Genomic DNA, 543,308 nt, shown 5'->3' on the forward strand with positions numbered 1-543,308 from the left:
AGTTTAAAAATTTTTTTATTTAGAAATGAATTTCATCTTACTAAATCAGAAATAGCTGGATTACGAGAACTTAGTTTATTTATTATAATATTCTATTTAAAAGCTTGGTATATTGCGCCGTGCGCTATAGCAGCACCTAATAATGATTTAACTTTAATTAAAGAATTAATTTCATATAAAAAATTTAATAATACTATTTCACGGGCAAGCTCAGAAAAATTAGCCGATCACTTGTGGTATTTAAATAACGAGTTGTCTGTTTAATCTCTCTTTGACGAAACTGTTTCAGTTGAAACAAAAAGAAGAATAGTTCATGCTTTAAAAAACTGTGAAACCAATGAAACTACAACGAGTCGTTTTATAATCGATAAGAAAAATTTAAAGTCATTATTAAATAAAGATCTTAGTCAATTTGTATCTACGAGATCGATAAATCTGTTTAAATCGTTTGATTTGTCGTATGATTTCATTGATGAGGATATAACTTTGTGGCCTCAGAATCTAAATTACAAAAGAAACTTGGAGTATTTTGAGAAACTTCAAGTTGTAAATGATGTAGCAAAACGCGGCATGGCATTGATAGAGCAGTATAATCGATGCTTAACGAAAAATGAAGAACAGCTTCAGTATTTATTGCAAGTAGTGACAGAACACAGAAAACGATATCCTAATTGCAATAAAAATAATTTTATAAAACTGTAATATTTTCAAGTTAGAAAAAATTTTATGAATTGTTGTTAAATATTGTTTTTTGTTATAAAGAATTGATTGTTTAATAGAATTTATTAGTATTTGGTAGAAAATAAAATAAATTTGTTATAAAAGAGACCCAAAAATCATTTGTTTGATAATTTTAACCTTTATATTTATGTATTTGTACTTTTTGTGAGTTACGTATGGAGTAAATAAGCAAAAAAAAATTTAAAATCTCAAATTAACAAAATTCAATTGATTTTACAAAAAAAAAAAACAATATCAATATAAAGCATGATTTTTTTTTGCAATTTTATTGGAATATATTTGAAATTTTTGATTGGTGTTATTTTTGATTGCAAATATCTTTGAAACGGTTGATCTGAGGAACCTTGACCTTCAAACGTTTTTTGTAGAGCGTGAAATTTCCTATAAGACCTCTCTCTGGGATATTGCGTAAACAAGCCATTCCGAAGTAATTAAAATTCAAAAATAAAAAAAAAGTTTTCTCGTGTTATTTAAATAAAAAAATTACAAATGAATTGAGGCAAACCTTAATATTAATATTAAGGGCTCTAATAGGCGCCAAAATTTTTGTTTTTGAATGTACTTTCAACTTTTCAACACCATTAAAAAAAAAAAAAATTTTTTTTTTTTTTTTGAAACACCCTAATATATAAAGGATCTAAAGTAAATTATAATATATTAAATATGTTATTTCTTATCAACAATAGTGTATACTCGCAGTAATCAATTTCGGAGAAGCAATAAGTTATTATTTAACTGACAATTTAGGGAAAATTGCATCGCTATTGATTAAAAATTTTTTTGTACCCACTTTCAGTAATTTAAAAATCATATTTCAAGAAAGAAACTCATTTATAATTCGAATGCGCATACGCAGTTTGAAGTGTTACAGTAAATTCAGGCTATTGAGTGTTGATAGAACTTTTTTCTAACTAATTATGGAATCATTGGTTAACAATAAGCGTTTTAGTTTCATCATTCAATATTTAAATTAATTATCACTTTTTTTATAATAATCAGTCTTATTTTTTTGTAATGTATAAGTTTTAGTAATATTCATTTCTAAAAAATTCTTTGAAAAATAGTTATTTTCGATACGTATTCGCAAAGATAGGTATTTTGGTAAGCTTGAAATGACGTCACGAGACTGAGATTACAGGCGTATTCTCAACAAAACTGAGTACCTTGTTATACGGTCGAGTGTAGAGAGACCGGATATTACGTACGAGATTTTATTGAGAATGTATCCATAACCTAAGACGAGTGTCATCACTTCAAGTTTATTACCAAAATGCCAACCTTTGCGGATTTGTATCGAACATAATTTTTTGTAATAGCAACAGCGAAACTCGGATTTAAGAGGATTCAATTAAAATTTTATTCATTTATGAATAAATTTAATAAATTTATTAATATCTAAAATTCAATTATTTTTCATTAAAGTTGAATGTTACGTTAGCACAGTTATTAAAGTTTAATGTCCATGTTAATAACTTTCACATTGTTGTTATTATTAAAATCTTGTTAATAAAAATAAAACTGTCACACGTAAATAAATGACGATCTAAAATAAAAGTGAAAATTGTAATACAGTCAAAACCGTTTACAGCAACTTCGCTGAAAGCGACGTGCCGGTTATGACGACGAAATTTTAAGTCCCGTCTCTATTACATATAAAATTCTCAAGCCGAAAACCGTTTAAAACAACATTGCTTATAGCGACAAATCGTTTATAGCAACCGAATTCACAGTACTTATAGTAGTAAACTCATAGTAAAGTGCATTGGTTATAGCGTCTGATAAATACTTTCATTCGTTTTGCAGTAAATATACTTATGATGTCATCAAATTCTTTTGCAGCGTTAAATTAATGAGAATCACAATTTTCATTTTAGTTAATGGTCTTACACGTATTTAACAGTAAGTTAAGGTGGTACCGATATCCAACGTCTGTTCACTACGCTTCTAAAATTAGGACTGATCCCTTTTCTTTATTGTTTGGGCCGAAGAGGCGATGAATCTCAAGTATCTGAATGTTCGAGAACCTTCTATGGAGACTATAAATTGTGTATAGACTTCATAGTTATTTCACATGCCACGTAGCTAGCTGACTAATAACTTTTCTACCTGACACATTATATGCGGGTACCCGGGTACCCGGTTATTGAACGAATGATGAAAGTTTGGTCATTGACCGGACGGTTAATGGTCTTACAAGTTGTAGAAAATAATTTCGTTACAATCTTAAAATAATTCTTCGACAAAGCAACTGAGTATTTTCAAAAATAATTATGTTATTAAATCTATATTATTAAATGTAGTATTGAAATTTATACGTGGTTTTATTAAAAACCATTTTATTAAAATGTTTAATAAATTAATTTGTGTAGTTTAATAAATGTTAAATAAACTTTCATCAAGTATTTATTAGTTTAATAAATGTTCATCAAGTATTGTTTTTTAATTTAATCCGTGCATTTTTGTTTTCGAACATAATCCATGCATTGCTAATTTTTACTTATAACGACTGTCGGCTATAACGACCATTACCAGGAGGTCCCTTCAATGTCGTTATAAACGGTTTTCACTGTATATGCATAATTTATAAAAAGAAACTTATCAACAATAGTGTAAAGTGTTAGTGTTTCAGCAATAATAAAAAAATTAGGAAAACGGTTGACCCTGAAGGCCATCCCTGCAACTTCCCGCTAATTCCATACCTGGATGCTTAAAATTGCACTTATGCCGTTTTTGAGCGCTCTTCGAGCTCAAAAATACAGCTTATGTGTTATTTGAGCTCTCCGAGCTCAAACAGATAACATTTTTATACTTTTGAGCTCTTCAAGCTTAGAAGTCTAATAAAAGTTTGATAAAACACTATTTTTTGAGTTTTCAAACCGCAATAACTTTTGAATGAGTGAACAGATTTTTACGCGGTTGGCGGCATTCGACGCAGTTATTAAAACCTTTCAAAAATCTTTAAGTTTAAATTGATCAAGCTAGAAATTTCGGAGTAATTCCGAAAAAACACTTTTTTGGGTTTTCTTTCCTGCACGATATCTCTCGAATTAATCAAACGATTTTGACCGGATTAGCGGCGATCGACGTGGTTTTTCAAGGTTAAGAGCTGACTAGTTTTTGGAGTTGATCGATAGAGCCGTTCGAAAGTAATTCCAAAAACCACTTTTGAAAAATTTTTTTTTACAGTTTTTTTTAGATTTCTCGAAATCTATTGGTCCGAATCGGTCTAAAATATATATAAAATCTAAGTTTGGACAAGCCCTTTCGAATGGCGCCAACCGCGATCGAATCGGTCAAGCCATTCAAAAGTTGTGGGAGGTTTACACACTTACATACCCACACACACACACACACACCTCGTGTCGGGCTTGCTGGGTCCCGCATCGGGCGCCTTCCCAGGTGGCGGATAGGGGAATGCCCGACATATCTGCACGTCAGATGCGTCGGGTACCGAGGAAATAGAATACTCGGGGTGGACCAAAACCTAGCAAAAGATGGTATGGAAATGTCAGAACAATTTCAAACATCGTCTACGGTGCAGAGGAGGGATACCTCAGTGCCGGCGAGGGAAGGCGTACAAACGGGCCTGAACTCGTCGTTATCAAGCGACCGTTTGAACAGTGGAGTAGACCCCATGGCTCTGCTGTCTAGCAATGCTACAGGGAGTAAAGAAACAGCTCTGATGGAAGTAGACGCACAGCAAACAAACTTTCCTCCAATAGGTGGAAGACCTGTTGCTCCCGTCAACACTCACACATGCCGAGGGAGAATAAATTCTCTACCGACTGTCACCGGTCAACAATCGCCAATGGAACGGCTCGGTAGCAAGATCGAAGAATTAGCTGAGTTCACAAAGGATAAACGAAATCTCCACCATGAACTCAGAAAAATAGTAGCGTCCATTGCCACGGCATATAAGTTGGCCAACAAACCAGCAACGAAGTCGGCGAGAACCACGCAAACATCTGCGGATCTGAACAAAAAATCCCAGACGTTTTCGGTCACTCCTGAGAAAACACAGCATAGAGAAGAGAAAAACAAGAAGAGGCCGCTATCCACGCCCAGCCCTTCCTCGGAAATCGATAAGCCAGCACATAAGAAGACAGCCCGGGGTGATACCTGGACCAAAGTGACTCGGAAAAACAAGAAAAAGGAAGAACAGGAGTCAGTGGCTCAATCTGCTACAGCCCAAAACCAGCCAAGCAATGTTGGCTCCAAGAAACCGAGGAGGAAGAAGATAAAAACTAAAGCTGTGCTTGTCCAACCAGCTGAAGGGCGAACATACGCCGATCTCCTCAAGGAAATCAAAGCCAAGGTTAATCCGACAGAGACTGGAGTAGACATAAAGTCTATCAAACAAACGAAGCGAGGGGGCGTTCTTCTAGAAATAGGTCGCAAGACTGAAGACACTACTGCTTTTACGGCTGCGATAAAAACAGCAACTGCTAACATCGGTACAGTCAGAACGCTTACACCAAAAGCAACGATCGAGATCCTGGACTTGGATGCCATCACTACTGAGAACGACGTCCGCGAAGCACTCAAACGTGACTTCACCGACAGCCTGGAGATCAAACGGGTAAATTTGACAAAGCCTACTCGACGGGGCAACCGGGCAGCCTTCTGCGAGATAGACGAGGCTAGCGCGTTCAAAATCCTTGACAAGGCTCGTATAATGATCGAATGGGTCAACTGCCGCATTCGACCAGTTGTAAAAGTAACACGCTGTATCAGATGCCTCGGATACGGGCACACGACGAACTCCTGCAAGGGGCCTGACAGAAGCAAGTGCTGCTTTAAATGCGGGGGAGGAAACCACAAAGCTGCAGACTGCGTTGAACAGCCAAAGTGCTTCCTCTGTACACAGGAACAAGAAGCTCCAGATAGCTTATGTCATGTTCCAGGCTCCGGGGCTTGTAAGGTATTCCGCACCGCACTTGCCGAAGCTACGAAAGGGCAGAAATGACACGCATACTTCAAGGAAACCTGAATAGATGTGCGTTGGCGCAAAATTTACTTCGCCAGCGAGTCTTTGAAGAGAGGATCGACGTTTGCTTCATCTGTGAGCAATATCTAAACCTCCAAGATAGAGCATGGTTCGCAGAAAAAACTGGCACGGCGGCAATCTGGATTTCAAATACAAAGAACGTTACCACCATCAACAGCGGAAGTGGAGCAGGTTTTGTCTGGATTCAAACCCCCATAACCTACTTCATGAGCGTCTATCTCTCACCTAACGAAGGGATTAGTGTGTTCCGACAGAAACTGGCAAATATAGAGGATGTGATCACCAAGTTCGACGGCGAAGTTATCGTAGCTGGTGACTTCAATGCTAAATTGGCTGAATGGGGCGCTGATTTCTCCGACACCAGAGGCAACGAGGTCGCTGACGTCGTGGCTAGACTCGACCTCATAGTGCTAAATACTGGGAGCACCACGACTTTCAGAAGACCGGGGTACCAAGAGTCCATCCTTGACATTTCGTTGGCGACTCCAAAAATTGCCAACATGATTGAAAATTGGACAGTATCCGAAAAATACAGTGGCAGTGATCACCAGTTCGTGACATTTAACGTTGGATTGGCATCTGCTCCGGTACCACAACACGACCTTTCTAAGCGAAAGTGGAATATCAGGAAGCTTGATCCAGAGGCACTGCGAGCTTCACTTGCACGGAGCTGGTCTACCCTTCAGAACAACCCGACTCCGGATACTTGCAGCGAGACAGAAAGGACAGTACTAAATACGATGAAGGAGATTTCCGCCGCATGTGACGCCTCTATGCCGCGGTTGAAAAACCGGAGTTTTCGCAGGCCGGCGTACTGGTGGTCAACAAACATAGCGGAACTTCGCAAAATGTGCCATCAACTACGTCGCCGCGCAACGAGAGCCGCCAAACGCTCCCCAAGCCAGGACTTGTATTCAAAAGAGTACAAGCAGGCCAAAAAGACGCTAAATCGAGCCATCAAAGCAAGTAAAGCAAAGTTGTGGAAAGAGATCTGCAACGATCTCGACAATGACATCTGGGGTAAAGCCTACCATATTGTCGCCAAACGATTTGGAAAGGCTTCACCAGAGGCGCGGAAGTCTTCAGCCTTAATGGATAGCATCGTAGCGGAGCTTTTCCCCAAACACCCGCCGCGGGAGAAGAAACACTACACTAAAAACAACAAAGTAACGCCCTTCACAACTAAGGAACTACAAGACGTGGCCAAGTCACTCAAAACAGGAAAGGCACCTGGACCTGATGGCATCCCGGCATCGGTGATCAAGATTATAGCCCTGGAATACCCAGACTTACTCCTGAACACCTACAACGCATGCTTGGCAACTGGCACCTTTTCCGCGGTCTGGAAACGGCAGAGATTGGTTCTCTTAGACAAAGGTAAGGGAACCCCCATAACACCTTCGTCGTTTAGACCACTTTTTATGCTAGACATTGCTGGAAAACTGCTCGAGAAGCTCATACAAGGGAGAATTCGCGACGACATCGACCGTGCTGGAGGTTTTGCCACCAACCAGCATGGCTTCCGGAAAGGTCATTCGACAGTCGGAGCGATCAAGAAAGTCATAAAGACAGCAACACAAGCATGGTCTGGTAGCCTCAAAGCTCGTAAAGTATGTCTTCTCCTCACGTTAGATGTCAAAAACGCATTTAACAGCGCAAATTGGGGAGACATTTTAGACGCTCTGGAGCACAAGTTTGACGCGGAGCCAAAAATTTGGCACTAGTCGACAACTACCTTGACGATAGAAAGCTAATAGTGGAAACTACTGAAGGCCCACAAGAATACGCCATAACGGCTGGCGTGCCGCAAGGCTCAATAATGGGGCCTGATCTATGGAACGCAGACTACGACGAGCTTCTTGAAATCCCGTTGCCAGAGCAAGTAGAGCTAACAGGCTTTGCAGACGACGTTGCAGCCACTATAGTGGCGAACAGCGTGGAAGAGGCCGAACTGCTAGTTCGGGAAACCATCGACACCGTCGAGACTTGGCTCGATAAGCATCACCTGAAACTCGCCAAACAGAAAACCGAGATGGTCGTTTTGACCCGTCAAAAATGGTTTCCAAAACCATTCGCTATGGACATGGGAGGAACAACGCTGACGTCAACAAGGGCCCTGCGGTATCTAGGGGTAATGATAGACGAGAAACTATCTTTCCGTGAACACCTCGACAGTGCATGCAAGAAAGCCAGCAAGACTGTGTCTAGCCTAGCACGAATTATGACCAACACCATGGGACCAAGAACAAAAAAGAGAAGAGTTCTTCTAGAAGCAGTCCACTCGGTACTGCTTTATGGAGCGGAGATATGGGCAGACATATTAAAGCAGAAGACCTACCGGCGAAAGATCGCAGCAGTACAGCGGCGAGGCGCTCTCAGGGTTGCCTGCGCCTACCGCACAGTTTCCGAAGCGGCTGTATTGGTCATTGCAGGAGCCGCGCCCATCGACCTATTAGCGTTCGAAAGAGCAAAACTCTATGACGCTAAAGACAGTGATGATAACATGAAGGACGCAAGAACGAGGATAAAGGCGGAAACGCAGCAAGAGTGGCAGGACCGATGGACATCGGGAGAGACGGGCAGATGGACGGCACGCCTGATCCCAAACATCAACGTCTGGCTCTCTCGGAAGCACGGGGATACGGACTTCTTCCTGACCCAGCTATTGACGGGACATGGGCAATTCAATGCCTATCTTTTCAAGATGGGTTTGCACAGCACACCAACGTGCAAATACTGCCCGGATAAAATCGACGACGCCGAACACACATTCTTCGAGTGTGCTCGATGGAAGGACTACAGAAGAAGTACCGAAGAGATCATAGGCACCAGGCTCTCCCCCTCAAGCCTGGTGACCTATATGATCAAACAAGAGGAAAACTGGTCAGCTGTTGCAGTTTATGCACAGCACCTCCTGAAAGACAAAATCGCAGAAAGGGACCAGTAGCCAGGAGTAGGCGTCGTGAGACGCAGCACGACTGGATTGAAGTAATGCTAACGCGGTTCCAATCCAGTCCTCCCCGTACCATCTACGGGAGAGGGGAAGAGGAATGTTTTTTTTAGTGGGTAAAAATCTCCACACTACCGACTATCGATATCTGCCGGAAGATGGGCGGCAGAGTTAACGATACCGGTCTCTTTTGAAGATCTTTTTTCGTACCTTTTTACAAAAAACAAAAAAACAAAAAACACACACACACACATACGAGTAGCTAGTCCTTTGCGCATATTCATGTGATCAAAATAAAAAGAAAAATATAATTATTAAAAAAATTAATTATTCAATTAAATATAAAAAAATAAATATATTATTAACATTACATCAGTTAAATAATGTATACCTTACTTGATATACATTTATTTCAAATCTAATAATAAGTATTAATGAAAAAAGAAATAAATAAAGTATTACTTACTGCGAACAACTGCTTGATCAACAAGGATTTCTTATTAACTGTCAACGAACAATAAATATTTACCACTAGTTACTATAAAAATATCTGAATGAATAAAACAGTGTAAACAAACACGAGGTTATAAAATACATAATAATAATAATAATATTTAAGAGCAGTGTACCTACAGTCTAAAATACAACGCATGCGCACATGAAAATAACATTTCTATAGTGTAAAAGTATAGTTTTCCTATATATCTTTATCTTTTTCTCTCCGACTACGTACATATATGCGTCCTTTAATGTGACGCTCATATTATGATTATTGTGACGCTCATATTATGATTATTGTGACGCTCATATTATGATTATTGTAACGCTCATATTATTATTATTGTGACGCGACCTTGAAATTTTACCCTCAACGCGCGCAAAGAAGTTTCACTTCAAAAAAAAAAACTTAAGTGGTGGAATAAAATGTACATACTATCTATAGATATAGATATATCACCATCCATGTTAATTTTACTTGGATATATATAGATATACAGTCTTGTAGTTTTCGTTTTTTATTAATTGTAATTAAACGACACTGAATTAATTAACCATTCGCATTCAGTGACCTACAATCGTCGATTAGAATTAAAAAAAAAAAATTTTAAATCAAATAATTGATTTTTTCACAAGTTACAGTGTTTCCGGGGTTTCATACATGACGGACAGGAAAATTTTTTGACCTATTTTGATGTTTTTTTCCGTTTCTATTGCAGTAAATCAATTTTTAGAAAGTATGGAATTAATCACCATTAAATTATCTCGACAATAGTATGCAAAATATCTTTATTCCGTGAACTAACAAGGCTATAATACTAAAAATAGTTGCTAAAATGAGGCGAAAAAGATTTTTTGATCGTAAAGCACTCTCTGATGCTTCGCATCATGAGTCGTGCAATATGGAAATCAACTGTAGAAAAAAGATACACATTGAATTGATGCAAAATGAGATGGCACAAACAACTTATGCGCTTTTTTTCAATTTTTTGATTCCTAAAGTTAAACGAGCGTAATATTTAAGACACACATCCATTGAAAAATTTTTTTTTAGATTTAAGCTTAGAATATGGCTGTTAAATGAATGAAAAAAATTTTTATTGGGCCTTTTTTGCTTTGTAAGGCCAAAAAAATGTATACATATTGATATACACCTTTTTGGCATTTGTGACGAAATATAAAGCCTGATATTCACGGAACGGCGTCTTAGAAAACTTAAAGAATAAGTAAATTCATTCGATTAAATTTGTTTTTCAAGATACTTATGTATTTATAATCATTTTTATTTTTTATTATTGACAATACAATAAATAAATAAATGAAAAAATAAAAAATTCGTGCCATTTTCGGTGGAGTGCATTGTATCAATTACATCATTATATAAAAATATTATATAACATATATTACAAATAAAATGAATGTAAAAAACTACTAGAATACTTCATTAAAAAATTAATGATAATAATAATAACAACAACAAAGATTCATCTGTACAATTATGATTATCAATAAAATAAATATCAGTTAAATAAAAAGACACTCTGGGATTAAAATCATTGATTTAAATCTTGACAATTGTAGAAAAAGTAATTATAATCACTTTCGGCTTGCATGTCTTAAATAATTAAATCAAAGTCATTTGTAGCGATCCTGAGACGGATTTTAATAACTGAAGTCGAGTATAAATATAATAAATATTTATTTGTTTATTTTGATCATTAAATTTGTTATTTGTTTTCATTTCTATAGTCTTTAGTAGTTTGTTGAACTGCTGCTAGAACTAGCGGATGCTGAAGAGGATGAGCTTAATGGGGCACCGTAAGAGTTTGAGCTACCGCTATTGCTACTTGGTGCGTAGTAATTATAAGCGAGATTTTGGGCTGTTTCCCCATTGCTTGGTGTCCAGACACGTGAGTAAGGACCGTTTCCGTCCCAGGTATTCACTGGTTCGTATCCAGATGTCGTTGATGGTGCTGGGGGCGCTCCATATGTTCCAGCTGGTGCAGGCTCCATTGTCATTCCTTGGTACATGAAATTCATCAAATTTCGTAAGTTTTTTATTTATAAAAATTTAATAAGATTTTTTTCTTTTATTATTCAACGAGAAATTTAACCCAACATTGATTCAATTACAATATTTACAAAAATTATAGTTTTATATTGATTAAAGAATAGTAATTCAATTAATAAGAAAAAAAAAAATAACCAAACACGAATTAGTAATATTAGAACTCCATATTTGTCTATTTAAAAATTATGTTTTTTTTTTTGACTGAAACTTCAAAATTTTTGTTCAACTAACAAAAGCTTATATTTAAACTAACCCATAATAGTAATTAAGAAATTGTCTTTTAAGAATTTGTTTATAACCAAAAAAAAAAATGGTACAATTACAAAAACTTTTCTTTATAAAACTTTTCTATATATTAAAAAAATTTACACTCTAAATTTATAAAAAAATTTGATTGATACAAACAAGATTCTTAAGATAAATAAGTCAGATTATTTATTTAAAATAATAAAAATGCAATAATACCGAACAACAATAGATCTAATATAATTTTACAGTTTCTGAGTTTTAGCATAGGACAACCAAATTTTTTATACCCGTGAATTTTTTCTAAAGTGTCTATTTACACGTAAAAAAATCCTGATAAATCCACCCAGCGTGAATATAAGGGCCTTTACATTTACGCAGCGTGGAATAAAGGCCCTTATATTCATGCGGCGTGGATTTATCAGGACTTTTTTTGCGTATGAATGGACATGTCTTTTTTCTAAATATTAAAAGTGTTTTTCTTGAATTGAAATCTTGATCTGTTAAAAATTAAATATTTTAATTTCTATTAAATTTTCAATGATATGTATTTTCCATTGAAACATTTTTTTCAAGACAACAAAGTCTTCTAGCTGAAATTGTAACTCTTCGATTCTTGATTAATTATAACGTCATGAGCTGTAGATTCTGTGACATCGCCATTTATGAGTCGAGTAAAGTACTACGTACTATTTGATCGCATGTTATCAACAGAGGTCTAATTATAGCAAATATGTCACGATATCGCCAAAATTAAAAATAAATTTTTTATAATCTCAGTAATTACAACAAAGTCTAAGTAGTGGATGATTATTTATGCTTATGTAATATTTTACTTGTGTCAATATTATCAATATTATAAATATAAATTAGTAAGTAAACACATATTATTTTTTTGCTTATCCCACAAATTTTACGGCAAAATATAATTCTGTTTGGTTAAAATATAAAAAAAAAAATTTGTAACAATCGTAACACCTCCCATAATATTTTCAATATTGATAAAAGCTAGACCATTAAGTTTACACATTAAAAATCTTGTTTTCACTTCATCATAAAAATTTTATCATAAATTTTTATAAAAATAAAAAAAATTCAAAAACACTCACCCATTGGAGGTGTCATACCGCCTTTCTTAAAGAATTGAACAGCAATAAATCCAACGACAAGTAAAATCGCTAATTTAGATAAAATCAAAGCCTTCATAGCCTTGAGTCCAATAAGAGCAACAAAGATCGGCATCAAGGCCTTGAGCTTCAGCTTAAGAAGGAGTAAAATTGGCAGCAGCAATTTCTTCTTCAACAAACCACGTGCTTGAGAAGTCGCTACTTCATTATCTTGAAACTCGATATCCAAATCGGCGAGACTTCTTCCTGGTCGGTACTTTAATTTCGCGTCTACAAACGGCAGATTGACTCCGTATTCAAAACTTTTCAAGTATTTCGCGGTTCTGACGATTAAGGCCTCGTCGACGGATTCTAGAGAACGCGCCTCGGTCGTGGTGCCTAACTTATCGTCCAGGTACTCAAGGACCTCCTGTTTCAAACACCCGGTCCATGATTCGGCTCCGATACACTGGTTGACCGATTTCGTTATGAAATCCGGCCTCGAAGCTGATGATAATCCACATGTCGACAGTAAAAATACGGAGATGCTTATCACTGATACAAAACGCATTTTTAATTGCTAATTATTGATTAATTGATAGTAATTAATAAATTATTAAATTAATTAGTCGATTGTGTCCGGTCCAATGGCACGCAATCGACGATCAAACTGCGACTGACGGAGGAGTGGCACGTCCCTTTTATTTAATTTCGAACCACAGTATCTATGTTATTCGGTCGCACATGCTATGAATTTATTATAAAAAGAAAATTTAATATTTAAATTTGACGCGCATAGAAAAGGCGACGAGTTAGTCCGTAATTTGCCGCCTTACTCCGTGCCAGTCGATTTATTTGCAATTATTCATATGTGTATCTATACACACTGGATATGAGTTGTGTTATTGGTTCATATGAGTTCATGAGTCGATCAGTATGGTGACGTTTGTTTTACGCTGCACGTTTATTGTATTGTGGCATTCACTTGTAGCCGTACCGGGAAACGGAACAACTCGATCATGTTGGTATGTAATACGATGGTGACTGTATGCTAAAGAGTAATCAGCTATGTCGGTTCAACTACCATAGGGTCATATTGTCATCACCATCATCATTGTCAATGTCATTGTAATTTGATAGTAATTGAGTTGGATTTTGTTTCTTATTTTAGTAATAAATAATGTAAGTTATGGGTCTTGAGAAGAGACATTATACATTAACGAAATAAAGGTAGAATATGATCGTTTGTTAAAAACAAGATTTTGAACAATCTCAAAAATAAAATCTTCGAAAAAAAATTAGTAAAACGGTTCACCCTAAAGGCCATCTCTGCAACTTCCCGCTAATTCCATACCTGGGCGCTTAAAATTGTACTTATGACGTTTCTGAGATTTTTGAGCTCAAAATATAATTTATGTGATATTTTTAGCTCGCTGACCACAAAGAGATAGTATTTCTATGCATTTGAGCTCTTCGAGCTCAAAAGTCTGATAGAAGTTTCATAGAACACTACTTTTGGAATTTTCAAACCGCAATAACTTTTGAATGGATCAACCTATTTTCACGCGAATGGCGGCATTCGACAAAGTTTTATCAGCCTCATAACGAATTTTCAGGTTTTAATAGATCGAACCAAAAATTTCGGAGTAATTTCGAAAAAACACTTTTTTCGGTTTTTTTTCGTTCACGATATCTCTCGAACGAATTAACCGATTTCGACCAGCTTGGTGGCGATCGACGTGATTTTTTATTGCCTAGAGCTGATTAGTTTCTGGAATCGATCGGTGGAGCCGTTTAAAAGTTATCCAAAAAAAAACTACATTTGAAAAAATTTTTTTTCTTAGTTTTTTTAAGATTTCTCAAAATCTACTGATACGAATCGGCCCAAATTCTACTCAAAATCTAAGTTTGGCTAAGCCCTTTCAAATGGCACCAACCGCGATAAAATCGGATGAGCCGTTCCAAAGTTATAGTGGTTCACATGCTTTCACACACACACACACACACACACACACACACACACACACACACACACACACACACACACACACACACACACACACACACACACACACACACACACACACACACACACACACACACACACACACACACAGACACAGTGACAACCTCGTGGGAGTAGTCAGGGAAGCTTCCTATGACCTTCAAACGTCGAGATCTGATGAAAACTCGATTTTTGCAAAACGGGGTGAAAACAATAACTTCCCGATTTTTGAAAATCTTCGATTCTCTTAGCGGGAAGTTAAAAATGTTTACTTGTAATAACTTTTGAATTTTTGTGAAATCTAATTAAAATCGGCTAATTCGTTTGAGCGATGTGACTGTCGAGAAATTCAAAAAATAGTTTTTCTTCAAATAACTACCGAATTTCTCAATAAATAAATTTTCTGTACTCCGGCATTTTTTTAACTTGAAGAACTGCGTTTAATGCTGCAACACTTTTAAATCGGTTGATTTACTTATGCAAAAAATTTTGAGATTAGATCTTTGATTATAAAAGCTATAAAATTAGTCTACATTTCCCTGGTTTTTAAGTTCGGAGAGTTTAAAAATGTTTTATAAACTTTTTTCTGGGCTTAAAAAGCTTAACTACTTGCAAGCATGAATATTTTTCAACGTTTTGAGCTCAATAAGCGGGAATTTAGGGACACACGGCAGGATCAACTGTTTTATAGATTTTTTTCATTGTAGGTCCAGATTTTTATTTATATTTTTTCCAAGCATACATCGAAAACAAGATAAAATTTAAAAAAAATAAAAGAGCATTATCTGTAAAAAATTTTTTGAGTTTTTTTCAGATTTTTATGAAGAAAAAAAAAGTATACATCTACATAAAGTACAAAGTATTATTTACTTATAACTGCAGTTATTAAAATAAAAATGTACATAGTTTGTCACTCTATATTATAATTAAGTCATCTTGATGTTGGCGTGAGCTGTTGAGTCTATGTATGAGAAATATATAAATGAAAATTGAATCTTTGACATAATTATATCGACGAAGAACCAATGGGTTTGAATAATATTTGGAGATGACAAGCTTCAGGCTCACAAGTGGGCGACAGTTATTCGTAAAATTATGCACTGTAAAAGATTTCGGTATAAAAATGGTCTCCAAAAATTTTTATAAGTCCGGGTGAGTGTTAAATCACGGCGTAAATTTCTGTCTCGTGAAAATTTTATTGATGTATTTTTAACAAAGCGTTCTTTACTTTTTTAAAAAATTAATTTACAGTATTTCTTGTTACTTATAGTATAATTTTATTCACAATTTTATTATATCACTGGATATAACAACCTGTCAAAATATTCTTATATTGTAAATTAACGAAATTATAATCTAAGTGTGCAGAATTGACACAAAAAAATTTTTTTTATTTTTTCTTACGGCTTCCTCTCCCAGGAGCTATGAAAATATATTAAAAACTTTTTTTCTTACTTTCATACTTAAAAATTATAATTATGTCGATTCCAAAAATAAATTAGGGGAACCTGGGGCACGACGGCCCCCCTCCAAAATTAAATAAAAATTTTTTTTTTCAATTTCCCTCAAGTTATGACCTCTATAATGCTTTTATGATATTTTGGGCCAAAATGTGATAAGTGGGGCATAACGGACCACTCGAGAAAAAAATTACATATTTAAAGAATTCATTATTTTAGGCCTTTTCAGGTCAATGAATCAGAATGAATTTAATTAAACTGAAAAATTTAATGAAAAGTTGAATTATATAGCTTATAAAAAATTGAAAATACAGTTTTTTAAAATTAAAACGGTAATAATTATATTATGAATTATTGATCACGGTATTATCTGCACCAGACAGAAACCTAATCTCAAAGTTTTATTTGAATTCCTTCAACGATGTCTTACTCTACGCAATTCGTATTTCTAATTTTGACTTGATAAAAATATAAAAAAACGTCTGGTTCAAAATATTACGTATTTAAAAAGCTCAATATGAAAACTCGACCTGTGATTTCAATCAATGTAAACTAATGTTACTAATTCATTGCTAAATAACATCTCTGTATTTTTTATCTATTTAAAACTAATTAATAGCTTAATAATAAAATTTAAAATAATTTTTTAAGACGTTAACAAAAATTACACATTGAATAAAACATGAAATATAAATGTTCGATGATTAGAAAATCACATCGAGATACTTTAATAAGTATACGATTATTCGCAATGATCACAAACATATTCGTCAGAATAATCTTCGTCAATTCCTGCGCAAGAATCATAAGACCATTTATTACAATTTTTACATTGAATCTATGACTCTGAGGACTCTAAGGAAAGTCCATTGCAATACAGACAATGGCAATCATCATTTTTATATTTAAAATGTTTTTTTCTTTTTCAAATTTTTTGGTTTTAATTTAATTTTTTTTTTTTTTTTTTGTTTAATTGAGGTCTTTTTTTTTGCTCCATGTTAATTTTTTATTCCTGTGAGTTCTTGGCGATACTCAAAACTCGTAAAAATCGTGGTTTTCCCTCAACGACATTTTCTGGAAAGAGAGTCTCTAGATTTTGATGGTAAGGTAAAAGCCCCAATATATGATCATGTACCAGTATATGATCACTCCATGTATTTGTATACCTATATTTGTGAATATAGATATACAAATACATGGAGTGATCATATACTGGTACATGAATATATATTGGGGCTTTTACCTTAATAGCTTTAGTAAAAAAATTTTTTTTTATGATTTTTTGGGGAGGGGGCCGTCGTGCCCCAGAAAAAAAAAATTTTCTTTCGACTTTTTGCAAAATTTCGACTGATTCGTTCAAAGTAGATAGTAAATAAATGAATTTGATGGTCAAAAGCCACAAAAAGGAAAAATCGGCTTAAGGGGGCCGTCGTGCCCCAGGCTCCCCTATTTAATTTATTTGTATGCCATCTGAAATTTGAAACGAGACTCATTTTAAGCAACAACTATGGAATGACAAGGTATTCAAATGATATAGCTCCTTTAATCAATAGAAAATCGTAATCGCCCATACATTCACCATTTGGCAACCCGTGAAAAAATTTTCTGATCAGACTATATCAGGCCTGATATAAACCGTCCATATCAGGGCTGACATGGAAATTGGCCATATCAGACTATATATGCCTTGATATAAGTATATCAGACTATGTACCCGCCCCGGTAAAAAAAAATTATATATAATTATATTACATAATTATAAATGAAAAATGGCCCCATATAATTATGTATAATTAGGTATAATTATATATAATTATTTTCATAGGAAAAAAAAATCGGCGCGAGTGGGAATCGAACCGTGGTCCTACCGCTTGAAAGACTAATTCACTACCCGTTTACCTAAGAGACATACTTGGAGAACAAAGTTTATTATAACTACAAGTAATACAAATCGTATACATGATCGATTCGTAGTGAACAAAATTTTTTATCTAATTTATTAATTATTATATAATACCATTATTATTATAATACCATTATTATTTATATATAATAATGGTATCTATATGTAGATTTATAAAATTATCTATGTATACATGAAATCGCAAAAATGATTCTACGATATATTGTTAAGGTACTTCCCCGACTAGAATTTTAGTGAGGCATGCCGAAAAATCAGTTCGGGGTAAAGTTGGCTTTCCGAACTTAGGCTAGCCCAATTCGGATCTTATTTGTTTTAAAATAGGCAAGCCGAACATTGGTATGCCAAAAGAATTCCACATTCGATGTAATCTCGTAATAGTTTGGCATTGCCTAAGTTCGGCATATCATGGATTGCCTAATTAGTACGAAATAACGGTAACCAAAGGTTTACCGAAGTTTGGTTCACCAAGCTCGGGCTCACTTAGGCAAACCTGCGGCAATACCTAAGTTCGGTATAACATGGATTGCCAAACTGTTATGAAATAACAGTAACCAAAGGCTTACCGAAGTTTGGTTTACCAAGTTCGGGCTCACTTGGGAAAACCTATGGTAATGCCTAAGTTCGGCATTTCATGGGTTGCCAAACTGTTATGAAATAACGGTAACCAAAGGTTTACCGAAACGCTTACCCGACTAGAATTTTAGTGAGGTATGCCGAATAATCAGTTCGGGGCGAAGTTGGCTTTCCGAATTTAGGCTAGCCCAATTCGGATCTTATTTATTTTAAATTAGGCAAGCCGAACATTGGTATGCCAAAAGAATTCCACATTCGATGTAATCTCGTAATAGTTTGGCACTGCCTATGTTCGGCATATAATGGATTGCCTAATTAGTACGAAATAACGGTAACCAAAGGTTTACCGAAGTTTGGTTCACCAAGCTCGGGCTCATTTAGGCAAACCTGTGGCAGTACCTAAGTTCGGTATATCATGGATTGCCAAACTGTTATGAAATAACAGTAACCGAAGGCTTACCGAAGTTTGGTTCACCAAGTTCGGACTCACTTCGGAAAACCTATGGCAATGCCTAAGTTCGGCATTTCATGGGTTGCCAAACTGTTATGGAATAACGGTAACCAAAGGTTTACCGAAACTTGGCATACCACGATCGAGCTTCTTAAGGCAAAACAGTGGAAATGCCTAAGTTCGGTATGCCATGGATTGCCAAACTGTTATGAAATAACGGCAACCTGTATTCTGAAGCTTGGTCTATCAAAATGAAACTTGACTAGGTAAGTCTGTGGCAAGTCCTCACTTAGGTATAATATCGGAATTCCTAACTCGACCGTTGCAACGGTAACCGAATGTTTGCCGAAGTGTCGGGCTTATAAGTATCTTGAGGCAAGAGGTCGCTCATCATTGGCGTAGCGTCGCGGTATGGTATAGGGCTCTCGTGCGTCGGGTACAGTGTTCGAGAGATCTGGGTTCGATTCCCAGTCTGGGCTGTCTGATTATTTTTTCAATTACGGAAAAATTCCCACTGAGTAGGTCCCCCCCTTTCCCCTATCCGTTCTTTCCCAACTCCCTTAAAATTTGCTTTAATATGGCTTCCTGGCCAACTTTGGCTTCCTGGTTCGGCACGAACTTGGAATTCGGCATGCCTAATTCGAAACGAACCACCGCCGAACTTAAATTTCTGGTCGGGTTATTCGTTCGTGAGTTATCGTTGACGAAAGAAAACCGAAAAAAGTGTTTTTTCGAAATTACTCCGAAGTTTTCCGCTTTATTAATATAAACTTAAAAATTTTTTATGAAGCTTAAAAATTACGTTGAATGCCACCAACCGCGTGAAAATCGGTTCATTCATTCAAAAGTTATTGCGATTTGAAAATTCAAAAAATAGTGTTTTATCAAGCTTCTATCAAACTTTTGAGCTCTTCGAGCTCAAAAGCATACAAAAGCTATTTTTTGAGCTCGAAGAGCTCAAAATATTACACAAATTGTATTTATGAGCTCGAAGAGCTCTAAAACTGCATAAGTGCAATTTCAAGCGTTTAGGTATAGAATTGGCGGGAAGTTGCAGAGATGGCCTTCAGGGTCAACCGTTTCCCTAATTTTTTTTTTCAAGTTTATCAAAGTATATATAACTTCATAAGGTTATATCAGGGCATATCAGGACCTATTAAAAAATAATGTAAAATTAGATATGAGCATATCAAGCTATATCAAGTCTGATGTAGACATATCAAATTGATAAGGCTTGATCAGGCCTGATATGGCCAATTTTCATATCAGAGCATATCAGGACATATCAAAAATTAAATATGGACATATCAGATCATGTCAGGCCAGATATGAACATATCAAAAATTTTTATATGGCCTTATCAGCTTATATCAAGCCTGATCAGAATATTTTTTCATGGGTATACGAAAATCGGCCAAAACGATTAAAAATATATTTTAATACAAAATTTGTGTATATTTATAAATGTTTTTATTATTTATTACATATTACTGTATTTATAACAGTTTTTTTCTGAATTAAACTAACCAAAACTTAATGAGAGAATTAAAATAAAAAAATTTTAAAAGATTTTTACGAATTTTATATTCTAAGCATAAAAAAAAATTATCAAATTCATCCTAACGATCACATATAGCTGTCATTATACTAGCAAATTATAATTGAGGTACCCACGGATAATAAGAGTCTTCGATGACCTTAATATCTTTATAATTATATCAATAAGAATCGGTAAATGTATATGATTGTTTATGCTAGATGGATCCGAATTTACAATCGCTGAATAAGTAGCTTGTATTTTCTCTGTGTGATAGACTTGGCTAATTTGTTAATGTTAGAGAATTTAATCCATGAGAAAGAGCCAAAAGTCGCCGGGATAGGTTCTTAAGTGAAACCACAATTTCGTTTGATTTGATAAATAATATGAAAAGAAGATACTGTTCGTCGGGCGGTACTTTCGTTTATTGTGTACCTAACGGTTGTTTAGTTATAACTGGAATTTTATATGGTTAACCTTGTATTTACATTTGAATTAGTTGGAATTTTAATATCGCTACATTCTTACCGATGAGAAAATATTTTTGTGTATTTATACTAGAATCTCTCGGATAAAATACGATTAATGTATTAATATACCAAGAAGAATTGATCATTTGAGATCTTAACTTAAAACAATTATTAAAAAGAAAAAAATAATTTCAATTTGTTGTTTTTTTTTTAAGTTTTAAAAATTTTCCGTATTCGTAATAGATAAAATTATTGAAGTTCCTTAATTTTTAATTGTTTAGTTTTTCAATTAATTTTTTCTGTCATTACAACTAATTATAAGCAACTTCTGAAGATGTTTTTTTTTGTTTTCAGTCAAAAAACTGTCGGTCAAATTCTACACGGAGAAAAATTAATTATACAGTGAAAACCGTTTATAACGACATTGAAGGGACCTCCTGGTAATGGTCGTTATAGCCGAAAGTAAAAATTAGCAATGCATGGATTATATTCGAAAACAAAAATGCACGGATTAAATTAAAAAACAATGCTTGATGAACGTTTATTAAACTAATAAATACTTGATGAAAGTTTATTTAACATTTATTAAACTACACAAATTAATTTATTAAACATTTTTAAAAAAAGGTTTTTAATCAAACCACGTATAAATTTCAATACTACATTTAATAATATAGATTTAATAAAATAATTATTTTTGAAAATATTTAGTTGCTCGGTCGGAGAATTATTTTAAGATTGTAACGAAATTATTTTCTACAACTTAAAAGACCATTAACTAAAATGAAAATTGTGATTCTCATTAGTTAACGCTGCAAAAGAATTTGATGACATCATAAGTATATTTAATGCAAAACGAATGAAAGTATTTATCACACGCTATAACCAATGCATTTTACTATGAGTTTACTACTATAAGTACTGTGAATTCGGTTGCTATAAACGATTTGTCGCTATAAGCAATGTTGTTATAAGCGGTTTTCAGCTTGAGAATTTTATATGTAATAGAGACGGGACTCAAAATTTCGTCGTAATAACAGGCACGTCGCTTTAAGCGAAGTCGCTGTAAACGGTTTTTACTGTACTACCTACTATACAAAAATAGTAACTCCTACTATCTAAAATGATAATAAAATTAATTAGTAACAAAATAATAGGTGGAATCATTTACAATTGTAATAGTTACTACACTTCTCACAAAAATTAAGGGAGCAGAAAAAAAATCCAAATTTTTGGGGGACTTTCAACAGGCTGTAACTTATACAAAAATGGTCGTACAGCAAAAAAAAAAAAGCAAATTGTAGCTCTAAGTGTTTAGTTTTCGGATCTGAGTTTGAAAATTTTTTTTTGAAAATATTTTTCGAGTAATCATAAGAAAACCACCGAAAAAAAAATTTTCGAAATTTTTTTGGTTTTTTTGCACGCCTCATAGCGCGAAGCGCGTGAGGTTGTGCTTTATACTCGACTCGTCAAGGTCAAGCAATTTTGTGATCTTTAAATGTCTCTATCACAACCATATTACACTTATACAATAATATAAGTAGATGTACACGGAGAAATCATTTAAATCAAACCATCTTTTACTTTCTAAAATCATTTCATGTAGCTATTTTGAAAAAACCTTTTCAAAAAATTTTACGTGGACGTCCGGATGTCACCCCATTTTGGATGTACCAATGATTACTCCCGAACAAATTGATATTTCAAGACCGGACCTTTTTTATTAGTTTACGAATGCGATGAACTGGGTCCGTATTTCATATCAGTAGCCTAGTTTACGTATTTTTTTTTTAAATTGAATTTTTATTAAAATTTATTACGATATAACCGTACAAAGACAAACGAATTTTTCTTATTTGTCACGTGAAAACTATGGCGCCACTTGATAAGCTAGATTTTTTTAGACTGCGTACGCATATAACAAGAAAAAAGGGCGCTGATATTTAAAAAAAAAAAAAGTACTCTGTAAGAAATTACTTAATTATAATTTTCTTTTTTTTTATCAGTTACACAATTTATTTTTTCTTAAAAAATGAATGAGCGTCATGAGGCGTGCACTTTTGGATTTTCCAAACTTTTTTTTAATCTACGGACGTGGAAAAAATTTTTTCGACTCAACCTCCATATGGATAGCTTGTTTATTCAGCTTTCGTTTTTTTAAAATCTCGATACGAGCATTTCTCGCTGAGATATCGATGTTTGAATGGAAAAAGATCATTTTGTCTTTGATTACCAATATCTCAGCAACCAATGATCGCACAGAAATTTTGAGGTTGGTTTTAAAAACTTGAATAAATTCTCTACAAGGATTGGCAATTGAATTTTGAAAAAAAAATTTTTTTTCAATCATTACATGAATTTGAAAAAGCATCCAAAAAAGGGCTTTTTGTCGTTTTTTGGAAAATCAAGCGCCCAATCAAAAATATTGCGGAAACCACTAACGTTAAGTGTGCCTTTTACTGTTCAATATACCCACAAAAACCCTACAAAGTTTCAGTTCAATCCAGCCAACCGTTTTTTTTTTCCCACTTGATCGAATTTTTGAAAAAATTAAAGGAGCAAGAATTTCGCTCTGAAAATGTCATAATTTTTATCAAAAATGAAAAAAAATTTTTTTTTTCATTTTTCTCTCAATTCTGTATTAGTGACTTGAAAAATTTAAGGAAAAAAAAAAAAAAAAAAAATCGAAAATTTTTGAAAAAAAAAAAAAAAAAATTTTTTAATTTTTTTTCAATTGGCTAAAAACTTCAAAAAATTAAAAAAAAAATTACCGCCGGCATTAGCGTTACCCAAAGCGTACCACGTGGAGGTTGCACGGCGGATTTACGCTTTTGTGCTTGCGCACGTGTATGTGTGTGGTTTTATCAGAGATTGAGACCCTGTGGTTCGTCACTTCCACAGTATTTTGTGACTCCAAACTCACTCTCCGAAGATGTGTGTGTGTGTGTGTGTGTGTGTGTGTGTGTGTGTGTGTGTGTGTGTGTGTGTTGTGCTAATACCGCGTATTGCCACCTCTGCTCCTGATAACAGCCCGCAATCTTTCAGGCATATTCGAAATGCAGTTTCGAATCATTGACTGCGGAATCCGACGCCAAGTTTCGATTAGCGCCCGCTCTAATGCTGCTAACGTTCGTAAATTGGGATAATTCTGGCGCAATCGGCGCTTCAGGATATCCCAGACGTGCTCGATAGGGTTAAGATCAGGGCTTACCGCTGGATGCCTTAACAACGTTATGTCGTGTCTTTGGAAAAACCGACGGGTGACGTTTGCTGTGTGAGGTCGGGGCATTGTCTTGCATAAAAATAAAACCTCTAGTTTGCTGCCGTAGAGGCAAGACAACAGGTCGTAAGATCTGATTAATGTAACGCGTAGCGTATAGATTTTCGTGGACGATTACCAAAGGAGTTCGTGAAAATCTCGAAACTCCTCCCCAAACCATCACCGACCCTCCGTTGTAAGCAGCTACCGGTCGAGTGAAGTTACGTGAAAAACGCTCTCCCTGACGGCGCCAAACTTGGGGTCTTCGGTCATTTCCAAACAGGCATACCCGACACTCATCAGAAAACAAAACATTGTTCCATTGCCTTACGGTCCAATGAACATGTTGACGAGCGTAAGCCAGACGGTTTCGGCGATGTATGGGTAATAACATCGGTACTCGGGCGGCACTTCTTGATCGCACTCCAGTCTCACGGAGACGATTTCGAACCGTTTGAACTGAAATGTTCCGCGGTTGTTGTTGTCGTCGTCGTCGTTGTTGTTGCTGTTGTTGTTGTTGTTGTCGACGGTTCGAAAAATTTCGGGCGACAACGTTCGCAGGAACGAAAGGTTCTTGACGAACGCGCCGAACGATCGCTCGGTCATCACGAGGATTTGTTGCGCGACGACGACCTTGGCCAACTCGTCGTTGATAACCACCGGTTTCCAAATACCGATTGTATGCGCGAGATACGACAGATGAACTAACGTCCATACGATCCCCGACTTGTCGGTAATTGTACCCTTCTTCCACTAGAGTCACTATCTGAGCGACTTGTGGCGCGGATAAATGCCGCCTAGGCATTATGAAAAAAAATAAAAAGAAAACTAAAGTTTGCAAAAACTCAGTTAATTTGCTTTTCTAAAAATTAAAAAATACAATAGTTTTGAGAAAAACTGTTGATTGGCTCGATTACCAAGAAAGCAGGTTAGTTTTAAGAAAAACTGTTTTTTTTTAGACACTGTTGGAATTCGCACGAAAAAATTATTGTCCCAATATTCGTAGAACGAATATTCGACTTGCCTTGGGGGTATCAACTTTTAATTTATTCAATTAATTTGTGACTAGGAAAATTAAAGTGCGGAAGAGTAAAATCGGTGAGAAAGTGAGTCGCTACATTTTTTTTGATTTGGGCCAATTGAAAAAAAATTAAAAAATTTTCGTTTTTTTTTTTTTCCTTAAATTTTTCAAGTTACTAATACAGAATTGAGAGAAAAATGAAAAAAAGGAATTTTTTTCATTTTTGATAAAAATTATGACATTTTCAGAGCGAAATTCTTGCTCCTTTAATTTTTTCAAAAATTCGATCAAGTGGGAAAAAAAAAACGGTTGGCTGGATTGAATTGAAACTTTGTAGGGTTTTTGTGGGTATATTGAACAGTAAAAGGCACACTTAACGTTAGTGGTTTCCGCAATATTTTTGATTGGGCGCTTGATTTTCCAAAAAACGACAAAAAGCCCTTTTTTGGATGCTTTTTCAAATTCATGTAATGATTGAAAAAAAATTTTTTTTTCAAAATTCAATTGCCAATCCTTATAGAGAATTTATTCAAGTTTTTAAAACCAACCTCAAAATTTCTGTGCAATCATTGGTTGCTGAGATATTGGTAATCAAAGACAAAATGATCTTTTTCCATTCAAACATCGATATCTCAGCGAGAAATGCTCGTATCGAGATTTAAAAAAAACGAAAGCTGAATAAACAAGCTATCCATATGGAGGTTGAGTCGAAAAAATTTTTTCCACGTCCGTAGATTAAAAAAAAAACCAAAAAAATTTCGAAAATTTTTTTTTCGGTGGTTTTCTTATGATTACTCGAAAAATATTTTCAAAAAAAAATTTTCAAACTCAGATCCGAAAACTAAACACTTAGAGCTACAATTTGCTTTTTTTTTTTGCTGTACGACCATTTTTGTATAAGTTACAGCCTGTTGAAAATCCCCCAAAAATTTGGATTTTTTTTCTGCTCCCTTAATTTTTGTGAGAAGTGTATTAATAATGGTAATGATTATTATCAAAAATAATAATTGTAATTATTATAAATTATAACTGTTACAATCGAAGATGGTAACTGCCCGACCAGGAATTTAAGTTCGGCGGTGGTTCGTTTCGAATTAAGCATGCCGAATTCCAAGTTCGCGCCGAACCAGGAAGCCAAAGTTGGCCCACGTCCCGGAAGTAACGCAGTCGCGAGTTTGGGCCTAACTTGGCTTCCGACTTAGGCGGTGGTTTGGAAACCACACTTGCTGGTGACTATCCAAGCCTCATTCGGTCCGAATTTGGCTACCTAACTAGGCAGCAATTCAGAAACTAAATTCGCACGGAAGAATCCAAATTGAATCCTTTTTTTGTTTTTAGCTATTTTTATTATAAAGCAAAAATTAATAATAATGAATGCTTATTTTTTTTAATTTACTTTTTAAATTTTAAATATAAATATCGACTTTAGGACAAAATTTCTTAAATATTAAGTAAATAAAAAAAATTTTTTTTTTTTTTTATTTAGTATTATTTTTTTTATATTTTCGGTCATTTTTTTCGCTTTTTAGGGTTTTTCTTACTATGAAGAAGTTTTTTTTTTGATTGGTCGATTTTATGGGTCAAGGGGGGAGGAAATGATGGAGTTAGATACATTAGTCACACACAACACTTAAATTTCCCTCACACTCGCCTTAAGAATAATTATAATTAATAATTATTAATTATTAAAAATTTTACATGTCGAACGCGAGACTCGAACACTGTACCCGACGCACGAGAGCCCTATACCATACCGCGACGCTACGCCGATGATGAGCGACCTCTTGCCTCAAGATACTTATAAGCCCGACACTTCGGCAAACATTCGGTTACCGTTGCAACGGTCGAGTTAGGAATTCCGATATTATACCTAAGTGAGGACTTGCCACAGACTTACCTAGTCAAGTTTCATTTTGATAGACCAAGCTTCAGAATACAGGTTGCCGTTATTTTATAACAGTTTGGCAATCCATGACATACCGAACTTAGGCATTTCCACTGTTTTGCCTAAAGAAGCTCGATCGTGGTATGCCAAGTTTCGGTAAACCTTTGGTTACCGTTATTTCATAACAGTTTGGCAATCCATAACATACCGAACTTAGGCATTTCCACAGTTTTGCCTAAAGAAGCTCGATCGTGGTATGCCAAGTTTCGGTAAACCTTTGGTTACCGTTATTTCATAACAGTTTGGCAACCCATGAAATGCCGAACTTAGGCATTACCATAGGTTTTCCGAAGTGAGCCCGAACTTGGTGAACCAAACTTCGGTAAGCCTTTGGTTACTGTTATTTCATAACAGTTTGGCAATCCATGTTATACCGAACTTAGGTATTGCCGCAGGTTTGCCTAAGTGAGCCCGAGCTTAGTGAACCAAACTTTGGTAAACCTTTGGTTACCGTTATTTCGTACTAATTAGGCAATCCATGATATGCCGAACTTAGGCAATGCCAAACTATTACGAGATTACATCGAATGTGAAATTCTTTTGGCATAACAATGTTCGGCTTGCCTAATTTAAAATAAATAAGATCCGAATTGGGCTAGCCTAAATTCGGAAAGCCAACTTCGCCCCGAACTGATTTTTTGGCATACCTCACTAAAATTCTAGTCGGGTAAGCATTTCGGTAAACCTTTGGTTACCGTTATTTCATAACAATTCGGCAACCCATGACATACCGAACTTAGGCACTTCCACAGTTTTGCCTAAAGAAGCTCGATCGTGGTATGCCAAGTTTCGGTAAACCTTTGGTTACCGTTATTTCATAACAGTTTGGCAACCCATGAAATGCCGAACTTAGGCATTGCCACAGATTTTTCGAAGTGAGCCCGAGTTTGGTGAACCAAACTTCGGTAAGCCTTTGGTTACCGTTATTTCATACTAATTAGGCAATCCATGACATGCCGAACTTAGGTATTGCCACAGGTTTGCCTAAGTGAGTCCGAGCTTAGTGAACCAAACTTTGGTAAACCTTTGGTTACCGTTATTTCGTACCAATAAGGTAATCCATGATATGCCGAACTTAGGCAGTGCCAAACTATTACGAGATTACACCGAATGTGGAATTCTTTTGGCATACCAATGTTCGGCTTGCCTAATTTAAAATAAATAAGATCCGAATTGGGCAAGCCTAAGTTCGGAAAGCCAACTTCGCCCCGAACTGATTTTTCGGCATGCCTCACTAAAATTCTAGTCGGGTGTAACCATCTCAGATTGTAAAAATTCTGAAAGAAAAAATAACATAAATTTACTTAATTAAATCCTTTATTCAGATCCATATTTTAACTAATGTACATTTTTTTCTCTGAAATATAAAAATATTTTAAATTCCCTTGAAAATTTTTTTTTTTTAATTTCAAATTTTTTTTCAAAAAGAAATGAATCCACGGTAAACGCAAATTCTTAATTTTTTTAATATTTTTTACTAGCTTAGATAGTAGTTATTATTATTACTGATGGTCACTACAACCATCAGGTTATATTAGGAATTACGATTTTGATAATAGTAGTAACTAATTTAAATAATAAGAGTTATTATTACTGATTACCATCATAATAGTAGTAGTTACCATCAGGATTGTAAATACTACAATTCAGATGGTTTACTTAATTATTTAAATAATATTTACTACTATCGTATTCAGTTAATACATTTTAACATAACTAGATAATAAACTCTACTATAAAATTTTCTCCGTGTACTTACTTTTCAAAAATATTAATCACATTATTAACTACGCTTTGATGTACGATCTTCATAACTTTTTAAAATAAATCTTAAAATAAAAAACTAAAAAACGTGCCTTAATAGAGAACTAAAATAAAAAGTCTAAAATAATTTGTAATAAAGCTAAAATATCGATTGTTGTAAATATTGTATTTGTAGATATTTGTTAGAGTAAATGTATTAAAAAATTATCTTAAAAAAGTTAGGTAAAACCAAATGTGCATGCCTTAAGCGCTCATGTCATACGTATGTTATTAAAATTTTTTTAATTTCCTGCGCATTATTTGTGACGTGAATAAAACGCCCTCTCGTGTTCGGTTACGCCAACTACTTACAAGTCGAAACGCATGCATACGTTGGCTCGGTCGCACAGGCTTGAGTCACTGTGAGAACTCTGTTTACTAAAAAATAAAACATATGGCTGACCAAAGTGGGAAAATTCGGTGTGATTGCCAATCAAAATGTTTTAATTACAACTAAACGAAGCAATATCAAGCTTTGATATTGCATAGGGTTCTTCATTAAAGCTTAATGACAGGGCTGAAAAAAAATGAGTCCTAAAATTGTATGTATTTTCAAATTTCTTGACCACACCACCATATTCTAACAGTTATTTCCACTAAAGTTTGAATAAAAATTTTAAAAACGGGTTTTTCCACTAAAATTGACAATTTACTAATCGGTGTTTTAATTAGTTCAGTCATCATTCTTCTTGCCACCAGTGTATTTTTTTAACATTTGTACGAGGATTATAGATTAAAATACAATTTATCTTGAGGAGATAGGAAACTTGATTTTTAGACCCCATTAGAGCTATGCCTTAATGTGTTTGTGCTGAAGGCATGCAAAAACTTTAATCACTCTATTTCTATTTTTAATTTATTGAAAATTATTATCTATTTTTTAGTGTAGATTGAAATTAAAACGTGTTTTTTAATTTTTTAAGCAATAATATATTATCAAGTTTTTTAGTACTAATAGCAAATTAATTAGGAGATTGAAAATGTTTCAGTTGATCTAAAAACTGATGGAAATAAGAATGGAACTTTATATAAAAATTTTTAAATGATCGGCAGCAGATTGCTATACACCACTCAGGAAAAAATTTTTTTGACTTACGTGCATTTACTCAAGTATGTTTTATTGTCCCCTAAAAATAAAATCTCGTTGATTTAAATTTTGAATTCGTTTTAAAAGTAATTATATCTGATTGAACGATGATAAAATGCAAACCAAAACTAAGATAATATATTTAAAAAAAAATTCAATACAATTTTTATTGATTTTATTTGCAGTTAATTAGTATCCAGTATTAACCGACAACTATAAATGGTTGCTCGGAATCTAATCAACTAACAAAATTCAAATTATAGAAACTAATGAGCAACAAATTTATCACAAGAAATGAATTTTTTGCTTGAATAATGATCGAGATACTGATGGTCAACGTTGGACGAGTCAATGCCAACATTACAGACGTCCCGTTGGGCTAAGTAGATTGTTTAACAATTCCATAAAAATCAGTTGGAGTCTTTAGGGAACATACATATCGACATTGATCCTTACATATATCGATAAATTAAAAACCAGAAGCTTTAGATAGTAACATTTTATTTAATTAAAAAAACAATATTGATTAAAATTCTAAGAATGATGCATGTTTAGCCTGTAAAATCAGTTATTATTTTTATTTTTATGATCCTGGCCAGAACTCTAAAACAAACTTATTAAATTACTGTATTATCACCGGTTTTTGATATGTGTGCTAATTGTCAAATCAATTAAATGTCTTTAGTTTACTCGAAATTAGAAAGATACCTTCAGGTCAAGCAAATAACAGTGTGCTAACAAAATTGACCACCTACTTTCCTTTTCATCAAATTCTCCACGTTATTTAAGTTTGATTGATGTCAGTTATTAATTTTTTGAAAAACGACCTACCAAAGTCATTGAACTATCCTCGAATAGTTGACATCCTCATCCGCTTTCACAAGTACGCTTCATAAATTGCTTTATTTACATTAATATTGCTCTCAATAAAATTACTCGCATTTTCAGCTTATTAATTTCTTATCCTATCTTATTAAAACATTAAAACAATCAAAAAAATATAAAACGAATAAATATCAAGTCAATAACATAAATAATTTATTAAATACATAAATTATAATACAAAGTATCATCTAGTCAGTAAAAAAATCACCGGAAACTCCAAAAGCGAACTCATGCTTCTGGAGCGTAGGCAGCGTATGCGAGATGTTGAGCTGCCGATTGATCATCAGCCTGATCACTGAATCCGCGGTACTGAGCCTGGTACTCCCAGGGCCCGTGGGCAGAAATGGGGGCAGAGTGGCTGTCAGCTGCAATCTTCTTGCACAATTGGAAGATGGCCAATCCAACAGAGACGACAAAGCTGAAGAAGGACAATTGAAGGGCGTTCCATGCCTTGAGACCGAGCACACCTATGGCCAATGGGATCAGAGTCATCGCCTTCAGCAGGACAAAGACCATAATGGGGATGATGACTTTCTTCAATTTAGACCTTCTAGCTTCTTCGACGGCTCTTCCTTGGCCGAACTTAAGGTCGAAGCTCAACTGGTCGTTTTCGATGTTTCTAGCACTGACTTTGACGGCAGCGTCGAGAGGCATTTTGAAGGTCACGTCGTGGGAAACAAGATAATTTTGCACGGTATCAATGAATGACGATTCACTGCGTGCAGTTTCTTCAACTGGTTGGGAGTTACGCGTCACTTCAATGGCGTCTGATACCTGGAATCAGTTTGACAGATGCTGGATTAGCAAGAAGGGATGTATGATCAAGATTAAGAAAGAGACGAAAAAGCCACTTACCTTGAAATTGTCTTTGCGGAAAATCTGGTCGAGCAGATTGAGAACTTTGAACTTCATGCAAGCCATGTCATCGTTGTTGCGTGCACAATCGGATTTTGTTTGCTCGACGATAGAATCCATGTTTGAACTTTTCCAGGCCTCGATTTTCGCGGGTTGGGCAGCAGCCAACGCCACAACTGCTGTCAGCACTACAATAAACTTATTCATTGCTAATGATATTGATTTGAGTTACGATATCAATAAATCGGATCCAATTGGCGGCGATAACTGAAGGCGACGATAATTGTCAACGGTAGTTCTGCAACTGATGCCGGTTGATCGGGTAAGTGACTATTTATACGTACCTATACACTGTATACGGATAGTCCTCATGAGTTATAATATGTGCCCCTTCTTCATTCCACCGAACGAATTTTCTTTTCATTCAGTATGGTCTTCGATTATCGAGGTCTCTTTGTGCATGATTTGACTGCTGATGAGCTGAGAACAGGTCGATGAAATGGAGTAAAATACTTTTGTTGTCGGAAGAACAAGGTATGCCCGAGTTTAGTCGTTCATTGTAGTTGAGGTTCTTGTGTATGGTATGCTATTACTATACTCACCCTAATACACGAGGTGAGTTATAGTGTCACCAGACTTATTATATATGCAAGACGAATTGATAACGACCTTAGGAGAAATTTTTTTACGGTTGTTGTTGATTAATTCTTTAATTAATTATTATAATTATTACTATTTTGCAAATTTATAACAGTTAGATGACAATTGTTGTAAATAAACTAATATAAAAGCCAATTATAAATATTTTAATGTTATTTGTATTGAAAACGAATAATTTCACTCTAAATCAAAATTTTTAATAAAAAATCGACGAATTTTATGAACCATTTTATTTTAATTGAACAAACTTGAAATCAATATAACTAATTATAAATACAACTAAAAATTTATAAATACAAAGTCACGATTAAGTTTAAATAATACACAAAAAAATGTTGGATTAATCCAATTATGCACACTTTAAGCGCTTATTTTAAAAGTAAATTGATCAAAGTAAAGTTTAAATATGTAAAAAAGTATTCACTAATAAAAACATGAATTATTCACTAAAAATTACATTCATACTACTTTAGATTTTTTCATAACTTTATGTCCAACGTCAGTAAAAAAAAAATAATTATCTACTTGTACACTATAAAAATAAATTGAAAAAGTAATTTTAATCATAGGTTAATTACAACTAAATTGCAAGAAATTAATTTTATTTATTTTATAACAATTCAATTGTAAGTATTTATTTTAATACGATATGAACGCCCTTTTGCATTTTGAGTGGTAAAATCATGAAAAGAATCGATGATGAACTGTATTACCGGCGGTCAGCAAGTTTCGCAACAATTGAGTATAGTATGAGTTCACTTCAAGGTGTGTTTACAAAACAAATAATACATATGGCTGCTCAAAAGATAAAAATTTTTAAGATGAGAACTGAAATGAACAAATTTTAATTAAACGAAAGGATGTTAGGACGTAATTTGCAATATCATTATCTGAAAAAGACCAAAGAAGAGATTGAAAAAAAAAATTAATGAAAAAAAGAATTTTTCGCAAGTTCAAGTGTTTACAAGAGAGAAAAAACCTAAAAAATCTACACCATATACTATTTGAACACTTTTATTCTATAAAATATGTTAACGTATCGATTTCGAAATATTTTAGGTCGATCCAGCAATCGTTTTTCAATCAATCAGTATAATTTTCATTTCGTTTGTGTGGATATTATAATTGCTAAATGCTACTTGTGGCAAAATCGAGAATTTGTTTTTTAGGTGATATATCTACTATAGTAGAACAAACCTACTAGTCTAATCAACAAGAATAAAAAATACGACTAGGTCAATGACTACACATAAAATTATGATTGAGGTTTAATTGGATGTGGAAATTTATGTAGATATATTTTACAATTTGTCCGATGTCACGCAAACAATTATTGGAAAAGTTATAAACAAATTAGTCAAAAAAAGGGGATCTGACTTATATCTGCTACTCAATTGTTACATTAAATGAAATTTTTCAAAAAAATAATAGAATGAAATAAATCAAATGATCATTAAGTTGAGTTTGGAAAACGTTTGAAGCTGTCTTTAAAGTATCGGACAACAAAGATAAACTCAAGTTTAATTATGAATGTAATAGTGTAAATTGTAGCTTGTTTTATAAGCTGTGACTTATATTTTTATATATTTAAATAACAATTATTTTGTTTAACATAGTAAATAATAACATTAAAAATAATCTTTTCTGGACGTCCTCGAGTCTGTGTTTATGGATCCGTGTATGTGACAGGGAAATTGCTCGAAAAAATTATCGTACCAGAATAATTTTTTTTTTATCATCTAAAGTAACATACTGTCGACTTTCTCAATTAATATGAGCGTTCAATTCACTTTTGTTTAATTATTATTCATAAAAAACTAAGATACGACTGTGTATTTGTATATCGATACATACATTTTATTATAGTATTTTTTTTTCCTCGCCTTAGAATTATTAGCGCCACTAAACCATATCAGAGTTTTCTGTTTTTTATTATTTTGTTTTCTGTATTTTATTTTAATCAATTTTATTGTGGAAAATGAGATTATGAGGCGTGCACTTTTGGATTTTTCAAACTTTTTGTACATATTTTTGAAAATTTTAAAGCTGAAGAATAATTTGGAAAATTATAAAATCTGAATTTGATAACGCATCCAATGATAACTAATCTTTCAAACTTTAAGATACATTTACGATATTGAGTTATCACTTAGTTTAAATTATTAAGAAAATATTTTTCAAACACCCATAACTTTTAAATTAATGATCTGATTTCGCTTATCTTTAAACTTGATCAAAATATTCGCTTATTGAATGAATGGCTTCTTATCATCATCCATTAAGAATTTCAATTCAAATGAATACCTTACGAAAAATTTCGATGTCTTTTCGACTAATAAATATGCGCCAGAGTAAGGAAGACAGAAATAGTAAGACACAAAGCAGTCCGACAGTACTACACAGAATATAAACTAATTTTCTTCAGTTTCAGAATTTGGCATTAAAATTCATCAATATACCGCAACAAGAATAAATAAAAATATTAATTAAGTCACTTCATGTCTGAAGAAATTTCACTTATTCAGTTTAAATTTAGAGCAACTTTCAATTTTTCATCCAATCATCAGATCTCTAACAAAATAAGTCTATCTAATTCTCATCATTTTTTCTCATAAATTTCAAAAAATTCAAATGCCCTTATGAGACATAATAAAAATTTTCTATGTACACCATGAATTAAAAAAAAAATAGTTTAAAGAATTATTATAGTTTCGGCGCTCAAAAATAAATAATTCTATCAATTTTTCATGGAAACACTACCAAAGATATTGATAAAAAATTTATTCAGCTCCAAAAATACATTTCGAAAATCATTAAAAAAAAAAAAAAAAAAAAAAAAAATTATATTTATAGTTTTATACAGTTTTTATATTAATGATTTTAATAATAATAAAAAAAAGTAATAATTATAACTATTGATTTCCGAACATAAATAATTTCTTTCATCATAAATAATTTTGGTTTTTGTGTTTTAGATAAGTCGTTATCACCGCTGCTAGTAACGTATCAATTTTTTTAAGTAAGAGCTCCAATCATTCGTTGTTTATTAATATAAAATGTATAGAAAAATATAAGTAGAGATATTTTTTTTTTAATTTCCAAAATATATTTGTTGCGCTGAAAATGCTGTTTACCAATAGCTTCGCTAGTATTTTAATAAAAAATTAATAAAAATAGTCGATTTTTCGAGCATCTAATCCAAAATCATCCAAAAAAACTGATAAATTGTTATAAATTACTTTTTTATTCTCATATGTACCTTGATATGGCCATATATGATCAGATTAGGCGAAATATACTGACAGATAGGGTAAACGACCCCATTAGTGGCAGGGACCCCATTACTGACACTTTCTTTGATTTTGGTACATATTCAATTAATAAAATCATTAATTTCAATAATGAATATATTATTTCTAATTTTTCAGACCTTTAAATAAAAAAATTTTTAATTTTTATTTCAAGTAAAACATTTTTTGATTGAAAGAAAAAGTGCCACTAATAGGGGTTAAAGATGCCACTAATGGGGTCTTTTACCTAAGCCATATATAATTTTTTTTTCGATTATTAGTTCAACAGACAGACGTGTAAAAAAATGTAACTACTAAACTAAGACTTATAGTGTTATTTTTATACTTTTACAAGTGTGCAAAATATATTTTATTATAGTTAATTCAATGAAAAAAAAAAAAAAAAAAAAAAAATTGTTTGCAACAGAAAAACTTCTGAAAAATTATAAGTCCTCTACATTAATTCCATTTAAATTATTTAAAAGTAAAAAATATTTTTTATTTCTTTTTAACTTCCCGTTAAGAAAAATTGAAAATTCGGGAAGTTATTTTTTTTTTTATACAGTGAAAACCGTTTATAACGACATTGAAGGGACCTTCTGGTAATGGTCGTTATAGCCGACAGTCGTTATAAGTAAAAATTAGCAATGCATGGATTATATTCGAAAACAAAAATGCACGGATTAAATTAAAAAACAATACTTGATGAACGTTTATTAAACTAATAAATACTTAATAAAAGTTTATTTAACATTTATTAAACTACACAAATTAATTTATTAAACATTTTAATAAAATGGTTTTTAATAAAACCACGTATAAATTTCAATGCTACATTTAATAATATAGATTTAATAACATAATTATTTTTGAAAATATTCAGTTGCTTTGTCGGAGAATTATTTTAAGATTGTAACGAAATTGTTTTCTACAACTTGTAAGACCATTAACTAAAATGAAAATTGTGATTCTCATTAATTTATCGTTGCAAAAGAATTTGATGACACCATAAGTATATTTACTGCAAAACGAATGAAAGTATTTATCAGACGCTATAACCAATGCATTTTACTATGAGTTTACTACTATAAGTACTGTGAATTCGGTTGCTATAAACGATTTGTCGCTATAAGCAATGTTGTTATAAGCGGTTTTCGGCTTGAGAATTTTATATGTAATAGAGACGGGACTTAAAATTTCGTCGTCATAACCGGCACGTCGCTTTCAGCGAAGTTGCTGTAAACGGTTTTGACTGTATATATAAACAATTTAGTTCAAAAAAAATTTGATAACACGGAGCTCGAAAAAGTTCTAACCCAGAATCGCAAACGAAAATTCCGTTACCCTAAGCTAAAACTACTGAAGGAACATCTTGAATTAAACGAACCAAGATAGTTTGAATACATTTCTTCAAAATACCAGGCTAAATTAAACAGACATCCATGTAATAACTAAAAAAGTCACGTTCAATATCAGCCGGAAGTGCATTAACCACATATGAAATCGGTATCATCAAGCCCGTGACACTGAAATGCCTCGGCAAGTCTAACAATAACTACATCAAAAGTCGAATAATAATATATTCATATCACGAGCGACACTTTCAGCATGTCCATTCTTATTCGCGTACACGTGAACCCGTTAATTTATCATACTAATTCTTCTGGGTTACTTTTAATCCACCCTTGCTCTCCTCAAGCAGCGTTACAATGATCGCATTACCGAGTAAATTCCTCCAACATTGTAATTAGTAAGCCTATTTTCGTCCCCAAATCTCTTCGAAAGAACAATTAACAGCAATTATCGTCATTCAGCTCAGAATCTTATCACTTAAGGACTTAGCATTTCTCCTGATCAGCAACTATGATGTCTAATGTAGGTCATATCAATTATCTTACGCTAAAATATTCAGGCCAATGACATACGTAAACAATAACGTGAATAATTTACTGGCCGTCGACACACTGAGCCTTTCCATTGTCCTTGACTTTGACAACAACTTTTCCTGCGTTCCAGAATACTAAATAAATCGAAAGTTAAAGCCCAAGTTTTTTATATTTAAATTTTATTCATAAAAAATAAATAATTACACTATATTCGATAATTAACAATAAATAATCAATAAAATTGCTGCTAAAGATTTCAAATTCCTAGTTCTAGTTCCTGTATCCGCTGTAAGGCCCATTGGCGTTAGCGTCCCAATGAGGCTGGGCGTGTTCAACAGGTGGGTGTCCATAGTGCACCACTTCGTAAGCAACTTTGGGCTTGGTCAGCTTGAAGATCATCATCGCTCCGCTGAGTACCAAAGAAAGAAGGCCTAAAGTTAAAGCTTTCCAGGTTTTCAGGGCAATTAGAGCAAATGCAAGAGGCACAAGGGCAGTTGCTTTGAACTTGAGACCCAAAAGGAAAGGAATCATGACTTTCTTGACGAAACCACGTCCTGCAATCAAAAATAACAATCAAATTAATGTCATAAGTCTTTTGGATGATTAATCAATGTTGGATTGATTAATGATGTACCTTGTCCATTAGAAGAGTCTGACAGCGGAACACTCAAACTACGAGGAACAGATTCGACCAGTGACCGTGGAACGATGTTGGATCCAACGATTGCTTCGGGCAATTTTGCTTCCAATTGGTGTGAAGACAAGTAAGAGTCCAGTTTTTCCAGCATCAATGATCTGAGCAATTCCTTTTTCTTGGGGTCGACGCCATCGTAGGACAAATAGTCTTGGTGATTGTCTTCGGAACTGAACTCTCGAGACCTGACTATCTTCAAGTCCTGCGTTATTGGAACACTATCAGCGTTTACTACGTCACTCAAGTATGCCAGAACTTTGGGCTTCACGCAGGATATCATCGACTCACTGTCCACGCATCTAGAAGAATTTTGTTAAAAGTGATGGAGATAAGATCTGCTGATTGATGTTTTAGAAAATGGTGCAACTTTGAAAGAAACTCAACTTACTTGTAGTAGATTTTTTGGAGGACTTGAGCAGTAGTTGTGATTTCTTGCGCGCTAGCAGCGGCTATGATAACTGCAAAAACTATCAGCAGATTCATGGTAGTCTGATAATGATTTGATTATTGATATTGGATGACACAACGATGACGTTCAATCGATTTGCTTGGCAAAAGACCGAGTGGTTTATTTAACGCTTTACACGGTTTTATATAGCCGATGCCTGGAGCCAAGAACGGCTTGTGCATTTTTATTAGTCTGGGAAGTGTTGGTGTATTGAATGAAAATAAAAAATAAAAAGAAAGCAATTTTATCTAGGGTGACGATGATGGTTTGATGTACTTAAATGAAATTATTTAGTTCACTGTACTGTATATTATTATTGTTTTAATTGTTTGGCTGGAAGTAGATTGGAATTGTTTGTCTTAATTGGAAAAATTTTTGACCCTACTTCCTCTAAATGGCATTTGGATCTATTGCAAGACTCATGATACAAAGCATCAGTGCTTTACGATTGTAAAATTTTGTTAGTCTCATTTCGACAACTATTTTTATTATATACCCTCAATAGTTCACGGAATCAAGATATTGTGCATACTATTGTGAAAATAACTTAATAAAGATTGATTTGATCCTTTTTAAAAATTAATTTAGTGCAATAGAAACGGATGAAAACATCAAAGTAATTTGAAAAAATTTTTTGTCTATCAAGTATAAATCCCGTAAACATTGTAACTTGCGAAAAAATCCATTAAATGATAAAATTTTGTTTTTTTTATTATTTAAAAGAATTGTAGGTAACTGAATGCGAATGGCTATCAAACCCAGTGTTGTCGAAATGCAATTAATAAAACAAAAACACCAAAAGACTGTAGATCTATGTACATTATGAACACTTATCCCATTAGGAGCGTTTGCGCATTGTCGTTCTATTATATTAACTGTTTTAAAATTTTTTATTTTATTATTATTTCATAATTAAATGAGCATTAAGAGTCGTGCACTTTTGGATTTTTCAAACTTTTGGTATCATCATTATCAATAATTGCAACATTGAAACTTTACAATTATGTTCTTTTCTTTTTTTTTTTTTTTTTAGATTGGAGAAAGAATATTTCTTATCGGACAGTTAATAATTTGGAGGCCATCAAACATGTTAAAATAGAATTTTTTGATTTAATAGTGCAGTTTGAAAGTAGTTATCACAAAAGTTAGTTACTTTAGCGAACTCGATCCTACTTGAAAAATAACTTGAAATTTGGTGAACATTTCAGTCATTTCTTTTTTGTAATTTTTAAAAACTACCGAAAATAATAGCTTTTTCTATCGAGAAATAATGTATCCATCAAGCAAATTTTTTTACTCAAAATTTTGCCTTCTTATAACGATAATTGGACTACCGCTAGTTGATTCAGAAAGAAAAACAGTACCAGTATCTTTTAAAAATAATTGGTTTTCGAGAGAACGTAATTACAACCAAGTAATAGCTGTTATCGAGCATATTAGAAAAACATTAGATGCAATAATAATTTAACCTCGCAATAGAAATACTAGCGAAGTAAAATATAATCTGCTTTCGACATTTGATTTTCTTCATGGTGGATTCGAATTTATTGATGAAATTATTAAAGATAAAAAGGTTGATTATGATATGATGAGAAAAGTTTTATTTGCTCCAAATAACAAGGAAATCACTAATGAATTTCATAGAATTATTTTAAATATTGATCTTTTGTTTGATCATAACGTTATCCTTAATCTGAATTCTTTTGAAGATTATAACAACATTAAAATTCATAAGTTTTTGAATAATACGATTTACAACTTCAAATTTCGTAATGATCTAAGGATGATGGATTATTTTGAATCATGGAATATAACTCGATCATTGAAAAATGGAATTAATAAAAATATCTTTGAAATTTATTTCAAAAATTTGCAGGATGAGGTAAGTGATATTCATAACTTCTGCTATAAAAATTGAATTATTTTTATACGATATCAATGAAATGGATCGATTAATTTAATCTTAATTATTATTTTAAATATTTATATCTTTAAAACTTTTATTATTTTAATTGGTTACTCTGAAACTCAATGATTTAAAAAAATTAGGAAGTCATTGTTTTCACCCCACTTTTCGAAAATCGAGTACTCATCAGGTTTTAAAGTAAATATATTTTTGTGTCTGAAAGAATACATCGAATGCCGTGAATAGCATGAGAATCGACTAGATTGTTTGAGGGATATTGCAATAAAAAATGTATTTTTCAGATCGGTGAGTTCTTAAGGTATCATTCTGATTCTAGCACTCGAAAAAAATTAACAGTAGTTGTTGTTTTACACAGAAACTAGTATAGATAGGAATATTAAATTTATTCAGACCAACAAATGCACTCTTGAATAACGCTAAAAATATTTATGTTTATTTTTTTCTATTTTGCATATGAATAAACAACGGATAAACGAAGCTCCTCCAGAAATTGGTAGTTGGTATCACGCTGACGTACATAATAGCTTGATAAGGGTATATGATAGCTTCAAAACGTCAACATCCGTTGAAAACTCAATTTTCGAAAAACGGGGTAAAACCAATAACTTCCCAACTTTTGAAAAATTTCAATTTTCTTAGCGGGAAGTTCAAAATCAAATTTTTGAAGTAAAACTTCGTTAGGCGCGACTAGGGAGTAATTCAGATTTTTTTTTCTGACGGAAGTAACGCTCACTATAGTCTGTGTAGTTTCCGCTATTCAAAAATAATAATTTGAATTGGTCGTAAGTAAATGTTATATACTCCACGCTTCTTGTCTCATACGCCAGCTAGTGGCAAATATTATAATCAATTAGAATTATTTATTTCCAATATTTTAAAATGGATCAATTGTGAATAGCAAAGTGAATAAAAATTCAACAGTTTTAAAAAAATTATTTTAAATTGCAAAGTTTTTTCAAAATCTCTAAGTATACTTGTTTATTTATTACTTTTGAAATAAATAAATTATTAATAAATTTTCTGACGATTGCGACATTCTATAAAATTCAATTTGGAAAATCCAAAAGTTCACGACTCATAATGCTCACCATTTGCATTCAGTGGGCTACAATTATCCTAAAGAATTAAAAAAAAAAAAATTAACTTAATTTATGCATTTTTTTGCAAGTTATAGTGTTTTCAGAGTTTCATACATGACGGACAGGAAAATGTTTTGACCTATTTTGAGGTTTTTTTCCATTTCTAGTAAAATAAATCAATTTTTGTAAAGTGTCAAATTAATCTCCATTAAATTATCTTGACAATAGTATGCAAAATATCGGTGACCGTCTCTTTTTTCTAATGCAAAGATTTCTCATGACAAAAATTGTCAGCAATAATTTCTTGTACGATATTTTTTCACACAAAAACCATAATAAAAGGGCGATGTTAATGTTTTTTAACTTCCCGCTAAGAAAATTGAAAATTTTCAAAAATCGGGAGGTTATTGTTTTTATCCTGGCGGATCCGAATCACGGTAAAATACCGTAATTAAAGTGATTCGCGGTGAATTCACAGTGAAAACCTGTAACCCGGTTATTTACCGAACTTCTCGGTAAAAAAAACGGTAAAGTCACCGTGTTTTCACGGTAATTCACACCGAAATTTCACAAGCTACACCGAAATTTCTAGTCTGATTAATTTGTGTTTGAATATATATATATATATATATATATATATATATATATATATATATATATATATATATATATATATATATCATAGGATTTGCAAAACTGCGTCGAATGCCGTCAACCACGTGAAAATGGGTTCATTTATTCAAAAGTTATTGGGGTTTGAAAATTAAGAAAATAGTGTTTTATTAAACTTCTATCAGACTTTTGAGCTCGGAAAGCTCAAAATGACACGAAAATTATATTTTTGAGCTCCAAGAGCTCAAAAATGTAATAAGTGCAATTTCAAGCGCTCAATTACAAAAGTAGCGGGAAGTTGCAGGGATGGCCTTCAGGGTCAACCGTTTTCCTAATTTTTTTTTTTAAGAAAATTCATCAATATTGTTATTTTATCATCATCATTATTACTAAGAAAGTTTTTAATGATAATAACTTACAAAAAATAAATAATTGTAAAATGAATTTCTATTTATATAACAAATTTCAGGTGGATAATGAAAAACTTTGCAACACATCTATAGCGAAGTTACTTTTTGATTTCTGTGAGCATGTTCTGATTGCCATCCTAAAAGGATTTACGATGGTAATTTTAGGTTATGAATTCCATCACGTGAGGCAATCCGATTTTAGTATGTTTTTTTATAAATTTTTTATTCATTTATGAATCACACATGAAAAAATTTTCTGATATGGCATGACATGTTTACTCCAATAACCAAAATTGCGGTGCAGAAGTTGCTATCCAATGATTGGTGTCAATGAAAAGTCAAGTTGTCTGCAGATTCAGACTAAATTCTAAATTCTACTTCTAAATAGTATATTACACTACAAGGGCAGAAAGTTGAGATTCCTGCACTGCGCGCCATGATGCCTGTTACTATTTTTTACTTTTAATATTGACATTATACTCATTCAATATTTAAGTATAAAAATTTTAATTAATTATCAGTAAATATTACTGCAAAAAAATCATTTATACTTACTTATACCAGGAAACTTAGACATCATTTTCTTTTTAAGCCACGAACAGTTACTAAAATCTTTTATATAATTACAAAGCTCGATAAATATTTAAAAAATTCTGAAATTAAGTAAAGTATTATAAGTGTTTTAGGATGTCAGATAAATTAGGTAAACACATATATACAGTATTGATTTTTATTTCTTTCTCATGGGCTGCACCGACATTTGGTTTTAAAAAATAGAAATGTTTCTCTGTCTCAACAGAGCTTAAAAGCACAAGGAGATCGATGTTTTCACTGGCGAGACACTTCACACCGGTAGACGTGACAGATCCAATGGAATCAACAACAGTTTTTGCAAAGTATTTAGGCTCAATAACTTCAACCTGTATATTTTCTTCGATCAACACTTTTTTCAATAGATTGATGAAACGTGATTTATTTGCGGAATTTGATAGTAATTTATCTTTTGCATGAGTAGCAACATTAGCTTCTGTAAATTCAATAGTGCAACATGAAGATAATAATGATTGTTTATATTTCATTGCAGCTATTGGATCTTGATCAAGGAAGCCTTCACCCTCAAAGTAAATTTTGACATTATTTTTGAAATTATTTTTGACAAATTCGACATACTTGTTGAAAATTTCTCTGTAGTTTGTAGCTCCAGTCCAAGTTACTTTCTTTAATAAATACTCTCCGTCTATAACGAAGAAGCAATCATTTTTATTGAAATTTGATTTATAACTGTCAAAAAATTTTAAAAATGAAATTTTCGGAACACGCATTTTTTCAAAATCTTCGAATAATGTCAAAGGAAACGGACATAATTCAAATTGGAAGAAAGTGTTCAATTGTTCTTCTGACGGAGATAAACGAATCATTCGTTCATACAACATCATTGGGTCAATCTGTATTTTTTTACCATTGACAACGAAATTACTTTTGCTGGTCGCAAATGACGACGTTAAAAACTAATTATAATATTGCAAATAGTTAATTATAGTATAAGTTAGTATAAATGGTTTTTTCGTAATTATTTTTATACTTAAATAATTATTATCACGATAAATTATTTTTATCAGAGACATCACCTAGAAGGGTGATTTGAACGAAACAGTTGCGCGCGCATCACCGCCAGTCGCTCGGAGCTGCGCGGACTGCGTCGGTAACTCACTCAGCTGTTAGCATTCGCTTGTAAAAGTTTATTAATTATTTTGGACTAATAATTAATTGATTTTTATAAAAAAAATGGTTGGTTCGTATGAACCAATAATGGGGCTTGCCAAAAAAAATATTTCAGGCAATCATCTTTATTAACTATAATACAAATAGCGATTAAAGTATGACCTAGCATCGATTTGCACAGCTTTTTGCTAATAACTAATTTGCTGTTACTCATGCAGTTTGGCAAATAGCACCATTGAATTCCTCACATTTTTTTACATAAAAATCAATTAAGTTTGTCCGGTTTAGAATTTTGTTGCCAAACACTTCGTAGTAGGGACAGTAGACTATTAGTGTTTATGCTTCAAGCGTAGTAGTTAAACATTTTTACTATCTCAGTGTAACTCTCATATCAAATATGTTCTCGAGTAACTTTATTATTTATTTATTAATAACTAATATTATTGAATATAATTAATTATTAATAACTAATAAAATTATTAATTTTAAGTGTAAATCGCATGATCAGTTAATTAAGTGACTTACATAACCTCTAAAATACTCAACACGTGTCACGAGTTCCCGCAAACAACGGCTATTGAGTTGTAAGTATGAATTATTTTTTACGTTTATTATAAAATCAAAAATTATTCTTTCTTATTTATAACGAAAATATTGTTGGGAATGGTGAAAAACGAATTCGGTGAAAGTTAGATTTTTATTACAATTCGGAAATTTTTTTTTTGTGTTTACTTATAGAGCTCTAACTTCGACAGAATTTTTTTTTTTTCACTATTTCTAACAATATGTATTTTCGATATAATTAAGAAACATAAAATTTTTCGCTTTCGTGAAACTATCTAATTTTTACATGTATATTTAATGTAATCAAAGATAAAATAAATGATTAATATAATAATTAAATATAATAATCAAATAATTCAATCAGTTCTATTCATGTGTGTTTTGTATTGTACAGTGAACAATGCCAACAAAACGCAAAGGGGCCAATTTGAGCCGTGATACAAATAAATCTAGAAGCATTCGAAATAGAAGAACCCAAAGAACCGAAGAACAAGTTCAGGAAGAAAATACTGGAGCGCGTGTGAGAATGGCGCAATTGCGTCAAGAACAATCAGACGATATACGAGCTGAACGCAATGAAGTCATGAGATTAGAACAACGACAATCACACCGTTTTACTGTCAATAGACGCAGAGCAAATAAATGTTAAGACGTTGTCGATGAGTCATCGAGAGTGATCAATGAGTGATCGATGAGTGATCAAGTTTGTTTGTATTAGCTAAAGACGGGCTAACAAAAAATATTGTTCACGCTGCAGCATTAAGAGATTAATATTATGTAATTAATTGATTATATAAATAATTATTACTTTTAATAAATTAAAACAATTAATGTTTGGTGTTTTGTTATTTTTAAACAACATTCCCTCATCGTTCACAGCGCTCCAGGCCTTTTTCACTCATATTCCACATCCTTATACACTTCCAATAAGTTAGTAATTTTTTTTTTACACTAGAAATTCTCTAGAAATTATTCACATGGCAAAACAACGTTTGCCGGGTCAGCTAGTATATATATATATGCATTAATCTTAAGTTTACTTATTAATAAGTTTACTTATTATTCACCAACAACACCTATTATCCTCAATAAAATTAATCTCAGGAGTTCCTGATCTATTAGTGTAAAAACTAGGGCCGAATGCTCAAAATAATATTAAAATTAAGTCGTGTGCACACGACTCAGTTGGGTGATGCACCAGAATCCGTGCAAAGTAACCCGCACACGACTGAGTCTGGTGCAGAACACGAACCAGTCGGGTTTTAATCTTTCCGTGTATTTTGTGAGGTTACATTGATCAATCGAAACAATTAAAGATAAAAATATCGATCAAAACAATTAAAAATTTTCCTGTAAGCTCATGTAGGTTCATTATTCTGACTCAGATCTAAATTTTTAAAAAACCTGCTAAAAAAGTCTTTTTGTATAATCACAATATGCTGAGGTGATAAAATTATTTTTAAAAACTCGATAATTCTTTATAATTTTAATCAATTTTAAAGCTATTTTTTTCGACGGTTTTTGTCTTCTATAATTAGTTTTATCTTTTTGTTTCGAAATAGCATCCGTATTTATTTCACATTTATTATCAAAAACGCTCTTTTGTAACTTTTGCTGACGTAAAATTGAGAATTCAATCCATCAGGACTAATTTCAGGAAAAAAAGAAGCGGAAATATAAATATTGGTCTTCAAAGCGGTGGGTAATTGTGTGTGCTAAAGGATTTTACATACCAAATGAAGCACACTCAAATAAATCAAGGCCTAAAAAATTTCCTGCCAAGTCTTTTAAGGATGATTGGTTCTCTATGTCCAGGACTCACAATCGAATAATATCTATTACAAGACATTTGGAGAAAATATTGGAAGACATGATAAAGTTTTGCAGCGTAGGGACCACAACGCAAATGAACTTCACGATAACGTTCTTGGAACCATGGATCCGAACAAAAACAGTTTCACTGTAAAAAAATCGCGTCAAGTCCACGTTCATAAGACTATTAAGAAAAAAAAATTTTATTTCTTTACAAAAAGATATAAAATAAAAAATTAAAATATCCAAGTGACCGATATCCGAACAAAAACAGTTTCATTGTAAAAAAAACCGCGCCAAGTCCACGTTCAAAAGACTTCAAAAAAAAAAATAATCGTTTTTTACAAAAAAATATGAAATCAAAAAAACTCCAAGTACTGTTTATAACTTTATTAAAAATATAAAAAAAAAGTTAGTAGCAAGTTTAAAACTTAATGAAAATCTTTTTTAACTTACTTGGTGTGCATCTTTGAGTACCCCAAATTTTTAGAATTTAAGACATTAACGTTTTCTGAATGTTTGTGCACATAAAATTAAATATCGCTCACGAAAAAATTTGGGGTACTCAATGACGTACGCCAAGTACGTTAAAAAAGATTTTCATTAAGTTTTAAACTTGCTACTAACTTTTTTTCATATTTTTAATAAAGTTATAATCAGTACTTGGAGTTTTTTTGATTTTATATTTTTTTGTAGAAAACGATAATTTTTTTCGAAGTCTTATGAACGTTGACTTGGTACAGTTTTTTACAGTGAAACTGTTTTTGTTCGGATTTCACATCTTTTTGTGAAATGCCAATGTTATTATTCAAATTAGTTCTTATGAACGTGGACACATCCTTAAATTATTATTATTATAAATATATTTTTTATGAAATATAATAATTTTAATCCTGTATAGAAAAAACTAGCTCTTAATGACCGAAACAGATAATCCTATAGTTAGTCTGGCATTCTAAAATTTGGCGCCTAAAGTTTACTTATCCAGTAACTACAGTGTATGTAAAATTTCTCGCGTCGCACTCTAGTGTGTAGAAATAGAAACTGTTAAAACTCAATTTTAGACTGAAGTTTCCGGTCTACCTATGAAATTACTGCACATAAGCATTTTTTATAGTCTATGAATGTCAGATTTTGCACCGAAAAAAGTTCTAAAACTAAAAATTTACGTTGCTATAGTTTGTGCTGCTTAAATTTATTGATTCCAAACAGAATTCATTAAAAAGTATGTAAAAAGTAAATGATTAACAGTTTATTAAGATGTAGTCTATTATTAAAAAACATAACTTTCAATATAATTATTATAATAAATATATAAAATTTTCGGTAGGCTGGCGTTTGAACAGTACTTGGCGCCAGACTTATACCGAGTCTGTAGATGATTGTATATGATTTTCGGAAATTAAAAAAAATTTTGTTGTAAATTTAAAAATTAAAAGAAACAATTTTGGAACGTATTGAATGTGCGTGGTTACAAAATATTTCACTTTAATAATCTATCTACTAATATTTCACTTTAATAATCTATCTACTAGGATTTAAAAAAAAAATTGAAGTACACAATGACGCACACCAAGTACGTTCCGAAATTGTTTCTTTTAATTTTTAAATTTACAACAAAATTTTTTTTAATTTCCAAAAATCATATACAATCATAACGGTTACTTGAATTTTTTAATTTTTTATTTTATATCTTTTTGTAAAGAAATAAAATTTTTTTTTCTTAATAGTCTTATGAACGTGGACTTGGCGCGATTTTTTTACAGTGAAACTGTTTTTGTTCGGATTTCAGTATTTTTTGTAATTATAATAAAAATTGACAATTTTAATTTAATACATTTTCGGTGGCAAACTATCCCCTTTAAGCTATAGTTCATGTAAAAGTTATTCTTGCGCCACCTGGCGTGTGTAATTGCAAGCTGTTAAATATCTTTTTTTCATTGTAGTTTCCCATCGATTATAAGATTAGCATGCATCCTTATATTATTTAGTCTCTGGCCGTCTGCTTTTTACATAAAAAAAAAGTTAAAATCTAAAAATCTGGATCGCTATAATTTGTGCTAATTATTTTTAATAATTTTAAATAGAAATTATACAGATAATTGATAATAATCAAGTAATACGCGTAATAAAAAGCATAAACTACTATTATAAAATATCATATAAAAAAAAAATTAAAATAAATTTGAAAAAAAGTTTGTAACCTCAAAAAACCGTTCTACTTACGGTATATACACACTCGGTAGTCTGGCTTGAGAACGGAACTTGGCGCCAGACTCTATCGAGTTTGTTAAGTACATTTTTGACGGGTTTAATTTTATTGATAATGTAACTGAAAAGAAGAAAAATTAGGAAAACGGTTGACCCTGAAGGCCATCCCTGCAACTTCCCGCTAATTCCATACTTAGGCGCTTAAAATTGCACCAATGACGTTTTTGAGCTCTTCGAGCTCAAAAATACAATTTATGGGTTATTTTGAGCTCAAAGAGATTGCTTTCTTATGCTTTAAAGCTCTTCGAGCTCAAAAGTCTGATAGAGATTTGATGACACTATTTTTTGAATTTTTAAACCGCAATAACTTTTGAATGAATAAACCGATTTTTACGCGGTTAGAAGCATTTGACGCAGTTTTTTAAGCCTCACAAAGAATCTCAAATTTTGAATTGATCGCGCTAGGAATTTCGGAGTTATTCCGAAAAAACACTTTTTTCGGTTTTCTTTCGTTCACGATATCTCTCGAACAAATCAACCGATTTTGACCGGACTGGTGGTGATCGACGTGGTTTTTTGAGGTTAAGAGCTGATTAGTTTTTGGAATTGAACCTTTAATCCGTTTAAAAGTTATTCCAAAAAAACCACATTTGAAAAAAATTTTTTTTTCAGTTTTTTTAAGATTTCTAAAAATTTATTGATCTGAATCGGTCCAAATAGTTTTCAAAATCTAAGTTCAGTCAAGCCCTTTCGAATGGCACCAACCGCGATGAAATCGGTCAAGCCGTTCAAAAGTTATAAACGGTTCACATACTTTCACACACACACACACACACACACACACACACACACACACACACACACACACACACACACACACACACACACACACACACACACACACACACACACACACACACACACACACACACACACACACACACACACACACACACACACACACACACAAACACACACACTCGGGGCAGAAGAGATACTGCTACCGGGCGCGTCTCCCCGAGCGGATGGGAGAACGCTCGCTGTCCTTGGATGACACTTAATCTCTTAGTTGATGAGGTACAGCGGGTAGGAGCCAAGCAAAATAACCAAACAAAATAAGCTCCCGTGGACAAAACTCCCCTTTAATGGGTTGGTCACACTAACTGACCTAGCAAGACGATTGGTTCCTGCTGTAACTCACTGGGAGTGTCCGGAACCTGTATCGTAGTTTCCGACGATGCAGGCCACGGCTGATGTGAGCTTGCTCTGCCGAGGTGAAAGTTGCAGCAGTGGATCAGGAGCCAGCCACTTCGGGCCTTGATCAGGAAGTACGCAGTGAGTGTTAGAGATCGGAATCTTCACCGCTCCGAGCGAGTCTAGTCCGTCCGTGTATTCCGGGACTGGCTAAGTGTCGGCTAGGCCTCAGGGAACTGGGGTAGGAGTACTATCTCCGAGGGTACACCCGTTCCTAGTTATGGCAACCCGCTCCACTCCGTACGATGCGCTGGTAAATCAAAAAAGTATGAGTAGAAATATGGAAACAAACAAGAGTCAAAACGGGGCTCACGCCCAGCAAGCAGCTATCGTAGCAAGCGCTGAGATGAAGAGGGCACAAGCGCTGGAACACCTTGATAAGCTTACTAGAGAGCTGCATGAGTTTGTTGTCTAAAGTCAACATCCACAAAGAGATCAAGACGAAGACAACCGGTGTAGTCAACGCCCTTCAAAGGTTCAGAACACTTGATGACGGATGGCAGGCACAACAACGGCAAACTTCCAATGTCACACCGAAGAAGAGCAGACAACCTGCCGCAGACACCGTCGAAGAGATGGACACCGGTGCCGAAGGCGATGGTGAATCTCTAACAAAAGACAGAAGCGACACTGGTGTCAGGTCTGGGAAGAGGAAAGACCGTAACTCTCCTGACCCAACGGTCAACCAAGTAATGAAGAAAAAGGACACAAAACCAAGTCCTCCGAAAGAAGTGGCGGCACGGAGTGCCAAAAATAAGGAGGTCGACGCGTGGCAAAAAGTAGAATCGAAGAAGAGAAGGCCGGAGCAGGATCACCTCCCAAAGCAATTGCCGAAGGAGCCACGACCGGAACCTAAGCGGAAAAAATCGCGCAAATGGATCAGACCTGACGCGCTGATAATCCGCCCTGCCGAAAAAGAGAAGTATTCCGAGATATTGCGCCGCATAAAGCGTGATGTCCCAGCAGACCAGGTTCGAAATACCGTCGAGAAGATCCGCAGGACAATGACCGGAGATATGCTGATCACGTTGTCAAGGAAAAGTGCTGACAAAGGCCAAGCCTTGCAGAGGACCATCACAGGAATTCTTCAAGACGATGCTAAGGTAGTCTGTAAAGGTCCACAGGAGACCATTGAGATTCGAGACATCGACGAAAAAACGACGAAGGAAGAGATCCAGGCTGCCCTGAAAGAGGAAGTTGGAAAAGATCATGAGATACCTCTAGAAGGAATAAAAATCCGTAAGGCTTTCAGAGGTACGCAGACGGCTGCAGTCACTTTACCTATGACCATCGCGCGAAAATTAGTGGAAGGAACCGGCAAGATCCATGTCGGGTGGGTTAACTGCCGAATCAAAGCGACGACGAGACCTATCCAATGCTTTAAATGCTGGCACTTTGGACATGTTGGGCCCCAATGTAAAAGCCAAGTAGACCGATCTAAACTCTGCATCAGATGTGGACAAGAAGGGCACCGTATCGCGGACTGTAAAAATTCTGCCAAGTGTGCAATATGTGCTGACCAGCAAGGAGCAAAGGACGTGGCTCACCATGCCGGCACCTACAGATGCCCGGTATATCAGGAGGCGCTCCAGAAGTTGACGAACAAACAAGCATGAGGATATTGCAACTCAACCTCAACCATTGTGAAGCAGCGCATGACCTGCTCATGCAATCTGTGCGAGAATTAGAGCTGGACTTGGTACTGATAGCAGAGCCATATAAACACCTGAGTACCCAACCCTGGGAATCTGACAGCACATCCAAAGCTGTCATCTGGTCATGTGGCAAGCTTTCTTTCCAAAATGCAGTCGACAACAGCAATGCCGGCTTTGTAGCAGTATCAGTAGAAGGCATCCGCTTCTATAGCTGCTACGCACCACCTAGCCTCTCCATTGTTGACTTCACTGATTTCCTGGATCGACTAACCGAAGATGCGAAGCAATACTATCCAGTAGCGATAGCCGGAGACTTCAACTCTTGGGCAGTTGACTGGGGCAGCAAACATACAAACGCACGAGGGAAAGCACTACTGGAGGCCTTTACTACACTAGATGTGGTTTTGCTCAACAGTGGTGATACGCCGACCTACACCAAAGGTGACGCAAGCTCAATTGTAGACCTCACTTTTGTCAGTAATAGCCTTGCCAGAGGCGACTGCAACTGGAAAGTGTTGGACATCTACACTGCCAGCGACCATCATGCGATATTCTGGGAAATATCAAGCGACCAGAACCCCAAGAGACCAGTCAAGCAGTCTAACATCGTTGGTTGGAAGGTAAAATCTTTTGACCCAGAAGCATTACTAATAGCCCTCGATGGTGATCCGATCAACACTGGATGTGCAGAAGAACAGACTAAGGACCTGATGAGGAGAGTAACACATGCTTGTGATGCCAGTATGCCTCGTAAACGAGGCATAAATTCGAGACCTTCGGTGCATTGGTGGAACGACCACATCAGCGTCCTCCGTAAAGAGTGTCATAAGAAAAGAAGAATCTCTCAGCGCGGCTATCAACGGCCCAACTCAGTGGAGCTGATCGCAGAGTACAAAAAGGCGCGTCGTGAACTGAATAAAGCCATCAAAGAGAGCAAAAGAAGATGCTGGAAAGAGCTTATATACGAGGTGGATAAAGACGTGGGGTAGGCCTTATAAGGTGGTTATGACCCACCTGAAAAAACAACAAATGCCATCACCTACGTGTCCTCAACTTCTACAGAAAATCGTCACTGCACTGTTTCCACAGCAACGCAACTACGATTACCAGTTGGCGCCAGGCAAATTGGACGACATCCCATCTGTCACTGAAGAAGAACTGCTGGAGGCTTGTAACCGTGTAGGGAATAATAAAGCGCCGGGATTGGACGGAATCCCTAATTTAGCCTTGAAAACCATCATAAAGGCAGCTCCAACATTATTCCTAGACGCTTATAATGCATGCCTCAAGGAGGGGACTTTTCCTAGTAAGTGGAAACAGCAACGATTGGTACTGTTACCTAAAGGGAAGAAACCACCAGAAGAACCGTCATCTTACCGACCACTTTGCATGCTAGATACGGCGGGTAAGATACTTGAGCGCATAATTCATCAACGAATAGATGCAGTAGTCGACCCACTCCTGGCAGACAACCAGTATGGATTCCGGAAAGGACGATCAACCCTGGACGCGATCAATCTGGTTGTTAGCACGGCTAAAGAAGCGATCGCAGGAACCAGATGGAAGGGTGGCACAAAGAAGTATTGCCTGGTGGCGGCATTAGACATTAAAAACGCCTTCAATTCCGCCAACTGGAACTGCATCATGCAAGCTCTTCGAGAGAAAAACGTTCCAGAATACCTGTGTAGAATAGTGGCCAGCTATTTCACCGATAGAGTTCTTAAATACGACACGAAGAATGGTCTAAAAGAGTACGATATTACAGGAGGTGTACCCCAGGGCTCTGTAATTGGTCCACTGCTGTGGAATATCATGTACGATGGCCTATTGAGATTGAAATTGCCAAGAAGTGTAAAACTCGTAGCATATGCAGACGACGTAGCCGTAGTAATCGTCGCTAAACACCTTGACGAAATTAACAACATGTTCGACTTCACCTTCGAGCAAGTCCATCGGTGGATGAATACGGTAAACCTGCATCTGGCTACACACAAAACTGAGGCAGTACTTATATCCAGCAGAAAAGTGTTAGAGACCATCAAGCTGAAAATCGACGAACAAGAAATCACATCACAACCTTACATCCGATATTTGGGAGTGATACTTGATGCCCGTCTCAACTTTAAACAGCAAGTGGAACACGTCAGTGCCAAAGCGTCAGTAGTGAGGGCTAGTCTCGCACGACTGATGCCGAACGTCGGAGGGCCAAAGCAGAGCAGGAGACTACTACTATCATCAGTTGTCACATCGGTGCTCACATATGGAATATCCATTTGGGCAGACGCGCTGAAGTTGCAAGAATCATGGAGAAAAGCTGGACCAGTATATCGACTGAGCGCTGTAAGACTAGCCAGTGCATTCCGCACGATATCAGAAGTAGCAGTGTGTGTCGTTTCCGGAACTCTGCCGCTTAGAGTTCTAGCTGAGGAAAGACGGAACCTTTACCAACGAAAGAGGTCAACCACACTAAGTGCCGAGGAACTCAGAGCTGAAGAACGGCAAAACAACATCGCACGATGGCAATCGCAGTGGGACGCCGCGACAACAGGAAGATGGACACACCGTCTCATACCGAAAATCGACATTTGGATAAACCGGAGTCATGGCGAGGTCAATTACTATCTGACGCAGATGTTGTCAGGACATGGATGTTTTCGGACGTATCTTCACCGCTTCAAGCATGATGATTCACCGGAGTGCCCGTCCTGCCCAGGAATCAATGAAGACGCGGAGCACGTTTTCTTTGAGTGCCCACGATTTTACCTACAGCGCGATGAGCTGGAGATGATCCTGAAGAAGAAAATCCAACCAGAGACAATAGTAGAAGCAATGCTGTCATCAGAGGAACGCCGCAAACACGTTTGCAACAGAAGTCCTTATAGACTTGCGTTCCATCGAAAGAAAAAGAGCAAATGACAACAACTAGAAGAAAGGTAAAATAATACCTAATTACCAGAAGGAAGAGCAGTCGCTATATCCTCCCCCCACGAAGTAATGCCTAACGGCGGTTTCCATGAGGGATTAGAGGAAAGAGGAAAGTGGTTTAGGGTTTAGTGGGTAGGGGCGTTAGCGTCGAGTTTTAGTATGACGCTGTGTCGAGTCGCCACATATCCAGGCCAAACAGCTACGCCTAGAATCTGTAAAAAGGATTCCCCCTCCTAAGGGGGGGAAAAAAAAAAAAAAAAAAAACACACACACACACACACACACACACACACACACACATACATACAGACACCGTGACAACCTCGCGGGGATAGTCAGGGAAGCTTTCTGTGACCTTCAAACGTCGAGATCTGATGAAAACTCGATTTTTGCAAAACGGGGTGAAAACAATAACTTCCCGATTTTTGAAAATCTTCGATTTTCTTAGCGGGAAGTTAAAAATAATCATGGTAATTTGAATATTAGTTCATTGTCATAGTCGAAAGAAAGTGAAACGATTATTGAGTTTTTTGAAATCCTGGAGGAGACTGAAAGAATATATCATGATGATTTTAAAAGCATCAAATTTTACGCTGATACTGACAGTATACAGTTGAATAGTTTTTTCGAAAAAACTATAAAAAATATAAATCATCGCGAAAACATGTAGCTTAAAGATTATTGTCACTTTCCCAATGCTACTAACTCTTTTTCCGGACAAAAGTTAAGCAATGTATTCCATTTGTATCTTGAAACTCTGCAGAAAACGATAAGTTTATTCAAATATACAGTGCAATTGTACCTAATGAAATATTGGTGGTATGCATTTAATGTCGATGTTTTGCCATTGGGCCTGTTCAGCCGAACTAAGTTCTTAGTAAACTACGTATGTTAGTCAGAGTCCACAGTAAAAAACTTCGCGTCATTGCGTCAAAAAATTTTTTGGTAAAAATTATTGTGTTAAATATATCGGCAGCACTCAGACGCTCAGAACAAAATTTTATTCAATCTGAATGACTTATTTAGTTTACTAAGGAATTAGTTCAGCCAAACATGAATTGATTTATGAAACAGTAGATGTATGAACTGTTCCATTTCATAGTGGTGTGCAAAATAAATGATTACTCTTGGTTACACAATAATTGAAGCAGTCCAACGTAGGCTCATCTTTTTGATTTGGTTTGTGTTATCAAGAACTATACTTATAATTTATTAGGTAATGTATGTTCTTATTATATTCCAGTTAGGTTCGCCTCCAGTCTGCAGTGTACTAATGACGAAGCTGATTGATGGGTTCTACGAATGAATTTTGACTAATATTATCAAAGGATACACGATTATGATTATAGGCTACGAATTTTATGGTATTAAATACCAAGGTTATGGTACGTATCATTTAATAATTTTATGTATGTCATTCAAGTAAACTTTGATGTTGATACTAACATTTGTTCCAAAAGTAATGAATCAATACTATCTTTTACTGTAAAAGAGAAAAAATTTGCGTAATCAGGAAAAGGATGAGAAAAGTAATTCGGTAAATTTTTTTTCTATTTATTTTGTCAAATGAAAAATGAAATAGACAGTGACATACTTCTTTCACAGATTTTTTCAAATTTCAATGTACATTTTTTTAACAGTTAAATTTTCATATAAATAATCATTGCAAGTGTAAGTAATTCAAATTGTATGGAAAAATAATATAAATAAAAAAAATAAGAATAAGGGTTTAGTGATAAAAATTTATTTGGTCCACATTTTTTGAAAGAACAAAATTTTTTAAATCAACATTTCAATAAAATAATTATTTGCAACAGTTTTTTTAATTAATCATCAGAATCAACAATAACACTTATTTGGTGCGGAAAAAAATGTTTTGTCTGATAAGAAGACCGTTAAGAAATATAGTATAGCTTAGTATAGCTATTCTAGCCATCTAACAGATCGCTTCAATAGCCATATAATATTGCTTCTGTACAAATTTTCATTGGTACAGTAACATTTTACGAGTCGCTTTCTAATACAGTAGACTCTCTCTCTCTATTTGACTCATCCATCCAAACGGAAAAAAAATAGGTGCAGCAACAGGATCCTTCCTGTGGGAGCTACACGATAAAAATAAAAATTTTAAATATCGTTATTTTTTAGCAATTTTACACTGCATACAGTCGGGAATGAATTTGGAGTATAATTTCATTTCTATCACTTAGAGTACCGGACTGAATGAATAAAAATAATTCTTAATCAATTAAAATGTCTCATACGTAAATTTTTTCTTGTCGAGATTAAAAAAATATTTAAATTGAAAAAAAAAATATCAAATCTGTAAAAAACTCAAATTTTGAAGAGAAAAAAAAATTCGAATTTGAAAAGTAAAATTCGAATTTTCAAAAAAATTTGAAATTTGAAAAAATTCCAAATTTTGAAAAATATGTCATTGTGAGTAAGTTACAATAACAATTTGATTGGGGCTTATAAGAATTTTTTTAGTAATTTACGTAATGATATTCAAAAAGTATGACAATGGATGAAACATTTTTTTTTTTAATTTTTTTTTCTGGGTTTAATATTTCTTCAAAATCAAAAATTTTTTTTTAATTTGAATTTCTTTTAAAAATCATAATTTTTTTCCAAAATTTGAAATTTATACAAATTTGATTATTTTTTTCATTTTTAATATCTCTTTAATCCTGAAGAAAAAAAAAATTATCTATAAAACTCATTTTAATGGACCAAAAATTAATTATATTTATTCTATTTTGTACTCTTGATTATTGTTCTATAGTGTTAACAAACTCAAATTTTGAAAATGACAAAAAATTACAACGTTCCCTAAATTCATCTATCCGATTTATTTATAATTCAAAACGTGACGAACACATAACACTTATAGGCGAGAACTAGGTTGGCTTAGCATCAAGAGTCGTCGTATCTATTTCTTAGGCTGTTATTTTTATAAATTATTACTTGTTTGTAAACCCAGTTATCTGCGTGAATTGTTCATTGAAGATACGGATATAAGAAGATCAGAAAGATTAGCAATAAAGAAAAACAACATTAACTTTAAAATGCCAAATTTTTGTACAACTTATTAAGAGACTTCTTTTGTTGTTACTGCAATTCTTCTCTGGGAAGAACTGCCAAATGAAATAATAAATGCAACTAGTCTTGAAGCATTTAAGAATAGGTTATTTAACTACTTGTTTAAATTAGATATCTAAATTATTGTACACTAATACTAACTAAATCATTATAAATACAATGATAGTTATTCATCATTTAAGACTTAAGATTATTAGAAAATTGTATAAAATAATTAAAAAATATAAATTGTTAACAACAAATTAGGGTATTGTAATTTTAATTTTGTGAGTAAGCTCAGACGTTGTCTTAAATTATCATCTCAGTTAAATCATAATATAAATTTACAAATAAAGAATTAAAACTCAATAAATCAATACTGAAATAATAATAATACTTAAGTACTAAAATAAGTAATTAAACTAATAATGTATATTTTTATTGTACTGTATATTATTAAATATGTAATTTTGTATTTGCCATTCGGCCATTATAGCCTTGGCATAAAAATAAATAAATAACTAAATAACTACTCTAAGTATTAGAAATCCGAACAAAAACAGTTGCACTGTGAAAAAAATCGCGCCGTCCAAGTTCATAAGACTATTAAGAAAAAAAATTTTATTTCTTTACAAAAAGATATAAAATAAAAAATTAAAAAATTCAAGTAACCGATATGATTATATATGATTTTCGGAAATTAAAAAAAATTTTGTTGTAAATTTAAAAATTAAAAGAAACAATTTTGGAACGTATTTAGTGTGCGTGGTTACAAAATATTTCACTTTTTATGAAATTCGTAAAATCTATCTACTAGGACTTTTAACAAAAATTGAAGTACACAATGACGCACACCAAATCCGTTCCAAAATTGTTTCTTTTAGTTTTTGAATTTACAACAAAATTTTTTTTAATTTCCGAAAATCATATATAATCATATCGGTTACTTGGATTTTTTAATTTTTTATTTTATATCTTTTTGTAAAGAAATAAAATTTTTTTTTCTTAATAATCTTATGAACGTGGACTTGGCGCGATTTTTTTACAGTGCAACTGTTTTTGTTCGGATTTCAGTATTTTTTGTAATTATAACAAAAGACAATTTTAATTTAATACATTTTCGGTGGCAAACTATCCCCTCTAAGCCATAGTTCATGTTAAAATTATTCTTGCGCCGCCTGGCGTGTGTAATTTTAAGCTGTCAAATATCTTTTTTTCACTGTAGTTTTCGATCTATTATAAGATTAGCATGCATCCTTATATATTATTTAGTCTCTGGCCATCCGCTTTTTACATAAAAAAAAAGTTAAAATCTAAAAATATGGGTCGCTATAGTTTGTGCTGATTATTTTTATTAATTTTAAATAGAAATTATAAAGATAATTGATAATAATCAATTAATACGCGTCATAAAAAGCATAAACTACTATTATAAAATATCATATAAAAAAAAAATCAAAATAAATTTGAAAAAAAATTTGTAGCCTCAAAAAACCGTTCTGCTTACAGTATATACACACTCGGTAGTCTGGCTTGAGAACGGAACTTGGCGCCAGACTCTATCGAGTCTGCTAAAATTGCTAAAAATTTACGTTACTTAAAATCCGAACAAAAACAGTTTCACTGTAAAAAATCGCGCCAAGTCCACGTTCATAAGACTATTAAGAAAAAAAAATTTGTTTTTTTCTTTACAAAAATATATAAAATAAAAAAATAAAAAAATCCAAGTAACCGATATGATTGTTTATGATTTTGGGAAATTAAAAAAAATTGTGTTATGAATTTAAAAATTAAGAAAAAAAATTTTGGAACGTATTTAGTGTGCGCGGTTGCAAAATATTTTACTTTTAATGAAATTCGTAAAATCTATTTACTAGGACTTTAAAAAAATTTAAATACACATTGACGCACACCAAGTACGTTCCAAAATTTTTTTCTTAATTTTTAAATTTATAACACATTTTTTTTTTAATTTCCGAAAATCATAAACAATCATATCGGTTACTTGGATTTTTTTATTTTTTTATTTTATATATTTTCGTAAAGAAAAAAACAAATTTTTTTTTTTTAATAGTCTTATGAACGTGGACTTGGCGCGATTTTTTACAGTGAAACTGTTTTTGTTCGGATTTTAGTATTTTTTGTAATTATAATAAAAATTTACAATTGGTACCAACTTAAATCTCGCGTTGGTTGCATTTTTTATAGCAAACTATCCCCTTGAAACTACAGTTTATGTAAAAATAATTCCAGCGCACCCTGGCGGGTGTAGATGCAAGCTGTGAAATATCTTTTTTAACTGTAGTTTCCCATCTAATGAAGGATTACTATGCATTCTCGAATTATTTAGTCTGTGGCAGATCACTTTGCCCATCGAAAAAAAGTCAGGATCGAAATTTTTGCGTTGCTATAGTTTGTGCTGATTAAATTTAATAATTTCAATTAGATTAATTGTTATAAGTGAATATAATTAATTAATAACAGTCAAATAAAGTATGAATTACTATTATAATATACAATTTAGGAAAAAAAAGTACCGTAGAATTAAATAAAATTTTTCAACCTCAAAATACCGTTCTGCTTACAGTAAACATAGTCGGTAGTCTGGCGCTCCGTTTACAGCAGATTTGAACGGAACTTGGCGCCAGATTCTACCGAATCTGTGGATTTTTAATTGTATTTCGCGCCTCTTCCTCGAGATCAAGTTGTAGTACCTCTACTATGTGCCTTCGTCACCACAAATTTTTCAAAGTGTAAAATAGAAAAAGTTGCGTCTGCGCATGACCTGCGCCGCCATGACATTTCATTCTTCATCTTTGTGCCCGAGTCGTCACATGGTAGTTAAATAAAAAATTTAATAATTTCATCAAAAATTGATCATTATTAAAAAATATCATCATGGGAAAATCAAGAAAACGCAGCCGAGAATATTCATCGGACGAAGAAAGTAACAGGAGTATGAAAAAAAGACTAGATCGTATGGAAAAAATGATGACTGAATTTTTTCGCGATGGTAAGTAAAAACAAATAAATAATAAAACATTTCTACAGTTATTATTATATCTATGTATAATAATAATTAAGTTGATGTTGTAAAAATTCGGCTTCTGGTCTGCAACTAATGAGTCGAGATAATTTACATACAGCTACTTACTAACCTCGCCGGTACAACCGACGCTGGAGTAACCCCACACCAAAGTAATGTTGACAATTCCTTGCAAGGATTGTCAGAAAAATACTTGGTGAATTTAAATTTAAGTGCCAATCCAGTTGACACGTAAATTTAGGTTATAGTTGCAACATAAACAATACCTTGCAAGGATTGTTTAAAAATGCAACAGCTGATCAAACAATCTAACCTCTGCTAGGTTATAATTATGATTGTCAAAAAAAAAAAAAAAAAAAAAAAAAAAGAATAGAATTTAATTTAAGATTGTCTGCAGGTGATTACTACGATCGTCGCGGTCATTCTTCTCGGAGAGACGATCAGGATTACAGATATCACCGTGACTCTCGTAGAAGCTCATCTCCAAGACGCTATTATGAACGATCAAGAGACAGATACAATGATAGCGAGACTGATCATTATGACAGTCGGTCAGAGTATCGTTCTCGCAGTCGTGAAAAGACAGTGGATGATTCTAGTAAAAATTCTGGAGGAACAGTATCGGCAGATACTGAAAGTATCAACAAGAATCATACATTACCAACGTCGCAGCCACCTGTTAATACGGCAGACCCTACAGCTGCTCCTACAGCTGATTTGACAACTCAGAATACTGCGCCAGCTCCAATATCGAGTGCTACTGGTGTGGCTACACCTTCGACTCCTGGGGAACAACCTTTGGAACTAGAGGTTCTAAAAATAATCGGAGACCGATTAAACCCAGACAGAGTTCTATTGCCAGCTATTCACAAGGATCTTGCCGTCAGAGTCGAAGAGATCATTAACAAAGGTCTTCCTACAACCGAGAAAAAGACTCTCTTGCAAAAATTTCCACCTCCAGAAAATGGTCTATTTATGGACCCACCCAAGCTCAATTTCGAAATTAAAACTAATATTCCTGATAGCATCGTAAAAAGAGACGATCGCATTGTAGAAAAACAGGCCCGTATATCAGCAAGTCTAGCTGGTATAACTAAGCTGATGTCAATGTCCTTGCAGCTTCCACAGGACCAAAAATTAGCCATGCTGGAGATATTGGGTGGTGTTTCCAGAATTTTAGCAGACTTGCAACATGAGGAATCGGAAATTAGAAGGAGTTTAATCTTAAAAAATATTGACCCTTCTAAACATGATATCCTTAAGTCTACTTCATCGAATGAGTGGTTATTCGGCGGAAACTTGGATGAAAAATTTAAGGCAGCTCGACTCTTGGAATCAACTGCCAAGAAGATCAAACCAGCAGCTCAAACAGGTTCAAATAATGAATCAAAAAACTTGAAGGGCCCGTCTCGTCGCCCATCATACAAATCTTACAACAACTCGACGACGAGCGGGCAGAAATCAACATCATCTCAGAAGACTTACCGGAGTCACAAGCAACCGAAGAAGAGTTATCCACAGTCCAAGAAATAATCATGGATGACAGTGTAAGTTGTCCAGCAGGACGTTTAAGATCTTTTTCTAAGTCTTGGTCGGAAATCACCTCCGACGAGACCATCTTGAGCTGGGTCCGTGGGGTTAAAATCCCCTTTTCAAGGAAAGTATTTCAGGCTCGCCCTCCTTCAGAACCTCATTGGTCTGAACAAGAACGGTTAGCTATAAATCAGCAATTAGATGAGTTGTTGAAAAAGGGAGCTATTGCGGAGACTAATGCTACCCTCGGTCAATTCTTGTCTAATATTTTCCTTGTTAGTAAGCCAGATGGAGGTTATCGCTTAATTTTAAACCTTAAAAATCTCAATGAGTTTATTGACACTGAGCATTTTAAGCTTGAAGACAGTAAAGTTGTTAGAAAATTATTAACCTCAGATTGTTTTATGATATCTATTGATCTAAAGGATGCTTATTACTTAATTTCGGTTGCTGAATCAGATAGAAAGTATTTGAGATTCCAATTTCTTGGAAAAATTTATGAGTTTACCTGTTTACCTTTTGGTCTAAATATTGCTCCATATATTTTTACAAAAATTATGAAACCAGTCGTCTCATATTTGAGGTTATTAAGAACCTTACTGGTAATTTATTTAGACGATATTTTAGTAATAGGCCTATCGTTTGAGATGTGTTCCAAAAATGCAAGGATCACTCTTGCATTATTAAAAACTCGGATTTATTATAAATTTTGAAAAAAGCCAGTTAACACCGTCCAAACGATGTAAATTTTTAGGATTAATTTATGATTCTAAGGAGATGGTAGTAGAACTTTCAATCGAAAAGAAAAACAGAGTAACTGAGTTAGTTAGGAAGTTTGATCGAATCAAGAAATGTAAGATTAGAGAGTTTGCTGCTTTTATTGGTACTCTGGAATCGTGTAGTCTAACACTAAAGTATAGTAGAGTCCATATGCGTAGTTTTGAGAGAGAGAGATTCGTAGCTCTGCGAAGTAATAAAGATAATTATGATCGCGACATGACTATTGCATCAAACTTAAAAGATGACCTTGATTGGTGGAAGAAACACGTGTTAGTAGCTAAAAACTCTATTAAAATATTCAAGCCCGTTATAGAAATCTTTTCAGATGCTTCAACGTCAGGGTGGGGAGCAGTCTGCAAAGACAACCGAGTACATGGTCATTGGAAGGAATATGAACGTTCCCTACACATAAACATCCTAGAACTGAAAGCAGTATTTTTTGGGTTAAAGTGTTTCTGTGAGGACTTAAGATCCTGTGACATCCTATTGAGGGTAGATAATACCACTGCTATTGCGTACATCAACAAGAAAGGCGGTATAAGGGTTCCGCAGCTGAGCATGTTAGCTAAAGAAATCTGGACATGTTGTGAAAAAAGAGAGCTGTGGATTTTTGCATCCTATATTCGCTCAAAAGACAACTCTATCGCTGACTTTGAGTCTAGAAGACTTGAACCAGAGACAGAGTACAGTCTTGCGGAGTATGCTTTTAACGCTATTATAGATAAGTTTGGAGAACCAAAAATTGATCTTTTTGCTACTCGAGCTAACGCTAAATGCACGCGGTACGTGTCCTGGAAAAAAGATCCGGGATCGATAGCTATTGACGCATTTACCATCAGTTGGAAATCAAAATTCTTTTATGCTTTTCCACCTTTTTCCACTAGTTTACGGGTGCTGGAGAAAGTCCGAGTGGATGAAGCCCGAGGCGTATTAGTGGTACCCCATTGGCCCGCTCAAGCTTGGTTTCCAGTATTTTTATCCATGCTCGATTCTGAGCCTATTTACTTTAAACCAGACATTAACTTGCTTCTTACTTTCAACAGACAACCCCACCCAGTATGGCGGAGGATTACCCTGGTATCAGGCATTATATCAGGAGAGCCTACGCATTAAAAGCTGTCCCAGAAGACTCCATGGAGGTTATGCTAGCGTCGCTGAGTGAAGGATCTATGAAGCAGTATGACACTGGATTAAAAAAATGGTGGAATTTTTGTAGTGTCAACCAAATAGACCCTTTAGCTAGTACCACACAGAACGTACTAGGATTTTTGACATCGGAATACAAACATGGCGCTACGCATGGGTCTCTGAACAGCTTTCGATCTGCTATTGCTCTTATCTATGGCCCTGAGCTTGGGGAAAACCCGGAAATTAAAAGATTTTTTAAAGGTGTATCGAAACTAAGACCACCTAGACCAAAATATGACTGTACGTGGGATCCGGGACTAGTTTTAGATTGTTTAAAAAAATGGGGTGATAATGACAAACTCAGTCTTGAAAAATTGTCCCTGAAACTCGCGTCCTTATTAGCGTTGGTAACAGGACACAGAATGCAGACGCTATCTCTAATTGACGTCAGAAATATTTGCACACGGAGAAGCGCTATGGAAATAAAAATTCCAGATCCAATAAAAACATCTGGTCTGAATAGGAATCAACCCTTGCTATCTATTCCGTTCTACCAAAAGCAAATTTTGATTTGTCTTGCTACCACACTAAAACTATACCTAAATAAAACCAAACAATTGAGAGGAACTGAAAATAAACTATTCATTTCATTTCGGAAGCCGCACAAGGCCGTGTCTTCGCAAACCTTGAGTCGTTGGATAAAGGAAGTATTAAAAGACAGTGGTGTAGACACGACTATATTTAGTGCTTATAGTACGAGACACGCATCAACTTCAGCAGCTAACAGAAGTGGAATTTCCATCGACTGTATTTTGAAGACTGCAGGATGGTCATCAAAATCTGAAACGTTTGCGAAATTCTATAAAAGAGATCTGATTAAAGATAAGAACGCTTTTGCTTTAAGTATATTAAATAATTAACCGTTGTATTATTCTTTCAGAAATAATAAATATTCTACTTACTAAATAACTTGATTGAATATACAAGAATTTAATAGCCGTAACAACTTTCAACAGCTACAACTTGATCTCGAGGAAGAGGCGCGAAATACAATTTAATGATTAAACGAGCTTACCTGTAAGTGAAGTTCAATCATAATTGTATGGAGCGCCTCTTCCGAAGAGATCAACTCCCTCCCAACAATATTCCCTTTTCTTACTATCTTTCCAGATGAGTAAGAAACCCCTTTTTTTTTTGTTACGGCACAACTTTCAAAAGAATGAAATGTCATGGCGGCGCAGGTCATGCGCAGACGCAACTTTTTCTATTTTACACTTTGAAAAATTTGTGGTGACGAAGGCACATAGTAGAGGTACTACAACTTGATCTCTTCGGAAGAGGCGCTCCATACAATTATGATTGAACTTCACTTACAGGTAAGCTCGTTTAATCATTAAATTTTATTCTGTAACTTCTATAGAAAAAATTCTGTTACTGCCCCCAAGAAAATCCTGTTGCTCCCACAGGACTGCATCCTGTTGCAGAACCTATTTTTTTTTTCTGTGCAGAACCATTCTCTGTATTTGACTCGTCCTTTCGTCTCCATTATAACCCACAAAAATTAATCAGTTTTACCCAGTTTGGCTGTGCTAACTGGAAATTGATCGAAAAATTATAATTTCTTGAAATTTCGATACCAATTAGGTTAATATGAAATTCTAACAAGTATCTAATGGCGGTCTCAATTTGTTTATAAATAACAGGTAAACAAAAAAAAATGTAAATTAAAAATTAAATATCTTTGAAACTATTGATCTGGCAGGTTTTTGCATAAAATTTGTAGAGCTTGAAAAAATCTACAACTTTGCTTCTGGGTAAATCCCTGTCAGACTGATAGTTTATTAATTATTAACAATCGAAGTTTTATAAACAAATTGAGCTAGCAAGCTGAAAAATCAACCGATTTCATTTTTGCTATTTTCCACATATTTCTGGTAATAAAAGGAACATTTTTAACATTTTTAAAAATTTTCATCTCAAAAATTTAATTTTTAAAAATCAAAAAACCGCTTTTTTTGGAAGCCAATATCTCCGAAACTAAATTTACTACAGCACTCGCAACTATTCTCAAAAATCTAGAATTTAATTGCGAGAAACTTGGCTATTTTTAAAAAAATTAATTTTTGATTGGGGCCAAATAATAGCGAGTTGAACGCGAGCGGATTTTCAATAAAGCGAACGCGTTCGCTACCCGGACTGATCCTAGAGAGGGAACTAAACAGTAGTACTCAACTGATATCGGCTCCCCAAGCACAGTAACAAGCAGTTGTACCGTTTTTTTTTTTTTTTTTCACTAGCCGGACAATAAGCTGCAGTGGGAGACAGGATTGTCAAATACAAAGAGCGATTTCATTAAAATACAAAGAGCAAAAAAAAAAAAGAAACACTTTCCAATTGAGTGTTAATATCTTTCTTATCAAATATTGAATTTTTTACAATTTCAGTTAAAATAACGATGTTTCTTGTTTTGTAAACGATTAACATAGACATATAACAAATGTCATACCCTTAGTCCAAAAAATTATACTGTCGTGGTAAATGTGATACAATTATCAATTCGTTAAAACTTTAATCAATTCATGTTTTATTTGGCTTAAAATAGACACAATTGATATTATTCCAAGAATCTATCAATTTTCATGATAGAATAGAATGGATTAATCGGAGTCATTGAAACTTTGAGCAAACTGATCAAAATCAACAACCGATGATGTATAGTACCAATCCATAAAAATTTGTAAAGAGCAAACAGACTTTTCAAATTCTAAAATTTACGGCAATATCATTTCATCAATACATGCATAGAAAATTCTAAAATTCAATCAATAAATATGTCGAGTCACACAATTCTCGCGATTCTGCTTGATATGAGCCATCCGTCTAACTATGCCAGCGATCCGCCGGCGAGCTCGCGATTTTAAGGTCTTCGATTTTCGCCGTCGTTTTTTATTCCAAATTTGGAATTTCTTGATCATTACTTTGAAAATCAGCACGAGGATCATCCAAAGCGAACATAAAGGGATTATGAAATAGTCAAGCTCAAAATAGCCGAAATCAAGTTGGTCGTTCTGCTCTGCGGCTTCGATTCTTGCGATTAATTACTTTTTCCGTAACAATCGTTTAAAGAGTGATTTTTTTTTTGTGATATTATTTTTATATTATTTTTTATAATATATACTATATTCGTTAAAATATAGATATTGAGATAAGTGTACTTCGTCGTGTAATTTTTCATAAGGAAGATGATTACTATTCATAATACAAACAGCTGAATCATTTTTCAAAAGTTCTTCTAAGCACACAGGATATTTCATAATGAAATTCCTGTATAAGTATTTTTTATCAGAGGTATATGACCACAATCCTGTCATTAATAATTCTTTTTCAATTTTGAAATCAAAATGTACATGAAAGTGATTTACATACAGCTGTTCTAAGGTATCGACTTGTTGACGCGCTGGTTTCGCCAAAACAGCAGACAAATGACCCTGCAGCGTGGAATTAAAAATCAACATAAACAACCTAGCAGAAAAAAAAGTCAGTCGCATGGACATTCTTCTCATCGGGACTATCATTTCCATGTCTAACATCAACGACAACATATCCATGAGAGCTTCACGTAAATGATAATTGTGGTTTATATAAATCAAAATTAAAATTATTGTTAAAATGAAAACCAAAATATTAACTGTCCAAACATTGAAATAACAGTCGATGATTTGACTAATTACTGGTACAGTTTTTTGTCTTCGCGTTAAAATCACGTAGCTGTCTTGATCGTAGGAAGCCATTATGTCTACATATTTCACGGCGGTAAATTTTATAATGTAAGGTTTCCACAAAAAGTCATGTGTACGATTTTTGAATGGATTTCTATAAGAAACGTCATAAATAGTATCCACTTCTGGTGTGCTATTAATCATTGATAGTGAAGTTTTGAAGAAATCATTAGTAAGTGGTGAAAGAATCTCCTGGTTTTTACGGAATGAAGCATTGCTTCTTATTCCGTCTTTGAAACCTTTTAGTGGAAAGCCGTCCAACCGTGCCGATTTGTTAAACTTGATACTTTCACAGATTTTGGCATCTACAAAGATAAGGAGAAAAACTAATTAAAGAATGAAACTAAAAATTTATTACTATTCAATACCATTTGTAAATTGTTGACGGATAAGTGTCCATCAACTATCTGAACTATTAAAGCCTACTACTCGTTCCCAAGGCTTTGGAGCGTAGTTTGAAAAGGGATTAAAAGTAAAGATCAGCGTTTGATTGTTGAACTCATCTTGACAAATATAAAACGATGAGAGAGCTTCTATCTCCCACAATAATTTCAATACAGCTGCTGAATTCTGACATTGCGTTCCAACAATGACGAACAGCGACTTCACGTTCCAAATTTTCGCTGTTTTTATCTCGTGAATATTTTTCATCAGTGCTTCGAGTGAATCACCAGATAAAACAAAGGATGGATGCCGCGGGTAGTATTCTTTAATGACCTTCGATGAAAAATGATCATCTATGACAATTATCGATAGATTGGCAGTTTTGTCCCTTGTAATTTCATATACAACATCAATCAGATCGACAGTAACGATCACCGGCTTCAATTCATCCAGAAAGCACATTTCCAGCAACTGCCTCTGTTAAAAAAAATCGATATAAAATTACTATTTTCATTAATTACTCGAAATAAATTACCGTGTGAATGTGAAAATCTGAGGAAGTTGTCTTGAGATACCAATCTTATCATTACACTGGACCACACCACCAACAAGCAAACTCAACACAATATATTTCACGCAAAATTTGATAGCTTGCATAACGTTTGCTCTCTAGGACTTGTCACTCATGACTGAGGCATCAAGTAGCTGATTTGATGACATACATCGTTAATAGTTAGAGATACGTGTCCACTCGTCAGGATACCACGTATTTTTTTCCGCAGCTGCGTATTCATAGTTGAGTGCATTGCGTGCTTGCAAATTTGCATACATAAACTCTAGGGAGATTTACTCGGCGTAAGCAGGTGTAAAAAAAAGGTATACCTGAACAAAGGAAAATACATTGCTTATCGATTATAAAAAGCAAAAAGGTTCAGATATAACAAGTTGGGTACGGTTCAAATTGTAAAAACCTCGTAGTTGTTGTGGATAATATTATTTTTTTCCTCTACTTTCAATAATTTAAAAATTAATTAATCAAAACAATCATTCATTCTGCTTCCATAATTACGAACAGTAACACATAAGATTGGTCACCGGATTTTTATTTTATTTCTTTTAGCAAACTTTCCTCCATGAAAATTTAAAATTTATTACTCGAAATGAAACATTATTGAATTGTAATATTTCCTAATCTAGATATAAAATCAATTCAACAGAACTATTACAACAATTATCGAATCACGACAAAAAAAGTACTGTATTCTATGAATGAATTCAATGCTTTGATAACTTCAAGTCACAGAATATACAAGAATTGAGATCCTGACTTTTGGGAAGAAGGTACGTAAAGAGTATGCAGCAAAATCTCTCTAGACTTGACATGTCAGGCTAAAAACATTCTCTACACTCAAAATTCATTCCTACTATTTCAAAATTTTTTACCTCTACACGAAAAAAAAAATTTCATTATGGTAAACTAATTGTAGAGTAATCACAACTATACACAGTTTACTGTTCATTGTAGAGTTACAGGAACAAAATGTTATTTAGTTCTGATAACTCAATGTTGTTGAGCTCTCAGAGCTCTACGGGATTGTTCTCAGAGCCAAACGGTATAGTTGGCAGCGCTCTACGTTGCGCAGTAGTGGAGTGCGCTGACATATTTCATAACCTTCTAAAATGATAAACAGAATTATTTTGTTACTCATCCATATTATTAAAAATATATGAGAACAATTAAGTTTCCAGTTTATTTATTTAAGGAAATAGGTTTGTTTCTTATGTCAAATTGAATTCCGTTAGAACAGTTTTGTATTTGTGGTTTTTCACGGTTCATTTGCAGTGACTGTTAATTTAATTTATTAGTTTAATATATTGTGATAAGTTATCGGAATACATTATAAAGACCCCATTTAACACAAAATAAAATTTGTTTTCGTTTATTTATTTTTTTTGTGCATATACAGTAGTGATTTTGTGTCCAATATTTATTGATATAATTAAGAAAATAAGATAATTTTGTGACGGCCATATTTTTATTTTACAAATAATTTTTATTTGTAATATAAGTTCTATTATTATTTTATTTCTATTACAATACTATTCTTATCTGTCATATACAATTATTGTTGGCAATATAAATTCGTTCTGCGACATTTATTTATTAAATTATCCGTAGTTGCAAAATATTTTACTTTTGATGAAATTCGTAAAATCTATTTACTAGGACTTAAAAAAAATTGAAATACACAATGACACACACCAAGTACGTTCCAAATTTTTTTTTAATTTTTAAATTTACAATAAAATTTTTTTTAATTTCCGAAAATCAAATACAATCATATCGGTTACTTGGATTTTTTTATTTTTTTATTTTATATCTTTTTGTAAAGAAGAAACAAATTTTTTTTTTCTTAATAGTGTTATGAACGTGGACTTGGCGCGATTTTTTTTTACAGTGAAACTGTTTTTGTTCTGATTTTAGTATTTTTTGTAATTAAAATAAAAATTTACAATTGGTACCAACTTAAATCTCGCGTTGGCTGCATTTTTTATAGCAAACTATCCCCTTGAAGCTACAGTTTATGTAAAAACTATTCCAGCGCACCCTGGTGGATGTAGATGCAAACTGTGAAATGTATTTTTTTAACTGTAGTTTCCCATCTATTGAAAGATTACCATGCATTCTCGAATTATTTAGTCTGTGGCATGTCACTTTTTACATCGAAAAAAAGTCAGGATCGAAATTTTTGAGCTTACTATAGTTTGTGCTGATAAAATTTAATAATTTAAAGTTGATTAATTGTTATAATTGAATATAATTAATTAATATCAGTAAAATAAAGCATGAATTACTGTTACAATATAAAATTTAGGAACAAGAAGTACCGTAGAATTAATAAAATTTTGCAACCTCAAAATACCGTTCTGCTTACAATAAACACAGTCGGTAGTCTGGCGCTCTGTTTACAACGGATTTGAACGGAACTTGGCGCCAGATTCTACCGAATCTATGGATCAATGCTAAATCGTAAAAAAAATTACTAAGCAGACTGCCAAAAATTTGTTATAGTCTCAGAACGATCCTGTAGAGTTGGGAGAGGTAAATAACGTTTAGCTTTCAGAGCTCAATGACGTAGAGTTACAGGAGCCAAACGGTATTGTTACCATAAGAATATGTTAATCTACTGAAACTTTTTACAATTAACTAACTACTATAGAGTTCCTATAGCAAAATTTTTTTCTCCGCGTATCACGGTTAAATGCGTGCTGTGTTGACTTAGTACGAAATTTTAAAATAACCGCCTAAAATGTAATCGGCCATACCCGAGTCGAAAAATAACTACGGTTTTAGGTCTCAAATGTGAGTTCCCGGGAAAAAATGATCAGACCTGACCATGCCTGTTCATGTATGATCAGGCCTGAAGTTAGACCTGATCATGCCTGTTCATGTATGATCAGGCCTGAAATTAGACATGATCATGCCTGTCCATGCCTGCTTATGTCTGAAGCGTCAAATACGCTCAGGCCTGTTCATGTCTGACGGGTTAGATACGCTCAGGTTTGATCAGGCCTGTTCATGCCTTTTCATGTCTGAAGCGTCAAATACGCTCAGGTCTGATCATTCCTGAACAGGCCTGTTCATGTCTGAAGGGTTAAATACGCTCAGGTCTGATCATGCCTGTTCATGTCTGATCAGGCTTGTCCATACCTGTTCATGCCTGAAGGGTTAAATACGCTCAGGTCTGATCAGGCCTGTTCATGTCTGATGCGTTAAATACGCTGTCTGATCAGGCCTGTTCATGTCTGATCAGGCCTGTCCATGTCTGTTCATGTCTGAAGGGTTAAATACGCTCATGTCTGATCAGGCCTGTCAATGCCTATAAAAGTTAATTAAATTTACCCTACGGTAGGTTTTGGATGATAATCAAAATACTTTTATTTATTGAATAATAAAATATACCGTTTATTGATAATTTACAAATTTATTAATCGAAATTAATGTACATACACTGAACATATTCAAAATTTTTTTCTTAGCATATTTGGTCCTTAGCATGAATAGGCATGGACAGGTATGATCGGGCCTGAGCGTATTTAACACTTGAGATATGAACAGACATGGACAGGCATGAACAGGTATGATCAGGCCTGAGCGTATTTAACGCTTCAGATATGAACAGGGATGAACAGACATGGACAGGCATGGACAGGTATGATCAGGCCTAAGCGTATTTAACACTTCAGACATGAACAGGCATGGACAGGCATGACCATGTCTAATTTCAGGCCTGACCATACATGAACAGACATGAGCAGGTCTAATTTCAGGCCTGATCATACATGAACAGGTACGGTCAGGTCTGATCATTTTTTCCGGGTAGATCTGATCAGACTTGCATAGTCAGAGATGTGATAAAAATTTTTTCTTTGACGAAAAAAATTTTTTTCGTCATCACAAAAAGTGCAAAATTATTTTTATCATTACGTTTTAATAATTTTGAAATAAAAAATTTGTTACATTTCCTATGGGATGTTTTGCTCTGCTCTGCTTCTGCCTAATATTAAAATCATTACTTATTTTATTATTTAATAAATGTGATGTTATAATGAGATTCGGTTAAATAAATAAATTAGGACTATCAAAATATATTATTATAAAATATATTATAAATATAATATATATATTATAAAATCAAATAATTATAATATATATATTATAAAATCAATTTTTATATTATATTTATGATAAACTTATTCGATACGTTATGTACTTTATAGAATTGTTGTCACATAAGATAGCAGCACAGCAGGCGGAAACTTCAAGGCGCACGGATATCACCAAAGTTAAACAGCATTGAGCGTGGTCAGTAGTTGGATGGGTGACTGCTGGTGATACAGCAGTACAATTATATGTAATCATTTTTTTTTATTTTTATTTATTATAGAGAATTGCGTATGACTCTATCAAATACTATATCCATAAAATTAAGCAAAATAATTAATTAAAAGTAAAAATGGGCTTTCAGACCTGACCATGTCTGATCAGGTCAATTCATGCCTGATCAGGCATGGTCATTTTTCATGTCTGAGCAGGCCTGAAGACTCATGCCTGTTCATGTCTGATCAGGTCTGATCATTTTTTCCCGGGTTTAAGTCTCATTCATGTCTCAAATAGTCATTATTTTTCGGAAAAGTCTCAAGAAGACCTCAAACACTTCGGTCTACGAGTAAAGTCTCATTTCGCTCTCAATCCAAATATTTTGAAGTGAGAAGTAAATGAGATATATAATGTGGAACTTAGAAATATTTCCACATTTATACACTTAGAAAAATTTTCTCTTTTGATAGAAGGTATAATTTGGAACTTAGAAATATTTTTTTATAACGATGTTAAAATGTGTATAAAAGTACGGTATTATTTATGTTGAATTTTATTATTTATGGTATTATTTATGTCGAACTTTATTATTATATATTTTTAGTTTACTTGAAATATTATATTTTATGCTTTTTCTAGTTCTTACTTGAGACAGAGTAAACGACAACTCTCTCATGTGTAAACGAATTATTTCATAAATTTATCTGGTGATCCATACTTGAAATCGCATGACTTAATGACAGAAAGTATTATTCATTTTTTCTTAATAAAAAAATTAAAATAGCTGACAAATCAAAAATATATTTTCATAAATAATGAATTTTCATAAGTAATAAACACAATGTTTAAATATTGGAAAAATTTTTTCCGAAACCCGTATACTTAAAAATTTTGTACCCTTGAAAAGAACTAAAATACAAAGAAAGCCTTTCAACTTTTACGACTCTAATACTTTAAAGAGCTATATAAATTTTATTTGTCTACACTACTTTCAAAAAAATTTTGGCCATATGTCTGGCTATGTACAACATGTATACATGTACAACAATGTATACACACCAAGTAAAACCGAGCATAGTTAAACAATCTCAAGAATATCCCGGTTAGTACTTTTTAGGCTTTCATATTGAGCACTTCTCATATTCTATAAAGTGAAAAGATCAAATAAACTAATTGTGATCAGTTTGTTATTTTTAACTTTATTGTTGATTTCCTTGACTAAAGTGAAAAATTTTTGTAAAAATGTCTGGAATATATGCGCTTATTTTTTGGACCAAATCAAAACAATTACAGACAATTAAAACTTCAAGCATACCTGTCCATTCCCAATATGAAAACGCTAGTATAAAGTTAAAGTGGAAAAAAGAACGATCAAAATTATTTGAAGTGTTAGAAGCTAAAATTTTGAAAATAAGTGGTAAGTAACTATATAAATGTAAATTTGGATGGTACAAAACCAAACTATTTTTGAATTAAAATAAATTATAATAATGTTATTCCAGATGATAAAGATCTGCTGGACGATATTTCTGTTGATGAAAATACTGGTTGAATCGTTGATGTAACAACAAAAGCATTTTTAGGAACTGTTTTAGTGCAACGGACCAACTTAAAACATAAACAAAAAAAAATTTACAATGAGCACTTGTTCAAGTTCATGAAGAAGAAATAATTGCAGATGGAAAGACAATTTTTGATGAATATCCCAAAAATAAATTGAAGAAATTATCAAATAATACTTCAATTATATCTTGAAATGGAAATCATTCACTTCCAAGAAAAAGTATTAAAGAAAAGCTTCCAAAACATGATTATGAGTCGCGGATTTATAGGATCAGAAGTGATAATGATGATTATGATGACGATGACAATGATAATAATGAAACTGGTGATAATAATGATGAAAATTATCTCAAAAACTCTTCAATTGATTCATAGTTCTATATAGAATTTTAAAAAATTCAGTAATGTACTTAATCAGTTATTAATTAAATTAAATTAAATTGAATTAAATTAAATTAATTAGTATTCATTCTAGTATGTATTGGTATCGATTTATTATTAATAAATAAAACTTTTTTTCAATTGAATTAAATTCGAACTTTTCATTTTATAAATGTAAGTCTAATTTAAATAAAATAACACTATGAATTATATACATATAATACAAGATTTTTCAGCCTGACCAAAAATGAGATTTGTCTCAGGTATACGTCGTTAAAATTAAGACACGTGTGTGAGATATGCCTCTATCGATCTACAGTCATATGTTGAGGCCGTATATGAGACATATCTCACTTTGGGCCCCGGAGTAAGAAAATTTAGTGTATTAGATAAACCTCATTTTTACCTCATTTCAAGTTTAAATGTTCTTTAGAAATGTCTTATTTTTGTCTCAATCCGGAATATTTCGTACTAAATGATGTTTTTCCTGGCATGAGTTTTAAATGGTGAGGCTTAAACTGAGACAAACCTCATTTTATAGCATTGTGAGACCTAAAACCGTAGTTATTTTTCGACTCGGGTAGCTATTGGTAGCGCATTCAGGAAAGTACGCTCAGAAATACTAGTAGAAAACATAATTGTTAAGAGAAATTATCTCGTCAAGTATAAAGAGTATGCAAGTTACAGAGTTCAAGTATAGGAAGATTCTATTATAGGTAAAATACACCAATACTGTTTTATAAGCAAGGAATTAATCGAAGAGCTTAAAAACGGGATAAGTGCTATTTTAAACGCCCAGATATGAATTTAGCGGGAAGTTGCAGGGATAGCCTTCAGGGTCAACCGTTTTCCTAATTTTTTTTTTTTTTGAGGTAAGCTCATCATTGTATTAGGGTAATATAAAAAATTAAACCTATAATTGATTATATTTATGACTATGCTCTAAGTGTTTAAAACAAAACCTCCCAACTGCGCAAACTTTTTGGATGAACATTTCTCAATATCTGACCATGGTTATTCAAACTGGAATATGACCTGCTCCGATTGAACATCAAGTGCACGAGTCTACAAGTGCATGAGTCCACAACTGTACGGGTTTACTACTGAACTAGTCCACTTGTGAACTTGTAGAGGTGATGCGACAATATTAGAAAAGCGATTTTACAGCAATAGCAATTAATAAATTAAAATTTCCAATATTAATGTCTACATTGTTGTAGCGTAACGTAAATAATAACAAAATAAGACGTTATTTTTGAATTTGTGCATGCCAAAATGGTGGCACCTTCGAAAAGCGAGTTTCTAATACTGTCGCGTCGCCTCCTCAAGTGCACAAGTGCACTAGTGAACTCGTGCACTAGCTGTGCGCCACTTGTGGGCCACTTTTTCGTAAGTTGACGGTGAGCCAACCAGGATTCCGTAGAGTATAGCTCTTTTGAGCCCAGGAATCGGCCTCTTCGGAGGTAGGCGAAAGCCTCACCACATATTCTTCGTTCGTGAGTTATCGTCGTCGAAAGAAAACCGAATAAATTGTTTAAACCGAATAACTTCAAAATTCCTGGCTCGATCGATTTAAACTTAATAATTTTTATGGAGCTTCAAAAACTGCGTCGAATGCCGCTAACCGCGTGAAAATCGGTTCATTCATTCAAAAGTCATTGCCTTTTGAAAATTCAAAAAATTGTGTTTCATTAAACTGCTATTAGAGTTTTGAGCTCAAAGAGCTCAAATTGACACGAAAATCATATTTTTGAGCTCGAAGAGCTCAAAAACGTAATGTGTAGTTTTGAGCGCTTAAGTACAAAATGAGCGGGAAGTTGCAGGGATGGTCTTTAGGGTCAATCGTCATCAAATTAAATAATTATTAGAGCCATTAACCAATTAACAGGAAATTTAAGTTTGGCGAAGCCCTTTCGAATGGCACCAACCGCGATGAAATTGGTTTAACCGTTCAAAAGTTATAAGAGGTTTACACACTTACACACTTACACACATACACACACGCGCGCGCACACACACACACACACGCACACACACACACAACAGAAGTCCTTAAAGACTTGCGTTCCACCGAAAGAAGAAGAGCAAATAGCAGAAGATAGAAGGAAGCTAGTTAACACCTTAGCCACCAGAAGGAAGAGCAGTAGCTAGATCCTCCCTTCACGAAGTAATGCCTGACGGCGGTTTCCATGAGGGATTAGAGGAAAGAAGGAAAAGGGGTTTAAGGTTTAGTGGGTAGGGGCGTTAGTGTCGAGTTTTAGTATGACGCTGCGTCGAGTCGCCACATATCCAGGCCAAACAACTATGCCTAAAATCCGTAAAAAGGATTCCCCCCCCCCTAAGGAAAAAAAAAAAAAAAAAAACACACACACACACACTTGGGTCCTTTGCTGTGGAACATCATGTATGATGGTCTCCTGAGAGTTGCATTACCATCAGAGGTGAAACTTGTTGCATATGCCGATGATGTAGCGGTAGTGATTGTCGCGAAACACTTGGAAGAGATCAATCTGGCTTACGATATCACATTTAGCCGGATTAACCTATGGATGGAGATGATGAAGTTGGAGTTAGCCAAGCACAAAACTGAAGCTGTGCTCATCAACAGCAGAAAGATCGTAGAAAACATCAAGCTGAATGTCGGCGAGCAGGAGGTCGCATCGCAACCATTTATCCGATATCTGGGGGTGACGCTGGATGCCCGACTGAACTTTAAGCAACAGGTCGAACACGTAAGTGCTAAAGCATCAGCGGTGGTAACTAGTCTATCAAGACTGATGCCGAATGTTGGAGGCCCGAAGCAGAGCAGGAGACTATTGCTGTCGTCAGTAGTCACATCAGTGCTCACATATGGAATATCCGTTGGGGCAGACGCGCTGGAGACCCAAGAATCATGGAGGAAAGCCGGACCGGTCTACCGATTAAGTGCACTGAGAGTTGCAAGCCCCTTCCGCACAATATCCGAGGAGGCAGTGTGCGTCATTTCTGGAACTCTGCCTCTTAGAGTCCTAGCTGAGGAAAGACGGAACCTATACCACCGAAAGAGGTCATCTACACTGAGCGCTGAAAAACTGAGAACTAAAGAGCGACAACATAGTATAGCAAGATGGCAACAACTATGGGATAATGCGGAGAAGGGAAGATGGACTCATCGACTTATTCCAAGGATTGACGTTTGGCTTAACCGGAATCACGGCGAGGCCAACTACTATCTGACCCAGATGTTGTCAGGACACGGCTGTTTCCGGGAGTACCTTCATCGCTTTAAGCACGATAATTCCCCAGAGTGTCCGTCTTGCCCAAAAGTTGCTGAAAATGCGGAGCACGTTTTCTTTGAGTGCCCTCGTTTTAACCCACAGCGTGATGAGTTAGAGAAGATCCTGAACAAGAAAATCACACCAGAGTCAATAGTAGAAGAAATGCTGTCATCCGAAGCTGCCTGGAACGCCACAAGTACGTTTACCACCGAAGTGCTTACAGAGCTGCGTTCCATTGAAAGAAAAAGGGCAAATGACAGAAACTAGAAGAAAGGAAAAATAACACCTTAGCCACCAGAAGGAATAGCAGTAGCTAGATCCTTCCCTCACGAAGTAATGCCTGACGGCGGTTTCCATGAGGGATTAGAGGATAGAGGAAGAGGGGTTTAGGGTTTAGTGGGTAGGGGCGTTAGCGTCGAGTTTTAGTATGACGCTGCGTCGAGTCGCCACATATCCAGGCCGAACAGCTATGCCTGGAATCCGTAAAAGGGATTCCCCCCCCCTAAGTTGAAAAAAAAAAAAAAAAACACACACACACACATACACAAACATACAGACATACGGACAACATTCCAGAAACATTCGGGGAAGCTTCCTAGAACCTCAAAACGTCGAGATATGATGAGAACTCGATTTTCGAAAAACTGGGTAAAACCAATAACTTCCCGATTTTCGAAAATTTTCAATTTTCTTAGCAGGAAGTTAAAAAGATAAAAAATACGTCATTTAAGAAAGATATAGATGATAATTAATCTAAAGTTTTTATGAAGAAAGTAGAAAAAAATAGTTAATACATCTTTATTTTTTATGAACTTCTTGTTATCAGTAAGCTACAGAGTCTTCATTCTGAAGGAATTTGATTAATTTTTTCAAAGTAAAATCGTAATGAAGGAATATGAGATAATCAACAGTATTTTTAGCTATAATTGAGTAAGTTCTTTAGCCGAAGTCTCGTCGAGTATTCCACTTCAATATCTAGTCGAACCTGAACAGATTGAGAAGGAAAATTTTTAATAGCCTATAATTATGAAAATATTGATTCAAATCAACTTATATTAATTTTAAGTGAAAAAAAATTTTTTTTTCATTATTCAACCGTTTCGTTCTCGTCTGTTTTCCCTAGTTGGTCTGGAGCGTCGCCAGCAGGCCGGGGTACCCGTCCATGTTGAAATCTTCAGTCTGCAGAGTTATCGCATCAGTGTACATGACGTTCTTCCATTTGTCTGGTGGCACGAAACTCCAAAGTTCTTTTTTTAGATCTGCGAAGTAGATCTTCAGGTCGTGCCAGCCATCGTGATACAACGCGATGGTCGAGTTCCGGCACTGATAGTCGAAGCACAGTGGTACCACCAAGTCCAGTGAACCTTTCAGTTCGACATCTAGGTTATAACGGGTATTTTCGTACTCGTGCGTTAGCGAGAACGAAGCCCGAAATAAATAATCTGGCCTACCTGCTTTACCTGTTGTTGGGCGCCAGGAGCCTTGCTCCAATCACGTCGATGTCCGGCTACTCCGGTTCGGGACTCCTTTCGTCGGGTGGCGGGCCTCAAGGGTACGACTTAATTATAGAGGAACGAGGAAAGTATTCGGGCTATTCGCATTAATTCGCAATTAATTAAAAAAAAATAAATTATCAATTTATTGACAATAAATTCAAATATTTGTTCAAAATTAACAAAATACAAGAATTAAACGCGAAAAAATAATAATAATCGTCGACGATCTCGTCGATACGCCGTCGATACGCAGTTTTCGCCGAAAAGCAAACTTCAACGGTTTCAAAAACAAAATCCTCCGGCAAATTTCACTCAAACAATCTCAAAAAATAATTTTGTCGTCGCTCACTCAGTTAATTTAGTCAGTTAACGACAGCAACAAAATAAAGCTCCCCGCAATTCACTCAATCGCAATTGATTAACTAAATAACCAAAAAAATTGAATCTTCGCTTAATTTAATTGAAATCCCCTAATTAAATAATACTAATAATAATAAATAAAGAACGTCCTTGAAATTCAATTAATAACAATTAATTGAAATAGTTAAATATAAATCGTCGCTCAAGTCAGTTGTTATTAACTAACCCAAAAAAAAAATGACTTGTTCATAAATCGTCGCTCAATTCAATTACGTTCAGTAAATTAACACAAAAAAATTTATAAAATTCACTCGGTTCAAATTTATAGCAGTCAAATAACTAATTCATCATAATTAATTTTAAATTTTACTTTCTAAAATTTCGCCGAATTTTTGGTACTAATAATAATAAACAAAAAAAATTCATTCACCGCAGTTAAATAATAGTTAAATTAATTATTCAGCACGAATCCGAAGCTCGATCAATGGATAATCGACCTCGTCGATTATCCCGGGAGTAAACGTCGAAATTACAAAAAAAAATGATAATAACAGTATTAATTGTAACTTTCATACATCAGTACACAAAAAAAATAACAACAATGGCGGTACCGAAATACCTCGTGGGATTACTCGGTTACTGGCTGAGTCAACACAACCTTGAAATTCCTCATCGACAAATTTAATAAAAAAAATATTACTTGATGAATATAAATCCCACGAGCTATTTATTTACGAAACCCGTGGCACTCACCCTGGTCAAAGACGTCGCTTAATCCCGTCCGTCGATTGGCCACACCAGGTCGTACTCGGCTTCCACGTCGAACTATCTCGGACAATGAACCTCCTCGGCAAAGATACGGGGTGATTTTGTTCGTCACTTGCACACGTCAACCAGCGATCACCCAACAAAAAAACGTCGTAATAGATCGCTTCTATTAAATAAATAATTGGCGACAGCCAATTATCGTCGTAATGCCGTAATAAATTTTTGGCAAACAAATTCGCAGCTAAACACAATAGATTTCAAACGCGAGAAATTTCACGATAGTCGTTCTAATAAATCTCAAAATCAGACAATATTAAAAAAATAACCAACAAAAATCCTCCGGATCGAAATTACATCCGCACGTGGCAAGTGGAAAACGTGGAAGAAGGAAAAATTAGCACATGTCGCATTCCTCGTCTCTTCCCCTTTCTGGGTCCGTCGTTAGCTTTGAACTCCAGAGATGGCGCCGCAAGTCCAATTTACCAATATCGACGTTTATTGAGTGATATATTGGCTGGAACAGTTGCTCGTTCCCGAGATAGACATCCGCCCGCCGTTGATAATCTTGCAGATGATCCACGTCGTTGATCCTCGTTGGTCTCTCTTCGCGGGTTTGTGGCCGGTAGTACCATTCTCAATAATACAATACTTAACTAACTTATTTGCTAAATTAAATTCCTATTCGCAATAAATTTTGTTTCGAACGCAATCGAGCTTCGGTCAAATTTTTTCCCACGCGAGGGCGACTCGGTCGCGGCGAATTCAATCAACGGACATTAAATAAATTTAAGAGCCCAATTTAAATTTTCTTTTAAAATTTAAATTCAAAATAAAATTATCATAAAAGAAAATAAATAATAAACAAACGTCTTAACAGGTGGCGCTAAAAGCGGCCTGTTACAAGGTATAGAGACTGACCAACATGACTGCCGGCGCTTACAACCCCAAAAGGCGACTCCACTCTCATAGAGTACTTAAACCCTCCGGAGATCCCGTGCTAGATTTCGAAAGATTTCTCCATTGCAATCATCAAGTCTGGCAACAAAATTAGCGAAAAATTTTCTTAATAATTGCACTTAAATAAGTATGCATTGATATTTTGTTATCGATTTCTTAAATACTACGAAGTAGCATGCATACAGATTTAAATATTAATACTAAGTTATTTACACTATCAACGCATTAAATCTTGTAAAATCTCAATAAATCATTCTGATTAACACAATACATCGATGATTTTTAACTTTCCGCTAAAATAATTGAAAATTTTCAAAAATCGGGAAGTTATTGGTTTTACCCCGTTTTTCGAAAATCGAGTTCTCATCAGATCTTGACATTTTGAGGTCCTAGGAAGCTTCCCCGATTGTTTTTGCGATGATGTCCGTATGTCTGTATGTATGTGTGTGTGTTTTTTATCTTAGGGGGGGGGGGAATCCTTTTTACGGATTCCAGGCATAGCTGTTCGGCCTGGATATGTGGCGACTCGACGCAGCGTCATACTAAAACTCGACGCTAACGCCCCTACCCACTAAACCCTAAACCCCTTTTCCTCTTTCCCCTAATCCCTCATGGAAACCGCCGTCAGGCATTACTTCGTGAGGGGAGGATCTAACTACTGCTATTCCTTCTGGTGGCTAAGGTGTTATTTTTCCTTCCTTCTAGTTTCTGTCATTTGCCCTTTTTCTTTCAATGGAACGCAGCTCTGTAAGCACTTCGGTGGTGAACGTGCTTGTGGCGTTCCAGACAGCTTCGGATGGCAGCATTTCTTCTACTATTGACTCTGGTGTGATTTTCTTGTTCAGGATCTTCTCTAACTCATCACGCTGTGGGTTAAAACGAGGGCACTCAAAGAAAACGTGCTCCGCATTTTCAGCAACTCTTGGGCAAGACGGACACTCTGGGGAATTATCGTGCTTAAAGCGATAAAGGTACTCCCGGAAACAGCCGTGTCCTGACAACATCTGGGTCAGATAGTAGTTGGCCTCGCCGTGATTCCGGTTAAGCCAAACGTCAATCCTTGGTATGAGACGGTGTGTCCATCTCCCTGTTGTCGCGGCGTCCCACTGCGATTGCCATCGTGCGATGCTGTTCTGCCGTTCTTTAGCTCTGAGTTCCTCGGCGCTTTGTGCGGTTATCCTCTTTCGTTGGTAAAGGTTACGTCTTTCCTCAGCTAGGACTCTGAGCGGCAAAATTCCGGAAATGACACACACTGCTTCCTCTGATATTGTTCGAAAGGCACTGGCTACTCTTAGCGCGCTCAGTCGGTAAACTGGACATGCTTTCCTCCATGATTCTTGGATCTCAAGTGCGTCGGCCCAAATGGATATACCATATGTGAGGACCGATGTAACTACTGATGATAGCAATGACCTCCTTGTCTGCTTCGGGCCACCGATGTTGGGCATCAATCGTACTAGGTTGGCTACTACTGCTGATGCTTTGGTGGTCACGTGTTCAACTTGTTGTTTAAAGTTAAGTCGGGCATCGAGCATCACTCCCAGATATCGAATGAATGGTTGGGATGTGATTTCTTGGTCTCCGACGTTTAGATTGATCGTTTCCACCACTTTTCTACTAGTGATAAGTACAGCCCCGGTCTTCTGTTTAGCCAGTTGTAAATTTACTGTGTCCATCCATTGGTTAATTCGCTCAAAGGTGATAGCAAACATATGTTTTATCTCATCAAGATGCTTGGCGACTATTACTACGGCTACGTCGTCCGCGTACGCTACCAGTTTGACGTTTCTTGGTAGTTTCAGTCTCAGCAATCCGTTGTACATGACATTCCAGAGAAGTGGACCGAGAACAGAACCCTGCGGTACACCTCCAGTAACATCATACTCCTTTGGACCATTCTTCGTGTCATATCTCAGGACTCTATCTGTGAAGTAGCTAGCGACTATCCTTCGTAGGTATCCTGATACGTTCATCTCTTGAAGGGCTTGCATGATGCAATCCCAGTTGGCGGAGTTAAAGGCATTTTTTATGTCTAAAGTTGCCACCAGGCAATATTTCTTCGTTCCCCCCTTCCATCTGGTACCGGCGATTGCGTCTTTGGCTATACCGACAACCAGGTTGGTCGTGTCCAGGGTTGATCGTCCTTTCCGAAATCCGTACTGATTGTCTGCCAAGAGTGGATCGACAACTGCTTCTATCCTTTGGTGGATTATACGTTCTAGTATCTTACCGGCTGTATCCAGCATGCAGAGTGGACGATAAGATGACGGTTCTTCCGGTGGCTTTTTCCCTTTAGGAAGTAGTACCAGCCGTTGTTGTTTCCACTTCCGAGGAAAAATCCCTTCCTTCAAGCAGATGTTGTAGACGTCGAGGAATAACGCTGGCGCTGCTTTAATAGATGTTTTCAAGACAATATTAGGGATTCCGTCCAATCCCGGTGCTTTATTATTCCCGACGCGGTTACAAGCTTCCATCAGTTCTTCTTTCGTGACAGGTGGAATATCATTCAGTTCGTCCTGTGTCAACAGATAGTTGAAAACGCGCTGTCGTGGAAACAGCGCAGTCACGATCTTCTGTAAGAGTTGAGGACACGTAGGAGACGGCATTGGCTGATATTTCAGGTGTGCCATGTCTACCTTGTAAGGTCTACCCCACAAGTCTTTGTCCACCTCGTTGATTAGCTCTTTCCAGCAGTTCTTCTTGCTATCCTTGATGGCTTTGTTTAAATGTCGACGAGCTTTCTTGTATTCTGCGACTAGTTCCGCTGAGTCAGGCCGCCGATAACCACGCTGAGATATTCTTCTTTTCTTGAGACACTCTTTCCGTAGGAAGCTGATGTGTTCGTTCCACCAGTGCACCGAAGGTCTTTGGTTCATGCCCCGTTTACGGGGCATGCAGGTGTCGCAAGCCTGGGTCACTCTCTTCATTAAGTCCTTGGTCATTTCTTCTGCAGATCCAGTAGTAAGCGGTTCACTATTTAGGGCAGCTACTAGAGCACCTGGGTCAAAGGATTTCACCTTCTACCCAACGATGTCAAGTTTCTTAGCCGGTCTTCTAGGATTCTGGTCCTTTGATACTTCCCAGAGAATCGCATTGTGATCGCTGGCCGTGTAGATCTCCATCACCTTCCAGTCGTAGTTTCCTCTGATGAGGCTGCTGCTGACAAAAGTAAGATCCACAATAGAACTTGCGTCTCCTTTAGTGTACGTCGGCGCATCGCCGCTGTTTAACAATACTACATCTAACGTAGAAAAAGCTTCCAGTAGTTCTTTACCTCGAGCGTTGGTGTGTTTGCTGCCCCATTCCACTGCCCAGGCGTCGAAGTCTCCAGCTATTGCCACTGGGTAGTACTGCTTCGCGTCCTCCGTCAGTCGATCCAGAAAGTCCATGAATTCAACAATAGTGAGGCTAGGTGGTGCGTAGCAGCTGTAAAAGCGGATGCCATCTACCGATGCTGCTACACAGCCGGCGCTGCCATTGTTAACGACACTCTGGAAGGGGAGCTTGCGACAGGACCATATGACAGCTTTTTTGGTGCAGTCAGTTTCCCATGGTTGGCCACCGAGGTGTTTATACGGTTCCGATATAAGCACAAGGTCAAGCTTCTGTTCACGTACTGTCTGCATGAGCAAATCATGTGCCGCTTCACAGTGGTTGATGTTTAGCTGCAGTATTCTCATTTTCGTTTATTAGTTATCTTCTTGAGTGCCTCTTGGTATACTGGGCATCTGCTTGTGCCGGCATGATGGGCGTTATTCTCTGTACCGGATTGATCCGCACACAGTGCGCATTTAGCAGGCTTATTACATTCGGCGATTTTGTGTCCCTCTTCTCCACATTTAATGCAAAGTTTGGAGCGGTCGACTTCACTTGTGCACTGAACCGCACGGTGTCCAAAATGCCAGCATTTATAACATCGGACTGGTCTTAGTACTGTTCTAATACGACAATTGGTCCAGCCGATCCTAATCTTACCGTGTTCTCCTACCACTTTCTGCGCTACCGTTGCTGCCAGAGTCACCGACGCAATTTGTATTTTGCTACGTAAGACCTTACGAATTTTAATGGCCTCTACTGTTATACCACAATCGTTTCCAGCTGCCTCTTGTAAAGCTGTTAGAATGTCATCTTTAGTTGTAGTATCGTCAATATCGCGAATTTCCAGGTCTTCTTCAGGTCCTGTACTAATGACATTTGCGTCCTCCTTAAGTATTCCTGCGATAGTCTTCTGCAGGTCTTTACCTCTATCACTACTGCCTTTCGACAGCGTGATGAGAATGTTCCCTGTCGCGGTCCTGCGTATCTTCTCGACTGTGTTGCGGACCTGATCTGGGCGAACGTCCGCCTTGATCCGTGTAAGTATTTCAGAATACTTATCTTTGTTCGCTGGACGGATAATAAGTGCCTCCGGTCTCGTTGCTGTTCTTCTTGGTTTCTGGTTCGGCTTCGGTGGAGGCACCAGAGGTTTTTCTGGGGGCAGTTTCTTGCGCTCCTTCTTCTTGTCCTTTCTGGACTGCACCTTTTCCCAGCCTGGCTTCTTGTTCTGTTCACAAGAGTTTTGTGGAAGATCCTTAACCACTTCCTGCTTCTTGATGAGATGACCAGGTCCAACGTCTTTCAGCTTCTTGGGAGTATGAAAAGCTCCGCCTTCGGGAGAACGAATTTTTCTTTTCAACTTCCTCAGGATGCGGCCGTCTTGGTCAAAGGATTCAGTCTCTGCCGTTGTGATAGTTTCACTTTCTTCTTCAGCGACTGATTCTCCGTCACCTTCGGCTCCAGTGTCCATCGCTTCATCAACAACCACTTGACTGTTTCTCTCCGATGTAGCACAAGGGGTGCGGTGTAATGATGAGCGCCATTCTTCGTCCAGTTTCTTGAATCTTCCAAGAGCATTGACTACACCGGTTGTCTTGGTCTTTATCTTCTTGTGGATATTGACCTTAGTTTGGACAAACTCTTGCAGCTCAATGGTCAGCTTCTCAAGGCGCTCCAACGCTTGCGTTCTCTTCATGTCAGCACTTGCTTCAATCGCTGCTTGTTGAGCATGAAGCCCGTTTCTATTCTTGTTTGTTTCCTGTAACTTACTCATACTTTTTTGATTTACCAGCGCATCGTACGGAGTGGAGCGGGTTGCCATAACTAGGAACGGGTGTACCCTCGGAGATAGTACTCCTACCCCAGTTCCCTGAGGCCTAGCCGACACTTAGCCAGTCCCGGAATACACGGACGGACTAGACTCGCTCGGAGCGGTGAAGATTCCGATCTCTAACACTCACTGCGTACTTCCTGATCAAGGCCCGAAGTGGCTGGCTCCTGATCCACTGCTGCAACTTTCACCTCGGCAGAGCAAGCTCACATCAGCCGTGGCCTGCATCGTCGGAAACTACGATACAGGTTCCGGACACTCCCAGTGAGTTACAGCAGGAACCAATCGTCTTGCTAGGTCAGTTCGTGTGAGCAACCCATTAAAGGGGAGTTTTGTCCACGGGAGCATATTTTGTTTGGTTATTTTGCTTGGCTCCTACCCGCTGTACCTCATCAACTAAGAGATTAAGTGTCATCCAAGGACAGCGAGCGTTCTCCCATCCGCTCGGGGAGACGCGCCCGGTAGCAGTATCTCTTCTGCCCCGAGTATGTGTGTGTGTGTGTGTGTGTGTGTGTTTGTTTTTTTTTTTTATAGAAGAGGTAAAATACATTTACGTATGCCAGGTCTTGGTGTTAGTGCCAGAACTAGGTGTTGGTGCCTGGGTATGTCGAACTCAGAAGTCAATATTATTTTGCAACAATACCGACTAAACATCCTCCTCTCTCCTTTCCCCATAGATGTTACAGGGAAGACTGGATCGGGACCGCGTTAGCATTACTTCGATCCAGTCCGTGTTGTGTCTCACGACACCTACTTCTTGTTACTACTGGTTTCTAATCCCTTTCTGCGATTTTTTCGTTTAAAAGGCGCTGCGCGTAGGCTGCGACAGCTGACCAGTTTTCTTCTTTTGTGATCATGCAGGTTACCAAGCTCTCAGGGGAGAGCGTTGTGCCTATTGTTTCTTCGGTGCTGATTCTATCATCCTTCCACCGATCACACTCGAAAAACGTGTGCTCGGCGTTGTCAATTTTGTCTGGGCAGTATTTGCACGTTGGTGTGCTGTGCAAACCCATCTTGAAAAGATAGGCATTGAACTGCCCATATCCCGTCAATAGCTGGGTCAGGAAGAAGTCCGTGTCCCCGTGCTTTCGAAAAAGCCAGACGTTGATGTTTGGGATCAGGCGCGCTGTCCATCTGCCCGTCTCTCCCGATGTCCATCGGTTCTGCCACTCTTGCTGCGTTTCCGCCTTTATCCTCGTTCTTGCGTCCTTCATGTTTTCGTCACTATCTTTAGCGTCATAGAGTTTAACTCTCTCAAACGCTAATAGGTCGATGGGCGTGGCTCCCGCAATGACCAATACAGCCGCTTCGGAAACTGTGCGGTAGGCGCAAGCAACCCTGAGAGCGCCTCGCCGCTGTACTGCTGCTATCTTTCGCCGGTAGGTCATATTTGTAGCAGCACTTGCTTCTGTCTGGTCCCGCACACTGACGTATTTGGTGTCCAAATCCAAGACATTTAAAACAGCTTGTTACTTTTGCAACTGGGCGTTTACGAAAGTTCCAACTTTCCAACCGATCCGATATGAACCCAACCGATCATTATACGGGTCTTGTCAAGGGCCTTAATCGCACTGGCCTCGTCTACTTCGCAGAAGGCTGCCCGATTGCCTTGTGGTGTGGGTTTTGTCAAATTTACCCGTTTGACCTCTATGCTGTCAGTGAATTCACGTTTGCGTGCTTCACGTACTTCGCTCTCGGTAGAGATTTCATCCAAGTCGAGGATCTCGATCGTTGTTGTTTGTGTTAGCATCTTGACTGTGCCGATGTTTGCAGTGGCTACCTTTACTGCATCGGTGAAAGCCTTGCTGTCTTCGGTCTTCCGAGCCATTTCAAGGAGAACGCCTCCGTGTTTCGTCTTTTTAATAGACTTTATGTCTACGCCCGTCTCGACAGGGCTTACCTTGGCCTTGATTTCTTTGAGGAGATCGGCGTATGCTTGCCCTTCAGCTGGTTGGACAAGTACAGCTTTAGTTCTTGTCTTCTTCCTCCTCAGTTTCTTGGAGCGACTGTTGTTTGGCTGGTTTTGGCCTGTAGCAGATTGAGTCGCTGGCTGCTGTTCTTTCTTATTCTTGGTTTGCCGAGTCACTTTGGTCCAGGTATCATCCCGGGCTCTCTTTTTCTGTGCTGGCTTGTCAATTTCTGCGGAAGGACTGGGCGTGGACAGCGGCCTCTTCTTGTTGCTGCCCTCTCCTTGCTGTGATAATTTCTTAGGAGTGACCAGAGGTGGCTGTGAGTTTTTGGTCAGACTCGGAGATGTTTGAGTCGTTGACGCCGACATCGTTGGTGATTTGTTGGCCAGCCTATATGCCGTACTAATAGACGTAACTAATTTTCTGATCTTATGATGGACATTATTCTTGTCTTTTATGAAGTCGGCTAACTCTTCGATCTTGCTGCCGAGCCTCTCCATTGGTGACTGTTGGCCTGTAACGGTCGGTACAGAGTTGATTCTTCCTCGGTAGGTTTGATTAGTGACAGGAGCAAAAGGTCCTCCACTTTTTGGAGGAATGTTGCTCAGCTGTCCGTTCTCTGCCATCTGGGCTGATTTCCTACTCCCTGTAACCTTGCTCGCATTGCTAGACAGCAGAGCCATGGGATCTACTCCGCTGTTCAAACGGTCGCTTGATAACGACGAGTTTAGGCCCGTTTGCACGCCTTCCCTCGCCGGCACTGAGGTATCCCCCCTCTGCACCGTAGACGATGTTTGAAATTGATCTGTCATTTTCATATCTTTTGCTAGGTCTTGGTCCACCCCGAGTATTCTATTTCCTCGGTTCCCGACGCATCTGACGTGTAGATATGCCAGGCATTCCCCTATCGGCCACCTGGAGAGGCGCCCGATGCGGGACCCAGCAAGCCCGACACGAGGTGTGTGTGTGTGTGTGTGTGTGTATGTATGTATGTGACCCTCTTATAACTTTTGAACGGCTTGACCGATTTAACCGCAGTTGGTGCCATTCGAGAGGGCTTGACCAAACTTAGATTCTAAATACTATTTGGACCGATTCAAACTAGTAGATTTCGAGAAATCTCAAAAAAACTACAAAAAAAAATTTTTTGAAATGAGGTTTTTTTGGAATTACTTTTAAATGGCTTCACTAATCAATTCCAAAATCTAATCAGCTCTTAAAATCAAAAAACCACGTCGATCACCGCAAATCCGGTCAAAATCAGTTGATTCGTTCATGAGTTATCGTTGTCGAAAGAAAACCGAAAAAAGTGTTTTTTCGAAATTACTTCAAAATTCCTGGCTTGATCAGTTTAAACTTGAAAATTTTTTATGGAACTTCAAAAACTGCGTCGAATGCCGCCAACCGCATGAAAATCGGTTCATTCATTCAAAAGTTATTGCCGGTTGAAAATTCAAAAAATTGTGTTTTATTAAACTGCTAGTAGAGTTTTGAGCTCGAAGAGCTCAAATTGACACAAAAATAATCTTCGAGCTCAAAAACGTAATGTATAGTTTTGAGCGCTTAAGAACAAAATGAGCGGGAAGTTGCAGGGATGGCCTGTAGGGTCAACCGTCATCGTAATTTTTTTTCTTTTAAAAAATCTTAAACATGTTAATACCAACCCGAGTCGAGAAAAAAAACTTATGTGAGCTTAAATCTAATTTATACACTGAGTAAGTCTATGTAAATTCTCTTTTTTTATTCGGGAAAGATTAAAATATTATATTTTTTGAATGAATTTGGACTCAATATCTCAAAACAGGAGTAAAACTTAAGATAATAGTTTCTTGAATCAAGGAATTGTTTTTCAGTACATGGAAATTCTTATCAATAAAAGAATACATATCACAATTCTTCACTTTATCTTTTTTTGTTTATCATAGATAAGTTTTCCTCAGTACTAAATTAGAGTAATAAAACTATTAAAAGTTACAAAACAAAATTTGTTTTTTTCTTTTTTTTTTAATCAGTTTATAAATTAGTCTAGCACCGGATACGTGATGATCACTTTTGAGGTCCAAAAGAAATAGTTATGACACTAACACTAATCCCAGCATATAATGACAATTATTATCATATAATGACAATAATAATATAGATTGAGCCAATAATTAAATGAAAAAATAGCGTGAGATTTTGTTGATAAAATTATTGTCGATGACGGAAGTCAGAGTAAAGATGTAATATAAAAGAGCGCTCACGGAATAGGACGAACAGTCTATAGAAAAGTATTTAGGAAAATGAAACAATATTTTATTGCAAGTTTTATCCTCTGTGCGCTTATCTATCAGGTAATTTCTTATTTTTTTTAAATTAAATGTAATAAAACATAAATAATAAAATTTAACGGTGAAGTTTTCCTATTGCAGATAAGGTGTGACTCGAATTTGATCACACGAAAACAATTTCGGGAAGTAAGGAAGCAATGTGTCGATGAAGTAGGATTGGGTCGAGTAATACAGAATAATTCTACGCGAATAAATAATTCTGCAGAGGTTGTTCACACAAGAAAATGCGTTCGGGCATGCGTTGCGAAGAAATTTGGCTTGGTATAAAAATTGTTTCAGGCATTTTATTATCATAAATTAGATTTTCGTAATTGTTTCATTGTTTTTTCTATGGTAAAAAGATCAACAGTGAAGGAAAACTCGACAAAGAAAAATTTCTAGAGAAATTGATTCCTAAAAAGGATATGCTGTTTTACGAGAAAGTTTCTGAAGCTATAACTACCTGTACTGATCAATGTAAGTGTAGATATCAAATTTTTTGAGTATTGCATAGATTTTTTATTGTTATTTTTAATATTGTATGCCTTTCGCGCGAAGGTTATGCTCTACTAGCGCCGTATAATTTAAATTTTTCGATTTTGTTATCATGAATCGCATGTCTGAATTTAACAATAATTGTATCAATTACATAAATTATACTAATACGAAGATAAACAATCAATCATCAAATTTAAAGTAATTTTCAATCAATTAATTTAAATATTCAATTGAAAAAATTATTTCTAATGGCAGATGGAGTAAAATTTTCAAGAACTCAAAAGTACGATAAATATAAGTAATTGTCAGTAAGATAATTTCAACAATAAGCGTGTACCCACGGAGAAATGTGAACATAGTTTAAAATTAATTTCTTATAGCATATTTGTAATTGACGTAATATAAGAATTATTCTTTTAACTCATTCTTTTAGTGTACAGTAGATAATTGTTTTTTTTTCTGCTAACATTTAACATAATATTTAAAAAATTGAAGGTAATATGAAAGTTATTAGTGAAATCTAATAAATCAACAGATTTGATAGAGTCTGGCGCCAAGCTCCGTTCTCAAGCCAGACTACCGAGTATGTATATACCGTAAGCAGAACGGTTTTTTGAAGTTACAAATTTTTTTTCAAATTTATTTTGATTTTTTTTTTATATGATATTTTATAATAGTAGTTCATGCTTTTTATTACGCGTAATTCGTGATTATTATCAATTATCTTTATAATTTCTATTTAAAATTATTAAAAATAATCAGCACAAACTATAGCGACCCAGATTTTTAGATTTTAACTTTTTTCTTATGTAAAAAGGACGGCCAGAGACTAAATAATATAAGGATGCATGCTAATCTTATAATAGATGGGAAACTACAGTGAAAAAAAGATATTTGACAGCTTGCAATTACACACGCCAGGCGGCGCAAGAATAAATTTTGCATGAACTATAGCTTAAAGAGGATAGTTTGCCACCGGAAATGTATTAAATTAAAATTGTCAATTTTTATTATAATTACAAAAAATACTGAAACCCGAACAAAAACAGTTTCACTGTAAAAAGATCACGCCAAGTCCACGTTCATAAGATTATTAAGAAAAAAAAATTTTATTTCTTTACAAAAAGATATAAAATAAAAAATTAAAAAATCAAAGTAACCGATATGGTTGTATATGATTTTCGGAAATTAAAAAAAGTTTTGTTGTAAATTTAAAAATTAAAAGAAACAATTTTGGAACGTATTTAGTGTGCGTGGTTACGACAAATTTCACTTTTTATGAAATTCCTAAAACCTATCTACTAGGACTTTTAAAAAAATTGAAGTACACAATGACGCACACCAAGTACGTTCCAAAATTGATTCTTTTAATTTTTAAATTTACAACAAAATTTTTTTTAATTTCCGAAATTCATATACAACCATATCGGTTACTTGGATTTTTTAATTTTGCACGCCTCATAGCGCGAAGCGCGTGAGGTTGTGCTCTATACTCGACTCGTCAAGGTCAAGCAATTTTGTGATCTTTAAATGCCTCTATCATAACCATATTACACTTATGCAATGATATAAGTAGATGTACACCGAAAAAACACTTAAATTAAACCATTTTTTACTTTCTAAAATCATTTCATGTTGCTATTTTGAAAAAAAAAAACGTTTTGAAAAAAATTTTACGTGGACGTCCGGATGTCACCCCATTTTGGATGTACCAACGATTACTCCCGAACAAATTGATATTTCAAGACCGGACCTTTTTTATTAGTTTAAGAATTCAATGAACTGGGTCCGTATTTCATATCAGTGGCCTAGTTTACGTATTTTTTTTTAACTGAATTTTTATTAAAATTCACTACGATACAACCGTACAAAGCCAAATGAACTTTTCTTATTTGTCACGTGAAAACTCTGGCGCCACTTGATCAAGCTAGATTTTTTTAGACTGCGTGCGCATGTGACAAAAAAAGGGCACCGATATTTAAAAAAAAAATAAAAAATACTCTGTAAGAAATTACTTAATTATAATTTTTTTTTTTTAATCAATTACACAATTAATTTTTTTCTTAAGAAATGAATGAGCGTTATGAGGCGTGCACTTTTGGATTTTCCAAACTTTTTTATTTTATATCTTTTTGTCAAGAAATAAAATTTTTTTTTCTTGACAGTCTTATGAACGTGGACGGCGTGATTTTTTTACAGTGAAACTGTTTTTGTTCGGATTTAAACTTTACTTTGATCAATTTATGTTTTACATAAGAGCTTAAGGCATGCCCATATCGATTTACCAATTTTTTTTAATTTATTTCTTGGAATTTAGCCGAAGGGAATGATATTTGTGAAACTCACTACCTCGTAATGAAATGCATGAAAGTAAGTCAAATATTTTTAACTGAAAAACTTTTTATTTTCAAAAGCTTGATTCAAACTTTTATTTTTCTTTTTACGAGTGTAAAAAATGGTGTTTTTGAAATTTTTGTAGGGATTCCGTCCATTTCCTCGAATGAGAATGAACGATATCTAAATATCACGATGATTTTACAACAAAAATTTCGATTTCTGAAGAAACTGACCTAAGTATTTCAATGTAAGTGATAAAAAGAAGAACAGTACAATTTTAATGAAATTCAAGCGAAACTAATAACTCAAAATAGTGGTGGATTTTTCTGTATACTCTCAACTCTTCCAATAGTTAAAATTTATTATTTTATTTCATAATAAAAAAAGCACTAATCATAAAATTTGTAATTGTAATTTATTCAATAAATGAAGATACTGTCTTAGAATATATTATGCCGATTCCCCTATGCAGACATATTTATAGACATATTAGTACAACAAAATTCATAAACGGACATATTAGATCATTTTAAGTTATGTATTGTCACAAAACTGCACAACTAATGCGAAGCATCAGAGAGTGCTTTACGATCAAAAAATGTTTTTTGCCTCATTTCGGCAAATATTTACATTTTTCTACCCTTGTCAGTTCATAAAATCAAAATATTTTGCATACTATTGATAAGATAATTTAATGGAGATTAATTCCATACCTATCAAAAATTGATTTAAAGCATTAAAAGCCGAAAAAAATATCTAAATAGTTAAAAAAATTTTCCCGACCATCAAGTATGAAACTCGTAAACACTAACTTGCGAAAAAATTCATTAATTGAGTAAAAAATTTTTTTTTTTCGTAATTCTTTGAAGGAATTGTAGGTGTCCTCTATTGCAAATAGCTGTGTGACTAAGTGTCATTTAATTACAATTAATAACATGAAAAAACCAAAAGACTGTATATCTACGGCAAAGTGAGGAGAGGAGGGCAAATTGAGGTACTTAGGGAAATTTAATTTGGAACTAAAATACGCTGAATTTTATTTTCCGAGTTGTTTTTAAAGTAAATAACAAAAATTTATAGTTACCGCCAAAAAATTTGTTTACTTTTTTGGATGACAAAATAGGGTACCCCCTGAAAGAAATGAAAAAAAAAAAATTTATTTTACAAAAATAAAATATCCTCAAACAAATAACATTTGCTCATCTATAAGTCTACGAAAGAATAAAGAATCGAGACAAATGAATAAATCAATCAATGAAAAAACATTGCTAGTTGAAGCAATATATGTCTAACAAAAATTGAGGTAGCAAAAAAAATTTTAAAACTTTGTAGTAATTTTGACGGGTTTCGCTTGAGTAATAATTAATATTAAGATAAAAAAAAAAGAGTTCTTTTAATAAGATTCTAGTTTTTGGATCTCCCGGTAAAAATTTTTTTAGACTTCTAGTTCTCTAGACTTTATCTAACAAACACCTTAACTTGAAATCTTCATGTCACCAAATCAATTAGTAAGATAAATTTTGCCTTATGTAACCTTATAAACTAAGAAAGAATATCCATAACGTAGATATTAAAAGATTATTGGTCTCTGCAACTATTTTACCTATTCAAGATTATTACACAGTTGTCTTATCAAATTCCACCTTAGTAAAACGACAAAAAATTAACTAAAAAACTAAAACGTGATGAGCCTATTACTTCTTACAGACATGAATTAGGTTGGCTCTTAATACGTAGTCGTCGTATTTGCTATCTAGTTTGTTATCTCTATAGATTATTAACTATTAGGAAAGCTAGCTATCTTCGTGAACTATTCATTGAAGATACAGATGTAAGACGTTGCCAAAGAATAACGGCAAAAAAAAATACCAACTTCAAAATGCCAAATTTTTCCACGACTAATTGATTCCTAAAATTTCTTTGAACTATATGCATTGATTTTTCTATTATCATGTATTTTCTTTGTATTCTTTTATTTTTATTTTTTTGTAAATTAACGTAGCATATTAGTGTATATTCCTTTTTCCACTCGATAACATTACCTTGGCATAATAATAAACATAGATGTAGATATAATTAAATGAGCATTACGAGTCCTGCATTTTTGGATTACCCAAACTTTTTAACTTCCCGCTAAGAAAATCGGGAAGTTATTGTTTTCATCCCGTTTTGCAAAAATCGAGTTTTCATCAGATCTCGACGTTTGAAGGTCACAGGAAGTTTCCCTGACTATCCCCGCGAGGTTGTCACTATGTCTGTATGTGTGTGTGTGTGTGTGTGTGTGTGTGTGTGTGTGTGTGTGTGTGTTTTTTTTTCTTTTGTAGGGGGGGGGAGAATCCTTTTTACGGATTCTAGGCATAGCTGTTTGGCCTGGATATGTGGCGACTCGACGCAGCGTCATACTAACTCGACACTAACGCCCCTACCCACTAAACCCTAAACCCCTTTTCCTTCTTTCCTCTAATCCCTCATGGAAACCGCCGTCAGGCATTACTTCGTGAAGGGAGGATCTAGCTACTGCTCTTCCTTCTGGTGGCTAAGGTGTTAACTATCTTCCTTCTATCTTCTGCTATTTGCTCCTTTTCTTTCGGTGGAACGCAAGTCTTTAAGGACTTCTGTTGCAAACGTGTTGGTAGCGTTCCAGGCAGCTTCTGATGACAACATTGCTTCTACTAGTGAATCTGGTTGCATTCTCTGGTTCAGGATCCTCTCCAGTTCTTCACGCTGTGGATCGAAACGAGGACATACAAAGAAGACGTGCTCCGCGTCTTCAGCAGCTCCTGGGCAGGACGGGCACTCCGAAGAGTCATCGTGCTTAAAGCGGTGTAGATACTCTCGAAAACACCCATGTCCCGACAACATCTGCGTAAGATAGTAATTGACCTCACCGTGATTCCGGTTAAGCCAAATGTCGATCCGAGGTATGAGACGGTGCGTCCACCTACCCTTCTCTGCAGCATCCCATTGTAGTTGCCATCGGCCTATGCTCTTCTGCCGTTCTTCAATTCTTCCGGGCTCAGTGCAGTTGACCTTTTTCGTTGGTAAAGGGCCCGTCTTTCCTCTGCTAGAACTCTAAGAGGTAGGGTTCCAGCAATGACGCACACTGCTTCTTCTGATATAGTGCGGAAGGCACTAGCTACTCGTAGGGCACTCAGTCGGTATATTGGTCCAGCTTTTCTCCATGATTCTTGGGTTTCCAGTGCATCAGCCCAAATGGATATTCCGTAAGTGAGCACTGATGTGACTACTGATGACAATAGTAGCCTCCTGCTCTGCATTGGGCCTCCGATGTTAGGCATCAGCCGTGCGAGACTAGCCCTCACTACTGACGCTTTGGCACTGACATGTTCCACCTGCTGTTTGAAGTTGAGTCGTGCATCCAGCATCACTCCCAGATAACGGATAAATAGTTGTGATGTGATTTCTCGGTCACCGACATTAATCTTAATTGTTTCAACTTCTTTTCGGCTGGTAATAAGCACTGCTTCGGTCTTCTGCTTGGCCAGTTGTAGGTTCACTGTATCCATCCACTGGTTGATCTTCTCAAAAGTGATGTCAAACAGATGTTGAATCTCGTCGAGGTATTTGGCGACGATCACTGCGGCAACATCATCCGCATACGCTACCAGTTTGACACATCTTGGAAGCTTCAGTCTCAGGAGCCCGTCATACATGATATTCCACAGAAGTGGACCAAGAACAGAGCCCTGTGGCACACCACCGGTTATATCATACTCTTTTGGACCATTCTTTGTATCGTATTTCAGCACTCTATCTGTAAAATAGCTAATCACTAGTCTGCGAAGATATGTTGGCACGTTCTTCTCGTCGAGAGCTTGCATGATGCAGTCCCAATTAGCGGAATTGAAAGCATTTTTGATGTCCAAGGCAGCCACCAGGCAGTACTTCTTCGTTCCACCCTTCCATCTAGTTCCTGCGATTGCCTCTTTGGCCGTATTAACAACCAGGTTGATCGCGTCCAGGGTTGATCGTCCTTTCCGGAATCCATACTGGTTGTCTGCCAAGAGTGGGTCGACTACTGCATCTATTCGCTGATGGATGATACGCTCAAATATCTTACCCGCCGTATCTAGCATGCAGAGTGGTCGGTAAGATGACGGTTCTTCTGGCGGTTTCTTTCCTTTAGGTAAAAGTACTAACCGTTGCTGTTTCCACTTACGAGGAAAAGTCCCCTCCTTGAGGCATGCGTTGTAAGCGTCTAGAAATAATGTTGGTGCTGCCTTTATGATGGTTTTCAAGGTTATATTAGGGATTCCGTCCAATCCCGGCGCTTTATTATTTCCTACCCGATTACAGGCCTCCAACAATTCTTCTTCAGTGACAGGTGGAATGTCGTCCAGTTCATCTTGCGTTGACTGATAATTGAGACTGTGTTGCTGTGGAAACAGCGCAGTGACGATTTTCTGAAGGAGTTGGGGACACGTAGGTGACGGCATTTGTTGTTTCTTCAGGTGCGTCATGACCACCTTATACGGCCGACCCCACACGTCTTTGTCAACCTCGTATATGAGCTCTTTCCAGCATCTTCTTTTGCTCTCTTTTATGGCCTTATTAAGTTCACGACGAGCTTTTTTGTACTCTGCGATCAGCACTGCAGAGTAAGGTCGTTGATAGCCACGCTGTGATATTCTTCTCTTTCGATGACACTCTTTATGGAGGTTGCTGATATGATCATTCCACCAGTGTACCACAGGTCTTGAATTCATAACACGTTTGCGAGGCATACTGGCATCACAAGCTTGTGTTACTCGCATCATCAGAGCCTTAGTATGTTCTTCTGCACATCCAGTCTCTATCGGATCACTATCGAGGGCTGTTAGCAATACTTCTGGGTCAAGAGATTTCACCTTCCAACCGACGGTGTTAAATTGCTTGATAGGCCCCCGGAGGTTCTGGTCGTTTGACGTTTCCCAGAGTATCGCATGATGGTCACTGGCAGTGTAGATGTCCAGTACCTTCCAGTTAGTGTTACCTTTAGCAAGGCTGGTACTGACAAAAGTGACGTCTACAATCGAGCTTGCGTCACCTTTGGTGTAGGTCGGCGTGTTACCACTGTTGAGCAAGACTACATCTAGTGTAGAAAGAGCTTCTAGCAGCTCTCTTCCTCGTGCATTAGTCTGCTTACTGCCCCAGTCCACTGCCCAGGCGTTAAAGTCCCCGGCTATCGCCACTGGATGATGTTGCTTCGCGTCCTCGGTCAGTCGATCCAAGAAGTCAGTAAACTCAGCAATTGAGAGGCTAGGTGGTGCGTAGCAGCTGTAAAAACGGATGCCATCTACTGATGCTGCTACAAAGCCAGCGCTGCCATTGGTAGCTACACTCTGGAAAGGGAGCTTACCACAAGCCCAGATCACAGCTTTCGTGGTGATATCCGTCTCCCAAGGTTGTCCAGCTAAATGTTTATATGGCTCCGATAAAAGCACAACGTCGAGCTTTAATTCCCGTACTGTCTGCATAAGCAGGTCATGCGCAGCTTCGCAGTGATTGATGTTAAGCTGCAGTATCCTCATGTTCGTTTATTTGTCAGCTTCTGGAGTGCTTCTTGGAAGACTGGACATCGGCCAGAACCAGACCGGTGAGCAGTGTCCTGAGAGCCAGGTTTTTCCGCACATAACGCACATTTCACTTTATTTTGGCATTGAGCAGCTTGATGACCTGTTTGCCCACATTTGATGCAAAGCCCAGATCGGTCGACTTTGCTTTTACATTGGGCAGTAGTGTGCCCAAAGTGCCAGCACTTATAGCATCGTAATGGTGTCTTAATTGCTCTGACACGGCAATTTACCCAGCCAATCCTTATTTTGCCTGTCTTTCCAAGTATCTTCTGCACTATTGCTGCTGGCAATCGTACCGAAGCAGTTTGAGTACCTCTGTAGGCCGGACGAATTTTAATGACATCTTCAGGTATTTCGTAGTCATTTCCAGCTGCCTCTTGTAAGGCCTTCCGGACATCGTCTTTAGTTGTTTCGTCGTCAATGTCCCGGATTTCAAGCTGTTCCTCTGGGCCTTTACAGATGACTTGCGCTTCTTCTTTAAGGATGCTCTTGATGGTCTTCAGCAAAGCTTGTCCTTTGTCTGCGGTCTTTCTGGAAAGCGTAATGAGCATATTCCCATCATTCGTCTTTTGAACCTTGTCAACGACGTCACGGGTCTGATCTGGTGGGACATCTTTTTTAATCCGACGCAGTATCTCGGCATATTTTGCCTTCTCAACGGGTCGAATAATTAAGGCATCTGGTTTGGTGAATTTTCGCGGTTTTTCCCGCTTAGGCTCCGGCCGAGATTTGTTCACCGGTTGTTTTGAAAAATAAAAAAAAAATAAGAAAAAAATCATTTTTGAAAGTGGTTTTTTTGGAATAACTTTTAAACGGCTCGATGGGTTTGCTCGGTGGGTCTTATATACGTGACTGAATAAAGTAGTCAGTACTTGTCTCGGATAGCTTAACTGGTAGAGCCCTTGGCGCGTAACCGAGAGATCTGGGTTCGATTCCCAGTCTGGGCTGTCTGATTAATTTTTTCAATTACGGAAAAATTCCCACTGAGTAGGTCCCCCCCTTTTCCCCTATCCGTTCTTTCCCAACTCCCGTAAAATTTGCTTTAATATGGCTGAAGCAAGTGGAGAGCTTGATACTTATACTCAAGATTATTCTCCCTTACCTCCTGATGATTTAAAAGCTATTAAACCGATTTACGACGATCTCAGTAATAATAATTTACTTTCAAGATGTGTAGGTGGATTCAATCAGAATAATAATGAGAGCTTCAACCAACTAGTGTGGAAAATATGCCCAAAAACCGTGAATACTAGTTCTACTATCGTACAAATTGCTGCATACATAGCTACTTGTATATTTAATGAAGATACAAATTCATTATTAATGATTATGGATACCCTAGGACTTAATTGTGGGTCTAATTCCCATCGGTATGCTGAAAAATTGGATGCTGCACGTGTGAAAGTGGCAGATCAGCGCGCCAACGACAACACTCGGGAAGGCAGAATGCTTCGTAGGCAACAGCAAATTGATGTTTTGGAAACTTCCACAATGGCTGAAGAACTATTATATGGCCCAGAAATAGATGACTCGATGTAAGTAATTTAATAATTCGTATTTCTGTACGTGAATCTAGTGTGAAACTTTAAACGCGTTTTTCTCAAAACTATGTTTTTTGAACTGGTGACAACTGTAACTCGAAAACCGCTCAGTAGATTTTAATAAAATTTATACAGCTTTTAGAATACATAATAAACTCGGGCCTGATCGAAAGATTTTTTTTTTTCAAAAATTTCGATTTTTTAAGACCAATTAACTGTTGATTTTTTCCCAAAAATCTAGACAAAAATTTCCTGAGGCCGCCATTTTGTTAATTTTTGAAAAAAAAAAAAATCCTTCGATCAGGCCCAGGATTATCTATTTATAAAACTAATTTTTTTCATCCGATTGATTTTAGATGAATCTCCAAGGACTTATGATTGTCACCGCAAGGACCTTTTTTTGGAACTGGGTCAACACAGACAGCTATAACTTTGGAAATTAAATTTTTTTTTTTTTTTGTTTGAAATTTTTGTGACTTCAATTCAAAACATTGTATAATAATGCCATATTACTACTTTTGTAAAATAACATGATTTAATAGCAAAAAAAAAAATACTGAAAATTCTTATTTTTTCGTGCCTCTGACTACCCCTAACCCCTTAACATAAAAAAACCACGTCGATCGCCGCCAACCGCGTAAAAATCGGTTCATTCATTCAAAAGTTATTGCGGTTTAAAAATTTGAAAAATTGTGTTTTATCAAACTTCTATCAGACCTTTAAGCTCGAAGAGCTCAAAAGCATAAAAAATTATCTCTTTAAGCTCAGAGAGCTCAAAATAACACATAAACAGTATTTTTGAGCTCGGAGAGCTCAAAAACATCATTAGTGCAATTTTAAGCACCTAGGTATGAAATGAGCGGGAAGTTGCACGGATGGCCTTCAGAGTTTACCGTTTTTCTAATTTTTTTTATAATATTGCCATAATAATTCCATTTATATACAAATTGGTAGTAATAAATAATTAACGCACGTTCTATTATATTAAGTACTATAAAAACTAGCTATTGATAAATTTACCTCGATGCTGATAATAAATAATAAAGAAATAAAGTTTTTTTTAACTCTTTCATAAAATGACGTAACAATAATATCCATTCGTGCTTGAAATCATTATGAGTGGTATCATAGACTACATATTGCTGCAATTATTGTCAATTTTAACTTAGAAATATGCTGACTTTTCGTTCCAATCTCAGCAAGATTAAAGATCGCATAGCCGTACCTCAACAACATTGTTTATAGATAAATGTTCTACTTTGTTGTGATCTTTACTCAGAAATAGACGAGTGTGATATTTATTCATTTGAAAAAATAACTATTTTATGGTGATGATGTTTATTTATTGGTTCAATATTTTATTAATTTCCTTTCAACATTGTTGATTGTAATATTATAACAACTAATATTATTATTATTATCATTTCATTCGATAATCTTCATTTCGGTTAATTGTCGGGAGCGTAAGCCATCTTAAACAATATCCAAGTTTCCAAAAACATTCAATTTCCAGTATTCAAGAGGGACGGAAGTGGTATCTGTACAACAATGTATGATGTATCATAAAGATTATTTATTATTGTGTCACTCTTGTTATTTGATACTCACACTGTAAATCCAAGTGTTTTAACAAAACACACATGAAGTGTTTTGTTCCTATCTTGAAGCATTGTAGTCACTTTTAAAACACTTCGATTTACAGTGCATTACGTATGATATATTATTGGTGGGCTTACCCTATTATCACGCAGACATTTGACACCGAGATAAGCTGTCTCGCAGTCGTCGGATCCCTCTGTAATTACAATATTTTTAAGTATTGAATTTTTCTCCCAATGGATCACTTTTAGTGAGCTCACACGGAAGAAATACATATGATTAACATTTATGAAAGTATAAAAAAATTTTAATCCAACATAAATAAAAACATTAAATTACTTATATTTGTTTCCGGCAAAAATACACAGTAAAAAATTTTACGTCATTGAGTCAAACATTTTTGACTTTAATATTGAACACATTTTTTATGTTGACTTAACTTAAGGAATAAATGTAAATTTACAGATAAAAGTGTTAAACATTCAATACAAAAATTTTTAACACAAAATTTTATGACGCATCGGCGCAAAATTCTTAACTGTGTAGATATATTTGTGGATATAAATTTTTTTTATGTTTGTTGGGAATGCTAAATATATATTTTTGCCGTAGAGGAAGATATAATTATGTCAGAAAGTAACTAGGGGAAGAACGGGCAGAAAGGATACGTTAATTTAAAAATAAAATAACAAATATAAATTATAATCATATCTATTTTTAACTTTGGCTATTAATTTTTTGGGTAATTGAAGTTTATAATTAAAGTAAAATAAAAACAAAAACAAAGAAATTCTTCTTCGAATTAAAAAAAAAAATGAGTGCATGTAAGCGTCACACGCGATTGAAGTAAAACTTCTTTGGCATTATAAGAGATGGCGATTACATTAAGTTAAAAATAGATACATCGTATGAGAATTTAAGAAGGCATTTATTGATGATGTAACACTAGTAATATATATACATTTATTATCGTTGACCACTATAAATTTTAAAATAATAATTTGATTACTATATCATACTTCAAATATGATATGATTGGTTAATGATAACTGAAATGAGAAATAGTCGAGATTCTTCTAAACCTGTATCAATATTTTTAATTACTATTAGGATAACAATATATTAATCCTCTTCTAAAAAATTGATGGCCGGATGTCGTATCGTTTTACGTCACTTCTGTGAATATTACGGTTATTAATTGGTCGACTGAAATAATGGCGGGATTTTTGAAAGAATGAAGGCGAGCGAAGCGAACATGTTATGCCTAGTGCTATAAAATCAAGGTTATATTGGGTCAGCTGCACGTGTATTCATAATAAATATACACTATTAGGGCATGCTGAGAGGTAGGGAGTATCCATAGCTAGAGTACCAAAATAGTTTACTTCGGTTATTTCCAATTTAAACATCGACTATACAAACTAGTATATACTGAAAATACCTTAGTTACTTGTATGTATAATTAACACACAACTAATTCTATTGTATGATTTTTATAATTATTCAATTTAATATATTTTATTAATTATTTCTTTTTTAAAAATTTTTGATTGATTTGTTTATAAACTATTCATTGACAAAATCAAAAATATTTAAAAACCGGATGGTATAGAAACGAGACGCCGTCTTGCCGTAACGGACTTCCGTTGCATTGTCGTCCAGTTACCTCGTAGTCGCGCCTAAAGAAGTTTTACTTCAAAAAAAGTTTGGAAAATCCAAAAGTGCACGACTCATAATGCTCATTTAATTATGAAAGATTAAAAAAAAAAAACTTAAGAGGTGTCACGGGACACCCGGATGGAACGAAGTTCCTTTCGATTAATTAGTGATGAAATTGTAATAAAATCCAGAGACTCGGTAGAATCTGGCGGCAAGTTCCGTTCAAAAATTCCGTTGTAAATGGAGCACCAGACTACCGACTGTGTTTACTGTAAGCAGAACGCTATTTTGAGGTTGAAAATTTTATTTAATTCTACGGTACTATTTTTTTCTAAATTTTCTATTATAACAGTAGTTCATAACTCATTTTACTCATATTAATTAATTATATTCAATTATAACAATTAATCTACTTAAAATTATTAAATCTAATCAGCACAAACTATAGCAACGCAAAAATTTCGATCCTGACTTTTTTTCGATGGGCAAAGTGCCCTGGAATTATTTATACATAAACTATAGCTTCAAGGGGATAGTTTGCTATGAAAAATGCAGCCAACATGAGATTTAAGTTGGAACCAATTGTCAATTTTTATTATAATTACAAAAAATACTAAAATCTGAACAAAAACAGTTTTACTGTAAAAAAAAATCGCGCCAAATCCACGTTCATAAGACTATTAAAAAAAAAATTTGTTTTTTTCTTTACAAAAAGATATAAAATAAAAAAATTAAAAAATCCAAGTAACCGATATGATTTTATATAATTTTCGGAAATTAAAAAACATTTTGTTGTAAAATTAAAAATTAAGGAAATAATTTTGGAACGTACTTAGTGTGCGTCATTGTTTATGTCAAATTTTTAAGTCCTAATAAATAGATTTTATGAATTTCATAAAAAGTAAAATATTTTGCAACCACGCCCACTAAATACGTTCCAAAAGTATTTCTTTAATTTTACAACAAAATGTTTTTTAATTTCCGAAAATTATATAAAATCATATCGGTTACTTGGATTTTTTAATTTTTTTATTTTATATCTTTTTGTAGAGAAAAAAAATTTTTTTTTACATTTTTAAAGCTAAAAATGAAAATTAATCTAGCTGACATTTGATAACTTTAAGAATTTTTTTTAACAAGTAAATTATGATAAAAAATAATTAGAAAAAAAAATTGACATGTAGAAATTTACAAAAATTAATAATGCAATTTTTTATAAATAATTTTTGGAACAAATTTATTTGTTAAAAAAAATTAAAAAATAGTCAAGTGACTGCTTACTTTAATGTCATAGCTAAAAACAAAAAACTTTTAAATTTAATCAACTCACTCACTTTATATTCATAACTACAAATACAATTTTACATTTTATTTATGTATATAATTTATGTATATAAAAATAAATTGTTGTGCGTTAGTCTCGCTAAAACTCAAAAATAGCTGGACCGATTTTCAAAATTTTTTTTTTGTTTTGTTTGCTATAGTTCAGGGATGGTTTAGAAAAATAAAAATTTTTGAAAAACCCAAAAGTTCAGCTAAAAACAAAAAAAACAAATGAATTGCTGTGTGTTCATTTCACTAAAACTCAAAAACGGCTGGACCGATTTTCAAAATTGTTTTTTGTTTTGTTAGCTATAGTTCAGGAATGATTTAAAAAAATTTTTTTTGGAAAACCCGAAAGTTCAGCTAAAAAAATAAAAAATTGTTAATTTTGTATCGGAATCGCTATTGTTACGCTTGAGCCTCAACCATAAGGTTGCAAGAGTCTACCAAAATTGTTCAATATGTAGGAAAATACGTACAAGTATAATACTGCAGTTATACTACTTACCTATATTCAGTTTGTAGGACATAACCACAAATCTCAAGAAGAAACTTAAGAAGAATGTTTGTCATTACTTTTGTTTTGTTCGTGTTTATTTTCATATTGTTTATATTTATCTATATATATAAAAATGAATAGCTGTGCGTTAGCCTCGCTAAAACTCAAAAACGACTAGACCGATTTAAAAAACTTTCTTTTTGTTATGTTCGCTATAGTTCAGGGATGTTTTCAAAAGAATAAAATTTTTGGAAAACCCGTAAGTTCAGCTAAGGAAATCAACAGATCTAAAATTGTTAATCGTCTATCTTCTGTATATATGGACAAAAAAAATTTCATGAATTCAGTGTTGATTTTTTGGGATCTTGATTTTCAGGCAATAATAAGAAGCGAGTTTTATTTAAAAACTTGAGAAAATTCTAACTGTACTTCATACAGCCAGTATTTATTTTTTATCGAAGTAGATTAGAGTTTAAAGATTGATAATCGCTGATCGAAAGGTGTAACAAAATATATTGTAGGTGATATGAAGTTCACCGGGTCAGCTAGTACATTATAGAAATAATATGTCAGAAATAAGTGACTAAAGTTGCATTCGTGTCAAGTATCTCGGATAGCTCATCTGGTAGAGACCTTGCCTCGTAACCAATCTACCCAGGTTCGACTCCCCGGTCGAACTATAAAATATTGATTTTTTTGTTATGTACGTAGTAAAAAATTTTTATTGTGCTTCGTTTTTTTACCGATAAATTACCTACCGATGGAAAAAAGTGACAAATTCTGATAATCTGCCATATCAATAAGTGTTTTGTCCAACTTCACTAAAAGTTCATATTAAGACTTGTACTACAAGATATTGAGAAAAGTTAAAGTGAATTTCTGGCACTAGATTGTACATAAGTTGGATTGCATTTTAACGTTAACTTTTACAATTTGATAGCTATCAGGGTTATTTTCGTTTCTTCTTTCTAAATAAAATAAAATTTTATTACAATTCCTTCACTAATTAATCGAAAGGAACTTCGTTCTATCCGGGTGTCCCTTGACACTTCTCAAGTTTTTTTCCGTTTCTAGTGCACTAAATCAATTTTTGAAAATTTATCTCCATTAAATTATCTTGACAATAGTATGCAAAATATCTTGATTCCGTGAACTAACAAGAATATAATAATGAAAATAGTTGCCGAAATGAGGTGAAAAAAATTTTTCGATCGTAAAGCACTCTCTGATGCTTCGCATCATGAGCCGTGCAAAAGTCAACATTATCCGTTTTTCCCTACCAGGGCGGGCAAAATGAATACTCAGGTCACTCAAAACGAATACTGATTGGAAAATAACATGTTAATCAAAACAATCATCGCAAAAATATGAACAGCGTCCCGAATGTGGAGAAAAAAATTTTACGATTTAAAATTTTAATTTTTTTCCTAAATTTCAATATTTATTTTAAAAAAATTTCACAAGTCTGCAAAACCAATGCTTTATCGATAACGGTAAGTGTAGTTACATAATAGATTGATAGATTGCAGTCTAAAATGTTTCTATCGACCAACCAGCGATTTAAAACGATTATTCATTTTACCCGCCCTCTCCGTCCCCTAAGGAATGTTTAAATAATTATGATAAAACTTACTCTCGTCACTGCATTTTGCCAACAGTTCTACAACCTTATCACGATTTGGAAAATCATCCGGAAGCGTCTCGAAAATTTTGTCTTTGTTGAAACTTCCGTGAACAAGCTAAAAAAAAAACTTTGAATCGATTAATTATATCATACTTTCATGTGATTAATTGATTAAAAAAAAAACAAAAGTATACGTACAATATCATCTTCTCTAGCCAAGCAAGCAACGAAACATTTTATTTTTTTATTAGGTTCTTCCCCATGACTAAATATATCCTTTACAGGTATTTCATTGAGTTGTGTTTCAGAGGCACATCTCTTGGCAGTTTCTAATCCCCTTGCCCCCACATTGCCTCCGAGTAGCTAAATTGTAAAGAATAAATATTAATAACAAAATACATTAAATATGACATATATACCCGACTAGAAATTTCAGTGAGGCAGTGATTTGGTGCAAGTAAGGCATGCCGAATTCCAAACTTGCGGTAAGTGAGGCATCCAAACCTGGCCGAAGTTTGGGATGTAACGCAGCTGCGAGACTCAGCCTAACTTGGCTTCCTAATTAGGCTGCAGTTTGGAAACCACACTTGCTGGTGATTGTCTAAACCTCATTCGGTCCAAATTTGGCTACCTAAGTAAGCAGCATTTAGGAAACCAAATTCGCAAGGAAGAATCCAAATTTAATTCTTTCTTGGTTTTTATTTAGCTTTTTTATTATCAAGTGAAAATTAATAATAACAAATGCTTATTTTTTTATCTACTTTTACTATTTTAAGTATAAACATGGAATTTAGGACTAAATTTTTCAAATATTTCGCGAATAAAAAAAAACAAATTTTTTTTGCTTTTATTTAATGTTATTTTTTATTATTTAATTTTAGTTTTTCGGTAATTTTTTTTTATTTTTTGGAGCATTTTTTTATGTAAAGAAGTTTTGTTTGATTGGTAGATTTGATAAGTCAAGGGGGAAGGAGATGATGTAGGAGTTAGATACATTAGTCTCACATAACACTTAACTTTACTTCACACTCGCCTTAATAGTAATTATTAATTATTAAAAATCGTACATATCGAACGCGAGACTCGAACACTGTACCCGGCGCACGAGGGCCCTATACCATACCGCGACGCTATGCCGATGATGAGCGACTTCGTACCTCAAGATACTTATAAGCACGATCAATATTCGACTTGCCTAATTTAAAACAAATAAAATTCGAATTGGGGTAGCCTAAGTTCGGAAAGCCAAGTTCGCTCCAAACTGGCAAAACTCAGGTTATCGTTACTTGAATCCAGTCCAGCATTCCCATGATATATCAGACTTAAGGAATCTATGAGACTTCCCTAGTTACGTCCAAGTTTGGCAAGCCGAACTTCAGCAATTATTTAGGGTTACCGTTATTACAAATCAGTCCGGCATTTCCATAATATGCCAGATTTCGGCAATGCCACACAGTTTCAGGATCACAACCGAATTTGGAATATTTTCGGCATGCCAATTTTCGTTCTGCCTACCTTAGTTTTTATGAGGTGCAACTTAAGCAGGCCTAAGTTAGGCAAACCAAATTTGTCCCTCACTAATTCTTCGACATTTCTCACTACAATTTCTAGTCAGTAGTTTGACATACTATTAGTAAGCCTGACTTGCATGAAGTCACGGTTACCGAAGATTTACCGAAGTTTGGTTTGCCAAACTTGAGCATAGCGTGGAAAACCTACGGCAGTTCGAAGTTTGATATACTATTGGTATGCCTGAATTGCATGAAATCACAGTTACCGAAGATTTGCCGAAGTTTGGTTTGCCGAATTTGGGTGTAGCTTGGAAAAGCTACGGCAGAACGAAGTTTGACAAACTATTTATGTGCCTGACTTGCATAAACTCACGGTTACCGAAGATTTGCTAAAATTTGGTTTGCCAAACTTGGGTGAAGCTTGGAAAACCTACGGCAGAACGAAGTTTGACAAACTATTAGTGTGCCTGATTTGCATGAAATCACGGTTATCGAAGATTTGCCGAAGTTTGGTTTGCCAAACTTGGTCATTGCTTGGAAAACCAACGGCAGTCCAAAGTTAGACATACTATTGGTATGCCTGACTTGCATGAAATCACAGTTACCAAAGATTTGTCGAAGTTTGGTTTGCCGAATTTGGACGTAGCTTGGAAAAACTGCGGCAGTGCTGAACTTTGGCTTACCTATAGTAGAATTAATAAGGCGTAAACTAGGCTTACCAAAGTTCGGAAAGCCAAACTTGCCCCAAACTGATTGTTCGGCAATGCCTCACGAAATTTCTAGTCGGGTAATTGTTTAAAAACTAATTTGTCAAATTAATATTCAAAATTTACGGATGATATATATTTTTAAAAATACTTACACCCACAGTCAGAACACAAAAAATCAATACCACAGTAGCCACACGCATTGTTGCGAAAAATATACAATGTTTGTATATAGTACGATTAGAAAAATGATATTCGAACCGTGAAATAATTTGCCTTATATACCCAATGCAAAATAATTACCTCTTATGACTTGACATGAATTATAATTAATATGTACGATATCCTATTATTATGTTATTATGTTTTTCTTGTAGATTTTTTTAAACTATTCTCGATCATTTTTTCATCCGTACGCAGAAAATTGTTCTTACAAATGTGATTTTATTAATTTGACCTCGTTGATTATGTCATTATTTTTTCATGTCGTAAAGATCGATAATTAAGGATTTAAATAATTTGTAATTATTCTTAATACTAATATTTAGAATCACCTCGGTAATGTCAGAAAGACAAAAAGATTTAACAATAATAATATACGAGATGTATCGGGAAATTCAAAATTCGTACGCACGGTTTCGATAGGGAAAAAAAAAAAAAAAAAAAAAAAAAAAAAAATTTAATTTTTTTCGGCAATAACATTTTTATTTCTCTAAAAAAAAAAAATAGAGTGAAGGATTAATTTGTATTAGTAAATCAAAGATCGAAGGTTATAAATGTGAAAAAAGTTTGGCAAATCTACAAGTGCATGATTTATAATGCTTATGTGATTGTAGGAAACAAAACAACGAAAGAAAAACGTTTTAATTTAACATTTTATTGAATCTTTGAAATTTTTGCGTTAATAAATGTGCACATACACTATATTTGTATAATTAAGAAAAAAAAAAAAAAAAACTATAAAATTCTATTAAGTTAAAAATAAATGAAAAGTGGAATAATATTCAATATTTCATTTAATATTTAAATGAAATAAATTGCTCCTCTTAAGAATTTTTTTCTTACCAGAAATAAAAAAAGTAATTATAATAAAGATAAAATGAAGATTTTATTATTCAATCCGATCGATCAATTCTAGTGAATGTCATGAGCCATGACATAAAAACGTTTATTTCAAGACTTAGAGATTATTAACAAATTAACTTAATATCTTAATCTACCTAAATATGAGTAGGAGATGTCTAACTGGGGCTGAAAGTTCTATAGTGACAAAACAATCCGAACAAAAACAGTTTCACTGTAAAAAAATCGCGCCAAGTCCACGTTCATAAGACTATTAAGAAAAAAAAATTTTTTTTTTTCTTTACAAAAAGATATAAAATAGAAAAATTAAAAAATCCAAGTAACCGATATGATTGTATATAATTTTCGGAAATTAAAAAAAATTTTGTTGTAAATTTAAAAATTAAGAAAAAAATTTTGGAACGTACTTGGTGTGCGTCATTGTGTATTTCAATTTTTTTAAAGTGCTAGTAAATAGATTTTACGAATTTCATTCAAAGTAAAATATTTTGCAACCATGCACACTAAATACGTTCCAAAATTTTTTTTTTAATTTTTAAATTTACAACAAAATTTTTTTTAATTTCCGAAAATCATAAACAATCATATTGGTTACTTGGATTTTTTAATTTTTTTATTTGATATCTTTTTGTAAAGAAAAAAACAAATTTTTTTTTTAATAGTCTTATGAACGTGGATTTGGCGCGATTTTTTTTTACAGTAAAACTGTTTTTGTTCAGATTTTAGTATTTTTTGTAATTATAATAAAAATTTACAATTGGTACCAACTTAAATCTCGCGTTGGCTGCATTTTTTATAACAAACTATCCTCTTGAAGCTACAGTTTATGTAAAAATAATTCCAGCGCACTCTGGCGGGTGTAGATGCAAGCTGTGAAATATCTTTTTTAACTGTAGTTTCCCATCTAATGAAGAATTACTATGCATTCTCGAATTATTTAGTCTGTGGCAGATCACTTTGCCCATCGAAATAAAAAGGCCATTCGGCAGCCGAAATGGAAGTAGATTTTTCAAATAAAGAAAATTGATTTTTAATAAAATAATATGATAACATCAATAATGTATAACTTATTTATGAATTAAAAACAAAATTCAATAATAAATTTAAAACTATTTAGAACAAATTTTGGAAAAAAAATTAACTTTTGAAGAAAAAGTTTCTCAAAGAATTGCAAAGATTATAAAATTTGAATTATAAATGACTAAATTTTAAATAACTGCTCAGGAACAACAATTTGCAAATCAATCAGATGTTTGAAACCGGATAAAATTTTAATTGAAGAAAACAATATATAGAACTAATTTGTGACATATTTACTGACGAATTACCTGAAAACTTTACACGAAAGACTAATCATTACCGTAATTATTGAATTTACATCATGATTAAGCTATGATGCAGACAATAATTCTAAAACGGCTGCAACAGTAAAACTGTTTCATTAAACGAATTCTAAAAGGAGTAATATTGAGACTATTACCACTTCAAAGTAGTGGAAATTGAAGCTTATTAAAAGAGCTTTACGATGCATTTTACCGAATTTTGATATCTTGTCTCGATCAGTAATTATATCAAGTTGAAGTAGTAAAAACATCAATTTTTACGATTTTCAAAATTTCAAAATCCTGTCATTTCCAAATTACTCGCCCGATTAAGCTCATCTTCGAACTTAACCTTGGTCTTGATCGATAGATAAAGCATGTTGAGTTTGAGAAGAATCGGTTATAAATTAAAAACGCTATCGTGCTGACAAGCCGCGTTATATCGTATAAATATATATGTATGTATATATATATATATATATATATATATATATATATATATATATATATATATATATATATATATAAATACATACATATATAAACTTTTGAACTATATACATTTTCTGACTCAGCTCGACAAACTGAGTCAGAAAACGACTAAATTTTTTCAAAGTTGCGCCATGAGGACGGCTGCAATAGTTAGATTTTTATAAAATCTACTAAAAAAGTCAGGATCGAAATTTTTGCGTTGCTATAGTTTGTGCTGATTAAATTTAGTAATTTCAAGTAGATTAATTGTTATAAGTGAATATGATTAATTAATAACAGTGAAATAAAGTATGAATTACTGTTATAATATACAATTTAGGAAAAAAAAAGTACCGTAGAATTAAATAAAATTTTGCAACCTCAAAATACCGTTTCGCTTACAGTAAACATAGTCGGTAGTCTGGCGATCCGTTGACAACGGATTTGAACGGAACTTGGCGCCAGATTCTACCGAATCTGTGGATATTGCTTTATTAATAGTTACCTAGAAGTTACACTCCTCGGTAACTCATATTTATATCGTAGTCTATACATCAACCAAGTAGTATGTAGTTAGGTGTGTACCATAATACACTGAAGAGACCAAGATACATACCAAAGTCAAAATTGCTAATATTTACTACTCCAGCAGATACTCATAATTTCCAGCTAACTATAGTTGTTATAATATTCAAATTTGTATGGTATTGCATGGATCATAAATAGAAGAGACCGATAATTCTTGAATTCGGAAATAAAATTTTTTTCTTCTAATAACTATTAAATTCACTGTGATCGTGGGCATCGCATAATGCGGCCCTTAATTTATTACCATTTTAAAATAAAAAATGGACAAAAAAAATCAATTTACCTACTTAATATGGTAGACTAGATAAAATTTACGGAAAGCCTAATAAAATTGACGGTAGACTACGGTAAAATTTGTTGAAAAAAAAAATTCAAAAATTATCTCACTTACCGACAGATAATAATATGTCATGTTCCAACATTTAAATTTACTTGAATGCTAAACATTAGAATTGACCGATAAGGCTGAATAAAAATCTTTATTGTATGTTTCGTCATGAAAAAAATCAGCTTGCTATAATAATAAACTGATAAAAATAATACAAATAAATAATTATGAAAAAAATTTTTTTTAAGAATAAATGACTTTAATTAACCTAGAGGCAACTGTCTTGCTTACAACGCACATGCGCACCTACTAAATGCTATACCTGTTTATGCTTAATATTAGTTTTTCATTAATTATAGTTAAGGAACACCGAGTTAAATAGCTAATTGAGGAACCAAATCTTGTAAGAGATTAAACGAGTCTATTATAGTTCAGAGCTTTCAAACTACTTCACGGGCGGTGTACACTAATTTTCTTTACATCCAGTCAAAAGTATAGAAAAAATGTTGCATCGAAATTGTATGTTACACGCCAAAGAAGGAAAATAGGGCGTTCCAATCTGCGTGTAAAATTGCCCTTGAGTCGAAGATAAGGGTGGCAGTACGCGAATCGGGATATTCTACATTCTTCCCCCGTGTGTGTACTATTTTTAACTTCCCCCTAAGAAAATTGAAAATTGCAGTTTTTTGCAATTTTTTGCCCTTTTTTGAGGTTTTTTGCATTTTACTCAAAGATGGAGGGTGACCGGGCCAAACAGACTTGAAATTCGGATTCAGCTGGTCGAAATACATGTCGGTAGGTAGGTCCGGTCCAATGTACATTCCACTTTTTAACTTCCTGCTAAGAAAATCACAGATTTTCCAAAATCGGGAAATTATTGTTTTCACCCCGTTTTTCGAAGTTTTTATCAGATCTCGATGTTTTGAGGTCCTAGGAAGCTTCCCTGACTATTCCCGCGATGGTGTCTGTATGTCTGTATGTATGTATGTGTTTGAGTGTGTGTGTGTGTGTGCGTGCGTGTGTGTGTGTGTGTGTGTGTGTGTGTGTGTGTGTGTGTGTGTGTGTGTGTGTGTGTGTGTGTGTGTGTGTATGTATGATTCGGATCGATAGATTTTGAGAAATCTTGAAAAAACTGCGAAAAAAAATTTTTTTAAATGTGGTTTTTTTTTAATAACTTTCAAACAGCTTGAACGATCAATTCCAAAAATTAATCAGCTCTTAACATCGAAAAACCACGTCGATCGTCACCAAGCCGGTCAAAGCCGGTTAATTCGTTCGTGAGTTATCGTTGACGAAAGAAATCGAAAAAAAGTGTTTTTTTCGAATTACACCGAAATTTCCGGTCTGATCAATTTGTGTTTGAAAATATATTATAGAGTTTGAAAAATTGCGTCGAATTCCGCCAACCGCGTGGAAGCGGTACATTCATTCAAAAGTTATTGCGATTTGAAAATTCAAAAAATAGTGTTTTATTAAACTCGTATCAGACTTTTGAGCTCGGAGAGCTCAAAACTACATGAAAATTATATTTTTGAGCTTGAAGAGCTCAAAAACGTAATAAGTGCAATTTCGAGCGCTTAATTACGAAAGTAGCGGGAAGTTGCAGGGATGGCCTTCAGGGTTCAACCGTTTTCCTAATTTTTTTTCATCATGTCTGCCTCAAAAATTTAGGTTTCTGCCCTATCTTGCGGGAAGGAAGTACGACTTTTACATGATAGAATAACATATACAACCATATGAACTGCGTGACATTTGCACTAACCTCCCCACAAAAAAAAAAATGGCACAAAATTTAAATTTTTGGTTAAAAATATGATGAAAAAATTTTCTATCGTAAAGCACTCTTTAATCCTTCGCATTATGATGAAATAAATATGAGTAAGTTGAAAGCAGCGATTTAATATTTTTAAGTAGTAAATATAAAAATTAAGTTTTTAAGACATTATTTATTGATCAAGACAACAGATTTATTTTTTAATTTCAAAGACAACAATATTTTTATTTAGAAGAAATTTTCGAATGACTGTTTTCTCGATTATTCATTTAAGAATCACCTTAACCGCTGATAGTCCATGAATCAATTACCAAAATATGCAAAATTCTTTTTTCAAAGCAATGTTGACTCTTCTAACCATTTATCCCATTAAGAGACTTGGAACCTATCGCAAATAATTATTTATTATAATTTAATTAATATCATTATTTAAATTTTATTAATAAAAAATTAACAAAAAAAAATTGAATTATAATTTTCTTACATTTTTCTCGTGGAAACAATTAAATATCATTTGGGCTCTATCACATGGATCAGCAGCCACTGAAAAAAAATTTTTTTTCAATTAACATTAAGAACATTCATCTTTTTTGGCGATGGATATTATGACACTCACTTTTAGTTCCACATTCATTTGCAGCATTGACTATGGCATCACGATTTGGTAAGCCTTCAGGAATTTTACTTACGATCTTATCAATCATTAAGGAACCATCTGCATTCACCTAAACCCAAAAATTTATTATTATCATTATTTTTTAATTTAAACAAAAGTTACATACCAGGCCAAGTTCCTTGACAATACAGGCGGCGTGACAAAAGAATTGACGGTCGTTAATCATTTCACCACTAATCACGCGATCAATGATACTACTGTCCACAGGAGTGCTCCGGTCACAATCCCTGCGAGCTCTTCCAAATTTAACGAGATCTTCAGGTGTTACTGCCTATTAATATCAATGGCAAATATTAAATAATAAATATATCACCCAAATAGAATTATGTCAAGCAATGATGAGAATTTTGTGATTTCTGGATGGAAATTCGTTGAATTATTCAATAAACCCGCAAAGAAAAAATTAGTTATTAATTATGTTTATATGTTAACTTAAATATATGCTAATAGTATAGGTGGCGTATATGATATATCTGTAGGCCACCTCTGAAATTTTCCGCCACGTACAAAACGATTGAAAAATGAGCTATTTTGAAGTTTTGAGCTTGTCAAGCTCAAAAACATAACTTTTATTCTTTTTCAAACTCGAAATTCTAGTGGTTGTTGAGAACATACTTCTTTTAAAATTTTTAATTGCGATATTTTCCGAACGAATCAATCGTTATTGATAAGACTCGCAGCATTCGACGCAGTTATTTAAACACAAAAATATTATCAGTTACCTACCAAACTATTCGATGTAAAATTTTGAAGTTATAGTAAAAAAAAAACTTTTTTGGAATTTTCAAAAATTAAATATTTCACGAACGAATTAACTGATTTTGACGAGATTGGCGGCATTCTATGCAGTTTTTGAGAACTTGTAGTGATTCTCCTCCACCGAAAACGATTGAAAAACCATTGTCTTGATTTAAAATAGTACCGTCCAACAATTCATCTTTTACCAAAATTATGAAAACTTATTTATTGAAAAATAAGTACTATAATAGCTCACAACCGAAATTTCAGATCGATTCACCTCACGCTTTCTGAGCAGTTAATTTTCGATAGTACTTCTTTTACACAAAAAGGTATGGAGAGCCGATAAAGTTAGAATGAAACCTAGTCGCATCACTCGCGCCGTACGGAAGATTTTACATTAATTGCACGACTTTACTACCTTAAGTAGAGAAATTTTTTTTAATTTTTAAGTGAATACTACTTGATTCAATCATTTGTCATGTTGATTTCAGACAATGAAACTTTTTTAAATGATTTTTTGGATTTAAAAATTTTTCTCTTGATTCAAGTTATATTTTTTAATGTATTTTCGTTATTATAAGCATACAAATGAATAGCTTTAATTGAATTAAGTAAAAATTATTTTTATAAAATTTAACCAATTCTTCAAACAAAAAAATGAAGTATCACAAAATTTCACGAAATTACTTTCCTGTATTAAGAACATTAAATCTTAAGAGAAGGATTTTTTTTCCTAGTGTATTAAACATCAATATTTGAAATATCAAAGTAAGAAAATAATGACTTTTTAAAAATATAGTGATAGTTGAATGATTTTTTTAGTGAAAATAAAATTTTTCGTGTTAAAATATCCTGGTATTTAAAGTAAAAAAACCAAGAATCATATTAATGCTTACTAGCATTGAACTTATGAGATTCATAAAACCAATTACTCTGTCACTATGTCAATTCTCTGATTGCATGTAATTATTTTTTTTTCTTGCATTAAAATGAATTATTTTTTCACCACTGCTATTAAAACTCACTAAAACTTCGAAAAAATTGAAATTAAAAATATTAAACTTACCGCTTCTGTGACAATAACTGCTGCGAAAACTAAAACAACCGCGAATCGATGCATGATTAAAGATTTTTAATCGGAAAATGGTATTTAATCGTTGATACCTTAGCTTATATACAGAATCCATCTAACTAATTTCCAATCACATCTTCCAGGAAAAAATAATCGTCGAATGACCGATACGAGAAACACATCGATAAATTTTCCGCTTTGCTGTTCATTAAATCATTACCTCGTCACTGATACATAATAAACCAATAAAGTTTTTCTCATATTTTTTATAAAATTAGTCAGCATTATTATCCATCCGTGCTTAAAATCGTTATCATTCCCATCATAGACTACATATCACTGCAATGATTATTAATTTTAACTTATAAATATTCCGAATTTTTGTCAATATTCCTGAAAGATTAAAGGTCGCATCGGAGTATCTCAAAAACATTGCTTATAGATAAATGTTCTACTTTGTTATGATCTTTACTCAGAAATAGACGAATGTGACATTATTCGTTTAAAAAAAAAATAACTATTTTCTGCTGATAGTGTTTGTTTATTAGTTTACTATTTTATTAATTTCCATCCAACATGTTTGATTGTAACATTATACCAATTCATGTTATTATTATTACCATTTTATTACATAATATCATAATATTCAATTCGGTCGATTGCCAGGAGCGTGAGTCATCTTTATACAATATCTAAGTGATCAGAAATCCTCAATTTTATTCCGGCCGAGGCGGAGGAGGAGGTATCATCTATACAACAATGTTCGATGAAGATTATTCATTATTATATAATTACAATGATAATTATAATTATTACCATTATTAATAAATAAGCATGAAGGTTACGTTAGTAGAAGTGAGCATTGAGTTTTTTATTTTTATTCATAATAATATAGCAATTGTGATTAGTATCATTGTTCATTACACATCATTATGGTTATTAGTGTTACCTTATTATCACGCAGACATTTGAAAACGAGATAAGCTGTTTCACAGTCATCGCTTCCTTCTGTAATCAAAATTTGTTCAGAAAATAGAATGATATAAATTGATTACATAAATTTTGAAGTAAAATATCAAATACCAAACGTATTAAAATTTAAATTTGAAAAAAAATTGTATAGTATTAAAAAGTCGACAAATTAAATTAAAACGGCAATACGAATAATATTTAAGTCAATGTATTGATTGAATAACAATGATTGATAATGAATATCTCATACCTTATTTTTTAACGCTTTGATTAAATAATAGATTAAAAAGTATTGGAAATAATGAAATTTGAATTATTTATAATATTTTTTAATAATTTTAACATCTTTAAATTCTTTCACTCATCGAGAACTAACATTTTAAATTGTTTTGAATTCTTTTTTCTAACCAAAAAAAAACATTTTTTAGGTTTGTTTAAATTATTAACTTCCCGCTAAGAAAATCGAAGATTTTCAAAAATCGGGAAGTTATTGTTTTCACCCCGTTTTGCAAAAATCGAATTTTCATCAGATCTCGACGTTTGAAGGTCACAGGAAACTTCCCTGACTATCCCCGCGAGGTTGTCACTATGTCTGTATGTATGTATGTCTGTATGTATGCATGTATGTATGCATGTATATATGTATGTATGTATGTATGCATGCATGTGTGTGTTTTTTTTGTTTTTTTTTTTTTTTTGTGGGGGGGGGAATCCTTTTTACGGATTCTAGGCATAGCTGTTTGGCCTGGATATGTGGCGACTCGACGCAGCGTCATACTAAAACTCGACAGTAACGCCCCTACCCACTAAACCCTAAACCCCTTTTCCTTCTTTCCTCTAATCCCTCATGGAAACCGCCGTCAGGCATTACTTCGTGAAGGGAGGATCTAGCTACTGCTCTTCCTTCTGGTGGCTAAGGTGTTAACTACCTTCCTTCTATCTTCTGCTATTTGCTCTTTTTCTTTCGGTGGAACGCAAGTCTTTAAGGACTTCTGTTGCAAACGTGTTGGTAGCGTTCCAGACAGCTTCGAATGACAGCATTGCTGCTACTATTGTCTCTGGTTGGATTTTCCTCTTCAGGATATTCTCCAGCTCATCTCGCTGTGGGTAAAAACGTGGGCACTCAAAGAAAACGTGCTCTGCATCTTCATTGACTCCTGAGCAGGACGGGCACTCCGGGGAATCATCATGCTTGAAGCGGTGGAGATACGCCCGGAAACAGCCGTGTCCTGATAACATCTGTGTAAGATAATAGTTGACCTCACCGTGACTCCGGTTTAGCCAAACGTTGATCCTTGGTATGAGACGATGCGTCCACCTACCCTTCACTGTGGCATCCCACTGTAGTTGCCATCTACTTATGCTCCTCTGCCGCTCTTCTGTTCCAAGCTCCTCAGCGCTTAGTGTGGTCGACTTCTTTTGTTGGTAAAGGATCCGTCTTTCCTCAGCTAAGACTCTGAGAGGCAAAGTTCCGGAGATGACACACACTGCTTCCATAGATATTGTGCGGAAGGCACTTGCTACTCTTAAGGCACTCAGACGGTAGACTGGTCCAGCCTTTCTCCATGATTCTTGCTTTTCTAGTGCGTCCGCCCAGATAGATATTCCGTAAGTGAGCACTGATGTGACTACAGATGATAGTAGTAGTCTTCTGCTCTGCTTTGGGCCTCCGACGTTTGGCATCAGTTGTGCTAAGCTAGCTACCACTGCTGATGCTTTTGCACTCACGTGTTCGACTTGCTGCTTAAAGTTGAGTCGGGCATCAAGCATCACTCCCAGATATCGGATATATGGTTGTGATGTGATTTCTTGTTCTCCGACTTTCAGTTTTATGGTCTCTATCACTTTTCTGCTGGTAATAAGCACAGCCTCAGTCTTCTGTTTAGCCAGTTGTAGATTCATTGAATCCATCCATCGGTTAACTTTCTCAAAGGTGATACCGAACATGTGGTTTATCTCATCTAGGTGTTTCGCAACGATTACGACAGCTACATCGTCTGCATATGCAACAAGCTTGACACTTCTTGGAAGAGTCAGTCTCAGCAGGCCATCATACATGACATTCCACAGAAGTGGACCCAGAACAGAACCCTGGGGTACACCTCCGGTAATACCGTACTCTTTTGGACCATTTTTCGTGTCGTATCTCAGGATTCTGTCCGTGAAGTAGCTAGCCACTATCCTACGTAGGTATCCTGGTACGTTTTTCTCTTCCAAGGCTTGCATAATGCAGTCCCAGTCCCAGTGTGTGTGTGTGTGTGTGTGTGTGTGTGTGTGTGTGTGTGTGTGAATGTATGTGTGTGTGTGTTTGTGTGTGTGTGTTTGTGTGTGTGTGTGTGTGTGTGTGTGTGTGTGTGTGTGTGTGTGTGTGTGTGTGTGTGTGTGTGTGTGTGTGTGTGTGTGTGTGTGTGTGTGTGTGTGTGTGTGTGTGTGTGTGTGTGTGTGTGTGTAAGTATGTGAATCGCCTATAACTTTTGAATGACTGAATCGATTGGACCCAACCAAACGGCCTTCTAAAGAGTTCCCTCAAACTTAGATTTCCTGAGAATTTGAACCGATTCGGACCGATAGAATTTGAGAAATTTTGAAAAACCTAAAAAAAAATAAGAAAAAATCATTTTTGAAAGTGGTTTTTTTGGAATAACTTTTAAACGGCTCGACCGATCAACTCCTAAAACTAATCCGCCAACCGCGTAAAAATCGGTTCATTTATTCAAAAGTTATTGCAGTTTAAAATTTTGAAAAATTGTGTTTTATCAAACTTCTATCAAACCTTTAAGCTCAAAGAGCTCAAAAGCATGAAAAGTTATCTCTTAAAGCTCAAAGAGCTCAAAATAACACATAAATAGTATTTTTGAGCTCGGGGAGCTCAAAAACATCATTAGTGAAATTTTAAGCATCTAGGTATGAAATGAGCGGGAAGTTGCACGGATGGCCTTCAGGGTCTACCGTTTTTCTAATTTTTTTAAATTCTTCATCAACTTTGAAAATTAAATTACCGTATTAAAGCTTATATATATATATATATATATATATATATTCTTTTTTTGATAAAATGAATACTAAGTTGAAAAACTATTTTTTGACTAAAAAGTTACAAAAAATTTTTTAATAAAAAAATTGTTTAAAAAAAAACAACACAAAAAAATTTAATTTCAAAAAATTATAAAACAAAAAAAAATTTCATTGAAAAAAATGTAGCGCCATCTATTGACAGTACATTCAACTATGTTGAAAAGCTATGGAAGGTTCCATATATTGAGAGTCTGTTTAAAAAACATGACAGCATTTGAATTGCTTACATTTATGTAATTGAGTGGACATAGCTTTCGGCTATCGGAAGTTTGGTGCAACGAGCAAAGCGTGTACGCTCTCACACGAATCTCGAAAAACCTTATCGATTTAACTCATATATAAATAAATGAATCAACTTACATACTTGGGACATTATTTCGTACAATATCGTGATAAAAAAAAAAAAAAAAAAAAAAAAAAAAAAAATGATGATCTTTTGATTTGAGGATAAGTAAATGTAAAAATTTAGAATTGAATAATATTATATCTTTACGAATAGCAATCATTATTTAATAAAAAAATGAAACTTACTCTTTTCACTGCACTTCGACAAAACTTCAACATTTTTTTCACGCTCCAGAAAATCAGCCGGAATCATCTCGATGGCTTTATCTTTGTTGATATTTCCATCAACCATCTTAATCAAATCAAATAAAAAAATTGAATGAATTAAATTAAATTATTCTGTGATCACAAAATGTGATTTGATGTTTAAAAAATTCATATACGTACGACACCCATTTCTCTGCTCATACAAGCATGGAAACATTTTATTTTTTGACTAGGCTCTCCCTCGGGCATTATGAAGATATCTTTCTTGGCAGATTCATCGAGTCCCGATTCTGTGATACATTTCTTCATCATTTCTGCACGTTCTGGTTCTGATGGCATCTTGCCAAGTACCTTCATTATCGATCAATAATATTGACAATAAGCAATAACATATAATATATCTATATAATTGTTTAAGACCTAATTGATGAATTGAAAAATTACTAATATTATTGATGGCAAGACTGGTATATTAATAAAAAATTTTAATTTAATAATTAAAAGATTAAAGTGCAAAGTTTGAATAAACATGTGAGTATTTTATATAAAAAATGTAACATTTGATAAGTTTATCTCCTTATTTAAAAATAACACCGGCCACAAAAAAAAAAAAAAGTAGAATGTACTTTGGACTGGACCTACCTACCGACATGTATTTCGACCCGCTGAATCCGAATTTCAAGTCTGATTGGCCCGGTCACCCTCCAGTCTTCACGGAGAAAAAAGTATTGCTATTGTAGCGATCTAGTGGATCGTGAACGTAGTATTGTGATTAGCTCAAAACAGTATTGTCATTTTCACAATATTATAACCTGATATACTCAATACTTCGGATTCTTATATTCACTTGCCGTGATATGTGAATATGTCAAAACGTATTGTGATCATAAAGAAACGTTTCCTTACTACGGCGAAACGGATCGTGATTATCACGATCCACGACGCCTTCAACGCCACCACGCATAACCAAGTTTGAAACTTACGAGTGGATTTGTTAACAATTTTGGTGATGAAATAGTGATAATTACATAAATTAGTGAATTAATAATAATAGTGATATAGATGATTGGGTTGTTGATAAATTACTTGAGTGAAATCTTGAAAAACTTGTGTCGATTTTTGAAGGCTAGTAAAGAAATAAATCTTCCTACGTTAACTGTGTTAATGCTGTGTCCGTGGTTATTGTATATAATTCTACTGCGTTGATAAGGAAAAACAATGTACATTATATATTTTATTAAATAAATAAAATTTTTGTTTTCATAAAAGTCTTTTTTAGCATAAATGATTTGATCCTATACTGTTTTATACAAAAATATGTTATTGTATGAAATATGTACAGTAATAAAGAAGTAAAAATTCCATTAAAAATTTTTTTCTTATGAATACTTCGATAATACAAATTTCTAAACTAATAATAATAATATTTGTAAAAATTCATATGAGATAAATTCCAACAGTACTGCTGTCAGTCATTATTTAAACATTTTTAAACCTAACCCAATTCTTGACTGTCATAATCTACACAAAAATTTTTAACTAATCAAGCTACAAAAGGAATTTGTATTTATGTTAATAACAATAATATACCAAAAAAATAATAATCTGCAATAAAATATAATTAATATTTAATTCAAGACAACTAATCATCTATAAACCATAGCAATATAGACACTCGATATCCGAATCCATGTGGATCGTGATAATCACGATCCACTAGATTGGGCATTTGCGCATCTAAAGTATAGTCATGCGGGGATCGTGATCATCGCTTTACTGTATTGTGGTAATAGTAATACTTTTTTCTCCGTGTTAAGTAAAATGCAAAAAATCTCAAAAAAAAGACAAAAAATTGCAAAAAACTGCAGTCACAACAATGAAAAAATTTTTGTGGACCCGGTTCACGTATGATTTTTATGTATTTTAATTTACTGAATCTAACTCTAAAATTTAATTAGCCCGGTGAGCCGTCCAAATTTGAAAAAATAACGAAAAACCCAAAAAAATTGCAAAAAATCATGAAAAATTGAAGTTTTCGAAATAAAAATTTTTTTGGACTCAGATTGAGTATGATTTTCATGTCTTTTGTTCCACTGAATTTGAATCTAAAGTTTTCTTGCCCCGTTAACGTTTTAAAATTAAAAATAATCTCAAAAAACCAAAAAAATCAGGAAAATTGCAGTTACAAATACTGAAAATATGAAAAATTTTAATTTCTATAAAAAATGACGTATAACTAGAATAAAGAGACCGATTTTCTCGAATTCCGAAATGTTTTTCGTTGGTATCGAACTCTTTTGTTCTCAAACGATCTACGCAGTGGATTTTTCTTCCGTTTTTTATTATTTCTTGGTGTATCCCTTTTAAGTATCCAGTGTACTACTACTATTGTTTCCAGTATTTGAAAGAAAAATTTTCTGCGATAAATGATGCAAAATTAAAAGAAAGAATTTTCGATGGATCCCGAATCTGAACTATTTCAGGATGCAAATTTTATAGGGAAAATGAACGAGACGGAGAGAGCAGCTTGGGTAAATTTTAAAAATGTGTCTCAAAACTTTTTAGGAAATCAAAAAAGTGAAAACTACAGGACGTTAGTGGAAAATTGGTGACAAATTATAAAAATTTAGGTTTCTTAATAAACCTCAAACTACACTTCATGGATTCTCTAATTGACCAGTTTCCTGAAAATCTTAGAGACTACAATGAAGAACAGGAAGAATGATTCCATCAAGGCATAAGTGAAATGGAGACTAGATATCAAGGAAATTGGAATATTAATACGATGGCAGATTTTTGCTGGATACTTAAAAGGGATACACCAAAAGATAATATAAAACGTAAGGAAAATCCACTGCGTAGATCGTTTGAGAACAAAAGAATTCGATACCAACGAAGAACATTTTGAAATTCGAGAAAATCGTTCTCTTTATTCTATAGAATAAACTATACTTATACGTCATTTTTTAGAGACATTACAATTTTTCATATTTTCTGATTCTTAACTTGTATTTTATGCGTGAAAAAAAAACAAGAAAAGTATTTTGTTCAATTCTTAACTAATTTCACAATTAATCAATTATTTCATTTTTTACAATTTTTACTAGTTTTTTAAAAATTATTCTGTGTGTAAAAATAAACGTAAAATCTTTAAATATTTCATTCTCGTCTGTGAGTTTTTGGATACATGCATGCGGGTCGCTAGACTCAAGTACCTACTTTTATGACTCTGTCCGTTGAGGTCATATCAATGCAGCCTCTTGTTCTTTTCGTAACCCGAGCGCTCATCTGGTTCGATTTAAAATATTTTCCGTTTTAATTATATCTGAGATATTTCGTATTTTTCTACCATAGGTTTGTATACTATTTTTCTGTCTGACAGAGGCGGAAAGCGGCAATTTCGTTTAGCGTAGCGGGCCGAAAGTTGCCACTTTCCGTCTGGAGGGCAGAAAAAATCGTTTTCAAATATGAGTGTCGGAAACTAGGCCGATGTCAGTGTCAGAAACTACAGCACGAAAAATTTTGAGTGTCAGAAACTGGGGCTTCAAACATCATTTTTTGAAATGTTAATTTAAATTATTAATTCGCTTCAAATATCTATTTTGATCCTATTACCGTTTGTAGAAATCTTAAACTTGTTAATAATATAAAACATTATTTATTCTAATAAAATTTTATATGAGTTATGATAGTATAACCTTAATTGTCACTCTTAAAGTATCAGTAACTGGGCTCTTTACCTTATACAAAATGAAAATAATAGTTCTAACGTAAATGATAATGTGCCCGCTTGACAAAAAATAATAAACCTTACATTTATCCTAATACTCCTGATTCTCTATTTTACTAATTGACTATATCTGTCTCAATCTCTCGTAGCCTACCCCTGATTAAAAATACTCATCAAAGAGTATTGAAAATCATGAAATTTGAGTTGTTTTCAATAATCCTAATTCTTTTTTTATGTATTTATAAATATACAGTTTACATGAAGCGACTGTTTATTTTTTCAATACTTTTCAACAAGTATTTTTAATCAGGGACTCTTCAGAAGTTTCACTTCTACCGTGTGTGACTTGCACACACACACATTTTTTTTTTTTTTTTCCTTAGGGGGGAGAATCCTTTTTACGGATTCTAGGCATAGCTGTTTGACCTGGATATGTGGCGACTCGACGCAGCGTCATACTAAAACTCGACGCTGACGCCCCTACCCACTAAACCCTAAACCCCTTTCTCTTCTATCCTCTGATCCCCCATGGTACCACCGTAAGGCATTTCTTCGCGGGGGGGAGGAATTAGCTGCCGCTCTTCGTTCTGGTGGCTAAGATGTTATTTCTTCTTTCTAGATTCTGTCTTTCGCTCTTTTCCTCTCAATGGATCGCAACTCTGTAAGCACTTTTGTAGCAAAAGTGCTTGTGGCGTTCCAGGCAGCTTCTAACGACAACATTGCTTCTACTATTGACTCTGGTTGGGTTCTCTTTTTCAGAATCTTCTCTAACTCATCGTGCTGTTGGTTGAAACGTGGACACACAAAGAAAACATGATCCGCATCTTCATTGACCCCTGGACAGGACGGGCACTCTGGGGTATCATCGTGCTTAAAGCGGTGAAGATACTTCCGGTAAAATCCGTGTCCTGATAACATCTGCGTTAAATAATAGTTGATCTCACCGTGACTCCGGTTGAACCACACATCAATCCGAGGTATGAGACTGTACGTCCACCGACCTTTCTCTGCAGCATTCCACTCCTGTTGCCATCTTGCGATGCTGTGTTGCCGTTCTTCCCTTCTAAGTTCTTCAGGGCTCAGTGTGGTTGACCTTTTTCGTTGATATAGGTTCCGTCTTTCCTCAGCTAGGACTCTGAGAGGCAGAGTACCGGAAATAACACACACTGCTTCCTCTGATATCGTGCGGAAGGCGCTAGCTACTCGTAGGGCACTCAGTCGATATACTGGTCCAGCCTTTCTCCATGATTCTTGCGTCTTTAGTGCGTCGGCCCAAATGGATATTCCGTAAGTGAGCACCGATGTGACTACTGATGACAATAATAGCCTCTTGCTCTGCTTTGGGCCTCCGACGTTCGGCTTAGTCGTGCGAGACTAGCCCTCACTACTGACGCTTTGGCACTGACATGTTCCACTTGCTGCTTGAAGTTGAGTCGGGCATCAAGCATCACTCCCAAATATCGGATATAAGGTTGTGATGTGATTTCTTGTTCGCCGACTTTCAGCTTAATGGTCTCTATCACTTTTCTGCTGGTAATAAGCACTGCCTCAGTCTTGTGTTGCGCCAGTTGCAGGTTCACTGCGTCCATCCACCGGTTAACGCGCTCAAAAGTAAGATCGAACATATGGTTTATCTTGTCAAGGTGTTTGGCAATGATCACTACGGCTACGTCATCTGTATATGCTACGATTTTGACGTTTCTTGGCAGAGTTAGTCTTAATAGACCGTCATACATAATATTCCACAGGAGCGGGCCTAGAACTGAACCTTGTGGTACATCTCCAGTAATATCATACTCCCTCGGACCGTTCTTCGTGTCATACTTCAGGACCCTGTTTTAAAAGTAGCTTGCTACGATCTTAAGAAGGTATTCTGGTACATTCTTCTCTTGGAGGGCCTGCATGATGTATTCCCAATCGGCGGAGTTGAAGGCGTTTCTGATGTCTAGAGTCTCCTCGTAGCTCTGATTCGGCAGTTGACCCAGCTGATCCGGACTTTACCGCTTCCTGCCAATATCTTCCGCGCTGCAGCTGCTGCTAGTGTCATAACAGCTGTCTGAGTACCTCTGTAGGCCTTACGAATCTTAATTGTCCCTAGTGGTATCTCGCAGGTTTCTCTGATTACCGTTCGCAAGGCGGCCTGAATATCCTCCTTGGTTGTGGTATCGTCAAGATCTCGGATTTCCACGTCTTCCTGTGGTTCTTTGCAGATTACCTTCACGTCTTCTTGGAGGATGCCCGCGATGGTCTTCTGTAAGGCTTGGCCTCGGTCAGTGCTCTTCCTCGAAAGCGTAATCAGCAAGCTCCCGGTCCTAGTTATTTGGATCTTATCCACTGTAGTACAGACTTATTCGCTTTATTCGCTTTATTCGCTTCAGTATCTCAGCATACTTTGCCGTCTCTGCTGGGCGGATGATCAGTGCGTCCAGCCTGATCTGTTTGCGCGGTTTTTCCGCTTAGGCTCTGGCCTGGTCTCCTTCGGCGGTTGCTTCTGGAGCTTTTCTTTTGCTTGCTCTCTCTTGGACTTCCTTGACTGGACTTTTTGGCACTCATTCACCTCCTTTTTTCCGCCGTTCTGTGTTACCGCGTTTTCCGGAGGACTTGGTTTAAGGTCCTTCTTCTTCTTAGTACGGCTGGTCATTGAGTCTGGGGAATTTCGCTCCTTCCTTTTCCCAGGCCTGATATCAGTTCCAGTTTCCTCTCCGTCTTCGACAACTGACTCGACGTCACCCTCGCTACCTGTGTCCATCTCTTCGACAAACGTGTCGGCTTTTGCAGGTGAAACTACTGTCGCACTCGTCTTCATCACGACATTACCGTGTTGCTGTTGGATGTCCTGCCACTCTTTGTCCAGTTTCTTGAACCTTCTCAGGGCACTGCAAATGTTCGTCGACTTCGACTTGATCTCCTTGTGGACATTTTGCTTGGTTTGGAGAAAGTCCTCCAGTCCACTGACTAGCTTCTCCAGATGTACCAGAACATCTGTCCTCTTCATCTTTGCACTAAGTAGCAGTGCGTCTTGCTGGGCATGTGGCCCGTTTTCACTCTTGTTTGTTTCCTGTGAATTACTCATACTTTTTGATTTACCAGCGCATCATACGGAGTGGAGCGGGTTGCCATAACTAGGAACGGGTGTACCCTCGGAGATAGTACTCCTACCCCAGTTCCCTGAGGCCTAGCCGACATTTAGCCAGTCCCGGAATACACGGACGGACTAAACTCGCTCGGAGCGGTGAAGATTCCGATCTCTAACACTCACTGCGTACTTTTTGATCAAGGCCCGAAGTGGCTGGCTCCTGATCCACTGCTGCAACTTACACCTCGGCAGAGCAAGCTCACATCAGCCGTGGCCTGCATCGTCGGAAACTACGATACAGGTTCCGGTCACTCCCAGTGGATTACAGCAGAGAATGATCGTCTTGCTAGGTCAGTTAGTGTGACCAACCCATTACAGGGGAGTTTTGTCCACGGGAGCTTATTTTGTTTGGTTATTTTGCTTGGCTCCTATCCCCTGTACCTCATCAACTAAGAGATTAAGTGTCATCCAAGGACAGCGAGCATCCTCCCATCCGCTCGGGGAGACGCGTCCGGTAGCAGTTTCTCCTCAGCCCCGAATGTGTGTGTGTGTGTGTGTGTGTGTGTGTGTGTGTGTGTGTGTGTGTGTGTGTGTGTATGTATGTAAACCTCTTATAACTTTTGAACGGCTCGGCCGATCAGATCGAAATAGGTGGCGATCCAAAGAGTATCATTGCCATTAAATTTCGTAAAAATTTGAATCGATTCGTTTGCTAGATTTTGAGAAATCTCAAAAATAAAATTTTCAAAAAATCGTTTTCTTGGAATAACTTCTAAACGGCTTTATCGATCAATTCCAAAAACTAATCAGCTCTTAAGCTCAAAAAACTATGTCGATTGCCACCAGTCCCTTAAAAATCGGTTGATTCGTTCGAGAGTTATCGAAAACGAAAAACTTCGAAAAAAGTGTTTTTTTCACATAACTTCGAGATTTCTTTTTGGATCATTTTTGACGAAATAGAATAATTATTAGAGCCCAAAAAATCACGTCGATCACCACCAAGAATGTGAAAATTGGTTGATTCGTTCGAGAGTTATCATTGTCGAAAAAATTCGGAAAAAGTGAATTTTTCAAATTTCTTTAAGATTTTCGGTTCGATCAGTTTGTGTTCAAAAGTATATCATAGATTCTGAAAAAGTGCGTGGTATACTGCCAACCACGTGAAAATCGATTCATTCATTTAGAAATTATTGCAGTTTGAAAATTCAAAAAATACTGTTTTATTAAACTCCTATCAGCATACAAGAGCTATTTCTTTGAGCTCGGAGAGCTCAAAATAATATACGAATTTTATTTTTGAGCTCGAATAGCTCAGAAACGTCATAAGTGCAATTTCAAGCGTTTAGGTATGGAATTGGCGGGAAGTTGCAGGGATGGCTTTTCGGGTCAATCGTTTTCCAGATTTTTTCTGCTACAAGATGCAACAAAATTGACAGCGAGTTTTTTACAAAATTAATAAATTTTTCAATTTTAGCAAACAATTTTTTTATAATAAAAATATAATAGAAGTAAAAAGCGAATTTAATGAAGTAATTTTCATTTTCTGTGCGAATATTTTTCGAAATTCTTAAAGCCCCAAGGCTTTCGAAAAAGATAAAATTAACACATAATTTTTAGTAAGTGAAAGCGCAAGAATTCTCAAGTCGTGTTTACAATAAAAACGTGCAATTTTTTTACTCATTCAAAAGAATGAATAACTGTTTCAGAGTAATGTAATGTCTCGATTAATTAAAAAAAGTTAATTGTATTGATGATAAATTAAAACAAATATTTACACTTACCCCAACAGCAAGAGCACAAGCAAAAAGCACTAAAGTAGCAGCACGCATTATTCTGAAAGATTTACAATATTTGTTCAAAGTACGTTTGGGAAAACGACGTCCGAGATGTGAAATAATTTACCTTATATACCTGACATAGATTAATTACCTGCTAAGACTCGGCATAAAACATAATTGACATGTACGTAATTTCATTGTTGAGTATTTTTATCTTTGAAATTTTTTTAATTTATTCGCGCTCATTTTTACGAGGATCAAGATCGGAGGAGTTGGAAGGTGACGAACGTATATATGCAACACAATTATTTATTTATTTATTTATTTATTTATTGCCTGAAATCATACATAATGATGGATGATGAACTTTTATTTTATGAATTATACTTGCTGAAAATTACTTACTTCCCTCGGTCATTTTATGAGCAATAAACAATTTCCGAACTCACACGAAGTATTTTATATTAAATAGAAGGAAGTATCCTAGACTAGTAGGATGTTATATTATACACGTTATTGTTGTACTTATAATAGTCGATAATTAAATTTTTTATCCTTGATTCATATAGTATAATGTTGAGTCAAAAATAATTATTAAGTATAATAACCTTAAATTTATTATAGTTTTGATCGGATACTTTGCTACATTAATGCTGTATTATAATAAATATAAATATTTATATAATTTATAGTCGATTATGTTTTTATAATTTTAGTTTGCAGAGGTTTTTTTTTACTAAAATAACTTATTCCTAAAATAATCACAAAAATGTTCCATAATAGTCACAAAAATGTCCCAAAAGAGTCACCAAAATGTCCCAAAATAGTCACAAAAATGTCCCAAAACAGTCACAAAAATGTTCAAAAATTGGCATAAAACTATTCCGAAATAATTATATAATTAATTTAAAATAGTGAAGTGTTCTAAAAGTCATAAATGTGTCCTAAAATAATCACAAAAATTTTCCAAAATAGTCACAAAAATATTCCAAAATAGTCACAAACATGTCCCAAAAGACTCACAAAAATGTCCCAAAAGACTCACAAAAATGTCCCAAAATAGTCCCTAACATGTCCTAAAATAGTCACAAATATGTTCCAAAGTAGTCACAAACATATCCCAAAATAGTCACAAAAATGTCCCAAAAGAGTCACAAAAATGTCCCAAAATAGTCCCTAACATGTCCTAAAATAGTCACAAATATGTTCCAAAGTAGTCACAAAAATGTCCCAAAATAGTTACAAAATGTTCCGATATAGTCACAAATATGTCCCAAAATAGTCACAAAAATGAGTTGAAAAAATGACGTGAGTTTGAAAATAATTTTTTATGAGAGTTTAAAAATGCTTAACTCTTATATTTTGGATTTTTCATCCGGTGACACAAAAATGTCACAAAATAGTCTCAAATTGTGTCAATTTTGGAGCTCCCCGCTTGGGATATTTTTGTGACATCTTTTTTTACACGGGAAACTATTTGATTATCTTGATTCAAAAATTGATTATCTTTTGGAATTAAGGACGTTCCGAGAAAAAACCGTTTTCTTACAATATCGTTCAATTCTTCAATACACATACTTTTAAGTGTCCTTAATACGTAGGGATTTTTTTTTAATAGTTCTTACGGTACTAAATTTCGAAATATTAGCGATTAAAAATCGTATATTTAACATCTATTCCCTATGCTGATCGACGTTCAAGCAAACGATTTATTAAATATCAATCGCACTTTTCTTAGGATTGCTTTAAAAAACTGAGAATCATTAATTGAAGATATAACAAATATTTTTTATCAAAAATAACATAAACGAGCGGTATTAATTTTTTTATAAAAAATGTTTGAAGTTGGTGACTTTCGATATTTTACGTGAGTGAAAGTAAGTGAGCCTGTAAAGAGAGGCAGCGCTAATGCGCGAGAAATAAACCAATAGCCATAACTTATGGCCCCTATGGGTGTCTTTTTCTTGTCTAGAAACGTCCTTAAAACGAGTTTGAGTGAAAAAAAAATTTTATACCGACAAATCAAGAGTATATATTATTGAAAATATTAGTAAACTTCACAAATAGACATGTTGAAAATTTAACAACTGAGGATTTGAAAATGGCTTAGCGGATCGTGAACCAAAAACTAAACGTCTACATTCTATCTAAAGAATATCTATCAGAAAATAATGCAAGATATACTAATCTGAGCTTAGTCCAGCAAAAAACTTAGTAAACTTTAACGAACCCAATTTCAGACATACTTAATTTTAGCCTCTGAAATTTCAGAAAAATAATATTTTAATTTACATTTTCTGCATATTATTAGATAAGTTTCTTCATTTTATATCTAATAATTTTCTTTATTCAAAATAGAAAAAAATTAGGAAAACGGTTGACCTTGAAGGCCATCCCTGCAACTTCCCGCTCATTCCATACCTGGGCGCTTAAAATTGCATTTACGACGTTTTTGAGCTCTTGGAGCTCAAAAATACAATTTATATGTTGTTTTGAGCTCAAAAAGATAACTTTTCTATGCTTTTGAGCTCTGCAGGCTCAAAAGTTTGATAGAAGTTTGAGTTTTCAAACCGCAATAACTTTTGAATGAATGAACCGATTTTTACGCGGTTAATGGCATTCGACGCAGTTTTTTAAGCTTTATAAAAAAATTTTAAGTTCAAATTGATCAAACTAGAAATTTTGGAGTAATTCCGAAAAAATACTTTTTTGGGTTTTCTTTCCTGCACGATATCTCTCGAACGAATCAACCGATTTTGACCGGATTAGCGACGATCGACGTAGTTTTTCAAGGTTAAAAGCTAGTTTTTAAAGTTGATCGATAAAGCTGTTCAGAAGTTATTCCAAAAAAACCACTTTTAAAAATTTTTTTTTTACAGTTTTTTTTAGATTTTCCGAAATCTATCGATCCGAATCGGTCCAAATTGTATCCAAAACCTAAGTTTGGACAAGCCCTTTCGAATGGCGCCAACCGCAATCGAATCGGTCAAGTCATTCAAAAGTTATGAAAGGTTTACATACATACATACACACACACACACACACACACACACACACACACACACACACACACACACGCACGCACATGTTGACACAGGACGAACTGAATGATATTCCACCTGTCACGGAAGAAGAACTGATGGAAGCTTGTAACCGCATCGGGAATAATAAAGCACCGGGATTGGACGGAATCCCTAATATTGCCTTGAAAACATCTATTAAAGCAGCGCCAGCGTTATTCCTCGACGTCTACAACATCTGCTTGAAGGAAGGGATTTTTCCTCGGAAGTGGAAACAACAACGGCTGGTACTACTTCCTAAAGGGAAAAAGCCACCGGAAGAACCGTCATCTTATCGTCCACTCTGCATGCTGGATACAGCCGGTAAGATACTAGAACGTATAATCCACCAAAGGATAGAAGCAGTTGTCGATCCACTCTTGGCAGACAATCAGTACGGATTTCGGAAAGGACGATCAACCCTGGACACGACCAACCTGGTTGTCGGTATAGCCAAAGACGCAATCGCCGGTACCAGATGGAAGGGGGGAACGAAGAAATATTGCCTGGTGGCAACTTTAGACATAAAAAATGCCTTCAACTCCGCCAACTGGGATTGCATCATGCAAGCCCTTCAAGAGATGAACGTACCAAGATACCTACGAAGGATAGTCGCTAGCTACTTCACAGATAGAGTCCTGAGATATGACACGAAGAATGGTCCAAAGGAGTATGATGTTACTGGAGGTGTACCGCAGGGTTCTGTTCTCGGTCCACTTCTCTGGAATGTCATGTACAACGGATTGCTGAGACTGAAACTACCAAGAAATGTCAAACTGGTAGCATACGCGGACGACGTAGCCGTAGTAATCGTTGCCAAGCATCTTGATGAGATAAAACATATGTTCGCTATCACCTTTGAGCGAATTAACCAGTGGATGGACACAGTAAATCTACAACCGGCTAAACAGAAGACCAAGGATGTACTTATCACTAGCAGAAAAGTGGTGGAAACGATCAATCTAAACGTCGGAGACCAAGAAATCACATCCCAACCATTCATTCGATATCTAGGAGTGATGCTCGATGCCCGACTTAACTTCAAACAACAAGTTGAACACGTGACCGCCAAAGCATCAGCAGTAGTAGCTAACCTAGTACGATTGATGCCCAACATCGGTGGCCCGAAGCAGACAAGGAGGTCATTGCTATCATCAGTAGTTACATCGGTCCTCACATATGGTATATCCATTTGGGCCGACGCACTTGAGATCCAAGAATCATGGAGGAAAGCATAGTCCGAAAGCATGGTCCAGTTTACCGACTGAGCGCGCTAAGAGTAGCCAGCGCCTTTCGAACAATATCAGAGGAAGCAGTGTGTGTCATTTCCGGAACTTTGCCGCTCAGAGTCCTAGCTGAGGAAAGACGGAACCTTTACCAACGAAAGAGGACAACCACACTAAGTGCCGAGGAACTCAGAGCTAAAGAACGGCAGAACAGCATCGCACGATGGCAATCGCAGTGGGACGCCGCGACAACAGGGAGATGGACACACTGTCTCATACCGAAGATCGATGTTTGGCTAAACCGAAGTCATGGCGAGGTTAATTACTATCTGACGCAGTTGTTGTCAGGACATGGATGTTTTCGGACGTATCTTCACCGCTTCAAGCATGATGATTCACCGGAGTGCCCGTCCTGCCCAGGAATCAATAAAGACGCGGAGCACGTTTTCTTTGACTGCCCACGATTTTACCCACAGCGAGATAAGCTGGAGATGATCCTAAAGAAGAAAAGCCAACCAAAGACAATAGTAGAAGCAATGTTGTCATCAAGAGCCTCCTGGAACGCCATCAGCACATTTGCAACAGAAGTCCTCATAGACTTGCGTTCCATCGAAAGAAGAAGAGCAAATGACAACAACTAGAAGAAAGGTAAAATAACACCTTAGCTACCAGAAGAAAGAGCAGTAGCTAGATCCTCCCCTCACGAAGTAATGCCTAACGGCGGTTTCCATGAGGGATTAGGGGAAAGAGGAAAAGGGGTTTAGGGTTTAGTGGGTAGGGGCGCTAGCGTCGAGTTTTAGTATGACACTGCGTCGAGTCGCCACATATCCAGGCCAAACAACTATGCCTAGAATCCGTAAAAAGGATTCCCCCCCCCCTTAAAACAAAAAAAAAACACACGCACACACACACACACACACATACATACATACATACAGACATAGTGACACCCTCGCGAAGATGGTGACACCTTCGTGTCGGGCTTGCTGGGTCTCGCATCGGGCGCCTCCCCAGGTGGCGTATAGGGGAATACCCGGCATATCTGCACGTCAGATGCGTCGGGTACCGAGGAAATAGAATACTCGGGGTGGACCAAAACCTAGCAAAAGATGATATGAAAATGACAGATCAATTTCAAACATCGTCTAACATCGTCTAATATCGTCAAACATCAATTTCAAACACGATTAACATGCGGATATTCATTAGAATCATAGATACTTCCTCCAGATAGATCCACAGGAAATATCGGCATCGTGTTAAGAGTGTCTGACAAATAATCGTAATGTTTATTGTAGTATGGTAAGGACTGCCCATCGCTTATCGGTGAAGCGTATTGAATCGGAGTGTTGGCCCAATTTTTATCACCTGCCGATTGATTGGATATTTGTGGGACTTCATATTGATTCCAACTGAAGTTCGTTGTTGATGCGATTGGTGACTCAAGCGTTTGTGGATTTTTATTATGCAGATTAATGGATTGATTTCTTGTTGACAGTTCCACTAAACAATTAAATAAGTAATTATCTTAATAATAATTATCAATTGTAAGAGTGCATAAAAAATATTAAAAAAAAACTATTTTTAATAGCAATTTACCTTGATTGTCCTGATACGTTATTGTATGAGGTTTAGCATTCGATAAATCCTGATTATGTTGTGATGTTATCGTATGGGGTTTTACGTTTGATTCGTTTTGTTTTTTCTCAGATGAGACCGAATGAAATTTGTTGCTGGTATTAATGGTTGTTTTCATGGCATTAGGTGTACTTACAGATATTTTTTTTTTTTTATATTTCCTTTTATTCTCAAGAATTCTATTCATTTTTTTCGTAAATTCTGTATCAGAGACTTTATTCTCAAACTTATTATTTATCCACTCTAAAAAAAAAAATTTATTAGACCTAAAAACATAAAATGTATACTAAAAAATATAAAATTATTTTATTTTTGTTTATTTACCAAATAATCCCTTGAATACGTCAGAATCAATTGCTGGATATTCTCCTCGTTTACCTTTGGCACTATAGTTAGACATACTCGATCCATAAATGTTGAGAAGTGTTTCTCTAATCATAATTTTCCAGTCCTTTTTGTTGATTGCTTCTGTTTCAATCAAAGCAGCACGAGCTCGAGACAAGTATATACCTGTATTTGGAGACAATTCAAACTGCAATTGATAATTTTAATGTTAGTAATGTAAGTATTGGGAAAATAAATTAAAAAATTATTAGTAAGTATAACTTTTTCATTGTCTTTCCCTTCTTCGGTAAACTGATCAGGAATCTAAAAATTAAAAATCGATATTTATTTATATATTAAAAATAATATTCATTTAGTTTATTATAATAATTTTTAATTATTGGGTATACCGAAACTATTTTATCTGAAAGAACATCCATTCGAGTTTGATTCGCGTACTTCCTTTTCATCGCTTTCAAAAGCTGCTCTTGAAAGTTAATATCTCTAGGTGTAACTGAAAAATATTATCATTAACTAAAACAATACTGTAATTTAATTAATTGATTTAAATTTTTATTATTTTTTGGATTTGTAAATAAATCTGTTGTTCAACTTGTTTTGAAAAAAAAAACTAGTTGTAGACAAACAAACATTCTTCATTCATATTGCTTTTCCAAGTTTTCCTCGAATTTTGCAAAACTTGACATCTCAAAAAGTTATGATGAATATTTTATTTAAATTTTTCGCCAATTATACCCTCTAAATTAATATTTTGTTGATAGAAAATTATTTTGGCTGCAAAATTTAGTATATTTACTTTTGCCTAGTTCAATTCTAGACAAAACACCGGCGTCATCCCCATCAGAGTTCTCCATATCTGAGCTGTCATTTGATTTATCAATTAGACCTTTGTCACTTGACTTATTATTTAAACCTTTGTCACTTTCATAATTTTCTTTGTTTTTTGTAGAATCAGGTTGCTTGTGCGGATAAAATTCATCTTGAACAGTCTTGGCATCTGAGTTTATCTTAGATGAACTTGATCTGCACATGCTAGAAGAAACGTTTATTCTGGGAGGTGACTTTTGGTTTGTAGATATTAAATCTTGTGGCATCGGGCGAGAAACAATAATTGGTGGAGGAGAAATACTCGGTGTTACTGGAGAGAGAGGCATTCTGCCAGGATGTTGAAGTACTGATGGATTGTAATGAATGTCAGGTGAATTTAGTTGTACATGCTGATTGTTATATGGAAAATAAGGTGGTTGTATGTGTTGAAGACTTGAAATTGGACTCGATGGTGGTGAGCAATGTGAAATTGTTTTATTTTTTTTAAATATTGACTCTTCAGAGCTTATTTTCAAGTCAATTTTCCTTTTATTAGTGTTTTTTAAGCTGTTCAACAACTTTTTACTTTTAGCAGCAGCTTTTTCATCATCAACAACATTTTTTGAAAAAATCTTTTTGGTACGATCATGCAGTTGACCTTCACTAGTTACAATTTCTTTTTCGTTAATAAATATTTATTAAATCCTATGATGTTTAATAAGCTTTATTAACAGTTAATAAAGGTTATTAAACATAAGCAAATCTTTCTATCAGTGTAGAATTGATAAGAAATATTTATTTTTAATATCGTCGGACTTAGCGGTCCTAAATCGGTTCTCTCGATCAGCAGTAGGACCTCAGGGTCTAATGTAGGCGCTAGTCGGACTACTGGGCTCTACATGGGCTCTATTCCGGTCTACTGGGCCTTAAGCGAGTTCTATTCTGAACTAGGGGGAGCAATGTCAGCTTTAAATTTCGACTCGAGACGTTGCCAAATGTTCTGACGCCATTTAAATGTAGGTTACTTAAAAATTTTTCTTTATACCTCGGTCGAAAGTACGCATCTTTTGCACCTATTTCGAGGCAGAAAGTTAAAGATTCGTGCATTGGTAAAGCTACACATTCGCCCTCTATAAAAGCTGGAGCATAAAATGCTTTCGTTGCCGCGACTGACATTAGTCATTTGTTACTAACTATGTTTTGTTTACGCTGATCATTTACGATTGATGGTACAATACAACTTGGTTATATTTCTTTCTTTCTTTTATTTACATAAAATATTTCATGTATAGATAAAGATATAACTGCCGTAAGAGTGAGTAGATCATCCGATGTAACTTATAACCAGGTTGTACTGTACTAAGATTCAGTTTGACAGTGACGTGTGTAAAATGGATCAACTTTATGTAATTAATGAATTATTTAGAAAAATTTACGCAGTAACAACAATTTAATTTGATTTTTATTAATTATTGTTAATTTTCAGATAATATGCTCGTTTTTTTTTTTATTTTTAACCGAGAATAATCTTTATTATGTTTTTTGAATTCAAGAAATTTCAGTTTTATTTAATCTAAAAATGTTCCAAAAAAAATGTTTGATAATTATTTTTTATTTAATTTTACATTAAAATTTTTTTATTTGATGCCTGCCCTCCCCCCCCCCCCCCGACCAGCAGCACTCGCTTCGCTCGTGCCGCAAATGTTGGGGGCAGGCATAAATTTTTTTTTTGATACAGTACATTAAATATTTTACGTACTCTCGACCAGATATAAAGAAAAATAGTATACACTACACGGGCAGAAGTTTGAGAGCTCTGAACTTCGCGCCGTGATGCGCAGTGCATCATGGCGCGCAGTGCAGAAATCTCGAACTTTCTGCCCTAATAGTGTAATATACTATTTCTTGATTTTATAATTATAATTTCTTCATAAATTCCACGGCAACCTATATATTTTATTGCAAAAAATGAAATCTGAATATTTCGAAAACCTTATTTTGAGTTTTTTTTACCCCATCTAATCGGTGGTTAATGCCATAATTCGAGAAAGTTATTAAGGTCTGACTTTCTCGTAAGACTCGGAAAAAATACTAACATTTTTAGAAATTTTTTTTTTTCAAAAATTTTCACGGTGAAGAATAAATTAAACTTCACTAGTAGATACATAAGGACTTTAACTATAAGATAAAAATTAATTTTATGCATAATCTAATATTTTTTATTTAACATTGATGGCGAAGAGACCTCCTTAATTGAGCAAAAATATATTTTTTTAATTCTTTGAAAGAATTGTCGGTAATCACATGCAAATGGCTATGTAACTCAGTGTCGATTAATTGCAATTAATAAAATAAATACACCAAAAGACTGTCGATCTGTATACATTATGTACATTTATCCCACTAGAGGCGCCTGCGCATTGTCGTCCTATTACCACTGTTTTTTTTTTCATATTTTTTATTTTATTATTATTATTTCATAATTACATGATGTGAGCATTATAAGTTGTGCACTTGTAGATTTTCCAAACTTTTTTTTTTGACTTCAACCAATTTTTGAAATATATATATATTTTACTTTTTTAATTCACGAGTAAATTTCATGAATTCATTTAAGCTGAATATTTCGAAGCTAGAGAACTTTTTTCTTGAGCCACATATTTTTTAGTGCAACATTTATGTTAGAAACAATTTGGTTATGAAGTTATTATTTATTTTTACGTATTATTATACAGAAGGAAATGTTTTTTTTTCTCATTGAAATCAATAACAGAAATATATTTCCATTATAAATAATAAATAACAAACAAGTTTGATCCCGATTAGTATAATATAATATAATGTAATGACTAATTACTAAGCAACCTTGTAAGTTTGCTACACACACCGGCGTAAGCATAGACATTCACAAGGAACATTGCATACATAAGACACATTGTAAACGAATTACCTGACTTCGAGGACGGATTTACTTATTTTATTCATAATTTATGCAGCCTATTTGAAATAATTATTCATCACGTCCGCAACTAATAAAAAACATTAAATATGACTAAATAATAAGGATATGAGAAGTCCAGTAGTAGTTTTTAAAATAATGATGCTTTGAATAACTTTATTGCAAAATTCCATTAGCTCCTTGCTCGTGGCTGATAGTATTCGCCCGGTGCACGTGGGCGGAGCAATAGCACTAATACTACTTTATTAACAGTGTGTTGCGTGTTGATGCATGCTCATAGTGCCACCTAAAATAATGCTCAACGTTCTTTCATGCTTATATAACGTATATACGTATAGACACTCATTTTTGACTAGTATACTATATATATATATATATATATATATATATATATATATATATATATATATATATATATATATATATATATATACTAGCTGACCCGGCAAACGTTGTTTTGCCATGTGAATGATTTCTAGAGAATTTCTAGTATAGAAAAAAAATTACTAACTTATTGGAACTGTATAAGAATGTGGAATATGAGTGAAAAAAGCCTGGAGCGCTGTGAACGATGAGGGAATGTTGTTTAAAAATAACAAAACACCAAACATTAATTGTTTTAATTTATTAAAAGTAATAATTATTTATATAATTAATTAATAACATAATATTAATCTCTTAATGCTGCAGCGTGAACAATATTTTTTGTTAGCCCGTCTTTAGTTAATACAAACAAACTTGATGGTTTACCCACTCGAGAGCATGCAACGTATAATTGTCCGTGTGAAAAACATGGTGTGCTCAAATCTAAGCCACAAACAGACATTGTTTGGCCTTGGAATTTATTAATAGTCATTGCAAATGCCAATCTAATCGGAAATTGAATACGCTTAAATTGAATTGGCACATCTGTGGGTATAATAGGTATTCGTGGTATCAATATATTTTCACCTCGAAACTTGCCATTTAAAATGGTGCCTTCGATAACGTTTTTTATTAATTTATTAATGACTAATCGCGTACCGTTGCATAGTCGTGGCGGGTTCAAATTACGAAGCAAAATAATTGGAGATCCAACCTTCAATTGTAAGTTATGTGGTGGCATGCCTGGCAAATCTAGTGAGTTCAAAAACTCTGTTGGAAAATTTACAGCTTCAGTGTCATTGCAAACTGTATCAATAGATTTATATGATACCAAGTCCCCTGGCAATAACTGTTGTATCTTCAAATTTAAAATGTCAACGTCCACATTTTTTGCAGCTAACATTGCTCTTTCTGCAAGCCACTCGAGATTTATGTAATTCGTGTGTACATCGGGAAATATTTGTTCAATGACAGCATCTTGCGAATCAATGATTGTGCAGAAATTATTCGCTAATTTCATGTATCCAGCTTCAGCTATAGTGACTTTTCCATCGCCGATATCTAAGAGTTGTTTAGAGAATGTTTCAGCGGATGGATCTTGAAGCATTTGAACGCGCATATTTACTTTCAGCTGTACTATTTCAACATTACGCCACAATGTCGATGATTTTAAGCAGGCGTTGATTTCATCAGCGTATGTTGAACGTGGAATGACGGGAAGTGTTTGTCTGAAGTCACCTGAAAGGACTAACAGAGTGCCACCAAATAGTTTGTCGTTGTTTTTAATATCTTTCAATGTCCTGTTCAACGCCTCAAGCGAATTCAAATTGTGTGCCATGGTACATTTATCCCAGATGATAATTTTACACTGTTTCAGTACTGTGGCTATGGACGATTGTTTTTTTATGTTGCACACTGCGTCAGGGTTATTTTGAATATTTAGTGGTAGCTTAAATACTGAATGAGCTGTTCTTCCTCCATCCAATAAAGTTGCCGCAATGCCCGATGATGCAACGGCCAATGCGATGCCATTATTGGATCGTATTTTAGTGAGAATTAGCGAACTTGGCCTCTGATTTTAAATGTAGAATTGTATTGTTGACCATTTGCATTAGTATTTTGAACTATTTCTGTTGCTCCGAACGATGTCATTTGAAAGCATGAGTTGAATGTTCGAATGGACTTTAGGAACACGTTAGAATCTGGATCTGTGCCGATAAGTAAACCGTTCAATGGTTCCGGTGGTGTTTCAATTACAGGTAGTTGTACCTTCCCTGACGCGCAACACATCCCGGCTGGTTCATTTTTGAATTTCAAAGCATGACAATACGGGCATTCTTTGTCCACAGCACCATAGCACTACTTTTGAATGAGCATAATATTCAATATCGGGCTCATACTGGAATGCTAGACGCAGAAATGATGTAGCTACAAATGCTCGATGTGCCTGTTGGCGTTGTTGGTCATTCACTCTGCGTCTATGGACAGTAAAACGGTGTGATTGTCGTTGTTCTAATCTCATGACTTCATTGCGTTCAGCTCGTGTATCGTCTGATTGTTCTTGACGCAATTACGCCATTCTCACACGCGCTCCAGTATTTTCTTCCTGAACTTGTTCTTCGGTTCTTTGGGCTCTTCTATTTCGAATGCTTCTAGATTTATTTGTATCACGGCTCAAATTGGCCCCTTTGCGTTTTGTTGGCATTGTTCACTGTACAATACAAAATACACATGAATAGAACTGATTGAATTATTTAATTATTATATTAATCATTTATTTTATCTTTGATTACATTAAATATACATGTAAAAATTAGATAGTTTCACGAAAGCAAAAAATTTTATGTTTCTTAATTATATCAAAAATACATATTGTTAGAAATAGTGAAAAAAAAACATTCTGTCGAAGTTAGAGCTCTTATAAGTAAACACAAAAAAAAATTTCCCAATTGTAATAAAAATCTAACTTTCACCGAATTCGTTTTTCACCATTCCCAACAATATTTTCGTTATAAATAAGAAAGAATAATTTTTGATTTTATAATAAACGTAAAAAATAATTTATACTTACAACTCAATAGCCGTTGTTTGCGGGAACTCGTGACACGTGTTGAGTATTTTAGAGGTTATGTAAGTCATTTAATTAACTGATCGTGCGATTTACACTCAAAATTAATAATTTTATTAGTTATTAATAATTAATTATATTCAATAATATTAGTTATTAATAAATAAATAATAGAGTTACTCGATAATATATTTGATATGAGAGTTACACTGAGATAGTAAAAATGTTTAACTACTACGCTTGAAGCATAAACACTAATAATAGCCGAAAACTGTAGAGGTAACATCCCTACTCCGTGCTGTTTACAGGGTGAGAAGTGACACCGGTAGACACATGGAGGGGATAACTTACCAAGTGATAATAATTGATGTTATCGAGCGGGATAGAAAATCATAAAATTATGAAAATGACTATTAAAAAGCAAGAGTTGGTGATAAAAAAGTGCAAATTTAGAGTTGTATGTATTTTTTGATGTCACATAATAAAAAAATAAAAAAATAAAAATTTTATCAAAAAAATAAAAAAAAAATTTTTGGGGTGAACACCCCTTATTACTTAGAGGTTAGAAAAATAGATAGTATCCGATTCTCAGGCTTACTGAATATGCATAAAAAATTTCATGAGAATCGGTCAAGCCGTTTCGGAGGAGTATGGGAACGAACATTGTGACACGAGAATTTTATATATTAGATATATTAGATATATATATATATATATATATATATATATATATATATATATATATATATATATATATATATATATATATATATATATATAGTTATGTGCCTGCACCCAGCCAGTAGGGTAACACCCGTGCGAGAAGGGCTAAGAGCAATTACCAATAATCAATATTATGCTTCAACATTTCTATGCTACCTGTCCCAAAACCCATCGTTGGACCTTGACAAATGCTGAAAAGATTTTATAATATGATTGATTCCAATATAATTATATAGTCAATATTTATGATATCATATAAACAATAGTAATAACAACATAATACTAAACTAGCAATAATGATAAAAGAAATCTTAATATTAAATATTATCAAGATAAATTTCTAAAAGAAAAATCAGATTAATAATTAATTATTAAATACACTTATCGATGATTATTATATACAAAACAATAATAAATCACAACATAATATGAAAATTAAAAACAAAAGTAAATTAAATTACGATATTATATCAACACGAGAGACATGAAACGTGGATCTATTGCCTTCTCTAGGTGCAGAGAGGTATACGCGCAGAAAATACAAATTCCTGCCACATACTACATATATAAGCTTATTGACAAAGTATTAAGAAATTTGTAAATATATTAAAATTTCTAATGAAAAAAAAATTTTCTTCCATGACTTCACTCTTTGTCCATACCATAAGTATGATAAACATTTTCGAACTTTATTAATTCATTCTAACAGGTAGATATGTAGAGAAATAGAAGAAATTTATACTTTAATTATTCATGTCCAGGGCAGATGGCCAAATAGCAAGTAAAAAAAATCCGGAAAATGGTTGACCCTGAAGATCAAGAAAAAAATATCTCAAACTAAGAAAAATATACTCAGAAAAAAAAGGTACTTGAATCAAGTAAATAATTTTAAAGAACATTATCTTCTTGATTTGAGTATGAAAATTTTTAAACTAAGAAATTTTGTTTAATTTAAGTAAATTTTACTTGATTCAAAAATTTTCGACTTGATTTAAGTTAATTTTTTTTCCAGTGCTCAAACCAAAAAATACTTTCTTGGCTCAAGAATTTTTTTTCTTGACAGAAGCTTTTTTTTATCAGTGTAGGCACACTATTGACCCGATTATCGATAGTGAAATTTATATTAATGATCATGATTTTCATTAAATGTGTAAAACTTACAATAATAATTATTATTTAAAAATGACTACTTCCCGAAAAAAAATTTTTTGATAAGGCCTGATATGGATATTGACCATATCAGAACATATATATGGCCACATGAAACTTGACATCCTGATATGGCTCATATGTCCTCATATAGCCTGATATGTTCGATATAAAAATTATTTAGTTCAAGACATATGTCATATACGGCCATATCAGGATATATCAAACCCGATATAGTTATATATGTTTCTGATATGGAGAATTTCCACTTCAGGACATATATGGTCATTAAAAAAATCTATATATGCACACATAAGGCCATCCCATACAGGACAATACGACGGGGCCAGATATGGGCCATGCTTGGCGCAATGCTGTCTATCTCTGGCCCATGCTTGTAAACCCGCTTTGGCCCAGCCTTGGTAGAAGTCTGGAGTGATAACAGGGTGCCAAGCTTGGTTGCCTAGACTGGCCCAAGTATGATAACCAAGACTGGCCCAAGATTGTTAACCAAAACTGGCCCAAGTATGTTAACCAAGACTGGCCCAAGTTTTTAAGCCAATGCAAGCCCAGGCTTATTCACCACTATAGAATTTACTAAAAGAAGTAGATTACAAAATATATTTAGAATTTAATTGTTTAATGTGAAACCAAATTAGTATTAAGAACCCAATTTCCAATAAATTAAATTCTCTGAAATAAAATAGTAAAATAATTTATTTCAATTTTGATGTAGAGCTAACGCAAGTTTAGACGACCTAACTCTTAATTTAGACCTAACTTTCGCTAATTATAGAAATAAAGTGAAAATCGTATTTATCCTAACCGAGATTCGAACCCGAGCCGCGCGCTTGCCAGACCAACCACCAACCCCTACGCCGTACGACCGATAAGTTAACTCGCATTTCACCATTCATATAAGCTAAATCTATATGGTGACAGAGTGTGACGGTTTATTATTTATATAATTTATGTTATTTAATATTGTGTTTTGATGAAAATTATCTATTTTTTACAAATGTTTATTAATATAAAAAAAAGCAAAAGTCAAGTTCTTACATTAACTTTAGACTTTTTAAATCGTTCTGTTTATTTTTAATATCATATTATAATATTTTAATTTTTTTTAAGACCGTATCAATTTTAACGATATATAATTGTTTTGTTGAAATAATGAATTTTCAATTTTAGCATTTGTTATCAAATATTCGTTAAGTAATAAATATTTACTGTTCCAAATTCTATTACTTAATGATTAATTAAATTTGGATTTCCCATTGAATGGCCAAAGTTAGGTTGCTCTATTCTGACTCAAGTCTGGGTTGCCATTCAACGGCCAAGGCTAGGCATCCCAGTCTTGGCTAACGCTCGGGTAATTATTGAGTCGGCCAAAGCTAGGTTGCTCAGTCCTGGCCCAAGTCTGGATCGCCATTGTATGGCCATGGCTGGGGGACCCAGTTCTAGTCCAAGCTCGGGTAATCATTGGGTTGACCAAGGCTGATTGCCCAGTTATGGCCCGGGCATGGGACAATATAGGTTTGCCAAGATGGGCTTCCCAATAATGTCCCAGGCATGGCCCCGTTGTTCAACTCTGGGGCTTCCTATATAGGATATCAGAAAATTTTTTCACCTTTAAGCTCAAAATTATAGATCCAAGTTAAATGAATAATTAAAATTAACTTAATTTAGTTAATTTAAATTCTATATAGCTAAAAAATTATTACAACTAATTTTATTTGCGGATGTGATTTTTTAAGTCAAATTTTACGCATGCAATCAAACTATAATAATAAAAATATGACGATCATAAGTATGTGACAGTGCGAGCCTATATTTGATTTTAAATTTATTTATCCATCATTACGAAAAAGGTTATCAAATTTATCTTTAGCTTTAATTTATATACTACACTATTTATATGCAATGATATTTATTGTTATATAAATTATGAAATACAAAACATATGAACTCTGATGTAAGCTCTTATGGAAAAATAAATTTCCTCTGTATCTGAACTGTTACATGATGTTGTCAATTGTCAGATAAATGTTAATATTTTTTTTTTTTTTTACGTAAAATAACAATTTTTAGACTCGATAAGTAAGCCAACAAGTTATCGTTAATCGAAATAAAAATTAAGGCTAATCTTATGTGACACGACCCCACCACAAATAAGTATGTTATGTTTTATATGCTAATAGCCTTCACAGACATTCAGTGTATTAAATCAGAAGCGTATAAAAGAGATCATTTTATTCCTTTGTTATTCAGTAAGTTGTGAGCTTTCTGGTAAACTACATTTATCCCACGAAAATGAAAGTATTCGCTATTGTTCTCGCTGTTTGCTTCGTTGGTGCTCTTGTAAGTATTTTTTTTTTTTGTGTATTGAGAACTACAATAAAAAAAGAATTAACTGAGATCTTAAATCAAGACGAAAAATTCTTGGTTCAAGTAAACTGTACTTAAACCAAGAAAAATTTCTTACTCTAAGAATTTTTCTACTCAAATGAAGACGATAAAATTCTTCAAAATTATTTTCTTGATTTAAGTTAATTTTTTTCTTTTTAAGTTAATTTTTTTAATTTTAAGTTAATTTTTTTTTTAGAAAATTTCTTTTTTCATGCTCTTTAATTTATGTGGAATTAAATTTTATGCTAAATTTTGTACGGATTTATTTTTAAACTTTTAGCGGAAATTTTCCATAAAAAATTAAATAGTTAAAAAATTTTGAGAAAATATTTTTTTGGATCAATGTTTATAATTTTTTTTTTCTTCAATTTTTTTTCAGAATATCAGAAAAAGATTTTTTCGTAAAAAAAAAAAAAAAATTGTTGTCTCCAACGATCAATAATAAAAAGTTTTCTACAAATGATTCTTGTAGGAAATTAAGTTTTCTACAAGGTTTATAGAAATTTTTAGCGAACGATCACTATGATTAGTATTTAAATAAGTTTTTTATTAAGGAGGTATTGTCCAAAATCATTTTTCTTACAATATTCTTTAATTTTTGAAAAATCCTACTTTTAAGTGTCCTCTATACGAATAAATTTTTTTTAATAGTTCTTGCGGTGCTAATTTTCGAATTATTAGCAATTAAAAATCGTGCATTTAACATGTATTCTTTATCCTGACCGTAGTTAGAGTGAACATTTTATTGAATAACAACCGTACTTTTCTTAGGATTCTTTTGAAAAACTGAGAACATTTAATTGAAGTTATAACAAGTAGGGGAGAGTAGGGTATAATGGCCCTCTGGGGTATAACGGCCCCTCTTCAAAATTTGGTCAAAAAATATTTTTTTTTTTTTTTTATCAAATTGTCATAAATTTGATATATTTATATATTCTTGAGCTAACATATTATACCTGGGGTATAACGGCCCCCCTTAAAAATTTGGTCAAAAAAATTTTTTTTTTTTTTTACCAAATTATCTTAAATCTGATATATTTATATATTTTTGAGCTAATATATTATACCTGGGGTATAACGGCCCCCCTTCAAAATTTGGTCAAAAAATATTTTTTTTTTTTTCACCAAATTATCATAAATTTTCAAAAACGTAACAATATTAATATTTTCAAATAAAGTCTCAAATGTAAATTATTTACAATTATTAAATTATTCATTATTTATATTATTAAATCCTAAGAAAATTACTAATTGTTTGATTAGTTATGATAAATTTTCATAAAACGTAACAAAATTAAAATGCTGAAACAAAACATTAAATTTAAATTATTTACAATTAATAAATTATCTATTTTGTATTATTAAACCCTAAGAAAATTATCAATTGTTAGATTGTTTATAAAAAATTTTAATAAAACGTAACAAAATTAAAATCTTTTAACAAAACATCAAATGTAAATTATTTACAATTATTAAATTATTAATTATTATTAATGATGAATTTTCAAAAACGTAACATATATTAATATTTTAAAATAAAGTCTCAAATGTAAATTATTTACAATTAATTAATTATTTTTCACAATAGTGACAAATATATTCATCAGAATAATCTTCATTGATTCCCGCATACGAATCATGGAACCATTTCTTACAACTTTTGCACAATCCATAATTCAGTGGATTTTGAATAAAGTCCATTGCAGTAAAGGCGATGACAATCATTTTTTCCATTTTTTGAGCCTTTATTTAAAAATTTTTTTTTTTTTTATTGACTATTTTTTGTTTTTGAGTTACTTTCTTCTTAGCTTCACTTCTATTTTTTCTTTTGTCAAGTTCTTTTACGTTTCAGCGGCAATTTCAAATTTAAATTTAGCAGGAGTATGATGATTTTCATGGCAATTGAATAACCATTATAATTATAATTATTTTTTAGAAAATAAAAGAGGTTAGGGGTGGAAAAAAACGAGGTGCGTCAGGTATAGCAGTTATTTTTCGAATGATAATGAAATCTAGAGAGTGATAAAAATAAGGAAATACTTTTATATTTTTCAAGGTATTTTTTAAAGTGGAAAAAAAAAATTTTTTTTATCATTTTTGGTGGGGGCCGTTATGCTCCAGAAAAAAAAAATTTTTATCAAAAATTTTCCCAAAATTTTGGTAAATTCGTTCATCGTAGACGCAAGGTAAACTAATAAGATGTTAAAAAACCACAAAAAGTAATAATTGGCTTAGGGGGGGCCGCTCTACCCCACTCTCCCTATTTTTTTATCAAAAATAACACAAACGAACGGTATTCATTTTTTTATAAGAAATGTTTGAACTTAGTGACTTTCGATATTTTACATGAGTGGAAATAAGTGAGCGATAGTCTGTAAAGAGAGACAGCACTAGTGCGTGAGAAAGAAACCAATAACCTTAACATATTGGTGTCTTTTTCTTGGGGCAATACCTCCTTAATAAAAGATTTTCCTGAGCGGATAATTGTTTTTATTCCCAAAGAGTGTTTCTGAGACTGCAAAAGTATTGTGGAAGTCTTTTAAAAAAATAATAGTTTGAAAAACTAAAAAATACGCTTTTTATAGAAAACCAAACTAAAAAATTAGGAAACGGTTGACCCTAAAAGCCATCCCTGCAACTTCCCGCTACTTTCATAATTAAATGTTCAAAATTGCACTTATTACATTTTTGAGCTCTTTGAGCTCAAGCCTTCGTTACTCGCACTATAAGCAAATCGCCGCCTAACAACTACTCAACCTATAGAGACTCACTCCCTTAGACGAAAGGACAATCGGCCGAGCTTGGCCAAGGACTGGCGCAATTCTCATTAACTCTGGGGCAAGCTTGAAATGCAAGCTTGGCCCAAGTCCGTCTAAGCATACAAATGATAACTTCCTGCCAAGACTGAATATCAGTACTGTGCCAAGACTGAAAATAAGTATTGTGCAGGGCTAACGCAAGTTTAGTTCCTTTGAGTCTTTATTTAGATCTAACTTTTATTAATTATGAAAATAAAGAGAAAATTGCATTTTCCCTAACCAAGATTCGAACCCGAGTCGCGCGCTTGCTAGACCGATAACTAACCCCTACGCCGTACGACCGATAAATTGATCTACATCTCATCATTTTTATAAGCTAACTCTATATGGTGACAGAGTGTGACGGTTTATTGTTTTCACAATTTATGTTACTTAATATTGTGTTTTGATGAAAATTAACGATTTTTCACAAATGTTTATTAATTTAAAAAAATACAAAAGTCAAGTCCTTATATTACTTTAGTATTTATACATTGTTCTGAATACTTTTAATATTTTCCCGAAGAAAAATATTTAAATATATTTATATATAAATTGGTTAAATATGATTATATATGAAAAATGGCTAAATATAATCATATCTAATCATATATAATTATATATAACAATATTTAATTATATATTTATTACATCTAATTAATTATTGGGTTAATTTTATGGATAGAGTATTTAATATGGTCCTACGCAATTCTCTGTAACCAATTAAAATGCAAAAAAAAATATCTAGCTATAATTTTACGGCTATAACACCAGCAGTCACCCATCCAACTATTAACCCTGCTCAATGCTGCTTAACTTTAGTGATCTCCGTGCGTCTTGAAGTTTCTGTCTGCTGTGCTGCTGTCTTAGATGAGAATGATTCTATGATCTACATAATGTATCATATGGGTTTATCATAAATACAACATAAAAATTGATTTTATAATATATTTGGATAGTCATAATTCATAATTTATTTATTTGACCGAATCTCATTATAATATAACACTTATTTAAATAATAAAATAAATAATGATTTTACTATTAGGTAGTAGCAGAGCAGACCAAAACATCTCATAGGAAATGTAACAAATTTTTTATTTCAGAATTATTTAAACGTAATTATAATCATCATTTTACACTTTTTGTGATTACCAAAAAAAAATTTTTTTTCAAAAAAAAAATTTTTATATACGTTAATTATATATAAGCATATATAATTGTATATGGAACTATATATAATCCTGCATGGCTGTATATTGCTCCATATATAGTCATATATAATCTTATATACAATTCCATATATAATCATGTATGATTATATATAACTATATATGATTATATATAATTGTATATAATTATATATGTGATTTCATATATAATCATATATAGTCATATATGATTATATACAATTATGTATGATTATATAAAAACATTTTTTCTCGAGAATTGTTATAAATTTTAATGTTTAAAATTATCAATACTAAAAACTCCACTGTAAATTATTATATTTTAATTTTTTTTTAAGACCGTATCAATCTTGACGATATATAATTGTTTTTGTTAAATGATAAATTTCCAATTTAAGCATTTTCTAACAAATATTCATTAAACAATAAATATCTACATTATTGCTCTAATCAGGTCTAAATTCTTCTATAATTAATTTAAATCAAGATGTTTACAAACAAATAAACCATTAACAATTTTCATGTAAAACCAAAAACTCAATACAAATATCTAAAAAAATAATAAATTAATAAATATCTTAAAATTTTACAATATAAAAACACATAGTCCTCAATTTACAAAAAATTACTGCGCATGACATTTTAATATATAAACAAATTTTTTTATTTTATTTTTATATATAGAGTCCGTAATAAATAAAATGAACTATATCCAATTGAATAGATTAAAAAACTTGTCAAAAATTTTTTTCCTATTATTCTCTAGTCAAAGACTGGAACCTCGTGTTTATTTGAAGGTTATTGTTGATAATTTGTTACTTGTTAATAATGACTAGAAGATAATAGGAAAAAAATTATTAGGCCGGCCACATTATTGGGGAAAGTTTTAAATCTACATAAGGTAAAAGTCCAAATATATGATCATGTACCAGTATATGATCACTCAATGTATTTGTATACCTATATTTGTGAATATAGATATACTAATACATAGAGTGATCATATACTGGTACATGATCATATATTGGGGCTTTTACCTTATGTGAATAAAAATATTATGAATTTGTAAATTTTAAACGTATGTATAAATGTATATGTTAAAGCTAATGGATAACTTGTGGTCAATTACGACTTGGCCGATAAAATAGTTATTTTCGTAATACTATAAAATAGAATTAATACACACTGAAAAAAAAAGTTTTTTTATACCTAGGAAATTTTTCCTTATGGTTAAAAAATTGGTATTCTTATGATTAGAATACGAAAGTTTTTTTAAATATAAGAATAAATTTTTCTGCCTGTCAAAAAACTAGCCTTATAATAAAACATGGTATTCTAAGGTTAAGAATCAATTTTAAGGTTTTAAATCAAAAAAACTTGAGTAAAAAATTTAATATTCTAGGTGGAAAAAAATTTTTTTTTTAGTGCATCGACACTATAGTTGAAGCAGAAACGGATTTCAAATTTTTTTTAAGTATATACTACATAGAAAAAAACAACAATAAAATGACAGAAAAACTGTCAAATTTACAGTTTTAACAATGTCAATAGTGGCTGGGTCTTGGTTCAACACTGGCAAACCAAGACATCAGTTGAATATTGGCTGGGCCTTGGGCCAAGGATAATAAGCCAACACAGAAAAAACAATTAATGTGAATCAAGTAAATAATTTTGAAGAACTTCATCTCCTTGATTTAAGGAAGTTCGAGCGTAACTAATGAGTCAAAATAATGTTAAAATTTTTTTTAAATTTTAGTCTTCCCAATATTCGTCAAAATTCTTTATTTTAATTTCAAATAACTTTAACAATTTAATAATTGATGATTTTTACTTATTTAATAAAGTAAAGTAATAAAATGACTTTGGTATTTATTACTTGACGGAATAAATAAACAGATTCGGCAATAGCGCGTTTGATTATACCAATAACAGAGACGTGGATGAGTGTGTGAGTTAAACATTTCTCTCTCTGTAACTATATTTCTATCCTTTTGTTTTTTCTCAGCTGTTGACGCGATGTTGTCAAATCTTTATTCGAATAAATGGCTGACGATAAACCAGTTACAAACATAAAATTTGACTTTAAATACTTCAAAAATTATATCGGTAATGTATTGTTATTAAATTGTTTTTATATTTTGCAATAATCCAAGTTTCTTGAGTATAGTTTTTTATCAGTTAAAGTTGGGAGGTTAATATTGAAAAAAATAATTAAAGTCTCGACAAAAGTTTGTCCGCCATAAGAGCCCGTGTATAAGGAGATAAAATGTGTGATTTTTAAAATTTAATATCTAAGTAACTAAATTGTGAATCTTTTTAAAATTTTGGGATTAGATAAATTACGTATTTATTTATACGTATACTTAATTTCAAAGCTCAAAATTGGAAATTATTTTTTACATTAGATTCGCTCGAACCTTCTTAAGTAAAAAAATTCTTAAACCAAGAAATTTTTCTTGGTTTAAATAATTTCAACTTGATTAAAGAATTTTTCGTCTTGATTTAAAACAATAAAACTTTTCAAAATTATTTTCTTTTGGTTCAAGAATTTTCACTTGATTCAAGTTAACTTTTTTTTTTGTGAAGCCTTGTTAATTAAATATTGGTTAACTCTTGAATCAAGGCTGGCAAACCAAGACTCGTTACATAGACATTGGCTGGGTCTTGGTCCAAGAGTAGTAAACCAAGACTTGTCACTTGAATATTGGCTGGGTCTTGGTTCAAGACTGGCAAACCAAGGCTTGTCAGTTAAATATTGGCTGGGTCTTGGTTCAAGACTGGCAAACCAAGACTTGTTACATAGACATTGGCTGGGTCTTGGTCCAAGAGTAGTAAACCAAGACTTGTCACTTGAATATTGGCTGGGTCTTGGTTCAAGACTGGCAAACCAAGGCTTGTCAGTTAAATATTGGCTAGGTCTTGGTTCAAGACTGGCAAACCAAGACTTGTTACATAGACATTGGCTAGATCTTGGTCCAAGAGTAGCTTAACAAGACTTGTCAATTGAATATTGGCTGGGTCTTAGTTCAAGACTGGCAAACCAAGACTTGTCAGTTGAATAGTGGTCCAGTCGTGGGCCAGTATTGTTCGGCTGAGTCTGGGCAACCCATTATTGTGCCAAGACAGGCCCCGTTATAGATCATTTTTTTCCTACAAGGGCTATAGTCCGAGCGAGAAACTAAAAAAGACACAAGTAATGAAGGGTTAAAAATATAATTTTTTAGTTTTGTTTTTTAGTTTTTTTAAATTACTATTTACTTTTTACTTTTTAGTTTGGTTTATTGATAAAAACGTGTTTTTTTAGTTTTCTGAAACTATTATTTATTTTATTAAATTAAAATTCTCTTTAGTATTCTAAAATTTGTTAATATTAGATAAATCGGTTAAAGATAATGATTGGAAGTTAAAATTAAAATCCTGCCTTATTCACTGTAGATAAAATTCATATAAATTCAAAAATTTTATTTTGCAAATTGAATAATGGAATAATCTTATCAAATTAGTGTACTGTCATCGGTCCTTGATAAAAGTCTACAAAGTTTGAATGAAATCTGACCGTTTAAAGTGGGTTAAAATCGCGCCCAACGGAGTCGGTTACAAATATACAAACAAACATACAAGTGAAGCTGATAAAAAGTGTTTAAAAATCACTTTTAGAGTTATTTAAAAATTCCAAATTATAATGCCATACTTGAATGTAATTTTTGTTATAGGCTGAGCTCAACGATGAACAAAAAGCTAAGCTCAAGGAATTCAAAACACACTGTGTCACTGAAACCGGCGTTGATGAATGTAATATATAATCTAATTTAATATATTTATAAATTAAAACTTATATTGAACTCAAAATCGATTTTTAAAAAGTAAAATTAAAGTTGCGATAATTAATGATTTTATTGCAACTTTTAGCTTTCATTGAAAAGGCGAAGAACGGTGAATGGATGATGGATGACATGAAACTTCGATGTTTCATGAAATGCATGATGATGAAAATCAAAGTCGTAAGTAATTGTATGATTATTTAAAATAAGATCGTTTATTTAACACACATTGATAATTATAAAATAATAAATTGTTTCGTTAGATGAAAGAAGATGGAACTTTGGACGAAGAAATCACCAAAAAGAAGATGGCCAATGACTTGCCGGCTGACAAAATTGACGAAGTCATGATGAAGTGCAAAGACATGAGTAAGTTTCTGCTTAACAGTTTTTCATTTTAATTTTTAAATATAGATTGATAATTGATGCGATTTTTTTATTTCTTTCTGCAGAGGGAGCCGATGCATGTGAAACAGCTATGATGATGATGAAGTGCTACGCAGAACAGAAAGCTTTCGTTTCACTTACGCACTAAAACAATTTTAAGTTTTCTTCCAATATTCAATCTAATTTTATGTCTGGTGATTTATTATAGAGAATTTAAACAACTTAATTTTAATTTATTCTCATGGAATATTGATTAATAATAAATAAAGAAATACTTCTGCATTATTTTTTTGATAATTTTTTTACTATTTATTCACGATCGATAGTTAAAAAATAAATGAAATAATGATAATATTAATTTTCTGCATACTCTCTTCATCTGAAACAGTAATTTTTCACTGTTTCACAGTTATAAGTATACCAAGTGGTATACACTAATTTCCAGTGATTTTTACTGTTTCAGATTTAGAGAACAATAAAAATGAAGTGCTGTACACTAAGAGAATAATTTATTTGAATCAAATGAGACTCGTTTATTAGAGAGAAATCTTTCATTTGAATACCGACAACTAATACTTATTTGACTCAAATAAATGGATTTATTAGAGGCAAAGATATGGTTTATTCAGTGTATTTATTTGAATGAAATGTATATATGCAAAATTACTTAATTATCACAGGCAATGATAAAGGTATTAAAATTACGATAACCCGAATAGTGATAGTAGCAACTCAAACATCGCATAATTTATTTCAAACGAGATTTGTTAACTTTAACTTTATCCTGGAAAAACTAAGTTTTCTCTTTTACGGGATTCATCATCTATGAATCAATAATAATGATTAAGGATTTGAAGAATATATATCCGTGATTAATTTTCTGTTTTTTTTGTTTCCTTCATTGGAAATTATTTTCAAAATAAAATTTTTATTCACAAAGAAAAGTTGGAAAATCCTAAAAAATTAGTTAATTTTTGCATATAAATTTGATTATATTAGATGCTAAAGACAAAAGATCTAATTTATTTATTTTTTAAAATATTCCCAAAAAAGATGACGAATAAATCAGAAAATGAATAACGGATATGCATTCTCCAAATCCTTAATCATCATATTAATTCGTAGAAAAATGAAGTTAAAAAAAATTAGGAAAACGGTTGACCCTGAAGGCCATCCCTGCAACTTCCCGCTAATTTCGTAATTAAGCGCTCAAAATTGCACTCATTACGTTTTTGAGCTCTTCGAGCTCAAAAATAAAATTTTCGTGTAGTTTTGAGCTCTCAAAACTTAAAAGTTTGATAGAAGAACAATAAAACACTATTTTTTGAATTTTCAAACCGCAATAACTTTTGATAGAATGTACCGATTTTCACGCGGTTGACGGCATTCAACGCAGTTTTTTAAATTCTATGATATATTTTCAAACACAAATGGATCAGACCGGAAGTTTCGATGTAATTAAAAAAAAAAACAGTTTTTTTCGATTTCTTTCGTCAACGATAACTCACGAACGAATCAACCGATTTTGACCGGTTTGGTGGCGATCGACGTGGTTTTTTGATGTTAAGAGTTAATTAGTTTTTGGGATTGATCGGTCGAGCCGTTTGAAAGTTATTAAAAAAAAAATATTTGAAAAATATTTTTCGCAGTTTTTTTAAGATTTCTCAAAATCTATCAGTCTGAATTGGTCCAAATTGTATTTAAAATCTGAGTTTAGTCGAACCCTTTCGATTGGCACCAACCGCAATCAAATCGGTCAAGCTGTTAAAAAGTTATGAGAGGTTTACACACACACACACACACGCGCGCGCACCCCGTCGGAAGACGCCAAACTCCCACCAGGCGCGTCCCCAGGTGGCGGATAGGGGGGGTCCTAACCGGTCGTAAGATCAGCGGATTGGGGCGAAATAAAATAGCCCTCGCGGACCAAATCTGGCATCGGAGCTGAAGAGTAACAGCCACCGTCCGTGTATCCTTGTGGGTCGGAGAAAGCTCGCTGTTCTTCGGAGCAGAGGGTAAGAGCGAAATAAAATAGCTCTCGCGGTAAAATACGAAAACTCCCCTTTCGGCAGGAAGGGTTGGTCACACCATCTGACCTAGGGTCACGTATGCAAGCGGATACGGTGACGCTGCTCGAAAGAGATGTGCGAAATGATCCTTATAGCGCGGTGTACGTGGTAACTCCCGGCATCTACGTGCCGCACCCACGGGAGCAAGAGGAATCCGATGAAGGAAGCAGGTGCAGGGTCGAAGCGGTTGAGATTTCCCACTTCAATGACCGAAAGCTCTTATAGCAATGGAGGTAGCTGTAAGAGTGATCACCCCTCCACTTCCGGAGGCATCGCGTTCGGAGACGACCTTTTGCTTTGGAGTATTACTCAAAATCATGGAAGAAACGAAAAAACAAGAAAAGGACAGGAGTATTAGTGGGCCTCACACCCAAGAAGCAGCGATTACAGTAAGCGCTGAGATGAAGCGGACGCAAGCGCTGGAACGCCTCGAAAAGCTGACCAGCGAACTGCATGAGTTTGTCAAAGGTCAATATCCATAAAGAGATAAAGGCCAAGGCAACCAGGGTAGTTAACGCCCTTCGAAGGTTTAAAAAACTGGACGAAGAATGGCAGTCACCTCGACGACTCACTCCTCGTCTTACGCCGGAGAAGAGCAGTCAACTTACTGTGGAGATCGAAGAATCAATGGACACCGGAGGCGATGGTGACGGTGAATCTGATGCTAAAGACGAAGGTCATACTTCCAACAAGTCTAACAAGAGGAAGGACCGAAACTCCCCAGATGGAATAGATGGGCGATTGACGAAGAGAAAGGACTTGAAACCAAGTCCTCCGAAAAACGTGATGAAGCAGAACGCCGAAAAAAAAGACGCGACTGATTGGAAAGATGTCCACACAAGGAAAGAGAAACGGAGGCTAGCCAAAGAACAGCTCCCAAAGGAGCCTCCAAAGAAGCCCAGGCCGGAGCCTAAGCGCAAAAAACCGCTCAAATGGATCAGACCCAACGCACTGATCATCCGCCCGGCCAAGAAAGCAAAGTACGCCGAGATTTTGCGTCGCATAAAGAATGACGTCCCTGATGAGCAGGTTCGCTCAACGGTGGACAAGATCAACAAGACCAGAAGCGGGGACTTGCTGATTACGATTTCGCGGAAGAGCGTGGACAAAGGCCAAGGCCTGCAAAAGACCATCGCAAACATTCTTAAGGAGGAGGCCAAAGTGATCTGCAAAGGGCCACAAGAAGACATCGAGATCCGAGACCTAGATGACACCACAACAAAGGAGGATATCCAGGCTGCCCTGCATACGGTAACCAAGGAGCTCTGCGAAATACCACCAGAGACAATCAAGATCCGCAAAGCCTACAGAGGTACCCAAACCGCTGTCGTGACACTACCGGCTGCAGCAGCTCAGAAGATATTAGAAGGAAGCGGTAAAATCCGAATTGGCTCGGTCAACTGCCGAATTAGAGCCACGAGGAAACCTACCCAATGTTACAAATGCTGGCATTTCGGGCACCACGGATCCCAGTGCAGAAGCAAGACAGATCGATCCAAGCTATGCATCAGATGCGGCCAAGAAGGACACATGATTGCGGATTGTAAAAACCCAGCGAAGTGTGTATTATGCGCGGAAAATAAGAGCGCAGAGAACGCTGCCCATCACGCCGGCACATACAGGTGCCCGGTATACAAAGAGGCACTCCAGAGAATGACAAGCAATCAAACATAAGGATATTACAGCTTAACCTCAATCACTGTGAGGCCGCGCATGACCTGCTCGTGCAGACCGTGCGTGAATTAGAGCTTGATTTAGAAATAATAGCAGAGCCATACAGACACATGAATAACCATCCTTGGGAAATTGACAGCACCACCAAGGCTGTCATCTGGTCCTGTGGCAAACTTCCCTTTCAGAGCATAGTGAGCAATGATAGCATCGGCTTTGTAGCAGCGTCTATTAACGACATCCGTTTTTATAGTTGCTATGCACCACCTAGCCTTTCCATTGCCGACTTTACTGACTTCCTGGATCGACTGACCGAAGACGCAAAGCAATACTACCCAGTAGCTATAGCAGGGGACTTCAATTCCTGGGCGGTAGACTGGGGCAGCAAGTAGACTAATGCGTGAGGCAAGGCACTACGTGAAGCAATGGCCTCACTGGACGTGGTCCTTCTCAACATCGGTGAGACACCAACATATACCAAGGGAGAGACTAGTTCGATAATAGACCTCACATTCGTCAGCAGCAGCTTATTGAAAGGAAACTATTCTTGGGTAGTCTTAAACACCTACACCGCCAGTGACCACAGTGCAATACTTAGGGAAATATCGGCTGGCCGGAACCCTCAAAGAGCAACTAGACAAACTAATGCAGCTGGATGGAAAGTGAAAGACTTTGACTCGGAAGCTTTGGTAGTAGCCTTAGACAGTGACTCGACCATCATCACAGGAAATGCTGTAGAGAAGACGAAGGACTTAATGACGAGAATTGCCTAGGCGTGCGACACCTGCATGCCCCGTAAGCGTGGCATCAATAAAAGACCATCGGTGCACTGGTGGAATGATCAGATTAACGCCCTTCGCACAGCCTGTCACAAAAAGAGAAGATTATCACAGCGTGGCCAACGACGACCTAACTCTGCGGAGCTGGTCGCAGAATACAAAAAGGCCCGTCGAGAACTGAACAAGACCATCAAAGATAGCAAAAGACGCTGTTGGAAGGAACTCGTCGATGAGGTAGAAAAGGACCCATGGGGCAGACCGTATAGGGTGGTCATGACCCACCTGAAGCGCCAGCCAATGCCATCACCTACGTGTCCACAGCTCCTGGAAAGAATAGTTTCTACGCTGTTTCCTCGACAAAGTAAGTTCGGCTATTCTTCATTGCCAGTAAATCGAGAAGACATTCCACCTGTCACAGAAGAGGAACTGATGGAGGCGTGCAACCGAGTAGGGAATAATAAGGCGCCGGGATTGGATGGAATCCCGAATATTGCATTAAAAACAGCTATTAAAGCAGCGCCAAATCTATTCTTAGATACCTACGATTCGTGCCTCAAAAAAGGGATTTTTCCTAGAAGATGGAAACAGCAAAGACTTGTACTTCTTCCTAAAGGGAAGAAGCCACCGGACGAGCCATCATCCTACCGACCACTCTGCATGCTGGATACAGCGGGTAAGATATTAGAGCGTATAATGCACCAACGAATAGAAGCAGTCGTCGATCCACTCCTAGCAGAAGGCCAGTATGGTTTCCGGAAAGGACGATCAACGCTGGATGCGATCAAGCTGGTGGTTGATACAGCTAAGGAGGCAATCGCTGGAAAGAGATAGGAACGTAGCAGGAAGAAGTATTGTTTAGTGGCTGCCGTGGACATCAAAAATGCCTTCAATTCCGCTAACTGGGACTGCATCATGCGAGCTCTCAAAGATAAAGAAGTGCCAGGATACCTGCGCAGAATGGTAGCAAACTACTTTACAGACAGAGTCCTCAAATATGACACGAAAAACGGTCCAAGGGAGTACGAAATAACCGGAGGAGTGCCAATGGGCTCGGTTTTGGGTCCTTTGCTGTGGAACATCATGTATGATGGTCTCCTGAGAGTTGCATTACCATCAGAGGTAAAACTTGTTGCATATGCCGATGATGAAGCGGTAGTGATTGTCGCGAAACACTTGGAAGAGATCAATCTGGCTTTCGATATCACATTTAGCCGGATTAACCTATGGATGGAGATGATAAAGTTGGAGTTAGCCAAGCACAAAATTGAAGCTGTGCTCATCACCAGCAGAAAGATCGTAGAAAACATCAAGCTGAATGTCGGCGAGCAGGAGATCGCATCGCAACCATTCATCCGATATCTGGGGGTGACGCTGGATGCCCGACTGGACTTTAAGCAACAGGTCGAACATGTAAGTGCTAAAGCATCAGCGGTGGTAACTAGTCTATCAAGACTGATGCCGAATGTTGGAGGCCCGAAGCAGAGCAGGAGACTATTGCTGTCATCAGTAGTCACACCAGTGCTCACATATGGAATATCCGTTTGGGCAGACGCGCTGGAGACCCAAGAATCATGGAGGAAAGCCGGACCAGTCTACCGATTAAGTGCACTGAGAGTTGCAAGCGCCTTCTGCATAATATCCGAGGAGGCAGTGTGCGTCATTTCTGGAACTCTGGCTCTTAGAGTTCTAGCTGAGGAAAGACGGAACCTATACCACCGAAAGAGGTCATCTACACTGAGCGCTGAAGAACTGAGAACTGAAGAGCGACAACATAGTATAGCAAGATGGCAACAACTATGGGATGCTGCGGAGAAGGGAAGATGGACTCATCGACTTATACCAAGGATTGACGTTTGGCTTAACCGGAATCACGGTGAGGCCAACTAATATCTGAGTATACTATCCAAGGCGAAGCCGACGCTTTGCTGGTCGGGGTGGGTGTAAAAAAAAAAATGAAAGTTAATAAATTGAAAAAAAAATGTTATTTTAAACTTTACTAACAAATGCTCTGATTAAGAGTGATATTATGCACAGAATTTGTCACAAATATTTAAACTCATTCTTATTACAGAATTTATTTTTTTAAGTTGATTAAAAATTAGTTTTTAACTAGTAATTGACGGCTAAGAAAGATTGAAGTTAAATTATTACAAGTTTGTAGAGTACATGGATCGTTTTATAAACATTGCTTTACTAACTATCAAAATATCAAAAAAAGCAAATAAAATTCACAAAACTATTATGTTTTATTTTTTAAACTTTTTATATAAATTATTTGTGCAGTATTATTATCAAATAGTTCATAAACAATGATCTAGTTAAAAATTATTTTTATTTTTTTGACATTTTTTGGTTAGTTTATGCGCTGACATGTTACATACAGACGATGTTGTGACTTATATATATAGTTGAAACTTGCTGTATAGGCCGGTCGCGCCACGAAAATACGAAAGAAAGCGAGGTTCTGTGCTGCCGAGCCAGAAAATATGGATAGCGCGCATGCGTTAGAAGGCCATAAAAGTTGCTGTTCTTGGAGTAAATTGCTGCCAGGAAGAGCGTACTTTTGGCTAGGAGAGCAAGAAAAACAATGGAGCTACAATTTCGGGAGTCGAGAACTTTTTTACTAAAATTTTCGGCTCTTTCAGAATCTTCTTTAATATTTGAGCTATCACATCTGGACGGCTATTTTTTTTAACGGTTTTTTGTTAATAACAATTGTAATTTTCGTTTCCTCAAAAAATCCAAAAAACTCCTTTTTCTAGACGCCATTCCGGATCGTTTAAGCCATCAACCATATTTTTAGGAGACGGGCATCTATTTTTCGCAGGAAATCAACTTCTCGACTAGACTAAATAACTTTTGAATGAATAAACCGATTTTCACGCGGTTGGCAGCATTAGACGCAGTTTTTCAAGCTTCACAAAGAATTTTTGAGTATGAATTGATCGAACAAGGAATTTCGGAGTGATTCCGAAAAAACACTTTTTTCAGTTCTCTTTCGTTCACGATATCTCTCGAACGAATCAACCGATTTTGACCGAACTGGTGGCGATCGACGTGGTTTTTTGAGGTTAAGAGCTGATTAGTTTTTGGAATTGATCAGTCAAGCCGTTTGAAAGTTATTAAAAAAAAAAGATTTGAAAAAATTTTTTTCGCATTTTTTTCAAGATTTCTCAAAATCTATCAGTCTGAATCGGTCTAAATAGTTTTCAAAACCTAAGTTTAGTCAAGCCCTTTGGAATGGCACCAACCGCGATGAAATCGGTCAAGCCGTTCGAAAGTTATAAGCGGTTCACATACTTTCACACACATACATACATACATACATACTGTAACAGGGCTATTTACCCTGTGACAGTAAAACCGCATTTAAACTTTTTAGTTTTTAAACTGTTTAGTTAAAATTATGAATTATAATTGTAATTCAAAATTTGATAAAAAATATAAATTTACTCCTTTCAAATTCAATATCCATAGCAACAATCGTTGAAAAATACAATGGTCACTTAGAATATAGGTTTATTTCTTATTTTTACGTCTTTAATACAATTTCAAAAACTTTAATTTTGAAATTTAAAAATTTTAAATTTTATGAAACGGTTACCTACAAATTTTGTGAAGTTTTAACAGGACAACGTCCGTCGGACTTAGCTAGTAATAATAATAATAATACAATTTTAGATCAACAATTAAAAAATACATTTACAAATAAAAATCGATTTTAATTGAAAAATTTTTTCTACTTTAGTCTGCTTTAGAATTTTTCCGACTTAAAAATTGAAGAAAAAGCTCAACGCTATAAATTTCTCAATTCTATAAAAAATTAAATTTTTATCGTTAATTAAAAGTTATTTATTACTACTATCCGAATTAAAAAGGTCTTCGACCCTCAGATTTTAGATTTGGACTTTTAAATTTTATACATAGCATACCCGAACTATAATCTTTTTACCGTTCTATTGTTAATTCCGTCTCTGGACCCCAACTGACATCAATGCTAAGACCAACACTAACACTAATGATAATATAGTAGGGGTTTTCTCAAAACAAACTCTCTTTTTTACAAGCCAGTTTCTCCGTAAAAAGAATAGTAAAAGATACCTACAATACGACACAAAAAAATTTTACTACAATGGTCACAGTATCCATTACGAGGCAGTATTTGGGATTCGCTCTAAAGAACCTGTATATCCAAAAACTCAAAGTCCCGTAATATTATGGTTTTAATGAGTTTCCCGACGGTTACCTTGATCCCATCCGTAAAATTGATTTACTCTACAGGTCATCGCCCGGATCCCAGATACCTAGAGTTACAACATTGTTTACGTTGAGACAATAATCATAATCATAATCGTTAAATCATTAAATTAAAGCAAATTTGGATTTTAAGACAATAAGATGCATATTTTTTTTTTATTTGTTGATACACAACAGTTGAAATTTTTCAATTAATTCTTATAGTCAATTCAAGAGGTAAATAAAAATGTTCGATAATTTAAAAAAGTTCGATTGGTGCTAGAATCAACTGAGTCAATTTTGAATAAATCAAAAATTTTCTTATGAAAAAAAAAAAAGTTCTATAAAAAAAAACGTAATTAAAGTATATGCGTGAAATGTTTTATTGTATCTGAAAGTTCATGTTGAATTGTTTTCTTCATGGTAAGTATATCTAATCATACTTTTTGTTATCTGCTCTATGATTAACTTTCATAAGTATATCATTCTAAAAGGCTTATCAACTTTTTTTATTTAAGTTGGTAATTGTAACAGTATATACAGTATATACAGTATCATATTTATATTAGAAGGAGCGTATCGTAATTTTGATAAGTAAATTGATTGTTACAAATTAATAAAAAATTCAACAGTTGAAAAAATATTTGTTTTTTGTTACTTTTGTTCTTTTTTATTAGAAATTAATTAAACCGGCGTTCCATAAAAAATTTATTTTAAATCTATATTTTATAATATACAGTATTTACATCAAGATCATTAATAAAGGTCAATAAACTCCACCAAGATATCGACTTCTACAATGGATCCTTAAACTCCTTCCATATGCAATTAAAAACCTTCATCTTGGGACCAACTCATTGAACACTGATCTCCGACATACCTCCAATTATTAAACTCGAAACCGCAAAACAAATTAAATAATTGCTGATCACCATGTTATCTCTATTACAACTTTATTTGTCTCATTGCTATTACCTACACTATTTCAAACTCATTATTTCTCTCTTGTACATATATCTATTTCAATTTTACTGTATAAAGCCGATTGGCGTTAAATCAATAAATTAATAAATAAACATTAGAAATAAACAAATAATATATAGAATTATATAAAGTGTGTATCCTAAGTTTGGCTAATTCATTCATATTAAATCATTTATGCCTGCACAATATACGAAAATATCAAAAAAATATGTAAAATTTTATTTGACACTGGTTAACATTTTTAATATATTCTCATAAACATATTTCATATGTTATTCAAAAATATACCGAAAATAATATTTCTTAAATGTTAGAAACGTAAATAATGTTCAAAATAAATAAATTCTATCGTAAAATATGAGCAATAAAAAACAGATGTTTAACAATAGAGAAATTCGCAAATAAATTTATTCGTAAAATTAACAATTTGAAAAAAAGTATCAATAAAATTTCACCAGTTTAAAAATTAGCAAATTTATTATAAATAATCATTAAAAATTTTCCAAATTAAAAAATAAATAATTGAAAAGTTTGAACATCTAAAATAACGTCATTCAAAAAATGAGGTTATTGTAAATTATTTTCTTAAAAATTTTTACAGTCTTCAAAATTGCCACTTAAACTCAAGCCGCTAATTTCAGCTAATACTAATATTGAAATTCATTAAAATTGAACGATTCTAAACCTGGACATTCGTGAAATTAGCCGTTTATAAACTTCGAAATTCGTAAAATCAGCCGATTCATGAAATAAGTTTATTAGAAGCGCAGCTACTCTAATATAGATGTAATGTTAAATATATTTACCTATAAAATGAGGTTTCAGGTATTTATTCCATCAAAATCGATAAATTAAGTTGTTGATGAAATAATTTTTTAAAAAATTTAATAAATGTGATGGATTCATTAATTCTTCATTAAAGATTTAAAAATTTTTATATTGCTATTTTTTTTTTTTTATTCTGAAACTCAAAAATTTCAATAATTTAAAAGTAAAGATTATAGTTAATGATTGATTAGATTGCGAAAAATTGGATATAAGGTACGTACACGACTTGAGTCCGAAAAATTTGATTTTTTTTTTAATTTCTATTTCAGTCGAAAAAGCACTAAAATCATTTTTCAATTATTTAAAACACATGACAAACACATTCATACCGTTTGTTTACATTTATGCCGGTCGAAAAATAACGAGAAGAATTCTTCTCTTTATTTCTTTAGTTTACAATAACATAGCGCACGCTTACATTTAAATTAATGGCGTAAATGACCGAAGGTATCCGAGTGACTCCGACAAAGACTTCTGACTATTTTCTTTTCATTCACTCAACATAGCAGTTTGTCAAATATGATAACATTAACCAAAAAAAAAAGATAGTAAAATAATTAATCAAAGTTGCAATTGAAAGTAAAAATAAAATTATTCAAAAATATAATGTAACAATTTGTCCTCAATTTATTACTTTGAAATGCACGTGAGAAAAATACATTTGGAAAAATTGATAATGCCCGGAATTTTTTATGTGTAAAAAATTCTATTTATCAATCAAAACCAAAAATTCATTATTAACCTCAGAATTAACTAAATTCTGGAAGAAAATTTTCATTTTTCAACACATCTAATTAATATTAATTTAAAAAATTATGTTCTGTTTCAAAAATTTTTAAAATTAAAATTAGGGGTGTGCGAATATTCGAGTTTACGAATTATTCGCCTCGAATTCGAATCGAATTATTCGATTCGGATTTCGAATCGAATATTCGAATGATACGAATAGTTCGAATAATTCGAATAGTTCGAATAATTCGAATATTTCAAATAATTCGAACAGTCGTCTTCTGTCGATAAACTAACTGATTTTTGTGTAAAAATTAATTCGTTTTATTCTATTTGACTAAATGAAGTCTTCATAATTATTTGATAGTAAAGTCTGCTTATTATTTGTAATGAATATTTCTTGGTGTATTCGGACCCCCCGTCTCGGGACACCTCGCCATTTTGACATTTCTCCGGGAAAATTCGATATTTTCAAAAATAAGATCTACAGACACGATGGATCAGACATTGAAGGAGTGTAAATATAGACTACATTTGGAAATTCTATAGCTTTATCTCTAGCTAGAATTATTTTAATTAATTTATTTTTCTCTAAACTTAACTAAATTAAGTCTATAACTATATTATATTATAGCAATATTTATATAACCCACACGAATTTTTTATATATTTTATATATTCCACAAATATGAGAAATATCCCATAGATATATAAAATATATGAAAAAAATCGTATGCATACTTAAATGAAAGGTCTCGACGAGCGTAATATTAGGATGAGCTCATATCTTGAAAAATGTCAATAACTAAGAAATGACGTTTAATTTTGTCTACTAATGATGTTTTTAACGATCTAAGCTCATGCTGGAGTTACACTTATCGAGACCTTTCATTTGAATACCCACACGAATTTTTCCATATATATATATATATATATATATATATATATATATATTATACGTATGATACATCTTATATTTGTGAAATATATATAATATAAAAAAAAATTTGTGTGCGTACTCAAATAAAAGGTCTTGATGAGCATAATATCAGGATGAGCTTATGTCTTTAAAAATGTCAATAATAAAAGAATGACTTTATATTTTGTCTACTGATGATGTTGTAACAGGGTAATTTACCCTGTATCGGTAAAACCGATCACGCATGATAATTATTCGACGCAGCCCTGATAGCCAAGTTGGTCGCAACTTTCCGTCGATTTACTGCCGCAACTTGTCACCAAGTTGACGACAAGTCTTGGAAATGAACTCAGTTGTTCACCAAGTTGACACCAAGTTGTCGGCAAAAATTGCTTTCGAAACTCTTTCGCACCAAGTTGACGACAAGTTTCTCAAGAAATTTGGCGACATATTGCGGCAGTAGATTGGTCTTTTTTTTCTCAGAAACTTGTAGCCAACTTGACACCAACAGTTACAAATTCGGAAGTTGACCGCAAGTTGTCGCTAAATTGGTGGCAACTATCTCACACCAACTTGGTTGGTCTGAAACTGTGGCTATCAGGGAGCACTGGCGCGTCTCGGTCTTCGGGACCCATTAGCATTAAGTGGGGGAAATTTTAGGTTTTTTGGCTGATCGCGTAGCTTTGGTGAGTTAGAAGTAGTGCAGTGCTCAGTTCAACAACATCAGCAGCCAAAAAGTCCAAGAAGGAAACCAGTTTTGAACAAAGAGTTTCCTCAGCACAAATTTAACCAGGTATTGAGACTTTCACATTTTTCATGAGCCAAGGGGGTCGTATACCCGGCTCATCGATTTTACTACTTCTCATTTATTAATTAAATTTTGATAATTCAATTGTTTATAATATTTTGCCTAATAATAATTAAATAATTAATTAATTGTAATTAATTCTTATTCGTCAGCATTGTGAGGATTCTTCCTGGGGATCTTATACCCGAAGAATGTTCTAGACCTCTTGGGTTTGGAAGTCGTGAGTAATTAATTTGTTAATTTGGCCAATTGATAATTGTTAACATCTTAGATTGGCTTAAATAAATCTATTTTATATTAATTAAATTCTGAACATCGAGAAGGTTCCAATCGACACGACATAGTATTCGGTACCCGAGGTCCAAAACGTGCTACGCAGCTACGAACAACGGCGTCCATTTTGAGCGCGCAAATTCCTTTGTGAATTTTACTACGCAACAATTTACAATATTAACAACTGGACTATTATTATAGATTATAACAATTAAATTATCATTTATTAATATTATTTATTACAAGAAAGTATTATTTATTTAATATAATTTATTGAGAATTGGCTACTGAACTTCAACGCAATTAAGATTGGATACCCGTGGATAATTTTTCATGAATTTATTTTACATTGAGATAATTTATTTTATTAATTATTTATAAATCGAAAAATTCCACGTGGTCATTTATACATTGAACTATTGAAGACTAAAATTATTATTTTATTGGAATTATTTATAAAAATATTTAACGGCGTGGATTAAGTCCCAGAAAATTAGTTAGAATTTTATAAAGAGTATTCTTAAGAATTTATTCAAAATTTAAGAAATAAATTACGAGTTGAATTGAAATAAATTTTTGCGTCGATATTGTTCCTAAAAATTTATTTAATGTTGAGTATTAAACTCGTGTTAATTTTGGAAGAAGCTTAGGCGTCGTTTTAATCCGAAGTTATTGAAGGTTCTGTTTTATTAATAGTGGAAATTGTTTATGATTTTAATTGCGAGCTAATGACTGGAAAAATTGTAGTAAAGTTAACGTTATAAGTTTTGGAGTTCAATTTTATAAATTCGGAAGTAAAAAGTAAAGTAGAGTCAGTGTGTGAAGACGCGTGGGTTATGTGTGTGAAGAAGTGTGGGTTAAGTGTGTGTGAGTGTACGCGTTCTCTGCTTGTTGATGAATTGCCGAGTAGAGTAACTCGTACAGTCCTAGAAGCCGTTGTATAGACGCCAAGTGGGGTACAGCGGCAGTAAGTTAGAAACCGCAGTATAGACGCTCCGTACGAGGGTACTGTAGGATTAAGAATTTTTGTAACGATCTCTACTTGTTGATGAATTGCCGAGTAGAGTAATTAATACACTTTAGAATCCGTTGCATAGACGCCAAGTGGGGTACAGCGGTAGTAAGTTAGAAACCGCAGTATAGACGCTCCGTATGAGGGTACTGTGGGATTGGGAATTTTTTTTGGACGACCCCTACTTGTTGATGAATTGCCGAGTAGGGTAATCGAGTCTTGGTGCGACGTTTTCTACTTGTTGATGAATTGCCGAGTAGAGGACTAGCACTGAGTTGAGGCGACGGTTTTAGCCCGAAATCCTCCGGTAGTTATAAGCGGTAGTGTTAAGTTAGTTGAAAGTGAGTGGTGTACGTGCAAGGGCACGAGTTGTTATTCTATTTTGTTGTTAAATAAATACCGGTCATTTTTGTTAAATAAAAATTTATTTCTTTCAGACCACCTTCCTCCACTCTCTCTCCCTGCAGGTTATAAGCTCAGCTCTGGTTTCCGGTTCCAGGAACCGAGATACAAAATCCTGGTGGCGCCCTTGTTAATTTAGAATCATTTATTTATTATATTGCTTTTATTTAGATTAATAAAGGGGCCAATGAGCGGTAAGTAAAAACAACCCGTTACAATGTTTTTAACAATATAAGCTCATCCTGGAGTTACACTTATCGCGACAATTGATTTGAATACCCACACGAATTTTCCCATATATTTTATACATATGATATATCTCATATTTGTAAAATATATAAAAAATATAAAAAAATTCGTGTGCATACTCAAATAAAAGGCCTCGATAAGCGTAACATCAGGATGGGCTTACATCTTAAAAAATGTCAATAACTATTAAGAAATGACATTGTATTTTGTCTACTGATGATATTTTTAACGATATAAGCTCATCCTGAAGTTACACTTATCGAGACCTTGCATTTGAATACCCACACGAATTTTTTCACATATTTTATATACATGTCATCTTCATATTTGATAAATCTATAAAATATTTGAAAAAATTCGTGTGCGTAGTCAAAAGAAAAGTCTCGATTTGCTCAACTTTAGGATGAGCTTACACTTAAAAAAATGTCAATAATTAAGAAATGACGTTGTATTTTGTCCACTGATGATATTTTCAATCATGTAAGCTCATATTTCACAAATATGAGAAATATCATATGTATAAAATCTTTTATTAAAAAGCATATGCGACGTTTTCATTGTTGTCGCTTTTCATTGCTACATTTACACTTTTTCAATGTCTGATCCATCGTGTCGTAGATCTCATTTTAAAAAAAATCGAATTTTCCTGGAGAAATGTCAAAATGGCGAGGTGCCCCAAGGCGGGGGGTATGAATACACCAAGAAATATTTATTACAAATAATAAGCTGACTTTACTATCAAATAATTATGAAGACTTCATTTAGTCAAATGAAATAAAACGAATTAATTTTTACACAAAAATTAGTTAGTTTATCGACAGAAAACAACTGTTTGAATTATTTTAAATATTCGAATTATTGGAATTATCCAAACTATTCGAATTATTCGCACTATTCGAATTATTCGAATATTCTAATATTCAATTCGATTCGATTCGAACACTATTCGCACACCCCTAATTAAAATCTACTCTAAAATTTACCAAAAATGTCCAATTTTCCGCAACATAAATATCTTCAATTATTTAAAAAAGCTAAACGCAAATGACTTAAAAATAACAATACAAACAAATCAATAAATAAATCAATAAAATTTTTAATCGAAAACAATTTGGATTGCAGTTTCTTATAAACATAATAATTAATAAAATTATCAAAAACTTAATAAATATAACCCGCATTACAAATTAAAAATTCCTGACTTATACGATAAATTAAAAGTAAGTTCTATAAGTAAGACGATAAATTAAAAGTAAGTTCTATCAAGTCTTACAACAAAATCTATCTCTCGCGGGCGTTAATTAAATCAATACCGTAGTTAAAATAACGCTGGGTTCAAAATCCCCCATGTGTTTTTGAAAGGGAACAGTTCCTCCCCACTGCTCTTCTTTATCCATAATCACACGCCAGCTGGCTCAGACTCTTCAACGTTCGTCTCTTTATATTTTTCCTTAAATTCAAAATAATGATTGGCCAAAAAGTCCTCGGTATCGCGCTCACTATAAAAAAAATTAATTAATAATTTCGGATAATAATCATTTGCACAAATTCCATGATTGTCAGTAATTTTCCAATTGATTCCAGAATCCAATAAAACTCTGATCACGTCGTCGTTCAAATCTGGACTCAAAACCGCGTAATGAAGCGCAGTCATTCCATTTACCGTAACAATATTGATGTTGATGTCAACAGAGCCTTGGCTCATTAGGAGCTTAAGAGCTTCTACAGATCCACTTTTCACGACGACGTGTAGCAGAGATTCGTTAGGACACTTGTCACTTACACAATTGGCATCAGCGCCAAATTCCAGCAGGAGCTTCATGATGTCCAGATTGTCCAACCCCAGTATGAAATTTTCCGCAAACACCATCAGGGGCGAACCATACTCCGAATTCAAGTTTACATTCGCGTTATTTCTGAGGACCAGGTTCACCAATTGGAGGTTCTTGCTCCTGACTGCCAGGTGCAGGGCAGATTGACCTCCTGAGCAAACAATATTGACGTCTGCACTGCGGCGAATTAAAAGCTCGGCGTAGTCAATCTCTATTCTTTTATTTTTGCTGATCGCCAAGTGCAAGGGTGCGCACTTGGACATTACATTTGGGTAGGGGCTCTCCCCGCAAAGGCTGTTGATGTCAGCACCTTTGTCTATGAGGTATTCGGTGATCTCCAGGCTGGATCTTAGCAAGATTGTCAGGTGGAGCGGAGTGTATGGCAAAGTGACGTCAATGAACTCATTTATGTTCTTAGTTTCTTCCACTGCACGCCGGACTAGCTCCAAATTGTTCATCTTCAACGCGAGGAGCAGATGGTGAGACACATGGTAGATCATTTCAGTGAAAATTTGGTAAAGGGAAAAAAAATCACTTAGAAAATTTTAACGAACACTTATACTTTCCACATTTTCAATGGTCAATATTTAATAGACACTTTGGACTATTGAAACACTAGTATAGTTGTTATCCACGGTACAAGTGAATGACTAATGCAAGTGCTACTGATGTAACAGTTCGACCGACTCAAATTTTAGTCTCTGTTGCATTTGCCCCAGGGCATTTAACTTTGAGAAAGATAGAAGATAGATAGACCGTAGACCATGAGTTTCTGTCTTTTTTAGAGGACCTATACGCATGCGTTGTAGATACTGTCTAGTAACTGTACAAAGGAATAGAACAGCTGTAAATACTTGAGGCTTTTTAAATTTAACAGAGAAATTTGTGGGATCATGTATCGAAAGTTATTTTTGGAACGATTGTAATTTTGGGTTTGCTATAAATCAATAGACTTTTGTAGTTTTTAGAATTTGAGTTTATGTTGAGTTTGTAGTGATTTAGTTTTAGGCAAGTATAACGCCCAAAATTTTTTACTTTAATTATTTTTGATTAGTTTTAATGAATTTTTATGATACTTTTTTTTCGCTCATGAAAATTTGGAACTTTATATAATTGGAATTTTATTTTTATTTTTGAGTCTTATTTATTTTTTTATTTATCGCATGAAAATTATTTGTAGAGAGAATCCAAAAAATTTGGTGCGAAAATTGTTGAAAATTTCTTTCTCAGCACGCAAATTTCAATCTTTAGAATTTTTGCATTTAAATTGAAATTCTGCTTAAAAAAAATTATTCTTGTGAATTTTTAGGATTTTTTGTATTTTAGAAGAAATTTGGATAATACTTGTAGATTATTTTTAGATATTTCCTTATAAATAGTTGAACATATATTGTAAATTTATTTAATTATTTTTAGCCAGCTCTGAGACTTAGGGTAGCTCGTAATTTAGTTTGAAGTATCATATTTTCACTAATGACACCTGAATGTCTAAAATCAGCTTTACCAGTAGGATTAGTATCATATTATAATTCTACTAAAAAAAAAGCTATTAAAAATAACTTACGATAAAAATAACTCATCTATATAGAAATCGGCTTTTAAAATTTTAATTAATTCAATTGTAACAAATAACTCAATACATGCTTATGAAAAATGAATAATAAGATTAATGTCGAAATAAAACGATAAATACATAATTAGAGTAAATATTTGGTGTAGTTACAAAATAACATTGATATTGAATTATTGGAATGATATTTTATTGTTATCTGCAGAGTGAATCACAAAATTATTAAATTAATTTATTAAACATTTAGAAAACAATCGGAGTCATTTTTTTGTTATTGAAATAAATTTTTTCTTTTAACGTAAATTAGAAAATTTACAAGAGGCTGACAATAGCCTGGTCAGCTCGGTGCTCGCTTTTCGAAAGAGTGGAACCCGGGTTCGATCCCAGCACGCACCAATATTTTTGGGTAGAAATCAGAAACCCATAATCCTATTGCCCAGATCTAGTATTGAACACAATCCTTTTACCCAGATTGCGTTTACCCAGATTTCTAAAACTAAGGATATCTTTTACCCAGGCATCCACATACACAGAATTTCGATAACCCAGGCATCCGTTAGCACAGAATATCTTTTACATAGGCATCCAAAAGCACAGGTTTCTTTTGCCCAGATTATTCATTTTTGTTTTAGAAGTTCAATGAAATAACTCTAGATAGCGACAACATGACCATTCCTTTTAAAATTAAATTTATTTGATTCCATTTTATTAGGCATCAGATTTTTCCGAAAATAATTCTGGACTATCTCACTATCCATCAACTGAAGTGGTGTACTTCAACCTAAACCAGAATATTTCATATTATAAAATTTAAAAAAACTTTGCAAAATATTTTTTTCAAAAGAATTAAAAGAATTTGTATTTATTTTATTTTTCATCATAAATCATAATTATTGATAAGTCATCATCAACAATATTTAGAAACCGTTGAAGTTATAAACAATGCTTGAAATTATAAACAATGACTACAATTCTTTTTTAAGCAATTAACATTGTTAATTATTGTTTAAGCATCCTTCTTAAAACGTTTAAAGTGTAAACTTTTTCAATGAGTGGTTGCTTTGCCGAAAACCCGCCTTCCGGAGGTATATTCAGTAGTTTTTGATCAACAAGAATTTGTAGGAGTTTTGATAATTGAAGTTGTCTTTGCTTTCTTTTTATTCAACAATTTTCTAAATTCTCAGTTCGATAGTAACTTCTAACTCAACTTTCTTCTTTTGTGCTTCGATATTTGGCTTAGGAGTTGCAGGAAGGTTACTTATACTGTCTCAGTTTGTATCGGCTACCCTTGTGAAGACAAGTATCAATATCCTAATTAGTAATACCTCTAAGTCATCAGAGAGCAATAATCTGGAGTATATGAAATTATAAAGATCTCGAGTACTTACAACGTCCCAAATGCCATTACGAGCAAGTATTAAAATTCATCGTGCTCCGATTATAAAATGTTAGAATAACATAATATTGATAATTTATTGTTCAGTATTTATAGATAATTAACTAAGTATGTTTATAAGAACAATAATTTTTAACCTTTTTAAAAAATAAGTGTAGATAATTGTAAATAGAGTGTATGCTATCATGAAAATAAATTATTATTAGATAAAAACAGATTTCGCGATAATTGACTTGACATTCACGTTGTGCCAGTGGTGAGTAGAATCTAAAAAAATATTTTTGTTTATAAGCTAGGATTTCTTAAAATTTAGGATATGTCATTTAAACTTCAATAACATTTACTTAAAATTTCCTTACAACAATCGTCTCTTTGGCAGCGAGAAGAAAATCATTACAAAGTATCCAAAACTTAACTTTACATTTAGTTCTTTACTGAAAGGACTAAGAATTTTACTCACATGTTATTTTGGCTGATCCCTGATAAAAAAAAAGTATTGAGGCAAAGAAAAAAATATTGAAAAGTATTGGTCTTCTAGTCAATCCAATACTTTTCAATACTTTTTTTTTATCCAGGGATTACATAAGCGATTAATTTTTCTTATTGCGGGATCGCGGAAATGTGATAGAATAAAGTAAATGTATTTTCCAAACACGATATATGGGAAAGAAATTTGGCGAATATTTAAAAAGGTATCGTAAAAAAAAATGTAAGATTAATTTTCTATAAAAAATTGATGTCGCTGAAAAAATTTCAATAAACAGAAAAATTCGTCGCACTTGAAGCTAGGCAGATTGATTCATTTATGAGACCTGCAATTTCTTTAACTGAAACTTTCAATGCTCATTTCCAATTTTTTTCTTCGTGTCAATTATTATTTTGTAAAAAAGCCTATGTTAAAATAATAATAACTAGCAACCTTGCAGTCACTATGTGACTTGTGAATTATAAATAAATAAAATTCTGCTTTATTAAATAATGAATTTTGTGAAATTGCGCTGTACTTTCTTAAATATTGACGTTTTTAAAGATATAAGCTCATCCTGATGTTACACTCATCAAAAGCTTTCATTTGAGTACCCACATGAATTTTTATATATACATATATATATATATATAATATATAAATATATGAAAAATTGATGTGGGTACTCAAATGAATGGTTTTAATGAATGTATCATCGGGATGAGCTTATATCTTTAAAAATGTCAATGGTTCACAAGATACAAGGTCGTTTCTTAATTATGTTAAATTGCACTGTACTTTCTTAACTATTGAAATTTTTAAAGATATAAATTCATCCCGATGTTGCACTCATCAGAAGCTTTCATTTGAGTACCCACATGTATTTTGATATATTTTTCATATATTTATATATATATATAAATATAAAAAATATATGAAAAATTGATGTGGGTACTTAAATGAAAGGTCTCGATGAGTGTAACATCGGGATGAGTTTATATCTAAAAATGTCAATGGTTCACAAGATACAAGGTCGTTTCTTAATTATATTCAATTGCACTGTATTTTCTTAACTACTTACATTTTTAAAGATATAAGCTCATCTCGATGTTACACTCATCAAGAGCTTTCACTTGAGTACCCACATGCATTTTGATATATTTTTCATATATTAATATATATAAATATATGAAAAATTGATGTGGGTACTTAAATGAAAGGTCTTTATGAGTGTAACATCGGGGTGAGCTTATGTCTTTAAAAATGTCAATAGTTCACAAGATACAAGGCCATTTCTTAATTATGTTAAATTGCACAGTACTTTCTTAACTAGTTACATTTTTAAAGATATAAGCTCATCCCGATGTTACACTTATTAAGAGCTTTCATTTGAGCACCCACACGGAAAGAAATACATTGCGGATATCACTATGTCACTATGGGCGTGAGCACTATACTGTATGGTTTAGGAGATTTTGATTCGATATAAAAATCGTCAGCATAGATGATTTGGCTATGGTGGGAATAGTAACATCGACAATAGTTATAGCCGATGCGCCAATGTCACTATGGGCGTCAGACCCATAGTGACTGGCGACATTTACGATGCTCATGGCAGAAAAGTCTATCCGTTATTGTTATATCTCTTATGCTGATATTGGAGTAGTAACGAATTTAGTTTAATTAATTGAATAGGTTATGGCACTGATAGAAGGATTTATTAACTATTAATAATTTAATTTATTTGAAAACAATTATTTAATTTATTAAATTTTAATAAATATATTTTAACATTAAATAAATATTTATTTGGGAGGAAAGTACGTTTATTAATAGTTAAAAAATATTTATTAACAGTCAAATGACATACAGTCGTTAATAAATATTTTGTAGAGTGAATTTGTTTCGTCTGCAAATTGCAATGTCATGTAATATAAAAATTGCTTACTTTTATATTTTTAAATATTAAAAACGTTAAATTATTTAATGAATTTAATTATTATCATGTCTTCCAGCTACAAGGTTATAAAAAGTGTCAAAAGAAAATTGCTATTTTTACTTTTTATTTTAAAGAAATATTTGTTAACAGTTTACAAATATCCATTAACCATTAATAAATATTTATTAACTGTTAATAAATATTTATTAAATTCTATGATGTTCAAAAATCATTTATTAACAGTTAATAAAGCTTATTAAATGTAAACAAATCCTTCTATCAGTGTGTCCAATGAAAAATATTTAAAAATTTTGTATTAAACTAGTTTAATGTAACAATTAATTTCAAATTAATTAAACATAATTTAGTAAAAAGAGAAAAATAAACAACGGCGTATGCAATTAAAATGAACATTGTTTTTAACTTATTTTTATTTCTAATTATTATACAGCACATATATATTACAATATTTTTTTTTTTTAAATAATGAATTAACATTAAATCCAACGTTTTGGAATGTAAGTTTTACCATTCCCAGCTATTACTGGTCGAGTCAAACTACAAAATTTTAAATCTGGATAAAATAAACAATACCATCTCTTATTATCCATAGAAATTTCATATGCTTGGTAGTGCTCATCAAAAAAATATTCATCAATACAGGTAGTAATTAAAATTAATTTTTGATTAGGTTCCAAAAGTATGTTGTGTATGTAGTAAAATAATGGTCCATTTTCAGAAGGCATCATTAAGATTGTACTTGCCATCAATTCTTTGCCCATATATTTAATAAATGACGTAGATGAAACGTTGTTTATACCAGCAGGAAGATGTGGAGCGAATAAATTAAAATTTGGAATAGCTTCAAGATTTAAAATTTTAGATACTGGACCAGTTATGAAAGAAACAATTTGTTTCTTCGAATTCCGCAGCAAATTATTAAATCTTAGTTGATTTTTAACAGCGATTGTGTGACTGACATTAATCCGAGAAATCGCACTGTGAGATGTTACTTTTCCATGTTTATGTAGTCGTTCAAAGATAGAGCATTCCATGTTTCCAATAGGTCCAAATTTCAAAAATAAATAAGAGTAATGAATAAGTACATGATGCTTAAATTTCAGGCAGTTTGGAAACAGTATCAATAATTTCTTTAAATACTCCGAAACAAGTTCTTTAAAATATAGGCTAGTATTTTTAAGGAGAGCTTTAGCTGTTGTGATATCGACAATTTTTTTTAACAAAATGATCAATGACCAGTACTCATCATGTTCAGGGATTAAATCTCTTAATATAAGGTGTATATTCCGAATCAGACATAACATTTCAGCTGATGATATAATGCATTCATTTTTCATATGATTTTGAGTAATATCAGGTGGTTTATTGCGTTTTTCAATTGGACCATAATCAAACCCTCGCACTCTGTTATTGAGTACTTCTAAGGTGAATACTTTTTTTTGTAAATATAAACATTTAATATCTTACCCAAATCGTATTGACATACACCCTCCAGTACATCGTGCATCATGTCAACACACATAGAGTCGATTACATTATATGCTGGCAAGACATTGAAACAACTTCGACTTTTAATATCAGCTGAATCAAAGTCTTTCGCCTCTACTTGAAGATCATACTGAGTTTGCGTCTTTAACAAAGAGTCTTTAACCTCATAAGAATCTTTTATTTGACTACGATCAATTAAACAAAATCTACAACAATAATTTCCCGAAAAACTACATATAAAATCATGAATAGCATTCACTGCAAGATTATCACCAACCACAGAAAGTAATGCAAAGTGTATTGTTTGTTGTGACGGAGTATCTTTGAATACAGTTATCCCAGTAGTCTGAAGCTCTTTTAATTCTTGTAACAATGGATTTAAAATCGTTCCAAAACTAAAATCTTTTTCATCCAAAGAATTAAAAAGTAATACGACAAAAATGTTTTCCAACTTTGATTGAAGATTTGGAGGTAAACATGGAATGCTTGTATACACTGCACCTGTCTTTGCTAAACCTCTATGACTTCCTAAAGGATTGTTGTTTTCATAATCATCATAATATACTATTAACGGTAACACGAATTTATCACCAAATGATTTTTTTTTCTCTTTCCATAAAGTTCCTTGAACGACATTCTGAAGTAGTGGAGATTCATTTGGCAAACTATTTAAATATTCTGTGATACAGCCCAAAATATTTGGAAGTTCCAAAAAATTTTTCAACGTCTTCTTAAGTGAAATATATTCAACAGTAACTGGAATTTTGACAAGAGTTGTTGTGGCTTCACTATTTCGGAAGTCTTCTCTTTCTCCGATCATTATTGTTTCCGGAGGAATATATGTACCATCACGTTCAAAAGTTGCCAGCCGTTTAAATTCAGTTGATAAGTTCTTAAAGGGATCAAATAAAGTATCTTGAATTTTTTTAAAATGATATAAATTTTCTCTTCGTTCACTAAAATCTTCTAAGCGCTGTATCAATCCTGTAATAAATGTATTGATAAGAGAATTCTTAAAAATATCAGAACAACTGTCGACGATATTTTTTACACGAGTGCGAGATAAATCATTATAACTATAAAGATTCGAAATAAATGATAATGACTGTTCCGTCATACAATCGCTTAAAAACGGTAAGTTAAAAAAGTTGTCGTATTTTGTATTTAAAGTCATATTTAAATTATTAAAAATTACAGTTTTTTAAAAACAGTAGAATCAAGTTAAAACTTGTTATTTTTTATGTGACTAAAGGTTAAAAGTATATTATAAGACTGATTTGTAAGAAATAATAAATATAAAAACGTAACCCGACAAGAGCAAAAAAGTAAATATTATCAGCGATGATCAATTTTTATCCTCAACGGTGCGCTTTACATGAGTAAACATTTTATTAACTTTAGCCGGATATTTATTCCCAACTGTTGAAATCTCAAATATTGATTTTTGAATAAATACCCAAGTGTTGTTACGCGACTTAGGAAACTGTAAATTCCAAACAAAGAAAATTTGGAAATTTAGTTTTAAAGCTGTGAACGCATCAACAACTTTATATTTATAATTATCAACGACGACGTAAAAACTAGTACACTTTTCAGATGTCCCAACAAATAACATGTACGGTTGTACTGTCTTCTTTTCCGCTAATGCTGTACTCTTTTTCTTGTCTATAATTTCTTGAACTTGCGATTCAATCTTAAAATAAAAAGAATGAGATTAAAAATAAATTGATACTAATATATAAAATTATAATCATAATATTTACCTTAACGATTGACAAAAAGTCATTTGTTAGGTCAACTTGCGATAAATCCTTACTATCTTTAGTTACCTTTTGAGGAGGAGATTCACCACACAGATTTTTTCTTTTTTTACCAACTTCTTTTACAGTAGCGGAATTTGCTGATGTATTATCAAGTGTGCAAGTTAATAATAAAAGAAGAATAATTTCATCCTTATCTAGAAGAAAAAATAAATGAGTAATTAATATTAACTATTTTCAATAAATAAGTCAAAATCAATAGAATGTATTTAAATGTATGTTACCTTCAGATATATTTGAATGTAAGCCAAGCAACTTTTTAGCTGTCGCGGTTGGTACAAGTTGCTCATTTACACTGTAATATTTTCGGATAGATTTGGCTACTTTTGGCCAGTTGCTATCAATACAGTCATCCTTAACCTTTTGCTGGATTCTTTTAAAATCAATATCAATCTAGATTTTTACAAAATTGAAAATTGATGAATCCTTATACTTCATAATTGTTTGACTAGAAATAGTATTATTAAAATATTAATTACCAAATCAACTCCTAAGTCTGTCTTTAAGCACTCATATATAAAAAGGCTTGACTCTGCCTTATTTTCATTTTTCCAGTTGCTTTGCCGCACGTCGAAAGTCTCACGCCAATAATCCTTTACTTGGTTTACTGGTTGAACGTTTTTTTTGAGCCACTCAATTTTCTCAATAGTGTTTGCTGTAATGAAAAATAAAAATAAATGATAAGTCATTTTTATCTACTTATGTAAAGTGTACATTAATTAACAAATCATGATAAATACCATCAGCTACAACTATAGATTTTGAATTTTTTACAGGTTTAGGATTTGATTGTAATATTCCAGCATCTCGCATTTTTTTTTTTCACCTCATTGAATCTTTCCCATAGCTTTCCGCTGGGATTAACACTAACGTCACCTTTTTGATAATATGGTGTGTAATAGAGCCCAGATTCTTCGTTAAATACGGTAGCTATTTCATTGGCTAATTGTAGGAAACGGGAACGATCAATTCTGCAAAAAATAAATTATGTCAGTCTTGGTTTTTTGATTATGATAAACAAATTTATTTAGAAAAATATGAAAAAAATTAAAAAGCTCGTGCATTACATTAGGATTAGTATGCAATAAGATTAGTAAGCAATAAATTTAGTAAGATGATGAGTTATAAAAAAGTTGTTCTTCAGACTTTAAATAAAAACTCTATAGGCAAAATATTAGTATTAGTCCAATATAAAATATTACAGGATTAATTAAAAATAATATCAGTGAAGATTAGTTAGCAAAGATATATAGTCGAAGTGTAGTATTGTTTAGTTGAAAAGAAAGAAAAGTTAGTCACGAATTTTCTACTTAATATTTATTCATTGTTCAACTACTCTTCTGACGAAAAAACTTGATAGAAAATGATTAACACCAATCGTAAAAATAATAAAAAAAATAATGGAGAATTCGACTATTTTTTATACCATTGTTTCAGTTTTATGTTAATGATTCCCTACCAATTTTTTTAAAAGACTAATTATGAATAATTTTTTTTTAAACCTACACAAATTTTTTTAATGGCTCTTTTCCAACTTGAAAATTTGCATCCCGTAGTACAACATTTACTTCACGGTCAATTACTTGTTTAACCAGTACCGTTCTCATTTCATCAGATAAAATTTTGTTAGGGCTTTTTTCAAAATTGCATAATACAATAAGCTTGTCAATATCATGGCTTAAATAATCTTTTAATGATTCGTTAGGGTCGCAAAATGTTATTGGTGATGAATTAATTAAACTGACGAAAGAAGCATTGAGAATATCAGGTGCGATGGTGTCTGATGTCGCAGGAATAATTGCGACTGCTGTGTAGAAGAAAAAATAATATAAAAGAACTATAGTTTAACATTGAAAACGTGAGACACAACTATAAAAAAAACACTTGAAAAATCGTATTGCTAATGATAATAAATTCAAGAGATGTCATGAAAATTAATTTTTAGTTTTTTTTTACCAACATTTAAAATAAAAGAAGTGACAATGATAATTTTTTGACAATCAGCTGTCCATTTATTTTTCAGATGCAGAAGCTTTCAATTCAATCAATAAATTTATTATCATTATTGCCTTAATAGACAAGACAACAATCAAACCCATTCAATAACATTCACAATTACAATTAATAATGTTAAATAAAAAAGAAACACAGCAGGATCAAACTTACAATTCTCTTGAGAACTAGGTTTTGTCATTACAAAACAAATAGCCTAGAAAAAATATTACATGAATTTAGGTTAGTTTACTTATTTCCATGATTTTTTTATTATATCAATTATTCGATGTATTTAATTTAATGATAGTACTTACAATTTCAACAAAATCAAAACAAAATATTATATTTTGTACGTTTATTTATTGAGTTATATTTATGCTTGTGATATATATATACTCGATGCACTTGTAAACACGTTTATTTTATTTTTACTAATTTATGAATTTTTATGTCGGTATGGTAGTTGTACCCATAAAATATTGGCGGTAATTCGATAGAGTTATTGATTGTCGCGCCAAGTAATATCGCGGGAAAAACTAGTAGCATTGCGACATCTGCGATGCACTATGGGGCTGGCGGCAATGCTGTCACGTCAAGCCTACTATGTGCCAGTGTAATAGACGCAAAGATTTTGGTACCATACAGTATAGTAGATAATCCTATACTCATAGGACTTATAGCAATGCTATACAATGACATAGGAATACTCGCAATGTATTTCTTTCCGTGTAATGTTGCTGGTATGATGCAGTCGCTATTTAAGAGGTGAATGGCTTCTACCAAAAGTGCAAAATGACTAACATACTTTGCCGGCAATACTTCCTTAAGGCAAATTGGACCGTAATCCAACCAGTTACGCCATTCTGAAGCTTTCCATTTTTGATAACTTGTTATTGATCTTGGTTTACGTGAGCGACAGGATGGAGGCTTGATAGCTAATAAACATTTATCGATTAATTCAATAATTTTAGGACTTCCTACGTAACAGTCAGCTTTAGATCACGTAATGAATAGTCGTGAATGTTGCCGAACTGCGCCTAAATACACTGCGTGCATAGCTTCAACAACAACCCCATCGCGTATGTTGAATAATGGCAAAGCTACTAACGACGAGATAGTTTTAATACCATGTCGCTTTTTATTATTATCAAAAGCGTAAGCCATATCATCGAGTAATTAGTTATCAGTTCGTTGCTTTTTGTAGCATTGACTCAACGGATAAACAAATTTACCAGGCTTTAAGCTTTGTCCCTTGGCGTGACAGTATAAACATCCATAAAATCCATTGAATTGATTTAAAGACGTCACTGCAGCTCTAGCGGGAGAATCGAGGCTACACGTAGTAACAATAAATCTTGATGTTATTTTTAATGAATCTGAAGATATCCACTCTACACCTGACAAGTACAGTTTATTTCATCCGTGAATGGTTTTAGAAAATTGTTCATAACTGGATGATGTTGGTCAACATAAATTGCTGTAAGGAGCATATGCTTCTTTCGAAGATGCGGAGGTAATTCGTTAATTTGTACATAGACAGGCCACGCACTTGAATTAGAAGATTTGGCGATATTACATCCATCGGTGTTAAAAGTGAATGAAAAATTGTGCCATTTATCTAAAAATTCTCCTGGTAAACATAAAGATTTATATTCCCGTCCGTCATATACATCTTCATAAGCATCGGGATTTTTTTTTGTTCTCCAAAATCTATATTTTAAAGCCTCCAAAATATTAGGTAATCTCCATTAAATTATCTCGACAATAGTATGCAAAATATCTTGATTCCGTGAACTAACAAGGCTATAATACTAAAAATAGTTGCTAAAATGAGGCGGAAAAAATTTTTCGATCGTAAAGCACTCTCTGATGCTTCGCATCATGAGTCGTGCAATATATATATATGCATATATATATATATATATATATATGCTATATATGCTATATATATATATATATATATATATATATATATATATATATATACTAGCAGACCCGGCCACGCGTGGCTAAAGTTATTGTTATATTACATTGTAGTATACAATTTAAGAGGAACGGTAGGAGAACATCAGTCACGGGGACCACCATGCTTTTTACATAGATGGTATTTGTAAAAAAATATGGTGACCTCCATGACAGATTTTCTACGACTATAACCCTTTAGTACAATGAAATTATTTACGAACCAAGACGGAAATGTTGAAGTTGGTACACAAATTCACGGGATTGGGATTTGAAGGGGAAGGACGTTGAACACGATTGATTAAAATTTTCTTACAGTTTATATTAAGCAGAAATCAATACAAAAGAATTAATTTTTAAATTTATTATTTCCATTTAATTTTGTAACGAATGAGCATATTACAAAGTTGTAAGTGAATAACATATGACATTTAAACTTATGAATGAGGTAGGTAAGACAGATAGTCTTAAATCTTTAACAGTAATATTTATTATTTTAAATTATAAATACTTTCAATTTCAATTTAATTTAGCACTAATCGGTGCACAATATTTTTGGTTAACCTGTCTTTAGCTAACACAAATAGATTCGACGGTTTCCCAACACGTGAACATGCAACATATAGTTGCCCATGAGAAAAACACGGATTTTCCAAATCTAAACCACAAATGGACATTGTTTGGCCTTGAGACTTATTTATTGACATGGCAAAAGCTAAATGAATTGGAAACTGTAGCCGTTTGAAAGGTATGGTAGAATCTGACGGTATCATTGGAATACATGGCAACAGGACCACTTTTCCTTTAAACTTCCTAGTTAAAATGGTTGCTTCAAGAATGTTTCCGGTGATCTTTTTAATGATCAAACGTGTACCGTTGCATAATTGAGGTGGATTCAAATTACGTAGGAGAATAATCGGGGAACCAATCTTTAATTGAAGATTGTGGGGTGGCATTCCAGGTATATCTAGTGAATTCAAAAATTCAGTTGGAAAATTTACACTTTCATTTTCATCAACAACAGTATCGATTGATTTAAAAGACATCAGATCGCCTGGTAACAACAGTTGTATCTGGAAGTTAATTTCGTCAACATCAACATTTTTAGCTGCCAAAATCGCCCGATGACTGAGCCAGTTATGATTCAAGTAATTATTCTGTATATCCGGAAAAATACTCTGAATCAATTCATTTTTATCTTGAAGAACAGTACGAAAATTGTCTGGCAGTTTGATGCATTGCGTATTTGATTGCAGTTCTATTTTACCGTTCCCAATATCTAGTAATTGCTCGGAAAATATTTGTGCTGATGGATCATTTTGCAACTGTACCCGCATGTTTATGGTCAATCGAAGTGTTTCAACACTTCGCCATAAGAATGATTGTTTCAAACATGCATTAATCTCATCCGCGAAAGTTGAGCGAGGTATAACCGGTAAGGTCTGACGGAAATCACCAGACAAAAGTCAGATAGTACCACTGAAAAGTTTATTATTGCTGTTTAAATCCTGCATCGTTCTATGCAATGCTTCAAGTGAATATTTGTGCGTTATTGTGCACTCATCCCAAATTATTATAGAACTCTTCCGCAACACTGCAGCTATTCCACTATTCTTTTTGATGTTACACATTGCATCTGGTTTATGATGAATATTCAATGGCAGCTTGAATGTTGAATGTGCCGTTCGCCCACCATCCAGTAAAGTAGCCACAATGCCTGACGATGCAACTGCCAATGCGATTTTCTCTTGCGACCGTATTTTGGCAAGAATAAACGATATTAAAAATGTCTTACCGGTTCCACCTGGTGCGTCCAAGAAAAAAATACCGCCTTGTTCAGCAGCAACAGCCAGCATAATCCGATCATAAATAATTTTTTGTTCTGCTGTTAGTAATGGCTCACTGTTCGTGATAATCGTGGCTAAATTTCCATGGTCATATTGTTGTTCTCGTTGTAAATCGGTATTGACTGAGTCAGTAGCTGGGCGATTAGGTGATGGCATACCATAATGATTAAGTGGTAAATTTGAAATTAGAACACATAAATCCTCGATCAACACCAATGCTTCATTATACATCTCTGGCGTATAATCTATGTTTTGGCATTGATCTGTTTGTCTAATTCGGTGCAATATGTCTTCTGTCATGCAATTTTTATATTTTTCCCACAAAGTTTGTGCTTGCGATGGATAACACGTCGTCAAAATAATTGCAAACAGCTGACGAATGTTATTGGGCATTGATGTCAACGCAGCATCAGCAAGCGCTAAGTCCCAATGGTTATCGTCTTCTAGCAATTGCAGTTCACGACATGCATCTTGGTATGTATTGAATACTCGACCATTAACTGTTCGCAGAAATTCAAAAGTCGTTGGTCCAGGCACATTCACCAATAACAAACGTAAATAGAAGCACTCACGTTGCGAATAATGAAGCACAAATAAGTAAAAAGCAGGAATAATTTCAATGTATTATCGTCACTATAATTTGAATTTGATTTACACTTCGGTCTAAGTAACATAAGGTTGGCTATGCTAACACCAAAAATTAAAAAAGTAGAAATAATTGAATTTCAAGGTATTTCGTTTACTACAAAATAAATTTAATTTATACTTTAGCCTCAATAACACGTGGTAATCATGATATTGAATTGTAGCTTATATGCCACGTTTGTCGGTTTACCATAACAGTGCCATCTATTGATTACTTACTCAATCCAGTCGAAAAGTATCGACATCTGTTAGAATCTTCTGGAGTTAACAGATAATTGTGACTGTCAATCAATTATTGACAAATAATTTGCAATAAAATAAAATTGCGACTATAATTTAACATCTAAGCTATCTTATCTCTTAAGTTGGACCAGACTGCTCACGGTGTGCCAATTTAATTTAAAATCGGTTAAGTAGTTTAGGAGTCCATCGCGGACAAACATCGTGACAGGAGATTTATATATATATTAAGAAGATATATTAAGAAGATATATATATATATATATATATATATATATATATATATATATATATATATATATTAAATACCTTAAATATTAAAAGCCTTGGCCTAAAGAGACTTACTCAGTGGAACTTAATAGGAACTGTAGGTACCATTACCGCTGTATTACGTCAATATTACTTACCAGTATTAACTATATATTATAAATTCATTAATACTAATTAGTACTAATCTTACGGTAAGCATTTTTATAAATATAAATAATGCTGTAAAGCGGAAAAGAATAGGAGTTACGGTAATTATTAAGTGAAGCGTTCCACATTCACGTAACAGGATATTGGTAGGAAAGGATTGAGAAAGGAATGTAGAGAGGATCATCTTAATGTGAGTTTATAGAATATGCGAGAAAAAAATGATTAGATAGCTCCAACTGGAATTCGAACCCAGAACCTTCCGAAGACATGTCGGCTACTCTACCATTTGAGCTATCCGGTCTATACTAAATTTCCTTTCGCTAATTCAATATAAATTAAGCCACACCGTCCATTTTACGGCAAGCATTTTTACAAATATAAATAATGCTGTGAAGCGGGAAAGAATAGAAGTTACAGTAATTATTACGTAATTATGGTACATTAAGTCCGAGCTATCTAATAATGTTTTCTCGCATATTCTATAAACTCACATTAAGATGATCCACTCCACATTCCTTTCTCAATCCTTTCCTACCAATATCCTGTTACGTGAATGTGGAACGCTTCACGTAATAATTACCATAACTCCTATTCTTTCCCGCTTCACAGCATTATTTATATTTGTAAAAATGTGGAACGCTTCACGATTTTGCGTGTAGATTAGTACTAATTTTGCGGGTAGATTAATACTAATAGTAACATATTCCACATATTGTACAGTAACTACCATTAACTGGTAGAGCATTTGGCGCGTAACCAAAAGATCCAGATTCGAGTCCTGGTCTGGGCTGTCTGAATTATTTTTTCAGTTACTGAAAAAAGTTACACTGAGTAAAAATTACATCTTTCTCTAACAATAATTGTCGATAAACGAATTTTAATTGTAAATTTCACCTAAATTTTCTCTGATGGTATGAGACCTGATACCGATAAAATATTATGGTGAAGAAGTAATAATCAAAAATTAGTCAATCTTCGAGAATTTGGATCGGGAGTATTCGGCTTAGAATAATAATAATAATAATAATAATAATACTAATTAAAATAAAAACAATAATGATAATAATAATAATAATAATAATAATAATAACTATCTATATTTATCAATAAACACCGATCTTCGAGTCAAATATATATATATATATATATATATATACAGATATATATATAGATATATATATATATATATATATATATATATATATATATATATATATATATAGTATATTACACTACAAGGGCAGAAAGTTGAGATTCCTGCACTGCCCGCCATTATGCCCGAGGCGAAGCCGAGAATATACATGGATTATTTTTTTTTAATAAATAAAAAAGTTACCTTCAGCTATACCAGCCGACTTCCAACCTCCCAATTGCTTGAGCATTGTAGTACTTGCCCCAGAGTTTGATATTAATGTAGCCGAAGTTCTGCGTAAACAGTGTCCAGTGTAACGGTGTGAGTTTTTCAATCCCAAAAATGTAGCTATAATTCTAGGAATTTGACCAATTTTATTTCGGCCGATTACTTGACGATTACATTTGCCGTTTTTATACTGTATAAGAAATCTTTCCGTTTTATAATCAGAAGACTTCGATGTTATATATTTTTTAACAGTTGCATAGAAAAGACTGCCGACTACAAATTTACGAGGTAGACCATTTTTTGAGTCATTTATGGAAACAAGATATTTCCCACCAAGGTCTTCGACGTCATCAACTTGGAGTTCTTTAAGTTCCTCACACCTGGTTGCCCCACAAACACCGAAAATTATTACTACCTAAAAATATATATATATATATATATATATATATATTAGGGTGTGCCAAAAAAAGACGATATTTTTTTTTTCACTCTTAGCCCAAAATATGATAGGATATGTCTAAACAAAAATTCTGTCAAAAGGCCATCTCTTAATTTCAATTTTAAGAGCTCCTTCATCGAACTTTAAGTTTTCCCATATAAATAACATGGAAAGTACGGTCTTAAACAGTATTTTACCCTGCAAGCTGTGAAGAAAATTTTTTTTGATAAAATGAATGATTGGACCTTTTTAAGCATTAAATTTCTGAGAAAAAATTTCATTGAGTCATAAATCAATCGTCATTATTTAAGTTTTTACGGATCTTTGAAATTTGAATTTTTTGAAAATTTTACGTTTTTTGCATTTAACAGCCAAACTATTGGAGATAGAAAAAAAAATTAAATGGCAATTTTGTAGTTCGTTTGATGCTCTATAACAAAGTTCTTAACAATTTTTTTGTATAATCAATAACAAAAAAGCTACAGACCTACAAAGTTTTGTTTTTATTATTTTTCACTTTTTTCAATTGAACTATCGATGATATAGAACAAAAAATTTAGTATAAATTTTTTAGTATATCAAATTTGCAACAAAATTGTATAGGTGAGATTTTTCGTATTATTGATGGTTAAAAGTTACAGGCTCAACAAATTCTATTTTTGTGATTTTTCATCTATATCATGTAGTATATCAATAATATATATAAAAAATTAATAAGAAATATAAAGTACATTCAATTTTTTACAAATTTATGCTTGGTAAACTTTATATACTGTCTGCAGTTCAATATCGTTACAATATTATTGTTACTTCAGTAATGTTTTGCGTTAAAGAAATATTCAATGAATACAAATTGAGTGATTATCGAGACAAATGGTTAATTTTTTAATCAGCAAGATTGAGATTCCTAGATCAAAAATTGTTTACTAAATTCCAGTAAGAATCAGAAAAACTACAATAAGAATTTGTGAAATAGAACCCTCCTTCAAGTTGATTACTATGACTAGATTATTATAATTTTGGTTCATGATAAAATTTACACGATTAGATTAAATAATGATGATAATAAATTTATAATCACTTAATAAAAATAACAGACAAAAACGATTATCATAGTTTCAATCGTGTAGTTAAATTTTTTTTATTTCTTTGAATAAGTAGCTACAATTTTATTTTTGGTAACGTAAGGAAATTTTTTTCTGTGTTCTTCGACAACTTGCAATAAATATTGTTTTTGTTCTTCATTTCTCGTTAAGCAGTTGTTGTAGTCCTGGATTAATGCAACACCTCTTTCAGCGAGATCGTTGACAACTTTTAAGTCTGAAAACACAGATTTGCAATGTAGATAATCTTGATCAAATGCCCAGAGCTCTGGATCCTTGTCCATAAATTGATACGGTAATTGAAACTGCTCAAACAAAAATAGAGATTGCTTGCTAGCAAAATCTTCGATGTTTTTCGATAATAATAAGCTTACGTCTTTGACGATAAATTTTTTTGAATTCGAAGCATTACTTTCTCGCGTTTTTATTGCAGTTACGGTTTGTCTCTTAGCATGTAAGGAAACTCTGTCATCAAACAAAGCTAACCCGACCAACTCTTCTGACAAGTACCATAAGTGTCTTGAAAATGTCACCGTTGCTGCTTTAGACATTTTTTTATGGATAGAACGGAATTCATAAAGATTTTTGATCAGATTCAAATCTTGATAGGATGACTTTATCGCAGAAGGTGCATTAAACCATGAAACCGTGTAGAAATTAACTAGAAATAAGCAGACATATCTCAGTCCATTTACTTCAGTTGCATTGACTTTAAACTGTTTTTTAAAAATGAAGATTTTTAAAGCATATAGAGCCTTAGCCATCCATCTTGCATGATGATTTGGTCCTGGAGCTCTAAATTTGATCCCGTTTTTCGGAGTACCACCTAAGAATATTAACACTAATTCCAAAAGCTCTTTATAATCATCTCTGTCATGCTTTTTCTGGAATATAAAAATGTTCATTAAGTTTTAGAAAATTATTTCAAAAATTACGATCAAATTATACATTACAACGAATAGTCATTTGTTATCTGAAAAAACCACTATGATCTAGTATTAAATCTCATGTCAGTTTTCAGTATTAGTTAAATTCGACTACTAGTCAAAAGTCTAAAGGAGCAAATGAATTTTTTTAATTTTTTAGTGATATTTGAAAGGCGGTACTTTCATCAATAACTGCTTGAACGAGAGACAAAAAATAGTATTTTGAAATGTTGAGTTTCTAAACGAAGAGGTTAAATTGCGATTAATTGATATTGAAAAGGAAACATATTTCTTTAGAGTCTAAATATATAATCAAAACTATAAAAAACTTTTTTATCTGTTTTATTTGCAAAGTAATTATAAATTTATTATCATCATTATTTAATCTAATCGTGTATATTTCATCATAAACCATAATTATAATAATCTAGTCATAGTAAACAACTTGAAGGAGGGTTCTATTTCACAAATTCTTATTGTAGTTCTTCTGATTCTTACTGGATTTTAGTAAACAATTTTTGATCTAGGAACTGCAGACAGTATATAAAGTTTACCAAGCATAAATTTGTAAAAAATTGAATGTACTTTATATTTATTATTAATTTTTTATATATATTATTGATATACTACATGATATAGATGAAAAATCATAAAAATAGAATTTGTTGAGCCTGTAACTTTTAACCATCAATAATACGAAAAATCTCACCTATACAATTTTGTTGCAGATTTGATATACTAAAAAATTTATACTAAATTTTTGTTCTATATCATCGATAGTTCAATTGAAAAAAGTGAAAAATAATAAAACAAAACTTTGTAGGTCTGTAGCTTTTTGTTATTGATTATACAAAAAATTGTTAAGAATTTTGTTATAGAACATCAAACGAACTACAAAATTGCTATTTAATTTTTTTCTATCTCCAATAGTTTGGCTGTTAAATGCAAAAAACGTAAAATTTTCAAAAAATTCAAATTTCAAAGATCCGTAAAAACTTAAATAATGACGATTGATTTATGACTCAATCAAATTTTTTCTCAGAAATTTAATGCTTAAAAAGGTCCAATCATTCATTTTATCAAAAAAAATTTTCTTCACAGCTTGCAGGGTAAAATACTGTTTAAAATCGTACTTTCCATGTTATTTATATGGGAAAACTTAAAGTTCGATGAAGGAGCTCTTAAAATTGAAATTAAGAGCTGGCCTTTTGACAGAATTTTTGTTTGGACATATCCTATCATATTTTGGGCTAAGAGTGAAAAAAAAAAATATCGTCTTTTTGGCACACCCTAATATATATATATATATATATATATATATATATATATATATATATATATATATATATATATATATATATATATAAGAGATTTCCACCTATATATTGACTCATCACGATATCTCTGGAACCATAAGGCGTAGAGATTTGAAATTAGGAAAATTCCTTTCGCCAAGTAGAGGTCAGCTAAGAACGGATTTTACGAAATTCCACCTACAAGGGGGGTTGCGGGGGCGTTGACAATGGAAAATTCCCATTTTTAAACTATAGCTCTTATCGACTCCAAATTTAGTAGGAATCTCCTATATGTGATGTAGAAATGATCTACGAGCGGATTTTATGACAATCTACTCCCAATATAAATTGCGGGGGTGGGCGTTAACAATAAAAATTAAAAGTTTCCGAACTATAGCTCCTACAGACTCCAAATTTTGTAGGAATTTTCTGTAAGTGATGTAAAAATAATTTATAAACGAATTTTAGGATATCTCAACCCACAGGGGGTTGCGGAGGTGGGTATTAACAATGAAAATTTTTAATTTTCAATCTATAGCTCCTACAGACTCCAATTGGGTAGGAATTTTTGCTAAGAGATGTAGAAATAATATACGAACGAATTTTAAGATACCTCACAGGAGTTTGCGGGGGTGGGTGTTAACAATTAAAATTTTTAATTTCCAAGCTATAGCTCCTATAAACTCCAAATTTAGTGAAGGTCTTCTATATGTGATATAAAAATGATCTAATAATGGATTTTACAACGAATCAACTCCAATAATGATCGTGGGGGGTGCGTGTTAACCATGGCAAATCTTAATTTCCAAAATATAGCTTCTAAAAACTCTAAATTTGGTAGAAATTTTTTATCTCTTATGTAGAGATCACCTCAAAATGGATTTCAATAAAGTCTACTTCCGATAGGAATTGCGGAGGTGGGTGTTAAAATCTAAAATTTTCATTTCCAAACTGTAACTTCTACAGACTCCAAATTCGATGAGAATCTTCGTGTATGATGTCCAGTTCAGTTAAGGGATTGCGGGGACGTTGATAATGAAAATTTCCCGTTTGTAAAAAATAGCTCTTATAGACTCCAAATTTGGTAAAAATCTTCTACATGTGGTGTAGAAATAATTTAAGAGCGGATTTAACGACGAATCACCCCCAATAAGGATTGCGAGGGTGGGTGTTAATAAAAAAAAATCTTGATTTCCAAAATTTAGCTTCTAAAAGCTGTAAATTTGGTAAGAATCTTTTATTTGTCATGAAGAGATCATCTCAAAACGGATTTCAATAAATTCTACTTCCGACAAGGATTGCGGGGCTGGGTGTTAGAATTTCAAATTTCCATTTTCAAACTGTAACTTTTACAAACTCGAAATTAGGTCGGAATCTTTCATTTGTCATGAGGAGATCATCTCAAAACGGATTCCAAAAAATTCTACTTCCGATAGGGATTGCGGGGGTGGGTATTAAAATCTAAAATTTTAATTTCCAAACTGTAACTGCTGCAGATTCTAAATTTGGTAAGAATCTTCGTGTACAATGTCAAGTTCAGCTGAAAATGGATTTTCTCGAATTCTAACCCCAAAAGGGATTGTGGGGGCGTTAACAATGAAAATTTCTCATTTCCAATCGATAGTTTTTATAGACTCGAAGTTTTGTTGGAATCTTTTATTTATAATGTAAAAATCATCTCGAATAGAATCTTACGAAGTTCCTCCCCCACATAGGAGTGCGGGAATGATAATTGTCAAAAAATTCATATTCTTCAAATACAGTTCCTACAAATATAAAATTTGAATCTCAAGAGAAACAGACAAATACCGGGATGGCCTCCAAGGTCAACGGATTTAAATATTTTTCTTACTTAATAGTGATATTTTCTTACAACAATCGTCTCTTTGGCAGCGGCAAAAAAGTCATTGTAACGTTTCCAAAATTTAACATTACATATAGCTATTCAGTCAACGGACTAAGAATTTTACATACATTTTATTTTTGCTGATCACATAATCGATGAATTGTTCTCATTACGGGATTGCGAAAATGTAACAAATTAAAAGCATTGTATTTTCTAAACACATGAGATATAGAAAAGAAATTTGAGATATAGAAAATATGAAAAAAAATAAATAACAATAAAACTTAAAATTTAATTTATTTCCTTTTCAATTCGCCCAGCGAAGCGGGCGGGAAACCGCTAGTATATATATATATATATATATATATATATATATATATATATATATATATATATATATAATTAAATTAATTGTACAGTAGAAATATATTGTAAATATATTTATTTTTACATACCTTATAAGCTAAATAGTCGTAGTCAGGAGATGTATTTAAAAATTTCATAACCTCGTCCCATGTTAAGATAGCAGATTTCTTGGGCTTATAACCTTTTGAATTGTTTTTAAGTAGGCTGTTTAACTTGTGAAATTTTTTAATGTCAATATTATTCTTAGAACTTAGCGTTGATTTTAGCATCGAAAAGACACTCCACATTGTAGGTGGACTTGATCTTTGACTTATTCTTTTAAAATAGACGATGAGATTACTCTCCTCAGACTGTGATAAACAATTTATATTTTCTCTTTTCCACTTTTGATAAGTATCATACACTAATAAGTATCTTTCAGCGGCCTTTTTAGGTAAGGTGTCCGTTTCTACGATTAATTGTGCTTCTTTTTCAAAGTTTTTAATAACTTCTTCTTCATCCATCGAGTCATCAGACGATGAAAGCATTTTGATTTTTTAAATCAAAGAAGTGAATACGGAAAAAATTCAGTCAGTAAGGAACATTCACAAATAGACAATTATAAACAAGCTTTGAGGTTATGTGCGGAGAGTGAACAGAGCTCCTAACGGCGTCATATAGAGCGGAGAGGGAGGGAAATAAGTATGTTGCGAACGGTTATATACGCGGAGTCGTATGTATTGAATACCAGTGCACAGAACTAAATTTTTACTCCCGTTTGCCTGGAGGGCGCGCATATAGTTCTACCAAGGCAGAAATATGAATTTTCTGCCGTGTAATCGAATCAGAAACGAGCATTTTCGACCGAGGTAGTAAGAAATAGTATATTACACACCTAGGGAAGTAAAGTAAGAAATGTCTCAGATCACATGTAATTGTTGGCCGAGGCGAAGCCGAGGTCAACAAACATGTGATCTGAGGCTTTCTTATTTACTTCCCGAGGAGTGTATACTATTTTTTTGTCCGACGAAGGCGGAAAGCGGCAACTTAGTTTAGCGCAGCGGGACGAAAGTTGCCACTTTCCGCCCGGAGGGCAAAAAAAATAATTTCAAATGTAAATAATTAAATTAACTAATCAGTGTTATATTAAGTTGAAGTGATGTAATGATGGTAAATTATGAAACAAATAATGGTATGGAAATAATTCAAACAATATTGGAAGATTTGTTCAGCTGAAGAAGTGTAGATTATCCACGTGCAACGAACCTAGCCAAATATTTTAATTATTGTAAGTAGCAATCAATTTATTATTTGCCGTGAATAGTGACATTATATATGTTACAATGATTGAATAAATTTTTAAAGTAAAAAATGAAATTGGCTTCGATGTAATAAAATTGGTACTAAATATTTTAAACGCAGTGGGAAATAAATATCAATGATAGTTTATAAAACGAAATAAATATTTCTGCCTATGTACAAATTATAATTCTAAAATTATATAGCCAACATCTCACAATTAAAAAGAATTTTTAAACAGATTAATATAATTAGTGAGGGCTACTTTTTTAGTCCACGATTAATTTGTATTCAGCGCTGTAATAGTTAATAGTAATTAAAAATTCAACTATAATAATAACATAATATGTTTACGAATAATGTTTGTAGTTACAGGACTGTAGTCAGTGTATCAATAGTGCTATGAAAATTTTTCAATCAATGAATGCGAAGTACCAAATAGATAATGTAATCATCTAAGATCGTCGTCAAGTATAGCTATTGTGATGAAAAAAAAATTTTTTAATTCAACATAGCAACTCGAATAAGCCAATGAAATATGAAGATATATGTGTATGAGAAAAGTGAATAGTGACTGTCAGTCGATGATATACTTTCAGAATTTTTGACAACTTTGAATCGGCGAAAATATTTCATCACAACAAATATTTTGTAATCTATTTATTGACATGAAAATTTCGTTTAAAAAAAAAAAAAAAAAAAAAACATAATTAGGTAAGTGCAATAATCAACGTACTTTTAAGGATAAAAATGTAACATTCTAATACATTGTATTTGTTATTATAGAACTTCAGTCGATGTTTCAATGGAACCATAAACATTTGTGAATCAATTAATGCAAAATACAAAAATTGAAAGTAAATAGTGAAATTAATCAGAAGGGAGTAAAAGTGATATCTTCAAATTCGAGGAATGCGCAGGTAATAAAAAAAAATTATTTATACACCCAATTTATCTTTTGTTTCATAAGCACATATAATTTTTAACTTCAACATAATAGACAACAAGCTAAACTTAAATAAATGTGATAGTTGCAGTTCATAAATAATTGAACAATACTTGAATGACTTAATGATATCATACCGTTGAGGTTGTTGTAAATACCATAATAGTTATGAATGTGATTTAAAAAATATAAACAGTTCTAATAGTGCAGATTCACATAATCTGTACAATATCACAAACAAGTTTGTATAATTTTCAAAATTTTCAACAGACCTGAACGGTAAAATATGTCACTAATAATTTGATAAAGAAAAAAGATGAGTTTAAAAAATTTCATCAAGTCTGGTTATGTAAATTATAACATCTAAATGAAGCTAAGGCGTAAATTGACGTATAGTTAGTTGATAATTATATAAATTGTAATTTTTTTCGAATATAACAAAGAAATTGCTTACGATAGTAGTAATTAAAAATAGTAATACAAATAGATGATAAGTTTAAAAAATTTCATCGGGTCTGGTTGTGTAGATCCGGAGACACGACAGTGTCTCGCGCCGAGTACATGTCCAACATATGGCGAGAGACACTGTGTCTCTATTCTCTAATCATATGTCAACATAACCTCCTCATATATTTAGCTCTATATTTTTCTATTATTGCTAAGAGAATAACACTTTAGACCATTGTTAATAAGTTTCTTTTAACGAATTATGCATATATTACAAAAAATTATTGGGTTTTAACAATTATTTAATATATCTCAAGTTTGAAAATTTTTGCTTGCGCCTGTTTTCGATTCTACGAGAGATTTTACAAATTTAGGGCGAATATTGTTATTTCGAAGTTGGCACTACTTATTAACCTGTTATTCTACCATCAGTAGTTAGTATACTAAATATACTAAACTTAGCGCTCATAAGTAGTTGGTATTCAGTTTAGAATTTCGACATACGACAGTAGGTAGAGCCGCAAAACCATTACCACTGTATTTTAAAAATCTTAACTGTAGTGATAGTTTATATGTAAGGTAAAGGACCCAGTAGTTGAGCTAATAAAATATATATGGAAATATCAAAAGAATTGTAACATATTTTGTTTTGTTTAATATTCAAAATAATACTATCAATATATAATATGTTCATTTAAAAATGAGAAATATTTGTATTTAATTTTTTTAATTACATTTTTTATGAATGACAAAGCAAATTTTCAATTATAAATAAAAAAAACTCAATTCAAGACGTTCAATAATTTTCAACTACACAAATTTTTAGCTATAAAACTCATTAAATTTGCAGTAATTAATAAAAACCATAATGCTGATCACTCGTTTATAAACCTATTAGAGATGAGAGTGCTGTTAAAATTTATAATTATACGGCCCCAGCTTGTTCAAGTTTTGGGTACCACTTTGAAAATCTGGAGGTATAGTTAGACGCTAAAATTTAATATAAAAATCATAGCTTATGTCTTTGCAAAAAATACGTATTTTTTAGAAAAGACTATTCATTAGGTGGTACAATGTTTTTTACTTAAAATGATGATATACCGATTTTTTTTACTGATTGTTCGGTTTACGGTTTAGTATACGGTTAAGGTATACCTTTTTCATAAAAACAAATAGCATCTATCAGCTAACTAAAATATAATTGTTCTGATATATAATTGAAAAAACTTACAGAAATGAATTATTGTATCATTGAATAATTATAACATGCGCATATTATTTATGATAAATATACGGATTTTGTATTTCAACAATTCTAAAAGTCTGTTCAAGTACTAGTCCTATTTTTATGAGTGTTCAAGTACTGGGTACTTTACCTTACGATACAAATTATAATATCAATAGAAGCTATTAAAAAATTCAAAAACAATACAAAGATATCACATTGGTCAGTCACGCTAGTCATTCAAAGTAAAAGTATTGTAATAATTTCGTTTGCTACTAAATTATTACAAAAATTCATGAATAAAAAATTATCTGAATTATTTAAGGGGTACATATTTGGAATTTAAAAATTTTGATAAAATATGTGATTATGTCACTTAATATATTCTTGACAAAATAAATAATAGTTTAAAAAAACTAAAAACACGCTTTTTATAGAAAACCAAACTAAAAAATAGAAAATAAATTTTAATAAATTTAAATTAAGAATAGTGTTAAAAATTTCAATAAATATAAATTAATAATAGTGTAAATAAAAAAATGTATTTTATTTTAAAAAAGCGTGGGTGCTTTTAAGATATCAAAATGATAATCACTCTACTCATATCTGTCAATAAAATATTTATAACTATTGACACCATGCACCCACGCTTTTTTAAAATAAAATACATTTTTTATTTACACTATTATTAATTTATATTTATTGAAATTTTTAACACTATTCTTAATTTAAATTTATTAAAATTTATTTTCTATTTTTAGTTTGGTTTTCTATAAAAGCGTGTTTTTAGTTTTAAACTATTATTTATTTTTTACTTTTAGTTTGGTTTATTTATAAAAGCGTGATTTTTAGTTTTTAAACTATTATTTGTTGATTATCAAAAATATTCAGGCGCGCAAATTACCCACGGAGAGTTACATACTGACAAACTGACATACAAGTGAAGCTAATATAAAGCGTGTAAAAAACCTACGGAGGAAAACACCTGGTTTCGAAATATAACTTCGGGATGGTCATCAGAGGATTCCGGGTTGATGTACGGGTTTATCTGTGCCATTCCTGATGAAAACCTACGGAGGAAAACACCTGGTTTCGAAATATAACTTCGGGATGGTCATCAGAGGATTCCGGGTTGATGTACGGGTTTATCTGTGCCATTTCCGATGAAAACCTACGGAGGAAAACACCTGGTTTCGAGATATAACTTCGGGATGGTCATCAGAGGATTCCGGGTTGATGTACGGGTTTATCTGTGCCATTCCCGATGGAAACCTACGGAAGAAAACACCTGGTTTCGAGATATAACTTCGGGATGGTCATCAGAGGATTCCGGGTTGATGTACGGGTTTATCTGTGCCATTCCCGATGAAAACCTACGGAGGAAAACACCTGGTTTCGAGATATAACTTCAGGATGGTCATCAGAGGATTCCGGGTTGATGTACGGATTTATCTGTGCCATTCCCGATGAAAACCTACGGAGGAAAACACCTGGTTTCGAGATATAACTTCGGGATGGTCATCAGAGGATTCCGGGTTGATGTACGGGTTTATCTGTGCCATTCCCTATGAAAACCTACGGAGGAAAACACCTGGTTTCGAAATATAACTTCGGGATGGTCATCAGAGGATTCCGGGTTGATGTACGGGTTTATCTGTGCCATTCCCGATGAAAACCTACGGAGGAAAACACCTGGTTTCGAGATATAACTTCGGGATGGTCATCAGAGGATTCCGGGTTGATGTACGGGTTTATCTGTGCCATTCCCGATGAAAACCTACGGAGGAAAACACCTGGTTTCGAGATATAACTTCGGGATGGTCATCAGAGGATTCCGGGTTGATGTACGGGTTTATCTGTGCCATTCCCGATGAAAACCTACGGAGGAAAACACCTGGTTTCGAGATATAACTTCGGGATGGTCATCAGAGGATTCCGGGTTGATGTACGGGTTTATCTGTGCCATTCCCGATGAAAACCTACGGAGGAAAACACCTGGTTTCGAGATATAACTTCGGGATGGTCATCAGAGGATTCCGGGTTGATGTACGGATTTATCTGTGCCATTCCCGATGAAAACCTACGGAGGAAAACACCTGGTTTCGAGATATAACTTCGGGATGGTCATCAGAGGATTCCGGGTTGATGTACGGGTTTATCTGTGCCATTCCCGATGAAAACCTACGGAGGAAAACACCTGGTTTCGAAATATAACTTCGGGATGGTCATCAGAGGATTCCGGGTTGATGTACGGGTTTATCTGTGCCATTCCCGATGAAAACCTACGGAGGAAAACACCTGGTTTCGAGATATAACTTCAGGATGGTCATCAGAGGATTCCGGGTTGATGTACGGATTTATCTGTGCCATTCCCGATGAAAACCTACGGAGGAAAACACCTGGTTTCGAGATATAACTTCGGGATGGTCATCAGAGGATTCCGGGTTGATGTACGGGTTTATCTGTGCCATTCCCGATGAAATCCTACGGAGGAAAACACCTGGTTTCGAGATATAACTTCAGGATGGTCATCAGAGGATTCCGGGTTGATGTACGGGTTTATCTGTGCCATTCCCGATGAAAACCTACGGAGGAAAACACCTGGTTTCGAGATATAACTTCGGGATGGTCATCAGAGGATGAGTAGGAAGGTCATCACCTGGGTTCTAGGTTGATAATAATCAAAATTTAAATAATATCATTATGGTAGTCTCTTTATGCGAAGGAGAGTTACATACTGACAAACTGACAAACTGACAAACTGACAAACTGACAAACTGACAAACTGACAAACTGACATACAAGTGAAGCTAATAAAAAGCGTGTAAAAAAGAGATATCCTACAAAAAACAGTTTCACCGTAAACCGTCGCGCCGAGTACACGTTCAACTATTGTTACAAACTATAATGATTTGATTTTTACAAAAAAATATTAAATCAAAAAAAAAAACCAAGTACAAAAAATTTTTTAGATTAAAAAAGCGCCAAAGACAGTAAATATTAAGGAAAAAAATTTAATGTACTTGGTGTGCATCATTCGAATACTTTGATTACCCACAGTTTTTCAAATTGATATTAGTAGTGTGAATTATAATGCACACCAAGTACATTAAATTTTTTTCCTTAATATTTACTGTCTTTGGCGCTTTTTTAATCTAAAAAATTTTTTGTACTTGGTTTTTTTTTTTTATTTAACAGTTTTTTGTAAAAATCAAATCATTATGGTTTGTAACAATAGTTGAACGTGTACTCAGCGCGACGGTTTACAGTGAAACTGTTTTTTGTAGGATTATAACATCTGCACGAAGCTAAGACCTGAATTGAAGTATAGCTAGTTGATATATAATTTGTAATTTTTTTTTAAATTTGAACAAAGTAATTGTTTACGACAGTAGTAAATAAAAATTGTTATAAAAATAGATGATAAGTTTAAAAAATTTCATCGGGTCTGGTTGTGTAGATTATACGTCTGCATGAAGCTAAGACCTGAATTGAGGTATAATTAGCTGATAATTATGTAATTTATAATTTTTTTTCAATTAAAATAATGTTATTCTTCACGACAGTAGTAATTAAAAATTGTTATAAAAATAGATGATAAGTATAAAAAATTTTATTGGGTCTGGTTGTGTAGATTATACGTCTGCATGAAGCTAAGATCCAAATTGAAGTATAGTGAGTTGATAATTATATAAGTTGTAATTTTTTTAAATTAAAATAATGTCATTCTTTCCGACAGTAGTAATTAAAAAATGTAATAATAGTAATAGATAAGATTAGAAAATTCCATCGGGTCTGGTTGTGTAGATTTCCATGTCTACATCAAACTGAGAACTGAATTGAAATTATAGTAAATCGATACTTGTAGGATTTGTTATTCTCTATTAGAAAATTAAGCTGTCATCTACGGTTTACGTTGTTTAATAGTATAGTAATAACAAACATGAAAATTTGGATGAGTCTGGTGTGCTTACTTCCGTAATCTTTATAAAGCCAGAATTTTTATTCAAATTTTTATAAATTATGTAACTAATTGTATTTAAATGAAAATGGAAATTTTTTTTGAGATTACGATAAAAAATACAAATTTTAATATTACTTGTGAAGCGGGATTCTTCCAATTGAACAAATACTAAAAATTTGTATGTTTTCTATGGTATCGTAGTCAATTCTCAAAATAATTTACATTGATTCCCTCACAGAGGGCGTAAGTCGCTTAAGTTTTTTACTTGTCGGTAATTCAGTTGATAAATAATTCTTATCTGGTAAGCTTCTTATCTCAGGGAAGGAACCCTTTTTATCATAAAATTATCTATAAACCGCTCTTACTACTGTCTTTGAAATTTTTTTCTATTTGTTTACTTTGTTTATATGTGCTGATTACCAGAATTATGCCAGTTCTTGCGGCTTCGTAAAAGTAACGGCATATAATTTTCAATAACAATTTAGAAATCTGGGTAAACGCAATCTGGCTAAAAGGATTATGTTCAATACTAGATCTGGGCAATAGGATTATGGGTTTTTGATGTCTACCCATATTTTTCAGTGATTATAATTAAAAATATGTGCGTTACATTGCCAGCCTCTGGAAGTGGCAGAGATAGCCGGACGGCACACGTCTGACTTGGGCGATCACACATTTAAGTAAAAACTTGAATGGGTGACCACTCTAGTCGGCGTTGGCTAGTGCGAGGGATCTCTGCACACTAGGAGAGGGGCTTAATGCTCCAGTGGTCGATAAAGAAGAGTTTTTTACCAATAACTGTTCCAATAGCCGAGTGGTGAGGATCAGGGCAAATGCGGTACAGAAGGCACAAGTCGGTCCACAGCCGCAATAAAAAGGGAAATATAGAGTGGAGATATAGAATGGAGATAAGTGGGGATATCAGCCTTGTAAAAACCAGATAACGGTATACAAGTAAAACTCAAAATAATAATAATAGAAAATTTACAAAAAAAAAAAAAACATGCACTGTTTTAAAAGTAAACAGAAATGAACACTCTTTGAATTTTATTATAATGACGAAAATTTACATCAATATAGTTATTTTCGATACGTATGCGCAAAGGTAGGTATTTTGGTAAGCTTGAAGTGACGTCACGAGGCTGAGATTATGAGTGCATTCTCAACACAACCGAGTACGTTGTTATCGGTCGAGCGAAGCGAGACCAGATAAAACGTACGAGGTTTTGTTGAGAATGTATTTGTAATCTCAGACGAGTGTCATCACTTCAAGTTTATTACCAAAATGCCAACTTTTGCGGATTCGTATCGAACAAAATTTTTTGTAATAGCAACAGCGAAACTCGGATTTGAGAGGATGCAAATAAAATTTTATTCATTTATGAACTGTCACACGTAAATAAATGACAAACTAAAATATTAGTAAAATTGTTTACAAGAATCGACTTGTCGCCAAGATTTTTTTTTTTTCGATTTATACTCTCCCTGGCGGACTATTGTAGGAAATAAACGAAACTAAATATCCTATAGTACTTTTTAGCATCCATGCGGAAATGTAGAGACAGATAAAGAGAGAGATGTCACTTATCCTTACGTGTGCGTGAAAAGTAGACCCAACTATAGATGGCCAGATATCCATCATTTTACCCCTCCTAAGTATAGCTCGAAATTCCAAGTTTCGGGGTTGGTGTTACAAAAAATTAATTTTCTTAATTTTACGTGATGTAAAAATTATCAGTCAATTTAAAAAAATTAAAAATTTGAAAAACAATAAAAAGTTCAAAAAGCTTTCTAAGAATATATTTACAATAGCTTTAAAAGGAATTAAAAAATTAATTCTTAAAATAATTATATTCATTTTTTCAAAAACTGTATAAATTGTCACGTAAAATTTCATCCAAAAATGTTAAGTACAATTATTTTCAAAATTTACATTATTAAATGTGTTGATAAAAATATTCCCTCGAATTAAGTTGAGAACTTATTTAACTCAAGAAAAAAAAAAACAAATCATTCGATTTTCAACCAAAAGTTTTTTGTACTTTTGATAATACGGTAAGCAATCATCCCTCCATAAACGGGAAAAGTCTTCTTCAAAGCTTCTTCAATGTTGATACAGTTGTCAAAATTCTGCAAGCATGAGGTCAACTCATCTTTGGATCGATGAAGCAAGTCGAAGTAGGTCAAATCAGTCCCATTCACAGGCAGCCGTTTCAATGTCTCAACTTCTTCTTCACATTTTTCCCAAAAATCTTGAAACTCTTCTTCATACGCAGCTTTCTTGCCTTCTTCACAAACAGGAATACCAGCCACCATTAACCTGATTATATGTTTCTTGATAATCATAATACAGTTTTCATCATGTCCACTGAACTCGTTATCATAGAACATACCACAATTTTCAACAAAATTGAAATCAACACCAGCATCCAACATATAAGTGAGAACTTCCTCGTGAGCCCACCAAATTGGATAAAAGAGAACTAAGTTTTTATGTGAGTTTTTTATTTTGCACAGAAGCCAGATCAAACGCAGGATGAGTCATTATAAATTGGACAATTTTTAGATCATTAGTCGCACAAACAGATATAAATACTTTGTAAGTAATGTGGGCACCTCGCGCTAGTAAAAACTTCATCATTTTAATGCTTTGTCTTTGAGCTGCCTTCCGTAATGGCGATATAAACTTACACTTTAGCATCCAAGTTAATTTGAGCTCCCATACTAATTAAGTATTCGACCATTTTGCAATCATTTAGTTTGATAGCAAGATCCAACAGTGGGTATGAATCGTAAGAATGAACCTGGGGCACAGATCCGTGGTAATTTACAGGAAATTCATCTTCCATTAGTCGCTGCAGGTAGTTATATTTCCTCATAGAAATTGCTGCATAGATGATTGGTCCACAGTCTATAGTGCTCGCCCATATATCCACTTGGTTGTCCAGAAGAAAGTCTACGAATTCATCGTTGTCTTGCAACATAGCCCAGAAGATAATTGTAAATTTTTTATACTTATCATCTTCGTCGTCATCCTCTTCTTCATTGTGATCTTCTTTCTCATCGTCATTGCCATCCTCATCTTCACTATCAATCGAAGTTTCTTCACTTGAACTTGAGTCTTCTGGTTCGTAATCATCATGACTATCATCATCATTATCATCATCTTGTTCGTGAATAAAATTGTTTACAATGTAGTTTTCATCAGAAATATTATCATAGCCCCCAGTTTCAAGATTACCAAAGAACAAATGATTAAATTTCTTATCATAATATTTAGTCTTGATCTTTACAATTGTATTGACCGGCAACTTATAATTATAAGTCAAAAGTTCGATTAATGAATTTTAAATCCGAGGATTTTCATTAATTTATATTTTTTTATAGTTAAACCAAATATTGTGGTCAACTCATTAAAGAGAAGAAAATATTCTAAAAAAGAAAACTGAGTACTTTTATTTTTCGATTTTTGTAAAAATTTCATGAATACTCTAGTTTCAAAAATTTATAATATCTATTTACAAAGTTTTATCGAAAATTATTTATTATTATTAAAGCCACGTTAAGAACAGTACTTCTTAAACTATTAAGAAAAAAAAACGAAATAATTTATTTAATATTTATTTTCTTATCAATACTATTACTTACCATTACTTACTATTATTATATTACTTATTACCAAATATCATGTTTCAAATACGCGCGTGAGTAACCGATAAGCCGCGTCTTCATGCAGAGTATTTGTTTATAAATACAGCAAAATATATTCTCATTGCGCAAGTCGTCAGTTTCCACTCCGCTATCATGCATATACATACTCTTTTTCTTCAAAAGAAGTGAGAAAATATACTCAAGTAACGCTGTCAGTCTAACCTATAAAATATACGCAATAGAAACAAAAGCTTGTTGACAATAAGTGCAATTTATTTTCATTAAAAAATACCGTAACAATAAGAGCAAGTTTTATTTGAAATAAATCACAAATATAACAACATGGTAGTTACTCAAACAATGCCTTCGAGTCTCGGTGAAATGATAACTTACAACAAACAAAATAAAAATGTTTACGGAGTGCGCATACCCGGTGATATGAGTTATGATTATTTACGCCGTGAAATAATGTTTGGAACAATTCCTGTGAACACAATTGTCCAAATTGGATACATCGATTATTACAATATTTATGCTCCGTTATTATACGATTGTAATAATTTTTTCAAGGTCACGGGAAACGATAATGATAATGATGATGATTACGACGATTTTGATGATTACGAATACGAGCTTGACAACTTGAGTGCTGCTAGTCCTCTTGCCAATATGACCATAAGTGTCAATATTGGTGGAAATCAACAAAATTCATTGAGCATTGGTGAAAATTCATCAAGTCAAACGATTACAGGAGGTTATTCACTAGTACCAATGGTCGTTAACAGTGCTCCAGCAAGTCAGATAATTGTTAATAGTTCTTTAGAAAGTCAGTTAAGCTTTAGTTTTGGTGGAAACCTAGCCAGTCAAGTTAGCATCGGTGGTAATCAAGCTGGCCAATTGAATCCTATTGACAATGATATTATCCAAGAGATGGGTGGCTTCAAAAGCTTAACAGTCTTCCATGTTGCTATGCTGCTAAATGACGATGAACTGTTGGAATTTCTCTTTGACAATAAAGAAAACATATTGAAGTCAACAAATGATTGTGGACCGATCATCTTCCTGGCGATTGTTATGAAGAAGCTGGACTACGTAAAAAGAATCCTTGATTCTGGGTTCTTGCTAGACTACCGTGCTAAGGTGCCAGAGCTGTCATTACATTCCAATAATTCAGCACTAGAAGTTGCTGTAAGCTTCAATGACTACAAGATGATCGAATTTCTGATAAGCCAGGGAGCTGAAGTCAACGTCACTGAACCAAATGCACTCAGCTCACCAATACAAATTGCAGCTAGAAGAGATGACGTTAAAATGATGAAGTTCCTGATAGAACAAGGCGCTGTTGTCAATGAAAACGTGCTCAAAATCGCTTCTAAGTCTGGTATGAATCTGAAAGCTATCAAGTTTTTGTTGAACAACCCTGCAGTGAAACTAACTTCTGGAGGAAATGATAAAAGCCCTAGTAAGCCTAGTCTTCCTGGTTTTAGTAGTTTTTATACACATAAAAACTCGATTCTTTTTTGGCCACTGATTTATGGCTACAAGCAGATGCTTGCTTGTTTTTTAAACGCTGGTGCTGATGTCAATGTCGTCGGTAAGGATGGGAAAATGGTCTACGAAGCTCATGCATCTCATAAAGGTTGTGTTGAGATGGTCAAGGAACACTTGGTCAAGTTAATAGCAGCTGATCTTGAAGTTTGTGACAGAAACAGGAAAAATGTAAAGGGTGAAGAGTATGCATTGTTCCTTGTAAAGTGTCAAAAGGAAGTTAAGGTTATGAAAAATATTCCTGTTAGTGGGACTGATTTAACCTGCTATGACTTGCTGCGAAAAGAAGAAGATGAGCTAACTGTCTGCTTAAAGCATTTTGACAACTGCATTGTATTAGAAAATAACTTGATCAAGATTTTTCCGCTCTACGGAAGGATGCTTGCCAGTCGCTTAAAAAGATGTACGATTCAGTCTACTTAGATAAGCAGTTACCATATTATTAATATTAAACTTTCTTGTAATAATATTGAAATCAAATTTTGAAGTTCTATTTCTTATTTTGAATTAAGATTCTAAAGAAACTTATTTTGTTTTGTAAAAGTGTATTCAAATTAAAGTTCTTGAGAATTGTTTTGGAATTTTTGAAAATTAATAAAATATTTTTTGGATAAAAGTCTTGCAGGAATTATTGAATTTAATGTTAATTTAATATTCAAAATTTTTTTCAGGTTTAACAAAGCTTTTCAATCGAAAGAAATTTCCATATCTGAAAATATTTGCTGCTAAACTGATTGAAATTCTATCTTTTGTGGGAGTACTTTTCCACTCTCGAAAATTTTGCGTCAACCACTGTACTCTTTGGGCCATAAAATCCCTTCCCCGGCATTCAAGGGGCTCATGACGTCACAGGACCCCAAGAACAACGCTGTGTTAGCAAAGGCTAACACCCTCAAGAGTCAAGGGGCACGAGGCAGATTTTCCTTAGCTTCTGAGATACACACATCTACGGGTTACTACACTTATCATATTTTCCTTTACTTAACGTATCGTATTATTGTAACCGCGGAGTACCATCTTGACATTAATACTTATACACGAGCTTAATCTATTGTATTGTTTTACTAATAACTATATTCTACGGGAGTGATTAATTATTGTAAAACTTTATTAACTTCATTCGAATATTGTAAAGAGTATAGTTATAACTTGAATAAATTATTAAACTAAAGAAATAGACTACTACACTTTAGACAAACAATTGCGCTTTTTGATTGAACTCTTTCTTTTCATATCATATATTTTATTAGCTTGTTGTTTGTATGAAATTTAAGCTGTATTATGTTTTTTCTCTTTGGTAAACTAACTCTGACATAAGCACACCTACGAAAATATTTTTTTGATGATCTTATCAATTTAGAAGAACGTATCAAGTACCAATAGATTTAATTTTAAACTGCTACAAATAATAAAGTGTTAAATAATCTAGGAGTAAGTAATCGAAAATTAACCATCAATTTTACTTTTTCGAAATAAATGAAAAAATTTTTAATATTTCTTACATTTTTAACATACGATTTAATAATCATATTCCCTGATAGCCAGAGTTTCAGACCAACCAAGTTGGTGTCAGATAGTTGCCACTAACTTAGCGACAACTTGCGGTCAACTTTCGAATTTGTAACTATTGGCGTCTAGCTGGCTACAAGTTTCTGAGAAAAAAAAGACCAATCTACTGCCGCAATATGTCACCAAATTTCTTGAGAAACTTGTCGTCAACTTGGTGTGAAAACGTTTCAGAAGCAACTTTTGTCGACAACTTGGTGACAACTTGGTGAACAAGTTGACATCAACCGAGTTCATTTCCAAGACTTGCCGCCAACTTGGTGACAAGTTGCGGCAGTAGATTATCAGAAAGTTGCCACCAACTTGGCTATCAGGGGTTATAAGATTGCAAATTAGCGTCATAACTGCTGCTTGTATTATTGCCAGAAGTAGAGATACGGAATGACCGTCATTTTTATTTTTGGTCAGGACACGGTCATAAAACCGTCCTGTGACCGTCACATAATTTTAAAAAATTTCTGTGATGCTGGAATGACCGTCACGTTTCAAACGGTCACAAATTTCGTCACTTGCATCTATATAGACGTTTTTTGACAGAATTTTTTAATAAAGCATTTTTTGAAAATTGATGCAAATTTTACGGTCACATTAAAAACCGTCATGAATTTGGTCATTCGCATCTACATAGGCGTTTGTGACAAAAATTTTTAATTATAATTTATTCTCAAATAAAAACTATAAAATAAATCGATCATTGTATTACCGAAGTTTACCGAGATATTTCAGTTTTAGCTTGTACAGGTAATCATTTTAAAGTCGAATAAAAATAATTTTTTTATATAACATTTTAAAATTGTCTTTTAATTTAAAATAACTTTTAACCATTAAATGATGCAATTTCAATAAATATGAAATAACATAAATCATATTATTACTATCATCATCACAAAAGTTTCTTTATTTAATAGTTACTATTACATATTTATCTTTAAAATTTCATATAGCTTCATATTTAAAATCAATAACAATATCTTTTTTTTAATTAAATAATATTTTTTATTTTTTCGAAAATATTCGTATTAATTTTAATTATTTAAACCATTGCATAAAATAAGTTATGACACAAAATTTATAATTAAATATTTATAAAAATTATTTACTATACTTATATTACTTCAAAATTCACTCGCAGTAACAAACTGTTATTTTGCTTTGAGTTCTTAGAAATTCACTAGATGGCAGCATTTTCGCTTGCTTGGTCCGTCATTTAACAAATGGTCCTGTAACCGTCCGATGACCAAAAAAAATGTCAATGACGGGACCGCTCGCATCTCTAGCCAGAAGAACACTCAGCAGCTGTCAACAAAATAAGCAGGGTCTTATTCCGCAGTTGGTGATGCAGCTACCAATCTTATCGATCAAAGAATGTAACTTGAGAAAGATAATTCAGTAACCAGTTGATAATATCCCTGATAGTGAAGAAAATCTACGGCCGCAAAATATGAATGCAAGCTAACAATCAAACTTGTCGTTAAATTTCCTTTCAACTTTACTATAACTTGATTGAAATACTTGTACAGAATGTACAGCAAGTCTTGATGTCAAATTCCAGAGTAATTTATAAGCAACTTAACTAAAACCGCTTGTTTTGCAAACTCTTTCCGTCAAGTTGGCTTCAAATTGCGGCCGTAGATGAACAGAAAGTTTCAGGTAAGGTGGCTATCCAGGAGATATCATAATTTGTGTACAGAGGAGAATATCTAGTGTCATCTAGTTGAATACAATTGAATTAAATTTATTCTTATTCTAGTAATTTTGTTTAAAATAATTTTCTAAATTAGTAAAAAATTCATTTTTTGTACCATTGTATTTCTTTTACATTAATTAATTTAAAAATTTTTGTCCTCATTGATCCTTATGATCCTAATGAGAAATCACAGATTTTATTTTATTTAAAAAAAAGTAACTCACAAATTTTTATCAAAATTTGTCTGAAGAAAGGAAATAACGTATTTAATAATTTGCGTAATTAAAAGAGCAGATTCAGACAATGTAATAGTAAAAATTAGTTAGTAATATTAAAATAAAAACTATCTCTGTTTCTTTTACTCCAATATGCAACGTTGCATTGGTAAATCTACTACATAAATAAAAATAAACTTGATATTTGATTTTTGAAACTTGTGAAATTTGTGGTATACCACTTTAACAGTCAAGATTATGTCTTAGTATATGTATTTTTAGAAATTTCATTTTCTAATTACTTTTCCGAGAAATTTTTGAATGAACTATAATACAGCGTCCGCAATTTTTTTCTTTGGAATGAATCGATACATAGTATTTTTATTCTACTAACGAATTACTGCACGTATCAATTTTCTTAATCATAATTTTTTTTATATAAAGTATATATTCAGCAAATTGATAGTTTTTTTTTACTTAGTATCTCAACTATCCCTTTTTGCATAAAAATAATATATTTTATTTTGACTTTCAATCACTTTGTTTTTTGCAGAGTAAATGATTTCGATTTAAAAAATAAATAAGAATTAAAAAAATACTATTAAAAAATTCTAATTGCAGTTTTTGAAAATTTATACTTAAGACATTTTTTACTTCAGTTTTTTTTTGTCATTGATTTAGTGGCAAAGAAAAATTATAAAAAAATGTCAAATGTTTACTGATTTCTATATCATAAACGGTTATCTATCCTGAAATTTTTACAATAAATTCTTTGAATTGAATCAAATTCTACATTGAAAAATTTTAGTCCCTTAAAATGCAAATTGATGGCATATTTTCTTAACAAACTCTTTCAAGACCGGTTTTTCAATAATTATTACCAAAATCATACTAAAATATTTCCAATATTCGAAAAAAAACTTTTCCGTCAAAAACATATAACTCAAATCTGTAACAAAATATATTTAAAAACCAGGTAATTTTATTAATTCTCATATTTTAATGAATGTTAACCACAAATTTTCTAAAAAAATTAATAAAGAACTAATTTGTTTTTTATAAATAATCAAAAATTCAATAATTTCTATAAAAAAAAGTTTATCACATAAAATTATATGAATGATAAAAAAAAAGTATAAAAACGTGAAACTATGCAGTTGACAGACCATTTCGCTTGTTACCGTGATCATTACCATGACTATTCTGAATGTTATCAACTTTAACATTGGTTCTCGGTATTTCACATTTGTCTGAGTCAGCGCAGGGATCCTTTGATAGCGATTCTGGATACGGGATGATGGGTAGCGGATACTGGATGAATTGAGGATTCTGGGAGAAATCACCAGCAATTCCGGTTGGATACGAAGACGTCATGGGAACCGGTTTAGATTCAAGCTTACTGACAGATTGCGTCTGCGATTCTAGTCGATATGGAGGGTCTCTTTTTAACGTCAGACACTTGCCTTGTATCAGGTAGCAGTAAGACATCCCCAAGATTGGACTTCCCTGATAGATCTTCGATAGATCTCGATCCATCGACAGGTGTGAGGTCAGTCCGATAAATGTGAACTTTAGTGGAATCTCACTCTCCAGGCCATGCTGCAATGTAAAAATTCAAAAAAAAGGTAATATTCTAAAAATTTTATTAGTTTTCATAGTGTTTTATATTTTTATAATTATTGGACGATTCATGATGCGATGCATCAGAGTGTTTTACGATCAAAAAATTTTTTTCGCCTCACTCTGGCAACTATTTTTATTATTATACCCTCATTAATTCACGGAATTCAGATATTTTGCATGCTTTTGGGAAGATAATTTAATGGAAACTAATATAATACTTCTCAAAAATTTATTCAGTGCAATAGTAACTGAAAAAAATATCGGAATAGTTCAAAAAATTTTCTCGTATGTCAAGTATGAAAATCGTAAACACTGTAACTTGCGAAAAAATCCATTGCGTCAAACTTTTTTTTCTCTTTGATTTCTTGAAGAAATTGTAGGTCCCCTACCGCAAATGGCTATGTAATTCAATGTCGTTTAATTGCAATTAAAAATCAGCATTATAAGTCAGGCTCTTTTAGATTTTTTAAACTTTTTTTGTCATTATATTCTGCTGCCGCATTACCATCAGTCGATAAAAAAATAATGTCGCGTCTGATATGTGGCCATAATGGATCAAGTATAACCGTAAAAAAGGTTATTCTGGTTAGCACCCATTACAGAACCATAAAAATGAATTTCTCGAAAAATATCTATACAGTTTTGTCGTGGATATGATAAAAATAGATACTTAACTGTATTAAGGGACTATAAAATGTACAGCGAAGTCTTTTTCAGCGTTTAAACGACTATTTACTGTCAATATTCACACTTTTATATTCTGTCGTAATTTTGGACACTGCATATAAAATATAAGAGATGAGTGGTAAATAAAATAATGTGGGGAATGATATGATATGAGGCAGTAAATCAATATTTATCATTCGGTTATAAATTATTTTTTCATGGCGACGTATCTTTCATGGGACAGGCAGAGCAAGTACAAGACTCGAGGAACTGGGTCCCAAAAATCATAGAAACTTCGTTCGAAGCTATTCTAGGAGGTTTTTAATGAACTATGGAATATAAGACGCGATTTTATCAATTTTTTATGAATATACTACAAAAATTAACTTGACTCCAGAGACAAATTCTTGAGCAAAGAAAACCACTTTTAAGATTTTTATTCTCTTGAATCAAAGCAAAAAATTCTTCAATCAAGTAAAATTTGCTTGAATCAACAAGAATTTCTTAACTTAAGAATTTTTTTATTCAAATCAAATCGATGAAATTCAAAATGATCTTTTTGGTTTAAGAATTTTTCTCTTGAACTAAGTTTACTTTCTTTCAGTGTAGTCATAATTTGATAAATTGATAATTTTTCATAAGCATATCGAGAAATTATGAGTTGTTTCCTATCACAATTTATAGATTCATCCCTTATTATGCTTATTAGAATATTAAGTATAAACTGTAAAAGTTCATCGATTCATTCCTTGATGTAAACTGATAACAAAATTAACTTTTTAAAAGAGAGAAAAAATTTTGATTTACGTGTCAGTATCAAAAATTTAATTATTTTGAATTCGGCAAAAAAATTCTTAAATTAAGAAATTCATCTTAGTTCGAGTAAATTTGACCTGATTCAATAATTTTTCTCCTTAATTTACAGCAAAAAAAAATTTTTAATTGATTTTATTGGTTTAAAAATTTTTCTCTTGATTCAAATTAACATTTTTATCAGTCTGTTTATCAACAACTTGAGGAATATTTGTATGTTTTGTGAATTCATTTTTCGATATCGTCATTTTTGATTCACGAAATTTTTGTTTTTTTCATTAATTTTTTTAAATATCCTTCTTGCAAAAATTAAAAAAAAATTTTTTTTAAATATGTACATGAGTATTCACTTCAGATGTTGAACCTCAATTGTTAAACGAATAAGTCAGAGAGTAACGACTTGTTACAAATTTTTAACAACAATCAGAGGCTCCAAAGTATCATTATGAATTTTTTAATAAAAAGTTTCTCTTAATTTCCTACGACACTGTCGCTTATTTATTGTATCTAAGTGTTATTGATGCAAAATCAACAACATAATGATTTGAAATATATCTGTCGCTAATTCCTCAATAGTGTAACGTTTGCATCTAGAGTGTAGAATCTATAAACTTGGAGTAAGTACATGAGATGTGAGATGTGACCTTTGCAAAACTGACGACTCTTACATCTTATACATTATACAAACTTAAACACTTGTGCAGTAAGTTTAAGACGCTGAATTAAATGTACCGGTTGCACTGTTAACGAAATTTACGAGTTGGCAAATCTAAACAACTTTAATTCACGACACGACAACTTGGGTAATTAAGCCGGTTGAAAATGAGTTGAGCTTTAATAGTAGTTTAAGCAGTAGTATAGAGTAGCTAAGGGTACTTTTACCAAAACTTCTCAGCTTAAGATTATTGTCAAGACCAAAAATTAAAAGAAAACAAAATTTAATTAATACTTTCATTGCTATTAATGTTATTCACTAAAGGATTTATTTCAATGCTATTTAAATTTGAATAAAATTTTTAAATAATCATTATTCCAAGTGCCAAAGTATTAATTAACTGAGCGTCGTAATTACCACGATAACAGTGTCATTCAAATGGAAATAAAAAATTTTATAAGTAGTTTGAATTTAATTTTAATGGGAGTTGAAAAATCGATTTGATGCTTTGAGTTGACTAATTGTACGGTTAACTTTTAATGACTTGCTTAGAGGATGAAAACCTTTATTTAATGTTTGTTCAGCTGAAAATCATGGTTAATTTTGAGTTATTCACATCAGCTTGAAGTTACAAAAATAAAAACTTGCACGCTAATTATTATGTGTGTTATACTTTCTTGCAGCAAAAAAAAATAATACTTAATTTATTACCCGAGTAAAAACATAAAATAGCCGCAACAGCGCCGTTCGGAGTCTAAGTGCCCGCAACAGCGCCGCATCACAGCCGCAACAAATCTGTGATAAAATAAAAAAATTATAATTGCCGCAACACTACCGTAACACAGCTGCACTGTAATAAATATTTCTAAAATACTTCTTAAATCCCGCAACACCGCCGAAACACAGCTGCAACAAATCTGTGACGAAATAATAAAATTTTTTGTGAAATTGTAGCTATGCTTTAGCATTGGGGTACAGCAGTGTTGCAGCGGTGTTGCGGCGATGATTTGAATAACATCAAGCAGCGTGCAGCTGTGTTGCAGCGGTGTTGCAGCGATGGTTTAGATTAAAACTAAACAGCGTGCAACTGTGTTGCGGTTATGCGAGTCGAGAATAAAGATTTCTTGTTGCGGCGATTTTGTCTTCCAAAGGGCTGTAGTGCAGCGGTGTTGCGGCAGTGGATAAAAATTTTATTTTTTAAAAATCAATTTTTATTTTTAATCGTAAATTTTTAATCGTAAATTTAATTTTAATCTAAACCATCGCTGCAACACCGCCGCAACACAGCTGCACGCTGCTTGATGTTATTCAAATCATCGCCGCAACACCGCTGCAACACTGCTGTACCCCAATGCTAAAGCATAGCTACAATTTCACAAAAAATAGCATCATAATTAATTTATCACGCAATAATTAATTAATAAATAACTTGAACATAAATTTTAATGTAAGACCTATTGTTTAATCTCCTTTTATTCAAATGCCTAATATTCAAACGAAAAAAAATTTTTAAATCAGGCCAAAGTACCGCGAAATTATTGATTCTTTTTAGTCGTATTATTGAAGTATACTTTTAATTTTGTCCCCTGGGTTGAACAGAAGTGGCACGCCTATCGAAATACCCTGTAAAAATTTTATATAATGATTAAACTGCGATGGGATTCGAACCTGGATCGTCTGCATGAAAGTCTCGAACATTACCAACTGCGCTGCAAGTCGTAGTTAACTAAAAGAATTTACTTTAGCTATTTGAGTGATCAACAAATATTTTATTTCAATGTATACCTCCAAACGAAGGTAGTGCAGCGGTGTTGCGGCGGTGTTACGGCGGTGTCGCGGTGGTGTTACGGTGGTGTTGCGGCGGTGGTGCAGTGGTGTTGCGGCGGTCGATCGAAATTTATTATTTTTTAGTAGAAAATAATAATTTAATTTTTACTCGGGACAGTGCAGCCGTGTTGCGGTGATGTTGCGGAAGTGTTGTGGCAATCACAATTTTATTATTTCGTCACAGATTTGTTGCAGCTGTGTTTCGGCGGTGTTGCGAGATTTAAGGAGTATTTTAGAAATATTTATTACAGTGCAGCTGTGTTGCGGTAGTGTTGCGGCAATTATAATTTTTTTATTTTATCACAGATTTGTTGCGGCTGTGATGCGGCGCTGTTGCGGGCACTTAGACTCCGAACGGCGCTGTTGCAGCGCTGTTGCGGCTATTTTATGTTTTTACTCGGGAAGTAATTATGATCATATTAATTCATATGAAATCATATATGCTTTTTATATGAACATATCTTTTCATAGATATCCTCATTTACGAATAAATTTATTACAAATGATCTTTTTTTTATTTTTTTCATGATTTGAAAAAAGTTTAAACATCTTTATCCGAAATAAATTTTGAAACAAAAGATACTAAGCTTGTTTGAGGCATGCAAAATGCCACTAAATATCACTGTAAATTAATTCAGTACAATACTTCCCCGTGGTGATGAAATATAATTCATGTAAAATGTATGTAAGCGGAGTGCTAATTTGTGTAAATATATATTTATGTGTGTAAATATACCTTGTTTAAACCAGATGTCATTATGAGAAAAGCCACAGGACTTTGTTGGCAACGTTCGCGTCTTGTTATTGGTACATTTGAACTTTGTTTTATGTCATCACCTTCCGCTGAAGATAAATGGGCGGCAAAATCTTCTCGGCGCATTCGCGATACTTCAAATGGATCGCCGATTAAGTCACCAGAGACTTCTAGTTTTTCAGCGTTATTTTCACTTCGGGCTACTGCATTGTCTATTGCTATCTGAATTTCATAAAATTTTATATTAAAATTCAAATATTCGGAATTCTAATTATTGTCATGACACTAAAGTCGACTAAATCAGCCGTTCAAAAGTTATAAGCGGTTCACATACTTTCACACACGCACACACACACACACACACACACACACACACACACACACACACACACACACACACACACACACACACACACACACACACACACACACACACGCACACACGCACATACACACACAGACATAGTGACAACCTCGCGGGAGTAGTCAGGGAAGCTTCTTAGGACCTCAAAACGTCGAGATCTGATGAAAACTCGATTTTCGAAAAACGAGGTAAAACCAATAATTTCCCGATTTTCTTAGCGGGAAGTTAAAAAATTGTGTTTTCTAGAAAAAACCGATTATTATTTTTTTAATTTTAAATTACCGGGTCCTTTATGTTTGTAGATTTCTTTCAACACCATTAGTGCTGTTAGCACTGTTCTATTTCTTCAAGATGCAAATACGACAGATTACAGTTTTTACAAATTATATTAACGATATCTAAATCTATTTGATTTAAGAGAAATAACTTCTTAAAAATTTTGATTTTTGCTTCGAGATATTAAGTTTGAAATAATTCAAGAAGTTTATTCGCAAGCGAAGAAAATGAAGCAAAAAAGACAAAAGTAGAAAGTTCATCATTCATAACTTCTACAAATTCTAACAATTACTGGACTGTTTTCAAACAGAAGAACCTATATATCATTATACTTAATATATGAAGATCGGTGTTTTTTTTTTTCATTTTTTTTTTTTTTTTAATTTAATAAATCAAAGATAGTTAATATTATAAGCCAGACTACCCGATCCAAATTGTTGGAGAATGACTAATTTTTCATTATTATTTGTTCACCATAATATTTCATCGGTATGAGGTCTCATACCATCAGAGAAAATTTAGGTGAAGATAACAATTAAATTTGTTTTGACAATTATTATTAGAGAAAAATGTAATTTTTTACTCAGTGTAACTTTTTTCAGTAACTGAAAAATTAATTCGGACAGCCCAGACCAGGACTCGAACCTGGATCTTTTGGTTACGCGCCAAATGCTCTACCAGTTAAACTATCCGAGACCTATCCGTAATTACTATTCAGTTACCTATTAAGTTAGACTGAATAATTCTCATTTGGCCAAGAATATTTAATGTACAATGCGCGTCATTGATTCATACCAGTTAAAAATTTTATGGTAAGATAGAAAAATCAAAATTTCGACATCTGTAAATAAAGAAATCGATAAAAGGAAAATCTTTATAAGCATCAATTTAAACAAAATTGAAAAAATAATTCACTGAAAATAAATAACTTAAAATATCAATCACGATTAAAATAGAAATTAAAAATGTCAGTAATTAAAATAATTACACTTTACAAAATAAATAATAGTAAATTTATAATATTAAAAAAAAAAGACAACTATATAATTGGATAATTTTAAAATTTATCAAATATAAATATAAACATTGAATAAAATAAAATGAACTGAATTCAGACAAGTCAGTAAAAATACATTTGAATATTTATATTTATAAAAATATTGACAGTTATTAACATGCGAACTCTTAAACAATAGACATCTATAAATATAAACTAGCAAATTTAGAAACCCGTAATTTTAGACATCTGTAAATTTTGATTTCTATAAATTCATAAATTAAAATAAAAATACAATTAAATATATAATTGCTTGCAATTTATGAGGTTATAAAAAATTAAACCAAAACTTCTATAATGCTCGAGAGCTCTCGACTACAACCCTTAGATGCTTACGGAGTCGGTTCTCCAGAAGGTTGCGGATCAGGCAGCGGCGAAATTCTCCGCGCTCCAAAAAATAACTTAGACAATTTTTAAATAGCGAGTGTCGAGCTTATCAGAGTTAGCTACTCATGGAGGTTAACGGAGTCGGTTCTCCAGGAGGTCTCGGATTAGACAACGGCGGAATTTCCCGCGCTCCAAAAAATAACCTAGACATTTTTAAAATAGCGTGTGTATTTCTTCAGACTGACGTTGTATATGTTCCCTATAATTTTGCATTCTGTTATAATATTGTTTTTAATATTTGATTACAATTTTTTCTTACGTCGTGGACACTTATTTTTGACTGTAAACAAAGAATTTTATAAAATAAAGCAGAAACAGAAAAATAAATCAACCATTTGAAAAATTGACATTTGTATGAAGATTCAAAACTGTACATAAATTTTTATATTTAATTAAAAACTATATGTAAAAAATAGGTTATTTTTTGCAGTACAAAGAATCCATCCGCTGCCTGATCCGCAACTTCCTGGAGGACGATAAACCTCCATGAGTAGCTAACTCTGATAAACACGACGTTCACTATTTCAAAATTGCCTAGGTTATATTTTGGAGCGCAGGGAATCTCGCCGTTGTCTAATCCGAGACCTCTTGGAGAACCGACTCCGTCAACCTCCATGAGTAGCTAATTCTGATAAGCTTGACACTCGTTATTTAAGAATTGTCTAGGTTATTTTTTGGAGCGCGGAGAATTTCGCCGCTGCCTGATCCGCAACCTTCTGGAGAACCGACTCCGTAAGCATCTAAGGGTTGTAGTCGAGAGCTCTCGAGCATTATAGAAGTTTTGGTTTAATTTTTTATAACCTCATAAATTGCAAGCAATTATATATTTAATTGTATTTTTATTTTAATTTATGAATTTGTAGAAATCAAAATTTACAGATGTCTAAAATTACGGGTTTCTAAATTTGCTAGTTTATATTTATAGATGTCTATTGTTTAAGAGTTCGCATGTTAATAACTGTCAATATTTTTATAAATATAAATATTCAAATGTATTTTTACTGACTTGTCTGAATTCAGTTCATTTTATTTTATTCAATGTTTATATTTACATTTGATAAATTTTAAAATTATCCAATTATATTGTTGTCTTTTTTTTTTTAATATTATAAATTTACTATTATTTATTTTGTAAAGTGTAATTATTTTAATTACTGACATTTTTAATTTCTATTTTAATCGTGATTGATATTTTAAGTTATTTATTTTCAGTGCATTATTTTTTCAATTTTGTTTAAATTGATGCTTATAAAGATTTTCCTTTTATCGATTTCTTTATTTACAGATGTTGAAATTTTGATTTTTCTATTTTACCATAAAATTTTTAACCGGTATGAATCAATGACGCGCACTGTATATTTAATATATGAAGATCGGTGTTTTTTTTTTTTTTTTTTTTTTTTTTAATTTAATAAATCAAAGATAGTTAATATTATAAGCCAGACTACCTGATCCAAATTCTCCAACGCTCTGTTACTATCGATATCATCAAGTATCAAGTATGTTTCAAAATAGGTTTAAGTAAAATGTTTGTTTTTGTTTAGAGTTTTTTCGCTATTTTGAATAAAAGAACTTATCTTTGAAGTCTTATCATGAAATTCTTGCAGGAAAACAAAATTACAGAGAATATTGTTTTTTTTACGAAGAACTTGATTGTATCTCATGAAGATAATATACTTTTCGTTGTAGATAGTGAACTTCTTAAGCACATGAAACGAGTTCAAACTATTGAATCAAGACAACCAATTCTCTTTAAAATAATTTTGTTCTTGCAGGTATCCATGGATCAACAGTATTTCTCTTTTGATTAATCGAGTAGTTTTTTTCAGTGGAAACGTAAAAAATGTTGGTTTAAAAATGTCATCATAATTGATTTAAGATTCACACTATACAAAAACGATATCACTGCAATATGAATATAATATTAGTTATTAGCGCATACGCAAACAAACTGCTGATTAATCTAAGTACAGGTTATATTTATATTTTACGCTGACTATGTTTTTTATGATGATCCATCAAACAATAACCAATTAATGAAAAATATTTTTTAGAATTATTTTCAACCCATTTTTTTTTTCAAAGTATAACACAAACTGAATTTTTAGTAAATATATGATTGATTAATTAAAATGTTTTTTTGTTATAGTCGCTCAGTATAGTATATTACATACATAGGCCAGTAAAATAAGTAAAGTTTCAGATCACATGTAATTGTTGGCCAAGGTGAAGCCGAGGTTGACAAAAATGTGGTATGAGGCTTTACTTTTTACCAAGGGGTGTGAATACTATTTTTCTGCTCAATGTAGTCGGAATGTGGTAACTTCGTTGAGCGCAGCAACCAGAAAGTTGCCATTTTTCGGCCGGAGAGCAGAAATAGTTATTTTCGATACACATGCGCAAAGGTAGGGATTTTGACGGCTTGAAGTGACTTCACAAGTTTGAGGCTATGGACGCATATTATCAAGACCAAGTTATTTATCTGGACGAGCGTAGCGAGTCCGGATATAGTACGAGGTTTTGATGAGAATGCATCCATAGCATCAAACGTGTGCCTTCACTTCAAGTTTGTCAGGGTCCCTACCTTTTAGCATAACATATCGACAAAATTTTTTATCATATCAATTGCGAAAGTCAGATTTGAGATAACAGTCAAAAATATTTTATTACTATTTATTTTAATTGAAGGCACAAGAATTACGTCATACGAGATTAAATAGCGACGGATTAATTGTACGTACACAGTAAAAAATTTTGCGTCAATGCGTCAAAAAATTTTGTGTTGAAAATTTTTATGTTAAATATTTAACACTTTTCTATGTTAATTTAACACAATCAATATTAAATTTACATATAAAAGTGTTAAATACTTAACACAAAAATTTTTAACACAAAATTTTTTGACGCAATGACGCAAAATTTTTTACTGTGTATACGTTGAAGTCGTTTACAAGATTCGACTGTCGCTAAGACTTTTTTGCGATTTTTACTCCACCCAGCGGACGTTTGTCGAATTAAAAGATAATTTGACTAATCTGTAACAATAATATTTATTTAATGCCGTAAGATGGACGGCGGAGTTCCTAGGGTCCATACCTTTACAAGCATGGAATATTCCATATATGCTTGTAAATTAATTAAAATTCAATAAAATTCATCAAAATAAATGTAAATGAATTAATATTGATTAAAATTAATAATTTATCTAAAAATAATATTTTTTTTTGCATTTCTGCAGAAATGTAGAGATAGATAGAGAGAAAGAGAAGTTACTTTTCGATATACTAGTGCGAGGTAAATTAACTAAACTATAGATTGCCAGAAATCGTATTTTTTGCGCCCTCTGTATGTTGCTCGAAAATCCAACTTTTGCGGTTGATATGACAAAAATTTCATTTTTCAAGCACTGGTTGACGTCCGCAAAAGCACTTATTTCTCAAGACTCTACTTCACCGGCTGTTTTTTCATTCCTAGACCGCAAAATTTATCTCCCCTTCTTTTTTTGTACTTTTATGGATAGAACCGGACGGAATTGAAAGAAACTTTAAAAGAAAGTCACATTCTAGCTTACTGACCGAAGATTTTTAGTATCATAATTTAGTTACTATTGAGTGACGCTAATTTTCTGTCTATTTGCAGTTTGTTACGGAGACCGATTGTTAGTATAATATTAATACTAATTCGCTTATAATAAACATACAGCAGCTAGATAATAATCTATAGCTATTATCATGCTTTTAATAGAAAGATTATTGTGAAAAATTTATTAAAAAATTATGTATAATAATTACATACAAAAGTTTGATTGAAACGTAAGCATTTAATTAGTAGGTTTGTATTCCTCTCAAATTTAACTTTCCGAGCGATAATGATAAAAACTGTTGTACGTTATTCAGCCGCTCAGTCGCGATTCCGACGATGTCAATTTTACTATATTCGTTGTGACACGGATTGACGGAAACGAGTGTAACTTACCTTCCTTGGCTTTGCTTTAGAGTAAAGTCAAAGTTACGCTCATTTTCGTAAATTCGCACCAAAAACCGCAGGCTTATATCGCAACATCCACGTTGTCAGGAAAATTGCCCCTTTGCGGCCTTATGACGTAAATTACTATCCGAACAAAAACAGTTTCACTGTAAAAAAGTCGCGCCAAGTCCACGTTCATAAGACTATTAGGAAAAAAAAATTTTTTTTATTCTTTAAAAAAAGATACAAAATAAAAAAATTAAAAAATCCAAGTAACCGATATGATTGTTTTTGATTTTCGGAAATTAAAAAGAATTTTATTGTAAATTTAAAAATTAAAAAAAAAAATTTTAGAACGTATTTAGTGTGCTTGGTTGCAAAATATTTTACTTTTAATGAAATTCGTAAAATCTATTTACTAGGACTTTAAAAAAATTGAAATAGACAATGACGCACACCAAGTACGTTCTAAAATTTTTTTTTTAATTTTTAAATTTACAATAAAATTTTTTTAATTTCCGAAAATCAAAACAATCATATCGGTTACTTGGATTTTTAATTTTTATTTTGTATCTTTTTAAAGAAAAAAAAAAATTTTTTCCTAATAGTCTTATGAACGTGGACTTGGCGCGACTTTTTACAGTGAAACTGTTTTTGTTCGGATTTTAGTATTTTTGTAATTATAATGAAAATTTACAATCGGTACCAACTTAAATCTCGTGTTGACTGCATTTTTACTGCAACCCATCCCCTTGAAGCTACAGTTTATGTAGATGTAATTCCAGTGCACTCTGGCGGCCGTAAATGTAAGCTGTGAATTACTTTTTAACTGTAGTTGCTTATCTATAGGAGGATTACTACACATTTTTATTTTATCTAGTCTGTGGCGCTGACCTTTCTCCATAAAAAAAAAGTCAGGATCGAAATTTGTGAGCGAGCTATAGTATGTGCTGATAAAATTTAATAATTTAAAGTAAATAAATTGTTATAAGTGAATATAATTAATTAATACGGTAAAGTCAATTATGAATTACTGTTATGATAAACAAATTGGATAAAAAAAGTACCGTAGAATTAAATAAAATTTCGCAGCCTCAAAAAACCGTTCTGCTTACAGTAAACACAGTCGGTAGTCTGGCGCTCCGTTTACAACGGATTTGAACGGAACTTGGCGCCAGATTCTACCGAATCTGTGGATTACTATTTTCATGCACGTCTACTCATATTTTCGTATTAGTGTTATATGATTCTTAGAGAGTTCGTGAAGATCACAAAATTGCTTTACTTTGACGTATCGAAAGTAAAGCACTACCTTAACCGTTTCGCGTTATGGAGCATGCAAAAGTTTTCGTAATAATGGTCAAATTAATGACATAAAATTTAATTATGAAGTTTTTAGCCTAATTTCCTTGATTATGCGCTTAAATTCCGGTAGCACAATGTGACAGTATTCAATAAAGGTCATGTAACAGTAATCAATTTTCCGTAACATTAATTATGGTAGTTGAACATTTATAAGTAAGTGCTGATCAAAACTTAAGAGTCTGAAGCTGAAGTTCAAGAGTATCAAGTCTTTGAAAGTAAAGTAAACGATAAGTGACGAGCGATAACAATCAAGACTTTATTATTTTCGCTCATACTTTTATTAAAACGGTGGATTAAAAAATGTAGACACGCCAATAAAGAAAATTGAATTGCCCAAGTTTTAAAACTGCTGAAATAAAGTTGAGTGATGCGCTCATATAACTCGTTTCGCTTCTGCAACAAATTAAAGTATAAAAAAGATAAAAATAATTTGATAAATCGCAAGACTTTGACGAATGAGATTTCATAAACTTATTAAGAAACTGGACACGGAAAAACAAACAAAAAAGAAAAAGGAGATATATTTTATATTTTATATCACTTCTTAATGAATTCTCCACGTTGAATGAAACCCACGGGATGATGGAGATATAAAAACATTTTATTACTCTGTCTACAATTTTCTCGCTATAAACCTTTATGTATATATATAGATATATATGAAACAAAAAATTGTGAAGATTACAAAAGAATCTCTAGAGTACACACGATTGCAACAAATGGAAATGATTGAATTCAATCTATTTCATTAAGTAAAATTGAAAGATATAAAACATAATTTTCATTCTTTTAGTTTAAAAAAAAAAATAAATAAATAAATAAAATTCTATCATATAAATTGTCACTTACCAAATATTTTATAGATGATTCAAAAATAAATCTTTTTTCAAATATGACCTCTAAAGTTATAAAATTTTTTGAGATAAATTTTTTGTTAGATGAATGAAAACATCAGTGAGTGAATTTGATGAAAAGTTAAGAATAATTATCAATATAAATAAATATTCAATTGAAAAAATTTTATTTTAACTTCTTCACAAAAATTGTTTGTACAAACAAAGCTCAAATGTTTATGTAGTAATATAGCTTTTGAATTGTTTTTCTTTATAAATCAATTTAGTGATTCTATGACTACAAATAACAATTTTAGATAGTCACTTGGATTGTAAGTACTCAATGTTGACTTTAAAAACTGAATGCTTACAGAAAAAAAGAATTGACAATCAACAATATTGCTTTGTTTCATCTTCGAAACTTATTTCAATCTATTCATTCGTTTTTTTTTCTGTAAAAATTATCATTTAAAATTTCTAAGAGTTTGCCTGAATTTAAGTTTGATTATAATTTACACGGAAAAAATTGGTGTAAAAATCGTATCAAAGCGATACAAAAACTGTAACACTGGTAATGCCATTTAGCTTCGATTTCAATAGATAGTTAAGTCATAGGTTGAATATTTCTTATGTATTTCTAATTTTAAGAATAATTATGAAAAATATCAATGTAAAAAGTCAGGTAAAACCAAATGTGCATGCCTTAAGCGCTCATGTCATACGTATGTTACTTAGATTTTTTTTAATTTCCCTTTTGCTCGGTCAGAGAGTCACTGTGAACTCTTTTTACTAAAAAAAAAAAATTAGGAAAACAGTTGAGCCTGAAGGCCATTCCTGCAACTTCCCGCCAATTCTATACCTAAACGCTTGAAATTCGAGCTCCTAAACACAATTTGTGTATTATTTTAAGCTCTCCAAGCTTAAAAAATAGCTTTTGTATGCTTTTGAGCTCTTAGAGCTCAAAAAAATTAATAGATGTTTGATAAAACACAATTTTTTAAATTTTCAAATCGCAATAACTTTTGAATGAATGAACCGATTTTCACGCAGTTAGTGGCATTCGACGCAATTTTTTAAGCTTCATAAAAAATATTCAAGTTTAAATTGATATAACGAAAAATTTTGGAGTAATTCAGAAAAAACACTTTTTTCGGTTTTCTTTTGTCAACGATAACCCACGAACGAATCAACCGATTTTGACTGGACTGGCGGCAATCGACGTGGTTTTCTGATGTTAAGAGCTGATTAGTTTTTGCAATTGATCGGTAGAGCTGTTTAAAAGTTATTCCAGAAAAACCACATTTGAAAAAAATTTTTAAATTTCCCGCTAAGAAAATCGAAGATTTTCGAAAAATCGGGAAGTTATTGATTTTACCCCGTTTTTCGAAAATCGAGTTTTCATCAGATCTCGACGTTTTGAAGTCCTAGGAAGCTTTCCTGACTATTCCCGCGAGGGTGTCACTATGGCTGTGTGTATGTGTGCGTGTGCGCATGTGTGTGTGTGTAAAAGTATCTAAACCACTTATAACTTTTAAATGGTTGAACGGATTTCTTTGCGGTTGGTGCCATTCGAAAGGGCTTCGCCAAACTTAGATTTCCTGTTAATTTGAACCAATTCGGACGGATAGATTTTGAGAAATTTGGAGAAATCTAAAAAAAAATAGAAAAAAAATTTTTTCAGAAGTGGTTTTTTTGGGATAATTTTTAAACGGCTCTACTGATCAATTCCAAAGACTGATCAGCTCTCAACCTTGAAAAATCACATCGATCGCTGCCAATCCGGTAAAAATCGGTTGATTCGTTCGAGAGATATCGTGAACGAAAGAAAACTGAAAAAGTGTTTTTTCGGAGTTACTCCGAAATTTCTAGTTTGACCAATTAAAACTTAAAAATTCTTTATGAGGCTTAAAAAACTGCGTTGAATGCCGCCAACCGCGTAAAAATCGGTTCATTCATTCAAAAGTTATTGCGGTTTGAAAATTAAAAATATAGTGTTCTATGAAACTTCTATCAGACTTTTGAGCTCACAGAAAAGATATCTTTTGGAGCTTGGAGAGCCCAAAAGAACACACAGATTGTACTTTTGAGCTCGAAGAGCTCAAAAAAAGCGGCCAGGTGTTAACGGAATTAGCGGGAAGTTGCGGGGATGGCCTTTAGGGTCAACCGTTTTCCTAATTTTTTTTTGTAATTTTTTTGCGATTTCTCAAAATATACCGGTCCGAATCGTTCCAAAGTATATTCAAAATCTAAGTTCAGTCAAGCCTTTTCGAATGGCACCAACCGTGATCGAATCGGTCAAGCCGTTCAAAAGTTATAAGAGGTCTACATACATCCACACACACACACACCCGAATTTTTTTTTCTATTTTTGTTTAGATTTCTCCTAATTTCTCAAAATCTATCGGTCCGAATCAGTTCAAATTAACAGGAAATCTAAGTTCGGCGAAGCTCTTTCGAATGGCACCAACCGCGATGGAAATGGTTTAACTGTTCAAAAGTTATAAGAGGTTTACATACTGACACACACCCACACACACCCACACACACACACACACACACACACACACACACACACACACACACACACACACACACACACACACTCGGGGCAGAAGAGATACTGCTACCGGGCGCGTCTCCCCGAGCGGATGGGAGAACGCTCGCTGTCCTTGGATGACACTTAATCTCTTAGTTGATGAGGTACAGCGGGTAGGAGCCAAGCAAAATAACCAAACAAAATACGCTCCCGTGGACAAAACTCCCCTTTAATGGGTTGGTCGCACTAACTGACCTAACAAGACGATCGTTCTCTGCTGTGACCCACTGGGAGTGACCGGAACCTGTATCGTAGTTTCCGACGATGCAGGCCACGGCTGATGTGAGCTTGCTCTACCGAGGTGTAAGTTGCAGCAGTGGATCAGGAGCCAGCCACTTCGGGCCTTGATCAGGAAGTACGCAGTGAGTGTTAGAGATCGGAATCTTCACCGCTCCGAGCGAGTCTAGTCCGTCCGTGTATTCCGGGACTGGCTAAGTGTCGGCTAGGCCTCAGGGAACTGGGGTAGGAGTACTATCTCCGAGGGTACACCCGTTCCTAGTTATGGCAACCCGCTCCACTCCGTACGATGCGCTGGTAAATCAAAAAAGAATGAGTAAGTTACAGGAAACAAACATGAATAGAAACGGGCTTCATGCTCAACAAGCAGCGATTGAAGCAAGCGCTGACATGAAGAGAACGCAAGCGTTGGAGCGCCTTGAGAAGCTAACTATTGAGCTGCAAGAGTTTGTCCAAACTAAGGTCAATATCCACAAGGAGATAAAGACCAAGACAACCGGTGTGGTCAATGCTCTTGGAAGATTCAAGAAACTGGACGAGGAATGGCAGTCATCACGACGCCGCATGGAAACTGAAAATGAGACGGAAGAAGCAATGGACACTGGAGCCGACGGTGACGGTGAATCTGCTGCTGAGGACAAGGGTGAAACTGACACAAGGTCTGGAAAGAGAAAGGACCGAGATTCGCCAGAGTCAACCGACAAAGTCACAAAGAAGAAGGACTTGAAAAAAAGCCCTCTCCAACGACTGGCAGGGCAGGGCGACGAACCCAAGAAGACGACTGACTGGGAAAAAGTACAGTCTAAGAGAAGGCTAGCTAGAGAGCAACTCTCAAAACAGCCGCCGAAGGAGCCCAGGCCAGAGCCTAAGCAGAAAAAAACACGCAAATGGATCAGACCCGACGCACTGATCATCCGCCCGGCCGAGAAAACAAAGTATGCCGAGATTCTGCGTCGTATAAAGCAGGACGTCCCAGATGAGCAGGTTCGTTCAACTGTGGATAAGATCAACAAGACCAGAAGTGGGGACTTGTTAATCACGATTTCGAGGAAGAGCACTGACAAAGGCCAAGGTCTGCAAAAGACGATCGCGGACATCCTTAAGGAGGAGGCCAAAGTGATTTGCAAAGGGCCACAGGAGACCATCGAGATCCGAGATGTCGATGACGACACGACGAAAGAGCATATTCAGACCGCTCTAAAGAGGGAAGCTGGAGAAAGTTGTGAAATCCCACTAGAGGCAATCAAGATCCGTAAAGCCTTTAGGGGTACACAGACAGCCACAGTGTCACTACCAGCAGCTGCAGCACAAAAGTTACTGGAGGGAAACTGCAAAATAAGGATAGGCTGGTCTAATTGCCGAATGAGAGCAACGAAGAGACCCATACAATGCTTCAAATGCTGGCACTTTGGGCACTTCGGATCGCAGTGCAAAAGCGAAGTCGACCGGTCTAAACTCTGCATAAGGTGCGGATAAGAAGGACACAAAATTGCTGATTGTAAAAATCCAGCTAAATGTGCACTGTGCTTTGAACGGCACGGCGTAGAAAAGGCGGCTCACCATGCAGGCACAAACAGATGCCCCATCTTCCAAGAAGCGCTCCAGAAAATAACGAAGCCAAGAACATGAAGATAGTGCAGCTCAACCTCAATCATTGTGAGGCTGCGCATGACCTGCTCATGCAAACTGTGCGCGAATTAGAGGCAGATGTAGCACTTATAAGTGAGCCTTATAGACATCTGAGTAACCAACCCTGGGAATCTGACAGCACTAACAAAGCCGTCATCTGGTCCTGCGGTAAATGTCCTTTTCAGAGAACAGTCAACAATAAAGAAGCTGGCTTCGTAGCAGCATGGGTAGATGGCATCCGCTTCTACAGTTGCTATGCACCACCTAGTCTCTCTAATGACCATTTTGAAGACTTCCTTGATCGGCTAACTGAGGACGCAAGAAAACACTTTCCCGTGGCAATAGCTGGTGACTTCAATTCCTGGGCAACAGACTGGGGCAGCAAGTTCACTAATACACGTGGAAAAGCACTTCTCGAGGCAATGGCCACTCTGGACGTGATCCTTCTTAATACCGGTGACACGCCAACGTATACTAAAGGAGAGACAAACTCAACTGTCGACCTTACATTTGTCAGCAGTTGCTTAGCTCGAAGAGGTTTTTCTTGGAAAGTATTGAACATCTATACAGCCAGCGACCATAGTGCGATACTATGGGAAATATCAACTGGCCAGAAACTAACAAGAGACAACAGGAGCGCTAGCGCGGTTGGGTGGAAAGTTAAGTCTCTCGACCCCACTGCTTTAGTAGTAGCCTTAGACTGCAATCTGATCATCGTAGAAACTGCTGAAGAGAAGACCAAGGACCTAATGAGAAGAGTCACCCAGGCTTGCGACGCTAGTATGTCTCGGAAACGTCGCATAAATTCAAGACCTTCAATGCACTGGTGGAACGATCACATTAGCATTCTACGCTCAAAGTGTCTTAAAAAAAGAAGAAAGTCTCAGCGTGGCTACAGACGATCTAACTCCGCAGAGCTGTTAGCAGAGTATAAAAAGGCCCGTCGAGAACTGAACAGAGCCATCAAAGAAAGCAAAAGACGTTGCTGGAAGGAACTGGTCGCAGAAGTTGAGAAAGATCCATGGGGCAGACCGTATAAGGTGGTTATGACCCACTTGAAATGCCAACCAATGCCATCACCTACGTGTCCACAACTCCTAGAGAAGATTGTTACTACGTTGTTCCCCCAACAGCTGGTATTCACCTGCAAGTTGGAGCAGCTCAATTCTGAAGACATCCCAACTATCACGTTGGACGAGTTGATAGAGGCAGGAAATCGAGTAGGGAATAATAAAGCGCCGGGATTGGACGGAATTCCTAATATTGCTCTGAAATCAATCCTTAAGGCAGCACCTACATTATTCCTGGACGTTTACGATACATGCCTGAAGGAAGGGACTTTTCCCCAGAAGTGGAAACAGCAACGGCTAGTGTTACTTCCGAAGGGGAAAAAGCCGCCGGAAGAACCGTCATCCTACCGACCACTCTGCATGTTAGACACGGCCGAGAACCAGTTTGGTTTCCGAAAAGGACGGTCAACTCTGGATGCTATCAAATTGGTTGTTGATATAGCCAAGGATGCAATCGCCGAAACGAGATGGAAAGGTGGAAAGAAGAAATACTGCTTGGTGGCTGCTTTGGACATCAAGAATGCCTTCAACTCCGCTAACTGGGACTGCGTTATGCGGGCTCTAGAAGAAAAAAACATACCAGGATACCTTCGCAGAATAGTAACGAGCTACTTCACGAACAGGCTCCTGAAATATGACACGACGAATGGTACGGAAGTGTACGAAATCTCCGGAGGAGTGCCACAGGGATCAGTCTTAGGTCCTCTTCTATGGAACATCATGTATGATGGTCTCCTGAGAATAGCATTGCCTACGGGAGTCAAACTTGTAGCATATGCGGATGACGTAGCTGTCGTGATTGTCGCAAAGAAACTCGAAGAGATAGAAATGGCATTTGATATTACATTCAGACGAGTCAATGTGTGGATGGACATGGTGAACTTGCAACTAGCCAAGCATAAAACCGAGGCAGTGCTCATCACCAGCAGAAAAACGGTAGAAACCATCAAGTTGAGAGTCGGAGAACAAGAAATCACATCACAACCATTTATCCGTTATCTGGGAGTGATGCTGGATGCACGACTCAACTTCAAACAGCAGGTGGAACATGTCAGTGCCAAAGCGTCAGTAGTGAGGGCTAGTCTCGCACGGCTGATGCCTAACATCGGAGGCCCAATGCAGAGCAGGAGGCTACTATTGTCATCAGTAGTCACATCAGTGCTCACTTACGGAATATCCATTTGGGCTGATGCACTGGAAACCCAAGAATCATGGAGAAAAGCTGGACCGATATACCGACTGAGTGCCCTACGAGTAGCTAGTGCCTTCCGCACTATATCAGAAGAAGCAGTGTGCGTCATTGCTGGAACCCTACCTCTTAGAGTTCTAGCAGAGGAAAGACGGGCCCTTTACCAACGAAAAAGGTCAACTGCACTGAGCCCGGAAGAACTTAGAATTGAAGAACGGCAGAAGAGCATAGGCCGATGGCAACTACAATGGGATGCTGCAGAGAAGGGTAGGTGGACGCACCGTCTCATACCTCGGGTCGACATTTGGCTTAACCGGAATCACGGTGAGGTCAATTACTATCTTACGCAGATGTTGTCGGGACATGGGTGTTTTCGAGAGTATCTACAGCGCTTTAAGCACGATGACTCTTCGGAGTGCCCGTCCTGCCCAGGAGCTGCTGAAGACGCGGAGCACGTCTTCTTTGTATGTCCTCGTTTCGATCCACAGCGTGAAGAACTGGAGAGGATCCTGAACCAGAGAATGCAACCAGATTCACTAGTAGAAGCAATGTTGTCATCAGAAGTTGCCTGGAACGCTACCAACACGTTTGCAACAGAAGTCCTTAAAGACTTGCGTTCCACCGAAAGAAAAAGAGCAAATAGCAGAAGATAGAAGGAAGATAGTTAACACCTTAGCCACCAGAAGGAAGAGCAGTAGCTAGATCCTCCCTTCACGAAGTAATGCCTGACGGCGGTTTCCATGAGGAATTAGAGGAAAGAAGGAAAAGGGGTTTAGGGTTTAGTGGGTAGGGGCGTTAGTGTCGAGTTAGTATGACGCTGCGTCGAGTCGCCACATATCTAGGCCAAAGAGCTATGCCTAGAATCCGTAAAAAGGATTCCCCCCCCTACAAAAAAAGAAAAAAAAAAAAAAACACACACACACACACACACACACACACACACACACACACACACACTCACACACATACAGACATACAGACACCATCGCGGGAATAGTCAGGGAAGCTTCCTAGGACCTCGAAACGTCGAGACTCGATGAAAACTCGATTTTCGTAAAACGGGGTGAAAACATTAACTTCCCGATTTTTGAAAATCTTCGACTTTCTTAGCGGGAAGTTAAAAATGAGGAAAACGGTTGACCCCGATGGCCATCCTTGCAGCTTCCCGCTAATTCCATACCTAGGCGTTTAAAATTGCACTTACGATGCTTTTGAGCTCTCCGAGCTCAAAAATACAATTTATGTCTTATTTTGAGCTCTCCTAGCGCATAGAAATAGCTTTCTTATGCTTTTGAATTCTTTGAGCATAAAAATCTTATCAAAGTTCGATGAAACACGAGTTTTTTAATTTTCAAACTGCTATAACTTTTGAATGAATCAAACATTATTACGCGGTTGGCGGCGATTGATGTAGTTTTGTGAGCTCTATAAATAATTTGAAACAAAAAAATTAATCTGATGAAACATTTCGGAGTTATTACAAAAAAACACTTTTTTCGACAACGGTATCTCACGAACACATCAACCGATTCTGACGCTCTAGGTGGCGATTGATGCGGGTTTCTAAGGTTAAGAACTGATAAGTATTTGAGATCGATCGGTTCAGCCAATTCGGAGATATTTAAAAAAAATGAAAAAAAAAACAACTTTTTTTGTCACTTTTTTGCAATTTCTCGAAATCTACTAGTCCGAATCGATTCCAACTTACAGGAAATCTATGTTTGGCGAAGACCTTTCAAATGACTCCAACTGCGATCAAATCGGTTAAGCCGTTCAGAAGTTATAAGAGGTTTACATGCATACATACACACACACACATACACACACACACACACACACACACACACACACACACACACACACACACACACACACACACAGACATACGGACATCATCGCGAAAACATTCAGGGAAGCTTCCTAGGACCTCAAAACATCAAGATCTGATGAGAACTTGATTTTTGAAAAACGGGGTAAAACCAATAACTTCCCGATTATTTTTGAAAATTTTCAATTTTCTTAGCAGAAGAGATACTGCTACCGGGCGCGTCTCCCCGAGCGGATGGGAGAACGCTCGCTGTCCTTGGATGACACTTAATCTCTTAGTTGATGAGGTACAGCGGGTAGGAGCCAAGCAAAATAACCAAACAAAATACGCTCCCGTGGACAAAACTCCCCTTTAATGGGTTGGTCGCACTAACTGACCTAACAAGACGATCGTTCTCTGCTGTGACCCACTGGGAGTGACCGGAACCTGTATCGTAGTTTCCGACGATGCAGGCCACGGCTGATGTGAGCTTGCTCTACCGAGGTGTAAGTTGCAGCAGTGGATCAGGAGCCAGCCACTTCGGGCCTTGATCAGGAAGTACGCAGTGAGTGTTAGAGGTCGGAATCTTCACCGCTCCGAGCGAGTCTGGTCCGTCCGTGTATTCCGGGACTGGCTAAGTGTCGGCTAGGCCTCAGGGAACTGGGGTAGGAGTACTATCTCCGAGGGTACACCCGTTCCTAGTTATGACAACCCGCTCCACTCCGTACGATGCGCTGGTAAATCAAAAAGTATGAGTAATTCACAGGAAACAAACAAGAATGAAAACGGGCTTCATGCCCAACAAGCAGCGATTGAAGCGGGCGCTGAAATGAGGAGAGCGCAAGCGCTGGAACGCCTGGAGGAGCTGACTAATGAGTTAAATAATCTCGTTCAGTCAAAAGTCAATATCCACAAGGAGATCAAGACCAAGGCGACTAGTGTAACTAACGCCCTTCGAAGGTTCAAAAAACTGGATGAAGAATGGCGATTAGCATCGCGACGCACTCCCCGTGCTACACCGGGGCAAACCAACGAAGTTGTAGTTGTGACTGACGAAGCAATGGATACCGGAGCCGAAGGTGACGGTGAATCGGTCATCGAAGACAAACGAGAAACTGTCACGAAGACTGGAAAAAGGAAAGATCGATCCTCTCCAGACCCAACGTGCAGCCAAGTCACCAAGAAGAAGGACCTGAGACAAAGCCCTCCACAAAGAGCGACAATGCAAAGGGACGAACGGACAAAAGCGATTGCTTGGCAGAAAGTCCAGTCCAAGAAAGAACAAAGAAGGCAAAGGAAAGAACAGCTCCCAAAGCAATTTCCCGAGGAGCCCCGTCCTGAACCTAAACGGAAGAAATCGCGAAAGTGGATCAGGCCAGACGCACTGATCATCCGCCCAGCTGAGCCGGCGAAGTACGCTGAGATTTTGCGTAAAATGAAAAATGATGTCCCTGACGAGCAGGTCCGTACTACGGTGGATAAGATCCATAAAACTAGGGCCGGAAACATGCTGATTACGCTCTCTAGGAAGAGCTCCGATAAAGGCCAAGCTTTACAGAAAACCATCGAGGGCATCCTACAAGAAGAGGCCAAAGTGATCTGCAAAGGTCCACAGGAAGACGTCGAAATCCGAGACCTTGATGACACTACAACCAGGGAAGACATTCAAGCCGCCTTGCAGATGGCAACCGGAGAATCCTGCGAGGTATCGCTAGAGGCAATTAAGATCCGAAAGGCCTACAGAGGTACCCAGACTGCCGTAGTGACTCTACCAGCAGCTGCAGCGCGGGAGATATTGGAAGGAAGCGGTAAAATCCGTATCGGCTGGGTAAACTGCCGAATTAGAGCCACGAGAAGACCAACCCAATGCTTTAAGTGCTGGCACTTCGGGCATCATGGATTTCAGTGCAAAAGTAGCGTAGACCGATCTAAGCTTTGCATCAGGTGCGGACAAGAGGGGCACAAGATCGCTGGTTGTAAGAATCCAGCCAAATGTGCATTATGCGCTGAAAACCAAAGCGCAGAGAACTCTGCCCACTACGCCGGCAACCACAAATGCCCGGTATTCCAAGAGGCGCTTCAGAGGTTAATAAACAAAAGAACATGAAGATACTGCAGCTCAACCTCAATCATTGTGAGGCTGCACATGACTTGCTTCTGCAGACAGTGCGTGAACTAGGGCCTGACCTTGTACTAATAGCTGAGCCATATAAATGCCTTAAAGGCAAATTATGGGAAACGGACACGACCACTAGGGCCGTCATTTGGTCCTGTGGCAAGCTCCCATTCCAGAGCGTAGTTAATAATTGCAATGCCGGCTTTGTAGCAGTATCAGTAGATGGCGTTCGCTTCTATAGCTGCTACGCACCACCTAGCCTCTCTATTGTTGACTTCACTAACTTTCTGGATCGACTGACAGAGGACGCGAAGCAGCATCATCCAGTCGCGATAGCCGGCGACTTAAACTCCTGGGCAGTAGACTGGGGTAGCAAGCTAACTAACGCACGAGGTAAAGCGTTACTTGAGGCTTTTACTGCATTAGACGTAGTCTTACTCAACAGTGGTGACACACCAACCTACACCAAAGGAGACGCAAGTTCCATCGTAGACCTCACGTTCGTCAGTAGCAGCCTCGCGAGAGGTAACCTCAACTGGAAGGTGCTTGATATCTACACTGCCAGTGACCACAACGCGATTCTCTGGGAGATATCAAATGACCAGGATACTAGAGGAACTAGTAGGTTACCTAACCACATTCGGTGGAGAGTACAATCTTTCGACGTGGGTACGCTGACGACTGCTTTGGATAATGGCCCGATCACCGCTGGATGCGCAGAAGATCAGACTAAAGAACTTATGAAAAGAGTGACCGAAGCTTGTGACGCCAGTATGCCACGAAAACGAGGCATAAATAGAAGACCCGCGGTGCACTGGTGAAACGATCACATCAGCGCTCTTCGTAAAGAATGCCTCAGGAAAAGAAGAATATCACAGCGTGGCTTCCGTCGACCTAACCTTGCAGAACTGGTGGCAGAGTATAAAAAGGCCCGTCGGGAACTAAACAAAGCCATCAAGGATAATAAAAGACGCTGTTGGAAAGAACTCGTCGAAGAAGTGGAGAAAGGACCCATGGGGCAAACCGTACAAGGTGGTCACGGCCCACCTGAAATACCAGCCAATGCCGTCGCCTACGTGTCCGCGGCTCCTAGAGAGGATTGTTACTGTGCTGTTTCCTCAACAACCGGTATTCACCGGCCAGTTAAGGCAGCTAAACCCTGAAGACATTCCATCTGTCACGGAAGAAGAACTAATGGAGGCTTGTAACCGCGTAGGGAATAACAAAGCGCCGGGACTAGACGGAATCCCTAATATTGCCTTGAAAACAGCCATAAAGGCAGCACCAACGTTATTCTTGAAAGTTTACAATACGTGCCTCAAGGAAGGGACATTTCCTCGGAAATGGAAACAACAACGACTGGTTCTACTCCCTAAAGGAAAAAAGCCACCAGAAGAGCCGTCATCTTACCGTCCACTTTGTATGCTGGATACAGCCGGTAAGATATTCGAACGCATAATTCATCAAAGAATAGAAGCAGTTGCAGATCCACTCCTGGCAAACAACCAGTATGGATTCCGAAAAGGACGATCAACCCTGGACGCGATCAATCTGGTTGTTACTACGGCCCAGGAGGCAATTGCAGGAACCAGATGGAAGGGTGGTACGAAGAAGTACTGCCTGGTGGCGACGTTAGACATCAAAAACGCCTTCAACTCTGCTAACTGGGACTGCATTATGCAAGCTCTTCAAGAGAAGAACGTGCCAGGATACCTAAGTAAAATAGTAGCTAGCTACTTCACGGATAGAGTCCTCAGATATGACACAAAGGACGGTCCGAAAGAGTACGAAATCACCGGAGGTGTTCCGCAGGGCTCTGTTCTTGGCCCACTGCTGTGGAATATCATGTATGACGGGCTTCTAAGGCTAAAGATCCCAAGAAATATTAAACTTGTAGCGTATGCGGACGACGTGGCCGTAGTGATTGTCGCTAAACACCTGGACGAGATTCACCACATGTTTGATCTAGCATTCCAGCAAGTAAACCAGTGGATGGACACAATGAATCTTCAACTGGCGAAACATAAGACTGAGGCAGTGCTTATTACCAGCAGGAAAGTGTTAGAGACCATCAATCTTAGAGTCGGCGAACAAGAAATCACATCACAACCTTATATCCGATATTTGGGAGTGATGCTTGATGCCCGTCTCAACTTTAAACAGCAAGTGGAACACGTCAGTGCCAAAGCGTCAGTAGTAAGGGCAAGCCTCGCACGATTGATGCCTAACGTCGGAGGCCCAAAGCAGAGCAGGGAGACTATTGTTGGCAACTGTAGTCACATCAGTGCTTACGTACGGAATATCCATTTGGGCCGATGCGCTAGAATTACAAGAAGCATGGAGAAAGGCTGGACCAGTATATCGCCTGAGTGCCCTAAGAGTAGCTTGCGCCTTCCGCACAATATCTGAGGAAGCAGTGTGCGTAATTTCTGGAACTCTACCTCTCAGAGTCCTAGCTGAAGAAAGAAGGAACCTTTACCAACGAAAGAGGTCAACAACACTGAGCGCAGAAGAACTCAGAACGGAACAAAGACAGCACAGCATCGCACGATGGCAATCTCAGTGGGATGCCGCAGAGAAGGGTAGATGGACGCATCGTCTCATACCAAAGATCGACATTTGGCTGAACCGGAAACACGGAGAGGTCAACTACTACCTAACGCAGATGTTGTCAGGACATGGCTGTTTTCGGGCTTATCTTCACCGCTTTAGGCATGACGATTCTCCGGAGTGCCCGTCCTGCCCTGGAGTCACTGAAGATGCGGAGCACGTTTGTTTCGAGTGCTCGCGTTTTAATCCACAACGTGAGGAGCTGGAGAGGATCTTGAAGAGGAGAAGTCAACCAGAGTCAGTCGTAGAAGCAATGCTGTCTTCAGAAGCTGCCTGGAATGCAACGAACACTTTTGTCACAGAAGTGCTTACAGAGCTGCGTTCCATCGAGAGAAAAAGAGCAAAAGACAGAATCTAGAAGGAAGAAATAACATCTTAGCCACCAGAAGGAAGAGCGGCAGCTAATTCCTCCCCCGCGAAGAAATGCCTTACGGCGGTACCATGGGGGATCAGAGGATAGAAGAGAAAGGGGTTTAGGGTTTAGTGGGTAGGGGCGTTAGCGTCGAGTTTTAGTATGACGCTGCGTCGAGTCGCCACATATCCAGGCCAAACAACTATGCCTAGAATCCGTAAAAAGGATTCCCCCTAAAGGGAAAAACACACACACACACTCACACACATACAGACATACAGACACCATCGCGGGAATAGTCAGGGAAGCTTCCTAGGACCTCGAAACGTCGAGACTCGATGAAAACTCGATTTTCGTAAAACGGGGTGAAAACATTAACTTCCCGATTTTTGAAAATCTTCGACTTTCTTAGCGGGAAGTTAAAAATGAGGAAAACGGTTGACCCCGATGGCCATCCCTGCAGCTTCCCGCTAATTCCATACCTAGGCGTTTAAAATTGCACTTACGATGCTTTTGAGCTCTCCGAGCTCAAAAATACAATTTATGTCTTATTTTGAGCTCTCCTAGCGCATAGAAATAGCTTTCTTATGCTTTTGAATTCTTTGAGCATAAAAATCTTATCAAAGTTCGATGAAACACGAGTTTTTTAATTTTCAAACTGCTATAACTTTTGAATGAATCAAACATTATTACGCGGTTGGCGGCGATTGATGTAGTTTTGTGAGCTCTATAAATAATTTGAAACAAAAAAATTAATCTGATGAAACATTTCGGAGTTATTACAAAAAAACACTTTTTTCGACAACGGTATCTCACGAACACATCAACCGATTCTGACGCTCTAGGTGGCGATTGATGCGGGTTTCTAAGGTTAAGAACTGATAAGTATTTGAGATCGATCGGTTCAGCCAATTCGGAGATATTTAAAAAAAATGAAAAAAAAAACAACTTTTTTTGTCACTTTTTTGCAATTTCTCGAAATCTACTAGTCCGAATCGATTCCAACTTACAGGAAATCTGTTTGGCGAAGACCTTTCAAATGACTCCAACTGCGATCAAATCGGTTAAGCCGTTCAGAAGTTATAAGAGGTTTACATGCATACATACACACACACACATACACACACACACACACACACACACACACACACACACACACACACACACACACACACACACAGACATACGGACATCATCGCGAAAACATTCAGGGAAGCTTCCTAGGACCTCAAAACATCAAGATCTGATGAGAACTTGATTTTTGAAAAACGGGGTAAAACCAATAACTTCCCGATTATTTTTGAAAATTTTCAATTTTCTTAGCGGGAAGTTAAAAAGGGGTTTTTTTTTTAGTTCGAAATCTTTAGAACCGTTGATTAAAAAAATCTGAAAATTATATCTGAAGGAGTTTTTTAATGAATACTAAAAAGAATCGCAAAATTACGAAAATCAAGAAAAAAATTTTCTTATCAGTACGATTTGGGGTGGAATGCCCCATGCAGTTATTTAGTTACAACAAAATAATGATTAAAGACCCGGTAGATTTATTTATAAGTATAAGTAAATTTTAAAAAAAGTAGTTACCGTATATCCATATCCAGGAGCCAGCTTGGCGTAAGTCGTTACTGAAGCAACCGTGAAAATATGGGGATTAACCGAGTGTACTGCTATTTTCCTGATATGAAAAAGAGCATCTGCGATAGACAATCTACCCTCAACGTCGGTGTCGGTGATGCGGACTCTCCACCCGGATTTAGCGGTAATCACTTCATCAGCTACGTACCCGTTTTCTCCGGTACTGTTGCGGATAACACACAAGGCAGCTACAACTTTTGTTGTCGGGGGCTGCAGAAGATTCACTACCTTCAATTTAATTAATTGAATTGATTACACAACAAGTAATAAGCAAAATAGAATAATTAATCATTGAGGAGTAAAAAGAGTACCTGCATAAATCCCACGCAAGCAGCAATACCGCATTTGTGTCGTGATCCTCCGGATAAAGCACTCGACTCCTTCATTCCAGTGCCACCAGTATCGTAAGTTACCCCCTTACCGACAAACAAGAGCGTCTCTGTGATTCCGTTGGGGTCTTGTGGTTCGTAAGTGAGATATATTATTCTGCCGCGGTGTCGCGGTATTATTGAGGCAGCACGATTAACTGTTGCAAAAAGTGGATATTCGTGAAGCAGTGTTTCTTCATCGCTTATTACTTGGATGAGAACGCCAGTTCCGGAGAATAGGTCGGTTATGTATTCCTCTACTCGCGGGGGGGTCATTCGTTCTGGATCAGCTCCACCTTTTTTTCAAATGAAACAGATGGTTAATAATATCAAAGAAGTAATTGCACGCCTCATAAGCGAAGCTTTGAGGTAGTGCTCTACTCTCGACATCTCAAGAAAATCAGATTTCTCGAAATTGAAATTGATTTTTTAACTTCCCGCTAAGGAAATCGGGAAGTTATTGTTTTCACCCCGATTTGCAAAAATCGAGTTTTCATCAGATCTCGACGTTTTAAGGTCATAGGAAGCTTCCCTGACTACCTCCGCGATGTTGTCACTATGCCTGTATGTATGTATGTGTATGTGTGTGTGTGTGTGTGTTTTTTTTTTTTTTTTTTTTTTATAGAGGAGGTAAAATACGTTTATGTATGCCAGGACTTGGTGTTGTTGCCAGGACTAGGTGTTGGTGCCTGGGTATGTCGGACTCAGAAGACAATATTATTTTGCAACAATACCGACTAAACATCCTCCTCTCTCGTTTCTCTATAGATGTTACAGGGAAGACTGGATCAGGACCGCGTTAGCATTACTTCAATCCAGTCCATGTTGTGCCTCACGACACTTACTTCTTGTTATTACTGGTTTCTAATCCCTTTCTGCGATTTTTTCTTTCAAGAGACGCTGCGCGTAGGCTACTACAGCTGTCCAGTTTTCTTCTATTTTGATCATGCAGGTTACTAAGCTCTCAGGGGAGAGCGCGGTGCCCATTGTTTCTTCGCTGCAGATTCTATCGTCCTTCCATCGATCACACTCGAAAAACGTGTGCTCGGCGTTGTCAATTTTGTCTGGACAGTATTTGCACGTTGGTGTGCTGTGCAAACCCATCTTGAATAGATAGGCATTGAACTGCCCATGTCCCGTCAGTAGCTGGGTCAGAAAGAAGTCCGTGTCCCCGTGCTTCCGAAAAAGCCAGACGTTGATGTTTGGGATCAGTCGCGCTGTCCATCTGCCTGTCTCTCCCGACGTCCATCGGTCCTGCCACTCTTGCTGCGTTTCCGTTTTTATCCTCGTTCTTGCTTCCTTCATGTTTTCGTCACCGATTTTAGCGTCGTAGAGTCTTGCTCTCTCGAACGCTAATAGGTCGATGGGCGCAGCTCCCGCAATGACCAATACAGCCGCTTCGGAAACCGTGCGGTAGGCGCAGGCAACTCTGAGAGCGCCTCGCCGCTGCACTGCTGCCATTTTCCGCCGATAGGTTTTCTGCTTTAATATATCTGCCCATATTTCCGCTCCATAAAGCAGTACCGAATGGACTGCTTCCAGAAGGACTCTCCTCTTTTTGGTTCTTGGTCCCATAGTATTCGTCATAATTCTTGCTAGGCTAGACACCGTCTTGCTGGCTTTCTGGCATGCACTATCGAGGTGTTCGCGGAAAGATAGTTTCTCGTCTATCATTACCCCCAGATAGCACAGGGCCCTTGTTGACGTTAGCGTTATTCCTCCCATGTCCACAGCAAATGGTTTTGGGAACCATTTTTGGCGAGTCAGAACGACCATCTCGGTTTTGTGTTTTGCGAGTTTCAGGTGGTGTTTATCGAGCCAAGTCTCGACAGCATCAATGGTTTCCCGAACGAGTAGTTCGGCCTCCTCTACGCTGTCTACTATTATCGTGGCCGCGACGTCGTCTGCAAAGCCCGTTAGCTCCACTTGCTTTGGCAACGGGATTTCCAGAAGCTCGTCGTAGTCCACGTTCCATAGATCGGGCCCCATTATTGAGCCTTGCGGCACGCCAGCCGTTATGGCGTATTCTTGTGGACCTTCCGTGGTTTCTGCTATCAGCTTTCTCTCGTCAAGGTAGTTGTCGACTAGTGCCAGATTCTCCGGCTCCACGTCAAATCTGTGCTCCAGGGCGTCCAAAATATCTCTCCAATTTGCGCTGTTAAAGGCATTTCTAATATCTAGCGTGAGGACAAGACACACCTTGCGGGCTTTGAGGCTACCAGTCCATGCATCTCTCGCTGTCGCTACGGTGTGTGTGTGTGTGTGTGTGTGTGTGTGTGTGTGTGTGTGTGTGTGTGTGTGTGTGTGTGTGTGTGTATATTAGACTGTGCCAAATATATCGAAGATTTTTTTTTTTCGGTCCTATATCAAAATTTTGTTTAGAGTTACGAAAAATAAATTGTGTCAAAATTTGAGCGCTTTATCTTCATTTTTCAATTAGCGCTCGCAAAAAGAAGAATTTTCGCTGAAAAAAGTTTTTTTTCACTTATTTTTTGGTTATAGAAAATTCAATATACCAAACACCAAATATGAAAAAACCCTTGGTATGGTTTTGTAGGAAATTAAATTCTCTACAAACATGATTTTCTGTCGAATTTAAAGAATCAACAGCTTCTTTTTAATAGCTAATTTAATTAAAATTTGTTCGATAATTTTTGTTTTCAATTATGGATGGACACGTATAAAACTACTTCTTAACGAAAAGAACTAACTTATACAATTTTTTTAGGAATATTTATGATCTAAAAAATAGTTTTTATGCTTTAATTGATTATAATATAGTACAAGAGAAGTTAAAAATAATTTTATTAACAAAAATAATGAAGACAAAAAAATTAATTTTTTCGTAATTTTTTATTCATAAGTCTTATTGACTTAAAGGTTATTCATGCTTCAAAATTAATAAAATATATCTTTTTCTGTCATTTTTATTCATCAACGGATTCTTCTGTAGCGTTCGTAACTCAAAACGGTAGTTGTAGTCTAGCCAACAAGTGCTTTTTTGGTTAATTTTTTTCAGCAATCTCCGAAAATTATTATTGAGCTGTCATTCGATTCGGAATGGTATCTAGATGATTTTTGAAAAAGAAAATGAAGTTCCGCTTGTAAAAATTGCAAAAGTTATTAACAATTAACTGAAAAAAGGGGATTTAGTTTTTTGAAAATATCTCAAAAACTAATGAAGATTTATTAAATTTAAAATAAGATTCAAAAATAGGAGGAAATTTCCCCAAAAAAAGTCTCGATTCCCAGAACTGTAGGACCAATATTTTAAAAAATTATGTCTATGCAGCTTCTGACAACAAAAAACGGATCATTAAGGAAGTACGAGCACCAAGACAACTTTTGATAAAAGGCTTGATTTTTCTTTAATATGAAGTTTAAATATGTCTAAACAAATTCCGAAAATTTGAAGGAGATTGCCCGATTATTTAAATTAATAATTAACTTTAAAGTTGAGCAATTTAACATTGGTTTTATGGGGTAACCTCCAAACATTGATACATTTCTGTATTTTTCTCGTAAAACTGTCGGTGAATATTTTTAAAAAACTTATGGATGAAAGTAAATATATTAGTGATAAATCTAATTCAAAAAAATTTACACTTGCCCGACTAATTAAAGTGTATTAATTAAAAGAAAAATAAATGCCGCCATTAGCCAATGTTAAATGTTTATCTATATATTGAGAAAAATCATATGGTTACTGCTCTCCCCTTACTGCACTAGAGTCGATACCTATCCCCACCCCGTCTAGCGCTCGTACTTCCTTATTAATATTTTGAAGAAAAAATTTTTTCGACGATTAATTTAAGTTTTTAATTTTGCAACAACGAAAATTATTAACAAAAAACTGAAAAATGAAATTTTTTTAATTTTTCAACGGGGATCTATTCTGAAAACTGCCAAGAATTACTCCACCCGTGTAAAAAAAAATCGACTTAAAATTGTCGTTTGTTTAGAATCTTAAACGTGACACAAACCAAGACTATTTTAAGACTCTTTTAAGACGCTAAAAAAAATTTCCGAGAACAGATTTTTGAAAATTTGGTTCTCGAATTTGTTGGGAAAATTAATTTTTAGACGATTTTACGACTTTCTAACGAAATATTTTTGAGTAAGATGTTTTTAAATTGAATTTATAATTGTTAAAAAATTATATCCCACAATTTTAAGACGTTCTGTTTTAATGTTCCGGGACTCTATCACTGTTAGCTCATCTCAAAATAGTCTCAAAATTTCTGTTTAAGATTTTTTTGAGACTAATTTATTTAAATCATTTTAAGATAATTTAAAGACGCTCCATAATTATGTTCCGGAGCTCTGTCGCTGTAAGATTTTTTCAAGACGATTTTAAGATTTTTTAGGACTTTTTGAGATATTTTCAAAAAACTAAATCCCCTTTTTTAACTTTCCGCTAAGAAAATTGAAAATTTTCAAAAATCGGGAAGTTATTGTTTTCACCCCGTTTTTCGAAAATCGAGTTTTCATCAGATCTCGATGTTTTGAGGTCCTAAGAAGCTTTCCTGACTATTTTCACGGAAATTTCACCGTGTCTGTATGTGTGTGTGTGTGTGTGTGTTTTTTTTTTTTTTTTTTTTTTTAAGGGGAGGGGGAATCCTTTTTACGGATTCTAGGCATAGTTGTTTGGCCTGGATATGTGGCGACTCGACGCAGTGTCATACTAAAATTCGACGCTAGCGCCTCTACCCGCTAAACCCTAAACCCCTTCGTGAGGGGAGGATCTAACTACTGCTCTTTCTTCTGGTAGCTAAGGTGTTATTTTACCTTTTTTCTAGTTGTTGTCATTTGCTCTTCTTCTTTCGATGGAACGCAAGTCTATAAGGACTTCTGTTGCAAATGTGCTGATGGCGTTCCAGGAGGCTCGTGATGACAACATTGCTTCTACTATTGTCTCTGGTTGGATTTTCTTCTTTAGGATCATCTCCAGCTCATCTCGCTGTGGGTAAAATCGTGGGCACTCAAAGAAAACGTGCTCCGCGTCTTCATTGATTCCTGGGCAGGACGGGCACTCCGGTGAATCATCATGTTTGAAGCGGTGAAGATACGTCCGAAAACATCCATGTCCTGACAACAACTGCATCAGATAGTAATTTACCTCGCCATGACTTCGGTTTAGCCAAACGTCGATCGTCGGTATGAGACGGTGTGTCCATCTCCCTGTTGTCGCGGCGTCCCACTGCGATTGCCATCGTGCGATGCTGTTCTGCCGTTTTTCAGCTCTGAGTTCCTCGGCACTTTGTGTGGTTGTCCTCTTTCGTTGGTAAAGGTTCCGTCTTTCCTCAGCTAGGACTCGGAGTGGCAAAGTTCCGGAAATGACACACACTGCTTCCTCTGATATTGTTCGAAAGACGCTTGCAACTCGTAGGGCACTCATACGATATATTGGTCCAGCTTTTCTCCATGAATCTTGCACCTCTAGTGCGTCAGCCGAAATGGATATTCCGTAGGTGAGCACCGATGTGATTACTGATGACAATAGTAGCCTCCTGCTCTGCTTTGGGCCTCCGACGTTCGGCATTAATCGTGCGAGACTAGCTCTCACTACTGACGCTTTCGTACAGACGTGTTCCACTTGCTGCTTGAAGTTGAGTCGGGCATCAAGCATCACTTCCAGATATCGTATATGAGGTTGTGATGTGATTTCTCGGTCACCGACTTTTAGCTTAATTGTTTCAACTTCTTTTCGGCTGGTAATAAGTACTGCTTCGGTCTTCTGCTTGGCCAGTTGTAGGTTAACTGTATCCATCCACTGGTTGATCTTCTCAAAAGTGATGTCAAACAGATGTTGAATCTCGTCGAGGTGTTTGGCGACGATCACTGCGGCAACATCATCCGCATACGCTACCAGTTTGACACATCTTGGAAGCTTCAGTCTCAGGAGCCCGTCATACATGATATTCCACAGAATTGGACCAAGAACAGAGCCCTGTGGCACACCACCGGTTATATCATACTCTTTCGGACCATTCTTTGTATCGTATTTCAGCACTCTATCTGTAAAATAGCTAATCACTAGTCTGCGAAGATATGTTGGCACGTTCTTCTCGTCGAGAGCTTGCATGATGCAGTCCCAATTAGCGGAATTGAAAGCATTTTTGATGTCCAAGGCAGCCACCAGGCAGTACTTCTTCGTTCCACCCTTCCATGTAGTTCCTGCGATTGCCTCTTTGGCCGTATTGACAACCAGATTGATCGCGTCTAGGGTTGATCGTCCTTTCCGGAATCCATACTGGTTGTCTGCCAAGAGTGGGTCGACTACTGCATCTATTCGCTGATGGATGATACGCTCAAATATCTTACCCGCCGTATCTAGCAAGCAGAGTGGTCGGTAAGATGACGGTTCTTCTGGCGGTTTCTTTCCTTTAGGTAAAAGTACTAACCGTTGCTGTTTCCACTTACGAGGAAAAGTCCCCTCTTTGAGGCATGCGTTTTAAGCGTCTAGAAATAATGTTGGTGCTGCCTTTATGATAGTTTTCAAGGCTATATTAGGGATTCCGTCCAATCCCGGCGCTTTATTATTTCCTACCCGATTACAGGCCTCCAACAATTCTTCTTCAGTGACAGGTGGAATCTCGTCCAGTTCATCTTGCGTTGACTGATAATTGAGACTGTGTTGCTGTGGAAACAGCGCAGTGACGATTTTCTGAAGGAGTTGGGGACACGTAGGTGACGGCATTTGTTGTTTCTCCAGGTGCGTCATGACCACCTTATACGGCCGACCCCACACGTCTTTGTCGACCTCGTATATGAGCTCTTTCCAGCATCTTCCTTTGCTCTCTTTTATGACCTTATTAAGTTCACGACGAGCTTTTTTGTACTCTGCGATCAGCACTGCAGAGTTAGGTCGTTGATAGCCACGCTGTGATATTCTTCTCTTTCGATGACACTCTTTACGGAGGTTGCTGATATGATCATTCCACCAGTGTACCGCAGGTCTTGAATTCATAACACGTTTGCGAGGCATACTGGCATCACAAGCTTGTGTTACTCGCATCATCAGAGCCTTAGTATGTTCTTCTGCACATCCAGTCTCTATCGGATCACTATCGAGGGCTGTTAGCAATACTTCTGGGTCAAGAGATTTCACCTTCCAACCGACGGTGTTAAATTGCTTGATAGGCCCCCGGAGGTTCTGGTCGTTTGACGTTTCCCAGAGTATCGCATGATGGTCACTGGCAGTGTAGATGTCCAGTACCTTCCAGTTAGTGTTACCTTTAGCAAGGCTGGTACTGACAAAAGTGACGTCTACAATCGAGCTTGCGTCACCTTTGGTGTAGGTCGGCGTGTCACCACTGTTGAGCAAGACTACATCTAGTGTAGAAAGAGCTTCTAGCAGCTCTCTTCCTTGTGCATTAGTCTACTTACTGCCCCAGTCCACTGCCCAGGCGTTAAAGTCCCCGGCTATCGCCACTGGATGATGTTGCTTCGCGTCCTCGGTCAGTCGATCCAAGAAGTCGATCCAATTGAGAGGCTAGGTGGTGCGTAGCAGCTGTAAAAACGGATGCCATCTACTGATGCTGCTACAAAGCCAGCGCTGCCATTGGCAGCTACACTCTGGAAAGGGAGCTTACCACAAGCCCAGATCACAGCTTTCGTGGTGATATCCGTCTCCCAAGGTTGTCCAGCTAAATGTTTATATGGCTCCGATAAAAGCACAACGTCGAGCTTTAATTCTCGTACTGTCTGCATAAGCAGGTCATGCGGAGCTTCGCAGTGATTGATGTTAAGTTGCAGTATCCTCATGTTCGTTTATTTGTTAGCTTCTGGAGTGCTTTTTGGAAGATTTGGCATCGGCCAGAACCAGACCGGTGAGCAGTGTCCTGAGAGCCAGGTTTTTCCGCACATAACGCACATTTCACTTTATTTGGGCATTGAGCAGCTTGATGACCTGTTTGCCCACATTTGATGCAAAGCCCAGATCGGTCGACTTCGCTTTTACATTGGGCAGTAGTGTGCCCAAAGTGCCAGCACTTATAGCATCGTAGTGGTGTCTTAACTGCTCTGACACGGCAATTTACCCAGCCAATCCTTATTTTGCCTGTCTTTCCGAGTATCTTCTGCACTATTGCTGCTGGCAATCGTACCGAAGCAGTTTGAGTACCTCTGTAGGCCGGACGAATTTTAATGACATCTTCAGGTATTTCGTAGTCATTTCCAGCTGCCTCTTGTAAGGCCTTCCGGACATCGTCTTTAGTTGTTTCGTCGTCAATGTCCCGGATTTCAAGCTTTTCCTCTGGGCCTTTACAGATGACTTGCGCTTCTTCTTTAAGGATGCTCTTGATGGTCTTCAGCAAAGCTTGTCCTTTGTCTGCGGTCTTTCTGGAAAGCGTAATGAGCATATTCCCATCATTCGTCTTTTGAACCTTGTCAACGACGTCACGGGTCTGATCTGGTGGGACATCTTTTTTAATCCGACGCAGTATCTCGGCATATTTTGCCTTCTCAACGGGTCGAATAATTAAGGCATCTGGTTTGGTAATTTTTCGCGGTTTTTCCCGCTTAGGCTCCGGCCGAGATTTGTTCTCCGGTTGTTTTGGTAACCGCTCTCTCGCTTGCTCCTTCTTCTCCTTCTTGGATTGGACCTTCTGCCATTCAGTCACCTCTTTTTTTCCGGCGTTCTGCACTGCCGTGATTTTCGGAGGGCTTGGTTTCAGGTCCTTTTTCTTCACAACTTGGCAGATCGTTGGGTCGGGAGAAGATCGATCTTTTCTCTTAGTTGACTTGCTGCTAGTTCTGCTTCTGTCTTCCGCGACTGATTCACCGTCACCTTCGGCTCCAGTGTCCATTGCTTCTTCATTCACGACAGTTGCTTGAATGCTTCTCTCCGGTGTAGTGCGAGAAGTGCGTCGTACTGTTAAACACCATTCTTCATCAAGTTTCTTGAATCTCTGGAGGGCATTGGCTACGCTGGTCGTCTTGGTCTTAATCTCCTTGTGGATATTGACCTTAGATTGGATGAAGTCATTTAGCTCACTGGTCAGCTTTTCAAGGCGTTCCAACGCTTGCGACCGCTTCATTTCAGCGCTTGCTTCAATCGCTGCTTGTTGGGCATGAGGCCCGTTTTCACTATTGTTGTTTTCCTGAATTTTACTCATACTTTTAAATTCACCAGTGCATCGTACGGAGTGGAGCGGGTTGTCATAACTAGGAACGGGTGTACCCTCGGAGATAGTACTCCTACCCCAGTTCCCTGAGGCCTAGCCGACACTTAGCTAGTCCCGGAATACACGGACGGACTAGACTCGCTCGGAGCGGTGAAGATTCCGATCTCTATCACTCACTGCGTACTTCCTGATCAAGGCCCGAAGTGGCTGGCTCCTGATCCACTGCTGCAACTTACACCTCGGCAGAGCAAACTCACATCAGCCGTGGCCTGCATCGTCGGAAACTACGACACGAGGTTCCGATCACTCCCAGTGGGTCACAGTAGGGAACGATCGTATTGTTAGATCAGTTAGTGTGACCAACCCATTAAAGGGGAGTTTTGTCCACGAGAACGTATTTTATTTGGCTCCTACCCTCTGTACCAGGTACAGCGAGCGTTCTCCCATCCGCTACGGGGAGACGCGCCTGGTAGCAGTTTCTCCTCTGCCCCAAGGTGTGTGTGTGTGTGTGTGTGTGTGTGTGTGTGTGTGTGTGTGTGTGTGTGTGTGTGTATGTATGTATGTAAATCTCTCATAACTTTTGAACGGATCATCCGATTCGATCAAAATAAACGGCGTTCTGAAGAGTTCCTTTGCCCCTAAAATTATGATACTAATTTACAGAATTTGAGTGGATCAATTTTGAGAAATCTCAAAAATAAAATTTCCAAAAATTCGTTTTTTTTTAAATATCTTTTGAACGGCTGAACCGATCAATTCCAAAAACTAATCAGCTCTTAACCTTAAAAAACCACGTTGATTGCCACCAGCCTCGTCAAAATCGGTTGATTTTTTCGTGAGATATCGTTGTCGTAAAAAATTGGAAAAAATGTTTTTTTCAGAATTTCTATGAAATTTTTAGTCTGACCAGTTTACGCTTAAAGATTTTTTAAAGAACTCAAAAAACTGCGTTGAATGCCGTAAACCGTGAGAAAATCGATTAATTCATTCAAAAGTTATTGCGGTTTGAAAATTCAAAAAATAGTGTTCTACACTGAGAAAACAGTTCATTTAAATGAAATGAGGCTCGTTAACTATAAATAAATCTCTTATTTAAATATCACAAGAAATATTTATTTGATACAAATAAATTGATTTATTTGAGACAAAGTTACCGTATATTTGAATGAAATCCAGATTTGTTTATAGTTAACAAATATTTCTTTGGTGCTAACAATGATATATTTCAACCAAATCAAATTTGTTAACTATAAATAAATGGTATGTTTGAATATACTCAAAGCAATGATTTTTAGTTTTAGGTTAGGAAAGTAGTAAAAGTAGACATATCGAACGTTTGGGGTTAAATGGGCAATTCTTTTGGAATTATTAATTATACTGAAATTAACAATAATACTATAAAGTTAGTCGACGTTTTTAATTTTAATTTTTTTTTTATTTATTAAATTAGATCTAGAAAATGTTTTTTTAAAATTGCACTTATAATTTTTTAAGTTTTTTACAAATGAAGTTTTTTAAAAAAATTTCTTTTGTAACAATTTTTTCAATAAAAAAAAATTCTAAAAATTTTTAGATGACGGCTAACTTAATTTTCATTAATTAACAAACATCTGTCAATTTTTAAGACTTTTATAATAATAAAATTATCACGAAAAAATTTTAACTAAAAAGTTCCACGTCTAAAAATTAAAAAAAAAATTAAAAGTGCATTAAAATATGTTTTTTATCGTTGATCTGTAATAAAAATTAAAAAAATTGACAGCTGTCTGCTAACTTCAGCATCATAATTATTAATGTCTATTATAGTTAACTATTTCAATACATATTTGTCTAAGCATATATATATATTTTTTTTATTTTATTTATTTCTACAAAAATTAAACAAAATACATTTGTAAACAGAGTTAATTTTCATTATTTATTTTTTACAAATCACGTCGAGAAATAACAGTGGCGACCGTAGTAAGACCAAGCGTAATTTACCTAAAGTGAGATTTGTTAATAGTTAGCAAATCTTTATTTAAATGAAATAAATGATTTGATTCAGTTAAATAAACCAAAACGAGGTAGTATTTGATTCAAAGCAATATATATTTGAATAAAAGAAATTTGTTAAAATTAAATATATATTTTTAATTTATTTCAAATAAATCTGCGCATTTGAGCCAAACAAACTGTTTTGTCAGTGTATAAAACTTCTATTAGCCTTTTGAGCTCGAGCTCAAAAGCACAGAACAGCGATTTATTTGGGCTCGGAGAGCTCAAAATTACACAAAAATTATATTTTTGAGTTCGAAGAGCTTAAAAAATAAGTGAATTGTTGAGCACTTAGGTATGGAGGTAGTGGGAAGTTGCAGGGATGGCCTTTAGGGTCAACCGTTTTCCTAATTTTTTCAGTTAATTGTTAATAACTTTTGCAATTTTTACAAGCGGAACTTCATTTTTTTCAAAATTCATCAAGATGCCATTCCAAATCGAATGACAGCTCAATAATAATTTTCGGAGAATGCTGAAAAAAGTTAACCAAATAGGCACTTGTTGGCTAGAATACAACTATCATATTGAGTTACGAGCGCTACAGAAGAATAAGTTGACGAATAAAAATGACAGAAAATGATATATTTTATTAATTTTGAAGCATGAATAATTTTTAAGTCAATGAGACTTATGAATAAAAAATTACGAAAAAATTAATCTTTTTGTCTCCATTATTTTTATTAATAAAATTATTTTTAACTTCTATGGTACCATACTATAATCAATTAAAGCATAAAAACTATTTTTTAGATCATAAATATTCCTAAAAAAATTGTATAAGTTAGTTCTTTTCGTTAAGAAGTAGTTTTATACGTGTCCATCGATAATTGAAAACAAAAATTATCAAACAAATTTTAATTAAATTAGCTATTAAAAAGAAGTTGTTGATTCTTTAAATTCGACAGAAAATCATGTTTGTAGAGAATTTAATTTCCTGCAAAACCATACCAAGGGTTTTTTCATATTTGGTGTTTGGTATATTGAATTTTCTATAACCAAAAAATAAGTGAAAAAAAACTTTTTTTGGCTAAAATTCTTCTTTTTGCGAGCGCTAATTGAAAAATCCGAACAAAAACAGTTTCACTGAAAAAAAAATCACGCCAAGTCCACGTTCATAAGACTATTAGGAAAAAAAAAATTTTTTTTTCTTTACAAAAAGATACAAAATTAAAAAATCCAAGTAACCGATATGATTGTTTATGATTTTCGGAAATTAAAAAAAATCTTATTGTAAATTTAAAAATTAAAAAAAAAGTTTTAGAACGTACTTGGTGTGCGTCATTGTGTATTTCAATTTTTTTAAAGTCCTGATAAATAGATTTTACGAATTTCATTAAAAGTAAAATATTTTGCAACCACGCACACTAAATACTCCGTCTTTTTTTGGAATAACTTTTGAACGGCTTTACCGATCAATTTCAAAAACTAATCAGCTATTAACATAAAAAATTTACATCGATCGCCGTAAAGCCGATCAATATCGGTCAATTCGTTCAAGAGATATCGTGAACGAAAGAAAACTGAAAAACGTGTTTTTTTGGAATTACTTCAAATTTCCTAGTTTTATCAACTCAAACTTGAAGATTCTTTATGAAGCTGAAACAACTGCGTCAAATGCCGCTAACCACGTGAAAATCGAACGATTCAAGTCAATTTTCACTAATTCATGTTTAGAGAATAAGCTCGGAGAGCTCAAAATAAGACATAAATTGTATTTTTGAGCTCGGAGAGCTCAAAAGCATCATAAGTGCAATTTTAAACACCTAGGTACGGAATGAGCGGGAAGTTGCAGGGATGGCCTTTAGGGTCAACCGTCGTCCTAATTTTTTTTACTTATATCGCACTTACAGGATAATATTAGTACACTGATATCAAGTCAAATAATTTGTCAGACACAAAATATATTTCAAAAACAATTATTTTCTTTAGCATAGTAAATAATAACATTAAAAATAATCTTTTCTGGACGTCAGTTTGTATGTTTGTGGAACTGTATATGAAGCAGGAAAATTGGCTGGAAAAATTATTGTGTCGAAATAATTTTATTTTTTGTCATCTAAAGTAATACACTGTGGACTCTCTCAATTAACATGAGTGTTCAATTCACAGTCGTTTAATCACTATTTATAAAAAACTAAGATACGACTGTGTATTTGTACATATATAAATACATTTCTTTATAGTATTTTTTTCCTGACGTTAGAATTATTGCGCCACTAAACCATAGTAGAACTTTCTATTTTTAGTTATGTTATTATAATACGAAGCATCGCAGTGTCAAAAATAATGAAAAAACAAATAACCGCTAGATGTACAGAAAAACTAAATTTACTTTTAAGGCTACAGATGATGCATGTTTTAAAATTCCTGTCAAAGATATGACAACAGAAAAGAAGTACATTTTTATTCTATGTTTAAGGGCTTAGGGGTAGTCAGGATTTTCAAAAAATCGATTTTTTTTGCATTATCTTTAAGTATAATATCTTAAAAATATTCTCTGAAAGTTTGAAGTGAATTCGACAAATACTTTTCGAGTTATTCGACAAATAACAACGAGCGTTCGGGCACTCTAGAACGCTCGAGAGCAGGTAGCTCTCGATAGTGTAATACTTTAAATGCGTTTTTCTCAAAACTATGTTTTTTGAACTGGTGACCACTGTAACTCGAAAACCGCTTAGTAGATTTCAATGAAACTTATACAGCTTTAGAAAAATATAAAAAACTCGTGCCTGATCAAAGGATTTTTTTTTTAATTTCGATTTTTTATAAACAATTAACTGTTGGTTTTTTCCCGAAAATCTATAGAAAAATTTCCTGAGGCCGACATTTTGTTAATTTTCAAAAAAAAAAGCTTCGATCAGGCACTAGATTATCTATTAATAAAACTATTTTTTCTTGTCCGATTGATTTTATATTAATCTCCAAGGATTTATGATGCTCACCGCAAGAACCTTTTTTTGGAACTGGGTCAACACAAACAAGCCATAACTTTGGAAATTATTAATTTTTTTTTTTTTTTAAATTTTCGTGGTCAAGCCAAAACATGGAGTAATAATGCCTTATTATTACTTTTATAAAATAAAATGATTTACTGGCAAAAAAAAATTATTGAAAATTCTCATTTTTTTCATGTCTCTGACTACCCCTAACCCCTTAACTTACAAATATTACTGAGTTCTCAAATCAAAATTCCGAAGAGGGACAAAAAGCAGAACGGAGCGGCATCTGTCGGTAACTTCGGAACTACCTGTTCTGCCTCCTTCTCTAAGTGTATCTTTCACTCACACTTCTTAATTACCACATAATTACTCATTTTTTCTATTTGCTTCTTTTTTGAAAAGATAATTTTTTCAATTTTAAGATAAAAAAATTAATTCTTCCTTTTAAGTCATGAAATTTTTTCTCAAATTTTTAGAAAATGCTAAGTGTCTTCGATTCAATGTCAATAACTCATACAACGTAAGCAAAATATTAAGCATCAATAGAGGTTAAAAAAATCAAATCAATCAAAAAGCTTTTAATCTTTCAGGTGCAAAACCAAAATTCTGAATATTCTCTAATTTAAATGAATCTGGAGATTGTTCAGAATCGCTATCCCAACAATAATTATCACTTTCCTGTGAAAATTGCCGTTTTGAGACAATCGGATTATCAAGTTCATCAAATTTTCTCCCTTGGTGTTTATAGAATTCATTTTTGAGCACCCACTCAAGCATGCTTTGAGCACTATCATCAACGCATTTATTCCTACCACTATCTTTATGCGAGTGTTGCCCACAATTGCTCGGTTTATCGATGACCTCCTGATAATTAAACCGATCTAAACATATCACATTTATCGCGTCACCAATTATCGTTGTCAAAATATTTTTTTTCTCCGAATCCCTAACATAGATAAATTTTACCCCAGAATTGATCAGCAATTTATTAAAATTCGATTTAAACCTTCCCAATATTTGGGTGCCACTTAGCCATTGAATTCCATGAGTGTTGTAAAAATCGTCAAAATTTCTCTTCTCTTCGGGTTGTAGTTTATCGTAGTGTCCGTAAGATTTGAACACATAGGATTTCTGATAAACAACGTCGCCAGTACCACTCAAGCCGTATAGACTCAATTCTTTGATGACGAATTGTTGAGATTTGTTAATATGGCCCGTAAAATCTAGGATGAGGTGATCGATATATTTGGAAGTCTGGACCGTGGATGAATTTTTCTCCATCAGCCAATTGGCCATAACTAATGCGTTGTCTTGCGCACAGTAACTGTACATTCGATCGTGGTATTTGCAGGTCGTTGTTACAATTTCCTCGGTATTGAACCCGAAATCGGTCAGACACTTGACACTGCCGTCGAACTTACAGTCCATAAATTCGTTCAATAGTTGAATTTTTTGGGGGTTTCGCACGTAGATGGAGTTCTGGATCAATTTCTGCTTGAATATGCTCGATATGTACTCCCTAAGTGACTTAAGTGACGCGTGTCCGATAAATTTTTTTATTCCGTATTTATTGTAATAGTTATCGTACTCCCTTTTCGATGGGCATTCAGATGACGTCGGGTGCTTTGTTATGATTATTTTTTCGGTTCTTACTTTTCGTAATAGCACATCGCTCCGACAGAACTCTTTTATCATAAATTTGTTCTTTATGTAATATCCAGTGAAGTCGATCACTACCTTCATTTTTGTAGTACTGAAAATAAATTTACGAGTTGCGGTCTAATATAAGGTGATTTTTTTATAAACTATTTTTGTCAAGTGATAGAGTGTTAGTCATCTATTGTTACGCGTTGGGCTATCTTTAAATGTGAGATATTTACGTAGGATGACGCCATTGAATAGTCGTCTGTATGTAGGGTTCAATTGAATCTAAAACTTTTCTTTAAAATTTTATTAAGAGGCGGCGCCGCGCTCACGAAACTGCGTGTCGACCAATTCTACCAAGATTGTGTTCAGAAAATGATCGATGCATTGTTGAAAACACAATCTATATTGATGCCACGTATAAATGCAAGCCTCACTATTCAGCAATTCATGAAAACACTTGTATTTTAAGTCAGTTTTTTTTTTTTTTTTTTTTTTTTTATAACTTTCTCGATACTTTTAGAGCTAGAACTGAATCTTTTATCATATAAATTTTTTCAATAGCTTCGGTAAGAGAATCTTGTGAATTCAACACTGATTGCGATGATCGCGAAAATTTGAAGTGTCCAGATGATAAGATTTGTTCTTGCAACGGTCATTATCTATACTAATATTATAAAAAGGAAAGATTTGATTGTTTTTTTGTTTGCTTGTTTGCATTGAATAGGCTTTGAAACTACTGAACCGATTTGAAAAATTCTTTCACTGTTGGGAAGCTACACTATCCCCAGGTGACATAGGCTATATTATATTATAATTAATTTTGAAATTTTCGTTAAATACCCGTGTGAAACCGAGGCGGACTGCTAGTACTCTATAAAACGATACATACATACGAGTTTCAAATAGATTTTGCTTACACAATTTTGAGTGTAAGTTGAATGGCTTTCACTGTGTCGACAATAAGTGTCAATGCAAGCCTAACTTCACCTTGGTGTCAGAACACCACAATGCGCTGAGTAAGTATACACTGTGAAAAAAAGCCGGTGTACTGAAAGAAAAGTGCATAGTTAGCTGAATTATGACGTCATAAGTATGAAATTTTGTATTTTCTGAACCTTCTTTTGTGCACTGATAAAAAAATTGACTTGACTCTAGAGCACTAAGAAATTATTCTTGGTCTAAGAAAATTTTCTTGAGTCAAAAATTTATTCTCTTGACTCAAGAAAATCACTTTCTTCAAAATGGAATTCTTGGTTCAAGAGTTTGGCTCTTGAGTCAAGTCAATTTTTTATCAGTGTGGTTACTCGAATTATGCATTAGTTAAAGTATATAGTTATATGGACTATATTTTGATAAATTTTTTTCTGAAAAAGACAGCAGTAGCATAAACTATAGGTTGGGAAAGAACTACCTTAATTGGTAGAGCCCTTGGGGCGTAACCAAAAGATACGGGTTTGATTCTCGTTCCAGGCTGCCCGAATTATATTTTTTGTTTTCTGAGTTAAAGTGAATCAAGATGACTATTAAGCCCATATTTAACTAAGAATAGTTTAAATTACTATGTATTGGGGTTCAATATAACAAATAACTTTAGGTATATGAACTTTAATTAAATTGTGGTGATGCTATTAAACTAGATTTTCTTAGTTCAGAGAAACATATTTTTCTCTCAGTGAGATCTATCCAAAATTAGCTAGCGTCTGTATCAAACATCACCAATAATGCGAGTGAGCTGTTTTTTCTAGATTTTGTCAAAGTCGACGAAATGACGAAAGGAAAAAATCTCGTGAAGAGTTGTGATGAAGAAAAAAGGAAATAAAAAAAGGGTTTTATAAGTTTGCCATCTCGATTCTCAATTAGATGAAAAGGTATACGTACTTTTTGTTAGTGTTGGACTCGTTTTATCGTTATCAAATGAAGGATTTCTCGACGAAGGGCAGTTCTACCCTCGAGAGTATTCGAGTAACTCCATCGTTTAGTTTCCCATTTTTTTCCCATCCCACCGAAATTTCAGACTCGTGGCCCCTCACACTCCGTAATTTTGTGTCTTATCCTGACTCCCACTTCTGGGCCATTCAGGAGTGCCACTACTCGAAAAGTTTATCGCGCAAACACCTTCAGTACCTCGACATGGGCAAGAGAACGTGTGCTGAGAAATAAAAAGAAAGAGACGACGAAGAAAAGAGGAATGATGCTCTCTTTTCTTCAATGTAGGTACTTTTTTTGGGTTGAACTTGTTTTATTTATTTGTCTTTTTACTCCCATTTTTTCACCACTTCAAGACTTACCGATATCCCTGGCTGCGTATCTCCCGCTCTCGAGTGCACAGGCGAGTTTTACGATACCCTCTAGCTTTTTAGTGCTGATGGGACTCCAGACACCCAGCTGATATGCTTTGTAACAATGATCTTGACTTATTTCTCGAACTTCTAGTGGCTTAAAAACAAAAGAAAACATATAAAAGTTTATTTATATTTTATAAATTAGTTGATTTAGTTTTCTCGTTTATCAACGAGATAAATGCAATTTGGCACCCTACTTTCAACTTGTTAAGGTCAAGCAATTTTTATAACTTTTACTGTCCGTATTTAATGCATATATTGGACCAGAAGTTAGTCAACATCTGCCATTTTTTAATAAGAAAAATATTCTTGTTTAGAAGATGAAAAAATCTCCATGAGTAATTTTTTAAAAATTCAAAAACAAAATTTTTTTTTCAAATGACAGGATATTATAATTACTTAATAACTATACAAGGTATCTTATAAAGAATGGTGGATGGTGACTAACGTCTGGCTCAGATTCATATATTGCAATTATTGAATAATATTGTATGAATAAAAAGTAAAAACACATCTGATATTTCAAAAAAAAATAAAATTTCGGCAATTAAGAAAAAAATTACTGAAATAAAAAAATTATCTAATTCGGTGTCGTTTTATATAACTAATAAAAAAAATCATGTAGTCTTTTGTGTGTCTAAATCTGTCTACAAATAAAGTTCAGCCAGAAGAAAAATTCTGAAATTGAGTGAAACTCACTTGAATCTAGAAAAATTTTTAAGCTCTAGAATTTTTCTTCTTAAATCGAGTAATTTTTCTTATTTTGTAGTGTAGATTTAATATAAAACTAGATATAAAACTAATATATTACTAGATTTAATATAAAAAAAAAAAAAAATAAACAGTAAGAGTAAAAATTTTTTTCTGTTCAAAATTATTATTACTTTTTTTTTTTTTTTTAATTTGTTTAATTTAAAATCACATAAAGTACCAAGGTTACGAGCGACTTCGGTAGGGAGTAAACTTTTGTGGTTGGACTCGTTTTATTTTCTTGAGCTTAGCAGCATAATACACTTGAATATTGAAAATATTCATTGCTGTACGCAAGGATTAAACCCATTCCAATGCTTTGGTAAGCAAGGGCAGGATTCGATAAGTTACTGTGCGCCTAAAAATTATTATTGTATCTTATCTTGTTTATAAAAAGTTAACAAGAGTTAAAATTTTCTTCTTTCAGTGTTTAGTGAAAAAAAAAAAAAAAAACACTTACAGAAAATTTACTATTTCTATTTGAATTTCGGATAATTAACTTTGAAGGCTTGCTAATAAATCTATGAATCATCTATTGTTATTGTAATCATAAGTAACTTTCGGATTTTGTGATAATAACAACTAAAGTACATTGTACTTGTCTCTGTTTACGCTTTGATTATGAAAATATTTCGAGAATAATTAACATTCCTATTTGTGTTTCGGTGAATAAGTTTTGAAGGCTAGCTAGAAAATCTGTGAATCATCTATTATTATTATAATTACAAGTGGCTTCCGGATTTTACACTGCTTATAACTAAAGTATATTGAGATTGTCTTTGTTTACATTTTTTTATTCGATTTATTTCTATTAATATCACTATCAATAATGATGTAAAGTAAAGTGCAATGTGTTTTTAAGAGAATTTTCTTTCTGGTTGTGAGTATAGTTTACAATCAAGTATAGTTCCTACATATCTAACGATCAGGTAATTTTGATCATTATTCAGATAGACAGCAACTTGTGCAACTCGTGGTCAATTTTTTCTAATGAATAATTTTTGATTGTGAGTAATACACCTGATATAATTGATAGACTTCCATAGAGGAAAGTACCAAGAGGCCTAGCTTGGCCCAGGCTTGGCCCAACTATGTAAAACTCTGGGCCAAGCTTGTAAGCCAGGCTTGGCCCAGTCCTGGTTGAAGTCTGGGATGTTAACGATGGGCCAAGCCTGGTTACCAGGGCTGAGCCATAGTTAATTTTCAAGTCTGGCCCATGCCATTTGATAAAAAATGATAAAAAAGAATTATTGGGATGTTATTTTTTTATTTTATTTTGTAAGTAAAGTAAATTCAAACCTAACTGTTGCTAATTATAGAAATAAAGTGAAAATTGTATCCGTTCTAACCGAGATTCGAACCTGAGCCGTGCGCTTGCCAGACCGATAACTAACCTCTACACCGTACGACCGATAAATTGATACACATCTCATTATTCTGATAAGCTAAATCTATATGGTAACGAAGTGTGACGGTTTATTATTTATATAATTTATATAATCCAGGTTCGATTCCTGGTTTGAGCATTTTCTGAGTTATTATTTTTTCGGTTACCGAAAAAAGTGTCACTGAGTAAATAAATCTTTCTTTGAATTTTAATTGTTAAATTTCACCTGAATTTTCTCTGATGGTATGAGACCTCATACCGATAAAATTATTATGGTGAAGAAGTAATCATAAAAATTTAGTAATTCTTCAAAAGAATTTTCGGATCGGGATTCATGGCTTAATTTACTAAAAATATATTAGTTTAAAAACTACCGATCTTCACATCATTCATCAATTTAACTTATATAATTTATGTTATTTAATATTCTGTTTCGATGAAAATTAACTATTTTTTACAAATGTTTATTATAATTAAAAAAATTCAAGAGTCAAGTTCTTATATTTCTTTAAACTTTGTACATCGTTCTGTATATTTTTAATATCTTATGATAAATTTTCATGTTTAAAATTATCAATATTAAAAATTCAACTGTAAATTATTATATTTTAATTTTTTTAAGACTACATCAATTTTGACGATATGCAATTGTCTTGGTTAAATAATAAATTTTAAATTTTAGAATTTGTTAGCAAATATTCGTTGAACAATAAATATTTACTGTTTGAAATTCTATTACTTAATGATTTATTAAGTTTGAATTTCCCATTTAATGGCTAAAGCTAGGTTACCCAATTCTGGCTCAAGTCTGGGTTGCCATTCAATGGCCATGGCTACAAAGAAAAAAAAATTTACTTAAATCAGGTAAATAATTTTTAAGAATTTCATCTTCTTGATTTGAGTAGAAAAATTCTTAAACTAAGAAATTTTTCTCAATTTAAGTAAATTTTATTTAATTAAAGAATTTTTCGTTTTGATTGAAGACAATTAAACTCTTCAAAGTTATTTTCTTGGTTCAAGAATTTTTCTCTTGAATCAAGCTAATTTTTTTTTCAGTGTAGGTTTTCCAATCTTGGCATACCCTTGGGGAATCATTGTGGCCGTGACTGGGTGACCTAGTTCTGGCACAAGCTTGGATAATTATTGGCATGGCCGAGGCTGGGTTAACCAGTCTTGGCCCACGTTTTGGTCGCCAATGAATGGCCAAGGCTAGGTTAGCCAGTCTTGGCCCAAGGTTGGATAATCATTGGCATGGCCGAGGCTGGGTTAAACAGCCTGGCCCACGCATGGGCCAATACAGGTACGCCGAAGCTAGGTTTCCCAGTACTGGCTCAAGCCTGGCCCCTTTGTCAACTCTGGGGGTTTTCTGCATGGACTAAGCAGCTGCTAAATTCTAGACTAATTTTTTTAAACAACTTATTATTCAATGTGAATTTTTTGTGAATTCAAACTGCCAGTGTAGATAGATGAAGTAATTATTATTCAAAATCAAACGTGAGTCATTTTACTAAAAACAAAAATTTTGAATCAAGAACATTATTATGAAAAATTTTATTATCTTGAATCAAGCAAAAAAATTGGTGAACTGAAAAATCGTTTTTGATTTAAGTAAATTTTTATTTTGAGAATTTTCCAGCTTGATTCAAAATAATTAAATTATTCTCAATTATGATCTTGGTTCGAAATTTTTTTCTCTTGAGTGAACTTAATTTTTTTTCAATCAGTGTATGAATAAATAAAATAATTGTTTCAGGATAAAGTTTCATTCAAAGTTCAAATTTTTGTGGTGAGACTTTGCTAGTGGGTCTAATACAAGAACAAGAAAAATTGTCTGCTTATTCACGAGAAGTCAATTTTGTAATCCAAGAGACTACGACCAAATTCTGTGTTCAAAATCATCGATCGTCGGCTTTCATCATTAATTCATCGATACGACGATCAAATTTAATCTCATATTTATACTCAGATAATTTATTTATAATTTTTTCGATTAAAATACAATAGATCATCATGTTTCCGTGGTGGAGCTATCCACTTGTGGTATTCGGAATTTTGATACTTTTGGCGATCAAACTTTGCATACAAAATTCAAATCAAAACCATCGAATTGCTCCGCGTTAATTTAATATAAACGACCTTTTTTTGTAAAATGTGTAAGTTCTGCGTTTACAAAGAATTATGTAATACATATTAAAATGATCGAACTCTTACTTAGTGTTAACATGTACTATCTTCAGTTAATTCTAAATTTTACATTGAATATTGTTGACATAAATTTTGCTATTAGTTTTTTAATTGAAGAGTAAATTTAATATGTAAAAAACATTTCACCAAATAAAACAAATAATATTTTTAATTTTTTGTATACTTTGGTAGACTAGCTTGTTGTCTTGAAAACAATTTTAGTTAAATTATGTATTACACACGAAATATTTTTATAAGAAATGTTGTATTAATAATTTAAAAAATATTGAATGTAATCAATTATAAAGAAACCAATAAATATAAGTGGAATGTAAAATCATAAATGTAAAATTTATTTTCTGAGATTATTCAAAATTCAAGCGTGCTGATATTTTCTTTTCTTCCAACATCTTAACACTTATTTAGCAATCTGTGTTAAAAAATTATCATATTTTTCATAGTGAAACCACCTAGTATTATTCGCAATGCAAAAATTGTAATGTTTTGTAGTTGTTTTTGAAAAAGCTGGAATTCACATTCAAGAAAATGATATAAGATTTTCAGCATACCTTAACCTAAGTACATTTCATCTGAACTTTATTAGCTACTTTACATTTTTAAATTAAAAAAGATTTGATAACATGCTTTTAACCTATTTTTTCTAATTTGGAGTTATTCATCCACAGGAAATAATAAATTTATCAATAATTATATGATAAAACTAATTTTAACTTATATAAACTAAGAATTATAAAATTTAACTTTTAAAGATAAATTTTTACGAGCTGATAAAAGTAGTTACATTGACGTTAAGCCGGTGTTTCTTTGAACGTAATTGTCAATACTAACAATACCAGTAGGAATCTATACAATAGTATAATATTATAAAGAAAAAAGATTTGATTGTTTATTTGTTTGTTTGCATTGAATAAGCTCCCCGGGTGACATAGGCTATAATGTGTTTTAAAATTTTCGTTGAATACCGGTGCGAAGCCGGTGCGGGCTGCTAGTAAATTATATATGGATATATATTGAAACACTAAATTTTTGCTTAATTTAAAAATTTAATTATTTAGACCATTAAACCTCGCGGATAAGAAATAATCGCCTAAACTTCTAAAAATTGGGATTCGCTGCTCTGGGATATTCCGCTCCCCATACAAAAAATGAAGATCGGCCCAATACTGGGCCAAGACTGGTAACCGATCTTTAAGTATCGGCCGAGTATCGTGAAATATCGTTGGGCCAAGACTGGGCGAGTATCGGATGGTAACACCAAGCCGATGTAGGCGACTGAGCGTCGGCCGAACATAGTAATCAAGCATTGCCCGAGCATCGGCCAAGCATAGGCAAAAAATCAAATTTTAGGTAAAATAATAAAAAAAAATTTGTTTTTCGTTGTTTATTTTTTAATTATTATTATTCTGAGGTGATGGACTACTGGTTGGTAGAAATTAATTCTGAAAAAATTCGGGTGTGGAGAGATTTGAACCTGATCCGTCTGCGTGGAAGTATCGAGCGGTGTCACGGGCGCTGCTAACTGATCTGAATGTAGTGTTCTTAGTTTAATCATTTCAATGTTCAACAATCAATTTTTCTCAGTATAATTGAGTTAACTTGATTGTTGTTACGAATTTTTCTATTTATTTCATAATTGAACAATTTCTGAATTTTAATAATAACAAATAACTTCCCAATTTTTTAAAACTTCATTTTTTGAGCAAGAAGTTCAAAATTAATTAAAAATAAATGATTTATTAGTAAATAAATCTATATATTTATATTTGCATATTTTTATTTATATTCATAAATCTATTTATAAGTAAATGAATCATTTATTAAAAATCATTAGTTTCTTGCTAAAATATTTTTTTTTTTTAATACTAAAAGAAATAGTTTTAACTGATTGGGTAATGTAAAAATTCTTCTAAAAAAATATTCATTAATTTATTAAATCTGTTTTAGTGAAAACAAATGTTAATTTAATCCTAATAGAGCTTGTTGAATAATAACAATATTAAAAACTAAAAAATGATCAATATAATATGTATAAAAAAAAAACATTGTTAATAATTTGAATTGGTGTTTTCTCCTAAAAAAATCTCTTAAGATATTTTTTAAAAATTGATTTACTAATTTTTAGTACATATTAGTTTACAATTTGGTCAATCGTGTTTTGTCGCAAACTCTCCAAGAAGGAGAATTTCCGTAATTATTTTGTCTTCTTAAGTATTCAGGAATCAGGATCAGGAATTCTAAATTTAAAATAAAACACTCGGTGTTGGGGCGAATAATTATAAATAATTTACTCCCCAATGGGAGAAAACTCTAGTAATGACTAGAGAAAAACTCCTCGAAGATAGATACAGTCGTGTATGACATGAATATGTGTGTGTATAAGTGAAAGAATTGTATTGAAGATACAATAGGGGTGAGAGATGATCTCAGCCGCCGATAGGTTATTTAGGTTAACCGTCGACCTGTTAATGATGATCCGAGAAGATCTGAGAATTTTAATCCGAGAGGATCAAATGTGTGTTTGATCTGGAAGATCGAGTGAGTTGATCCAAGAGGATCAAAGTATTTATGATCTGATAATGTAAAGTAGTTAGTTAATTTGAGATGAATTAGACTTAAATTAGTCAATTTGAATTCTTTCGTGATTATGACTGTTTTTAATTTATTTTTATTAATTATGCATTATTCGCGAGAACCTTAAATAAATCGCAATATTTGATAATTATTACGTGAGAAGCACTGAGTTCAATATTTTTAATATAAGTTAAATTGTATATTATGAAGCTAAATTTATTCGAAATCTAATTAATTATTACTCGTTACTGAAGATTTTGAAGTTAAACTAATATTTAAAGGTGATGAAATTACGCGTCTTATTACACGGCGTGTAAGTTAAAACAATGGCCGCGACGCCACACCAAAGTACTGCGTCACAACTATCAAAAGTGTTTAAATTTAATTACGATAAATTTATATTATTTTCACGATAAAGAATACGAATTTAATTAACTAGATGAGTTACTTTAATATCAGAATGGATGTATTACTATGTAATTGTTCACAATGAAAAACACAGAATAATGAAATTAAGTGTTAGCGAGGCTAGCGGGTATTTTGCGTCGGTCACAGGTCTCAAACACAACTGAACTTCGCACATGGCGACTCGCGCCTCGTGCTTCGTGCCGGCCGGGCTTCTTCCCGCTAGCTCATGGTGCGCAGGTGCAGCAGCCATTACAAAATGTGTTATTGGACATCCTCGTGGAGCACAGTCATAGAAACGACTCTTGTTGAGTCTCGAGTATAGTTAAGATTTTAGTATAGTAATGAGAGTCAGGGTGACCAACTCTCTTTTGCCTTGGCGGCAAAACAAATCGTTAGATTAAAAAAAATTTAAAACAATAATACAACATAATAATGACTAATACGTATTAATTGTTTTCAAGTGTAATAAAGAATTAGCCAGAGCATCTGCCAAGCAATGGCTGATAATCAAATCACATACCATTATACTATAATAAATATCGTACGGTAGCCGATGGCTTACCTAGACTAGGCCAGTACAAATCGCCAATGTTTGGTCGAACATAAAAGCCGATGGTGTACCGAGGCTAGGCCGATACAAAATGCCGATACTTGGCCGAGCATTAGTAGTCGTGCGTTGGCCAATGAACGGAAATTGTTAAGCATCGGAAACTTTGTATGGGTCCCGTGAACCAATGAATGTCTTCGTCTTTAGATAATTTTATTAGTTTTAGACAGAAGTTCTCACGCGTGCCAGTTAACTTGCTTTAATTACTTACAAATTTTTAACTGCAACGATGCCCCTTCGTCCTTGATTGACCCTTTGGCTGGTTGAATATAGATAGTCGTAGTAAATAGATAGGTGAATATTAGATCAATTAGAATAATTAACAATACTTTTTATGAATTTTTAGTAAGTTTTGGTGAGTAATCACCTAATAGTGGTAATAGTGGTATGTTAAATTGACTAAGAAATATCTAACGTAGTAGTTGACACCGGGGGATAGATCGAAGTGTCGATCAATGCTCAGGTTTTGAGGCTCGTAGCTGATTTTCCCCTCCTCGTGTCGTCTTGTGACGTCACGGGGGCTACACATTAATTTAGCTAGTGTCGGTAACGGAAATTTCGGGTGGTAGTTTGTCAGGCTGATAAAATCGGGACATTCTGACCTCGTCAGTTATAATACAGGCGTAAAATTTCTAATATTTTGAAAAAATTTTCAAATAATGCTTTATAATGTTCAAAAACGATTAATAACCCCTGATAAAAAAAATTAGTAAAACGGTTCACCCTAAAGGCTATCCCTGCAACTTCCCGCTAATTCCATACCTGGGTACTTAAAATTGTACTTATGACGTTTTTGAGATTTTTGAGCTCAAAATATAATTTATGTGATATTTTGAGCTCGCTGAGCTCGAAGAGATAGTGTTTCTATGTATTTGAGCTCTTCGAGCTCAAAAGTCTGCTAGAAGTTTCATAGAACACTACTTATGGAATTTTCAAACCGCAATAACTTTTGAATGGATCAACCGATTTTCACGCGGTTGGCGGTATTCGACGCAGTTTCATCAGCCTCATAAAGAATTTTCAGGTTTTAATTGATCGAATCAAAAATTTTGTAGTCATTTCAAAAAAACACTTTTTTCGCTTTTCTTTCGTTCACGATATCTCTCGAAAGAATGAACCAATTTTGACCAGCTTGGTGGCGATCGACGTGGTTTTTTATTATCTAGAGCTGATTAGTTTTTGGAATTGATCAGTAAAGCCGTTTAAAAGTTATCCAAAAAAATTACATTTGAAAAAATTTTTTTTCTTAGTTTTTTTAAGATTTCTCAAAATCTACTGTTTCGAATCGGTCCAAATTATACTCAAAATCTAAGTTTAGCCAAGCCCTTTCAAATGGCACCAACCGCAATAAAATCAGATAAGCCGTTCAAAAGTTATAAGCGGTTCACATACTTTCACACACACACACACACACACACACACACACACACACACACACACACACACACACACACACACACACACACACACACACACACACACACACACACACAGTGACAACCTCGTGGGAGTAGTCAGGGAAGCTTCCTATGACCTTCAAACATCGAGATTTAATGAAAACTCGATTTTTGCAAAACGGAGTGAAAACAATAACTTCCCGATTTTTGAAAATCTTCGATTTTCTTAGCGGGAAGTTAAAAATTGATTACTATTTATTAAGCTCATTAAACCATCAATAAATGAATTTTCAACGTTGGATCATAGAATAAATATTTATTCATTGTCAGTAAACTATTCTTCCGACCTCTGAATAAAAATTAAGTGTAAAAATTTAACTTTGATACACTTTATATAAACCGACGACTTATAATATCATATAATATAATTTCATGGAATCAGATAAAATAATAATTTTCTTATGCGTAATTATTTTCTATTTTTCATGAAAAGAAAATGAAAAATAAAATAAACAATAACACAATGGAAGCAACAAATTACAAATTTTTTCATTGCCTTAAAAATTAAAAGTGTATTTTTATTATGAAAGATTAAGGCATTTGCTTATAAGCGGTTATTATATTTCACTATTGAAAAGAATAAAAAAAAAAAAATGTTTTTCACTCTGAAACAAATAACAGTCAGTTATAAATAAACTTTCATGGAATGTTAATACATTTTCATGAATTGTAATCCGATATGCCTTTACTTCAAAAAAAAAATTAGGAAAACGGTTGACCCTGAAGGCCATTCCTGCAACTTCCCGCTAATTCCATACTTAGGCGCTTAAAATTGCACCAATGACGTTTTTGAGCTCTTCGAGCTCAAAAATACAATTTATGGGTTATTTTGAGCTCTCCGAGCTCAAAGAGATTGCTTTCCTATGCTTTAAAACTCTTCGAGCCCAAAAGTCTGATAGAGATTTGATAAGACACTATTTCTTGAATTTTTAAACCGCAATAACTTTTGAATGAATAAACCGATTTTTACGCGGTTAGAAGCATTCGACGCAGTTTTTCAAGCCTCACAAAGAATCTCAAATTTTGAATTGATCGCGCTAGGAATTTTGGAGTTATTCCGAAAAAACACTTTTTTCGGTTTTCTTTCGTTCACGATATCTCTCGAACAAATCAACCGATTTTGACCGGACTGGTGGCAATCGACGTGGTTTTTTGAGGTTAAGAGCTGATTAGTTTTTGGAATTGAACCTTTAAGCCGTTTAAAAGTTATTCCAAAAAAACCACATGTGAAAAAAAATTTTTTTTCAGTTTTTTTAAGATTTCTCAAAATTTATTGATCTGAATCGGTCCAAATAGTTTTCAAAATCTAAGTTTGGTCAAGCCCTTTTGAATGGCACCAACCGCGATGAAATCGGTCAAGCCGTTCAAAAGTTATAAGCGGTTCACATACTTTCACACACACACACACACACACACACACACTCGGGGCAGAAGAGATACTGCTACCGGGCGCGTCTCCCCGAGCGGATGGGAGAACGCTCGCTGTCCTTGGATGACACTTAATCTCTTAGTTGATGAGGTACAGCGGGTAGGAGCCAAGCAAAATAACCAAACAAAATAAGCTCCCGTGGACAAAACTCCCCTTTAATGGGTTGGTCACACTAACTGACCTAGCAAGACGATTGGTTCCTGCAGTAACTCACTGGGAGTGTCCGGAACCTGTATCGTAGTTTCCGACGATGCAGGCCACGGCTGATGTGAGCTTGCTCTGCCGAGGTGAAAGTTGCAGCAGTGGATCAGGAGCCAGCCACTTCGGGCCTTGATCAGGAAGTACGCAGTGAGTGTTAGAGATCGGAATCTTCACCGCTCCGAGCGAGTCTAGTCCGTCCGTGTATTCCGGGACTGGCTAAGTGTCGGCTAGGCCTCAGGGAACTGGGGTAGGAGTACTATCTCCGAGGGTACACCCGTTCCTAGTTATGGCAACCCGCTCCACTCCGTACGATGCGCTGGTAAATCAAAAAAGTATGAGTACGTTACAGGAAACAAACATGAATAGAAACGGGCTTCATGCTCAACAAGCAGCGATTGAAGCAAGCGCTGACATGAAGAGAACGCAAGCGTTGGAGCGCCTTGAGAAGCTGACCATTGAGCTGCAAGAGTTTGTCCAAACTAAGGTCAATATCCACAAGGAGATAAAGACCAAGACAACCGGTGTAGTCAATGCTCTTGGAAGATTCAAGAAACTGGACGAAGAATGGCGCTCATCATTACACCGCACCCCCTTGTGCTACATCGGAGAGAAACAGTCAAGTGGTTGTTGAAGAAGCGATGGACACTGGAGCCGAAGGTGACGGAGAATCAGTCGCTGAAGAAGAAAGTGAAACTATCACAACGGCAGAGACTGAATCCTTTGACCAAGACGGCCGCATCCTGAGGAAGTTGAAAAGAAAAATTCGTTCTCCCGAAGGCGGAGCTTTTCATACTCCCAAGAAGCTGAAAGACGTTGGACCTGGTCATCCCATCAAGAAGCAGGAAGTGGTTAAGGATCTTCCACAAAACTCTTGTGAACAGAACAAGAAGCCAGGCTGGGAAAAGGTGCAGTCCAGAAAGGACAAGAAGAAGGAGCGCAAGAAACTGCCCCCAGAAAACGCACTGGTGCCTCCACCGAAGCCGAACCAGAAGCCAAGAAGAACAGCAACGAGACCGGAGGCACTTATTATCCGTCCAGCGAACAAAGATAAGTATTCTGAAATACTTACACGGATCAAGGCGGACGTTCGCCCAGATCAGGTCCGCAACACAGTCGAGAAGATACGCAGGACCGCGACAGGGAACATTCTCATCACGCTGTCGAAAGGCAGTAGTGATAGAGGTAAAGACCTGCAGAAGACTATCGCGGGAATACTTAAGGAGGACGCAAATGTCATTAGTACAGGACCTGAAGAAGACCTGGAAATTCGCGATATTGACGATACTACAACTAAAGATGACATTCTAACAGCTTTACAAGAGGCAGCTGGAAACGATTGTGGTATAACAGTAGAGGCCATTAAAATTCGTAAGGTCTTACGTAGCAGAACACAAATTGCGTCGGTGACTCTGGCAGCAACGGTAGCGCAGAAAGTGGTAGGAGAACACGGTAAGATTAGGATCGGCTGGACCAATTGTCGTATTAGAACAGTACTAAGACCAGTCCGATGTTATAAATGCTGGCATTTTGGACACCGTGCGGTTCAGTGCACAAGTAAAGTCGACCGCTCCAAACTTTGCATTAAATGTGGAGAAGAGGGACACAAAATCGCCGAATGTAATAAGCCTGCTAAATGCGCACTGTGTGCGGATCAATCCGGTACAGAGAATAACGCCCATCATGCCGGCACAAGCAGATGCCCAGTATACCAAGAGGCACTCAAGAAGATAACTGATAAACGAAAATGAGAATACTGCAGCTAAACATCAATCACTGTGAAGCGGCACATGATTTGCTCATGCAGACAGTACGTGAACAGAAGCTTGACCTTGTGCTTATATCGGAACCGTATAAACACCTCGGCGGCCAACCATGGGAAACTGACTGCACCAAAAAAGCTGTCATATGGTCCTGTCGCAAGCTCCCTTCCAGAGTGTCGTTAACAATGGCAGCGCCGGCTTTGTAGCAGCATCGGTAGATGGCATCCGCTTTTACAGCTGCTACACACCACCTAGCCTCACTATTGTTGAATTCATGGACTTTCTGGATCGACTGACGGAGGACGCGAAGCAGTACTACCCAGTGGCAATAGCTGGAGACTTCAACGCCTGGGCAGTGGAATGGGGCAGCAAACACACCAACGCTCGAGGTAAAGAACTACTGGAAGCTTTTTCTACGTTAGATGTAGTATTGTTAAACAGCGGCGATGCGCCGACGTACACTAAAGGAGACGCAAGTTCTATTGTGGATCTTACTTTTGTCAGCAGCAGCCTCATCAGAGGAAACTACGACTGGAAGGTGATGGAGATCTACACGGCCAGCGATCACAATGCGATTCTCTGGGAAGTATCAAAGGACCAGAATCCTAGAAGACCGGCTAAGAAACTTGACATCGTTGGGTGGAAGGTGAAATCCTTTGACCCAGGTGCTCTAGTAGCTGCCCTAAATAGTGAACCGCTTACTACTGGATCTGCAGAAGAAATGACCAAGGACTTGATGAAGAGAGTGACCCAGGCTTGCGATACCTGCATGCCCCGTAAACGGGGCATGAACCAAAGACCTTCGGTGCACTGGTGGAACGAACACATCAGCTTCCTACGGAAAGAGTGTCTCAAGAAAAGAAGAATATCTCAGCGTGGTTATCGGCGGCCTGACTCAGCGGAACTAGTCGCAGAATACAAGAAAGCTCGTCGACATTTAAACAAAGCCATCAAGGATAGCAAGAAGAACTGCTGGAAAGAGCTAATCAACGAGGTGGACAAAGACTTGTGGGGTAGACCTTACAAGGTAGTCATGGCACACCTGAAATATCAGCCAATGCCGTCTCCTACGTGTCCTCAACTCTTACAGAAGATCGTGACTGCGCTGTTTCCACGACAGCGCGTTTTCAACTATCTGTTGACACAGGACGAACTGAATGATATTCCACCTGTCACGAAAGAAGAACTGATGGAAGCTTGTAACCGCGTCGGGAATAATAAAGCACCGGGATTGGACGGAATCCCTAATATTGCCTTGAAAACATCTATTAAAGCAGCGCCAGCGTTATTCCTCGACGTCTACAACATCTGCTTGAAGGAAGGGATTTTTCCTCGGAAGTGGAAACAACAACGGCTGGTACTACTTCCTAAAGGGAAAAAGCCACCGGAAGAACCGTCATCTTATCGTCCACTCTGCATGCTGGATACAGCCGGTAAGATACTAGAACGTATAATCCACCAAAGGATAGAAGCAGTTGTCGATCCACTCTTGGCAGACAATCAGTACGGATTTCGGAAAGGACGATCAACCCTGGACGCGATCAACCTGGTTGTCGGTATAGCCAAAGACGCAATCGCCGGTACCAGATGGAAGGGGGAACGAAGAAATATTGCCTGGTGGCAACTTTAGACATAAAAATGCCTTTAACTCCGCCAACTGGGATTGCATCATGCAAGCCCTTCAAGAGATGAACGTATCAGGATACCTACGAAGGATAGTCGCTAGCTACTTCACAGATAGAGTCCTGAGATATGACACGAAGAATGGTCCAAAGGAGTATGATGTTACTGGAGGTGTACCGCAGGGTTCTGTTCTCGGTCCACTTCTCTGGAATGTCATGTACAACGGATTGCTGAGACTGAAACTACCAAGAAACGTCAAACTGGTAGCGTACGCGGACGACGTAGCCGTAGTAATAGTCGCCAAGCATCTTGATGAGATAAAACATATGTTCGCTATCACCTTTGAGCGAATTAACCAGTGGATGGACACAGTAAATTTACAACTGGCTAAACAGAAGACCGAGGCTGTACTTATCACTAGCAGAAAAGTGGTGGAAACGATCAATCTAAACGTCGGAGACCAAGAAATCACATCCCAACCATTCATTCGATATCTGGGAGTGATGCTCGATGCCCGACTTAACTTTAAACAACAAGTTGAACACGTGACCACCAAAGCATCAGCAGTAGTAGCCAACCTAGTACGATTGATGCCCAACATCGGTGGCCCGAAGCAGACAAGGAGGTCATTGCTATCATCAGTAGTTACATCGGTCCTCACATATGGTATATCCATTTGGGCCGACGCACTTGAGATCCAAGAATCATGGAGGAAAGCATGTCCAGTTTACCGACTGAGCGCGCTAAGAGTAGCCAGCGCCTTTCGAACAATATCAGAGGAAGCAGTGTGTGTCATTTCCGGAACTTTGCCGCTCAGAGTCCTAGCTGAGGAAAGACGTAACCTTTACCAACGAAAGAGGACAACCGCACAAAGTGCCGAGGAACTCAGAGCTAAAGAACGGCAGAACAGCATCGCGCGATGGCAATCGCAGTGGGACGCCGCGACAACAGGGAGATGGACACACCGTCTCATACCAAGGATTGACGTTTGGCTTAACCGGAATCACGGCGAGGCCAACTACTATCTGACCCAGATGTTGTCAGGACACGGCTGTTTCCGGGAGTACCTTTATCGCTTTAAGCACGATGATTGCCCAGAGTGTCCGTCTTGCCCAAGAGTTGCTGAAAATGCGGAGCACGTTTTCTTTGAGTGCCCTCGTTTTAACCCACAGCGTGATGAGTTAGAGAAGATCCTGAACAAGAAAATCACACCAGAGTCAATAGTAGAAGAAATGCTGTCATCCGAAGCTGCCTGGAACGCCACAAGCACGTTTACCACCGAAGTGCTTACAGAGCTGCGTTCCATTGAAAGAAAAAGGGCAAATGACAGAAACTAGAAGGAAGGAAAAATAACACCTTAGCCACCAGAAGGAATAGCAGTAGCTAGATCCTCCCCTCACGAAGTAATGCCTGACGGCGGTTTCCATGAGGGATTAGAGGAAAGAAGAAAAGGGGTTTAGGGTTTAGTGGGTAGGGGCGTTAGCGTCGAGTTTTAGTATGACGCTGCGTCGAGTCGCCACATATCCAGGCCGAACAGCTATGCCTGGAATCCGTAAGAAGGATTCCCCCCCCTAAGATAAAAAAAAAAAAACACACACACACACACACACACACACACACACACACACATGCATACAGACACCGTGACAAACTCGCGGGGATAGTCAGGGAAGCTTCCTGTGACCTTCAAACGTCGAGATCTGATGAAAACTCGATTTTTGCAAAACGGGGTGAAAACAATAACTTCCCGATTTTTGAAAATCTTCGATTTTCTTAGCGGGAAGTTAAAAAAATAACAATCAAAAGTTAAAGTATAATTGGTTATAATAATAAGTGAATAAATTCTTTATAAATAATATAATTTTAATCGCTTAATAAAGTTTTCAGTTAATGTTTACATTAAAGATTCCAATTTGTACTTCTGAAAACTAAATCCGAAGGCTTGTTAGCAAATAAGTGAATCATCAATTATAAGTAATGTTCCGGATTTTAAGCTACTTACAACTAAAGTATATTGTGCTAGTCTTTGTTTATATTTTTCTATTCTATCACTATCAATGACGTAAAGTAAAGTGTAATGTACTTGTAAAAGAATTTCCTTATCGGTTGTGAGTACAGTTTGTAATCAAGTATAGTTTCATCATATTTGATCCAGAAGACTAACGATAAGGTCATTTTAATCACTATTCGAATAGATAGCAAGTCGTGGTCAATTTTACCTAATAAATAATTTTTGATTGAAAGCTGCTAGATACTGGACTAATCATTTTACATAATTATTTCTCAAATTTCAATTTCTTTAGCATCTATATGAATTCAAATTGCCAGTGTAGATCGATGAAGTGATTATTGTTCAAAACTCAACGTGAGTCATTTTATTATTTATTAAGGAAGATTTAAGATTATAAATTTTTACTATTATTCATTAAAACTTAGTGGTTATTATTTTGAATAAAAAAAAGCATATGATTAAATATTGACCTCAAATACTTCTAAAAATCAGTATTTAAAAAATTTATCAAATATTTTAGCAAGATTTAGGACTGTAAATTGAACTAGTATGTAATTTTGAACCAGTAAATTACAAAATATTAGTTAGTAGATAAATAACTTAAAAATTGATTACTGAACAAGTAAATTAGTATTCTTCATTGCTTCCAATCAGTATAATAGTAATAATTCATTTATAAGGTTATTATTTAAGGCTAAGAGCAATAAATTTAGAATTTTTTTAGATTAGATAGCTTGTAAATTTATTTAAAAGTGTACAATCATCGATAGAAAGATATGTAATTAAAATTAAACCAATTAACACGGTCCAAAATTTTATTTCTTGAATTAAGTTGATGTTTTTTTAATTAGTGTATGAATGAGTAAAATACATTTTTCAGGATATAGTTTTGTCAAAAGTTTAAATTGGTGTCGGGAGACCTAGCTAGTGGATTCAAATTAAAAATCAAGGAAATTGTCTACAAATTAAGGAGAAGTTGATTTTGTAATTCAAGAGACAACAACTGAATTTAGCGTTCGAAATCATCGATCATCGGCTGTCCTCATTGATCCATCGATATAATAATCAAAGTTTATAACACACCGATACTCAGATAGTTTATTTATCATTTTTTTGATTAAAATACAGTAGATAATCATGTTAGCGTGTGGGCTTTGATGATATTTGCGTTCGGAATGTTATTAATTCGGGCTGGCAGAATTTGGATGCAATATTTGGCTGACAAAAAGCGTGATTCTTCTAAATAATGTAATATGAGAGCTTTTTTTCAAAGAAATCTGCAAATCTTGAGTTTACAAAGAATTATGTGATACATAGTCGAGTAATCTAACACTAATTTCAAGTAATAACATGTACTACCTTCAATTAATTCTTAATTTTACGTTAAGTATTGTATACACGAATTTTGTTATTAGTTTTGAAATTGAATAGTGATTTTGAAATGTATAATATTTTTATGAAAGAAGACACTTTGTAAAGTACTTTTAGTTAAATTATGGTTCACACATGGAATATTCTTGTAAAAAATTTTATATTAATGCTTCTATAAATATTTAATGTCATAAATTATAAATGTAAATAAATATGATTGAAAAATAAAATCAATTTAAAATTTAATTTGTTTTATTATTCGAATTTTAAAAGTATTAAACTATTTTCTCTTTTTACAAAATTTCAATACTTTATTTACCGAATTGCAATTTAAAAATTATCAATTTTTCGTCGTCATCGCACCCAATATTTTTTTAACAGACTACATTACTTGAAAACTTTGTTTAAAATAAGTTTTAATTTATTTATAAAAAATTATGAAATTTTTGAATGTATTTCAACTTCAGTATTATTTCGTTGAAGCTTTGACAAATATTTTACATTCTGAAAGTAAAAAATCTTCTGTTAAAACTTTTAACATTTTTCTGAAAATTTTCATTACTAACCCATAAAAATTACAAAAAATGGATTTTTTATAATCTGGTAATAGTTATTTTCGATAACAGTAACCATTAATAAATAATTTTTGAACATTGTATGATTCAATACTATTTTGACACCTTTTCTAAGCTCATGACCAGTTGAAAATGTCGTTCAATTAAACCAGGTGGACGGATGGTTTTCGTATTAACAAATAAAGAATGTAAAATAAATAATAGAATAATATTTGTGATAAGTAACAGAATTATTTTTACTAATAAAAAGTATCAATGTATTATATTATATATTATTAAAAAAATTCATGACATTTGTTCATAAACGGTCTTCAAATTACTCCATTGAACAGACACAGTCACTCTAAAGAAAACTTTATTGACTATCAATAAATAATCGTTAACTGTCAATAAGTGTAAATAAACTGCAAATAAGCATACTTTTGCTTCTAAAACAATATTTAATGACTCATAAAATACAATTATTTATTTTTAGTAATCGGATGAAATTTTCCCTAAATGAATGATTAAATTTACAGTTCATTGATTCTTTTATCAGTGTATAATTATGAAAGTATATTCCAAGAATAATTAACATTCCTATTTGTGTTTCGGTGAATTAGTTTTGAGGGCTTGCTAGAAAATCTGTGAATCATCTATAATAATAATAATAATAATAATAATAATAATAATAATAATAATAATAATAATAATAATAATAATAATAATAATAATAATAATAATAATAATAATAATAATAATAATAATAATAATAATAATAATAATAATAATAATAATAATAATAATAATAATAATAATAATAATAATAATAATAATAATAATAATAATAATAATAATAATAATAATAATAATAATAATAATAATAATAATAATAATAATAATAATAATAATAATAATAATAATAATAATAATAATAATAATAATAATAGCCAGCGGTGCTTGCTACGTGGCCTCCAAGCGGCGCATCGCGGGAAACGCAGACCATAACACCAGGTCTGTAGGCGAACGACGTAGCCGATGCAGTGGGCCAACTACCCACTGCATTGAAATACTGAGTTACAACAAGACGTAATCTCAGAAGTGCTCCCTACAACCGGTCCTTTTCGGATGAGGACCATTCATCAGGTGGGAGGAGCAGGCCGGACCCGATGAACGATGACGACCCTGGCGCTTTAAGGACTTACTTTAAGTGGACGGAGGAACTACGAGTCGACCTCTTGGTGTGCTACCAACGTAGCGAGCCGGGGGTGAGCGGTTATATGGCCCGGATGCACACTCTTTGGAGTGATATGCATCCTGAGCTAGAGCATTTTACGCCTAAACACCTGCGTAATTATGCCGCTTATCTTCGGCGTAATAGAAGATCGCTTGTGCCGGATAGAAGGCAGTCTAATAGACTTTCCTTTCCGGCGCAATTACACCAAGAGCGACGCCGTTCCTCCTTGGATGACAACAATCCCTTTATAGGACGGCAAGTAAGTATATCTAAAAAGATAACTTACACCCAACAACAGCTAGAAGCGGTAAATGAAGATCTCCGTGCAAACATCCTGGAGGATTCCACCCTGCTCACTGTGAGCCAGGTTGTGTATGGTGCAGCAGTTTCGGCTTTTCCGAGAGAGAGACATTGTCTCTCGATCGAGGCAAGGTTGAGACAGCGCATCTCACAACTTGGACTCAAAATTGACAGATCCCGGAAACAGGTCTCCCGCATTCAGTGTGTGATTGAGTTTGAAACAACTCAAAGAGCATACACGCCCCGAATTCGGCGCATTGCTGCTGAACTTCGGTGGCGTCATCACACACTGAATAAGAGTACTCTTCTTGTCATCAAGGAAGAGTCTCTCAATAAATTGCGGGCTCTAGTGACTGCCAAACAGTCACTAGAGAAAAGGCTGAAGCGGTTGGTCGACAACTCGTTGTTTCGATCCAGCCCTTCACGCTTTCTGACACCAAAGACCGATGTTACCGGGAATTATCCAACACCTGAGCGGGTGGAAGCTTTTTGGACTGAGTTGTATGGAGATCAACCAAACGTGAACGCCAATACTCCAGCTCTGCACGACTTTAAAGCATTCTGTCGGGAACACCGTAGACAGAATGCTGATGAAGAGAGCCCTGCAGTCAGTGTGAATGAAGTTCGTTCAGCTCTAAATGGAAGCAAAAATGGGCTGCCCCGGGACCAGATGGCATAAATGTCTTTTGGTGGAAGAAGTTTACTTCTACCCACCTCCATCTGGCCCGTATATTTACATCGTACATTAGAGCTGACGAACCGATTCCAGACTGGCTCGTGGAAGGGCGAACCGTACTGATACCAAAAAAGGTGACTTGTCTGACCCAAAGAATTACAGGCCTATCACCTGCTTGAATGCGGTTTATAAAATTTTTACAAAAATTTTAAACAACCGTATTTTGCAGGAGATAGAACCTGTATGGCAACAGATATATGAACAGCGTGGCAGCAAAAGAGGCCTGTCAGGTTGCAAAGAGAACTTGATAGTTGATCGATGTGTCACACAAGATGCGATCTACTATCAACGCAACCTGTCAATGGCCTGGATCGACTATCGCAAGGCATTTGACTCAACTTCTCATGAGTTGATTTTATATCTCCTCAAATGCCTGGGGGTCAATCCTGAAATAGTGGAATGCATTCGGCGTACAATGCAGCTCTGGCGAACGCGTTTTCACATTGGAAGTGGAAACGCATTGCACATAACCGGAGTTGTAGAGTACAAACGAGGGGTCTTCCAAGGTGATTCCTTAAGCCCTCTGCTGTTTTGCATCTCACTGCTGCCTATATCTGTTGCTCTCCGTAAAACTCGTGGGTACTCTGTGGGGCCTCCGGGTGATCGAAAATACTCGATTACCCATCTGCTTTATATGGATGACCTGAAGCTTTATAGTGCTGATGAAGATCATCTACAGGCGGCTCTTAACATCGTAGCAGAGTACACGCGGGATGTCGGAATGTCTTTTGGGTTGGACAAGTGTGCGGTCGTACATCTGGCGAGGGGTAAGTGCTCTGTTACGGGTGATGATGTCGAGTTGGTAGATGGGAGCGTTTTAAGACAATTAGACGCCGGAGAGTTGTATAGATATCTAGGAATGGAAGAGCACCGCATGCATGCGGTCTCCGAAGTCCAAGCAACTCTCCGTAGCGAGTATGTTAGGAGACTCCGGAAAATTTGGTCCTCCGAACTTTCCGGTAAAAATAAAGTCTCCGCTTCTAATATGCTCGCTGTCCCAGTCTTACTATACTCTTTCGGTGTCTTAAAATGGGCCCGAAAGGATCTGCGAGATCTCGACATCAAAACCCGTAAGACTATCAACATGAACCGGAGCATGCACCCCAATTCATCAGTCGCCAGATTATACCTCTCCCGGTCCATCGGTGGGAGAGGTCTGCAGAGTTTGGAGCGGCTGCATGATCGTTTGGTCCTGGGTTTAACACACGAAGTTGTCAATTTCACTGCAGACGAGGATGACTTTCTTATGCAAATTGTTCATAAACATGAGAATGCGCATAAGGGGTCGTTCTTGTATAAGGCAGCTATATATGCAGCAAGAACCCTTGGTCTTGGAGAGATAAACGCTCTTATGGAACTCCGAAAGGAGGAATTCAAGAGCGTCATCAGGAACGCCGAGGAAAAACTACTCCTAGGCGAACTGATGGACAAGTCCATGCACAGCGTGTTCTTCAAACACGTGCGTGATCATGGCTTGTCCACCCAGCTGACGTTTTCCTTCTTAAAGTCAGCTGGCCTGATGTCCGAGACTGAAGGGTTCATATTTGCTTGCCAAGATGGTGTCATTAACACTCTAGAATACCGTAGCAAGGTGCTCCAGGTGCAGCTTCTGGACACGTCATGTAGGATGTGTAAACAACACCCGGAGACGCTCATGCACCTTTTGTCAGCATGTCCTGTGCTGGCGAGAGGTGCATATATCCAGCGTCACAATGCTGCCCTGAGAGTACTGTACTACTATCTTCGTCATTACTACGGTATTGATATGACACCAGTGCTGCCTTATCTGCCAGGAGATATTCCCCAGGTTGTTGAGAATGACAGTTGCAAAATTTATTGGAACATGCCGTTTGCAACAACTCGGCGGATAGATCACAACAAACCTGATATTGTGCTCTTCGACAAGGCTACTTCGTGACATTTATGTCATTGAGTTCTCGGCCCCGGCTGAATACAACATCTCAGCCAAAGAAGAGCACAAAAGACAGATATATCAGGATCTCCTGTTTGAAATTGGCAAACTTTACCCAGGTTACCGTGTCAAGCTCGTCGTCCTGATTGTTGGCGTCCTCGGAGGGATGAAACAGTCTTTTGTATCCTCACTTGCCAGAGTTCCAGCTTGCTCATCAAAAGCTGAATTCTTGGCGGTCAGGATGCAGAAGGCTGTCATACTAGGTTCCCTCCGTCTACTTAGGAAAATGACTTTGGCCTGCTGTGATCACTAACCGCCTTGTTGTGCGGAGTGGTCCAGCAGTAATGGATGGAGCTCAGGCTGGGCCCTCGGAGAATCGGACTCCGGGGACAACTCCCCTGAGCATTTAATAACACAATAATAATAATAATAATAATAATAATAATAATAATAATAATAATAATAATAATAATAATAATAATAATAATAATAATAATAATAATAATCATAATAATAATAATAATAATAATAATAATAATAATAATAATAATAAATAATAATAATAATAATAATAATAATAATAATAATAATAATAATAATAATAATAATAATAATAATAATAATAATAATAATAATAATAATAATAATAATAATAATAATAATAATAATAATAATAATGATAATAATAATAATAATAATAATAATAATAATAATAATATATAATAATAATAATTTATTCATTTAGCCCTTGGCTATATATATATACATTTCAATTTTGTTACAATAATTTATAAAAAATATACAATTAATAATACCGTTTTTAATTTGATCGCACAATTCTATACATCATCAATTTACACTAACAATATCGTAAACAGAATTATAATTTATACAATGCCACTGTTTTTATAGTATTAAACAATATCACATGACTTTGTGTGTTCTTTAAGAGCTCGTTTAAAACTAACTAGAGTTTTCTCATTTTTAATTTGCTCTGGTAAGTCATTGAACCATTGAAAACCCTGGTATGTAATCGATTTCTCGGCTGTGTGAGTCCGTGTATGATTTATCAGTAATTTAGAGCTATTTCTTGTTTGATAATTGTGTTTATCACTTACTTTTAATATTTTGTTTTGTAAATAATTCGGTGTTAGATTATTTAACATTTTAAAAATCATTACAATAGTGTTATATTTCACTCTTTGCCTGATCGACATCCACCCCAGAGTTTCCAACATCCATTTAATTCTTGTGTATTTGTTTACTTCTAAAATCAGTCGCATTGCTCTGTTTTGAAGTCTTTGTAATACATCTATATGGTTTTGATTATAATTTATCATCAGTGTACTGCAATACTCAAAATGGGGTGCTACAATTGATTTGTAAATCAAAATTTTAGTGTAAGGTGTTACCGTATTACCTATTCTAGATAATACATTTATTCTAGCTGCCACTTTTTTGATTGTTTGTATTGCATTATCATTTAATGATAAATTATCGTCTATTACAATACCTAAGTATTTGGTTTTTTGTACTTCTATTATTTTTTTACCATTCAGACGTATATTACATTTATCTCTTACATTTTTGATTCTTTGGTCGTGAATTATCATAAATATAGTTTTTTTAATATTTATTTTTAACTGTTTGTCAATTAACCATAGATTTAACAAGTTTAGAGCTTTATTTAATTTCTTTTCAATGATCTCCCAATATCTGCAAGAATAGTACAAGATCATATCGTCAGCGAATAACCTACATATAATCCCAGATTCATTAAAGATTTTAACTACGCTATTTATATAAATTATAAACAATAAAGGACCTAGTTTCGACCCTTGGGGGACACCGTTGTCTACATTAATTTCTTCTGATAAATAATTTCTAAATTTTACTTTTTGCTTACGGTTTGATAAGTAAGATATAAACCATTCTCTTACCCTACCAGTTATCCCTAACGCTTCTAATGCAGCAATTAATTTCTGTCTATTTATCGTTTCAAATGCTTTAGTAAGATCTATACACAGTAAACCAGTAAGCAAACCTTTATCTAAGGAATTTCGCCAATCTATGAAACAATTTTGTAGAGCTGTTTCACATGAATGAGACTTCCGGAAACCAGATTGCTCCTCGTTCAAGATATTATGTTTAGCTATAAATTTTTCTAGTTGGTCTTTAACTAATTGTTCAAGAATTTGTTCCATAATAGGTAACGTGTTTATAGGTCTCAAATCTTCCGCTTTACAGCTATCTTTAATTTTTTGAATCGGTATTACTGTAGATATTTTCCATTTATCCGGCATTATCCCTAATTTTAAAGAATTATTTAATATAGAAAGTAGTGTATTTTTTTCCGTTTCCCATACCACTTTTATAATTGAAGCATTAATTTCTGTCCTTGTTCCTTTTTTACAATCTAAATTTTGTATAATCTTATCGACTTGTGCCATAGTAACTTCTTCGAAACTATTCCAAACTGCATTGTTATTATATTCTTCATTCCACTCATCTCCCTGCTTACTCTTAATATCATTAATTATAATTTGTACATTGTTCACAAAGAAGTCGTTTATTTTATTCGCACATTTATTTGTATCCTTATAAATTTCTCCCTTAAAATCTATTTCTTTAAATGCGTCTGTGTCATTTTTCTTTTTATCTCCAATTAACTCTTTTAAACTTTTCCATAACTTTTCTGGCTTCGATTTATTCCTATCTATACATTCTTCATAATATTTCTTTTTATTTTTTCTGATCTCATTTACTACTACATTACGTAATATTTTGTATGTGTCAATATCAGATATAACACCTGACCATTTTGCAGTTCGGTAAGCTCTATCTCTGTCTTTAATTTTATTTATAATTGTTTTATTTATCCATGGTTTTAATTTCCAATTTAAATTACAATTTTTTTGTTTTACTGGCGCTACTTCATTTACACTCTCTAGTATATTATCTGTTATTCTATTTACAATAAAATTATACTTTTCAACATCACAAACATTATCACAGTCATTCTCGCAATTTAAAATCTCGAATTTATTTTTTAATATTAAATGAAAAGTCTTTTTATCAAAATTTTTAAAGTCTCTTGTCAAATATTTATTTGGTACGTCATATATTATATTATTACGTGTATAATCTATTTGTACTATACTATGATCTGTAATTCTTGGTTCTTCTAGAACTTTAGTCGTAATATTGATGTTAGAGAAAACCAAGTCAATAATCGTATTAGATTTAAAATTTGATCTAGTGAAAGACGTCACTTTTTGATCTAATCCTATGTAATTTAATTCATTAATTAATTTTTTACTATAGTAGCTGTTATTATTTACGTCAATATTAAAGTCACCGGTTAGGATCAATCTTTTTCTGTCTTGTATTTCTTCTACTAATTTGATCAAACTATTACAAAAATTACTTACGTTACTACTAGGCGAACGGTATAAGTTACATAACAATACTTTACTTTTACAAATTTCAATGGTGTGTAACCACACTCCATTGATTATATTACTACTGTTGTTTATAGTTTTAAATGTAATATTATTCTTAATGTAAGTAATCACACCGCCCGTCCTGTTGCTGGTAGAATCCGTTCTTACGTGCTGGTAGTTATCAATACTTATTTCATGATCAGGTACTATATGAGTCACGTGAGTTTCAGTTAAACAGATGATGTCCGGTTTAGAAAGATACACCCAGTTATGTAATTGGTCTTTATGATAAATTAAACCACATATGTTTAAAACTGCTATAAATGGTTGTATGAGATTTTTTAGCTATTGATTATTACCTGCTATTTTTGTTTGTTCATGCAACAATATTTTTTTGTAACACTCGCAGTTCCTGTTTGTCGCTACATGGTTTATTTGCCAATCTACTAAGTTATTTTTCTTTGCCCACTCGTTACAATTTATACATTTCTGCACTAAACTTTTACACTCAGCTTCTTTATGGTTTTCGGCACAAATCCTGCAGGCTGAGTTTTTTGTACACTTGTTTGCGAAGTGATTAAAGCCCCAGCAATTAAAGCATCTAATAACATTGACGTAGTCAAAAACCTTGTAATTTTTCCAACCAATTTTAATGCTATTATTTGTCAAAATCTTTTCATGTATTACCGGATTTACTTCAAGTATTGCTGATCCATGTCCTTGTCTGTTTTTGAATAGTTTTAAGAGTTTAATATTATCGGTAAGTGAGTCATCTACATTTAGTTGGTTCTGTCTTATCAAATTTTTAATGAAGATGTCACCATTACTACTAACAAGACTGTCTTCTAGTCCAATAATTTTGATTTTTGGATTTTTTTTATTACTAACATTTACTTTGTATTCACCCCCCAACTTCGTTTGAATTTCTCTCACAAGAATTTCTTTATCATTCTCTTTCTCGATTTCTAGAATTACCCTACCATCTGTTCCCGATTTCACTTTGTTCACTCCCACACCTAGTTCAATAATATCAACGTTGGTTGTTAATTGTGATAGCGTAACTTCACTCTCTTGTTTTTTCGAAGGGATGATAACAACTCGTTCTATTGTTTTTTTATTAAGTTCCTTTTTAGAACTCACGTCTTGTTTACTGGATTTATTGTTGTTCTCTTCCACATATCTTGCAGTCGATGGACTCAAGATGCTGTTTCGTATCACGTTCATTTCTTCCATCCATACTTTTGTAACGTTTTTTATTTCTTCTGTTATTACTTCTTTCAATGTCTCCTTTAGTATGTTTAGTTCTGAATTAACACAATTTTTTATATAGCTCTTCAATTCATTCCTATTTTTTGAATGAATTTCGTCCATTTTATCAATGATTTTTTCCATTGAGTTGTTTATAACTTTTTCTAAATCATTTGACTTTACGCTGTTATTTTTTCTATTATTATCATTATTTCTAGTTCTATCAGTATTTTCTTTCTCACCTAGTTCCTCTTCTTCATAAGGCTCGTTCCAATTTCTGCTCCGCCTGTACGATTTATTTCCTATAATTGTTCTATTAAACAGTTCACAATTGCCCCCGCATATTACCCTTTCACCCTGATTATTTAATATTCTGTGTTCCTTCGTGCATGCTGGGTGGAAGTCCTTTAAGCATACTTGACATGTTTCTACAATTCTTTTTATCTCACTCTTGCATCTTTGACAGGTCACCTTTGTGTTCATTTTATTTCCTTTCTCAAATTCAAATTCAAATAACAATCTTTATTCCTACAATACGATGTCACTACCTATCACTCTCCTTATAGCCAGTATGTTGGATTGTGTAAATTGGGCTTCTTATCATATGAATTTTGGATTGTGTGAGTTAGGCTATAGAAGATCAACAAAACCTAACCTTCTAGTATAATTTTAACTTCAACTTTAATTATTTAAACAACTTCACATTTAACAACACCGCTATAAATATTTTTAAATTTATTAATAGTAACTTTAAACATTAAATCATGAACACATAATTTTAACGTTCAACTAACACTGATTTTTTCCACTTATTTACGGAGCAATATCTGCAACGTCCACACCGTTATGATGTCACACTCATAATAATAATAATAATAATAATAATAATAATAATAATAACAACAATAACAATAACAATAAAAATAATAATAACAATAATAATAATAATAATAATAATAATAATAATAATAATAATAATAATAATAATAATAATAATAATAATAATAATAATAATAATAATAATAATAATAATAATAATAATAATAATAATAATAATAATAATAATAATAATAATAATAATAATAATAATAATAATAATAATAATAATAATAATAATAATAATAATAATAATAATAATAATAATAATAATAATGATAATAATAATAATAATAATAATAATAATAATAATAATAATAATAATAATAATAATAATAATAATAATAATAATAATAATAATAATAATAATAATAATAATAATAATAATAATAATAATAATAATAATAATAATAATAATAATAATAATAATAATAATAATAATAATAATAATGGACGGTGTGGCTTAATGTATATAGAATATATACATGAATATATACATTATTAAATGCTCAGGGGGGTTGTCCCCGGAGTCCGATTCTCCGAGGGCCCAGCCTGAGCTCCATCCATTACTGCTGGACCACTCCGCACAACAAGGCGGTTAGTGATCACAGCAGGCCAAAGTCATTTTTCTAAGTAGACGGAGGGAACCTAGTATGACAGCCTTCTGCATCCTGACCGCCAAGAATTCAGCTTTTGATGAGCAAGCTGGAACTCTGGCAAGTGAGGATACAAAAGACTGTTTCATCCCTCCGAGGACGCCAACAATCAGGACGACGAGCTTGACACGGTAACCTGGGTAAAGTTTGCCAATTTCAAACAGGAGATCCTGATATATCTGTCTTTTGTGCTCTTCTTTGGCTGAGATGTTGTATTCAGCCGGGGCCGAGAACTCAATGACATAAATGTCACGAGTAGCCTTGTCGAAGAGCACAATATCAGGTTTGTTGTGATCTATCCGCCGAGTTGTTGCAAACGGCATGTTCCAATAAATTTTGCAACTGTCATTCTCAACAACCTGGGGAATATCTCCTGGCAGATAAGGCAGCACCGGTGTCACGTCAATACCGTAGCGGTGACGAAGATAGTTATTATTATTATTATTATTATTATTATTATTATTATTATTATTATTATAATTACAAGTGGCTTCCGGATTTTATTTACACTGCTTATAAGTAAAGTATAGATAGATAGATAGATAGATAGATAGATAGAAAAATTTATTTGATCCTAGAGTTCTAAGCTCCTTCAGGACCATCAACAATACATAAATTTTATCATTTACATGTATACATTTGATACAGTGTTTTTAATACAATTTAAATATTTGATATTAAATTATTAAAAGTAAGAACATATTAATTCTTAAAATAATAACATATTAACAGAGAAATAATAACATTAACATTTATTGTAAGAAGAAGTCATAGCAAGCCTGTTGAAATTGTTCGAAATTGTCAATTAATGTAATTTCGGCCGGTAACGAGTTCCAAACTTTTATACCATGAATTAGGAAAGAGTTTTCATAAATTGCACAATTACTTTTTGGCAGACGTAGATAATCATTCCTGACGTCACCTCTCCTTAGCACAATCGGCAGAAATTCTAAATTCGATTTAAATAATTGACAGTAATTTAACTTAATTTGTTTGTAAAATAAACAAGCTATGAAATAATCTCTTCTAACATCAAGTTTTAACCAGCCTAATTTTTTATAATACGGAGTATATTGAGATTGTCTTTGTTTACATTTTTCTATTCGATTTATTTCTATTAATATCACTATCAATAATGATGTAAAGTAAAGTGCAATGTGTTTTTAAGAGAATTTTCTTTCCGGTTATGAGTATAGTTTACAATCAAGTATAGTTCCTACATATCTAACGATCAGGTAATTTTGATCATTATTCAGATAGACAGCAACTTGTGCAACTCGTGGTCAATTTTTTCTAATAAATAATTTTTGATTGTGAGTAATACACCTGATATAATTGATAGACTAAGCAGCTGCTAGATTCTAGACTAATTATTTTAAACAACTAATTACTCAATGTGAATTTTTTGTGAATTCAAACTGCCAGTGTAGATAGATGAAGTAATTATTATTCAAAATCAAACGTGAGTCATTTTACTAAAAATAAAAATTTTGAATCAAGAACATTATTATGAAAAATTTTATTATCTTGAATCAAGCAAAAAAATTCGTCATCTGAAAAATCGTTTTTGATTTAAGTGTATTTTTTTTAAATTTTTATTTTGAGAATTTTCCAGCTTGATTCAAAATAATCAAATTTTTCTAAATTATGATCTTGTTTTGAAATTTTATTTTTGAAATAAACTTAATTTTTTTTTTAATCAGTGTATGAATAAATAAAATAATTGTTTCAGGATAAAGTTTCATTCAAAGTTTAAATTGTTGGGGCGAGACTTTGCTAGTGGGTCTAATACAAGAACAAGATAAATTGCCTGCTAATTCACGAGAAATCAGTTTTGTAATCCAAGAGACTGCGATCAAATTCTGTGTTCAAAATCATCGATCGTCGGCTTTCATCATTAATCCATCAATATAACGAGTAAATTAAATCTCATATTTATGCTCAAATAATTTATTTATAATTTTTTCAATTAAAATACAATAAATCATCATGCTTCCGTGGTGGAGCTTGTTGGTACTTGTGGTAGTCGTAATGTTGACATTTTGGGTGATCAAATCTTTTAAACAATGTTATCGTGACAGAAGGCGTCTTGATTAGAGTTAATTTAATATAAAAAACCTTTTCTTACGAAATGTGTAAGCCCTGCGTTTACAAAAAATTATGTAATACAAGTCAATTCTACATTTTACATTGAATATTGTTCACATACCCTTTGTTATTGGTTTTTTAGTTGAAGAGTAAATTTAATATGTAAAAAAAATTCCACCAAACAAAACAAATGATAACATTTTTAATTTTTTGTATACTTCGGTAAAGTAGTTTGTTGTCTTGAAAACAATTTTAGTTAAATTATGATTTACACACGGAAAATTTTTATAAAAATTATTATATTTATAATTTAAAAAACATTGAATGTAACCAATTATAAATGAACCAATAAATGAGGAGCTGAGTTTCAAAAGGGTATCTTTTGATTTTTGATTAATCGAGACAAAAAACTAGTTATCTTCAATTATAAATATTTGTATTGAACTTTTTTTAATTTAACTATGAAGTGCTAGCGGTTATGAAGCTGCAATTCGATTTTCATTTATAAGTCGTTATAATTCTCGAAGTAATTAATATTTAAAAGTTCAGAAAACTGGTCTTTTAAAATATGAAAAGATACCCTTTTGAAAATCAGCTCCTCAAATATAAGTGGAATGTAAAATTTATTTTCTAAGATTATTCAAAATTCATGCATGCTGAAATATTTTCTTTTCTTACAACATCAACACTTATTTAGCAATTTGTGTTAAAAAATTATCATATTTTTTCATAGTGAAACCATTGAATATTCTTCGCTATTCAAAAACTGTAATGTTTTGTAGTCATTTATAAAAAAAGCTGGAATTCACATTCAAGAAAATGATATGAGATTTTCAGCATACCTCAATACGAGTACATTTCACTGTAATTGTTAACACTGACAATACTGGTAGGATAATCTATCTATACTTATAAATAGAGTCGGTTTTTTTTGTTCGGTTATGCTACGAAAACTACTGAACCGATTTGAAAAATTGTTTCACTGTTGGGAAGCTACACTATCCCCAGGTAACAGAGGCTATATAATATTTTCAAATTTTTGTTAAATACCCCTGCGAAGCCAGGGCAGGCTGTTAGTAAATTATATATGGGTATCTATGACCTCGTCAGTTCTAACACAGGCGTATGTAGTTATATTAGAAAATTCTTTCTGGGAAGTTTTGAAATGAGCTCCTGCAGTCAGAAAGAAAAAAATTACTGATATTTTAGAAAAATTCCCAAATTATGCTTACTAATGTTCAAAAATGTTTTATTAACCCTTATCGAAAAATTAATTACTATTTATTAAGCTTACTAAACCATCAATGAATGATTTTTCAACGTTGGATGATAGAATAAATATTTATTCATTGTCAGTAAACTATTCTTCCGACCTTTAAATAAAAATTAAGTGTAAAAATTTTACTTTGACACTTTTTCTAAACCCATGACTTATAATATTATTTCATTAAATCAAATAGAATAATAATTTTCTAATATGTGATTATTTTCTATTTTTCATGAAAAGAAAATGATAAATAAAATGTGCCATAAAACGATGGAAGCAATAAATTACGAATTGTTTTATTGCCTAAAAAATTATAAATGTATTTTTATTATGAAAGATTAAGGCATTTGCTTATAAGCGGTTGTTGTATTACAACACTGTTGAAAAAAATCAAAAAAAAAAATTTTTTTTACCCTGAAACAAATAACATTCAGTTATGAATAAATGTTCGTGAAATGTTAATACATTTTCATGAACTGTAAACCGATATGCCTTTACTTAAAAAAAAAATATTTATCAAAAGTTGAAGTGTAATTAGTTATAACAATAAATGAATAAATTCTTTATAAATGATAGAATTTTAATCGCTTAGTGAAGTTTTCAGTAACTGTTTATACATTAAAGATTCCAATTTGTGCTTCTGAAAACTAAATCCGAAGGCTTCTTAGCAAATAAGTAAATCATCAATTATAAGTAATATTTCGGATTTTAAGCTACTTATAACTAAAGTATATTGTGCTTGTCTTTGTTTACATTTTTCTATTCTATTCATTGCTATTTATATCACTATCAATGGTGTAAAGAAAGGTGCAATGTGTTTGTAAGAGAATTTTCTTTTCGGTTGTGAGTATAGTTTGTAATCAAGTATAGTTTCATCATATTTGATCCAGAAGACTAACGATAAGGTCATTTTGATCACTATTCGAATAGATAGCGTCGTGCAAGTCGTGGTCAATTTTACCTAATAAATAATTTTTGATTGTAAGTAATTCTCTTTACAAAATCGATGGACAACAACGCTGCTAGATACTGGACTAATCATTTTAGATAATTATTTCTCAAATTTCAATTTCTTCAGCATCTATATGAATTCAAATTGCCAGTGTAGATCGATGAAGTGATTATTGTTCAAAACTCAACGTGAGTCATTTTATTATTTATTAAAGAAGATTTAAGATTATAAATTTTTACTATTATTCATTAAAACTTAGTGGTTATTATTTTGAATAAAAAAAAGCATATGATTAAATATTGACCTCAAATACTTCTAAAAATCAGTATTTAAAAAATTTATCAAATATTTTAGCAAGATTTAGGACAATAGTTTTGTCAAAAGTTTAAATTGGTGTCGGGAGACCTAGCTAGTGGATTCAAATTGAAAATCAAGGAAATTGTCTACAAATTAAGGAGAAGTTGATTTTGTAATTCAAGAGACAACAACTGAATTCAGCGTTCGAAATCATCGATCATCGGCTGTCCTCATTGATCCATCGATATAATAATCAAAGTTTATAACACACCGATACTCAGATAGTTTATTTATCATTTTTTTGATTAAAATACAGTAGATAATCATGTTAGCGTGGTGGGCTTTGATGATATTTGCGTTCGGAATGTTATTAATTCGGGCTGGCAAAATTTGGATGCAATATTTGGCTGATAAAAAGCGTGATTCTTCTAAATAATGTAATATGAGAGCTTTTTTCAAAGAAATCTGCAAATCTTGAGTTTACAAAGAATTATGTAATACATGGTCGAGTAATCTAACACTAATTTCAAGTAATAACATGTACTAACTTCAATTAATTCTTAATTTTACGTTAAGTATTGTATACACGAATGTTGTTATTAGTTTTGAAATTGAATAGTGATTTTGAAATGTATAATATTTTTATGAACACATGGAATATTCTTGTAAAAAATTTTATATTAATGCTTCTATAAATATTTGATGTCATAAATTATAAATGTAAATAAATATGATTGAAAAATAAAATCAATTTAAAATTTAATTTGTTTTATTATTCGAATTTTAAAAGTATTAAACTATTTTCTCTTTTTACAAAATTTCAATACTTTATTTACCGAATTACAATTAAAAAATTATCAATTTTTCGTCGTCATCGCACCCAATATTTTTTTAACAGACTACATTACTTGAAAACTTTGTTTAAAATAAGTTTTAATTTATTTATAAAAAATTATGAAATTTTTGAATGTATTTCAACTTCAGTATTATTTCGTTGAAGCTTTGACAAATATTTTACATTCTGAAAGTAAAAAATCTTCTGTTAAAATTTTTAACATTTTTCTAAAAATTTTCATTACTAACCCATAAAAATTACAAAAAATGGATTTTTTATAATCTGGTAATAGTTATTTTTGATAACAGTAACCATTAATAAATAATTTTTGAACATTTTATGATCCACAGATTCGGTAGAATCTGGCGCCAAGTTCCGTTCAAATCCGTTGTAAACGGAGCGCCAGACTACTGAGTGTGTTTACTTTAAGCAGAACGGTATTTCGAGGTTGCAAAATTTTATTTAATTCTACGGTACTTCTTGTTCCTAAATTTTATATTATAACAGTAATTCATACTTTATTTTACTGATATCAATTAATTATATTCAATTATAACTATTAATCTACTTGAAATTATTAAATTTTATCAGCACAAACTATAGCAAGCTCAAAAATTTCGATCCTGACTTTTTTTCGATGTAAAAAGTGACATGCCACAGACTAAGTAATTCAAGAATGCATGGTAATAGTCCAATAGATGGGAAACTACAGTTAAAAAAATAAATTTCACAGCTTGCATCTACACCCGCCAGGGTGCGCTGCAATTATTTTTACATAAACTGTAGCTTCAAGGGGATAGTTTGCTATAAAAAATGCAGCCAACTTGAGATTTAAGTTGGTACCAATTGCAAATTTTTATTATAATTACAAAAAATACTGAAATCCGAACAAAAACAGTTTCACTGTAAAAAAATCGCGCCAAGTCCACGTTCATAAGACTATTAAGAAAAAAAATTTTTATTTCTTTACAAAAAGATATAAAATAAAAAATTAAAAAATCCAAGTAACCGATATGATTGTATATGATTTTCGAAAATTAAAAAAAATTTTGTTGTAAATTTAAAAGTTAAAAAAAAAATTTTAGAACGTACTTGGTGTGCGTCATTGTGTATTTCAATTTTTTTAAAGTTCTAGTAAATAGATTTTACGAATTACATTAAAAGTAAAATATTTTGCAACCACGCACACTAAATACGTTCCAAAATTTTTTTTTTAATTTTTAAATTTACAACAAAATTTTTTTTAATTTCCGAAAATCATATACAATCATATCGGTTACTTGGATTTTTTTATTTTTTTATTTTATATCTTTTTGTAAAGAAAAAAAAAATTTTTTTTCTTAAAAGTCTTATGAACGTGGACTTGGCGCGATTTTTTACAGTGAAACTGTTTTTGTTCGGATTAAATTTACAGTTCATTGATTCTTTTATCAGTGTATAATTATGAAAGTATATTCCAAGAATAATTAACATTCCTATTTGTGTTTCGGTGAATTAGTTTTGAGGGCTTGCTAGAAAATCTATGAATCATCTATAATTATAATTATAATTATTATTATTATAATTATAAGTCACTTCCGGATTTTACACTACTTACAACTTAAGTATAATGAGCTTGTCTTTGTTTATATTTTTCTGTTTTATTCATTGCTATTAATATCACTATTAAAAATGTAACGTAAAAGGCAATGTGTTTGTAAAAGAATTCCCTTTTCATTTGTGAGTATAGTTTATAATCAAATATAGTTTCATCATCTTTGAGCCAGCAGACCAACGATAAAGTAATTTTAATCATTATTCAGATAGATAGCAACTGGTGCAAGTTTTGGTCAATTTTGCCTAACGAATAATTTTTGATTGTAATTAATACTCTTTGGAAAATTGATAGAAAGAGCAGCTACTTAACACTAGACTAATTATTTTAAATAAGATTTTATTAAATTTGAATTTTGTCAGGCTTCATGTGAATTCAAACTGCCAGTGTGGATAGATGAAGTGATAACTAATCAAAATCAAACGTAAGCCATTTTATTAAAAATAAAAATTTTGAATCGAAAACTTTACTACGACGAATTTAATTATTTTGAATCAAGGAAAAAAATTCATAAACTAAAAAATCGTTTTTGGTTAAAGTAAATTTTCATTTATTTAATAATTTTTTAGCTTGATTTAAAATGATTAAATTTTTTCAAATGAAGATCTTGAATCGAAATTTTTTCTTTTAAATTAACTTAAATTTTTTTTGATCAGTGTGTGAGTAAACCAAATTCATGTTTCAGGATATAATTTCTTCAAAAATGCAAATTGTTGTGATGAGACCCAGCTAGTGGATTTTAATTCAAGAACAAGAAAAATTGCCTGCAAATTCATGATAAGTCAATTTTGTAATTCAAGAGACTGTGACCAAATTTTGTATTCAAAATCATCGATAATCGACTGTTCTCATTGATCCATCGATAGAAAAATCAACGTTTATTTTACAACGACCATTAGATAATTTATTTATAATTTTTTATTGATAATAGAAAAAGATGATCACAATGGAGTGGTGAATGTGGGTCATTGCCGTGGTCCTAGTTGTTTTACTTATGGCAGTAGGATATTGAGTAGCTGATTATCTTAGAAGAGAGCGTATTTTTGCCGGGTTAATGTAATATAAAATTCCTATTTTTCAAGAAATGAGTAAGCCTCGAGTAAACAAAAAATTATGTGATTCGTTTTAAAGCAATCGGACACTAATTTAGCTTAGTAACATGTACTTCTATTAGATAATTCTAAACTTTTAATTAAATATGGTTCCCGTAAACTTTAATGATAGTTTTAAGATTAAAAAGTAAATTCACAATATATAAAATATTTTCTATGGAAAAAATTAAAAGATGATATTTTTGTAAACTTTGATCAATTTGTTTGATGCGTTGAAAATACTTGCAGTCAAATTATGTTTTACCCAAGGAATATTTTTCTCAAAAATTTTATATTAATGAATTTATATTAATAACGTTAAAAATAATGAATATAAGCAATTATAAATATCTATAAGCATGAGTGGAAAATAAAATCTTTCATACAAAATTCGTTTTATCTAATTATATAAATTTAAAAAGTAAAAAAAATTTTTTTTTCTATAAAATATTATTATTTTATTTAACAACTTGTATTAAAAAATTATCATATTTTTTATGGTGATATCAGTTAATTTTTTTCAATATGTGAAGACTATAGTATTTTAAAATTGCCTTTGATAAAAAGGGATTGACACAAATTTCTTCATGGGAGTTTTGAAAGAAGTTTTTGCTGTTAGAAAGAGAAAAATTTTTGAAATTACGAATTAATTTTACAAATTAGGCGTATTTATGTTAAAAAAAAAATTTTTTTTTTCACTGATTTTAAACATTAAGGTATCCGCGGGTAATAAGGCCTGTCGGGTAATAAGGCCTAAGTGATAGAAATGATATTTAAAATAACCGCTTCCGCTAAAGGCTTTTCTAGTAGAAGCGTATAGCATAGAAATGTTGCGAAAAGCTTATAGAGTCCCGATACAACGTTCCCTGTCTTCTATATTTCATCATCCGTCATATGCTAAAGAAGCGCAGAAGAATTCCTAAAAAACGGTTTGAGCAAATGGTAAACATTTTTTATAATTTTATATTTAATAATTTAAAATCATTGTTCTAATTTTTATAAACATCTTAAAAAGTATTGTTGCTAAATTTAAGTGATGATTGATCCCTAATACCAATTTTATTAAGTATAGTATAACTATTTCCAGTATGTTTAACCCGCAGACCTTATTACCCTACCGTAGTAAAATAAGGCCTATTCACAAGGTTTTTGAAAAAATTTAATTTTGTGTTTGTTTGTGGTGAAAATTAACTTACATGATTTAATAAATATTTGTCAATAATTGAAAAATACTTATATTTTGTTGATGATTAATTTTCATTATTAAATATTTTTTAAATTTTATTGAACAATCGTTCAGGCTTTTGAATAAAATAATTATGATAAAATTTAATTAAATTTGGCATATCAATAGTTTTCTTTTTTCAAAATATTACATTAATTTATGAGAGATCATCACATCGCACTATTAAAATTACACATTCACTCAAAGAAAATTTAGTAACTGTTGATAAATATTTCTCAACCATCAATAAATATCAATTAACTCTTACTAAATGAACTTATTAATGAATAATAACAAATATTAGTAAAAAAATATTTAGTAAAAGTTTAAAAATAATTAGATTTACTTTATAAATAAATAAATAAATTCAAAGTAAATGAACTTTTACTTAATAAACCCTTCAACAAGTGCGGAAATAATTTTAATCCAAGCAGATAAATCGTTATCATATTTATCAAAATCACAACATTGTTACAAATTTATAAATAAATAATCCGATTTCTAATAAACTTGAAAAATCACAGAATTCAACCAGAAACCTGATTAATATTGAGTAGATTTTCCCGCCATAATAAAGTCCGAAATAATATTTAAAGCAGAGGGAAGGAAAAAAAAGTAAAAATAGCTGCGATGATATCGAATTAATTAGGTCGGTGAGCTCAAAAGCACCCGGGAGAGGAAGAGGAAGGATCGTAAGGTATTCGGTAGCTTGCAGTCATGTTTGAGAGAGTAGAGGTCACGTTACTTCCCGTTCCACGCGTGACTTAACCCTCGGGCTTTAAAGTTACCCTATGAAACTAACTCAACGCAGCTGGTACTTACACATTCAAATTCACCTACACCAATACATTTATATTTAAGCTCGCTCTTGAGTAACTATTCACTGTGTTACTGCATCTATGTGTGTGTTTGAGCACTAGTAAGAGTTGAGTCTACTAATGCACTAGCATGAGAAAGGTGGATGGCTTAGAAAAAGACGCAAATGCTATTATAGCCTTAGGAAATGAGAAAAATGCTTCTTTGCAAACGAGACACAAAGGAAAGATGCTCAGGATAACGAGTCAAAGAGTTATGGTTAGCCTCTTTGAGTGTATATTCTATAAAATACTTAAATTACCTTTTAGTTACTTTTAGTTTTATCAGACTTCGTTTATTAATTAATCCTTCATTCTACTTTTGAAGGTTGATTACTTTTTTTTGTTTTTTAACTTCCCGCTAAAAAAATTGAAAGTTTTCAAAAATCGGGAAATTATTGTTTTCACCCCGTTTTTCGAAAATCGAGTTTTCATCAGATCTCGACGTTTTAAGGTCACAGGAAGCTTCCCTGACTATTCCCGCGATGGTGTCCGTGCGGCTGTATGTATGTATGTATGTGTGTGTGTGTGTGTGTGTGTGTGTGTGTGTGTGTGTGTGTGTGTGTGTGTGTGTGTGTGTGTAAACCTCTTATAACTTTTGAACGACTCGGCCGATCGGATCGAAATAGGTGGCAATCCAAAGAGTATCATTGCCATTAAATTTCGTGAAAATTTGAATCGATTCGGTTCGCTAGATTTTGAGAAATCTCAAAAATAAAATTTTCAAAAAATCGTTTTTTTGGAATAACCTAAACTGCTTTACCGATCAATTCCAAAAACTAATTAGCTCTTAAGTTTAAAAAATCACGTCGATTGCCACCAGTCCCATCAAAATCGGTTAATTCGTTCGAGAGTTATGGAAAACGAAAAATTTCGAAAAAAGTGTTTTTTTTCACATAACTTCGACATTTCTTTTTGTATCATTTTTGACGAAATAAAATAATTATTAGAGTCTAAAAAATCACGTCGATCGTCACCAAGAACGTGAAAATCGGTTGATTAGTTCGTGAGTTATCGTTGTCGAAAAAATTCGGAAAAAGTGAATTTTTCAAATTTCTTTAAGATTTTCGGTTTGATCAGTTTGTATTCATAAGTATATCATAGATTCTGAAAATCTGCATAAATTACTGCCAACCGCATGAAAATCGATTCATTCATTCAAAAATTATTGCAGTTTGAAAATTCAAAAAATACTGTTTTACTAAACTTCTATCAGACTTTCGAGCTCGAAGAGCTCAAAAGCTTAGAACAGTTTACTCTATGAGCTCAGAGAGCTCGAAATAACATATGAATTATATTTTTGAGCTCGAAGAGCTCAAAAACGTCATAAGTGCAATTTTAAGAACTTATTTATGGAATTAGCGGGAAGTTGCAGGGATGGCCTTTAGGGTCAACCGTTTTCCAGATTTTTTTTTTAAAGTTATGCATTGTAGCCACTTTCATGTCATAATTTGGAAAAAATTTTGTCACTATATCTGGAAAAATAAACACTTGTAACGGGGTGGTTAGCCCTGTCCAATTGGTCACCCCTTTCCTCTTTGAAAAGGGCGCCACTGGGATTTTATACTCGGTGTCCCAGAAACCGGGGAGCATGAGAAGGAAAGATCGGGTCGTGAGAAGTTGAGAAAGGCTGAAAAATTAATACTGAGAAACAATTATTAACAATTTAATTATTTATTCAATATAAACAATTTTATTTTAACAAAATTCCTTAATAATATTACCCTTAAAATTAACCTATCAATTACTTAATTGTGAGGACCTCTCACCTACGCAGGCACTTGCCAAAACTTATAACTAAATATCCTTAAATTCTTTCAACTATAGATCATTACGCATCTATCTTCTTAATTTCTTAACTCTACATAGACCATTACGCATCTATCCTTAATTTCCTAATTCAATCATAGACCATTACGCATCTAGATTCCTAATTTCTAAATTTAATCATAGACCATTACGCATCTAGATTCTTAATTTCTTAAACCCTCGTCCAACTGACGGAATAACAAACAACATGTTTTACCCAATAAAAACTTCTTAATTATTCAATTATCTGAACTAATTTCACATAAACAACCTCGTCTACCTGACGGAATACCATATAATCTTATTCAATTCCATATAAAATCATCCACCGGACGTTAACTTCATTTCTCAAATTTTCTTAAATAAAATTTTAACCGATTTTCCTTAAATAAATTTAATCTCCAGATTAACTAAATTTACCAAATTCACCAAATTTTCTTATCGAATTTATCTAATAAATTATCCTTAATTCAATCAATTATTTAATAATTGATTTAGCACTTTTCTAACTTAAACAATTCAATTACATTTATCCACCGGCCTAAATTTCTGTACTAGTTCACTTACTAAATTTTCTACTAATATTTTCAATTAATAAATTCTACTGAACTCATTACAGGATTTAATAAATTTAATCTTCCTAGACAAAATTCTAAACATCAACTATTCGAATCCTAAGCGTCTCAATACAACTCTTAACTACATACATTCTAGAATGACCTTCACTGACTTAATTACGCATTTTCATTTCTTATTCAAATTTACTTTTCTTTATATCCCGAAAATTATTAACTAAATTAATTTATTATAGCCAGCAGGCCTATAATAAATTACTGATTAAATTATCTACAGTAAATTCACAAATAAACTATTAATCTCATTCTTTTAAAATAAATATCCAATAACAAAACTAGCTAAATGACCTTGGCGCATGAATCTCTAAAGTACAAAACTTGCTAATATAAAAATGACCGCTCGAGAAATTAATTTAAATTATTTCAGCCTCTTAATTAAATTAATAATCAATTTTGGCCTAAATTAATCGAAAATACCTAGAGACTCAATTATTGTTTTATCCAACGACGACTGATACTCCGGTCCAACTTGGCTGGCTCCGCCGCTTGACGTCTTGTCGTCTCAAACCACTATGTTAGCTTCCGGTCAGGGCTTGTCCAATTCCAAATACCGTAATAAACTCCTCAGTAGTTGCTTTCTATCGTCGGCGTTCAAAACTGCACTCTCTTGACTTATCTAATCTCAACAAGGTCACTGATTCACAAAAGGCAAAAGGCCACTGGCTTCCAGAAGGGAAAAAGCCTCGATGTTTTTCGTGCTCGCTCTTTTATAACCCTCAGCTCAGGCTCTCGAACTTTCCTATTGTTACGCCCCGCTTCATTTTCCGGGAACAGTAGTGGGGAATCTTGATTAGCACGCCCGGTGACAAGTCGAAACTCTTGTCAAAAATCGAAAAGTAAGGGAAAACCCTTACCTACCGTGCGTCAATTATCGGGTCGATAATGACCCCGGGAAGTTCGATTTTCCCTGTTACACTCCCCCCTGCCAGACTGTCACCCGGGCGTTTACAACAAAAAGGCCTGACACCCCTTACCGGAATAGCCTCGGGTTTCAATATTATCTCATCTCCAATAATATTCGTGAGTCCCTGGATTGATAAGTCCCTGAACTTTTTCCGACTCACGTCTGAAATATTCCTGGGAGTCTTGGTCTTGCTCCGTCGTGGTTACACCGGAATCTGGGTGTCTTTCTTCAAAATAAACCGACTCGAACGGATGTAGTTCTCGACTTCCATTGAAGTGCCAGGTTTTGTTCTTGCCGTCTATTATGACCTCAAACTGGAGAGCGAAGTCCATACCCAAAACTATTGGGTGACTGAGGTTATCAAGAACACTTAGATATTGTTCCCCGCAACTTGTTCCTTAGTTTCGTCCGTCCTAAGTTCACCCGAAGCAAGTTCTTTTAAATCATCATATATCTTGCTGTTAATATATGATCTCTTACTACCAGTGTCCAAGATACCATTCAGAGTGACTCCAAATATCCACAAGGACACAGGGATCTTAGCCGTAACTATTGGAGGCCTTGGACCTGTTCCTGAGATGAAAACCTTTCTTTCAGCTAGCTTGGAGTTGACCTTCGTTGACGAAGATTCACTCTAGAGCATTCTAGGAATGAAAGCTGCCCTAGATGACGTTTCCAGTGTTAATTATAGTACAACTAGGATCATCAAATAGCCTACTGCCCTGTTTTATAATTGCTGGTTGATCTTCTGGCCAAAGAGATGCGTTGATTGAAGTTAACTGTGTCCATAGACTATGCCGCAGATGATGTTGATGGGCCTGAATCAGAGCAAGGTAGCTTAAAAGCCTGTCTTAGCTCTGAGCAGCCAGATGTCTCAACATTTATCGAACCCTCACTAGACCCCATTGCTGCTCCTTGAACGAACTGAACCGACGGGGAACTAGGGACAGGTGTAAGTGGGTTTTCCGTTCATTTTCAGTTCTGGGATCATTACACTGCTCACTAGAGTTTACACTATCCAAAGAGCTTTTCCTACGGTTATCGATTGTCAACAGCGGACAGTTTTGTCGAGTGTGACCACTTTTGAGACAATTGTTACAGACATCTTGTCTAGGGTTTTCGCAACCCACAAAGGAGTGTCCAGGAACACCACAGTTGTAACACGGCCTGGGAATTCTTGGAGTCTGAAATCTATGAGGCTGCCGATAATGGTTCTGGTTTGTTCTCACCTGAACCCCATACTTATTATCGTACGATGTGGTTGGAGTTCTGTAGCCTGATAGTTCCAACTCTTCTTCCTGGCAGCTCCCTTTTTCGACTGTAGGCCCAATCACCCCAACCTTTGTCTTCTCCTGGGGCTTTACTGTTTCTTGAGTCTGACAAGACTGTCCAGCTTCTTCGATGCACCTCGAGGCTTCATGCAGAGCGTTCAAAAGGTCTTCGTATGAGTATACCGGCCTAGAGAAAACCAGAGTTCGCAGTTCATCAGTTAGATAGTTTCTAATATTTGTCACTTGATCCTCTATGGATGGAGGACTCATCATGGTCAAATATTTTTGCTGAACCTTTAACACAAACTCCGTGAAATTTTCCCCGGGTTTCATCCTCAGTTTACCAATATCGTGAATTATTTGGTAATCTGTCATTGCACTACCAAAAGCCTTGCGGAATTCCATCTTGAATTGAGTATAAGAACCCCAGCGCTGGTAGTTGTTATCAAACCAGCGTGCTGGTGTTCCTCGGAGTATGTACCCCATGGAACCCAGGACTTCGTCTTCTGTCCAGCCTTCACGGTGTGCTCTGCTCTCGACCGCATGCAGAAATTCTTCGACAGACATTCTATCTTGTGGAAAGATCAGGTTACCAAGCTTCAGACTTGATAAAATATCTTTGCGCCTTCTTTCGTGCATAAAGTACCTGGTGCCTCTGTTCAAATTTTGGTATGGACTTTGGAACGGAGGTAGAGCCATCCCCGGCCCTGTGTATTGGCCTTGGGAGTCGTGGCCTGACCTTCGTCCAAAACTATCTCGGTTATGAAACGAAGAGTCACCTCGTGCACCTGTCTGTTGTTGATTCTGGGAAAGGTGAAGCTGATTCAGTCGGTGATTGAGGAAATTGATCCTTTCTGGATAGAGGAATATTTTGCTCAGCCTCAGTCCTGTCTCTGTTATTCTCCGGTTGATTTCTCGGACCCGACGGATGAGCTGTTCCATCCCCCCCTGCCAAACCTTGACCCGGAGGGGCTAGGGTTGTACCCCGTAGTTGACAGTCAGTAATGTTGAAATCAACTGGAGAATTTGACCATACGGAATTGTCACGGCTGCCAATTCTGTTCATCAAATCACGTTGAGAATGAACCACATCCTCCAATATCTGCGACAGACGAGTAATGGCTAGAGAATTTTCTTGATTTATAGTCCTCTGTTCAGTACTCATTCGACGTACTGTTTCTGTCGCTTGGTCTAAACGGTTAAAAGTTCTTTGCATCTCAGGGGGTAAATTAATTTCCTCTGAACGACGGTCCCCTGGTGGTGCAAAGTATTGGTTCCTGTTTTGGAAAGCGCCTCCAGCCGGAGTACTCTGTTGGAGTAACTCATTGTTGGCCTGTGAGGAACGCTGAACTGTTGAGTTATCGGAGACTCTGCTACTCATCGTAGTTGTGACTGTTGAAGTCGTAGTTGTAGCTGTTGACAACGTTGGTATTGATAGAAATATGTCTGTCGAGCCCGGGTTAGCCATGGAATTAATCCGGCCTTGCACATGGCCTGCAGACATTCTACGTCCATCTAACTGTGTGTTTGCCATGTTTGAATAAGTCATTCTTATCTGATGTCTCTTTTCAATCTAATGAAATATAATAATAGGGATTAATAAAATTGTGAAAGACTACTTATTGATTTAAGTAGATTTTATAATAAATCTAGGTAAAATTTTGTATTTGAAAATAATCCCCAAATTATTTTGAGTAGAGATAAAATTTCTACCTTGAAACTAAAATTTTACTAAAATTAATTTTTAAAGAGACTTATGAAGAGATTAAATTATTTTACTTTAGTCCACTTAAAATATTTAGCTAAATGACTCATTACTTGTAAACAAAATTTATTTCAAGAACTTTAATCTCTAACTTTATTTTCAGTTTTCACTTTTACCAATTTATCTTTTCTTAATCCCTCACTTATATTCGGTCTTTCTATCCTATTTTATTCTCAACTAAAATTTTCTAAATCCTTTCCTATAAAAATTTTTCCAACTACTTATTTCTTATTTACGACAAAAATTTTCTAATTTCCCATTCTCTGTGTCCGAATTTTTCAACTAACTTATTTTTCTTCAAATCAAATTTTTCTCAGCAAATTTTTAACCCTTCCCAAACTTCTCAGGGGTTGTTAAATTGTTGGGCGCCAATGTAACGGGGTGGTTAGCCCTGTCCAATTGGTCACCCCTTTCCTCTTTGAAAAGGGCGCCACTGGGATTTTATACTCGGTGTCCCAGAAACCGGGGAGCATGAGAAGGAAAGATCGGGTCGTGAGAAGTTGAGAAAGGCTGAAAAATTAATACTGAGAAATAATTATTAACAATTTAATTATTTATTCAATATAAACAATTTTATTTTAACAAAATTCCTTAATAATATTACCCTTAAAATTAACCTATCAATTACTTAATTGTGAGGACCTCTCACCTACGCAGGCACTTGCCAAAACTTATAACTAAATATCCTTAAATTCTTTCAACTATAGATCATTACGCATCTATCTTCTTAATTTCTTAACTCTACATAGACCATTACGCATCTATCCTTAATTTCCTAATTCAATCATAGACCATTACGCATCTAGATTCCTAATTTCTAAATTTAATCATAGACCATTACGCATCTAGATTCTTAATTTCTTAAACCCTCGTCCAACTGACGGAATAACAAACAACATGTTTTACCCAATAAAAACTTCTTAATTATTCAATTATCTGAACTAATTTCACATAAACAACCTCGTCTACCTGACGGAATACCATATAATCTTATTCAATTCCATATAAAATCATCCACCGGACGTTAACTTCATTTCTCAAATTTTCTTAAATAAAATTTTAACCGATTTTCCTTAAATAAATTTAATCTCCAGATTAACTAAATTTACCAAATTCACCAAATTTTCTTATCGAATTTATCTAATAAATTATCCTTAATTCAATCAATTATTTAATAATTGATTTAGCACTTTTCTAACTTAAACAATTCAATTACATTTATCCACCGGCCTAAATTTCTGTACTAGTTCACTTACTAAATTTTCTACTAATATTTTCAATTAATAAATTCTACTGAACTCATTACAGGATTTAATAAATTTAATCTTCCTAGACAAAATTCTAAACATCAACTATTCGAATCCTAAGCGTCTCAATACAACTCTTAACTACATACATTCTAGAATGACCTTCACTGACTTAATTACGCATTTTCATTTCTTATTCAAATTTACTTTTCTTTATATCCCGAAAATTATTAACTAAATTAATTTATTATAGCCAGCAGGCCTATAATAAATTACTGATTAAATTATCTACAGTAAATTCACAAATAAACTATTAATCTCATTCTTTTAAAATAAATATCCAATAACAAAACTAGCTAAATGACCTTGGCGCATGAATCTCTAAAGTACAAAACTTGCTAATATAAAATGACCGCTCGAGAAATTAATTTAAATTATTTCAGCCTCTTAATTAAATTAATAATCAATTTTGGCCTAAATTAATCGAAAATACCTAGAGACTCAATTATTGTTTTATCCAACGACGACTGATACTCCGGTCCAACTTGGCTGGCTCCGCCGCTTGACGTCTTGTCGTCTCAAACCACTATGTTAGCTTCCGGTCAGGGCTTGTCCAATTCCAAATACCGTAATAAACTCCTCAGTAGTTGCTTTCTATCGTCGGCGTTCAAAACTGCACTCTCTTGACTTATCTAATCTCAACAAGGTCACTGATTCACAAAAGGCAAAAGGCCACTGGCTTCCAGAAGGGAAAAAGCCTCGATGTTTTTCGTGCTCGCTCTTTTATAACCCTCAGCTCAGGCTCTCGAACTTTCCTATTGTTACGCCCCGCTTCATTTTCCGGGAACAGTAGTGGGGAATCTTGATTAGCACGCCCGGTGACAAGTCGAAACTCTTGTCAAAAATCGAAAAGTAAGGGAAAACCCTTACCTACCGTGCGTCAATTATCGGGTCGATAATGACCCCGGGAAGTTCGATTTTCCCTGTTACACACTTGTTTCAGAAAACTGCTTGAAAAAGAAACTACTTGATTCAAGAAAAATATTTTCTTTTCAAATTTTAGTGAGAAATAATCAGTTCAAATTAATTGAAAAATTTTTTCAGTGTTAGAATAGTGCCAATAATAACAAAGATTAAAAACTACAAAAAAAAAAAAAAAAAAAAAAATAAGCAAAGCTTACGTCGTCAAGCTAGCAGTAGCAAAATAAATTTTGGACAGATTTTATTAACGGTTGCTCGGAATCTAAACAAGGAATAAAATTCCAAATAGATCTAATAATAAGTCTAATGAGATCTAAATTGATCTAATTAGCAACAAATTTAACACCACAAAGAAATTTTATTGCTTAAATAATGAGTCAATACCTGATGGACGGAATTTATGCTAGCTTGATAGACTTAAAAAGGAGTAAAAAATAAAAATAAAAACGTAAACAAGTACTTACGACGTAGAGACCCTCCAGAGCTCCAAGAAGAGTCACTAATTCGACGTTTTGGAAGCGTGAGTCAGGAAGCAAAACAATCATAGGACATCTTACACCGGCTTCTAGAGCTCTGCGTCATAAATAAAAGCATAAAGTTGAGTAAAACAGTGACAACTCGTAACACAAATTTCTAATATGGCTATATGGTTATATCAGGTATATATTATTGTAAAATAATAATTTGCTATAATTTTTTATTTTTATAGAAATGTGTACATAGATCAAAATGTTTTATCTAACGAAAATTGGATTAGTAATTGATTGAACTAATAACCAACGTCAGATAAGCTCCTGAGGACAGTAAAAAAACCGAATTTCGTTTTAAAATTTACCACCCGAAAGTTGTCTCCTATAATGAGACGATTCAGCGATCATGCAATATCTATTGGAAATTTATAATACTACTTTCAGTTGAAAAAATAAATATCGACATATTTGACCACACCAAGCCATATATGGGCACATCAGGATTTATCAAAAATTATATATAGACATACCACACCATGTCATGCCACATATGGACTCATCAAATCTTCTGATATGACCATATCAGAATTTTTTTTCACGGGTAACTTGTTTTGACTCGTATCATCAATTTCTTATCATTAATTTTTGAAACAACAGATGAAAATTGCTCTTATTCACATTGATTCAAGTAAAATTTGAACTTACAACAGGTATATGGAAAAAAGAGTAAAACAAATTTTTTTTTCTATGAGTTCTAAAGGTTCAGCAAAAATTTAATTTCCATTTAGCGTCGAAATAATAATTTACGTTATTAAATGACAAAGTGCTATTTCTATGTCCTTGTTGTATTTTTACTGTTTTCGTATTCGCACTCTCTTGACTAGTGTGCCGCGTGTGCGAAATTACCGCTGTATAGAGGCGTAAAGAAATGGCACATAAATGTTATTTACAGGTTTAATCTCTAGTTCTCTACATCGAGCTATACAAGATAAAGAACGACAAAATCTAGCCTTGGGACAAAATGAACTTCTAAAATTCTTCTAAAATATAATTAAAAAAAAAAAAATAAAAAAACTTTTTTTATTATATGATAAGGTATAAAAAATATCTGAGTAATTTTACGTTCAGCTTTTATCAAATAGTTCGATAAACTGACCTATCGAATCTTTGTCAACAATTTTATTACTTTTATTTTTTACCTTTATTACCTCGAAGCAGCTATTAATTTAGTTTTCGATGTTTATTTATCACTAAAACGTAATTTGACACCCGACGAAACAACTTTCATTCACTATTTATTTTTTTATTGGGACAATTTTAAAATGAAGAACAAAACGTTATTAGTTATGCTGCAAATTTACATTTTCACTTTATTTTTGACGTATTCAACAATCGTTATAAATGCTGAGCTCTTTTGTGCTTATCGTGGAATGATAGTAAGTAATTACCAAAATATAATAAGAACAATAAAATGATAGCTTTTATTTGTAGTGTTTTCCCTTCTCTGTGAAACCATGTTGTTTTGAAACGGATGCGTGTCGGTTTATATATGGTTACTATAAATGCGCACCTAAAGGTATCAATATTAGTAGAAAGAACAAAAAGTTTAGAAAATTCAAAAGTGCACGCCTCATAACGCTCATTCATTTTTTGAGAAATAAATTGTATAATTGATTTTTAAAAGAAAAAAAAAATAAATAAGTAATTTCTAATAGAGCATTCCTAATTTTTTTTAACTATTAGCGCCTATTTTTCTTACCATATGTGCGCGCAGTCTACAAAAATTTAGTAATATGATTGCTTAATCTCATTTAAACTTGATTAAGTGGCGCCATTGTTTTTACGTGAGAGAAATAAAAAAAGCTGCTATATTTGTATGTGTATATCATAGCGAATTTTAATAGAAATTCATTTAAATAAAAACTACCTAAGCTAGGCTATCGATATGAAATATGGCACCAGTTTATCGAATTCTGGACCCGGGGAAAAAAAATTATATATAATTTAATCTAATTTTATATAAACATAAATAAAATTTAATATAATTATGTATAACTTTATATAAATATATAAATTTATACATAATTATATATAATGTTATTTACCCGGGGAAAAAAAATTTTATATAATTATATCGCGTTACAGATGCCATAAGGGCGTATAAAAATTATATGCCCTTATGACACCCAGGAACCATAAGGACGTATAATAAAAATTCTATTATTTTTTTTAAGTCCAAGAAAATTTTTAGTTTAGAAAAAAAATTTTTGTTTGCATTTCTGCACGTTTCATAAAAAAATACGTTGATTCCCGAAAAAAAAATTTTTTTTATACCTTCTTATGGCATCCGAGATGGGTCCCGGGAGCCATAAGGGCGCATAAAATTTTTTTTCTCCCCTCCGGAAGGAAAGCGTCAATTTTCCGCCCGCTGCGCTAAATGAAAATGTCACTTTCCGCCTCCGTCGAGGAGAAAAATAGTATTCTCACCACGGGCAGGAAATAAGAAAGCCTCAGATCACATGTTTGTCGACCTCGGCTTCGCCTCGGTCAACAATTACATGTAATCTGAGACATTTCTTATTTTCCTGCCCTAGGTAAGAAAAATACTATTTTTGCATTTCTGCACATTTCGGACAAAACTACGTTGATTCCCGAAAAAAAAATTTTTTTATACGCCTTTATGGCTCTCGGGACCCATCTCGGATGCCATAAGGGCGTATAATAAAAATTCTGTTTTTTTTTCTAAGTCCAAAAAGAATTTTTATATGGAAAAAATTTTTTCTTGCATTTTTACATATTTCATACAAAAATATGTCGGTTATCAAAAAAAAATTTTTTTTATACGCCCTTATGGTATCCGAGATGGATCCTGGGAGCCATAAGGACGTATAAAATTTTTTAGCCCGAAGTGTCCCCTTTCAAACAAACGAAAGACCATTCCTATATCTATAATAGCATTCGAGATATTGCAAAAACAAAATTGAAAAACTGGAAAAATCGCGAAATTTTGAATTTGCATATCTTTTGAAAAAAATTTTTTTATTTTTTTTCCTCTGGCAGAACTTCGTTTTATGATAAAAGAAAACTTCTGACCAAAATTAATCCAAATTGAAAGGGATCGATTCCAACTATTGGTCGATTTGACATGGAATGACCCTGATAACTCAACCGTTTTGCGTTATGAGGCGTGCAATAACTTAAATAAACCATCATTTCGTTGGTTTGAGTTGAAAACTTAAAAAAACTTTGATATTCAAGCAACACTGGGAAGTTATTGTGAATTTGATGGAGCCCTAGTAGAAATAATCGAGTTTTACTTGATATAAACCAGTAACTGGCCAGTGATATCGAGTAAAAACTCGAAATCGCGCCACCTACAACTAAATCATAAACATTGGTCACACTGACACTGTACCTTTACGAGTGTGTGTGTGTCTGTTTATTTTTCTCTATTAACCTGTACGTATTATTATTGTAAAAAATGTTAAAAAACAGTCTAAATCAATAAAAATTTATGTATATTTATATATAAATAATTTTCAATATATATTACAAAATAGATGCAGTAAAAAAAATTGACACAATGAATGAATTGCGAATGTGGGAAATAAAAACAAATATTTCAGATTGTTATTTAGACGAGTTGTTAAGAATTTTGCAAGCTGGAGTTCTTCCAGAGTTACCAATAACTGCAAAAACATTTTTAAATAAATGCAGTGTATCTTTTAAAATTGAAAAAATTTCAAATGCTGATAAAGTTACAATGAGTGAATTTGTTTACTTCGATGTTGAAGATCATTTTTACAGGGATTATTAATCCAAGTGTTCATAAACAAAGCTTAATATTTTGACAATTTAATATGGATGGAATAAATTTATTTAAATTGAAAAACTAAATGAATATTTTTTTAATTATCTCCAATAAAAAACAATTATTTTATTATTTCATTGTTAGATTTATTATTATTAGTCTATTAGTCTAATAATGTTATCTATTATATAATATAAATATAAATGAAACTTTTAAATCATTTCGTTTATTAAACATCACTTTTATTTTTTTTGACAATTTTAATGACCCCTGATAACCTGAAAATTCTAAATTGACAGTTTCACTAAGGCCGCCATGTTTTGTTAGATCTCTAGTAAAACTGGCCAGTTTCTCGACAGAAACTCGATATTACACTGGCCAGTTACTGGCTTAAGTCTAGTCAAACTGGCCAGTTACTGGCTAAAAACTCGATTTCATTTCTACTAGGGAGATTGCATTAATATACGTTACGCCAAATGTTCACAATCAAATCAATGTTTTTCCAATCCGAATTATATTCCAGTAAACGAAACTACTTGTGGAACGGCATTAGGAAACTTTTGCGGTAGTAATGATATCTGCGCTATGAAAAATTCTAAGTGCATTGATAACGAGTGTCAATGCATTGAAAGATTTGTACAAGGAGCTAATGATTGCATACCACGTAACTATGATTTTCTAAAGTGGTTTATAGTCAAAATGAAAATACTTTGGTCTACAATGATGCTCAACATCAATGCAGATGTCAACGTGTTTTCGTTACGTCTAAAAATATTTTTAACTTCAATATTAACTATCTTAAAATTTTATTGTGTAGCGTACTTGGGTATGGCGTGTAAAAACGATTCGGAATGCTATTCTGTGCTGGATAATACAATATGTTCTGATAATAGGTGTCAATGCCAAGTACGTTATAGGCAAACCAAATATAATGCCTGTGGTCCAATTCTAAGCGTTCCTTGTTTTGGAAATGACACATGTATGACAGATCACTCGATGTGCATTGATAATGTATGTCAATGCAAGCCGCATTTTTTAAAACAAGGCTTCAAGTGTCTTCCTCGTAAGTTAGTTCGTAGAATTGCTGTGAAATATCATGCTAAATAGTCATTTTTTACAGTATATTTAGGTGGACCGTGTCAAGAATACAAGGACTGTGCTAACATTGAATTTTCAGAATGTTCGGCTATGAATAGATGTGTTTGTCTTTTAACAGATATGTGAAGCTTAATGAAACTGCGTGTCGACCAATTCTAGAAGGATTGTGTTCGGAAAATAATCAGTGCATTGTCGAAAACTCAATTTGCATTGATGCCACGTGTCAATGTAAGCCTCACTATTCAGCAATCCATGAAGACACTTGTATTTTAAGTCAGTTTTTTATTTTGTTGTAGCTTCTTCGATACTTGTCGAACTATAACTGAATCTTTAATCAAATAAATTTTTCCAATAGCTTCTTTAGGAAAATCTTGTCAATTTAACACCGATTGCGATGATGGCGAAAATTTGAAATGTTCAGATGATAAGATATGTGCTTGCAAAGATCATTATTCTCTATTAAACGGTACATGTATACCAGTTTTTAATGGATTTTGTTCATACAACTTCGAGTGTAAGTTGAATGGCTTTCACTGTGTCGATAATAAGTGTCAATGCAAACCTGATTTTACCTTGGTGTCGGAGCATCAATGCGCTAAAAATATGCACTGTAATAAAAAAAAAAAAAAAAGAAACTGGTACTCTGAGAAAAAAGTGCAGAGTTAGCTGAAGTATAAAGTCACGAGTATAAAAATATAGTTTTCTAAACGTCTTTTCTGTACACGGGAAAAAATTTCTGGGAAAATTTACGATACAACTATTGTAAAGCTGGACTATACTTTTATTACTATTAATTGTCAAATATTTTAGAAGAAAAAATACTATTTATTCATGAAAAATTACGATATCACTATTGTAAAAAGTAAGAGATGAAAATTTCCAGTGCTGCCTCTGTATCTTTCCAATAGAACTATAGCAAATTTTACAATAGTTGAATTGGAATGTCTCTCAATTAGTGTGAGTGATGGCCGTGACAGCGCTAGACTCCGAGTTTATGTAAATGTTAAATGGTATGGATCTTAGTTTACCTCGGATAGCGTAGAGGGAGAGTCTCTGGCTGCCAACACAGTGTTCTGGGTTCGATTCCCAGATAACACGAAAATGTTGGTTTCTTTTTTCGATTACTATACAGGTACCAATTAGTCCAACCTTCTATCTCTCTCCCTCGATAATATTTCTTTTAAAAAAACCAACTGTGAATTTTTACAATAGTTGAATTGTAAAGTTCACAAACACATATTGTATAATTTGCTCTATAGTATCCGACTTTTTAAGACTCTTGCTAGTCTTATTTGTTGGATAAAATTTACAATAGTAGATCGTAAAAATTACTAAATGAGAAGTATAGTCCACCGTTACTATTTTATGTAGTAAAAATTACAATAGTAAAATAGTAAAAACTCCTTCAATTTTCTTTCCGTGTAGTTACTCGAACTGTATATTAGTTGAAGTAACTATTGATAAATAATTATAAAGACTATATTTTAATGAATATTTTTCTGTTATCGTGTTAAACAAAAAATTAGTAGGTGATTGAAAGGTTGTTACAAAACTGATATCCGAACAAAAACAGTTTCACTGTAAAAAAATCGCGCCAAGTCCACGTTCATAAGACTATTAAGAAAAAAAAATTTGTTTTTTTCTTTACAAAAATATATAAAATAAAAAAATTAAAAAATCCAAGTAACCGATATGATTGTTTATGATTTTCGGAAATTAAAAAAAATTTTGTTACAAATTTAAAAATTAAAAAAAAAGTTTGGAACGTATTTAGTGTGCGCGGTTGCAAAATTAAAAAAAATTGAAATACACAATGATGCACACCAAGTACGTTCCAAAATTTTTTTCTTAATTTTTAAATTTATAACAAAATTTTTTTTAATTTCCGAAAATCATAAACAATCATATCGGTTACTTGGATTTTTAATTTTTATTTTATATATATTTTTGTAAAGAAAAAAACAAATTTTTTTTTCTTAATAGTCTTATGAACGTGGACTTGGCGCGATTTTTTTTACAGTGAAACTGTTTTTGTTCGGATTTTAGTATTTTTTGTAATTATAATAAAAATTTACAATTGGTACCAACTTAAGTCTCGCGTTGGCTGCATTTTTTATAGCAAACTATCCCCTTGAAGCTACAGTTTATGTAAAAATAATTGCAGCGCACCCTGGCGGGTGTAGATGCAAGCTGTGAAATTTATTTTTTTAACTGTAGTTTCCCATCTATTGGACTATTACCATGCATTCTTGAATTACTTAGTCTGTGGCATGTCACTTTTTACATCGAAAAAAAGTCAGGATCGAAATTTTTGAGCTTGCTATAGTTTGTGCTGATAAAATTTAATAATTTCAAGTAGATTAATTGTTATAATTGAATATAATTAATTGATATCAGTAAAATAAAGTATGAATTACTGTTATAATATAAAATTCAGGAACAAGAAGTACCGTAGAATTAAATAAAATTTTGCAACCTCGAAATACCGTTCTGCTTACAGTAAACACACTCGGTAGTCTGGCGCTCCGTTTACAACGGATTTGAACGGAACTTGGCGCCAGATTCTACCGAATCTGTGGATCTCAGATAGCTTAGCTGCAAGAGCTCTTGAGTTAAAGTGAATCAAGATGACTATTAAGTCCATATTTGACTAAAAATAGTTTAAGTAACTATGTATTAGGGTTAAATATATAATAAAAATATAATAAATAATTTTAGGTTGTAACAGGGAAAATCGAACTTCCCGTGGTCATTATCGACCACTTAATTAACGCACGGTAGGTAAGGGCTTTCCCTTACCTTTCGATTTTTGACAAGTAGTTTCGACTTGTCACTGGGCGTGCTAATCGAAAGTCCCCACTACTGTCCCCGGAAAATAAAGCGGGGCATAACAATAGGAAAGTTCGAGAGCCGGAGTCAGAGGATTATAAAAGAGCCGTAAGGAGAGACATCGAGGCTTTTTTCCCTTCTGGAAGCCAGTGGCCTTTTGCCTTTGTGAATCAGTGACCTTGTTGAGATCAGTTTAAGTCAATAGAGTGCAAATTTGGACGTCGAGAAAAAAGAGCAACCGCAGAGGAAGTTATCCGGGCATTTTTGGATTTGGACAACCCTGACCGCACCCTGGTTCGAGACGACAAGACGCCAAGCAGCTGAGCCCGCCAAGTTGGACCGGAGTATCAGTCGTCGTTGAAACAATAAAACAATAATTGAGTCTCCAGGTATTTTCGATTATTTTAGGCCTGATTTTATAATTGATTTAATTAAGAGGCTGAAATAATTAAATTTAATTTCTCGAGCGGCCATTTTTTTATTAACGAGTTCGTACTTTAGTATTTATTGTCAAGGTCAACTAGTTAGTTTTGTCGCTGAACTTTTATATTAAAAATTAAATTTAATTGATTAATTGTTAATTTATTGTGTGCAGTAGAATTTATTAATTGAGAATTTTAGTAGGAAACTTAATCAATGAATTAATACAGTAATTTTCGTGATTATTTTGGTGTAGTAAAATTTATTTGCATTAAACAAGCGCTGGCGTTAAATTTAGTAATGTTAGTATTGTAAATTTTGAAAAATTAAATTTAGGCCGGTGGCTAAATTTAATTGAATTATTTAATTTAGAAAAGTGCTAAATGAATTTATTAAGTAATTGATCGAAATTAAGGATAATTTATTAGAGAAATTCGATAAGAAGGTTCGGTGAATTTAGTAAATTTAGTTAATCTGGAAATTGAGTTTAATGAAGAATAATCGTGTAGGAATTTATTGAAGAAGATTTGAGAAATGGAGTTAGTTTGTAAGAAAATTATGAGCGATTAAATTTAGTAGAACTGAATGACGTGTGAAGAGTTTTACTGATGATTTTGTGAATTATAATAAGATTAAAGGTCGGAATTGTAGTTGAGTAGTAATTAAGATTTATGAATAATTAGAAAATATCAGGGAATTAAGTTAGCGTCCAGTGGGCGAGTTATGGAATTTAGAAAATTTATGCTGTTAATTCATAGTCCGTCAGGTTGACGAGAGTTTAGGAAATTGAAAATTTTGGAGGATAGATGCGTAATGGTCTATGATTAAATAAAGAGATGCGTAATGGTCTATGATTAAAAAGAGTTAGATGCATAATGGTCTATAATTAAAAAGAGTTAGATGCGTAATGGTCTATGATTAAAAAGAGTTATATGCGTAATGGTCTAAAATTAAAAAGAGTTAGATGCGTAATGGTCTATGATTAAAAGGAGTTAGACGATATTTAGTTTGTAAGATTTTGGCGAGTGCCTGCGTAGGTGAGAGGTTCTCACAATTTAGTAATTATTAGGTTAATTTTAAGGGTAATATTGTTAAGAAAATTTGTTAATTTTAAATTGTTTAATTGGAATAAATAATCATAATTTTGTTATTGTATATAATTGTTTCTCAGCATTAATTTACAGCCCTCTCTCTCAAGCTTCTCACGACCCGATCTTTCCCTTCTCATGCTACCCCGGTTTCTGGGACACCGTGTATAAAATCCCAGTGGCGCCCTTTTCAAAAGAGGAAAGGGTTGACCAATTGGACCGGGCTAACCACCCCGTTACAAGGTATAGGAATTGTGTGTGAGTCAGTGTGTAAGTCCAGGCAATGTTTTTTCATACACTGTAAAAAATTTTTTGGACTCGGTGTGGTGTAAATGATTTGGTGTAAAAATTTTTAACACGGATGGTGTGAAAATCGCACTAAGTGTCATGTTAAATTTGAACGGTGTGAATCTTAAATTTTACACCATCAAGCGTGTAAATGTATTTCCTGAAAATTTTTCATTAATTAATATAATTTGATTGTTTAGTTTCAGGATTATACGATATTAGATTATAAATATAAACATGTAGAAATAAATATTTAAAAGTATATTTTTTTTTATGTTATGCTATTTTACGGAGTAAAATAAAGTGGTTATGGTTAAATTTGGTATCGTTGGAAAAGTTTTGACCTGGAGTTGTGCCTTTTCATGGTTTCATATTATTCTCACCAATAGTCAATTTATGATGATAAGTACTTAGGCTGTATTCAAAAATGCTCTATTTCTAGATACATAATTAAGAAATGACCTTGTATCTTGTGAACTATTGACATTTTTAAAGATATATGCTCATCCCGATGTTACACTCATCAAGACTTTTCATTTAAGTACCCACATCATTTTTTCATATATATATGAAAAATATATCAAAATACATGTGAGTACTCAAATGAAAGCTCTTGGTGAGTGTAACATCGGGATGAGCTCATATCTTTAATTACGTCAATAGTTAAAAAAGTACGGTGCAATTTAACAATAGTATATTACTCGGCTTAGCCTCGGGCACATGGCGCGCAGTGCAGGAATCTCAACTTTCTGCCCTTGTAGTGTATACTAGTTTTCTTGCTATCCGGTCAAAAGTACGCAAAAAATTGCGTTGAAAAAAAATGATGCCTGCCCCCGACATTTGCGGCACGAGCGAAGCGAGTGCTGCTGGTCGGGGGGCGGGGCAGTCATCAAATGCACCTGTTAATAAAGATATTAATTTATAATCTATCATATTACTACTTTCTTTTGAGAAAAGATCTTAATTTAATTAAATAAATTTAAAATTATAAATATATTATAAATTGACTCTGATTTTAAGAATAAAAAAAAATAGAAAAATGGAATAATAATCGTAAAATGCATAGAAAAAAAATTAAGAAAAAAATTTGTTTGTGTATTTTTTCAAATAATTATTTGTTTAATAATGAATTTATTTATTTGAGAATATCTATCAGAATAAAAAATATTTCTCGTTTTTTTTTGTAATTTAAATATTTAACAAGTCTCATTTCATTAAATAAATATTTATTTTCTGTAATTAACTTAGTTTCAATCTAAAATCATTGACACATAACAAGACAGATACATTCATAAAAATCACAAGTAAGGTTAGGCTTATAAACATAAGTAATAGAGTGAGCGCGACTACCGACTTTCGGACTTTCTGCCGCCTCGTGTATCGTTGTCAGTGCATGAATACATTTTTTCGGCTCCCCGTCGTAAAGCGCATGCGCGACTCGACCACGGCATAAAAGCGAGGCTTTCTGCTGTGAAATCGCAGTGGGAACCCCGTACTTTTGACCGGCGTAGTAAGAAAAAGTCATTATTTGATAAAGCAAAATTTTATTTATTTATAATTTACAAGTCACGGCAGTTACATAGTGACTGCAAGGTTACTAGTAATAGTTATTAAATTTGTAAAGTTATAAATAATAACACGGAATAGTGTAAAACAGTAAATTACACCGTGTTAAATTTACACAAGTGAAAATTTCACACGGAGGAAATTTTACACCGACATCTCACACTTACACGACGGTGTAAAAGTCTCTGGGTCCAACTTTACACCGAAATTTTTTACAGTGTACTTTTATTCAATGAATGACGATAATTTAAATAAATTTATTCACAATCATAGATTAATTATAAAAAATTGTGAACTGTAAAAACTTTGCGGAGTGAGAGCTTTTAGCTACCTTACTTCCTCTGGAATTAATTATTTACTTTTTTTTTTTTTTTTTTTATTAAATGAAAATAGTTGTCGAGATTTTTTAAGTTAAAATTAATATAACCTTTCTGATATTTTTCAAAATTTTAATTTTTTTTAAGACTCCATTATTTTTACTCTGTACGTAGAGTGTTTTATTTCTTTACTTTGGTATTTCGATTGATGAAAGTGAAAATTGACAGAGTCTTCACATCCAACTTTTTACAAAGTAGCATATATTTAATTCTTAAACCGATTTAATACTGATATTTTAACACCGCAGACTTAAACCGCTTATACCGGTGTAAATACAATTCAATACTGAGCGGTTTTAAATTGAGTCCATTTTTAACATCGTTTTTTTTACAGTGTACTATTTTTAATTATCCACACGAACATGACTTACGATTACATTAACAGTTTTGATATTTTTTAGCGGATTCGATATCTTCCTGTATTAATTCCATAGATTGTGGCGATTTATGGCACGCTAAATGTGTAAAGAACAAATGCTTCTGTACTCAGAATCACGTTGCGATTAATAACTCAACGTGTTATCCAATTTCAGGCGGTCTGTGTTAGACTGACCATCAATGTCCAGAAGAATTTTGAATGCATTGATTTTCATTGAAAATGTAAAAAAAATTATCTCCAGATCTCTGATAATTCATGTGTACCTAAAAAACTTTTGATTTCTTTTTAATGATTTGTTTATCGTGTAACGTCCACGTTTTCTAATAAAACTATCTAATTAAATCCCCGGCTCGAAATTTGCTCGCCGGAGTCCAGGTTCATAAACGGGGATCACATTATAAATAACAAAATATAAACAAAACACTTCATTTTAAATAAATCAAAGAAGAAGGAAACCTCTTTATTGACCTGATCATGTTAATAAACGATATAAACAATAGAAGCAAATTAAACAATATAAACAATCCATTAGTATACTCTTTTCACACATATTCGCGGTTCAAAATCATTAACGCGGTTCAAAATCAAGAAACAATATAAACAATATACACTAATACAATAGAAACTTTCTATCCAAACATACACGACGGTATTTACGGTTCAAACTCAAAAACGCGGTCTACAAAACACTAATTAGTTTCCCAATAACACCCCCCCCCCCCTCCAGGGTGACTAGCCGTCATCCCTGAGGGTCCTAAACTCTACCCTGAGAGCAAGTGGAGAGTATCCTCCTCGCCCCCACCTACACGGTTTATGATCAGCTACCGTACCTCAGCTGAAGGCCTCGACACGGGGAGTCGCACTTTCATTCGGTCGGTCCCCGATACTTACCTGGGTCTTGGTCAGACTCCAGGTAGAGTATCATCCTCTCGAATTACTTGTTAAGAGTATTCATCCGAGTAATTCTCCCGAGAAAGAATTGCTTATCAAAATTATTTTCAAAACGGAACTTAACATATTTTTGAACCATCACTACAAACAAGAACTCTTCGCCATCTATCGAGGCTCGCGCAAGCTTAACAATCGTCGAAAATTTCTAAGTTTTTAATTATCAAAGACAAATTCTAACGAATTCATTTACTATTTTAATCGTAATTTCTTTCATTATATATCCATTCGTCGATTTCCCATACTAAAACTTCCTCGGGACTTATAAAATTTTCGCTTACCTAAATTATTTCTCACAATAGTTATTTTCGATACGTATGCACAAAGGTAGGTATTTTGGTAAGCTTGAAGTGACGTCACGAGGCTGAGAATGTATTTATAATCTCAAACGAGTGTCAACACTTCGAGTTTATTACCAAAATGCCAACTTTTGCGGATTTGTATCGAACAAAATTTTTTGTAATAGCAACGGCGAAACTCGGATTTGAGAGGATGCAAATAAAATTTTATTCATTTATGAACTGTCACACATAAATAAATGACAAACTAAAATATTAGTAAAATTGTTTACAAGAATCGACTTGTCGCCAAGATTTTTTTTTTTTCGATTTATACTCTCCCTGGCGGACGATTGTAGGAAATAAACGAAAATAAATATACTATAGTACTTTTTAGCATCCATGCGGAAATGTAGAGACAGATAAAGAGAGAGATGTCACTTATCCTTACGTGTGCGTGAAAAGTAGACTCAACTATAGATGGCCAGATATCCATCATTTTACTCCTCCTAAGTATAGCTCGAAAATCCAAGTTTCGCGGTTGGTGTTAGTAAAAATAATAATCGTCATTTCTTTCATTTGCTATCCATTTGTTGCTTTCCTATACTAAATCGGCTTGGGACTTAAAATAATTTCTCCAGTCTTAATTTCTTTTACAATTAATTTCTTTTGCTCGCTAAATTCTGCTCGGCTTCAAAATAATTCCTCACACTCTTAAATTTCTAATTTAATCAAACCTTCGGTAACAATAATATAATATTATTAACTAAATAAATACAATAACTAAATAATAATCACCGCAATAATCATAATAATTGTTTCTATTAAATTCCATTTCATATCGCATCCAAATACATAAACAATAACAATAACAATAACAATAACATGACTGTTTAATTTGTCATTCATTTTTTTCCAACTACCTGCGATTTTTTCATATCAGTTTCTATTAATTTTTAAGTAATTAATAAAAATAAACCAAAATACTCATATACAAAAAGTAAAATCTTGGTCATAGTCGCAATAGTAAATATATATTGTTTCCAAGAGCAATAAAAATTTCCTCAAAATTTGACGAATTTTTTTTAGCGTAAGATAATAAGTATGAAACAACCTTCGAAGGAAAAAAACAGAACAAATTTACCAAAGTAAAATAAAACATCTTTGTTCGTTACTTTAAGCTTTATCGATTTAAACCCAATCGTTTTTTTTTTTAACTTCCTGCTAAGAAAATCGAAGATTTTCAAAAATCGGGAAGTTATAGTTTTCACCTCGTTTCGCAAAAATCGAGTTTTCATCAGATCTCGACGTTTGAAGGTCATAAGAAGCTTCCCTGACTACTCCCGCGAGGTTGTCACTCTGTGTGTGTGTGTGTGTGTGTGTGTGTGTGTGTGTGTGTGTGTGTGTGTGTGTGTGTGTGTGTGTGTGTGTGTGTTTTTAGGGGGGGGGAATCCTTTTTACGGATTCTAGGCATAGCTGTTTGGCCTGGATATGTGGCGACTCGACGCAGCGTCATACTAACTCGACACTAACGCCCCTACCCACTAAACCCTAAACCCCTTTTCCTTCTTTCCTCTAATCCCTCATGGAAACCGCCGTCAGGCATTACTTCGTGAAGGGAGGATCTAGCTACTGCTCTTCCTTCTGGTGGCTAAGGTGTTAACTATCTTCCTTCTATCTTCTGCTATTTGCTCTTTTTCTTTCGGTGGAACGCAAGTCTTTAAGGACTTCTGTTGCAAACGTGTTGGTAGCGTTCCAAGCAGCTTCTGATGACAACATTGCTTCTACTAGTAAATCTGGTTGCATTCTCTGGTTCAGGATCCTCTCCAGTTCTTCACGCTGTGGATCGAAACGAGGACATACAAAGAAGACGTGCTCCGCGTCTTCAGCAGCTCCTGGGCAGGACGGGCACTCCGAAGAGTCATCGTGCTTAAAGCGGTGTAGATACTCTCGAAAACACCCATGTCCCGACAACATCTGCGTAAGATAGTAATTGACCTCACCGTGATTCCGGTTAAGCCAAATGTCGACCCGAGGTATGAGACGGTGCGTCCACCTACCCTTCTCTGCAGCATCCCATTGTAGTTGCCATCGGCCTATGCTCTTTTGCCGTTCTTCAATTCTAAGTTCTTCCGGGCTCAGTGCAGTTGATCTTTTTCGTTGGTAAAGGGCCCGTCTTTCCTCTGCTAGAACTCTAAGAGGTAGGGTTCCAGCAATGACGCACACTGCTTCTTCTGATAGAGTGCGGAAGGCACTAGCTACTCGTAGGGCACTCTGTCGGTATATTGGTCCAGCTTTTCTCCATGATTCTTGGGTTTCCAGTGCATCAGCCCAAATGGATATTCCGTAAGTGAGCACTGATGTGACTACTGATGACAATAGTAGCCTCCTGCTCTGCATTGGGCCTCCGATGTTAGGCATCAGCCGTGCGAGACTAGCCCTCACTACTGACGCTTTGGCACTGACATGTTCCACCTGCTGTTTGAAGTTGAGTCGTGCATCCAGCATCACTCCCAGATAACGGATAAATAGTTGTGATGTGATTTCTCGGTCACCGACATTAATCTTAATTGTTTCAACTTCTTTTCGGCTGGTAATAAGCACTGCTTCGGTCTTCTGCTTGTCCAGTTGTAGGTTCACTGTATCCATCCACTGGTTGATCTTCTCAAAAGTGATGTCAAACAGATGTTGAATCTCGTCGAGGTGTTTGGCGACGATCACTGCGGCAACATCATCCGCATACGCTACCAGTTTGACACATCTTGGAAGCTTCAGTCTCAGGAGCCCGTCATACATGATATTCCACAGAAGTGGACCAAGAACAGAGCCCTGTGGCACACCACCGGTTATATCATACTCTTTTGGACCATTCTTTGTATCGTATTTCAGCACTCTATCTGTAAAATAGCTAATCACTAGTCTGCGAAGATATGTTGGCACGTTCTTCTCGTCGAGAGCTTGCATGATGCAGTCCCAATTAGCGGAATTGAAAGCATTTTTGATGTCCAAGGCAGCCACCAGGCATGTGTGTGTGTGTGTGTGTGTGTGTTTTTTTTTTTTTTTTTTTTTTTTTATCTTAGGGGGGGGGAATCCTTCTTACGGATTCCAGGCATAGTTGTTTGGCCTGGATATGTGGCGACTCGACGCAGTGTCATACTAAAACTCGACCCTAACGCCCCTACCCACTAAACCCTAAACCCCTTTTCTTCTTTCCTCTAATCCCTCATGGAAACCGCCGTCAGGCATTACTTCGTGAGGGGAGGATCCAGCTACCGCTATTCCTTCTGGTGGCTAAGGTGTTATTTTTCCTTCCTTCTAGTTTCTGTCATTTGCTCTTTTTATTTCAATGGAACGCAGCTCTGTAAGCACTTCTGTGGCAAAAGTGCTTGTAGCGTTCCAAGCAGTTTGATTCGACAACATTGCATCTACTATTGTCTCTGGTTGGATTCTCCAGTTCAGGATCCTCTCTAACTCCTCACGCTGAGGATCGAAACGTGGACACACAAAGAAAACGTGCCTTGCGTCCTCAATAACCCCTGGACAAGACGGGCACTCCGGAGAATCGTCGTGCTTAAAGCGGTGCAGATACTCTCGAAAGCACCCATGTCCTGACAACATCTGCGTTAGGTAATAGTTGACTTCACCATGGTTTCGGCTCAGCCAAACGTCGATCTTTGGTATGAGGCGGTGTGTCCATCTTCCTTTTGCTGCGGCGTCCCACTCAAGTTGCCATCGCGAGATGCTGTGCTGCCGTTCTTCTGTTCTTAGTTCTTCAGCGCTCAGTGTAGTTGACCTCTTTCGATGGTAAAGGGCCCGTCTTTCTTTAGCTAAGACTCTAAGCGGCAGAGTTCCAGAAATGACGCACACTGCTTCCTCTGATATTGTTCGGAAGGCGCTGGCTACTCTTAGCGCGCTCAGTCGGTAAACCGGACATGCTTTCCTCCATGATTCTTGGGTCTCAAGTACGTCGGACCAAATGGATATACCATACGTGAGGACCGATGTAACTACTGATGATAGCAATAACCTCCTTGTCTGCTTCGGGCCACCGATGTTGGGCATCAATCGTACTAGGTTAGCCACTACTGCTGATGCTTTGGCGGTCACGTGTTCAACTTGTTGTTTGAAGTTAAGTCGGGAATCGAGCATCACTCCCAGATATCGAATGAATGGTTGGGATGTGATTTCTTGGTCTCCGACGTTTAAATTGATCGTTTCCACCACTTTTCTGCTAGTGATAAGTACAGCCTCGGTCTTCTGTTTAGCCAGTTGTAGGTTTACTGTGTCCATCCACTGGTTAATTCGCTCAAAGGTGATCGTGAACATATGATTTATCTCATCAATATGCTTGGCGACGATTACTACGGCTACGTCGTCCGCGTACGCTACCAGTTTGACATTTCTTGGTAGTTTCAGTCTCAGCAATCCGTTGTACATGATATTCCAGAGAAGTGGACCGAGAACAGAACCCTGCGGGACGCCTCCAGTAACATCATACTCCTTTGGACCATTCTTCGTGTCATATCTAAGGACTCTATTCGTGAAGTAGCTAGCGACTATCCTTCGTAGATATCCTGGTACGTTCATCTCTTGAAGAGCTTGCATGATGCGATCCCAGTTGGCGGAGTTGAAGGCATTTTTGATGTCTAGGGTTGCCACCAGACAATATTTCTTCGTTCCACCCTTCCATCTGGTACCGGCGATTGCGTCTTTGGCTATACCGACAACCAGGTTGATTGCGTCCAGGGTTGATCGTCCTTTTCGAAATCCGTACTGATTGTCTGCTAATAGTGGATCGACAACTGCTTCTATCCTTTGGTGGATTATACGTTCGAGTATCTTACCGGCTGTATCCAACATGCAAAGTGGACGATAAGATGACGGTTCTTCCGGTGGCTTTTTTCCTTTAGGAAGTAGTACCAGCCGTTGTTGTTTCCACTTCCGAGGAAAAATCCCTTCCTTCAAGCAGATGTTGTAGACATCGAGGAATAACGCTGGCGCTGCTTTAATAGATGTTTTCAAGGCAATATTAGGGATTCCGTCCAATCCCGGCGCTTTATTATTCCCGACGCGGTTACAAGCTTCCATCAGTTCTTCTTTCGTCACAGGTGGGATATCATTCAGTTCGTCTTGTGTCAACAGGTAGTTGAAAACGCGCTGTCGTGGAAACAGTGCAGTCACGATCTTCTGTAGGAGTTGAGGACACGTAGGAGACGGCATTGGCTGGTATTTCAAGTTTGCCATGACTACCTTGTAAGGTCTGCCCCACAAGTCTTTGTCCACCTCGTTGATTAGCTCTTTCCAGCAGTTCTTCTTGCTATCCTTGATGGCTTTGTTTAAGTCTCGACGAGCTTTCTTGTATTCTGCGACTAGTTCCGCTGAGTCATGCCGCCGATAACCACGCTGAGATATTCTTCTTTTCTTGAAACACTCTTTCCGTAGGAAGCTGATGTGGTCGTTCCACCAGTGCACCGAAGGTCTTTGGTTCATGCCCCGTTTACGGGGCATGCAGGTGTCGCAAGCCTGGGACACTCTCTTTATCAACTCCTTGGTCATTTCTTCTGCAGATCCAGTAGTAAGCGGTTCACTATTTAGGGCAGCTGCTAGTGCACTTGGGTCAAAGGATTTCAGCTTCCAGCCAACGATGTCAAGTTTCTTAGCCGGTCTTCTAGGATTCGGGTCCTTTGATACTTCCCAGAGAATCGCGTTGTGATCGCTGGCCGTGTAGGTCTCCATCACTTTCCAGTCGTAGTTTCCTCTGATGAGGCTGCTGCTGACAAAAGTAAGATCCACAATAGAACTTGCGTCGCCTTTAGTGTACGTCGGCGCATCGCCACTGTTCAACAACACTACGTCTAACGTAGAAAAAGCTTCTAGTAGTTCTTTACCCCGAGCGTTGGTGTGTTTGCTGCCCCAATCCACTGCCCAGGCGTTGAAGTCCCCAGCTATTGCCACTGGGTAGTACTGCTTCGCGTCCTCCGTCAGTCGATCCAGAAAATCCATGAATTCAACAATAGTGAGGCTAGGTGGTGCGTAGCAGCTGTAAAAACGGATGCCATCTACCATTTGTGATTGCCGGCACAGTGGGCGGAGTCCTTTGCACTTGGATTTTCAGTGCATAGTGCACATTTGGCTGGGTTTTTACAGTCCGCGATTTTGTGCCCTTCTTGTCCGCACCTGATGCAAAGCTTGGATCGGTATACGCTACTTTTGCACTGAGATCCATGATGCCCGAAGTGCCAGCACTTGAAACATTGGGTTGGTCTTCTCGTGGCTCTAATTCGGCAGTTGACCCAGCCGATCCGGATTTTACCGCTTCCTTCCAATATCTTCCGCGCTGCAGCTGCTGGTAGAGTCACTACGGCAGTCTGAGTACCTCTGTAGGCCTTACGGATCTTAATTGCCTCTAGCGATACCTCGCAAGATTCTCCGGTTGCCATATGCAAGGCGGCTTGAATGTCCTCCCTGGTTGTAGTATCATCAAGGTCCCGGATTTCGACGTCTTCCTGTGGACCTTTGCAGATCACTTTGGCCTCTTCTTGTAGGATGCCCTCGATGGTTTTCTGTAGGGCTTGGCCTTTATCGGAGCTCTTCCTAGAGAGCGTAATCAGCATGTTTCCGGCCCTAGTTTTGTGGATCTTATCCACCGTAGTACGGACCTGCTCTTCAGGGACATCCTTCTTTATTTTACGCAAAATCTCAGCGTACTTCGCCGGCTCAACTGGGCGGATGATCAGTGCGTCTGGCCTGATCCACTTGCGCGGTTTCTTCCGTTTAGGTTCAGGATGGGGCTCCTTGGGCAGTTGATTTGGGAGCTGCTCTGACCTTTGCCTTCGTTGCTCTCTCTTGGACTGGACTTTCTGCCAAGCAGACGCTTTTGTCCGTTCGTCACTTTGCATTATTGCTCTTTGCGGAGGGCTTTTTCTCAGGTCCTTCCTCTTGGTGGCTTGGCTGCACGATGGGTCTGGAGAGGTCCGATCTTTCCTCTTTCCAGTCTTCGTGGCAGTTTCTCGTTCGTCTTCAATGACCGACTCACCGTCACCTTCGGCTCCGGTATCCATTGTCTCGTCAGTTACAACAACAACTTGTTTGGTTTGCCCCAGTGTAGCACGAGGACTGCGACGCGATGCTAATTGCCATTCTTCATCCAGTTTTTTGTACCTTCGAAGGGCGTCAGTTACACTAGTCGCCTTGGTCTTGATCTCCTTGTGGATATTGACTTTTGACTGGACGAGATTATTTAACTCATTTGTCAACTCTTCCAGGCGTTCCAGCGCTTGCGTTCTCTTCATTTCAGCGCTTGCTTCAATCGCTGCTTGTTGGGCATGCGGCCCGTTTTCACTAATGTTAGTTTCCATTAAATTACTCATTCTTTTGTGATTTACCAGCGCATCGTACGGAGCGGAGCGGGTTGTCATAACTAGGAACGGGTGTACCCTCGGAGATAGTACTCCTACCCCAGTTCCCTGAGGCCTAGCCGACACTTAGCCAGTCCCGGAATACACGGACGGACTAGACTCGCTCGGAGCGGTGAAGATTCCGATCTCTAACACTCACTGCGTACTTCCTGATCAAGGCCCGAAGTGGCTGGCTCCTGATCCACTGCTGCAACTTTCACCTCGGCAGAGCAAGCTCACATCAGCCGTGGCCTGCATCGTCGGAAACTACGATACAGGTTCCGGACACTCCCAGTGAGTTACAGCAGGAACCAATCGTCTTGCTAGGTCAGTTAGTGTGACCAACCCATTAAAGGGGAGTTTTGTCCACGGGAGCTTATTTTGTTTGGTTATTTTGCTTGGCTCCTACCCGCTGTACCTCATCAACTAAGAGATTAAGTGTCATCCAAGGACAGCGAGCGTTCTCCCATCCGCTCGGGGAGACGCGCCCGGTAGCAGTATCTCTTCTGCCCCGAGTGTGTGTGTGTGTGTGTGTGTGTGTGTGTGTGTGTGTGTGTGTGTGTGTGTGTGTGTGTGTGTGTGTGTGTGTGTGTGTGTGTGTGTGTGAAAGTATGTGAACCACTTATAGCTTTTGAACGGCTCATCCGATTTTATCGCGGTTGGTGCCATTTGAAAGGGCTTGGCCAAACTTAGATTTTGAGTAGGGGAGCCTGGGGCACGACGGCCCCCTTAAGCCGATTTGTCCTTTTTGTGGCTTTTAACCATCAAATTTTTTTATTTTCCGTCTGTTTTGAATGAATCAGTCAAAATTTTGGAAAAAATCGAAAAAAAAAAAATTTTTTTTTTCTGAGGTACGACGGCCCCCTCTCCAAAAAATCATATAAAAAAAATTTTTTTCACTAAACAATTACCATCAAAATCTAGAGATTCTCCTCCCAGAAAACGTCGTCGAGGAAAAACCACGATTATTACGAGTCTTAAGTATCGCCGAGAACTCAAAGAAAAAAATCAAAATGAAGCAAAAAAAAAGACCTCGGATAAACAGAAAAAAAAAAATAAAATCGAAATCAAAAAACTTGAAAAAAAAAAACATTTAAAATGTAAAAATGATGATTGCTATTGTCTTTATTGCAATGGACTTTACTCAGAATCCACAGAGTCATGGATTCAGTGTAAAAATTTTAATAAATATGGTCTCATGATTCTTGCGCTGGTATTGGTGAATCTTACTCTGACGAATATGTCTGTGATCATTGCGAATGATCACATATTCATTAAATTATCTCGATGTGATTTCCTAATTAAACATGTTTTGTCGAAAACTACCCAATTAGGATACTTCTCGTAATTACTTGTAAGTAAATAAGGTGTACAAGTAAGAATATGTATGCGTGTATGTGCGTATGTGTGTAAAATTGCGGCGTGGTGCGCAATAGAGGTGAGCTCAACCGCCTTGATAGAAAATAACTAATGTAAGAATTAGGAAATGATTTTTGCTAGCGTAGGAGCTAGTTAAGATCGATTGTTAGTGCAATACTAGCCAATTGATAAATATATTACTAGTGTGGGAACTAGTTAATTGATTTATTTTGCTAGTGTGGGAACTAGCTGAATAAGTCGATATTAAATCGATCTTATTAGTAATTTTGATCGCAATGATCGTAATAAGTGAATTTATCAATAAATGCAAATGTTAATTAATGTGATATTGTACAAGTAAAACATTGACTAAAGCCGCGTGGCTGATGCAATTCTTGTTAACAATGGCGCGTATAACGGCCGCGTGGCGTCACACCAGTTGAATCTACTGTAATCTATTATTTAAAATAACCCACTGACTAATGACTCGACTTTAATTGATCCTATTTGTTAATTTATCAATGAAGTTAATTAATTTTTCCACTTATTTAATATTTAATGCGTTTAAAGAAGATGGAAGATCTGATAGTAGTTTTTAGAGAATCTTTGACAAAGGGTAATCGTACTAGTACAAATGTCCAAGCACAACTGACTACGACCGACCACGCTGGCCGGCTTCTCTCCCGCTTACCCGAGGCGCGCATGAGCAGCAGCCATGAGCAATCCGATTACTCCCAATTTAGAGCGAAAAGACTCGAAATAGAGCGACAAAGCCCGAAGGCACAACTCTTATATAAATTCGTATATATATCAGTTTAGCAGCTAAACAAAATATTTATAGTAAACTAGCGAACCCAGCCCGCTTCGTCGGGCTAAAGCTTAGTGTATTGAACAAAGTACATATATTTCAATACATTGTAAATAATAAATTCTATTGTCGCAATATGTCAACCATCATTCATCTTCGAATTCATTTTCCTTCAAGCTTTGTCTCTTGCGGGTGAAAATTGCTAACCAAACTCATAAACATATCAGTTAGTGTAACATCCACTTTGTGATCTATATAAAAAAATATCGGGCTCATCTCAAAATCGACGATCAAAGTACGACGCAAGGCTTGAGCGTTGTAAATGTGGATAACCTCAAAATCGTATCAATTAAGAAAAAAAAGAGATAATAATTTTTAAATTGTTGTTATTGATTGCAAATTTGTATTTTCTATAGTTATAATTATAACTTTGTATGCAATATATCGAATTCACTTATATTCTTCCTGATGTTCATAAAATTTTAGAATGAACAGCTCACGATACTCCTTTAACATCATCAAGTAGTTCACATTATTTTTCTCGACGGTAAACATAAAATAATTTGTGTTTCCGGATGTTCTTAAGCCAATTATATTTGAAATTACTCCAGCAAATCTTGTTCAGGTATAAAAAAAATTTGGAAAACGGTTGACCCTAAAGGCCATCCCTGGAACTTCCCGCTAATTCTATAAATAAGGTCTTAAAATTGCACTTATGGCGTTTTTGAGCTCTTCGAGCTTAAAAATATAATTTATTTTATTTCGAGCTCTCCAAGCTCATAGAGTTAGCTGTTCTAAGCTTTTGAAGTCTTCGAGCTCAAAAGTCTGATAAGAGTTTAATAAAACAGTATTTTTTGAATTTTTAAACTGCAATAATTTTTGAATGAATGAATCGATTTTCACGCGGTTGGCAGAGTTCCACGCAGTTTTTCAAAATCTATGATATACTTGTAAACACAAACTGATCAAACCGAAAATCTTAGAGAAATTTGAAAAATTCACTTATTCCGAATTTTTTCGACAACGATAATTCACGAACCAATCAACCGATTTTCACGTTCTTGGTGGCAATTGACGTGATTTTTTAGGCTCTAATAATTATTTTATTTCATCAAAAACGATCCAAAAAGAAATGTCGAAGTTATTTGAAAAAAACACTTTTTTCGAAATTTTTCGTTTTCGATAACTCTCGAACGAATCAACCGATTTTGACGGGACTGGTGGCAATCGACGTGATTTTTTAAACTTAAGAGCTAATTAGTTTTTGGAATTGATCGGTAAAGCAGTTTAGGTTATTCCAAAAAAACGATTTTTTGAAAATTTTATTTTTGAGATTTCTCAAAATCTAGCGAACCGAATCGATTCAAATTTTCACGAAATTTAATGGCAATGATACTCTTTCGATCGCCACCTATTTCGATCCGATCAGTCAAGCCGTTCAAAAGTTATAAGAGGTTTACACACACACACACACACACACATCACACACACACACACACACATACATGCCTATCTTTTCAAGATAGATTTGCACAGCACACCATTTACAAATATAAATATAAATAATGCTGTCAAACAGGGAAGAATAGGAGTTACGGTAATTATTACGTGAAGCGTTCCACATTCACGTAACAGGGTATTGGGAGGAAAGGATTGAGAAAGGAATGTGGAGAGGATCATCTTAATGTGAGTTTATAGAGTATGCGAGAAAAAATTATTAGATAGCTCGGACTGGGATTCGAACCCAGAACCTTCCGAAGACATGTCGGCTACTCTACCATTTGAGCTATCCGGTCTATACTAAATTTCCTTTTGCTTATTCTATATACATTAAGCCACACCGTCCATCTTACGGTAAGAATTTTCACAAATATAAATAATGCTGTGAAGCGGGAAAGTATAGGAGTTACGGTAATTATTACGTGCAAATACTGCCCAGACAAAATTGACAACGCCGAGCACACGTTTTTCGAGTGTGATCGGTGGAAGGACGACAGAATCAGCACCGAAGAAACAATAGGCACAACGCTCTCCCCTGAGAGCTTGGTAACCTGCATGATCACAAAAGAAGAAAACTGGTCAGCTGTCGCAGCCTACGCGCAGCGCCTTTTAAACGAAAAAATCGCAGAAAGGGATTAGAAACCAGTAGTGACATGAAGTAGGTTTCGTGAGACACAACATGGACTGGATCGAAGTAATGCTAACGCGGTCTCGATCCAGTCTTCCCTGTAACATCTATGGGGAAAGGAGAGAGGAGGATGTTTAGTCGGTATTGTTGCAAAATAATATTGACTTCTGAGTCCTATATACCCAGGCACCAACACCTAGTCCTGGCACCAGCACCAAGTTCTGGCATACGTAAATGTATTTTACCTCCTCTATAAAAAAAAAAAAAAAAATAAAAAAAAAAAAACATACATACATACAGCCGCACAGACACCATCGCGGGAATAGTCAGGGAAGCTTCTTGTGACCTTAAAACGCCGAAATCGGATAAAAACTCGATTTTCGCAAAACGGGGTAAAACCAATAACTTCCCGAATTTCAAAAAATTTTCAATTTTTTTTAGCGGGAAGTTAAAAATTATGTTTAGTTTTGACAGATAAATATTGATGTTAAATAACAAATGATATAAGGTACCCGCGGGTAATAAGCCTAAGTGATAGAAATGATATTTAAAATCACCGCTTCCGCTAAAGACTTCTCTAGTAGAAGCGTCTAGCATAGAAATTTCGCTACAATTTTATAGAGTCCCGATACAACGTTTCCTGTCATCTATATTTCATCATCCGTCATATACTAAAGTAGCGCAGGAGAATTCCTAAAAAACGGTTTGGGTAAATGGTAAACATTTTTTATAATTTTATATTTAATAATTTAAAATCATTGTTCTAATTTTTATCAACATCTTAGAAAGTATTGTTACTAAATTTAAGTGATGATTGATCTCTAATATCAATTTTATTAAGTATAGTATAACTATTTCTAGTATGTTTAACCCGCAGGCTTTATTACCCTACCGTAGTAAAATAAAGCCTATTCGCAAGGTTTTTGAAAACATTTAATTTTGTTTGTTTATGGTGAAAATTACCATTATTCCATTATATTTTATGGCTAATGTATTAATATAAAAATCGATGATACATTTCAATAATTAAATGCAATATTTTCGATTTTTTTCAAAATCTCCCTTAGCTAGGCCTTATTACCCGCCGGTACCTTATTTGAAGTTAACTGATTTGCTTTTTAAATAAATTATATTTTTTTGTTTACAAATAAAGATTAGTTACTTCTCTCATTTTCTTATTTAATATAAGTTGTAAAATAACTCACTGAATTTAATGAGAAAACATTTTATTGCCTTCATTGCCGCAAATAAAATTTTAAATCAGTTGATCGCTATAGAACTTAATGCATTGAAGCGCTATCTGATGGTAATATTTAATGACATGGACATCATATTTACTTTCTCCGTGGAAAAATACATGGTCATACCAATTTTTATGACAATCGGTTGAACGGTGTGGTAGTCGATACTTTACAGCGCCGCCTGGTGGTGAGTTACATCAATGGGCATATCATATAAACCTTTTCCGTGAAAAAATACATAAACATACCAATTTTCATAATGATCGGTCAAATAGATTCTGATTTTATCGATGTCATATATACAAACATCCTCTTTTATATATATATAGATAATCCGAACAAAAACAGTTTCTCTGAAAAAAAATCACGCCAAGTCCACGTTCATAAGACTATTAAGAAAAAAAAATTCTCTTTGCAAAAAAATATAAAATAAAAAATTAAAAAATTCAAGTAACCGATATGGTTGTATATGATTTTCGGAAATTAAAAAAAATTTTGTTGTAAATCTAAAAATTAAAAGAAACAATTTTGGAACGTATTTAGTGTGCGTGGTTACGAAAAATTTCACTTTTTATGAAATTCCTAAAATCTATCTACTAGGACTTTTAAAAAAAATTGAAGTACACAATGACGCACACCAAGTACGTTTTAAAATTGTTTCTTTTAATTTTTAAATTTACAACAAAATTTTTTTTAATTTCCGAAAATCATATACAACCATATCGGTTAATTGGATTTTTTAATTTTTTATTTTATATTTTTTTGTAAAGCAATAAAATTTTTTTTTCTTAATAGTCTTATGAACGTGGACTTGGCGTGATTTTTTTTACAGAGAAACTGTTTTTGTTCGGATTTCAGTATTTTTTGTAATTATAATAAAAATTGACAATTTTAATTTAATACATTTCCGGTGGCAAACTATCCCCTTTAAGCTATAGTTCATGTAAAAGTTATTCTTGCGCCGCCTGGCGTGTGTAATTGCAAGCTGTCAAATATCTTTTTTTCACTGTAGTTTCCCATCTATTATAAGATTAGCATGCATCCTTATATTATTTAGTCTCTGGCCGTCCGCTTTTTACATAAGAAAAAAGTTAAAATCTAAAAATCTGGGTCGCTATAGTTTGTGCTGATTATTTTTAATAATTTTAAATAGAAATTATAAAGATAATTGATAATAATCAAGTAATACGCGTAATAAAAAGCATGAACTACTATTATAAAATATCATATAAAAAAAAATCAAAATAAATTTGAAAAAAAATTTGTAACCTAAAAAAACCGTTCTGCTTACGGTATATACACACTCGGTAGTCTGGTTTGAGTACGGAACTTGGCGCCAGACTATCGAGTCTGTTGATAATTAATAATATAATTAATTTTTTTTATTGCTCTTAGAGGTTTCAAACCTACCTACGTACGTACAAGAAAAAATACAGAGATGTTATTTAGCGATAAATTGGTTACATTAGTTTACATTGATTAAAATCACGAGTTTTCAGATTGAGCTTTTAAGATACGTAATATCTTGAACGACCTTTTTTTCTATATTTTTATCAAATCAAAATTAAAGATATGAATTGCCTAGAGTAAGGCATCCTGGGAGGAATTCAAATAAAACTTTGAGATTGGGTTTCTGCCTGGTGCAGAGGATACCGTGGTCAATAACCAATAATATAATAATTACTGTTTTAATTTAAAAAAACTGTGTTTTCAAGTTTTTATAAGCTGTATACTTCAACTTTTTGTTAAATTTTTCACTTCCATTAAATTCTTTCTGATTCATTTTATCCAAGACAAATACAATTGACCTAAAAAGGCCTAAAATAAAGAATTCTTTAAATTTATCACAATTCAAAAAAAAAAATAATTTTTTCATGACATTTTTTTTTTCGATTGGCCCGTTATGCCCCACATATCACATATTGGCCCAAAATATCATAAAAACATCATAGAGGTCATGAAGGGAAATGGAAAAAAAAAACTTTTACCTAATTTATGAGAGGAGCCGTTATGTTCCAGGGGTCGTCGTGTACTACTCTCCTCTGAATGATTCAATTTTTTAGTTCAATTAAATTTTTTCTAATTCATTTTATCACAAATTTATCACAATTCGGAAAGAAAAACTTTTTTTTCGTGACAATTTTTTTTCGAGTGGTCCATTATGCCCCACATATCACATATTGGCCCAAAATATCATAATATTATAGAGGTCATAACTTGACGGAAATTCACAAAAAAAAATTTTTACTTAATTTTTGAGGGGGGCCGTCGTGCCCCAGGGAGGCCTTCGTGCCTCAGGGGGGCCTTCGTGCCCCAGGTTCCCCTATAATTTGGACCGATTCGGATCAGTAGATTTTGAGAAATCTTAAAAAAACTAAGAAAAAATTTTTTTTTAAATATGGTTTTTTTTTAATAACTTTTAAACGGCTCTACCGATCGATTCCAAAAACTAATCAGCTCTAGACAATAAAAAACCACGTCGATCGCCACCAAGCTGGTCGAAAGCGGTTAATTCGTTCGAGAGATATCGTGAACGAAAGAAAAGCGAAAAAAGTGTTTTTTCGAAATTACTCCAAAACTTTTGGTTCGATCAATGAAAACCTGACAATTCTTCATGAGGCTAATAAAACTGCGTCGAATGCTGCCAACCACGTGAAAATCAATTGATCCATTCAAAAGTTATTGCGGTTTGAAAATTCCAAAAGTAGTGTTCTACGAAACTTTTATCGGACTTTTGAGCTCGAAGAGCTCAAATGCTTATAAATACCATCTCTTTGAGCTCAGCGAGCTGAAAATATCACATAAATTATATTTAGAGCTCAAAAATCTCAAAAACGTCATAAGTACAATTTTAAGCGCCCAGGTATGGAATTAGTGGGAAGTTGTAGGGATGGCCTTTAGGGTGAACCGTTTCACTAATTTTTTTTCTAATTCTTATACTAAGTCAGAAATTCGTTGACAAAAGATTTGGTGATGATTATTAACGCTTTAAGCAATATTTGTCGTCAAGATTCACCATTCCGATGACACACATTTCGCCGCGAGCAATTTACAGAAATAGGTCGTAACGATTATCAGTGATAAAATATTCAATCAAATAGAACGTTTTGAACGTGGAACTTTCAAGAAAATTATCGGATCGTTTTTTGGAATTTTACTGAATTTAATTATTATCATTAATCACTTATCACAAATTTTTGATAGAGCATCATATTTTAATGCGATAATTTATTAAAAATAGAAGTATGGATCTATTCTACCGGATAAGTGCCCTCATAATTATTACGTCTATTATCTCTCTAATTACAACGATAAAATTTAATGATATAAAACTGCCGATTGTTTCCGAAGCCGGCACTACCATTAGTCCAAAAAGTAATTTATAAGCAGTTGTTTTCAGTAAATTCACTATAAAAATTTTAATAAGCCAAAATGAAAGCAATAAACGCGTTCATAATCATTTTAATAATTTTAATTCAACGCGATGTCAATTCAATAATTGTTAACTGGCATAATTGGGATTTTGACGACATCAATTCACTGGAACAGTTGATAGACGCGATTAATGGTGACATTAAAACTATATTTGAGGCTGAGGGAACCGGAAAAGAAAATATTGTCACGGAGAGAATTCGCGCATTGATGACATCGATGAGGAGCTATGAACGCAACTGGTTCCCGAAAACGCCATACACTGCGCAATACAGCAAGCGAAAGGATTTCATTAACTTTGTTGACAAGTTGGAACATTTTCAAGTCAAAGTTAACTCCGTAAAAGTGATCTATCTTCATGGTCACGTTAAGGATCTTGAACACCATTTTCATATGGTGAATCATTTCATTCAGGTTTTCGCTGATAAGAGAAATAATGACTATTTTACGAGACCTCGTGATGTTTGCTCACTTGCATCAGCTTATATTCCGCTGTTTGGGATTCTGCATTTGACTGAACACAAACATTCGAAAAAAATTCATGAAATTTATGATGGATTAATGAAAATTGTCAGTTCGGAGTTGAATGTGAGTATTTAATTTGACTATTTTTATAAATTAATCAAAAAAAAATGAAAAAGTGTAACTGAAGACAATAATTTCTACATTTTGAAAAATTTATAACTTATATAGTGGAAAAATAAAAACTTTTTTATAATTTCAGTTATACCGAAAAAAATTCACCGATTGTGATTCAGATTTTTCGTTTCGTTTGAGTCTTTATAATTACTATCGACGTATAATAGTGATGCACATAAAGAAGTACATCTTAGCAGCTTTTACATCGGCACTAAACAGTGTTTGTACTGGCGGTATGTACTTTTACAATCAATGATTTATAAGTTTATTGATAATTGAAGTTGTAATAAATATCAAGTTCATTTTATAAATGCAGTAATTGATAACGAAGAATTACAACACATGAAAAACCGATTCGTAAATCAAGCAGCTCATTACATGAGAACAACTGCTCATGCCTTAAAGCATACTCAACATTTTATCATCTACTGTGGTAATACAAAATTTATAGATATCAACAATGTTAGATAATGATAAATTTTCCTGTACATTAACTATGTTTTATGTTTAAGATCATCATATAGAGTATATTGAACTCGAGAAAATGATTCAAACAATTATTGTAAAAGAATCGGAATTGTCTGTTGATAATATATGCAATCATAATTGTGATGTAGGAAGTATGGATAGGAATAATATTAATTTCAACTTAGGATGTACAAATTACAGTGATTGTTTTAAATTAGAAAATATCAAATTTTGCGAACTGGTAAAAAATTATTATTATTATTATTATTATTATTATTATTATTATTATTATTATTATTATTATTATTATTATTTTAAATAATAATAATCAACTTCACAAAAGACCTTATTATGATGCACAGTGGTAATAAACCGTAATTTATTAATTACAATGTAGAGATCTAACTCACGACGCTATGAGTGGTTTGCGGATTCTAATGGCAACATATTCGGCGACAACAGAAATTGTTCTGGGAAAATAGTATCCCTAGAAAGTAGATTTCAATGGGGGACAGTAAATACCTGTGATACTTGTGTTTGCACTTGTCTAGCTGAACCGCAACACAACGAACATGTTACAGCAGCTCTAAGTTTTCGTGAACAAACTTCAGATATATCCAATAACATGTTGAGTATTATTCTTTTGCAGCACAATTTTTTTTTTTCACTTATGTTGATATGAATTTTGTAATCCATTTTTTTTTTTTTTTTTTTATTATTATCAATAATAGGGTAGTCGTCGGTATCAAATTCGTGAAAAAAGATTTTATGATACACGTGCAGATAGCCGAAGGCCTGATACTACCAAGACAATATCTGAATCTCAACGAAATATCTTGGTTACCATTGGAGGATATAACTTATGATGAAAATAAAAAAGTATATTATTTATTGAATGAAGACAACAAAAACTCAAAAACGCGATTGACTTTAGACAGCGACTACACGCATCCAAAAATCATGAACCTGGATAACTTAATGGTCCCGAGTGGCTACGTAATGACTGGTGTGAGATTTGGATTCGAGAAGGAGACCTACGTTCCAGGAGCGATAGATAACCGGGTTCAATTGCAAATTCGTGTTACGCCTTTTGATTTCGTTAATCAAGTAATGGGGTCCTTGGACAATTCACACTGGATTACGACGAATCATCCTAATAAGTATTCACAGTTTAATCTAAAATTTTCAATTGATCGATAATTGATGATCGAAAATTCGAATCCTCATAATTTCCAATTTTGATTTACTTTTTTTTTAGAAAAGAATTGATGCTAATTCTACCAGATAATCCAACAAAAGCACCTACAAATTTTCAAGACAATCCAATGGTACATTCGTTCATCAAATTCCGTGCTTCTGACGTAGAAAAAGACGCAGGACAGTCTACAGTACCGTTCTTTAGCGCCCAAAAAGTATCAACTTACACTTCTTTAGGTGGAATCGGACTTATTCATATTGGTCACTATGGTTACGGTGGGTTTTTTGTTTTCAAAATTTTGGAACTAGATATTTCGCAGTATATGAATGTTCATTTGGCCAGGGAGCACAAAGGAGCCGTAGTGAATAAGCGTAATGTTACTGATGATGTGAATCATGTTTTCGAGCAACAGACGGATTCAACTTTTGAAAATTCTAACGAAGTATAAATCACCATGACTTGGATCAAAAATAGTTGAGATTCAGTGCAAAATACATTCCAAAAGGACTGAAAAATTAATTTATGAATGTAAATTTTTCATGGAAAAATTTTTTTGGTTTGGCTTGATCTGGCCTGTAATCGAATGATCTAATCATAAATGTTCAAATTGAGCAATACGTGAGAGTAAAACATCAAATTATTATTATAATCTTCTGAAAATGGACAAGAAAATGAAAAGAAAAAGATTTATATTTTTGAATTTTACCCTTCAATATTATCTCTCTTGTAAAGAGATGATTTAACGATCATGCGCCCTTGGTCGGAGATTTTGAAAACTATCTTCGGTCAAAAAATGATGTAAAGACATATAAGATCTAGATACATATCATTTCATCTTAAAATAATTTGGATTAAAAATATAAATTGAAGTAAAAAAAATGTCTTAAAAATAAATGAATAATATTAAAAAGTACATAAACTATGAATAGTATTTTACACATCAAAGGCAATAAAGTAAGAAATGTCTCAGATCACATACAATTGTTGTCCGAGGCAAAGCTGAACATGTGATTTGAGGCTTTTTTATTTACTGCCCATGGTGTGTATACTATTTTTCTCCGCGACGGAGGCGGAAAGCGGCAACTTCGTTTAGCGCAGTGGGACTTTTTCTAACTTCTCATTAACGAAATTTAAAATTTTGAACTTCTGGTTATGCAAATTGAAAACCTCTGAAAATTAACTCTTATGACTTCAGAACTTCAATATTTGATGAAAGTTTCATTTTTGAAAATCAAACTGAAGTTGATGACTTCTCAAATTTTTGAAAAAAATTCAATTTTCAATTTTTAAAGCGTAAAATAAAATTACTCGAAATGAATTTTTTTTAATACACGCTTATTATGTTCGGAATTTTTTTGTAAAGCCAAAAAGGCTTACATAAAAAAAATGATTTTTGATCATTTCAGTGCATTTTTACATTCCTAACATTTCTAAGGTGATTAAAGAAAAAAAAAATTTTATCTATATTTTATATACTTCTACACACCATTTAATTATTTTAAATATATTTTCAATACTTCAACATAAATTTTTGATACAAATTTCATATATAGGGAATATCAGGACACATTAAGCCAGATTGAAAAATTTTTTACTTAGCCGTAAGTTAGTCGAATAGATAAAAATGTTTAAAAAAATAAAGGCTGTCCGAAGCAGATAAGCCACAGTAAATTACGTTTAACTTTTTGGTTTATTTTGTTCCAGTAGCGTCCGAATGTATTTTTTCCCACTATTTTCCCTTTATTCCAGTTACCCTTAAATCCCCGGAGAGAGAGTTGATCTTGACGTGATTACCTCCGGATTCCTCTGGCGGCGGCCTCTCCGAAACTCCGTAGGTCGTGGTAGTCCGCGTTGAGTACGCCAGTTGGGCTGTAGATGAATCGTCTGGCCGGCAGATTAATGGGTAATACCACCGGCGTACAAACTTTACCAAGTGCGCTGTCAATTTGCGCTGCTGCACATAGGACTGTTTTGAAGGGCTCTGGCTCATTGAATCCGGGTGGGCTGCTGCTTGACACGAGGATTATTCCATCCCAATCCGGAGCAGAGACACTCGCCTCGATCTTAACATTACATGGCATCCATCTGCAATTCAATATTATCCATGATTGATGCTCACTTATCCATAATACCTGTTAGATTACATGACAACTGCTAATGATAATTTATTCCTCGTGATGTACCACGTTTCCCTGATAATTCTATTATTTATCGGATTAATTCATGAGAAGTCCGAAAATAAGAAAATTATGTGTCAAAATTTACACATTTTACTATCAAAATTAAATTGAATCAACAATGATTAAAAAAAAATTCTATTTTAAAATTTTCAATTATTTTACTTAAAAAAGAATCGAGTCAAATCATTAAGTTGTTCAAATTTAACCATATAAAAAGTTTGTACAAGTATTAAAAAAAAAGATATTTAATCAATATACTGCATGTTTATTTACACTGATTGTAAAATTTTTTAATATATAATAAACTTTATTAAAACTCAAAAAATAATTAGTTGTCTTTTATTAATAAATAAATGATTTCCAAATTAATTAGTTTATTAATAATTGCGGCAGGTTGGCCGAGCAGACTAAGTCATTATATCATTAGTTCGTTCGTACATCATGCCGTGAGGCGAGGGTTCGAGCCCCGATGGTTATTAGAGTAGTTCCAATACCAACCATCGGGGGTCGCTCCGGTAGCTGACTTGTACTGGCATGGGTTTTCTCTGTGGTTTCCCCATGTCACTATTCCAACAGCCATTAGAAAGAGGTGAGAAATAGGATAAATGCAGTACAGGAAGCACAACTCGGTCCACAGCCGCAAGAGAAACGCAGTTATTATAAAAAGTTGAGAGTATATGTTGTGGTATTTATGTGCGAAAATCGAAAGATGATTCGAAAGGAATTTGAACGCAGTGAAAATAGAGAGAAGCAGTAATATTGTCATGAAATAATTGTAAAAAGCAGTTCTTACTGTTTTACAAGGTAACAAATCTATCTAGTTTATTAATAATTTATAAATTGTTCTATCAATGTATTCTTCACTGAAAAAAAAAATACTACTAGAGCCATCTATTAGATACCTACTCGTAAATTGTTGATGTAACAATAAGTATTCCGACAGAAGCAATATCGTATAGCTACTGAAGCGATTTTTTAGGTAGATCGAATAGCTACACTGATAAAAAAATTAACTTGACTCAAGAGCCAAAATCTTGCATCAAGAATACCATTTTGAAGAAAATGATTTTCTTGAGTCAAGAGAATAAATTCTGGAGTTAGGAAACTATTCTTAGTCTAAGAAAATTTTCTTGTTTTTGGCTCTTGAGTCGAGTTAATTTTTTTATCAGTATATACTACATTTTTCAGCAGTCTTCTTACAATACCCTCTTACCAGACAAAACATTTCTTTCGTCGCAGAATCAAGTGGTATATTTTGTTGTTTATGTTGATGATTAATTATAAAAAAATGTAAATAATTAATATAATTTTAAGGTTATAAAATGTGCCAACGCGCAAGACTGTACGCGAAATCCAAAACTACAGTGAAGCCTATAGCCCTTAGAGTGATCCTGTATTGCTCTCCGAGCAACCCCGTACAGCTATTTCAGCCATCTAACGTATTCCTGTCAGAGTGATCTAGTTGATGGCTCTAGTAACAATCAAACAGATGACTAAGTGGGGATAGCTACTATAGCAATACTGTATTTCTCTGATAGCGATATTTTTATTTTCATAAATTTCAAATGTTCTATTTACAAAGAACTCGTTTCGTTTAGTGACATCACATATTGGAGCCCCCCATCTCACGGAGTTCTTTAAAAACTCATACTACTGCCAACATTAACTCATAGTAAATATGTATATTTATGAGAAAATTTACATATGGCTGCTGAGAGGTAAAAATTTTAGTAATAATAAGGTAAAAAAACCCCTATTATTGACAGGACCCCCACTATTGACATTCTATTTAATTTTATTATTTCATTATTAAAATTTGTTAATAATCACAATTATTGATATTTCATGACAATCTTACATGTTTTTAAAATCAAAAAATAGTAAAATTTAATTTCAAGATATAAACTATTTACCGCAAAAATATTTCATTTTTTCCAGTAGGCCAAAACTGCTTATACTTATTTGTAATTTCTTAAGAACACGGAGAAAAAAGTATTGCTATTACCACGATACAGTACACGGAGAAAAAAATTTTGCTATAGGAACTCTATAGCAGTTAGTTAGTTGTAAAAAGTTCCAGTAGGTTAACGTTTTCTTATGGTAACAATACCGTTTGGCTCCTGCAACTCTTATCTACATCGTTGAGCTCTGAGAGCTAAACGTTATTTACCTCTCACAACTCTACAGGATCGTTCTGACAAGGGGAGGATACGACCTTGGGGAAACGGATTTGGATAATCTTTGACGCAGTGATAGTACACCATGTGGTTATACTACCTCTGAAATACTAAAGTGCAATACTCAAAAATGGCTGAGAAAAACGCACTCAAAGTTTACTCAGCACTATAATATATTAATAGGTAAATAATTGATACATTAAATTATTCTTTAATAAAATATTTTTTTATTTTCAACTTCATTTCTATAAATTATCTACGGTGTATATCATGAGATATTTGTAATTCATGAATAATTCTTATAACTCTCATATTCATTATAAGTTTAACTGAAAAATATATACCTGCGCCAGACAATAAGAAGGGTCGAATATGGTATGAGGGTACAATAATTCTTGTCCTCGAGTTATTGTAAACTGTACATCGATTCGAGCTCTGTTGGCCCACCGGAAGAATAGTCATGTTGTTGTCCTTGAACCTATGTTAGTCCCACCACTTTTTCAGAAGCTTGACTATAGCAGTTAGTTTCTGAATTTCGACACGAACAGACGTATTTGTGCAGTGAAATTTACTTTAAAAATTGTTTTATAATTTATAAAATGTCATCAAGCGAAGCCAGTTCTTCTCATGGAGATGAAAACACTCCTGATACATCCTTACATAGTGATTTATCGAAGCAACGGCTAAAAGATGGAGTAGTGTATTATGAAGGTTTACTTCTTGAAAGTGATTTAATTGCAAAAACATCTTCTGACACTCTATCTGAAGATGCTATGTTGATTGGTAGAGAATTATATGATAATACGTTAGATATTTTAAATAAAAAGAAGTTCGTAAGCGATCAAGAATTGATTCATGCTCAAGAAGAATGCCCAGACGGAAATTTTGAAGCAGTAGAAGATAATTCAGTTGATGACTATGTTCCAGATGAAAAAAAAAAAACAAAAAATGATGGATTATATTCCTCTGGAATATAAAATTAAAGTTTTAAACATAGCAAAAGCTCACCCTTCATGGAAACTAGAGACATTACAAAAAAATGGATGTAGTCATTTGAAGAGAATGGATCATTTGAAAGTATGGGAAAAAGATGTTGAACATGGTGGAACTAAATTTGATAAATATCATGTGATTGATTCTTGGACGTATGACCGCTTCGTCGAGGCAAGACAAAATTATCAACAAGTGACTACACGAAATTTGCAGCAATGGGCTTTAGCTGCAGCCAGACAGTTTCCTAATCTTCAATTTACAGCGTCCGACCCATGGGTAAAAAAATTTAAACAAAGACACAACATTCGTCAACGCAAAATTATAAAATTTGTAACAGACAAAGAAGTTCACACCATGCCAGAAATTATCGCCTCTGCAGAAATGTTTCGCATTCAAACAAAACAATTGATATCTAACTTCGATAGTGACTTCGTTATTAATACAGATCAAACAGGTATATAAATTTTCTAACGGTAAACTAATTATTTTTTATTCCATTATTAAATTTAATCGAAGTTAATCATTAGATTTTTTAAAATTCATATTTTCAGGATGTCAATACCAATCAATGTTTAATAGGACACTGACGGAAAAAGGAAGCAAAACAGTGTTTGCAAAAGTACAAGACATGACCAAGGTGTCACACTCATATACTGCACAATATAGCATAACATTATCTGGAAAATTACTACCACATGTTTTTATTTGTTTGCAAGAGCCTACAGGTGATTTTGGGCCAAGAATAAAGAAAAACGTAAAAGAATATTTAAAAAAATACAAAAATGTTATTGTCACATCATCAAAATCAGGAAAAATGACAACTACTCTCTATAAAAATTTTCTAGAGAAATGTTTAATGCCATATGTTCAAAAAAATAAATTTCTTTTAATTATTGACTCGTGGACAGGACAAGTGAAGCCAGAATTATATGATGAAATATTTCAGGATGATAAAAAAATGCCTACATGCACATTTAAAGTTATACCTCCAAAATGTACTCCGTTAGTTCAACCATGTGATGTCTATTTCTATAGACAAGTGAAAAATTTTATCAAACGATTGCAAAGTACCGCTGAACTTCTAGACAAGAATTATGAAATTCATTCCCGAGAGGATTGCATAAAAATTCATTCGATTATTCATCACCAATTGTCAGCGTCAATATTTCGAGACATGATGGAATATGCCTGGTTTGCCAGCGGGCTTTGTGACACAAGAAATTTTATTACTAATGTCAATGATGGGTGTTTCTCATTAGACCGTTTAAAAATACCGTGTCATTGTAAAAAAGCAGCATTTATTTGTTGTTCTTGGTGTAGAAAAACTTTTTGTTTTGAATGTTTTTATCATAAGTATCACTCAGGATCATGTAATAATATCTCATAATACGTAATTATAAAATATTGCTTTAATTAATTAAAAAAATGTATAATTTTCCATTTAATTTTCGACTTATTATTTGTTTGTACCACCGCAGATAATTTATAGAAATGAAGTTCAAAATTGAAAAATTTTTTATTAAAGAATAATTTAATGTATCAATTATTTACCTATTAATATATTATAGTGCTGGGTAAACTTTGAGTGCGTTTTTCTCAGCCATTTTTGAGTATTGCACTTTAGTATTTCAGAGGTAGTATACCCACATAGTGTACTACCACTACGTCAAAGATTATCAAAATCGGTTTCCCCAAGGTCGTATCCTCCCCTTGTGAGACTATAACAAATTTTTGGCAGTCTGCTTAATAATTTTTTTTACGATTTAGCATTGATAATTTAATAAATAAATGCGGCAGAATGAATTTACATTGCCAACAATAATTGTATATGACAAATAAGAATAGTATTATAATTATAATAGAATTTATATTACAAATAAAAATATGGTCGTCACAAAATTATCTTATTTTCTTAATTATATAAATAAATATTGGACATAAAATCACTACCGTATATGCACAAGAAAAGATAAATAAACAAAAACAAATTTTATTTTGTGTTAAATGGGGTCTTTTTAATGTATTCCGATAACTTATTACTTATCACAATATATTCAACTAATAAATTAAATTAACAGTCACTGCAAATGAACCTTGAAAAACCATAAATACAAAACTGTTCTAACGAAATTCAATTCGACAAAAAAAAAAAAACCTATTTCCTTAAATAAATAAACTGGAAACTTAATTGTCCTCATATATTTTTAATAATATGGATGAATAACAAAATAATTCTGTTTGTCATTTTAGAAGGTTATGAAATACGTCAGTGCACTCCACTACTGCGCAACATAGAGTGCTCCCAACTATACCGTTTGGCTCTGAGAACAATCCCGTAGAGCTCTGAGAGCTTAACAACATTGAGTTATCAGAACTAAATAACGTTTTGTTACTGTAACTCTACAACGAACAGTAACCTGTCTATAGTTGTGGTAACTCTACAGTTAGGTTACCAGAACGAAATATTTTTTTCCGTGTATAGTGATGATCACGATCCCCGCATGACTATACTTTAGATGCGCATATGCCCAATCTAGAGGATCGTGATTATCACGATCCACATGGATTCGGATATCGAGTGTCTATATTGCTATGGTTTATAGATGATTAGTTGTTTTGAATTAAATATTAATTATATTTTATTGCAGATTATTATTTTTTTGGTATATTATTGTTATTAACATAAATACAAATTCCTTTTGTAGCTTGATTAGTTAAAAATTTTTATTTAGATTATGACAGTCAAGAATTGGGTTAGGTTTAAAAATGTTTAAATAATGAATTACAGTAATACTGTTGGAATTTATCTCATATGATTTTTTTTTATTTTTACAAATATTATTATTATTAGTCTAGAAATTTGTATTATCGAAGTATTCATTTAAAAGAAGCAAATATTTTTATCATAAGAAAAAAATTTTTTAAAGGAATTTTTACTCCTTTATTACTGTACATATTCCATACAATAACATATTTTTGTATAAAACACTATGGGATCAAATCATTTATGCTGAAAAGACTTTTATAAAAACAAAAATTTTATTTATTTAATACAATATATAATGTAAAGTCGTCCCGTCCAGTAAGTCGCCGTCGGGTACTTTCGGGTTTTTCCCCCACTCCCTCCATTTTGCCCCCTCTTAGCTAACCATGCGGGATTTTAGAAACGCCGTCTGCAGTCACGGTGGATCTGATGATTAAAGAGCAAGGACAGTTATTCTTCAATGTAACAGTCGGTAATTTGTGAATCTTAAAAAAGTAATACTTATTCCCACGCATAGATGTCAGTATCAATGATTACTCCGATAATTATTCCGACAAGATGCTGGAGATTATTTTATTTAATTTATATGTTAGTTTATTTAATATTTGTATTCACTAACACCTGATAAATATTATTGTGATAAATAATCAACTTTATTTAATTATTTTGAATACTTGTGACTCCGTTTTCAAATTGAAGAAAAATATAAATTTTGTATTTTTAATTTTTTTTTTTGTAATAGCTATAACTTTTTTAATATTCGACTTTACGGGACGTTTTTTTTTTTTTTTAAATGTAATTTATTAACTACATTACATAAAAATTATTTAAACCTTTTTTTATTGTTTTTTATATTATTTATAAACAGTTCTGAATTAGAGAAAGTTACATAAGTATTTTAAAAAAATTTTTTTCTTATTATACATGAATAAATCCATAGAAATTCGGCCTACTTCATGTGGCATAAAAATAATTACAGAACAATCAATTTTTTATTTAAATTTTTCAGGAAAAAAATACTTATTCCCACGTAAAAAAATACTTAATTATCAAATGGTTGCTAATTTCAACATAAATTTTTTAATTTCATATTTAAAAAACTAATATAAAAACAATCAAGAGCTGAAATTTTCTTTTTAAGTAAATAAAAATCTTAAAATAAAATAAACATTAAAAAAACCATAAAATTATTTTAAGTATCTATTCACTATAATTAGAAAGTTTTTAGACAATGAGACTTGCGTTTATAGATCCTTTAAACATCAGCTGTCATTTATATTAATTACGATTACGATTACAAATTAATAACTTATGATCGGAAATTAATCTAACATATAACTAAGCACTCTTGGTATCGCTACAAATCTGTATAAACTTATTTACATATTTTGTTTGTTTATCTATGTATTTTTTTTTATTTTACAAGAAAAAAAATCCGCCGTGATTAATACAAAAAGAAATGAAAAGCAATCTCCATGATCAAAATCACTCCTACATGGGGGAAGAATTTCGTAAGATCCTATTCGAAAAAATTTCTACATTATAAACAATAGGTTTCAACAAAACTTCGAGTCCATAGAAACTTTTATTTGGCAATGAGAGATTTTCATTGTTAACACCCCCGCAATCCCTTTTAGGGTTAGAATTCGAGAAAATCCATTTTTAGCTCAACTTGACATCATACACGAAGATTCTCACCAAATTTAGAGTCTGTAGAAGCTATATTTTGGAAATTAAGATTTTTTATTGTTAACACCCACCCCCGCGATCCTTATTGGAGGTAATTCGTTGTAAAGTCCGTTCTTAAATAATTTCTATATTATATATAGAAGACTCTTACTAAATTTGGAGTCTGTAGGAGCTATAGCTTGGAAAATAAAAATTTTATTTGTTAACACTCACCCCCACAAACCCCTGTGAGGTAAGCCATCGTAAAATTCGTTTGTATATTATTTCTACATCTCTTTCAGAAAATTCTTACCCAATTTGGAGTCTATGGGAGCTGTAGTTTACAAACGGGAATTTTTTATTGTTAACACCCACCCCCGCGATCCTTATTGAAGGTAATTCTTTGTAAAGTCCGTTCTTAAATAATTTCTATATTATATATAGAAGACTCTTACTAAATTTGGAGCTTATGGGAGCTTAAGCTTAGAAATTTAAAATTTTCATCGTTAACACCCACCCCCGCAATCCATGTTTGAAGTAGGTTGTCATAAAATCCACTCTTAGATCATTTCTGGATCACATATAAATGATTCCAACCAAATTTGGAACCTATAGTAGCTACAGCTTAGAAATTTTTAATTTTCATTGTTAACACCCACCGCCGCAATCCTTATTAGTGATAAGTTATCATAAAATCCGCTCATAGATGATTTCTTCATCACATATAGGAGATTCCTACCAAATTTGGAGTGTGTAGGAGCTATAGTTTAACAACGGGAATTTTTCATTGTTGACGCCCCTGCAACACCCCTTGTGGGTGGAATTTCGTAAAATCCGTTCTTAGCTAACCTCTACTCGGCGAAAGGAATATTCCTACCAAATTTCAAGTCTCTACGCCTTATGGTTCCGGAGATATCATGATGAGTCAACGCATAGGTGGAAATCTCTTATATAAATCTCTTATATACAGGGTGTCCCAAAAGTCACGGACGCCATTGTAGCATCTGATGAAAAAAATAATTCTGAGACGAAAAGCCCTTAGCCATTTTTCAATTAACCGCATAGATAATTAATTATTAATTAAAAATAACGTCTCTTTATTTGTTAGAGAGAGAGAGAGCGCCAATGTCCAGTAAAGTATATGCCAAACAAAGACACAACTGACTGTATGACTAACTAGTTTCTATAGCTAACGTAGTCACACATATTTACTTACACATTCACACGTGCAGGCGTCTTCGTTGAATAATTGATTATCTATGCGTCTGATTAAAAAATGGCTAAGGACTTTTCGTCTCAGAATTATTTTGGTTATCAGATGCTACAATGGCGTCCGTTACTTCTGGGACACTCTGTATATATAGATAATATGCTTTTATTTATAATCGTAGAGTTAAATTAACATTAAACATTTTTTTTTACATAAAAAAATTGTTTTAATTATAATACAAGTTTAATTTATCTTTCATTGAATGATTTTATTTTATTTTAATTAAATAATGTAAACCTAACCAATAATGAATTATTTTTATAAATGAGTGTCAGAATCTAGGCCGACGTCAGTGTCAGAAACTACAACACAAGAAATTTTTAGTGTCAGAAACTAGGTCTTACAACGTTACTGTTTAAAACATTAATTTAAATTATAAACTGATCCCATATCATTCTTTCGCGTTGATAATCTTTTCAAAAAATTCTAAATTTTTTTATGATGCAAAAATCATTCATATACCCCAATTAAATATTGTAATAATTATTGTGTTATAACCTCTGCCGTCACTATTAGAGTGTCAAAAACTGGGCCCTTTACCTTACGCCATCAATCTCTAAACAGCCGAATAGCTTACGTTCTAACTGTCATTTTAATCAAACAGCGCGCTTATGACTAACTACAAGTCTTTCATGTATTTTAATTTATAAGAGTAGAAGGTTATGACGTCGTACGCTACATATTTATTCATAAATTGAGCATTCCCTGCACGTAAAAACCCGCATACGTCCGCCGTAGAACGAAAAATTTTTTAAGCACCATCCCGGATTAAACGAAAAGATTTAAAACGATTCGAAATGCCTCGAAGCGATTAAAAACAATTCAACGTGACACACATATAGATATACATTTTGCATGGGTTGAATCGTTTCAAATCTTTTTTTTTAATAAGGAATGGACAAGCCACGCGCAAATACGGTCGAGATGATAATTATTTGCAGCAGGGATATGAAACCTCGGTCTAACGACCTATCGGGTATCAGCCTTATACTATTCCTGCTGAAAATATTTATCACCTCGACTGTATTTGCAAGTGGCTCACCCGAGGTACATAAATAATTAATACTTTTTTGGTCCAATGAGCTACACCTTTGTAGGACTCCATGCTCAACTTGGTGAAAAATTGTGTGTCGTAGACGTGTACCGATAGATTTGATTTCTTCGCGAGCAACTGAAGATATATGTTTATCACCTTGAGGAATAAAATTTAAAAATATTTTTTAAATTAAAAATTATGCCAGAAACAGTGCAAGGAATCAAATCTCTGTCGCATACACGCTGTCCCTAGACTCACTCTCACGCTTCCTACGATTTCTGTCGCATACACGCTATCCCTAGACTCACTTTCACGCTTCCTACGAACGGAAAAAGGAATGAATGGGAGCTCCAGAAATCGAATAAAATTTTTAACTCGGCACCCATCAGAGAACCAAATATTTAAATAAACTGCAATGGTGAATTATATATCCATAAATAAAGCCAAAACTGTAGGCCCTGAATAAAAAAATTAGGAAAACGGTTGACCCGAAAGGCCATCCCTGCAACTTCCCGCTACCTCCATACCTAAGTGCTCAACAATTCACTTATTTTTTAAGCTTTTCGAAGTCAAAAATATAATTTTCGTATAAATTTGAGCTCTCCGACCTCAAGTAAATCGTAAAATTTATTCATCTTCATTCATTCATTCATCTTCATTCATTTTCACTCATCTTCACTCTGATTGTTTGAGAAGATTATTACGATGTAATAATGCTGTATATCAAATACCTCAATACGATTTTCAAAGGAGAATATCCGTCATGAAGTATTTCTTAAAATAATTTCATCCGTTCTGTAAAAAAAATTTTTTTTTAAGTAAACAGAAATTTATAAAAATCAACAAGAATCAAATTCATATATGACTTATTTCATGATGAATCAACCACTTTTGAAACTGACTTCTTTCAATTTCACCGACGATTTACAATTTTTTTCAGCCTCCCAAAAGCGTTTTCTTCGAATTTTTTTTAATTCGAATTTTACTACCAAATCTAAGAGAGGTAATCGATTTAAAAATCACTCTTTTTTTTTACTTAATTATTCAAAAAATTTACCTATCTAGCAGTTGTATTTTTTTGTTTGCTTTCAAATGCATTTGACTGAAAAAAATATTTCAGAAGCCAGTTTCGATGAAATTTTTTGGTTGTTTGACAAGAAAATTGTCTTTGTCTGAAAATCCATCATTTAAAATTTTTTTCCTGAAAAATTTAAATAAAAAATTGATTGTTCTGTAATTATTTTTATGCCGCATGAAGTAGGCCGAATTTCTATGGATTTATTCATGTATAATAAGAAAAAAAATTTTTTTAAATACTTATGTAACTTTCTCTAATTCAGAACTGTTTATAAATAATATAAAAAACAATGAAAAAAGGTTTAAATAATTTTTATGTAATGTAGTTAATAAATTACATTTAAAAAAAAAAAAAACGTCCCGTAAAGTCGAATATTAAAAAAGTTATAGCTATTACAAAAAAAAAAATTAAAAATACAAAATTTATATTTTTCTTCAATTTGAAAACGGAGTCACAAGTATTCAAAATAATTAAATAAAGTTGATTATTTATCACAATAATATTTATCAGGTGTTAGTGAATACAAATATTAAATAAACTAACATATAAATTAAATAAAATAATCTCCAGCATCTTGTCGGAATAATTATCGGAGTAATCATTGATACTGACATCTATGCGTGGGAATAAGTATTACTTTTTTAAGATTCACAAATTACCGACTGTTACATTGAAGAATAACTGTCCTTGCTCTTTAATCATCAGATCCACCGTGACTGCAGACGGCGTTTCTAAAATCCCGCATGGTTAGCTAAGAGGGGGCAAAATGGAGGGAGTGGGGGAAAAACCCGAAAGTACCCGACGGCGACTTACTGGACGGGACGACTTTACATTGTTTTTCCTTATCAACGCAGTAGAATTATATACAAAAACCACGGACACAGCATTAACACAGTTAACATAGGAAGATTTATTTCTTTACTAGCCTTCAAAAATCGACTCAAGTTTTTCAAGATTTCACTCGAGTAATTATCAACAACCCAATCATCTATATCGCTATTATTATTAATTCACTAATTTATGTAATTATCACTATTTCATCAACAAAATTGCAAACAAATCCACTCGTAAGTTTCAGACTTGGTTATGCGTGGTAGCGCTGAAGGCGTCGTGGATCGTGATAATCACGATCCGTTTCGCCGTAGTAAGGAAACGTTTCTTTATAATCACAATACGTTTTTACATATTTACATACCACGGCAAGTGAATATAAGAATCCGAAGTATTGAGTATATCAGGTTATAATATTGTGAAAATGACAATACTGTTTTGAGTTAATCACAATACTACGTTCAAGATCCACTGGATGGCTACAATAGCAATACTTTTTTCTCCGTGAATATTGTTAAGAAAGACCTTATTTTCAAATCTAGATTTCTCAATGTTTTTTTTATGCAATTGCATTGTTTAAAATTATTTTAGATCATTTATAGTCTAAATAACCATGTAATCATTTATTTATACTTTATAGAGTTAAAATTAATTTTAAAATAGCGGATGTAAATGATGGGGACACAAAAATTAACTTGCGTCAACTAACGACATAGACTATAAGGTAACCTAACCCCCTCAACATACATATCAACGTATTAATGTTTACTTAATGTCTTGTGATTTTATAAGAGTCAAAGTATTTGAGACTACAAAAAATTGCTAAAAAAAAAAAACCTGGTAAAAAATATAGAAAAGCTAGGTCTAAAACGAATTTTAAAATAATAAAAATTATTTATAGGTTTACATTAGATAGTAAAAATGATTGTTATTAATATAAATTTAACTGTAATGAAAAACCTGTCAATAATAGAGTCGATGGTATGTCAATAATCGGCTCTATGAATTTTTATGCTGTCAATAATACATACATTCGACCTGTTGGTTTTAAGTTGATATAGTCATTATTAAAGTTATTGCGATTAAAAGTTAATCAATTAAATTAGATAAGTAAAAACAATGATTAAGGTGTCCTATAAAAAAAAAAGTTGATAATATTGATTTGAAACACGATAGAAAAATTCAAATATTCATAATCACTCTTATAATGTCAATAATGGGTGCTTTTACCTTACTAGCCTGAGAAAAGAAATTACAAAAAAAAACTGAGAAATTCGATAATCATTTCCAATAGCTTCTCTGTAATAATATAACGAATGAAATACAAAAAAATCAAGAAAAATAACTGTTAACATTGAAAATTATCGTTTTTACAGCCCCGAATAGCTGAAAAAATTGAACGCAAAATTTACGAAAAAATAAATAAAAAAAACCAATTTCAAGTAATATTGTTCAGTTGATTAAAAAAAAAATGAACTATTTTTAATTATTAATTTTTTTTTTTTATTAATAATTCAGTTACAATATTTCTTTTAATCATCGAATATTCATTGAATACACATGCACTGTTAGAAATTCAATCCAACTTTTTTATTCTATTATATTTATTTATTATTTTTTATCCAACGGGATAAAATAATTTTTAACGACGCACATGACAATAGATTGCCAACAGAAAAAAACCGCGTTCGTTTGATATATTAGTGATGAGTACGTGCATAAGTGATGAAAAAATAACTAAATAAAAGAATTTTTAAACCCAGTGTCCGTATGAAGTAGAGTAATATTTATTTAGAAAAAAAAAAAAAAAAAAAAAAAAAAAAAAAATTAAGTAATTGAATAAAGCTATCGTCGCGTTTCACAATACCTTTTTTTTTTTTTTTTAATTATATTTTATGTCCGAACAAATACGAAAGCAATTATCTGCCACATGTGATGGCTTAATTTGTAGATAGATATTTAAAAAAAAATAAAAAAATAGAAATTTCGGTATAAAATGTCGAATTGCGAGTGAAATTTAACAAACCAGTTTGTGATTTATGGTTAATCTTACAATCAATCAGGATTCAGAACTAATGGGCTTGTGAAAAAAAGGTCATGTTCGTTTTAGTGTCAAGTCTTATGCCAAAACACTCACGTCACTGGCAGTGGCATCAGAGCATCAAGCCAGAGATTTTATACCTTGAGAGCTTTTCCGACTTTTTATTTTTCTTTCTTCGCTCCTTGCTCTGACGTCTCTTATATAAGATATGGAAAGAGATAAAGAAAAGGTTCTAGCCCTCTGTGGATACCGGGATATGTTTGGCGATCACGTAACTATAATCTCTATCTTTGAAAAGAGTAAAAAAAACGAATGCTGTGAAGAAAGAAAAAGTTGAGCACTTACTGTGGATCCACCGACATCTTGATAAATTGGATGGCTACTTATTTTTTTTAATTATTTTCTTGATTCGCGTTGCTCCAATTATTTATTTTTACGCTTCTCTTATTTCTCATTCAATTATCAAAATTATTCTTAATGAGCGTATTGAAAGATTTTAATATTTATGCGCATTAGTTTCGTTGCCAAGCAACAGAATAAATACAAATATTTTTTGTTATTGAATGTACATGAATACTGCAGTTTTAAAGTTCTATTATTTCGTAGAAATTTATTATTTTATTGTATTTTCTATACTTCACAATTCATAAATAAATTATGAAAATATATTTAATAACTCATTTAACTTGTCGTATGCATATAATTGCATACGGCAAGTTATATGCAATAATATGCATAAATAATATTAATATTATTTTAAAATATTTTTGTATTTTATTTTGAAATAAAAATGATATATTAGTAGAAAATTAAAACATTGAAGCTAGTTTATTAATTTCAACAATTCATATTGACTAATTAACACTCAATATCGTCAATTAACCCACAACACATAGTCGAGTGCATTGTGTGCTTGCGAATTCGCATCTAAGCTCCTAGTGGACTCACTTAGCGTAAGCGCATGTGGAATAAACGCTATCCTTAAATGATGAAGAATAGATTGCTTATCGATTATAAAAGATACTTATGTATTGAAATAGCTTCGTTGTGGTTATACACAATAAGAAATTCTTCGTCATTGTGTCAAGTCAGTGACAGTTTTTAAATTTTACTTTAACACAGAGCTACGTATTAATTTTAACACAGTGAAAAAAACAGTATTTTTCCACTCACAATATTTATGATGCTGAAAAAAAAAAAAAAAGTTGATAATACTCTATTAACAATACGTGGTATTTGCTCAGCATTATACATATACTGCTTAGAAATTAGAAACCTAATTAAATTAGAAACCTTTTCTATGCTATTGAGCTCTTTGAGCTCAAAAGTCTGATAGAGGTTTCATAGAACATTATTTTTTGAATTTTCAAACCGCAATAACTTTTGAATAAATGAACCGATTTTTACGCGGTTAACGGCATTCTACGCAGTTTTTTAAGTCTCATAAAGAATTTTTAAGTTTCAATTGGTCAAACGAGAAATTTCGAAGTAACTCCGAAAAAACACTTTTTTCGGTTTTCTTTCTTCACGATATCTCTCGAACGAATCAACCGATTTTGACCGGATTGGCGGCGATCGACGTGGTTTTTCAAGGTTGAGAACTGATAAGTTTTCGGAATCGATCGGTAAAGCCGTTTAAAAGTTATCCCAAAAAAACCACTTCTGAAAAAATTTTTTTTCCTATTTTTTTTTTAGATTTCTCCACATTTCTCAAAATCTATCGGTCCGAATCGATTCAAATTCACAGAAAATCTAAGTTTGGCGCAGACCTTTTTAATGGCACCAACCGCGATAAAATCGGTTCAACCGTTCAAAAGTTATAAGAGGTTTACATACTCACACACACACACACACACACACACACACACACACACACACACACACACACACACACACACACACACACACACACACACACACACACACACACACACACACACACACACACACACACACACACACACACACACACACACACACACACACACACACACACACACACACACATACACATACACACACACACACATACATACAGGCATGGTGACACCCTCGCGGGAATAGTCAGGAAAGCTTCCTAGGACCTCAAAACGTCGAGATCTGATGAAAACTCGATTTTCGAAAAACGGGGTAAAACCAATAACTTCCCGATTTTTGAAAATTTTCAATTTCCTTAGCGGGAAGTTAAAAAAATTGTAATGAAAAAAAATTTTTTTTTTTTTTCGAATTTTGATAAATTTAAATAATTCATTATTTGAAGCATTTTCAGGTCAATAGTATTTATCTTGGGTAAAATGAATTAGAAAAAATTTAATTAAACTGAAAAATTTAACAAAAAATTGAATTATATAGTTTATAAAAAATTAACAACACAGTTTATTGAAATTAAAACAGTAATTATATTATTAATTATTGATCACGGTATCCTTTGTGCCACGCAGAAACCCAACCTCAAAGTTCTATTTGAGTTCCTGCAAGGATATCTTACTCTACGCAATTTCACGCATATTTCTAATTTCAACTTGATAAAAATATAGAAAAAAAAAAGGTTTGCTTCAAGATATTATATATTTTAAAAGCTCAATCTGGATATTCAACATGTGATTTCAATTAATGTAAACTAATAATGTTACCAACTAATTGATGAATAATATCTCTGTATTTTTTCTTGTACGTAAGTTTAAAACCTCTAAGTGCAATCAAAGAAATTAATTATTATCTATTACATGCCTTAAGCGCAAACGCGCTTACTAGTATAGCTCTACTGAGACCTAAAAATCAAGTTTCCTATCTCGTCAAGAGAAATTGTATTTTTAATCCATAATCTTCGTACAAATGTTAAAAAAAAAATACACTTGTGGGAAGAAGAATGATAACTGAACTAATTAAAAACACTGCTTAGTAAATTAAATATCAGTTTTAGTGAAAAAACTCGTTTTTAAAATTTTTTTTAAAACTTCAGTGGAAATAACTGTCAGAATATGGTGGTGTGGTCAAGAAATCTAAATTTATATACAATTTTAGGATTCATTTTTTTTGCCCCGTCATTAAGCTTTAATGAAGAACCCTATGCTACACTGAAAATAATTATCGGTAGAAGTTACCGATTTTTTTTCGGTAGCAGCTACCGATTTCCAATCAGTAGCTTCTACCGATTTTAATCGGTTGCCTCTACCAAAAAATCGGTAACCTCTACCGAAAAATCGGTAACCTCTACAGATTTACATTTACCGAAGAAATAGTTATTGGAGCCTATAACTAAAGTATAAATGACATGTCAACATGATTTTTATGTGACAGCAAAATAATTTTCATGTGGTAGTAACATAATTTTCATGTGGCAGGCAATCCTTTATTTATAAATTGATGTAACGTTTTCATGACTTTGTATTTTGTTCACTGATGATATTTTTAACGATGTAAGCTCGTCCTGGTGTTACACTTATCGAGAACTTTCATTTGAATACCTACACCAATTTTTATATATTTTATATATTTTACAAATATGAAAAATATCATATACATAAAATGTATGAAAAAGTCGTGTGCGTACTCAAACGACAGGTTTTAATGTGAGTAACATCACGATGAGTTTACATTTTAATAAATGTTAATAATTAAGAAATGACGTTGTATTTTGTCCACTAATGATATTGTTAACGATATAAGCTCATCCTGGTGTTATACTTATCGAGACCTTTGATTTGAGTACCCACATGCATTTTTGATATATTTTTTATATATACATTTATAAAATATACATAAATATATAAAAAATTGATGTGGCTACTTAAGTGAAAGCTATTGATGAGTGCAACATCAAGATGAGCTTATATCTTCAAAAACGTCATTAATTAAGCAATGACCGTGTATCTTGTGAAGTATTGACATATTTTGAGATATAAGCTCATCCCGATGTTACACTCATCGAGACCTTTCATTTGAATACCCACATGAATATTTTTTTATATTTTATATGTTTTACAAATATGAAAAATATCATACATATGAAATGTATGAAAAAAATCGTATGCGTACTCAAATGAAAGGTCTCAATGAGAGTAACATCAGGATGAGTTGATACTTCAAAAAATGTCAATAATAAAGAAATGACGTTGTGTTTCGTCCACTAATGATATTTTTAACGATAAAAGCTCATTCTGGTATTACGCTCATCGAGACCTTTCATTTGAGTATGCTTCTGACAAAATGTTTATCATCGAAAATTTCATCAATCAATATTTCTACAAATTTAAATTAATAATATCTAAACGTTCCCAAGGCGACTGCGTGGCTGAGCGGTTCAAGTCTTAAACTGCCCGTACAACAGTCGCTCAGGCGTAGGTTTGAGCCCTGGCAGTCGCATTTTTTCTGCGATTTCCAAGGCTTGCTCCCTTGCCGACTGTACCCTGGCCAGGTTTCTGTGGTTTCCTTGGTCACTTTGCTAAGGGGCGGGGCACAGGCAAATGCGGGTGCAAATTGTAAGTCGGCCACAGCCGCTGAGGAGCTAAATGTATTTAGTCTAGTCAAGAAGTGATTTTTCTGCGAAAAATCGACCCTAAAGTCTTATAAATAAGGCGATTGCTGCATTGGATTCAAAATGTAATTCTGAGAAAGAGGTATTTTTTAATTCATCTGCCATTGAAAATTCCATTTGTTATAAACAAAAAACGAAATGGAAAAAAGGGAGTCTCCATTTTGTTGCTATAACTTCAAAAATATTAAAGATATCTGAAATTTGAAAAAAGATCCTAAAAAAAGAAAAAATTTCAGTAAAATAAGTTTTCACTCTCGGAGTTGTAGCTCCATTATTTATAATTTTAATTTAACGTTGAAAATTGGGCTCCGCGCGGCCGTTTCGGCGCCTAGGCGTCGCTGCCGAGCAAAGTATGCAACACAAAATAATTATTTTATAACATTCAATATTAATTTTAAAATCTGAATAAATTATAGTGTCATCTAGATACTTGAAGGAATATAGCTCGACCAAAAAAAAATTTTTAGCTTGATTTTTGTTTAAGTTATTCAATTGTTAATTAACTAATTTTTCGTAGACTTGAGTTTTAATAAAATCTCTTATAAAAGTTTAAAAAATGTGTCTATAAATTTTTTTCCTCTTAGGAGCTCTTGTTATATAAATAATGAACAAGACCGCGTAGTAAAAGTTTATAAAAGTTTTTTCATTTGTTTATAATGATTTTTCCAAGTTATGAAAAATTGAAATATCCGGCTAATACTATAAAAAAAATTTTTTTTCCTACAATTTTAATGTTGGTTGTTTTTGTATCAACATATTGCGTTTAATAGCTTGGCTAAAAAATTTTTAATGTTAATTGTTTAAAAATTTGTTATAAACAAATAGACAAATTGAATATATTTGAAAAAATTTTTTTTGTAATATTATTGTCTTAATGAAATAATGATTTTTAAAAGAAAATTTTTTAATTGTTTATAATTGTTTTTTTCATTTATCCACTATTTAAAGTATTTATTAAGAAATAATTTTTTTTTTTTAAATCATCATTTTCAATTCTCAATATAATTATGAAAATAAATTTTTTTTTTACTTAAATTTTCATTGTTTATTTTATAAACAATTTGTTATAAACAAATTTCCATTTTCGTTTGATTTTTTTTCCGTTGCTTTAAAAAATTACAAATTCAGCCATGTACATCAAAGGTGTAAAAAAAATTTTTCTCTATTTTTTATTGAATTTTAAAACAATTTACCTCACCAAAGTTGAAGCGGTCAACTATTTCATCAACTTATAAATTGTTATAACTTCTAAACTATTTTTGATACGGTCTACGACATTCAAGACGATCTTTTAGACAATTTAATGATTTATATAGTAAATTTTTTATATCCTCGATATCTATTGTGGTTCAATTTTTATAAACATTTGTTTATAAAAAATGCATTACTCGAATCTTTAAATAATTATATCTTTTAATCTATTGAAGTTACGGCTTTTATGATTCAAGATAATCTTATAGAGTAATTATTAGACTACTCAAAAATAAATTTTTTACATTTTTAATCCATTTGTTTATCAGTTTGTTCTATTTATTATAATTATTTCATGGTTAAGGATACATTTTCAAGATTTTATTAACCTTATTTTCCCACCTAACGCTAATAATTCATGTTGTTTTCGTTGTTTTCTTTTAATTTGGGAATTTTCAATGTATTACTAAACGTTTGTCAAAGCAAAAACTCAAAATTTTTGCCAATTATGCAACCTGGAAAGCATTTACGGAATTTGTTTGAGATTTATCAAGTAGCGGCGACATCTTTAGTCTCCTTTTCTAATAAGTTTAGTAATGGCGCCATCTCTAGCATAATTTTAATTCAAACTCCCGCCTAAAGACTCAAAGCGCTTTCTATCTAGTAATTTTCGAGAAATCGATCTCTCTCTAAAAAAGTATCAGGCATCGTTCTAGAAATCGATTTCTGCGCATGCTTACCAGAACGTTCTGGGCCTCCCGGATTTAGTATAAATACAGGCGCCAAGTGCCACCGCTTCAGTTTTTATTGTGCAATTAAACAGTTAACATCCAAAATAAGAAGTCTAACCTTACACATCAGTAAGAAAACTTTTCAAGAAATAGGCTCTTCTCGCAGCCGTCATTTTAAGTATACCTCCTGGTGCAAGTCAAGGTTTCTCAAAGGAAATCGGGCATCATCTTGCTTAGAAGAGCACCTCTAAGGGACCCCCGCGCCTTCTAAGCCTTTCCTTTGAATACACCAGAAGGTTCTCAACGAAGGGTCACGCATCCGACGAAACTCTCTCACGACGGCTGTCACTTACTGCCACGAGCCTATATTCAGTGCAACTTTTGTTTAAGATTTGTTCCAGTATTCATAATTTGTAATAAGATTTAAAATAAATCTAAGTTTAAATTAACCGCGCTGCTTCATTTACCACCTCCTAACCACCTCAACATCTCCTAACAGAATTGAATGAACTTTTTACAATTTTATAATCAGACTTACGTAAAAAAAAAATGAAAATACTTACCTGTGTTTGTCGTTGATGCTTATGATTTTATATTTTATTGTTTACATTTTGAAAAATATGCTGAGGATAGAATATATTCCCACCCAGTAAAAAAATCTCAATTATATACTCCAGCGAATTCTTTATTTCCAAATTCCTTTCAAATTTATAGTTTTGAGTTTAAAATAACGATTACTGCAAACTGTCGAGACTTATTTTACTAAAATTTTTTCCTCTTTTAGGATCTTTTTTCAAATTTCAGATATCTTTAATATTTTTGAAGTTATAGCAACAAAATGGAGACTCCCTTTTTTTCATTTCGTTTTTTGTTTATAACAAATGGAATTTTTAATGGCAGATAAATTAAAAAATACCTCTTTCTCAGAATTAAATTCTGAATCCAATGCACCAATCGCCTTATTTATGACTTCAGGGTCGATTTTTCGCAGAAAACTCACTTCTCGACTAGACTAAATACATTTACCTCCTCAGCGGCTGTGGCCGACTTACAATTTGCACCCGCATTTGCCTGTGCCCCGCCCCTTAGCAAAGTGACCAAGGAAACCACAGAAACCTGGCCAGGGTACAGTCGGCAAGGGAGCAAGCCTTGGAAATCGCAGAAAAACTGCGACTGCCAGGGCTCAAACCTACGCCTGAGCGACTGTTGTACGGGCAGTTTAAGACTTAAACCGCTCAGCCACGCAGTCACCTTGGCAACGGTTAGATATTATTAATTTAAATTTGTAGAATTATTGATTGATGAAATTTTCGATGATAAACATTTTGTCAAAAGCATACTCAAATGTAAGGTCTCGATGAGCGTAATACCAGAATGAGCTTTTATCGTTAAAAATATCATTAGTGGACGAAATACAACGTCATTTCTTTATTATTGACATTTTTTGAAGTATCAACTCATCCTGATGTTACTCTCATTGAGACCTTTCATTTGAGTACGCATACGATTTTTTTCATACATTTCATATGTATGATATTTTTCATATTTGTAAAACATATAAAATATAAAAAAACATTCATGTGGGTATTCAAATGAAAGGTCTCGATGAGTGTAACAACGGGATGAGCTTATATCTCAAAATATGTCAATACTTCACAAGATACACGGTCATTGCTTAATTAAAGACGTTTTTGAAGATATAAGCTCATCTTGATGTTGCACTCATCAAGAGCTTTCATTTGAGTACCCACCTGCATTTTTGATATATTTTTCATATATACATATACATAATATATATAAATATATGAAAAATTGATGTGGGTACTCAAATGAAAAGTCTCGATGAGTGTAACATCGGGATGAGCTTATATCTCAAAATATGTCAATACTTCACAAGATACACGGTCATTGCTTAATTAATGACGTTTTTGAAGATATAAGCTCATCTTGATGTTGCACTCATCAATAGCTTTCACTTAAGTAGCCACATCAATTTTTTATATATTTATGTATATTTTATAAATGTATATATAAAAAATATATCAAAAATGCATGTGGGTACTCAAATCAAAGGTCTCGATAAGTATAACACCAGGATGAGCTTATATCGTTAACAATATCATTAGTGGACAAAATACAACGTCATTTCTTAATTATTAACATTTTTTAAAATATAAACTCATCGTGATGTAAACATAAGTCGTTCAAAATTAGTTGCCGAAAAAACAGTCATACACTGATAGAAGGATTTATTTGTATTAAAAAAATATTTGTTAATAGTTAACAAATCATTTATTAGAGACCATTTTTTAGTATCAAACAAATATTTCTTAGTATTTAAAATGATTTGTTTGTATTTAATAAATCAGATATTCATTTATTAAATATTAATAAATCTTTTTAAATACTAAGAAATATTTGTTAAGGACTAAAAAGTGGTCTCTAATAAATGATTTGTTAAATATTAACAAATATTTTTAACTATAAACAAATCCTTCTATCAGTGTACTAGGAAAGTAATGCACAGCCGCCCCTGGTGGAGTAAATGTACATAATTTGTATAGATATATCACTATCCATGTAAATTTTACATGGATATATATATATATATATATATAGATATACAGTCTTCTGGCTTTTTTATTTTGTTAATTGTACATGAATGATACTGAATTACCTAACCATTTGCATTCGGTGGCCTACAATTATCCTAAAGAATTAAAAAAAATAATTTAACTTAATTGATGCATTTTTCGCAAGTTATAGTGTTTTCAGAGTTTCATACATGTAGGACAGGAAAATTTTTTGACCTATTTTGAGGTTTTTTTCCGTTTCTAGTAAACTAAATCAATTTTTGAAGTGTCAAATTAATCTCCATTAAATTATCTTGACAATAGTATGCAAAATATCGGTGACCGTCTTTTTTTTCTCACAAAAACCATAATAAAAGGGCCATGTTAATGTTTTTTTTTTTAGATTTAATTGTACTTAATTGTAAATAATTGTGAGAAATTTTTGCTGAGAAATTTTTGCGGGATTAATAAAAGCGGGGAGCCAAATATAATAAAATTATAATGTGATATTTATTATTCAAGTTAAAATTTAATCATTTCAGTGATATATGCCGTCAACGCCAAAGAAGTTTTACTTCAATCGCGCGTAAAGATTACACGCACACACTTTTTTTTTTTTTTCAGTGAATATCAAAGCTTGATATTGATTCGTTTAGTTGTAATTAAAACATTTGGATTGGCACTCACACCGAATTTCCCCATTTTGGTCGGCCATATGTTTTATTTTTAGTAAACAGGAGTTCTCACAGTGACTCCTCGACCGAGCCAACATTTGGTTTTACCTAACTTTTTTTTTGAAACTAATTAACGGCTTAACAATAAAATTTATAATAATTTTTTAAAAACGTTAACAAAAATTAAACTTCGAATAAAACATGAAATATAAATTTTCGATAATTAGGAAATCACATCGAGATAATTTAATATAATTATACGATTATTTGCATTGAGTACCGACATATTCGTCGGAATAATCTTTGTGAATATCTGTGCAAGAATCATGAGACCATTCATTGCAATTTTTACACTGAATCTATGACTCTGTGGATTCTGAGTAAAGTCCATTGCTATAAAGACAATAGCAATCATCATTTTTATATTCTAAACACTTTTTTTTTTTTCAAATTTTTTGGTTTCTTCTTGGTGATACTCAAAACTCGTAAGAATCGTGGTTATCCCTCGACGACGTTTTCTGGGAGGAGAATCTCTGAATTTTGATGATAATGGCTTCAGTACAAAAAAATTGTTTTAAATGAGTTTTTGGGGAGGGTGCCGTCGTGTCCCCGAAAAAAAAATTTTTTTCGATTTCTTGCAAAATTTCGACTGATTTATTCGAAGTAGACGGAAAATAAACAAATTTGATGCTTAAATATCACAAAAAAAATAACCGTATTAAGGGGGCCGTCGTGCCCCACCCTCCCCTATACTGATAGAAACAATGCTTTTTTTCAGTGCATAGCTATGTTATTTTATCGTTTCACATAGACTGCATTGAAATAACACTAAATTTGTGTAATAAAAGTCATGACTTCCATCATCAACATGAATTTTTGTGTTGAATTTGACGAAAAATTTTTTACTCTGTAGATAGTTACTTTTTACATGTACAATAAAAACTTAACACATAGTATTCTGGCAGAATCATCTGAAAGCTTTACAATCCGTCTAACGCTTTTGTTCCAGCTCTTAAGTATTTTGGAAAAAAGTAAAAACTAAATGATCGTGAGGCAACTCTTTATCATTGAAATTTATTTGAGAGTTTTCACTTGAATCATGCTTCTTGCGTTTTGGCTGAAGACAACTCGCAGTACTGGATTCACTAATTCTTTAAATTATTTTTGTTATAAGAACCCAATATTTCTCCGAAGTGGAATTATGGACAAAAAAGCTTAACATTAACTTTAAAATAAAACAGGAGATAAGTACGTATAATATATATGTCAAGAATAAAAGAACCGGCAATTTTCCAAGAATATCATTTAAATAATGAAGTAAAATTCGATTTGGCCGGCTGGGGTGTTTTAAACCGACTTTAACTTGGATTTTCTCCAAGAGATTCTTTCTTTCCCAGTTTCTTCTCATTTTATTTTCTATAAGCTGTTATGTATATATATATATATATATATATATATATATATATATATATATATATATATATATATATATATATATATAAATATATTTTTTTTTTTTTTTTTTTTTATGCATCTTATTTATTCATTTATGTTCACAATTTCATTTCTTTTACTAAAGTTTATCTTCTCCAGGATATACAGAAAAAATTAAGAATATCAGAGAAAAGCAAAAGTTGGATTCTTACGTGACTATAAATCCTCTACAAATATTTGAATTTTTACAATAATTTTTGTTATTCCCGAACAATAAATTTTTATACCGAAAAAATATCATAAATAATTGATTTGTCATCCTCAATAAAAATGCACATGCAATTTGAGCGTATTGATGAAAAAGTAGCTAATTATCTTCTATTAAATTGTAAAAAAAAAATGTTTTTCTTACAGTAATTAGAAAACCAGTCGACTCATTTCCGAAACTCATAAAAACACGACGATTCACGTTACTGCAATTCATGAAAGTTTATTATTTTTTCCAGCACCCCTATTTCTTCCATATACATAATTTGAGCAAGTCATTTGTTAGACATATATGTTTGAATTAGAAATAATTGGTTAATTTTATACTTGTTCATTTTTAATGTTTCAAATAATAATTCGGACTCCAGGGTATAATTTTAACATTTTTGACATTTACATAGCTTCTATTCTATTCAAAATGTCATTTTTTGCTAGATTGTTAAATTGTAGCATCAAGATAACACAAATTAATTATTAAAATTTCGATTTTAGTCTTTGAAATAGTATTTATTATTCAATATATTATTATTTATTATAATTAATTTTTTTCCGTTTATATTGTGATAGAAAAAAATATTCGTAATTTTATTTTTATTTCTATAGAAAATTTGCATTCACAAATCATAATTGTATTTTTCTTAGTTGAAAATCTAAATTAATGTTCTGATTAAGCATACGTATAAACTAATTGAATTTTATAATCAATGAAAACTAGAAATACGGGCAAGCTCAATCAAAGAGATTAAATTAATCCGAATTATAGAGTATATACCGAGAAAGTTTTCGCTGATACTGCATCAAGAGTTGTGATTGAGATGCATTAATTAACAAGGAGGAATAATCTAAACCACTGGAGAATATACAGAAACCAACTAAACTTACTTACCGTAAAAGATAAGACAACTTCTTAATTTCGTGTCGTTGGCTCACTGAAGATAAGACTAAAGAAATCTGACCTCGTCATTTAAAACCAAATGGAAAATGCATTTTTTTTTTTTTTTTTTATATATTCTTATATCCATCCTCTTTTCATTTATTCTCAATTATAATTGTTATGATTATTATAATTGCCCTCTTTTTTTCTTCTTTCTTAATACTTCAATGAAATTACACGAGAATGGAAATTGAGCACTTACCTTGATTGCATAATCTTATTTAAAGAAATTACCTTCCATGAAAATCGTTTCATTCATGTTCCATCTACTAACCTGGTGTTATTAATAAACATCTGATGTATTTCGAGGTAAAAAATGATTTTTCTTAAATATTTTATCCGTCTGATTTATGTTTTCATATTAGGTATTTTTTTTTGTTCTCCCGGGAAAAAATGATCAAACCTGACCATGGCTGTTCATGCATGATCAGGCCTGAAATTAGACCTGATCATGCCTGTTCATGTATGATCAGGCCTAAAATTAGATATGGTCATGCCGGTGACACGCGTTAATATCCCCGGACAAAATATCTGTTTTGACTCGCGATTGGTTTACCGCAAGTATATAAAATTTTACGTAAAAAATTAAAGCTTATATTTTATACCAAGTAAATGAGTTACTCAAATAAATTGTGAATAAAACGTTTAGTTCACAATTAATAAATGCAAGACTAATAATAGATGTTGCAATAAGTAAAAACCATGAGGTTGAGTTTAACTTTAATTTATTTAAAGTAAAGAAATGCGACTGTGCGCTACAAAGTATGTAAGAATAACTAACTTAGAGAAAATACAAAAATTATTACAAGGAGAGTAAAACTAGGCGTTACAATTACAAGTAGAATAAATTAGGAGTAGGAATATTTGGCAACGAATAGTTGACTAGGAAATAATTTGGAGGCGGGATAATTGCCAGCTATGCAGTTTGGAAAAATAAGCAGGAAAGGGAATACGGATGCTAAGATTTTTACCTGGATGGGCGATACGTTTACAAAAATATTTCTAAACTTAGTTAGCAATAAAAAGATTAAAAATACGAAATTTACCAAAAGTAAAAACCCAAAGTAATATAACCCAGGTATCAAATTTATGACCATAAGCAGATTAAAAACTATTTAAGAAAATATCCCAAAAATTACCATTAAAAATTTATTTTCTATTCTAAATCTAGAAAATAACTAAAATAAAAAGGAGCAAAAAAAAAATTGTTTAGACTGCTATTGCAATACCTAGACTGGGAAATTTACAGCCATAAATAAAATTAAACAAATGAATAAATCTTTTTTTTTAGATAACATGAAATACTTAAAAATACGGGTTTGAATTTAAAATAAAATATAATATTTATATTATTTACCGATTTAAATAATAATTTTCGAATATACAAATAAAAAAAATATGAAATTATTTAATTAATTTAAAATTTTCTAATAAAACTAATCGTACGACGGAACAATATCCCCGACAAAATATCCCCGCGTTTTTGTTGGTTTAATTTTGAATAAACACACAAACACACTAAAAAAATAATGTTAAGATTAATTTTCAAATAATTATTGATGAATTTTTATATTTTTAAGAATTTTGTCCGGGGATATTTTGTCGCGGGGATATTTTGTCCGGGGATATTAACGCACGTAACCAGTCATGCCTGTTCATGTCTGAAGCGGGAAATACGCTCAGGCCTGTTCATGTTTGAAGCATTAAATATGCTCAAGCCTGTTCATGCCTGTCCATGCCTAGAAAAATTAATTAAATTTACCCTACACAGTAGGTTTTTAATGATAATCAAAATACTTTTATTTGTTGAATAATAAAATATACCGTTTATTGATAATTTACAAATTTATTAATTGAAATTAATGTACATACACTGAACATATTCAAAAATTTTTTCTTAGCATATTTGGTCCTTAGCATGAACAGGCATGGACAGGTATGATCGGGCCTGAGCGTATTTAACGCTTGAGACATGAACAGACATGGACAGGTATAATCAGGCCTGAGCGTATTTAACGCTTCAGGCATGAACAGGGATGAACAGGCATGGACAGGTATGATCAGGCCTGAGCGTATTTAACACTTCAGACATGAACAGACATAGACAGGCATGACCATGTCTAATTTCAGGCCTGATCATACATGAACAGACATGAGCAGGTCTAATTTCAGGCCTGATCATACATGAACAGGCATGGTCAGGTCTGATCATTTTTTTCCGGGTAGATCTGATCAGACTTGCATAGTCAGAGATGTGATAAAAATTTTTTCTTTGACGAAAAAAATTTTTTTGGTCATCACAAAATGTGCAAAATTATTTTTATCATTGCATTTAAATAATTTTGAAATAAAAAATTTGTTACATTTCCTATTGACGTTTTGGTCTGCTCTGCTCCTGCCTAATATTAAAATCATTACTTATTTTATTATTTAAATAAATGTGATGTTATAATGAGATTCGGTTAAATGGATAAATTAGGACTATCAAAATATACTATAAAATCAATTTTTATATTATATTTATGGTAAAATTATTTGATACGTTATGTATTTCATAAAATTGTTGTCACATAAGATAGCAGCACAGCAGGCGGGAACTTCAAGGCGCACTTCATATCACCAAAGTTAAACAGCATTGAGCGTGGTTAGTAGTTGGAAGGGTGACTGCTGGTGTTACAGCCGTACAATTATATGTAATTATTTTTTTTCTTATTTTAATTCATTATAGAGAATTGCGTATGACTTTATCAAGTACTATATCCATAAAATTAAGCAAAATAATTCATTAAAAGTAACAATGGGCTTTTAGATCTGACCATGTCTGATCAGGTCAATTCATGCCTGATCAGGCATGGTCATTTTTCATGTCTGATCAGGCCTGAAGACTCATGCCTGTTCATGTCTGATCAGGTCTGATCATTTTTTCCCGGGCTTGCCTAAAAAATAATAAATTTATAAACAAAAATTATAATTTATTAGCACGTAGTGTAGTAAATATAGTAGTGACCAAACTGTACTGATACAGTTGGGACAAGGCTTTAAGTGAAAGTTACCAGCGCATGCGCACAAGTGAATTCCGTTAAGGAGGGAGAAAAGTTTGGACAGGCCCAAGATTTGCTATACTCTACAACTCATTAGTCTACTATTAAGCCCTACTGAGCGCCACGTATACTAATATTTACTACCCAAACGCTTTACAATTTCTACACGTATTCACATATTTTTAAATCTTATTTCACATCTATTAATATTTATATCACGGTTTTTTTGTGTAGTCAATTTTTACAGTATTACTTTAATAAATTATAATTATAGTTTTACTTTGTGTTATTTATAAAGTGATACTTTTGTCAATCCTAACCTCAATCCTAGTGTTTTTACTATAATATTTTTACCACGTGTTTTTGAAATTTTACTTTCATCAACGCTTGTGTTAATATTTGTGTCTTATAAACTGTAATTAGTTATTAATTGTGATCATTAAAAATTATAATAGTTTTTTTTTTAGTTTTTCTCAAGTTTTGTATTTTTTTAATAATATTAATGATGGATGTAAGCATGCAAGCTATTGTAAAAGCTCCAGGATCCCAGAATCTTAAGGAGAAATTAAAAATAATTTCTATTGTTAGTGAGTGTGTTGTAATGTTTAAAATTAGGTTTATGCTTAGCAATATTGAAGAGTGCAAGAATTTGAGTGTAGTTGAAGAAAATTTGCGACCTCTTATTATTGAGTCCAAGGATCTAAAAATTCAATTGGAAATTGTGGAAGAAATGCTAGCTGAAAAAATAATAATTCCTTTGTTAGCCGCGATGTCTGAAATCATCGTTGAACGTTCTAATAGAATTTTCAATGATTTTTGGCAAACAAAGTATAATAACTTGATGGAAAGTATCACTCATCCAATTATTGAGGCGGATTGTAGGCCGGAGGCAGTAGTGACGATTGATGAAGGGTTTTTGAATGAAGAGCAAAAAACCTTTGATTTTTTTAAGTCAGCTAAAAAATTTTTAGAAGATTACTCTGAAAAATTAAAGGGATTTTTGCAATCAGCTGAAAGCAAGAAGCTGCGACTTGCTTTTCAAAAAGCAATAAATTTGCCCATCAACACACTCACTGTTGGCAGTGGTGATGAGTTGATGGAAAAATACAAGCAGTTAAAGCTTTTATTTGAAAAAAAGGCTCCTACTGGGATTGAAAGTCACCCAGGAGGAGTCAACTTTTGCAAAAATTTATTCGCGAAAGCAGTGTTGCAGCAGGGTGAAAAATTAGTATCTAATAAGCCTGAGATGGCTTTCGGCTTGGCTGCATTAATCGTAGTCCATTGCAGTGACTTCCCCTATCTCACGGAGCTTCTTCTTGCATACTTCAGGACCAGTTGCCCGTATCTCTGCCCGATTATTTTGGACCAATCTGACGACCAAACTGAAGATGACTACAAGAGAACTCTAGGATACAAGATCATAGATGAGACCGTTGAGAAACAGGGTCATTACCTCAACAGGATGTCGGGTATTATTAAGCTCTACGCAGCTATAATAGTCGTGAAATTGAGACACAACGAAAATGGTTACCATCCTCATGGTCTGGAGAACGCTTGGCGCTTGTTGAACGCTATCTTGAAGTGCAAGCCAACTCCAGAACATGTAGACACATTGACGACAGTAATCCTTGACATTCTTCAAGTTTGTGGCCCTGCAATGGTTGCGGAAAATCCGGAAAAGTTTAATAAATTATTTAATAAAATTTCAACTGATTATTTTTTTAATTTACAAGAAATCGGAGCTGAAGGACCCATTGGAAGGTTGAGGATACTTCTTGAGGCATTTTCACCGGATGGCAGCTTCCCAGAACCCAAAGGACAGTTACCTAATAATTTTTGGTAATAATAAATAATTAATCTAGCTTGTAATATTCAATGATAATGTTAATTATTTTTTTAAGTTTTTTGTAATTTAATCTTTTTTATGATAATGTTAAGATGCATGTTAGTTTAAGGTAATGAGTGTGATGACAAAGGCCGGCTTGGCCGCTAGGGATATTTTTTATTCGGATGTAGCTCTGATAATCATTCGCTTGAAAAATATTTCTTTGGCTGTTGGCCCTTGAAGTTATCTGATAGTTTAAATCAAAACTTAAATATATTTTTATTGATATTTTTTATGATTAAAATAAAATAGTCCTTTTGCTTAAAACTTTTTTATTGTCACAATGTCATAATTAGCATTATCATTAACAATTTCATTTTAAATTACAATCATAATAAAAATAATTGACGCCTGAAATTCTTGTTTTCTCTTACAATTCTCATAGCTATCTCAATTTAATTTCAAACAAAATCTCTTATGACTTAATGGACCATTTTAATTACGTTAATCGGTCGTAGGTACCAGAACAAAATTATAGTACGCGTTGTGTTTTGTACTGAGATCGCAATAATTTTCAGGAAAGTACCCATACCACAAGAGCCCGTCATGTGTCTCAACCAGATTAATTATTATTATACTCTTTAACTCTTGCATCCCACTCTTATTAATCCCGACTTTCTCTGTTGAGAAAGAGTACCCTCTAAAACTCTTTGTACCGTCATATATATTACATTATGTACTAAAAAAACTTAGCGTTTCGCATATAAATGAGCTTCGTCTACACCGCGAGAAAAAATGTTCTAAACAGAATGTAAATTGTAAAGTATGTTATTTTAATCCTAATTTACACTTTCATATATTCATTTATTATTTAAATTTAAATCTGAAAAAATACAATTTTCTTACTATTACGTGTTGCCGTTAATTAAATATACATGTATAGACTTAATCTATTTAACTCGATTATCAATAAATCTAGACAATAATAACGGATAAATTCGATAGGAATGGACAAAATCGCAACGCCATCACGCATTGTCACATTGTTATATTTATTTGTTACGTACTGAACAATCTATGTTTATATAAATCCTTGTAAGTCTATATATAAAATATCACTCAGAATCGCAATAGTTTTTTGCACTCACTAAAAAAAGCTTATTTTAACGTAAATTTAAATATAATTAAAAAATAAGTTCGTCGTCATAAATTATAGCACACTCATACATTTTTTGTCTCAATCCTATTCACATAAGTATAAATATATTTATTTATTCCTTTCATAAATATTTGGTATTTATTTATAACATTAGTTGTATTTCATCCATCCTGGGAAAAAAAATTATGTAAAATCACTTATGACAGGTTAATGTGTTATTATCTAATCACATTAAAAAAAATATACATTTATGATTGTATTTTAACGTATAAGAAAACCGCCTATGTATAATAACAAGTGATTGTTAAAAAATATGGCTTATACATGATTATATAAGAACATCAGGAACATTTGACAATATCTGATCATATTGATCTCATAAAAATTGTCAAATAATATAATAATTCATTTATAATTAAATCTGATTATTTCAAAATTTTTTTCAACACTTGATTATATGTGATAATATGAATAAATATTCAACATGTAATGATGAAAACTAATATATATTACAAAGTAAGAACATCGTTCATATTTAGTTGCATCGCATAATAATATAAAAGTGGGCATATATGCACATATCTGAAGATATGAATAAATTCTTAATATCTGATCTAATGGCAAACCATTATTTACGATCATACATGACAACTCTAAAAAAAAATCGATCAATTATCCATAATCTTCAACAAAAATTGCATTCATATCTTTACATGATAAACTTTCACGTCTATACGTCATCATATCAATCTATGATTAATAATCAAACACAATTTTGTCCCCAGGTTATTAATACTTTTCACATCATCCTCTATAATACAATATTCAGCAACTACCATCCTAAAACGTGTAATCAAAAATACTTGCACCTATCTCTAATTAATAACCTATCTAGCCCTTAAGTATTTATATAATTTATTAAACAAATGCATTTATTTACACGAGAAAAGTAACATAATTGACTCACTCGATCAAAAGATCGTCAGTCGGTTCAAGCACCAGCAATATCCGCAAAATATCAATAGCATAAAAAATTAAAGTACTCTAATCATAACCAACATTTCTTCATGTAACTCCTATCATAGTTTAGTGCCTTTACCAACTTCATTAGTGACTTCAAGGGACACTTCTTTAAGTGCATCAAGCTTTCGCATATAGGCAACAGTGTTCTGTTCCAGTTTCCCTGGATCAGCGACACCGCTGCTGTTCAAATTCAGTTTGAACTTGTTGACCTCTTCATCAGTATCATCAACAGAAGTCATAGAGCCATGGTACGCTGGATTGCTAGCTTCAGTATCATTGTCCCCGAGCCTGCGCGATTCTGCAAACAACCTTGGCTTTCCTGGCATCAGTTTTGACAGCTTGAGCGCGAACGGATGCAGAAGGTGCTCTTCGTAAGCGTCTTCTTTCTCATTTGCAGTCAGAAGACTGACGATAATCCCAACAATTATAGTGGTCATGCTGCCGATGAGTGCGTAGTACATATAGGTGATACTGTAAATTACGTCGAGCGGGCCAGAGCTGCTTCCAAGGGAACTAAAGCTGGTAGGTTGACTAGCTGATATGGCTAAGTCAAGGCTCACAGGAGTCACGTCTATGGGAATATTTGTCAGTGGTCTGCGTAGGTGTGAAGAAAAAGAGTCGTTTGTGCAGCCAGCTACCGACAGAGGAAGAGTTTCAGTTTCATCAGTGACCGATAGATGGCCGAAGGTTAACCACAGGGACATCAGATGGCTAAAAATTACACCTGTTGCCGCTCCCTTCCAGTTTGCACAAGGAACCAACATTGCCAAGACAAAGACACCCAGCAGAGGTCCAGATGTCGCCGAAGTCATCAACATGGAGGACTCTATCACACCTGACAACATGGCGACTAGGAAACTGGCACCTACTATCAAGATTCCGTAGATAACTCCCACCAATTTGATGATCCTCAACTGCTGTTGGTCTTTCAGGTTGCTCAGGGCGGGAATTTGGCTCAGGAAGTCCTCAAAAGTGACTGTGGCCAAGGAGTTCAGGTTGGATACGGCTATCGTCAAAGCACCGTTGAAAAGTGTCGCCATCACCAGACCTAAAAGGCCTGGAAGGTAAGTCAGCTTGTCTTCGACGTAGAAGGGGACTATTTCGTCGAACTTTGAGATGTATCCTGATTGGTAGGGATCACAGTCAGCGTAAGCGGCAAATATCACCATACCCACGACCCAGGACAGGGAAAAGAGAATTGTTATGATTGGCATGTTTGCCATCATCGTCCTGGAATCATTTATGAAGATTAAAGCTTGTGAATTAGTGATGATGATGGTGATGCTGGTGGTGGTAGTAGTTTCTGGATTTGTTGAAGGGGAATTGACGTGGAAGATTTTTCATTAAACATTGGATAAGGATCGATGTAGTCGGCTTACAATTGGTGGACTATGCAAGAGGCTTGGTTAAATGCAGTTGGTTTAAGTAACATGGTACTTATACGCGAAGAGCGGAAAAATTTTTTGCATTCTGTTAATGAAGTTTTCTGTGGTAATTTTGAAGCTTTGATAAATAAATTTTTTTTTCAATGTTACTGATCTATATTTATTGAGGATTTATAAGTCATTTTTTGGAAGTCAAGATTTATTTTTGTTTTTTGTAGATTATGAAATCAAAAGAAAGACAACTTCTAATTTCACTTTTCAGTAATATTTTTTAAAAGTTGAATTATAGAACACCATACTATTTTTTGTTCTTAAAGCATGAAAAACTGAACAAACTAAAAAAAGTTATGATCTAAACATTTCTTATGAATTCTTGAAAAGTTTGTAAATATCAACATTCAATGAATAATTTAAAAGTAATACAGTAATATTTGAATATTTCAATATATTATTCATATTTTGCATAAATGATAAAAAATTAAAAAAAGAAATGTCAATAATAAAATTGACGTATTGATTCATTTTTTTTTTTCAATATTTTATTTTTATGGAGCATATAAAAAAATGTAAGCATACTAAGAAATCTCAATGATTGATTAAACATCGAAACTTACTAGTTATTTATGTACCTTGGGCGAGCCACGCGCCAATACGGTCGAGGTGATAAGTATTTTCAGCAGGGATAGTATAAAGCCGAAGCCCGATAGGGCCGAGGCTTTATATCCCTGCTGCAAATAATTATTGCCGAAACCGTATTTGCGCGTGGCTTGCCCATGGTGCTTAAAAAATTTTTCGTCCTATGGCGGACGTATGTGGGTTTTTACGTGCAGGGGAAACTTAATTTGTAAATAAATAGCGTACGACGCCATAACCCTCTAAATAAAAATACATGGAAGTCTTAAAGTTAGTCATAGGTAGAAACTCGCAAAAACCAGGCCACGATTCATTAGTGGTTAAAATTAATTAATTCAAATTTCTAGTAAATATTAAAATGTAATTTTATTGTAATTAATAATTTGAACGCAGTTATTTTAACATATTTTTTAATAAATTGCAATTTTATAATATTAAAGTAATAATTCCCCGAGTTAGAAAAATTGACATATACTAAAACAATTGATTTACAAATATTGAGATTATATTGTCTTTTCAGCATAATACGCGCCCGGCGCGCTTTTTAAAATAACAGTTAAAACGTAAGCTAGTCAGCTGTATAGAGATTGGTGACGCATGCGTGGCATTGTCCTGGGCTGTATAAAGTTCTATACAGCCTAGTAGATACTGGCGCGTACGCGTATTATTTACAGATTGAGTATCGTCTGCACGTAAAAACCCCCATACGTCCGCCTAGGACGAAAAATATTTTTTTTAATTCATTAAAAAATGTTTAAGTCATTATGTGACATTTTTTTTTTTCAATTTTCACCAATTTTCTTCACCCGTAAAAAAAAAAACAACAAATGTTTTAGTGTAAGAATTAATGTCTAAAAAATTTCAATGAAAAACAAGACTAATATTTTTTTTTGACTAACCAATTGAAAAGTGTAATAAAAATAGTTATTTCTCATCATATTTCAAATCGTATTCAGAAGTACTCTACAATAACGATAAAATTAAAAAAAATTATAAAAACTAATTTTTCAATTCTCACTACCAAAAAACGAAAAAACCCCACAGCTAAAAAATTACCGAGGAAAATAAATTATTTTGCAAGATCTTTTGGCATTACTAACGCGATATAATAATACCAATAACAATAATGATAATATGATTATAATACTAATGTTCTAAAAAAACCCATAAACTTACTTATTGACTTTGCTTTTACTGCTCATGCTGCAGTAGCGTTGAACGAAATTTTGTTGGCAACCAAAAATGGACAAGCTCATAAATAGTTGACCCAACGTTGCTGATATTGTCGTGACCCGAACAGTTGGATCGGTATTGAAGCTGCAATAGATTATCAAAATTATTAATATCATCAGGATGAGTACAGCACGAGTGTTATCCAGTTGGGGAGGTAGGACATTTATATTAAATAACGTTGATTCAGCTGTAGATAAAACTATGATTTAGTGACACGTTAATTTAATGGATATAATAGAGATATTACTAACTCCAAAAAGTCAAGGCGGCCACGTGAATGAGTGACATTGAAAACGGTGCTCGGTCCTCCGACGTCAATCACACCTTGCACAATAATTACAATAGACACACCAATCATCGTCACTCCTTGAATTACGTCCGACAGAATAGCTGCTGATAATCCACCCTAGTAGTTATAAATAACTGGTTATTTATATTCTAATCTTCATACATTCTACTTTTTTTTGTTTTTTCTTTTTTTTTCTTTTGTTTAAATACATACTCATCTATAAATCGATAAGTGATCCCAGCCAAAAAATTAAAGCAATATTCTGGTCTAGAATTCTAATAAAATAGATTTTTTGACACACGTTTTCCTCGAAAATTTTTTCTTTTAAAATGGTTGACATGATATCTCAAGTTCTAGTAAAGCGATTCACTTGATATTTAGTGCACTGAAAAAAAAATTAACTTGAATCAAGAGAGAAATTCTCGAATCAAAAAAATAATTTTGATGAATTATTAGGTGACTGAATAGTAATTACGGACAGTGCCTCACATAACTTAATCAGTAGAGACTTTGGAGCCTAACCAAATGGTCCGGGTTTGAGTTCCGGTCTGGGCTGTCCGAATTATTTTTTCGGTTACCGAAAAATTTCCACGGAGTAAAGTCCCCTCTTTCCCATTATCCTTTCTTTTACCAGTTCCCAAATTTGTCTTTAATGACAAATTTAGCTATGAATTATGGCTAAAACAGATAAATTATATTTTTGAGCTCGAAGAACTCAAAAACGTCATAAGTGCAATTTTAAACGCTTATGTATGGAATTAGTGGGAAGTAGCAAGAATGGCCTTAAGGGTCAACCGTTTTCCTAATTTTTTTTATTGCCCTTATAGAAATCCTTCAAATTTGAGCCTCTAGACCAGAATATCCCTTTAAGCATTGGGTTTTTCAAATATATTCGTTTCAAATCAATTAAAATAATTATTTAGAATATATTTAAATTACCGAGACAATTTATATAAAATTTTATCTTATCAAAAATAAATACGATTATTCAATTTACATATGCATTAATTTTACTTCAAGCTGAGAGTCTTGAAATCGCTGTCAGACATTCATAAGTCTCTGAATTGATTCGTTTATATTATGCTATACATGTTTATTATCAATGAAGAAGATTGGATCAAAATTTATCATTTATAGACCGCATAACTTCATTACAAAAGATTGTTTATTTTCAAGACCACTAACTCTTTTAAATTTTATCTGTTGATAGAAATATTCTAAAATATTAATTTACTTACTAGTGATGAGAAGACAACAGAGATGGTGGTCATTCCGACGATACTAGCCCAGTAAGGAAGACCGATCACGGTGTTTAGTGCAACACAAGGCGTGAAAATAACAACAGCCAGTGTCAAAAGACTTCGTAGCACGTAAGAAAAACTGGCAAGACATCGAACTAATTTTGAGTGAAATCTAGTAAATCAACGCATAAAATATATTATTTCTAATATTTATTATTTAGGGATTATTATTTGTTCTCATGATAACTTTAACAAATTATCAAACTTTTTTTTTTGTCATACACAGTAAAATTTTTGCGTCTTTGCGTCGAAGAAATGCAGGTTAAATGTTTAAAATTTTTTTTTGTTGCTTTACGAGAATTAACAAAAACAAGTGTTAAATTTACACATAAAAATGTTAAATATTTAACTCAAATTTTTTTCGATGCAATAAGACAAAATATTTTTGTCTAATAGTTTATAGTTCAGCTATTCCATTTAAAAATACGGTAAAAGTAAAATTTTTTTTGTCTGGTTTTTTTTCGGTATCATTGAATTTTTTATCATTTCAAATTAACAATCTGATGTTTTTTTTCGTGAACATATTTTTGGATGAATTCAATTTTTTATCAACTTTGAATGTAAACTTTTTTCTGTAATGTTAAAAACGCTCAAATCTCTAAACTTTTTTAATTTAGAATTTATGATTCTTAGCAAAAATAAAACTCAAAAATTTCTCTTAAATTTTAAAAACTCTGGAATTTTACAGTTTTTAATTTTCAATTTTGAAATATTCAATTAATGATGAAATTCTATAATTTCGAAGTTAAAAATCAATAAAAATTCTTGATATCATAAGAAAATCATTAAAAATTATCTTTCCAAAATTTAAAATTTCTATAAAAAGGAAATATTCACTTGAATATAATGAATACATTATTTATAAAAACTAAATATTCACTTCAATATAATGAATACATTTTTTCAACAATTTTTGATGATAAACTTTAAAAGTTTTTTTTGTAATTTAAAAATATCAAATTAAAAAACCACGTCAAATTAATTCCAAAAAAATAATTTTCATAGTAGTCGATTGAGACTATTTAAAAAAATTTTGACAACTATATATATCTCACATAAAACAAAAACAATTTTTTTTTTTTAAGTTTTATATTAAGTCTCGTTTTATCTAAAAAAAACTTCAAAAAAACAATTATTATCTGAACATCATGAAAAATTTCAATTATTATACTGACATTAAAAATTCTTACACAATTAATAATAATATTAATAATAATAATAATAATAATAATAATAATAATAATAATAATAATAATAATAATAATAATGACAATAAACAAATAAAATAAAGAGTGAATAATTTACCTCATATCTAAGTACTGATAAACAGATGTTATACCAAGACTGTAATAAACAGGAACAAAGATAAAACATACAATCGGATACGCCAGCAGCATGCCGTAGAGAGTTTCCCACATGGCGCTGCCGTGATAGTACAATTCTGACGGATACCCAAGAAAAGACCTTACACCGAGTGTACCACGTGCTATCGATAACATCATTGCGCCCATTGACACACTCCCCGTTGCAAAAACATAACTCGCTTTGGTTTCCTTTTTTTTCGCCCGAAATTTTCCCCACAGTGGCACCACAAACGATATTACGATTACTGTAATAAACACCAAGTAGTCTACTATCATCTCGGATGCTTCCATCACCATCTTGACTCCCTGCTTTCTATTTACAGTCTGGAAGAAATAAAAAAATTCAGTTAGCGTAAAACAACTTTAATTGTAAATTATAAATTATGAGTTATGGATAAAAGGATCGTACACAAAATAAAGAAGATAGAGCCGGCAATTATAAATAATTGTCAATTATTGTTAATGGGTATTACTTAACGCGTCAACGAGTTTGCGCTATTGATAATAAGCGGAGAGTACAAACTATAGTAAGAAAACAACGTCTGTATAAACTGGATGACAATGATGTACTGAATAAGTTATATCTACAACAAGAGTGTTATTATACTGCACTATTAAAGTGACACCAGTGCTGGCTTATCTTATAACTTGTAACTTGTATGTGTGTGCGTGAAGATATGTAATAAATTATGCTTGTATTGATGCGGTAAGAGAAAATTTGTATAGCAGTAAAACATATAATGTACAACAATACGCATTTTGATTCGCTAATTATTAATTCCCGACACTGGATTTACTCCCCTCTATTCACGCACCAGCACTAATTATTTGCTCGTGGTGAGTAATCATAAGAGATATTACTTTTTGCTCGGTATTTACTTTTATTTAAATTCTTTAGATTTACTTTTGAGATTTACTTTTTGCTCGGTATTTACTTTTATTTAAATTCTTTTTTCATATTCGAATACAATAGCTTGATGAGTTCTCTCGTGACTCAGACATTAATCGTCAGAGTTTATACTTGATGTAATAAATGGAAATTACTTCATTGATTTAGTTGATAAGGGATTATCGCTTGCTTTTTTATTGCTATTCAAATTAGCAACTTTTTTTTTTAATTTTTTCTGAACAGTCCCTTGATAAGTCATTTGATGATGTGATAGTTAATATAATTAGAATGTTTGGAAAATCCAAAAGTGCACACCTTGTAATGCTCATTTCATTTTTATAAAAAAAAATCTGCACTGAAAGGAAGGTTAGTTTAACTCAAGAAATAGTTATTTTAGATACATATGCGCAAAGGTAGGGATTTTGACGGCTTGAAGTGACGTCACAAGTTTGAGGATATGGGCGCATTATTATCAAGATCGAATTATTTATCCGCACGAGCGTAACGAGTCCGGATATAGTACGAGGTCTTGATGAGAATGTATCCATAGCTTCAAACGTGTGCCTTCACTTCAAGTTTGTCAGGGTCCCTTTGAGCATAAAGTATCGAACATAATTTTTTGTCATATCAATTGCGGAAGTTGGATTTGAGAGAACAGTCAAGAATGTCCAATTATTGTTTATTTTATTTAAAGGCACAAGAATTATGTCACACGATATTAAATAGCGATGGATTAAACGTACGTATATGTTGAAGTTGTTTACATTTACAAGACTTAACTGTCGCTAAAATTCTTTTTGCGATTTTTACTCTACCCAGCGGACGTTTGTCGAATTAAAAGAAAATTCGACTCATCTATAGCATATTTTAGCGTATTCGTGCAGAAATGTAGAGACAGATAGAGAGAGAGAAGTTACTTTTCGATACTAGTGCGAAGTAAATTAACTAAACTATAGATTGTCAGAAATCGTATTCTTTGCGCCCTCTGTGTGTTGTTCGAAAATCCAACTTTCGCGGTTGATATGACAAAAAAAATTTTATATTATAATTTAACAATTTTTTTTTAATCTTAAATTAGTACTGACGTTAACAAAAACACAAAATTTGTGTCTTTATAAAATAATGCAAGAACTCTAGTTATGATATAAAAAATTTAGGAGCCTGTAATTCCTAGAAAAATTCAAAAATTTTTTAATGAATCAGATGAATGATGATGTAAAGAAAATTCATCTTATTCGCATCAAATAATGTAATTTACAATAATAATTACAGTGATAAAGATAACGATTAAACTTCCGTCGTGATAAATTATTGCTTCGGATGTAAAGTTTAAACGATCAATCGAGTTATAAGTCGTAACTTTCGATATTAAACACAAAAAAATCAAACTTATAATAAATAATAAATTTCCAACTTCTCGCTGTAGAAATTAATCATTTTCAAAAAATTTAAGCTATTTCTCACTATTCTAAAAAATTTCTAAAATTTTTAAAATTAATATTGCAATAGAATAAATTTTAGAAATTCACCTCAGAAAATTAAAAAAAAAATTTCCAGTGTTACTAATTATTATAAATCACTCAAGCATGTTAATTATTTACTAACAATAATTTAGATAACTCGAAAAAAAACATCGCTTCTCAACATATATAAGTAAGCTTGTTGACATAACGAATTAATTTATCTTTATTCTTGACATTCTTCTTCTTATTCTTCTCCGCCTCGCATCATTCAAAGGCCACGTGATTTGGCACGCGACTATCAAATAAATTCAACTCGCAGATATGTTACTGTACTCTTCGTACATGCCTCATTTAACGATGTACATAGGCTACATTTATTCTATTATATTTAGTATGTATTTATCTTGTACTTTGTCACATTTACAATCAGTTTGATACACAAGTGATCGATATATTGTAAATAATCCATTTCATCTATGTATATATAAAAGAGGATGTTTGTATGTATGACATCGATAAACTCAAAAACTATTTGACCGATCATTATGAAAATGGGTATGATTATGTATTTTTTTACGAAGAAGGTTTGTATGCTATGCCCATTGATGTAACTCACCACCAGGCGGCGCTGTAAAGTATCGACTTCCGCCCCGTTCAACCGATTGTCATAAGAATTGGTATGACCATGTATTTTTCCACGGAGATAACGAGTATGCTATGCCCATTGATGTAACTCGCCACCGGGCGGCGCTGAAAAGTATCGACTTCCACCCCGTTCAACCGATTGTCATAAAAATTCGTACGACTATGTATTTTTCCACGGAGAAAACGAATATACTATGCCCATTGATGTAACTCGCCATCAGACAGCGCTGTAAAGTATCGACTTCCGCCCGTTCAACCGATTGTCATAAAAATTGGTATGATCATGTACTTTTCCACGGAGAAAGTAAATATGATGTCCATGTTATTAAATATTACCATCAGATAGCTCTTCAATACATTAAGTTCTATAGCGATCAACTGATTTAAAATTTTATATGCGGCAATGAAGGCAATAAAATGTCTTCTCATTAAATTCAATGAGTTATTTTAAAACTTATATTAAATAAGAAAATAAGAGAAATAACTAATCTTCATTTGTAAACAAAAAAATAGAATCTATTTAAAAAGCAAATCACACTGTTAAAAATTTGTATTGTAATTTTACAAGAAATGTATTGGAAGCTAGTAGGCAAAACATTTATTTAAAATTACAATCGGGTATAGTAATATTACAAAACATACATAACTCTGTGAGGTTACCTATTTTACAAAACGGTTTTGTAATTTTACAAATATTTTTAGATTAGCTAAGTTTGTAAAATTACAATACTTTCCTTGAATTTTACTTGAATTGAAATAATAAAAAAGGAAGATTTGATTTATTATTTATTGTCATTTTATTTTTATGAAGCGCTGACTAGATTTTGCATCTTACGTAGATCTAATTTCTATAACTCTGATGATATAAAGTGAAAATAATATTTACCCTAACTAAGAATCGAACGCGAGCCGCGCACTTGCCAGACCGATACCTAACGCCTTACGCCGTACGACCGATAGGTAATTCAACATATTATTCTTATAAGCTAATCCTATGTTGTGATTGAGCATTACTGCTTATTACTTATTATTTACATTATTTGTGTTATTTGATGCTTTTTTTTTATGGAAAATAACTAACTTTTACATTATTTACAATTCATTGAATATTATAAAAATTAAAGTCTACTAACATGATACTCTTTAAAATATATTGATTTCGAAATTATCGTTTGAGCGTAATATTAAAATTTATAAAAGATAAATGATGCCTCTAATTTATTATTACAAATAAACTTAGACTAAAAATTAGTAAAAATAAATATGAAGGACATTGTTGTTTTTTGATACATCAGTCTCATTTTTGTAAAACTTAAAAGTATTGTTTTTAAAATTGGAAAACAGTGAAGTAGAATTACAATTCGTGTAATATAATTAAAATTGTCTGGTAACATTACATTGCACTGTGTAATTTTACAATGAAAATTGTACAAATAAAAAAAAGCTTTTTAAATTTTTTATGAGATTATTTTAATATAAATTACAATATTTTTTTGTGATTTTACATAAAATTATGCTGAATCAGATGACAAATAATGTTTGCAAAATTAAAAAGCTTTTTCTTAAAAATTGACCAACGGTTCTGTAATATTACAATGCGTGTTAGGTTTACACATGAAGTTTGTAAAATTACAATACATCTTAGTAGATTTCCTGACAGGTGTTGGAAAATTACATGAATTGTATTTTATTTCGCATTGCTATACACTGATTTGTAATTTTACTTATTATTTGTTTTCTAATATGATTGTAATTTTACAAAAATTTTTAACAGTGCAGCTAACTTCAAATATATCATTTGTTATTTAACATCAATATTCGTCTGTCAAAACTAAATATAATTTTTTTTTTTATACCTGAACAAGATTTGCTGGAGTAATTTCAAATATAATTGAAATCCTTAAGAACATCCGGGAACACAAAATATTTTATGTTTACCGTCGAAAAAAATAATGTGAACTGCTTGATGATGTTAAAAGAGTATTTTGAGCTGTTCATTCTAAAATTATATGAACATCAGGTAGAATATAAGTGAATTCGATATATAACATATAAAGTCATAATTATAACTATAGAAAATACAAGTTTGCAATCAAAAACGACAATTAAAAATGATTATCTCTTCTTTTTCTTAATTGATACGATTTTCAGGTTATCCACATTTACAATGCTCAAGCCTTGCGTCGTACTTTCCCTGTTAAAAAACTCCAATAAGATCCCATCAAAAGCAACAAAAGCCCCTTAGAAACCAATAAAATTTATGGGTTTCTAAGTGGCTTTTGTCGCTTTTGATGGGATCCTATTGGAAATTTTAAACAAGGTTGATCGCCGATGTTGAGATGAGCCCGATAGTTTTTTTGTATACATCACAAAGTGGATGTTACACTAACTGATATGTTTATGAGTTTGGTTAATAATTTTCACCCGCTAGAGAGAAAACTTGAAGAAAATGAACTCGAACATGAATGATGGTTGACATATTGCGATAATAGAATTAGTTATTTACAATGTATCGAAATATGTACTTTGTTTAATAAACTAAGTTTTAGCCCGGCGAAGCGGGCTGGGTTCGCTAGTACTATGTCAGTAATTAGATTCCCGTACTGAAAAAAATATATGCCGCATATATGGGGGCAAAAAAAAAGTATGTAGCGTATATATTTTATATGTGCGACGTATATGTATTTTTGCCAGCATATATGCGCATATATATTTTTTCAGTGTGGGTTAATAATAACAATGATCATACACAGTAAAAAAATTTGCGTCTATTGCGTCAAAAATGTTGTGTTAACTATTTAATACGTTTTTTTGTTTATTTATGAGAATTAACACAAAAAAGTATTAAATTTACACATGAAATTGTTAAGTATTTAACACAAAATTGTTTGATGCAAAATTTTCTACTGTAGTACTGCTACATATGTGTAGCGAAAGAAAAAACAAAAAATATTCGAGGGTTTTTTGTCACCTGTAGCGTTTTTGGGGTGGCTGGATGATTCCAGAAGAGATCGGACTTATTTGGACTAATAAGTTCCGAGTGGTTATGGACTAGACAATTTTTTTTAGGTTTTTTTTTTTTTATAAGTTTTACTATTCTCAAGAAATATTTCTAAAGTCAACAAAATAGTTAAGAAAGTTTTTTGTTAAATGCATCGAAATGATTATCGAATGTTCAAGCTCTTGCAATCTATTTTTTCATTCACTCTGTACAGCCCGATAAAACTTGTTGACTTGGAATTTTAATGAGTGGACAGATTTGGGGCATGACGTCGAGAATCGCTATCTGACGCACGTGACTGTATGAATATCAAAGAGAGGAACACAACATGAGACAAATAGTGCAATAATATCATAAAAATGTTACATTTTTTCTTAATTAAAAAGAAAAAATTGAAGTTTTTTCACCTAGCGAAAAAAATTGACAGTTTTAATTTTAAAATGATGCTCAGAAAATTAAGAAATAAATTTGTTTTGAAGTTTTATTTAATTAAAAAAAATTGAAATGCGTATGCATTTTTATTGGAAAAATCGCATAAAAACTGTTTGAAGTAAAAAAAAATTAAATAACATTTTCCGATGGAAATTTGTTATAGTTTATTCTTTGAAGTGCACATTTTTGATGATAAAATTGCAAATAAATTGAAAAATTATAATTCTGATGTTTTTTCCTGTGTTTGTTTATTACCAAAATATACAAAATAATTGAGTTAAATATTACTAAGAAAACAATTATTGAAAGCAAACAATATTATGGTTGGTAATTAAATTTTTCCGAGTGAATTAAATTATTGTGAATATGAGTCAAAAAATATTAATCATAGACCGAGATAATTGCGTATAGATGGTATGTTTGGAATCCAATTAGCCTCCGTACAGGTCAAGGACGGAGTGTAATCCGAAAAGATAGAGTTAGTCTCTTGAAATAACTTTTAATGAGTGGTCAATATCCAATATCAGTATCAATATCGATATTGAAAATTTATTATAACCGGTATTAATTTACATTCTTATTATTATTTAACTTGTGTAATTTTAATTTAATTGTTTCTGTTATCGGGCAATTAGCTAATTAATTATGTTGATTACACAATTATGCGGAGTTATAATTGGTCATTAAAATTTTACTCTTCTATACACGTCATTACGTTATTGAATTAATTTGAAACAATTTATTGTACTTAATTTTGTTAGGTAGAATTATTAATCGATTGCACTTCATGAATTAATTGAAATAAATTGTTAGTTTAATAATTTTTATTTTATTAATTGAATAAATTGTGCAAATAATTTGCAATAAAACTGCAGTTTTACAGAACTTATCGGTAACATTTTTTTTTAATTCTAAATTTATTTTTGAAAAAAAAAAAAATAAATATGAGAAATAATGGGCTATTAAAAAAAATTTAGCCATATTTAGAATAAAATTTCAAAATAAATAACATAAATTGGTATTTATACATTAGAACAACCAAGGATACGATAAGTAACATATAAATAAATAAATTAATTTGCGGTCAATGAAGCTATCAATTTTGTTTATTGACAAACAATTGAATTTCATTTATCGGCATAATAAATATTAAACTCTGCGATGACCAATCACGAGGATATTGATTGTTACTTTAGATTTATTCTCGTACTTTTAAATAGTTAAAACTTTTCATAAAGAAAGTCAGAAGGAAGCGAGGCTCCATTACTTGGTAGTACAGTTTGCAAGTGAAAACACTTTTCAAATAGTGAACTGTTGCTGTGAATAGATAAATTTAAAATCAAAAAAGTAACTGGAATAAAAGTAAACTAAATTTATTGAATTAAATGAAAGCTGAAAGAACAGGTGGCATGGTTGCCAAAATTTTTGTAGTAATTAATTAAAATAATGTATAGCAGTTTAACCGGGTCATCTTGCAAAGAAAGAACCCACATATATTACGTAATACAAAGAACTTTTGTCCGATTGTAGCTTGTCTTTATCTCATTTTTAAGCGCGTTATTAATGAGCTGCACTGGGGGTCATGCAAATTTTTATGAAACATTTTTTTATCGCCACAAATTTCGATGTGAGAGCACCCTAAAAAATGATAACACTACTCTTGAAAAAATCATTGATATGGCTTGATGTGGCCATATCAGAAAATTTTTTGACAGGTAAGCATATATGACTAAATACTATTGCATAAATGTTATCTAAAACTTTTCTCAATTCCTCATCAGTGTTTGCAGTAGTAATTGCAACATTCACAAGATCAAACTTTTCCGTAATTAAATAAAAAGTAAAAGATTAATAATTAAGCTGATGTCTCGAGTTCAGCGCCGTTGGTAATTCTAATTACTCAACAAATATTTGTTTGTTTGTTTACAAAGCTTAACGCAGCGGAAAAATCTCATTATAACATGTTTAATATATAATCATCGCTGGATGATTATGAAGCTTACTTGCACTTGATAATTATTTACTAATTAGATTAAAATTTGGTTTATATTTACAGTTATTTAAACAGATTAATAAGTAGTAAAGTAATGGCTAATACTTATTAATGCAAGAAAAATATTCCTTTGAAAATTTCACTTTTCTTTGAGATATTCAGTTCATATTGATTATATACATTCATGAACAAAATAAAAAAACAAAGCGAAAGATATGAAAAAAATTTGAAAATCCAGAAGTTCACGTCTTATAACATTTTAAGAAAAAAATTAATTGTATAATTGATTTAAAAAAAAAAATTATTAATTTATTACAGAGTACTTTCTAATTCTTTTTTGAATTATTAGCGCCCATTTTTCTTGTCATATGCGTACGCAGTCTAAAAAAAATCTATTAATATGATTGCTTTCTTTGATTTTAACTTGATTAAGGGGTGCCATAGTTTTCACGTCAGAGAAATGAGAAAAGTTCTTTTATTTTTATCTGTGTCATAGAGAATTTTAGTATAAATTAATTAAAGAAAAAACTGCGTAAACTAGGCTACTGCTATTAAATTCGGTACCAGTTCATCGAATTTTGGAACTAATAAAAAAAGCTTGGTCTCAATTAAGAAATTTTTTTAGGAGTTATCGTGAGTACATACAAAATCAGCGGACAGATATCCGGTCATCTACGCAAATTTTTTTTTTCGAAACCTTTTTTTTCATAATAGCAACAGGAATTAATTTTAAGGTAGTTCGAGCGTAACTAATGAGTCAAAATAATGTTAAATCAAGTTTATCAAAAAATTTTGTCAAATTTCTAATACCATCGTATCTGCATTTGTCAATAAATTCAAATTATTTTTTTTTTAGCTAATAATTATTTTTATTCAATTTTTTAACTTCCCGCTAAGAAAATTGAAAATTTAAAAAAATCGGGAAGTTATTGGCTTTTCACCCCGTTTTTCAAAAATCGAGTTTTCAACGGATGTTGACGTTTAGGGGTCCTAGGAAGCTTCCCCGAATGTGTGTGTGTGTGTGTGTGTGTGTGTGTGTGTGTGTGTGTGTGTGTAAACCCGACTGGAAACTACTTTGGGATTACCCAGCATATACATCTGGACCTGATTGGGTCCCGAAGAGGCACGCCCAATTTGGAAATCCCTATAAGGGCCTAATTCGCCCCCAATTGGGCAATCCCAACGTAAAAATAAAAATTTTTATTCAGTATTTTCCCGATAGGGCTCTGCGTGGGACCTAAATGGGAAATCCCAATGCAAAAATGAGTAGCTTCATTAAGTTTTTCCCAATAGGGCCCTGTATGGGACCTAAATGGGAAATCCCAACGTAAAATTAAAAGTTTTTATTCAGTTTTTCCCAATAGGGTCCTGTGTGGGACCTAAGAGGAAGAACCCAATGGAAAAAAAAATAAAATTTCCAAATTTTCCCCAGTGGGAACTGTGTGGGATCTAAGAGGGATAACCCAACGAAAAATAAAAATAAAATTGCTAAGTTTTCCTAAGTGGGATCGGTGGAGGACCGAAGAGGATTTTCCCAACGTAATGTAAATAAGGCATCGATGTGTTTTCCTAACTGGGCTCGTAGTAGGATCCAATTGGAATAACCCAACCTGAGAGTAGAAACATGAATAAATAATCTTTAAATTTAGATAATCGTTTATTTATATAAAGAATCAATCACCCAAAGATCTGGTGAGCTTATATTCTTAGCACATATTCATTGTAAATTGATTAGAAATAAAAATAAAAATTAGCCGTTAAGTATAGAAAATAATTAGGAAAAAAATTCATCCAACATTGTTAAATAAAAACTACAAAATTTAGATTTATCAAATTTTACATAACTTTATATTTTGAAAAATTTAATTTTACGAGATTAAAAATACATTCTAAAAAATCGGGATAAATTCTTAGTAAATCTTAATCCAAATTAAAATTTAATCCCATTACTCGGAGTTTTGGAGTAAAGTAATTAAACGATTCGCATATAGAGTGAATCCGAAGTTTTTTTAGCGGAGTTATTCCAGATTAATTTGGGATCAATTTGAGATTAAATTCAAGTACTCCACAGAAAAAAAGGTTCACTTAAGCCAAGAAAATATTTTTCTTTCTAATTATTTTCGTGAGCGAAAAAAAAAATTTTTTTGGCACAAGAAATTTCACTTATTCCAATAAAATTAATTTTCTTGCTTATTAAAGAAATAAGTATCTTGATCCAAGAAAATTTATTTAAGTTAAGAAAATCTTGTTGTTTTGAAACAATTTAGTCTCTTGCTCCAAAAATATTTAGTTCTTGATAGAAGTAAATTTTCTTACCTTGAGAAAATTTCTCTCTTGCTCCAAAAAATTAAATATCTCGATAGAAGTAAATTTTCATTAATATTTTTATTGATCAACATGTCAAATGGGAAGATCATATAATATTGAATCTTTTTTTTTTCATTTAATATGTATAATTGCACGCTAAAATAATATAAAATGGGTGTCAAATATTCAAGAGAAAATTTTTTTCTCAGCTGAAGTAGGAAGCGCTGCTTCTCTAAAGTACCTAAAAATCTTGATCAAATATAAAAATTTATTGTATCAAGTACTTATAATAATTTGAATTAAGAAGAAATTACTTCCACCAAGAATAGAATTTCAAGAAAAATTTTTACTTCGGCCAACACAACTTCGGTCTTCCTTCAAGCACCCGAAAATTTTCTTGAGCCAAGAATTTTGTTCTCCAGTCAAGAAATTTTTCTTTCTGTGTAAGATTTTTCTTCGACACAATAGAGGTTTACACTCACATACACACACACCGACAGATATCCTCGTAGGAATATTAAGAACTAGTTCCTAGGACCTTAAAAATGTGAAGATCAGATTAGAACTTGATTTTCGAAAACTGGCATGGAACCAATGACTCCCCGATTTTTTTTTTTTTTTTAATCATTCATTTGTAAAGCGAGAACTTAAAAATTTAGTAAAAGTAATCGTAGATGTGAAAAAAAATTTATTACGATGCACAATGACGATAAAAATTACTGTAAGAAAAGTTAGAAAAAAAAATTTTTTTTGATTTTTTAATTAAAAAATTTTTTTTTCTTTTAAATTGTAGGAAATGACGTTAAAATATATTTTAGGAAACTGAAAGAGCTTTTTGGAAAAAAAAAAACTGGCAACACTGTGCGCTCTAAAAGCATTGCGGCAAATCCCTCATCACTTGACTAAAGTCGTTAGGTCGCACATGTTAACAAGTCTACACAGAAAAAAAAAATTAGAAAAACGATTGACCCTGAAGGCCATCCCTGCAACTTCCCGCTAATTCCATACCTACACTGAAAAAAATAATCGGTAGAGGCTACCGATTGTTAATCGGTAGAGGTTACCGATTTTTTTTCGGTAGAGGCTACCGATTTTTAGGTAGAGGCAACCGATTAAAATCGGTAGAGGTTATCGATTTTTTTTCGGTAGCAGCTACCGATTTCCAATCGGTAGCCTCTACCGATTTTAATCAGTTGCCTCTACCGAAAAATCGGTAACCTCTACAGATTTACATTAACCGAAGAAATATTTTTTGGGGCTCATTACTGAAGCATAAATGATATGTCAACATGATTTTCATGTGGCAGGCAATTTCTTTATTAAAAAGTTGATGTAACGTTTTCATAGTTGTCTCTTTTCATTGCTTTGCCAACCACTTTGGCAATGATGACTATGGCAACGGTTAGATAATAATGAATAAAATTTGTAAAAATATTGATTAATCAAATTTTCGATGATAAACATTTTGACAGAAGCGTACTCAAATGATAAGTCTCGATGAGCGTAACATCAGAATGAGCTTATATCTTAAAAAATTTCAATAATTAAGAAATTACGTTGTATTTTGTCCACTGATGATATTTTTAACGATATAAGCTTTTTAACTTTTTAATAAAGGATTTTATATATACGATATATTACTCATATTTATGAAATATATAAAATGTATAAAAAATTTATGTGAGTATTTAAATGAAAGGTCTCGATAAGTGTAATACCAGAATGAGCTTTTATCGTTAAAAATATCATTAGTGGACAAAATACAACGTCATTTCTTAATTATTGATATTTTTTTAAGTATAAACTCCTCCTGATGTTACTCTCATTGAGACCTTTCATTTGAATACACACGATTTTTTTCATATATTTCATATGTATGATATTTTTCATATTTGTAAAACATATAAAATATAAAAAAAATTCATGTGGGCATTCAAATGAAAGGTCTCGATGAGTGTAACATCGGGATGAGCTTATATCTTTAAAAATGTTAATATTTCACAAGATACAATGTCATTTCTTAATTATTGACATTTTTTAAGATATAAGCTCATCCCCATGTTACACTCATCAATAGCTTTCATTTGAGTACCCACATGCATTTTTGATATATTTTTCATATATACATATATATGATATATACGATATATACTCAAATTAAAGGTCTCGATAAGTGTAACACCGGGATAAGCTTATATCGTTAACAATATCATTAGTGGACAAAATACAACGTCAGTCTTTATTATTGACATTTCTTAAAATATAAACTCATCCTGATGTTACTCTCATTGAGAAATGTCGTTTGAGTACGCACACGAATTTTACATACATTTTATATATATATATGATATTTTCCATATTTGTAAAATATATAAAATACATGAAAAATTCGTGTGGATATTCAAATGGAAGATCTCGATAAGTGTAGCACTAGGACAAGCTTAAATCGTTAAAAATATCATCAGTGGACAAAATACAACGTCATTTCCTAATTATTGACATTTCTTAAGATAATAAGCTCATCTTGATGTTACGCTCATCGAGACCTGTCATTTGAGAACGTTTTGGACAAAATGTTTATCATCGAAAATTTCATCAATCAATATTTTTACAAATTTTAATTAATAATATCTAACCGTTCTCATGATGGTAATCGTTGCCAAAGTGGTTGCAATAGCAACAAAAAGCGACATCAATGAAAACGTTACATCAATTTATAAATAAAAGATTGCCTGTCACATGAAAATTATGTTACTACCACATGAAAATCATGTTGCTGTCACATGAAAATCATGTTGAAATGTCATTTATACTTTAGTTATAGGCCCCAAAAATTATTTCTTCGGTAAATGTAAATCGGTAGAGGTTACCGATTAAAATCGGTAGAGGCAACCGATTAAAATCGGTAGAGGCAACCGATTAAAATTGGTAGAGGTTACCGATTAGAAATCGGTAGCTGCTACCGAAAAAAAATCGGTAACCTCTACCGATTTTAATCGGTTGCCTCTACCGAAAAAAAAATCGGTAACCTCTACCGATTACCAATCGGTAGCCTCTACCGATTATTTTTTTCAGTGTAGGCGCTTAAAATTGCACTTATGACGTTTTCGAGCTCTTAGAGCTTAAAAATACAATTTATGTCTTATTTTGAGCTCTACGAGCTCAAAGAGATAGCTTTGCTATGCTTTTGAGCTCTTCGAGCTCAAAAGTCTTATCAAAATTCGATGAAACACGATATTTCTAATTTGCAAACTGCTGTAACTTTTTAATAAATAAACCGATTTTCACGTGGTAGGCAGCGATCGATGTGGTTTTTTGAGCTCTATAAATGATTCTGAACAAAAAAATTGATCTGATGAAAAATTTCGGAGTTATTAGAAAAAAACACTTTTTTCGATTTTTTTCGACAACGATATCTCACGAACGCATCAACCGATTCTGACGCTCTATCCCATACAGGAAGCCCCAGTGTTGAACGACGGGGCCATGCCTGGGATATTATTGGGAAGCCCATCTTGGCAAACCTATATTGTCCCATGCCCGGGCCATAACTGGGCAATCAGCCTTGGCCATTCCAATGATTACCCAGGCTTGGGCCAAGACTGAATAACCTAGCGTTGGCCAAGCCTAGAGTCACCCTAACTTGGGCCAAGTTTGTGTAACCTAACCTCGGCCGTTGGATGGTAACCCTAACATGGGCCAAGACTGAATGACCTTGCCTTGGCCAATGAATGGTAACCCTAACTTGGGCCAAGATTGTGTAACCTAACCTCGGCCGTTGGATGGTAACCCTAACATGGGCCAAGACTGAATAAACTAGCCTTGGCCAAGCCTAGAGTCACCCTAACTTGGGCCAGGACTGGGCAATCTAGCCTTAGTCAACCCAATGATTACCCGAGCTTGGACTAGAACTGGGTCCCCCAGCCATGGCCATTCAATGGCGATCCAGACTTGGGCCAGGACTGAGCAACCTAGCTTTGGCCGACTCAATGATTCTCGATTACCCGAGCGTTAGCCAAGACTGGGATGCCTAGCCTTGGCCGTTGAATGGCAATCCAGACTTGAGCCAGAATTGAGCAACCTAACTTTGGCTATTCAATGGGAAATCCAAATTTAATTAATCATTAAGTAATAGAATTTGGAACAGTAAATATTTATTACTTAACGAATATTTGATAGCAAATGCTAAAATTGAAAATTTATTATTTCAACAAAACAATTGTATATCGTCAAAATTGATACGGTCTTAAAAAAAAATTAAAATATTATAATATGACATTAAAAACATACAAAACGATTTAAAAAGTTTAAAGTTAATGTAAGAACTTGACTTTTGCTTTTTTTTTTTTTTTTAAATTAATAACTATTTGTAAAAAATAGATAATTTTCATCAAAACACAATATTAAATAACATAAATTATATAAATAATAAACCGTCACACTGTCACCATATAGATTTAGCTTATATGAATGGTGAGATGTGCGTTAACTTATCGGTCGTACGACGTAGGGGTTAGTGGTCGGTCTGGCAAGCGCGCGGCTCGGGTTCGAATCTCGGTTAGGGTAAATGCGATTTTCACTTTATTTCTATAATTAGCGATAGTTAGGTCTAAATTAAGAGTTAAGTCATCTAAACTTGCGTTAGCTCTACATCAAAATTGAAATAAATTATTGACAATTAAAAAGTTCCTTTTTTATAATTTCAACTAACAACTACTCATTTTATACAAAATAATTTAACCGTTTCGTAGAATTTTACTATTTTATTTTCGAGAATTAAATTTATTCGAAATTGGGTTCTTAATACTAATTTGGTTTCACATTAAACAATTAAATTCTAAATATATTTTGTAATCTACTTCTTTTAGTAAATTCTATAGTAATGAATAAGCCTGGGCTTGCTTTGGCTTAAAAACTTGGGCCAGTCTTGGTTATCATACTTGGGCTAGTCTAGGCAACCAAGCTTAGCACCCTGTTATCACTCCAGACTTCTACCAAGGCTGGGCCAAAGCGGGTTTACAAGCATGGACCAGAGATAGACAGCATTGCGCCAAGCATGACCCACATCTGGCCCCGTCGTATTGTCCTCTATGGGATGTGGCGATCGATGCGGGATTTCAAAGTTAAGAGCTGAATAGTTTTTGAAGTTGATCGGTTCAGCCAATTCGGAGATATTTAAAAAAAATGAAAAAAAAACAACTTTTTTTGTCACTTTTTTTGCAATTTCTCGAAATCTAATGTTCCGAATCGGTTCCAACTTACAGGAAATCTAAGTTTGGCGAAGCCCTTTCGAATGACACCAACCGTGATGAAATCGGTCAAGCCGTTCAAAAGTTACGAGAGGTTTACACACACACACACACACACACACACACACACACACACACACACACACAGACGTACGGATATCATCGTGAAAATAGTCAGGAAAGCTTCCTAAGACCTCGAAACGTCGAGATCCGATGAAAACTCGATTTTCGAAAAACGGGGTAAAACCAATAACTTCCCGATTTTTTGAAAATATTCAATTTTCTTAGCGGGAAGTTAAGAATGTTCTTGAATCAAGTATATATTTTTGAAGAGCTCAATATTTTCGGTTTGAGTAGAAAAATTCTTGATTTAAGAAAATTTTTCTTGATTTAAGGAAATTTTACTTAATTCAAGAATTTTTCGTCTTGATTCAAGACAATTACCCTCTTCAAAATTATATTCTTGGTTCAAGAATTTTTCTCTTGAATCAAATTAATTTTGTTTTCTGTGTATGGTTCAAAAGTTTATTTATGTATATGTATTTATTCCAAAATTTTTAATTAAGTCGATTTTTAAGACTCAATCACATTTTTTCAACTCAGAAAAGTAGTTACAACTCAGAAATCGTCTTTAAATCAGCTGATCCAAGCTAAAAATATTGCAGGCCAAATATTTTTATATAAATATTATTAAATAACTATTAAGCCTGTAATCGTAACAGTGTTATCTCTGTATCTGTGTTAGACCTGTAGTTGTTACAAAACTAGGTCTGTAGCTACCACAGGACCACGTCTGTAACAGCTACAAGCCTACGTCTGTAGCAGCTACAAGCCTACGTCTGTAGCTGCTGCAGGCTCAAACTTGTAGCTGCCACAGGCCCAACCTTGTTGCAGCTACAGGAAAGTGGAATGTAGTATCCACAGGCTTAGCCTGTAGCAGCAATAGTTTTTTTCCGTGTAAATAAAAATGTATTATTCACTAATAAATACGTATTAAATACTAATAAACGTTTATTAAATTGTGACAGGGAATTTTGAATTCCCGCGGGGACTTAATTTTTTATTATCGTGTCGCGGTGAGTAACAGCTACTCTTTACCTTCCGAGCGCGACTAAGTAATTGTACGACTCGTCACCGGGTCGTATACATCGCTGAGTCCTCACCGCTGTCCCCGGAAAATGAAGCGTGGGAGCCAAATAATAGGAAAGTTGGAGAACACGGCGAAGAGGTTATAAAAACGCCGGTCATCGTGACAAGTGGATCTTTTTGAGTTGTCAATTGTGGGAGTACAAGTGCGAGCTTTTGTCCAGCGTGGGATAATATCTGTTATAAGATAAGTTATCACGGATAAAATTGGAAGGCTAGGAGTAAATTTGGTGATACGATTTTCTGGGACCTTGGAAGTTAGCAACCGCAGAGGAGCTGATCACGCCATTTCTCTTGCTGGGACAGAGGTTCATCGCTGGAGCACCGAGTTAAGCCCTCAGGTATTTCGGTTATTTTAGGCCAATTTAATCATTAAATTAATTAAGAGGCTGAAATAATTGAAATTAAATTTTCTTGAGTAGCCATTTTATATTAGCGAGTTTTATACTTTAGAATTTTATTTGCCAAGGTCATATAGCTAGTTTTGTTCACTGGATAATTATAAAAAAAAAAAGGGGAATGAAATTAATAGATTTTTTTATAAATATAGCGTCAATAAATTAATCAGCAATTTATTATAGGCCTGTTAGCTATAATAAATGAGCTTTATTTAATAATTTTCAAGACATAAAGAGAAGAATATTGAATGATGAATGAACTGGGTAGTCAAGTTAGTGTAGTTCATTCCAGAAGGTTCCATGATCAAAAATTAGTATTGAGACGCTTAGGATTATAACAGCTGATATTTATAATTTCTTTTAGAAAAATTAAATTTTGGCCGGTGGGTTAAATTTAATTTAATTTTGTTAATCGGTGGATTAATTTTATTAAGAAAGTTGAATTAGTGAATTTGGTAAAGAATATTGGGTATATGGGTAAATGAAATAATTTATTGTGTACAGTAGAATTTATTAATTGAGAATTTTAGTAGGAAACTTAATCAATGAATTCATACAGAAATTTTCGTAATTATTTTGGTGTAGTAAAATTTATTTGCATTAAACAAGCGCTGGCGTTAAATTTAATAGAGTATGTTAGTATTGTAAGTTTTGAAAAATTAAATTTAGGCTGGTGGCTAAATTTAATTGGATTATTTAATTTAGAAAAGGGCTAAATGAATTTATTAAGAAATTGATCGAAATAAAGGATAATTTATTAGAGAAATTCGATAAGAAGGTTCGGTGAATTTAGTAAATTTAGTTAATCTGGAAATTGAGTTTAATGAAGAATAATCGTGTAGGAATTTATTGAAGAAGATTTGAGAAATGGAGTTAGTTTGTAAGAAAATTATGAGTGATTAAATTTAGTAGAACTGAATGACGTGTGAAGAGTTTTACTGAAGATTTTGTGAATTATAATAAGATTAAAAATCGGAATTTTAGTTGAGTAGTAATTAAGATTTATGAATAATTAGAAAATATCAGGGAATTAAGTTAGCGTCCAGTGGGCGAGTTATGGAATTTAGGAAATTTATGCTGTTAGTTCATAGTCCGTCAGGTTGACGAGAGTTTAGGAAATTGAAGAATTTGGAGGATAGATGCGTAATGGTCTATGATTAAATAAAGAGTTAGATGCGTAATGGTCTATAATTAAAAAGAGTTAGATGCGTAATAGTCTATGATTAAAAGGAGTTAGACGATATTTAGTTTGTAAGATTTTGGCGAGTGCCTGCGTAGGTGAGAGGTTCCCACAATTTAGTAATTATTAGGTTAATTTTAAGGGTAATATTGTTAAGAAAATTTGTTAATTTTAAATTGTTTAATTGGAATAAATAATCATAATTTTGTAATTGTATATAATTGTTTCTCAGCATTAATTTACAGCCTTCTCTCTCAAGCTTCTCACGACCCGATCTTTCCCTTCTCATGCTACCCCAGTTTCTGGGACACCGTGTATAAAATCCCAGTGGCGCCCTTTTCAAAAGAGGAAAGGGGTGACCAATTGGACCGGGATAACCACCCCGTTACAAAATATTAATAAATACGTATTAAATACTAATAAAATTTCAAAACTGGTCCAAATAAAAATTTTATTTGTATTTAATAAATTTTTTATTTGCACATGAGCCAAATACGTGTTTTAGAAATACAAATAAGCGTTTATTAGTATTTAATAAAACTGTCTCTCAGTGTATATTTTATAAGTGCAATATGGTTTTGATAGAGACATTTGCAGGGATGGCCTTTAGGGTCAACCGTTTTCCTAATTTTTTTTTTTCAAAGTATAAATATAAAATGATTTTTAGAAACTATAAGATAGATTAATTATCGTGTTTTCTCAATTTGCGTCTACTCATATTATTACATAAGTGCAGTACAGGTGTGATAGAGGCATTTGAAGACTACGAAATTGCTTCATCTTGAAGTGTCGGAAGTAAAGCACTACCTGAACCGCTTTGCGCTATGAAGCGTGTAGCTCTCAGTTGTTACTCTGCTTAAGAGCGGTTGATAGTTGATTTTTAAACGAGTTTTGCTCATGAATAAGATAAAATTTTGAAAAAAACGCTTCGCTCTTCGATAGATAATTATAATTATAATTAAATTATCCATCGAAGAGCGAAGCGCTTTTTTGGAAAATTTTCATTTATTCATGTATAAAATCCGTTTTAAGATTCCATAAGTTGTACAAGTATGACAGAGATACTCTCGTTTGTCCAATAGAGAGCGAGAGAGAGAAGAAATATAAACCCTTTTTAAGAATCTTACCAATTCAACGAAACGCTTTACTGTCTTGAAACAAGATACAATATATTTCACCCAACAAATGTATTTGTCTATAAATAAAATACAAGTAACATTTTAGAGTCGGAATCTAAAACGTGAATTGAACTTAATTAACGTATTCATAACATACCTTGGACTATTTATTTATTTATTTATTATTTAATTTCAATGCCAAGGCAGTATAGCCAGATGGCAAAAGTAACAAGTAAAAGTAAAAAGACTATCACGAATCTAAAATGTAATTAAAATTTATTCAGACTGAAAATAGAGAAATACATGCGTATCAAAACATTTTCCAACGATTTTACACTCGTAAATTATAATCTGGCTGCAGAGTTTCATTCTACGCTGAGAGGAAAAATTTCTTTTGAAAAATATGGGCATTTTTATAACAGGAAATTAATTTGTTGGAAATTTTCTACAATTTTATTTCTTAGCTGAAGAAATTGAAATTTTCCTCACAGTATTTTCCCCATTGAAAAAAAGTTTTCTAAATTTAGAAAAAAAAACAATTTTAGATAGACAACTTGAGAATTTTCATCCAACAAATTAATTTCTTGTTACAAAAATGTCCATATTTTTCAAAAAAAATTTTTTCTCTCAGTATAATAAGTTCATCTTAAGACCTAACTAACATATTTGAACTCATATTTTTATAGATTCGTGACATGAAGTAACATTAGTCCCGTTAAAAACGTTTAACCTACGTTTTATATTCCAACTCTATAGAAGACTCTATTTAGTAGAGTAGTAGACTAAATAAAATTTGTTATAAGTTACTGTAAATTTTATATAAAAAAATAAAAAAATTATACTACTTACCTACAAACGATGACCGTGAATTGAACAGTAATTTAAAAAAAAAATTCTTCCAGTGTATTAAGACTCAAAACTTAATAGATTTTTTTTTTTTTTGTTATTTTGACAGGACTTTTTTCCGTGCAAATAATAAACTAATCAAAGGTTATTTAATATTTATACTAATTTTGATACAAGTCAATAAATTGTGAAAGTATAAGTCCATAAATCATTTTTGATACTTATTAATATCACATTAGACTAAGTAGATAAATAAAAACGGAGAACAATCGCCAGTGTGATTCATCTTGAGTGCGTCATTTTAATGTGCAGCCGATAAGTATGTATACATACTATATATAGTACGTAAGTATTTATTCGTAATAAATGGAAGAAAATAGCGGAGATGATTTGTAAATATCTTGGTTTGTCAGTGAACTGAAATAAAAAGAGCAAGTAAAATTGGCGTGGCTCCAAAATCGGGTATGGTAGAATTAGAGCCGCGATTAACGAGGAATTGAGTGAAAGTTTAAGTAAGAGAATAAAACTACTCTGATAAAACAGACGGAAAATGTTTTGAGAGAAAAAACGAACTTGAGTTTCCAGTTAAGCACCGAGACGCGATGTTATAATTAAGAATGTACATATTATAGAGTTAGTTACTTAACAATGCGGGCAAAGAAGCTAATCTACCTTAGGGTGGATGAAAATGGAAGTTTTCTCAAGAAAAAGTACGAACAATTTTATTAAAAAATTATTCATCTACAATTTTTAACATAATTCAAAAAAATTTTTTGCACACTTCATATCACGAAGCGGTTCAGGTAGTGCTTTACTTCCGACACTTCAAGATGAAGCAATTTCGTAGTCTTCAAATGCCTCTATCACACCTGTACTGCACTTATGCAATAATATGAGTAGACGCAAATTGAGAAAACACGATAATTAATCTATCTTATAGTTTCTAAAAATCATTTTATATTTATACTTTGAAAAAAAAAAATTAGGAAAACGGTTGACCCTAAAGGCCATCTCTGCAACTTCCCGCTACCTCCATACCTAAGCGCTCAACAATTCACTTATTTTTTGAGCTCTTCGAGCTCAAAAGGCTGATGGAAGTTTCATAGAACACTATTTTTGGAATTTTCAAACCGCAATAACTTTTGAATGTATTAACCGATTTTCTCGCGGTATACGGCCTTCAAAGCAGGTTTTTAAGTTCTTTTAAGAATCTTTAAGCGCAAATTGGTCAGACTAAGAATTTCATAGAAATTTAAAAAAAAACATTTTTTTCAATTTTTTTCGACGATATCTCACGAACGAATCAACCGATTTTGAGCGGGCTAGTAGCAATCGACGTGGTTTTTTGAGGTTAAGAGCTGATTAGTTTTTGGAATCGATCGGTTCAGCCGTTTGAAAGATATTTCAAAAAAACGAATTTTTGGAAATTTTATTTTTGAGATTTCTCAAAATTCATCGACTCAAATTCTGTAAACTAGTATCAGAATTCTAAGGGCAAAGGAACTCTTTGAAACGTCGCTTATTTCGATCGAATCACACACACACACACACACACACACACACACACACACACACACACACACACACACACACACACACACACACACACATACACACACACACACACACATACATACAGACACGGTGACATCACCGTGGGAATAGTCGGGGAAGCTTCCTAGGACCTCAAAACGTCGAGATCTGATGAAAACTCATTTTTCGAAAAAAGGGGTGAAAACAATAACTTCCCGATTTTTGAAAACTTTCAATTTTCTTAGCGGGAAATTAAAAAAGGTTTCGAAAAAAATTTTGCGTTGACGTCCGGATGTATAGACGCTAATTTTGTATGTACTTACGATAACTCCTGAAAAAATTGATGCATCGAGACCGGGCTTTTCTTATTAGTTTCAAAATTCGATGAACTGATGCCGTATTTCATATCAGTAATTATTTTTTTTTTATTAAAAATTAATTATACAATTCATTTTTTTTTTTTTTTTTAATAAATGAACGTTATAAGGCGTGCGCACTTTAGGATTATCTCAACTGTTTTTGATTTTGATCATAAAAAATTTTAGAATTACGTTGTAGAGTAAAAAATTTTTTCAAAAAAATATTTCAAGCCAATTGATCATAATATATTAATTATTAATTACCTATCAGTTAATAATTCAAATAAAGAAAGATAAATAAATTCACACTGATTTAAAAACAACATAAGATTATTTACACGCGTGTATGAAAACATGTTGTAGAGATTTAAGATATAAAACTATCACGGAAAGAAATACATTGCGGATATCCCTATGTCATTGTACAGCATTGCTATAAGTCCTATGAGTATAGGATTATCTACTATACTGTATGGTACTAAAATCTTTGCGTCTATTACATGGGCGCACAGTAGGCTTGACGTGACAGTATTGCCACCAGCCCCATAGTGCATCGCAGATGTCGCAATGCTACTATTTTTTCCCGCGATATTACTTGGCGCGAGAATCAATAACTCTATCGAATTACGGCCAATATTTTATGGATACAACTACTATACCGACATAAAAATTCATAAATTAGTAAAAAGAAAATATACGTGTGTTTACCAGTGTATCGAGTATAAATATAACGCAATAAATAAACGTACAAAATATAATATTTTGTTTTGATTTTATTGAAATTGTAAGTAAGGTAAAAGCCCCAATATATGATCATGTACCAGTATATGATCATATATTGGGGCTTTTACCTTACTATCATTAAATCAAATACATCGAATAATTAATATAATAAAAAAATCATGAAAATAAGTAAACTAACCTAAATTTATGTGATATTTTTTCTAGGCTATTTGTTTTGTAATATATAGGTGCTGTATAATAATTAGAAATAAAAATAAGTTAAAAACCATGTTTATTTTAATTGCATACGCTAAGTTGTTCATTTTTCTCCTTTTACTAAATAATGTTTAACTACTTTGAAATTAATTGTTACATTAAACTAGTTTAATACAAAATTTTTAAATATTTTTCATTAAACACACTGATAGAAGGATTTGTTTATATTTAATAACCTTCATTAACTGTTAATAAATGATTTTTGAACATCATAGGATTTAATAAATATTTATTAATTGTTAATGAATGTTTGTTAACTGTTAATAAATATTTATTTAAAATAAAAAGCAAAAATAGCAATTTTCTTTTGATGCTTTTTATTACCCTATAGCTGGAATACATGATTATAATTAAATTCATTAAATAAATTAACGTTTTTAATATTTAAAAATATAAAAGATAATTATAAGCTGTGATAGAATATAATTAATGCAAATAATTTATAAAGATGATTTTTATTTATAAGCAATCTTTATATCACATGACATTGCAAATTGCAGGCGAAACAAATTCACTCTGCAAAATATTTATTTAATGATAAAAAATATTTATTAAAATTTAATAAATTAAATAATTGTCTTCAAATAAATTAAATTATTAATAGTTAATAAATCCTTCTATCAGTGCACAACCGATTCAATTAACTAACTTTGTTACTACTCCAATATCAGCACAAGAGATATAGCAATAACGGATAGACTTTTCTGTCAGGAGCATCGTAAATGTCGCCAGTCACTATGGGTCTGACGCCCATAGTGACATTGGCGCATCGGCTATTATTATTGTCGATGCTACTATTCCCACCATAGCCAAATCATCTATGCTGACGATTTTTATATCGAATCAAAATCTTCTAAATCATACAGTGTAGTGTTCACGCCCATAGAGACATAGTGATATCCGCAATGTATTTCTTTCCGTGCATACAGCGAATGATGATCTCGATGCAAATAAATGTTCAGCTTTCAACTTCGCTAAGTACCATACACTATACGCACAGCAATACATAAATGTATAAAAAAATTAAATATTATAGTTAATGTATTTTATCAGCAATTAAAGTGTCACGTGCGCGACAATCACGTGGTTATCATGAGTGTATCGTTACGTTCAAAGACACTTTTATTTGAGTATGTGAAATTTAAATATTACATATGCCACTACTATGTTCAGTTGTGTATATCTATATGTTAGTGTAGATGTATATATATAACACTTGATATTGACTGAACGGACTGGTTTCGCTGCCTACACTCTACTGACTGGTGGATTGTAAACGTATTTCGATAGCTTTTTTTCTTTCACAGCAATGATCCTCACCAACTATTAAATATAATTGAGGAAAATTTATGCAATCGTTAGTCACCGATTTCATTTATTGAGTCAAGAATGTTATTTTTTTTCTTTTTAATTATATATTTGTCTGACGATATTTTATACAGAAGTAATTATCAGTAAGAATTGTAAATTTTATTATTTTTTTATCAAATATTTCGAAGCTAATAAAGATTAATAGTTGATAAAATTTAACTATTGATAAGAGTAAGTGGCAATGATATTGTTTTTTTTTTTTTTTTTTAGCTAGATTATGATTGTCGAGTTTTGAAAATATGTAGTGTATGACAAAAGAAATAATAATGATTATCGATTTTTAATGTAATTGTCTGATAACGAATAATCAAAAAAAAAAAACAAAGTTGTTAAATTGATTGGAATCTCAGTAAGAATTTACGAAAAATTTAGATTGATGAATTGAAAATATTTTCATGTTTTGAATTATTTAAGAAAATTTTTCGAAATATTAAAATATTTAAAAAAAATTGAATAATTCTAAAATGGACTTTTTAAAATATTTTTGAAAATTATCTAGAAGTTTATTTGAATTTTTTTGGAAAGTACAAAAAGTTCTAGAAAATTTCTTAAAAATTTTCTAGGACGTTTCAGAAAATTTGGAAGAGAATAATTATTAGACAGAATCGATTACGGCGCTAGGAAAAATATTTTTAAAATTTTGATAAGATTTTTTAGTAATTTAAATTATTCTAGAAAGTTTTTGAAGTCACAAAAATTTCTCTAAAAAATTTTCAATGAAATATTTTGAAAAATTTGTACTTGATTAATCTCGAACGGAACGTTCGAGTATTTAAGAAAGTTATTCTAAAAAATGTCTGAAAAATGATTGAAATGTCGAAATTTCTTCGATTAGTTTTTAAATTTATTTATTTTATTGTATGGAAAAAAGTTAAAAGTTTTTAATAGCGGAGCTCGGAAAATATATTAAACGTAGATGTCATATGGACATAAATGATTAATTGAAAATTTCACGCACGAATAATTTTATGATATAAAATACACATTCATATCGAATAAATTTCAGCAGCAACATTTCAATAAAATCAACTGAAAAGAATTTATTATATTTACACTGCGGCATAAATTTCTAATTAATTCCCCAACGAGCTATACAATTATCGAGTATAATATCATACACCGTAGTATACAAGTGTTGAATTAGAGGTGTCAATATTAATAAATATAGTGTAATAATGAATAAGCAGTAATTTGTGATTTACGTAAAAAATAATAGTAATAACAGTCAATTTATCATCTGTCAGTATATGTGATACAAAAGACTATCTTATTCTCGTCCGGTAATTAAATAACATCCGTAACAATAAAAAAATGAAGAAACTAAAACTAATAACAATAATAAAAATAATAATTACTAACTCATACGCAAATTGTATTTTAATGTCTTCTTATTTTTTCGTGCCTAAATAAACGCTCGTTGATTATTCTAGCATCCGTTCTCGCAATTTATAATCACTTGGGATGTTAAATTTATAAATTGTTTGTTATTTAATGTTACATACGTGCAAAATTTATCCTTTTTTTTTTTTTATTTATTTATTCAACAATAACTAGCAATTTTGTGTCATAAAAAACAAATTAACATGTCGAAATTTTTACATGATTAATAATAGGAAGTGTTAGAAGTTTTAAGAGTATTAATGATTAGATTACACTGAAAGATAAATTAAAAAAAAATAAGATATTACAATGTTAAGGAACAAAGTAATATGTCATATTTTTGATTTTGTGGTGTTTGATTAACCCTTAAGCCTCAAGGAGTTTTCAAGCGTCTTTGTCTGTGGTTATCGGAGATAACGCAAATCGAAACACACTGCGAACTTGTATAAGTGAAACGCGAGGCTATTAATATTATTGAGAGTACACTCCCATCGATTTTTATCGAACTTGGCGGACATTGACTGTGCCATAATTGAAAAATGTATTCATTTCAAATTTTTGTGAATTCTTATATTTTTGTTATACGCCCCGTAAAAAATTTTGTGTCATACTCGCGCAGTAAGTTCGCAAAGGTACTTATATCTTGAGATACTACTTCACCGGTTGTTTTTTCCTTCATAGGTCGCAAAGTTTTCAATCGCTTCTTTTTCTGTACTTTTGCTGGATACAACCGAACTGTAAAGAAAAAAAGGCCATTCGGCAGCTGAAATGGAAGTAGATTTCATAATGAATAAAAAAAAAACTACTCGGCTTATATACAAAAAAAAAAAAAAAAGCTAAAGAGCTTTCAAATGCAATTTACAGAGATTCAATAAGTTATCCCATTCAAAAGTGAAGAAAAATGAATTTTTAAGATTTTGAAAATTTTGAAATCCCGGCATTTCTAAATTACTTGACCGATTAAGCTCATCTTCGAACTTGACTTCGGTATTTATCTGTAGAGTAAGTATATTGAGTTTGGTGGAGATCCGTAGCTAATTGTAGACACTATCGTCCTGACAAGTCGCGTTATATCCCATATATATATATAAATATATATATATATATATATATATATATATATATATATATATATATATATATATATATATATATATATATATATAAATACATACATACATAAACTTTTGAACCATATGCATTTTCTGAATCCGCTCGACGAGCTGAGTCGAAATATAGCAAAATTTTTCAAAAGTTCCGTCATGAGGACCAATGCAATAGTTAGATTTCTATGAAATCTACTAAAAATTTCATAATTGGCATAGCAGAATAGGACATAATTTTGAGACTACACATATGATATAGTACTCAAATTGAAGCTTATTTAAAGAGCTTTCAAATGCAATTTACAGAGATTCAATAAGTTTTCCCATTCAAAAGTTATTCGAGTAAGAAAGTGAAGAAAAATGAATTTTTAAGATTTTGAAAATTTTGAAATCCCAGCATTTTTAAATTACTTGACCGATTAAGCTCATCTTTGAACTCGACTTCGGTATTTATCTGTAGAGTAAGTATGTTGAGTTTGGTGGAGATCCGTTGCTAATTGTAGACACTATCGTCCTGACAAGTCGCGTTATATATATATATAAACTTTTGAACCATATGCATTTTCTGAATCCGCTTGACGAGCTGAGTCGAAATATAGCAAAATTTTTCAAAAGTTCTGTCATAAGGACCAATGCAATAGTTAGATTTCTATGAAATCTACAAAAAAGTCACATTCTAGCTTACTGACCGAAAATTTTTAGTATTATCACAATTTAGTTACTATTGTGTGGCGCTAATTTTATCTTTACTTGCAGTTTGTTGCGAAGGAGACCGGATATTAGTAGTATATCAACACCAATTTGCTTACTATAAACACACAGCACCTACACTGTAAAAAAAGCGGTGTTAAAATGAACTCATTTTAACACCGCTATGGAACACGTGTGTATTAACACCGATGTAGCGGTGCTTTTTTGCGGTGTTAAACCGGTTTAATATCGGTGTAATACCGGTGTAACAGTAAAATAAATTTACACCGTATCGGAGTATGAATATTACATGATCCATAAAACACAATTAATGTTCAATATTTATCAAAATGAGACAAGTAACATTTATTTAAGAATTTTCAATTTATAAACTTACACAGAAATCGATTTAATAAATGTTATACAACAAGTTAAATAGTATTTACAATATTAAATGTTTAGGGACAATATAATAATTATTTTTATCGTAACCATGATGTTTCTTACAGTATAATGGATGTTTTAAACATGACAAATCTACAGCTGTGCAAAAATAAATTATCTCTATGAAAATCGTTTAAAAAACGTTCAAAATTGTACTAGAAATGTTTCAAATTTGTTGTAAAAACACTCTACAACTGTCCAAGAAATATTCCAAAATTGTCTCTAAAATATCCAAAAAATGTCTTGAATGTATTAAAAATTTGTTCTCAAATAGTTAAAAAAATGTTTTAAGATTATTCAAAAAAGGTTCCACATAAAATCTAAAGACAAAATTTCAACTAAATTGTTTCAAATAAATTGCATTGATTCTAAAATTATCTTAGAAATATTCCGAAAATCTTAAAAAAAATACTTAAAAGTTATTAAATAATTACTAAAATCCAATATTTTAGAATTTCCGATTATCTATATGATGTCCTAAAATTGTCTTTTAATAATGGTGTTAAAGTAACACGGATCGAAAATTTACACCGAGAGAATTTCACAACATTATTTCACGCTACACGGCCGTATAAAGTGTTCTGGGTCCATTTTTACATCGAAATTTGTTACAGTGTATTTATTGTAATCAAAAATTTTTATCTACTTAATAATTTATTATTTTAAACTTTCTAAATTAAATATTACCTTTTTTTGATTATTTATCTTTAATTATTAATTATAAAAAATTTAATTATAAAAATTGTGTTAGTTAAAATATTATCAACACCGGAAAATTTATAACACCGATTTAACATCGAAAAAAAATATTTACACCGTGACCGGTGTTACTGCTACACCGATTTCGGTGTTGAATTTAACACCGGAATTTTTAACACCGTACACCGCATGGACTCACACCGGTTTTTTTTTACAGTGTATATTATTTTGCCGTTAATGAAAAGGTTGTGAAAAATTCATTAAAAAATTATATACACTACCGACAGGAAGTTTCCGGACAAGATAAAAATTTATTAAAACGATTATCAAAAGTAAAATAAATCAAGAAGAAAGTCAATGACACGATCGTACACACTTTGTAAAATAAAATAGCATTTTCTTTATAGATCAAGTTAATTTGTTTATGTATTATATTTAAATTAAAAAGTAAACAAGAAGGTTGTCCGGAAATTTTTTGTCGGCACTGTCTAGTAACAATATACGGAAACTTGATTGAAATGTAAGCACACGGAGAAAAAAATATTATTAAAATGACTATCCAACGTATCTTTAAATGACGTTTCCTTAAAATAACAATCCTGATTTCTGATTTAAGAATTTATTTTTTTCCCGTAAGGATTACAGAGAATAGCTTTTGTAAATATATGTAGTTTCGTTAAAACATGCAACTGTTTCGTTAACGTAAGGATCTGTATAGTTGAGTCAACTGAATGTTATGCCTAAAATAATAATACGGATCGTCATTTTGACTATCCGCTGTATAGTTATATTGGCTGTACAGAATATCTCCAAGAAAAATGAGTATACGACGTATAGTCAGAATAACGATACGCATCCTCATTCTGACGATATTTTTTTCTCTTTGCATATAATTAGTAAGTTTGTATCCTTCCGAAATTGAACTTTCTGAGCGATAATGACCAAAACTATTGTACGTCATTCAGTCGATTAGTGCGGTGATTCCGACAATGTCGATTTAACGATATTGGCTTTAAAATTTGTACTACGAATTTTCGAAAACGAGTGTAACACCTAAAATCTTATTATTCTTAATACACATATGTTAAATGAATTAAACTCATAAATTATGTTAAACAATCAAATCAGTTTGTATAAATTTTTAAATTGGACAATAAATGCTTTATCCTCAGCACATATATATTTAAAATAATATACCGTAAAATCATGGCATAGAAAGTTAAAAAATAAAATCAACAGTGTTAAATTTTTGTATGAAACTCAAACACAGATTTACAGTAGGGTGTCCGAAAAGTTTTCCTCAAGGCATGATGAGGAACACGCCGTGATATTGCCGAAGTTTAAACGGGAAATGTATATGTATATAGTGAATGTCGGTGCGCCAACGGATAATTTAAAAAATAAATGTGCATGGACTGTTATATGTAGTGGAGCTTTGGGAGAAGAACGATTTAATTAATTATAAAGTTGTCCTCATCCTCTTTTAACGCAACCTCCTCTTTCAGGTGATCGTCGGTCTTTTTCTGGATTTTTTGTCCCTAACAAACTCGCTCTCTATGTATATTTATCGCAATAAATTAAACTCCGTATTCATGCAATATTATCCACCAATTCTGTTCGTTGAAAAACCAATTATGTTTGTACATGTATGTATTTTAATTTCTTTCCTTCATTTTGGTAATAATTAATCTATCTGTTTGTTTATTTACTTTGTCTTTTTGGTTTTGAATATTAAATAGTATTTGAAAATATGCTGTGTTATATCCAGTAAAAACAAGAATTGTAGTAGATAATTATATTTTTTCCTATCGAAATTTTATATAAAATCATTAAAAAAATATAGAATATCCAAAAACGCACAACTCAGAATACTCATTTAATCATAAAATAATGATAAAATAAAAAATATGAATAAAAAAATATAAAACAGGCGTAAGAGGACGATAATGCGCAGGCGTCCCTAGTGAGATAAATGTACATAACATACATAGATATACAACCTTTTGGTTTTTTCTTTTATCAATTGCAATTAAAGGACACTAAATTACACAACCATTCGCGATAGGGGGTCTACAATTCTTTTAAATAATTAAAAAGAAAATTTGACTTAATAATTACTGGATTTTTTCGCAAGTCACAGTGCTTACGAGTTTCATACTTGACGAACGGGAAAATTTTTTGAATTATTTCGATGTTTTTTTTCGTCTCTATTGCACTAAATTAATTTTTGAAAAGTATGGTATTAATCTTCATTAAATTATCTTCTAAATAGTATGCAAAATATCTTGATTCTGTGAATTAATGAGGGTATAACAATAAAAATAGTTGCCGGAATGAGGCGAAATAGTATATTACCCTATGTTCAGTGAACAGGCCCAGCCGCGATGAAGTCGCCCCTGGGGGATTCCCAATTTCACAAGCCGCACCTGTCAACCGCTAGTTCCCGCAAAAACTAACCGCCTGCACAAAGCTTAGCTTGACTGATCACGCCATGTCTCGACGGTGTGATTGGCTGATCGCTCCGCTGACATGCGCAATCAGCCTTCTTCCCCAAGTCAATGAGGAAGAAGATGCATTATTATTATTATCTTTCGCTTCACCACCATTGAGTCTAACGCTTCGCTATCCCGCTAAATTAATTCGCTTGATTTATAAAATTTCGCTTTTTCGCTTAATTGATTATTAATCCGCTTTAATAAATTGTTATTAATTATTCTTGAGTTTGTTACAGATAATTTGTGTTACTTGTACAATAATTCACCGCTTTCTCAGTGCCGGCTGTGTGTTCAACCACGTGTCAACCAGCTTCGCTTTATTATTCACGCAGTGCTTTATTTATCCGCTTTTATTTAAACAATCCGTGAACTAACATATTAAATATAACTTATATTTAGTGTAAATAAATTTATAGTGTTCATTTTAATAATAATTTTCGCGTTTTAATTGAGATATCCAGACAAAAACCTGATCCTCCGCTTTCCCGCATTTTCAGCATTTTACACACTACAAAGGCAGAAAGTTGAGATTCCTGCTCGGCTTCGCCTCCGGCATCATGTCCCGCAGTTCAGGGCTCTCAAATTTCTGCCCTTGTAGTGTATACTAGTTTTCTTGCTATCTGGTCAAAAGTACACAAAAAATTGCGTTGAAAAAAATTGATGCCTGCCCTCGACATTTGCGGCACAAGCGAAGCGAGTGCTGCTGGTCGAGGGGGCCAGGCATCAAATACACTTGTGAATAAAGATACTAATTTATAATCTATCATATTACTACTTTCTTTTAAGAAAAGATCTTAATTTAATTAAATAAATTTAAAGTTATACATATATTATAAATTAACTCTGATTTTAAGAATAAAAAAAAAAAAAAAAAACAAAACAGAAAAATGAAATAATAATCGTAAAATGTATAGAAAAAAATCTGTTTGTGTATTTTTTCAAATAATTATTTGTTCAATAATGAATTTATTTATTTGAGAATATCTATCAGAATAAAAAATATTTCTCGTTTCTTTTTGTAATTTAAATATTAAAAAAGTCTTAATTTATTAAAATAAATATTTATTTTCTATAATTAACTTAGTTTCAACCTAAAATCATTGACACATAACAAGGCAGATACATTCATAACAATCACAAGTAAGGTTAGGCTTATAAACATAAGTAATAGAGTGAGCGTGACTACCGCCTTTCGGACTTTCTGTCGCCTCGTGTTTCGTTGTCAGTGCATGAATACATTTTTTTGCTTCCTGTCGTATAGCGCATGCGCGACTCCGCCACGGCATAAAAGTGAGGCTGTCTGCCGTGAAATCGCAGCGGGAACCCCGTACTTTCGACCGGCGTAGTAAGAAATAGTATATTACACACCTGTGGCAAGAAAATGAGAAATGTCTCAGAACACATATATGTTGCCCGAGGCGAAGCCGAGGTCGACATATATGTGATCTGAGATATTTATTATTTTCCTGCCATAGGTTTGTATACTATTTTTCTGTCCGACAAAGGCGGAAAGCGGCAATTTCGTTTAGCGCAGCGGGCCGAAAGTTGCCACTTTCCGCCTGGAGGGCAGAAAAAATTTTTTTGTCACACTTGCTTCGAAAGTTCAACTTTCAAACGCTGGGTGGCGTCCGAAAAGATACTCATTTCTAGAGGCTTTACCATACCGCCTTTTTTCCGTGGCTTAGGCCGCAAAGTTTAACTTCTCCCTTTTTTCCGTACTGTCCTTGTACAATCGGATGAAATTAAGAATGAAATAAATCAAATTCTATTGTACCGTTCGCAGATTTTCAAACTTTAAAAAATTTATACGTAATTATTTGCCACTTATCCCTCGAAAGTTTAAATTACGAAGCAATAATGACAAAAAATAATGTATGTCATTTGGCCATTAAGTGGTGATTTTGACAACGACGATTTTACGATATTCGATTTAAAGTTTGTGACGCGAATGTACGAAAACGAGCGTAAATTTCCGTCCGCGGCTTTGCCTCGGACGTTAAAATTACGCCCGTTTTCGTACATTCCTGCCACGAACCTAAAGCTCATATCGCAACATCGTCGTTGTCAGAAAATCGCCACTTTGCGGCCATATGACATAAATTACTGTTTCGATCGTAAAGCACTCTCTGATGCTTCGCATTATGAATCATTCAAAAATTGGAAATAGTATCAAGATTATTACTGTAAACTTTTTTTTTTTTTTTATTAATTTTTATTTAGAGTCGATTTAACTGCTGTGGTCATATCGCCGACTTCAACTGTTGGGAGTGATATGTTGGAGTCTTTTTGGGTTGTGAGAATCTTAACTTACGCAGCAGGAGTCAAATCTCAACCAAGCTGGTTTCTACTAAGACTAGCTTGGGATTTGAACCTACGTCTGACCGATGTATTAGTTCGAGTGCTCTATAGGCTGTGCACCTTTGACCACTCGGCTAACGTACTGTAAACTTGATGTGTATTTAATTTTTACTTTGATCAATTCACAAATAGTAGAAGGGCTTAAGTCATGTACATTTAAATTTATTAAACATTTTTATTATTTTTATATTGCTATTATTATCAATTTATTTACCCATTAAAGTTTTTCTCAAAAGCTTGTTTGGAATTTAACTCCATCAAAAGAAACTAAAATTAAAAATAACTATTTCAATTCCTGAATTAAATTTATTAAATTCCTTTTATTTTATTAAATGTTTTCTTTTTACCTTGCTCGATATTTACTTTATACTTTTTAATCATCGAGTATTACATACAGTTAACCTTTAAGTTGGTTATTAAAAAAAAAAAAAAAAAACAAGAAACCAATTATAATAACTATAAAGACGAACTAAAAGAAAAAAAAAACAGGAAATAGAATGGAATGAAGTTCGCGTATACAGTATAATCGGGTCTCAGTAATTTAACACAGCAGAAGGTAGAAATTGTTAAGAGGAAATAGAATACAGGCTATTTCTTCCTTTCTATTCACTTTACTTATTAAAGTTCAACCATTTTATTTATATTTATATTTTTGTTTTTATTTTTTTAGTGTAAATAAAGAAAAATTGCTTGAAAAAATAACTAAATTTACTTTTTATTTAAATACGTCCGTTGATATTTATAGTACTGTCGATATGTTATTTTGTAAATTGTCTGTTAAACGAGTTCTAGTAGAATTCGCTTGACATTGTATTGAGAAAATACGAGCCTCGAGATCTGGACTTTGAATTCTTTTTTTCTTTCTTATGCTTGTTTGTTTACCTCCAACTCTAGCTGTTTCAGTTTATAGATTGAAGTTGATCTATTTACTGATAACGGTATTCTTAGACAAGTTTGTTCATTTAAACAGAGCGGAAACAAAAGTATTATCTCAACTGAATTTTCCTATTTATTTCAAAGTCATTTAAGTTTATTAAACCTAAGGTATGGTTTTAGTTTTAGTAATTGTTCATCTATAATGCAATTTTATTGAAAAAGTTTGATTGTAAAAAAATCAGCGTAATTTTTTACTTTTTTATGCTGGACAAAAATGAAAACATGAACAAAGCATACAAAAATAATTTTTTATTCTTTGTCGTGAACAAGAGTTGTAGACAAGGAATTTTTATTGCGAAAATATTGTATGAGTATTCTAGTTTTATATATTAAAAATGATAATCTAATCAGTTCGAATATGAGTTTTGTCAATATGTTTATGAAAAGACAAGAATTACAGACAACAGGTACGTAATCGTATTTGTGTATTACTAATTTTGTAGCTTTTTTTATTGGTAATTATTGTGTTTGGTTTGAATGACTAAGTCTGAAGTCATTTCGAAATAGAATTAAAAAAAAAGAATTGGTAAATCAAAATACGCATGTCTTGACCCTTCGTGCTATACAAAAATTACTTAAATCAAAATAAAAATGAAATAAACAAGAAGTATTCACTAATAACCCTAATACTATTTTCAATTTTTCAATAATTTTATATCGAATGTCGATGGAAAAAAAAAGCAATCATCTAAAATTTACTCCACTGAGAAGAAAAAATTATTTTGCAAGAAATGGAGATTGTTGTGACAAGAAATTAACTAGTTGAATATTTATAACACTTTTATTTCTTATTAAAACAACGCTAATTTTTAACTTCCCCCTAAGAAAGTTGAAAATTAAAAAAAATCGGGAAGTTATTGGTTTTACCCCGTTTTTCGAAAATCGAGTTCTCATCAGATCTTGACGTTTTGAGGCTCTAGGAAGCTTCCCTGAATGTTTTCGCGATGATGTCAGTATGTGTGTGTGTGTGTGTGTGTGTGTGTGTGTGTGTGTGTGTGTGTGTGTGTGTGTGTGTGTGTATGTATGTGACCCTCTTATAACTTTTGAACAGCTTGACCGATTTCATCGCGGTTGACGCCATTCGAAAGGGCTTGACCAAACTTAGATTTTGAATAGCCTTTAGACCGATTCGAATCAGTAGATTTTGAGAAATCTCAAAAAAACTACAAAAAAAAATTAGGAAAAAGGTTGACCCTGAAGGCCATCCCTGCAACTTCCCGCCAATTCTATACCTAAACACTTGAAATTGCACATGACGTTTTTGAGCTCTTCGAGCTCATAAATACAATTTGTGTGTTATTTTGAGCTCTCCGAGCTCAAAAAAATAGCTTTTGTATGCTTTTGAGCTTTTCGAGCTCAAAAGTTTGATAGGAGTTTGATAAAACACTATTTTTTGAATTTTCGAATCGCAATAACTTTTGAATAAATGAACCGATTTTCACGCGGTTGGTGGGATTCGACGCAGTTTTTTTAAGCTTCATAAAGAATTTTCAGGTTTTAATTGATCGAACCAAAAATTTCGGAGTAATTTCGAAAAAACACTTTTTTCGGTTTTCTTTCGTTCACGATATTTCTTGAACGAATTAACCGGTTTCGACCGGACTGGTGGAGATAAACGTGGTTTTTTGATGTTGAAAGCTGATTAGTTTTTGAAATTGATCGGTAAAGCCGCTTAAAAGTTATTTCAAAAAAACCACTTTTGAAAAAAATTTTTTTTTTAGTTTTTTTGCGATTTCTCAAAATCTACCGGTCCAAATTGGTCCAAATTGTATTCAAAATCTAAGTTTAGTCAAACCCTTTCGAATGACACCAACCGCAATCAAACTGACCCAGCCGTTCAAAAGTTATGAGAGGTTTACATACATACATATACACGCACACACACACACACACACACACACACACACACACACACACACACACACACACACACACACACACACACACACATCCATACATACATACAGACATACAGACACCATCGCGGGAATAGTCAGGAAAGCTTCCTAGGACCTCAAAACGTCAAGATCTGATGAAAACTCGATTTTCGGAAAACGGGGTGAAAACAGTAACTTCCCGATTTTTGAAAATTTTCAATTTTCTTAGTGGGAAGTTGAAAATTAAGACGACGGTTGACCCTAAAGGCCATCTCTGCAACTTCCCGCTCATTTTATACTTAAGCGCTCAAAATTACACATTACGTTTTTAAGCTCTTCAAGCTCAAAAATATGATTTTTGCGTCATTTTAAGCTCCTCGAGCTTAAAACTCTAATAGCAGTTTAGTAAAAAACAATTTTTTGAATTTTCAAACCACAATTACTTTTGAATGAATGAACCGATTTTCACGTGGTTGACGGCATTCAACGCAGTTTTTGAAGCCTCATAACTAACTTGTAAGTTTTAATCGATCGAATAAAAAATTATGAAGTAATTTCGAAAAAACACTTTTTTCGGTTTTCTTTCGACAACGATAACTTACGAACGAATCAACTGATTTTGACCGGGCTGGCAGCGATCGACGTGGTTTTTTGATATTAAGAGCTGATCGATTTTTGAAATCGATCGGTAGAGCCATTTGAAACTTATTCCAAAAAAACTACATTTGAAAAAATTTTTTTTTGTAGTTTTTTTTAGATTTCTCAAAATCTACCGGTCCGAATCGGTCCAAAGTGTATTCAAAATCTAAATTTAGTCAAGCCCTTTCAAATGGCACCAACTGCGATGAAATCGGTCGAGCCGTTCAAAAATTATAAAAGGGTCACATAAATACACACACACACACACACACACACACACACACACACACACACACACACACACACACACACACTGACATCATCGGGAAAACATTCAGGGAAGCTTCCTAGGACCTCAAAACGTCAAGATCTGATGAGAAGTCGATTTTCGAAAAACGGGGTAAAACCAATAACTTCCCGATTTTTGAAAATTTTTAATTTTCTTAGCGGGAAGTTGAAAATTTTTTGAAGTGTGGTTTTTGGGAATTACTTTTAAATGGCTTCACCGATCAATTTCAAAATCTAATCAGCTCTTAAGATAAAAAAACCATGTCGATCACCGCAAGCCCAGTCAAAATCGGTTGATTCGTTCGTGAGTTATCGTTGTCGAAAGAAAACCGAAAAAAGTGTTTTTTCGGAATTACTTCGAAATTCTTAGCTTGATCGATTTAAACTTAAACATCGGTTATAAAGTTTCAAAAACTGCGTCGAATGTCACCAACCACGTAAAAATCGGTTCATTCATTCAAAAGTTATTGCGGTTTGAAAATTCAAATAATTGTGTTTTATCAAACTTCTATCAGACTTCTGAGCTCAAAGAGCTAAAAGCATAAAAAAGCTATCTCTTTGAGCTCGGAGAGCTCAAAATATCATAGAAATTGTACTTTTGAGCTCGAAGAGCTCAAAAACAAAATAAGTGGAATGTTCCCATACAAAAAATGAAGATCGGCCCGATACTGGGTCAAGACTGGTAACCGATCTTCAAGTATCGGCCGAGTATCGTGAAATATCGTTGGGCCAAGACTGGGCGAGTATCGGATGGTAACACCCAGTCGATATAGGTGACTGAGCGTCGGCTGAACATAGTAATCAAGCATTGGCCGAGCATCGGCCAAGCATAGGCAAAAAATCAAATTTTAGGTAAAATAATTAAAAAAAATTTTTTTTTCGTTGTTTATTTTTGAATTATTATTATTCTGAGGTGAAGGAATACTGGTTGATAGAAATTAATTCTGAAAAAATTCGGGTGTGGAGAGATTTGAACCTGATTCGTCTGCGTGGAAGTCTCGAGTGGTGTCACGGGCGCTGCTAATTGATCTGAATGTAGTGTTCTTAGTTTAATCATTTCAATGTTCAACAATCAATTTTTCTCAGTGTAATTGAGTTAACTTGATTGTTGTTACGAATTTTTCTATTTATTTCATAATTGAACAATTTCTGAATTTTAATAATAAAAAATAACTTCCCAGTTTTTTAAAACTTCATTTTTTAAGCAAGAAGTTCAAAAGTAATTAAAAATAATTGATTTATTACCAAATAAATTTATATATTTATGTTTGTATATTTTTATTTATATTCATAAATCTATTTATAAGTAAATAAATCATTTATTAAAAATCATTAGTTACTTGCTAAAATATTTTTTTTTAATACTAAAAGAAATAGGTTTAACTGATTGGGTAATGTAGAAATTTATCGAAAAAGTCTTCCAAAAAAATATTCAATAATTTATTAAATCTGTTTTAGTGAAAACAAATGTTGATTTAATCCTAATAGAGCTTGTTGAATAATAACAATATTAAAAACTAAAAAATGATCAATATAATATTTATAAAAAAAAAACATTGTTAATAATTTGAATTGGTGTTTTCTCCTAAAAAAATCTCTTAAGATATTTTTTAAAAATTGATTTACTAATTTTTAGTACATATTAGTTTACAATTTGGTCAAAAGTTAAATTAAAAAAAAAAGACGTGTGGCACTCGGGGACTGCCGCGGTAAAGCTATTGCATAGCGTTTTTTATCAACTTATGTAATTGTAATTATTTATTTATTTTATTTATGCAGTATTTTTTTCCTTTGTTTTTTTTTTCTTTGATATTAATTCAAGTTACACTTTTTGAGTGTGGTGACCGATAAGAAAACAAATTTTTTTCTTCTATTAAATAAATGAGAAGTTAATATTGTTCAAAAAAAAAAAAAAAGGTACTAAATAGTACACAATCGCTTGGTTTAATGGTTTCTGTTATATACATAATGAAGAATGAATTTACACATGTAAATATATACATACATATTGAGAATCTAAATTGAGAATTTAAACTATATATATGTGTGTGTGTGTGTGTGTGTGTGTGTGTGTGTGTGTGTGTGTGTGTGTGTGTGTGTGTGTGCGTGCGTGCGTGCGTGCGTGTGTGTGTGTGTGTGTGTGTGTGTGTGTGTGTGTGTGTGTGTGTATAAAAGAGGGCTACTTTTAATATCGCTTATTTTAATATCAAAAATTTTGGTTATCTTTATAGCAGTATTATATATAAATTAACAAAACAAAAAATAATACTGCATTTATGATAATAATAATAAAATGAATGTATATAGAGTACTAACTCATTTTCTTTCACTATTTTTTCGTGACTTTCTTCATTAATAAATGCACTTTGTTTATTCATATTTAAAACACTTTGTACACAAATTATACGACTACAGATATTCACTGTTGTACATAGATGATAAATACCTATACACCTATATACTTTCTCACAAACAGCTGATTACGGTAGTTTTCCAATACAACCAATGCCACCTAAAGGCGAGTTGCTGAACTAAAGAGACAAGCGTGATATTTCAAAAAGTCATTAAAAGTTTTGGTATTTATCGATAGATGGAAAAACTAAAAAGTATCACCGCTGTGCCGGTCGGAGTGGGGGGTGTTTTTTTCGTTACAGAATTTCTGGATTCGGTTCCCACGCTCAAGGCCCGCGATAGAAGCTATGCAATAGCTTAAAAATTGAAAACAATAATACAACATAGTAATGACTAATACGTATTAATTGTTTTCAAGTGTAATAAAGAATTAGCCAGAGCATCGGCCAAGCAATGGCTGATAATCAAATCACATACCATTATATTATAATAAATATCGTGCGGTAGCCGATGGCTTACCTAGACTAGGCCAGTACAAATCGCCAATGCTTGGTCGAACATAAAAGCCGATGGTTTACCGAGGCTAGGGCGATATAAAACGCCGATACATGGCCGAGCATTAATAGCCGTGCCTTGGCCAATGAACGGAAATTGTTGAGCATCGGCAACTTTGTATGGATTGAGCGTTTAGGTATAGAGTTAGCGGGAAGTTGCAGGGATGGCTTTTTGGCCATCCTAATTTTTTTTAAAGAAATTTTTCCTCTCAGTGGACAAGAATGAATTGAAAAAATAATTCAAATAATAACTTGGTTACAAATAAATTTTACGAAATTAATTTTACTTGCAATTAAATTTTTAAGCTCGTTTAAATTTAGCTGCGGATAGTATTTTTTCCTGAGAATTGAACGCTTTCTTTCGTTCCTATGCGTGAATCTAAAAAAAAAAGAACCAATTAAAGACAGCATTACCAGCAGTCAGCCAGTGAAACAATTGAATTTAGGATCAGACGTCTTTAAGCTATATTTAGAAATGAATTATTAAGTATGACTGCTCAAATGACGGAAAATTTCTCCAACTGCCAGCCCAAGAAATAAATTATGATTAAACAAAACAATACTAAGATGAAATTTTCATTGCACAAATTTTTACATAAGTCAGACGAGGAAATTGAAAAATATATTGAAAAATTGATTTTTTCAAAAGTTATCGTGCTTACATCTCCATAAAAAAATAAATTCCAGACTATTAGCCATTGAATCGACTTTTTCGATAAAAATACTAATTAATTGATTAACAAAAATTTTTGATAAATTCAGCGATTATTTTCGTTTTTAACAGTGTGCTTTTTATAGAATTTATATGTACAATATACAGTAGTGCTCAAAAGTATTTTAACAATATTATGCGTTAGTTTTTTTCAACAATCTCAAAATACTTTGGTGCCACCATTTTCCTTATATTTTAAAAATTAAACTTCCTTTTGTTACGTACAAGAACTACTTTGACACTATTCTGTAGATTATTCAAAAGCTGTTAAAAAAATTAATAAATGATTATTGTGTTTCATATTTATTTTTAATTAAACCATTAAATATTTTTGTCAAAATACTTTTGAGCGCTACTGTAACTGTTATCGTACATTAAAAAAATATTAATTACTATATACTTATAAATATAGTCAACTTTAACAAGTAAATTGATGACAAGTATTTTGATATTAACGAAAATGATGAAAAAAATTCAGTGCTTACATTCAGACAAATTTTAATGATTAAGAGTCGAAAAATTTCTTTTAAAAAGCCGCAGTTAGTTAATATAAACTAATTAGCTGCTTGATGAGGATATATTAGAAACAAATTATGTCAGCGATTACTTCAATAATTATAATCAAAGATTCTCTTTACCAAACCACAGGGGAAGGGGAAATGGGTTATTTTGAGCTCTCCGAGCTCAAAGACATTGCTTTCCTATGCTTTTAAGCTCTTCGAGCTCAAAAGTCTGATGGAGATTTGATAAGACACTATTTTGCAAGCCTCATAGCGCGAAGCGCGTGAGGTTGTGCTTTATACTCGACTCGTCAAGGTCAAGCAATTTTGTGATCTTTAAATGTCTCTATCACAACCATATTACACTTATACAATAATATAAGTAGATGTACTAAGATTTACTATAAGTAAATGTAGCTATTTTGAAAAAAAAACGTTTTGACAAAAATTTTACGTGGACGTCCGGATGTCACTCCATTTTGGATGTACCAATGATTACTCCCGAACAAATTGATATTTCAAGACCGGACTTTTTTTATTAGTTTACGAATGCGATGAACTGGGTCTGTCTTTCATATCAGTAGCCTAGTTTACGTATTTTTTTTTTTAAATTGAATTTTTATTAAAATTTATTACGATATAACCGTACAAAGACAAACGAATTTTTCTTATTTGTCACGTGAAAACTATGGTGTCACTTGATAAAGCTAGATTTTTTTAGACTGCGTGCGCATATAACAAGAAAAAAGGGCGCTGATATTAAAAAAAAAAATACTCTGTAAGAAATTACTTAATTATAATTTTCTTTTTTTTTATCAGTTACACAATTTATTTTTTCTTAAAAAATGAATGAGCGTTATGAGGCGTGCACTTTTGGATTTTCCAAACTTTTTCGAATTTTTAAACCGCAATAACTTTTAAATGAATAAATCAATTTTCACGCGGTTGGCAGCATTTGACGCAGTTTTTCAAGCCCCACAAAGAATTTTGGATTGATCGCGCTAGGAATTTCGGAGTAATTCCGAAAAAACACTTTTTTCGGTTTTCTTTCGTTCACGATATCTCTCGAACGAATCAACCGATTTTGACCAGACTAGTGGCGATCGACGTGGTTTTTTGAGTTTAAGAGCTGATTTTTTGGAATTGAACCATCAAGCCATTTAAAAGTTATTCCAAAAAAACCACATTTGAAAAAATTTTTTTTTTCAGTTTTTTGAAGATTTCTCAAAATCTATTGATCTGAATCGATCCAAATAGTTTTCAAAATCTCAGTTTGGTCAAGCTCTTTCGAATGGCATCAACCGCAATGAAATCGGTCAAGCTGTTCAAAAGTTATAAGCGGTTCACATACTTTCACATGCACACACACACACACACACACACACTCGGGGCAGAAGAGATACTGCTACCGGGCGCGTCTCCCCGAGCGGATGGGAGAACGCTCGCTGTCCTTGGATGACACTTAATCTCTTAGTTGATGAGGTACAGCGGGTAGGAGCCAAGCAAAATAACCAAACAAAATAAGCTCCCGTGGACAAAACTCCCCTTTAATGGGTTGGTCACACTAACTGACCTAGCAAGACGATTGGTTCCTGCTGTAACTCACTGGAAGTGTCCGGAACCTGTATCGTAGTTTCCGACGATGCAGGCCACGGCTGATGTGAGCTTGCTCTGCCGAGGTGTAAGTTGCAGCAGTGGATCAGGAGCCAGCCACTTCGGGCCTTGATCAGGAAGTACGCAGTGAGTGTTAGAGATCGGAATCTTCACCGCTCCGAGCGAGTCTAGTCCGTCCGTGTATTCCGGGACTGGCTAAGTGTCGGCTAGGCCTCAGGGAACTGGGGTAGGAGTACTATCTCCGAGGGTACACCCGTTCCTAGTTATGACAACCCGCTCCGCTCCGTACGATGCGCTGGTAAATCACAAAAGAATGAGTAATTTAATGGAAACTAACATTAGTGAAAACGGGCCGCATGCCCAACAAGCAGCGATTGAAGCAAGCGCTGAAATGAAGAGAACGCAAGCGCTGGAACGCCTGGAAGAGTTGACAAATGAGTTAAATAATCTCGTCCAGTCAAAAGTCAATATCCACAAGGAGATCAAGACCAAGGCGACTAGTGTAACTAACGCCCTTCGAAGGTACAAAAAACTGGATGAAGAATGGCGATTAGCATCGCGACGCAGTCCTCGTGCTACACTGGGGCAAACCAAACAAGTTGTTGTTGTAACTGACGAGACAATGGATACCGGAGCCGAAGGTGACGGTGAGTCGGTCATTGAAGACGAACGAGAAACTGCCACGAAGACTGGAAAGAGGAAAGATCGGACCTCTCCAGACCCAACGTGCAGCCAAGCCACCAAGAGGAAGGACCTGAGAAAAGCCCTCCGCAAAGAGCAATAATGCAAAGTGACGAACGGACAAAAGCGTCTGCTTGGCAGAAAGTCCAGTCCAAGAGAGAGCAACGAAGGCAAAGGTCAGAGCAGCTCCCAAATCAACTGCCCAAGGAGCCCCGTCCTGAACCTAAACGGAAGAAACCGCGCAAGTGGATCAGGCCAGACGCACTGATCATCCGCCCAGTTGAGCCGGCGAAGTACGCTGAGATTTTGCGTAAAATAAAGAAGGATGTCCCTGAAGAGCAGGTCCGTACTACGGTGGATAAGATCCACAAAACTAGGGCCGGAAACATGCTGATTACGCTCTCTAGGAAGAGCTCCGATAAAGGCCAAGCCCTACAGAAAACCATCGAGGGCATCCTACAAGAAGAGGCCAAAGTGATCTGCAAAGGTCCACAGGAAGACGTCGAAATCCGGGACCTTGATGATACTACAACCAGGGAGGACATTCAAGCCGCCTTGCATATGGCAACCGGAGAATCTTGCGAGGTATCGCTAGAGGCAATTAAGATCCGTAAGGCCTACAGAGGTACTCAGACTGCCGTAGTGACTCTACCAGCAGCTGCAGCGCGGAAGATATTGGAAGGAAGCGGTAAAATCCGGATCGGCTGGGTCAACTGCCGAATTAGAGCCACGAGAAGACCAACCCAATGTTTCAAGTGCTGGCACTTCGGGCATCATAGATCTCAGTGCAAAAGTAGCGTAGACCGATCCAAGCTTTGCATCAGGTGCGGACAAGAAGGGCACAAAATCGCGGACTGTAAAAACCCAGCCAAATGTGCACTATGCGCTGAAAATCCAAGTGCAAAGGACTCCGCCCACTGTGCCGGCAATCACAAATGCCCGGTATTCCAAGAGGCGCTTCAGAGGATGACAAACCAAAGAACATGAAGATACTACAGCTCAACCTCAACCATTGTGAGGCTGCGCAAGACTTGCTCATGCAGACTGTGCGCGATCATGAGCTAGACTTAGTACTAATAGCAGAGCCATACAGGCACCTGAGTACCCAACCATGGGAAACCGACTGCACCACAAAAGCTGTCATATGGTCCTGCGGCAAGCTCCCCTTCCAGAGTATCGTTAACAATGGCAGCGCCGGCTTTGTAGCAGCATCGGTAGATGGCATCCGTTTTTACAGCTGCTACGCACCACCTAGCCTCACTATTGTTGAATTCATGGATTTTCTGGATCGACTGACGGAGGACGCGAAGCAGTACTACCCAGTGGCAATAGCTGGGGACTTCAACGCCTGGGCAGTGGATTGGGGCAGCAAACACACCAACGCTCGGGGTAAAGAACTACTAGAAGCTTTTTCTACGTTAGACGTAGTGTTGTTGAACAGTGGCGATGCGCCGACGTACACTAAAGGCGACGCAAGTTCTATTGTGGATCTTACTTTTGTCAGCAGCAGCCTCATCAGAGGAAACTACGACTGGAAAGTGATGGAGACCTACACGGCCAGCGATCACAACGCGATTCTCTCGGAAGTATCAAAGGACCCGAATCCTAGAAGACCGGCTAAGAAACTTGACATCGTTGGCTGGAAGCTGAAATCCTTTGACCCAAGTGCACTAGCAGCTGCCCTAAATAGTGAACCGCTTACTACTGGATCTGCAGAAGAAATGACCAAGGAGTTGATAAAGAGAGTGTCCCAGGCTTGCGACACCTGCATGCCCCGTAAACGGGGCATGAACCAAAGACCTTCGGTGCACTGGTGGAACGACCACATCAGCTTCCTACGGAAAGAGTGTTTCAAGAAAAGAAGAATATCTCAGCGTGGTTATCGGCGGCATGACTCAGCGGAACTAGTCGCAGAATACAAGAAAGCTCGTCGAGACTTAAACAAAGCCATCAAGGATAGCAAGAAGAACTGCTGGAAAGAGCTAATCAACGAGGTGGACAAAGACTTGTGGGGCAGACCTTACAAGGTAGTCATGGCAAACTTGAAATACCAGCCAATGCCGTCTCCTACGTGTCCTCAACTCCTACAGAAGATCGTGACTGCACTGTTTCCACGACAGCGCGTTTTCAACTACCTGTTGACACAAGACGAACTGAATGATATCCCACCTGTGACGAAAGAAGAACTGATGGAAGCTTGTAACCGCGTCGGGAATAATAAAGCGCCGGGATTGGACGGAATCCCTAATATTGCCTTGAAAACATCTATTAAAGCAGCGCCAGCGTTATTCCTCGATGTCTACAACATCTGCTTGAAGGAAGGGATTTTTCCTCGGAAGTGGAAACAACAACGGCTGGTACTACTTCCTAAAGGAAAAAAGCCACCGGAAGAACCGTCATCTTATCGTCCACTTTGCATGTTGGATACAGCCGGTAAGATACTCGAACGTATAATCCACCAAAGGATAGAAGCAGTTGTCGATCCACTATTAGCAGACAATCAGTACGGATTTCGAAAAGGACGATCAACCCTGGACGCAATCAACCTGGTTGTCGGTATAGCCAAAGACGCAATCGCCGGTACCAGATGGAAGGGTGGAACGAAGAAATATTGTCTGGTGGCAACCCTAGACATCAAAAATGCCTTCAACTCCGCCAACTGGGATCGCATCATGCAAGCTCTTCAAGAGATGAACGTACCAGGATATCTACGAAGGATAGTCGCTAGCTACTTCACGAATAGAGTCCTTAGATATGACACGAAGAATGGTCCAAAGGAGTATGATGTTACTGGAGGCGTCCCGCAGGGTTCTGTTCTCGGTCCACTTCTCTGGAATATCATGTACAACGGATTGCTGAGACTGAAACTACCAAGAAATGTCAAACTGGTAGCGTACGCGGACGACGTAGCCGTAGTAATCGTCGCCAAGCATATTGATGAGATAAATCATATGTTCACGATCACCTTTGAGCGAATTAACCAGTGGATGGACACAGTAAACCTACAACTGGCTAAACAGAAGACCGAGGCTGTACTTATTACTAGCAGAAAAGTGGTGGAAACGATCAATTTAAACGTCGGAGACCAAGAAATCACATCCCAACCATTCATTCGATATCTGGGAGTGATGCTCGATTCCCGACTTAACTTCAAACAACAAGTTGAACACGTGACCGCCAAAGCATCAGCAGTAGTGGCTAACCTAGTACGATTGATGCCTAACATCGGTGGCCCGAAGCAGACAAGGAGGTTATTGCTATCATCAGTAGTTACATCGGTCCTCACGTATGGTATATCCATTTGGTCCGACGCACTTGAGACCCAAGAATCATGGAGGAAAGCATGTCCGGTTTACCGACTGAGCGCGCTAAGAGTAGCCAGCGCCTTCCGAACAATATCAGAGGAAGCAGTGTGCGTCGTTTCTGGAACTCTGCCGCTTAGAGTCTTAGCTAAAGAAAGACGGGCCCTTTACCATCAAAAGAGGTCAACTACACTGAGCGCTGAAGAACTAAGAACAGAAGAACGGCAGCACAGCATCTCGCGATGGCAACTTGAGTGGGACGCCGCAGCAAAAGGAAGATGGACACACCGCCTCATACCAAAGATCGACGTTTGGCTGAGCCGAAACCATGGTGAAGTCAACTATTACCTAACGCAGATGTTGTCAGGACATGGGTGCTTTCGAGAGTATCTGCACCGCTTTAAGCACGACGATTCTCCGGAGTGCCCGTCTTGTCCAGGGGTTATTGAGGACGCAAGGCACGTTTTCTTTGTGTGTCCACGTTTCGATCCTCAGCGTGAGGAGTTAGAGAGGATCCTGAACTGGAGAATCCAACCAGAGATAATAGTAGATGCAATGTTGTCGAATCAAACTGCTTGGAACGCTACAAGCACTTTTGCCACAGAAGTGCTTACAGAGCTGCGTTCCATTGAAAGAAAAAGAGCAAATGACAGAAACTAGAAGGAAGGAAAAATAACACCTTAGCCACCAGAAGGAATAGCGGTAGCTGGATCCTCCCCTCACGAAGTAATGCCTGACGGCGGTTTCCATGAGGGATTAGAGGAAAGAAGAAAAGGGGTTTAGGGTTTAGTGGGTAGGGGCGTTAGGGTCGAGTTTTAGTATGACACTGCGTCGAGTCGCCACATATCCAGGCCAAACAACTATGCCTGGAATCCGTAAAGGGATTCCCCCCCCCCCCTAAGAGAGAAAAAAAAAAAAAAAAAACACACACACACACACAACCCAGCGAAATGTGTATTATACGGGGACCAAAGTGCGGAGAACGCGGCCCATCATGCCGGCGCATCCAGATGCCCAGTATTTAAAGAGGCACTCCAGAAGATAACAAACAAACAGACATGAAGATATTGCAGCTAAACCTAAACCATTGCGAAGCTGCACATAATCTGCTTATGCAAACAGCAAGAGAACTAGAGTTAGACTTAGTAATGATAGCAGAGCCATACAGACACCTGAATACCCAGCCTTGGGAATCTGACAGCACCGCCAAGGCTGTCATCTGGTCCTGTGGTAAGCATCCCTTCCAGAGTGTAGTTAACAAAGATAATGCCGGCTTTGTAGCAGCAACAGTTAACGGTATCCGTTTCTACAGCTGTTATGCACCACCTAGCCTATCCATTGTTGAATTCACTGAATTCTTGGACAAACTGACCGAGGACGCCAAGCAGCATTATCCAGTCGCGATTGCCGGTGACTTCAACTCTTGGGCAGTAGACTGGGGCAGCAAGCAGACCAATGCGCGAGGAAAAGCACTACTAGAAGCTTTTACTACACTAGATGTAGTCCAGCTCAACAGTGGTGATACGCCAACCTATACTAAAGGAGAAGCAAGCTCTATTGTAGATCTCACTTTCGTCAGCAGCAGCCTCATCAGTGGGAAATACGACTGGAAGGTGATGGATATCTACACAGTCAGCGACCACAAGGCAACTCTCTGGGAAATATCACATGACCGGAATACAAGAAGACCAATCAAGTCACTCTATACCATTGTATGGAAAGTGAAGTCTTTTGACACAAGCACATTGGTAATAGCCATGAATAGTGAACCGATTACTACTGGATCCGCAGAAGAAATGACCAAGGACCTGATGAAAAGAGTTGTCCAGGCCTGTGACGCAAGTATGGTCCGGAAACGCAGCATAAGCCAACGCCCGGCAGTACACTGGTGGAACGACCACATCAGCGTTCTTAGGAAAGAGTGTCTAAAGAAAAGAAGAATATCCAAGCGTGGCTATCGACGACCTAATTCTGCGGAGCTGGTCGCAGAGTACAAAAAAGCCCATCGATCATTGAACAAAGCCATCAAGGATAGTAAGAGGCAATACTGGAAAGAGCTCGTCAACGAGGTGGACAAAGACCTGTGGGGTAGACCGTACAAGGTGGTCATGACTCACCTAAAAGTCAAACAAATGCCGGTACCCACATGCCCACAACTTTTGCAGAGAATCGTTACCGCGCTGTTTCCGCAGCAACGCGAGCTTCATTACCAGTTAGCTCAAGGCGAACTGGAGGACATTCCACCTGTCACGGAAGAAGAAATGACGGAGGCTTGCAACCGCGTAGGGAATAATAAAGCACCAGGATTAGACGAAATCCCTAATATTGCCTTAAAAACAGCTATAAAGGCAGCACCGGCATTATTCCTGGATGTTTACATCACCTGCCTCAAAGAAGGGATTTTTTCTCGAAAGTGGAAACAGCAACGGTTAGTGCTGCTTCCTAAAGGGAAAAAGCCACCGGATGAACCGTCATCTTACCGCCCACTTTGCATGCTAGATACAGCGGGTAAGATATTTGAACGCATAATTCACCAGAGAATTGAAGCAGTAGTCGACCCACTCCTGGCAGACAATCAGTATGGATTTCGGAAAGGACGATCAACCCTGGACGCAATCAAACTGGTTGTTGATACGGCCAAGGAAGCAATCGCAGGAACCAGATGGAAGGGTGGAACAAAGAAGTATTGCCTGGTGGCGGCTCTAGACATCAGAAACGCCTTCAACTCCGCCAATTGGGAATGCATCATGCAGGCCCTCCAAGAGAAGAATGTACCAGAATACCTTCTTAAGATCGTAGCAAGCTACTTTGGAAACAGGGTCCTGAAGTATGACAAGAAGAACGGTCTGAGGGAGTATGATATTACTGGAGGTGTACCACAAGGTTCAGTTCTAGGCCCGCTCCTGTGGAATATTATGTATGACGGTCTATTAAGACTAACTCTGCCAAGAAACGTCAAACTCGTAGCATATGCAGATGACGTAGCCATAGTGATCGTTGCCAAACACCTTGACGAGATAAACCATATGTTCGATCTTACTTTTGAGCGCGTTAACCGGTGGATGGACGCAGTGAACCTGCAACTGGCGCAACACAAGACTGAGGCAGTGCTTATTACCAGCAGAAAAGTGATAGAGACCATTAAGCTGAAAGTCGGCGAACAAGAAATCACATCACAACCTTATATCCGATATTTGGGAGTGATGCTTGATGCCCGACTCAACTTCAAGCAGCAAGTGGAACATGTCAGTGCCAAAGCGTCAGTAGTGAGGGCTAGTCTCGCTGCCTGAAATTAGCTGCCTGAAATTAGCTGCCTGAAACGCCACAAGCACTTTTGCTACAAAAGTGCTTACAGAGTTGCGATCCATTGAGAGGAAAAGAGCGAAAGACAGAATCTAGAAGGAAGAAATAACATCTTAGCCACCAGAAGGAAGAGCGGCAGCTAATTCCTCCCCTCACGAAGAAGTGCCTTACGGCGGTACCATGGGGGATCAGAGGATAGAAGAGAAAGGGGTTTAGGGTTTAGTGGGTAGGGGCGTCAGCGTCGAGTTTTAATATGACGCTGCGTCGAGTCGCCACATATCCAGGCCAAACAGCTATGCCTAGAATCCGTAAAAAGGATTCCCCCCCCCCCCCTTAAGGAGAAAAAAAAAACACACACACACACACATACAGACACCGTGACAACCTCGCGATTTTTGAAAATCTTCGATTTTCTTAGCGGGAAGTTAAAAATTAGAAAAACGGTTGACCCTGAAGGCCATCCCTGCAACTTTCTGCTAATTCCATACCTAGGCGCTTAAAATTGCACTTATGACGTTTTTGAGCTCTTCGAGCCCAAAAATACAATTTATGTGTTATTTTGAGCTCTCCGAGCTCAAAGAGATAGCTTTGGTATGCTTTTGAGCTCTTCGAGCTCAAAAATCTTATCAAAATTCGATGAAACACGATTTTTCTAATTTTCAAACTGCTGTAACTTTTTAATAAATCAACCGATTTTCACGCGGTAGGCGGCGATCGATGTGGTTTTTCGAGCTCTATATAAAATTTACAACAAAAAAATTGATCTGATGAAAAATTTCGGAGTTATTACAAAAAATAAACACTTTTTTCGATTTTTTTCGACAACGATATCTCACGAACGCATCAACCGATTCTGACGCTTCATGTGGCGATCGATACAGGTTTTCAAGGTTAAGAGCTGAATAGTTTTTGAAGTTGATCGGTTCAGCCAATTCGGAGATATTTAAAAAAAATGAAAACAACTTTTTTTTGTCACTTTTTTTGCAATTTCTCGAAATCTACTGGTCTGAATCGATTTCAACTTACTGGAAATCTAAGTTTGGCGAAGCCCTTTCGAATGACACCAACCGCGATGAAATCGGTCAAGCCGTTCAAAAGTTACGAGAGGTTTACACACACACACACACACACACACACACACACACACACACACACACACACACACACACACACACACACAACCCAGCGAAATGTGTATTATATGGGGACCAAAGTGCGGAGAACGCGGCCCATTATGCCGGCGCATCCAGGTACCCAGTATTTAAAGAGGCACTCCAGAAGATAACAAACAAACAGACATGAAGATATTGCAGCTAAACCTAAACCATTGCGAAGCTGCACATGATCTGCTTATGCAAACACACACACATACATACAGACGTACAGACATCATCGTAAAAATAGTCATGAAAGCTTCCTAGGACCTCAAAACGTCGAGATCCGATGAAAACTCGATTTTCGAAAAACGGGGTAAAACCAATAACTTCCCGATTTTTGAAAATTTTCAATTTTCTTAGCGGGAAGTGAAAAATATTTCAAAAACTCAACGAGAAAAATAAATGTTGTATCAAAGATTTGATAGTCAATTACTCTGTTTACCGCTCTGCCCACGAAAATTTTCGACTACATTTCGCCACCTATCGGTCATTATGGAACTCCTCAATCCAAGACTTATGTCCCTACACATTATTTATCACTCTGATGTAACTTAATTATGTTAAGGGTTATTGAAGCAATAGAAAAATTAACATAGTCATGTAAATAAATAAAGGTTGAAGAATAACTATTTAAAAAATTATAAAAAAATGTACAAGCATTCTTGTAATTTTCATAGCCTTACATCTAACCTTCTTCGTATTTTTTTAAATACTCAACAAAGTTATCACAAGGAGAATTCTTCACATATTTATAAAAATATTTACAGCGGTATTTAACTTTCAATAATTGTTGCAGTTTATTTATTAAAAAGTTAAATTTTTTTGCAAAAAAACGAATACTTTTATGAAAATAATTTAGTTCCATGCGTTGTTATTAAAATTCCTCAAAATTATTTTTTGGAAAAATTTCTTAAATTTAAAACAGTAAATTAAAAAAACTGAAATTTGAAAAATTAATGAAATTAATTATTGCTAGTATAACAAATTAAAGTATGTATTTTTATCGAATCCAATTATGTAGTAATTCATTTATTGAAGATAATTTGATTATTCAATTACATGCAATGTGTTTGAACTAACTAGCAAAATTTTATCCCACATGCATGTGAATTTTTAATCGAGTTATTAGGAAACTATTATATGATTTGTTTAATTAAAAATTTTTATGTAAAATATTCAATTGCTAATTAATTCAGAAAAATTCTTTTATGAATGTCTAATGTTCGATAATTATTTTATGAATATGCCTGTCTCTAAACGTGCACAAACAACGCTAATTACATAAATATTTGAATAAAAAATAACCAAGTAAAATATTTACTGTGAGTGTGTTGGTTTAGCGTCAACTTAATTTTCTCGCAACAAATGGAAATAGCGGACTGAGGCAGACTGAACGTAAGTTTAACTTTACATTGCAAATTATTATCGTGTTATCGGAAAGCGTGTACAGAATCAAACGGTAAAAGATAATAAGTAAGGAAGGTTGAAAATATTTTCTTTTCTATCTTCTAAGATGATGTCGATACATGTATGTGTTTCTAAAAATGATTTTTTTTCTTATCAAAAAATTTCAAATGAAATTTCCCATAAGAAATAGATTGTTAGTATGATTTTAAATTTTTATGTATTTTCTTTTCAGAAGTGTGCAAGCGAATTTTTTTTTCAAATAATTATATTGACTTTATAGGAAATATTTTTTCAAGTAATAATAATTGTTTTTTAGTCATTTATGCAATGATTCCTATCCACTGAAAAAAAAGCGTTTTTCCTCCCAAAATATAAATTTATATTGAGCGAGTATTCTTACAGTAAAAATACGTATTTTTATTGTAAGAAAACTGGTATAATCCTCACAGAAATACCAAGCTTAATCTCACTAGGCTGAAAATCTTCATGCTATTATAGCATATTAAAAGTAATAGTAGCGCCATCATTTTTCTTATTATTACCTTATGTTGGTAATTGTTATGTAAAAAAGCAGCCGTTTGTTTACAAATTGTTAAACGTTGAATAACTTGTCTTCACATATAATTTTGTGAGTGTTGGCTAATATTTATCAATCAATATCTGTAATTCTTGACAGTTCATTGATAAGAAAAAATAGAAAATAGACATTCAATGTGAAATAATTCACCGGTGTTAATTAAACGAGGTTAAGTTTACTTTTTTATAACTTTGATATTTTATAACAGTGAAACCAAGTTTTGTTCCATTTTTCTCACAAAAATATTAGTGTCTTTGCTAAAGAAAAAAAACTTACTAAAAAGAAAAATCCTTTTTTTCAGTGTAATTTTATTTGATTTAATATTCTTATAAAAAATAACTTGTACTATTTTTATTGATTTAAAGGTAAAAATTTGGTAATAATCTTCATAAGATAAGGTAAAAACCCCAATAGATGATCATGTACCAGTATATGATCATCTATTGAGGCTTTTACCTTAGTTAAAATTTATTTTACAAGTCAGCACGTCAAGCTTAACTCTCTTGTAGGGAAAAAATTCAGCAATCCTGCATTACTAGTCGGAGATTTTCAACACTAAATTTAATCGTAAGACTATATATGAGCATATCAGACTTTATTTAGCAAAATATCAAAATAGCAGAAAATTTTTTCACGGTAGTTTGAGTTTTTTACTTAATGTATAATACAAATCCGTCAAAATAAAAAAGACATTTTTTTGTTTAGTAATTTTCCAGATAAAGAAGTCTTTGCTAAACAGTTGCTCGTTTGACATCTTAGCTCTGTTTATTTTCCCGCTTGCGAAAAGAAATCGTAGAATTATAAATGTTGATAAAAACAAAACAAAAAAGTAAAATATATATTATCATGATAGAAGAAAAAAAATTGAAATTTTCTTGAGAACGGGATTAATTTTCAAAGATAAGAAATAGTCAGTCTAAATTTATTTCCTTAATCTTCAAAGCAATCTTTTGATACGAATATTCTCTTTATAAATATTACGTACATTTCATTATTAATTCATTGAGAAAAATATTTTGCTCTTGCTTCTGTTATTATCAAAGAGCATTATCTTACGGTCAATTCTCAAAGCTTACGGAATATTTTATTTCTAAAATTAACTTAATTCATTTTCAAATGCACTGCCTCGGAAAAAATATGAACTGATGGAAAAATTAGCGTTGAGGATTAAGAACACTGCCGCCTTTTGCTCCATAATGTCCGGAATTTAAACGGCGCTGGACTAAATGTAGTTGAAATTCAAGTTAACTGAAAATTCCACCCGTAAAAAAATATTCTGATGTCACCTGTTATGTTCATATGCATGGCCTTTTTTGAAAATTTGCATCTACCTATAATATTTGATAAATTCTACTTTTTAAATTGGTAATATCAGGACATACATGAACACATCTGGCGTGTTATTTCTTGATAAGTCGTGATACGACTTGACATGACCATATCAGCCTGAATATATGATTTTTTTTACCGAAAATAGTTTTCGAAATCTCCGACAGAGGGTGTATGATCGCTGAACTGTCTCGCTACATGAGAGTTCAGTCTAAAAGCTGTAAAGTTCTTAAATATAAATCATTTTTTTAATACTAAGCCATTTGTTTGGAATTAATTTTTAGTTTAATTAATAATTTTTATTGTAAAATAAGCTAAATATAAAAAATAATATTTCTTAAAAGTTAGAAACGTAAATAATGTCTCAAATGAATTAAATGTATCGTAAAATATAAGAAATAAAAAAAGAGAACGCGATTGTATGACCATATATGACTGAATATGGCAAGATATGGAAATTAGCTTTCCCCGGCAAAGAACCAAAAAACAATTACGCATTTATTTTTGAAGTTCTCACTAAACGAGGGTTATAAAAACAGTCAACATTTTACATTTTACTATTTACTATAAAGACTTTTTGTAATAAATAACATCTGCCTTTAATTTCTTCCTTGGTCGTAAACTCACGAAATAAAGTGCTCCTTAATCTAGTTTGATATAAATTTACAGTAAGAAAATATATATGCTCTTTCTTTATGTAAACAATTAAAGAAAACATTTGGACCGTTTTTACGAGTGTCCTTGCTATGCAATGTTCCGGTAAATTTCAAACTTGTTATTGACGTATTCATTAAAGACTGATGACCTCATCCCTCCTTTTTATGAGTTACCATAAGGCTACTAAATATTTGAGCATTTATAAGTAACAAGTTTCTGAAAATAATCTGTCTTTTAAACGACGTGACAGAAAAACCTTTACATTTCATAAGATGAACTCGAAAATTTTTATTCTTTTATTGCAGTGGTAACATACCATAAGATCCGAGGACATTATATCCGCGACACTATGTATTGGTTTGTTGTCGAATAAACACACACAAAATTCATGATAAACGGGCACAACACGGTAACAAGCTTATGTGTTGGTTATATTTTTAGATAAACACAAACAAATCGCGGATATAATGTCGCGGATATAATGACTTCGGATATAGTGACGTAGAACCATTGCAATATTAGTCAAGTAATGCAAGAAATTATTAAATTAAATCATTTTTTGGCTCTATTTTGCTTTTGATAAACTCATAATTCTAAATATCTAAGTTTAGAATAAATGTTTCCAACATATTAACAAAAAACAATTAACCTGATGCAAGAAAACTTATTTTGGAGCAAGAAATTATCTTGAAAATTTAATTGTCTTCACTCGAGCAAAAAAATTTTGAACCACGAAAAATTAATTCTAATAAAGAATAATTTTTTGCCGGACATAAGAAATTTATTTAAAAGTTGACAATTTTAAGAATTTAAGTACTTTAAATTGATTTTACGCTTAAGGAAGTCTTAGCAAGGTACTAGAGGGGGGATGGGCATCGACTGTTGCGCGGTAAGAAAAAGTAGTAACTAAACGGCGTGATTTTTCCTAATCTATATATTTGACATTGGCTAGTGGCTGCATTTATTTTAATTTTGACCATAACTTCTTACTCAATTCGATGATGTATGAATTTTTTTGGATTTAAATAATTGCGGATAAATTTACTTTCGCCCTACAGTTTTTTTAAATGAATTTTTGTAGGCAATTTTTAGGCCAAAATTCATTAATGTTCTTTGTTTTCCGGGAAAAAAAGTTTAAATCCGCTCTGATCAAATCAAATCAAATTCATCAGATCTGAGCAGATCTGCATTTTGGCCAGATCTGTCTAGATCAAATTTGATCTGATTAGATCAAATCTGATCTGTTCAGATCTGGTTCGATTGAAACAGAATCAAATTATAAAAAAGTTTATAAAATAAAAAAAAAATGTGAGCCGTCACGGGACGCCTGGCAGATGTGAAACATCGACATTATTTTGTAAAAGTAATATGCAGAAAAGAACAGATTGTGTTAGGAACTAAATATGTCATAATGATAAAATAAAATATTACGATTTTTTTCCAGATAACGATGACTATTTATTGAATGAACATTTATTTTCATTAAATACAAAAATTTACGAATTTATTTCAAATCGTGACTACTTAATTCGTTTAATCAGTGACTTCGGTAATAGTTATATTCGATGTTGCCTCTGAGGACGGTATTACTGTGACAATTGGTCGATGGTAACTGAACTATATTACAAAAGTATTGGACATAACATTATCAAGATATCTAATAAATACAGCATCTATTGTTGCTCCGTATCTGGTGGTAGGTTCTCTTGGATTGTTATTAATTTGCAATTGAAATTCTTCTTGGAGAAACGTAATTAATGGCGTTGATTCATCTTTTGCAAAATTTACATTGAAATCCCCAAATAAAATCAATGGTAGTTTGTCTTTATTGGTTTTGAAAGTTATTGAACCTCTGTGACTGTACGGAAATAATCTCTCGTGTAAAAATGAAATGATGTCATTTATTTTTTTATTAGGAGAAATGTACACAACAATCATCAATTCACTTCCATCTTCTAGTTTAACGTGTGAAGCACGTATATCGCCAATAGATGTTTGGGAGACATGAACTTCTGTAGCATTTTGAATTACTAAATCCATGTTGAATGTAGTAATATGTGAAGTATTGTTGTTTTTATAAATGGAAACTCCAGCGGCTCTAACATTTTGTCTCTTAAATTTAGCTATACAATGAAAATTAGGTAAGTCAACTGATTCATCTGCAGGAAGCCATGTTTCAGTTAGTAATAAAAAGTTACTCCTTTGACAAATAGAATCTTGTAAATCAGTAGTATGTTTTCTGAGACTTTGGCAGTTTAAAGTATAAATGGTTAATTTATTTCTGGAGTTTATAAATTCAGTGATCAGTCTTTGCAATGTAGTAAGTTTGTTTAGAGATAATCTTTTAAATTCTTGCTGTAAACTTGAAACTGATGGATCTACTCTTCTTCCATGATAAAATCTTAAATTATCCTGACTGTTACATATAAACAACCCTTCAAGACTTGGTACTCGTGTTAAAGCTACGTAAAGTAATGAAATAGAATGACTTTTACTATACTCATAGACCACAGCGTCATATGTACCTCCTTGAGAACTTAAATAAAAATTAGTATATTCTGGTACTATTAGATTAATAAAATCTTACATAACATTAATAGTATGTCTTGTGTTTAACTGATCTTGGTGATGTCCAGTTTCAATAATAATATTTTGTGACCCCTGTGATGATTGTTGGGTTCTGAAATATTTATAAAAAATATGTTATTAAAATATACAGAAAAATTTTAATTGGCTTCAATATATTAGTAAACTCAAGAATCTTAGCTAGTTATTTCAAGATATTACTAAAGATCGTAAATTATAAATATCAACAATGAATGTTTCACTATAAATTCCACTATGATTAGAAAAATTAATTAATTTTTTAATGTTCATATTAATAACAAATAAGAAAAACATTCGTGCGCTGCACGCCATCAGCTGATTTTGAAATACAATTCTGTCAGTCTTAATAAATTTATTCTATAAGCAATTGATTTAATGCATTAATTTCAATAAGAATGAAATTAAAATTAATAATTAATTTAAAAACATTATATGCAATGAAATTTATGTGAATTTTAATCTACCAAGAGAGTAGATTTTACATTTACTGGCGCTCAAAACACACCAAATCTACGCGTGCTTAATGCACAGATAAATGCATACTTTAATTATAAAAATATAATTAACTTACTGATGACTTGATAGTGTGTCATAGTGTGATTTTGCTTTCTTTGCAGGAGACTGATCACTTTCACTCTCTAAATTATCACGGTCAGACATTTTATTATCAGAAAAATAATTTGTTTTCAAGTAAAACACAGGTTATGTGCACCGCAGTAAACAACACTGTATACACTACGGAGTATACACTATAGGTATCCGAGCTCAGTGTAGCGAGAAAGATGGCTTAACGCCGGATCGAGTGGGAGAGAATCGCACAGTCGATTGCGCATGGCGACGTGTCGCCACACCGTACACACTACTGCATATAGACTGTATATTTATATACCATCATATAGCGTGGCGACGCGTCGCCACGGCATGCGTCGCCACGCCAGAAATCGGTTTTACGTGCGGCTATAAATGTTTCACATCAATAATAGCAAAATTTATTTTATTTCTGCTTGCAAATTAGAAATTATGTATTTTATATCAATTTTCTGTGGTTTAAAGTCGAGTTATCGTTGAAATACAATTTACGATGTTGGGGATTCGAACCTGGGTCCTCCTGCATGTCAGTCCCAGAGCGTACCATTCAGCTACTAGAAGTACCTGACTGAGTTACTCTTCAGATAATAATGTAGGCGCTGTGTTATCTTTTCGTAAAATTTTGAGGTCGGTGTACAAAATATGATTACTTTATGTATTTTGACCTGCTGAAACCAAATATTGCAGTAATTTTCGTGAAATCCCGGGTCATTTATTGTTAATAGCCATTTGTTTAAACAATTATTTGAGACATAATTTTTTTTGAGATCGGATATTTTTTTTTTTTTAATATTTTAGGCAATTTGAAGATGAAAATTACTCTTATAAAATTTGCCGTAAGTTGATAGTTTCTGAGTTATAAATTTTTGAAAATTGAAAATTCTTGATCTTCAACAATTTTGATGATTAATTACAAATAAATAAATTACTTATCACTAGGTTTCATGCACGTCATTGTAAAGAAGAATACTCAAAGTTTCTATTGAAACAATAACATCCGGTTATAATTTGTATTAAATAAAAAAAAACGTGATCAAAGTTAGTGCATTTGTAAGAGCTATTTATTAGAATACAAGTATAAAAAGTCGTACCTAAGTAGATCTGCTCTTATCATAGCAGACCTAATTAGATCTATCCATATCATCTTTATGATTACATATATTCATCAAGCTTGATCTAACTTGATCTGATCATATCTAAACTTTTTTTCCCGCATAATAATCAGATTAAATTAGATCTGCATAGATCAAGTCAGATCTATTTATATCTAATTTTTAATTTAATTTTGATCAAACTTGATCTGGATTGGTCTAATTTGATCCAACCGGATCTAGTTTGATCAGAACAGATCTATTCATATCTACTTTTCAATTTCATTTTGATCAAACTTGATCTGGATTGATCTAATTTGATCAGAGTGGATCTAGTTTGATCAGAACAGATCTATTCATACCTACTTTTCAATTTCATTTTGATCAAACTTGATCTGATTTGATCTAAGCAGATCAAATTAGATCTGCCCATATCTACTTAGATCTAAATTTAGATCAAATCTTATCTACTCAGATCAAATTTAATCAGAGCAGATCTAAACCTTTTTTACCGGGTTATTTCATAAATTTAGCTATATTGCTTTTAAGGCTTGATATATTTCAAACCGCTTGACTTACGTAAATCTTTACTAAAACATTTTCTGTAGAACGTCCGGTTCCCTACAAAAATGTACCTCAGTCAAAAAAATACAGTTATTTGTTATCAAGTTACGAAATTTCAAAGTAAAAAAAATTCTTATCCTCTTTAAATAATAAATATAAAATTCCGTGATGACCTTTGAACATTAATGTTAAGGGTTCATATTTCCACAGAGAGTTTGTCTGGAGATGTTGACAGTACTTCAATGTTCAAAGAAAATAAATAGAATTTTATCCATTAAAAAATAGTCAACAATTCACCATGACACCATACATGGCTAATTTTTGCCGAGCTTATCATACATAGGGACCGTTACTTTACTATAATAAAAAAAAAAAATTAATGTCTAGTCTACAGGGACGACCGGTTTCTTTTTTCTACTCTTATTTTTATATAAAACAGACAAAACTGGAATAAAATATTTTTCTGTCCGACTCTCGTATTTTTTCCTTTGAATTCAAGCAATTTTTTTTTTTGTCATTTCTCTTACAAATATATACGCCACGGTATAATTTTCCCAAAGAGTTTCGAGTGTAGCTTTGCTTTGAGAGTTTTGTTACTAAAGGGAACGAGGATAGTTCGATGCGACACTTTTTCATCACTGCTTATTACAAAACTTTGAGGAAAAGTAAACCAACGGTAAATTACCTAATAGCGGCTAAATTATAACTTAATTAATTATAAATGTAAAAACTTTCAATTGAATTTCGCTCAAGTTTGTTATTAATTAATTTATTATTATACTATTAATTAGTAAATTAATTATTTTAAGAAAATATAATGTAGTTACCGCAGAAAACGAGCAAGTGAGTTTCCACGTCCCGATCGCCAGAGTCAAAAACCACTAACTGACGCAACGGAAAGCCTAATGTAAGGAAATGGAGATAAAGACTGGCTCGAGAATAACGAAACTGGTCTGGCGAGGAAGGATATTTTTGGGGTACCCAAATGACGCGGTAGTTAACGAATTGCCGGCCTGAGTGCAACCTCTGGATGTATACCTGCTACTTTGGGATCTTTAGATATACACGTGCAATGTGCAATATAAAATACGACTTGAGAGCTGACTGTACAGTATTCTTTGAAGAAAATAAAAAAAATAGGAAAAAAAAGAGAGAAACTATATTTAGTTATCTCTTCAATCTTTATTATGTTTACTTGCGCTAGACTTTTTTTTTATATTGCAAAGCATTTTAGAGCGTCGATGTTAAACAAAATATTTTGAGAAACATTAATTAATAAAAAAAACACGTTATATTTCAGAGAAAAATAGTAAAAATATTTAACACAGCGAGAAAATTTAAAAGAGAACATGATTATTATTAGAAAAGGATATTCGGCAATATTCAACCGAAGTTAAAAGATTTTTTTAGCAAAGATAAATATCCCTGATGAAGAAAAAGGATTCAGAAATACAATAGTATTACATCAATGCAAAATATACCTATTTATACACCGACGATAAAACTTACTTGAATCAAGTAAATAATTTTGAAGTACTCGGTCTTCTTGATTTGAGTAGAAAAATTGTTAGCTTAATAGAATTTTTTAGTTTGAGTAAATTTAATTTGATTCAAGAATTTACGTCTGTAAAGTTAGCATTTACACGATCCAGCATTGACCAACATTATTAATGATTTCTTAGAATCTAATTAAGTAATAAAATTCTAATCAGAACAACTAATTAGCAACAAATTTATCATCACAAATAGATTTTTTTGCTTGAATAATGACAGAAATACTGATAATCAATCATAGGTGAGCCAATGACAAATTTACATACTTCAAGAATTTTTCGTCTTGATTCAAGACAATGAAACTTTTTAAAATTATTTTCTTCGCTCAAGCAATTTTTTCTTAATTCAAGTTAATTTTTTTTTTTCAATCTAGTATTCAAATCCAATAACTACTCTCATAATTGAGATATGATTCATTATAAATGCATAAAAAATACTTAGGCTTTAGGTTATCTTTTAGAAATTTTGAATCATTATTTCTCAAGACAAAAAGCTAAAGAAAATTGTAAGGATAAAACAAATTTTTTTTGCCTCGATTTCGCAACTATTTAATTAATTACACGATTGATAATCCACGTAGTCTAATTCATTTGCGCATCATTTGATAGATAATTTAATGAAGATTAATTCTGTAACTGGTAAAAATTAATTTAAGATAATAGAACTAAAAAAAAATATCAAAATAGTTAAAAGAAAATTCCTGTCAATCAACACAATTTTCCGTTTAAAACAGGATAACGCGTAAAAATTTACGAATTTAATCAGTTTTTTTTTTATTAACTTGGCATCCACTTTGCGGAGATTACCATTGAAGATGGTCATCTTATTCAGTGTTGTTTAATTGTTATTAATGAAAAACTAAAATCATCAATGAAAAATTACACATGAGTGTGGAACGTTCATTTTTAGGTTTAAGTTTTTTTTTATTTTATTGTTTTATTGCACCTTTGTACTTAGCAGTAAGTATTTTTTTTTTAAAAGATTGTAAATAAAGGGATTAAGAAAAATTCCCAAATAACAGATGTTTATATTGGATTCTCTGAGCAAAAATAAATTCCAGTTACAAACTTTTAGTTTTATATTTTAGATATTTAGTTCTAAGAAATATTTATTTTAGAAAAATAACGTATTTTCTTTTATTAGTTTTTAAATGTGAAAAACACATTTAAGGCACATTTGTGCAGCTAGAATAAGAAAGCCTGTATAGGCTTGATTTTATGACCTTAGGTACTTAAGTTGTACAAAGGACTCTCTATTTTACACTATACAGTACAACCACATATTACGGTCTTAGTTAAGAAGAAAAACATGTGTTTTTACTAAGGACAATACAGAAAGTTAGACCTCACAATAAAATAGTTTTAACATTATAGTTAGTCTGCGACTAAACTCTGTCAAGTAACGACACTTCTCTCGATACGATTCTTTTCTTTAAAATAAATATTCTATTTGAATCACTCTATGTGGATAATAATATTGTTTTTCACTTTATTTATTATTAATCCTATCCATAACTTCCTACAGTTAAGTTAATAGATTTTAAAAAATATTTGTATGCATGGGAACGTTAGTATCGATTTATCTCGTGGCAAAAATGTATGTTACAAGTACCGATAGTGTAAGAGTAAAGTATGACCGATTTCGGGGTTGAGAAACCCAGGTAGTTAGTAAGATCTTATTATATGACGTCTCGTTCTCGGGATTACATTACACGTAGTACCGCTGTTTGTACTGCAACATCACTACAACTTTAGAGTATTTAAAAAAAAAAAGACTGGAGCGCCTCTAGTGGCTCTCCATCGACTACGTCCTCGTATCTAACTCATAACGTTTTTTGTGCGCGATAGCATCACAACGTAAGAGTGAAAAGTAGAATTTTTAGTTAGAAAAATTCTTAAAAAAGGAAAATTAACAAACGGAAATTATGTCTAAAAGCAAGAGGAAGAGAGAGAGAGAGAGAGAGAGAGAGAGAGAGAGAGAGAGAGAGAGAGAGAGAGAGAGAGAGAGAGAGAGAGAGAGAAGAAAGAGAAGAAAAAATGTGGAAAAAGATAAAGGAATTAGAAGAAGCCCTTCATGGCTCGATGTCTAATGCCCAGCTGCCGAAGCAAGTTGCAACACAATCACCTGGTAAGCTTAATTATTGTTTTTACAATATTCTGAACGAATGTTCAAAAAATGGCAATGCGCCCACACGAGTGGTGGGACATATTGTTCAGTAAAAAAGTCGGTTTAGTGCGTACACGAGTGGTAGCGTCATAACCGTAAAAATGCTTTCTGTTTACGGGAGCATCTAAAATGGCTGCCGGGTCGGATAACGAGAAGACTCCGTTATCGACGGGAAGTGAGCAGCAGCTAGATAACTTACCACCAGAGTCTAAATCACCCGAGATGTCGCCTATTGTCAAACCGACTCCAGAATCCGGGAAATTAAACGATGCTGAGTCGTTAAAAGACCCAAATACGCCTGTTGGCGTGACTGAGTCCGATAAAAAAGAAAATGTTCCGGAAAAATTGGATGTCGAGATCATAGAGATTTTGGGTGAGGATCCTTTAGCAGAAGACCCTCAAGTAGGAGTCTTACATTCGGAAGTTGCAACTCGCTGGTCAAACCTCATAAGTAATGGGTTAAAAAAGGAACTGAAGAGTGATCTATTGGCAAAATACTCACGAGCTAGTAATTGCCAACTAGAAGCTCAGACTCTGAACCCGGAAGTCGCAGCGTCAATGCAGAACACGGCAGTAAAGCGAGACAAATTTGCTTGCGAAATTCAAAACATTATTGGATTCGCAATGTTAGCCCTGGGCAAGGGGATTTCATTGATGCTTGAGGAAAAAGAAGATGGAGTCGACAGAATGGAGCTTCTGAAATATATTTCTGACTCTGGAAGACTCTTAGCAGAAGCTCATCATAAGGAAGCTATGACGAGACGCTCCTTTATACTTCCTGGCATGGACAAGAATATAAAGGAGGTTTTAGAAAAATCAAAGCTTGATAAATTTCTGTTCGGAGAAGATTTATCTGAAAAAATTAAATCGACAAAATCCATTGTAAAGGTGGCAGCAGAAATAAAAACAAAACCACAGTCGCAGAGAACTGCTTTGAAAACTGCGAACCAAGGAAACTGGAAGGCCCCATCCTCCAAGATGCAATGGGCAAGGATGGAGAGTTCGAAATCAACGCAACAGGCAAAATCAACTGGGTCCAGTGCTTCGAAAAAACAGTTCAACAGTCGTCTCGGCCCCAGCTGAAAACGTCACGCTCGCAGGCGGATCGCCGCCATTGACATCAAAGGTATCAACAACGGCAGGAAGATTGAAATTCTTTGTCAATAAATGGCGAGAGATCACAGACAACAACTTTGTGTTAAATTGTATACTGGGTTATCAAATTGAATTTGATAAACCAGTTTTGAAAATTAATGAGCCTAAAAATTTGATAAGTGAGGCACAGGGCCTTAAAGACTGCAAGGACGCCATCAGTAAATTATTAAATATTGGCGCCATTCAACCATGTGATGATGTAGAAGGTCAATTTGTCTCCTCATACATTTTGGTAGGCAAGCCAGATGGTTCCAAAAGATTTATACTAAATTTAAAAAACTTAAATAAGTTTATTAAGACAACGCATTTTAAATTAGAAGACATAAAATTAGTTTCAAAAATAATCTGTCAGGGAGATTTTATGGCAAATTTAGACTTAGGAAATGCCTATTTTCTGATTCCTATTTGTAATTTTAGCAGAAAATTTCTAAGATTTCGGTTTCAATCGCAATTATATGATTTTCATTGTCTACCATTCGGCTTGGCTACAGCTTCATTTATATTCACCAAGGTCCTAAAACCTGTGATGAATTTTCTATGTAAACGTGGGTACGTGTCGGTAGTTTATTTGGACGACATTTTGTGTATCGGGCCAGATTTTTTATCATGCAATGAAAATATGATAAAAACAATTAAATTATTCGAGTCATTAGGGTTCATTGTAAATAGAAGAAAGAGCGTATTAACGCCGAGTAAAAAATGTCAATTCTTAGGGTTCTGGATTAACTCAGAACGCTTAACATTCGAGTTACCAGAATCAAAGAGATTAAAAATCCTTGAATTAGTTAGAAGAATGCGGGGGAAAAAAGAGTGTAAGATTAGAGACCTAGCAAAATTTATTGGAAATTTAATAGCAGTCTGCCCAGCAATTAAATATGGATGGCTGTACACAAAGGCTTTTGAAAGGGAAAAATATTTGGCTTTAGTAGAAAATGAAAATAATTATGAAGGAAAAGTGCAGCTCAAGGAAAATCTGACCGAAGATTTTGCTTGGTGGGAAAAGAACATTCTTTTATCAGTGAATGGTTTTGGAGATCACCAATACGAAAAAACAATTTTTTCAGACGCATCTCTGACTGGATGGGGAGCGTCATGCAATAATAAATAATCACATGGTTCTTGGTCTGTTGAAGAGAGGAAATTTCATATAAATTTCTTGGAATTACTTGCAGTCTTTTTAGCCCTAAAAGTTTTTGCTGCTGATCTTTACCATTGTAAAATTTTCCTTAGAGTAGATAATACCATAGCGATCTCCTACGTCAATCGAATGGGCGGCATTCAATACCCGCACCTAAGTAGTTTAGCCAAAAAAATTTGGCAATGGTGCGAAACAAGAGATTTGTGGATTTTCGCCTCGTATATTCCATCTAAAGAGAATGTAGAAGCAGATATGGAATCAAGGATGAGCAATATTGATACCGAATGGGAGCTCGCGGATTTTGCCTTTAAAAATATAGTTGAGGTCTTCGGGAAACCAACAATTGACCTTTTTGCGACTAGAATTAACACAAAATGTGAAAAATTCTGTTCTTGGTACAAGGATCCAGATGGGTCTTATGTCGATGCCTTCACTGTAAAATGGAGTGAGAAAAATTTTTATGCTTTCCCTCCCTTTACGCTAATACCCTGGGTATTACAAAAGATCATTGCAGAAAAGGCAGAGGGCATTTTAGTCATACCACTCTGGACAGCTCAACCTTGGTTCCCTATTTTTGAATCCCTATTAATAGAGAGACCAATTATCTTTAATCCTCATAAAAAATTACTTCTTTCTCCTTGCAGGACCCAACACCATCCATTGTGCCAAAAAATGTTGTTGATTGCCGGAAAATTATCAGGGAAGCGTTCGCGCGAAGAGGTCTCTCAGTTCAGACAGCAGAGATAATGCTGTCATCTTTAACAGAAAATACTGTAAAGCAGTATTCCAATCCTATTAAATTGTGGTGGCAATTTTGTAACAAAAAAGGATTAGATCCTTTCGAAATCTCGGAATCTGAACTGCTGGATTTTTTATCTATAAGATTTGAAACCGGTGCCTCTTATGGCACATTAAATTCCATGAGAGCTGCTATTTCCCTAATTGCCGGGACTAATTTATCTGATAGTGTGTTATTAAACAGATTTTTAAAGGCGTTTTTAAACAACGACCATTGACGGCCAGATATGATAGAACTTGGGATCCGAAAATTGTATTAGATTTTCTGGAAAAATGGAGTCCAGTTGAATCGTTGAATATATCGGAACTGACAAAAAAAGTAACGACTTTACTAGCTCTAGGAACGGGTCATGGACTGCATACGTTAGCAGCTATAAGCTTAACAAATATTAAAAAATCTAAAACAGGATTAGAAATAGAAATAAAAGATTTAATCAAAACCTCAAAGAAAGGTCGTAAACAACCATTTCTACAATTACCAACTTTTAAAGAAAAACCACTGCTCTGTATTGTCACCCACGTGCTGAGGTACATAGAAGTAACGAAGAAACTTCGAAAAGACTGTAAAAAGCTTTTAATAACCTGAAAGAAACCACACAAGGAGGCTTCTTCACAGACGATCAGTCGGTGGATTAAGTCTGTGTTAACAGCCAGCGGTGTGAGTGAAGATTTCACGGGGTATAGTACAAGACACACCTCGACCTCATCAGCGTTCAGGAAAGGACTAGACATTAATGTGATCAAGTCCACAGCAGGATGGTCGAAATCTTCTGAACTTTTCGCGAGATTTTACAATCAACCTCTACAAGAGACTGATAATAACTTTGCTAGGACTGTTTTGCTAGGAAATCAAAACATGTAGTTGTGGAAAATAATAAAATTTTTTTTAAGAAAAAAAAAGGAAACAAACCTTACTCTAAACATATACGTGTAATGTAATCCCGAGAACGAGACGTCATATAATTGAAGGATCAAACGAGCCCTCCCTGTATTGTTTTCCCACCCGTTTGTTTAATTAATATATATGAAATAATCATAATTATCATATTATTATTTTCCTAGGTGTTCGTTCTCTAAAAAATATGTTAGATACGAGGACGTAGTCGATGGAGAGCCACTAGAGGCGCTCCAGTCTTTTTTTTTTTAAATACTCTAAAGTTGTGGTGATGTTGCAGTACAAACAGTGGTACTACGTGTAATGTAATCCTCTCGAACAAGAGGACATATAATTCTGATCGAACTTCACCCGCCTTCAGCGGGCTCGTTTGATCCTTCAATTGTGTGGGACTCGAGCAGGCAGTTCCTAACTAACTTCGATGTACGACAGACCTCTGTTCTTTAACTCTGTCAATTTTTCTAATAAACACTCACTTAAAATTTAACCGCCCCGTAATTCCTTAATTATAACAACTTAATACATATTTAGAATCTTATTCCATAAATTCCGATACTACATGAGTGTTTGAACATCTATTTGCTTTGTGCGCGACTTCAGCGCCATGGTACGTTTAAACTACAGGGGGCTATTGTCATATATTATTATGTATTAAAGGGCTGTTAGTAATAATAATATTAAATGATAAATAAAAGAATGCTTTATTAATTAAAGGGAGTATTTATAATGAATATTTGTTACCGTAAAGTGTTCTTGTGCACTAAAAAATAGAATGTAAGTACCTATAGTTAATACCGAAAAAGTAGCATAGAAGTTAGCACACATAAAGATAGGTTAACGTCAGACTGAAATCAAATAAAAAAAAAAAAGAAAAAAATTTTTTTTTAAATTAATAGTATATTGTGCAACAAGTGCGACAACGTCGCACGAGTTGCACATACTATTTTGTATTATAAATGCGGTGATATATGTGGGTACAAAATTGGGGTCCAGGGGCAAAGCCCCGGCGGGGGATTAGGGGAGGGGGGCGGAGCCCCCCCCCAGTCCCTAAAAACAAATAAAAAGTTAAAAAGAAAGAAACAAATATATATCAGATAATAAATGCAAAGTAATTAATATTGAATAACAAAAAATAAATTTACACACTAAAACAATCAACACATCAAATTAAATGACATTAGATTTAGATGTCACTAGAATTTTTTAATTTTCTTTAACAAACAAATTTGTTCCAAAAAATTATTCATAAAAATTGTATTTTTTATTTTATAAAATTCCTACATGTCAATTTTAAAAAGAATTTTTCATGTCACAATTTATTTTTTGCAAAAATTATAAAAATTATCATATTTCTGCTTAATCAATGTTCATCACAATTAAACAGCTCAATATTATAAATTATTTTTACTTTCGTTAAAAATATGAACTTTGTAATGTCAACCTCACTTCTTTAATATTGACAGTTAAATTGTGTGTTTTTTTTTTGTTATTCATTTTAATTTTAGTAGCTTTCACAGTCAATTGCATGCGTCAAGAATAGTTTGAGTGCGCCAAGAATAATTTGCGTGCGATAAGTGAACTTGTCGCACTCAAATAACAGTTTCTTTTATGAAAAAACTCACGCGTAGTAATTATTTTAAAATGGGCAAACGACTCTTTTTCAACTGCAACAGCGAGCGTCAAGATACTACTTTTCCTGCATAAGTAATACAAAATTATCATAAAACTTGAATGAACATTTAATTATTTTTTTTATAAGTAAATTTTGATTAAACGAATTTATCAAAATCTTTTACTGTTTAAAAATTTTACAAATTAAAAGTGCCGATTGTTTTTGAGTACAAAAAAAAAGATTACCTTTGTTAACTAAAATTTACATATTACAATTCAATAATAAAGCTGAAAAAACTGGTTTATTGATTAAATTTATCATTTTTATTTTTATTTTTTCCTTTGATTTATTTTCCAACTTGCTGTTGGAAATTTATAAAAATGACAAGCACTTTTTCTACTTGTATTCTTACAACTGACAACACAACAACTTTTATGACTCATTTTATGTATATCTTTATATATGTTTTTTTATATACTTTTAAATTCTTTTTATATTCGTATCAGTAAATGTTCTACCAACGTGCATAACAGCTGATGATGGGCACACTCAGTGCACATAATCAGTTTAAAACACCGCGCGAAACTTAAAATGAAAAAATAAATAAAATAAAAAAAAAAATTGTATTTAAAAGTATTAAAAAAAAATTGCAAACAAAAAAATAGTAAATTGCAAAAGTAATATTTAAATGAAAAAAAAAAAAAAATAATAAAGCAACATTTAAAATAAATTAAAAAAAAAATATTTTTTCATACCCGGGAAAAAAAGTTTAGATCTGCTCTGATCAAATCAGATCAAATTCATCAGATCTGAGCAGATCTGCATTTTGGCCAGATCTGTCCAGATCAAATTTAATCTGATTAGATCAAACCTGATCTGTTCACATCTGGTTCGATTGAAACAGAATCAATTTATAAAAAAGTTTATAAAATAAAAATAATAGTAAAATTTATTTTATTTCTACTTGCAAATTAGAAATGATGTATTTTATATCAATTTTCCGTGATTTAAAATCAAATTATCGTTGAAAAACAATTTGCGATGTCGGGGATGCGAACCTGGGTCCTCCTGCATGTCAGTCCCAGAGCGTACTATTCAGCTACTAGAAGTACCTGACTGAGGTACTCTTCAGATAATAGTGTAAGCGTTGCATTATCTTTTCGTAAAATTTTGAGGTCGGTGTACAAAATATGATTACTTTATGTATTTTGACCCGCTGAGACCGAATATCGCAGTCATTTTTGCGAAATGTCAGGCCATCTATTGTTTATAGCCATTTGTTTAAACAATTATTTGAAAAATATTTTTTTTTGAGATCGAATATTTTTAACTTCCCGCTAAGAAAATCGAAGATTTTCAAAAATCGGAAAGTTATTGTTTTCACCTCGTTTTACGAATATCGAGTTTTCATCGAATCTCGACGTTTCGAGGTCCTAGGAAGCCGCCCTGACTATTCCCGCGATGGTGTCTGTATGTCTGTGTGTGTGTATGTATGTATGTGTGTGTATGTGTGTGTGTGTGTGTTGTGTGTGTGTGTGTGTGTGTGTGTGTGTGTGTGTGTGTAAACCTCTCATAACTTTTGAACGGCTTAACCGATTTGATCGCGGTTGGTGCCATTCAAAAGGGCTTGGCCAAATTTAGATTTTGACTATAATTTGGAACGATTCGAACCCGTAGATTTTGAGAAATCACAAAAAAAATACAAAAAAAAATTTTTTTCAAATGTGGTTTTTTTGGATTAACTTTTAAACGGCTTTACCGATCAACTCCAAAAACTAATCAGCTCTTAACATCAAAAAACCACGTTGACCGCCGCTAGTCCGGTCAAAATCGGTTGATTCGTTCGTGAGTTATCGTTGACGAAAGAAAACCGAAAAAAGTGTTTTTTCAGAATTACTCCGAAATTTTCCATTCTATCAATTTAAACTTGAAGATTCTTCATGAAGCTTAAAAAACTGCGTCGAATGCCATCAACCGCGTGAAAATCGGTTTATTCATTCAAAAATTATTGCGATTTGAAAATTCAAAAAATAGTGTTTTATCAAACTTCTATCAAACTTTTGAGCTCGAAGAGCTCAAAAGCATACAAAAGCAATTTTTTTGAGCTCAGGGAGCTCAAAATAACACACAAATTGTATTTATGAGCTCAAAGAGCTCAAAAATGTCATAAGTACAATTTCAAGCGTTCAGGTATAGAATTGGCGGGAAGTTGCAGGGATGGCCTTCAGGGTCAACCGTTTTCCTAATTTTTTTTTTTTCAATATTTTAGGCAATTTTAAGATGAAAACTACTCTTATAAAATTTACCCTAAGTTGATAGTTTCTGAGTTATAAATTTTTGAAAATTGGAAATTCTTGATCTTCAACAATTTTGATGATTAATAAATAAATTATTTGATGACAAATAAATAAATTACTTAACACCAGCCCAGTCAGCACCCAAATCAGAAAGATTTCTATATGAAGTCTTATAAAAAACTTCCCATAGAAGTCTTAATATGAACTCTTAAACAGTTCATTTTTAAGAACTTAGAATCCAAACAAAAACAGTTTCACTGTAAAAAAATCGCGCCAAGTCCACGTTCATAAGATCATTAATAAAAAAAAATTTTTTTCTTTACAAAGATATAAAATAAAAAAATTAAAAAATCCAAGTAACCGATATGATTGTATATGATTTTCGGAAATTAAAAAAAAAATTTTGTTGTAAATTTAAAAATAGAAAAAAAATTTTGGAACGTATTTAGTGTGCGTGATTGCAAAATATTTTACTTTTAATGAAATTCATAAAATCTATTTACTAGGACTTTAAAAAAATTGAAATACGCTATGACGCACACCAAGTACGTTCCAAAATTTTTTTTTTAATTTTTAAATTTACAACAAAATTTTTTTTTAATTTCCGAAAATCATATACAATTATATCAGTTACTTGGATTTTTTAATTTTTTTATTTTATATCTTTTTGTAAAGAAAAAAAATTTTTTTATTAATGATCTTATGAACGTGGACTTGGCGCGATTTTTTTACAGTGAAACTGTTTTTGTTTGGATTTTAGTATTTTTTGTAATTATAATAAAAATTTACAATTGGTACCAACTTCAATCTCGCGTTGGCTGCATTTTTTTATAGCAAACTATCCCCTTGAAGCTACAGTTTATGTAAAAATAATTCCAGCGTACCCTGGTGGGTGTAGATGCAAGCTGTGAAATTTATTTTTTTAATTATAGTTTCCCATCTATTGGAGGATTACCATGCATTCTCGAATTATTTAGTCTGTGGCATGTCACTTTTTACATCGAAAAAAAGTCAGGATCGAAATTTTTGAGCTTGTTATAGTTTATGCTGATAAAATTTAATAATTTCAAGTAGATTAATTGTTATAATTGATTATAATTAATTAATATCAGTAAAATAAAGTATGAATTATTGTTATAATATAAAATTTAGGAACAAGAAGTACCGTAGAATTAAATAAAAGTTTGCAACCTCGAAATACCGTTCTGCTTACAGTAACCACACTCGGTAGTCTGGCGCTCCGTTTACAACGGATTTGAACGGAACTTGGCGCCAGATTCTATCGAATCTGTGGATTTGGAGCTTATCATGAACTCATAATTGGGAAGTCAATTTATTGACATCCGAATGAATAACTTTTTCGGACCTCTTTTTGAATTGCACCTTATGAGCATTTATAGACATTATAAATAAGACCTCATATTTATGGGTTCTCAATGAATTCATTTTCATGCGTTGTTTGGCGCATGCGCAAAAGTTTTTATGTCTATATAATATTTATATTTCTTATTTGTGAATTCTAACCTTTTGGTTCGGTAATAAATATCTTAAATATTTATGATAATGATAATTAAATTTTTATTTGTACTAAAAAAAGTAATCGTGTTAAACTTGGTTACCTAAATCAATTATTATTTATTTGGTAGTTATACATTATTTTACAACTGGATGTAAAAGTAAGTAAACATAATTTTATAATACACTGGTATCGTGAATATATATATTATTAATTTTAATACGTCTATGATATATGTTACAAAAATTAGCCGACGTTCAACAATTTTGTCCCTTTTTTTATTAATTAAATTATAACTAAAAAAAATATTTAAAAAAAATTGCACGATACTGAAGTTAGCTGACAGCTGTCAATTTTTTAAATTTTTATGACAAATCAATTACAACATTAAAAGTGCTTCTAAAAATTTTCACTAATAATTTTCTTTAATTTAACATGTGGAATGTTTTTATTAAATTTTTTTCATAACAATTTAATTGTTAAACAATTCTAAAAAAATTTCTAATGTGTATTAACTTCAGTGTTATAAAATTGCACGTATAGTTTTTAAAATGTTCTACATGTGAAATTTTTTCTTTTAATTTTTTAAAGACAGTTTTTCAATAGAATAAATTACAAAAATTTCCAGATGTCGGCTAATTTAATTTTCATCTATGATATTAATGATATTGTTTATTTATTAGAAACCAATGATGCTAAGAAAGCCTTTTAAGGAATTATCGAAAAGCCAAAAAAATAGGCGTCTGAAACAAGTAGCTTACGATGTACCACTTCAACAAATTTCCTCATTTTCGGTTCTGCCAAGACAAAATACAACATCTGTTATTATTAGTGATAATACTAAAAATTATTCTGATCATACAATCATTATAAATAAGGACATATCTGGAGATACTGTCATCCCTGACGAAGTTAATAATGGCACTACCGTAGCTAATGATGTGACTGATGCTATATCAACAGAAGGTGAAAAGCTTGGTGTTGATGATAATATTAATCACTAAAATATTCATGGTGCTGACTCAATATACGTGGATAATCATAAAGATATTCTGCTAGCAGAGGGTATTAATATTTTACAAAATAAACCACCTAATGTGAATGATTCAAGTATTAGTTTACAACGCAAGTTAGCACAGTGGCAGTGCCAGTATAACATCAGTCAAGCTGCATGTGGAGGTTTGTTGAAAATTCTTAGTGGCGTCGATTCAATAGAAGAAATGAAAAATCTCCCCAAAGATCCTCGCACTCTATTGAAAACTCCAAAAAAAACTACTATCCGGTCTGTGTCATCTGGCGAATACTTTCATTATGGTTTACAACAAGGATTAGTTGAACAATCGAGCAATATTGATATAAGTAATCTAAGTACAAAAATTCAAATTAATGTTCATATTGATGGATTACCTATATCAAAAAGCTCTAAAAGCCAACTGTATCCGATACTAGGTGAAATTTTTCCCAGAATTGCTACACCTTTTGTTATTGGTATTTACCACGGTCTTGAGAAGCCAGATAAATGTGACGAATATTTATAAGATTTTATCAATGAATATAAAATTCTGCACACAAAAGGCTTTCAACACAACACTAAGACATTTTACGTGACAATTAGAGCTGTGATCTGTGATTCACTAGCTAGGGCATTCGTAAAACAAACAAAAGGCCATAATGGCTATTATGGTTGCAGTAAGTGCATCCAAGAAGGTAGTTATAGTGAACATCGGATGAGATTTCCACAAATGGATGCCACGTTACGGACTGATGATAATTTTCGGAAGAGGCTTAATGAAGAGCATCATATTGGAACATCTAATTTCGAAGAAATGGAAATTGATATGGTTTCTCGATTTCCAGTGGAATATATACATCTTGGAACATATTCGGACTGTTCTAGGACATATTTTAACGGATGACTTCTGTTGCAAATTATCCTGGAGTGGTAAAAAAAAAACCATAAAGGTAGAAGATATACCATTTGTGAAGTATTTAAGAGGTAAGCACTCTATTCTAAGCTGAAATAACTTGGAATTTATTTCTGTGAGAAGATATATTTAAGTATTTGTTTAAAAACTATGTAGTGTTTTTCACCAAGATTTATTTACTTTCATTAAAAAATGTAAAAAAAAAAAATTCTATATTAATCTATCTATATACAATTATTTATTATTTCTAGAAACGGTGGCTGCTTCCAACTCACGATGTTCTCTTGATGATTGCAAGCAAGCAATTATGTCTTGGCTGCAACATGCGAGTGATCGAGTCAAAAAATCTAGTAACAAACACAGCACTCAATAATTTTTTAATTTTTTTTTTCTTAATTTAAAAGTGTCATTAATTTTTCTACTTTTCATACTTTTGATAGCATTTTAGATACATTATAAAATAAATATAACTTACGTTCATTGCTATATAATTATTAAAATAAATTAATAAATTTTAGTTTCATTTAGAACAAATTCGTTTAATTTCATCAAATTTGTCCAGTACCTGTATCGGTTTTGGATACTTTATTTAAAAGAGAACTTTCTGTAGTTTTTGTTTAAAATTTCTAATACGTATATGATTTTGTTATTATTGTAAATTTACTTATAGCTTTTTTAACAAAATAGTTAAAATATTTAAGAGATTTAATAAAAGGAGTTATATTTCGGAGATTCAAAAATTTATATAAAATATCAATAATCAATACATTTACCCTACTAATTAACATCTGGAAAACGAATTCCAAAAGAAATCATATTTGAGACTTCTTATGTATGAATTCTTTTTAACGTCTTTTTTAAGAACTCCAAAAAATAATTCATTAAGAACTCTTCTTGTGAATTTAGTTAAGAGAGCTCATTAGTTACTCATTTTTGTAAGTTCAAAAAAAAGAGCTCCGTAAGAGCTCTTTTTGATGAGGTCCTAATGTCTACGTTAGGTGGCGCATTCGACCTTCAGGAGGTCTTAAAAACGTCTTCTAGACGTAAGATCTGACGTCCAAATCATAAATCTGAGTTCATACGGACTGACTTGATACGTCATTTTGCTATCTGGGAGCTTTCATGCACGTGATTGTAAAGAAGAATACTCAAAGTTTCTATTGAAACAATAACATCCGGTTATAATTTGTATTAAATGAAAAAAACGTGATCAAAGTTAGTGCATTTGTAAGAGCTATTTATTAGAACATAAAGTATAAAAAGTCATACCTAAGTAGATCTGCTCAGATCTGATCAGAGCACATCTAATTAGATCTATCCATATCACCTTTATGATTACATATATTCATCAAGCTTGATCTGATTTGATCTAACTTGATCTGATCATACCTAAACTTTTTTTCCCGCGTAATAATCAGATTAAATTAGATCTGCATAGATCAAGTCAGATCTATTTATACCTAATTTTTAATTTAATTTTGATCAAACTTGATCTAGATTGATCTAATTTCATCTGACCGGATCTAATTTGATCAGAATAGATCTATTCATATCTACTTTTTAATTTCATTTTGATCAAACTTGATCTGGATTGATCTAATTTGATCAGAGTGGATCTAGTTTGATCAAAACAGATCTATTCATATTTACTTTTCAATTTCATTTTGATCAAACTTAATCTGGTTTGATCTAAGCAGATCAAATTAGATCTGTCCATATCTACTTAGATCTAAATTTAGATCAAATCTGATCTGTTCAGATCAAATTTGATCAGAGCAGATCTAAACTTTTTTTCCCGGGTAACAATAACTGTTTTTTTTTTTTTTTATTTATCGAACGAATGAGCATTATAAGTCGTGCACTTTTGGATTTGCCAAACTTTTTTATTTTCTTGAAAAGTCCGAATAAGTCTTACTAAGTCGGAAAAACTCTTCATAATGAATTTGTCGAGTGATTGAAAAATAAGAATAATGTAATAATAGTTTGCGTAGGTCTAAAATCAAAAAAAAGTTTCTTACATTCATAAAGGAAGCTATTCAGTAATCACTGTAATTATCGTTTTAAAAGTACAGATAGATTTATAATTAAAAATACAAAAGAATGCAAGAAGCTAATTTGAATGTCAATGGGTACAGTAATAAAAAAATTAACTTGATTTAAGAAAAAAATTTTAAACCAAAAAAATTATTCTGAAGAATTGCAACATCTTTAATTATTAAGAAAAATTATAGAATCAAGTAAGATTTACTTAAAACCAAGAACAATTTTTTAGTTAAAAAAATTTCCCACTTAATTTAAGATATTTTAATTCTTTGCCGAGATATATATATATACTCGGTTGAAGAGTTTTTCTCTTGAATCAGGTTAATTTTTTATGAGAGTAGTATGAGTGCAGGACGTTATTGAAGCTGCTATGAATTGACTAAAGAGTAGCAATAGTGATAATAATTCAAAATAAATGCGATATGCCAATTGAATTTCCGATACTAATGGTCGATATTTGGAGTATTTTGCTGCTGGGTAAATCCAGCTGAAAAAGCCTCGTAATTTAATACGCGTGTAGGGTTTGAATGGATTCAACCGGCTTTAAAAGAAATATACTTTTTTTTTGTTTCAACAAATTCTATTTTCTATTAAAAAATCTGCAAATATCATTTCAATAATCTGGAAAAAAATTTTAGGGTTAACCACAAGCTTTTCCTACGAGATGTGATAATGTAAATAATTTATTATAGGTGATGAGTAATCCAATGCGTACATTATAAAAAAAAAAAAAAACTTGTACGACTCGACAAAAAAAAGTGACAAAAAATTATAATGCGGTAAGAGTATATTAATACATTTTTTATAATAATATGGAATAAAATATATAATATTAATATAGAATACGACATGGTATCGCGACTCCTTTAGAACAAAATAGTGATACGATTGTCTGAAGCTATAAACAATGGGTATTTTAATGCTCATATTAATGTATTCAGATGATTTATGTTAATACATTAAATCTTCAGTATACGAGCAGTTATTGTAGCGGATATATCACATGCAAATGAATTCAACTGAACTGAATTAAACTGTCGAAACTTCTGGATTATCCGTCCAATGTTAATAAAATTTATGAGCCAATTTTATTAAGCTGTCATACTGTTATAACTTTTCCTTTTGCTCTTTATTTGAAAGAAAAACTTTGCACAAGCCTAGAGCCGATTTGATTGATAATTTAGTCTAATAAGTAGAAAATATTAATTAGCTATTTATTAATATAAATAAATAACAGCATAATTTACTTTACTTCCATTTACATTCACTATGATTATTATTATGACTGTTTATTTATTATTTTTATTACTACTTTTTAACTTCCCGCTGAGAAAATTGAAAATTTTTAAAAATCGGGAAGTTATTGGTTGTATTGGTTTATCCCGTTTTTCTAAAATCGAGTTTTCATCAGATCTCGACGTTTTGAGGTCCTAGGAAGCTTCTTTGACTATTCCCGCGAGGGTTTCATTATGTGTGTGTGTGTGTGTGTGTGTGTGTGTGTGTGTGTGTGTGTGTGTGTGTGTGTGTGTGTGTGTGTGTGTATGTGTGTGTGTAAATATGTAAACCTCTTATAACTTTTGAACGGTTGAACCGATTTCATCACAGTTGGTGCCATTCGAAAGGGCTTCGCCAAACTTAGATTTCCTGTTAATTTGAACCGATTCGGACCGATAGATTTTAAGAAATTTAGAAAAATCTAAAAAAAAATAGGAAAAAAAATTTTTTCAAAAGTGGTTTTTTTGTAATAACTTTTAAATGACTTTACCGATCGATCCCAAAAACTAATCAGCTCTCAACCTTGAAAAACCACGTCGATCGACGCCAATCCGGTCAAAATCGGTTAATTCGTTCGAGAGATATCGTGAACGAAAGAAAACCAAAAAAAGTGTTTTTTTGGAGTTACTCCGAAATTTCTAGTTTGACCAATTGAAACTTAGAAATTCTTTATGAGACTTAAAAAACTGCGTAGAATGCCGCCAACCACGTAAAAATCCGTTCATTCATTCAGAAGTGATTGCGGTTTGAAAATTCAAAAAATAGTGTTCTAGGAAATTTCTATCAGACTCTTGAGCTCAGAGAGCTCAAAAGCATAGAAAAGGTATCTTTTTGAGCTCGGAGAGCTCATGACACCACACAGATTGTATTTTTGAGCTCGAAGAGCTCAAAAAAAGCGGCCAGGTATTAACGGAATTAGCGGGAAGTTGCAGGGATGGCCTTTAGGGTCAACCGTTTTCCTAATTTTTTTATAATAATAATTTTTCAAATTTAAAACCTTTCCAATTATAATGTAAACTCACTGAAAAGTACTAGAATAACTTCAGAAAAGAATTTTGGAATTAGACCAAGCCAGGAGTCGAACCTGGATCTTCACGATTGTAAATCAAGTGATCGTGTATAATTTATTATTTAATGTGAATGGAGATCGAAATTTAACTGCTGGCTTGATCCGATCCCAATTTTTTTTCAAAATTATTTTGATCATTTTTAGAATGAACTTACATTACAATTTTTAATATTAATTTAATAAAATTTTCAAAATATTATTATTATTATTATTATTATTATTATTATTATTGTTGTTGTTGTTATTATTATTAATTTTCTTTTTACTAAAATTTACTTTTCAAACCTGACTTCCGTATTTTGTCTGAGAGTGTGCAGATATAAATATAATGAGCAATATATAACAATGTATATACATAAAATGTGGAGGTCGGTATCATGGCCGAATAAGATCGAGGTTCCTCGTTACATTACATTAATAAGATCTTTAAGTTAACTCTAAGTAACTGCACTCGTCTATTTTTGTAATACTAGTACTAATATTATTGCTCATTTAGTAACTTTGTTATTTACTTATACAACCACTTAGCGCGTGCATATCATCTACCTATTATAATATACCAGCAGTATAATAAATATTATAAATGCACCTATCTATTTAATGAGCGAGCGGATGAATAGGTGAATTAACAAAACGTTTACACTACATGCCAATAATTATTCAATTACACTATTAACGTATTGAGTGTCAACAGCCATTTCATAAACTCGTTTGCATAATTCTAATGATAAACTCATTAATAATGTATTTTTTTATCCGCTGAATTTTTTTTTCTTCTGTTTAGTTAAGTTATAATTGTTCTTCTTTATACGTTTGATGACTTTGAGAGAAAACAATTCATGTATGATTATTAGATAAAATTTCCGAATCTTTAAATTCAAATACTAAGGGGAGGTGTTGGTAAATATAAGTGCGTAATCTATCAACGAGGATTTTCCATGATTTTTTATAGATTTTCGACAAATGTGATGGAGTATATCGAAAAATACAATTGCCGAAGAGAAATACTGGGTTTAAGATTGAGAAATAGAATCTCAGTAGCAGGTTTAACTTGAAACAGCCTCTTTTAGATAGAAGTAAATCTATAAAAAGAGAACAAAATAGTAGAAGTAGAGGCTAATTTATAAAGAAGAAAGTATAAGGAATTTCTTTAGAAGTAAATTTCTCTCGAAGCTGTAAGGATGAAATGAATATACGGAAATTTGTCTAAATTTATATCGTAGTTCATAAATTTTCTACTAGAATATCAATCTTCATTTTTCGTATTTCATGAAGCTGTTTTTACACATTCGTTAAATTATTGCTATAAAAAAAAAAAAATTAAATTGAAGCTATAAAAATCTTATTTTAAGCTCGCACTTGACAAAGACTAAAATACAAATTTTTTTGTAAACAAAAACAAGCATCAAACAAAACTAAATACACATTATTACCTTCATAACAATCATCAATGTTTATAAAAATAAACCTGTTTAGCGGGAAATTTTCATAACAGCTATATAAAATACGCAGCTAAGTAAAGATAGAACGATCGATACGACCTTGGAAAGTCAGTGCCATCGAGTAAATTCCTATACATATATATGCTTATTTTAAGTTAAATACATTACACTGGTGCTTTGCACAAAGAAACCTTTATTTATAACTTGATTTAGCGCCTGGATTTGAATGCACCTCTATGCACCCGGAAAATAAATTACAGCCCTTGGATTCTTTGTGATACAATAGAAATAGGAACAAACTAAGGGGAAGTGAAAAATTTCTACTAACCGCAAACAGAGAAAGTCATTCTAATTAAACAATACACATCTTTTTTTTTTTTTTTTTTAAATCAATTGCTTGGTAAACATGTATAAAAACACTATTTAAAAGAAAAATTACTAGAGTATTTTTTCAATTAAATAAATAAAAATAACTAAAATTTGATTTTTAAGAATATTTTTGCAAATTTCACGGTAAATTCTTCCGAATTCCCAAATAAATCAACACCATAAATTTTGAAGTACGTAACTATTCAATTTAATTTTTTCACTTTTTTCGTTTGATTATAAAAAATGACTGTTTGAAATATATAATACAATTTCTCTTTGTTTTGTTGTGATTTTTTTTATTAACTCGCATTCATCCTAAAAGTTCTACATCTCGGCAGCCACGTGTAATTTTTTCACAAATATACATTTGTGTTACGAGTGAATGTAGGCAGTAGTATGAATTTTATAAGAATTCCGGGAGATGGCAGCTCTAGTATGTGACGTCACTAACACTAAGCGCGTTTTTTTTAAATGAACCTTTTGAAGGAATAAAGAAAGCATGCGATGTATTGACTTATTATTTTGTTTTTACTTAAGCAAAATATTATACTTGAAAAAAAAATATACTTTAATACTTTAAAAAAATGATTTATTGCAAATATTGAATTTTTGTTTATTTTTTTTTAACTTGACGCTAAGAAAATCGAAGATTTTCGAAAATCAGGAAGTTATTTTTTAATAAGTACAGTAGTTAATATATCGTATTGAACAAACGGTCGTTTAGAAGTTAATTGAATCGTTTATTTGAGAAACCCCACAAGTTATATGAAAACCCCATATGACTTATGGGGTTTCTCAAATAAACGATTCAATTAAATTAATATTTAATGTTAGATAACCTTTTTAGGATAATTTAAAAAATTAATTTAAATTTTACAAAATGTTACCTTAGACGAAACTCTCTTTAAAGGGACGATTTATCGATCATGCGCCATTTGTCGGAGGATTGAAATGCTAACTTTGGTCGAAAAAATTATATATGGGCATATATAACTCTATCCGACTTAATATGTGCGTATAAAGTCATATCAAGTCTTTAACTTTGATGCTTAATATAGTCAATTTTTATATGAATTTACAGAAAATTTTTTTCACGGAAAGCTCAATTCTTGATCTCAACTTTTTCGAATACGGGATCACATGACTGAGTTTCAATCTTCCATTTTCAACTTAACTTTATCTATGAAATATAAAATAAGTGTTTAGTATCAAAACTTTTTCTCATCAATTCATTCCGTTATTTAAGCATATTTAAGCACAAATCAGTTGATTCACATAGCTCGCGTTTATATTCCTACTCTGAGTAACCAGCATGTCACCGATTTATTTAAAAACCGCGTAGAATGCAATCCAAATTGCACAATACATCAAGTCAAACTGGTTGTTGGATCAACACAAAAACATTGTATGCATTATAGAGGTACATGACACGATGCGGTTTAATAGCAACTAAACAGCAACGACAACAACACTTACTACAAGGTCATGACTGAAATTAATTCAAACTTATGCACTATGTTTGTGAACTTAAATCTTGCTATATATATCTAAGTTCAAGTGTTGTAACTAAAATATTGTGTCTAGCGTCTCCTTGTTCCACCAAACAAGTGACAATAGCAGACAATTGTTCTACTGTGCATTAATTCTCTTAGACTTGGTAATCCAAGAAAAAAAATTTAGACGCTAATTGCGATGACGCAATACAACAGTTGACAATGTCATTGAGTTTTTTTGTTTTGGCGCTAATTATACTCACACGGCTTTTGATATTTAATGTGGATGTTAATGTGAAAAAACATAACGAATAAATTTTTATTATTATTATTACTAACTAAGTACTTACGGGAAATAATAAGTTTTGAGTTATAAGCACATATTTTGTTTAAAATTAGTCACTTGTGAGATACTTATGACTTGTAACTTATAACTTATGATATTATAGTACTGAACTGTATCTTGAGACGATAATGATAAGGTTTATTGAAAACAAATGAAAACTAACTACGCACTGTGCACGTGATAGTTAAAAATAATCCGGCGGACGGATGTCTTACGATAAGTGAATAAGCAAGAGGAGTGGTTTAATTTAAGTTAATAAGTAAATAAACTTTTTATTTTAATAAACTTAAGTAATTGTTAGTAAGTTGTTTGTTTATATGCTTAGCACGTTACACCGGTTTAGGTTAAGTATCGACTGAATGAGCCCCGATCAACAACTGATACTGATTTGTTGTACATTTTCTCGAAACCGTTAAGTAACAGCGTGATTATAGTGGGGATCGGAAGATCTATAAATACCTTAGACAGTTAAATATGTATAGAGTATAGAGTCATTCAAATATATATCTATATATCGGAGGAATATCTTTCCTCGGCTTAGATTAGTTAAGTGTTACAATAATTATGGTAATAACAAAAGTTTTAGGTTTTCTCTTTACATAAACTTGAAAAATTTTGAAAACAAAAAATTGATAACTTTTCAAAATTTTTTACAGCAAAATAGTACGAATCTGAAACTAGTTTTCAAAAAATACTTTTAACTACGTGCCATTTTGTCAAATATACTTTTTTTTTTCATTCTAGTTCCGATAACTATACTTATACTAATTAAAAATCCGTCATTTTTTTTATTTCAGATCAAAGAGAAAGATCAATCGATACGCACCAGTCATGACTGCAGATCCATTTGTTTTCGGAGGGGGGGGGGGTACTTCAGCGCCCTTTTTCTAATTTGAAAAAAAATTTTTTTTTAGTTTTCATTTTCATGTTTGTGCAGTGGATAAGTAATAGAATAAGTGTAAAAAAAATTTGAAAGCATTACGCGTTCCAGATGCCATAAGGGCGTATACCGGCAAAAGGTCCCGGTGAAAAGCCATAAGGGCGTGTAAAAAATTTTTTTTCGGGAATCAACGTAGTTTCATCCGAAATGTGCAGAAATGCAAAAAAAAATGTATACGCCCTTATGGCTCCCGGGACCCACCTCGGATGCCTTAAGGGCGTATAAAAAAAATTTTTTTTTGGTAACCGACGTATTTTTGTATGAAATGTGTAGAAATGCAAAAAAAAAAATTTCTTCAAACTAAAAATTTTTTTGGACTTAGAAAAAATAATAGAATTTTTACTATACGCCCTTATGGCGTCCGAGGTGGGTCCCGGGAGTCATAAGGGCGTATAAAGAAAATTTTTTTCGGAAATCGACGTATTTTTGTCCGAAATGTGCAGAAATGCAAAAAAAAATTTTATACCCCCTTATGGATTTCGGGACCAACCTCGGATGCCATAAGGGCGAATAATAAAAATTCTGTTTTTTTTTCTGAGTCCAAGAAAAATTTTTAATTTGAAGAAAAATTTTTTTTTGCATTTTTGCACGTTTCATACGAAAATACGTTGATTACCGAAAAAAAAAATTTTTTTATACGCCCTTATAGCATCCGAGGTGTGTGTCGAGAGCCATAAGAGCGTATAACAAAAATTTTTTTTTCAATAATCAACGCATTTTTGTATGAAATGTGCGAAATGCAAAAAAAAAAATTTCTTTAACCAAAAATTTTGTTTGGACTTAAAAAAAATAATAGAATTTTTATTATACGCCCTTATGATTCCCGGGTGCCGTAAGGGCGTATAATTTTTATACGCCCTTATGGCATCTGTAACGCGATTAGTCATAACCTTCATATAGAAATAAAATTCTTAATATAGCTTAAATTTTAGGCCGCTAGACCACCGGGTCCCCTTAAGTTATTTTCAAAAAACGCCTTAAGTTATTATCAAGAAACATAAAAATTCAAATTTGTTTTTGGTTTTTTTTTAAATTTCGTCGGAATGGTTCAATGGATTAACTCTTAAATCTAATCAGATCTAAGTTTTGATAAACCCTTCCGAATGTTGTGTCGTAAAGTTTAGTCGGTTGATTCGTTTTTGAGAAACCGTACGATAAAAATTTATTTTCACAAATCCACACACACACACACACACACACACACACACACACACACACACACACACACACACACACACACACACACACACACGACCTGACATCTCGGCGGGAATATTGAAAATGGCTTCCTGGGACCTCAAAAGATCCGATGAAAACTCGAGTTTCAAAAATCGGACCAAAATCAATAACCTCCTTTTATCGTAAATTTTCAATTTTCTTAGCGGAAAGTTAAAAACTGAGGTTATCCCTGGAATTTTCTAATAATTTTTAAACTAGAGTTTAGAATTCTTCCACTTACAAAATTTTAAGGTTTTCAAGCTCAAAAATCTGTTTGTTCTTGTGCGACGAGCACGTAACTTACTTAATATTGTAAAAATATTTGTTATTTAATTAAAATAAAAGTAAGAAAAATAAATGTACATAGAGACAAGCCAGCGTGAGCAATCCGAGAGACGAGCGCGTTGAGCGAAAGAGAAAAAGCGCAATCGAGAAGAGTGGGACTGAGAATAGTGGGGACACTAGCGTGCGCGCGCTGCCGCCCGAGAGAGTAGGGGGTCTAGTTCATCGAGCGCCGCTAGACATCGCAATTTAGCTCGCGCTGTCCCAAGATAAAATGGCATGCCAAGTACTTAACTGCGATTTCTTTGCCCGGTTCAGTCATTCTTACTTGAGCTGTGAAGTGGAGTGTATCTCGCTGGGCAGTAATAGAGCGTCGAGAATCACGGATACAGGTATTGTGCTCCAGTATTCTCACATTCTTTTTGACCGCCGATCGCCCGTGTGTGTTCTGATTGTGGGTGTTCCCTACGATCGGACATACACCCTAGTAGACGAGGTTACTGAGGAGAGTGGGATTACGCTCATCGAGGTAATACTCAGTTATCGTGTTGTACAGACGTCAGACTGTACAGACCTCAGACCTCAGACTAATACTCAGTTATCGTGTTGAGACAGACCTCAGACTTGGTTTTTAAGACAGTAGAATCCAAAGCAGAACCGGAAGCGATGGAGGTTGATCCTCCTAGTCAGCTAAATATTAAGGAAGTAACCATCTTCTCACCCGACAAACCAGCAATGAATCTTTTACCCCGATCAGGGCTAGTAATGGACGCTATTCCCAGCCAATAAGTCCCAGATGTCAAGAAGTATGAACCCATTCCAATAATGGAACCAGCTCAAGTAGTTTCACCGACAATTGCTTCACCAACTGTTAATACTCCAGACCCCATGCCGTCAACGTTCTGCAGCCAGAAACGTAAGCAAAAGCCTTACTGTAATCACCAATAGCGCCACATCCGTGAGAGAGACGACGGGATGTTAATCCAATCATACCGTAAGAAGGATGGTACTCTGGTAGAGTATGTAAAGGGCCCCGACACTCGCCGGTCAAAAGCAACTCAACCCAAAGAAGGATAGTCATGAAGACTTTAAAGTTCTTTGTTTATTTCTATAATTTGGAATTTTTATCGCTTACTTATTATTTATTTGTTTGTTTTATTTCATTTTAATATAAAGTATCTTATAAAGATCTCAGTTACACATATTTTAGAGGTTAAGTATAACGCTGTGCGATAGTTTTAAGAGAGAAAAAGGATTACTTTGTTTGTAAGATAAGAAAAAAAAAGTACAAAGATTAGAAAGATATCGAGATTAACCGAAGTGAAACATGTAATTGTAGTATTTAGTCATAATAAAGTTTTAAAAAAGAATAAAAGTTGATTTTTCCCAGTCATTATTAGTCATTCAGTAAAGAAAAGTCCGCAAAAAGGGTTCACAGCTTTTTATTTTTCAAGAAAGGGGGGTGTGACGAGCACGTAATTTACTTAATATTGTCAAAATATTTGTTATTTAATTAAAATAAAAATAAGAAAAAAAATGTACGTAGAGACGAGCCATTGGGGACATTAGCGTGCGCGCGCTGCCGCCCGAGAGACTAGGGGGTCTAGTTCGCCGAGCACCGCCAGGCGTCGCAATTTAGCTCACACTGTCTTAAGGTAAAATGGCATGCCGAGTACTTAACTGCGATTTCTTCGCCCGGTTCAGTCATTCTTACTTGAGCTGTGAAGTGTAGTGTGCCTCGCTGAGCAGTAATAGAGCATCGAGGATCACGGATACAGGTATTGTGCTTCAGTATTCTGACGTTCTTTTTGACCGCCGATCGCCCGTGAGGTTACCGAGGAGAGCGGGATTACGCTCATCGAGGTAATACTCAGTTATCGTGAAGTAGCTGAGATTATGGTCCAGGTGTCCCTGGACGTATCTCCATAGTCTCGCTTTTTGCCCAGAACCTAGGCGGGCTACTTCCTGAATTGGTTTGTTTAATCGGGGTACTCAGGTGAGTGCGGAGAGATTGTGGGTGTGTCACACGTTTCCCGTAGCTCTTTTGGCTACAAAGCCTAACTCTGTAGGTAAAAAGAAAGGGGACAACTCCGTTAGAAGCGAGTAAGGGTTAGTTTTTCGTGGAGCGCGTCGCGAGTCCTACTATAGAGGTCGCGGTTTGTCTCTCAAAACACGTGTATAAAGATTGTATATTTGTAGTTATTAGCATTTTACTATTATAGTTGTAATATTTCAATTGAAAAATTATAAGGTGTGTCTAAGTGCGAGATTTAAAGTTTATAACCTTTTCTTTCTTTTTATTCATTAATTATTTATTAGCTTTTAATAAAATAAACTATTATTTTATTATTATTTTGTTTAATGAGTAAACCTGACTCCTATAGTATCAGAAGCATGGCTTTAGTATAAATAAGTAAAATTATCTGTAGTGGTGTGATCTTCCAAATGAACTCTGGGTCCGGCGAGCTACTCTGCCGGAGGAAACCTTTGAAAAGCATTCGGGGTGAGGCTTTCCAGCCTTCCGCAATGTTACCGTTGTTTGATGAAATATTTTGAGGAAGTTTATAAATTTTGGACGAAAAATTTTTTTATAAATTTGAATTTTATTTTACAAATAGACTTTTTTTAGAAATATTCCATTAACGATATCTTCCAAAGGCTCAATTAATTTCGACGCACATTGTGACATTCAACGCAGTTTTATAAAGTTAAGAGCTGATATGATTTTGAAATTGATCTATAGAGTAGTTTAAAAGTTATTTAAAATGAATCACTCTTTTAGCTCGAAAATCAGAGAATTGTTTTGTAACAACATTATTTAGAATTTTTAAACTGCTATATATTTTTGATTTGTCATTGAATTTCAGATGTCTTCAAGGCATTAAATAGTTTTCCTAAAGCAACTAGTATTTATAGAGTCTCCAGTCAATTGGGCGGAAAGTATGAAAGTTATCTCAAAAAAATTTTGAACAAAATTTTGCATGTCTTAAGCGCGAAACGCGCAGGTATGCTCTACTCTCGCCTAAAAATCGTGATTTTGATTAAAACGTGATTTTCATAATTTAAACGAAAAAAATTATGGATAAAAAGCATATTGAAATAAATAATAGTAACTACAGAACAAGTTAAAAAAATTTTCTTATCGATTAAATAAGATTTCTCAGAAAAAACTCGTTTTTCTGATGAATTAAATGAATAAGAACGTGGTATTCACGGGAGCACTGGGCTTGATAACACCACAACTTTGTCAAAAATCACTTTCACGATTTAATTTTTTTTTGTTTTATTCCTGAGGAAGTTTATCAAAACCCTTGTGAAAATTGCGTGTCAAAATAATTCCGTTTCGATACAGTTGATTTTTTTCGATTGTCAGTTCGGTGACTTTTTCTGCGATTTTGGCAGCCATATATATTATTTTTCATAAACAGAATTGAAATAACTATAAATAAACAAGCAGATACTATACATATATAATGGTATAATCACTAACTGTTTTATCATCTGTTAAAATTTTTCTTTAGCTCGACCTACAGAGGGGATAATACTACTCGCGGGAAAATTCAAATTAAAAACGAATAATTTTTGTTATGATCTAAATAATTTACGTATGACATGAGCGCTTAAAGCATGCTCATTTGGATTTTCCAAACTTTTTTTCTATTTTTTGAACTTTTTTGATTTGGTTTGATCGATTGACTTTAAAATGTAATCAAATATAAGCCTCAAAAAACTTTTTTTAAACATCGCGATCGAATGAATAATTGAGTTCTCAAAATTAAAATCAAATTCGTATTTTTGAAAATAATTATTTTCAAAACCGAAAGTTCAAAACATGAGAAATTTTATTATAATAAATATTAAATAAATTTTCAGATGAAATTAAGAGAAATTATTATTATTTGAACGGTTTTTTAAATAAATGGAGATTCTTTTTGAAATTTAGTTAAAAAATTTATTAATTAAAACATCTACTAATAATTTGAATTTTTTACATTTACACAGAAATTAATCTTCAATGATTTATTATCTTAGAAAAAAAAACATACATTTACAATTACCAATAAAACAGAAAAACGTTTTTGCTAAACTCGATAGTTATAGCAAATTAGTATAATTAAACAAAATGACTAGTCTTTAATCATCAATTAGTCATGAGTAAACAAACTTCTCCAAACAATTATACAATTGTGAGCGACTCGCGGAAGCAATTTGCCTGAACAAAAATAAAACAAGAATAAATTATTTTCTTTCCATAGAAAAAAAAAAAAAAAAAAAACAAAAAAAAAGAACTGAACAATGAGCAGCGAAATTAAATATAATAATTTAACACTAAGTAATTTTCTGTAATTTTTTTTACACAGAATAATTAAAATGCTCATGAAAAAAACCTGGAAATTATCTCTTTATGGTTAATTGAATGGATTTTAAAATTATCATAATTTATATTTTCCATCCATCCCAACCGCTCGAATTGGTCTCTTCGTCACAGCTTTTGTGTGCTAACAATTAATCGGAAATGAAAGCAAATATTAATGCATTACCTCATGTTATCAAATAAATATGTTTGTCTTTAGACTGCATATTTAATGCGAATATTCATTATCTGTAGTGTACATGTATATATATTAGGGTGTGCCAAAATGTAACTCCCGTGGAGAACCTTTTAAAATTGGAATTTTTAGTTCCGCTTTTAAAAGGGCCTGCGTTTAGGCATTTTCTGATATATTTTGGTATGAGACAATGTATTTGATTTTCATAGAATTTTTTAACAGAAACTTAGTTTGGGTATTTCCGGTGAAAATTAAAAATTTGGCCAGAAGTGCCCAATTAAATCTCCTGTTAAAAATCCTATAAATAATCAAATGAATTTTCTCAACCCGAAATATCTCAGAAAATGCCCAAACACAGCTGCTGTTAAAAGTGGAACTCAAAATTCCAATTTTAAAAGGTTCTCCACGGAAGTTACATTTTGGCACACCCTAATATATATATACATATATACCATCATGATATTGATGTCCATTGATTTTTTTACGTATGCGTAAGGTTATATATTGAATGATAATTTCGATAATCCATTAATGAACATCGCACATAATTTATAACAATTGTTATACTGATTGTTATAATGAAAATTATATTTATTATCTAGTTAAATATTATACTCATTTATTTGTGTATAATATTAATCATTATGGTAATATTATTATTACCAATTCTATCAAGACTAATTACTGCAATGTAATTTATGCATGCGATTCATTATTTGTGAAAATTTTCAATTGTTAATTACTATTTTTTTCGTAATTAAATTTCCGATAGTTAATTACATATATAAATTTTTTATATCCAAGTTGCTCTTCTCGGAAAATTAAAAAACAAAATATCACAAAAGTGTCACATCACTTTTTTGAGAAAGTCATACTGACTATTTTCTGCAACGCGTCTATGTATAACTTTTTTCCAGATTTTTTTTTAAGATCCTTGAAACAAACTTGTTAAACTTTGTTATTTTTATAGTAAATAAATTAAATTAGAAAAACGGTTGACCCTGAAGGCCATCCCTGCAACTTCCCGCCAATTCTATACCTAAACGCTTGAAATTGCACTTATGATGTTTCTTAGCTATTCGAGCTCATAAATACAATTTGTGTATTATTTTGAGCTCGTCGAGGCAAAAGCAAAAAACACTATTTTTTGAATTTTCAAATCGCAATAACTTTTGAATGAATAATAATAATCACGTGCATGAAACCTGGTGTTAAGTAATTCATTTATTTGTAATTAATCATCAAAATTGGTGAAGATCAAGAATTTTCAAATTTCAAAAATTCATAACTCAGAAACTATCAACTTACGGCAAATTTTATACGAGTAATTTTCATCTTAAAATTACCTAATATATTGAAAAAAAATATTCAATCTCAAAAAAAATTATTTCTTAAATAATTGTTTAAACAAATGGCTATAAGCAATAGATAGCCCGGGATTTCGCAAAAATGACTGCGATATTCGGTTTCAGCGGGACAAAATACTTAAAGTAATCATTTTTTGTACACCGACCTCAAAATTTTACGAAACGATAATACAGCGCCTACACTATTATCTGAAGAGTAACTCAGTCAGGTACTTCTAGTCGCTGCATGGTACGCTCTGAGACTGACATGCAGGAGAACCCAGGTTCGAATCCCCAACACCACAAATTATTTTTCAACGATAATTCGACTTTAAATCACGGAAAATTGATATAAAATACATAATTTCTAATTTGCAAATAGAAATAAAATAAATTTTACTAATATTTTTATTTTATAAACTTTTTTATAAATTAATTCTGTTTCAATCAAACCAGATCTGAGCAGATCAGATTTGATCTAATCAGATCAAATTTGATCTGGACAGATCTGGCCAAAATGCAGATCTGATGAATTTGATCTGATTTGATCAGAGCAGATCTAAACTTTTTTTCCCGGATATAGTGTATAATTGTAACTGCATGTGATCTTGAAAATTTGTAAACAAAAATTTTTATAAATGAAAATTTTTCAAAAATTTCGTCATGAAAACAAATGCAATAGTTAGATTTCTATGAAATCTACCAGAAATATACTTTTTTAAAAAGAATCGCATGCGCGTGCGTATGAAGACAAGTTGAATCAGTGGAATTCAATAATTCATTTTAAGAGAGTATAGATATATTTTTGAACCAAGTAAAATAATAATTTAATGAGAAAAACGTAGTTTTTTTTTTTTTTTAAAGAGTTAGTATTATTATGAATTTAACAAACTGGCCTTAAATCAAGAGAAGAAAATACTTCGGTCAAATTTATACCCGGGAAAAAAAGTTTAGATCTGCTCTGATCAAATCAGATCAAATTCATTAGATCTGAGCAGATCTGCATTTTGGCCAGATCTGTCCAGATCAAATTTGATCTGATTAGATCAAATCTGATCTGTTCAGATCTGGTTCGATTGAAACAGAATCAAATTATAAAAAAGTTTATAAAATAAAAATAATAGTAAAATTTATATTATTTTTACTTACAAATTAGAAATTATGTATTTTATATCAATTTTCCGTGATTTAAAGTCGAGCTATCGTTGAAAAACAATTTGCGATGTTGGGGATTTGAACCTGGGTCCTCATGCATGTCAGTCCCAGAGTGTACCATTCAGCTACTAGAAGTACCTGATTGAGTTACTCTTCAGATAATAGTGTAGGTACTGTATTATCTTTTCGTAAAATTTTGAGGTCAGTGTACAAAATATGGTTTCCTTATGTATTTAGACCCGCTGAAACCGAATATCGCAGTCATTTTTGCGAAATCCCGGGCCATCTATTGTTTATAGCCATTTGTTTAAACAATTATTTGAGAAATAATTTTTTTTTGAGATCAGATTTTTTTTTTCAACATTTTAGGCAATTTTAAGATGAAAATTACTCTTATAAAATTTGCCGTAAGTTAATAGTTTCTGAGTTATAAATTTTTGAAAATTAAAAATTCTTGATCTTCAACAATTTTGATGATTAATTACAAATAAATAAATTACTTATCACCAGGTTTCATTTCATGCACGTGATTGTAAAGAAGGATACTCAAAGTTTCTATTGAAACAATAACATCCGATTATAATTTGTATTAAATAAACAAACGTGATCAAAGTTAGTGCATTTGTAAGAGCTATTTATTAGAATATAAAGTATAAAAAGTCGTACCTAAGTAGATCTGCTCTCATCAGAGCAGATCTAATTAGATCTATCTATATCACCTTTATGATTACATATATTTATCAAGCTTGATCTGATTTGATCAAACTTGATCTGATTTGATCTAAGCGGATCAAATTAGATCTGTCCATATCTACTTAGATCTAAATTTAGATAAAATCTGGTCTGCTCAGATCAAATTTGATCAGAGCAGATCTAAACCTTTTTTCCCGGGTATGTACTCTGCTTAAAAACAATGAAAAAAATTAGAAAAACGGTAGACCCTGAAGGCCATCCGTGCATCATCCCGCTAATTCCATACCTAGGTGCATAAAACTGCACTAATGATGTTTTTGAGCTCTCCTAGCTCAAAAATACAATTTATGTGTTATATTAAGCTCTTTGAGCTTAAAAAGATAGCTTTTCTAAGCTTTTGAGCTCTTCGAGCTCAAAAGTCTGATAGAAGTTTCATAGAACAATATTTTTTTAATTTTCAAACCGCACTAACTTTTGAATGAATCAACCGATTTTCACGCGGTTGGAAGCATTTGACGCAATTTCTTTAGTTTCATGAAGAATTTTCAAGTTTGAATTGATAAAACTAGGAAATTTAAAGTAATTCCAAAAAAAAACTTTTCGGTTTTCTTTTGTTCATGATATCTCTTGAACGAAATGACCAATTTTGACCAGCTTGACGGCGATCGACATAATTTTTTCATGCTAATTGCTGATAAGTTTTTTAAATTAATCAGTGCATCCGTTTGAAAGTTATTCCAAAAAATGTCGGAGCTATGTTAAAAAAACACTTGTTTCTAAATATTTTAGCGAGGATATCTCTTGAACCAATCAACCGATTTCTACGTTCCTGGCGGCAATCGACGCGGTTTTCTAAGCTCTAAAAATTATTTTATATCATCAAAAACGATCCGAGAAGAAATGACGAAGTTATATAAAAAAAAACACTTTTTTCGGTTTTCTTTCGTTCATGATATCTCTTAAAGAAGAATATATGGTGAGGCTTTCGCCTACCTCCGAAGAGGCCAATTCCTGGGCTCAAAAGAGCTATACTCGCACATATATTTGTCCTACTCTCACCATTGCGAAAACACAGCCAAGATCGCGGACAAGAAAAAACCGCTGCTCTCTTGTGTTTATACACATTCGTTGAGCAGCAGCAAGAGTTGCGTATAATTGTAAGTGTGTGCAACTCTCATCGACTCCTCTGGCAATCCATTCTCTGTGGGCACATCCAGATGTACCTACAGACAATGAACAGTATCCAGCGGAGACCACGGGGAGGCGGAGTCGATAGAAGACCATGTTGTTTGTGTTATGTGTTGTGTGTGAAATATGATTCTACGAGTAAGTGTTTGCGTGTGTGGGGTGCCCGGGCACTCGTGTATATCTCTCAAACGAATCAACTGATTATGACCGGATTAGTGACGATCGGCTCGGTTTTTCAAGCTTAAGGGCGGATTAATTTTTGAAGTTGATCGATGAAGCCATTTAAAAGTTATTCCAAAAAAACCACTTTCAAAAAAAATTTTTTTCTCATTTTTTTGAGATTATTTAAAATTTCTCAAAATCTATCGGTCCGAATCAGTTCAAATTCACAGGAAATCTAAGTTTGAGGGAACTCTTTAGAACGCCGTTTAGTAGATTCCGATCGGTTTGGTCGTTCAAAAGTTATAAGCGAGTCACACACATACACACACACACACACACACACACACACACACACACACACACACACACACACACACACACACACAAACACACCGTGTCGAGCTGCTGGGACTCGCATCGGGCGCCTCCCCGGGTGGTGGATAGGGGAATGCCTGGCAGATATGTCAGGTACCGAGGAAATAAAATACTCGGGGTGGACCAAACCCAGCAAAACAAAACGATATGGAAATGTCACAGAACTTTCAAACATCGCTTACCGCACAGGGGAGGGATACCTCAGTGTCGGCGAGGGAAGGCGTGCAAACGGGCCTGAACTCGTCGTCATCAAGCGACCGTTTGGACAGCAGGGGTGGACCCCACAGCTCCGCTGTCTAGTAGTGCTACAGAGAGTAACACAACAGCTCAGATGGCAGTAGACGTACAGCCGAACAACGTTTCTAAAGAGAGTGGAGGGCCTATTGCTCACATCAATACTCATGCTCACCGAGAAAGGATCAACTTTCTACCGACCGTCACCGGCCAAAAATTACCCATGGAACGACTTGGCAGCAAGATCGAAGAGTTAGCTGATTTCATTAAGGACAAAAGAAATCTCCACCATGAAATCAGAAAATTGGTTACGTCCATTGCCACGGCATATAGGCTGGCCAACAAATCACCAACGACGTCGGCGATAACCACGCAAACATCTCCGTGGATGACTACAAAAGCACATCCACCTTCAGTCACGTCTGAGAAACCACCACAGCAAGGAGAGAAAAACAACAAGAAGAGGCATCTGTCCACGCCCAGCCCTTCCTCAGTAAATGACAGGCCAGCGCAGAAAAAGACAGCCCGGGAAGATATCTGGACTAAAGTGACTTGGCAAAAGAAAAAGAAGGAAAGAGAACAGGAGCCAGCGGCTCAATCTGCTACAGCCCAAAACCAGCCAAGCAATAGTGGCTCCAAGAAACCGAGGAGAAAGAAGACAAGAACTAAAGCTGTGCTTGTCCAACCAGCTGAAGGGCAAACATACGCCGATCTCCTCAAGGAAATCAAGGCCAAGGTAAGCCCTGTCGAGACGGGCGTAGACATAAAGTCTATTAAAAAGACGAAACATGGAGGCGTTCTCCTTGAAATGTCTCGAAAGACCGAAGACAGCGAGGCTTTCACCGATGCAGTAAAGTCAGCCACTGCAAACATCGGCACGGTTAAGACGCTAACACCAACAACAACGATCGAGATCCTCTACTTGGATGATATCTCTACCGAGAGCGAGGTCCGTGAAGCACTCAAACGTGAATTCACTGATAGCCTGGTGGTCAAACGGGTAAATTTGACAAAACCCACACCACGAGGCAATCGGGCAGCCTTCTACGAAGTAGACGAGGCCAGTGCGATTAAGGCCCTTGACAAGGCCCGTATAATGATCGGTTTGGTGAACTGTAGTATAGGCCCAGTTGTAAAAGTAACACGTTGTTTTAAATGTCTTGGTTTTGGACACCAAACACGTCAGTGTGCAGGACTAGACAGAAGCAGGTGCTGCTACAAATGTGGCAGAGAGAACCACAAGGCCGTAAACTGTACGGAGAAGCTAAAATGCTTCCTTTGTGCTCCGGACAAAGATGCCCAAGATGGTTTATGCCATATTTCTAGCACTGGAGCTTGCAAGGCATTCCGCACAGCACTTGCAGAAGCCACGAAAGGGCAGAAATGACACGCATACTATAAAGCAACCTGAATAGGTGCGCCTTGGCGCAAAACCTGCTGCGCTAGCGTGTCTTTGAAGATAAAATCGACGTCTGCTTTATCTGCGAGACAATCTAAACATCGAAGGTAAAACATGGTTCGCAGACGAAACTGGCACGGCAGCAATTTGGATTGTGAACACAAAGAACGTTACCGTCAACAACAGCGGAAGTAGAGCAGGTTTTGTCTGGATTCAAACCCCCATAATCTGCTTCATGAGCGTCTATCTCTCACCTAATAAAGGGATTAGTGTGTTCTGACAGAAACTGGCAAATATAGAAGATGCGGTTACTAAGTTCGACGGCGAACTCATCGTAGCCGGAGACTTCAACGCTAAATCGGCTGAGTGGGGCGCTGCTTTCTCCGATACCAGAGGCAATGAGGTCGCTGACGTCGCGGCTAGATTCGACTTCATAGTACTGAACACCGGGAGCACCACGACCTTTATAAGGCCAGGGTACCAAGAATCCATCCTCGACATTTCGTTGGCGACTCCAATGACTGCCAACATGATCGAAGACTGGACTGTATCCGAAGTGGCAGTGATCACCAGTTCGTGACATTCAACGTTGGATTGGCATCTGCTCCGGTTTTACAACGCGACCTTTCTAAGCGGAAGTGGAATGCCAGGAGGCTTGATTCGGAGGCACTGCGAGCTTCACTTGCACGAAACTGGTCTATTTTTCAGAACAACCCGACTCCGGATGCCTGCAGCGAGACGGAAAAGACAGTGCTAAACACGATGAAGGAGACTGCTGCCGCATGTGACGCTTCTATGCCACGGTTGAAAAATCAGAGTTTCCACAGGCCGGCATACTGGTGGTCACCAGACATAGCAGAACTCCGGAAAAAATGCCACAAACTATGTCGGCTAGCAACGAGAGCTGAGAAATGCTCCCCCAATCAAGATCTACTTTCGAGCGAGTATAAGCAGGCCAAAAAGAACCTAAACCGGGCAATCAAAGTAAGCAAAGCTAAATTGTGGCAAAAGATCTGTAATGACCTTGATAAAGACATCTGGGGTAAAGCATACCAAATTGTCACCAAACGACTTGGAAAGGCTTTACCAGAAGCGCCGAAACCACCTGCTTTAATGAGCAGCATCGTAGCGGAGCTGTTCCCCAAACCCCAACCAAGGGAAAGAAGACATTATGTGAAAAACAGTGTAACATTTTTCACAACCAAGGAGTTACAGGATGCAGCGAAGACCCTCAAGACAGGAAAGGCACCCGGCCCTGATGGCATTCCAGTATTGGTGATCAAGACTGTAGCCCTGGAATACCCAGACATACTCCTGAACATCTACAACGTATGCTTGGCAACTGCCACGTTTCCCGCGGTCTGAAAGCGGCAGAGATTGGTTCTGCTAGATAAAGGCAATGGTGGCCCTGCAACACTTTCGTCGTTCAGACCACTTTGCATGCTGGATATTGCTGGGAAATTGCACGAAAAGCTTATACAGGGAAGACTACGAAACGACATCGATCGTGCTGGAGGCTTTGCCGCAAACCAACATGGCTTCCGGAAAGAACGTTCAACAGTCGGCGCGATCCAGAAAGTCGTAGGGACAGCGATAGAAGCATGGACTGGTAACCTCAAAGCTCGTAAAGTATGCATTCTCCTCACGCTAGATGTCAAAAAGGCATTTAACAGCGCGAATTGGGGAGATATCCTAAACGCTCTGGAACACAAATTTGACGCAAAGCCAGAGAATTTGGCACTAATCGACAACTACCTTGAAGAAAGAAAGCTAATAGCGGAAACTACAGAAGGACCACAAGAATACGCCATAACGGCTGGCGTGCTGCAAGGCTCAATAATGGGGCCCGATTTATGGAACGCGGACTATAAAGAGCTTCTTAAGATTCCGTTACCAAAGCAAGTAGAGCTAACGGGCTTTGCAGACGACGTCGCGGCCACGATAATAGTAGAAAGCGTAGAGGAGACAGCGTACAGCAGCACAGAACCTCTCTTTCTTTCGTATTTTTGTGGCGCAACCGGCCTATACAGCGAGTTTTAATTATATATATATAACAGTCAAAACATCTTCTGTATGTAACATCCCGACTAGAAATTTCAGTGAGGCAGTGATTTGGCGCAAGTAAGGCATGCCGAATTCCGAATTTGCATTAAGTGAAGCATCCAAACCAGGCCGAAGTTTGGGATGTAATGCAGTTGCGAGGCTCAGCCTAACTTGGCTTCCTGATTAGGTTGCAGTTTGGAAACCAAATTCGCAACGAAGAATCCAAATCTAATTCTTTCTTGATTTTTAGCTTTTTTATTATCAAGCGAATATTAATAATAACAAATGCTTATTTTTTTATCTTCTTTTACTATTTTAAGTATAAATATTAAATTTAGGACTAAATTTTTTAAATATTTCATGAATAAAAAAAAAATAGATTCTTTGTTGCTTTTATTTAATATTATTTTTGTTAATTAATTGTATTTTTTCTGTAATTTTTTTTTGTTTTTTGGAGCGTTTTTTAATGTGAAGAGGTTTTTGATTGGTAGATTTGATAAGTCAAGGGGGAAGGAGATGATGGAGGAGTTAGATACACTAATCACACATAACACTTAACTTTACTTCACGCTCGCCTTAATAGTAATTATAATTAGTAATTATTAATTATTAAAAATTATACATGTCGAACGCAAGACTCGAACATGGTACCCGACGCACGAGGGCCCTATACCATACCGCGACGCTACGCCGATGATGAGCGACCTCTTACTTCAATATATTTATAAGCACAACCAATGTTCGGCTTGCCTAATTTAAAACAAATAAGATTCGAATTGGGCTAGCCTAAGTTCGGAAAGACAAGTTCGCTCCAAACTAGCAAAACTCAGGTTATCGTTACTTGAAACCAGTTCGGCGTTCCCATGATATATCAGACTTAAGGAATCCATGAAACTTTCCTAGTTACGTTCAAATATGGCAAGCCAAGCATTTCGTTCTGCCTACCTTGGTTTTTATGAGGTACAACCTAGGCAAGCCTAAGTTAGGCAAGCCAAACTTGCCCCGAATTGATTCTTCGGAATATGCCTCACTGAAATTTCTAGTCGAGTACATGAGAGACCATGTTTATATGCACAATACACAAATACTCTCATAAATACACACTTTTATGTGTATAGAACTAAAAGGCTTAACCTTGGAAAGACTTAAAGCCAAATATCTTCTCCCACTCCGTTTTAGAGTACTTTGGCAAGAAACGCCGAAGTTCGTCAAACGTTTGGAATGCCTAACTTGCAGGAAATTATAAAATCCAAAGGTCTACGGAAGTTCGGTTTACCAAACTTAGAGGTAATTAGGGACATTTATGGCAAGCCAAACTTCGGCAAATCTTTTGTTATCGTTACTTCCAGCTAGTCAGGCATTCCAAAGGTTCGCCGAAGTTCGGCTTGCCATAGATGTCCCAAATTACATGCAAATTTGGCATGCCAATCTTCGTTTTGCCTAACGTGGATTTAAGAAGGCGCAAATTAGGCTTGCCTAAGTTAGGCAAGCCAAACTTGCCCCTCACTAATTCTTCGGCATTCCTCACTACAATTTCTAGTCGGGATATTATTAAAAGAAAAAAATCTCATTTCAGAGGTTTATATTTTTAACCTTTAATCTTAGAAATAAATACTTTCATTGGATTTATTGCCATTCGCTTTTTTCAATATTGAAAAAAAATTGATAATGGTTGAGGTCAAAGTGAACGTAAGACAAAGGTATCAGGTTAAAGAATATAAAACGGAGAAGAAAGGTAGGTAATAATAATTGGATCATCATCATTATTGTTATTATTATTATCATCTGTCAAGGTACAATAAAACTAGCGACAACGCAAGAACTTATTATCGAGGTAAATGAAATGAATGTGGAAGATGGAAGAGGGTGCACTTTATCTTCAAAATATACCCGCTATGTAGCGTAAAGTTTCTTGTGGAGCGGAATATTTATCTATGTATATTTATACACAGTTCCTACTTCTATCCTTGGAATATATAAGCATATAGACAGAGTCTGAGAGAGATAAATAGTTCAGATAATATGTATAAGTATGTAAGATAAATAAAGCCTGTGAAAGAGGGAGGAGAAAATGGTTAAGGAGTCCAGGTGCTGGTGCATCGTTTCCTTGTTGGAAAGAAGCTCTAAGACGCTTGACGTAAAAGTTTCCTTAATAGAGATTGATATGAATTGGAATCTACCTAACAAGCGCAAAGGCTTACCAGCTTTCTGGTACAACTACCTCCATTATTTTTTAGTTGTGTACTGTACATAAATATATGACATTTAACTATTCTATTACATTGACGACTTTGAAACTCGAGTATTAAGACTATGAACTTGATATTTTTAATTTCTGTGTCAACACGTCATAAAATTTATAGAAAGCACGAGAAAATTTAGAAAACCAAAAATATTTTTAATACTGTGTCAACACGTCATAAGATTTATAGAAAGCACGAGAAAATTTAGAGAACCCAAAAATGAATGAAAAATTATTACAAAAGTTTTTAAAAAATTTTTTTTTTTCAATTTTGAATTAATTCTTGACAAATTTTAGATTAATAATGAAGATTTTTTTATTTAAGTGTATAAAAAGTTTCTATTGATATAAAAAATATAAAAATTTTAAATGAATATAGTGCATAATTTTCTATGTTTTCAAATGTTCCAATAAAAAAAACTCTCTTCGATTAAGTGATGTCACATAATAGCGCCGCCAGTTATCGAGATTCTCTACAAACTTATACTACACGGAAAAAAAAATTTCGTTCTGGTAACCTAACTGTAGAGTTACCACAACTATACACAGTTTACTATTCGTTGTAGAGTTACAGTTACAAAATACCAAGTATTGTGATTATCAAAATACTTTTTTCTCAGTGTAAGTTATGACTCCCCGAGTCAAAATTTAAAGCCCAAATAGAGCCTCCTAAGATAGGACTCCGGTCGGACCTCTGGGCTCTAAATCGGATCTATTCTCATGTTAAATAATGTCCGACTTTAGACCCCAAAGTGGTACAAATTTCCGTTTTTACCACTTTAGTGTCTAAAGTCGGACCTAATTTAACACGTGCATAGAACCTACTTAGAGCCCAGAAGTCCGACAGAATTACTATAACGCAAGCAAAATTTATTCTGCGCACACCAGGCCCCTATGATCCACCATTTTGTTATTAACTATAAACATATTTTGAATAAAAAATTAATAGAAGAGAACTTTTATAGTTTTTAGTTCACAGTGCATTTTAAATTCAGAAATTTACCAGATATAACATACGTTAGTCTAAACTTAAACACTCGCCTACCTAGCCAGAAGAAATAAATTAAATACGCCCTAACAAAGATTCGAACACACGACCCTACAGATGCGAAGTCGATGCTTAACCGATTACGCTTCTACCCGACTAGAAATTTTAGTGAGGCGGTAGTTTGGCCAAATAAGGCATGCCGAATGTCTAACTTGCGGCAAGTGAGGCATCCAAACCTGACCCATGTTTGAGAAGTAACGTAGTTGCGAGGCTCGGCCAAACTTGGCTTCCAAATTCGATAGTTGTTTAGAAGCCACACTTACTCCAAGGATCCTAAGCCTCAGATGTCCCAAACTTGGTTTTCTAATTAGGTTCTAATTTGGAAACCACACTTGCTGGTCGCATTGGTGACAATAATTACACGCTAATCAAAAAAGGTGATTTTATTGTTATTATTATTAATTTAATTGAAATCAAACTTTTTAATTTAAAATGAAATATAATCATAAATATTTAATATAACTATTACTAACATTGCGTGCCAAATGCCAAAAGGGCTTATAATTTTTTTTTATGGTGTCACTCGTTTTACAAACATATTCTAAGTCAAACAACAAAAAATTATACGCCTTTTTGGCATTTGGTATGCAATGTAATTGTAGTTATCAAATATAATTATTGATAATTAATACAATAAGAAATTATGATAAACAAAAGAAAACTTAAAGATTAAGAAGAGATCAATTAAATTAGTTTTTAATTATTACACGCTAATCAAAAAAGGTGATGCTATTGTTTTTATTATTATTATCATTCAATTGAAATCAAATCTTTTAATTTAAAATAAAATATAATTATAAATATTTAATCTAATTATTACTAATATTGTGTGCCAAATGCCAAAAGGGCTTATAATTTTTTTTTCTTATGGTGCCAATCGTTTTACAAACATATTCTAAGTCAAGCAACAAAAAATTATGCACCCTCTTGGCATTTGGCATGCAATATAATTGTAATTATAAAATATAATTATTGATAAATAAGAAATTATGATAAACAAAAGAAAATTTAAAGATTAAGGAGAAAGAAATTAAATTAGCTTTTCCTTTTTTAGAATGGTTATTGCCGTTAGAAGTCTGTGACGACCGGGGAAACTTAGGTTTAGGCGGCAAGGCACTTTTTAAACTATCACTATCTGAATCATCTTCATTTAAGTCTTTGCTTTTAGACTTATTCAATTCTTTAATTTTTTTGTATTTTTCAACACTATCTTCACTATCTAGAGACTCAGAAGATCCGTCAGAGACTGAAGATTCGCGATTACGTTTTTGCCTGTTGAATTTGTCGATGTATGCAGAACGTTCCCCTTCTGAGTCTGAAGATTCCCCTGATTTTCTTGTACGCTTTAGCCCACTCGAATTTTCTGTGTCAGTTAATTATATATGAAAATTTATTATTAAATAAAAAAATATAGTAGGAGTGTATATACATGTACATAGGATATCCTATATTACCTGTGAGTTTATTTGCAGCGTCATTTTTCTTGGTAGTACTAGATGAGCCTTTTCCACATTTGACCCCGTGAGATTTTTGACCTTATAATTAATAAAAATATAGAGGCTAGCATAGAATAAATTAAAAAAGTGTGCAATCATAAGTTACCTGAGCTTTTCGAAAAGGAAGCAGATAAATTGAAGCTCGTAGCATTTAATAAGTCATTAGCTGTTTTCTCTTGTCTGTAAGTTTTTATAAATTCTTCATCTTCTTTTGCTTTTTTTTTAGCCCTTTCTTGATTATCAGTAGAGTACCCATAAGGCTCACATAGTAGCTTATTCGCTAAAACTTCAGCTTCTTCGTAAGTTCCTGCAAAAATTTTTAATTGTGACAATTTATTTTTAGTAATAAAAAGATAACTATTGAACAAAAGATATTGGTATTATTTAATATTAAGGATAATAATTGATATTAAAAATTACTTTAAAAGAAAAATGATAAAAAGTGTACACAGTAAAAAATTTTGCGTCATTGCGTCAAAAAATTTTGTGTTAATTATTTTTATGTTAAATATTTAACACTTTTTTGTGTTAATTTTACAGAATAAATGTTAAATCTACACATAAAAGTATTAAATATTTAACACAAAAATTTTTAACAGTAAGTTTTTTGACGCGATGACGCAAAATTTTTTACTGTGTATCTTACAAGCACAAAAAATACAAAAATAATTCCGAATCTGTAGGATAATGTATTATAAATTTATTTATTTGTAATTTATTTATTATAAATTAGAAGAAACTTACTTGCGCGTCCACGGATCTCGATAGCATACGATGGCCAAGTACTGGAAGGCTCATTACAGTTTTTTACCATCTTGTTCAATAACTCAAGATTTTTCTTGCTACTATACGATTCTTCTGGCATGAATTTAACTCTTAATTCTTCAAAATCGTCATCCCAATAAATCCACTTAGATGGAACAATATTTATAAACTCTTTACCTTTCTTTTTATCATTAGTTTTAAATAATACCAATTTATACTTGATTTCGGGGGTGCTACCGTTCTTTTTTTTATTACTCATTATTTTGACTCGAAAAAAATGTATGTAAATAAATAATCTAAAAGGGCAATCTTCACTTTTCACTTGCTGATATATGTCAATATTTTATGTGAAAATAACTAATGTATGGTGAGCGGTTTCAGGTTACAACAGAGATGCACGCCAACACTACACTTGTCACACTTGCTTAAACAGAGTCCACTGCCACAACAATAGCATAAGAAATCCTCATATACAATAAATGAGTCTCCACACTGACCTCTTTTTTTTCCTATATCTCAATATCCATTGCTGTTTAACCGTAATTACTTAATATACAATTTTTTTCCCGCTTGATTTAACAAAACTCAACTCATTGTATGTAATCACACACATATCTTATGAATGTCTACGTTATTATATAAAAATCACTTTATTCAATAATAAAATAAATATCTAGTACTTTTTTCAACTGTATCATCGCACTCTTTAACGCAACTCACTAAATCAGAATAAGTATACGGAGAATGTGATCTTTCTCGTCCGCAAAGTGACAGTCGAACGCTGCTGGTATTGCTATATACAAGTATATACATATATATACTTTGGCTTCTAAGAATTGCTCCCTCGTAACTCGTTCACTTTTTTCTCAACGTACAAAACATCAATATCTACCAGTCAATTTTTTTTTTTAATTTATCTGTTTAAAATATTGATCGACGTGTTTAAATATTAGTAACTTTTTCCCGCCTGATTTAACAAAACTCAACTCATTGTATTTAATCACTTACAAATATCTTATGAATGCCTTCGTTATTATATAAAAATCACTCTATTCAATAATAAAATAAATATCTAGTACTTTTTTCAACTGTATCATCGCACTCTTTAACGCAACTCACTAAATCAGAATAAGTATATGGAAAATGTAATCTTTCTCATCCGCAAAGTGACAGTCGAACGCTGCTGGTATTGCTATATACAAGTATATGCATATATATACATTGGCTTCTAAGAATTGCTCCCTTGTAACTTGTTCACTTTTTTTCTCAACGTACGAAACATCAATATCTTCCATCAATTTTTTTAAAATTTATTTATTTAAAATATTGATCGTCGTGTTTAAATATTAGTATCGTTATTTTAAAATAAAAAAAAATTATAACTTTTTGTTTTGTAAGCGGGATTAAAAATGTTTTAGCAATAATTTACTTAGGTTTCACAAATATCAAATGTTATTTAAATTTTTTTAAAAATGTCACTAAAAATTCTTATTACATGTGCAATAATGGCATTACGTATATTTTTTCATTGCCCTCATAACTTAAATTAATACAGACCATTTTTTTTATAATTTCCGTTATCTTATATGTAGCCATTGTTCCACTATTCTCACTCACTTTCCACATTTCTAAATCATTTGAATCACAAGGATATGTAAAAAGAGATTTTTTTTTTCTTAATATTTTCCCATTTATTTTGATTGACATTTCATCATCTGTTGAAAACCGAAATATTTTATAAATTTTGAAAACTTCATGATTTTTTAATAAGACAATATTATCCGGGGATTTAGTAGTCAATAGTACATTTTTAAATTTCAATCGTTTTATTATTAATTCATTTGTGTCATCGTTTTGATATTCATTGAATATTTCTATTGTATTTGTTAACTGTGGCTTAGGACACAAACCAGTAGATGTCGAAATCTCATTAAACCGCCGGCACAGTTGAGAAAGCGGTTTATGACCAGTTCTTAATAATTTTCTGATTTTTCCTAATAAGTTTTCAAATGAATAACTTGAAATAGGGGCCAAGGAACACTGCATGTATGCGACGTCATCAGGTATATAATAAATATTATGAATTGTTCCAACAACAAATTGCAAGCCGTATATCAAAGGTGCAATACGGACAAATGATTCTAACAAAAATTTTGCATGTTCCTGTTTTTCAACAGCATTTTCACTAGACCATAATATTCTACATCCAACGTGAAGAAGTAGAAAAATGCTTGTACACTGTTTCGGACAGAACTTTTTTAAATACCACAGGTCCAGCGTATAATAGAATAAATTGAAATTCTGTCGATTTAAATTTATGAAAATCTGCTAATGAGCGAGTACTTCTTTGGAACTCTGCTGGAACTTTAATTCGAGTTAACATCAGTGACAATCTAGTTTTATTAGCATTACTTATTTTTAATTTTTTACAAATTGCACCATCTAGCCAACAATCGAAAAATTTTTTTTGGGCTCCTAAAAATAGTAAATGCATTGGGTCAAGTACAAATTGATTAACTAAATCTATTTGAGGTTCAATCTGAAGCAGGGGTGATATTCCAGTATGGTGTTGTAGATTTGACTGATTCCTAAAAGATTCATCAGTTCTCAGTTGATAATTATTTGTGAGAGGGTAAACAGTTCGTTTATTAACCCGTAGGCCTTTTATTGTGCATCTCTCACATGCATAATAGCCTCCGTGATTTTTCATGCACTTTAATAATGACCGTGCAGGTCTATCGCATACAAACCCTTTGATTGATACATTGAATAAACGATTGTTTATCATTATACCAGTATTTTGTATTTCATTTACTTCCGCAATAAATTTTTCAAAGTAGAGATTCATGTTATTAGGTTTATTATCACCGCAATAAATAGCTACCGGAAATGGTTTATATAGATTACGGTGATTAAACATTTGACACAATATTGGCCACAACTGTTTACGACTAGATTTGAATATTGGAGCACCATCAACATTAATTAAAAGTTCTATATCATCAGTCTCGTGTAGTTTAATGTTAAAACATTTTTGTAAGTTATTTTTTATCCCAAAATAAACAAACTCCTCGTTTTGGCCAAAATTCTCGATTTCATATTCAAAAGTGTCCGTGCCTAAAAATGTCTTGGCACTTTTCGGCAAATCTGGATACTTTTGTCTTAAAATATCCATTAATTGTTCCGATCGAGTATGCGCAAGAGGAGGCATCATCAACGCCCATTCCTGAAGTCGGTCCATATCAGATAAATCCTCTATTCCATTACTTATATCATTATCACTATCCGAATTTGAGGTCATCGTGATATTATAAAGTTGTTCTTCAACACTGAATTCAAAGCTACTATTATCATTACTTTGTGCTTAGTTATCAGACATCGATATGTAAATTGCTGATCCTTCAGTACTCAATTCATGGTCACTCATTCGTTCATGAACAGGATCACAACTTAAACCAGGAGCACTATTATCATTATTTGTAAGGGACACATTACAAGGCATTTCAACGTCATTTGATATCACATCGGCACTTTTATTATCATTAGATAAACCCGGTTGATTCACGTCAGATAGCATACGTCGCGCTTCACGAAATTTTGCGGCTCTGAAACGACTTAGCTCCCGTTTCCGATACGACTTATCATTTATTATGAACATTTTTATTTACTAAATAATAAAAGAAATATTATTAAATAAAGATACTAAATTAATTAAATAGAATTGTCAATTAAATACAAATTATCCAGCAGTACTGTTATAAGTATATTAAGTAATAACTATCAGTGCACATAAAACATTTAAACTCAAAAAAATAAAACGAACGTGTGATAGAGATGTTGAATGCACCTCATTTACAGAAAGACTGATATTGATTTAAAAATATGTAGAGTATTGGCGTATACTGACAGCGTCAACAAAAAGCGATCAGCGTTACATAAGACACCATGTTTCTAAGTACAATACACCAATACTCTCATAAATACACACTTGTATATGTATAGAACTAAAAGGCTTAACCTTGAAAAGACTTGAAGCCAAATATCTTCCCCCACTCCGTTTTAGAGTACTTTGGCAAGAAACACCGAAGTTCGGCGAATGTTTGGAATGCCTAACTTGCAGGAAATTATAAAATCCAAAGGTCTACGGAAGTTCGGTTTGCCAAACTTGAAAGTAATTGGGGCCATCTATGGTAAGACGAAGTTTGGCGAATGTTTGGAATACCTAACTTACAGGAAATTATAAAATCCAAAGGCTTACGAAAGTTCGGTTTACCAAACTTAAAGGTAATTAGGGACATTTATGGCAAGCCAAACTTCGGCAAATCTTTTGTTATCGTTACTTCCAGCTAGTCAGGCATTCCAAAGGTTCGCCGAAGTTCGGCTTGCCATAGATGTCCCAAATTACATGCAAATTTGGCATGCCAATCTTCGTTTTGCCTAACGTGGATTTAAGAAGGCGCAAATTAGGCTTGCCTAAGTTAGGAAAGCCAAACTTGCCCCTCACTAATTCTTCGGCATTCCTCACTACAATTTCTTGTCGGGTACGAATGATAGTACGTGAATTAATTTTATTTGAATATGAGTTATAAATGTTGTCAATCATCGTTACTACTATACTAGTAAAACTACGTACTATATTATAACACCGGCCCACAAAAAAAAAAAGTGCTCTGTACTTTTGACCGGACCTATCTGTCTTTATGTATTTTGACGCGCTGAATCCGAATCTGAAGTTAATTTTGCCGATACACCCTCAAAATTTTGAGTAAAATACAAAAAACCCAAAAAAAGGCAAAAAATTGCGAAAAACTGCAGTAACAGCAATGAAAAAAATTTTTTGGACTTAGATTACGTATGATTTTTATGTATTTCAATTCACAGAATCTGAATCTAAATGTTTAGTAGCTCCTCGAGCCGTCAAAATTTGAAAAAATTGCAAAAAACCCAAAAAAAATTGCAAGAAATCATAAAAAATCGAAATTATCGAGATTAAAAAAATTTTTTGGATTCAGATTGAGTATGATTTTTATGTACTTTGTTCCACTGAATTTGAATCTGAAGTTTTTTTGTCCCATTGAGATTTTAAAATTTTTAAAAATCACAAAAAATCAAAAAAATCGAGAAAATTGCAATTATAAATATGAGAAAAAAATCTATTGAACACGATCGTTAATGACTTAGGTGTATTTTCATAAATGGAATATGATCTTAGAATTGAAAAACTGACAAAATTTTAAAATCTGTAAAAAATAGCATGTAAGGAGAAAGTACAGAACAATGCCTTCGAATTTCGGACTGTCCTTCGTTTGTATCGAACTTTTTTAGCTTCAAATGAGCTACGCAGAGGATTTCTTTCTTACCTTTTCTGTTTTCTTCTGGTATTTCTTTTTTTAGCATCCAGCAAAATATTGATTGAACTTGATTGAATTTATTTCTATCGAAAAATCTTTTTAAAAACCATGCGAAGATAAGGAACAATCTTTTTGATTTTAAGCTGTTCTTCGCTTGTGTTTAACCCTTTTGAATTTCTTGAGCCAAGAGAAAAAATTCTTGAGTCAAGATATATTTTTTTAATTCAAGAGAATCTATCTTGACTCAAGAATTTTTCCTCTTGGCTCAAGAAATTCATTTCCTTCCAATTGGTGTTCTTGGTTCAAGATTTTTGCTCTTGAGTCAAGTTGAAATTTTTATCAGTGTACTTTCTCCTTACATGCTAATTTTTACAGATTTTAAAATTTTGTCAGTTTTTCAATTCTAAGATCATATTCCATCCATGAAAATACACTTAAGTCATTAACGATCGTGTTTAATAGATTTTTTTCTAATATTTATAATTGCAATTTTCTCGATTTTTTTGATTTTTTGAGATTTTTAAAAATTTTAAAACGTCAATGGGACAAAAAAACTTCAGATTCAAATTCAGTGGAACAAAGTACATAAAAATCATACTCAATCTGAATCCAAAAAATTTTTTTAATCTCGATAATTTTGATTTTTAATGATTTCCTGCAATTTTTTTTTTATTTTGACGGCTTAAGGAGCTACTAAACGTTTAGATTCAGATTCTGTGAATTGAAATACATAAAAATCATACGTAATCTAGGTCCAAAAAAATTTTTTCATTGCTGTTACTGCAGTTTTTCGCAATTTTTTGCCTTTTTTTGGGTTTTTTTGCATTTCACTCAAAATTTTGAGGGTGTATGGGCAAAACTGACTTCAGATTCGGATTCAGCGCGTCAAAATTCCTAAAGATATGTAGATCCAATCAAAAGTACAGAGCACTTTTTTTTTTTGAAGGGCCGGTGCAATTAATTAAATTCAAAAGAATTTTTTTTAACTTCCCGCTAAGAAAATTGAAAATTTTCAAAAATCGGGAAGTTAAAAATATTTCGTAAAAATTGAAATAATTATTTATTAATTTTTACAAAGTCTAAATGTACCTTTTCGGCTTTTTAAAATGTTTAGAATTTTTGAACATTTTAAAAAGCTGTAAAAAATTTTAAATAAGATTTTAAAATATTTTCTTAAACTTTAAAGAGCTTTAAAGAATTTAAAAAAATTTTTAAATACTTTAAAGAATTTTCAAAAATTTTCCGTAATTATATAGAAGTGGGACTCAGGTTTTTTCAAATTATGAAATCACTATGAAAAATTGTTTTCAACCAAATGATTTATTTTTTTTCTCAAATTTCATCGAAATTTTAGTGTTTGACCATCAAATTCTTGATCAAAAGTCAAAATTTTTATTTTTTACTTTTCAAATGCAATTACCTTAGCTTAAGGGATGATTTTGAGCTAAAGTTAAATTTTTATCATAAATTCGCCGCGGAGATAAACAATTTAAAGAAAAAAAAATTCTGAAAAACATTAATTTTTCGATTTTTTATCCTCAAAAAACATGCGAGCCCCACTTCTATATAATTACTAAATTTTCAACATTTCAAAAAGCTTTAAAGAATTTTACAAAATATTTTTAAAATTTTCTAAGATCTCTTTACTTTCAAGTATAACGTTGTAAGGTTTGCATACAACTATCGCAGCAAGATCATGAGTGTTGTATAATATTCATTAGTAATTTGTTTATGGACTGGATCGCCTATACTAAAAAATGAAAAAATTATTAATATTATTAAAATTAATAATAATAATTTGAAAATTAATTTTTTTTTTCAATGACGAATTTTCATATGTAATTTCTAAAAATTTTATGTATCTCTCTGGAAAAATATAAGTAATGAATTTATTCGCTGATATACCTTTGAGAGCTGTCAGTTTGAAAATACGAATTTTCATTAATTAACGGGTACAAATCTTAATAAATAAATAAATTACGATTGATTAGCTTCTCCTTTACGACAAAACTTAAAAAAATTCTCTCGTATGTTGTCTAAATAAAAAAAAAAATAATTAACAAGTTCACTGATAAATAAATAAATGGTAAAAATAATGATTTCAATTCTGTATCGGACCTCGAGGCTCAAAATCGGACCTCTCGATTAAAAGTCGGACCTGTGGGTCCAATGTCGGTGCTATTCGGACTGCTTGAGTCTAAATGGGTTCTATTCCGGACTAGGAAGCTCTATTTCGGCTTTAAATTTCGACTCGGGTCATAACTATATACAGGAAATAATGCAAATTAATTAAATTAAAGAAATTTTTAGGAGGATTTAAATTGTTTTCAAAATAAAAAATAATTATCTTAGGACGAAAAAATTTTGTCAGTCAAAAATTTTTTTTAAACCAAGATAGTGTTTTTTTGAATATTTTTCTCAGTTAAGAAAATCAAGAGAGAAAGTAAAATAGTTTAACAGTATAGTGAATGATAAAAATACTGTCCTCAATTATTATACTTTTCTTCTGATTAATAGAAAAAATCAAAATTTTACTAATCTACTTAAAAAAATTAGAAAAACGGTTGACCCTGAAGGCCATCCCTGCTACTTCCCGCTAATTCCATACCTAGACGCTTAAAATTACACTTATGACGTTTTTGAGCGTTTCGAGCTCAAAAATACAATTTATGTGTTATTTTGAGCTCTCCGAACTCAACAAGATAGCTTTCCTATGCTTTTAAGCTCTTCGAGCTCAAAAATCTTATGAAAGTTCGATGAAACACGATTTTTTTAATTTTCAAACTGCTATAACTTTTGAATGAATCAACCGATTTTCACGCAGTTGGCGGCGATCGATGTAGTTTTTTAAGCTCTATAAATAATTTGAAACAAAAGATTGATCTGATAAAACATTTCGGAGTTATTACAAAAAAACACTTTTTTCGACAATGACATCTCACGAACGCATCAACCTATTCTGACGCTTTTGGTGGCGATCGATGCGGGTTTTTAAGGTTAAGAGCTGAGTAGTTTTTGAGGTCGATCGGTTCAGCCAATTCGGAGATATTTTACAAAAATGAAAAAAAAAAAAAAACAACTTTTTTTTCAATTTCTCGAAATCTAAGGTCCGAATCGGTTCCAACTTACAGGAAATCTAGGTTTGGCGAAGACCTTTCGAATGACACCAACTGCGATCAAATCGGTCAAGCCGTTCAGAAGTTATAAGAGGTTTACATACTATAACGGGGTTCTGCCTGACCCGGGGATTTATCAAGCCAGGCTCACCGTTCATATTGGAATTTTGGCTTACTTCAAAAAACAAGAATTATTATTAAAAAAAAATCGTGTGTGTCAGCTCCGACGCACGACTGGAGTTTACTTCTTACGAACGATTATATCAAATACTAGCTGTTACCCGCCCGCTCCGCTGGGCACTTTATAGAATTGTATTTTTAGATCTAGACTTGAAATTTAATTGGAGTATTATTTTGACTTGCACAGATTCCAAATTCCATCGGATTGGCCTGTATTTTTTATCCATGTGATTATTCTAGCTAAAATGCATTGTAACTTTCAATGTGCAATCTCTATAACATTCCTGTATCTTTCTTCCAAAAATGAATATCAATTGACACGAAGAAAAAAATTTGAAATGAGCATTGAAAGTTTCAGTTAAAGTTATTGCAGGTCTCATAATTGTAGTTGAAATCTTTCTAGCTTAAAGTGCGACTAATTTTGCCTTTGATTAAAAATTCCTCCGTGACATCAATTATTCATAGAAAATTATTTTTGCAGTGTTTTTATAAATTTTCTTATAATAAGTAGCCAAATTTCTTTTCCATACCTCAAGTGTTTAGAACATGCATTGATTTTAATCTGTTATATTCCTGCGATCCCGTAATAAGAACAATTTATCGATTATGTGATCAATAAAAATAAAATGTATGTAAAATTCTTAGTCCGTTGACCGAATAGCTACATGTAATATTAAATTTTGAAAACCTTACAATGACTTTTTCGCCGCTGCCAAAGAGACGATTGTTGAAAGAAAATATAATTATTAAGAAAGCAAAATATTTAATCCGTTGAACTTGGAGGCCATCCCGGTAATTGCCTGTTTCTCTTAAGATTCTATCAAATTTTATATCTGTAGGAACTGTATTTGAAGAATATGAATTTTTTGACAATTGTCACTCCCGCACTCCTATGTGGGGGAGGAATTTCGTAAAATCCTATTCGAGATGATTTCTATATTATAAATAAAAGATTCCAACAAAACTTCGAGTCCATAGAAACTATTGATTGGAAATGAGAGATTTTCATTGTTAATGCCCCCGCAATCCCTTTTGGATTTAGAATTCGAGAAAATCCATTCTCAGCTGAATTTGACATCGTACAAAAAGATTCCTACCAAATTTAGAGTCTGCAGAAGTTACAGTTTGGAAATTCAAGTTTTAGATTTTAACACCCACCCCCGCAATCCCTATCGGAAGTAGAATTCTTTGGAATCTGCTTTGAGATGATCTCCTCATGACAAATAAAAGATTCCTACCTAATTTCGAGTTTGTAGAAGTTACAGTTTGGAAATGGAAATTTGAAATTCTAACACCCACCCCCGCAATCCCTGTCAGAAGTAGAATTTACTAAAATCCGTTTTGAGATGATTTCTACATGACATATATAAAAGATTCCTATCAAATTTATAGCTTTTAGAAGCTATATTTCAGAAATTAAGATTTTTTATTGTCAACACCCACCCCCGCAATCCTTATTCGGAGTGATTTGTCATAAAACCCGCAATATCAACGATAGATATAAATAAAAAAATTATGTGTAAACTCCAGTAAACTCCAAAAAATTGGTTAAGGAACAATTTTTCTTTTAAAAATCATTATTTGTATCAAAGATTGAAATTTCATAAAAAAATTTTCAATCATCTTATAAACAACGCATTTGTTTATAACAATTTTTTAAACAGTAAATGGTAAGAATTTAAAAAAGTTATTTCCGTGCAGCTTCTGACAACATAAAAACGGATCATTAATAATATTTTGAAAAAATAAATTTTTTTGATGATTAATTTAAGTTTTTAATTTTGCAACAACGAAAATTATTAATAAAAAATTGAAAAATAAAAATTTTTTAATTATTTGAACGGGGATCTATTCTGAAACCTTCCAAGAATTGCTCCAAGAGAGGAAAAAAATCTCAAATAGTTATAGTTTAACAATTATCACACTTGCAATGTACATGTTCAAGCAGAAAAAAAAATTATTAATTAACAATTGCATAATTAATTGAAAAATTGTGATAAGAATTTTTCCAGGCGGATTAGTGTTCATTTATCTATCCAGTAAGCCCCTGATTTTTTTCATTTCTTAAATTTTATGTTTAATATGTGAAAATAATTTTTATTGATCAATTGTTCAAAGTAGGCATGGCTTATGCAAGCCAGAGCACCCATTTTCGGCCGTATTTTCATCCCTCTGGGAAAATTATTAATATTGGTCCTACAGTTCCAGGAGTCCAGACTTTTTTCTAGGAAATTTCTTCCTCTTTTTGAATTTTTAAAAAATTTTTTAAATCTTTATTAGTTTTTAAGATATTTGTAAAAAACTAAACCCCCTTTTTTCAATTAATTCTTAATAACCTTTGCAATTTTTGCAAGCGGAACTTCATTTTTTTCAAAAATCATTAAGATCCCATTTCGAATTGAATGACACCTCAATTATAATTTTCGATGACTGCAGAAAAAAGTTGACCAAAGAGGCACTGGTTGACAAGACTATAAGCTATCACGCAGTATAATGTGTATGCTGGCTACACACAAGTATATACACACACACACAACTGAAAAGTGAAAGGTGCGCGAGAAATGATGCGCACCAAAAACGTTACTATCCCATTTGATGAGTAGGTTTTACTCTCCATATTTTTCTCATACCGGGCGCCTTATATGATAATCGATTCTTAAGGAGTAAACTCCAAAAAGGGCGCCTGGAGAATGATCTCCAATTAACTAATACTGTGACTTCGGCTATCTCTTCCCTCTTCCTCAGGGCGGCGGGCCATGCTGAAATACTCGTCGTTAAAAAATAGAACAGCAAAATAAACGAAACTCTCAAAATTACTCGAAATAAATTCAGAAGAATTAAATAAAAAAAATAACAATTTATTTAACAAAATATACGTCGGCGGTCGATATTAATTTTTAACAAAAAAAAATTAAAACGTCGTAACTTAAATTTTCGCTTAATTTTAACAAAACTAAATAAACGTTGTTATCTCAACTTCATTTTTCACACTCGCATTCATACATCGGCAACCACACTATGTAATAACAGCATTACAAAAAAAAAGGTGTGTGTGCGATTCACACACGATAGAAGTGAAACTTCAGTGAATCGACAAAAGAATGAGATGAATATTTATAACAAGGGTAGGATAATTACAAAGTTTAATTGTTCAAAAATGAAAGTATTTTGATTAATTTTAAAAGATATTTTATATTTTATTTAACATATGTTACATAATCTATTACTCAAGTTCCATATTTTCAGTTTCAACAAATGATACAAGAGGCTTATGATAACTAAAATACGATACAAATATTTTAGTTTCAATTTGGTTGATATATCTTTGGAACACTGCATCTATTACCGTTTTTGATCTTGTAGTTGATTGAGTGCGATTGTTACACATTTTTAAATAAAATGTTGTATCGAGAAACTCAATCAAAGGAAGCGCTGTATCTGATGCAAAATTTATGTTAAAATCCCCACTTAAAATCATCGGAATTTTATCATAATTCTTTTGAGAATTCGCGATACCTCTGGGGTATATTTGATCAAATTTTCATGTATAAATTCAATAACTGATTTTATTGATTGGTTGGGAAAGATGTAAATTGCTACGATCAAAATTAAATCTCCTTGGTCATTTCTGCTCTCACAGGCACATATTTCTCCAACTTTCGAAAGCTGAACAGACAATGATTCTAGCTGTTGTGCATTGAGATCCATTTGTGGCGTAACAACACGGGCTCCATCATTTACGTTGTGATAAATTGCTACTCCGCCTGCCCTCGTACGTGGTCTTTTGTAATTAACAACAATATTAAAATTTGGAATGTCTACAATATCTTCATTATTCATCCATGTCTCCGAAAGAATTAAAAATTTGACGATGACACTATATTGTCATGTTGCAGATCTTGTACATGAGCTCGTAAGCTTTGACAGTTAAAGGTAAACAGTGACATCCCTTTTCTTTTATTTAAGAAATCATATAAAACATTTGTAATTGTCTCAAGTCGATTCAAGTTCAGCCTTCGAAATTCATGTTGTAGATCAATTGTAGATACTGACGCTCTTCGGCCATGGTAAAATTTTTATCATTTTTGAAACGAGATATAAGCCGTTTATTGATGTAACTCGTGATAATGCGACGTACAGGAGTTGTTGAACGTGTGATTTATCATATTCATATACAATCTCACCAAAAGTAGCTCCCTGGGACTTGTGAATCGTCATTGCACATGCAGAGACTAATGGGAAATGATTACGTTTTACAATAACGGTTTTATTAGGTACTAGTGGTATAGATGATGTTCTGCGATCTATTGGTACTGCCAGTGGATGAAGATTATTTTTTTGAATTGATGCCGCTGCCTTTCTTCTCAATTTTTCTCCGATTTTTGGAGATTCTGGAAATTCTAGCCATAAACGACCTATCTCTCCTTTGTCATTATATTCAATGAAAATTAATTTTCCCGTCGCACCATTTGCTAATCCATCTGATACATCGATGTTAGTTGTTATCATGTATGGTTTGTTCAAAACCAATGTAATTTGATATGGCAAACCTCCTGTATCAATAGTTGACATTTTATGTAATTTTTGACGCATAGAAGTTTGCTGTTCAACATTTCTACATCCAATATATATATCAGTTGCCTCTGAATTCACTTTTTTCTTCTATAGAATTCAAAATTTTAATGGAGTATTCAGGAAATGGATGAATATTAAGAAACAATCGTATACCGTCTGGACAAAGTCTCTCAGCTTCTTCTTCAGAGTAAATCCGTGACTCAATTAAATCTAGCTCTTCCTGATCTAACAACTGTCCATTACCAATTTTTGTTAATATTGTTGCAAAACTTTGATTAGCTTGTCGCATAACTTCGTTTAGTTCGAAAAATTTCAACCCTCGCCATAGTGTTGAACCTGCTATTTGTCGTTTTATTTGTTTGTAAATTGGGGTAGCACGAACTGGCGGTAGTTGACGTAGATCACCAATCAAAATTATATCTAATCCACCAAAATGGACTTCAAAATTACCGGTGATTTGCTTTAACCTTGAATCTATTTGGGACAACAACTCGGCTCCAATCATACTAATTTCATCGATAATCAATACACGAACATATTTAAAAAGTGATCTATATTGTTGGGCTACTTCAATTGATAAAGGAAGCAACTTTGAAAGACTTATCTTCAGTGCAGTGTGTACTGTTGTCCCATTGATAGCCACAGCAGCTTTACCAGTAGAAGCACAAGCGATATAAGCATTACAAAACCCATCACTTTCAGAATATCGATTATAAATTTCCATTAATAATTTAATAACAAATGTTTTACCACATCCAGCTGGTCCTGTAAAAATATTTGCAGCGGAGGAGGATCTTCCAACTGAAGATTGTAAATGACGTGCATCAAAAGTTCCTTTTGTTTTTGGTTTGCCATTTTCATCAGCTCATAATATTGGTCGTTAGGCATTAAATTTTCTTTCCGTTTTGCAATGGCACCAAGTTTATTTAGGGTTGCGAGACGTAAATCACTGTTTACATCCGAATTCGGATTGTCATATAGCGTTTGGAATGGATTAATTTCTGGAAATCTAGTGGCAATATCATGAATCTCATCGTCATCGTCTGCTTCTTCATTTTCGCGACATAGTTTTCGGCATAGCTCTATAGTTTTATTAATGTCTAAGTCAGATTCAAACTCTTTACGTCGCTCCAGAATTTGATTTTCATTTTCGTCGTAAATCCTAATAAATTTCATCTCTTCAAGAATCTCGAATTCTTCATTCCGAAATGGGATATGCAAAGTCACCATTTCTCTTTTATACTCATTTATATCTGAGGCTATGTCATAATTCCTATAACGAATGATGCGTTGTTGCTTTCGACGAATATAATCACCTTGCGAATTTTTAGTAAAATTAGCAACGAATTGTGCAAGTGATAATTCTTCCATTTCTTGTGGCCGCTTCTCGTATTTATCAAACCAGTTTTCCTTCCAAATACTTGTTGAATCTTCATCGATATTTAATTCATCTAATTCTTTTGTGTTCGTCTAATACGCTGTCGTTCAATAGGCCAAACGGTGGGAATATAAACTATGGAGACTGAACTTCTAGACATAGGTTCACGAAGAAGGTACCACGCTGCTTCCTGGCTTGTTAATTCAACGGTGTTGAGCATATTAACACTCATTTTTCTAGTTATTTCTACTATATCAAACTCAGGGTTTTCATCCATGATTTCATGAATTTGTCTTTGTAAATTACTTATACCCCTATTAGTTTTATTGACATATTCAACAACATACGCTGCACATGAGTATTCTTCGATAATAAATTGCATATCTGTATTTGATTGTAAGACATTGAGAATAAAAGGATTGAAAGGGTTGTGCCATTTTTCTTTAGGTTGTCGCTTCAAAAATACTTTAGGTCTGGTAATTCCAGCTTCAAGAATATGAAAATAATCATTATCAGAAGTTATATGATTTTGTGCATAAAACATTTCAATATTCTCGTAATCATTGTTCTCAAGATTAATTTGTATTTGTTTATACCGCTTAGCGTAATCAGCATATCCTGGATGATCTTTCTGCATTGGTTTTAATATTGTAGTGGATTTACATGGCATAAATGGAGCATCAAATCGGCATTTCTGAGGTTGATTGGCATGTACTTTTTATAACAGGTAAAGGTATGTTTGTGACTTTGCAAGCGAATATGTCCAGAAGCTTCTGATGAAGAAATTGATATCAATTGATCAATCATCATTACAGTATCTTGATAGTTTGTACCAAGAGGATCTGATGGAGCGTCATTCAGCCACAATAAAATATGTGCATGAGGACTACCACGATGCTGAAATTCAATTCGTTTAAAATAGTCGACAACATAATAATTTCCAAATGGGCTGTTCTTCTTTGATTGGAGAATAGTTATCAATATATTGACTATTTTATTAAAATAGATAGCACAGGTCACAGCATCTTCATTCACTAGTGTAGTCTTAGATATGTAATCCAGTGACGCAGCTTGTTCAGCTGAAATTTCAGTACCGTTATTTTTAATTTGTACAATAATTGTATTAAATTGGTCCATCCGATTTCATTGGCACTCAAAGTAAGAAACATCGTAGGTTTTCCTAGTTGCCGAATCATCGCAAAAGATCTTTTTCGATCGCTCCAATACCATACTGAATTTGGTATTGAGCGCAGAAAAGCTAAATTACTTTCGATACAATTATTAATGTAGTCAGCTGACTCAACTTGCTGCCGTGTAATATTAGTATTTTTTCCCACATGTTTAAATGCAATCGTAAGCGAGTCACGAACTCTTAACCTCATAATTTTCATTGCTAGATATAATAAATGATGTGGAGTAACTCCACGCCGATCTGATCTTCGTAATTCGCTAGTTGCTATTGCGAACGGTGTTGCATTTACTCCCTCTCTGAATTTTCGGAAATGACCCAAATAAATCGATGGGAAAGAAAGTTCTTCGGCATGTTCATCAAAAATTATACTTTTGGGAATATTATATTCTCCAGGAGCGATCCGTAAATACATATCTTCATTCCAAAGTAGAGTTTTCTGTTGTGCTGTTAGACTCTCTTCGACCGGTATATCTTCACTCATTTCTTCTAGATCGATTTCATTATTACTATTATTGTTGAAGAAGCTTTCATCAATTTTAATATCGTAAAATAAATAAAGTGGAGTTTGAAGCAAATACTGAAGCCATGCACGAATTGTCCTTTTATTAACTAGTCCCATTAAATAGCTTGATCTATGTATTATTTTTCTTTTAATGTGTACGTTAATACAGTAATCATCATCGACATTACGGGGTAAGAGTTTTACCATATTGTTTACCTCGACTGGTACATTAATGATTTGTCCATAAATTCCATATTGCCCATGAACATGTCGTAACCGTCGAATTTGCATAAATGGAACTCGTGGTGAGACAAGTCTTTCCGAAATTAAGTCAAGCGGTGGTAAAACCTCAGGTATTTTTCATATTTAAAACCGTTATAAGTAGACATTATAGGAATCACTTTCCTCCCAATTGCTTGGTAACACGTGTTGCACAGTAAAATATCTTCAACTGTATTGTAATTTTCAACTATTACCCTTAATAATTGTTCATCTTCAGCACGTGGTGATTTTAAATCTAACTTAAACCACAATCGATCACAAACGGAGCACTTATGACCAAACATATTGTTTAAAAACTTGTCGTTAAATTCTTTATGAGCAAACTTATTTCGACGAAACCGTGAGTATGGAATTTCTGGCTGTACATCTACTGGAGGGTTATCTGAAAAACAATTCAAAGTATGTAACGAGTTATCTATCGACTGTGTATTGAGAATCAATTCCTTAAAAACTAAAATTTTTACATCGTAAATTCGAAAAATGTATATAAAATTAATTTTAAAAACTCATTTTAAGATAATGATTATTTTCAAATATGGTTATTAAATTATATGTACCATTTAAAAATTATCCACTCTTTAGTTTAAAATTAAATTATTTTTTTAATATCATTTTAATTTTGAATTTTTTACAATTTATTTTACCATTCAAAAATATTCATCCGTCTTAAAATTGTTTTTTTTTCCTATAAATCTAAATATTAAATCATTTTGTTAATTTAAGAATTATTGAATTATTGAATATAAGTTTAAATTAAATTAAATTTTTAATATTTTAAATCATGAATTGTAAATTAGGTACATGTTTTTAAATTAAATTTTTAAGTTTTTAAGTTTTTCATTAAAATTATTATTAAATTGAAAAATTTCTTTAAATTATTTAACATTAAATGATGAAAGTTAGTATTAATTATTAGTACTTACAATCATTATTTACTAAATTATATCCCGTTGGAACACTATTTTGTTGCTGAGAGTGGTCTAAAACAGAAAAAATAAATAAGGTTAGACACATGATGTATTGAGGTTATATATATATATATATATATATATATATATATATATATATATAATCCATGATCAGTTTAAAATAAAAATCAAATTTATTGATTGAAAAACATTGATATATTAGTTTATACTTAAAACAGGATTAAAGAATATTTACACTTACCATTTATTACATCAGTCACATTGACACTTATATCTGAACATCTATTTTGATTGTTCAATAATTGTTTTTTACGTGCACGAAACTCGCGACTACGTTCTGTTGAACTTTTTGCTGAATTTTTTTTCATTTTAATTTCATTTTTTTTGCGTCGATATTGACGACACATTTCGGCATTAGTTTTCGGCATTTTATAAAATTTATTATTTAGTACAAGATATAAAAATACTCACAAACAGTTAAATAATAACACACCACGCTATCTTACTAAAACGCTGTAATACGCAGCCGCATACAGTGTACAGTAAGCTCACGTAGTTTTCACATGCACTACACACGTTAAATGCTCAAATACAAGCACGTATTAAACAGTGTGCAATATACATACACACTGACATCTGCTCTCTCGCTCTGGCTCACAAATTACAGGCGACTATGCTTAGAAGACGGGAGTGGGGACGCTACGAAGTATGGCACAAAGAGGAGAGACCGATAATATACAAATTGTATGTATATTTCTGTCTCATTCTTTCCCCTGGCTTCATCCTACACATTTTTGTATTTGTGTCTCTTACCTGTCGTTTTTTCGTTGCATCCGGTTTGAAATCACAACGATTCTAAAGAAGTTTCACTTCAAAAAAATAATCGTAAAGCATTGAATCCTCGCGTATTATTTTGTTAATCAAAATATTTTTACAAAATTACAACGTGGACTCGAAACGCTGGATTCAACACCGAACAAGAACGTTGGCTTACCAAGCAATTGAGCGTCGTCCTCGTCGTGGCAGTTTGGAAGAGCTTCGTGCGGTCGACTCGATAAATAATCAAATTTAGAAAATAAATACTTTACAAGTTACAAATCAACTTCAAATAAACCAAATCGCGACAATACTTCGAAATTAAATTTATGATGCGGAGCGCGCAAAAGCGCGTCCGTATCCGTCGACAGTCCGGCCTCGAATCGTCTTCACAGAGAAGTACCCGCTTCTTCCTTCGTTGAAGTTGGCGGTGCTAGTCTTCATTTCCATTGGAATTGATCCCCGTCGATAGTTGATCTAGGTCCGTATAACAGTCAACGGACCTCCACGACAGTCTTTAGTCACTTCTGCTCCTGCAGTACTGACTAACCAACTAACATCGATGGTGATCGTCGTATTGGATGTAACGTGGCTGGTCTCGACTGTTCGTAGAGTGAAATAAATTTTTATTATAAAATGAAAATTATCTGAATTTTAATTTAATAATTAATTACGAACTGGGCCGAAAAGACACGCTCGTTACACCCGGAGTGTAACCAACTCGAAGCCGTAGCTTATAAGAGTCGATGCTACTCCAGATGCCTGTAGCTTTAGATTTTACGGCGGACCAAGCCGATAGCTTTCAAAGCTACAAATAACTAAATTGATTTAATTCGCGTTAGGAATATGGTCTAGGGCAATTCGTGGGTGGCGATACTCGTTGAAAGATAGATTTAGCTCCGACACAAAACCAATCTTTGCCGCGTACTGCTCCGCTGATCGCTCAGTATGGAAAAATAGAGCTAAATGGTCGTCAAGTACAAATATTGAAAAATACAGCTCAAAGTAAGTTCAATACCGCGTCCAATTCTTACCAATATACCACCTGACTTACAACAGGTACTACTACCACTTCGGTGTGCTTTAACGTTGTCCAGCGGTGGTAGATTCCTCTTGGCTGTAGCTGGGCCGGTTACTGGGTCAGGAACAGACGAATAATCGAGGTGACCGACAAACCAGGATCTTCCTCGAACAATGAAAACGACGCTTTCCTCAACAAAATGGCTGACTACTCGAGACCTCTTGAGTACACGACATGCCAAGCTAATTTATCTTGTATATGCGTCGTATTATTTAATTAATGTAAGACATACTCCTTGTTAACTGATAATCGGAGTCGTATCGTAATATTGTAGATTAAAATGCCATCATGAGAACGGTTAGATATTATTAATTGAAATTTGTAAAAATATTGATTGATGAAATTTTCGATGATAAACATTTTGTCCGAAACGTACTCAAATGAAAGGTCTCGATGAGCGTAACATCAGGATGAGCTTATTATCTTAAGAAATGTCAACAATTAAGAAATGACGTTGTATTTTGTCCACTAATGATATTATTAACGATATAAGCTTATCCTGGTGTTACACTTATCGAGACCTTTAATTTGAGTACCTACATCAATTTTTCATATATTTATATCTAATATATAAAATTCTCGTGTCACAATGTTCGTTCCCATACTCCTCCGAAACGGCTTGACCGATTCTCATGAAATTTTTTATGCATATTCAGTAAGCCTGAGAATCGGCTACTATCTATTTTTCTTACCTCTAAGTGATAAGGGGTGTTCACCCTAAAAATTTTTTTTTTATTTTTTTGATAAAATTTTTTTTTTTTTATTTTTTTATTATGTGGCATCAAAAAATACATACATCTCTAAATTTTCACTTTTTTATCACCAATCCTTGCTTTTAATAGTCATTTTCATAATATTATCATTTTCTATCCCGCTCGATAACATCAATTATTATCACTTGGTAAGTTATCCCCTCCATGTGTCTACCGGTGTCACTTCTCACCCTGTAAACAGCACGGAGTAGGGATGTTACCTCTACAGTTTTCGGCTATTATTAGTGTTTATGCTTCAAGCGTAGTAGTTAAACATTTTTACTATCTCAGTGCAGCATTAAGAGATTAATATTATGTAATTAATTAATTATATAAATAATTATTACTTTTAATAAATTAAAACAATTAATGTTTGGTGTTTTGTTATTTTTAAACAACATTCCCTCATCGTTCACAGCACTCCAGGCATTTTTCACTCATATTCCACATCCTTATACACTTCCAATAAGTTAGTAATTTTTTTTGACACTAGAAATTCTCTAGAAATTATTCACATGGCAAAACAACGTTTGCCGGGTCAGCTAGTATATTATATATATTAGAGTGTTTAAAAAAAACACACTATTTTTTTTTTTTTTAAGAACATTGAAAATTCTTCAGAGTATCCCTAATCAAAGACATTGTGAAAATCTCAGCCCTTAATATTAATGTATAGAGGTGGCTGTAATTAATTTTTTATTTCTATTTAAATAACATGGAAAAAATTTTTGTTTTACTTTTGAATTTTGCTAGTCAACAACGAAACATTTTATTGCTATGATCGATACATATTCTTGTAGGAAATTTAACGATCTACAAAAATTGTTTAAATGAAAATATGCGTACGGAGAACCATTTCGGAGTTATCAGGCCTCAAACATCGAACTGTTTAAAAAGTGATACTATTTATTCATAAATACAAAAAATCAACTTAAATTACTCTTGTGTAAAAAAAAAATTGTCCTAAAATTGTTATAAGCTTAGAATCCTAAACGTGACACAATTTAGGACATATTATGACAAATTTATGACACTAATCCGAAATGAAATTTAGATTTTAGAAAAATATTGTGGATATTGACCAGAAAAAAAATATTGTCAAAAATTACTTTTATGACAATTTTAGGATACTTTCCTAAAAATTTTAGGACACTATTATGAATTTTAGGACAGATTTATGACAATGTTAGGATACTCTTATGACATTTTTATGCCAATTTTATGATCTTTTATGAAAATTTAATGATCTTTTATGAAAATTTTATAAAAATTTCAGGACCCTTTAATAACCATTTCAGGACACTTTTATGACAATTTTATGTCAAATTTATGACAATTTTAGGATGGTTTCATGACAATTTTAGGATATTTTTATGACAATTCTTCATGACAATTATAAAATTGACATGAAAGTGTCCTAAAATTGTCATAAAAGTGTCCTAAAATTGGCATAAAAGTATCCTAAAATTGTCGTTAAAGTACCTTGAAATTGTCATAAAAGTACCATAATTGTCATAAAAGTACCATAATTGTCATAAAATTGTCACAAACGTATCCTAAAATTGTCTTAAAAGTATCCTAAAATTTTCATAAAAGTATCCTAAAATTGATAAAACTGTTCTTAAATTGTCATAAAAGTATCCTAAAATTGTCATAAAAGTGTCCTGAAATTGTCATGAAATTTAAGGACAATTTTATGACAATTATGGTACTTTAATGACAATGTCATGGTACTTTTACGACAATTTTAGGATTCTTTTATGCCAATTTTAGGACACTCATGTCAATTTTATAATTGTCATAAAGAGTTGTCATAAAATTGTCAAAAAATTATCCTAAAATTTTCATGAAATCGTTCTAAAATTGTCATAAAGTTGTACTAAAATTGTCATAAAAGTATCCTAAAATTCATAAAAATGTCCTAAAATTGTAAAGAAAGTTTCCCAAAATTGTCATAAAAGTGTCCTGAAATTGTCATAGAAGGGTCCTAAAATTTTTATAAAAGATCATAAAAATTTCATAAGAGTATCCTAAAACATTGTCATAAATCTGTCCTAAAATTCATAATAGTGTCCTAAAATTTTTAGGAAAGTATCCTAAAATTGTCATAAAAGTAATTTTTGACAATATTTTTTTTCTGGTCAATATCCACAATATTTTTCTAAAATCTAAATTTCATTTCGGATTGGTGTCATAAATTTGTCATAATATGTCCTAAATTGTGTCACGTTTAGGATTCTAAGCTTATAACAATTTTAGGACAATTTTTTTTTTACACAAGAGTAATTTAAGTTGATTTTTTGTATTTATGAATAAATAGTATCACTTTTTAAACAGTTCGATGTTTGAGGCCTGATAACTCCGAAATGGTTCTCCGTACGCATATTTTCATTTAAACAATTTTTGTAGATCGTTAAATTTCCTACAAGAATATGTATCGATTATAGCAATAAAATGTTTCGTTGTTGACTAGCAAAATTCAAAAGTAAAACAAAAATTTTTTCCATGTTATTTAAATAGAAATAAAAAATTAATTACAGCCACCTCTATACATTAATATTAAGGGCTGAGATTTTCACAATGTCTTTGATTAGGGATACTCTGAAGAATTTTCAATGTTCTTAAAAAAAAAAATTAGGAAAACGGTTGACCCTAAAGGCCATCCCTGCAACTTCCCGCTAATTCCGTTAATACCTGGCCGCTTTTTTGAGCTCTTCGAGCTCAAAAGTACAATCTGTGTGTTGTTTTAAGCTCTCCGAGCTCAAAAAGATACCTTTTCTATGCTTTTGAGCTCTTTGAGCTCAAAAGTCTGATAGAAGTTTCATGGAACACTATTTTTTGAATGTTCATACCGCAATAACTTTTGAATGAATGAACCGATTTTTACGCGGTTGGCGGCATTCTACGTAGTTTTTTAAGCCTTATTAATAATTTCTAAGTTTCAATTGGTCAAACTAGAAATTTCGGAGTAACTCTGAAAAAACACTTTTTTCGGTTTTCTTTCGTTCACGATATCTCTCGAACGAATCAACCGATTTTGACCAGCTTGGCGCCGATCGACGTGGTTTTTTGATGTTAAGGGCTGATTAGTTTTTGGAATCGATCGGTAGAGCTGTTTGAAAGTTATTCCAAAAAATGTCGAAGTTATGTTGAAAAAATCCTTATTTCCAAATATTTCGTCGAGGATATCTCTCGAACTAATCAACCGATTTCCACGTTTTCGGCGGCAATCGACGCGGTTTTTTAACTTCTGAAATTATTCTATATCATCAAAAACGATCCGAGAAGAAATGACGAAGTTATGTGAAAAAAACACTTTTTTCGGTTTTTTTCGGTTTTCTTTCGTTCACGCTATCTCTCGAACGAATCAACCGATTTTGATCGGGTTGACGCCGATCGGCGTGGTTTTTCAAGCTTAAGGGCGGATTAGTTTTTGAAGTTGATCGATAGAGCCGTTTAAAAGATATTCCAAAAAAACTACTTTCAAAAATGATTTTTTTCTTATTTTTTTTAAGATTTTTCAAGATTTCTTAAAATCTATCGGTCCGAATCGGTTCAAATTCTCAGGAAATCTAAGTTCAGCGTAGCCCTTTCGAATGGCACCAACCGCGATGAAATCGGTTCAACCGTTCAAAAGTTATAAGCGAGTCACATAGTCACACACACACACACACACACACACACACACACACACACACACACATACATACATACAGACATAGTGACAACATCGCGGGGGTAGTCAGGGAAGCTTCCTGTGACCTTCAAACGTCGAGATCTGATGAAAACTCGATTTTTGCCAAACGGGGTAAAAACAATAACTTCCCGATTTTTGAAAATCTGAGATTTTTAGCGGGAAGTTAAAAAAATAGTGTGTTTTTTTTGAAACACTCTAATATATATGTATATATGAAAAATATATCAAAAATGCATGTGGGTACTCAAATGAAAGCTCTTGATGAGTGTAACATCGGGATTAGCTTATATCTTAAAAAATGTCAATAATTAAGAAATGACATTATATCTTGTGAAATATTAACATTTTCAAAGATATAAGCTCATTCCGATGTTACACTTATCGAGACCTTTCATTTGAATGCCCACATGAATTTTTTTTATATTTTATATATTTTACAAATATGAAAAATATCATACATATGAAATGTATGAAAAAAATCGTGTGTGTACTCAAATGAAAGGTCTCAGTGAGAGTAACATCAGGATGAGTTTATAATTTAAAAAATATCAATAATTAAGAAATGACGTTGTATTTTGTCCACTAATTATATTTTTAACGATAAAAGTTCATTCTGGTATTACACTTATCGAGACTTTTCATTTAAATACTCACATGAATTTTTTATATATTTCATAAATATGAGTAATATCGTATATATAAAATTCTTTATTAGAAAGTTAAAAAGCTTACATCGTTAAAAAAATCATCAGTGGACAAAATACAACGTAATTTCCTAATTTTTCAAGATATAAGCTCATCCTGATATTACGCTCATCGAGACCTATCATTTGAGTACGCTTCTGTCAAAATGTTTATCATCGAAAATTTAATTAATCAATATTTTTACAAATTTTATTCATTATTATCTAACCGTTGCCATAGTAATCATTGCCAAAGTGGTTGGCAAAACAATGAAAAGCGACAACTATGAAAATGTTACATCAAATTTTTAATAAAGAATTTCCTGCCACATAAAAATCATGTTACTACCACATGAAAATCATGTTGTTGTCATATGAAAATCATGTTGACATGTCATTTATGCTTCAGTAATGAGCCCCAAAAAATATTTCTTCGGTAAATGTAAATCTGTAGAGGTTACCGATTTTTCGGTAGCGGTTACCGATTTTTCGGTAGAGGCAACCGATTAAAATCGGTAGCTGCTACCGAAAAAAAATCGGTAACCTCTACCGATTTTAATCGGTTGCCTCTACCGAAAAATCGGTAGCCTCTACCGAAAAAAAATCGGTAACCTCTACCGATTACCAATCGGTAGCCTCTACCGATTATTTTTTTCAGTGCAGAAGCGATTGCTGATACATTTCAAAAGACACACAAACTATCTCAAGATATGAGCGATGATGCTACTACTAAACTAGTCAACAAATTCTACAATACGATCTGAAGACATAAAATAAATGATAAGGAATTCTCACTAATTACACCAAAAGAAATCATAAAAGCTGCTAAAAGAATAAAACCTAAAAGTTTGGAAAATCCAAAAGTGCACGCCTCATAACGCTCATTCATTTTTTAAGAAAAAATAAATTGTGTAACTGATAAAAAAAAAGAAAATTATAATTAAGTAATTTCTTACAGAGTATTTTTTTTTTTTTTAAATATCAGTGCCCTTTTTTCTTGTTATATGCGCACGCAGTCTAAGAAAATCTAGCTTTATCAAGTGGCGCCATAGTTTTCACGTGACAAATAAGAAAAATTCGTTTGTCTTTGTACGGTTATACCGTAATAAATTTTAATAAAATTTCAATTTAAAAAAAAAATACGTAAACTAGGCTACTGATATGAAATACGGACCCAGTTCATCGCATTCGTAAACTAATAAAAAAGGTCCGGTCTTGAAATATCAATTTGTTCGGGAGTAATCATTGGTACATCCAAAATGGGGTGACATCCGGACGTCCACGTAAAATTTTTTTCAAAACGTTTTTTTTTTTCAAAATAGCTACATGAAATGATTTTAGAAAGTAAAATATGGTTTAATTTAAGTGTTTTCTTCGTGTACATCTACTTATATTATTGTATAAGTGTAATATGGTTGTGATAGAGACATTTAAAGATCACAAAATTGCTTGACCTTGACGAGTCGAGTATAAAGCACAACCTCACGCGCTTCGCGCTATGAGGCGTGCAATAAAGCACCAGGACATGATAACATCCCAAATATAGTATTAAAAAATTTGCTCAAAAAAGTTCTTGTGCAATTAACACATATTTTTAGTAATTGCTTACATCTGTCCTACTTTCCCAAGTCTTGGAAACTAGCAAATATTTTACCTATTCAAAAGCCTGGAAAAAATAATTTGTTTCCTCAAAATTACAGGCCTATTAGCCTACTAACTACAATAGGTAAACTGCTAGAAATAGTAATTAATACAAGAATCAAAGGCTTTCTCGATGAAGGTAACATACTAATCCCAGAACAATTCGGATTCAGAAATAGCCATAGCACAATCCAATAACTTGCTAGAGTCACAGATTATATCAGTACAAACTTTAATAAAAAAAGAAGTACGGGATTAGTGTTACTTGATATCGAGAAAGCCTTTGATACTGTATGGCATAAGGCCCTGATTCACAAACTATCATTGTATAAAATACCTACGTACCTAATTAAATTCATCACAAGCTACATTAATAATCAAAAATTTTCAGTAGCAGTTGGGAATATATATAGTACAGAAAGACATATATCAGCTGGCGTACCGCAGGGTTCAATATTAGGCCCCTTATTATTCCTGCTCTACATTAACGATATCCCAAGAACACCAAATATTTTAACTACATTGTTTGCTGATGATACTGGTATAATAACATCATCACACAAGAAATATATTATCCTACGTGAGTTACAGAATCAAATAAATATCCTCGAAGAGTACTATCACAAATGGGAAATAAAAATTGATGAGGAGAAAACTGAGATACTAATATTCTCTCACAAGCGTGATGATGACAGTATACCAGTAATAATGAATCAACATCAGTTACAACTAACTAACAAAGCTAAATACTTAGGTCTTATACTAGATAGAAAACTAACTTACACAAAACATATCAAAAGTGTTCTGCATAAAGCAAACGCAGCTATATCTACACTTTATCCATTAATATGTCGTAGTAGTCATGTAAATACAAAAAACAAATTAATAATATATCTAATGTGTATCAGGCCAATTTTATTATATGCATGCCCTGTCTGGTCAAACACATGCAATACTAATTATACAAAAATCCAAAGGCTACAAAACAAATGCCTAAGAATGATACTCAATCTACCATACGGATCATCAACTGAAGAAATGCATAAAGCGCTCAATATTCCGAGAATAAAAGATATCGTTCATGAATTGTCAACTAAATTTTTTAATGAAAAACTTAATAAACTAGAAATATTAAGCGAAGTAGGCAAAACTGCTAAAGACAATCCCTGGTTAAAGCACAAAGTACTTAACCAAATAATAATAAATCAACAATCTAATAATACAACTATAAAACAAAACCAAAGCAACAATATCAAATACTGTAAAGTAAATATTATTTACAAACGGCCACGTTTGTCTTAGTTTCTAAGATGTATAGTTTTAAGATGTATAAATGTAAATACTTAGACTTAAGGCATAACTTATATTTATTTAGGTTTTTTAATAAAAATTTTTTACCTAAGAAAATAAAACAATAACTAAAACATGTAAAAATTATATAAATCTATAATAACAAACAATAATTGATACAATTAAGCAAAACTCGCGAGGAATTGTGAACGTATTATTATACATTTGATTACAATAGCACTTACAATCATGCAATTGCAAGAACTGATGTACAAATTTAGATATGTCAATAAATATCCTTAATCTCGGGTGTTTACGCCGCTCGGTGCCTCACTCGCTTCGGTACTCGCTTATTATCGTCGTAGCTCTATCCTTGTCGCTCCAATGCATAGCCTCGTACTCGCTGTGACTCACTCTGTCTTCGTTACTCGTCCAGCGTTACGTATTTACACAAAATATATTCATAAAAATTATTTAAATTTTCATTCATTCACACATAACATTCACGACGTTGGATTCGAGCCTGGAAGGCTATAATACCCCAAGTATTGGGCGTCGAATAAAAAATCTACCACGTTACAATACATACACACACACACACACACACACACACACACACACACACACACACACACACACACACACACACACACACACACACACACACACACACACACACACACACACACACACACACACACACACACACACACATACATACACACACACACATACATACAGACGTACGGTCATCATCGTGAAAATAGTCAGGAAAGCTTCTTAGGGCTTCAAAACGTCGAGATCTGTTGAAACCTCGATTTTTGTAAAACGGGGTAAAACCAATAACTTCCCGATTTTTCGAAAATCTTCGATTTTCTTAGCGGGAAGTTAAAAGTTCGTTTATATAAGTATTGTACTTATTACGGGTTTCAAATGAATATTGATATGGCTTTTATATGAATCTCATATTTGTGTCAAAATATGAGATTGATTATGATATTCATAATGAACCTCATCATGATATCATATTATTTTTACACGGGCTATTACTACTGTTAGTATACAGTTTTCCTAACCTCACTCTACTCTAGACAGCAACGAGTGGATACTGACAGTAGCGATACTGTATAGTGCGGAGCAGAAAACTTTTTTTTTCAGTGTATGAACATAATTCTATGTTTTTTTTCAGTGTAGATGAGGAGATTAAATCATTAAAAAAAAAAAAAAAACTAACAGTTTGTAGAATAATATTTGTTATTTCTTTAAAAAAAATTCAACAATTTACTAATAATATTTTTTCAATATACCGACTAAATTGTGGGAATTAAGTATATTTATAGAACATTTGGTTCGTACTTTTCATAAATAACAAATTAAATCTTTTATTTTAGGATCTCTCAATATTTTATTTAAATTCTGATTGCCATTTTGGGATAAATAAAAAAACCGAATCATCCGTATAGACTGAACGTAAATACACGTGTATTATTCGACAACACTGCTCTTTTACTCACTCATTTTTATCGTTCTAAAAAGATATAAATATATTTACTTATTCATATATTTATATAAAATGCTTTAAAGCATATATTTTTTATATTAGCCTGTCGATAAACTTTACACGGTTAACTTTTAAAAACAAGCCCTCGAACGTCTAACAGGATCGAGTATGCATGCACTCGCACACTCTTTTCACCATACAGTAGTCGGGAGTGTGACGTCAACTATGACGTCCATACACTTGTCGGAAAAGCTGTCCCCGTTTACACCCTAACCGGGTGCATTGTTCGCCTGGCACTGGCGAACCAGCGAACCGCCAACGTGATACAAAGTGACACGCAAACGCTCACACAATAAAAAACGTCAACGTTAAAAAAAAATTAAACAAAAAAAAGAAGTTAAAATAAAATAGAAGACTATGGCCACAGTTAACGAGCGGCTGTCGCTCATGAAGTTTAGCTTTTGCATTACCCTGATTATGTTCCCTTCTATTTTATCTTTTTTCCCTTATCCTCTTTTTTCCGCTATTAATTCACTCACTCACTCGTCCCTTCTATACACACGGACTTAATACACCCACACATAGGTAAATACATTTTAGTAATTTCTGTTTCTCGCACTATTACTTAGGACTTAATTCCTCCATTCAAGCTAAGAACTTGTAATCGTTCTTTTTTTGCTCCCTCGTGTCGTCAATCACCATTAACACATATATTTCGACAATATAATCGTTAAGATGTGGATAAATAAGTAATTTTTATTTATTGTTCAAACCAAGGTTCTTATTTTTGATGCCTGTCAAGTCCGCTTTATTTTTAGACAGGGATCATTTGTTAATTGATACCCATACAGGAAGCCCCAGAGTTGAACGACGGGGCCATGCCTGGGACATTATTGGGGAGCCCATCTTGGCAAACCTATATTGTCCCATGCCCGGGCCATAACTGGGCAATCAGCCTTGGCCATTCCAATGATTACCCAGGCTTGGGCCAAGACTGAATAACCTAGCCTTGGCCAAGCCTAAAGTTACCCTAACTTGGGCCAAGTTTGTGTAACCTAACCTCGGCCGTTGGATGGTAACCCTAACATGGGCCAAGACTGGATAACCTAGCCTTGGCCAAGCCTAGAGTCACCCTAACTTGGGCCAGGACTGGGCAATCTAGCCTTGGTCAACCCAATGATTACCCGAGCTTGGACTATAACTGGGTCCCCGAGCCATGGCCATTCAATGGCGATCCAGACTTGGGTCAGGACTCAGCAACCTAGCTTTGGCTGACTCAATGATTACCCGAGCGTTAGCCAAGACTGGGATGCCTAGCCTTGGCCGTTGAATGGCAACCCAGACTTGAGCCAGAATTGGGCAACCTAACTTTGGCCATTCAATGGGAAATCCAAATTTAATTAATCATTAAGTAATAGAATTTGGAACAGTAAATATTTATTACTTAACGAATATTTGATAGCAAATTCTAAAATTGAAAATTTATTATTTCAACAAAACAATTGTATATCGTCAAAATTGATACGGTCTTAAAAAAAAATTAAAATATTATAATATGATATTATATGATATGGTATGGGTAGGTACAGATGTTTACGGAGGCGTCAGATATAAATAAATGATCCTCAAATATTTGGTGAATTCAAACATTTGAGTTTCAACTAGGTATTTTATGACGAAAATAATCAATTGAAGTAGAAAAATTTTGTCTCTGACGTACTTATTAGAGTGTGTCAATTTTAGGCGACTTTTTTTTTTCAACGAAAAAACAGGCTGAAAACTTGCATGAAGGTGAGAACAGAAGCCTGTTCAAAGCGGAGCTTTTAAAAATAAAATTTAGAGGTGTCTGTCCCTAATTTTTCATTTCCCATTTAAATAAGATAGGAAAAAAAATTCTTTTTTTTGTTTATTTTTCTAGCTCGGCATACGCACCTCATATAAATAAATCCATATCATATTCTTGTAGAGAATTCAACGGTCTACAAAAAAGGTCTCTTACACTTTTATCATAAAAACAGCTATTCTAAAGTTATTCAGACGTAAACTTATAAATGTATAAAATTTTGATTATTCAAGTATTAAACTGATACAAATTAATTTATTACTGTCTTAAAAATTATTTTTATATGTAAAATTGGTTCTGATGCGATAACATTTTTATAAAACTAAAAAAAAAAATTACTCATGTATCAAATTTTTTTCTTCTTTATCCACAGATTCGGTAGAATCTAGCGCCAAGTTCCGTTCAAATCCATTGTAAACGGAGCGCCAGACTACCGACTATGTTTACTGTAAGCAGAACGGTATTTTGAGGTTGCAAAATTTTATTTAATTCTACGGTACTTCTTGTTTCTAAATTTTATATTATAACCGTAATTCATGCTTTATTTTACTGATATTAATTAATTATATTCAATTATAATAATTAATCTACTTGAAATTATTAAATTTTATCAGCACAAACTATAGCAAGCTCAAAATTTCGATCCTGACTTTTTTTCTATGTAAAAAGTGACATGCCACAGACTAAATAATTCGAGAATGCATGGTAATCTTCCAATAGATGGGAAACTACAGTTAAAAAATACATTTCACTGCTTGCATCTACATTCGCCAGGGTACGCTGGAATTGTTTTTACATAAACTGTAGCTTCAAGAGGATAGTTTGCTATAAAAAATGCAGCCAACGCGAGATTTAAGTTGGTACCAATTGTAAATTTTTATTATAATTACAAAAAATACTAAAATCCGAACAAAAACAGTTTCACTGTAAAAAAAATCGCGCCAAGTCTACGTTCATAAGACTATTAAGAAAAAAAAATTTCTTATTTCTTTACAAAAAGATATAAAATAAAAAAATTAAAAAATCCAAGTAACCGATATGATTGTATTTGATTTTCGGAAATTATAAAAAATTTTATTGTAAATTTGAAAATTAAAAAAAAAATTTTGGAACGTACTTGGTGTGCGTCATTTTGTTTCAATTTTTTTAAAGTCCTAGTAAATAGATTTTACGAATTTCATTAAAAGTAAAATATTTTGCAACCACGCACACTAAATACGTTCCAAAATTTCAAAAATTTCAAAGTTTTCAAAAATCAGGAAGTTATTGGTTTTACCCCGGTTTTCGAAAATCGAGTTTTCAACGGATGTTGACGTTTTGAGGTCCTAGGAAGCCTCCCCGAATGTTTCCGCGGTGATGTCCGTATGTCTGTATGTATGTATGTGTGTGTGTGTGTGTGTGTTTTTTTTTTCAGAGGGCGGAATCCTTTTTGCGGATTCCAGGCATAACTGTTTCGCCTGGATATGTGAAGACTCGACGCAGCGTCATACTAAAACTCGACGCTAACGCCCCTACTCACTAAACCCTAAACCCCTTTTCTTCTTTCCTCTAATCCCTCATGGGAACCGCCGTCAGGCATTACTTCGTGAGGGGAGGAACTAGCTACTGCTCTTCCTTCTAGTGGCTAAGGTGTTAACTACCTTCCTTCTATCTTTTGATATTTGCTCTTCTTCTTTCGGTGGAACGCAAGTCTTTGAGGACTTCTGTTGCAAACGTGTTGGTAGCGTTCCAGGCAGCTTCTGATGATAACATTGCTTCCACTAGTGAATCTGGTTGCATTCTCTGGTTCAGGATCCTCTCCAACTCTTTACGCTATAGATCGAAACGAGGACATACAAAGAAGACGTGCTCCGCATCTTCAGCAACTCCTGGGCAGGACGGGCACTCCGAAGAGTCATCGTGCTTAAAGCGGTGTAGATACTCTCGAAAACACCCGTGTCCTGACAACATCTGCGTAAGATAGTAATTGACCTTGCCGTGATTCCGGTTAAGCCAAATGTCGATCCGAGGTATGAGGCGGTGCGTCCACCTACCCTTCTCTGCAGCATCCCATTGTAGTTGCCATCGGCCTATGCTGTTCTGCCGTTCTTCAATTCTAAGTTCTTCAGGGCTCAGTGCCGTTGATCTTTTTCGTTGGTAAAGGGCTCGTCTTTCCTCTGCTAGAACTCTAAGAGATAGGGTTCCGGCAATGACGCACACTGCTTCTTCTGCTATAGTGCGGAAGGCACTAGCTACTCGTAGGGCACTCGGTCGATATACTGGTCCAGCTTTTCTCCATGTGTGTGTGTGCGTGTGTGTGCGTGTGCGTGTGCGTGTGTGTGTGTGTGTGTGTGTGTGTGTGTGTGTGTGTGTGTGTGTGTGTGTGGCCGTATGTAAATCTCTCATAACTTATGAACGGCTTGACCGATTTCATCGCGGTTGGCGCCATTCGAAAGGGCTTGACTGAACTTAGATTTTGAATACCATTTGGACCGATTCAAATTAGTAGATTTTGAGAAATCTCAAAAAAACTACAAAAAAAAATTTTTTGAAATGTTGTTTTTTGGAATCATTTTTAAATGGCTTTACCGATCAATTCCAAAATCTAATCAGCTCTTAAGATCAAAAAACCACATCTATCATAACAAGCCCGGTCAAAATCAGCTGATTCGTTCGTGAGTTATCGTTGTCGAAAAAAAACCGAAAAAATGGTTTTTTTGGAATCACTTAGAAATTACTGGCTAGATCAATTTAAACTTAATGATCCTTCATGGGGCTTTGAAAATTGCGTCGAATGCCGCCAACTGCGTGGAAATCGGTTCATTCATTCAAAAGTTATTGCCGTTTGAAAATTCAAAAAATTGTGTCTTATTAAACTCCTATTATAGTTTTGAGCTCGGAGAGCTCAAAATGACACAATAATCTTATTTTTAAGCTCGAAGAGCTCAAAAACGTAATGTGTAACTTTGAGCGCTTAAGTACAAAATGAGCGGGAAGTTGCAGGGATGGCCTTTAGAGTCAACCGAGTGTCCCAGAAGTAACGGACGCCATCGTAGCATCTGATAAACAAAATAATTCTGAGACGAAAAGTCCTTAGCCATTTTTTAATCAGACGCATAGATCATTAATTATTAATTAAAATAACGTCCTTTTATGCGTTAGAGAGAGAGCACTAGTGTCAAGTCAAGTGCGTTCCAACGAAGACGCTTGCACGTGTGAATGTGTAAGTAAATATGTGTGACTACGTTAGCTATAGAAACTAGTCAGTCATACAGTTAGTTGTGTCTTTGTTTGGCACATACTTTACTGGACACTCGCGCTCTCTCTCTAACAAATAAAGAGCCGCTATTTTTAATTAATAATTAATTATCTATGCGGTTAATTGAAAAATGGCTAAGGACTTTTCGTCTCAGAATTATTTTTTTCATCAGATGCTATAATGGCATCCGTGACTTTTGGGACACCCTGTATATTGACTCAGCTCGTCAAGCAGATTCAGAAAATACATATGGTTCAATAATAAATCCCTTAATTCTGAACGGATCTCAATGAAACGTAGCATACTCATTTTTTAGATGATTTTTGAGGTTAAGTTCTAAGATGAGCCAAATCTGTCGATTAGTTTAGAAATGACAGCAATTCAACAATTTTTTTAAATCGCAAAAATTTTCACTTTTACCGTATTTCCGTGATATAACAATTAAACGCGATATTATATTAAATTTCTGTAAATTGCATCTGAAAACTTATTTAATAAGCTTTAATTTGCATACTTGTTTATTTTTCTAAATTAAATAGTTTAAGAATTGCAGAAATTTGAATTCTTCAAAATCTTTAAAAATTGGCACTTTTACTGTTTCTTTGCGAAATAACTAATGAATGCGATAACTTGTGAAATTGTTGTAAATTGCATCTGAAAGCTTATTAAATAATCTTTAATTTGCATACCTCACGATCAGTCTAGGCCAAAAATGACTTACTCTCTTTGTCTATTTAATATAATTTTACTCTTGCATTCGTTTTGGAAATGATTATCTTAGTTGTTGCTGGATTTACTGTGAAATCTACTTTCATTTTGGCTGTCGCATGGTCTTTTTTATTTCTTTGCCCTCCGGGCGGAAAGTGACAACTTTCGTCCCGCTGCGCTAAACAAAGTTGCCTCTTTCCGCCTTCGTCGGACAAAAAAATAGTATTCGCTATGAGTGTGACTGCAGCGCCAGTCAAAATATGAACTACGGGAGGCTGTCAGAGTATGTTTTTATACGTATGTCAATAGCAAGAAACATAAAAATAAATAAATTTTATAAATAATTGTAAAAAAAAAGGTTATAAAAAATATGTGACAATTTTATACACCGATAGAAGAATTTGTTTGTTAATGAATATTTTTTAACTGTTAGCAAATATTTATTTAAAATCAAAAGCAAAAATAGCATTTTCTTTTGACACTTTTTATAATCCTATAGCTGAAATACATGATAATAATTCAATTCACTAAATAAATTAACCTTTTTAATATTTATAAATACAAAAGATAATTATGAGCTATGATAGAATTCGGTATTTTACAATAAACGTTATTATAATGTAATATAATTAATACAAATAATTTATAAAAATGATTTTTGTTTATAAGAAATCTTCATATCATATGATATTACAAGCAAAACAAATTCACTCAACAAAATATTTATTAACTGTTAATAAATATTCGTTACCTATTAATAAATAGTTATTAACTATTAATAAATGTACTTTCCTACCAAATAAATATTTATTGAATGTTAAAAAATATTTATTAAAGTTTAATAAATTAAATAATTGTCTTCAAATAAATTAAATTATTAATAGTTAATAAATCCTTTTATCAGTGTAATAATTGCAGTTTTGTTTTTTAGTTAAACGAATCAACAACAAGTACGTATAATGATAAAAAATAAAAAAGATTGCAGTAAATATTTCTGCTGGTATTTTTTAAGACACAACAACTCTGGTGTCTCATTTTTTTTTAATTTATTAAAATTAAAACAAAATAAATACTTCCACGTGTACTTACTTACAATTTTAGGAATAATAGCCTCCCGTAACTCCGAAAGTAACCACTGCGAACGCTTCAGTCGATTTCATTTCCCCTACCATGGCTTCACTCAGAGCGAATACACTCCACGGGAAGTAAATAAGAAAGCCTCAGATCACATGTTTGTTGACCTCGGCTTCGCCTCGGACAACAATTATATGTGATCTGAAACATTTCTTATTTTACTTCCCTAGGTGTGTAATATAGGGGAAGGGGTGCCAAAGTGGGCCCCTGAGGGCAAAGTGGGCCCCCCTAAAATTTAGAAGGTCTCAAAATTTTAGGGGCAGAGTGGGTCCCCTGAAAATTTTTGTAAAAAAAGTGAATTATAAATCATTTATACTTTTGATAATGATTAAAAGTGGTTTTTGACAAAAAAATTGTCATTGATTCTAAAAAGTAGGAAAAAGAAATAAAAAGAACAGTTCGTCAAATTTTGTCATATTGCTTTTTTGTGAAGGGTAATGAGTAATGAGAAACAAAGAATAAAAGAAAAGAAATGTTAATAGGTTCATTCGCAGTGAAGTTACACGCTTTTTCATATTAAAAAATAGCAGATTATTGATGGAACGATTTTATTAAATTTTTTTTAAGTCTGTAGCTTCGCTGAAAGTTGACCTTTGAAAATTTTATGGTATTTTTTTTTGGAAAATACATTTGAAAACAAAAATTTTCTGTATGATACGTTTCCGGATGATCAATTTTTAAAGAAGTGATGGCTATTTGAGAATAAAAAAGCCGATTATTTTTAAATTCATTCTTTCTTGGGTTGAGCAAAAAAATTAGAAAAAATCATAAAGCCAAATCAAAAAGGATCGAGTTCAAAAGTGATCAATTTGACATATGAAATACCCCGTATTTCCTGTAACTCTCCTAACTTTTTAGAAGAAGTAATTTGTTAAAAACTTAATGATATATAATGAAAGGACAACAGTTTTGTGTGAAAGTGATCGTAGATAAAAATTTTAAACTACAAAAATTTAAGACGTTAATATTTCCTGAAATACTGATGTTAGCAATTAAGTGCTCGGGATTTTTTTTGTAGAAAATCAAATTTACTATAAGTTAGTGATTTTAATGTTTTTCGTAACTCTTCTCAGTGACAAGAAAAGGACAGAAAAGCGTAAATTTTATGAAAAAATTGGATTTGGTGGTCCATCCTCCCTTGCCAGTGTGAGTTACGATTACCCCACGATAGGCAGTTTTATGGAGCATTCAATTCTAAATAAAATAACCCATCTTTGATTGAAATAATGCTATGAAATGCTGCTGAGCTGTGAAAATTTAAGGAAACAACTCGAGTTTTACTCGTATATTTAATGGGAAATCTTTTCACACCTTGATCGAGCTCTTCATAGTAATATTCTAAGGCTCAAAATTTCAAAGAATTTTTTTTAGAATGTTTCGAACAAATTTTCGTGATGGGATCAAGAAAAAATTAGTCGTGTAACGCAGGTGGTTAACCCGGTCCAATTGGTCACCCCTTTCCTCTTTGAAAAGGGTGCCACTGGGATTTTATACTCGGTGTCCCAGGAACCGGGGTAGCATGAGAAGGGAAAGATCGGGTCGTGAGAAGTTGAGAAAAGGCTGTAAATAAATGCTGAGAAACAATTAATAATTATAATTATTTATTCCAATTAAACAATTTAAAATTAACAAATTTTCTTAATAATATTACCCTTAAAATTAACCGAACAATTACCTAATTGTCAGAACCGCTCACCTACACAGGCACTCGCCAAAATCTTACAAACTAAATATCATTTAACTCTTTTTAATCATAGACCATTACGCATTTTTTTTTTTTTTTTTTTTTTTTTTATTGTTTCCAGATGTACAGTTATTTTAATAACTCTGTTACATTTTACAATTGTTTATATCTTCAACCTGTATTTCCTGCTTTATTATCGAATTTCCTGCTTTTATTTTTGCGGCTGTGGTCCGACTTGTGCTTTCTGTACCGTATTTACCCTGCACCTTGCCTCTCAGGCTGTTGGAACAGAATCATGGGGAAACCACAGAGAAAACCCATGATAGTACAGTCGGAGCTGGGCTAAGTCTACAGTGATTGATAAGAAACTCTTCTTTATCGACCACTGAAGCATTAGGCCCTTCTCCTAGTGTACAGAGATCCCTCGCGCTAGCCAACGCTGACTAGAGCGGTCACTCATTCAAGTTGTTGCTTAAAATGGGTGATCGCTCAAGTCAGACGTGTGCCGCCCGGCTATCTCTGCCACAACCATTACGCATCTAACTCTTTTTAATCATAGACCATTACGCATCTAAACTCTTTATTTAATCATAGACCATTACGCATCTATACTAAATGAACTCATTATTAGCTACGCCAACCTGATAATAATTAACAAAAGTTTATTTCAACTACCAGAATTAAATTCACATAAAACAACCTCATCTACCTGACGGAATACCATATTATCTTACTAATTTCTATATAAAATCATCCACCGGACGTTAACTTAATTTTCCAAAATTCTTAATTTATTCATACATCTTAATTACCAATAAACTGAATCTCAAAACTACGCATTCTCCAAAATTACGCCTAACAATTACTTAACACAAAATTCCGACCTTCGATTTTGATTTATTAATACATCTTCTTAACTAAATTCATTTTCAACTTACTTAACCAAATTTTCTACTAAAGTTATCAATCAATTTATTCTAATAAACCCACTGATTTATTTCATTTCTTGATCTCCACTAAATAACCTTTAACAAAGTTCACTACATAATTTTCTTAACAAGTTCAGTAATCATTTTTTAAATTCACTAAATTTCTCAATAAATACATTCGCTAAATTAACTAAATTAATTAAATTTAGCCCACCGGCCTAAATTTAATTTACCACAACTTTTTAAATTCAACTACTGTAATTCTAAAGCGTCTCAACAAGATTTACAACTATAGAACATTATAGAATGACCTTCACTAACTTAATTACGCATTTTCATTTCTTATTCAAATTTTGTCTTGAAAATTCCTAACTAAAATTAATTTATTATAGCCAACAGGCCTATAATAAATTACTAATAAATTTTCTACCAATAAATTAATAATTAATCAATTAAATTTAATTTTCAATATAAAAGTTCAGCGACAAAACTAACTAATTGACCTTGACAATAAATAACTAAGGTACGAACTCGCTAATATAAAAATGGCCGCTCGAGAAATTAATTTTAATTATTTCAGCCTCTTAATTAAATTAATAATCTAATCTGGCCTAAAATAATCAAAAATACCTGGAGACTCAATTATTGTTTTATCCAACGACGACTAATACTCCGGTCCAACTTGGCGGGCTCAGCTGCTTGGCGTCTTGTCGTCTCGAACCAGGGTGCTGGCCTGCGGTCAGGGTTGTCCAATTCCAAAATGCCCCGATAACTTCCTCTGCAGTTGCTCTTTATTCTCGACGTCCAAATTTGCACTCGATTGACTTAAACTGATCTCAACAAGGTCATTGATTCACAAAGGCAAAAGGCCACTGGCTTCCAGAAGGGAAAAAAGCCTCGATGTATTTCTTGCTGGCTCTTTTATAACCCTTGAACTCCGGCCCTCGAGCTTTCTTATTGTTCTGCCTCGTTTCATTTTTCGGGGACAGTAGTGGGGACTTTCGATTAGCACGCCCGGTGACAATTCGAAACTACTTGTCAAAAATCAAAAGGTAAAGGAAAGCCCTTACCTACCGTGCGTTAATTAAGTGGTCGATAATGACCCCGGGAAGTTCGATTTTCCCTGTTACAGTCGAAAAAGGCATTTTATTGCTCATGCGCGAAAGTTTTACTAAGCTGAAAAAAATCATAACTCAAAGCTTTCAAAATGTGCGAAAAAAATGTTTATGACAAAATTTTTGGAGGGGGCCCACTTTGCCCCACATTCTCGATTTTTTTATTTTAATGGACACAGCTTATCAATGTTGAATTACAAACAAGGGGCTAAAAAGTAGTGCAAAGAGTAAAAAAAAAGTACGGATATGACCATTTTTTTCTTAAGGGGCCCACTTTGCTACCGATAAGCCTTGTTATAAAGTTTAAGCCCTATAAAAGTTTCATAATTTATGCTTACTATCTTCATTTTTGAAGTCAAGTGGCTTTAAAGCTCAGCTTTGCCTCAGATGTTCAATCTATACCTATCTATACCTGTTTTCGGAAAATTGCGCCGCAAAAATTAAGCTCATATCGCAACATCGAGATTGTTGAAAAATCATCACTATCATTAGTTGATAAGATACAATGTCAAATCTTAGTTATTGATATTTTTAAAGACGTAAGCTCATCTCGAAGTTATGTTACATTCATCGAGAACTTTCATTTGAATACCCACATAAATTTTTATATATTTTACTAGGAATTCACATCGTGTAGGTATGCGTGCATTCTAATTATAAACCAATAAGAAATCAGAGGGCACTTTTTCGATTAGTATCGATATAATTTTGATGCTTAACTAATTTCACTTTAGTCCTCAAATTTCTATTATGGGATATATTTCACAATTATCATGCATTTAGAATATACGAACAAATTTATGTGAGTACTCAAATAAAAGGTCTTGATGAGTGTATCACCAGAATGAGCTTGTCTCTTTTACGATATCAATAATTAAAATAGTCTAAAGCAATTTAATGATATTCATTAATTTATCCCTTACTACTCTAGCTACACTTATAAATAAAATTATTATGTTCACATATGAACAGCTCCAGTGAAAATATAGGCATTTTTCCTATGTTACATTGGCATTTTTACTATGTTACATAGGGGAAATCACAATGTAAAACATAGTAATAATTACTAATAATTAATTGTACACTGTAAAAATATTGTGTGAAATCCACACAATTTCTGTGTTAAATACGGTCCAATAAAATTATTGTTGCTGAAATTTAACACACTTTATGTTATTTTAACACAAAAAAGGCCCTTCGGCAGCCAAAATGGAAGTAGATTTCATGATGAATAATGAAAATACTACTAGGGTTGCATACGAAAAAAAAAATAAATTTTTGTTTGATTAAACAACAATGACGTCAAAACGAATGCAAAAGTAAAATTTCATTCAATCTGTCTGAGAAAGTAGGCAATATTTGGCCGAGACTGATAATGAGGTACACAAATTAAAGCTTATTTAATAAGCTTTCAGATGCTATTTATAGAATTTTGATAAGATATCGCGTTTAATTGTAATTGCACAGAAATACGGTAAAAATGAAAATTTTTGCGATTTTTGAAAATTTTTGAATTGCTATTATTCCTAAACTATTTAATTTGGAGAAATAAATGTCCACAAATTAAAGCTTATTAAATAAGCTTTCAAATGCAATTTACAGAAATCTGATAGGATGTCGCGTTCCATTGTTATTGCACGGAAATAAGGTAAAAGTGAAAATTTTTGCGATTTTTGAAAATTTTTGAATTGCTCTCATTTCTAAACTAATCGACAGATTTGGCTCATCTTAGAACTTAACCTCGGAAATCGTCCTAAGAATAAGTATGTTGCGTTTTATTGAGATCCGTATAGAATTACGGGAGTTAGAGAAGAGACAATGCCGATTATATCGTATACAGGGTATCCCAAAAGTCACGGACGCCATTGTAGCATCTGATGAAAAAAATAATTCTGAGACGAAGTTCTTAGCCATTTTTCAATTAACCGCATAGATAATTAATTATTAATTAAAAATAGCGTCTCTTTATTTGTTAGAGAGAGAGCGCCAGTGTCCAGTAAAGTATGTGCCAAACAAAGACACAACTAACTGTATGACTAACTAGTTTCTATAGCTAACGTAGTCACACATATTTACTTACACATTCACACGTGCAAGCGTCTTCGTTGGAACGCACTTGACTTGACACTAGTGCTCTCTCTCTAACGCATAAAAGGACGTTATTTTAATTAATAATTAATTATCTATGCGTCTGATTAAAAAATGGCTAAGGACTTTTCGTCTCAGAATTATTTTGTTTATCAGATGCTACAATGGCGTCCGTTACTTCTGGGACACTCTGTATATATATATATATATATATATATATATATATATATATATATATATATATATATATATATATATATATATGTCGTAGTCTTTTCGCAAAATCCGTCATTTCATGAAATACCTAGGCACTTCCAGAAGCGTCGGCGTTTAGTGAAAAATATTTCAATTGCATTACCAGTCTAGGTATTTCATGAAATGACCACTTTGTGCCGGCATCTCGTGTTTAAAGCTAAGATACATAATCAGACGTATAGAACAGTTGGGCTTTTCATGTAATACTTATTATAACATCTTGGTACGTTGAATAAAGAAAAAAAAATTAATAACATTAAAAAAAAAAGGAAAGAATAAAAGCAAATACAGATTAATTTGTAAAAAAATAAAACGAATATTTTGGAAAACAATCTAACAAACGACCGTATACTTCAGTTTACTTGAAAAAGGTAAATATTATAGGTCGTTTGTTAGGTTGTTTTTCATAACATTCGTTATATTTTTCTACAAATAAATTTTTATTTGCTTTTATTCCTTCCATTATTTAATATTATTAATTTTTAACTTCCCGTTAAAAAAATTGAAAATTTTCAAAAAACGGAAAGTTATTGGTTTTACCCATAATATTTACGTTTTTTAAGTAAACCAAAGTATACGGTCGTTTTCCAAAATATTCGTTATATTTTTTTACAAATTAATCTGTATTTGCTTTATTCTTTCCTTTTTTTAAATGTTATTATTTTTTTTTTCTTTATTCAACGTGGCAAAATGTATAATAAGTATTACATAAAAAACCCAGCTGTTCTATCCGTCTGATTATGTATCTTGGCTTTAAACACGAGATGCCGGCACAAAGTCGTCACTTCATGAAATACCTAGACTGATAATGCAATTTAAATATTTTTCACTAAACGCCGACGCTTCTGGAAGTGCCTAGGTATTTCATAAAATGACGGATTTTGCGAAAAGACTACGACATATACATACATAAGTAGTGTGTCAGGGGGATGCAAGCCCACTCGGTAAAACAGATTTGTGGGTTCGTGTCCATGCTAAGTTACCATTCGTAGATATGCGCGCCCTGTTTTACCGATCTGTTTTTACCGACGTGGATATGGTGGAGGTTGTAGGTGGCGCTGGTGGTGAGTTCTGCCGCCATTTTTCAAATCTTACTATCCGCCATTTTGAATCCGCTATCTCGTGGCTGCTATCCTCCATTTTGAATTGTGAATTTGCTATCTGAAATCCGCTATCTGGTGGCTGCTATCCGCCATCTGGTGGCTGATATTTTGAGTCTGAAATCCGCCATTTTGAGTCTGAAATCCGTCATTTTGAGTCTGATTTCCGTCATTTTAAATCTGATTTCCGCCATTTTGTTAAAAAATGCACCTGTGATCTCAGCATCAACTATAGTTGCTTAGATCACAGGTACATTTCATTGTTTATATTCTGAAAAGATTAATATATTCAAACTGTATGTATGAGGAGTACATGCGAGTAGATACGCCATCTGTCGAGGTTTCTGTCTACCTCTAAACAGGTCTGAGCCTGTAACTATGCAGTTTTCTTTTTTCTATTTCTGCTGCGTAGTCGATGAAGTCATCAGACAGGTTTGAACCTGTTCAAGGTCGTGTAACTGCGCAGTTTTCTTTGTTCTATTTCTAACTGCGTAGTAGATGACGTCATCAATCCGGTTTTTAGGTAGAGGAGTGGGGGTAACTGCGCAGTAGATGACTCATTCTGTTCTATAATTTTCTTACTGCGCAGTAGATGACATCATCAAACCGGTTTTTAGGTAGAGGAGTGGGGGTAACTGCGTAGTATCCTCTGGTTATATAAGCAGCGCGCTCTGCCCATACTTCACAGAAGGTTCACGTCTCCAGTGAAGTACGAGCTGCTGGTGTGTAAAAGTTATCATTGAAGTACGAGTATACCCAAAGTTCATCTAGTACTATCAATTGTAAGTAATAACTGATTAATCTTCAATTGTCTTATCAATTAACTATAATTAAGCAACTGATTAATTTTTAAATCAATAATAATATTTTACAGCTTTCAACTATGGATCTTTCCAAGCTGAATGAGGTTAATTGTTTGGTTGGACTCTTACCCGTCAAGAAAATGACTGAGTTGGAGTTTAATCGAGAGTACAAAATCAAAGGGTTAAAACAAGTCTCAACACAGTATGGAATAAGGATTGTTGCAAATATTGATAACGAGTTCAACATCTATTTACCGGCTAGAGCTGCAGTATTATTAAAAGGTGATGGCGTCATGGAGATGTTGAATGATTTATCAGAATCAAATCACTTATTTATCTGTTATCATGGCGGAAAATACAATAAATTCGAATTTATCAATTCTACTCTTGATGTAAAAAGTACCAGTAGACCTATTTAAATCAATAAAATATTTCATTTTTCATATGAATAATTCATTGTTTTTTATTTTTAATTCCACACATTTTAAAATTTAAGATCAATATTTATAATTCAAATGTTAATGTAGATATGTCAGAGAGATTATATTTTTAATTCAAATTCCCACGCCTCTTACAGTAGTGACAACTACTATTAGTTTACATCCTACTCACCTTGCGGCAGTCACATATACTATAAGTTTATTTATAGCGGGGAATGAGAGTGGTTCAAACAACCTAGTCCGCCGCTACCTTTTACCACGCCACCTTTAGGTGAGTAGTGAAAGGTGTTTTCCAATGGCAACAGCATGCTGCTGCTATCAGACTATACCTCCCACTTCTCAACCATCTACCAGACACTGGCGCGTCATAATTTTTAAGTTGTAACTAAAAAAAATTATTCATATTCTAAGTTACCTCAAGTCTAAATTAGATTTATAATAATAATAATAATAATAATAATAATAATAATAATAATAATAATAATAATAATAATAATAATAATGATAATAATAAACTATATTGTTGATAAATGAAAATAGTAATAAATTATTTAAATCTCATGAAATTTTATCCAATATAACTTAATTTTATTCAATATAACTTAATTTCTATTATTTTTCACACATACACACCCATAAAATCATTGTTTAACATAAAGAAAAAATGAAATAATAATAATCGATAAATTTCTTATATAATTAAATTTTTTAATCATCAACATCAAAAACTCCTTCATCATTTCCTACTGCATCATTGTTTACAAATATCTGGTTCATCCCTGCTACAATCTGATGTCTGTGTTGATGAAAATTAATCATTCTTCTGAATAATAAACTTATCCAATTATCAATTATATAATAATCATTATCGTTGATATCATTATCCAAGTTTTTTAAGAAACACCAGGTTAAACATTGGTTATTTATAATGATGTTAGTTTTTATTTTATCGATTGTTATTGAGGAATTTTCAATCTCGTAGTCATCATTATTTAATAATCGTTGAGAAATAATTACATAAAGCAAATTAATGATCTCCTGAGATGTTCTTATTCTAACCCATTCATTTGGAATAATAACGCTGTATTTTAATTCGAGACCCATTGATGGATAAACTATAAAAATTATAAATAATTTAAATGTACCGAATAAAAAATAAATTTATTATTAATATGAAAAAAACTCACTCGGTATGAACAATTGTTTCTGTATTACATATTTGTTATATAATTCAGGATAAAATTCTAATAACAAATCACCTGAAAATCTGTAACGATGAGGTGATGGTTCAGAGTCTCCAGGGATTCTGAATCACCATGATAACTCTTTGTGCTTAATCACTAGTGTCGTAGCGAGATTATTAATTGTGATGATTGAGTCACTGAATTGTTCTCCCCCAAGAATCAGCAATCCAAGCTGTGAAACAATTAGATCCCATAATGCATTTGGATCAACTCTGAGCTATTCTACAGGAATGATAATTTAAAAACTAATAATATTCCCCATCTGTGAAGATAAAATAATTAATTATCATTATTATTATTAAAAAAAATCATGTGTGTATATATATCTTTTAAATTAGTTAAAAATGACATTTTTTACTTATGTTGTTGCTGTTGTTGTTATTGTTTTTCACTAGAAAAATTAATCATATATTATTCTCAAAATTATTTTGAATGATATATATACAGAGGTGCTTTATTCAGAAAATCTTTCTTAGCCAATAGTGGTTCAGCTTCTTTTCCATAGTAAGCACTTTGAAAATTTGTGTACATGTCATACATCAAGGCGTACTGATTATTCGTAATGTTGAGGTTCAAATTTCCATATGGATAACTCTGAGAGTTCAAGACGAGCTTAATATCTCTTATGTTACAGTGGTCAAATTCGCTTGCAGTTTGATTCGATTGATTTTTTCTTGCTGTTTGAAATCCAATGATGACAAAACGAGGTTTCTCGAGTTGATTTGTTGTTTTGATTGCCCAAATGTGATTGGTTGTAGCTGGTAGCAGTGGATACTCATACAATTTCCAAGTCCGAAAACTGATTGGGATAACTGGATCAGAGGTTATGTAATTCAACACATCGATTTTTTGCTTGTCAGACATTGTTATATATGGTACAATCCACTCAATTTTTTGAATCGTAATTGAAACATTTTCATCCTCAACGGTAACAACATAAGCATTTTGATCAGTATTTGATCTGATCAGTATCATTTCATGCTTAGCATTCACGATAACTCATTGATAATCTTCAGCAAATCCTAGGATAAAACTCAGCGGTACTGAGACATCAAAGTAGCCATTAGCATTGGTCAACTTGTTATTATCTTCATTAACAATCCAACCAGTATTTTCTAGAATATTTTGCTGTCCCGGACTCAGAGAAGCGTATCCTTTAACACTGGCAATGCCAACATTCTTACATCTGTAAATTTCTACACCATTCAACTCATAACGTATCTCTTCAAACATATGACAGACAGCCATGTTGATCATCTTTGTAGTAGCACACAGCAGTACCATCAGCTTTCTTCATTCTTCCATAAAAATGTAATGTGCTCTTGCTTGGGAGCAAGCACAGATCTTGATGCTGAACAGCAATCCTGATTTCATCACTGTTGTTGAACGTTGATGATGCGTATGGTAGGTGTGAATGAGCTTCACAGTGTGCAATAGACTCATCAAAAATAATCGATTTTTTTATGTCTAAGATTTCCGCCATGGTATTACGCAAGCTAGACAACAAAAACTTATTTTTATCTTATGAATTTTCCACGTAATTTTAGTCCTAGACTTTTTAGGAAGTCTGCGTTCTGACGTGTTAACACTTTCAGAGCTTGATGATGACTGATGATCTTTGGGCATGCTGCAATCCTTTTATACCCATTACCAGTCTTTGTCTCATAAACGATACCCATTACAGACTTTTTATATGCAGTCTTATCGTTATAGTCTCACCACGGAAATTTGCTATTCTCCCGTCCTGATCAACAATGCGGAGCCTCAAGTTGTGTATTGCTCGTACGGCGACTGGTAGGTAAATGATGTTTGTTGGCACTTCCACTATTTTATATCCTGCTGGAACCCTCGGGAAAATTCATGGATTGTATGATTCTTCTCACCATTGATGTATGATCCAGTAGTTATATTGCACTCGACTCTCAGAGAGTTGATTTTTAATATTTTGACTGGTAAATCAGATTTATGAGTTGTGTTAGGTTCAAGAACACGTTTGGTAAATCCAAGTAATGGTCCAATGGAATCTTCAGGTTCAATATTTATATGCTGATCACATTTTATTTCACTCTTCAACTCATTGTTGTTTGCTTTTAAAGTGAAACTCAGTTCAGGCAATGTCTTGTTTATATAAGTTTCAATATCTTTAATTTCATAACTCCCTGTCGGTATAGTTATATCTTGAAATATCTTGATTGTACTTCTCTTGGATCTTTTTGATGACACATAAAATTTATTAGCATCAACATCGATATTTGGTATTGAATTGAATGTCAGGAGCTTAACAAGTCCAAGTACATAATTTTTTGTTGGTGATAGCTCAATCGGCGGAAAATAATTTGCCTCCAGTACGGAGGAGTTTCCGGATAGTGTCAAGGTGAATGACTCTACCATGACTGACGCTTATAGTCCCGAGTCACTTCAATTTATAGTTGTCCAGCCAGGAATTTTAAGCACAAATGTCCACATATGATTGTATCAAAATCTTGATATCTTTTATGATTGTACTTTACGCTACCAACATCGAGATATTTCATCAAGTCTTGTGGGGGTTGTAGATTACCAAAACTGTCAAAGTAAATTACTTGATTATGATTCTTCTTGTATGCAACCCAGTGAGTTCCAGGTCCAAGTTTATCATCCAAATTTATTATTGCTGATTCATTTATCTTCGGTCCAGATTTTGGTAAATCATTTCTCATGAAAACTCCACGAAAATTTGGAATTTTAAGTAGCTTGGCATATTTTAATAAATCGATGTTAGTCAGTGCTCGATGTGGTAGCTCCACTGGTTTTTTGACTTCTTGCAACCAGCTCCCTCTGGGTATGGTTTCAGATAAAGTCCCATACCATTGCAGTAAGGTTTGAGGTATAATCCTCTACCTACAGCTATTTCTTCCATCTTCAAATTGTGACGTTTCTTTTCTACAAGATGATTTTTAGCTGCGCTAGCATCGTTCACAGCTTTTGCAACACCTGCAGCTCCACCTGTCAGAGCACTAACAGCTGATAACACTGCGAACAGGGGAATCATGAATGGAAGTACTCCTCCAATCTTTGACGGAACTGGTAGAATACGAGGTAATCGAAGATTTTACTTCCCACCAGCTTTCTTGACAGCCTTGCGGGCACCTTCCAGGGCTGTTTTAACTGGATCTCCACCAGGTTGCATAGACTTTTTAGCTCCATCAACAATCTGTCTTAAAGCAACATCTTTCTTCTTGGAAGTCTTGCGCTTGGCTGTCTTTCTTTTGGTCACCTTACGTTTGGTTATTTTACGCTTTGTCGTTTTTCGCTTGGTTGTCTTTCTTTTCACAACTGTCTTACGCTTCATTGTTTTTCTTTCAATTGTCTTACGCTTAGTAATAGGTTTTTCTTTTTTAAGACCCATACCGAAACGTCTCTTTAACTTCATGATTTTATTTACACTCCAACGAGCAGCTTTTTCACCAATAGCAGCGTCTCTCGCTTGAAATCTTTGCCACACTTTCTCAGCAAGAATTTTATCAGCCTCGTGACGGGCTTCCAAATTTTCACGATTTTTTGAGTAAGCTATATCGTGTTACTTACAAGCAGCATCCAAAGTATTTATACCTGAATCACCTCGAGCTAACCTCTTGGCTAACTTTGTACCCGGACCACAGTACTGATAACCTGGTATGTGAAGTTCAAGTGGGAGCTTGTTGATTATATTGTTGAACAAATCTTTACCACGTCTGCTCTCAGACATGTCACATCAAAGACTGACTTGCTAATCTATATAAGCTGGTATATATACCCCTTGAGTTCAGAATATAATCAGCAGTCATGGATAACAAACCAAGAGCTCAGTTGCCAGTTATCAATTTTGATCAAATTGTTCAAGGAACCGGTGTGAAAAAAGTCAAACAACACGGTGCTTTACTTCCCAATAGTATCCGTGCAGTGTTTTGCGGACCATCAAACTGTGGAAAGACGAATGCTCTGCTGTCTCTTATTGTACATCTGAACGGTTTGAGGTTTGAGAATATATATCTTTACTCAAAGTCTCTTAACCAACCAAAGTATCAGTTTCTGGAGACACTGCTTAAACAGATTGATGGTATTGGATTCTTCACATTCAGTGAACATGAAGCTGTAATCAAGCCTGAAGATGCTAAGCCTAACTCCCTGATGATATTTGACGATGTTGCTTGTGAAAAACAGGATCACATCAAGGCTTTTTTCTGTATGGGTCGGCACAAGGATGTTGATAGCTTCTATCTCTGTCAAACTTATACACGAATACCTAAGCATCTGATTAGAGATAATGCAAACTTTCTCGTGCTGTTCCGTCAAGATGAAATGAATCTGAAGCATATTTATGATGATCATGTCAATACGGACATGCCATAAAACTCATTCAGAGATTTATGCTCGGCATGTTGGAATAAATATGGGTTTGTGGTAATAGATAGAGACAGTGAATTGAACAGCGGCAGGTATCGAAAAGGATTTGACTGCTTCATTAGTATAAATTGAGGTACTTTAGAGTGTGATAGTCATACATGCTGTAGACTTTAACCTGTCAACATGAAGCCTGAAGAAATTTCAAAGCAGAAGAATATTCTGCATCAGATATCTCAAGCCAGCGATGCCATCTGACGAAAGCACAGGATGTTGAAGTTGGGCAAAGATACAGCTGAAAAGCCATGGAGGAAATGTTTAAGCCTATTGTAACACCATTCCAGAGTATAGTTGAAAGTTCAAAGCTGAAAGAAAAAAATATTAAAAAAGAAGAGGTTGAAAACCAGCACGTTGAAAAATCTTTATATGTTGATCCAGACGACTACAACAGTTTAATATCAGATGATGAAAGTTCATTTGACAATACAGCACATGCTATCACTCAGCTACCGCGATCAACAAGTACTCCAACTCATAAAAATTCTCTTCTCACTAATTATTTACAACGTTTAAGTAAAAAACACAAAGATAATGATATGAGATATGGTGTACGCAGAAAGCATGGTGAAATGTATATGGGTGATTTCCCTATTTCATTTGCAAATGATACAATAAGTGTCAAAGAAAGAAATTATCCAATAACTCCTGGGTTGCTGGAATTATTATTTAGAAAATCACCAGATGATGCACTCATCACCCCAGATGATGAGAACAAGTAGTTGGATATAATTCAACATACCAACACTCATAGAAAAAATTATGATCCAAATCGTACCATTTATGAAGACACAACAATCAAGTTTAATAAATACATTGCTGATTTTATCACCAAGTTCGGTAAAGGGTTACCAAAATATATGATTGCAAGAAAACAGAGATTACCAATGGACTATGTTTACTGAGATGATCCAAATGAACTAGTTGATCGTTTGCGACTACTGATGGCATCTCAAGCTGCTGGAAATCCAAGTCACACGAATGAAATTATGTCAATTATTGAAGAGCTTAGGGAGGCTGGGGTTATATATTAAAAGCTTCTAGAAAATTACATCATTCACACACCGACAGTCAAAGTGTTCACAACTATGAGTATCGATATATTTGGACGTCCACTGGACAATGACAAGTCAGTTCAACGAGGACCAGCTGGTAGAGGTTTTAATGTAACTTCTGATGGAAACTATAACATTGAGAATAAAAGGTTGTGCAATCTCGGTAATCCTTCAAATGAATATGATGCATCAACAGTGCAATTTGTACTGAGACAGATAGCTGAACTGAATAAAAGTATAGACAGTAAACAGAAAGAGATTATTTCACATTTACACTCTGAAATAGTAACACTGACAGCTACTGTGATAAATTTGCAGACGGCTATTGAGGAAGTTAAAGCAGTACTTTCCTCTCACCGGAATACTATCAAATATCTCACTGAGAAACTCAATGAACGACAAAAAGGTAGTGATAGCTGAAGAGCTTCACAAACCAGCTCGTAGAAACTATAAACGTCGTCATGTTGATATCCGAGGTCTTGATGAGACTTGGTTGAGATGATTCCATATGCAACAGTTAATAAAGGATACAAGTATCTGCTTACAATCATAGATATATTTTCAAAGTATGCCTGGGCAGTTCCAATTAAGTCTAAAAGTGGTGTAGATGTCACTAGTGCTATGAAGTCTGTACTCCAGCAAGGTCGTATCCCTAAGAATCTCCATGTTGATCAGGGTAAAGAGTTTTACAACAAAGAATTCAAAGATCTGATGAAGCAGCACAAGATAAATCTATATTCAACATTCAGCAATCTCAAAGCATCCATATGTGAACGTTTGAATAGAACGCTTAAGACTAAAGTGTGGCGAGAGTTTACAGCTCGCGGCAGCTACAAGTGGACCGATATACTTGATGACTTGTTGAATACTTACAACAACACCAAACACAGTACCATCAAAATGAAACCTGCTGATGTTACCGCTGCTAAGGAGAAACAACTATTGGAAAATATATATCAACCACTGAAAACCAAATCGAAGCAGAAGCAGAAGTTCAAAGTTGGAGACAAAGTCCGAATCAGCAAGTACAAGCATGTTTTTGACAAAGGATACACACCAAACTGGACAACAGAAATCTTCACAATCAAGTCAGTGCAGAATACGAATCCAATGACGTACAAGCTTGTAGACTATCAGGATCAACCAATCGAAGGTGGATTTTACAACGAAGAACTCAGCAAAGTCAAATATCCAGATGTATATCTTGTTGAAAAAGTAATTAGGAAACATGGAAATAAATACTATGTTAAACGGTAAGGTTTTGATACTAAACATAATAGTTGGATCAATAAATCTGATATGTAAAACACAAATTATATTTACATTGTTTTTATTTACAAAACCTTAATACATAAATTCTTAAAACTATATTTACATTGTTTTATTTAATATTACAAATTTTTTTGTCTTTTATTATTATTTTCATCATTATCTTTTACAAGTTTTCGTTTCTTAAAATCTAAGGAGCCTTTATAACCCCAAGGCACAGTATCAGTGCTTGCTTCAATGAGTTGACGTTTGTCATCAGCCCAACTAAGAGCAAGTTTCTCTTGTTTTATTGTGTGTACTTGATGTTTTTTACTTTTTATCATATACTGCTCTTTTCTTAACAATACATTTTCAAAAAGACATCTTTTGAAGTCATCAAACGTGATGGTCTTCAAGGCTGATCCACCGATACCCTTTGCCCGTTTCTTTATCCTGTCTTTTTCCTTCTCAGGATCATGAATTTCGAAGGCATACAATTTGGCTCTGAGACCCACGAACTCGGACATGATTTTTCCATTGTTCTCGTCTTTCATGAGCCCCAGAACCTTTTTATTGACAAGAGGCATGTTGAAGACATTGTTAGGCAGGTAATTGGAGGTATCAAACCGTGAGATATCACGTTTGATGTCTTCATAGATGTTGGGTACATTAAATTGGTAAATTAAACTGTCAGTGTACAATAGTTTTGAATCGTTTTCATAATTTTTTATCACATAATTGTAGTGAAAGTCATAGATATAAGTTTTAGATAAATCTAATATACTAAATCCTACATATATTGGCTTGTTGAAGCAAACTCTTACTTGTTTTAGTTCAACTATAACCATATCTTCATCAAAAATAGTGAGATTATGAAAGTTTGGTCTGCATACTAGATCTGATACATTGTATCGACCTTGCCACTTTGTTTTTAAATATACATCTTTATATTTTCTTACATTTTCCATCGTCTTTCCGAAAACCGCATTATTAATTAATTTATAAAAATTTTTTTCAAACTCGTTTTTTGCAAGCTTTCGACATTCAGTATTTATATCAATATATGATTTGAGCCAGTCTGATTGCTCAAATTTTAAGATGCGATGTATTTTCTTAAGAACTAAACCTAAATCTAAACATTGCTTTAAATTCTTATAATGAATAACATAATTATCTTTATCATACAGAGTTGTTGTCAGTTTTTGTTGTTTGTTACCAGGTGGTATAAAATGTTTAGGGCATAAGGGTAGATCTTTGTGTAGATCATGTAGTTTCTCAGTAAATGAATCGTCGGTATTTCTGACTCGAAGTTACTTAAATATAATGGGATAATAGTACATTTTTCAGACTTTTTACCCGTGAATTCAGAATCTATGCCATATATATTAATGCTAAGATCATTCATTTTTTCGAATTTTGGTACATCATTAAATTTAATTGGAAATTGAATACCTTCATAATTCAATCTGACGCTGAAGTGTCGATATCTTGTAGGGCTTTCCGGAACTAATACTGGTGGATGCAAGGCAGCGTTGACGCACCACAGGAAGCAGAACTCGTCATTGTTTTGGATATTCGTAACCGCATTCTTTCTGATAATATCCCTCGGTAATCTGACGAAGGTGGAGTTTCCAACTTGGAGTTGGTGCGAATCTTGACATGGTCACCATCAAGCTGTTCGGTCCAAGTAGACTCCATCCGGAACCCTCATGTTCAAAATCTTCAATTATTTGAAGTAATTTGTCGTTAAAATGTTCACTGTACCAATCCTGAAGAGATGTGGCAGGGAGAATCTCACGGCTTTTGGTAACAAAAGACTTTCGCTCTTTTACATCTTCGTGTGGTTTCCGGAATGTGCAGAAGAATTCCACATTCACTTTCAGCCCTGCCAGATCTCTCAAGACACTCTGCACCTTGTTGATGATGATATCCCGTGAGGCCTGAAGAAATGATGCTGGATCTTTGTAACGTTGGTTGATGACACACCCAGTCTGGATGTTACCAGCAAAAGCATTCTCCAAGTCCTGCCATTTGACTCCTTGGTTGAGATCTCCACCAACTACTTGGTTACCGAATCTGGAGAACTGATCGGCTAACCAGTTGAGTTGGTTGATGTGTGCTTGAACACTTCGTCTCACTTGAATTTTTGTCTCAGGATCCAGTGATATTGTGTTGAAGTACTCAATGGTATCGTTGCACACTCGGGAACACCTTTGACGATGTTCATCAGTAAGCTGCTCTCCCAACAGATCAGCATATGAGGTAGCAATAGTATCTACCAAGTCTTTTAGAGCCTCTATGAGGTTATGTTGAGCCATTTTGGAAAGATGTACTTCACTACTGTCTATTTACACAATATTGTAGGTTATGTACACTGTTTATAGTTTATGTACACTGCTTATAGGTTATATACACTGTTTATAGGTTATATACACACTGAATTTCCCGTACAAAAAT

At 33.5% G+C, this 543,308-nt stretch overlaps 19 protein-coding genes, 10 long non-coding RNA genes and 2 pseudogenes across 35 annotated transcripts; 14 read left to right on the top strand and 17 right to left on the bottom strand.

The window, feature by feature from the left end:
- Nucleotides 1-10,879: 10,879 nt before the first annotated feature.
- LOC123271887 lies at nt 10,880-13,305 on the bottom strand. Its single transcript, XM_044738423.1, has 2 exons — nt 12,624-13,305; nt 10,880-11,218 (listed from the first exon to the last, which is right to left on the bottom strand). Exons 1-2 carry the CDS (start codon nt 13,189-13,191, stop codon nt 10,950-10,952), a joined length of 837 nt encoding a protein of 278 aa, XP_044594358.1. The 5' UTR covers nt 13,192-13,305; the 3' UTR covers nt 10,880-10,949.
- A 17,864-nt stretch (nt 13,306-31,169) lies between these two features.
- Nucleotides 31,170-38,996, bottom strand: LOC123272241. The gene is made up of 6 exons (XM_044738940.1): nt 38,814-38,996; nt 38,366-38,724; nt 38,004-38,285; nt 37,796-37,865; nt 31,896-32,124; nt 31,170-31,814 (listed from the first exon to the last, which is right to left on the bottom strand). The coding sequence occupies exons 1-6, from the start codon at nt 38,906-38,908 to the stop codon at nt 31,269-31,271; spliced, it is 1,581 nt and encodes a 526-aa protein (XP_044594875.1). The 5' UTR covers nt 38,909-38,996; the 3' UTR covers nt 31,170-31,268.
- A 12,095-nt stretch (nt 38,997-51,091) lies between these two features.
- On the top strand, nt 51,092-52,188 carry LOC123271908. Its single transcript, XM_044738457.1, has 2 exons — nt 51,092-51,456; nt 51,534-52,188. Exons 1-2 carry the CDS (start codon nt 51,419-51,421, stop codon nt 52,078-52,080), a joined length of 585 nt encoding a protein of 194 aa, XP_044594392.1. The 5' UTR covers nt 51,092-51,418; the 3' UTR covers nt 52,081-52,188.
- Nucleotides 52,189-67,759: 15,571 nt separating this feature from the next.
- LOC123271956 lies at nt 67,760-69,670 on the bottom strand. The gene is made up of 3 exons (XR_006510988.1): nt 69,311-69,670; nt 68,760-69,252; nt 67,760-68,696 (listed from the first exon to the last, which is right to left on the bottom strand). It is a non-coding gene; the product is annotated as an uncharacterized LOC123271956 (long non-coding RNA).
- A 10,431-nt stretch (nt 69,671-80,101) lies between these two features.
- LOC123271967 lies at nt 80,102-82,418 on the top strand. Its single transcript, XR_006510999.1, has 2 exons — nt 80,102-80,241; nt 82,387-82,418. It is a non-coding gene; the product is annotated as an uncharacterized LOC123271967 (long non-coding RNA).
- A 9,280-nt stretch (nt 82,419-91,698) lies between these two features.
- On the top strand, nt 91,699-95,040 carry LOC123271921 (general odorant-binding protein 19d). The gene is made up of 5 exons (XM_044738473.1): nt 91,699-91,828; nt 91,907-92,086; nt 92,167-92,281; nt 94,620-94,672; nt 94,782-95,040. Exons 1-5 carry the CDS (start codon nt 91,778-91,780, stop codon nt 94,821-94,823), a joined length of 441 nt encoding a protein of 146 aa, XP_044594408.1. The 5' UTR covers nt 91,699-91,777; the 3' UTR covers nt 94,824-95,040.
- Nucleotides 95,041-101,247: 6,207 nt separating this feature from the next.
- LOC123271917 lies at nt 101,248-102,257 on the top strand. The gene is made up of 2 exons (XM_044738467.1): nt 101,248-101,750; nt 102,113-102,257. Exons 1-2 carry the CDS (start codon nt 101,263-101,265, stop codon nt 102,114-102,116), a joined length of 492 nt encoding a protein of 163 aa, XP_044594402.1. The 5' UTR covers nt 101,248-101,262; the 3' UTR covers nt 102,117-102,257.
- Nucleotides 102,258-103,077: 820 nt separating this feature from the next.
- LOC123271923 (general odorant-binding protein 56h-like) lies at nt 103,078-132,075 on the bottom strand. 6 transcript variants are annotated; one of them, XM_044738479.1, is made up of 5 exons: nt 131,920-131,982; nt 108,659-108,823; nt 108,470-108,575; nt 103,493-103,551; nt 103,078-103,294 (listed from the first exon to the last, which is right to left on the bottom strand). In XM_044738479.1, exons 1-5 carry the CDS (start codon nt 131,965-131,967, stop codon nt 103,259-103,261), a joined length of 414 nt encoding a protein of 137 aa, XP_044594414.1. In that variant the 5' UTR covers nt 131,968-131,982; the 3' UTR covers nt 103,078-103,258. The 6 variants fall into 6 exon arrangements, with proteins under 6 accessions (XP_044594414.1, XP_044594411.1, XP_044594415.1 ...); XM_044738476.1 differs by lacking the exon at nt 131,920-131,982 and adding an exon at nt 110,834-110,952; XM_044738480.1 differs by lacking the exon at nt 131,920-131,982 and adding an exon at nt 110,834-110,952 and having other exon boundaries at nt 103,078-103,363; nt 103,463-103,551.
- Nucleotides 107,231-107,966, bottom strand: LOC123271953. Its single transcript, XR_006510985.1, has 2 exons — nt 107,595-107,966; nt 107,231-107,513 (listed from the first exon to the last, which is right to left on the bottom strand). It is a non-coding gene; the product is annotated as an uncharacterized LOC123271953 (long non-coding RNA).
- Nucleotides 116,401-118,880, bottom strand: LOC123271924. The gene is made up of 5 exons (XM_044738483.1): nt 118,728-118,880; nt 117,027-117,191; nt 116,861-116,969; nt 116,729-116,787; nt 116,401-116,629 (listed from the first exon to the last, which is right to left on the bottom strand). The coding sequence occupies exons 1-5, from the start codon at nt 118,779-118,781 to the stop codon at nt 116,606-116,608; spliced, it is 411 nt and encodes a 136-aa protein (XP_044594418.1). The 5' UTR covers nt 118,782-118,880; the 3' UTR covers nt 116,401-116,605.
- A 5,138-nt stretch (nt 132,076-137,213) lies between the features above and the next one.
- On the bottom strand, nt 137,214-138,064 carry LOC123271913. Its single transcript, XM_044738463.1, has 2 exons — nt 137,801-138,064; nt 137,214-137,704 (listed from the first exon to the last, which is right to left on the bottom strand). The coding sequence occupies exons 1-2, from the start codon at nt 138,024-138,026 to the stop codon at nt 137,379-137,381; spliced, it is 552 nt and encodes a 183-aa protein (XP_044594398.1). The 5' UTR covers nt 138,027-138,064; the 3' UTR covers nt 137,214-137,378.
- Nucleotides 138,065-148,959: 10,895 nt separating this feature from the next.
- Nucleotides 148,960-157,644, top strand: LOC123271925 (general odorant-binding protein 56d-like). Its single transcript, XM_044738484.1, has 5 exons — nt 148,960-149,115; nt 156,865-156,943; nt 157,061-157,152; nt 157,236-157,341; nt 157,425-157,644. The coding sequence occupies exons 1-5, from the start codon at nt 149,068-149,070 to the stop codon at nt 157,505-157,507; spliced, it is 408 nt and encodes a 135-aa protein (XP_044594419.1). The 5' UTR covers nt 148,960-149,067; the 3' UTR covers nt 157,508-157,644.
- A 15,919-nt stretch (nt 157,645-173,563) lies between these two features.
- On the bottom strand, nt 173,564-174,841 carry LOC123271912 (putative ankyrin repeat protein RF_0381). The gene is made up of 2 exons (XM_044738462.1): nt 174,102-174,841; nt 173,564-173,817 (listed from the first exon to the last, which is right to left on the bottom strand). The coding sequence occupies exons 1-2, from the start codon at nt 174,648-174,650 to the stop codon at nt 173,815-173,817; spliced, it is 552 nt and encodes a 183-aa protein (XP_044594397.1). The 5' UTR covers nt 174,651-174,841; the 3' UTR covers nt 173,564-173,814.
- Nucleotides 174,842-187,331: 12,490 nt separating this feature from the next.
- LOC123272242 (ATP-dependent DNA helicase pif1-like) lies at nt 187,332-188,144 on the bottom strand. Its single transcript, XM_044738941.1, has one exon. It carries the CDS (start codon nt 188,142-188,144, stop codon nt 187,332-187,334), a length of 813 nt encoding a protein of 270 aa, XP_044594876.1.
- Nucleotides 188,145-198,373: 10,229 nt separating this feature from the next.
- On the top strand, nt 198,374-199,205 carry LOC123271936. Its single transcript, XR_006510968.1, has 2 exons — nt 198,374-198,558; nt 198,939-199,205. It is a non-coding gene; the product is annotated as an uncharacterized LOC123271936 (long non-coding RNA).
- Nucleotides 199,206-207,161: 7,956 nt separating this feature from the next.
- On the bottom strand, nt 207,162-208,840 carry LOC123272243. Its single transcript, XM_044738942.1, has 3 exons — nt 208,831-208,840; nt 207,843-208,317; nt 207,162-207,471 (listed from the first exon to the last, which is right to left on the bottom strand). Exons 1-3 carry the CDS (start codon nt 208,838-208,840, stop codon nt 207,162-207,164), a joined length of 795 nt encoding a protein of 264 aa, XP_044594877.1.
- Nucleotides 208,841-208,934: 94 nt separating this feature from the next.
- Nucleotides 208,935-210,969, top strand: LOC123271853. The gene is made up of 2 exons (XM_044738361.1): nt 208,935-209,499; nt 209,530-210,969. The coding sequence occupies exons 1-2, from the start codon at nt 209,145-209,147 to the stop codon at nt 210,771-210,773; spliced, it is 1,599 nt and encodes a 532-aa protein (XP_044594296.1). The 5' UTR covers nt 208,935-209,144; the 3' UTR covers nt 210,774-210,969.
- A 3,950-nt stretch (nt 210,970-214,919) lies between these two features.
- On the bottom strand, nt 214,920-370,640 carry LOC123271846 (putative aminopeptidase W07G4.4). 2 transcript variants are annotated; one of them, XM_044738342.1, is made up of 8 exons: nt 358,269-358,401; nt 343,680-343,970; nt 310,128-310,236; nt 262,053-262,200; nt 243,957-244,309; nt 243,595-243,873; nt 220,139-220,378; nt 214,920-215,417 (listed from the first exon to the last, which is right to left on the bottom strand). In XM_044738342.1, exons 1-8 carry the CDS (start codon nt 358,283-358,285, stop codon nt 214,968-214,970), a joined length of 1,887 nt encoding a protein of 628 aa, XP_044594277.1. In that variant the 5' UTR covers nt 358,286-358,401; the 3' UTR covers nt 214,920-214,967. The 2 variants fall into 2 exon arrangements, with proteins under 2 accessions (XP_044594277.1, XP_044594278.1); XM_044738343.1 differs by lacking the exon at nt 358,269-358,401 and adding an exon at nt 370,217-370,640 and having other exon boundaries at nt 214,921-215,417.
- LOC123271931 lies at nt 265,625-266,545 on the top strand. Its single transcript, XR_006510963.1, has 2 exons — nt 265,625-265,737; nt 265,997-266,545. It is a non-coding gene; the product is annotated as an uncharacterized LOC123271931 (long non-coding RNA).
- LOC123271935 lies at nt 278,660-292,921 on the top strand. The gene is made up of 3 exons (XR_006510967.1): nt 278,660-278,674; nt 292,084-292,310; nt 292,581-292,921. It is a non-coding gene; the product is annotated as an uncharacterized LOC123271935 (long non-coding RNA).
- Nucleotides 305,082-309,627, bottom strand: LOC123271861. The gene is made up of 2 exons (XM_044738386.1): nt 309,176-309,627; nt 305,082-307,243 (listed from the first exon to the last, which is right to left on the bottom strand). Exon 2 carries the CDS (start codon nt 306,610-306,612, stop codon nt 305,281-305,283), a length of 1,332 nt encoding a protein of 443 aa, XP_044594321.1. The 5' UTR covers nt 306,613-307,243; nt 309,176-309,627; the 3' UTR covers nt 305,082-305,280.
- Nucleotides 339,388-342,437, top strand: LOC123271840. Its single transcript, XM_044738330.1, has 7 exons — nt 339,388-340,168; nt 340,305-340,452; nt 340,536-340,652; nt 340,732-340,928; nt 341,085-341,314; nt 341,419-341,847; nt 341,946-342,437. The coding sequence occupies exons 1-7, from the start codon at nt 339,581-339,583 to the stop codon at nt 342,331-342,333; spliced, it is 2,097 nt and encodes a 698-aa protein (XP_044594265.1). The 5' UTR covers nt 339,388-339,580; the 3' UTR covers nt 342,334-342,437.
- A 4,805-nt stretch (nt 370,641-375,445) lies between the features above and the next one.
- LOC123271841 (sodium-coupled monocarboxylate transporter 1) lies at nt 375,446-467,834 on the bottom strand. The gene is made up of 6 exons (XM_044738331.1): nt 467,451-467,834; nt 383,459-383,841; nt 382,091-382,265; nt 380,815-380,969; nt 380,507-380,647; nt 375,446-378,542 (listed from the first exon to the last, which is right to left on the bottom strand). The coding sequence occupies exons 2-6, from the start codon at nt 383,812-383,814 to the stop codon at nt 377,369-377,371; spliced, it is 2,001 nt and encodes a 666-aa protein (XP_044594266.1). The 5' UTR covers nt 383,815-383,841; nt 467,451-467,834; the 3' UTR covers nt 375,446-377,368.
- LOC123271948 lies at nt 381,160-382,083 on the bottom strand. The gene is made up of 2 exons (XR_006510980.1): nt 381,342-382,083; nt 381,160-381,237 (listed from the first exon to the last, which is right to left on the bottom strand). It is a non-coding gene; the product is annotated as an uncharacterized LOC123271948 (long non-coding RNA).
- On the top strand, nt 448,197-452,051 carry LOC123271876. The gene is made up of 2 exons (XM_044738406.1): nt 448,197-449,199; nt 451,011-452,051. The coding sequence occupies exon 1, from the start codon at nt 448,203-448,205 to the stop codon at nt 449,154-449,156; it is 954 nt and encodes a 317-aa protein (XP_044594341.1). The 5' UTR covers nt 448,197-448,202; the 3' UTR covers nt 449,157-449,199; nt 451,011-452,051.
- A 101-nt stretch (nt 467,835-467,935) lies between the features above and the next one.
- LOC123271940 lies at nt 467,936-468,491 on the top strand. The gene is made up of 2 exons (XR_006510972.1): nt 467,936-468,013; nt 468,244-468,491. It is a non-coding gene; the product is annotated as an uncharacterized LOC123271940 (long non-coding RNA).
- Nucleotides 468,492-501,862: 33,371 nt separating this feature from the next.
- Nucleotides 501,863-502,528, bottom strand: LOC123272244 (ATP-dependent DNA helicase PIF1-like). The gene has a single exon (XM_044738943.1). It carries the CDS (start codon nt 502,526-502,528, stop codon nt 501,863-501,865), a length of 666 nt encoding a protein of 221 aa, XP_044594878.1.
- LOC123271862 lies at nt 502,521-504,374 on the bottom strand (annotated as a pseudogene).
- Nucleotides 504,217-506,959, bottom strand: LOC123272245 (annotated as a pseudogene).
- A 17,237-nt stretch (nt 506,960-524,196) lies between these two features.
- On the top strand, nt 524,197-524,529 carry LOC123271943. Its single transcript, XR_006510975.1, has 2 exons — nt 524,197-524,287; nt 524,439-524,529. It is a non-coding gene; the product is annotated as an uncharacterized LOC123271943 (long non-coding RNA).
- A 7,739-nt stretch (nt 524,530-532,268) lies between these two features.
- On the top strand, nt 532,269-532,897 carry LOC123271945. Its single transcript, XR_006510977.1, has 2 exons — nt 532,269-532,424; nt 532,517-532,897. It is a non-coding gene; the product is annotated as an uncharacterized LOC123271945 (long non-coding RNA).
- The last annotated feature ends 10,411 nt before the right edge of the window (nt 532,898-543,308 follow it).

Source organism: Cotesia glomerata, linkage group LG9 (genome assembly GCF_020080835.1).
Source record: "Cotesia glomerata isolate CgM1 linkage group LG9, MPM_Cglom_v2.3, whole genome shotgun sequence".
Lineage (NCBI taxonomy): Eukaryota > Metazoa > Arthropoda > Insecta > Hymenoptera > Braconidae > Cotesia > Cotesia glomerata.

Coding starts and splice junctions, on each gene's coding strand:
- LOC123272244 (XM_044738943.1), bottom strand. CDS start 502,528: ATGGAAATTTATAATCGATATTCTGAAAGTGATGGGTTTTGTAATGCT.
- LOC123271840 (XM_044738330.1), top strand. CDS start 339,581: ATGAAAGCAATAAACGCGTTCATAATCATTTTAATAATTTTAATTCAA. Junction 340,653..340,731: donor ACATTTTATCATCTACTGTG/GTAATACAAAAT, acceptor TTTATGTTTAAG/ATCATCATATAGAGTATATT. Junction 341,848..341,945: donor ACGACGAATCATCCTAATAA/GTATTCACAGTT, acceptor CTTTTTTTTTAG/AAAAGAATTGATGCTAATTC.
- LOC123271923 (XM_044738475.1), bottom strand. CDS start 131,967: ATGCGTGCTGCTACTTTAGTGCTTTTTGCTTGTGCTCTTGCTGTTGGG. Junction 123,684..131,919: donor CTTGTGCTCTTGCTGTTGGG/GTAAGTGTAAAT, acceptor TCGATAATGAAG/GTACTTGGCAAGATGCCATC. Junction 119,742..123,311: donor GTCGAAGTGCAGTGAAAAGA/GTAAGTTTCATT, acceptor TTTTGATTACAG/AAGGAAGCGATGACTGTGAA.
- LOC123271925 (XM_044738484.1), top strand. CDS start 149,068: ATGAAAGTATTCGCTATTGTTCTCGCTGTTTGCTTCGTTGGTGCTCTT. Junction 149,116..156,864: donor TTTGCTTCGTTGGTGCTCTT/GTAAGTATTTTT, acceptor TTTTTGTTATAG/GCTGAGCTCAACGATGAACA. Junction 157,153..157,235: donor TGATGATGAAAATCAAAGTC/GTAAGTAATTGT, acceptor TTGTTTCGTTAG/ATGAAAGAAGATGGAACTTT.
- LOC123272242 (XM_044738941.1), bottom strand. CDS start 188,144: ATGCGGGTACAGTTGCAAAATGATCCATCAGCACAAATATTTTCCGAG.
- LOC123271908 (XM_044738457.1), top strand. CDS start 51,419: ATGTCCCAGCAGACCAGGTTCGAAATACCGTCGAGAAG. Junction 51,457..51,533: donor TTCGAAATACCGTCGAGAAG/ATCCGCAGGACA, acceptor AGCCTTGCAGAG/GACCATCACAGGAATTCTTC.
- LOC123271853 (XM_044738361.1), top strand. CDS start 209,145: ATGGTAGTTACTCAAACAATGCCTTCGAGTCTCGGTGAAATGATAACT. Junction 209,500..209,529: donor AAGTGTCAATATTGGTGGAA/ATCAACAAAATT, acceptor GCATTGGTGAAA/ATTCATCAAGTCAAACGATT.
- LOC123271917 (XM_044738467.1), top strand. CDS start 101,263: ATGGCTGAAGCAAGTGGAGAGCTTGATACTTATACTCAAGATTATTCT.
- LOC123271921 (XM_044738473.1), top strand. CDS start 91,778: ATGAAACAATATTTTATTGCAAGTTTTATCCTCTGTGCGCTTATCTAT. Junction 92,087..92,166: donor TTGCGAAGAAATTTGGCTTG/GTATAAAAATTG, acceptor TATGGTAAAAAG/ATCAACAGTGAAGGAAAACT. Junction 94,673..94,781: donor TCGTAATGAAATGCATGAAA/GTAAGTCAAATA, acceptor AAATTTTTGTAG/GGATTCCGTCCATTTCCTCG.
- LOC123271912 (XM_044738462.1), bottom strand. CDS start 174,650: ATGATCTACCATGTGTCTCACCATCTGCTCCTCGCGTTGAAGATGAAC.
- LOC123271876 (XM_044738406.1), top strand. CDS start 448,203: ATGGCTGCCGGGTCGGATAACGAGAAGACTCCGTTATCGACGGGAAGT.
- LOC123271841 (XM_044738331.1), bottom strand. CDS start 383,814: ATGGTGATGGAAGCATCCGAGATGATAGTAGACTACTTGGTGTTTATT. Junction 380,970..382,090: donor CTGTTGTCTTCTCATCACTA/GTAAGTAAATTA, acceptor TATAACTACTAG/GGTGGATTATCAGCAGCTAT. Junction 378,543..380,506: donor AGTAAAAGCAAAGTCAATAA/GTAAGTTTATGG, acceptor AAATGATTCCAG/GACGATGATGGCAAACATGC.
- LOC123271846 (XM_044738342.1), bottom strand. Junction 243,874..243,956: donor CTTGCGTGGGATTTATGCAG/GTACTCTTTTTA, acceptor ATTAAATTGAAG/GTAGTGAATCTTCTGCAGCC. Junction 220,379..243,594: donor CTCCTGGATATGGATATACG/GTAACTACTTTT, acceptor TATGAAATTCAG/ATAGCAATAGACAATGCAGT.
- LOC123271887 (XM_044738423.1), bottom strand. CDS start 13,191: ATGCGTTTTGTATCAGTGATAAGCATCTCCGTATTTTTACTGTCGACA. Junction 11,219..12,623: donor CGGTATGACACCTCCAATGG/GTGAGTGTTTTT, acceptor TCATGTACCAAG/GAATGACAATGGAGCCTGCA.
- LOC123272243 (XM_044738942.1), bottom strand. Junction 207,472..207,842: donor ATTAACTTGGATGCTAAAGT/GTAAGTTTATAT, acceptor ACATATAATCAG/GTTAATGGTGGCTGGTATTC.
- LOC123271861 (XM_044738386.1), bottom strand. CDS start 306,612: ATGGAACAGCTCATCCGTCGGGTCCGAGAAATCAACCGGAGAATAACA.
- LOC123271924 (XM_044738483.1), bottom strand. CDS start 118,781: ATGCATCGATTCGCGGTTGTTTTAGTTTTCGCAGCAGTTATTGTCACA. Junction 116,970..117,026: donor TTGTCAAGGAACTTGGCCTG/GTATGTAACTTT, acceptor TTTTGGGTTTAG/GTGAATGCAGATGGTTCCTT. Junction 116,630..116,728: donor ATTGTTTCCACGAGAAAAAT/GTAAGAAAATTA, acceptor TATTTGCGATAG/GTTCCAAGTCTCTTAATGGG.
- LOC123271913 (XM_044738463.1), bottom strand. CDS start 138,026: ATGAATAGAATTCTTGAGAATAAAAGGAAATATAAAAAAAAAAAAATA. Junction 137,705..137,800: donor AACGTATCAGGACAATCAAG/GTAAATTGCTAT, acceptor TTAATTGTTTAG/TGGAACTGTCAACAAGAAAT.
- LOC123272241 (XM_044738940.1), bottom strand. CDS start 38,908: ATGAATCTGCTGATAGTTTTTGCAGTTATCATAGCCGCTGCTAGCGCG. Junction 38,725..38,813: donor CTCCAAAAAATCTACTACAA/GTAAGTTGAGTT, acceptor AAATTCTTCTAG/ATGCGTGGACAGTGAGTCGA. Junction 38,286..38,365: donor AGACTCTTCTAATGGACAAG/GTACATCATTAA, acceptor TTTTGATTGCAG/GACGTGGTTTCGTCAAGAAA.